Below are 576,716 nucleotides of genomic sequence, written 5' to 3'. Positions count from 1 at the left end.
GACAAAAAAAAACGCAAACTGGCAAAGCTAGTAGCAATAAATATAAATTAGCAAAGCAAATGCAACATTACAACTAATATGAGCCAATGTGCAGCAACAAGAAAAACAAATCAGTAGTAAAACTGGCTTAACACAAGGTAAAATGCAGTAGGACATTGCCTGACAAACAGCAGCAGCAAATGCAATAATTTATACCTAAACATGACAAAGCTGAAGCAGGAAAAATATTACAGTAAAGATAGGAAATGTCTAATACCTATGTCAAATCTTAACACTCGAATGATGCATCACAAAAACTTACTCTGACAAAAATATTACCAAATCGTTGAAAAATTATGTATACAATTCCTCTGAAGGGAAATGTCTATTTGTGCTCCTCCTTTTTTTTTTTTTTTTTTTTTTTTTTTTTTAAGAAAGTAGATCTTATAATTATTATTTAATGGATCTGAATAATGACATCCAATCTTACAAATTTACTCTCTCTGATGGACACACGTCCAGATCATCCGCTCTCAAAATTCTGCCATCTCTCTCCCCACATCCACCACTGCTGGCGGCTGACCTCCAACTGCGCAACGCTACGTGCTGTTCACATTCAACTGCCCAACACTACAATAGTGAAAAGTCCAACAATGCAAACCAACCACAGACTGCACACAGCACAGTCAGTGATTTTCATACAGAGCGCTACGTGGCGTTACCAACATATAAACCTAAGCAGCCTACTTACAAGTTTTGGTTTTTTTTTGAACATTTTCCATCACTCATACACGGCAAATTGCGGTTTAATGACCCGCATGGTACGTGAATAATATTTTTCACTACCATATCGTACTGTTCAGGGTCTTCTTGTGAACTGGGAAATTCAACTTGGATGATCTTGTCGATATCCATGGGATGAATTCTGTCGTGTAGCCGTGTGAGACTGTGCGAGTGAGGAAGTCCCTCTTTTTGCCTTTAAAATATGTACATCCAGCATCTAAGGGTTCAAAAAATGGTTCAAATGGCTCTAAGCACTATGACACTTAACATCTGAGGTCATCAGTCCCCTAGAACTTAGAACTACGTAAACCCAACTAACCTAAGGACATCACACACATCCATGCCCGATGCAGGATTAGAACCTGCGACTGTAGAAGCAGCACGGTTCCGGACTGAAGCACCTAGAACCGCTCGGCCACAACGGCCGGATTCTAAGGGTTCCAAAGATGTGACAGTTTGTGATGACTTCAATAACTCTCATTTGTATTTGTCGGAAATCTCGGGCTATTATGCCGCGTCGATGCAAAGGGGCTTGTCCGTATCTTAGTTTTCTTTGATTTCTGGCTACGACGAGTTGCATGTGGATGTTATGAAGAGGTCAGGTCATCCATATTATCTTATGTAGGTCATAGCATCTTGAGTGTATTCGTGCATGTGTCTCGGACTTCTTGTGTATGATGTGGGTAAGATTGCCACTGTTCCAGTTTCGTCAATGTTTCCTTCATTTATGACTGTGTCTCGAAGATGGATGTATTCTTCTGTGCGTAGTTTCTTCTGATTCAATCTTATGTAAGGCATCCGTTACGCTTCTGTTTTTGCATACACACCTACCAGGAATTGTTGCAACAAACGATGAGTCTTGAGAATGTGACTGTATGTTTCATTGACTCTGATCATTAAGTGGTAAGTGTAGAAGTTTTTGGAAGGGACTATTTTGTTTGTTTATACGCCTGTTTCAGCTTTGATTTGTTTCACATTAAAAGCGGTATCCGTCCTCTCTGTGCACAAATATTAACGGGTACTGGAGGGCATCATATGAATAGTGTATTTCTGAGATGCGTTGTAGTCCTCTTCTTCTCTGTACAGTTATGTCACGTTTTGTTTTATCATTGCCCACAATTACGACGGCGACTTCATGTCTCTGAGGTGCATTAAATCGACGTTCGTGTTTTCCAGATGGTCTTCTGTAGGCCCAAATTATAACTTTTGTAAGATGGCAAGAACCATGCCCCTTACATGAAGTCATTAAAGATCATCTAACTCACGCTGAGCGAACAGTAGGGCTGAACAAAATGACTGACAAGGCACAATGCATCTTGTAGATGGTATAGTATGGACATATTATTGGGTGATGGGTTTAAAGCAATACACACAACATGAAAACTTTGTGGAAATGCGTCGATTTACTGGAGGCTAGTTTAGCCCAAGGAAGTATACAGAGTTGATTGCAGCATGCGGCTGGGGAGTGGCTAAGGGAAGCGACAATAGGCAGCTTAGGGTGGCTCAAGCTCTGAGAAAGTGGTAATGGGGCACGGCCTCCAGCCGCCTTAAGATGAGTGACAGTGAGTAGGAGGTTGACCCCATGCTGGTGTACCGGGAACTGGTACGCCTGTTGATAAATGTCCGTCGTCCCGTTTTCAGTGAAACATGCGAGAAAGCCACGCAAAGCTGCGGTGAAGCAGCCAACAGAGGTCAAAATATGTGTGTTCGTGACTACAGCAACTTCACGCTGAATTCATGGTCCACAGAGTCTGAAGTAAATCAGGTGAAGAGCGACAGAATGAAATACACCGGCCTCCGATGGGAATGTAGGACCAAGGAATTTGAAGTACTCTCCTAGGAGCCAGAATTCCGGAAAAATTGCTGTTTGTGTAGACGCTAACCTTGATGGGTGGCCTGGGAGGTGCTAAATAGCGGAAGTTGAGAGGAAGGGAAATTTTGTGGGAATTTGTTCACTTCCCAGAGCAGGCATTGGTCGGCACTGGGAAGCGACGCATAATTAACGCGACTTGCGCTGCAATTGGCGTAAGTGATTTTGCTGGAGGAGAAACCGAGGCGAAGAGCGGACTGTGAGAAATCCCTGTAGGGGTCTTCCATTCCCAGCTTCCCTAGAGTGCGGACGTGGAGTTCTTTACTCAGCTTGCCTCAGAAAGAGTGAGCATCTCTGCAGTTTAGGACTTAGCAAGGGGAACGATTGAGCTTGGAGATAGGAAGTTTTGGTTCAGCTATGTACTGAGCAAGATAGCTAGGAGTGAATAGACGTGTGCAGCATTGCAGCACCACGAGGTTGGCCGACGTCCGCACAACGACACCGCTCCGCCACGCTGAATTTGGTGATATTGCGCTCGCTCCGGCCACTGATTAATTTGCTGGATCACGCCGGCAAAGTTTCCACAAGGGTTTCATGGGCCATGTATTGTAGAATTCTTCTCGCACTTTGCATTATGCCTGGGTCAGTCGATAGGAATTACTTTTGGTTTATCGCGCTTTACTCCATGCAAACGCAATTTATTACCAGTGCCTGTTAGGCGAGTCATGTAATGTGATGATTGAAGGTCGTGAGTTAGAATAAATCTGTGCTAATCGACTTCATCTGTTTTCAATCAAGTAGTTGAAATCCCAAGTCACTTTCTTAATTAATTTTATGTTCAACATCTGCATCTTCAATAGCTGAATATAACATCAATGTGCACCCCTTTTTAATTAAAAGTGATCAATTCTGAATAAATTAATGTCAACACTGCCACCGCAGTTCAATCAGGAGTGACAGGGCCATATTACTTTTTTGCGTTATCCGATATTGCGGCTGTTTTGCACTCTCTGTTGATCTGTTAGTCAATTAGTTAGGGTGAACACACGCCAAAACCAGCTAAGTGACGGGTGGGGTGTTACATATGGCTGACCCATGCTATGATACGATACTTCGGGATTTGCTAGGAAGTAGTCTTGAAAAAGGAAATTTTTCCTCGTGATCCATTGCTTAGCCATTTTCAATTGAAAAAAAAAAACCAGGTAGCATTAGTTACAATAATTTACACTGTCTTCTTCATGTGCTGTCCTTTCAAATTGACATTTATAGGTGCCTATGCATTATATTTGTGATTTGTTGGAGTACTTATGATGTGCAGTGCCGTAATCAGCCGATGCTGAGCACATAAAACACAATCATTGGTAGGGGTAACGCTTCATGACCTATTTGTCGTGTCACTGCTCACACCCAGTGTATCGTTTTGTGTCCTGATATATGTTTTGCGTTATCTAATTATTGAGTGTAAGGGGTACTTGGGTTTTGAGTTTTCGTGTAACATAAAAGTGCAAATGATAACGAGGGGAAAAGCCAAGACAACGGCAGAATATAATCAGACTGTTACTCGGAAGAACATGGGTGATAGTAGGGAAAGCTCTACCGATGAGCGTGACGAGCGTGAGTTGGAACTTCGTGAAATTGGTCTCATAACCGGTTTAGTCCGCTCAAGAGCACGGATGTTGATTCAGGCAGTGATACTGAGGTCTCGGATGACGCAGGGAGTACAGGATTAATCCATAAGTATGGAAGATCCAGCCTAAGAAGCCAGAGTGTGTTGGAAAAAAACGGTGTCCGACCATCATTAAACGATTCATTCACAAGTGATCCGACGGGGGCTCGGAGACGATACTTGTCTAGATATCGAAGTGCTCCTCAGAACAGAGGGGAAGAGTCGCACTTTCAACCACAAAAGAACGAGGATCAAAATGCGGCTACTCTCAAAAATATTACTGACCTGTTGCAACAGATGCAAACAGTGAACTTAGAGCAGAGCGCCAACCTTAATGCCGAAATTAAAAAGGCGAATTCGGAGCAGAACTATAGACTCCTAGAAGTCCATAGGGAAGTAAAAGAGGAAGTAAAGAATCTCGGCGTCAAAATAGAGAAAGAGATTGCCATCATCAAACGAACGGCAATTGAAGCCAAATTAATTGCGAAAGGTGCAAGGAAAATAGCGAGAGAAACTCGGGACTCCACGCAAAGCACGGCAAAAGTAGGTTCAAATGGCTCTGAGCACTATGGGACTTAAACTTCTAAGGTCATCAGTCCCCGAGAACTTAGAACTACTTAAACCTAACTAACGTAACGACATCACACACATCCATGCCCGAGGCAGGATTCGAACCTGCGACCGTAGCGGTCGCGCGGTTCCAGACTGTAGCGCCTAGAAACGCTCGGCCACCCCGGCCGGCGCAAAAGTAGGAAAGGTCATGTTATCAAGGCTACAAAGCCGGATAAAACGTGTGAAGAAATGCAACAAGAGCAACCGGACATAGGGCCTAACGAAATGTTGAAAGAGGAGGTGGCGAAATTAAAAAGAAATTTATAGGATGAGGTAAAACGTCTCACTACAGAGACATTGGGAAAGGAGAAGGGTGTAATCACTGCGTCGACTGAACCGTCACTTGCCGGAACACAGATAACCGCTTCACGGTGTGACAAAGTAGACACTATAAGCAACGGGAGCCAGGCCTTGATTCACAGCTCTGAGGCAACGACCGAGGTAAACACGAACAGCGCGCAGCTGTCCAGTGTGCACAATTGCTGTCGGCTGATTAGATGTACCGAACAACTGTCGAACATACAGAGGGGGAGAGATGACGAAGCGTGTCGGAACGAATTAGTACACGTCCCGAAGTTCATACGAATCGTGAGAACGATCTAAATGATAACGTGAGTGATGACCGGTTTGACTACAAGCATTTTGTAACAGTCCGAAAGTTCCATCACTACAAGGACGAAGGTAATAGCTTGCGTTCAAAAACTTTTATGGGACAATTCGAGTTATCTTTGCCCCCACACTGGGCATTGATGTACCAGCTGGGTTTTGTGTGCTCCAATATGGAGGGCGCGACCGCTGAGCACATGAGAAATGTAGCGAAGACGAGCGTCTCGTTCGAAGAATTCAAAAATGCCTTCTTGGGCAAGTGTTGGTCTAAAGAAACCCAAGAAAGGATCAAACAAGAAATTATGATATCCAGAGATACGGAAGGGGCAGGGTACCGGAGACCGGTCAAATTTTTTGAAAATACGACAAAAAGGAACCAGTGCCTAGACAACCCGTGTAGCGGTGCGGAAATCATCAGATTATGCTACACGAAACTTCCCTTCTCGTATCAACAATTACTTGCCGGTCGTTGTGGTAGCGATACTGAGGTATTTGAGGGCATTTTGCGCGAACTGGAATTCGCATTTCAAGAGGAACAGGCGCAGGAGAAACGCTGACAGCGTGAACAAAATAACAACCGTCGCAATAATGGACCTCAGTGGGATAGTAGGCCAGTGCCGAACTACAACGGCCACAATCAAGATAAGAGTAATGGAAACTCGAGAAGTAGGTACACGGAAGAAGAGCGACACTCTCCGGTGCAACATAATAAATTACAAAGGATTTGGGGCGGTAACCAGCAATTGGGAAGGAACAGGAATAATGGTTACCAAAATAACAACCAGGACGAGGTCGAAGTCCGCCCTCTGAAGCCTGGTCCATCCCACCTTAACTGGCAGGATTACGAATGACTAGACCAGAGCGCGGACATAGTAAATATAGGCTTAGAATAAGGATTTTTTTTCTAAAGTGTCTTGTTTGTTTGTGTAGGTACTGATCTTAGTGGTGGAATGTCTCGTTTATATGTGCCGATATTTTGCGTTTTTTATTATTAATAATGATATCTCGCCTCTCGATGTTGTGAAAGTGAAGTACTAGATTATTTTGTAAAAACACATGAGTAAAGAATGGAAAACAAGTATTTCTGGGCGTACCCCTGGAAAAAGATAGCTTAGAAACTGTGTAAATTACAGAAAAGTTTCCTGTAATTGTATCTCCGTCATTGGAGAGCATATTTAAGGTGGCCAGTCCCGTAGGTCGTTACGCGGACGAACCGACTCATCTCGTATTCCCCTGAATACGTAAGAGGGGGACAGCTATGTGCAGTTGCGTGAATTAGCACACCCAGTGTATGTTAAAATGAACCGGATGTAATTAATACGCCAGAAATACTTGTTGATACCAAGATAGTGCAACAACGGCGAGTGTGAGCAGTGAGCTATATTTGTGTTGTGCCATTGTGACATTGCTAATCCGAAACGTGTTCACAGGCCTTATGAAATCATTCGTGAGAGAACGGAAAGAAAGCAGAGGAGAGAAGAAGTGTCGCAATAGAACACGATAAAGGACGCTATCCAAACTTCCAACAAAAATCTTGGTAAGACTGACACATGCCTAAGTTTGTTGTGTTTTATACATGTTCGCAGGCACAATAAGAGGGACGTCTGCCACATAGGGAACTCAGAAGAAAAAACAAGATTAGAGATAAAAAGTAGTAAATAGTAAATATGTAGTCGGGTTGGCCAACACCGAGTTAGTCGTAGGTATTGGTAGTTAGAAATGGTGATGGGATCCTGTCCAGATGATCTTGATTCCCAATCCCTTGATTGTGTGCGTGTGAATGACAGTGAAGCAAGTTTTCCTTTACATTTTTTATGTTTATGTGTAAAAAAAAGTTCTGTTACATTTCAATTTTAATTGATCCTAGAGTTGATTTACAAACAAGAAAATCATTCCTTTTGTAATGAGACAATGCCAATGTATTAAAAAAAATTATGGTACTGATGGTTAAACATGAGCACTTTCCATGTACTAAAATTAGTTGTCTTAGTGTGTTAAGGTGGCGTAACTGAGCAAGAGGGAGTTGAAGCTACGACACCTGGCACACCACACACGAGCTGACAAGGAACGAGGACGACAGCAATGCGGGGAGCATACAGCTGACGATGGTGATGGCATGCAGACCACGCCCTGAATCGACAGGGACGGTGTTCAACTCAGCAGCCAAGGAGAGGTGACATCCAGCACCTCTGTGTACGACAAAGAGGTCGGTCCTGGTCTCTGTACACAGTGCGGATCGGAGGCAGCAATGAAGAGGTCCAAGAAGGTTTCTATATTTGTTGCTCGCCACGTCAGATGGAGCGAAAGCCCAGATGACCTTTTGTGCCTAATGACACCAACTTTGAAGGCCTGAGCAAAAAATAGGCTCTTGTCTGATCACGGTCCCTCCCTTGCCCTAAAACGTCTATAGAACGAGCAATGACCTGTGGCTGAGCCGCGAGAGGTCACGGATCATAGATGCACCGATGGGGTCTTGTGCCTGTCGGACAAGATGTCAACAACGAGCTCTTAGGTGAGAGCTATCTTGTCTCAAGAAGATGCTGGTGCTTGTGGCGCCATCTCGGTAATCGACGTTACTCTCTCCTCAGCCATTAGCCATCACTCAACTTGCTAGTCAGAACTAATGTCACTTCCGTTCCTGCAAGAAACTTGTGCCCTGTGTGTGAGTGTCAGTGTGGCCTCAGATGAATAACATGCACCTCAAAAAACGTAAAGTACTCATTTGTTCTGTTTATGAATTATGTTATAAGAAAGTTATGATGTTATAAATGTGCCATTTGTTAAAACGTCATACATTTGTCATGCCACGTCTCTTTGTGTTAGAATAAGAATTCATACTTACGCCTTGTTACAAATACACAACAGTGGTTCCTCAATACACGATGATTCTTGTTATTTTGGTTGTGTTTTATAGATATGTATAAAAAAAAGGTACATGTGTGTACACAATCCCAGACACTGGACTGGGCCAGACCTTGTTGATTTGTGTAAAGATGACACTTACACCATGCACAATATAAACGTCCAGAGACAGTGAGACAAAAAAAAAACAAAACCTTTATTTATAAAATATCAAACGGGCATTCACATATAATTGAATGAGAGCAACCACTATCAACTTCACAAAATGTTACACGAATATTGTTCATGTATGTTTTTACTAATTTAAGTCGAGTAGTGATGGATCACTGAGAGTGAATGGACCTTAAGTTACAATTGCGGGTCTTGCCATTCAAATGAGAAGCGCTGAGGTGCTTAAACGTGTGTATTTGCCCTTTTCGACATGTATCCTTGTAATATAATTGTAGTTTTCTTTTTAGTTGTCTGTCCAGTAATAGTCTCAGGAATCGGCAGAGATTAAAGTAAAATTAGACTAAATAATGACCACATCTTTAACAGTAAATCCAGCCGTTGAAGGCAGGTACCCTAGGAATGAGTGGGATTGTGTGTCAGAGAGGAGGCAGTGGTAATCAATCACCCGTAACTACCCACGTGAACGGATAAAAAATACCAGTTATGGAGATATTAATTTTGTACCACAGGTGGTAACACCATAGGAGTCATCACCTGTACTACAAAGTTGATTTGAAGAGATGGGCTATGTAAGATGGCAAGAACTATGCCCCTTACATGAAATCATTAAAGATCACCTAACTCATGTTGAGCGAACAGTAGGACTGAACAAAATGACTGACAAGGCACAATGCATCTTGTAGATGGTATAGTATGGACATATTGGAATAATCATTGTCGGGTGATGGGTTTAAAGTAATTCACACGACATGAAAACTTCGTGGAAATGCGTCGATTTACTGGAGGCTAGTTTAGCCCAAGGAAGCATACAGAGTTGACCACAGCACGTGGCAGGGGAGCGGCTAAGGGAAGCGACAATAGGCAGCTTAGGGCGGCTCAAGCTCTGAGAAAGCGGTAACGGGGCGGGGCCTCCAGCTGCCTTAAGTGAGTAGGTGGTTGACCCCATGCTGGTGTACCGGGAACTTGTACGCCTGTTGATAAATGTCCGTCATCCTGTTTTCAGTGAAACATGTCAGAAAGCCACGCAAAGCTGCGGTGTAGCAGTCAACAGAGGTCAAAATATGCGTGTTTGTGACTACAGCAACTTCACGCTGAATTCACAGTCCGCAGAGCCTGAAGTAAATAAGGTGAAGAGTGACAGAATGAAATACACTGGCCTCCGATGGGAATGTAGGACCAAGGAATTTGAAGTACTCTCCTGGGAGTCAGAATTCCGGAAAAATTGGTGTTTGTGCAGACGCTAACCTTGATGGGTAGCCTGGGAGGTGCTAAATAGCAGAAGTTGAGAGGAAGGGAAATTTTGTAGGAATTTGTTCACTTCCCAGAGCAGGCATTGGTCGGCGCTGGGAAGCGACGCATAATTAACGCTATTTGCACTGCAATTGGAGTAAGTAATTTTGCTGGAGGGGAAACCGAGGCGAGGAGCGGACTGGGAGAAATCCCTGTAGGGGTCTTCTGTTCCCAGCTTGCCTAGAGTGTAGACGTGGCGTTCTTTACTCAGCTTGCCTGAGAAAGAGTGAGCATCTCTGCAGTTTAGGACTTACCAAATGGAACTATTGAGCTTGGAGATAGGAAGTCTTGGTTCAGCTTGTACTGAGGAAGATAGCTAGGAGTGAATAGACGAGCGCAGCCTTGCAGCACCATGAGGTTGGCCGACGTCCACACAACGACACCGCTCCGCCATGCTGAATTCGATGATATTGCGCCCACTCCGGCCGCTGATTAATTTGCTGGATCATGTCGGCAAAGTTTCCACGAGGGTTTCATGGGCCATGTATTGTAGAATTCTTCTCGCACTTCGCATTATGCCTGGGTCAGTCGATAGGAATTACTTTTGGTTTATCGTGCTTTACTCCATGCAAACGCAATTTATTACCAGTGCCTGTTAGGAGAGTCATGTAATGTGATGATTGACGGTCGTGAGTTAGAATAAATCTGTGCTAATCGACTTCATCTGTTTTCAATCAAGTAGTTGAAATCCCAAGTCACTTTCTTAATTAATTTTATGTTCAACATCTGGATCTTCAATAGCTGAATATAACATCAATGTGCACCCCTTTTTAATTAAAAGTGATCAATTCTGAATAAATTAATGTCAACACTGCCACCGCAGTTCAGTCAGAAGTCACAGGGCCATATTACTTTTTTGCGTTATCCGATATTGCGGCTGTTTTGCACTCTCTGTTGATCTGTTAGTCAATTAGTTGGGGTGAACACACGCCAAAACCAGCTAAGTGACGGGAGGGGTGTTACACTTTATAGTCATCAGAAATCATTTGGTCTAGCGATGTTTTGAGTATGTGAATTAGTTGCTGTATTTTTGCAAGATCCTCTGTTCTCGTCTCAATCCACTAATATTTGCGCATTAGTGATCAGTTTCTGTTTCTTCATTTTCGATGAAATATACGTGCAGAAATTTATGGTCGTCGTTGGGTAATGGGACTAATGATCCCACGTTGTGATAGATTTGTCCTTGGAAAAAAAAAAAAAAAACATAATCGACACCATCTCTGTTAGTGTTCATCGAAGTGACACCGAAAGAAGTCATCTGGAAGCAGGCGTTATACTCTTTTATATTTTGAAGAAATTGTTTTGATTCTGAAGTTTCCACAGTCATGTAATGTAAAAATGCCTGTGGATGTGCTTCCAGTGGTGGTAATCGAATTTTTTCATTCATGCAACAGAATCCTGGTGTTTCTCTACTGAATTTCTTCACATTGCAAAATTGGCTGACGTTATCCATTTTTCCGATTACGACGTGTTTGTGTTTGTTATACTGTCTCATCGGGTCGTGGTGGAATGCTTCATTTGCTAGTTTTACTGTTTACTTGTTCTCATCCGCACTTTCCTTAGGGTGATATTTGCGTGGCTGGCTTGAGTTCGCAGTCTAGGCTGTGTCGCAGTTCTTGATTTTTCAGTCCGTTCATTTCGTTGTTCTTCGGTTTCTCTGCTTCTCACGGTGCTGATTGTCGTTCATTGGGAACTTAAACATGCATCGTGCTCTTCGCCTCTTTTGGTTTTTCGCTGTTCTTTTAGTTTTCACCATTTTGCTTCAGAACTGATAAGAGCTCCTCCCTTTTACGTTTGGGCATTGTCTAAAACACAAATCAAATCAACCCGTTATTAACAAGTACACAAGTACACTTTACAAACTTTCACCCTTTTCGCACTGTATTTGCGATTTATTTTCAGTCACTGTATCACTTTGACTACTCACACTTCACTGTTTGTTTTTATTCACTCACTGCACTACTTTTTCGTTTCCTCCATTCGTCTTCGATAAGAAACTGCCTTTCGAACCCACGACGGATCTTGCTTTTTATACCCCTAGCAATGGGTAGCCCCACCAGTGGCGAATTCCGTAAGATACCAAAAAGGCTTCGAATGCTCCATAATGTTCCAGAAAATTCCCCAACATTCGAGAGTATTCTGGAATGTTCCACAATGATCTGGGACGTTCCGGAATGTTCTCTCACAATCTGGATTATTCCTACATATTTTCGAACATTCCAGAACATCCCGGATCTTTGTGGAACACTCCGGAACATTCTGGAATGTTGTGGAATGATCTCGAACACTCTCGAGTGCTCTGGAATGTTCTAGAGTGTTCTAGAATGTTCTGAAATGTTCTATAAATTTATAGAGAGTGAAATTTCCCAGCCCTTGTATCTCCAAAAGCACACACTTCGGTTAAAGGCGAGAACATTTTTCATGGATAGGGTATAGAGGCTACCACATTATATAACACCCTTGATCATACCCAGAATCGTTTCTGAGTTTTAGTGGCGCGCACATTGTACACTTACTTTTGTAATATAACATATTGATTACTGAGTAATATTTCATGGTATTCAGGTACAAGAAGCTCTTCTTAGAGCAGTTGAGAAGGCAGCAGTTGCAAGATGAAGTAATGTGGTGTGAGGTACTGATGACAGACGATTTGTTAGGTACGGTTATCGTGAGAAAGACGCCTAAATTGTAATCCTCCTCTGCGATTGGCTGCTGCATTCGGAAGTTCAGCGCCAAAATGACCATCTTCTGTTATTAATATTAGGCAAGCGAAACAGCGTATTTACTTACTTGTCATATTTAAAGCATCTCTCAATAGCGTGCTGTCATTCCTTTATTTGACAAGTATTTATAACCAGCAGAATGATAAACAAATGTGAAACGAAAAGACAGACGAAGCACTTCGGTAATATTCGGATCGCTCCTAAATTGGATGACGGGCAAGGTGATTCAGCTGTAAGATCGGATCTACACTCATGCTCATAAATTAAGGATAATTGCAGAATGTGGTGCCACATAACGTGGCACTACACAAAACTGGCGCTAATAGGGTAGAGAACACACATGACACCGATCTACAAGTCCACGGTATTGGTGGTAAGTTGAGAAAACCGTCCCGAAACACATGTGCTACAAAATGCCACTGTTTCCTGCGCATATACCCGGACATCAATATGGGATATGATCACCATGCACACGTACACAGGCCGCACAACGGGTTAGCGTACTCTGGATCAGGTGGTCGAACAGCTGTTGGGGTATAGCCTCCCATTCTTGCAACAGTGCCTATCGGAGTTCCTGAAGTGTCCTAGGGGTTTGAAGACGTGCAGCGATACGTCGACCGAGAGCATCCCAGACGTGCTCGATGGGGTTTAGGTCTGGAGAACAGGCAGGCCACTCCATTCGCCCGATATCTTCTGTTTCAAGGTACTCCTCCACGATAGCCGTGCGTTATCATCCATCAGAAGGAAGGTGGGACCCACTGCACCCCTGAAAAGGTGGACATACTGGTGCAAAATGACGTCCCGATACACCTGACCTGTTACAGTTCCTCTGACAAAGACACGCAAGGGTGTACGTGCAACAATCATAATCCCTCCCCACACCATCAAACCACGACCTCCATAAAGGTCCCTTTCAAGAACGTTAAGGGGTTGGAATCTGGTTCCTGATTCACGCCAGTTGAAAACACGGCGAGAATCAGTGTTCAGACTATACCTGGACTCGTCCGTGAACATAACCTGGGACCATGTACTGTGTTCTTGACACCGGTCTTTATGGGCTCTCGTATAACCACACGAATGCACCTTGCAGGTCTCTGCGCGAACAAACCATATCTGTTCAGTCGTCTGTAGAGTGTGTGCCTGGAGACAACTGTTCCAGTGGCTGCGGTAAGATCCCGAGCAAGACTACCTGCAGTACTCCGTGGCCGTCTGCAGGCACTGATGGTGAGATATCGGTCTTCTTGTGGTGTTGTACACTGTGGACATCCCGTACTGTAGCACCTGGACACGTTTCCTGCTTGCTGGAATCGTTGCCATAATCTTGAGGTCACACTTTGTGGCACACGGAGGGCCCGTGCTACGACCTACTGTGTTTGACCAGCCCCCAGTCGCCCTAGAATTCTAACCCTCATAACGTCATCAATATGTGTTCTTTGAACCATTTTCAACACACAGTCACCATTAGAACGTCTGAAAAAGTCTGCAAACTTACTCGGTGCACCGTACTCTGACATGCACCAACACACCTCTGCGTATGTGGACTGCTGCCAGCGCCACTGTGCGACGACCGCAGGTCAAATGCACTGCATGGTCATACTCCGAGGTGATTTAAACCCGCAAACCGCCCACCAGAGGGTTGTTTCACCATGTATCAGCATTATCCTTAATTTATGAGCATGAGTGTAGTTCGGCAGTCTCGGAGGACGGACATGTTGTACGGCGCGGTATCAGTTAAGACTTAGTTAGCAATGTCCAGTGAGTAAATGTTAGAGCTGGTTGGGAAGCCTCGGAGGACAGGCATGTTGTCTGCCGCGGTCGGTGTTACTTAAGACTTTATTAGCAGTGTATGGTTATATGGACATATAGTTGAGAACAGTATGATACTAATTACGGAAATATGCAGTTCATTAATTTGTTGAAAAAGAGATCATTTGTGACTCTAGAGAAATGAATGCAATTGTGATGTTTCCCGTGATCTGCCAATAAAAAATGAGTTGCATCCCTTATAATCAAACTGATTGGAAATTGAATCATTTCTGAAACAATAGTTCCTCGCAAAGAGTTTCTTACACCCACAATGTTACGGATTCACAACCTACGTGCCGTTTTCTGCGCAGGGGATAACAACTGTAGAAGACAAGTTAGAACTTATGCATTGCACTCAGGGCGATGGAAGCAAATAGGCATCTCGCGTGTATTGCAGTCTTAGTACAAATGAGATCTGTGATGCGTCATCTGCGGTAACCCAGAGGAGGTACGAAGAAGAAATGGCTCTAAACACTACGGGACTTAACATCTGAGGTCATCAGCCCCCTAGAACTTAGAACTACTTAAACCTAACTAACCTAAGGTCATCACACACATCCATGCCCGAGGCAGGATTGGTACGTGCGACAGCAGCAGTAGCGCGGTTCCGGACTGAAGCGCCTAGAACCGCTCGGTCACAACGGCCAGCTATGCGGAAGAGAAATATTTTTGAGAGAAGGAGTTTATGATATGCACGTCTACATCACTTCTCCCTATCTCTCTAACTCTTCTCTTTTTCAACTTGCCGTAACTACCCGCAGAACGCAAGCTAAGTGTCATCTTCCTATTACTCAGTACCGATGCTCTCGAAGGTTGCGAACGAACTTGGCCGCATAAGCGATTGGCGGCTGGTTAAGTCAGCATTGACAGGGGGCACTAAACTTTGCGTTGGTGGAGGTGTGGCGCTGCCCTCTCTGTCCACTGACATGGATCAGCGCCTTCTTGATGCCGTTTCGCGGCGCTGCACTGGTCGGTGAGCAATCGATGCTTTAGAACTGCACTTGATGGCCACGTCTGATAAATTACCTGTGAAAGTGGTCGCGTTACCAACATGTTGTGAAGTGATTATACCACGGAAATGGTACGTTTCTGGACATGGGCTTCAGTTCGGAATATTATCTACTCAGTCGCCTCTAAAAGTCCTAGAGTTTATGACGGGAATTTTAGAGCAGCTTGTATATTTATGTAACTACGTTCCGAACAAGGAGTCGGTGTGGATGTGGAATCTGGCAGCCGGAAGACAGCGCATCTGTTGCAGCGTCCTTAAGCTCGTATCCAAGTCCGAGTCATACAATGTGAAGCGGATCTTGAGAAAACATTCTGAAAATGAAACTTCCTGGCAGATTAAAACTGTGTGCCGGACCGAGACTCGAACTCGAGACCTTTGTCAATCGCGGGCAAGTGCTCTACCAACTGAGCTACCCAAGCACGAACCACGCCCCGTCCTCAGAGCTCTACTTCTCCCAGTACCTCGTCTCCTACCTTCCAAACTACAGAACCTCTCCTGCGAAACATGCAGAACTAGCACTCCTGAAAGAAAGGATATTACGGAGATATGGCTTAACCACAGCCTGGGGATCTTTCCAGAATGAGATTTTCGCTCTGCAGCGGAGTGTGCACTGATATGAAACTTCCTAGCAAATTAAAACTGTGTGCCGGACCGAGACTCGAACTCGGGACCTTTACATTTCGCGGGGAAGTGCTCTATCAACTTAGCTACCCAAGCACGACTAAAGCCCGGTACTCACAGCTTTACTTCTGCCAGTATCCGTCTCCTACCTTCCAAACTTTACAGAACCTCTTCTGCGAACCATGCAGAACTAGCACTCCTGAAAGAAAGGATATTGCGGAGACATGGCTTAACCACAGCCTGGGGATTTTTCCAGAATGAGATTTTCACTCTGCAGCGGAGTTTGCGCTGATATGAAACTTCCTGGGAGGTTCCGAGTTCGAGTCTCGGTCCAGCACACAGTTTTAATCTGTCAGGAAGTTTCATATCAGCGCACACTCCGCTGCAGAGTGAAAATCTCATTCTGGATGTTGTGAAGTGATTATACCACGGAAATGGTACGCTTCTGGACATGGGTTTCAGTTCGGAATATTATCTACTCAGTTCCCTCTAAAAGTCCTAGAGTTTGTAACGGGAATTTTTGAGCAGCTTGTATATTTATATAACTACGTTCCGAACGAGGAGTCGGTGTAGATGGGGAATTTGGTAGCTGGAAGATAGCGCATCTGTCGCAGCTTCCTCAAGCTCGCATCCAAGTCTGAGTCATAGACTGTGAAGCGGATCTTGAGAAAGCATTCTGAAAATGACACAGAGCAGCGGAATTGCGCTACTTAAGCCCGTGAGTGTAAACGACCGATGAAGGTGGTGATAGCGACACGTGCGTGCGTAACTACGGTGCACGGGGAAGGCCCGCCCTCCGCTCTGAGACGGGAGGCTGTCCAGAGGGGCATTTTGGCACGTGGTAAATAGTGAGCTGTGGTGAAGGCGGCCGCTGGTGCCCGGCGGCGGCGCACACGTGGCCCTCTGCCGGCCGGTGGGGGGGGGGGGGGAGGCGGTTTTCTCTGCACGGCTCCCCTGGGACGCGCTAACTCACCCTATTACGGCGACTGATAGGCCGCGCCCGGCGAGGAATAATAATAATAAAAGAAACGCGCCGAGGGAGCGGCGAAATATGACCAATTTGTGTGGAGTAACGAAGCGAGCCGCCGCGACTTGTAACGAATTGCGGGCCCGCCTCGCCTCTGTCGGCGCCTCTGCTCCTACTCGTGCTTCTGCTCCTGCCTCCAGGCACGCCGCGCCTTTCTTTATCAAGTTTGGTTAACTCGGCCGGTCGCGGTGCTCACCAGCCCCCTCCCCCCAATCATCCTTTAACCGAGCGGAGCTGCTTTCCAGCTCAGGCGACGCGAGCGGTGGCAGGGAGTGAGGGAGGGGGTGGGGAAGGGGGAGGGGTTAGAGGGGGGCGGCGATCCCCTGCGCGGGGGCGCGGATGCACCCGAATCCTATTTTTGCTGACTACTGCCTAGGGATTTACTCTGATTTTCTATTATGGCGTATGGTATTGGGGAAAATTAAAGTGACACTGAAGCGAAAAAGAGATTTCGCCCTCTCTCTCTCTCTCTCTCTCTCTCTCTCTGGCGTCGGCGGGGCGCATCTGCTCGCAGCGAGGCCGGCAGCGGCGTGGGCGGCGGTGGGCGGCGCCGCTGCCCGCTTGACGGCCACTCTGTCACCGCAGCCGGCGATCCGTCCCACCTACAGTGAAGAGCAGCCTCCCCCTCCACACCGACCAGCTGTCAAAGTGCACGGCTGAGCAGTGCGGGTGTTGGCACCTGTTTTTTGTTACACCAGTCTTCCGAACGTGTTTTACAAAATGGTTCAAATGCCTCTGAGCACTATGGGACTTAACATCTGAGGTCATTAGTCCCCTAGAACTTAGAACTACTTAAACGTAAGGACATCACACACATCCATGCCCGAGGCAGGATTCGAACCTTCGACAGTAGCGGTCGCGCGGCTCCAAACTGTAGCGCCTAGAACTGAAGAAGGTATTACGGGTGGGAAATGCGTGCTACTTCTCACTGAGTAGATTGCTTTAATCACGGATATTGTCTAGGAATTTAAAGATTAGAATATACAAAACTATTATTCTACCAGTTATGATGTATGGGTGTGAGACTTGGTCTCTCACTGTGCAAAATGAAAAGCCGTTTCGAGTACTTGAAAACAAAATTTTGAGGAAAATTTTCCCGGCAAAAAGGGATGACATTAGCGGAGAGTAGTGAAAACTGCATAACGAAGAGGTTCACGAACTCTATTCAAGCCCTGACATAATCAGTATTATTAAATCACGTATGCTGCGATGGGCGGGTCACGTAGCTGGAATGGATGAGGGCAGGTCAGCGCGCAGAGTACTGGTAGGGCACTTAGAGGGAAAACGTCCTGTGGGGAGACCGAGGCGTAGATGGGAGGACAATGTGAAGGCTGATTTTAGGAGCCTAGGTATTGAAGACGAATTGAAGGAAATAGCCCAAACAGGAACAGATGGCGGAAATACGTTGCTGCGGTAATGGACTCTCGAGTCCGGTATGACCAGTGTGTGTGTGTGTGTGTGTGTGTTTATGTCATGTTCCTTAGGACCAACCCCCCAGGGGCTCAGCATTCATTTGCTGAGTACGGGCTTGGCGACCCCGGGGTCCTGAGCTGGGGACTGGTCAGCGCCGCCGGTCTCCTGTCACCGTAAACCCCGGACATGCTTCAGCGACCACCGCATGGCGCAGCGGTGAAATGTTGTGTGCGATCTTGCGGGCATTGGAGCAGATGAGATGTGTTCCCAGTCTTAAGTTTCTTATCTGTTCTGACTCCCTGAGTGCCCTTCAGACCATGAAACACTTGTACCCAGCGGATACGGTCATCCAGAACATCCATGATGCCCTACTCCACCTGCAACGGCAGGGGAAGGAGATTTCTTTCTGCTGGGTGCCGGGGCACGTGGGTATTAGGGGAAACGAACTGGCGGATGTGGCTGCCAAAGATGCATGTTCCCTCCCTCACGTTGTTGAATGTGCCGTCCCCCTCCATGCTGTCACCTCCCTTTTGCGTTTTCGTGTTGTGCGTCAATGGGAAGAGGAGTGGCTGGCAGTCGGTGAAAATAAGCTGCGTCTGGTCAAGGCCACCACGCGGCCATGGCGTACGTCCTACCAGTCGTGCAGGCGGGATGAGGTTCTCCTCACTCGCCTCCGCATCGGGCACAGTCACTTAACGCACGGTTTTTTACTCCGGCGGGAGGACCCCCCAATCTGCAGTGCTTGTGGCGACCAGATTACTGTCCGCCACATTTTACTTGACTGTCCTTTATTCTCTGACCAGAGGGCGGTGGTTTCCTTGCCACCGGATTTGCCCTCTATTTTGTAAGACGACGCAACGACTGTGGTTAAGGTCTTACGGTTTTGTGTCCTGTCCAATTTGTTGCCTTGGATTTTAGAGAGAGGATTTTAATGTGCTGCTGGGTGACTGGCTCACCCAGGCTTTAGGTAAGAGGTCCGCCAGTCACGATTACCTACTTGTTTCACTTCGATTTCTGTTCTCTTTTCCTTGTGTTTCCTTTCCTTTTTTAGTGCGTTTCTTCTCCTCTTGTTTAGCCTCTGTATGTGAGGATTTGTAACTGTGTCAGGCCTGTGTCTTTTAGCCGTTCTCCTTGTTCACTGTCCGTCTTCGTCCCTTCACTGCATGTGTTCCTGTTTCTATGCGTTTGGGCGCTGATGACCACGCTGTTTAGCGCCCGAAAACCTCAAACCACACACACACACTTAGGACCAAATTGAGGATCAAGTCTCCGTGGTAATAGAACGAGTGAGTACATTCAGTTATAACAGAAGAGTAATAATACATCAAATGAAACGTATTGAAATAGAGAGATAGTTAGCGACAGGTATTCATGTGTGCCTGGTAAATCCCTTTCCTCATAAATTTCCATCCTTCATAGCTCCTCGGAGTTACCACAGATGATGTTCCACTTATCTCATTTGTACTAAGATTGCACTACACGCGAGGTGCCTAGTTCCTTCCACCGTCTTGAGTGGAATGCATAAGTTCTGAATAATGTTCACCAACCTGCAGTCTTAGATAGTTGTTGTCCCCTGTGCAGAAAACATCGCGTAGGTCGTGGGTCCGTTAATTTCGACGCTGTAATAAACTGTTATCGAGGAATGGCTCTTGTACAAATAATTAAATTTTGAGTTATTGGTTTAAAGGGGATGCCACTCGCTTTTTATCAACAGAATACGAGAAACTGCACAATTACAATCCAGTTATTTGTTGTTGTGGCCTTCAGACTAAAGACTGGTTTGAGGCATCTCTCCACGCTAGTCTATTCTGTGCAAGCCTCTTCATCTCCGAGTAACTACTGAAACCTACCTCCCTCTGAATCTGCTTACTGTATTCATCTCTTGGTTCTCCACGCTGCCCTCCAATACTAAAATGGTGATCACTTGATGCCTCAGAATGTATCCTTCCCACCGATCCCTTCTTTTAGTCACGTTTCACCACAAATTTCTCTTCTCTCCGATTCTATTCAATACCTATTCATTAGTTATGTGATTTACCCATCTGTCTCCAGCATCATTCTGTATCACTGCATTTCAAAAGCCTCTATTCATGTCCAAACTGTTTAACGTGCATGTTTCATTTCCATACGTGGCTACACTACAAACGAATACCTTCAGAAAAAACTTCCTAACACTAAAATCTATAGTCAGTGTTAATAAATTTCTCTTCTTCAGAATTGTTTTCCTTGCCATTGCCAGTCTAGATTTTATATCCTCTATACTTCGGCCAACATCACCTATTTTGCTGACCAAATAGCGAAATGCATCTACTACTTTAGCTGTCTCGTTCCCTAATCTACTTCTCTTACAATCACCTGATTTAACTCGAGTAAATCCATTATACTTGTTCATTTTTTATCCTCCTTTCAAGATACTATCCATTCCATTCAACTGCCCTTCTAAATCCTGTGCTGTATTTAACAGAATTACAATGTTATCAGCAAACCTCAAAGCTTTTATTTCTTCTTCATGGACTTTAATTCCTGGCTGTTGATATACTTTCCGGAATGTGAGGTCGTGGTCCAAGAACTTTTCTGCTCCTTACGTTTCGTCCAGGACTGCGCTGGACTTCCTCAGAGGCACTGCTCCGCTGAGTCTTGCCGACTGACTGGTCGGGTGTCTGAGAGCGACTTATATATTGTGAGAAAGGGGTGCGTGGTTCAGGTGACACGTGATGAGCAGTGATAATCCATAGCAAAGATAAGGTTGACTATCGATTACCACCTTGTCAAAGATAAAAATCGTTAGCAATTTTGTAGAGCCTCTGTCCATATATCACTAAGTTTCATAGCCTCCTCTTTCCTATTAAAATTATCGTGATGTTTATAAATTTCAATAGCTTCTCTATATAGCCGTGGATAGTAATTTAACGTTGTAGATAAAACTTCGGTATCCGAAAACTTCACTTGGTGGTTGCCTGGTTGAAGAGCATGTTCCGCTACAGCTGATTTTTCTGTTTTTCCAAGTCGACAAAGACTTTTGTGCTCTTTCAGTCGCGTGTTTGCGCTTCTTTTGGTAGTACCAATATAAACTTTACCACAGGTACATGGAATTTTATACACACCACATGTCGACAGGGGAGGGCGTTTATCCTTCACAGATCGTAGTACCTGACTTATTTTCTTTGTTGGTTTAAAGACAGGTTTTATGTCATGTTTTCGTAAAATCTTACCGATCCGATCTGTTACTTTTGTAATAAAAGGGAGAACTAGTGTATTTTTCTGTCATTGTGGTTCATTCTTATCTTTTGGTCTTCCATTCCTTGGACGCAAAATTCTATTTATCTCTTTTCTTGAGTAGCCGTTTTTTTTTCAAAAGCCTGCTTCAGATGTTTCACTTCAGCATCCAAATGTTCAGGTGTACATATCCGTTCCGCTCGATCGACAAGACGTTTTATGACACCCCTTTTTTGTTGTGGTTGATGATTAGAATTTTTATGTAAATATCTGTCCGTGTGTGTTGCCTTCCGAAAAACTTTATATTCCAAGCTTCTATCGGACCGTCTCATAACTAAGACATCCAAGAAAGATATTCTGTTATCCTTTTCTATTTCCATGGTTATGAAACGTCCCCTTTGAACAATTATACATGACTGTGCTTAAACTGACACACAATATTTTGTTAGCGCGACGCAATCTGAATTTCAAAATTCCCTACAAAAGAATGGCCCTGACTAACATTAAACTATACCTTTCACAAATCACTTACCTCACAAAAATCTTCGCTGCTCAAGCTACTGCAATACAGCGAGCGCCACTACTGCCAGCTAAATAAAAGATTCAAACTATGGAAGGCACTAACTACTGATAGGGATAGTTAGCAAATGAAAGATATTAATAGAGAACACACAATGTATTTACCTTGATATCATCATATATAAATATAGCAGTTTATGACAAATTTCAAAACTCCGCCATCTCTCTCCCCACATCCACCACTGCTGGGGGCTCACCTCCAACTGCGCAACGCTACGCGCTGTTCTCGTCCAGCTGCCCAACACTACAATGGCGAGTATTACAACAATGCAAAGCAGCCACAGACTGCACACAGCACAGCCAGTGATTTTCATACAGAGGTGGCGTTACCAATAAAAAAACCTAAACAGCCTACTTACATAGCCCCCATGCTCCCCACAAAAAATTTTACAAATTGGATTGGGCAGTGGCCAATACAGATTTGAAAAAATTTTTTCATAATTACAATAACAAAGAAATCAAATGCACACACTTATTGATACAATGTTGGTCAAAAGCTAAAACTTTCTCACAGTCCATAAAGACAGTCCTTATCATTCGTCACAGTAAAATTGCAGTGTTTTTCTCAAAGTCTGAGCAGTAAAAGAAAATGCACACAGAAGTAGTGGATTTCAATGCAGTCTTGAAGAAGTAGTGTTGTCCTTCCAATGGAAAGACAGTGATGACTCTTGACATGCATACAGGTAATGGGCCACAACAGAGCAAACCCACAGCAGAGTCAGTCGAAATTTTGAAGAGTATTGGTAGGTAGGTCATCACAGAGCAGACCCACTGTAGTCCTGGTAGAGATTACGGTATTGGTGGGCCACCAGAGGTGCAGACCCACTGCAGTCCTTGTAGAAATAATGGTATTGATGGATCATCAAAGATGTAGACCCACTGTAGTCCTTGTAGAGATATCCAGCAGCCATCTGTTGTGACTGTGCAGGTGCACAATCACCATTGAAGAGTCTTGCGGATAATATAGCAAGTCCATAAACCACCACTTGTGCACTCACAAAGTTTTTGGAATTGTCCTTAGAACCAGCAATGCTGTTATCCAGTCCCTCGCTGAGTTATTAACACACGTGCAAACACTAACAGTCCCTACTTCTCACATATTGTCCATATACTATGACCGACAGAAACGTGTGCAGTGAAATGTAACTAACAAGTTAATAATATCATGAACTGGTGACAATTACAATTTTATAACATAAGAATACAATAACAAAGGTACAAAATACATCATTAAAGAACATAACAATACAGATAACATTTGTAGTACAGGCTTTACAACAGAATAGAAATAAACATATACATCAGTGGAATTATGACATGAGTACATACATAAAAGATCACAATAACTTTTGAAACATCAACTTCACACATGAGCATTAAACAGAACAGAATTAATAATGTCTAACATCTTTACAAAGTAAATAACATATTATTAATGCCAATTATATTCGAGGATAACAGTATTCCTCATCATAGTGCATGTAGCTTAATATTAAAAGAAGAAAAAATTCTATGAAACTACACAGAGACAGGAAGAAAACAAATACACAAGGGTGCACAAACACACAGTGGGATAACACCAATAGGAAAGGACAGGGTTCGTTTTCAGTGTAACATTTGGTACTGCAGTCCAACCCAAAACTTCATATATCTTTCCTCTTATTTCATCCTTTGTTTCCACCAAAAAAATTCTATCTAAGCATGCTTTCTGTATTTATATGTTCACACATTTCTTACCTCAACATTTATTTCCAAGAAAATCCTACCTAAACCTGTTTTCTGTACTTTTTTTCGTATAACTTCTCAATGCATTTCTTCCAATTCATCGCAACTCATTCTCTTAGAGGCTACCCCCTCTTAAGCTAACTTAAATCTACTGAGCTCAGATGCTAAACTAAGGGACGAGGCAATGCAGCAGCACAAAACAATTAACACAAACAACAATGATCAAAAATACAAAAGGCAAAGCAAGCAGCATAAATTACAACTAATATAAGGGAATGAGCAGCAAACAAGAAAAATAAATCTGGCTTAGCAGAGTAACACAAATTAAAATTCAGTAGCACTATGCCTGGCAAACAGCAGCAGTAAAAGCTATAATGTATACCTAAGCATGACAAAGCTCAAGCAGAAAAAATAGTACACTAAAGATAACAATGCAGATAAGGGAAATGTATAATCACATCTTAATGTCTAAGTAATTAAAGTGGTGCATCACAACAACTTATTGTAAAAGAAATATTACCATGTACTTGAAAAGAATATTATGTATGCAGTTACTGTTACTAGTCCCTTTTTATTGTTCTTTCCTTTCCAAGTGCTCCTTTTTTGAAGAATGTGGATCACAAAATTATTATTTAATAGATCTGTTGACAGAAAGTGTTCACATTAGCAAATACATTTAATTTTATTTTATGAAACCAATGCTGCAACACAGCTGGAAAACAGATGTCAAATGAAATAAGCAATTACGCAAACCAAAGCATAAAAATATCATTCAATAGTCATGTGACATTTCATACGTTAGTAGAAATTCTCTCAACTCTCGTAGAAAGACACTTGTCATTATCAGGTTTGCAGATGTAAGAATATTTCCCGTCATTTCATTAGGCATTTCAGTAAATATCATAAATTACGAGCTCCACAGTATGCTTTCAACAAGGAAATGTCAATAGCGAGGACAATGGCCTCCCCTTTCCTTTTTTCTACCTGTGCTTCTGATGAGGCACTCACTAATGACTTGTTCTCCCGGCGTCTGACACAGCTGGGTGCCCACGATGCATTACGTGCAGGTGATCACTTAACTTTCTTACGGAAATATTTACGACAGCAGTTTCCGCTACAGTGACAGTCTCACATAAAAATATTTCACAGGTCAAGAATTAGCGTTGCAAATCTGTAGAAAGAAAATCCTATAAATATAAGTGTCCAAGTAAAATATTCGTCAGCATTGTGATAGTCACGCATTTACGCACATTTCATAACTCTTAAAGTACGATTCTTGGTTTCCAACATACTTCTTATTCCTCATATACGGTAGCATCATCTTATTGATCATAAACATATCTCAACAGCATAGTACACATCGTCGTCGTAATAATAACATCATAACACCTCAGTCAAATCTCAAAAACGTCGTAGCTTTCTGCAATAATTTCAAAACCTAAAAAAAATTCTCTGCTCATTTCAATAGTGTCATCTACCTCAAACGTACTTTAAAATCATGCTCCCTTACCAAATACATCATTCAAAGCTCTCATAGTATCACAATGATTCCGAAAAAATATGAACAGTTTACAAAGTACAGACAAAATACAGTTTCATAAGTGTGAAGTTACCCAACTGTGTATTGCATAAACATGTGTCACTGATGTAGTAAAAAAAATGTTTATCTCTCAGTTAAATGATCAGATAGCTGTGTAATTTGTGTGTTAGAGAAATATGGTACCGATGTGTAAAGTTGTATAAGCAAATACCATATTAGCTAGGGTTCCTTGTGGTTGCCACACACACGGTACACAAAGTAAGTGTGTACCCCCCTGAGGATTAATGTAATTATACCCTCAGGTGTTACAGATTACAGCAATGGAATGAAATGTATCACGGAAAACCTTTGTATCATTGTGCTTCAAATATCTTTAAAAATAAATGATATAAGTGCAAAATTAATCACTCAAATACGTGTCCTGTAGCGCTAAATGTGCGTCTTGCTGTAAGATAATCTCTGTGGAAGTGTCGTAGTTATTGTCCTCCAAAAGCTAAGTTCTGCAGAAGCCAATGTACTTACCTCATGATAAACAAAAGTGAAATGCTTTGCGTATAAATGTCTTAGTTATTACGCTTGTTGCCGTGATGAGGAAAGTACTGTGCTGTAACATATTGTTGTGCTACGGAAAAGGCAGTCTCATTGTAGCTATACCACAAAAGTTACTACTAAAACATGTTTTACTTTCCAGAATAAAACAGAAAAACTGTGCAGATATAAAGCAGAAACACTGCAAAAGCAACATTGTAAATTGTCACTCATTAGTAGCGCCGTGATAAAATCGTGTAGCTGTCACTTAAACTAACCTCTGTGTCATCTGGTATCTCTCAGAAAGCACTTTAAATTCAGAATGTATTTTCAAATAAACCAAAATGTTGCATTAAAATCTCATTAGCAGTACTGGTAAATGTTCTAAGTATGTGAGCCTTATAGTCGTTACATAATCGTGCAACTAACAAGCAAGAATGTACAAATACAACACTGTGTCGTCTGTTCACTATAACAATGCATTCGTAATTTCTGTTTAAAAATGTTCCCTAGGTTCTAGACTGGATACTTAACTTCAAACATTGTTGCATGTTAACAGATTCTAAGTGTGACAAGCATACTAGTAATGTAAAGTGAAAAGTTTTATGGCAATGACAAAGTTAAAAAGCAGATTATCTTTCAATAAACGGTTTTACATGTGAAGTGTGGTGTAAACCTTTACTCTTCCTAGTACGCAGTTTCAACTTTAACGCAATTATCATGTGGTATATGTCGGTAAGGAGTGCTAAAATTTTTCTCAAGGTTAGCGTCTATGTCATTTTTCTCTGAGCCAGCCGGCGCAAGCGGCTGCCTGCGGTGCGAGTCATTGTCTGTCCCTTTGTTGGCGCGCGTCGTTATTGGGATTAGGAGACCTAACTTCTACAAATTCACTTTGTCGAGAGGGCCCTGTTCTGTTTGAAGCTCGCCAGTTCTGATGGAATTCAGGTCTGTCGTTTTGTCGGTAGTTTACATAGTTTCTTTTTTGTCGGTCATGTGGTGGAGAATTTCTCCCGGAATCGTAACTGCGCGCTGAACTGTTGTGTCTGAAATTACTCTGTCTCCTTTGATAATAATAGTTCTGGTTACCATATTGTCTGTTTCTATTATTGTCTCTGTCATATTCATTACTACGGAAATGCGAACTTTCTCTGTAACTATTACTCTGCCAGTGGTTGTAGTATGGGTGGTGTCTGTTTTGGTCACGATATGTGTTGTGAGAATAGCCTTGTCGTGTCCAGTTATTATTTCTTTCATCGTGGAATTGTGACAGATGTGACCTGTAATTGTTGTGCTGCTGTTTTCGCGTTTCGCGATTGTCAGTGTCAATTTCCAGTTCTTGTAACAGTCCCTGAAAAGCTTCAATGTCATCTTTGCAACGTCCTGCTAAAATAATATGTCGTAAATGTTCAGGAAATTTGATTAAGCAAATGCGGATGAGTTCTGAGGGGCTGTATGGGTTTGACAGGTACTGATTCTTGTGCAACATGTCTTCAAAATATTTCACAAGACTGGAGAATTCAGATTGTTCGAAATGTTTCATCATTATGATGCCATGTTTTACTCGGTCTTGTGTGGCTTGAGACCAATATGCTGAGAGGAAGGCATGGTAAAACTCTCCTTCACTGTGGCAATCGTGAATTACCGATCGCATTCTTACAGCTGGTTCATTCTCCAAGTAGCCACACATAAATTCTAATCTGTGTTCTAACGACCAGTTGGGAGGAAAACAATGCGAGAATTGATGGAGCCATGCTTGTGGATGAATGTCGTTGCCAGAATTCTTAAATGTTTTGAATTTACGTGTAGTAATGAACAGCTTATAGTCAAAATCATCATGTCAGCGAGTCGCATGTCGGTCATTGTTACGTCGTGTCGGCTGCTCAATCTCAAAATTCGGTGCACATTGCCAATTTCTTTCATAATTTCCGAAATGCGCTGTGTTATTATTTCGTGGTTGTTACGTATTTCTATGTCCCTCTTCCCGTATTGGGGCGTGAGTGTCCTCTGAAATACGTAATTCTTGTACTACTTGTGCCAACTGATCTTGCACTTCCCGGATATCTCTTTTGTACTGTGTATTGATTTGATTTTGATTTTGTTTGAATTTTCTAATTTGTTCATACTCTTCTGTGTCAGTGAAGGCTACGGGTCTTGTGTCATTCAGATCATCATCTACCTTTGTAGATAAGTTAGTAACCTGATCCGAAAGTTCGGCTACTTTCTCCGATAGTGAACACATTTCCTCAGTGTGTTTTTCTGAACCAAGTTTCAGAGTGTCCATTTGTGTTGAAATCGAATCTACTGTGTCCTTTAAGTTTTCCTGAGTTTTTGCAAGTTGCTTAACCGAATCGGTAGATGCAACTGAGTCAATTTTAGCCCACAAGGTCTCATGATTTTCATGAACAATGGTTTGCAGTTCTTTTATGGCTGCTTCGTGATTCTGTAATGCATTTTCATGCCGCGAAAAAAATAGGTTGAAGATGCTCACAAATTTGTGTTTTTACGTCATTACAGACTTTTTGACATCTCGATTCAATGTTATGTAACTCAGTAGTTAAATCTTCACGTGTTTGTTCAAGTGTGGTGTCTAACTTTTGAAGATTTTGTTCCATTGTGTCTAACTGTTGCTGTGTTTGTCTCTGGTGTTGTTCCATTGTGTCTAACTGTTGCTGTGTTTGTCTCTGGTGTTGTTCCATTGTGTCTAACTTTTTAAGATTTTGTTCCACTGTGTCTAACTTTTTAAGATTTTGTCCCGTTTGTCTCTGATTTTGTGCCATTTGTTGCATTAATTGCAATAATAATGTATTAGTGTCTGGAATCTGTTTCTCTACGCTTTTCGGCAGTGCATTTGCACCGGCAACATTCACATTTTGACAAGCAGAAAATGTCTCTTGACTTATTTGAGAAAACGGTGATGACCCAAAACCTGAATCTACAGTATTTGCGAAATTGTGTCCTGTCATTTCGGATTCCTGAGGCGAGCTGTTGCCGACCGATCGATCCATAATGCTTCCCTGTTCACTACCTGTTTCACTGTCTACACCATTGTTTGCAGCCCGCTCCATTTCCCTATGCACAATTACCAAATTACTACTTTGAACATCAGTTAATTCATTACTCGGTGGCGCTAACACACTGCTATCATTTTAGCTGTCATTTCTCAGTTTACTTTGGAGCCTAGTATTACGTTTTTCACACGCCATTATTGTCACAGTATTTCACACGACAACACAGAAAAACACAATTTGAAGATCAAAAATAAGAGAACACATTAACATAGCACTGAAAATAATATCTAGTTAATTGCAGCTGCGAAGTACTTGGTGCAAATCTATATGCATGCCACAACTGTTTTACTGTACAACAATGAAAGACTGCAACTACAAAGGAGATTTTCTCTTCAATTACGCGCTAGCAATAAACAATAGCTACACTAATTACACAAACTACAAGAAAAAATCAGAAGATTCCAGTGAGGTATCCTTGGCTAAGGGTCGACATATGAAACGTCCCCTTTGAACAATTATACATGACTGTGCTTAAACTGACACACAATATTTTGTTAGCGCAACGCAATCTGACTTTCAAAATTCCCTACAAAAGAATGGCCCTGACTAACATTAAACTATACCTTTCACAAATCACTTACCTCACAAAAATCTTCGCTGCTCAAGCTACTGCAATACAGCGAGCGCCACTACTGCCAGCTAAATAAAAGATTCAAACTATGGAAGGCACTAACTACTGATAGGGATAGTTAGCAAATGAAAGATATTAATAGAGAACACACAATGTATTTACCTTGATATCATCATATATAAATATAGCAGTTTATGACAAATTTCAAAACTCCGCCATCTCTCTCCCCACATCCACCACTGCTGGCGGCTCACCTCCAACTGCGCAACGCTACGCGCTGTTCACGTCCAGCTGCCCAACACTACAATGGCGAGTATTACAACAATGCAAAGGAGCCACAGACTGCACACAGCACAGCCAGTGATTTTCATACAGAGGTGGCGTTACCAATAAAAAAACCTAAACAGTCTACTTACATGGTAAACTGTATTTTTGGGTGAATTTTATTTAGATAATCAAAGAAATCGTCCAAGGCCTTTCTGCCATGGGACCAAACCACAAATGTGTCATCTACATATCGATACCAACGAGATGGTTTGTTATTAGCTTTGTCTAGGGCTGATTGTTCAAATTTCTCCATGTGAAGATTGGCAATCGCAGGGACTAATGGATTACCCATTGCTACTCCATCAAGTTGTTCTCAAAATTCATTATCCCACTGGAACTGACTTGATGTAAGACAATGTCTGAAAAGAACAGTCAAATTTTCTGGAAAAATATTCGCTATGGAAATCATAACTTCGTTAACAGGAATTATTATGAATAAGGACACAATGTCAAAACTTACAAGAATATCTTCAGGGGCCAGAGTTAGTCCCTCTAGCTTTTCAATAAAATGACGCGAGTCTTTTATATATGAGTCAGTTTTTCCAATAAATGGTTGTAAGCCAGTTGTTAAATATCTTGCTATTTCATAAGTGGGAGAATTGATGGCACTGACTATGGGTCTTAAAGGAAAATCTATTTTATGAATTTTAGGTACACCATACAATCGAGGGCACATAGCTTCACTTTTCAACGAAGTTCTTTTATCTTCTTTTCGGATGGAGGTAGAAAGAGAAAAAAACGGCTACTCAAGAAAAGAGATAAATAGAATTTTGCGTCCAAGGAATAGAAGACCAAAAGATAAGAATGAACCACAACGGCAGAAAAATACAGTAGTTCTCCCTTTTATTACAAAAGTAACAGATCGGATCGGTAAGATTTTACGAAAACATGACATAAAACCTGTCTTTAAACCAACAAAGAAAATAAGTCAAGTACTACGATCTGTGAAGGATAAACGCCCTCCCCTGTCGACATGTGGTGTGTATAAAACTCCATGTACCTGTGGTAAAGTTTATATTGGTACTACCAAAAGAAGCGTAAACACACGACTGAAAGAGCACAAAAGTCTTTGTCGACTTGGAAAAATAGAAAAATCAGCTGTAGTGGAACATGCTCTTCAACCAGGCAACCACCAAGTGAAGTTTTCGGATACCGAAGTTTTATCTACAACGTTAAATTACTATCCACGTATATATAGAGAAGCTATTGAAATTTATAAACATCACGATAATTTTAATAGGAAAGAGGAGGCTATGAAACTTAGCGATATATGGACAGTGGCTCTACAAAATTGCTAACAATTTTTATCTTTGAGAAGGTGGTAATCGATAGTCAACCTTATCTTTGCTATGGATTATCACTGCTCATCACGTGTCACCTGAACCACGCCCCCCTTTCTCACAATATATAAGTCGCTCTCAGACACCCGACCAGTCAGTCGGCAAGACTCAGCGGAGCAGCGCCTCTGAGGAAGTCCAGCGCAGTCCTGGACGAAACGTAAGGAGCAGAAAAGTTCTTAGACCACGACCTCACATCCCGGAAAGTATATCAACAGCCGTGTCACCCGGTCGTGAAAGCCTTCATTCTACTTTAATTCCTACTCTGAATTTTTCTTTTGTTTACTTTATTGCATGCTAAGTATACAGATTCTCAACCACTGATTCCCTTTCGTGCCATTCGACTCTTACGACATATATGGTTTCTGTACAAATTGTAAATAGTCTTTCACACTCTATATTTTACCCCTGCCACCTTTAGAATTTGAAAGTGACTATTCCAGTCGACATTGTCAAAAGCTTTCTCTTAGTCTACAAATGCTATAAACGTAGATTTGCCTTTTCTTAACCTATCTTCTATGGGAGGTCGTAGGGGCAGTATTGCCTCGCGCGTTCCTTTCTCCGGAATCCAAACTGATTTTTCACACGGTCGGCTTCTATCAGTTTTTTCATTCTTCTCTAAACGATTCGTATTAGTACCTTGCCCCCGTGACTTATTAAACTGATAGTTCGGTAATTTTCGCACCTGTCAGCACCTGCATTCTTTGGAACTGGAATTGTTATATTCTGATTGTAGTCAGAGGGAATTTCGCCTCTCTGATACATCTTGCTCGCCAGCTGGAAGAGTTTTGTTATGGTTGGCTCTCCCAACGCCATCAGTAGCTCTAACGGAATGTTGTCCGCTCCCGGGGCCTTGTTTCGACCTAAGTCTTTCAGTGCTTTATCACATTCTTCACGCAGTTATCTCCCTTCTCATCTTCCTCTACGGCCTCTTCCATTTCCATAATATTACCCTCAAATACATCGCCCTTGTATAAACCCCCTGTATACTCCTTCCACCTTTCTGCTTTCCCTTCTTTGCTTAGGACTGGCTTTCGATCTGAGCTCTTGATATCGATACAGGTGGTTCTCTTTTCTCCAAACGTCTCCTCAATTTTCCTGCAGGTAGTATCGATCTTACCCCTAGTCATGTATGCTTCTACATTCTTACATTTCAAAATGGTTCGATTGCCTCTAGGCACTATGGGACTTAACATATGAGGTCATCAGTCCCCTAGACTTAGAACTACTTAAACCTAACTAATCTAAGGACATGACACACATCCATGCCCGAGGCAGGATTCGAACCTACGACCGTAGCAGCAGCGCGGTTCCGGATTGAAGCGCCTAGAACTGCTCGGCCACAGCGACCGGCTCTTACAGTTGTCCTTTAGCCATCCCTGCTTAGCCATTTTGCACTTCCTGTCGATCTCATTTTTGAGACGTTTGTGTTCCCTTTCGCCTGCTTCATTTATTGCATTTTTATATTGTCTCCTTTCCTCGATTAAATTCAATATGCCTTGTGTTACCCAAGGATTCCTACTAACCTTCGTCTCTTTACCTACTTGATCCTCCGCTGCCTTTACTGTTTCTTCTCTCAAAGCTACTCATTCTTCTTCTGTTGTACTCCTTTTCCCTGCTCTTGCCAACCGTTTCTCCACGTAATTAATCACAAATAATTTCCATTCTTCACCATTTCCCAGGGAATAAACAAAACAATGAGCTGCGTGTATGCGTGATTACAAATAAAACCAGTTCTCATTACATGTCCAAAAACCAGAGATTGCTTGTTAAGTTCTTAACCAATTCCGACCGCTGCAGGCAGCTTGTCTGTCCTCCGAGACTGCCGATTCAGCTCTCATCTGGCAGCCGAACCACCTCGCCCGCCATCCAGGTTAGGAGCGATCCGAAAATCTCCCAAGTGCTTCGTTTGCCTTTTCGTTTAGCAGCTGTTTATTGTTCTGCAGGTAATTCACACTTTCGAAATAATAAAAAATATCTTGGTATTGAGAGACCCTCTTAAATGAAATACAATTAAATTCACTGTTTAGTTTTCCTAATATTAATAACAGAAATTTATGATTTTGGTACGCTATATCCAAACACAGCAGTCAGTCGCGGAGATGACCACAATTTAGGCTGTCTTTCTCACGACACGTACCGAATAAACCATCTGTCATCGGTTCTCTAAGAAGAGCTTCTTGTAGCTGAGTACGACGTCTATATGACCAGAAATATTACAGTACATGAATCCTATGCAGACGACAAGCCATAAGTAGAAATTAACATACTATACAACGTAACATAGGAATTAGCTTAATTTCTTAACTTTTGCAAGTGTACCTCGACAGAACAAAGGGAGTGAGGCATGAAGAAACGTCTCAGATTAGACTTGAAAGTGCCTTGATTACTCCTAAAATTTTTGAATTGTGGCAGCTTATTGAAGATGGATACAGCAGAATACTGCTCGCCGTTCTCCACAAGAGTCAAGGAGTTGCGTTCCAAATGCAGACTGGATTTCTGTCTAGTATTAACTAAGCGAAAGCTGCTAACTCTTGGCAATAAGCTTACACTGTTAAGAACAAACGACAATAATGGAAATCTGTGTTGAGAGACCAGTGTCAGAATTCTCAGACTACTGAACAGGGGTCGAAAAGAGGTTACACATATTGCTCGAAACGCCCATTTCTGAGCCAAAAATACCCTTTTTGAATCAGGAGAGTTACCACAGAAAATAACGCTATTCGTCATAAGCAAATGAAAATAAAGGAGATTACTTTTCGCGTTGAACTATCTATTACTTACTTCACATACTGTTTTAACGGTAAATAAAGCAGCATTTAGTTGTTGAACAAAATCCTGAACATGGGCTATGCATGGCAGCAACGCCTAATTTGATGCGACTCGCGAAGATTTCGCCTCCTGTGTCACCCTTTGCGGAGTAGCACTTACACGAAACGTCCTCCGTTACTTGTTGGATACTGATATGTTTCAGTTTCAGTCTTCCCATACAGTTTTCACCCCCGGCACCTCGCTTTAAGTCCATGGGAGTTCTTCTTGATGTCTTAATAGATGTCTTATCACCCTATCCCTTCTTCTCATCAGTGGTGGGTGTGGGCCTAGTGTCTGTCTTGGTACAATAATTTCTGCGCATACCCGATCTTTATTTTTATTTAAGCTAACTGTATTTAGTTTCCGCTTTAGTATTCTACCGGCAAACCCCCACCCTCAACTGTTTATAGAATTAAACTGCCATGCATTAAACAGCTTCAATCGTTTCAGTAGTTATGATTTACGTGTAAAATATAAGACATTATGGAAATGAATGCTCCAAACCAGCTGCAATAACGTAATCTGTTTTTCACTATTTTATGCGGCAGCTCTGTAGCCATTATCAAGTGGCCTACTAAATAACATTAGTAAGATTATCTGTACATAAATTGACTGTTTTACGTTTACTTTTGCGCTGGTACCAACGTCTAGTCGGAAGTGACGACCATACTGCATCTCGGTAAGTACAATAATAGTTGTTGTTGTACCGAAACGTAAAAATACGTTTCTGTCAGATGTTTTGACACTTAAGTTTTGACAGTTCTTTACCGTTATGCTATATGTTCACAATGTATATACAGCTTACCGGAGGTGATGTTACCTATCGTTGTTGTTATTTTCCTTTAAATTTTATCTGTGATCCGTGTAAGTTTTGTTTACCATTTGACTATGTCTTTTCGTGTTCTACAACGGTAATAAAGTTTTCTAGATAGAATTTATGCTTAAAATCTGTGTGTTCATTTAGAATTTCATGTGAATATTTCCTTGCATTAATACAAATTTCCAGTTCTTCGAGAATGTTCGTAGTAGGACGTTTCAGTATTTTGTGTAATATTTCTAACGCAGTTTGTTTTTTCCGCTTTGTAGTGTTTGAGATTTCAGGTGTAAATAGAAGCATGACGGATTACTGTCATTGTTTCTAGGGTGTTCTTTAAATCTGCTGTTAAAATTTCATCCGATTTGGCCAATATAGAAATCGTTGAAATCGTCAAAGCTGATTTTGTGTATTCCAGAAGTGGCATATTCTGAGATTTTGATTGTTCTTGAACGTAATTTCGTTATAAGTTTATTGTTTTTAAGGAAATCCAGTTGTATTTGTGTGGATTTAAACACTGCATTTATCTTATTTGATATTCGTCCTAGGTAACTTGCAGGTATGTAAGTTGTTCCATATTTTGTTAAGGTTTCTCTGGTAAGATGTATGTCATTGTGTATCATGATGCATTTTGGTTTTATTTGTTTTTTATACTATTTTGTTACTGTATATGGATCAAAATCATTTTTGTAGGCTATGTAACAGAATGTTTTCAGTTCTTTTTGTATAGCTGATTGCTGTAGAGGTAAATTGATTATTCTGTTAATCATGAAGTAGAAGAAGGCATGCTTTTGTGTTTTAGGATGGCGAGAGTTGGTATTTATTATGTTATCTGTGGTGGTTGGTTTTCTGTATATGTTAAATGTGTGGCTGTTGTTGTCTTTACTACTTTTCAGGTCAAGGTAGTTTAGTGAATTGTCTATTTCCAATTCTGTAGTAAATATGATATTGGTATGGAGGCCGTTCATGGCTTGACTGATGTTGCAAATGTCTGTACTGTTCCAATCAATCAACATTAGCCACATATACTATGCTGCGGGCCCAACAGAACGGTAAAATACATGTAAAGCATTTGAAGTTAAACTTGTCAGCGAGAACAAGTTTAGAAAATATTTCAAACTATGTTTTTGCTAGAAATCTCATTATCAAGTTATGGATGAGTATAGTGGAGTAATAAACGCTCCATTTTAAGCAAAAGCTAGTTTTTCACGTATCTCAATGTTTATGACGTCATATCTCCTGCATTGGGCATGGTACCTTTGCAGGTACATTCAGTGATATACATAGTGTCTGCAAAAATGTGTTGTGAGCAGAGTTGACAGTAAAGAGGCAATAAAGTAAAACGTCGTGCTTGATGCTGAAATTTAAGTGCCTGAACAGTAAAACGTGTTTTTTCTTTTTCATTTTGTGTGGGGTGCCAGTGAGAAAAAGCTTCACAAAGGTTTGAAGTTTTTACGTGTTATCAGTCTCAAATACTGAGTATAGCGTGGGGAATTTGTGCGCTGTGAATTGCGCTGCCTGAAGATACATGCACAGTTTCTGACATTTTTTAAGGGGGATGTAAGGGATATTGCTCCAAAAAATCGATTTTTCAAAAATATGGTTTTCTTGACCTACACAGTTTAATCTACGTTGTGTGTGAATTTTAGCGTGATAGCAGCTTTAGAAATGGCTTTAAATTGTTAATCTGATTAACTCTGCACTGGCGGCCATTTACACTTTTCCGACATTTGTGAAACTGCTTGTTTCGGCGGAGTTTTTGTCAGTGTAAAGGCTATTTTCTTTCGATATCTTTGGCTGACAACTATATCTCTAGCTGACCTCTACATCTTTGGATGTGGTTTATTTACGTTTTGGCAATACTAACACATATTAGTAGGTGGAAGGTTGAATTCGCAAACCTTTATTTGTAAGTCAAGATTTATGCATAATCGGTGGTGGAAAAAATGCGTTTAGCAAACGGGGGTTTCACGGAAATCGATTTACGAACAAAGAAGGGGAAGCAGCTCGAAATGACAGAAACTTGGGACAGGAAAATTGTACAGGTGCATGATTGATGTTGTATGGAAATGAGACGTATTGATATAAACACTCATTACCAGAACCTGTTATGAACGCAATTAAGCCCACATTCAAGTTTCTTGCACACCCTGAGTTACTGTGGAAGTGTCTTCACGGAAAGACACAAAATGAAAATGAAAGCCTCAATAATTTAATTTGGATTATATGCTCAAAAAGGACATTCTGCGGACTTGAAGTACTCAAAATAGGTGTCTATGTTGCAATTTTATGTTACAATAACGGAAATAATGGCAGAATTGAAGATCGGAAGAGAGCTGTTATTGATCCTGGTGTGTTTACAACAAAACCGTTTTATACCATCGACTAGAGCAGAGTCAAGAAAGCTAACAGATCAGTGTCTTACCTGCAAACACAGGCCAGGCAGATTCGAAGAGGAGGGAAGAGAAACCTGGAGGATGGGGAGTATCAGTATGGAGGATTTTTAAATTGATGTAAACTTATTACATGTAGAAGTATGAGAAGAAAATCATTGAACCTCATTTTCTCTGTTTTACATTTTTTACGTTATTAGAAGCCTTTTCTCAAAAAGTATATGCGCTAATGCTATAAAATTTTCAGGAATTCTTCGCAATATGTTGCTGTCTCCCTGGAACTAAAAAATGCGAGATTCTGCAATTACATTCTGATTTTTACGGGACTGTATGTAGAAAAAAGTTAGTTTTGGATATGCAAAATTAAAAACTCTCTTAATGATACAGTTTGTATCATAAATTAGTACCTGTAGTCCAGTGGTCTTGTAACCTTCTCAGGACACTGCAATAAAATTTTCAGGTTAATTGCATGATTGTAATTTGAGTTATGACATATTATAAAAAAAGAGAATAAAAAATTAAAAATTAAGATTTCTAGCAAAATATTAATCCTGCATATTTTATTATATTTTTCTGTTAAAACACAGTTCTTTTGCTTTACATATGCATACTTTTAGATTTGTACATTAATAAACATGGCTGTAATGATTTTTTAAATAAGTGTTTACATTTTCCATTATATCTCCATCAAATCCAATCAATGATTGTATGAAATATAGGAAATCATATTTTTGTTGCCCCTGGAAAACATTAGATAGGAACACTGTGACTGGAATCGTGCACCGTGCACTGCGTCAGCCTTTTAGTAAAATAGATCACTCCATCAAATTTTCAACATCGTTCTATAGCACCATCTTTCATTCAGGACTGGGCCTATCGCATTGTCCGGAATGTGAGAGCAGTGAATTTCAGTCAAGGACCATTTACTTGAGTGTGAACTGCTTGACTATGAGGGTGAACTGAAGTACATGCACCAACTCTCTGACTCAGCTACAGCGTGGCCCAGTAATATTTCTAGTGTCTTATAGTACACTCTAAGAAAAAACGGACACATTAAGAAAGAATAACCCTCATTGGATAGAAATCGGTAGATGTGATGTACATGGCCCGACAAACAAACGGTAACAATTTCAACAAAGTTTGATGATTTATTCAAAACAAAGACCTTCAAAAATTGAGCAAGTCAATAACGCCCTTATACGTGCAGTCATTCAGCTTGGTATTTATTGGTTGGCACCTTATATCGTCAAAATCCCGAGCTGATGCTTAAAATGTTCTCAACTGCGGAGAGATCCGGCGACCCCGCTGGCCAAGGTAGGGTTTGGCAAGCACGAGGACAAGCAGTGGAAACTCTTTCCTTAGTAGGGCGGACATTAGCTTGCTGAAATGTCAGCCTAGGATGTCTTGCCAAGAAGGTCAACAAAACCGGGCATAGAATATCGTTGACATACCGTTGTGCTGTAAGGTTGCCGCTGGGGACAACCAAACCTTGGTTTCTATCTTTCTCCGAGGCCGCTCCAGACACGTCTTTGCCGATCATCGGGACTCAGTTCAAAGCGCGACTCATCAATGAAGACAACTGTAGTCCAGGCAATGAGATTCCATGCCTAAAACGTGTCAATAGACGCCCATTTCCTTGCAGAATGTAATTATTGTGGTTTTGTATCAAAATGATGAGGTACTTGTTACTCTCAATTATCAGAATACACGAATGAGAAAAAGTAAACAAGAAAAACAAGAAAAAAGAAGAATGCAATAAATAAAATAACAATTTAAAACATAAAACAAATATGAGTAAAATAAATAATTAGAATAATAACGGCTACTTAGATATTTTGATTAGGTTTATTGCAAACACTCCAACAGCACACTGTGTACAGCTTATTTTCCAAAAATGGTATTTTAGAAACCAGCTTTATTATGCATGGATGTATACGGCTTGAAAGATTCTTCAATTTAGGTTGCAACAAAATTCGCATTTTTCTCTTTCAAATTATTACGAATGTTCGTTATACAGTACCAAGAACGGTCATTACATGTCAACTTTTATGTGAAAAACATTTTTTTATATGTCACTGTTTCGAAGATATTCCCTCAAAACCTAATTTGTCAAATTGCCTTTCGGGGTGCGTTTAACCCTTAAAAGTGAAATTTGGCGTAAACAAGGAAATACATATTGCGCTATTTTGCACTCTTTACACACCATCCAAGTGTCATCAGGATCGTTTATTGACACTTGAGGATGTTCCCTTGTCATTGATTGATTTTGTAGCGAATCGAGTGGTCGGGCCCTGCTGCCAGCCAGTGGTGGTTCCCTCACGAGAGTCATTGTTTTGCAGTTACGTGCAGAGCCTGCCTTGTCAGACATGACTGACTACACACCAGCAATTCCGCCCAACCCCTCTCCACAATGTCTGAATCAAATGGCAATTTAATCCCAGCTAGAATATTCATAATTATTGTTTGTTACGCAGGAAAATGGTACAAACAATGGTACCATCGCACAGGGTCAGACATAGTAATAAGCATCCTTGGCGGAGGAAGCAACTGAAAGAGTTGAAAACAAATAAGTGGCCAGGTCAGAATGGAACCCCAGGTCCGTTTTCTAGAGTTTTCTGTGTCATTGGCACCTTACTTAGTTTGCATCTATCGCGAATCTCTCGACCAACGCAAAGTGTCAAGCGACTGGGAAAAAGCGCAAGTGACTCATGTGTATATGAAGGCTAAAATAACGGACCAGCAAAATTAAGGACCAATATCCTTAACTTTGGTTTGCCGCAGAATTCTAGAGCATATTCTGAGTTCGAATACAATAAATTTCCTAGAGACCGAAAAGCTCATGTACGCGAATCATAACCGCTTTAGAAAGCATCGTTCGTGCGAAACCCAGCTTGCTCTTTTTTGCGTGATATGCTGCGAAATATCGATGAGGAGCAACAGGCAGATTCCATGTTTCTAGATTTCCAAAAAGCATTCGCCACGATACCCCACTGCAGACTCTTAACGAAGGTACGTGCATACGTTACAGGCTCCCAGATAGGTGACTGGCTCGAAGACTTCTTAAGTAATAGAACCCAGTACGTTGTCCTGGGCGGCGAGTGTTAATTGGAGGCAGGGGTAACATCAGGAGTGCCCCAGGGAAGTGTGATAGGACCGTTGCTATTTTCCGTCTAAATAAATGATCTGGCAGACGGGGTACGCAGCAGTGTGCGGTTGTTCGTTGATGATGCTGTGGTGTACAGGAAGGTGTCCAAGGTTTATTCAAAATAAGCTAGACAAAATTTCTAGTTGTCGTGATTAATGTCGAAAAATGCAAATTAATGCGGAAAAGTAGGGGAAAACCCGTAATGTCCGGATACAGCATTAGCAGTGTCCTGCTTGATGTAGTCACGTCGTTTAAATATCTGGACGCGATTTGAAATGGAACGAGAGTGTGAAATTGTGGTAGGGAAAGCGAATTTTAGGAAAGTGTAGTTCATCTGTAAAGGAGACTGCATATACGACGCTAGTGCGACCTATCCCTGAATACTGCTCGAGTGTTTGGGATCCGCACCAGGTCGGATTGAAAGCAGACATCGGAGCAATTCAGAGGCGAGCTTCTAGACTCTGTGACGTCTCCTGGCAAGACATTCACAAAATCTTTGTAACATATGAAAAAAAGAAACATTTATCTGTATTATTATTATTATTATTATTTCATTTCTGTATGAACGGTTGTCGATCATGTAGACTCTGTAAAAAGAAAAAATCTTTTTTCGTTTTTATGTTTGTGTAATAATTATGTATCTATATTTTGCAAATAACGTCTGTGGTCGGCGAGAGTAGAAATCGAAACAGACAATGATAGTTAAAAAATATAACAAAGATGCGTATTAAATTGCCTATAAATAGTGGAGGTTAAAATGTTACTGTCTGTCTGTCTCCTTGTAGCCGTCTAAGTTGTATGAGCCTGTAACGCTCGATTGAATGCTTGGTTACCTTTCTTTTGTTGCTTGTTCGAGAAAGACGCCATTGGAGGCTGAGGAATGTAAAAGGTGTGTACTTTAAATTTATGTTGGTTTTTGAATATAGAGATTGTTAAAAATACCTCATTTTTAGCCGTTTTCAGCATATTTAGAATTTTTCATGACGCAGAGCTGTGCAACGATCGCGGGAGCCGCTACCGCGACAAATTCAAATTAAATTGAATGAAAGGAATTTTCCCGCAATTAAGCGGGCAGGTAACGGTACATTAAAATTATATCTTTCAGCTTCCCGTAGACCTCAGAGGTGAATGCTGGATCTTATTATGTCACTTTCCGGTGGACATGACCTACTGCTATTACAATATCAGTGACGTAAATAATTTAAGTAAATCAGTGTAATAAAATTTTACTTGTGTGATGAAACCTGTTCTGGCTAGTAATACAAAAACCAAATTTTATTTTTAGTTTCATGCTCTCGTGTTAGTCGTGGCAATCAATAGTGTTCATATATTAAAAAATCCACTTCAGCTTATACGTTTAGCGAACATAGCATACTGTAACGTATAATAAGTGTAATTTTCAGTGTATTTCAGAGATGAAAGTAGCGGAGGACATGTTTAATTTCATAATTAGTTACAGTAATGATGCCGTGTTCCATTTCTGACAAGCCAGGTCAGGGTTACGTAAAAATAGTTTGCAAATTAAAGATCATACGTGCACAGCAGGAAATCTTTTAGTGTTGTGCGAGTCCCCACGTAATAGATCAAGGTGCACATATTTTCAGCTGCAGAAACTAATAGTGAGAATTGCATTTTATCTGTTGTGCTCGCAACAATAAGCAATATACAATTAATTAAAATATCATGCCATATAAACTGCATATAAAGGCAAAAGCGCGGTGAGGATTACGCGACAACTTATTACCGACAGGTTCGAGCAGCATGCATGTGTTACGGATATGCTTCGGGAGATCAAGTGGAGTCCTTGGAGGGAAGGAGACATTCATTCCGAATAACAATACCGAGAAAGTTTAGAGAACCGGCATTTGAAGCTGACTGTTCTACGATCCTACTGTCACGAACATACATTTCACGTAGGGGCCACGAAGAGAATATAAGAGGAATTAGGACTCATACGGAGGCATATAGATAGTTGTTTTTCCCTCACTCTATCTAAGAGTGGAACAGGAAAGGGAACGACTAGTTGTGGTACAGGTTACCTTCCGCCACTCACCGTATGTTGGCTTACGGAGTATACATGTACAGTACATGTATCTATAGATGTAGAAAATATTGACTTTGAGGATAGATCCGTGCTATGATGAGATTCTGGACGGGGAGTGCTGCGCACTGAATTTCAGCTGCACTTATCGCGGCTCTGGACCGTGACACGCGGCGTTTCATGTCGTCGGGTATCGTAGGCGTTTCTTGGGGGCTCCTTGGTTTCTAGTTACGGCAAACAATATTGTTAAAAATACTTTCCTGGTGAAACTTTTGTTTATCAAAGTGTATCTGTACCCTGTTTTGTATATTCATTTCGATGTTCAATAACGCATGCTTTATGACATTCGAGATGATTATAAACAGCGCGTACTAATTTCCAGTAGCCGTCTGGCAATGCTTCTCATAGAAATTAGATACATGAATCCGTAAAGTGTTATTAGCCCTTTGATTTTTTTTAATTGAGTGTATCATTTCAGAACTGATTCAGGCTGTAGTGGGAATCTGTTATGATACTTTAGGAGGGGAAATGTTAGTGAGGCAAATAATAAGACATCTCTAAAAGGCTGCTTTGCGGGGGAAGGAACTGTTGCATTAGACAAACTTACAAATAGTAGCATAATTTGTTAGGTGGGTAGTGGAGTTTATACTCAAAGATTGGTTAGTTGGTTGGTTGTTGGGGGTTAAGAGACTAAATTGAACTACGAGGATATTAGCAAAGTAAAGAAAGATGTGAAGGATGTCATTGCATCAGTCAGAAGGTTTTTTAATACTAAAGAGGACTGCGTGTTTCACAGACGTGTACGCCATCTCCCCAATAGCGGGTCACAAGCTACGCTGTAGAGTCAGACGCACTGCTGGCCATTATATTCTGTGTTTCTTTTATACTTCCAGTAAGCAAGAAATTACTGATGTCATGCCCATTAATTTGCTTAAAAAGTGATTCCGGGGACATAAATGGCAGAAGAAAATTGCTTATTGCTTATAATTAATGATTTATGATTGTGTGTAACTCTCCTAGAGAAAGGCATCGCGTTTTTTTAAAGTTCGTCCAACTCTACTCTCACTGTCAGTTTCTGCTTCTTTCTGTGTCTGTAAGCACTTCCTGCAGGTTAAACCAACGAATGATCCGAAATACCATGCCTTCTGAAAAGCCCCTGTTGACATTGCTGTTGGGCTCAAATCTCAGTGCATGCAGCCATATAATGGTAGACCTCTACTTTAAACCATTCAGAGCGTAATGTAAATCCTTTTATTAAATAAACTGTGGCTGACTGTAATGATTTACATAGGAGGTATATTCATAGAAGCCATGTTTCCTGTTAGTATTTCCCTCAGTCATAAAAACAATTTTTTTTGCGAATCTTGAACATACGAACTTTGTCTGAATTGTCATGACAGAAGTAACAACGGATTGACTTCATTCTACAAGAGAGTGCTGAAAAATAATGCCTTCGCATTTTTTATGTGAAAACTCTTGAAGCTTTTTAAATAAAACAAATGTTATTAGCTTTCTGCGTCTTTATTCTTCATGTCTAGATATTTATATGTCAATATAGCCACCCTGGAGACTAACATATTTCTCTAGGCGAAACAGCAGTTTGTTGTCCGCCCCCCGGTAGCTGAATGGCCAGCACGACAGAATGTCAATCATAAGGGCCCGCGTTCGATTCCCGGCTGGGTCGGAGATTTTCTCCGCTCAGGGACTGGGTGTTGTGTTGTCCCAATCATCATCATTTCATCTCCACCGACGCGCAAGTCGCCGAAGTGGCGTCGAATCGAAAGACTTGCACCCGGCGAACGGTCTACCCGACGGGAGGTCCTAGTCACACGACATCAGTTTGTTGATATCAACACGGAAGAATGTTTGACTTTGTTGACGGAGCCACAATCTCACCTCTGCTTGCACCGCTTCATCACTACCAAAGTGAAGTCCTCAAAGGTGTTTTGGAAACAGATGAAAATCAGATGTGGCCAAGTTGAATCTTTATGGAGGATGATCGATGACAGTGGACCCAGCGTGTTGGATTGTTGCAGATGCCACAACGCTCGTGTGTGGTCTGGCAGTGTTACTCTGGAGGAGAGGCTGCTCCATGTATGGACGAACTCTTAGTATTAGGAACTCGATTACAGGACGCTGTTTCTTGCCCACCGACATAGTTACATTGCACACTGCGATGTTACGTGGTTGCAATTCAGAGCACTCTAGCGGCAGAGGGTTGCAAATTGTGTCAGCGAAGCAGGAAAGCTGACCAAGTAATATGTTTGATACGTAATACCGCAGCCTATATGGAGAACAGTATAAAAAATTCGGAGGCATTAGCTTTCAGTACGCCCTCGTAAAACAATGTGAAGGCTTCTTTAGCCAATATCAGTACTGAATATCTATTTATTAATTTTTTTCTAAAACTGTGTAATGGGGGATGAAGAAATAAATTTTTTTGTTATGCTGATGATGCAATTCTGCTGGCAAACAGTGAAGATAACCTGCAAAACTTTTGCATGTATTTAACGTGGCAGCCAGTAATATACATATGGACATGTTGTTGTTGTTTTCAGTCCTGAGACTGGTTTGATGCAGCTCTCCATGCTACTCTATCCTGTGCAAGCTTCTTCATCTGCCAGTACATCTTTCTGAATCTGCTTAGTGTATTCATCTCTTGGTCTCCCTCTACAATTTTTACCCTCCACGCTGCCCTCCAATGCTAAATTTGTGATCCCTTGATGCCTCAGAACATGTCCTACCAACCGGTCCCTTCTTCTTGTCAAGTTGTGCCACAAACTCCTCTTCTCCCCAATTCTATTCAATACCTCCTCACTAGTTATGTGATCTACCCATCTAATCTTCAGCATTCTTCCGTAACACCACATTTCGAAAGCTTCTATTCTCTTCTTGTCCAAACTATTTATCGTCCATGTTTCACTTCCATACATGGCTACACTCCATACAAATACTTTCAGAAACAACTTCCTGACACGTAAATCTATACTCGATGTTAACAAATTTCTCTTCTTCAGAAACGCTTTCCTTGCCATTGCCAGTCTACATTTTATATCCTCTCTACTTCGACCATCATCAGTTTTTTGCTCCCCAAATAGCAAAACTCCTTTTGCTACTTTAAGTGTCTCATTTCCTAATCTAATTCCCTCAGCATCACCCGACTTAATTCGACTACGTTCCATTATCCTCGTTTTGCTTTTGTTGATGTTCATCCTATATCCTCCTTTCAAGACACTGTCCATTCCGTTCAACTGCTCTTCCGAGTCCTTTGCTGTCTCTGACAGAATTACAATGTCATCGGCGAACCTCAACATTTTTATTTCTTCTCCATGGATTCTAATACCTACTCCGAATTTTTCTTTTGTTTCTTTCACTGCTTGCTCAATATACAGATTGAATAACATCGGGGAGAGGCTACAACCCTGTCTCACTCCCTTCCCAACCACTGCTTCACTTTCATGCCCCTCGACTCTTATAACTGCCCCGTGCTTTATCTGCTTTCTGTACAAATTGTAAATAGCCTTTCGCTCCCTGTATTTTACCTCTGCCATCTTTAAAATTTGAAAGAGAATGTTCCAGTCAACATTGTCAAAAGCTTTCTCTAAGTCTACAAATGCTATAAACGTAGGTTTGCCTTTCCTTAATCTTTCTTCTAAGATAAGTGGTAAGGTCAGTATTGCCTCACGTGTTCGAATATTTCTACGGAATCCAAACTGATCTTCCCCGAGGTCGGCTTCTACCAGTTTTTCGATTCGTCTGTAAAGAATTCGTGTTAGTATTTTGCAGCCGTGGCTTATTAAACTGATAGTTCAGTAATTTTCACATATTTCAACACCTGCTTTCTTTGGGATCGGAATTATTATATTCTTCTTGAAGTCTGAGGGTATTTCACCTGTCTCATTCATCTAGCTCACCAGATGTTAGAGTTTTGTCAGGACTGGCTCTCCCAAGGCCGTCAGTAGTTCTAATGGAATGTTGTCTACTCCCGGGGCCTTGTTTCGACTCAGGTCTTTCAGTGCTCTGTCAAACTCTTCACGCACTATCGTATCTCCCATTTCATCTTCATCTACATCCTCTTCCATTTCCATAATATTGTCCTCAAGTACATCGCCCTTGTATAGACCCTCTATATACTCCTTCCACCTCTCTGCTTTCCCTTCTTTGCTTAGAACTGGGTTTCCATCTGAGCTCTTGATATTCATACAAGTGGCTCTCTTTTCTCCAAAAGTCTCTTTAATTTTCCTGTAGGCACTATCTATCTTACCCCTAGTGAGATAAGCCTCTAAATCCTTACATTTGTCCTCTAGCCATCCCTGCTTTAGCCATTTTGCACTTCCTGTGGATCTCATTATTGAGACGTTTGTTTTCCCTTTTGTCTGCTTCATTTACTGTGTTTTTATATTTTCTCCTTTCATCAGTTAGATTCAATATTTCTTCTGTTACCCAAGGAACCAACATATGGACATATCCACTCAAAAAAACCAAATGTATGACCACTTCTGTGGTACCAATTACATGAAAACTGGAAGTGGATGGAAAAATTATTCAACGATTAATGACATTTAAATATCTTGGTACTGAACTGTTCAAAAGTGGAAATGTCGAAAAAGAAGTCTGAGAACAAGTAACAAAATCAAATAAAGTGGCAGTGTTTAAATGATACTATTAGGAAAAAATAAGCATATAAGAAAAGACGCAAAGGCAAGAATATACAAAACAATGGGGAGACTAATTGTAACAGACACAGATGGACAAGACCGGGAACATCAAAAACAAAGATACTTCTGAAAAATACGGAAATGAAAATTTTGCGGAGGGTTAGAGGGAAGATACTTCGAGATAGTGAGAGGAGTGAAAACATTAGAAAAGAAAGTAAGTAGATTAAATTAATGAGAGGGCACATATGAGAAAGCATGACTGGAACGAACGTATAAACAGAGTGAATGAACGGAAGATGTGAAAATCGTAAGAAATAAATTACCGGCTGGTAAAAGAAATAGTTGCCGTTCAGGGAAAATATGAAGCTACTACCTCAAGGACGCTAACAGGTACTGAAGGAAACAGGCTTTAGCCTAGGAAGAAAGGAAGGAGAAGAAGCAAAAATTTGAAAATCTACTGTTCTCACGTAAATATTTGTCTATAAACCACTTAAATACTACTGCTGTAATCATCACCTGGCAGAGCTCAGAATACCAGATCTTCTAAAATTCGATCTAGCTGTAAAATCCTGCGGCAAAATTTTCTAATATTTGAAAGTACAGTTTTGCTCGCCTAAAAGTGGTAAGTTTTAATACTCTAATCGTCATGCGAATTTAGAAAATGCGCGGAGCACAAAACACACTAGACTGAAACGAAAGAGCCTTCTAATAATTTTTAGTTCACGCGGAAGCTTAATTTCTGACAGTTCTATAAAAGTTCGATCTTGAAATTTCTCGTTATCATTTAAAGTTGCTCGTACACAGCCATCCGAGGCTAGCATTAGCAGTTGTCGTTGACGTCACAGATCACTCCGTCGCTAAGTTCGAGATTGACCTGTCCATTGGCGACATACTCTGGTGACTAAATGTTTTGACCGAATGAAGCCATGAGGCAACTCTGGAGACGGTTACATCCCCTCAGTTCCTGTGGAAGCAGACGGCGAACCGAAACAATCGCTTCGAATACACCAATGCCCTTGCCTCGGCGCTCAAAAAGCGCCCTCCCGTCATACAAAATCATTAATAACTTTCCGAGCTGGGATTGTATCGCTTCTGCAACTTTTACCATCATAGATCCATGCTTACGGAACATTTGGCTTCAATTTCGTTTCTATATCTCAATAAATAATTAGTACGATTTTTTAAACGGAAGTTTAAGTGATCATTACCGTCTGAACATCCATTCTGTCATCCTTGCACCCTTGTAAAATTAATGCTATCGTTTTTAGATTTGGCGCATCGTCATCATTTTCTATACAAAATATGGTTCCGTGATCTCTGTACTCTAGCTTATACCTAAATAGTGAATAATCCATTAAGTGTTTCTGCCTTTTAGTCCAATACTTGTGCTTCTTTTAAGAAAGTGTTCAAATTTTTGTATCAAAGTACATATATCCTCAAAATTTCAACTTTGTGTCTTGATACCCTGCAGCATGTAAAGTTTCACAAAACAACAATTTTTAGGGATAATATTTTTCTGATTACACTTAAAGTCAGTAACCCTTACTTCTAAATACTTCTACGACACTTAACTAACATTTTAACTTTTTCTTTTTGTGAGTGGTCTGCAGTCTTAACAGGTTCTGAGAATGGAAACATGGTCCAAGTAGGCTATATTCTGTTTATTATCCGTTCAGCTGGGCAATTTCAATTGTGGATAATCTTCAAGCTTCATTACACACTCTAATGAATCGCTGGTACATGTGGACCGGTAGATGTTGGACACACAGAAATACGATTTATAACTGTCCACATGTACCAGCGAAGTATTAGAGTGTGAAATGAAGCGCGAAGCTCAAAATATGCGGTTCAGATGGCTCTGAGCACTATTGGACTTAACTTCTGAGGTCATCAGTCCCGTAGAACTTAGAACTACTTAAACCTAACCAACCTAAGGACATCACACAAAATATGTGCTTGAAAAAGAAGCACAGCTGAAACTGGCTAACCGCACAGATAATAAACAGACCACAGCGTACGTGGACCATGTTTTCTTTCTCGCTAAACTAACAAGCAATGAAATTACAACAGTTTTATAGTAGTGTGTTACACTGATGCGTAACTCTTTGTCTGATACAAGGACACACAAAACTGCGCTTTGGTTGACCTTGAGGGTGTGTGGAAAGAGTAAGCAAAGCCCCCTTCTCTCCCGCTAACTCGCCATTTTCACCAGGCACCTAAGACGCTTGCCTCCCCGCAATATCCTTAATCGTACTACTTGATATTGTTTTTAAAATTTTTGCTTTTTTGTGGTGTTTTTAATCGACTCTTTGACTGCACGACCTGAAGAAATGAAACCGCATTCTCAGTTTAACAACGAAACTTTTAGTAAAAGAGTGCATTTTGCGCTAGTGCGTAAAATGAAATATTATAGTCTAATTTGTGACAGTTAGTTTCTCATACTTAATATAGATTGCAAACTAGGGTACACAATGACGTATTTGTAAGGGTGGCTACAGTTGGAGATAATAAGAACACAACTTGGCAACCATCTATTGCATAACACAACGGCTGGTCTGTCTCAGTGACTGTAGCTACCACACATATAATGAGTACCAAAAGCGGCAGACCCGAGAATACTTCTCATGCCGTTTCAGGCAAGAACGATATGTGTTTGACGCCTCATCTCATCTCAATCAGTCAACTACAAGATCGTACTGTCCAATTCTCACGCTGTACCAAACATCTCGTTAACCATTTTTCCACCTGCTATAGTTCAGGAACACGAATCTCGTGATATTCACTGTCCAGTCCCACTAATGTCGCTACCTACCAGAAGTCTGAATAACCGCTTTTTATAGCGCGGACCTCTGCCAGACGAGCAGGAAGAGAGTAAACGAGATTCTGGAAGGTATCGGCAGGGATGTGGAAACATTCAGATTTCAAAGCCGCTGTCAGCTGAGCTAGGTTTCTCAGTTGAGGATCCACAGCGTGGACACTCCGATCGAGGCGGTTCCACAATTCTCGACTGGGTTTAAATCCGAGGAGTTTGGTGGCCAGAGGAATACGGTAAACTCATCCTGGTGCGTTTCGAACCACGCACGTACACTGCGAGTTGTGTCACATGTTGCATTGTCCTGCTGGTAGATGCCATCGAGATGAGGAAAAAAATGCACGTAGAGTTGGACATTGTCCCCAAGGATAGATGCATACTTGTGTTGATCCATTGTGCCTTGCCGACAACATTTCCCAGACCATAACGCTCCTTCCTCTAACCTGAACGCTTCCGACGGTTGTTGCAGGCTGTTTGCTTTCAGACGTTTCGGGCGTTACGTGCCAACGACCATCTGTCCGATGGAGCACAAAACGTAATCCATCTGAAAATGCCACCTGTCGCTATTCAATAAACGTCCAGTCGTGGTACTGGCGTACAAATTCCAGCCTTCGTCACCAGTCAGCGTGGGTGCATGAACCAGGCGCAAGCTGCAGAGACCCAAATGCACCAACGTTTGTTAAACGTTCGTTGAGGTAACCCCTTGGTTCTTCAGGGCAGTCAGTTGCTCCGCCGTTGCACGTCTATTCGCCAGTGCACGTCTCCATAGCTGTCGTTCCACCCTGTCATCTATGGCCGGTGTAGCATAACAGTTGCCTCGGCCTCAGGGTTTGCACAGCGCCATTTTGCCTTATTCTGTGTACTTTATCCATGGCAACACACAAACAGCTTGCAAACTTAGCTGTTTCGAAAACGATTGTCCCAGAAGCCCTTTTGGACGCCAGATAAATCGACTACGACAGCACAACTTTCTGCATCTCTCTGACATGCTTCATAAAGGTTGTTTCTGCTGCCCCTGCCGGCCGTTGTGGGCGAGTGGTTCAAGGCGCTTCAGTCTGGAACCGCGCTGCTGCTACGGTCGCAGGTTCGAATCTTGCCTCGGGAATGGATGTGTGTAATGTCCTTAGGTCAGTTAGGTTTAAGTAGTTCTAAGTCTAGGGGACTGATAACCTCTGATGTTAAGTCCCATAGTGCTTAGAGCCATTTTTCTGCTGCCCTTACCTATGAGCTTTATGTAACCGGCAACGTCTTCTAAAACCAGACGCGAAATTTTCATTTCCCTCGCTCGTTTCACCGAAACTGTTAGTCCAACAGAAAAAAATTAACAGGACCTTATTATAGGAAATTTAATATAGTTAAATTTTGTTCTGGAATACGTTTTCACTGGAGGCCACAGTTTTCGTATTTTTCAAGGAAACTTGTTTGAAGGTCACTTTCGTTCGTTTTTCTTGAATAATTCGATAGCTCGGGCTGTAGCGAAAATGTATCCCAGCACAAAATTTAACAACATTTTATTTCTACACAGAGGTTCCTTTCATTTATTGATTTATTTTTTGTAGGAGTACTCAGCAAAGGAGAGAATACGAAAATCTTTCCCAGGTTATTAGAAGCCGTTGCAGGTTGCGTAAAACCGTAGGTAGGGGCAGCAGAATGACCCTGTATATAGTTCACTGCTAGTGCTGCCACCTATCATTTGTCAGTGGTTATTGCATGTTGACGTCAAACACAGGCGGTGGTCACATTAATGTGACTCAGCTGTATATACACTCCTGGAAATTGAAATAAGAACACCGTGAATTCATTGTCCCAGGAAGGGGAAACTTTATTGACACATTCCTGGGGTCAGATACATCACATGATCACACTGACAGAACCACAGGCACATAGACACAGGCAACAGAGCATGCACAATGTCGGCACTAGTACAGTGTATATCCACCTTTCGCAGCAATGCAGGCTGCTATTCTCCCATGGAGACGATCGTAGAGATGCTGGATGTAGTCCTGTGGAACGGCTTGCCATGCCATTTCCACCTGGCGCCTCAGTTGGACCAGCGTTCGTGCTGGACGTGCAGACCGCGTGAGACGACGCTTCATCCAGTCCCAAACATGCTCAATGGGGGACAGATCCGGAGATCTTGCTGGCCAGGGTAGTTGACTTACACCTTCTAGAGCACGTTGGGTGGCACGAGATACATGCGGACGTGCATTGTCCTGTTGGAACAGCAAGTTCCCTTGCCGGTCTAGGAATGGTAGAACGATGGGTTCGATGACGGTTTGGATGTACCGTGCACTATTCAGTGTCCCCTCAACGATCACCAGTGGTGTACGGCCAGTGTAGGAGATCGCTCCCCACACCATGATGCCGGGTGTTGGCCCTGTGTGCCTCGGTCGTATGCAGTGCTGATTGTGGCGCTCACCTGCACGGCGCCAAACACGCATACGACCATCATTGGCACCAAGGCAGAAGCGACTCTCATCGCTGAAGACGACACCTCTCCATTCGTCCCTCCATTCACGCCTGTCGCGACACCACTGGAGGCAGGCTGCACGATGTTGGGGCGTGAGCGGAAGACGGCCTAACGGTGTGCGGGACCGTAGCCCAACTTCATGGAGACGGTTGCGAATGGTCCTCGCCGATACCCCAGGAGCAACAGTGTCCCTAATTTGCTGGGAAGTAGCGGTGCGGTCCCCTACGGCACTGCATAGGATCCTACGGTCTTGGCGTGCATCCGTGCGTCGCTGCGGTCCGGTCCCAGGTCGACGGGCACGTGCGCCTTCCGCCGACCACTGGCGACAACATCGATGTACTGTGGAGACCTCACGCCCCACGTGTTGAGCAATTCGGCGGTACGTCCACCCGGCCTCCCGCATGCCCACTATACGCCCTCGCTCAAAGTCCGTCAACTGCACATACGGTTCACGTCCACGCTGTCGCGGCATGCTACCAGTGTTAAAGACTGCGATGGAGCTCCGTATGCCACGGCAAACTGGCTGACACTGACGGCGGCGGTGCACAAATGCTGCGCAGCTAGCACCATTCGACGGCCAACACCGCGGTTCCTGGTGTGTCCGCTCTGCCGTGCGTGTAATCATTGCTTGTACAGCCCTCTCGCAGTGTCCGGAGCAAGTATGGTGGGTCTGACACACCGGTGTCAATGTGTTCCTTTTTCCATTTCCAGGAGTGTATCTTACAGAGCCCATATCCAATTTGAAGCTGTGCTTTGTTCAACAAACCCAAAACAATCTCTGTTATCATTATTAAAACTCGCCTCTCAGTTTGTCTAAACACTACTCTTCTGATACAACAGTATAACAGGTTCTTTGTGTCATAACAAATATACCTGCCGTCTTTCCATTTCATCTGTCGTGCCTCTTCCTTCTTTCTGTCATTTTTTTCTTCATTTTCCATTCTCCTTTCTTCTTTCTCTTTTCTGTTGATTTTTCCCCTTTTCATTCATCTGTATCTGCATCTACTTCAGGCTGCCTCTCTACTGTTCCACTCTCGAATAACGCGCGAGAAAAATGAACACCTAAATCTTTCTCCCATTTTATTGCTATGGTAGTTTACCCCTATGTAGGTGGGCCTCAATAAAATATTTTGGGATTCTCAGAAGAAACTTGGTTATTCAAATTTCGTTAAAAGACCTCCCCGCAACGAAAAAGCCCTTGTTTTAATGATAGCCACCGCCACTCACGTATCATATCCCTGAGACTCTCTCCCCTATTTTGCGATGTTACGAAACGAGCTTCGCTACTAGAAGTTTTTCGATGTCAGTCCCATGAGTTAAGAATCCCATACGAGGCAACAGTACTCCAGAAGTGTATGGACAAGCATAGTGTAGGCAGCGTCTTTTGAAGATTTGTTACATCTTCTAAATGCTCTGCCAATAAAATTCAGTGTTTGGTTCCCTTTCCCCACAGTATTTTCTGTGAACATATCACAAATAACCTGTAACGTTAATTATTCTCTTATCACTCGCGACCCCACGTTCTCCAGAGTGGTGGAATTTTAATACAAGAAAAATAATTAGGGTAATTACAGCATTTGATTCCAGATATAACAAAGAAATTTGATTTTGCTACTGAGTGCTTGCTTTTTAATTTTATGTGTGGGTTGAGGTTAGACGACAGATACTAAATAGCTAGCGATGATAAACAGGTAGTTTTCGCCCAGGTGGCGTTTTCCGTTAAAAGTAATTCCTTCTGGGAACTTGAATGGTACCTCGTGCACAGCTACACCAGAGAAACATTTTTAGCCTTGGGTGTCGTCAGAGTCTGACGACATTATGAGCCTGATCAAGTTGTGAAAATAAACTTGTTTATGGACTGGCACGCCTCATGTTTCATTTTAACTGGTTTAAACCCGTCACACTCCGAGATCCTTCCCTATTAGTTAATAAATATCTAACGCTTGTAATAAGCAACATCAGTGACTGCCACGATTGAGCAGTCTACGCTTCTTTTTCTATTTTCTGGTGACATTTCTGTATGCGATTTTTGTGTGGTCTAGTCAGGTCCATGAGAAGCCAGGAAAGGCAGAGAAGGCTAGGATAGTGACTCGCTGTCCGATCGGCCCCCCTTTCCCACCAACTGAGAGTTTCAGGAGCGATGAGATGAAGTGCCCGCTCGCGGCAAGTACGATGCCACAGCTGAAGCATTGTTTGGCCCTGGCACCTGATGATCATACTCCCGCAGTTTTTGCAAATTTTTGTCCTGTGCAATGAGGCCCACGCCTCCGTACAAAGAAATCGTATAACGTGACTGGAAGAACACCTGTGCTAGTGCTGAATCTTGTCTTGTACAAGCTGTGCCATCCGGCCAAAAGAATTTTGGTTTCTCGCCGCCGGGTCGGCTTCCTGGAATGTTGTGGTTGTGGAAGCCTGCCACATACACTGACCTCTGTGTTCCGTGAGAGGTGACGCAGCTACATTGTGTCCACGAATTCTTTTCTGTCTTTGTACATCGTCGAGCTGACGTTCTGGAGCCCCTTTACATGGGATGAATAACTTATTCTCTAAAATGTTTTATTAGGGTACCTCATTGGTTAATCGTAAGAAATCGCTGAGCGGATTGACGTCAGGACGATACTTTTCAAGATATTCAGACGTGGAGAGTATCATACTGGCTGAAGTGCAACACGTAACTGGAGAGAGGAAGTGCGACAAATGTGGTTTAAGAACTGTGGACGTCAAAATTAGGCGACTGGTCAATACTGTAAAACCTTTAGTTGGTGGGAAATTAGTTATTTGGCTCACAACAATATAATTGGCCAGCATTTTGCACACCCTTTTTCGCTGCTGTACGGGATTCGTGCAGACTAGTAGGGAGGAGACGAAGTCTGCTAGACAACACTTCAGCTGCCGATTCTCAAGAGGAAACTTGATCTGTAGAGTGTGGAGAGAGTGGATGTTCCCACAATCACTAAATAACGTATTGCAGACTGCATCTGGACATGACGCTCGCAATTCTGCACACTGCTGAGGAGTGTGGTGACAGACTACATCTCGGGCGAGCAGCGTAAGAGACATACCGAGAGTTTTTAGGTGCGTTGTTAGGGTCGAGAAGGTTCTACAAATCTTATGCTTTTTCCGAGTCACTGAGCCCACATTTATCCCTAGATGTTATCTGCGTGTTGTAGTTTGTCATTATTCAAGTGAAATCACGCGATAACTGTGCGTCCATCGCCCATGACTCGTTTGTAAGAAACGGTTTTGCCCCATTCATCCAAACTGTCAGATCTCCACAAAGTCATTTAAATGTTACACTAGGGCTATTTCTGTTAATAACTGTCAATTTTCGTGCCTTTTCCATTGAATAGTTCCTGTGACTATTTCTTGTTAATTTGTATATTAGTGGGGAACTTCATAATAAATATGGACTAATGTGGACGAGTGTTTCATTCCATAGTTAGATGATCCCAATGTTTACTATGTTTTGTGAGGAGCAATACTCATGTCTCACGTTTGCTGGGCGACCCTTGTTATGTCAGTTATCTGTTGCGCTATAGTTTTTGTCAAGCGCATATGATCCCACTGGAAGCGATCTGACTGCTGGCCTGTGTAACTGAAGCGTATTATTCTGATATCCGTAGTGGTACGCTGAAGACTCAGTCGACCCCCAAGGTACCAAGTGTTCCTTCACGCAGGACATACAGCGAACTCCCTCAGTTAACTGTACAAGCCTCCTTCAAGTGGTCCGCACGTATGTTTCTGGCAACCTTCTGTGACATTAGACATGATACAATGGGTTGATTTTGTCAACACCCATCTGACGTCGGGACTATGCAGTCGATGCCCTAGGCAATGGCACACAGACTGCTGGTGGCTTTTCGATAATTTGTGAGCGTGGATCTTGTGAATAAAGTCCGCTACGACACGCTAACTCCTCCTCGAGACGGCAGCCCTGCTCTTATCAACGTCTGTGGAAAAGAGGCTGCTCTTTATAAAAGTGCGATGACTAAATCATGGACGCGCCAGCGGACCGGACTAACCGGACCGTCACTGATGAAGTGGACCCTCCCTCCCGAATGCCACTCGTTGCAGTAGGGCGCATTTCTACCTCCCTGTCACACATCAAGGCCTCATTTATCGAATACAGTTGTGTCCATGCCGACTCGTACCACAAATGCGTTTTAGACAGGTACGTGCCGAGTAAAACTGTGAGGGACGGGAAAAACCCACCGTGGTACAACAACAAAGTTAGGAAACTACTGCGAAAGCAAAGAGAGCTCCACTCCAAGTTTAAACGAAGCCAAAACCTCTCAGACAAACAGAAGCTAAACGATGTCAAAGTTAGCGTAAGGAGGGCTATGCGTGAAGCGTTCAGTGAATTCGAAACTAAAATTCTATGTACCGACTTGACAGAAAATCCTAGGAAGTTCTGGTCTTACGTTAAATCAGTAAGTGGCTCGAAACAGCATATGCAGACACTACGGGATGATGATGGCATTGAAACAGAGGATGACACGCGTAAAGCTGAAATACTAAACACCTTTTTCCAAAGCTGTTTCACAGAGGAAGACCGCACTGCAGTTCCTTCTCTAAATCCTCGCACAAACGAAAAAATGGCTGACATCGAAATAAGTGTCCAAGGAATAGAAAAGCAACTGGAATCACTCTATAGAGGAAAGTCCACTGGACCTGACGGGATACCAATTCGATTCTACACAGAGTACGCGAAAGAACTTGCCCCCCTTCTAACAGCCGTGTACCGCAAGTCTCTAGAGGAACGGAGGGTTCCAAATGATTGGAAAAGAGCACAGATAGTCCCAGTCTTCAAGAAGGGTCGTCGAGCAGATGCGCAAAACTATAGACCTATATCTCTTACGTCGATCTCTTGTAGAATTTTAGAACATGTTTTTTTGCTCGCGTATCATGTCATTTCTGGAAACCCAGAATCTACTATGTAGGAATTAACATGGATTCCGGAAACAGCGATCGTGTGAGACCCAACTCGCCTTATTTGTTCATGAGACCCAGAAAATATTAGATACAGGCTCCCAGGTAGATGCTATTTTTCTTGACTTCCGGAAGGCGTTCGATACAGTTCCGCACTGTCGCCTGATAAACAAAGTAAGAGCCTACGGAATATCAGACCAGCTGTGTGGCTGGATTGAAGAGTTTTTAGCAAACAGAACACAGCATGTTGTTATCAATGGAGAGACGTCTACAGACGTTAAAGTAACCTCTGGCGTGCCACAGGGGAGTGTTATGGGACCATTGCTTTTCACAATATATGTAAATGACCTAGTAGATAGTGTCGGAAGTTCCATGCGGCTTTTCGCGGATGATGCTGTAGTATACAGAGAAGTTGCAGCATTAGAAAATTGTAGCGAAATGCAGGAAGATCTGCAGCGGATAGGCACTTGGTGCAGGGAGTGGCAGCTGACCCTTAACATAGACAAATGTAATGTATTGCGAATGCATAGAAAGAAGGATCCTTTATTGTATGATTATATGATAGCGGAACAAACACTGGTAGCAGTTACGTCTGTAAAATATCTGGGAGTATGCGTGCGGAACGATTTGAAGTGGAATGATCATATAAAATTAATTGTTGGTAAGGCGGGTACCAGGTTGAGATTCATTGGGAGAGTGCTTAGAAAATGTAGTCCATCAACAAAGGAGGTGGGTTACAAAACACTCGTTCGACCTATACTTGAGTATTGCTCATCAGTGTGGGATCCGTACCAGGTCGGGTTGACGGAAGAGATAGAGAAGATCCAAAGAAGAGCGGCGCGTTTCGTTACCGGGTTATTTGGTAACCGTGATAGCGTTACGGAGATGTTTAATAAACTCAAGTGGCAGACTCTGCAAGACAGGCGCTCTGCATCGCGGTGTAACTTGCTCGCCAGGTTTCGAGAGGGTGCGTTTCTGGATGAGGTATCGAATATATTGCTTCCCCCTACTTATACCTCCCGAGGAGATCACGAATGTAAAATTAGAGAGATTAGAGCGCGCACGGAGGCTTTCAGACAGTCGTTCTTCCCGCGAACCATACGCGACTGGAAGAGGAAAGGGAGGTAATGACAGTGGCACGTAAAGTGCCCTCCGCCACTCACCGTTGGGTGGCTTGCGGAGTATCAATGTAGATGTAGATGAAACACTATAGCACGTGATTTTTATGGCCTAATGATGAGAAGATCATTCCCGGAACGTTCTGGAAAGCCGGTATCCTTCGGTCGCACGGTCCTGGGTCCCCGTTCGGTGCACCATGTCCTCCTCGGCATGACCGCTCGTGCTGCCAGGTATCTAGCTGTTAACAGAAAATACATGACACACCTCCGCTACGTGGCGTTAACATGACAGATTCGCTGCGTTGTCGCCTGTGGCACACACTGAAACGTCCCCTTGCAAAAATTATAAATGACTGTGCTAGTAAACCTCTAACGTTATTTGATTTTCAATCAGCTGAGCAAAACTGAACGTACTCAGACAGTTATCTCTTTACTTATTCTGATCATCACTAAACTGACACACAATATTTTTTTAGCGCAATGCAATCTGACTTTCAATAATCCCTACAAAAAAATGACCCTGACTAACAATAACCTATACCTTTCATGAATCACTTACCTCACAAAAATCTTCGTTACTCGAATTACTGCAATACAGCGAGCGCCAATATTGCCAGCTAAATAAAAGATTCTAACTACAGAAGGCACTAACTACTTATAGGCATAGTTAGCAAATGAAAGATTTTGATAGAGAACAAACAATGTATTTATCTTAATAATGTTCAAAAGTCATATATGACATCCATCTTTACAAATTTCCTTTTTCTGGCGGACACACGTCCAGATCTCCGCTTACAGTGACCTCTCAAAACTCTGGCATCTCTCTCTCCACATCCACCACTTCTGGCGGCTCACCTCCAACTGCTCAACGCTACGCGCTGTTCACATCCAACTACCCAACACTACACAAGCGAATATTCCAACAATGAGTCCAACCAGCCTCAGACTGCACACAGCACAGTCAGTGATTTTCATACAGAGCGCTACGTGGCGCTACCAACAAAAAACCTAACAGCCTACTTACAACACTTGACATGGACGAACATCGACTGCAGTGTGGATCTTTTGCGGCGGTGTAGCAGCTGATTCGAAAAATGCTTGACTTCCTTCTACATACGGCTCCCGATGCTACTGCGCCGAAGCAACTTCTTTTCCTAGATGGGACCTACTTACCACCTACGAAGACAAACGCAGTGAATTGAATAAAAGACCAATCGATTCCTTACTTGTTTCACGGAGATAAGAGCGTTCTTGTTTTTGGACGTTCCTGCAAGGTCGTTTTACTTTTATCTTGCACAATTCGAGATTCCGTCAATATTATGCCAAGTTTTTGGGTATTCTCTTCTAGGCCCCTCCGTGGCAGCTGATATGTCCTGGGCATGAAAAGATGACTTGTAAGTGAGTGTGTAATACTAGGACTTGGACCAGTGTACGGACAAAATGGAACATTCTTCGAGAAGACGTACCCGTAACATGCCTGACGGACATGGGATTCTCGGTGCAACCATCCATATGTCGGCTGCGTGCTGATGCTGTTTTGATTGTTTCGCTAGGAGAGCGTTCTTATTCCATTTCTGTTTTGTTGCTCGTGATACTAACTGCACATTGATGTGAATCTCTTATGCAGTTACTCTTCTCACATTGAGAAAAAACGACCGCTCGCGACAAGTGGGAATTCCGGGCTTAAGTCCTTGTCCGACACAAATTTTCACTGTCATCATTCCATCATTCTGCAGTGGGAGGCTGCCCATTTCCGAAAATGCGAATACATGTCCTGTACGTTTATGATATTTGTAGACTTAGAGAAAGGTTTTTGCAATTAGGACTGGAGTACTTTATTTAAATTTTGAAGGTATTGGAGATAAAATAAAGGAAGCGAAGGATTATTTACAACTTGTACAGAAATCAGACTGCAGTTATAAGAGTCGAAGGACATCAAAGACAAGCATCGGTTGAGAGGGTAATACGACAGGGTTAGAACCTATCCCTAGTATAATTCAATCTGCACGATAAGTAAGTTGTGAAGCAAACCAAGAAGAAATTTCGAAAGAGAATTAAAGTTAAAGGAAAAAGGAAATAAAAACTTTGAATTTTCCTTATCACATCGTAATTCAGTCAGAGAGGGCAAAGAATTTGGAAGGGCACTTGAACGGAATGGATAGTGTCTTGGAAATAGATTGCAAGACGAACGTCAGCCGAAAATAAAACAAGGTAATGGAACGTAATCGAATTAAAGGAGACGATTTCGAGGGAATTAGATGAGGAGATGAGACACTAAAAGTAGTAGACGAGTTCTGCTATTTGTGGAGCAAAATAACTTATAATGGTCGAAACAAAGAGGATATAAAATGTTGAATCGTACTAGCGAGGAAACAATTCGTGCAAAAGAGGAATTTCTAAACTTGAAATATAAATTTAAGTGTTACTGTAGGTATCTGTTTGAAGTATAGCCTTCTATGGAAGCGAAATGTGAACGATAACAGTTCACACAAAAACAGAATAAAAGTTTAGGAATGTAGTGCTATACAAGAACGCAGATGATTAGGTGGGAATATCGATTAACAAATGAGGAGGTACTGAGCCGAATTGGAGGAAAAATTGTGGCATAACTTGACTAAAAGAAGGGATTGATTGATTGAACGCGTTCTGAAGCATCAATCAATTGTCAGTGGAAAGAAATATGTTAATAAAATTTTAGGGGAAGGCGAAGGCTTGAGTACAGTAACCAGGTTCAGATGCATATAGCGTGTGGAAGCCACGCAAAGAAGCAGAGGTTCGCACAGGATAGACTAGCGTGGTGAAATGCATGAAAACAGACTTCGGACTGAAAACTCCAACAACAGTAAGACAGAAAAAGAATTTACTGCTATGTTATTGCTACTATCGGTAACCAATTGCCTTAAACATATTTCCTGTTGGGTTCTTTTCCGGATTCTTCGTCCGACGGTTGTTGATCTGCATTTCCGACATTTCGCCAGCAATAGTGGTTGGGTTTGCCAAAGCTTCATCCTCCATAAATGGTCCCACCAGCAACGAAGGGCGAAGCTTTGAAAATTCCAGCCACTCGTGCTGGTGGAATGTTGCAAATGTCGTCAAACAAACAGCCGAAGAATGGGAGACAGAAGCCAAAATGCAATATGTCAACAAGTGGCCACCAAAGCGTCAACAATTTTCTGCAGTTAGTCTTTGTAAATGATTTTCCAGGAGAGATGTAGTTCTGAAGTATATAGCAGGACAATTATTGTGACAGTCACCCTTACGTTTGTACGTTCTGTGTGAACTTCAACATTTACGCCTGGCAATTTTAAGGGAGAGCTCGAAGGTCTTAAACTAGTTACACATGAATAAGAAAATATCAAGGCAGATGATGGCCCTGATAGTACACAACGTGTCCCTAGTTATTGGACAGAAAATTGTACAGACGGCAATATATGCAGTACTGATTACAGTGGAATCTCGTCTGTCCAGTCCTCGTTAATACTGATCTCCGGCAGAACTGTTCAAAATTTCGTTTAGTACAGTAACTATACAGTATTTGATGTTCCAGACGTAATAGCGGCATTAGACTATGAAGAGAGCCATTAAATTTAAATTCAGCCAACTATCATACACAGGTTATGTCAAGATGCCAGTTAACAATTCGACGCTCTTTGTAAGGCATGTGTCAGACCTCTCCATTACATTGAAAACAATATAGCCAACTTAACGCTGTTATTTGCATCGTGGAAGCACTCAGATATCTGTAGTAACAACCTGAGGGCGAAACGTGGGAGCGCGATTCTAAGCATTGTTGCGAGACGAGGTCTGTCTGCGAGAATGGAAGTAGTAGTGTCGGTCTAGAGCTCGGAGACAGAAGACGTGTCACGCTACCCTCACGTCGGTGATGAAAGATCTTACCACCACTCAAGGCCTGATTTCATTTATACAGCCAGGAGAGATTTAGATGGCTTAACTACGCTTGAAGATGGAATTCAAGGTAAAATTCGCAAGCACAGCGCAAAAGCAATTGCAGGGTTACGCTCGTGATTGTTAGTCTGAGTTCGCAATAATTCCATGTCTTGTTTATCAGGCAAAGAAGCTTCCTTATTCTCCAAATAATAATAATTAGTCTCCACATTTAATTAATAAATAAATTCTGTGGTTACTAAATGTTAATGTAACTGTGGAATTGAAATAATTTGTTAATCTGGCACTCAGCCATTATTGACACCTATGTCGTTGTCATTATTAATACTTGTTCATGATGATTTCTGTAGTTTTTAAGAAGACTTAACTTATGAAATGGCTACTCACAAGTTATTTAGTAGTTAACATGACCCAAGGAAACTCCTTTTTGTTCAATTCGTTCTTAGTAACAATAAGCTTTAGCCATTCCTGCTGCATGCTGATGCGAATTACTGTAAACCACATGGAAAAAGGCAGTCTTCTGAAGAGGTGAGTGCAAAACGTAGGGTCAAAACATAGACACTGACACACCAGAACGTGTCATGTACTCTAAACCAGTAAATTCCGTTGCACAAGCCATATTCTGTATCACTTGTAAATTCTTGTTCGAAAACGCAGTCAGATAGCTTAGGTATTCATTGTTACAGGTTAATTTGCTCCCGTAGTTTTTCGTATTCGAATACACAATCAGATAGCTTATCCAAATGTTAGTTTAAAGTTTTCCTTGTAACGATCTGTTGAGGGCTTAAAGGACAATGAAACTAACACTCATGCAACACGCACACAGTGTTATGCAGGTTAGATTCCGTTAACTGATATCTCAGATTGCTTATCGAGTCCATTTTCACGGAAGAACATACGCAATATTTGTTGTTGGAACGTCACATATTGGTTGCATATACGTTATATATTGGTTGCGTATACGTTACATCATTTGTACAGTACTATGATCCCCTGCGTATCTAGAATAAAATGTGACTGAGGAAGAGGGTGCTACAGTACTCATCTGCGAAAAGTTAAATGTACTGCGTGGGATGACTAATGGAAAATCGTTGAAAAACTTTGATGCTGAAGCATTTACAAGGGTTCCATGATTCTCAGACATAGGCGTTAATGATGTAAATGAGTGGCTACCAAACGGCAATGTCAATGTCCACGATATGATTTCTGATGACAAAATCATCATCGTTTGCTCCTCTTCGAGATTGATGATGGTGATTATGGATCAGCTGATGGAATTGGCGTTCAGTCTGAAGACATTATGAGACATAAAGAGGCAACAACGCAGCTAGACGAAATAATAGGTTATTTAGTCGAACTTTTGCAAAGAAAATTCAGTCCCTGGGCGAGCATACAAATTTTTAAAGTTATTACTTGGCGCAGACGGCAGGGAGGCAAATACGGCTCATACAGTGTGTCAAAACTAGTATCCGGAGCGCACGCGAAGACTGAAATGCTGCAGAAAGCACAGGACTGTCAGTAACACATTTCCACATAGAGCCGAGCCTTAATTAAGAAGTGCAGACGGCGCAGCATGACAGTACCTAATGCGTCATTCTGCGTGCCTTGTAACCTCCGTACTCAGCCACTGCACGGCGTCTTTGCCCTGATGGAAGCGAAGGAAAGGAGGTCTGACGATAACAGAAACACCAAAATGGGGACACGATCACTGACAACTCCAGGAAATGTGAGAAAGCGGGTGCATTGCCGGGTGCAATGACATCCTGTACAGTTTAAATACGACCATTTGTGAAGCCTCAGTCTCAACATCTGGTCGTCCCATCTGCGACTCCGATGGAATGACAATCTCACTAGTTACCTTGAACAGCGAGTCGTGATGTGCTGCCTACGGCTGACTGAAGACCTCTCCTTCGAGACCACAGCCAGCTGGTTATAATGGTACTTAGCCGCAGCAAGGTGCCACTGCTGTTTGGTCACTGCTTTGACTGAAGAAGATGTGGGCGAGCCTGGGCTTTCTCCTGGTGAAGGGTCACACCCAGTGCTGCCCTGCTGCGCGAGGTACCTCGAGACACCTGAATACTCCCTTCCTGGCTGTATGCTCCGGTGTTGGTCTGGGTCCTGGGCCACCGCCTTCACGGCACCCGCCATTCGTAGTATGCTGTCGGTACCCGCTTAAGTGCGATACCTCTTTGAGTGCGCTGGGAAAGGCTGAGCTGTGGTAGGCTCGCGCCTAAAGATTTCTGTCCCGGCCATCTGGATGATATCAATGCTGTGTTCTGATCCGCACATCGGGTGCAGATGGCGAAGCTACTGTGTCCTCATTCACTGTCACACTCCATTTTGTGAATCAGTCCGACTTCCACCCTGCCAGAGAAGATAATCTTTACTGTAAAATCAATGGTAATAAAAAAGATTCCAGACAAAGCAGTTTCACTGACGCCTTAAGGCTTGGGAAATGCCTACGTGATTGTGCTGACGTAAACGACATTCGAATCTGGTTCAAAAGACTCTTGCTGATTATTTCGATGCATAATAGAGGTTTTTCCGTTATCTGGCCAAAATTGATGTCAAAATAACGTGCAATTCGTGTTTTTGTTGAAAATAAGTATAACGCGTGTGTTTATAGCATCAACTACACTAGACTCTCGCTAATCCGGCCCTCTGTAGTCTGGCCACTCAGTAATCCGTCGCACATCCAAAAACACGTGCACAATGAATTATCATGCGCAACAATGCTTTATATAATTTACTTGAAATTGTAATTTTCTTTACAGTTCGGAAACTTGTCTTCTAAAAGGAAACAGGTTACGCTAGACCTCCAGCAGAAACTCGAAATTTTAGCCGGCCGCTGTGGCCAAGCGGTTCTCGGTGCTTCAGTTCGGAACCGCGCTGCTGCTACAGTCGCAGGTTCGAATCCTGCTTCGGGCATGGATGTGTGTGATGTCCTTAGGTTAGTTAGGTTTCAGTAGTTCTAAGTCTAGGGGACTGTTGACCTCAGATGTTAAGTACCATAGTGCTCAGAGCCATTTGAACCATTTGAATTTCGAAATTTTAGATAAGTTAAATCGAGGTTCTTGGCAGAAAGCCATTGCTGCTGAGTTCAATGTTGGACGAGCAACTATTTGTGACATCAAAAAGAAAGAAGATGTTATTCGACAGTACTCAACACAAATAGATAGTGAGTTGGGAAAACGGAAGGTTATGCGAAAGAGTGAGAATGAAGAACTGGACGTAGCTTTTTATAGATGGTTCATACAACAACTCAGGAGTTTCAGTCAGTGACCCAATTATGAAGGAAAAAGCAGCTGCATTTAACAAACAACTTGGCGGTAGTAACTTGTTTGCATCTAGCGAATGTTGGCCATCAAACTGGAAAAACGACATGGCATTCGGCAGCTGACAATCACTGGGGAAAGTCGCTCAGCTAACGATAAGGATGCTGATGAGTTTGTAAGCAAGATACAGAAGATAATAGAGGAAGAAGATTTAACTGCTGATGCCTTGTATAATGCTGATGAAACAGGGCTCCTTTACGAGATGCTTCCTTCAAAAACATTAGCTGCCAAGAACGAGAAGGAAGCTCCTGGTTACAAGCAACAGAAACAGCGCGTTACATTAATGGTGTGTTGTAATGCAAATGGAAGTCATAAACTACCACTTGTGGCCGCGCGCGATTAGCCGAGCGCCGGCCGCGGTGGCCGTGCGGTTCTGGCGCTACAGTCCGGAACCGCGGGACTGCTACGGTCGCAGGTTCGAATCCTGCATCGGGCATGGCTGTGTGTGATGTCCTTAGGTTAGTTAGGTTTAAGTAGTTCTAAGTTCTAGGGGAATTATGACCTAAGATGTTGAGTTCCATAGTGCTCAGAGCCATTTGAACCATTTCTTTAAACAGTGCGGCTCTCGCAGCCGAGCGAAGCAGACGTGCGGTGTGTGCTCTCCGCTGTCAGAGAGAGCCCGCGCCCCTTGTTTACTTTCTTCGGCCGACACTAACGTGACGCCGTAGCGCTACAAGACCATGGCAAACCAATACAGAAGATCAACCTTGAAATTCACATTTCGGAACGACTTTACCCGACCAAAGGCGCTCGAAGTCGAAAGCTTTTTAAAAGAGGAAGCCAAGATCCCGGCTGCCGACATTGTCGGCATTCACTTTTCGATCGTCAGTAGCACGGTCTATGTAAAGCTCATAAACGAAACTACATGCGACAAGGTGCTTCGTGAGATGAAACAAGAACTCCGCTTCTGCCATGCAGATGGCAATGTTGGCAACGTCGAGGTCGGCCATGCCGCAATGGGACTGCGGACTATCCGCATATTCGAACTTCCATTTGAACTCCCGGCGGCAGAAGTTGTAGCGGCGCTCCGCCCCTACGGCACGGTACACGAACACGTGGTTGAAAAATGGACCCAGTTTAAGACGTATCCAGTACTCAATGGAGTACGCCAAGTGCGCATAGATCTCCAACGACACGTGCCATCCTATCTACAGATAGGAGGATGCCGGGCCATAGTTATTTATGACGGCCAGCCGAAGACGTGTTCCGGATGCGGCAAAGAAGGACACCTTCGTTCCGAGTGCCTCCAGCGTCGGATCACACAACTCCCACCGAAGGACGTTGCACCACCAGCGGCGAAGACTATTCTACCCGTGACTTACGCGGCGGCGCTCACGACGTTCTCCACACAACAGACACGGCCGACCGCTTCGGCGGTACAAGAATCACATTCCACGGACAAAAACCTGGATGATCCGCCGACCTGGCCAGTGGTGGAAAATAGTACTACGACTCTGGAGCTACCGAACTCGACAGACGTTGACGCCGGCAAGATGGCAATTGATTCCCTTATTGTACCGACCGAAGCGTTTGTTACGGCGGAGCGTGAGTCAGTGCCGTCTTCTGACAATGAAGGCCATGTACGGAAGCAGCGATCACCGAAACGCCGAAAGCGCCGTCGTCGGACCGTGTCGGAACACAGCGGTTCGCATTCGGCCGGGGAAGAACAACTGACCCCTCAAAAAGCCAGCCGCGAAGCTGAGGCTGTTTCCACTGACTCCAACCTTGCAGAACAGACAGAAAAACATGCAGCTTTCGAACATCAGCCCATTGACAGAAACAGTGAGCAGCGGGAAGGTACCAGTACAGGCAGCGAAGTCGCCCGGTCCCTTACTACCAACCATTCCGAGGCTATGGAACATGAACAGACGTCCGCGCCCGCTTCGTGGGCCGAGGACGTCGAGACACAAGATTCCGACCCGCGGCCAGCTGAGGCGCCGCCGGATCATGCAGCATAAGCAGCACAAGGAGGACCGCGTTTGGCGGGGGGTGACATCACTTCCGATGTTCGCTTCTCTCCAACTTCAACATGGATAACCTCGCCCAAACAACGCGTTGCCAGGCTTACCGCCTGGCGACAATGAATATCAACATGATCAGTTCTCCTGTCAAGATCCAACTTTTGAAAGAAACCATACGAGCCATGGGAGTTGACTTTGCTTTCCTACAAGAAGTGAAAACGACTGCACTCCCGCACTTTTACGGTTACGCCACACATGTGACGCCCGGTAGCCCTGCAGACACCGGAGTGGCAATATTAGTGCGTGAAGGTATTGAAGTTACCGACGTCACGTTTCTTCCCTCCGCGCGGGGAATAGCATTTACGGCACTCAACACCCGATTCATTAATGTTTACGCGCCGTCGGGTACCACAAGACGTCACGACCGCGCCAGATACTACTCCACAGATGTCGCTCCCCTTTTCCTTGGACGATACGACCACAGCGTCTTCGCCGGCGATTTTAATTGCGTACTTCACCCCAAGGACCAAATCCCACACTACATGCCTTGTCCGGAACTGGGTGAGATGATCCAAGAACTTCGCTTGTGCGACACGTGGGAAAAAGTCCACGGTAACCGCTCTGGCCACACTCATCTTACCAGTCATTCGGCCAGCCGACTTGACCGCATATATGTGTCACAAGATCTCACACAAGGTGTGGTGGACGCCGAATTATGGCCTCAAGCCTATTCCGATCACAGTGCCTATATCTGCACTATACACCTACGCCCCCAACAAGTCTGGCGCAGCAATGGCTTTTGGAAGCTCAACATAACTCATCTCCAGGACCTGGATTGCCGTCGGCAAGTTGCAGCAACGTGGACTGACTGTGAACGCCGTCACCCACGATACACCTCGACCCTGGAGAGGTGGCTCCTCTGTGCCAAACCAGCAATCCGTAGGACACTTATGCGATATGGCAAGGACGTGACTGCGTGGCATCGACAGACCCTCGATTTTTACTACGCGGCACTCAGGGACCTCGACGCCTTACCCCCTTCCCCGGAGAGACAACATGACCAAAGCAGAATCAAGGCTCACATACTATTATTGACGAAGCGTCGACTAGAAGGTGCAGTAGTCCGCTCGCGACGGCACGACCGAACGGTTGCAGAGGAACCCACTATGCACCACGTTGTGGCGGATAAGCGCCGACAACGTCAACATTTAATCACACAACTCAGGACACACGACGGTCGCTTATGTACGACCCAAGCAACCATAGTAAAGGCGGTGGAGGATCATTTTCGTCATCTTTACAAGGAAAGAACCGTCATTGACGAGGCCACTACTGAAGTGTTACAGCAGATAACACGTACTATCGACGAGGCTACCGTGAATGCACTAACAGAGGAAATCTCACTCGAAGAAGTCGAAGACGCCGTGGACAAAGGTGCGGCCAATAAATCTCCTGGACCTGATGGATTGCCCATCGAATTCTACCGGACTTTCCGTGACATCATGATGTCTCGCTGGGTTATAATGTTCCGCGAACTTATGTCTCCAGACTGTGTTGTGCCGCCAGCGTTTGTAGAAGGTCTCCTCATACCAGTACACAAGCCAGGTGGAGGGCTATCGATTAACGACTATCGGCCGCTTACAATGTTGCACGCCGATTACAAGATTTTCACCAGGATTATGGCGAGCCGTATTAAGACGACTTTGCCGATGATCCTCGCTCCAGAACAGACGTCGCAGGGGGGAGAAGCCAACATACACATGACCACCGGTGACTGCAGGGACTTAATAGCGATCGCTTCTGCGTGCCGTCTGAGAGCGGCGATCGTCTCCGTCGATTTCAACCGCGCCTTTGATAGAGTGCACCACAACTTCCTCCTACGAGTGATGAACTGTATGGGATTCCCCCCGGGCCTCATCGACACCCTACGGTGTCTTTGGACCGCAGCCAGCTCACACGTCCAGGTCAATGGAAGGACGGTAGGACCAGTACCCATTAAGAGGTCTCTACGACAGGGTTGTCCCCTTTCTACCTACCTTTATGCAATCGCACTCGAGCCACTCCTAGGGGGCCTTAACCACCGCCTATCTGGTATCACGCTGCGGGACGTCACCTTTCGCTATAGGACATACGCTGACGACCTGCTACTGCTGGTTCGTTCCAATGACGAAGTTCAAAGCGTACTAACCTGGATTGAGCGATACGGACAGGCCGCAGGCAGTCTTCCGAACATCAACAAGTCGGCGGCGTTGGACATTGGGCGTGGTCTCGGACCGGAAGCCCTCGCTCCCCTCCCACCAGTTTCTGATCTGCGATATTTGGGAATCACGTTCAAGAAAGATGTACGTAAAACAGCTGCAGCAAACTACCGACGGTTATTACAGATCATACGCGCAAAGGTGCGACAGAACCTGCTCCGGGACTTGAATCAGCTACAACGTGTTGAATACCTGAACCTCTACGTAGCATCCAAACTCAACCACGTGGCACAGGTCCTCCCACTACCGCTGCAGATAGGTCGCCGGCTTCAGGCGGCCTTCAGTTACTACGTTTCCGCAGGTCATATCTTTAAAGTACGATACGACACTCTTACCCTCCCAGTGCACAAAGGAGGGCTGGGATTGGTCAACGTCAGGGCGAGAGCAGCTGCCCTTTACATGAGCAACATGAGGAAACGATGGAAAAGTCAACATACCTTGAAACACGTATGTAACATAGCAGCGATGGCGAGGCATTGTAGCATCTGTGACCAGAGAGTATGCGCTTGACCGCGCGAGTGTTGCGAGCGGTTCTCAGTCAGTCAGTCGTTGCGAGTCTGTCAGGTCAGTCGTTGCGAGTCTGTAGCTCGGTTTAGTCGTCATGCAGAGCGGTCGGTCAGTAGTAGCAGCCCAGTGCGGTTGTGTGATGTAGGCGGTCGGCAACACTGGTCAAGATGGTGAATAAGGTATACCATTAATTAATATAATCATTAGATAATGTAAAAATTTATTTATTGTAATTATTCTCCAACAAGTTCCCCAATAATAATTTTTATTTCAAAAGCATTTTTTCAAAAATTTAATTTTTTATTGAACTAAAGATCTCGTTGCACTTCCCATTTCATTCCACTTCTTTTGAAGAAAAATTTCACTAGAATCAAAAAAAAAAAAAACAGAATATTATTATTTGCAATGCAGTTCCTCCAAGCGGTGCGCAACAACAAGAGCAGATATGTGACATCCATTTATTCCGAGGTAAGACTTTAATTCTGATTGTTTTACACAGGGCCAAAGACCGATATTTCGGTTTAATTAAATTTTCTTATCACTGAATGGACTTTAATTTTTCATGAGGAATTTATATTTGAGTCAGATTGCGAATTTCACATTTTTGTTGCCATTTTCAATACCTCTCATTGTGGGCGAGGTTACAATTAGCGCAATGTCCATTAGCATTCGTAATTAAATATTTTCATTTCTTTTTCTTTTAAAGTTTTTGTGGCGAGGTTACACTTGGCTCCCATTTCTATTAAGTATTGTCATTCTTTTTTCTTTTAAAATTACGGTGGGGAGGTTACACTTGGCGACACCCAGTCCAGGATCGTATTTCGTTGAGAGTCTTTTGAACAACAGTCAGATATCTGCTCTTGTTTGCTTAGATATAATTAGGATTTAGCGCAACGCTTTTAATAATATTGTGACTTTCTCTCTACAGGTCAACGGCAATTTGTTGCTTTGTTGTATTTGTGTGTTGCTTTTGCATTGTGCTTATTTATTTTTCTGAAAAATTGTGACTATTGTAAAAATGCCGCGAAAGACTGTGAATAGTGTATCGCGAGGTATTTTGAATGAAATTACCGACTCAAACAGCGTGACCGATAGTAATTATGACACGCAGTGTGATGATGACAATCCTGCGTTCACTAACAATCAATGCATTCCAACCATTAATGATGACTTTTACCTTAATGATGAACAAACGAACCCAATTGCCTCGTCTGTTAATTTGACGACAATTGATGACGCGGGACGCTCTATTGCAATGAGCGCTGCCGAGCTTAACACACCCGATTTGGAAAATTCAAGTAACATACAAACAAATTTTTCGAATGAAAATGGTCAGTGTAGTGAAAGTACGACGGATTTATTTAATTCCGAAATAGGGACTGACAGTGTATGTTTAACTGGCAAACCTTTTTGTAAATTACAGAATGACCAAATGGTCACGCAAAAAGAGACAATTCCAGATCGACCATTGAACAGCACAGAGAATAGAGATGCTAATTTTGAATCGGATCCAATTATGGCATTTTTGCGGCAAAATTTCAAACAGTTTAATGAAAAATTTGAGAAAATAGACAATAATAATGCGGATCTCAAACAACAACTTAATGAACAGGTCAAACAACTTAGGGAAGATAACAAACACTTAAATGAAAAACTTGACAATAATGACAAAAATTTCAAACAACTTAGTGAACAAATTACAGCCGTTGCCGCGCAGTGCCATGACACTAAGGAACAGTTGCGCGTGGAAATTGAGGCTTGTTCACAAAAAAATAGCGAAGAAATAAAGTCGGTTGCGCAAGAATTAAGGGAAATGCAAACAGCCGCGACAGATACACTCAGAGACGAAATTAGCGGAGTCGCCAAACAGTGCTCTGAAAAAGCTACACAATTACGGGACGAGTTTAGAGCAATGACGGTAGAACTTTCGCGCTCAGTGGACGCAAAGATAGACGCGAAATTCAAACAGCAGAACACTCAGATTAACGAGCGCTTTAATCAGCACATACAGAACAGTGATACGCGTTTCCGCAGATTTATTCAGGATCAAAACAAAGTAAAACGACAAGTCATGGAAACAATCACTGCACAAAGACAAGAGGACAAACGTAAAATATTCGCGAAAGCGAAGACGTATGTAGACAATAATATTACTACAGTGTCCGACAAAATTAATACCATAGAACAATTGAACGCGGAATTACGGGATGAAATTTCTGACCTTAAATCAAAAACAGATACACACACAGTAAATATTCAAACAGTGACAGATAGATTCGAACAATTAGATCTAACACAGGATTGTGATGTTATCAAAGCTGATGTTAAAAAACTGAGCGAAACTACGCGCAAGTTGCAAAAACAGATTAATGCGTCTGATTCTAAAACCGATGATCAGGTTAAGATATTGACTGAAAAATGTGATGAATTGGCCAGTCGTATTGATGTTATCGAAAATACTAATGACAATAAATCAGACGATACTGCACCGGTTTCATTTATCCAAACACCTGAATTTCAAAATTTACAGCAGACAATTAATGAGATCGATTCATCTAACAACACGTTACGTAGGAAGTTATCAAATTTACAACAAGAAGTAACAGAGATGAAAAACATTTCAGTTAATAACATGCCACAACAGACGCCACTTTATGAACATGTGTCAGACTCACGCAGCGTGTATAATGTGAATAATTTACAGAGACTACGCGAAGTAAAATCCGAAAAGCCACGCGACTTAAAATATGAAAAGCTACGCAACTTGAAATCCGAAATGACACTGACGAACAGATTCACACACAAACCTGAACGTGTTATCAAACCGAGTGTCGAGAACGTAGATTTCGAGCAATTTGCATTTGTAAGAAAATGTAAAGAACTTAATAATGACAACGTACAGGTACACGATTTGCACTGTATACGACAATTTATCTTTGTACATTCACCGCTATTACCTGTAATGCAGAAACTAGCTTTGAACCAGATGCGAAAATTTATTTTTGTATTTTTATCAACATTACGTATTATGCAGAAACTGGAATTAGCAAGAATACAGCGATTTACTTTTGGAATTTTACCGCTATTGCTTGCAACGCAAAAGGTAAAATTTATTTGCAGTGCGTAATTGACCTCAGGGGATTCATTACGCTTTGATGAATATGTGCCGTAGCGAGCATAGGGCCCCGAGCTGTAGTAGTGCTGTTTCATCTTTAGTTTTCTGCACTGCTGCCTTCTCTTCTACTATCCTTTATATCTATCAAAACTGCTCTTTAACTATTGCTCTACGTAGTATTAAGAAACGAGTAATGAAAACCCGATGTGACTAACTTTTACCGAATGTGACAATTTTCAGTAGGCACTCCCGTAATGACAACTACCGCCGTAATTTTAATTACAGATAAAATCGTAATCATCAGTATGTGTAAAATTATCAGCAATAGGAACCATATTTTTTGTAACAATAGATGTTTTTCACCACAATAGCATGAAAGTCAGCCGCTTAGCATACCTAACCAACAATGCAGTCTACAAGGTCAAGCAAACTTTAATGTTTCGCCGCGTGCACGTATAGTCCCAGCTCCAACAAATAGTGACGCATGGCAGCAAAGAAATAACTACATACAGACAACACACTATTTCAACTCGTATCGCAATGCGCCGTATAGAAATTACTATCATGACAGACGTAAAAATAACGAGCACAATTTTCAGCGTACATTTAATAACAGTCGATCTTTTCAGCAGTAAGAACATCAGCAACAACACATTATCATGAATGATCCAGACAATAGGTGTCATCGATAGCGTAATACGTCAGTAAGAAATAACAGAACAGTTCATATAGTGGATATGCCACAACATTCGCCCGTAAATAATAACACGTACGATAGATTTTAACCAGATACAGCACAGATTGCATATTACAGTAACGCAAACATTACATTTGACACGCAGAATTTTGCTCACGAGACTGTTATTTGAAACATGCTTTGTTGAATGCTCCACTTTTATCGCACCCCGATCTTACTAAAAAATTTTCCATTGCCACCGACAGTTCTAACACCGCTTTAGGCGTACACATTTTCCAGGAAATTGAAGAAGATGGCTCTACAGTAATTAAAAACATCGCATTTGCAAGCCGCATTTTGTCACCTGCTGATTGAAATTACTCCGTTACAGAATTGGAAACATTATGTGTTGTATGGGCTTTTACGAGATTTCGGCACTTTCTTTATGGCAGACATACCACCGTTTACACAGACCACAGTGCGATACAATTTTTACTCTCGGCTAAATTTACTCACGACAGATTAAGCAGATGGAAACTTTATTTACAGGAATTTAATTTTACAATAGTTCACATTCCCGGCACGCAAAATGTTATAGCAGACGCACTATCGCGTTCTCTCAGCAACAATCAGCAAGACGTAGCAACCAACTTCTGCAAAACAAATTTCAGTGTCATGTACATTCAGCAAGTTGCATTTGAAAACTTTATTTCATCGTCATTACAGGACATAGCACAAGAACAAAATAAAGACAATGTGTGGAAAGAAATTAAACACCTATGGCAAGATAGGAAAAATGTTACGATTAGGAACCATTACACTGTGCGCAATGACATTCTGTTTCGCCGCTCTCATCCTGACAGCAACAATTGGTTACTATGCATTCCTGACGAACTGGTTAACAAATTAATTTGGTACACTCATTTAAGTTACGCACATTACGGAGCACGAAAATGTTTTCTTATACTGAGACAGAACTGTTATTTTACCAACATGGAGAAACGTATACGACGAGTTTTAGCGTCTTGTAAAATTTGCCAAAAAGCTAAATCAGACACCACTTCACATATTCCTCCTTTATATCCCATTATACCTGTTAAATTAAGACACATGGCCGCAGTAGACATTTTTGGTCCGATTCCCAGAACTAACAGAGGTTTTTGCTACATATTTGTCGCTGTTGAGCTCACTTCAAAATTTGTTACTTTCACTCCATTACGCAAAGCTACTGCTAAAACTGTTTCAAATGCATTTATAAAACATTTTCTATCTCATGTAGGGCATGTAATGAAAGTAATTTCTGACAATGGATCTCAATTTCGTAGTAGCGTATGGACACGCATGTTACGAGCCAGAAACATTTCTCCGATCTATATATCCAAGTATCACGCTTCTTCGAACCCCTGTGAAAGATTAATGAAAGAAATTGGTAAACTGTGCCGAATATACTGCCACAAAAGACATATTGATTGGGACACACACATACTCTCATTCCAAGATGTAATGAATTCCATTCCAAATGAATCCACTATGCTATCTCCGACTGTTATACTGAAAAACGTTGAACCACCGAACAAAATTAAAGAATTAATAGAATTTCCCAAAAGTCGTCGCCTACGACACCACGAAATAATTGACATTGCGCTGAAGAACATCAAACGTGCCGCAGAGCGCCGGAGAAGACAGCAAAAACAGGTTTGTACACGCCGCGACTTTCACGTTGGACAGAAGATACTAGTACGTACACACTATTTATCCAGCAAATTAAAAGGTAAGTGCAGTAAATTTGAACTTCTATACGCAGGTCCATATCGGATTCGCAGCATCCCTCACCCCAATGTTGTACACGTCGAAACTTTGAGAACCAGAAAATCGAAAGGCAATCACCATATCTCAAACATTAAACCGTTTATTGAGTGAAACCACTGTATGATTCAACACACTATGATGTCATTTACTAATGCAATTAATTCACCTGACTAATTACTGATGATTATCGTATTTTTTCTTGGCAAGTGCCCGGCAAGGTAAGGTTAGCAGGTCGCTTTTCTTGTCGTTACACATCAGACCGTGCACATTTTCCACTTTTTTTTTTTGTGTATATGATTGTACTCCAGTTTTGTTTGTATGTATTGTGAAATAGTTAAGATATAACACACACCAGTCGACTTTGACATTTTTTTTGCCTTATGACATCTCAACATCGTGACTGTTTCACATTTTTTTTTTTTTGCTGCTGCATTGTATTATTCTGTGTACATTTTTGCATCTGAACACTGTCAACGTCTTTAACATATTACGTTTTCTGTCATGTTATGCTGTAGGGTTAATTATGTTACCATAAACCAGTCATTATTTAGTGGGTATATGATTTAAATGCAAGACATTAATCTTTGTTCATGAATTTCAGAAAGGAATGATGATTCTAAGAAATAAATTTAGCATAAATGGGAATTTCACCTAGGGAATAAACGAAAGGAGATGCAATAACTTTATGAGGAAGAGTAAATGGATCAGGATTGGCAGGCATTAACAAGAATATACAATACTCATCGTAGAATAGCAGTCTTAACTAATTTTTTCTTTCAGAATACAAGGTAATTGATGCAGGCTGTCAGACTGAACTACATATCTTAGTTTTAGTGATGAAATGTGCTAGAGATAAGGAATAGTTATGTAATGAGTAATGAAGTGATTTTTTGCAGATGATAATGAATACTGATGAATAATGATGAAGGATATGATGTTATGAATAATGAAGTTTTTCTTTACAGGTGACAGATGAGGATAATGTTGAAGTTATGTATTTATGCTACGTAGTTATTTAAGTATTTGTTGCAGTTTGCTTTGACAGCAGGTGTTACATTGCATAGTAGGATGACAGAAAGTTTTGGAAAGGACAGCTATGGAACACATTTTATACACATTTCACTACCTGTTAATTCGAAGTTCACTACTTTTCAGCATGGTGTGCGTTTCTTCTTTCAGGTCAATAATCCGTTTTTGTATTTTTTCCAGGAGATGCTTGTCATGATACTTACTAAACCTGTTACTTATTATACCTGTTCTAGTACTTGCATTTTACTTTTTTACCCATTTGTGTTTATCATTTATAAATGTGATCACATATACTGCCTTGTTGCATGACCTTGCTACAGCTGACTCATGACGAATGACGTTACTTATCCTCATTTGCTGCAATAGGTCAAAAGCAAATAGTGTTATGCCTCAGCAATTAATTATCGATCCCAACGCAATGCATTGCTACCAAAAAAATGTATTACCAGTCCCACATAATGTCACTAGCTAATAACTGCCACTGTTTATTGTAATGATACCACTTATAATGCCTGTGATTATTAATGATTTGACTGTAATTAACTGATTTTAATAATGACTTTGTAATAATCTGAATAATACTGAATGATGATTCTATTCAATACTTGCTGGCCACTGAGTGCCAATAATTAATGTCACTTGAAGAATTGTTATTAGTTATGCCATTAATTAGCCCTTTTTTTTTTTTTTCTTCCCATGTTGAGTTTTCATGTTTTGGTTAATGGCCAATGAGTGCCAATAATTTGTATCACTCAATGTATTATGTTAATGCTAGGCCAATAATTGACTCTCCTTTTCAACTAAGACTTCTGATGAACATTATTCTGTCGTACTAAATATACTTTGTAACTGGCCAAGGACCACCACTGTTTATTGTAATACGATCACCCATGATGCCAGCTAGTGATTCTTAATAGATTGTAATGACACATAATTAATTAACTATGGTACTGTTTAATAATGCTTTGTAATTAATTAAGGCTAATAATTCTTACTATATTGAAATGACAAATGATTAATTAATTAACTGTAATTAGACAAATGATTAATTAACGACAAATGATTAATTAATTGTAATTATACAAATGATTAATTAACTGTAATTAGACAAATGATTAATTAATGACAAATGATTAATTAACTGTAATTAGGAAAAGGCTAATGATTATTGGAATGACAAATGATTAATTAACTGTAATTATGAGAAGGTTAATGATTCTTAATTATACCCTGTAACTGAAAGGAATGCGATTATTTCATAATGCTTTGTAACCAGGAAAAGAAGGCTACTGATTCTATGTAAAACAATCAATGAACATTTTTCTGTAATACTACATACTTGGTACAGAAATGTTCAATAACTGGGCTATGAATGCCACAAACTACTAATTAAGTCTGTAATTATCAATATTATGTGACTTGATGTCCTTCACCTCATAAGCTGACTACCCTGAATTACTGCAATGTCCATTTGTCCTGTTTATCCTAGTGATCATGGAGCACTATCTTTGGCTTTGCACTAATTCTACGTTGGTGTGCCTTGTAAGAGTGTGGTGTTGACACGACATGCTGTCCACCACCATGAGCGATGAAGACATTATTATGGTCCCACTGTTTGGTGTACGTAATGTACTGCCAAAATGAAAACATGGAACATTACTACGACAGTTCAGTGTCTTGGCTACACTGATAAATTCTGATGGGAAAAGAACTTCAAGTTGTGTCACTTGGTGTTGTACTTCTGTGGAAAGATATGGACTTTCAGAGCAGCTGTGTGCAATCTAAAGTGCTACAACCATGATGCAATCCTTCCCTTTCCTATCCTGATTCTTGCCACATAGTTCATAGGTTATACATTTTTCGATTCGCTGAACTCCAATGCGAATACACTTATGTCACTTGTCAATATAATATTTTTGCCAGTCTGTTCATTTGTTCTGAATATGCTAAAGAATTTTTTCAGTGCCTGTGCACTTTATTATCTGTCAAATAATTTGTATATACTTTTCTGATTTGCTACTATGTTTTGTACTCACATTTTGTCTTTGTCTGATATATTTTGTACTTAGTGCGTGTGCACAACATTTACTTTATGTACTACATCTAATTATTCTTGCCAGTCTGTTTATTTGTTCTGCATATGCTAAAGAATTTTTTCAGTGCCTGTGCACTTTGTTATCTGTCAAATAATTTGTATATACTTTTCTGATTTGCTACTATGTTTTGTACTCACATTTTGTCTTTGTCTGATATATTTTGTACTTAGTGCGTGTGCACAACATTTAAATATTCTGTAAGTTGTAGAATTTTGTTAATTAAAGAAAAATTTTGCCGCGCTTGGCAAGTCCAAATGACTCACCATCGCTGCCAAATTTTTGCCCCCCCAGTGGAGGGTTATGAAACACGTATGTAACATAGCAGCGATGGCGAGGCATTGTAGCATCTGTGACCAGAGAGTATGCGCTTGACCGCGCGAGTGTTGCGAGCGGTTCTCAGTCAGTCAGTCGTTGCGAGTCTGTCAGGTCAGTCGTTGCGAGTCTGTCAGTCCAGTCGTTGCGAGTCTGTAGCTCGGTTTAGTCGTCATGCAGAGCGGTCGGTCAGTAGTAGCAGCCCAGTGCGGTTGTGTGATGTAGGCGGTCGGCAACACTGGTCAAGATGGTGAATAAGGTATACCATTAATTAATATAATCATTAGATAATGTAAAAATTTATTTATTGTAATTATTCTCCAACAAGTTCCCCAATAATAATTTTTATTTCAAAAGCATTTTTTCAAAAATTTAATTTTTTATTGAACTAAAGATCTCGTTGCACTTCCCATTTCATTCCACTTCTTTTGAAGAAAAATTTCACTAGAATCAAAAAAAAAAAAAAACAGAATATTATTATTTGCAATGCAGTTCCTCCAAGCGGTGCGCAACAACAAGAGCAGATATGTGACATCCATTTATTCCGAGGTAAGACTTTAATTCTGATTGTTTTACACAGGGCCAAAGACCGATATTTCGGTTTAATTAAATTTTCTTATCACTGAATGGACTTTAATTTTTCATGAGGAATTTATATTTGAGTCAGATTGCGAATTTCACATTTTTGTTGCCATTTTCAATACCTCTCATTGTGGGCGAGGTTACAATTAGCGCAATGTCCATTAGCATTCGTAATTAAATATTGTCATTTCTTTTTCTTTTAAAATTTTTGTGGCGAGGTTACACTTGGCTCCCATTTCTATTAAGTATTGTCATTCTTTTTTCTTTTAAAATTACGGTGGGGAGGTTACAACCTCTCTCACGGGTCGTTTACTACAGGTTCTGATGCCAGCCTCTAACGTCCCGCCGGTGTCGGTTGCGCACGTCGCACCACAGCTTTCCCATGTGTCGACCTTCATTCTTGATTACAGCTATGTCAGCTTGAACCTCTCCGCCACACGTCCACCAAAGGCGAAAGATTTTTATACCAACCTTCTGCGGGCTGTTCACCATAACGTGGTGGAAAACAAGTACCCTACGGTTCACTGGCCAAGAGTGTGGAAAACGATACACCACCACTTTCTGTCATCCACGGTGCGTTCGAAGTGGTATCAGATCGCCAACAAAAAATATACCACACGCCAGCGGCTTCGCACTATTGGACTGGCAGACTCCCCTTATTGCCCAGATTGTCACCTTTTGGATACCGATGAACATCGTTTTACTTGCGCATCATCGTCCGGAGTTTGGCGACTAACACAGAAGATATTGGCTTGTTACCTCCGGGTCACACCTGATATGATTGACCCGCAGACCCTACTCTGTTCCGATGAGACTTACTTTCCGGCTGCAAAGTATCATGCGCTTACATGGTTCAAAGGACTTACCGTCGCCTACATCTTTAGCGACGGAGAGAAAGAGCAGCTTGATTACTGGTGGTTCCTACAAAATGCTCACAATGCCCTCGAACGCACACCGAAATATCGTACGCTCTTCGCAAATTATTTACGCAGCGTTTTCGTCAACCCCCCACTCAGCTGGGGAGTGCCAGGCTGTGGTTAATGTGCTGTGCCGCATCACACTAACGGCTCAACGTTCTGCCTTGTCAGCCATGACCAAAGGAAGAGACCAGCTGCTGCAAGGATACTGTTTTCCTTGAGGCACTAGCGAAGCAGAATGCCTCCGTTGCAGTTGCCCTTCAAAGGCGCTATTGGTGATTTCAGATAACGATGGCAAGGCTCCAAGTGGAACCAGTTACATTATTGAAGAACCTTTTAGTTAGAATTACATCAGTGGTTTATATTTTTATTTTTTTGATTACTCTTTTATGCCACCTTTGTTGTTGTAACACTTACTTGTAACACTTAGTTACTAGACTTCTCATTTGTACACGCTCCCTAAATGTAATCATATAAAAAAAAAGAAAAAGTGGCAACGGATAGCCCTAACCTTGATTCCCATAGCTCCCCTGGTCTATAGGCAGCTCCCTGGGGTGGGTTTACCTCAGGAGCCAACGCCTGAAGTGGATCAGATTTTTTTTGTTATAGGATGACAAGTGGCGGTGGCACTTAGGTTTTTTATTTATTTATTTTTTTAGTTCCATTTTCCTAAGGGGCTTTTTAAGGGAAAAAAGTGGTCCAAAAAGGGGGTAGCGTCTAAAAAAAATAAAAAATAAAAAAAGGGTAGCGTCTAAGAAAAAGGGGTAGCGTATTAAAAAAAAAGCGGTCTGAGGCGCTGCAGTCATGGGCTGAGCGGTTGGTCCTGGCGGAGGTTCGAGTCCTCCCTCGGGCATGGGTGTGTGTGTTTGTCCTTAGGATAATTTAGGTTAAGCAGTGTGTAAGCTTAGGGACTGATGACCTTAGCAGTTAAGTCCCATAAGATTTCACACACATTTGAACATTTTTACCACTTGTGGTGATTGGAAAATTTCAACACTCACGTTGTTTTCAACACAATGACATAAATACTCTACCAGTTCAGTATTGCGCTCAGAAGAAAGCGTTGATGGACAGACAAATATTCTCTCGCTGGTTCCATGAAACGTTTGTACCAGAAGTCAGAAAAGAGCTAAAGAAGAAAAAGCTTCCACTGAAAGCTATCCTTATAATTGAAAATGCTCCCAGTCATCCTTCACATGTTTCTCTATAGTTCGATAGCATACAATCACTCTTTCTCCCACCCAATGTGGCAGCCCTAGTTCAGCCTACGAATCTGGGAATTTTGGAATCAATTAAACGTCATTATCGACATTAACTTCTCGTCTCCTTGCTGAACGAAAGTGAAAATGACTCTATGGAGACTATGGTGAAGGCGTGGAAAGAAGTTAACATACGTGATGTTGTTTTCCAAGCAGCCGAAGCATGGGATAAAGTGGAGAGCGCTACCATAATGAAGAGCTGGAGAAAATTGCGGCCATTCATTGATGTCGAGTTGGATCCAGTAGTGAGTGACGGAATTATCAATTACTTTGTGCACTGACATGTTCCACAATCTTCCAGGAGGAGAAGAAATTGATGATGAAGGTGTTACTAAGTGGCTGAATGAAGAAAACAGTGATACGGACCAAATTTTAACAGATGAAGAAATAATAAATAGCGTGCAAGAAAGTAATGATGAAAGTGGTGAAGAAGAGGACACATGAGGACAGAGCACGAAGATTTCTCGCACTGCTGGTGCAGAAGCTGCCGAGGTCTTCCTGGAGTACATTATGCAACAGCCAGCTACATGCAGTAAGATGTAATGCTTGTAAAGCGGTTGCGTGATAAAGCTTGCCACCGTCGCGTATCATCATTGCGGCCGTTAAAAATTAGGGACATGTTTCATAATGAGTGATACGACTGTATAATTATGTATAGTATACATTCAAGGACTAAGTTTTCTTTGGAAATTAATGTATTTTTGTATGTAATAAAGTGTATCCTCTGTTTTAAAATTGTATCCTTCGGTTTAACAAAGTACGATACACTATATCTCTTATGTTTTCAAAATAAATAAAAAACAAAATACATTAATAAAATAATTTTCAGACACTCAGACACTTCCTTTAATCCGGCACCCATATATGCCAGGAATGGTCAGCTTAGCGAGAGTATAGTGTAATGCCATTGTATTTTCTTCTGGCTTTCTGGACTGCCCGCATTTTTTATTATCTAGACGACCTAAAGTCGCATCCAGTCCGGATAAATGACGTTCCACTGTACTTTTAGATAAGGAACTCATAGTTGAATACAAATATTTAGATTTTTCTTGGTATAAACTAGTTACAGATTACAGCTGCTACTTCAGTTCATACTAATTATTCAAAGCAGAGCTCACTGCATGCATTACAACATAATTCAGTGACAGAAATGAACTCTGCGTGTGATATCATTTGGTTTCATTGTTTGCATGCGATGTTGACGACTGGGGTGTAATTTCTGCTCAACAGTACTGTATAATTTTATTTTTGCGTTTTACTGGCACGTTTTCTGATGCTTAATGGTGTGTACATGATCACTTCAAACTCTAAAGTGCGAGTAATACTTTGTCCGGCTCCCTGGGTCGTGAAAGGGACGTTTCTACCGAAGACGATAGATTAATTTCTTACTAGTGGGATGGCCACTGTTGAAAAAATTTCTCTGCACATTCGTTCTGCATTCCTGGCACTGCATAAGTAGAAAGGACGTTCGCGAATTCCTATAAAGATAAATTCTTCCTCTTCGACAAGCCGACATGAGCTGTTTAACAGTGTTAAAAAGCACCGAACACAGATGACAGCCGATTGCGCATTCCGTACTAAGATCATGACGCATTGGTAATGATCAGTGTCAAAATGTGTGATTTATTTAATTTGAAAAAATTCAACATTTTGGGAAAATCATGATCCTATTATCAAGTTCTGTAAGCAAGGGCCACAACTCCTTATTTCACATTATTTCACGTACTGACGTTGTCGTACTGAATATGTGTATTTTTTTTATTGATTTAAGCCCACTAAGGAGCGCTTATGACTAGTTCTTCTTCGATGCTCTCTTCCGTTCCCAATATCTCTTTACCTTTGTTGATAATTTCTCCTTCCTCTCCTGTGAAAGGAGCTTCCGACGTTTAGGGACTCTAGGTGGTGGTGTCTAAGAATCTACCATAACTCTAAATTTGGTACGATCTTCTACCTCAAGATCAGAGATCCCAGCCGAATCCAAGTCCTTTAGTACTTCATTAAGCCACTGGCTGCCAGTCTTGTAGCTTTTAACCAATGAGAAGATCTTCTTGGTAGGCCTGTTGTTGTTCATTCGTTGTAGGTGACCATAGAAGTTGAGCCTCCTACGTCGTATACTGGTGTTGGCTGATTCTGTCAATGTATTTCATGTAGTGTACGTATCTTAAAAATAGTATGCCATTATGCAAAGTGAAAATTTGCAAGCTGCAAAATTACATTTTCAAACGTACACGGGACTCTCAATTTTACGTTTAACTTGGTACAACGACAGAAATTACTGTTGGCACTTAACAGTCTGACCAAAATCTGTTCACTGAGTAACGAAAATATACTGTCAGTCACCTATCACAGTTTGTGACACAGTTCCGCACACATGAAAAAAATGATTCAAATGGCTCTGAGCACTATGGGACTTAACATCTGAGGTCATCAGTCCCCTAGAACTTAGAACTACTTAAACCCAACTAACCTAAGGACATCACACACACCCGTGCCCGAGGCAGGATTCGAACCTGCGCCCGTTGCAGCAGCGCGGTTCCAGATTGAGGCGCCTATAACCGCTCGGACACACCGGCGTACACATCAGTGGCAACCAACGATACTGCTGTCGCCTCAGAGATTATTGAATGTTTGCATATCTATGTTATAGCAATACCTAAAAACATTGTTACTCCTATATTACAATGCTTTGCATCTATTGAGATTTGACAGGATGCTACAATATTCATTGGTATCTCAAACGTTCGTAGACCTTGGTAACTAATTAAATCAGTACGGTTAACTCCTGACCCATGAGCCCCCAAACTGCGCTCATTGCATGCATTACGAATTCCAAACTGGAAAAGTAAAAAGCATTTTACTGTTAAAGGAAATTAAGTATGGTGGCCTCATTTCCCAAGAACGTCGCTACATTGGCCCTAGAGTAGCCTATTGGCCACGTCTGACTTTTCTTTTAACACTTTTGAGTCGTTCTCCACTGAAAGCGGAAGATATTTATATTTTCTCTGAATTCTTTAACAAATAATCTTGGCCTTATAAATTCAAACTATACAAACTGCCTGTGTGTTTACTGGATCTAAACAGATGCAAAGCATTTTAATATACGAGTAAGAATATTTTTAGGTACCTGTGTAATATTAACACTGAGACGTCCAGAGGTCTTTGAGTCAATAGTTTCTCGTTAACTGGCACCGATATATACGAATTTGGTGTTACAACCGTTGATAGGTGATTTGCAGTGGTTTTTCGTCAGCCACTTTGCCGAGTTTGGCAAGATTGTTAAGTGCCACCAGTAATTCTGATTGTTATACCATGTTACATGTGGAATGGATTTTATACGACTGACAATGAAGTTTTGTCGCTTGCAGATTTTTGCCTGTCCTTAATGGCACGCCGCCGGCCGGAGTGGCCGTGCGATTCTAGGCGCTACAGTCTGGAACCGAGCGACTGCTTCGGTCGAAAGTTCGAATCCTGCCTTGGGCATGGATGTGTGTGATGTTCTTAGGTTAGTTAGGTTTAATTAGTTCTAAGTTCTAGGCGACTGATAACTTCAGAATTTAAGTCGCATAGTGCCCAAAAATGGTTCAAATGGCTCTAAGCACTATGGGACTTAACACCTGAGGTCATCAGTCCCCTAGAACTTAGAACTACTGAAACCTAACTAACCTAAGGACATCACACACATCCATGCCCGAGGCAGGATTAGAATCTGCGACCGTAGCGGTGGCGCGGTTTCAGACTGAAGCGCCTAGCACAGCTCGGCCACTCCGGCCGGCCATAGTGCTCTGAGCCATTTGACTCTTAATGGCACGATACTTTTAAGGTACGTGTACTGCATGGAAAACATACAGGGATTGGTCAAAAATTTTGAAACACTGTGAGAATTGCATGCTTAGACTAAAGAGAGATGACAGCGAAGCCCATAGGTAGCGCTGCTGTGTTTGACCACGAATGGGGGGACCTGTCCAATGCCGTCAATACGTTGCACGTTTCAGTCGTGGTCAGGACGGTATTCTGTGTAGGTTTTAGAGACGCATGTTGGAGCTAAGCGAATTCGAACATGGGCAAATTGATGGTGCTCGGTATCGAAGATATATACCGCAGACAGAGAAAGTGGAAAAATATCATCTGGTAAGTCACAACACGGATGAAAGTGTGTGTTGAGTAACTGCTCTCGTGTGACTTATTATTTTTTACATAAATTATGCATTGATAATGATGGAGTATTGTTATCGTAACGTGGTGGGCTTTGCTGAAAATAATTGATAATTTGGTTTTGATTTTGAGTGACTTTAAATTGATTTTGTGGAAATTGTCCGTTTCATCAAAGTTAATCTGTAACAAAATTATTTGTCACTTTACTAACTATAAGACACGCTGATCTTAGAACATGGACATATACGTCGAAAAATGAAATAAACTTTTTCAGATTATTGCTTCGGCTAATTAGGTTTCTTAATCAAGCATGAGATCATTAGTTATCATTTGCATTTTGCCCACACACAAGCTAGAGGATTATTTCTTACCACTTTTAGAGTTTGCATTGTAGTGGGTCGTGGCTGTGGATCTCGGCTATTGAACTGAAAATAGAAATCTTAAAACTACATGCTCTGCTGCAATGTCTGGCGGCTGTGAAAAAAAAGTTATTATAATTGTAGCGGGCGAGTTTTTCTCTTCCGCTAATTTTATAATTTAAGTTTGCCACGTAATGGCGTCGTTGGCTGCAACGGCCGCCACAATTGTTGCGTTGTAAATTACTTAAAATGCAGGCTTATTTCAAGGAAGCGGACATTAGATAGGGCTCACCTCTTACAAATTAAAAGTGAATAATAACATTAAGCTAATATATTATCTGATTAAAGACACAGTATTGCTTGCATTCAACGGCACTCAACAACATGTCCGTCTACTCGCATCGAAGACAAGAGGAGAAGTGATAACGGCTAAAATAAGACAAATGATGACTCCTTTTTCAGGTATCTGGTTTATTATTGTTTCGAGTGCATCTTTTTATTCTCTGCACTCGAAAATGATTCACAGAATTTTATATAATAATAATAATAACACGCATGAGAGAAAATTGTATCTCGCCAGAGAGGTTAATGTTCACTTATAATCCAATATTAATTTTTTTTTTAAACAGTGGCTCTGAGCACTATGGGACTTAACTTCTGAGGTCATCAGTCCCCTAGAACTACTTAAACCTAATTAACCTAAGGACATCACACATATCCATGCCAAAGCAGGATTCGAACCTGCGACCGTAGCGGTCGCCCGGTTCCGGACTGTAGCGCCTAGAACCGCTCGGTCACCCCGGCCGGCTTTTTTCTTTCACTGTCATTTCCAAGTTACTTGTAATACTTGAATGGGGACGGTACACTGTGACCGGCGGTGGAGAGAAAAAAGAGGACGATGAGCTGAATGTTGCACTCGCGAAACAACTCAGCACCAAACCAACAGAAAGGGACCTCCATAACCAGCGAATTGCAGGGCGAGCTGAAATGTCAAAACCACTCAACAGTGACGCAAACGTCCGCAACAGGAAAACGTGGTACCGAAGCCACAAAAGCTGGACTATGGAGCAACGGAAAAATGTCGTTTTTCGGATGAGTCTTGTTTACACTGATTAAAACTTCTGTTTGTGTCCCAGCAGTGTGGTATTCCATAGGTCCCATGGTTACTCTGCAAGCTCTGGTTATTACCAAGTACTATGTGACCGTTTTGGAGGATCTAGTCCATCCCATGGTACAATATTTGTTCCCAAATGGTGATGCTGTGTTCCAAGACGACAGAGCCTCTGTTCACACGGCTACCATCCTCAACAACTATTTCTGTGAGCACGAGAACGAATTGTCACATCTCCAAAGTCACCAATATTATTGAGCCTTTGTGGTCCACTTTGGTGAGAAAGATGTGTGATCGCTATCTGTCTCCATCACTGTTACCTGAAAAATGGCTCTGAGCACTATGGGACTTAACATCTGAGGTCATCAGTCCCCTAGAACTTAGAACTACTTAAACCTAACTAACCTAAGGACATCGCACACATCCATGCCCGAGGCAGGATTCGAACCTGCGACCGTAGCGGTCACTCGGCTCCAGACTGCAGCGCCTAGAACCGCACGGCCACTCCGGCCGGCCATTGTTACCTGAACTTGCCACTATGTTGCAAGAAGAATGGTATAATATTCCCTCGAAAACACCATATTAGGCATGATAGTGTGTTGTGCTACTGGTGTTTCCATATTTTTGAGAACCCCCCTGTAAATAGAAATCAGATAAATCTATTTTAGTATGTAGAATAATGAGTTATGTTTGCCTTGTTTATAGAACTTGATAAATGGATCATGACTTCCCAAAACATGTTGCCTTTTTACATTAAATAAATGACAAAACTACAGAACTGTTGCGTCATAATATTCGTTCTAACATCACCACAACAGATAATCGACTTTGTATTTTTTTCAAGGCAATGCTATCAATGATGATACGTCATTCGGCATGTAAAGGAAACACAAACAGTAGAGACACAAGCAGTTTACAAAATAGCGACCGTGTATTTCTTCAAGACAGAACCGTCAATGACGAGGCGTCATTTTGGATGTAAAGGAAATACAAGCACAATTTTGAACATTTCTGTCTTTCAGCAACCGTATATAAGTTTCAAACAAAAACGATACAGCCAACCGGTAGCAAATAATTTTTTAATACATTAACCTAGGTTTCGACACCTCTAAGGATGTCTTCATCAGAACGAAATTTTAACGATGGTAAAGTTACAGTGCGAGAGGGCAGTAAACAAAGCTTGTTGCAGACATAAAAAATTAAAAATGAAAAAGTTCCAGCCTTTGGTACATATACCTTGCACTGAACAACATCATTGCAAGGTATACGTACCAAAGGTTCAAATGGTTCAAATGGCTCTTAGCACTATGGGACTTAACTTCTGAGATCATCAGTCCCCTAGAACTTAGAACTACTTAAACCTAACTAACCTAAAGACATCACACACATCCATGCCCGAGACAGGATTCGAACCTGCGACCGTAGCGGTCGCGTGATTCCAGACTGTATGAGTATGTCTGCTCGAAGCTTTGGCTACTGCCCTCTCGCATAGTAGCTTTACGGTTGTTAAAATTTCGATCTCATGAAGACACCCTTAGAGGTGTCGAAAACTAGGTCAATGTATTAAAAAAATTATTTGCAACCGGTTGGCTGTATCACTTCTCCGTTGGAGAGAGACGCAGTTTACCGAAACCTATCTCACCTGTATTGTTCACTGAAGATTAAGTAACACTTGATATATTCATTTCCGACCATTAGGTCGGTCATTAGAAAATGGGTTTAGAAACCTGTCTGCATAATTTGACACCACAATTTTGTTACATAACATAGAGCTGGTTGCAAATCTTACTTACTTGTCGGCAGTCACGCTTCTCCACTTACTTGCAGATGTTCTCTAAGCGTCCAGTATGCTGTAACGATACATTTCAGCTGTAAATCACAGTGGTTGAGGAAACGGTTCTATGTAAGCGTTGTAGAATAAAAGAAAACTGTTTAAACGCATAAATAACGACCCTTTTAATATCGTACAACATAACGCGAAGCGTTCAACATTACAGTGCGTGCTAATGTATGCGGAAGTCTATTGCTAACTGTACATAGTATTAGGCGGTAAGCGACATGCAGCCTTTCATCAAGTTACGCCGCTTGCGTGATCATATACATGTACATTCTTAAATGTGTAAAGGTAACAAGAACATAAATTTCAGTTTTCAGGACCAAGACAGTATAATACTGAGGACCAGTGATGTCATTTGGACACAAAATCACTTCTTCAGTTTTCTTAGGTATACCGTCCACTCTAGCACGGTATTTGGACTGTGCACCACACAAGCTGTGACGACTTTTTGAGACAACTCGTCGTACGACATTGGCTGCCTACAGTCAACGTGAAATCTAACACTTTGAGTATCCATGGCAGTAACAGGAGACAGAAATGGAGAAGTTGGGTGTTTGTGCACTACAATAGCTTCAACGGGATTGTATCTGCTCTACAGTGAAAGTCTATTTTAAACATTAGTCATTAATCAATGGGCTACTACTGTTTCATGTCGAGGTATACGTTTCAGTTTCGAAGCATCAGCACTTTCAGCGGCCAAAAGCAAAATATTGTTAAAAATTTATAAGTAAACATCTCTGTGGTGTTCACTAAGAGCATGTTGTACGTTATGTCCGAAATTACACAAGTATTTCGTTACTGGACCTGGACACAGTTCACCCACACTTTTCTTTTAAGAGCACTGGTGTGATAGAATATTTCGTCCGTAAAAAGAGTGAGACTCTCCTGTTTTCTGAGTAGTAATGCACAACTACTATAATCAGAGATTGTGAAGTAGACGTTGGGAGAAATATGCTAACGGTGCTTAGTCACACTGCTGCGAGTTTCTCTGTGCATGGGTTTCTGTAGACAAAGTTACTCGAAATCGAAGTCCACTGCATACAATATTCGTACCACGAGTGCTTTATCGGTCCAAATGCAAGAAAGAGGCTGCTTGCCTACTCTTTGGAGAATACACACAGTCTAGGATATAGTTCTGCTCTCCATAATACTTTACAACTTTTTAACGTGTCACAACACTTCTTTAACTTGTGACAATTTATAGGTCATTAGGTCTGTGCCACACGATCGGGAAATGTAGAACACTCGCTCCCGCAGTGATCTCGTAGAAAGGCGTACGGATGGAAAGACGGTGCTACGAATCGTCGATGCTGCGCTGTCGAAGCCTATCGGCGGCCGTCGACTGCGGGCTGTGACGTCTCCCTGGAGACGCACGGAAGTGGTGGAGCGGAGCAGCGCGCCTCTTGCAGCTGACGTCACGCCGGAGGACTGGGAGGAGTCGCGGGCCGGCGACGAGTAGGAGCGTGTGGCAGGCGGCGAGGCGCGTCCTATGGCGCCAGCTTGGCGTCGGGCGAGTGTGTGGGCAGCACGCCGCCGCTGTACAGCTGGTGGCACGCCGAGCAGTCCAGCGCCATCTTGGACGACAGGTGCTGCAGCGCCGTGTGCGCATCTGTCGACAGCGAAGGCGCCGGGTAAAGGTCAGCAGCGGATCCGCAGAACATAATACTCAAGGCTTTTGTACAATCGCTGGCAAAAAATGTGAAGCTGCCAGAAGACACGATCGGATGTGAATGTAGTTTCGTACACTTGAATCATACAGGGTGTTACAAAAAGGTACGGCCAAACTTTCAGGAAACATTCCTCACACACAAATAAAGGAAAGATGTTATGTGGACATGTGTCCGGAAACGCTTAATTTCCATGTTAGAGCTCAATTTAGTTTCGTCCACCTACGCTCAATGGAGCACGTTATCATGATTTCATACGGGATACTCTACCTGTGCTACTAGAACATGTGCCTTTACAAGTACGACACAACATCTGGTTCATGCGCGATGGAGCTCCTGCACATTTCAATCGAAGTGTTCGTACGCTTCTCAACAACAGATTCGGTGACCTGTGGATTGGTAGAGGCGGACCAATTCCATGGCCTCTACGCTCTCCTGACCTCAACCCTCTTGACTTTCATTTATGGGGGCATTACATTTCCTGTAATAAAGTGTTTGAAGTCACGCTGGTATGTTCTGTTGCTGTGTGTTTCCACTCCATTATTAATGTGATTTGAAGAGAAGTAATAAAATGAGCTCTAACATGGACAGTAAGCGTTTCCGGACACATGTCCACATAACATATTTTCTTTCTTTGTGTGTGAGGAATGTTTCCTGAAAGTGTGACCGTACCTTTTTGTAACACCCTGTATAAATGATTGGAGCTGCAAAATATCTGTGACAGATGGAACGGCCACCAGAGTGCTTTAGTGTTGTCTCTATTTAGTTACGAGGCGTGATAGGTTTACAGGGCTTAAATACATGGGATAAGCTGCAGGGAGAGACGGGTAATATACATACAATGTGTACAAGAACCAAGAGGGAATAATAACAGTGGAAGACTAAGAACGAAGTGCTCGGATTAAAAAGGCTGTAAGACGGAGATGTAGTCTTTCACCCCTAGTGCTCAATCTGTACATCGAATAAGCAATGATGGAAATAAGAGAAAGGTTCAGGAGTAGAATTAAATTTTAAGGTGAAGGGGTATCAATGGAACGATTCGCTGATGACATTGCTATCCTGAGTGAAAGTGAAGAAGAATTACATGATATGCTGAATGTAATGGACAGTCTAATGAGTAAAAAATATGGACTGAGAGTAAATCGAAGAAAGAAAAAGTAATGAGAAGTAGCAGAAATGAGAACAGCGAGAAACTTAACTTCAGGATTGATGGTTACGAATTAGATGAAGTTAAGGAATTCTTCTACGTAGGTAGCAAAATATCCAGTGACGGACGGAGTAAGAAGGACATTAAAAGCAGACTAGCACTGGCAAAAAGGCATTCCTGGCCGAGAGAAGTCTACTAATATCAAATATCGGCTTTAATTAGAGGAAGAAATTTCTGAGAATATACGTTTGGATCAAAGAATTGTATGGTAGTGAAACATGGACTATGGGAAAACCGGAACAGAAGAGATTCGAAGCGTTTGAGATGTGGTGTTACAGACGAATGTTGAAAATTAGGTAGACTGATAAGGTAAGGAATGAGGAGGTTCTGTGCAGAATCGGAAAGGAGAAGGGAGAGGATGACAGGACATCTGTTAAGACATCAGGGACTGACTTCCATTCTGCTAGAGGGAACTGTAGAGGGCAAAAACTGTAGAGGGAGACAGAGACTGGAATACATCCAGCAGATAATTAAAGACGTAGGTTGTTTCTCTGAGATGAAGAGGTTGGCACCGGAGAGAAGTTCGTGGCGGGCAGCATCAAACCAGTCATAAGACTGACAAAAAAAAGGATGCAGTTGAAAGCACACGATACTAGCAGCAAAAAAGTCTCAGTAGACATGGACTCTAAAACGCATAACGCATAGCTTAAGATCTTAGCGCACTTCTTAATCTACGATGCTGTGAAACATATATCTTCTGCTGTAAGTTCTCCACTTTCCATATTTTGAGTGGAGGTGTTTTGGACCACACAAACAACAAAAAGTGTCGATTAAACATGGGCTGTAAACTGCATACCTTAAGAGCTATGAGCACTTGTTGAGTAGAAGAGATGTGTTTTACGGTAGTGAAGATGAACAACTTCTCATAGCTCTTAAGCTATGTCTTTTAGAGCCTATGTTTACTGGCCTTTTTTTCCTTGTTTCGGTCTGTACTATCTGTGGTCTCGTCCAGAGATTGTGATGCCACACCAAAAGTCGACAACGTGAATCGATACAACAGACATAAGCAAGGTCGCTCTGATATCCGCAACTACAATGAGAGGCGCACCAGAAGACAAGCCCTTTCTCTCAGCACGGCAGTGCCCTCGCAGTGACGCTCATATAGAACCGTGTATTGAAGAACTCTTCCCCCAGTTCGTGGCCTCGTCTGAACGAGCCAACATCATAGTGTAGGACCAAGGAGTCCTTAATGTTTCTCATGAACTTATCCTTTAGTAACTGTTTACCTTTTACCCCTAGAGAACAGTTTGTTAATTGGTGCATCAAGTGATACTTTGCAAATCAAGGACTGTTGTAAATTATCTAATACTCCTGCGTCAAAGGAGTGTGTCAAAGTTAAGTAAATCTTTTATTCACTTATGTAATAAAGTGAACTAACATTTCACATATTCTAGTTTGACGAGCATTCTCCCAGAGCAATCAAAGAATACACAGCTACAGTCAGACACTGCTAACAATATCACCTCTTAAAATATGGAAGCAGAGAGGTAGCAGTAGCAAAGATTTGTTTCGCGGTATCGAAGTTAAAAAAAGTGGTCATAGCTCTTAAGATATCCATTTTAGAGCCCTTGTTTACTGATACTTTTTTTGCTTCTAATATCGGATGCTTGTATGAGGTTTGTCCACAAAGTACGTTCTGTTTGGTTACATGAAACAACGTGTATACATACAGAAAAAAACATCTACTGTACAAAAATCTAAAACTACTGAACTACTTTTCTACATAGCTTCCGAAATTTTGTAGGCACCTGTCACAGCATGGCACAAATTTTTGTATGCCTTCTTCATAGAAGGTTGCCGCCTGTGTATTCAACCATGTGGTAACATGTTCTGTCAGCACCAAGGACATATTTTTAGGTGTAAGAAGAGATGAAAGTCGCTAGGAGCGAGGTCCGGGCGGTAAGGAGGATGATCAAATGCCTCGCAGTGAAATTCCCGTAAGAGTTGCTTGGTCACATTCGCCGTGAGAGATCAGGCATTATCTCTGGAAAAAAAAAAAAAAAATTGACAGTAATCTTCGGCCCTTGTTCTGTATTGCGCAACGCAATTTCTTAATGGTCTCACATCAACCATGTGCATTGATTGTTAGGCCTTGTGGTAAGGAATCAATCAGCAAAATGCCTTTTCCGTCCCAAAAAGCGGTACACATGACTTTTCGAAGTGTCAAGATTAGCTTAGGCTTAACCTTTGTTGGGATGAAGTGTGCCTCCATTCCATTGATTGCCGTTTTGTTTCAGGGGTGTTATACGATACCCAAGTATCATCCCCGGTAACTACCCGAGAAAGAAAACAATCGCCTTCTTCATTGCAGCGTGTCAGAAACTGGAGTGCACTGCCCAACCGTTGTTTTTTGTGTTGTTCAGTAAGAATTTTGGGTACCCAATGTGAGCAAAGTTTTCGAAATTTCAGTTTTTCAGTAACAATTTCATGAATTAGTGATCGTCAGATTTTCGGAACTTCCATAGCAAGGGCACTAAATGTAAACTTACAGTTGTGGTTAATGTTCAATTATGTGAACCAGTTCATCAGTAACCACAGACGGGCATCCACTTCATTCTTCATTATGCACTTGATTACGTCCTTCATTGAACAGCCTGACTCATCTTCTAACCATTGAATCACTCATAAAATTTTGTTTGTAAACCTCGCAGATTTGTCGATGAATTTCCATTGATTTAATTTTCTTTGCATTTAGAAAACGAATCACACATGTGATTTCACACGCGGCGGCATTTACAATTACGGCTAACATTATAAAGAAGCACTACAAAGCACACGTCGGCAGCAGCGACCTGAAAATGGGACGTCATCGTGGGACTCCATTTGGCTGGATAGTTGAATCGTGCAATGTCCAGAGGTGTGGGGCTTCAAATGTGACAGTATCCCGATGTTGGACTGCATGGGAACGTCAGGGCAGCCACGCTCGTCATCGAGAGTTCAGTCGACTACGTCTGTCCACCGTAGGAGAGAATAGCCGCGTTCTGCACCAAGCACATCGTAATCCCATCACATCAGAAACTGCCATCCGGGAACAAGTAATAGATTCTGTGCCACCCCGCAACATTCGTCGGAGACTGACAGCACTCCAACTAGGAATTTTCCGTCCTATCCATTGTTGCCACAACACTAACAACTGCATTTGGAGTGGAGCGCTAGCTGGGAAGCGTGGATTGCTCACGAGCGGCGTCTTATTGCGTTCAACGATGATTCGTGGTTCTGCATACACCAGATGTGGCGCCTCGTGCGACAGTATTGTCGTGTCACTTTTCGAGTGGCATACGCTCCACCACAGGTGGCACGTGTGTCTACAAACCGTGTCTATGAGGTGCTCGGATGTCGACTATGTCCCAGAGCCAGTATCGAAGATATCAAGGAACAGTTACAATAATTAAAATCACTCCGCTTCATGACTACCACAGTGGCGCCGATACAGCTATCGTAATAGGTCCACTACCAGCAAGCAGGTTTTAGACAAGGAAGAAGCTGCTGCGACCAGGTGCTGGTGCTTACCACACACATTGAACAAGGCTTTCAGGAAAAGAAGAAAACAGGGATAGTCTTCATAGACCTGACATCAGCGTACGACACTGTATGGCTAAATGGTCTCATGTTAAAACTGGCAAAGAGAGTCAAATGCAAAACAACGTTGAAGCTCATGAACAACATGCTGAGCGATAGGAAGTTCAGGGTCAAATCAAATGGTGAAACCAGCAAGTGACATACCCTAAACAATTGTAATTTATACTTTATACTTTATGGTAAAAGTAAGCAACTTTTGAAACTTCCTGGTACATTAAAACAGTGTGCCGGACTGAGACTGGAAATCGGGGCCTTCGCCTTTCACCGGCAAGTGCTCTACTAACTGAGCTACCCAAGCACCGTTCTCAAATGGTGAAGCATGCTCCTGTGAGTTTTTGGAGCCGAGGTGGGGTTGAGGGAAGGAAAGGGGCGGGGTATGTGAGGGACAGCCACAGAATGATTGCAATTTGCCATCAGCAAAACGATGGTAGTTTTCAACATCTTTGAAAAAGTTAGTGTCGTCCCTGGAATACATGTTCTTCATTCATCCCGGCTGCCCTAATTGCTTCAAGACTATTGTTAATGATTCTTACGTATATCTTACACGTGGAATTCTCTTTCTTTCTTTCTAAATACTGAAGAGACGTTTGCTACCTGCCTCGCTTTCCAAAACATGTCTAACAGGTGAAGAAAGTGCTGTACGTTTTCCCATTATATTGCTATTTTCTGTTATTTCCCCATTTTATAGAAACAAGTGTGCTTACATTCTTTCCCTTCTTACCTTTTCCCGCTCCTATACAGAGACCCATTTCGGGCCGGATACCCTTCTGACGTCACCATTGCCTCCCACCTCTATGCGAAGGAATATGTGTAGCCCATCTGTCTGTGCCTAGTGTAGACGTCACGTTCAAGAGTGACAACGTTTTAAGTCTCTATGTAGTGCGTAAGTGGGAGTGGACTTGGGTAACAGTATTTACATAAGAGGATGTGGGAAACCGCCTAAAAACCACATCCACCAGTAGTCGGCTCAAAAGCCCCCCTTGTTAATCCGTAAGGTGGATTCAATCCGGGCCAGGTTCGTTTCCCCGTGTCCCGCAAGCGTTTGCTTTAGCGCTCTCGGCTATCCGGACGGGCTAACGGCTGTGCTTTCTCTAAAGTGAAATATTTTATCGTAAAAAAATGTGGCTGCTTCTTTAGGAGAATATATTTTTTTTTCCGTGCTGGAACCTACGGTAGCTTGAAATCACTACTGTTCTCCTAATCTGGCGGGAGCCCTGTGGGAAACGCTTGCTCGTACCTTTGATCCTGTCCGGAGCGTGGAGAGCATCTGGGAGACCAAAGTAGGCGCAGGGCTCCGTCGGCACTGGAGCTGCCAGTTCTGCCAACAGAACAGAAACGGCTATGTTTATTTGAGGACAAGACTATCTGGCATACGGAGCACAATTTCTAGGAATACACCGCTGGAAACGCTTTTGTACAAGGAGAAAATGTCGGTTCAAGATGTGCTACACAATCCAAGCAGAAGCTTTATGTAACCAGGAGACAATGTGGCATTTGGATTTTCGCAATTTTTTACATTTATGGTACGTGAAGTTCGCTACACAAATATCGAACTGCTTTGGCGGTTGTAAATCTCAAATACTCTCGACAAAACCGACTTTAATGTTTTCCCGGGCATCTTAAATGTGTTAATGCGAGTACAAAGCTTCGGTGTGTATGTGGCTCTTTGGCACAACGGTTAGTAGAATGGGTCTCCTGGGTTCAATAGCTGACCAACGCAACTTTTAAATAAAGGTGCATTTTCTCCAAACCTTTCTCTGAGGCGTAAAGATGAAAAATTTTGAACATGGCTGCTATTCAGCAACTGTGCATTCAAGAGCTTCAATGTATTGGAAATAACAACCAACCAGCTGCAAAATCCAGGTTTATTAGATCTTGACCACGGTTTCGACAATTTTAAAACTGTCTTCTTCAGAAGGTACTGTAAGTAGAATCACATATTATCTACATACAATTTGGGAATCATTGCTTCTATGTAGTAAATGTGCGTATCATCCTTTTAATCACGATTTAAAAGACATCAAAAGTGGTTCAAATGGCTCTGAGCACTATGGGACTTAAATTCTAAGGTCATTAGTCCCCTAGAACTTAGAACTACTTAAACCTAACTAACCTAAGGACATCACACACATCCATGCCCGAGGCAGGATTCGAACCTGCGACGGTAGCGGTCGCGCGGTTCCAGACTGTAGCGCCTAGAACCGCTCAGCCACCTCGGCCGGCAAAAGATATCATTTAAGAGTAGTAATACTGGTGCCGCCACACGTCTTCGACCTGGAATCTCACTGACTAGAGTAAAATTGTCTTTAGTGACGAGTGCCGCTTCGAACTAAGCCCCGATGACCAGCGAAAACGTTTGTGGAAACGCCCTGGAGTGTGGTGGGGTACCAACCTGACTGTCGCGCAACATACGGCCCGGGAACCAGGAGTGATGGTCTGTGGTGCCATTTCTTTTCATAGTAGGTCCCATTCGGCTGTCGTCCGCGGTATCCTTACAGCACAGTGGTGCGTCGATGATATTCTAAGCCCCGTTTTGTTGTCCTGGATGGTAAGCCATCCTGGGCTTACATTCCAGCAAGACAATGCCGGTCGCACAAAGCTAGAGTTTCTACTGCTTGTCCACCCTACCTTGGCCAGTAAGAGCCTGGGAGTTTGACAATGTAACGCGCCAGTTGGACGGAATTAGGCACGATATCCCTCAGAAAGACATCCATCAACTGTGTCAGAGCCAAGCCGAATAAGTGCTTGTATAAGGGCCAGATGTGGACTAACGCGTTGTTGACTTGCAGAATTTGTGAAGCTCTTTCTATCTGAATAAATCATCCAATTTTTCTGAAGTTGTTATCACTTGTATGTCTGAAAATGTACCTCTCATCTACCGATTTCAGTCCGATTCGGATAATTCCTTCGTGGTGAGTCTTTCTTTTTGTCTTACAGTGTATTTAATGAATTTTATCGTTATATGCAAGAGGTATCCGAACTGGACGAAAAAAAAGATGTAATCAGCGAAGCAACGTTCGAACCATCAGTGCAGTGATTACCCATCTCAAGTGCTACCATTTTTTCATATTTACGTGTGCTTCATAGAAATGCTCGTAGAGCATCCACCTTTGTTAAAAAAGTTGCATCAGGTGAAAATCAAAACCAGGCCACCCACGTGGGAAGGCGACAATTCCACCACAGTGCCAAACGGGGCGTTAAAAATTCGTTCCTGCTTTAGGCCACTAAAGGCTCTCGAGAATTTTTTAGAGTTGTATCGAACTGTTTTGTGAGAGTGATATTTGAGTTCTGCACTTCACGTACTACAGGTATAAAAAATGAAAAAAAAGTTAGATTGCCGCGTGGTATCCTTGTAAGTAATACAGCGCTGCTACAACGTATGCTGTGAAATCGTGACACTGTGGTCGCTATCAGCTTTACATAGTTATTAAAGCCGAGGGCAGGTTTTGGAACCCCAGTCAGCGAAGATTCAGAAGAAAAATTCCTTTTGCAGTACAGAAATGAAATAAGAGGTTTCCCTGAGTTGTCGAGATCAAAACTCTCGTGGCGGTTGAGCAGACTTTCTGGCAGTTGTGTTTCCACAGGTGCCTTAATCACTGAATCCCAACACCCAACACAAAATGAGTGGGTACATATTTATGAGAAATTTTTGTATAATTTATAGCACCAAAATCTTCTGCGATATTATGAATACTAATACCTTTTTAAGCACATACATAGGTATTTTTTGAAATTAAAAAGCCCCAAGAGGCTGAGTCTCGTCAGTAATTTAATTTTTACGTAATCGATGGAATGATCAGAGAAAGTAGGTGACAACGTTGAATCACCGTATATTTGTTGGGCTGTAGAACGCAAAGCGTGTTGTTGTCGTTCGTTGCAACGTTCTTGTATAATGAGTCGCGTTTGTTCTTTTATGTCATTGACAAACAATTTGATAAGTACCCGCCTTTCGTAAGAACAGATCAACTTCTGCAGATCCGGATGAGCAGCTTTCTTGGCCCGTGGGCGGAAGATAACACTGACTTCATGTTCCTTCCTTGTTCTGGCAAGCTTTGAAGAAACATTTCATTATTTATTTGTTTCTTTTACAATCTGACTGAGTCAACGTGCTTTCTTCTTGGGAACTGGTTAAGGTTTTTGTCTATCTCTGTGATCTGCTGAGAGAAAAATCTAATAGTAATAAAAACCAGATAATTGGAATAGCAAACGTACTTAAGTACACACACAGATCATCAATAGGTTTTGATGAGTGAGTTTGTATTACAGAATGTGATATAAAAGACCATATCTTTTGATTATAATGACTTGGAATCTTAAATTTATAACCGCCAAGGCACCGTAGACCTTAGCGTTTCTCAAGAATTTCAGCTCGAAAGAAGAAAAGAAGAGCAGGCCTTAGCAGATAGACACAAATATGGATAACAAAGTTCCGTTTTTACCGACTGAGTCACGGACCCTGTCAATGGTGAAAGGTGACTCTTACTACTCTTATTTGATTGTGTTTGGAGTTCCTCCTCTCGTTGTTGGTTCCAGTTTTAGCCACATTTAGTTAACTGCCAAGGAAACTCCAGCCAGTAGGAGATGGAAACGGTGCCTTGCGCCTGATAGCTTCTACGCAAGGTAAGACTCTGAGGAAATTTCAGCTGTAGAGCAGAGGGGGAAGGTGAGTTCTTACAATTTCCGAGGATTCTTCCCCCGACTGTGTGCGAGCATTCCCTGCAGCTTTCACTTGCCTTATTTGCTGCTAACGCCACAGTATGTTACGTGAATCAAACGGCATTTGCCTGTAGAAAGAAGAAAGGAAGGAAGGTTAGTTCAAAAAATGGTTCAAATGGCTCTGAGCACTATGGGACTTAACTTCTGAAGTCATCAGTCCCCTAGAACTTAGAACTACTTAAACCTAACTAACCTAAGGACATCACACACATCCATGCCCGAGGCAGGATTCGAACCTGCGACCGTAGCGGTCGCGCGGTTCCAGACTGTAGCGCCTAGAACCTCTCGGCCACCCCGACCGGCGGAAGGAAGGTTAGTGTTTAATGTCCCGTTGCTGATGAAGTCTTTAGACACGGAACACTCTCTCGGTCTGGGGACGGATGGGGAAGGAAATTGGCCTGTCCTTGTCGAAGGAAACATCCCGGAATTTGGCTTGACCAATTTAGTCCAGTTTCACACTAAGTCATCTAGCTTGATCACTATAGACATCGGTATGCTCCATGCGAAGAACGAATTAAACTCATTATCAGTTTTGTGTTAACATAGTGAAGTTATCAGGAAGAGTGGGCTGAATTTTTTGTGTTGTACTTTAGAGTACAAGGAACGTCTACTTACAAGCTCAACAAATCTAAGAGAAAAACTGTTATTATACGATTCCAGTTTGTGTTTCATCCTGCACTTTATTAAAAACAGCACTAATAATTGGAGAATTTGGTCCTCCAGACAGCTAGACTACGAACCAAGGAAAAAGACACCAATTGGGTACCAACAGGGCTAAGAGGGACTGAAAGCAGTTCCAAGAAACGGTATGCAGCAAGTGCTTCACTTTACAAAGAAGGAGCTACTTTATAATATAAGGGTAAGTCGATATCAGTATTGCTGTAACCGACGGGAGATTGGCTGTACGCCTTACTGCGCTAGCCGGCCACTACATGGCAGCGTTCTCTTCACATATGTTAGACGTCGGTTTCGGCGTTCACACAATAGTTCACTTTTGCGTTTTTGTATAGTGAACATGGTTGCACCGCTATGTTTGCACCGTCGTACAACAGTCTTACGTAATTCGTTTTTCGAGTTTCACTACGGTTTGGTGGCTGAAGTGTTTAAAAGCGGCCGAATGAGCTTGACGGACTAAAAGAGAAGATGACATCCAACGACATCACATCCACTACTGTTTCCAATGTTCAGAAAGTTCTTGCTATGACTCCCAGTAACCGATGAGTGACTATTGGTGAAGTGGCACACTATACACACATTAGTCAAGGCTTTCCATATGAAATCATGCACTAAGGGAACAACACACAGAAGTTAACCAAGCAAGGTAGCGCAATGGTAACACATTGGATCCTCATTCAGAAGGACGTTGATTCAAATCGTCGCACGGCATCCAGAATTGGGTTTTCTGCGTTTTCCTCTAAATTACCGGATGGATCTAGAAAATGCCTTTAAGGCCATGTACTCGACGAAGGGAAGCTCCTGATCTATACCTTCCCGGGGTAGAGAGGGACAACGTGATGTGACGGGTAAAGTAGACAGGGACTGAAGAATGACTGCGATACGGCATCATCCCAGCGTTTGCTGGCCAGGACAACGTCTTATCCTGGAAACCAGCAACAATTTTCGAAGGCAGAAGAATCAACTGGTGGTCAACAACATTGAGTATGGAAGGGAATGGAAGATCATCACATTAAAAATCCATGGATGCTCCAAACATAAACTGTAAACTATGCCAGTATTTTCGGAAAAAATTTCCAGAGATAAACCAGTTCCCCAAGCCGATTTCTAGGTGCCGAATGTAAAACATATAGACAAGGCGAAGAAAAACAGTCGCTTGGAATGTGAGAACACTGCTGCAGTGCAACAAACTAGAAAACCAAATCTTAAATGAATATTACTGGCATTTCAGAGAAGATACGGCTTCAATCAGGAGACTTCTGCTCTGGTCTGGTCTGGAGTCATTCACACCGGAACTGATGAAGACAGAACCGGTAATGAGAGTAATTGGAGTGTTTTCAAGAAAAAACAGTGGCTCATGTTTCAGAGGATGTGAAATATCTATCATCTAAGATAATACTGGTCAAACTTCAAACTAAACTGAAAGAGCACTGTGATAGTACAAGTGAACTTATCAACGTCCAAAGAAGTAGGTGAAGAAATTACAAAAAAAAGTAATGTGAAAAGATATGCTAAAGGAGATGAGAACCTGATAGCCTTGGAGGACTGGAATGCGATTGTGGGCGAAGAACCGGAAGGATGTATTCCATGCTGCTATGGACTACGGAAGAAGAAATGAAAGAAGAGCCTGACGAACTGAGCTCTGCTCGAGGTACATATTAGTTGTTGAAACACAGTATTCGAACATAACAAGCGGAGGAGATACACCTGGATGGTCTCAGGAACCTTAATGAGACAGTAGATCGACTACATTTTAATGACATGATATGTTAGAAACCAAATTAAACGCTGCAGGAGCTATCCATCTGCTGAGGCGAACAGTTATCACAGTAGGATCCTGATGAAAAGTTCACTCAGATTCAAATGTAACTGAAAAAGACTGTAAAACAGAAAATAGAAACAGAAATCTTGAAAACTGAGAGACTAACTTAAAAAAACTCTAAATCATTGTAGCAAAAGACGAATGAGATAAATTACACCTGGTCTATGCAAAGCAGCAGAAGAAAAAAATTAGGGTATCTAAACCTAAAAGTACAAGAATGTTATTCATCTTACTGACAACAGAAGACTACCCAAAAATGCAGTTGTAGAACAAGGAATAGGTGTATACAGTAGACTGAGAAACTCGAGAACCAGGGAAAGTAAAATAAGGTCTTCCCCAAGAAATGTCCCAGAATGTGGAAGAAAATGTGCGTACCTGAAGACTGAGTAGCATACAGAACAGCAAACAATTTTTTAACAAACACGAAACAACCATTTCGCGTGCAGTAGATGTCAATTTGGAAAATGATGTTTCGTGAAGCCATGTTGAAGAGATTGGAAGAACACATTGAGGAACTGTATGACGGGGCAACGTTATCGTAGGATGTAATAGAAAAGTAGGAGGAAACTGGCAAAGATGACAAAGAAGATGAAATTCTGAAAGAAGACTGTGAGAAAAGATTTAAATGTCTATGGGATAGAAAAGCAAAAGATATGACGACATACTTGCAGAACTAATCTAGAATGCTGACAACAGCATGAAGTGAATGTGCTGCAGACATTCATAACGATACCTACTGATTTCCAGAAAATGTATCATGGTTACCATATCAATGAAGGCGACATCTAAGAAATGTAAACAGTACCGAACCTTAAGCCTAGTATAAGATGCTTCAAAAATTCTCATAACGATAATTCTGAGGAAAGTTGAAAAGAAGGTGGAGGGTATACTGAGTGAAGATCACTTTGGTTCAGGAGGGGATTAGGAACAAGAGAGATGATTCTGGCACTTAGGCTTCTTATCAGTCAATTACAGAAAAATAAATGAATTTATGCTGTCTTTGTAGACGTGGAAAAGCCATTTGACAGTATTACCTGGCAAGAAATCTTCAAAGTACTGAAGAAAGCCGATGTAAAATACGAAGACATTCGGGTAATACTCACCATCTATAAGAATGAAGTGGCTGTGATTAGGAATTTCCGTAAGAAAGAAGAAGCAAAGAAGCAAGGTGTGAAGAATGAGATGCTCTCTCTCTCTCTCTCTCCTCTTATACTAAGCGCATGCACCCAGAAAGCTATAAACCAAGTTCGCCAAAGAGCTGAGGTACGGATAAAAATTAATGAACAGAAGACAGACGTGCTACGATATGTAGATGATATTGACGTCACAGGGACGAAAGAAGATCTAGTAGAGATCTTTAGTCCAAAGGAAAGAAAATCTAGTGAAGATCCTTAGTCCAAAGGAAAGAATTTCCCGTTCTTGGTATGGTATGAAAAAAAAAAGGTAAAGATTAAAGTGATGGTACGCAATAATCTAGAAGAATGGGAATTTCTAGAAATGAGAATTGGAAGGGAGGAGTTAGAACTTAAAGAAAAATTTATATATTTGGGGAGAAGGATCATAAAGGATTCTAGGAGCCGAAAAGAAATTGTGAACAGAATACAGCAGGTTAAAACTGCATTTAATCTGAGAAAGAAGTTACAAAGAACAGCAAGAACATTAGTGTGGAAATAAGGAAACGAATCACGAAAGTATTTGTTTGGAGTATGGTCCTATGAGTATGCAAAACTTGGACGATAGGAAAACAACAGAGACTCCCTAGAGAGTGGGTGCTACACAAGAAGCCGAAGATCAGCTGGAGGGTTACCAATGAAGAGCACAGGGAACCAGATTTCTCTGGAGGCACATCCAAACAACAGGAGACGAACTCGTAGCACACATTTTAAGACACAATAACATCATTGAAACAATGGCAGAAGAGCTATTGAGGGAAGGAACTTTCGGGGATGACCAAGAATGTCATGTATGGAGCAATAATGTAGGTTGTGTTACGTATGCAGAAATGAGGAGGAAGGTACACAAAAAGTGGGACGGCGTACTACTGCAAACCAACGTCAGAGTTGAACACTAAAGAAGAAGAGAATAAGAATAGCAGTTCCCATGAATCTCTTAACGAAAATGGAGAGATGTTTTCTTCGAACAGGGCAAGATCAATTTCTTCCCGAATTTTTAGTTTGTCTTCCGTCTCTAATGATCTTGCGGTGGATGGTGCACTTAACTCCAACTTCCCTTCCTCTTTTATCATAAAGTCTGCAGCCCAAAATGACTCTGTGAAGAACACAATAATGGACTGAGAATTTGTCAGTACCTAATCTAACCTCGTGCTAACAAAGGTGAAACTTTATTGAAACAAATCACTGCAAATGAAACATAGATTCATCTTTCCTAATCACAGAGCTAATGCCACAGCTTAGGAGGGAAACAGTCCGAATTTCCAGAGAAAAATAAATTCAAAAGGCACTGCAGAAAAAGAGAAGCTCACATTGTTTTGGACACGCGTGGATCAGTTGTGGAACATAATCTAGGAAAGGGATTTACAGTGAACAGTAAACGTCACAGCGATATGTGTTGCAAGAAGTTGAAAGCTGCTTTTGTGTTTCTTTCGTGACAGCGTGCGTTCACATGCCTTCCCCATCCTCTCCTCACACGCGAAAACCGCTAAGGGTCTACATTTAGTGGCGTTGTAGGTCTCAAAGCCGCGTTAAGAGGGCGATAATTCTCTTTCTATTAAAGATGACATAAGCTGTGCGTGCAAGACATGCTGCTCAAGCGAAAAACCTTCTTCCTCGTGCTAGCAGAAACACGGTGCAAGACGCAAGAAGTGTATTAATAACCACGATACGGGTTGATTTTAATTAACGTTTGAAAACCTCCGAAGCGATGCAGATGACACCAAGGCAATTAATTTAATATAAGACACATGGAGGTCGCAAATGTCGGGAAATACCCCAAAACGGATGAGAAATGTTGAACATATGACGTCACCAGATGACTATCTCGCCGCCCGTGTAGCGATTGGGCTTGTGTGTGAAGGAAGAATTGAACGAAGCAATATTTGCAATCGAGCAACCGGTGCAAATTTCGAATACATTTTGTAAATGTGATCTGTTGTAAACGTAGAAGTTACACGATATAGTCCTCGCCGTAACTGAACAAAAGTTGATCTTATTTTTTGTTTCTGTCCTTCTGTCCCTTCTTTCTTTTGTCTACAGACATTATTTAATAAAGAAAAGTTAGGCCATTTACTGGTAACGTTGCAGTTCGGAAGTGTACACCCATTTACATGTGACGCAGTACGGTAGGTTCTTCTTGTACAGCACTGTGCAATAAACCAGCTGAAACCGCGAGACCGACAATTGAGATAATAAATATTACCTCTATGTAAACACATAATTGTCTAAGCGATTCAAAAAATACTGTCTGTCAGACGCAAGACTTGAACCCTGAGCTCCAGTCGCTGATGTCGTGCACGTGGACCGAGAGCAACTTCTACCTGGACACCTAACTTGGGTGCCACAGACCGGTGGGCTCAACCGCTGGACGGCGAGGTACGTCATCTGGTGACGTCACATTTGTCTTCCACTTTTGGGATATTTCCCGACATTTGCGACCCCCATGTGTCTTATATTAAATTAATTGCCTCAGCTTCATCTACATCTACATCTACACTCCGCAAACCACCCAACGGTGTGTGGCGGAGGGCACTTTACGTGCCACTGTCATTACCTCCCTTTCCTATTCCAGTTGCGTATGGTTCGCGGGAAGGACGACTGCCGGAAAGGCTCCGTGCGCGCTCAAATCTCGAGAGGTATAAGTAGGGGGAAGCAATATATTCGATACCTCATCCACAAACGCATCCTCTCGAAACCTGGACAGCAAGCTACACCGCGATGCAGAGCGCCTCTCTTGTAGAGTCTGCCACTTGAGTTTGCTAAATATCTCCGTAACGCTATCACGCTTACCAAATAACCCTGTAACGAAACGCGCCGCTCTTCTTTGGATCTTCTCTTTTATATGATCATTCCACTTCTAATCGTTCCGCACGCATACTCGCAGATATTTTACAGAAGTAACTGCTACCAGTGTTTGTTCTACTATCATATAATCATACGATAAAGGATCCTTCTTTCTATGTATTCGCAATACATTACATTTGTCTACGTTAAGGGTCAGTTGCCACTCCCTGCACCAAGTGCCTATCCGCTGGAGATCTTCCTGCATTTCGCTGCAATTTTATAATGCTGCAACTTCTCTGTATACTACAGCACCATCCGCGAAAAGCCGCATGGAACTTCCGACACTATCTACTAGGTCATTTATATATATTGTGAAAAGCAATGGTCCCATAACACTCCCCTGTGGCATGCCAGAGGTTACTTTAACGTCTGTAGACGTCTCTCCATTGAGAACAACATGCTGTGTTCTGTTTGCTAACAACTCTTCAACCCAGCCACACCGCTGGTCTGATGTTCCGTAGGCTCTTACTTTGTTTATCAGACGACAGTGCGGAACTGTATCGAACGCCTTCCGGAAGTCAAGGAAAATGGCATCTACCTGGGAGCCTGTATTTAATATTTTCAGGGTCTCATGAACAAATAAAGCGAGTTGGGGCTCACACGATCGCTGTTTCCGGAATCCATGTTGATTCCTACAGAGTTGATTCTGGGTTTCTAGGTCGCTTCGGAGGTTTCTGAACGTTAATAAGAATCGCCGTGTAATACACTCCTGGAAATGGAAGAAAGAACACATTGACACCGGTGTGTCAGACCCACCATACTTGCTCCGGACACTGCGAGAGGGCTGTACAAGCAATGATCACACGCACGGCACAGCGGACACACCAGGAACCGCGGTGTTGGCCGTCGAATGGCGCTAGCTGCGCAGCATTTGTGCACCGCCGCCGTCAGTGTCAGCCAGTTTGCCGTGGCATACGGAGCTCCATCGCAGTCTAACACTGGTAGCATGCCGCGACAGCGTGGACGTGAACCGTATGTGCAGTTGACGGACTTTGAGCGAGGGCGTATAGTGGGCATGCGGGAGGCCGGGTGGACGTACCGCCGAATTGCTCAACACGTGGGGCGTGAGGTCTCCACAGTACATCGATATTGTCGCCAGTGGTCGGCGGAAGGTGCACGTGCCCGTCGACCTGGGACCGGACCGCAGCGACGCACGGATGCACGCCAAGACCGTAGGATCCTATGCAGTGCCGTAGGGGACCGCACCGCCACTTCCCAGCAAATTAGGGACACTGTTGCTCCTGGGGTATCGGCGAGGACCATTCGCAACCGTCTCCATGAAGCTGGGCTACGGTCTCGCACACCGTTAGGCCGTCTTCCGCTCACGCCCCAACATCGTGCAGCCCGCCTCCAGTGGTGTCGCGACAGGCGTGAATGGAGGGACGAATGGAGACGTGTCGTCTTCAGCGATGAGAGTCGCTTCTGCCTTGGTGCCAATGATGGTCGTATGCGTGTTTGGCGCCGTGCAGGTGAGCGCCACAATCAGGACTGCATACGACCGAGGCACACAGGGCCAACACCCGGCATCATGGTGTGGGGAGCGATCTCCTACACTGGCCGTACACCACTGGTCATCGTCGAGGGGACACTGAATAGTGCACGGTACATCCAAACCGTCATCGAACCCATCGTTCTACCATTCCTAGACCGGCAAGGAAACTTGCTGTTCCAACAGGACAATGCACGTCCGCATGTATCCCGTGCCACCCAACGTGCTCTAGAAGGTGTAAGTCAGCTACCCTGGCCAGCAAGATCTCCGGATTTGTCCCCCATTGAGCATGTTTGGGACTGGATGAAGCGTCGTCTCACGCGGTCTGCACGTCCAGCACGAACGCTGGTCCAACTGAGGCGCCAGGTGGAAATGGCATGGCAAGCCGTTCCACAGGACTACATCCAGCATCTCTACGATCGTCTCCATGGGAGAATAGCAGCCTGCATTGCTGCGAAAGGTGGATATACACTGTACTAGTGCCGACATTGTGCATGCTCTGTTGCCTGTGTCTATGTGCCTCTGGTTCTGTCAGTGTGATTATGTGATGTATCTGACCCCAGGAATGTGTCAATAAAGTTTCCCCTTCCTGGGACAATGAATTCACGGTGTTCTTATTTCAATTTCCAGGAGTGTATTTTAAATTTTTACTTGCTGTATCCAAGGAGCGTGCGTCCTCCCGTGATACAACCGTGGCTGTAGGGTTGCCTATTCAGCAGACGTGCCAGCGTACCACAACGCATTAATGTGACCACGCGCAAAAACCACTCACAGACGGCACGTAGCAGCACTAGGAATGGAGGGTACATAAAGCGCGTTGGGGAGAAGCGGAAAACAGTGCGGCCGTCGTCGTAAAGCGGGAACGATTTACCTGACGTCCAAAAGGGGACCATCTCCGGCTTCCGCACTAAGGTTTGAAGCATTCACGAAACGGCTAAGTTTGTCAACTATTCGCGTGCCTCCATGGTTAATGTATAACGCTCGTGGCAAAACGGATGCCGAGGTATTTGTGGAGCATCACGGCCATATATCACAGAAGTGACGACGGCTGCGGATGTGTGTACAGGCGAATAGACGTGCAACTGTTGAATAGCTGATCGTCCAGATGGACCAAGGGGCCACCAACAGTGCCACCTCAATGACTGTTCAACACACATCGCTGCGTATGGGCCTCCGCAGCAGGCGCCTGGTCCATACTCCCACGCTGACTGTTGTTCATTGGCGATAACAGTTCGAATTAGCACGCCAATACCACAACTGGACGTCCACTGAGTAGCGACAAATGGCCATACTCCATTGGAGAGGTGGTCGTTGGCATGTATGGCATGAAACGTCTGAAAGCAAACAAGGAGGGAGCGTTTGGTCTGGGGAATGTTTTCATGGTATACCCTGGGTGATCCCGTCATTCTGCAAGGCACACTGCATCAAAAAAAGAATGCATGTACCTTTAGCGAGGAGGTCCACCGATACATGAAGCTTCTTTTTCCTCGGCACGATGGCATCTATTCTGCAACACAGTTCAATTTGTCACGCAGCTTGCAGCGTACGTGTGTGGTTCGAAGAGCACCAGGATAGTTAACCTCGCAGCGTTCCGCGCTGTAAAGTGTGGTTATTCTGTCTTTTGACAGGTGGTCACATTAATGTGACTTAACAGTATGTACGGGACGATCAAGAAGTTTCCTTTTGAGGGCGTTGCTGCAACGTGTATACAACGCAACGCGACCACGATGCAAGTACATAAGCACCGACATGTAGGTGAGGAATTAGTGTGGCATTCATGTCTTTCGTCCGCAGCTCGTGGTCGTGCGGTAGCGTTCTCGCTTCCCGCGCCCTGTTTCCCGGGTTCGATTCCCGGCGGGGAGAGAGATTTTCTCTGCCTCGTGATGACTGGCTGTTGTGTGATGTCCTTAGGTTATTTAGGTTTAAGTAGTTCTAAATTCTATGGGACTGATGACCATAGATGTTAAGTCCCATAGTACTCAGAGCCATTCATGTCTTTCCGACGTGTGTGCGGTAAATGCGGAAACGTGAACTATGCTGACGTCATTACCAAACGCATCTAAGCACGAATATCGTGCTGTTATTCTTTTCTTGGCTTCCGAAGGGCAAATACTGGTAGACATCCATCGGAGAATGAACAGTGTGTATGGGGTACCATGTCTGTCGAGAACACCGACGTGGAATGGTGCGCCAAGTTCCGTGCTGGTCCTGATTCGACACAGCACGCTGGTCGAGAAGAGAGGCCAGCCTTATTACTAACTGAAGGGAGACACTCCAGCACCCGCCCTACAGTGCTGACCTCTCCTCACGAGATTATCACTCCATCGCTCGTTCAAAAAAGGTCTGAAAGGATCGACGTTTCCTGTCTGACGAGAATGCTCAGGAGGCAGTTACATACTTCTTCACACAGCAGGGCAAACACACAAATGCAGTTCAATGTATCTTGGTTTCAGCTCACACGGGACCCAAGTTCCTTCTTTCTGTATCATGCCCATAGCCTTGAGACATTCTGAAATGGCTTTCTGTGTCACTCCCACTAATCGTGTCAATTCTTTTTTAGTTTCACGCGAGTCTTCACTCAGCAATGTCTCCAGTTCTGCATCTTCAAAAACATTCTCTTTTCCACCACTATGCCGGTCTCAAGACGCTAAAATCACCGTTCTTGAAGCGTTGAAACCACCCACGATACGTTATTTCACTAATAGCGTCTTTACCATACGTACTTGAGAGCATTCGATGAGACTCAGCCGCTGTTTTCTTCATATTGTAACAAAACAGTAACACCTCCCGCAAATGACGAGAATTAGGCTCGTAAACTGACATTTTCAATCAAGAACAACCTTATGATGCACACACGAATCGACTAATGTCTGAATGAGGTTATGTTTACCGAGGTCCAAGCTAACAACCACACGTCTGCGATCTGTTTCTTTCGACCGCTACTTACCGTTGTCGCCACCTATCGGCAAACGGAGAAAGCAAAGTTGTACACCTTGTATTTATACTTTATTTACTTATTTATTGGCCTGTGTCGTTAATCGTTTAGCCAGAGAAGTGAGTAATTACAGCCTTTCTATACAATATCGTATATGCATCATAGACGCAGTGAATTATATTAATACCAGTTGAACTTCATGGTACAGTTTGTACATTCAGACATTCAGCAGAGGCCATATAAAATATTTTCTAACGCAGGATCCTTTCTGTCTGATTTACAACTGTATATTCCGCTTCTTGCAGAAACACGACAATACTGTAACCACAATATAGTTCCTGCTATCACCAATCCTACCGGAGGGCACCAAAGTTCCCACTTTTCTTTACAACGCCAGTCATGTGCTATAAACCAGAGAGTGACATTACTCTTCCGCTAATCGGGCATTCAGAAGCCCTACCCCAGCGAGTTGTCTTCGAGTTAACAGCGAGTTTTCTAGGACTGACACCGAGAGCTGTACATTGCTCTACGAGTGTGCACTTCCTGGACGAATTAACTATAATGTTTGGAATTTTGTGTCTAATTGATCATTTGTGGACGTTTTTTGAACTCTGTTTACTGTACTTGTAATAAATGTGGCGACTTTGATTCAGTTCTGTGATCACCTTGATATAATAAGACAATAACTTCACGTGCAGCGCAACACATGGTCGCGATGTTATCAGCTTCAAAAAATGAATGTAGATGATTGTGAGGCTCCCATACCATTACACGTCATATTATTTACAATTTTCATGCTTATTCTTAAGTTTGAAATGAATGATGAGTATCGATAATCATGCAGGAACAACTGGTTAAGCTGTATCCAGTAGTGAAAATAACAGTTGCCTTCTGACAGTGTTTTATAAATTATTGTCGTAGTTCGTGATGTGCGTGCACTGGGCGTAATATCTGAATCAGTTACAATTCGTAAGCAGCGCTCTTGGGATTCAGAGTCACTGAGGTGTATATTTCAGTATCACAATGGAGGAATGCACTCATCTCGTGATTAAGTTCATGTGGAACATTCGCGTCGCATTTACAGTATATCTGAACTTGCAACACAAAAGAAATTCATTAGGCGCTGTGATTTTCATCATTAATTTTTGTCAATAAAATCCTATTTTTGTACGTATTGAAATCTGCCACTAAAGGGACAGGTAAATTATTTTTTGACCACATGAGTGTACTAATTACGATTCGCCCAACGGAGAAACGAATTCGGAGAGGAGGAGTAATGTGGTACATTCACTATCATTGCAGTCAGAGCGTTATACAATTTCAGAACGAATTTCCAGTCATCTGCGGGATGTACGCTGATCTGAAACTTCCTGTTACATTAGAAATGTGTACTGGAGCGGGCTTCGAAAGTGGGACCTTCTCCTTTCGCGGCCAAACGCTCTACCAACTGAGCTACCCAAGTCCGACTCACCGACACACACAAACACCCTTCCCCCACAGGTTTACTTCCACCAGTACCTTACCCTCTACCATCGAAAGTTCACAGAAGTAGCGCTCCGTTCCATGCGTGTTCACCACTCTTGGAAGGATGGATACCGCGCAGACATGGCTTAGCCACAACCTGGAAGAAATGCTAGTACAGAAAAGTATGCGAGACAACTTTCGTTAAGTTTGGACAAGATGAAGTGTGGTCGTTGCAAAAGGAAAGCTGTGAGAGTGGGCCATGAGGCGTGCTTGGACATCTCACAAGGATAGCTTACGAACTTCGCCTCACAGATTCGTCATATGCTTGAGGCCGACTAGGACTTCAATATTTGTAGTCATGGATAAGTACTTTTTTGAGAAAATCGATTTCGAAAATTTTAGGCGTGCTTATGTACTTCGTATGGTCGCTAGCATTCAATGAGTTCGCATCCGAGCGAGTAAGCCCTTAGTTTCATAGTCGCAAGGTATCTGGGTTGACTATCGCTTCTGGTAGGTACTTCTTTATCATTACCCGTAATTATAACAGCAGATATGCGTGGCATACGTTGAAACTGTACGATGACTGAGAACCGATTATGAATGTAAATCAAGTTTGCTTTGCAATAGACACACAAAAAAAAAAATGCACACGCAAGAATTGGGTTCCAATACATGTGCTGTATGTCGCAATAATTATTGTTTTCCACACTTCACGATCAATATCAGTGAGAAATTCTGTAGTGCTCCATAGATTCACATTAACTTTTCACAGATTTAGATACAATAATTTAAATGAATGGCTTTACTGATTTGGCTGAAAGTTCTTATGTATCCCGTTTTGTTTTTACGCTAGAAACAAAAAAAACACCATGAAGGAATTATCCGAATGGGACGGAAATCGGTAGATGTGATGCGCTTGTACAGGCAAAACAAATGATTACAATGTCCGAAAAAATGGATGACTTCTTCAATAAAAAGAGCTTCACAGATTGAGATAGTCAGTAACACGTTGATCCACCACTGGCCCTTATGTGAGCAGCTACTCGGCATGGCATTGGCTGACAGTGTTATTGCATGTCCTCCTGAGGGATATGGCGCCAAATTCTTTCTAATTGGCTCGTTAGATTGTCATACTCTCGAGCCAGTTGGAGACCATGTACATAATGCTCCAAATATTCTCAATCAGCCAGAGATCTGGCCACCAAGTTGGCCAAGGTAGGATTTGGACAGCACGAAGACAAGCAGAAGAAATTCTCGCCGTGGTCGGGCGGGAATCCATTTTCTAAAATGTAGGCCCAGTACAGCTTGCCATGAAGGGCAACAAAACGTGGTGTAGAATATCGTCCACATAACGCTGTGCCGTAATGGTGCCGCGGGTTACAACCAAAGGGGTCCTGCTATGTAAAGAAATAGCACCCCACACCATTACTCCTGGTTGTTGGGGCGTTTGGCGGGCAACAGTCAGGTTGGTGTCCCACCACTGTCCGGGACGTCTCCAGACACGCCCTCCGTCTGGAATCTCATCGATTTTTTTGGTGGTAAGTTCCTATCGGACCGAACTACTGAGGTCATCGGTCCCTACGCTTACACACTGCTTAATCTAACTTTAACTTATGCTGAGGACAACACATACACACCCAGGCGCGAGGGAGGACTCGAACCTCCGACGTAGGCGGCCGCGCGAGTCGTGGCAAGGCACCAGAGACCGCGCAGCAACCCCGCGCGACAATCTCATTAACTGGAATAGAATTGTCTTCACTGATGAGTCCTGCATTATGAGCCGATGACTAGCGAAGACCCGTCTGGAGTCGAACCGGACAGCAACGGAGCCGGCCGGGGTGGCCGACCGGTTCTAGGCGCTACAGTCTGGAACCGCGCGACCGCTACGGTCGCAGGTTCGAATCCTGCCTTGGGCATGGATGTGTGTGATGTCCTTAGGTTAGTTAGGTTTAAGTAGTTCTAGGTTCTAGGGGACTGATGACCTCAGCAGTTAAGTCCCATAGTGCTCAGAGCCATTTCAACCATTTGAACAGCAACGGGGTACCACCTGACTGTCGCTCGCCATATGGCCCGACGACTAGGTCTGATGGTCTATGGTGCCGCTACTTTTCATAGCAAGACCCCTTTGGTTGTCACCCACGGCACACTTGCAGCACAGCGGTACGTCGACAATATTAACGCCCTGTTTCGTTACGCTTCATCGCAAGCCGTCCTGTACTTACATTTTAGCAAGATAACGCCCACTCGCACGCGGGGAGAGTTACTACTACTTCTCCTCGTGCTTGCCGCACCCTGTCTTGGCCAGCAAGTTCGCCGGACCTTTCCCCAAACGAGAACGTTTGTTCTTTGTGAGCAGTGCACACCAATCTCATCAGAATTTTGATGTTGTTCTAAGACGCCAGTCGGACAGAATTTGGCAGGACATCCCTCAGGAGGAGATCCGACAAAACACTGTCAGTCAATGCCAAGCCGAATAACAGCTTGCATTAGGGTCAGAGGTGGACCGGACCAACTTGCTCAATTTTAAAGCACTTTCTTTTAAATAAATGATCCGATTTTTCTAAAATTGTAATCAATTGTTTGTCTGTACGTGTAGATCGCATCTACCGATACCCGTCCCATTAGATAATTCCTTCGTGATGCATCGTTTTTTCTGTCTTGCAGTATCTATCCAATCTTCTTGAGAAAATAATTTTTTTCCTTGTCCCAAGATAAAGATTCTGCAAAAAATAAATGTATCATTAAATGTTGATAATCTGCACAGCCATAATAAATCTGTTGCGAATTAAAAAAAAGGAAAACAAGATGTACGGGCAGTGAGACTGGACCCAGAGAGCTCGCTCTTACTAATCGCTTACACGCTCGGCTGCGGACTCCTTGGTTAATAGTGATCATAAGAAGCACGTCAGCACACTTTACATTTTCAAACTCGATTTTCTCGGAAACGGTTGAGAGTTTCGTTTTCCTGTTTGCATACGCTGAAGTCCTAGTCATGCCTTGCATCACCTATCAATATGGATCAGGTCGTTGAGGGGAAGTTCATACAATCGTTGTGTCAGTCGGCAAACAAATGGTCCCAGGTTCGAGTCGCGATCCGGCACACAATTTAATTTGTCAGGTATTTTTGTATGTTCCGTAATTATTGATTCACGACTCAAGTCATCGTTAACATGTAGCACGGCTGGACAAATAAGCCGAAAACTACGGCACATAACAATTCTTCACTAATATAAAACTATATCAAGTACAGAGGAGCCTTTTGTGGGTATAATACCAGTTCTTTGGGCTTAATTATGATGTAGCCGACATTCTCTTCGATATTTCGTTATACCGGTACTTGTATGACATCAGAAAGTAAGGAATTTCACGAAAGACCTTCAAATGTGCCAGTATCACCTTATCAGAGACACTCCATCAGATCGTCCCATTACAAAGGAACAAAATAGACGGACGACTTGTTCGAAGACGAAGACGGTGATCGGCAGCAACAGGGTCTCCCGACGCTTGTCACGGTGAAACGTAAATAAGGCGCATTAAGGATGATTTGATCGCTATCGCGAGGAATAAATAACAGTGGCGCGCCGGATGTTATCGGCACAGTAATTTGCGAGAGTGTGCGTGAGCCGCGTGCATATTAAATGCCGCCGTCATTACGCACCGGGCGTCGCTGAGTCCCCCCTCGGTCGCTTGCCGTGACCGACTGCGTCCAATTTTCCAGAGCGGCGTTTAAACGCCACGGCTGTCGCATACGTCAAGCCGCGGCGATAGACGCATAAATCATCCCTTGTCCGTATGGAGTGGGCGGGTGGGGGAGGGGAGGTGTGTGTACGCTCGTCACCAGGAGCCCAGCAATTAAAGTGGCGGCCTGGAGTGTTTACGGCACTCGGGGGACCGCTGGGTGCGGTACTTGAAATTCCGCTCCCCGCTCATTCGCCGCCGTACGTCGTCATTTTTACTGTCTGCTTGCTCGAACATTTTCCCAGTCGCTTCGCTACCTTGTAATATACCTTAAGCCGTCCTCTCAGGGGACGTGAAAACGCATGTGGACGAACGAGGAGCTGGTGACGTCACAGCATGGGTTTTCGCGTCCACTACATTACGGAGCGTCAAATGAGAAAGCTGCCATGTCAGATTTTAGCCTCGTGGAGAGGAACGTGGCCAGTGAGATGCGACATTGCTGTACGTTATAAGCGGAACATAAGAGCCGACGTAATGTACGGCGTTAAATACTGTACAGGGTCTTTATAAATGAATATCGGGGTTTTAACGCTTTATAATATTTATTATATTAAACTTACCGTTGTAAATGATATGTCAAATGAAAGAGCAACTCAAACAGTTTTACCAAGATCCTTATAAATGTTTAATGTGGGCACCATTTGTCACACGGCACAAGTTATAGCCGAGTTCTTCCCAAACGTTGATAGGTGTGTCTTCAGTGATTATAGGAACAGCTGCTTCAATCCGGTTTCTTAATTCAGGGAGGTCTGCTGGTAGCGGAGGCTCGCACACACGATCTTTGATGAAGCCCCAAAGGAAAAAACCGCATGGCGTTAGGTCGGATGAACATGGAGCCCATGCAAAGTAAGCCCTGTCATTGGGCCCCTTTCGGCCTATCCAGCGCTTGGGCACAGACTTGATGTGTGCCGTGTGACAAATGGTGCTCACACTGTACATTTATGAGGTTCTTCGATAAACTGTTCGAGTTGCTCTTTCATTTAATATATCATTTATAGCTGTAAGTTTAATATAATAAATATTATAAAGCGTTAAAACCCCGATATTCATTTATAAACACGCTGTATTTGGTGGTTTTTCTTTCTCATAGAGTAACGTGGTATGAATATAACCTGTTTGAAAGTATCAGCAAATTAAAGATCTCCACTGTAGTTGATGTTATAGTGCTATAACTTGTGTGCTACGAAAATATACCGTTTCAATGCTACCGCACAATGATACTCTATCAAAAGCGCGTCTTTTTGGTACAGTTTGCGTATTAAATATCAAATAATGCCTTATACAGGTACGGTCTCTAAACCGTGTGTACCAGATACGGAGAGCTATTTCCTAGGTTGAAGCTGTAGAGCAGTTAGAGCGTCGTGAGGTATGATTTTGAAGATAAAAGTGGGGTTCGCTGATACCTCCTTCCAATTTCTTTTCACTTTCATTTTCTAAATGATTCTGGGTCATTCTTATTCATTTACTGGAAGTATAATCTTAAAATTTGATGTTATTTATTATAAATAATGTACTTGCTGCAATTTTTTTTTTTTGCCATAAATCTCAACGAGACTGCCAGTGTAAGTCTGAGGGCAAACACAAGATACACACCAAAAGGTTTTGCTGTTATGAAACTTTCTGTAAAATATACACTGAAGCCCTAGAGAAACTGCCATAGGCATGGTTATTCAAATGCAGAGATATGTAAACAGATAGAATACCGCGCTGTAGTCGGCAACGCCTATATAAGACGACGGGTGGCTGGAGCAGTTGTTAGAGCGGTTACAGCTGCTACAATGGCGGGTTATCAAGTTTTAAGTGAGTTTGAACGTGGTGCCTATAGCACCATAGGACACAGCATGTCCGAGGTAGCGATGAAGTGGGGAATTTCCCGTACGTCCATTTCGCGAGTGTACGGTGAATACTAGGAATCCGGTAAAACATCTGAAACATCAAATCCCCGACATCGCTGCGGCCGGAAAAGAACCCTGCAAGGACGGGATCAGTGACGACTGAAGAGAATCGTCCTACTTGACAGAAGTGGAACCCTTCCGCAAATTGTTTCACATTTCAGTGCTGGGCCATCAACACGTGTCACCTTGCGAACCATTCGGCGAAACATCATCGATATGGGCTTTCGGAGCTGAAGGACCACTCGTTTACCCTTGATGACAGCACGACACAAATCTTTGCGCCTCGCCTGGGCCCGTCAACATCCGCATTGGACTGTTGATGACTGGAAACATGTTGCCTGGTCGGACGAGTCTCGTTTCAAATTGCATCGAGCGGATGGACGTGTACGGGTATGGAGACAACCTCACGAATCCATGGACCCTACATGTCAGCAGGGAACTGTTAAAGCTGGTGGAGGCTCTGGAATGGTGTGGGGCGTGAGCTGTTGGGGTGAAGTGGGATTCCAGATACTTCTGGATACGACTCTGCCAGTGACACGTACGTAAGCATTCTGTCTGATCATCTGCATCCATTCATGTCCACTGTGCATTCCGGCGGACTTGGACAATTCCAGCAGGGAATGCGATTCTCCACACCACCATAATGCTAAAGAGTGACTCCAGGAACACTCTTCTGGGTTTAAACACTTCCGCTGGCCATCAAATTCCCCAGACGTGAACATTATTGAGTATATCTGGGATACCTTGGAACATGCTATTCAGAAGAGATCTCCACCCCCTCGCCCTCTTACGAATTTGTGGATAGCCCTGCAGGATTCATTGTATCAGTTTCCTCCAGCGGTACTTCGGGCATTAGTCGAGTCCGTGCTGTGTCGTGTTGCGGCACTTCTCCGTGCTCGCGGACACCCTACATGATATTAGGCGGGTGTATCAGTTTCTTTGGCTCTTCAGTGTATATAACTTACCTAGTTCTGGGTTTATGGATTGTTTCAGGTTTGTATCTTGCTAGTAGATTTCTTTTTCAGTTATAGTGAGCAGCTTCGTAAAAATCTCCTCTTCCATTCGAATGAAATTGCGAAACGAATCTCGACCTTGAAATCTATATGACGAAGTTCTGGTAGTCAATGCAACGTCGAAAATGGATATTACGCATGCGCAAGATGACATTAGAGACTACACCTTAACTAGATTCAATTTAAAACCTTAAATGGGATGAAAATTCCACTGTGTTAACGAATAACTTCTTCTAGTACGTATCTCATATCGTTATACAGCATTATGCCATATTCCTGTATCAGCAATTCGCTGTTCGGGCCATCGACAATTCCAGAACCTTCTTCACGATTTTCTCTGTTCTGCTTCGACAGCCGCTAACAGAACTGTCGCAGCTATTTTACGTGCGTCGAACATCGTAAAGAAACTGTATTGTTTGCGTGCCAAATAAAGCCGACAACGGCCGCTGGAGAGCGCTGAGAGAGCAAATCACGTTAACCCTGCAGTCCAGCGAGCCGACGTCAAGTTACGGGATTTGCTCTTACATTTCACGATGTTGGTCAAGTTTCTACAGAAAGTGTGTTTCAGAGAAGGTATTTTCGGTCAAATTCTTGTTGGGAGCCAAAACAAGTCTCCCTATAAAAAAACACAATCGATTTTCGTCTGCATTTTCATAGCCAAATGAAGAATGGAAAATGGACAAAAGAGGTACCAAAGTGACCTGCGTAAAATCTAGTTTTGTAGAGAAAAATTTAGTTACTTGACAATTAAGACAAAAATTAGCTATTCGAGGGAAAATTGAAATATATCACGAACAGCTGTTGCTAGCTACAGAAATGAAGTGTCAAAAGTTCATCTCTTTAAGGTCTTCGTATTTTACACATAAAAGTGGCAATTGTTTGATATTTATCGGCGGACGCTCTTTGTCGGATGGTGGCGGAGGACGCAGGTGGGGGAGAGGTTGTGTGTGCAGTGCTTGCCGAGGTGCCGAGCCTGTTCGCCGACATGGAGGAACAGCAAAAAGAGGATCATGAGCTCAGGCTTGTTAAAGGTCACCTAAAATCTGGTGAGGTTGTACCATAGTATCATCTAAGGCAGGGCATCCTTTGTTTGCGTACTAAAAAGGACGGATAATTAAAAATTTGCCTCCGAGGGCCTGGTCTCAGCTGTGTTCGGCTTTAGGGGTACACTATTTCTAAAACAATACATAAGAATCACTAACGTACCCCGTCTCTGTATAAGGACATGCGGAAAATGGAGGGTCCGTGTCGGGCTTGTGAGACTGTTAAACCTAATTCTGACCGACAAAGGAGGTTGCTCCAGTCTACCCTAGCCGAGCATCCAATGGAATACTTATTTATTGATTATCTCGGACCACTGTCTCGCACTCAAGCAGATAGCAGGTATGTCTTTGTGGCTGTCGATGGCATTTCCCGATATGTGTGGTTACTGCAGAGTAGAGAGGCGAGGAGGCGTGTCAAGTGTCAAGCATCTGGGTTACATACTCTCACTGTTTGGTCCTCCCAAGATCCTGGAGAGCGATAATGTTCCAGCGTTTACTTCTACAGAGTTTTGGAAATTATTGTTTTCAACAAGGAATGAACCATGTTACAACACCTTACTATCCCAAGCCATCCTTTGTGGAAAGACTTAACGGATATCTCAGAGCAGCGCTGATTGTATATCACGCGGATGCTCGATCTAAGTGGGATAGCTTCTTGCCACGGCTTAATTTGGCATTCAATACTCCAAGACACGGAACTCATCAAGCGACCCACTGAGTTAATAAAGATAACTGGTGCAGGTTAGGAATAACACAGAATGGCTCCATAAAAGAGAAGCGGCGTGTTACAACTGCGATCGATTGTCTGGATAGATCAAGGTCGCAGTCGTAGTTTTCATCGGGAACTTTGGGGGGCGAGATGATGGCAGCAATGCTACGGGCAAGTTGGCGCACTTTTTACAGGTCCATGGCATATGTTGCCACGCGGGGTAGCTGCGCGGTCTGATGTACCTTGCCATGGTTCGAGTGGCTCCCCCCTCCCCTCCCCCCCGTCGGAGGTTTGAGTCCTCCCTCGGGCAGGGGTATGTGCGTTGTCCTTAGCGTAAGTTAGTTTAAGTTAGATCAAGTAGTGCGTAAGACAAGGGACCGATGACCTCAGCGTTTGGTCCCATATGAACTTACCACCACCACCATGACGTATCTTAGAGGTGTCAACCTCTGGCACTCTGAATCCATAATGCGACAAGTGGTCTTTAGTTTTGGTTTTGTGCATTTTGTACACCCTACCCTGGGAACCGAGTTCTTATGGGGTGTGGGAGGTTCGGGGAGGGGGGGGGGGGGGGCTGAGCCGTGTCGCGAATCGACCTAACGCGCCAGAGGATTTCGTGCATGGTTATCTTTGGCTAGAGGGCGACCACGGACAGCTTCCAGATAGTCTGCTGAGGATACAGATGGCGCCAAACTGGGAAAGTTGTGGGGTATGTGGAGCACCTGGCGGTGCTGGGTTGGCGGGTGTGCTTTCTGTGACGGGCGTGTGGGACCCGTTCCTCTGTAGCTTGTAGCTTATGGTGTAGTGGGCAGAGGGGCCTTTTCCTTCGTTACCTAATGACTTGTGCTGCAGACTGCAGTCTGTGCCATTTTTCTACACAGCAGCGCAAGCTGCGTGTTTACGTCTCTCCATTAATACCCAGTGAGGAACTTTCAAGTTGTCGCTTACATTTAGCAGTAGAGAAGTGCAGTTGTCACTGCATTTGCGACAAGTTATACGAGCCGAGTGTCTTCTAAGGTAAAACTTGGGTACTGCTTGTTAAATGGGCGGACCTCTGAGAGAAACCAGTACCTGTTAATTATCATATTGCTATTTAAATAATTCTATCTGTTTGACAAGGTTCAGCATCCTGTAGTAAAACTTTCTTCTGACTGCATGCTTGCTGGTCCTTCGGTGAGAGAAGTGGATAAGAACTTATGATCTTACGTTTAGTAAACTTTGCCGTTGTGAACAACGTAAAGTTTTGGTGGGACTTTTAGCGTTCCATCTGTGTTCTTGCAACCATCGTTATGGAGTTGCCCCAGCCTGGACTCTTATAAGTATTAAAGGGATTGCTTTGAGATCGATAGTATGCGTCTTGCAACCAAAAATTGTCTACTTCTTGTAAACGAAGTAAAATTGTATTAACTTCTTGTAGCTCTCTGTTATATCATCTGGTACCAGGAATTTTATTGCTTTTCCTTTCTTGAACTGTAAAACAGTGGTGCTGAAGGAATTGGTGCAGTTAATCCCTGAATATTATCCCCAGAGTGTGAGATTCAGCTGTTTTTTGCCACGCTATACTGCACATACTAATTTTATTGTGTTGGTAATAATAGCCTTGTGTATGCTTTAGAACTAGTAAGCTGGCGCACTTGACCCCGTTCTTGTGGAGTGTCACAGGTTTTACGACCAGGTGCGAACCGCTTGCAATACCAGAAGGTTGCTCAGATTATTTTGCAAAGGCTTCACCTTCAAATTTCTTGTTGCAGTTGTTGTATCAGTCTTTTTCAGAACATTCCTTAAAATGATTTAAATGTCACTGGGCGTGCCCAGTTAAGGTATAGTTACTCGTTACTGTGAGTTTGTGTGCATTGTTTCACCCACTGCTACAATTTTTGTGAGGTGTGTGACTTTATTGAAAGCCTATACCGTTAAGATTATGTAATTTTACTCTCAAGTGCTCATTGTTGTAAAAAATGTCTGGTAAATTTTATAATACCTAAAACTTTGCCTTACAGTGTTCTCTGTTTAGAAACTGGTAAGTATACCCTCCGATTTTGGTGGCTATCCTTTTAAGTTTACTGATTTATGTGGAATCTTATAAACTTGATAAACTGTAATTCAAATGTGCATTAACGAATGAGGTTCAATCCCCATTTTCCCAGGCCTTCCTTGTCCTTCCTAATAGGGACGTAGTGAGGCGTCTCACTCTGTGTCTGAACTGCTAATGGTCCACGTTTCATTTCCGTACAACGCTACAGCCCGAACAGATATCTTCAAAAATGGCTTCCTAACTTTTTAATCTTAGTCCACGTCAAGAAATTTCTTCTTTGTGCAGGCCGTCGTGACTACAATAGTTTCAACTGAATCTTTGACAAGTGACGACACTCTCTTCACAATAGTTTGGTATGATTTGCTTGAGGTTTCATTTTTATTTTTCTTACTGCCACTGCATGTATTTTTTCATTTTATGACTATCTTTGTGCTATTGTACAACATTTTCTTTGTTTTTAATGAGTAATGAACATTATGATCACTTAGAAAAGGGTCAAATTTTGTTCTTCCTGCAATGGATATCTTATTGTATATCATCTGTACTATGATACACGCTACTCGTTATTTCTGCTCCGATTATAGTCGAGTCGCCTCTTCTACATCTACATCTACATCCACATCATGTTCCGCAAGCCAATGGAGTGTGTGGTGGAGGTTACCTCCGATACCACTCACTGATTCCTCCACTCGCAAATGGGACGTGGGAAAAGTGATTGTCAGTTAGCATCTGTATTATCTGTAATTTATCGAATATTTTGGTCGTGGTCATTTCGCGAGATGTATATGGGAGGAAGTAATATGTCACACGGCTCATCCCACAAAGTGGTCTCTCGAAATTTCAATAGCAACCTCTCCGTGATGCACAACATTTCTCTCGTAGCTCTGGAGTTTGTTGAGAATCTCTGTAACGCTTTCGCGCCGACTAAACGACCCCGTGACGGAACGTGCTACTCTTCGTTGGAAGTTCTCTCTCTATTCTGTAAGTCCCACCCGATAAGGAGTCCAGACTGATGAACAGTACTCATGAAACGGTCGAACAAGCACCTTGTAAGCCACTTACTGAGCGGATGGAATTACATTTCCTGAAAATTCTTCCTATGAATCTGTCTGGCATCTACTTTACCTGATATTTTGTTTATATGATCATTGCACTTAAGATCGCTCTAGGAAGTTACTCCTAAATATTTTACGGTGGTTACTGTTTCCTTCAGTTCGTCACCAATTGTGCAGCAGTACAGTAGTAGTGGATTTCTTTTTCAATGCATGCACAATGTTTTACGTTTATTTACCTCCCAGAACCTGGACCATTCACCAGTTCTCTGCAGGTCGTTCTGCAAGTAGATGCTGTCTTCTGGCGTTGCTACTATCATAGAGACAATCGTATCATCTGCGAACAGTCCTAAAGAGCTTCCAATGCTTTCTACTAGGTCATTTACACCTTTAAACATCATGACCACCAGCTTAATAGCTTGTTGTCTTTACAACGAAATACATCACTGATCCTGCGTATCAGGGATCCTACAGTTTTTTGGAAATTTCGGCAATTTGTGGTAAGTTTCTATGGGACCAAACTGCTGAGGTCATCGGTCCCTGGAGTTACGCACTACTTAATCTAACTTAAACTAACGGTAAGGACATCACACACACCCGTGCCCGAGGGGGGACTCCGACCGGCGGTTCAAAAAATGGTTCAAATGGCTCTGAGCACTATGACACTTGACGTCTGAGGTCATCAGTCCACTAGAACTTAGAACTACTTAAACCTAACTAACCTAGGGACATCACACACATCCATACCCGAGGCAGGATTAGAACCTGCGACCGTAGCGGTCGCGCGGTTCCAGACTGTAGCGCCTAGAACCGCTCGGCCATCCCGGCCGGCCGACGGGAAGAGCCGAGCGATCCGTGGGAAGACCCCCTAAACCGCGCGGCTGCCACGCTCGGCCCAGTTTCTTGGTAGGTTTATGGAGGTGGCATTAGATGTCTACGCACAGATCATGTGATTCGTGTAAATAACGGGCCGTTATTTGCATACGTGCCAAATTTCGACCCAGGTGGGTTCCATAGCATTTATAGTGTGTTCACTATAATGCTCCTCAAACCACTTGAGTACGGCTCTGGCTGCGGGACAGGGACAATTATACTGCTGAAAGATGACATCGAGGCCGGGGAAGACATCGAGCATGAAAGGATGCAAGTTGTTCGGAGCTGTCAGCGTGTTTTCAATTGCTACCACAGGACCCAAACAAGCGCAGGAGGACGTCTCCCATAGCATAATCCGGCCCCCACCAGCCTGCATCTGTGGAGCGCTCCACGGTGCGAGCCGCCGTTCACCTCGATGACGACTATCAACCTAGTATAGCAAGAATGTGATTCACCCGAAGAGCCGACACGTTCCCATTGATCAGACGAATCGCGATGGTCCCGTGCCCACTGCAATCATAACTGATGATGTTGTGTCGACGTGTGAACGCGTAGGGGTCTGCTCCGGAGCTCCATATTCAACAATGTATGATAAACGGTGCGCTCCGAAACATTTTGTGTGCACCAGCACTGTGCTCTTTCGGCAGAGATGCGACAGAGCACCATCTGTCTTACTTTACAGAGCAGACAAGCGTTCGAACCTCAAGTTTTATAAAGAGGTGTGGAGTTCCAACCATTTAGTACCTAGTGGGAGTTTCACTGTCCTTTTAACTCTTTCCATAGATGCTCACGACAGTAGCACGTGAACATTCGAGTGGCTTCTCCGTTTTCAAGATACTCGTTCTCAGGCTCTGCTTAGTAATAATCTGCGCTTTGTCAAAGTAGTTTATCTCAGTTAATTTCCCCATTTGCTGCCCATATCTTCGCTAGGGTGATACCCCGTCCGCGTCTGCTCCGCTTGCATAAATTTGTTGCAGCGTTGCGTGCCCGCAACGTCACCAGGTGGCATCCATCGCCGCTGTGGGCAGCGGTCATAATGTTTTGGTTAGCATATACGTTGTAACCCCCCCCTCCCCCCCCCCCCCCCCCCCAATGAACCATAGACCTTGCCGTTGGTGGGGAGGCTTGCGTGCCTCAGCGATACAGATGGCCGTACCGTAGGTGCAACCACAACGGAGGGGTATCTGTTGAGTGGCCAGACAAACGTATGGTTCCTGAAGAGGGGCAGCAGCCTTTTCTGTAGTTGCAGGGGCAACAGTCTGGATGATTGACTGATCTGGCCTTGTAACACTAACCAAAACGGCGTTGTTGTGCTGGTACTGCGAACGGCTGAAAGCAAGGGGAAACTATCGCCGTAATTTTTCCCGAGGGCATGCAGCTTTAATGTATGGTTAAATGATGATGGCGACCTCTTGGGTAAAATATTCCGGAGGTAAAATAGTCCCCCATACGGATCTCCGGGCGGGGACTACTCAAGAGGACGTCGTTATCAGGAGAAAGAGGTTAGAAAATTTAAAAAGGTTGCAATAAGTACTGGGAGATGAAGAAGCTTGCACAGGATAGAGTAGCATGGAGAGCTGCATCCAACCAGTCTCAGTACTGAAGACCACAACAACAACAACTACACGATAAACGGTGCGCTCCGAAACATTTGGCGTACACCAGCACTGTGCTCTTTCGGCAGAGATGCGACAGAGCACCATCTATCTTACTTTACAGAATAGACATGCGCCTGAACCTCATGTTCTATAAAGAGTCATGGAGGTCTAACCATTTAGTACCTAGTGATAGTCTCTCTTTTTAACCCTTTCCATAGATTCTCACGACAGTAGCATGTGAACATTCGAGTACCTTCTCCGTTTTTGAGATACTCGTTCACAGGATCTGCTTAATAATAATCTTCGCTTTGTCAAAGTAGCTTATCTCAGTTGATTTCCCCATTTGCTGCCCATATCTTGGCTAGGGTGACTCCCCCGTACACGTCTGCTCCGCTTGCATAAATTTCTTGCCGCGTTACGTGCCCGCAACGCAAACAGCCGGCATCCAACGCCGTTGTGGGCAGTGGTCATAATGTTTTGGCTTAGCATATACGTTGTAAACAGTAACGACCCTCACGTGATGCCCTGCATCACGTGCTGCCTTACGTATATACCTCCAGCGAAAGCAATGAAAAAGATGGAAGCTCAATAGGAAAACAAGTGTTGTACTCATGAAGTGATACCGAAGTTATTGTAGCGTCAAATCGTGTTTGCCGACCTCCATAGGCACAACAAATTACCACCCCGTCGGCCAGCCTCATTCGGCTATTCGGTATAAATGATGTATGGGAAACCGCTGCTCTTATTACGCACCTCTTATTCTAAAATGTTGTCATTATAATGCGCGTGACGTAACGTTGACAGGCAGTGTACATTGACCGCCACGCCGCCGCTCTTTGCGTAAGAATAAACGAACTTTTTCATAACAGAGTTAACGATTTCTCGGGAAAAATACTCGCACCTCGGTGTTTGTTAGTCTATAATATCCGGCATTTTTAATATGCATGATTGCTCCCTCAGTGCTGACATATCGGAGAGACAGCCAACGGAACCAAAAGAAATGAAGTCAGCGGCGGAATTCTTGCCATTTAAGTAAATCCACGTGTATCAGTAAAAACCCAATAACAAACTAAGCTCTTTATCGAGCGGTTTTTAATTCGCTTGAAAGCCCAACGCCTACTCGTTGGTACGGGCGTCAAAGTGAGAAAGAGTTATTTTGTTTCTGTAACAGAGCTCCTTCCCAGGTTATTACTCGCATTAGCTGCCACGTATCGTACATATAGCTGCCTCCAGAAATTTTATAAGAAATAACGACACATTACAGTCACGCAGTAATTTCTCGTAATCTCGTTATCCTGGTAACGACTTTTTATGTACTGTATGTTCCTTTGACGAAAAAAAGTTAACGAAGATCGTTCAGAGTCTTTGGGAAACATGAAAATTGTGGCGGAGAGACAGAGAATAGAGTGGTTAACTCAGTTTCGGCAATGTTCTGAGAAGGTTCGCGTCCATATTGCCTGCAGCACAACTCACAACTGCCGCCATGCCAGGGAAACGACATAATTTTCTATCAACAACCAGATAAACAAACAACCAAAGTTAGATAGCGATTGCTAAAATCACCTTTGTCGCGCTCAGCAATGCCAAATGTGACTTAGTAGACTCAGAAAGAATCAGCTTTAGAAATTAGAGAGAAGTCTGTAGTAAAGAACAAGTCTGTACCCCAGATCCCAAGAAGGGCCAAGTGCCTCTCTTGAGGACGACTATGCATAGCCGCATTGGTTCCCCGTGTTGCTGCGTTGTTCTGCAGTAACTGCTTTCCAATTGTATGTGGTGGCAGCTGGGTTACTAGCTGTGTAACTCTTGTGGGAAGATGTAGTGGAGGCGACAAACTATTTGCTGCAGTTGAAATTCTAGCGAGAAATATTTATATCGTTTAAACTACCGTGCAAGGTGTCAGTACTTCTCACTACACGACCACAATGTGGACACAAGTTGAAAGTCGTCTGTTAGAGATACAGGAAGGTAGATGTTACTTACGTGTATGTTTCATAACGTGGATGTTGCCGAGGGAAGGTAGATGTTACTTGCGTGTATCTTACGTAATGTGAATGTTGCTACTGTGTGTCTGTCACAACGTGGACGATACTAGCACGTACCTTTCACAATTTCATTTTTAAGCTGTTGCGGGTTTATGGTCAATCATTACGTAATCCACTTTGTTCTGCCACATGTCGACACCTGGGGAAGGATTTATAATGGATGATTTAATTTCATTTTAATTTCCTCGTGTGACTACTGAGATCAGAGGCATCATTCCCCACCGTATCCCAATTCCTTACGTAGCCATTTTCACGAAAATAGTAGCACGGCGTCTTCGAGGTGGAGTCTGAGGCGATTACTTCCCGTCTTTTCCTCCACGCCGAAGACGGGGGAAGTTCGATGGCTTTCCTCAAACCTGACTGGCTGGAGCGAGTTACAAAGTCGACAATGCACTTTCCCGCCATTTTCAAAATCCAGTCTTTCGATTAGTGCAGGGGAGATCGCCCATGGAAGCTTCCAGAAGGCACTAGAAAACCGTCTGCCCTTAAGGCACAGTGCCTGTTACCATCCCGCATTTTTTGCAGTCACTCTAATTGATTTAGCGTCAGGTGTTGTATAGTGGGCGTTGGAGATTAGCCGAGACCGCCCACACTCTCAGATCTTTGTCCTGGACTCAGGGGGAAGTTGAGTTCTGGGGCGAGGGCCTACTGTTCAGGCTTCGTTGAGTACAGACAGTTCTGTTAGAACGTGGTTTTAAGTGTACATTCAAGGTGATATGTGTACGTTATTTCGCGCTCAAACCTGATGGCATCAGCGCTACCAAGAGTAGGGAGTGTATCACTATATTCGTTTTGAGTATAGTAAGTGCATTTTAATGATTTCGTGTGAAGTTTTAGATAGAGTACGTGGATCCTGCGTTAGCTACGTAGGACACATGTGATCATAACAAGGAGTCAGTGGAGCGTCTGGTAACGAGTCTTTGTTTGCTCAAACGCGGTTAGTGTTGCGAGACACTCAATCTACACTGTTCCTGAAATTAAAGTCGATTGAGTCTGTATTGGTTGTAAGATAAGGTAGATCACCACGTGGTCCTGAGACGCTATAATAATGGCCGCAGTTCGCGCAGTCAGATTGTGCCGTGGGTTGCCAGCTTAAAGAATGCCGGCTTTCCTATGTCAAATAGTTTACTCAAGGCTTCGTTGTAGTCAGTCGGAGTTGGTGAGGAGACCATACGCTTTCTTAGTTTCAGTCTGTGCCGGTCCCTTTTGCTGTGTGCATGTCCTCTTTCCTGTCACAAATCGAATCAAATCTGTGTTTGATGAGGATATCCCGTACCGATTGCTAGCAACCAAAACATTTCCCACTGCCCAGTACTTAAGGAACTGTAGTAACTAACTGAAGTTTAATAAGTGTAAAGGATTAAGCTGAATGTTTGTAATAAACGTTTAGTCAATTTAACTCGAAATTAATTAAGATTATAGGTAATTTCATATTCATCTTCATTAGAGAGTACCCAACCGCTTTCAGAGAAACTGCACACTGAATGAAATTCGTCGCTACACGTTTGTACTGGGTTTAGCGTTTTCGTTGCATGTTTACATTTCTTTATCGCTCGGATGTAAGAGAGAAGTGTAGGACCTTTTGCCTCAATTTGAATTGGGCGCGCCACTAAATTCCTACACACTGTACTTAACCACAGATGCTGGGTAAAATGTGTAGATAAAGTAACAGACTACAAAAGTAGTAACCTCCTTACAACGTCTTTCGCATTATGTATCGATACGCGAGCTGTGAGTTCCTCTCTTGGCTCGAGGACTATACATTCGCCGGCCGGTGTGGCAGAGCGGTTCTAGGCGCTACAGTCTGGAACCGCGCGACCCCTACGGTTGCAGGCTCGAATCCTGCCTCGGGCATTGATGTGTGTGATGTCCTAAGGTTAGTTAGGTTTAAGTAGTTCTAAGTCTAGGGTACTGATGACCTCAGATGTTAAGTCCGACAGTGCTTAGACCCATTTGAAGATGTGCACGCCAGGGCACAATCATGATGCCATAGGAAACTGGGAACATTTTTCCATTCAAGCATTGATCGTCTTGTCTCACAGTGGGATAAATGTGTTAACCTGTTATGGCGATTATTTTGAAATAATAAGCAATTTACTGACTTTCCACGTGTCTCGTTTTCATTTGACTGTCCCTTATATATTTATGGGTGCAAGGTCAATCCTTTGTTCGGTTCGCGTCATTGCCTCATTTAGCGAAGATTAGTATCTCTTTTTGCCAGAGAATCCACATATGTCAGTCACCTTCTATTTGCTGAAAAGACAATAGTTCCACTTTCTGCCACCAGGCGAAAGTATGGCGATATAAGCAGTCAGAATGTCGTGTGGGTGCCAGGAATGGGGAGTAACGGTCAAACACACGATAACTATAGTTCTGGCACGTTTTTTAGGATATGGTCACAAGTTAAACGTGTACTCAACATTTTCTACCGACTCAGCAATTAGTTGCACCCATAACACGTCATGGTCGACAGTTGTTTGCAGAGTACCTCGTATAATCAGAGTGATATGTTGTCGTATGCTGTCCTTCAGATCGGGGAGAGTCTGGACACATCCCTGATAGATACGAGCCCTCTGATATCCCCCACAAAATGCGCACTCAGCTTCTTTGACTCTGTGGTGTGGTTTCGCAAGTTCCTTCAATATATATATATATATATATATATATATATATATATATATATATATATATATATATATATGGTGGACGTCACAAGACATGCCTTCAAATTGATCGTTGATTCCTTGACTCAGTTTTTTTATTACAGGGAGCACGCAGCCCTCTGACCGAACACGCTGAGCTACCGTGCCGGTCGACCACACCACTATTTTCACGAGAGATGCGGCGGCGTCAAATGTCACTTGTCATGTGAAAGATTTACCTCGAGAAACCTTCGGCAGCGACTGTATCATCTCCAGACAATTTCAAGGTGTGTGGCGTTCCACATCCTCCGACCTAAATACATGCGCAACATGTGACGGAGTAGAAGACCATATGCGACAGTTCCGCGCATTCACGGCACCCGTGTAGAGCAAAATGTGCTTCTTCCAAAGAATATTCCCCGGCCACATGTCACGCTCTTCTATGCATACCAAGAAAGGAAATGAAAAGTCGCGGCGTGGTAGCCTATCTTGGGAATTGATTTGGTGCACACTCTGAATCTTGTAAGGATACCAGTGTAAAAAGTGCCACAAAATCTTTTAATCTGTTGACCAAGGGGCGAGACAATTCTCGTGACACAGCTAGAGCACTGGCTGTAGAATTTGAGGCATATGCTGCAGGTCGGTTATAACTACAGAAACTTCATCAGCAAATGCCATGGGAATTGGACACCGCCCTCTCCCTGCTGCACCACTTAATTCACCTGTTTCTTCAATTTCTTGATCATATTATTTATCCCCTTTATTGCCTTGGGGTCTCTTTGCAGCTGTTTCTGTCTGCGATATCCTAGCAATCTCGCTCTGCTGTTGCTGCCGTAGTGGCAGAAGTGCATGGTCTTCCTTCTCAGCAGACATTGCGTTTTCTACGGAAAAGTTCAACCTCTTGGGTCGATTACACCAAGAGTCACTTCATAAAAGTAATCAACACGCGTTGTCAAGTTGAAATGTTCAAATGTGTGTGAAATCTTATTGGACTTAACTGCTAAGGTCGTCAGTCCCTAAGCTTACACACTACTTAACCTAGATTATCCTAAGGACAAACACACACACCCATGCCCGAGGGAGGACTCGAACGTCCGCCGGGACCAGCCGCACAGTCCATGACTGCAGCGCCTCAGACCGCTCGGCTAATCCCGCGCGGCGTGCGTCATCAAGTAACAAACAGTGTGCTGACGTCAAAATTTCACATTCTGACTGCATACAACGTCATATTTTCACCTGCTGGCAGGAAGTGTAAATGTTACTTTTTTTCTCCACGAGCGCACCGACTAATGAACGTACCTACTCTGTTTCAGGGTCCTGTTATGTATACAGCCTGTACTGCAGCACACGGAACACCGTCCCCGTACTATGCACGTCTTCATCAGACAAAGTTTTTCTTCGTTGTATGCAGCTAAAGACAGTAGGCTGAGTTACAGAGAACTTCAAGACGTGTGTTACAGTTCTGAATACACTGATATTTTGTATTTTTGTCATTCATGCTTCTTTTCGTCAGGTATCAAGAAATACAAGATGGAGGCACATCTGCATTGTACTCGTCTTTTCTACTAGAAGAGGAGTATCTACACTTATGGCTTTGATTAGAATAGTTGAAACCCTTGGTTGTGAGTCTTTTAATTCACATTAAAGGCCCCTTCTTCGTATTACGTTGCGCTATGAAAGTATGCTTGCTATGTAATATTTCATTCACTGTAGTCAGATGGCGTTCTTATTAATTCATGGATGAAATTTTATAAAAGTAGAGCATTAACACCACAGTAGTATACTGAGGTGACAGAAGACATGGGATACCACCTAACATCGTATTGTACCTGCTTTTGCCCGGCGTAGTGGAGCATGGACTAGACAAGGCGCTGGAAGTCCCTTGATGAAATACTGAGGCATACTGACTCTATAGCCGTTTGTAATTACGAAAGTGTTGCCGGTGCAGAATTTTGTGCACGAACTGACCTCTCGATAATGTCCCATAAATGTTCGATGTAATTCATGTCGGGCGATCTGGGTGGCCAGATCATTAAAAAAAAATCTTTATTGCAATAACAATAATAATTATACAAATTAACCCACCACCTTAGCGATTAGTGGGTCCTAATATTAATACAATATTATATGTTATTTGCAGCTAGTACAGTTATTAAAATTATTACAGTTAATTTGTGAGCTACAGACAGTGCAAGACAGTACGTGCTAATAGGCAAATTACGATTTGTTAAACTATACACTACTACCTACTTGTTAGTAATCCTAACTGCCTGCAGCGTTTCAGGTGTGTCAGCATAGATATAAACCTACTTCAAGTCCTTGCTCATCGAGATAATCCCGATGAGCGTGACCCTGACACTGGGCAGGCCAAAACTACTAGTCGCTGCAGGTTCCTAGTTTACTATCTACTTCTAATCCAACTAACTACTAACTAGCCTACGTCAAATCCGGTGCTATCATAATCGTGAATAGGTGTACCTCACTTCCCCTAGCCCTGCACGTGGCGGCCAGATCATTTGCTCGAATTGTCCAGAATGTTCTTCAAACTAGTAGCGAACAATTGTAGCCCGGTGACATGGAACATTGTCGTCCATACATGAATGGCTGAAAACGTCTCAAAGTAGCCGAGCATAGACATTTCCAGGCAATGATCGGTTCAGCTGGACCAGAGGGCCGTTTATAATTGTGAAAGTGCTGCCGATGCAGCAACAACACACGCCATTATGGAGCAACCATTTGCTTACACAGTGTCTTGTTCGTAATTCCAGTCCATGGCTACATGGGGTGTGCGCCACACTCGAAGCCAGCTGAAATTGGGACGCATCTGACCAGGCCATAGTTTTCTAGTCGTCTAGGGTGCAAACGATATGGACACGAGCCCAGGGAAAGCGCTGCAGGCGACGTCGTGGTGTCACCAAAGGCACTCGCGATGGTCGTCTGCTTCCACAGCCCATTAACGCCACATTTCAACGCAAGGTCCTAACGGATACGTTCGTGTACGTTCCACATAGATTTGTAAGGTTATTTCATGTAGTATTGCTTATCTGTTAGCACTGACAACGCTACGAAAACGGCTCTGCTCTCGATCGTTAAGTGAAGGCTGTCGGTCACTGCTTTGTCTGTGGTGAGAGATATAATAAAATAATGGAATAGATGATAATAAAATGTTGAAATGCGTGGCTTTTTGAAATGTATTTAATTAATGAGATTAATTTTTCGGCATGAATGACAAGCACAATAAGCTGAGCTATGCGTTCGTATTAGTTCATATTATTTTGCAGGGGGAAGTAGAGTTTTTCTCCGCTGTAGATTTGTGCTTACCCTTCTTTATAATGCTACATTTGGTCGCCGTGTTCACCTTAGAAGTCTTGACCGTGTTCCCATTGAGCTTATCGGATCTTCGTAATTTTCCAAAGTACACAGGTGGGCTTCAGTTTTTGTAATTATCGTACTATTTGAAATAACAACTCACACGACCTTTCTGTTAATAAAACAATACTGTATTTTTCCAAACTGTGCGCATGTGAAATACGTACGCCTCACTTATTCATAGTGACCCTAAAATGTCGGTCTAGAATTACTCGCTTAAAATGACGTGCTTCTCACTCGTTCACTAGCTGAGCGCGAATCCCCCCTTCCTCCTCCTGGTACAAGAAAAAACTCCTCTCTTTTTTAACAACTGAAAATCAAAAATACCTGACGGTAGGCATAGGCTCTATGATGGGCTACCACTTCATCTTTTCTCTTTGCACTGTGCGGCTGGTCCCGGCGGAGGTTCGGGCATGGGTGTGTATGTTTGTCCTTAGGATAATTTAGATTAAGTAGTGTGTAAGCTTAGGGACTGATGATCTTAGCAGTTAAGTCCCATAGGATTTCACACACATTTGAACTTTTTTTTATTTTTCTCTTTGCCTTTAAACAAGACGAAAACATAAAAGAAGTACAAAAGGTTAATCACAGAGAGAATGCCTGAAATAACGGAATATTGAGTTTCCTAAAGATTTCCGTATTGGAAGGTCCCATGCGTCTGGCTCCAATTACCACTCCGCGTTCGAATTCATTCCCGACCATAATCACGTCGGAAATCTTTTCACGTGAATGCCTGAGTTCAAGTGACAACTTCGCCAATGCACTGTCCTTATATACCATGTCTACGTGATACTATCGTCATCTGTATACGTGCATACCCGATGTCTTTTGCAACCTCAGCGTATTTGTTCTGCACTTCCGTACATCTACATCTACATCTACATTTGTACTCAGCAAGCCACCCAACGGTGTGTGGCGGGGGCACTTTACGTGCCACTGTCATTACCTCCTTTTCCTGTTCCAGTCGCGTATGGTTCGCGGGAAGAACGACTGCCGGAAAGCCTCCGTGCGCCCTCGAATCTCTCTGATTTTACATTCGTGATCTCCTCAGGAGATATAAGTAGGGGGAAGCAATATATTCGATACCTCATCTAGAATCGCACCCTCTCGAAACCTGGACAGCAAGCTACACCGCGATGCAGAGCTCCTCTCTTGCAGAGTCTACCACTTGAGTTTGCTAAACATCTCCGTAACGCTATCACGCTCTTCTTTGGATCTTTTCTATCTACTCTGTCAACCCGATCTGGTACGGATCCCACACTGATGAGCAATAGTCAAGTATACGTCGAACGAGTGTTTTGTAAGCCACCTCCTTTGTTGATGGACTACATTTTCTAAGGACTCTCCCAATTAATCTCAACCTGCCACCCGCCTTACCGACAATTAATTTTATATGATCATTCCAATTCAAATCGTCCCACATGCATACTCCCAGATATTTTACAGAAGTAACTGCTACTAGTGTTTGTTCCGCTGTCATATAATCAGACAATAAAGGATCCTTCTTTCTATGTATTCGCAATACATTACATTTGTCTATGTTAAGGGTCAGTGCCCACTCCCTGCACAAAGTGCCTATCCACTGCAGATCTTCCTGCATTTTGCTGCAATTTTCTAATGCTGCAACTTCTCTGTATACTACAGCATCATCCGCAACGTCTACGAACAATGGTTCGTAGACGTTGTTATCGTCGTCGCCGGCGATTGCTTGTCTACAAAACACTTGTAAATGTGGACGGCACTCTTGGTGCTTCGACATCTTCTTCTAAGGGGAAAAAGAACGAGGTACGGGGAGTAGGTAAAACTGCTCAATTTGTTCTTATCAATGGACCTACTTTGTTTTGTGGCGCGAGGTTTAATTTCTCTTTAATGAAGAGTTCTACTTCTTCAGGTTTAGGTAATGGGTGGATTACTGTTGCTTTCGTTGCATGTAATAGTGCAGGGAGAGCTGGTTTGGAATCCTTTGAAACTAGGGAGATCTTAGCTTACCGTACTATACCTGTTTCTGAGGTTATTATCTCTGGTGAGGGTTCCTACCTTATGCCACATGGGAGTTTATCTTTGACTTGTCGTAGACGTGTTAAGATAAATTCCGATTCTAATATTCACTTATGGGTGAAGGCTAGTGGTTCATCCTCTTTGGAAGATTGTCGCATTGTGGGTGACTGTACTCTGTATAACCATTGAAGCAGCTCTCAAAAAAAAGGCCCTTTTAAGGGCCACAATACTACACATTGATCTTGCCAAAAGCCGAGAAGCGATTCTTCTTGGTGTTGTAGCTCTCTATGATGGGCTACCACTTCATCTTTTCTCTTTGCACTGTGCGGCTGGTCCCGGCGGAGGTTCGGGCATGGGTGTGTATGTTTGTCCTTAGGATAATTTAGATTAAGTAGTGTGTAAGCTTAGGGACTGATGATCTTAGCAGTTAAGTCCCATAGGATTTCACACACATTTGAACTTTTTTTTATTTTTCTCTTTGCCTTTAAACAAGACGAAAACATAAAAGAAGTACAAAAGGTTAATCACAGAGAGAATGCCTGAAATAACGGAATATTGAGTTTCCTAAAGATTTCCGTATTGGAAGGTCCCATGCGTCTGGCTCCAATTACCACTCCGCGTTCGAATTCATTCCCGACCATAATCACGTCGGAAATCTTTTCACGTGAATGCCTGAGTTCAAGTGACAACTTCGCCAATGCACTGTCCTTATATACCATGTCTACGTGATACTATCGTCATCTGTATACGTGCATACCCGATGTCTTTTGCAACCTCAGCGTATTTGTTCTGCACTTCCGTACATCTACATCTACATCTACATTTGTACTCAGCAAGCCACCCAACGGTGTGTGGCGGGGGCACTTTACGTGCCACTGTCATTACCTCCTTTTCCTGTTCCAGTCGCGTATGGTTCGCGGGAAGAACGACTGCCGGAAAGCCTCCGTGCGCCCTCGAATCTCTCTGATTTTACATTCGTGATCTCCTCAGGAGATATAAGTAGGGGGAAGCAATATATTCGATACCTCATCTAGAATCGCACCCTCTCGAAACCTGGACAGCAAGCTACACCGCGATGCAGAGCTCCTCTCTTGCAGAGTCTACCACTTGAGTTTGCTAAACATCTCCGTAACGCTATCACGCTCTTCTTTGGATCTTTTCTATCTACTCTGTCAACCCGATCTGGTACGGATCCCACACTGATGAGCAATAGTCAAGTATACGTCGAACGAGTGTTTTGTAAGCCACCTCCTTTGTTGATGGACTACATTTTCTAAGGACTCTCCCAATTAATCTCAACCTGCCACCCGCCTTACCGACAATTAATTTTATATGATCATTCCAATTCAAATCGTCCCACATGCATACTCCCAGATATTTTACAGAAGTAACTGCTACTAGTGTTTGTTCCGCTGTCATATAATCAGACAATAAAGGATCCTTCTTTCTATGTATTCGCAATACATTACATTTGTCTATGTTAAGGGTCAGTGCCCACTCCCTGCACAAAGTGCCTATCCACTGCAGATCTTCCTGCATTTTGCTGCAATTTTCTAATGCTGCAACTTCTCTGTATACTACAGCATCATCCGCGAAAAGCCGCATGGAACTTCCGACACTATCTACTAGGACATTTATACATATTGTGAAAAGCAATGGTTCCATAACACTCCCCTGTGGCACGGCAGAGGTTACTTTAACGTCTGTAGACGTCTCTCCATTGAGAACAAAATGCTGTGTTCTGTTTGCTAAAAACTCTGCAATCCAGCCACACAGCTGGTCTGATATTCCGTAGGCTCTTACTTTGTTTATCAGGCGGCAGTGCGGAACTGTCAGGTTAAATTCTGACAGTTAGTAAGCGGCTTTCAAAGCACAGTCTCCTTACGTGATGAGTGTTGTAACCACTCTCTCGAGAGCAATGAACTGCTCGGGAGGTGGCACTGTGCTAAAAATTAGGACGTTTTTTTGGCTTTCATTTTACTTCATTGTCATTTACAGTGGAGAGAGAACTTTTGATAACAAGCGTGCACTAGTAAGCTGCGTAGCTGACGTGGGCAGACAGCTGCGCTCTGAATGCAGACACAGCGCCGGGAGGCGCGCCAGCACATCGCGTCTACGCCCGCCGCAGACGTAATTGGTGTTCAGAGCGACGCGTCGCGTAAGCCTATTAGGCAGCGCGCTTCCTATTAAATGCCGCTCTGCCCACATGCTCATTCCAATTATGCACTGACTGAAACGGCAGCGGCACAGGGCGCCCTCGAACGCGTGTACACAGGTGTACAGAGCCCGTATAATTGTGGCGGCGACGTCCTTTCAGGACGCGCGGCGCGGATTGGCCGGACGTTCTAGCCGCTTCCGTAACGCCTTTGACGCCGCGCGCCCGCCTGCGTCTCCGCTGCTGTGAATAACGCTATTCAGAACAGCGTGCGTCGCCAGAACTAATGGACGCCACTCTCTCTCTGTACGTGCCGCGGACTCGGCTGCGCTTTGCGCCGGTGCGAAGCGTTAATTTGGAGCTAGCTGGTAGTTAACACATGTGCCTTGCGCTGGCGAGAGACGACTGCGTGTCTGTCTCGGTCGTAGCGGACGATATTGTTTGGCAAAGATGCGATAGATTTCTGTCAATGGTCTCCACTAAAGGAATACAAAGAAAATGTTCCCCAGTGTTCACAGCTTGTAACAACACAATACTCTTTCACTAAGTTCTTATTGTTACTGCTCATATTCAAAATTCACTCATAATATCCTGACAAAGTAAATTTCCAGGCAAATAGTAGATAGTTTCGGCATGTTCCACGCGGCTTTTCGCGGATGATGCTGTAGTATACAGAGAAGTTGCGGCATTAGAAAATTGCAGCGAAATGCAGGAAGATCTGCAGCGGATAGGGACTTGGTGCAGGGAGTGGTAACTGACCCTTAACATAGACAAATGTAATGTATTGCGAATACATAGAAAGAAGGATACTTTATTGTATGATTATATGATAGCGGAACAAACACTGGTAGCAGTTACTTCTGTAAAATATCTGGGAGTATGCGTACGGAATGATTTGAAGTGGAATGATCATATTGTTGGTAAGGCGGGTGCCAGGTTGAGATTAATTGGGAGAGTCCGTAGGAAATGTAGTCCATGAACAAAGCAGGTGGCCTACAAAACACTCGTTCGACCTATACTTGAGTATTGCTCATCAGTGTGGGATCCGTACCAGGTCGGGTTGACGGAGGAGGTAGAGAAGATCCAAAGAAGAGCGGCGCGTTTCGTGGCAGGGTTATTTGGTAAGCGTCATAGCGTTACGGAGATGTGTAGCAACCTCAAGTGGCAGACTCTGTAAGAGAGGCGCTCTGCATCGCGGTGTAGCTTGCTGTCCAGGTTTCGAGAGGGTGCGTTTCTGCATGAGGTATCGAATGTATTGCTTCCTCCTACTTATACCTCTCGAGGACATCACGAATGTAAAAATAGAGATATTCGAGCGCGCATGGAGGCTTTCCGGCAGTCGTTCTTCCCGCGAACCATACGCGACTGGAACAGGAAAGGGAGGTAATGACAATGGCACGTTAAGTGCCCTCCGCCACTCACCGTTGGATGGCTTGCAGAGTATAAATGTAGATGTAGATGTACGATCACTGAAATATTCAGAAGAGGTCCTTTAGGTAGAAGATCGCAGGCATACAACCTGCTTTTAAGTCTGCCAAGATGAGAAACATAGAAGTAGATATCCTCGGAGTAACGAGGCAGCTTAAATCACATAAAGGCAAGGCCTCCGGTCCATATTATATACCAGTCAGGTTCCTCTCAGAGAATTCTGATAAAATAGCTCCATATTTAGCAATTATATACAACCACTCGCTCACAAATAGATCCGTATCTAAAGACTGGAAAATTGCCCAAGTCACACGAATACCCAAAAAGATAAGTAGGAGTAATCCGCTGAATTACAGGCCTATATCACTAACGTCGATTTGCAGTAAGGTTTTGGAACACATACTGAATTCTAACGTTATGAAGTACCTCGAAGAAAACGATTTATTGACACACAGTCAGCACGGATTCAGAAAATATCATTCTTGTGAAACACAACTAGCTCTTTATATTCATGAAGTAATACGTGCTATCGACGGATGATGTCGAATTGATTCAATATTTTTAGATTTCTTCACAAGCGTCTTCTAACCAAACTGCGTGCCCACGGAGTATCTACTCAGTTGTGCGACTGGATTCGTGATTTCCTGTCAGAAAGGTCACAGTTCGTAGTAATAGACGGAAAGTCATCTGGTAAAACAGAATTAATATCAGGCGTTCCCCAAGGAAGTGTTATAGGCCCTCTATTGTTCCTGATCTATATTAACGACATTGGAGACAATCTGAGTATCCGTCATAGATTGTTTGCAGATGATGCTAACACTTGCCGTCTTGTAAAGTCATCAGATGATCAACACGACTTACAAAATGATTTAGATAAGATATCTGTATAGTTCGAAAAGTGGCAATTGACCCTGAATAAGGAAAAGTGTGAAGTTATTCAGATGAGTACTAAAAGAAATCAGCTGAATTTCGATTACGCGATAAGTCACACAAATCTGAAGGCTGTAAATTCAACTAAATACTTAGCGATTACAATTACAAATAACCTAAATTTGAACGATCACATAGATAATATTGTGGGTAGAGCAAACCAAAGACTATGATTCATTGGCAGAACACTTAGAAGTTGCAACAGGTCTACTAAAGAGACTGCTTACACCACGCTTGTCCGCCCTATTCTGGAGTATTGCTGTGCGGTGTGGGATCCACATTAGGTGGGACTGACGGATGACATCAAAAATGTACAAAGAAGGGCATCTCGTTTTGTATAATCGCGAAATAGGTGAGATAGTGTCACAGACATGATACGTGAATTGGAGTGGCAATCATAAAAACAAAGGCGTTTTTCGTTGCGACGGGATCTTCTCATGAAATTTCAATCACCAGTTTTCTCCTCCGATTACGAAAACATTCTGTTTGCATCCACCTACAAAGGGAGAAATGATCATCACGATAAAATAAGAGAAATCAGGGCTCGCACAGAAAAATTTAAGTGCTGGTTTTTCCCGCGTGCCGTTCGAGAGTGGAACATTCAAAAATGGCTCTGAGCACTATGGGAGGTCATCAGTCCCCTAGAACTTAGAACTACTTAAACCTAACTAACCTAAGGACATCACACACATCCTTGCCGGAGGCAGGATTCGACCCTGCGACCGTAGCGGTCGCGCGGTTCCAGACTATAGCGCCTAGAACCGCTCGGCCACACCGCGACTCGAGAGTGGAACGGTATAGAGACAGCTTAAATGTGATTCATTGAACCCTCAGCCAGGCACTTTATTGTGAATAGCAGAGTAATCACGTAGATGTAGATGTAGAGTCTAGTCACAGATTTCTAGGCCTTATAGAGGGGGCTTAGTATGAGGGGCGTTCAATAAGTAATGCAACACATTTTTTATATCGGACAGTTTTTGCTGAAAAAAAATCATACTTTGTAATGGTACATCGTGGAATATTCCTACTTCGCCCCTATAATTTCACAAACTTCCCATAGGTGGCGGCGTTGCACGTAGCGCCCATAAATGAGAATGCAATGGCGGGGGTTTCCAAGCCGAGAGATGTGACTGAGTTTCTTTTGGCGCAAAGCCAGAGCATCGCGGGCGCTTACACAGCTTCTACGGAGACCTGACAGAGAACAAAAGCACGGTAAGCCGTTGGGCGAGGCGTCTGTCTTCATCGCATCCAGGTTGCACAAACCTCTCCAATCTCCCGTGTGTCGGCCGGCCGCACACAGCTGTGACTCGTGCAATGTTGGAACGAGCTGACTCTCTCATTCCAGGTGATCGACAGACTACAAACACCTTGTTTCTGAACTGGACTCTTTTGTTGGTAGTCCCGACACAGTCGTCCCCACTTGGGGCAAAAATTGTAAATTTTTGGTAAGATCTTATGAGATCAAACTGCTGAGGTTATCGGTCCCTAGGCTTACGCACTACTTAATCTAAGTTAAACAAACTTACGCTATGGACAACACACACACCCTTGTCCGAGGGAGGACTCGAACCTCCGACGGGTGGATCCGTGCGGACCGTGACCGCGACCGGCTACCCCACGCAGCCCCCACTTGGTATAACTCAAAGATGTGTGCCCACTGGGTTCTTCGCGGCCCAACAGAAGTTCATAAAGAGCATTGAAGGGCCATGTGTGCTTAATTGCTTGTGCGTTACGAGGCTGATTGTGACAATTTTTTGTCGAACTTCTTCACTGGCGATAATACATAGATTCATCACTTCGAACCGGAAGCAAAACGTCAATCCAGGGAGTGGCGGTATACTGTCTCTCCTCCGAAGGAAAGACGCGCCCTCAGTTGGTCTTCTGGGACTCTGAACAGGTTATTCTGTTTGATATCCTACCTCATGGCGCAACGATCAACTGTGACGTGTATCATGGAACCCTCAGAACAATGAAGAAACGTTTTCAGCTTGTTTGTGGCCACAAAATTGTGAACGAAGGTCTCCCGCTACATAACAACGCAAGATTTAAAAAACAAGTTCGGTTCGATGGTTTGGGGGAAGAGACCAAACAACGAGGTCATCGACCTCATCGGATTATGGAAGGACGGGGCATTAGCCTGGCATTAGCCTGGAGCGATTTAGGGAAATCACGGAAAACCTAAATCAGATGGCCGGACGCGGGATTGAACCGTCGTCCTCCCGAATGCGAGTCCAGTGTCCTCAAACAAGTCTGTGGACACACTTCACTGCGCCGTTTTTCCCCGCCCATCCTACAGTCCGGATCTCTCACCTTTCGAATTCCATCTGTTTGGCTCAGTGAAGGATGCACTCTGTGGGACACAGGACGTGGAAAATGGGGAGATTATTGACGCAGCAAGACGCTGACCCCGACGTCGACCTGCAGAGTGACACGATAAGGGCATACAGGCACTCCCAGTAACGTAGAGTAAGTTCCTCGAATTGAATGGAGATTCTGTTGAAAGATAGGATTTTGCAGGCAAAAGAGTGGCGAATGATGTGGTGTATTGGAATCCTGAATGAAACCAACCTGCTTTTAGAAAAGAGCACCACTTGTAAAATAGGTTTTAATAACCGTTTACTTGTAAATATTCCACTTTATGGTAAGCACGTAAAATGGAATAGGGATGTGTCGTCAGTCCTTTTCATAATTAAGGCAGCATATGCCATTTTCGTCCGACTGCAACAACGGTTATGAGAAACTGGTACGTTTGCAATTATGAGGGTTGACTGTCAGCTGCGCAGATGCGCCGCACTCTCGACTTCGAATGGGACGTCCTCCATCACGTAGAAGAAAATGCGAAGACAAGTGCTCGGAACATTTTCCTAGCTATGGGCCTCCGTATGCACACAGGTCAGAGCTCGTACTGTCCGTTGTGTGCAAATCGTGAAGCGGGACATTCGAAACTTATCGGGTCTTCAAACGTATTTTAAACCCAAACGGTCTATTTCCGGACATAGATTCCTTATTAAAACTTAATCTACCAACACAATGGATACCAAGCCCGAGCATAGCTCGGACCGGGCCACAACGAGTGTAGCTCGGGCCGGGACTTTTTCGACTCGCGAACCACCTATCGTTCGAAAACTGGATTACTTTCATATGAGAACAATATTCGGAAGTCTCGCAATCTGTCCCTTGACAGTATTGCCTTCTGTTGTCATTAGCGAACGTAACAGCTGCTGTCGCGAATGGTTGAGCCAATATGTGATCAAGTTGACGTAATTTTGTGCACGAACTTTTTAAGCTTCACAGTTTACTGTAATTCTTCTACAAATACGTCATGTTTGTTGAGTGAGCGAGAAAATCTGGAAGCCCAAGAAGAGGAAGAAATTGCTCAATGGCTCACCTCGCACATTTTTTTTAGGAAAATTATATTTTCTAGCATCATTATTTTATAGTTTGTAAACTATCAGAGACGTTAAGTAAATACGATAATAGCCCTCCCGGTTAGCCGTGGGTCTAACGCACAGCTTTCCGAATTGGGAAGGAGCGCCTGGTCCCCGGCACGAATCCGCCCGGCGGACTTGTGTCGAGGTCCAGTGAGCCAGCCAGTCTGTGGATGGTTTTTAGGCGGTTTTCCATCTGCCTAGGCGAATACTGGCTGGTTCCCCTTATTCCGCCTCAGTTACCCTATGTCGGCGATTGCTGCGCAAACAAGTTCTCCACGTACGCGTACACCACCATTACTCTACCACGCAAACATAGGGGTTTACACTCGTCTGGTGTGAGACGTTCCCTGGGGGGGGGGGGGGGGGGGGGGGGGTCAACCGGAGGCTGAACCTCACAATAACCCTGAAAGCGTGGTTCGGTGTGGGGCGGCAGAGGGCTGAAGTGGACTGCGGCAGTCGTCGTGGGGTTGTGGACAACTGCGGCTGCCGCGGGGACGGGGCCTCTCCGTCGTTTCTAGGCCCCCAGTTGACATACAATACAATACAAATACAATAATAAATCTTCAAGCTTGATTTTCTTTATTATATACTCGTATTACTATTGAAGACATATCAATTATATATTTGACAGTAATAATGCCATCACTGACAGGTTTTCTAGGCCCAACATTTTTCTAAGTGGCCAGTCTAAGTTTGCCAGTCTCCTCAATAACCCATAGAAACCCGAAGTGGGAATTCTATATGCCGTTGCCTTGAGGCGGCATACTTTCACACCAAGCAAATTACATCACGAAAACAATCAAACACGAAAATTCTTTAACCATCAAAATAACGTTTCTCGTAATTTTTTTACAACAAATTGTACGAAAAATGATGCGTTTTCGAGAGATCCTCAGTCCACTATTGCTTTGGAACAGCATTTATTAATTACTACATTGAAAGCACGAAATACGGATTTCAATTGAAAAAACGTAATGCATTATGTCGTCTCCGACGTTTTGATTGTGATGTAGAACGCAGACTTGCATCTCATTGGCCACTTTCTTCTCCATTAAGCAAAAATCTGACTGGTCTGATGCAGTCTTACACCCTTCGGAATGCTTTGGAAGGTGAATTTCCCCATTATCACATCACAAAACTCGATCAGCTCGTCGTCCGCGAATGCTTTCACGTCCCGTGTGAGGACGACTTTGAGCTCGAAGGCGTCGGGCCACTTCACGTTCCGTGCTGCTCTTATGGCTGCCGTCGCCCCGCTGCTTCCCACGCCCCGCGCTGCAGACGAGCCTCCCCCGGCCGCCAGCGACTCACCCCTCATGATGTGCAGCTGCCTGGCGACCTCGCTGCGGTAGAGGGCGCGCTCGGGGTGCTCCAGCGAGAGGCGCGCCACAGCCCACAGGCCCGGCCGCGGAACCGCCTGACCTGCAACACAGCGCCCACGTTCTCTGTGAACGTCCCAAAGTAGACCCTTCAGCGATGCGTCAGGAAACAGAACACATAAGAGAAACTATTTGTGTGGGATGTATTAAAATTATGTACTGTTAATACACTACAGCTGGTAACATTCCTACCTCCCCCTCCCCCCCCTGCCCCGATCCTAAAAACGGTCGAACAACGATGTATACAGACAACACACCTTCTAAAACGGCTATAACTTCGCACCTTACAAGCACTCATCTACAAACTTTGTCGTGATTTACAATCGGAATTAGGCATCATTTGATAGGATGCACATCGTATACTGGGTGAGTCACCTAACATTACCGCTGGATATATTTCGTAAACCACATCAAATACTGACGAACCGATTCCACAGACCGAACGTGAGGAGAGGGGCTAGTGTAACTGTTTAATACAAACCATAAAAAAATGCACGGAAGTATGTTTTTTAACACAAACCTACGTTTTTTTAAGTGGAACCCTGTTAGTTTTGTTAGCACATATGAACATATAAACAAATACGTAATCAGTGCCGTTTGTTGCATTGTAAAATGTTAATTACATCCGGAGATACTGTAACCTAAAGTTGACGCTTGAGTACCACTCCTCCGCTGTTCGATCGTGTGTATCGGAGAGCACCGAATTACTTAGGGATCCAAAGGGAACGGTGATGGACCTTAGGTACAGAAGAGACTGGAACAGCGCATTACGTCCACATGCTAACACATTTTTATGGGTCTTTTTCACTGACGCACATGTACATTACCATGAGGGGTGAGGTACACGTACACACGTGGTTTCCGTTTTCAATTACGGAGTGGAATAGAGTGTGTCCCGACATGTCAGGCCAATAGATGTTCAATGTGGTGGCCATCATTTGCTGCACACAATTGCAATCTCTGGCGTAATGAATGTCGTACACGCCGCAGTACATCTGGTGTAATGTCGCCGCAGGCTGCCACAATACGTTGTTTCTTATCCTCTGGGGTTGTAGGCACATCACGGTACACATTCTCCTTTAACGTACCCCACAGAAAGAAGTCCAGAGGTGTAAGATCAGGAGAACGGGCTGGCCAATTTATGCGTCCTCCACGTCCTATGAAACGCCCGTCGAACTTCCTGTCAAGGGTCAGCCTAGTGTTAATTGCGGAATGTGCAGGTGCACCATCATGCTGATACCACATACGTCGACGCGTTTCCAGTGGGACATTTTCGAGCAACGTTGGCAGATCATTCTGTAGAAACGCGATGTATGTTGCAGCTGTTTGGGCATGTCCCTGCAGATGCTGCTCGCCGACCGTGGCCCGTGTTTGTTACAACACGCAACTGAACGTCGGAGGTTTCAAGCGTCAACTTTAGGTTACAATATCTCCGGATGTAATTAACATTTTACAATGCAACAAACGGCGCTGATTACGTATTTGTTTATATGTTCAGATGTGCTAACAAAACTAACGGGGTTCCATTTAAAAAAACGTAGATTTGTGTTAAAAAACATACTTCCGTGCATTTTTGAATGGTTTGTATTAAACAATTACACTAGCCCCTCTCCTCACGTTCGGTCTGTGGAATCGGTTCGTCAGTATTTGATGTGGTTTACGAAATATATCCAGCGGTAACGTTAGGTGACTCAAACCTGTATATGAATATTTAAAGAAGACTGACATTGTCACCTATACCTCGTAAATTGTTGTTAACGCTTATTACATGAAAGGTGATTGAGTGTCTTTATTGTGAAAACGGCGTAATGAATGATTGCCTACACTAGTAGAAGCTGGAACGCCGGTGGAAACGAAACAGCAGGTGTAACTCAGGCCCTGGGTGGAAAAGCCCGCACAGGTGTGTCGGTCTAATTAACACAGGAAGTATCCCATGATGGACGGTCGGGGCACCTGAGAGGTGAAGCACAATACAACGGCGGGCGGCCGGTATTGTAGCGGGGCCGGAGTGATAACCGGATAATACTTCGGAAACTCTGATAATTTTGGCCGCCACAGAGAGGAACATGAAAGCGTTACTTCGGAAATCATCAAGTTGGGTTACTTCTGAGGATTTTTACTCTGAGAAGCGTAGCTTTGTATGAATTCCTAATTAATAGATAGAGGTATTTCCTCGCAAACTTTGCGCCCTGGATGACAAAAGAATAAAATATGGTTGGTCGGCGTTTGGAACAATCTGTAGAGAGGGCGAATATGCTGTGGATTCGAGAAAATGATTCGCTTTCTGCTTTTACAAGAGAGGGGAGACGAGCTTTGCTGGGAAGCCAGCGGTGGAGAGAAAGAGGTCTTCCGTTTTGAGCGTCCATGTTTGACGGGTTTTGTTGGTACAGACGGACTTGCTGTCTTGCTCTCAGGAGATTTTATAGTTAGAACGGTTAGGTACTGTACTGTTGCGAACTTATACGAATCTGAACTTCGCCTTCGGGTAGGAAGCCGTCGTTGAGTACGCAGTGTTCGATGATTGAGAGGACTTCTTGTGTCTATACTCATGTTGAAACGTTATCTGAATTCCGTCCTCGTGGCTGGGATTTCGTGTTTCTCGTCTGTAGAACACAGAGAGGAGAAGTCGATGCTAGATTATAATAGTCAGAGGACCACTTTCTGCTGTCCTAGTGTTTGAAAGAGTTTTTTATTCTGTGGCTCGAGTACTTCCACCATCGAAGTTGCGCATAGAAACCTTCTCTCCGACGCACCGGACGCAGTACATACGGTGATATTGCTAATTGCATTGGATTATTAGGGCTATAAAGCTAAACAGCTATGATCACGTAAATTTTATTTACACTGACGTTCTGCACCACTGTAGATCATCTTTGAAAGTAATGTCTTCTAGTGTTTGGTACGTAGATGATGCCAGTCATCACGCGTTATTTATATTAGATCACGTAACCATAAAAAAGGGGCAGATTTGGGCAACTGATCAGTAATATTGGACATTGATATATAAACATTTGTAATATATAAAACGGTTTTAATGTACAGTAAATATATAAGCAGAAATAACATTTATCATTTATTAATTACTAGCTCCTTTAATCATTCATTTATGTTTATGTTGTAATTTATAAAAGCGCAAGAAGTTGGAAATATTATCAGCATTAAGAGATCCTAAGATCTGCTTCAGCGGGTAGTCAGACAGGGCCAAATCTTCAATTTCGCGTTCAGTATTTTCCATTGCGCTCATTCATTTTACACCCGCCTGGAGTAGCATCTTGGACGTTAATGTGTTAAACATGAACGAGTACTAAAAAGTAATGTCTCCGAATTTTTTCTTCTCTTTTCAATATCAGCTGAGGTATTGCATAACATGCATATTATTCGGTCGGCGTTCCTTCTTCGTTGAAGCAAGTTGCAACCCTCTGCCGCTACATGGCTCCGAACTGTAAAGTGTAACGTGGTGCTGCGTAACAGAAAAATGTGTCGGTGCGTGAGAAACAGCGTGCTGTAATTGAGTTTCTAACCGCAGAAAGAGTTCGCTCACACTGTGAGAGCCTGCTCCTTTAGCAGACCACACACGAACGCTGCGGCATTTGCAACATTCCACAGGGTTCGCTGTCATCGATCATTCTCCAACAGTCCCGACTTGGAACCATCCGATTTTCATCAGTTTCCAAAACTTAAATAACAGGGAATTTTCTGGCAGATTAAAATTGTGTGCCGGCGCGAGATAGCAACTCGGAACCTTCGCCTTTCGCGGGCAAGTGCCCTGCCGACTGACCTACCCAAGCCCGACTCACGAACAGTCCCCACAGCTTTACTGCCACCAGTACCTCGTCCCGAGTTCGAGTCTCGGTCCAACACACAGTTTTAATCTGCCACAAAGTTTCATATCAGCGCACACTCCGCTGAAGACTGAAAATTTTATTCTTAAATAACATTTTTGAGGACTTTACATTGATAATTTTGAAGTGGTACAGGCAGAGGTGAGGTTGCGGCTCCATCAACAAAGTCAAACGTTCTACAGTGGCGGTATCAACAAACTGGTCTCTCGCTAGAAGTAGTGTGTTCGGCACCAGGGTGATTATTTTGAGAAATAAATATGTACACACGATGAATGAAAATGTAAAATGTTAATAAAGTTCGTATTGTTCAAAAATCTTTAACATTTTCACATAAAAAGTGAGGAGGCATTACTTTTCAGTACGCCATCGTATTTGACATTAAGCATGCAAAAAAAAAAAAAAATGAAAAAACCGTAAGTATCTTAGTTTTTATTAGTTTCCAATTATTCATCCAGAAAATAATGAAAAAAATAAAACAGATGCTTATATATTTATTTCTCTTTATCTATGTGCCGCGCAACTATACAATAAATTCAGTGGTATACCTGAACACTCAGCAAAATGTGTTGTTAATAGAGTTAGTACTAAACAAGTAATAAACTGTAACGTCAGGTCCGATTCTGCAGAAAGCAGAAAGCAGTGAACTTGTTTTTCCTTCTCTTGTGGACGTCCCTGTGAGAAAAGTTTTGAAATGATGACCAAAGACTGTTGGAAGTCGCTAGTACTCTCGTTCTTAAATACTGGATGAAAACAGTCTAGGTAATTTGCGCGCCTTGAGTTACGATGCCTCGAGAGATATACACAGTTTCTATCTTTAATACTGGATCTGAGAATGAAAGCATGGTCCAAGTAGGCTGTATGCTTCTTATCTTTCGTGTAATCGTCCAGTTTCAACAGTGGGTAATTCACAAGCACATATCTTAAGTTTCCAGCTTTATTTCACATTCTAAGACATCGCTTAAAAATAACCCACGATTGAAATTGGTCGATTGCACGGAAAACAAAAAGAGTACAGCCTACTTGGAGCGTGTTTTCATTCTTAAAATACGTTGAGGCTGTGAAGCTTACCAAAAATAATTATGTGTTAAACCTTTAACGTGATGTTGTACCTCTTAATGAGTAGGCATTTAAACTTTTTAAATTCGGTCAGGAATTGTATGAAGTAAGATCGTGCAATAAATGATTGATAAAACATGTAAGTTTTAATATTTTTGAACTAAGATTAGATTTATGGCAGAATAACACAAACGCATTCAGTATTTATCTACATGCTGAACTACATACATTTTTATGTGTAACTTATTTATCTTTTACGTCAGTTCTAGCTTGTAACGATCCTGGTTTACGAGTAACACAGGAGTATTGATGAACTATGCTTCTTTCCTTTGCGAGTGACCTACATTTCATTGCCTTCTTCTTTTCAGTTAATACCTGTCCGGCATCTGATTTCATACAGCTAAGTTTATGTGGACGTGCAGTGATTTACCACCACAAGGAGGCTCCTGCTCAGACAGCATTTTGGTCTGAAGACGACCACAAGCTTGATCGAAACCGGTTACCAGAATAAATAAATTTGTGATCAAGACTGATTTGATTAGTAACTATTATTACTGTGTCTACTAGTACTTTCAACAATAGTAGTGGAAACTTGCACGTTCACGATTGACTGCCTTCCCCATTCTGAAAGGATTTTCGTTTGCGGAATTTCGAATAGAGGGTAGGAGAGAGGAATGTTGACTCACCTTCACCTCCGGCTGGGCTGTCTTGCTGCTCTGCGATTTCTTCCTGAAAAGAGAAAATTCCGCATTAAATTAACAATGTAGTGACTGTCTGAGAACTGTTAGGAAATTGAGATATGTGAGTAAGGGGCAACGTGAAATTTTTCAATCTAAATAAATATCCAAAAACATCTGCTTCTCAGTTCTCTCATATATATATAATAGTTCTCACCAAATCATTCAAAATTGGCGCGACACTGAAGAGAAGGAAAACGATGAACAAGTGAGCCGCGACAGTAACATAGTGTCTCTCTATCAGGATGGAGGCGTAGGTGTTTACTGAAATATAGTTTTGCGGAAAATACGTGTGAGAAACGAAAGTAAGAGTGAAATATAAGAAAAGATATGGAATATAGTGCACACTTTAGTTATGGAAAGAGAAATTCACCAGAGATGCACAAATGGATGGCCAATATAAGTACAATGACATTCACGACCACCACTCGCGAAAAAATATTTCAAACATCAGCAAATTTATTCATGACTTCTTTGCAGACGGAGTACTCTCAAACACGATAAAAAGGCTCAAAAGAAGCCGAACTGCAAAAATAAAATTTCACAATCAATGTAATCATAAGAGAAATTATACAAAACGCACATGTTGTAGCTTTTAGGCCTACAACAGAAAAATAACCAAGAACTGCGTTATAGCATTTTACAGAAGTAAGTCGAGACCCATAAAAGATAAGTCATAAATGTAGAAACATGTCTGCGGAGACAAAAAGGAAATATTCAGTGTTTTGCATAAAGTGGAGTTTCAGAAAAAAACGATGTCTAATACAAAGATGTAAAATTAATGAAATTTCTAAGTGTAACACAAAGATGACATTGATAACGAAGAAATTATATTTTTTATTTTATTGATACACGTTGAACAATTTTGTGAGGCAAGTATCAATTTGGTCCTAAGAATGTTTAATAGGTCTTTTATAAAGAAGGCATGTAGTGTAGCCTTGTTGTTCTAATGGATAAACTGAAATACTGGGCAGTGACCAAGTGTCTGCTTGTTGCGGTATTATAAGTCTCCATCGATCGAAGGAGAGGTTGTTGTCCTTGTCGTAAGGAGGGTGTTAAAATGTTGATGCTACACTCAAAGGAAACAGAAAGTAGGAATTAGTACGAAGAGCAGAGTTTGCCACCGAAAGCTGACATCTAAGCCGAAGATGCTGTACGTCACACCAAACTTGCAGAAGATGTCAAAATTTAGTAGTACCTGTTTTGGAGTAGCTTTAAAAGCTCTGGAGCACTTTACCTATGCCACCTATTTCTCATCATATTACGTAAGTAAAACTAGCAATGTTCTATGGTTGAGCAGCTCTTGCGGGCTTGGTATGATAGGTGTTCCGCAATCGTCGTGGTCTGTGGTGATAGCTGCCTGTGTTAATGACTAAGAAACTGAAAGGCAGGGCCATAAGTGGTAACTAATACAGGTGCAAACAGTAGAAACGCTAACGCTTTGTCTGTGGGTCTCACCGAATGCAGTTTCATCCCTGGAACTGACCAGCTAGCTAATACGGCTGGAGCCACAGAAAAAGCTGTTAGAAGCACTCCGACAGCCGGAGGTCAAACGGCAAAGCCATCAGTGGAAACTTTCCAAACCTCTTCCGCCAAAGAAATCCTAAGCTGTTCACACAAGTTCCGGTTAGTTCATGACAACCTTCTTCGACTGCAGGGGCCCCTCCGCTCGTAAAGTTCCTCCAGCGTGAAAGAACAATCTGTGTGCAATGCTGTGAAGATACTTCGACTCGCCGCACAGTCAAACCTTCCAGGAATGCTGTTGGACGGAACCATCCTGTTGCACAATAATGCCCACCCCCGTCGCGCCAGCAGGATGAAGGCCACGTTTCAGCGATTTGGTAGGGAAACACTGCAGCATCCTCCGTACAACCCGGATCTTCACCATGTTATTTTCAAATCTTTGGCGACGTGAAGAAAGACATGCGTGGACGTCATTTCATTCGGATGAGGAAGTACACGAGTGGGTGCGGTTGAATCCATCAGCGACTGACCGCGTTCTGAGGAACGAGAATTAATTGTCTTGTCTCCCAGTTGATAAATGTCAACGCGTTGAAGAGGAATTCCGCATTAGGCATTTTTCAGCGGTTTTTATGCTATCTTCAGTGCGTTTATTTATTTAAAAAAAATGGCTCTGAGCACTATGGGACTTAACATCTAAGGTCATCAATCCCCTAGAACTTAGAACTACTTAAACCTAACGAACCTAAGGACATCACACACATCCATGCCCGAGGCAGGATTCGAACCTGCGACCGTAGCGGTCGCGCGGTTCCAGACTGAAGCGCCTGGAACCGCTCGGCCACACCGGCCGGCCGTTTGTTTATTTACTTTTCTTCTGAAAAAACTGTTGTTATCTGTTATCTTTAAAGAAACTGTTGGTAAAATAATTGCGTTTGTAAAAAGAGCGATTATTGTCAAATGTTTTACATTGGTTAGGATACAGTAGAGAGTTGAGATATGTAGCACTGTGTTGAAGCATTCTATGTTGTTTATTTACGATACATCTAAAAGTTCTAGTTTTATAGTACATCTGGAAATAAAGCAGTTGTATTTATTTGTTTACATAGCTTTGCATTCAATTTATTTCCAAATGTACTACGAAACTAGAACCTTTAGACACATCGTGAATAATGAACATAGAATGCTGTACGCTAACCACTGTAAATTATTTGACAATAATTTCTCATTTTACAAATGTAAATATTTACCAGAAGTTTGTTTAAAGATAACATGTAAGACAATTTTGCAGAAGAAAAATAAAAAAAATAACAAAATAAACCCACTGAAGACAGGGTAGAGGGTGCTGATACATGTCTGGGTGAAAACAAAACTACAAAGGTGTCTTGCATAAGGTGGAATTTCTCTCTAATTTTCCTAGGAAGTACGGAAATAAGAAGAACTTCAACATTCGTAGGACGATTACGTCATAAAGCTTATGGCGATTATTTTTGAACGGGACCACTCTATGGTTCAGTTGTATCATTTGATGGCCCGTATACTTACCTAGTATTCTCCGATTTTGTCTGCATACACTTGTAAAAGTGACTACCGTGGAGCTTCTCAGGATATGCACCCCTTCAACCTTCCGGTGGAGCACGGGACTACGTCTGCAGCAAACTGCCACTGAGGTTTTTTTACATCGAAACGACAATGCTCGAGGCCAAGGAAAACCTAACAATTCCTGGGTAAGCATGTACGTTTCATATCGAGATATCACGTCACGTTTTTTTTACAGCCAGCGACAACACCGGCCCTTGGGCCAGGAAGCAACATTTCTGAATACGATATCGAAAGAGAGAGAATACTAACGTTTCTATTGATTTATACCATAATTTTTACAATAGGGACTGTATTTAGGGCCATAAAAATCGACGATAACGGTACGGTGGCGCACAACACATATGTGAGTATTTAGTTTCCGAAGCACCCTGGAAGATACAAAACGGTGCATTGAAGGACAATTTATTTGTGATTCTCTTATAACGTACGTACATCTACTGAATAATGTCGTTTTTCTTTAATAACAAAAAATTGGTAGTAACCACCAGAAAACCTGACCGTCTGCAGAAAGACGTCGTATATCCAGCGAACAAAGAAGAGTTTTTGTTCGCTACACTTTCAGCCAAATCAGTGAATGTGGAACAGAGGAAACCTACATGGGATGTAATACCTACATTACTTAAAATATCAAATAGACGCCGGCCGCAGTGGCCGTGCGGTTCTAGGCGCTCCAGTCCGGAGCCGCGCTGCTGCTACGGTCGCAGGTTCGAATCCTGCCTCGGGCATTGATGTGTGTGATGTCCTTAGGTTAGTTAGGTTTAAGTAGTTCTAAGTTCTAGGGGACTGATGACCACAGCAGTTGAGTCCCATAGTGCTCAGAGCCATCAAATAGGCCACCACAACTGTAGCTTAAGGAAAAACCAAACAGACGTGAAAATAAATCGTCAAAAACAATAAAACTGTTTCCCAAGAGAATAGAAACCAACTCCACTATTGTTGCTAAATCTGAGCCACAAACGGCAATAATCTTTAACACATTCGTTGTCGAAGCAAAACTAATTACATTTACAAAACATTCGTGTAATAGACAGTCGAGTGAAGTGTAAGAAAGGACGAATCAGTGGGCTCCATAATTTCTTTAAGTGTCCGAGAAAGTGCCTATGGTAATAGCAACAGAAATATAAGCTACTCATGCATGAAATGTGTCTATATTCTCTTCCTTTCAGCGGAATAAGCTGCAAATCTATATTCGAAAGTATTTCTTCATGAATGAATTTTAACTTAAGTCACTGAATCAGTGCGAATCGGCTGTTTTCATACGTATTTCATGATAATTCAGGTCTCTTGATAACCTACTGACGCTTGGATCGCAAAAGCATAACAACTATTCCATTAATAAAGTAGGAAATTTTTAAAAACCATTATTATCCTTACGACATATGTAGCTGCTTTTTCACCTCTTGAACCGCTAGTGTCGTCCCGGCTGCCAAACGGTAACAACTTTCACACGAGAGAGTGTCGCGACTGTATTTATTAGACTGTAGTAGCTTAGACCGTATATAAAATAGAACGCTCACGTCCATATCTCTGGCGTGTTAAGGCTTGAAATCCTCCTCTAAGTCACGTGACTCCGGGCAGAAAGCCGAGTTCCTGTCTCTACGCGCTGTTCGAAGTGGAGCTGACAGTTTTTCCAATTTATAGCAGAAATGAGGCATTGATTTTGACAATTCAACGTGACTGTTCTTTTTAACAACCGACAGAATAATTGTTATTTGGTGAATACTCTGTTTTCCAACTGTGAAATCTTGTAGTTCACCACTTCCACAGGAGTGGAAGACAATACAATAATTCCGCGCGCAGCACTAGTTTTCTAACGATTCCACAAGAACGTGAGTGAAATGTTATATCCTATTGTAAGAAAGGAAATGCGTTTCTCTACATAATGTCAGGTATGTATAAGCGCATGTATTTTCTGACTTTTCTCAATCCAATATAAATACCGAAACGATACCAAGATAGGAAGCGTAATATGTTACCCAACTTTGAGTATACTTGTGTAGTGGGCTAGATATTAAAACATGTCGTCTTAAAATCGTAGTCACTCATCAGATTTTGCATCCGAGGACGAACAGCCATCTTAACTTTCAACTACTGCCAATAGCTATGCAAGTATTTTGAAATAGTTCCCTTTCACAATTGAGATTTTCATCCGTTTGTGAAGTGTGCAGGGTCAAAACGAATCTTCCCTGGGCATATATTCACTGAAGAACTGTATTTTGTTGTTTGTAAACAGAACTGTCAGTACGTTTCACCTGGCGACACATAAAAACGATAACCATCGCATTAATGTTGGGAATTTCGGAGAAATCAGATTAACTGCACTGCTACATGTGTAACAGCAATAGGGCAAATTATTTTCTTGTTAAAATCAGTGCTTCATTTCAGCTATAAATGAGAAAAACTGTCAGATCCACGCCACACAGTGCTTAATAACAGAAACTCGGCGTCCTAACCCGAGTCACGTGACTTAGATGTCGGTTTTAGTGTAATGACGTCACGCGCAGTCTACGTTATCTGTGGCCTATGTACTGTAGTGTCTGTCCTGTTACTGCCTCCCTGACGAGTTGCCATATAATACTGCAGCCCTGTCGTATAATCTTTTTAAGAGGGATCTTTTGTGACGTGAATAAAGCACGCTAAAGAAATCATTGCTTTGTGTTACAGAACCGAGTGTGTATTGGATTAGAGGAGAAAAAAAGTTACAATTTTTAGAGGGTGGGGGTACTCAACAAACAGAGCTCTTTCCTAAAGTACTGCGCCGTCCTAATTACAGGTACATAATTATGGGATGTGATTCAAGACTCATAAAGCTCTCTCTCTCTCTCTCTCTCTCTCTCTCCCTCTCTCTCTCTCTCTGGCAGAGAGGGACATAGGCCGCCCAGAATTAATGCAGAGAAGGAGTGTGCGTTCATTTGCGGGAGTGTCTCGTTATTAAAGACAACCAAAGAAATCCGCTTAATGTGTCCATAATGCTGTGGCCGGTGGCGCACCCGATTGAACCCCCGCGACAGATGCTCTCCACCCCCGCTGTGACGTCACAGCCGGCCCTGAGGCGCCTCGGGGAGGAGTCCCCAACGCGCGCCCCAGGGATATCATCATCGTCGTCTCCCGACAAAGGACTGCACACAAACGTTTAGCAGATACCTATCCGCAGCAATTAATTTCGACTCCGGTGTCCACCCCCTTTCACCTTTCAGAAGCGGCCGTGCCGGCACAACATAAAGGGCGAAAAGTAAGAAGATTGTCTCCCTGCGCTGAAGGCCAGAGCGCCTACCTCTGAGGACGGCAATCACATTAAGAGCAGCTTGCCTGTGATGAGCTGTTTATTCATCCTTTACCCTCCCCGCACCCGTTTCCTCTGTACTGATGTAACAACCCGTACAAAGAATGATCTTACCATCGCACACTGTACACTTTGAACATTATCAACAAAATGCCTAAATATCATATCTACAGAAATGAGTAAGACAAAATTAGTTGAAAAATACAGTTAACAACAAATTTTTAGGTAATTTTATTTGTGTGAATAAGCGTTGTGTCTCATGTTCAGTTCGTGTGATACAATTCAGTATTTACAAGTACAAGGGTAATTCAATAGAAAAACTTTCAGGTGCAATAAATTCATAAAAGTTGTGAGAGGTGGCATGAGCCCCCCTCTCATATTTCTATCTTACTCTGAGTAATTCGATTTTCCTCTCTAATTGCATGCGGTGAAAAGTTGCTATTGCTTCACACGCGGACTTCCCACGCAGCGTCTGTCGTCACCCAGGTGGTCCGGTGACAGGCGAGTTCTTTTGATCTTGAAAGGGTTAAGCCGACGGGTGTGAGGAAGTCGAGTGGATGCTTTCCAGACGCTGAGATTGTCATATGTGCGGGGCCGACACGACCACAGGGGCCTGACGGAGCGGCTGGGCTAGAGATTCTGTTACTTCGCAGAAACTTAGTGAAAACACTTTCTGGTGGGCTACCAGCGAGACGGCAAATTCCCGCGTTTTCTGCAAAACCATAACTGCGATTGGCTTGCTCAGGGAATAGCGCCGTGACGTAGCAAAATCGGAGCAGAAATTGGCGCCAAGTATCTCCATTGGTGGAATAGTAGTGCGTCGACAATAGAGTGGAATTTTACACCGGTTTTCGAGTTGCTGATTGGAACGTTTAACCACGGCCACTGTCGTGGGGGCGGGAATGTTCTGTGTTCGGCTTGTACGCGTGCTCTTGAGAAGGTCGGCTCTCGCCTTTCGGTTGGAGTAGGTTACAAGACTGAGCTCTCGCTGCTCTGGACAGCCTGCCTTCCGTTGGCTGTCTAATATACTTTCATTTAATTGTAACTGTTTGACGAAGTTGCTGAAGTTTCGACTTCAATGTAACTTTCCCAGTACAGTTGGCAATTGAGCGTTCTGCGTACAAGCGGCCTGTGTTGTCCGTCTTGAGCAGTTTTGGCTAAAGTTGACTCTATCGGAGTTACTGTGTGAGTCCGCTTGTTAAAATCACTCACTGCACCGTCAGTGATTCTGTAGCGAGCCTTCTTCGTCTCCCTCAGAGACGCATTTGTGTTGCTAGGAAGTCTTTAGTCTGGAACAACCAGACCAGGAGAATTTGTTTCAGCCTATACTCTCGACATTATCATCACCACGACGGGATGGCGAAGCAACCAGCCATCGCCTCCGGTATGCCAGATCGTGTCCTTGCAGTTAAGAAGACAGCTTGGTAATGTATGTCCGCAGCACCAACAAATCAGGGAATTTTGCTATGTGACAATCAGAGCTCAGCAGGGCGTACATGTTCCCGTCGTTTCTAATGTGGTTCTGTCTTGGGTGTTCATTGTCTGAGTTCTCACTACTGTAGCATCAATTAATGTTGGGTTGGCTGGGTGTTTCTCTTAAGATTTGAGTTGCAAGGTTCAAAAATGGTTCAAATGGCCCTGAGCACTATGGGACTTAACATCAGTGGTCATCAGTCCCCTAGAACTTAGAACTACTTAAACCTAACTAACCTAAGGACACCACACACATCCATGCCCGAGGGAGGATTCGAACCTGCGACCGTAGCAGTCACGCGGTTCCAGACTGAATGAGTTGCAAGGAATTGGCTCCACATACCACTCGGTCATAAATGTCACAATCTAGTTCATGGACAACTTCAACTTCACAGCATTTATTTGAATACCCAATTTCACGTATTGTAAATGTTTCATGTGTTTTGTTTATTATTTTGAGTTTAGTCATAATAAATCATATTGTTATTTTGGACAGAACTTTCATTCTGTGGATCGGTAAAGCAACCCTTTCATTTCTCACTACGTTAATGAAACTTTCCTCTATCAAATTAATTTCTATCGAATTAAATTGTTGCAGGTGCCGAACTCTTTTCTACTCCACTTGCAGGGTCGATTACAGTCAGTTCGCGTTTCTTCTTAATCCATGTGCAACAGCAAAAGTCGGAGTTAGAAAAGGGGTGGAGGGGGCTTAGAGCATCATTTCCATATGAAGATTCTAGAAGAATTTAAATACACTGCTAGCCCCGGCACCTCGCAGTTGTATTATCGATTTGGTAGTGGGCATGAGTTATCCCTTTGTTTTGATAAATGGCCAACAGTCGGCAATCTGTTACTGCATTATAGTAGAGGAACCTGTTCCAGTGCAAAGTTGGCCCACCACTTGTCGACTTACACCGCCTTGGAGTAGTCACGTTTTTTGACTAGTAAACTGTTGAACCTGTGAAAATGCATCGTGGTATGATAGTAAATACGGTTATTCGTGTGTGTCGCTGTAGTAAGCGTGCGACTGGTACATTAAGCACTTCACTGCACGTAATCTATACTGTAGCACATTACACATGTTCTCGCTCACACGCTTCATGGTTTAATATACCCTAAAGCAAGTGCATAGTAACGTGTGCAGTGTTCTGCATTGTGGATTGCGCGTAGAGAAATGCTTAAATCAAACCTAGCAATTGGAAGAAATTGATGCTATGTGCATCCAGTACATACAGAAGAACACGAAGATAGACAAAACGGACATAAAAATGAATACCATTCATTGCAAAAGACTAACTTTTTTCTTGCCTATAAGATAAAGAATAATTAAAATGAAACTAAGAAAGATAACTGTAACTAGTAATTTCTCGTGGAGAAACAGCGGTCTAGCTAAAAGTACTTTAAAAATGTATTACAAAACAGTCTCTATCATTAAAGCAAATGACGTTCGTGGAGTTACAACACCCTCCCCATTCGCCGCCTCAGTCTACCATCATGGCATGAGCGTCTGAAGATGGTCAAATACTGATCGAAACCGGTTACCATCGAAATAAATGTTTTTGCGGAAGAGACTTTTTTGTAATCCATTTATAAAATGGCTGTAAATGCTAACATTGTTCTCCAAAGGTATCGTTGCAAAGCGATATGAAATGAAAACGAGCACGTAAGATCAGTAGAAGAGAAGGCGAATCGTCAGTTTATTGGGAGAATTTTAGGACAATGTAGCTGACCTATAAAGGATTTCGCGTACAAAACACTAGTGAAGTGCGACCTATTGTTGAGTACTGTCGGTGTATTTGGGACACACACGAGGTCGAATTACAGTAAGACATGGAAACGATTCTAGGGCGTGCTGCTGGATTTGTTATCGGTAAGTTCGATAAACACGCGAGTATTACGGGAGGCTTCGGGTACTGAAATGAGAATGCCTGAAGGGAACATGACATTCTTTTCACGGAACGCTATCGAGAAAATTTAGAGGAGCGGCATTTGCGGCTGACTGTAGAACGATTCAACTGCCACCAACGCACATTTCGTCTAATGACCGCGAAGACAAGATAAGAGAAATTTGGGCCCGTACAGAAGAAGACAGACAGTCGTTTTTCCCTCGATTTATTGGCGAGTGGAACAGAAACGGAAATGATTAGCAGTCGTAAAAGGTACGCTCCATCATGCACTGTCTGGTGGCTTGCGTAGAGTGTATCTAGATGTAGGTCTAAAAACGCTTTCATTGAGCTATTGGAAGATGAGGTAATTAAACATCTTACACATTTCAACAACTTCCTTTTGCACTTAAAAAAAACAAAAATTTTAAAACTAGTTTTTCATACTGCGGAGCATTTGAAGTTGCCAATTTAATTCAACAGTAACCAGAAAACTGCTGGCAATAATTTTTTGGGAGGGGTCTTCATGAAGCGGCATTTTCCTTACGATGCACTCAGCCCGCCAGCCCTCAACGAGTTCAGAGTTTCAACGGAGAGCTACTATTTTGAAGGCCTGAAATAACTTTGCTATTACTGTTGTAATTACTTTTATTTCTGTGTAAAGATTTACAATGTTTTGTATCTCATGCAGAACGTGCTGGTGTTGAGAACAGATAGCTTTTAAAATGTAATTAAACATATTAAACCGCTCTTATTTTTTCGCAGTTTTTTAGTATTAATGTCACATCCATCCCATTAAACAATTTATTGTATTTCTTCATAAGATATATACAAATGTGCAAGAAGGCTCGTGTGTTCGCCGCCGGGGCAACCTCCGCTATCGCATGTGGACTGATTATACTGAGAAGCAACACCAATCGTCGGTGACCCATCTGAGCGAAACTCAGCAGGCCCATCACCTGCTATATTCATAGAATACACCATATCTTACTCTGTTGGCCATCATAAATATAATACCATGAAGGCAGCAATCACCAAATGTCAAACTGGCATGATGTGTACTACTGTTTGGATATCCAAATCTTAGCATTTCAGCGCAGAATTTTACGTATATAACCACGGTTTAAGTCTCAAAAATACTACGCACTAACAGAATCTACGGCAAAGTATGCTGCACCTAATGACGCGCCCAATTGCACCACTGAAATATTGGCTCTTCGAGTGCGCTCATCTGGGGAATAAGGAAGGAATTTAAGAAAGGTCTAATCATCACGGACTCTAAAAGTACAAGGGATAGACAGCACCATATGTGAATGCGATCACCTCTGATTTTATACATACTGAGACTGCAAGAAAAATTGAAATTGACAGAAACATCATGTGGCTAAAAGGACAGTTAGGCATCTTCGGAAACGGTACATTAAAAGGCCATAATAGAAGATCCTGTGCCCTTGTTCAGCCGGTACCGCCGATTAAACCGAGATTTGACGGAATCAGACTGAGTGAACGGCTTCAGAGCTCCTGTGTGGCTAGGTCATCAACGTTAGTACCCTAGTCTGCACTATAGAGCAAATTATAGACTACCTAGTGTGCAGTCATGACAGTGAAGAAGAGGTCGACTTCAGTCGCTTATTATAAGCGTTGTACCAAAGACAGAACTCAGCAAACCTAATTATACTGCAAGTTCAGCTAGCTGAAGGTCAACTATCTACTTCCATTACTGTACTTTGCGGTACACATCGTGGAAGAATTTAACACATCATAAGAATCTGCTTTAAAAATTCAGACAAATATTTAATTTTGTTTTGTTTTGAATATTTATATTTTGAAAGCACGTGTTAGAAACATCTTTCAAGTTAAACATCACTATGTGATTAGTGTAACTAGCACTGTGCAACACTCTCTATGCACTGTTTTCGTCTCATCTTTGACTGCATAGTAAAAGAAGGTCTGCACTGTTTATTTCGTGTACGGAGTCCTGCTGACCAGTTACGTGACTCAGCAGTTAAAGCATGACGTCGCTTACCCATGAGGATGGACATACAAAGGTACTCGCTTCCGCAGACCCTGGGCATGGTGATGCTGTGCGCTCCTTGCAGCTAATAAGTTCAAATTCTTTTGTCTTGTATTTGGCTGAGATTGCCAGATCTATGTTACAAGATGCACTGCAGAAAGTGGCAACAAAAAGACTATTCACATTTGTGTGTAGAGTGTATGAGACTGCCCATGCACCATCAGAATTTCGGAGAAACATCATCCAAACAGTTCTGAAGAAAGCAAGAGCTGATAAGAGCAAGATTTATCTCATAATCAACTTAACAGCTCATGCGTCCAAGATGCTGCCAAGAGCAATATACAGAAGAATGGAAACGAAAACTGAAGATCTGTTGGTTGACCATCAATTTGGCTTTAGGGCAGGTAAAAGCACCAGCGAGGCAGTGCTAACATTGCGGTTTATAATGGAAACAAGACTGAAGAAAAATCAAGACTCGTTCATTGGACCCATCGACCTAGAAAATTGTGAAAGATGTTCGAAATTCTTTAAAAAAAAGCAGAGCTAAGTTATAGGGATAGCTGGGTGATATACGGTAAGTACAAGAACCAAGAGGGAATAAAAGACTAGAAGACCAAGAACGATGTTTTCGGATCAAAAAGGTAGTAAGGCAGAGATGTAATTTTTAGTCCTTCTCTTCAGTCTATACAATGAAGAAGGAATAACGGAAGTAAAATTGAGGTCCAAGAGTGAGCTTAAAACTCAAGGGGAAAGGATATCAGCGATAAAATTCGCTAATGACATTGCTACCCTAAGTAAAAAAGAATTACAAGATCTGTTGAATGGAATGGTCTAATGAGAACAGAATATGGATTTTGAATAAATCGAATAAAGACGAAAGTAACGAGATGCAGCAGAAAGGAGAACAGCGAGAAACTTACCATCAAGATTGATGGAGGAAGGAGGACATCAAAAGCAGGCGACCACTTGCAAAAAGAGCATTCCTGGCCAAGAGAAGTCTACTAGTATCCAATGTAGGCTTAATTTGAGGAAGAAATTTCTAAGAATGTACGTTCGCAGCACAGCACTGTATGGTAGTGAGACATGGATTGTGGGAAAAACCAGAATAGAAGAGAATCGAAGCATTTGAGATGTGGTGCTACAGACGAATGTTGAAAATTGAAATGGACTGATAAGCTAAGGAATGAGAAGGTTCTTCAGTGAATCAGTGTGGAGAGGAATATATGGAAAACACTGACGAGAAGAAGGGACAGGATGGTATGACACCTGTTAAGATACCATGGAGAGAGCTGTAGAACGTAAAAACTGTATAGAGGAACACAGAGATTGGAATACATCCAGCAAATAATGAGGATGTAGGTTGCAACTGCTACTCTGAGATAAAAAGGTTGACATAGGATTTCGTAGCAGTGCGCATAAAACCATTTGGAAGAAAGATGAAATAAACAAATAAAAAGAAAATTAAAAAGAAAAAAGAAAAGAGAGAGGGGGGGGGGGAGGGGGCAGGGGAGGCTGTAATATTCAGGAATTTAGAGTGAGAGCATTGCTCGACCGTGAACTTTGGCATAACATTGTGTAACAAGATTTTTTCAGTTCTGAAGAAGTGACTGAGGTAAATGTATTGTTCAGATTGAAGCTTTTTTCATTGTACAAGGATCAATAACTGTCGTTCGTCAAGTCATCCGTTGGTTAACGTAGTTTTTGCACTCTTTTAATAATATCACGGGCATTTGAAATATATCGAGTTATATTATACTGTTCTGAAATACGTGGTATTGTATTCCCACTTGGGCCTTTGACGTGCATGTGTAATTACAGAATAATAACAGGAATCAATATCAAATATATCCTTAATTATTTCATCGTAAAGTCATTTCAAAATGGCTTACTGTTTTCACGCTCAATGCCCACGTTCTCCCTTATCCGTTGTCTACGTTCCTAGATGATACGAGCTCAGTTCACTGAATAGTTCTGCGTACAGCGGTATTGCTATCACGATGAGCTGCCGTTAGCAGACAGAGTTTTGTCTTCTCTGCACGGATATTACGGCCAAAAAACGGGTAGGTTTGAACTCCAGAGAACTTACAGACACGTACTGCAATCCTCCTTTTGTAATTCGTGCTTTTTACGAATAGGTGCTAGGCCATGCAAAGTGGAGTCTACGTCTGCTTCGCGCGCACGTACACCTTCAGATTGTGTTAGAACAATCGAACGTCTTGCTCTCAACTTTTCGTTACGATTAGTTAAACATATGTTCAAAAAATGTTCAAATGTGTGTGAAATCTTATGGGACTTAACTGCTAAGGTCATCAGTCCCTTAGCTTACACACTACTTAACCTAAATTATCCTAAGGACAAACACACACACCCATGCCCGAGGGAGGACTCGAATCTCCGCCGGGACCAGCCGTACAGTCCATGACTGCAGCGCCCCAGACCGCTCGGCTAATCCCGTGCGGCTAAACATATGTTAAAGACCCGTTAATAGTTTCCGTTGTGCTATGACTTTTTGCTTAGTCCCAAATACTAAGTTAATAAGTCACAGCACGTTTTTGTTCATTCGTGGATCAACGTTTTGTATAACAAAATACTTAATACTAAGATCATTACGTACTCGGGCTACGGTCAGACAGGTAGTAAGCTGTGTTCAAGTCTGTAGATGTAGCCTAATGTATATAAAATGGTGTCCAAAATTAAAGCAGCAAACGGAAATTTTGCAAGATCCATTTATTTTCCCCAAAACACTATAAACAAGTGACAGTAATGTAGAAACAATGTGTAGAATACAGAACGTATACATCTGCAACAGAGCATATCGGTAGACAAATACCTTCTTCATTTTTTCTAACTTCACGGGTTTGTGCACACACTCCGACAACTGTTTAATATGCTCTGTATGGGGTATGGCCACTTCCAGCAGCAATACAGGCCTGACAACGACGAGGCATGTTGCGAATGATGCCATCAATCTCATGTTGAGACAATAACGCCCATTCTTCTTACAGAGGTGCTCAAAAGTCTTGGTGAGTGGTTTGTGAATGCACAAGTGATGCAACCTGTCTCCCTAGTGCATCCCAGATATATCTATCGGATTCAAACCGGGAGAACTAGCAGGCCAAACCAGGCGTGGAATATCTTCTGTTTCCAAGAAAACGTCAAACACCTGTGCTTTAGGAGGTCGAGCATTATCGTCCATCAGTAGGAAGTCTGGGCCCAGAGCACCTAGCAACAACCGCGCATGAGATCCCAAGATATCCTCACGGTGCCTGACTCTTGTTAAATCTTACTGATTCACCCTACAATTCAATGAAGAGGTTTTCGAGTGGTCATCATAATCCATGTCCACATCATTGGGGATCCTCCTCGATATCGGCCTTTTTCCACAATGTTTGGGTCCCAAAATCGTGTTCCACATGCCCTCCAGATGCGAATCTGTCAACAGTCACTCTCCAGATCAAACCGGGATCCATCTATGAAAAGAACATTGGCCCTCTGTTCGACCATCAAGGTGGCATATTGATGGGTCCAATCTAGACGTTCCCTTCTGTGAAGACGCGTCAGAGGCAAACATACAGCAAGTCTACAACAATAAAGGTCACTCTACTGGAGCCTTCTGTACATCGTTTGCCTCCCTCCAACACGTCCAGGGAATGTTGCGAGGTCAGATGCCAGTTGTAGTGCAGTAGTGAGGCGGTACCGTCGCCAAATAGCGGTCCCCTCTGTCTGATGTCAAACGTGGTCAGCCCTGCCCTGGTCTTCGGTATAAAGTTTAGGTCTCTATAAAATGTCACAACATCCGAGAAACAACAACAGAACAATTCACATTAAGCCATAGGGCCATATCGGTTCGAGACTGTTCCTGCTTCCATTCTTCCTATGGTCCTCCACTACAGAGTGACTGGTAGACGTCTTATCTGTTCCATACTGCACCGTCTGTGGCTGTGCACACAGCGTTTGTGATTGTGGACTACTCGGCAAACACTACCCCGTTTGATAGGTGCCCTGACGTTATTGTTGGCATAGTTGTCCGTTGAGCGGTACGCCATCTTACGTGCAGAACACGATCCTACGGCCATCTGTTGACAGTTTGCATTATTATATCACGAATTAGACACAGGACGAAGAAAGAGCAGTTTCAAATGATAATTAAATCATGACCCTAAGCTGTCGACAGGCGTTGATATACATCAATGGGGACAGTTGAAAATGTATTTTTGTTACTTGCATTGTTTGATTCACAAATTTCGGGCGTATTATAGTATTTGAGAGTGTAGCATCGCGTTTTAGTACCTGAATAGTGTAAATTCGCGTAGTCTCCTTCCGCCGCCAAGCAGTGTCAGCAGTGCGCAAGGAGCAGCATTACTGCATTTACTAGGCAATCTTGTATTTTAATAACCATTTAAATTTTGTCGATTTGTTTGCGCTCTCTGTAGATTAGTTCAGACGTTCTTTGCAAAACAGTTTTTAGCATGGATAGGGACTGCAACTGCTGTGTTCGGATGCAGGCTGAGTTGGCATCCCTTCGCTCCCAGCTTCAGGCAGTGTTGGCTTCGGTCACACAGCTTGAGGCTGTTGCCAATGGGCATCACTGTGGGGGTCCGGATGGGGGTTTGTCGGGGACGGCCAGCTCGTCCCACGCATCCCCTGATCGGACTACGACTGTGGTTGCCCGGGATACTGCCCGCATTGAGGCTGATCCCTCACCTGTGGTAGAGTGGGAGGTCGTCTCAAGGTGTGGCAGGGGGCGAAAGACATTCCGGAGGGCTGAACGGAAAGCCTCTCCAGTTTGTCTGACGAACCGGTATCAGGCTCTGTCTCAGGCTGACACTGATCTTCGGCCTGACATGGCTGCTTGTCCTGTTCCAGAGGTTGCCCCTCAGTCTGCAGGATCCGGGCAGTCGCAGAGGGTGGACTTACTGGTAGTTGGGAGCTCCAACGTCAGGCGCGTAATGGGGCCCCTTAGGGAAATGGCAGCAAGAGAGGGGAAGAAAACCAATGTTCGTGTGAATACCGGGGGCAGTCATTCCAGATGTGGAAAGGGTCCTTCCGGATGCCATGAAGGGTACAGGGTGCACCCATCTGCAGGTGGTCGCTCATGTCGGCACCAATGATGTGTGTCGCTATGGATCGGAGGAAATCCTCTCTGGCTTCCGGCGGCTATCTGGTTTGGTGAAGACTGCCAGTCTCGCTAGCGGGATGAAAGCAGAGCTCACCATCTGCAGCATCGTCGACAGGACTGACTGCGGACCTTTGGTACAGAGCCGAGTGGAGGGTCTGAATCAGAGGCTGAGACGGTTCTGCGACCGTATGGGCTGCAGATTCCTCGACTTGCGCCATAGGGTGGTGGGGTTTCGGGTTCCGCTGGATAGGTCAGGAGTCCACTACACGCAACAAGCGGCTACACGGGTAGCAGGGGTTGTGTGGCGTGGGCTGGGCGGTTTTTTAGGTTAGATGGCCTTGGGCAAGTACAGAAAGGGCAACAGCCTCAACGGGTGCGGGGCAAAGTCAGGACATGCGGGGACCAAGCAGCAATCGGTATTATAATTGTCAACTGTCGAAGCTGCGTTGGTAAAGTACCAGAACTTCAAGCGCTGATAGAAAGCACCGAAGCTGAAATCGTTATAGGTACAGAAAGCTGGCTTAAGCCAGAGATAAATTCTGCCGAAATTTTTACAAAGGTACAGACTGTGTTTAGAAAGGATAGATTGCATGCAACCGGTGGTGGAGTGTTCGTCGCTGTTAGTAGTAGTTTATCCTGTAGTGAAGTAGAAGTGGATAGTTCCTGTGAATTATTATGGATGGAGGTTACACTCAACAACCGAACTAGGTTAATAATTGGCTCCTTTTACCGACCTCCCGACTCAGCAGCATTAGTGGCAGAACAACTGAGAGAAAATTTGACATTATACTGAGTGCACTATCCGAAAATTACCTCGAGCAATTAAACAGAGAACCGACTCGTGGAGATAACATCTTGGACCTACTGATAACAAACAGACCCGAACTTTTCGACTCTGTATGTACAGAACAGGGAATCAGTGATCATAAGGCCGTTGCAGCATCCCTGAATATGGAAGTTAATCGGAATATAAAAAAAGGGAGGAAGGTTTATCTGTTTAGCAAGAGTAATAGAAGGCAGATTTCAGACTACCTAACAGATCAAAACGAAAATTTCTGTTCCGACACTGACAATGTTGAGTGTTTATGGAAAAAGTTCAAGGCAATCGTAAAATGCGTTTTAGACAGGTACGTGCCGAGTAAAACTGTGAGGGACGGGAAAAACCCACCGTGGTACAACAACAAAGTTAGGAAACTACTGCGAAAGCAAAGAGAGCTCCACTCCAAGTTTAAACGCAGCCAAAACCTCTCAGACAAACAGAAGCTAAACGATGTCAAAGTTAGCGTAAGGAGGGCTATGCGTGAAGCGTTCAGTGAATTCGAAAGTAAAATTCTATGTACCGACTTGACAGAAAATCCTAGGAAGTTCTGGTCTTACGTTAAATCAGTAAGTGGCTCGAAACAGCATATCCAGACACTACGGGATGATGATGGCATTGAAACAGAGGATGACACGCGTAAAGCTGAAATACTAAACACCTGTTTCCAAAGCTGTTTCACAGAGGAAGACCGCACTGCAGTTCCTTCTCTAAATCCTCGCACAAACGAAAAAATGGCTGACATCGAAATAAGTGTCCTAGGAATGAAAAAGCAACTGGAATCACTCAATAGAGGAAAGTCCACTGGACCTGACGGGATACCAATTCGATTCTACACAGAGTACGCGAAAGAACTTGCCCCCCTTCTAACAGCCGTGTACCGCAAGTCTCTAGAGGAACGGAGGGTTCCAAATGATTGGAAAAGAGCACAGATAGTCCCAGTCTTCAAGAAGGGTCGTCGAGCAGATGCGCAAAACTATAGACCTATATCTCTGACGTCGATCTGTTGTAGAATTTTAGAACATGTTTTTTGCTCGAGTATCATGTCGTTCTTGGAAACCCAGAATCTACTATGTAGGAATCAACATGGATTCCGGAAACAGCAATCGTGTGAGACCCAACTCGCTTTATTTGTTCATGAGACCCAGAAAATATTAGATACAGGCTCCCAGGTAGATGCCATTTTTCTTGACTTCCGGAAGGCGTTCGATACAGTTCCGCACTGTCACCTGATAAACAAAGTAAGAGCCTACGGAATATAAGACCAGCTGAGTGTCTGGATTGAAGAGTTTTTAGCAAACAGAACACAGCATGTTGTTATCAATGGAGAGACGTCTACAGACGTTAAAGTAACCTCTGGCGTGCCACAAGGGAGTGTTATGGGACCATTGCTTTTCACAATATATATAAATGACCTAGTAGATAGTGTCGGAAGTTCCATGCGGCTTTTCGCGGATGATGCTGTAGTATACAGAGAAGTTGCAGCATTAGAAAATTGTAGCGAAATGCAGGAAGATCTGCAGCGGATAGGCACTTGGTGCAGGGAGTGCCAACTGACCCTTAACATAGACAAATGTAATGTACTGCGAATACATAGAAAGAAGGATCCTTTATTGTATGATTATATGATAGCGGAACAAACACTGGTAGCAGTTACTTCTGTAAAATATCTGGGAGTATGCGTGCGGAACGATTTGAAGTGGAATGATCATATAAAATTAATTGTTGGTAAGGCGGGTACCAGGTTGAGATTCATTGGGAGAGTGCTTAGAAAATGTAGTCCATCAACAAAGGAGGTGGCTTACAAAACACTCGTTCGACCTATACTTGAGTATTGCTCATCAGTGTGGGATCCGTACCAGATCGGTTTGACGGAGGAGATAGAGAAGATCCAAAGAAGAGCGGCGCGTTTCGTCACAGGGTTATTTGGTAACCGTGATAGCGTTACGGAGATGTTTAATAAACTCAAGTGGCAGACTCTGCAAGAGAGGCGCTCTGCATCGCGGTGTAGCTTGCTCGCCAGGTTTCGAGAGGGTGCGTTTCTGGATGAGGTATCGAATATATTGCTTCCCCCTACATATACCTCCCGAGGAGATCACGAATGTAAAATTAGAGAGATTCGAGCGCGCACGGAGGCTTTCAGACAGTCGTTCTTCCCGCGATCATACGCGACTGGAACAGGAAAAGGAGGTAATGACAGTGGCACGTAAAGTGCCCTCCGCCACACACCGTTGGGTGACTTTCGGAGTATAAATGTAGATGTAGATGTAGATGTAGACTCGAACCCTGGATCTCGTGCTTACATGGCAGACGCTCTATCCTTCTGAGCCACCGAGGGCACAGAGGATAGTGGGACTGCAGGGATTTATCTCTTGCACGCTCCCCGTGAGACCCATATTCCCAACTTAATGTCCACGCACTACATTCGTAGTGCCCCTGCCCATTACACTCATTACTCGCAGCACGCAATCTTACCGAGTCCCGTAAGAGTTCGGGCAAAACGTGTGCATCCAGCACAGAACAAGAAGGTCAATGGCCGGTTAGCCTTAACTATATGAAGATGGTATACCATCTTCATAAAGAGCAGTTTGCTGCTTCTGGACACCAGTGCAACATGTAAATTTAAAAAGCGCATCGTATGTAGACGTATAAACAATATGTAGCTGGTGAATTACTGGATATCATCTGAAGACAAAAAAAATAGAGAAAAAAGGTACGTGAATAGGGCATATATAATGCAAAAAATCTTTTATTTGCCTCAATTTGTTTTAACGGCTTCCTGTTCGAAGATCTCGGCAGTGTTGTTCATTAGAATTCAGAGAGTGCGAGCAGGCAATAAGAAATGGGAGCACGAAACAGGAACGTAATGCGTCGTTGGAAGTGGACGGGTAACTGCCGTTAGCCGGGTCGCTGGCGGCCGTGCCGCGAGATATACGCGCGAGGAACACATTGAGGAAGCGAGGCGACGCGATGGTAAGTCTGGAGCGCAGGCGCCGCCTCCCGGGGGAACCTTTTATTTCTGGAGTAGCTGCGCCTGATTGTTTCCCCGGACGTGTCGCTTCGCGGCGCGGGGCGCGTTCTCTGTTTATTTTGGGCCCAACTTGCTCCTCTTAACTTCACGATTGATCATTTGAGACGAATGTTAGTGCCCGGCGCCGGCGGGGGGCGCGCCACAGTGCCTGGACGGCCGGCAATCGATTCCGTTCCGCGCGAAGGGACTTCTTTATGGCCCGGCCTGGAAACAATCACAGGTTCTCGATGGAGGTGACGTGTAGCGACTTCCTAAAAGGGGCCCCCCGGGGGCCAATGGGTGGGCAGGTACGGTACGGCTTAAACATAATGCCACCCGAATGGGGGAATTTAAAACGCCATCCCGACGAACGCGGGCCTGGGCGAGGCAAGGCGAGGCGAACTGTGCAGGAGGTGGGCGGCAGGAGCTGTTTTATTTGGCGGGATTACGCGTTTTACAGCGGGCGCCGCCTCCGCCCAGCACCAGCTGATCGGGTAGCGACGAAGCGGAACCGAAGAGGGACCTACGGAGTGCAATGGAGGCGCTACTTTCTGCTTCTTCAACGAGTTGTTTCCTAAGCATTGCGGTACTGAAGTGGGACGTACTAGTTCACCAGAATATAAACTTTCAGTCACTTTTTTCTTATTTGGTCATCATGTGAGCTCTATATTTTCATCGATGTTATACTTCATGTTTATACCTGGACAGTTTCTGCTACGTCTGCCACAGACTGCCCCTGCCAGGCAGACTACACTCAAGACACTTCTGTGTACCATATAACTTACACAAGCACTTGCAGGCGCTACCAAGAGGAAGAAAATTCTTCAAAACAAACAGAACTTGCTAGAGACTAATGCCAACCTTTCTCTTCGGATGTCGCCTCACAGATACAGGGAAAGTTGGAGTACTCCGCCAGCCTCCGCCGGCTTTATAAGGCCAGCGCAGTAGCAGTACAGCCAGTTCCTCGCTGAGCTAGGACCAGCTCCGACGGACCTCACTGACGCTCTTGATGAATAGTTGTCTTCAAGTTATTTGTTTTTGTATGTATATAGTGATCGTTTGAGAAGAGTAGTTCAGTTTCAATAAACGACATTATACTGAGTGTTCTACAATACTGCGTATTCGCTAGTTTCAAACAATAGTTTACAATAAAATTTATTCCAGTCCACTGTGGCGCGGTAGTAAAGAAAGCAAGTACTGTAATTAATATAAAAAACTTAGGACTGAAACCTAGGACTGTTTTTTAATATCACTTTTCAGTAGACGATATCTTACGCCACGGCTGTTTTGAGTACAAGCATCGTGATCTTTGGTTGCTAGTAGCATTGTCGTTGGATTCTAAAAGAAGCTAGTGACTGAGCCGGGTGTTGGCTATGCTACTGAGCGTTTTGGAATAGTTTGCAGAGAACGGAGATAAAGATAAAGCTGAGGATGAATTTGGAATATCATCTGGTAAAAATTATTTTGACAAATGAAGATCTGAGGAAACGTTATTGCTGCGCTGCTTCTTGGTGTAGTTATGATCTGTCTGAATAATGCAAGGCTTTATTGGGTTAGGTTAGTTCATTTTATTGTTGAGACGTGACCGGATAAGTTATCAGTTCATACGTCTTGCACTCAAAGATTGTTAATTTACCACTGCTTTACCAACTGAATAATGATGACTTGGTTATACACTTGATATAAAAAGTAATTTTTTAAACATTATCGTATTTGTCAAAAGATGAAATTCAGTACTCACAATATAGCTTTTTAGAAGTTAGTCGTCCTTCAGTCATTTAGGAAGTTTAAATTCCACTTATCACTGCACCATATAAAGCAGAATTACACACGATCGTTTCCTTAGTTTACAGTTTTGGTTTTCTAATTAATTTCGTAGAGGCTATTTGCAACAAATTTATACAGTTATACAGTTTCAGATAGTTTGGCGACTTACTTCACCAAACAGCGTTTTCGTAATTACACTACCTGCATTGTTCACGACAACTACACTTATACGTAAAGTTTAAGGTATGAAATCAGCCCATGTTTAGTTCACATCAAACAAACACGTTTTTATTCAGAAAAGTTACGCCGTCACCCTTCCCGAGCAAACAGCGATACACGCGATCTGATCAAAAGTATCCCGACACCCGTACGTAATGCGAATTGACCACCAGATGTGAGCCACGAGAGGCTGTATAAGAGTCGGCGGGGTGTACTGTGTTGTCGTGTATAGGCAGAGAAGCGATATCAGCAGAACGGGTCCGTCGGGCCAGCTCAGTGACTTCGGACGCGAACTAGTCATTGGATGTCACCTGAGTAGCAGATCCATCAGGGACATCTGACCCTTCTACCGCTGCCCAAGTCGACTAATAGTGATGTGACTGAAGTGGAAGATGCGGAAGACAACCACAGACAAACCAACATCACGCAGACCTTACGTACTGGCAGACAGGAACCGTCGAACGTTGCGGAGATTAGTTGTAAAATATCGCATGAAATCAGCAGAAGGAATCATTCGTGAGTTCCCAAGTGATACCAGCAGTCCAGCTAGCTCGGTGACTGTCGGGAGTGAAAAAGAATGGGGTATAACGGTCGGCCAGTGGACAGTGAGTAACACCTATTTTGGACCTATTTTGTATCTGTATCGATATTTCTATGTCAATTTGTCATGTAGTTTACGTAGAGTGTCGTATCTGTCATGGAATGGGTTGGGTTGGGTTGTTTGGAGGAAGAGACCAAACAGCGAGGTCATCGGTCTCATCGGATTAGGGAAGGACGGGGAAGGAAGTCGGCCGTGCCCTTTCAAAGGAACCATCCCAGCATTTGCCTGGAGCTATTTAGGGAAATCACGGAAAACCTAAATCAGGATGGCCGGACGCGGGTTTGAACCGTTGTCGTCCCGAATGCGAGTCCAGTGTGTTAACCTCTGCACCACCTCGCTCGGTGTCATGGAAATTATTTGACTATGTATACATATTTCAGTTATGTGAACTTTTTTAACTATGTTGTTTAAACTGTGCTACTGGCTTTAAATAACTAATGGAATGACTATTATTATATAATATACTATGAATGACTTGGTTCACAATTAGGGAACGTGGGGTTGAATGTAAGAGATGTGGTGAAGCCCCGCAGCTACGGAAGTAGCCTGGTGGAGTGGAAAAAGTGTGGTTGGCGGGCAAGTGGCAACTCGTTCTTTGTCACGGGTAAGGAGTTTGGCTAGAGCCGTGCCGTGGTTAACATATCGCTAGCTGTAGCGGATCATTGTGGCTCATGTTGTTGGAGTTTTGAGGCCAGAAGAGCTTAAGAGCAGTACGTATGGGCTTCGGATGTTGCATTTGGTGATACTATTATCACTGCATGGTTTTTGGCTCAGTGAAAATATAATTCCGACCCCAAGAAGATCTGTAACAGGGCGAGGTCAACAGTACTGCTATGACTGCATCGCCGCTATGTTAACAGCCACTGAAAATTACGCCACCACTGCCACCAGCCATCCACTAAATTGTTTATATTTGGCACGCTGTAAATGGACCAGGTATTGGTGAAATTTGGCTGATTTTAATAATAATCGTGGTGTTGCTAATAACTCTATTTTACACTTGTGTTTATCACAAACCTGCGAGGAATCCTATCCTAATGAATTTAATTCCGAATGTCCTAATTTATTGTGGAACGATTTGTTCGGGAGCTGTAAAAATAGTTATGATTGCTTTCTAATGTGTAGAGTTATAGTGTTTAAAGTCCAGTTGTATAGTCTGAGAAATGCTCCACTTCCAGAGCATTTTTAAATCAATCTGCAATCATTTTCTTAAATAATTTGCCTTATTTGAAAAGCTGCCTGAAAATAGTAAAGCTGAAACTTCCTGTCAGGTGACAACTATGTCTCGAACCGAGACTCGAACTCGGGTTCGGCACACAGTTTTAATCTGACAGGAAGTTTCATATCAGCGCTCACACCGCTGCAGAGTGAAAATCTCATTCAAGAAATAGTAAAGCTGTTGGTTAAAAGAACAACAATATTGATTTGAAGTGAAAAAGATTATTAACTGTTGCATTTATGCACTTTGATCATAATTGCAAAGTCTTATCAGTGTTCCTTTCATAGGAATGTGTTTGAACTTGAATTTAATGTTGTGTTGGCATTTGCACAGCCAACTATATTTTGAGTAGGTTAAAAGACTGCTTACCAAAGCACATTTATTATTTGAAGAATTATCGTTTGTTGTGCTTTACTTATTAATTATTGATGAGAATACTTACCGTTCCTCATTTATACTTGTGTAGTTTTGTTAAAGAGAATCGTTCTTCAAACCATGAAAGATTAACAGCCCTCTGTACTAGACTACTTAGTCAATAAAGCAAAGCAAAGGCTTCTTCAGACGTAGTGTAGTTAGATTTGCATTCTGTTTAATTGTTTCAAACAGAGCTTAAGAAAGAAACATTTACTGTGTTAACTATTGTATTGCAAGTTGGTTAATGCACAGGCTTAGAGACCCTCTACTAAGGAATGATGTTATAGAGTATGATCATTAAAAGACCCTCTGATTTAAGTCAGAATAATTTCATGCTCTTCCCTGTTTAATATTGCTGTTAGTTTCATGTGTTTTGGTGGTTAGTTCTATAAACTGCTGCATCTTGTTCATTTAAGGTTCCTGTTGTTGAGAGGAATATGTTACTGTTTGGTATCTCATTGGCCATTTGTTTGTCTGACTTCCAAGTTTGTAGTACATCTATCCGCAAGGTTAAGTTACTGTGTTGTAGTGTGAACCGATATAAACAAAGAGTTTAGAGTGTGTGTGTCAAGGAAGGTTAGGTTAGCCTTAGCACTGCCTCCTGCTTTATTATAAAATGTTCAAATGGCTCTGAGCACTATGGGACTCAACTGCTGTGGTCATAAGTCCCCTAGAACTCAGAACTACTTAAACCTAACTAACCTAAGGACAGCACACAACACCCAGCCATCACGAGGCAGAGAAAATCCCTGACCCCGCCGGGAATCGAACCCGGGAACCCGGGCGTGGGAAGCGAGAACGCTACCGCACGACCACGAGATGCGGGCTGCTTTATTATATTACTTGACACAAGAATGCCTAATCAGGCTGGCGACCGATATTAATACATAATATTACGACTTGCTTTTGTGCTGGGAGAACGTCTAACACCTGTTCCTGACCCACCTGTTTATTGTTGGTTATACTCTGGAGTGTTTCGGAAACGAATCCCTGTCTGATTGTTCTGTTCCCATTATATCTCACGGTCACAACTTTCTCAAAAATTCCTCGTACAGGTGTATCGTTAGCATCGACTGCCGTTTAAGATTGTCGGTGTCACCGTTACAAGTGGATGACTGGAAACGAGTAATTTGAAATGATGAATCACGGTAGACCCTGTGCTAGTCCACTGGAAGCGTTTGGGTTTGGCGAATGCCTGGAGAATGTTACCTGCCACCATGTGTGGTGCCAACAGTAAAGTCCAGAGACGGTGCAATTATAATACGGAGAATCCCTTAGTGCGCTTTAGAAAACGTTAAATGGGTAAGGTCCGACCACAAAAAAAAAAAAAAAAAAAAAAAGATTCAAATGGCTCTAAGCACTATGGGACTTAACATCCGAGGTCATCAGTCCCCTAGACTTAGAACAACTTAAACCTAACTAACCTAAGGACATCACACATATCCATGCCCGAGGCAGGATTCCAACCTGCGACCGTAGCAGCAGCGCGGTTCCCGACTGAAGCGCCTAGAACCGCTCGGCTACAACGACCGGCAGGTCTGACCACATTTTACACCATTATGTACTGCGTACAGGACAGGAACAGTTCGAACAGTACGACTGTATCAGCGTGACAATGCAGACAGTCATACTGCAGCATCTGTGAGGCAATGGGTTGTGGTCAGTAACATTCCTGAAATGATCTGGCCCACCCAGAGTCACGATTTGAACCCAAAGGAACGCTTCTGGGACAAGTCAGGATGTCGACGACGCTCCTAACCCAGCGTCCAGCCGCGCTACCTTCTCAGGTTTCGGTTCTCGAGGAAGCTGAGCTACCATTCCTCACACAGACATGCAGACACGTCAATGGAAGTGTCCCCATCCAATTTCTGGGTGACGGATGGGCACATCATATATAAATATCCACTAATAGGTGTCCGGATACTTTTAACAGATATCGTACACCTCATCCAGCCACACAGATGTGTTACACAAAAACTTAACGAAAAAAAGATATACTTTTGGATAACTTTACGAAAGCACCAACTGCTAAGCTTCATCACGTTGCATAGGGGTACCCCATCCCACGCCCACATGGCGAATGGAATCAAGAGGTCTAACACCGTCAATTATCCATTTCTAACCACAGCCGCACCCATTTCTGAGCACAATTTGGGTTTTCGCAGTCCTCTAGTATATTTCATCAATATTTGCGCCAGAACTATTTACTTTTTCTTATCAGGTCTAAAACATCGTTGAACGCCTCTAGGCCGGCTGAGACGTCTCCACAAATATTAATGTCTGGAACGAAATACCTGCAGCGTGATGTGAAGTCGTACTTCAGTTCTGCAAGTTACTGGAGACATAAGGTCCTCCACCATACCAGAACATTTTAAATCAACAAGTAATTTATCACCCATCGGCACTCCCACTTTACAACAGTAATCCATCGATAGTCTGGGACAGGGTTTGATGGTAAGTTCATAAAATATTCTCACTGTCAGATGTCAAGTACATCTGGATGGATGTAACCTATGAGAAGGCTGCAATGACAGAGTCGTTGTTGTTCTTTTTATCAGTGTTCTGACCGGTTTGATACGGCTGTCATAAATTTCTCTTCCGTGACAACCTCTTCATCTGTCACCTACCCCCTATGTCATCAATTACTAATCGTTGGATATGTTCCAGTGTCTGTCTGCCCCTACAGATTTTCCTTTCTACAACTCTCTCAAGTACCATGGTAGTTATTCCTTCGTTCTTCACACTTGTGCTATCACTTAGTCCCTTCCTCTTGTCAAGTTCTGGGGTACAAATGGACAAAATATGAACACAGTTTTTAAACTACAAAAAAGTGGCTGTGAGAATAAAAACTGACTGTAAAAATATTGTGTATTTAATAAAATACACAATATGTACATTGTAATGTGAGTACATTCACCAATAAGATGCGAACATAAAAACTACTGTTATTCATTACTGCATAAACAGCTCTATCCATGTCCATGGAACAAGACAGATAGTAGACTTACATTTATCAAAAGGACTTACTGAAAAAGACAGATAAAAGGTAGGACAAAGTGTTGTACGTGGTGGATAGTGCTCCTGGGAACACGTGACTTTTCCTGGTCTGTGTTTCAGTCTAGTGACCGATTTTAATGCCACATGAATAAAGACGCATTAGCGACCGCCAAGAGGACTTTGTACTGGAGGGACAATGGTCAGTAGGCCTTCACTCAAAGGGCACCTAAAGGCACACTCGCAGTGGCGAGGGTAAGAACAATGTGTGAATGGACTCTCGGTCGGTGGCTGTGGCTGTGGCTGTGCGCCATGTAAAACGTCAAATATGTATATTTTTACTTTTAACTAGAATCTGGTTGTGAATAATAAGTGATAATGTGATTGTCGTCATTCACTACAATCCAAACCATTACAGAGTCTTTCTAAATTCATGATTCTACAGTACATTTACGCATTACATTTTCAGAATCTCAAATCAAACCCCTTTCAGCCGCCTAAATTTCCAAATTGTTATTTTACAGGGCTACAAGTTTCGGCGATACATTACGCCGCCTTCAGGCTCCCTGACCGACGTGTAGGAAGATAGCAACCTTTGGTCCAGTTGGAAATCTTCCTACACGTCCGTCACATCTGAAGACGGCCTACTATATCGCCGAAACTGGTAGCCCAATAAAATAACAATTTGGAAAGTTAGACGGCTGACATTCTGTACAGATCAGCCTAGGTCCCGTATCCATCTGTCAAAAAATGGATATACAGAGACTTTACATTTTCGTCTGCGGACGCTAACAGTGTCTTTGTATAACCCTTTGTCGAATTTTCAAGCATAAAACGAAACTTTCCATTACTTGATGAAGAAATAGATGATGAGGCAGGCGACTTTTCAGATTTGACACAACTTTGAAATATGGGTTCAGTAAATTTAACTTGTCGTGTCTAATATAATTATGTTACATTGATGATAGATGATAGGGTCAGGATAGATGATTGAAGCAGGCGACCTTTCAGATTTAACACAACTTTGAAATATGGGCACAGTAAATTTAACTTCTCGTATCTATCATGTACGTTGCGGGTACATTGTGGTTAACCTTACGAAAGATGAACGTTTGGGTTTCGCTAGCAATTCAACGAGCTTATTTCGCTAATGTATCTCTGCAATTCCACATTTTTATACACGTTCGCATTGCATTCCTTATAAGCCAAAATGGAATCCATTAATTCCGAAATAGTATGACCACATTTTAGCATCACGACTGACTAGGCATCAGCTGTTTTGTAAACTAATGATCCTAACTTTATAACCTCAACCACAATATGCTAAGATGTTTTTTGGATGTCCTTACGCATCTACTTTAAGCTGAGTTGTTATACGTTTCTGATATTACACATTTACGTTTTTTAATATAAAATAAAGGACAAAATTGTAATATTTTATTTCAAATTGTTGCCACTCATTTAGACTTACCTAAATGGTTATATGTATGTCATACGTTGTTTTTTCGACTAGTGTAATGATTACAATTGCTAATACTCATGTAACATTTCTTTTTATGGTAATTGTAAATTCATAACAGCTGGACAGTTGTACAATCTAACACTAAGTTAAAAAATTAATAAAATCCGTTTTTATTGAATAATAGTCCTTTATTATTACAAGTTGTTCCCACTAATCTGGACTCACTTGAATGATTGTGCTTCGTCATTTATTACGTGTTCGTCTATTGTAGTGTGACTACATTTGGTGACACTTATGTAAAAATTTATTTAGCGATAGTTGTAAACTTATTCCTTCACACTTATATTTTATTTATTACCTACATCGGTTTTATGTTTATATTGTAACACACTAGGTTTGCAGTTGTCTTTTGTTTTGATTATTGACTAAAGACTATATCTGTAAAGTAGTTCACGATGTGACTTAACGACGCACGTTTGATGCAGTTAGTATATGAGTTTCTCTTCCATAAAACTACTATAAATAATTTTTTTCAAATTGTTCACGAGGTTCTGACCGCAATGCATAGAAGTTTGCAACTTACTCTTTGACTTTCTTTCTATAGTCAATGCTAGCGCCACACATTGATACTAATTAAAATTTCTGTAAAGTGGAATACTTGTATGCATATCTATGTTGTTACGTACATACACGCTGTCGTTAATTTTCTTGCAGACTTTGTTTCACAGTTTCAGTCTAAAGATGAAATTTTGAAACGCGTGACGCTAAACGAAGAACTGTGAGATCAAGATTAAAAAATGGTTCAAATGGCTCTGAGCACTATGGGACTTAACTACTGTGGTCATCAGTCCCCTAGAACTTAGAACTACTTAAACCTAACTAACCTAAGGACATCACACACATCCATGCCCGAGGCAGGATTCGAACCTGCGACCGTAGCAGTCGCGCGGTACCGGACTGCGCGCCTAGAACCGCTAGACCACTGCGGCCGGCTGTGAGATCAAGACATTTCTATATTTTAAAGTCGTGATAGAACGACACCAAACAATTCTTGTGTGTTTTTGAGCTTCTGTCACGGCACCCAGCAAGCTCATCTCTTGGTTAGGCCTAAATGATTGTGAACGATGGATGGTCTGTGCCACAGGCTATCCAGTATCTAGGTCCTCTCAATCTTCAGTCATTTTCATCACATCATCGATGTCTTCTGAGGTCACTGCAGTTACTGAACGACTAAAACGAGGTTCATCTTCAAGAAACACTACGGAAGAGGCAGTATCACGATCATTGTGTACCAGAGAAGAGTGGCATTCTTCTTTATTTAATTTCTTTATGTAGTCATGTAGTCCTTTATGTAAAGGAAACAAGAGAAAAATTCGGAGTAGGAATTAAAATACATGGAGAAGAAATAAAAACTTTGATGTTCACTGATGACATTGTAATTTTGTCAGAGACAACAAAGGACCTGGAAGAGCAGCTGAACGGAATGGACAGAGTTTTGAAAGGAGGATATAAGATGAACATCAACAAAAGCAAAACGAGGATAATGGAATGTAGTCGAATTAAAGCGGGTGATGCTGAGGGAATTAGATTAGGAAATGAGACGCTTAAAGTAGTAAATGAGTTTTGCTATTTGGGCAGCAAAATAACTGATGATGGTCGAAGTGGAGAGGATATAAAATGTACATTGGCAATGGCAAGGAAAGCGTTTCTGAAGAAGAGAAATTTGTAACATCGAGTATAGATTTAAGTGTCAGGAAGTCATTTCTGAAACTATTTGTATGGGGTGTAGCCATGTATGGAAGTGAAACAAGGACGATAAATAGTTTGGACAAGAAGAGAATGAAAGCTTTCGAAATGTGGTGCTACAGAAGAATGCTGAAGATTAGATGGGTAGATCACATAACTAACGAGGATGTATTGAATAGAATTGTGGAGAAGAGAAATTTGTGGCACAACTTGACTAGAAGAAGGGATCGGTTGGTAGGACATATTCTGTGGCATCAAGGGATCACCAATTTAGTATTGGAGGGCAGCGTGGAGGGTAAATATCGTCGAGGGAGAGCAAGAGATGAATACACTAAACAGATTCAGAAGGATGTAGGTTGCAGCAGGTACTGGGAGATGAAGAAGCTTGCACAGGATGGAGTAGCATGGAGAGCTGCATCAAACCAGTCTCTGGACTGAAGAACATCACAACAACAATATGTAGTCATATAATTGCATAAGAATCGCAGCGTGACATATCCACCTTTCACCGCCTGCGACTTTATTCAACGTTCGCAGCGTGATCTGAAACCCAGTTCTGGTGGAAACGCTGCACACTCACTCCAAGGTGGGAAAAGATTGCTCTTTCAAACTAAAAGTGAAATAATCGCCTTGCCACCAGGCTACCAGTTAAAGAGCTGCTAAGACTTCCGGCACAGCGGTCGTACGTTAGAACACAGGCGTAGTGCATTAGGAGCGGTGCAATGTATGATCTCCAAACACCGTTGAAAAATTAAAACTAGCTCGTGACAACACCTTAGCTAGGTCCATTGCATCTGATGCCAAACATATAGCGTGATGCTGCGGTGATGTGCGAAAGTTACGAGTATAACCACAGTGGATGCTGTTCCAGTTGCAGCACAGCGGAGTAAAAAATGAAAACACTAAAATTTCAGCAGCTGTTACGTCAGAGCCCACAACCTATTTTGTCCTTTAGCTGCAGTCATCCTTTTCACATCGGGATACATTCCGCGTGCCTCAAAAAAACCCTGATAAATAATCCGGTATTTGCTGACCTGTGCGTATTCTGATACCTTTGCCGCAGTATAAGCCCGCCATGTGCTCCGCGTTTGCATTCTTTGTTTCCTCGGAAGTGAATATAGGGCGGGATCGGGTCGTAACGAATACACGATTTCCGCAATCGGCCCCCAAATGTTTTTAGTGAGTGTGTGTCTGTGTGTGTGTGTGTGTGTGTGTGTGTGTGTGTATTTGAAAGCGGAGTGATGGAGTGAAAATAAAAATGTCAGCCAGGGAAATGTTAGGGGGGAGGGGGGACAGAGATGTGCTCGCCGCGGCGACAAACACTATCTTGCGGTTTCTATAGTTAATACGCCGTGGCGGAGGCTCCAAATTGCACCTGTGACGTATTTATGGAGCTCGGGGCGGTGGCGCTGCTGCAGTATTCAGGCGCAAGACCCGCGCTGCCAGACACAAAAACCGCTAAGTTAACAGCGAAAATTACTGGCGCGCGCCCGAGTCCACACACACTCAATTATGCAGCGCCCCGCTCGACATTTATGAAGAGAAGCGCACGATTCCGCTCTCTGTCTGCGTTCAGCCCTGCCCCGCACCCCTGTCGGACGTATCTTCCTTCGCTGGAACGAAACACAATCCACGTATTCTGGCGCAGTGCCGGCCGTTGCTATATGAGGGAGAACTGGATGGGTAGAAAGGCTGGTGTGGGGAGGGGGGAAAATCTGCCGAGGTAAAAAAAAAAAAAAAAACGGCACCCTCTCTCACCCTTACTGGAGCGAGAGAGTCAACATAATTATTTCAGGGGGGCGCGCGGTCGTCCCATTATTCGTCGGAAACATAACAATGATAGCTGTTAATATCTGTTCGGCGTCTGGCTACATTGTGAAGCGAGAGCCTGTGTATTTAAAAGGAATGGTCGTCTCCCGGGACCTGCCGACTGGCGTCGTGGCGGTGGGGTGAGGGGAAGGGGAAAGGGGAAGCGGGAGGGGGAGGGGGAGAAAAACCGTGGAGGGAGAATGTTTAATCCTGACGCGACTGCGCCGGCGGGTGTGATGGGGGTGGGGGGAGGGGAGCACCATTGTCAGTCCCCATTGGCTGCCGCTAATGAAATTATCAAGAGAGGCGGCAGAAGGGGGCGAAAAAGAATTAAAGACCGTCTTCGTACACAATGGGAAATTTTGTGTGGACTATTAATTCTCGCTAGAGGTCGAGCATTGTCTAACGAGGTTTAATTTTGTATCAGCAGCGGCGTAGGTCCCGCGGGGCCGCGCTGAAAGGTTAAACAGGGCCGCAGGTCTCCGTCTGGACAGGACAGAGGAGGGACGGAGGGAGGGAGAGATGGGCAGAGCGTTTGGGATAGCTGCGTGTCAGCGAGCACCGCTATCCACTATCCACCCACCGCACGATCCACGGTTCCAACGTACGAGTGCTATGTCGAAAGTTTTCACCATCCGGTAACACTTTTTCGGTTTGTTTGGAAACGCAATGTTTCAACATTAAAGCAGTTTCTATAATTTTACGTGTATGCTCCCGGTAACTAAGTGAGCCGGCACGGTAGCTCAGTGTGTTCGTTCAGAGGGGTAGCTGCCCTCTGTAATAAAAAAACTGAGTTAATCGATCAACAACGAACTTAAAAGGGTGCCCTACGACGTCCGCGCCGAGCAGATGCGACAAACAAAAGCGAACAAAATGAGATTTAAAAAAATATAAATAAAAAAGTGCTCAGCGTCACAGAATATCAGTCCTAAGGCTCCGGGTTCGATTCCTGGCTGGGTCGGAGATTTTCTCCGCTCAGGGACTGGGCGTTGTAGAGTCCTAATCATCATTATTTCATCCCCATGGACGCGCAAGTCGCCGAAGTGGCGTCAAATCGAGAGACTTGGACCCGGCGAATGGTTACCAGACGGCAGGCCCTAGTCACAAGACATTTAATGTTGTCCGCACCCAGTAGCTGAGTGGTCAGCGTGACAGAATGTCAATCCTAAGGGCCCGGGTTCAAATAGCGAAGTATAGTATTCTAAAGTGTCTCTTCTAAGTGAAATCAGTGATAGAAAGTGCTTCTCACTAAACGCCTGTCATGCTCGCAGTCATATCAGTCAAAATTATGCCCAATAGTACTAATAGTGTTTTTTTTCATTATTTGTACTATATTGTTTAGGATACAAGCATTACTTGGTGAAAAGTGCCAACTACTCGCAATTTTTTTGAATGATTTCCTTTACTATGTGCCCTATAAAATTTATATTTTTACTCAGACTTTCCTCTCTGCTTCTCTTATGTAATATGACATAATTTCTCTTTCTTCTTCAATTTATGTATAATCTGTAATATATGTAAAAAAGTTTTCCTCCACTTCTGCTCCATCTGTCATGCTGATGTTTTCCCTCATACTGTCCCACCTAACAGTGCTAACTAGAGGAAGAGATCAAACCAGCATGCACAATGTGCCTGTGGCATCACAAGTGCATGACATACGCAAATTTGAACTCAGAATCAGTGTGTCGATGCTACATATAAATTATTATCCCTGTGCTGCTATGTTTTACCCAAAAAAAGAAGACAAATGGCCATGTAAAAGGATTCAAGGAACAACAATGGGAGAAAAATGAAAAAGAAAAGAATATACAAACGAAAACCTATAAAAAGACAGTAATGTTAACCAACTCTAGGAATATAATAGGTTAATAGGAAGAAATGTTTTTTTAAAAATGTATGGTTGTTAATAATTTAAATAAATAGATATGGTTCCAAAAAAAGAAAGGTTCGATTCCCGGCTGGGTCGGGCATTTTCTCCGCTCATGGACTGGGTGTTGTGTTGTCCTAATCACCATCATTTCATCCCTATCGAAGCGCAAGTCGCCGAAGTGGCGTCAAATTGAGAGACTTCCACCCGGCGAGCGGTCTACCCGAAGGGAGGCCCTAGTCACATGACATTTACATTTCTTTACGTGAAAAAATGGTAGTTACTATTTCCCTCTATGTCTGCGCATTTCTATGAAGTGAACAATTTCATCTACATCTAAATCTACATGTCACGAGTTGTCATACAGTCGCAGCAAAATACGCAGTGAGCCAGCAAACAGTTGATTCCTTTATTACAGTTGCAGACTACAAACTTACACAATATGTAATTAATTTCGGTCTATCTGACTATATCCAAGAGCTGAATACAAACACTTTTCCAGCGCATCCAGCCAATATAAAAAGTCTGAAAAAAAAAGTGAGGACCCAGAAGGAGAGGAGGAAACGAAATAAAACATCACAGTATGAGAGGCTGTGTGTTGCTATTTCAGTGATTGCAAAATCGAGTGTAATTTGCAAAGAATGTTGCAGTATGGGGGCTGTAATCAACATGATATTATACCTTCTCTGGCCTCGACACATACACTAATTTGGTTTGGACGGGTGTCAAGTGGTTCAAATGGCTCTAAGCACTATGGGACTTAACATCTGAGATCATCATTCCCCTCGACTTACAATTACACTACTCGCCATTAAAATTGCTACACCACGAAGATGACGTGCTACAGACTTGAAATTTAACCGACAGGAAGAAGATGCTGTGATATGCAAATGAGAAGCTTTTCAGAGCATTCACACAAGGTTGGCGCCGGTGGGGGACATCTACAGCGTGCTGACATGAGGAAAGTTTCCAACTGATTTCTCATACACAGAGAGCAGTTGACCGGCGTTGCCTGGTGAAACGTTGTTGTGATGCCTCGTGTAACGAGGAGAAATGCGTACCGTCACGTTTCCGACTTTGATAAAGGTCCGATTGTAGCCTATCGCGATTGTGGTTTATTGTATCGCAACAATGCTGCTCGCGTTGGTCGAGATCCAGTGCCTGTTAGCAGAATATGGAATCGGTGGGTTCAGGAGGGTAATATGGAACACCGTGCTGGATTCCAACGGCTTCGTATCACTAGCAGTCGAGATGACAGGCATCTTATCCGCACGGCTGTAACGGATCGTTCAACCACGTCTCGATCCTTGAGTCAACAGATGGGGACGTTTTCAAGACAACAACTAATCTGCACGAACAGTTCGACGACGTTTGCAGCAGCAGGGACAATCAGCTCTGAGACCATGGCTGCTGTTACCCTTGACGATGCGTCACAGACAGGAGCACCTGCGATGGTCTACTCAACGACGAACCTGGGTGTACGAATGGCAAAACTTCATGTTTTCGGATGAATCCAGGTTCTGTTTGCAGCATCATGATGGTCGCATCCGTGTTTGGCGACATCGCAGTGAACGCACATTGGAAGCGTGTATTCGTCATTGCCATACTGGCATATCACCCGGCGTGATGGTATGGGGTGTCATTGGTTGCACGTCTCGGTCACCTCTTGTTCGCATTGATGGTACTTTGAACAGAGGACGTTACATTTCAGATGTGTTACGACCCGTTTCTCCACCCTTCATTCGATCCCTGCGAAACCATACATTTCAGCAGGATAATGCACAACCATATGCTGCAGGTCCTGTACGAACCTTTCTGGATACAGAAAATGTTCGACTGCTGCCCTGGCCAGCACTTTCTCCAGTTCTCTCACCAACTGAAAACGTCTCGTTAATGGTGGCCGAGCAACTGGCTCGACACAATAAACCAGTCACTACTCTTGATGAAATGTGGTATCGTGTTCAAGCTGCATGGGCAGCTGTACCTGTACACGCCATCCAAGCTCTGTCCGACTCAATGCCCAGGCGTATCAAGGCCGTTATTAAGGCCAGAGGTGGTTGTTCTGGGTGCTGATTTCTCAGGATCTATGCACCCAAATTATGTGAAAATGTAATCACATGTCAGTTCTAGTATAATATATTTGTCCAATGAATACCCGTTTATCATCTGCATTTCTTCTTGGTGTAGCACTCTTAATGGCCCGTAGTATACTTAAACCTAACTAACCTAAGGACATCACATGCCCGAAGCAGGATTCGAACCTGCGACCACAGCAGCAGCGCGGTTCCGGACTGAAGCACCTAGAACCGCGCGGCCACAGCGGTCGGCCAGGAAGGGTGTCATCAAGCTGTTGCAGCCTCTTCTGTGGAAAGCTCGCCTACAGTTTTTGTAGTTTTGCCTTGATATTCTCGATACTGGCACTGCGACAGGTTGAGTACGAGCTGTTCCCACACAGCTATTGAGGACCGATCTGGTATTCTTGCTGGCCACGGGAGTACCGCAATGTCACTCAGGCAGTCCATATGTACATGTGCCATTGTGTGGACGAGCATTATCCTGTTGAAAAAACAGCAGAAGGATACTGCCACATGAGAGACAACGTTTGAGGACTTAGTATGTCCGCGACATATTACTGTGCCGTCAGAGTTCCATCAGACACTACAAATTGTGACCTTATGCCGTACGTGATGCCTTTCCACGCCATGACACCAGGAGTAACACGGCTGTGTGTCTGCAAAGCAATGGAAGAATGCGACCTCTCCCCAGGTAGCTGCCAGACTCGCCAAAGAAGGTTACGGTAGTGCAGAGCTGCGAGCCATCGCTAAGACCAGTGCTCATTCCCTCTCACAGTACCGCCCCACGCCTACCGATTGTGTCGCGGCTTTCAAGGCAGCCTACGCGTGGACGCTTATCACCTAGTCTGGCTGTTGCTGGCCTCCTATTAAAAGTGCAGAACGACACAGAAAGTTGCAGAGCGTCCATTACTAGTTTCGGATGGAAAGCACAGATTTCAAGGAGTTAGGATTGTCCACGGCGCACAAAACGGCGATCCTCCACTGCGGCGGTCAGACGTGGTCGGCTGGAAGCTTGACGACGGGTATGTCTGCCTTCATGTTCCCTTGCAGTCTAACATCGAGGCACTATCACCTCGGAGCGTCCCACAAATCTAGATATTCCACGACTCGACCAACCGGCAAATGGACACGCACAATCAGACTTCTTTCAAAATCTTCCAGGAGCTGATAACGCTGCCTCACACCCGTACGCGGCACCTCAATGTCCTTCACAGTGATCACTCAACACCTGACGTTGTTCACGCGCCTTATACAGACGGGCCCAGAAAAATATAGACACTCTTTGGCAGCTAATGTCTTTTGAACAAAATGGCGTACTCAGTCAATAAAACTCTTCTGGGTTTGGAACCGCAATGTTAAGTATAAATTTCCGACGTTTACGCGACTATTGCAAGACGCCTTCATCAGGGTGTATTGACTGTCACATCGACGGCGGAAGCCTACGTTTAGAAAATGGCATATCGTTGCAATTTTTCGCGGTAGCGTATTCCATTGTTTTCTCAATAGATCTTGGCCCGCGTTTTCCAGCAGGTGACAGTACAGCAGTGAGTGAAGTAAGACTGTCGTTTGAGCAAAGCAAGGCCGTATTGAAGCGGCACTGGAAGTACGAAAACATGATGGAGGTACAACGCCAATGGCGTAACGTGTACGGAACTCAGCCACCAACACGTGCAACAATTTATCGTATTCGGGATAAATCTGAAGCCGACGGTACGGTTCAGGATGTGCATAAGGAAAGATCTGGCTGACCGGATACGTCAACGAGTCCAGCTTCCAGCGCTGCTGTATTGCAACATGTTACTAAGTCACCTCAAAAATCTGTGAAGCAGGGTAAGCCGATTAAGCGTACGACGAATTCTGATGGCTGCACAGTGGAAAGTGTACATTCCGAGATCGCTGCACGCTATGGACAAGAACGACCGGTATCAAAGGATGAGTACTGCAAGAGGATTGAAGGCATGCTTGGCGAGGATGAATGGTTTGCAGGGACCGTTATCTGGTCTGACGAGGCGCGATTCAAACTGAACGGTACTGTAAACCGCCTCAATGCGTGTATTGGGCCCCTGGAAATCCTCACGTTCGCATATACAAACATGCTAATCTACTAAGTGTTAATGTGTGGTGTGATCTGTCATTGCGTGGCTTGGTTGGCCCATTCTTCTTTGAAGGTACCGTAACTGGTGACGTGTATATTCTGTAAGAAATGATGTTACCTGCCATCTGAGAGGTGTTTGGAAATGAAAGGTTTTACCTACAACAAGATGGCGCTTCGTTTCACTACCACAGATATGTGAGAGTCTGCTTGCATGAAAATCTACCTAGACAATGGATAGGTCGAAAAGCTGTTGGGTGCCTATCACGGTCTCCAGACCTTACACCTCTTGACTGCTATCAACGGGGGACCTTGAAAAGTGAATTTTGTCAACAATAGCCAGCTACACAGAACGAGCTACAAGAAACCATCGAGAAGTCCTGTGAGGCTACCACCTTGGCAACACTAACAGCCGCAGATCGGTCAACAGTTCAGCAATGACATTGTTTGGCTGCTAATGAAATAACCTTTCTCCCTTGCAAGAATGCTAATCGTATGGTATGTCATTTCGTTCCGTTCATAATGACTGTCAAAGAGTATCTATGTTTTTCTGGATCCCTTTGTATAGTCTGCCAGGCCTGGTCACAACATTAAACGCGAGTACAGCTCATGTACTCTGATAGCCTTATATATGTCACAGGAATTGCAACTATAATCATTTACGTACTTGCTGATAGTGTGTACATGTCCGAAGTTACATTAGCATTCGACCACGTCTTCTGGATGTTTCACTTTGCCAGGCAATCTGCTGTTTTCTTGTAATGCGTGCTAGCATATCCATGGGGATCTGGAAGGTCTGAAATTACGGAATCTTAGTACTTTAAGGTGGTAACTTTCTGTGAGAGATCTTGTCTTTCGAGAGGATGTTATGGAGTCGCGTCTTCGATTTTGATGATACTTATGTGACACTCATCAGTTACATAAAGCAGTACGCGGGTACAATTCTCAAACAAATTCGGAAAAAATCGTCGTTGTAGACTAACGTATTTCCGAGCTCTGCTGAGTACAAAATATTTGAGCATATTACCATGGTTGTAGGGAAAGAAATCTGAGTGCGTAGAGTAAAACTCTTTTAATCGTGAAGTCAGTGGTTCGAATCTCGCTAGGGGTAACATTTTGTTTTACTTTAACTTAAATTCCACATTCATTAACAAATAAAAATGCTAATTAAAAATATCATATCACATTTTTAAAAACAGAAATAACGTCTTTCTCTTTTTAATTACTGACTGCATGAAAAAAATTTACAATAAATTAAAATTTGGTAGAAAAACTTTTTATTTCTAGAGATTGAACGGTATTACTGATCTGCATATTTTTATTTAATAATAAGATATTTGGCATATTTAAATCATATTTCAATTTATCGTCATTTACCCAGTAATAAAAAATAAAAGAGGTTCGAACCAGTGGCTAAACATATAGCAGACTTTTAAAGTATAAATCGTTTGTCACTTTATTGTTATGCTTTTCTTAGATATTTACATAAGAAATCCAAATTAGGGTGTAAATCCAATAATTTAAAAATTTTAGAACATAGTGCTTTTAGACAAAAATATTGGAGGAGCTGGGTTACGAACGCGGAACTTTCTTTATGAGGAGTAAGGACTGTCATGCATTTTTTTTTTTCAGTATATAATTTTAGCGGAGTAAGAAAACTAAAGACGTTCTTCCTAATGCAAAATTTAAATGTTTCTCCACAAAAGGCGATTTGCCTTTCTTTCACCCTTCATAATCCTATTCCATCTTTCTCAAATAAAATTTTTAACATATTGCCGAAGTTAATTATTAGATTGCCATCTTCTTTTGCTTGCTAAAATGCTGTCTCCACGGTATCTGGCAATCGACTATGTTTCTAGTGCCGTATCTATTGATTGAGTATTTACCGCAGTTCGGAAGGAGTCTTATCACTCCGTTATTTCATTCAATTGGATAAAATTATGTATCTGCTCGTATCCGTTGCAAGTCTAATCTTTCGATTTTTTTTAGATTAACGCCTTATTGACTGGAGATACTGATATCTGGGCACCGAGTTTCAAATACTTGTACGAAGAAATTCGAAAACTGCTTGTTCGTAGGTTCCCCATGTTATAGAGCAGCAAAGTAAAACTTCTGCAACTTCTCACAACAAATATTTCATTTCACTCTCTCTTGGTTGCTGAAACGAGTTAGGTACGAGTGGGTAGCGTTCTTCGCCAGCGAAGTGAGACTTTTAGGTGTCGATAACCTAAATTAAGGCGCACACGGGTAAGTAATCGATGGATCCGTTTCTTTCTCGCTACAAGATATCTAAGAGGCAGATTAAAAGCAGCTGCATAACTAAAAACTTACCAGCAAAAGTACACCTGTTTCAAAGAGGCGAAGTGAAACAGCTTGAGGCGACTCTGAATACCGTTTAATTAATAACGGATTTGCACTTTGTAAAGCCTTTTATTCATTTCAGATCATTCGGCGGTTCCCAATAGACGCTTCAAAAGACTTGGCGCTATGGTTTCTCGGGTACTGGTAGCGAGAAAAAGGTGCGATTCTTCGAGCCACGTAATACTTCTTACGTTCGTGGCTGCAGAAGAAGCCTCGTTCAAGACGAAGACGGACAAAGCCGGGACACTCGAGTCGTATAGTCGGTCATCGACCGGCTTCGTTAAACAAGGCAGACTCGGTAGCATAACACAGCCGCTATTCAACGGTGTGCGTAAACATCCGTCCTTATTAAGCCGATTTGCGGCCTGATCATTTATGAACGAGCAGCTATCGTCGAATGCGCCCGCGGTGGAGAACGAAACACAAATCGCTTTTGGGAATATTTTCGACTGTAAATTCGCGCAGCCATCGAGCAGTAATTCCGGAAAACTCGACAGATGTGACGGTTGATGGGAAGCGGCAGTCAGGATGTGGAGCGGGGAGGGGGAAGGGAGGGGAGGGTAAAAGTATTATTTGTTTGCACCCCAGAGACTTCAGTTCCGGAAGGCTAACGCAGCGGTAAAAAATCATCGGTCCGGCAGGGTCGTAAGGGTGGAGACATTAGGAGGGGCGTTAGGTCCCGGAACTCTTTAAGCGGGCCAACTCCCCAGGGACGTGGCCCCGTGAGCCTTAAACAAACGGCCGCCCCGGTCCACGGCTGCACGTGCCACTCGCCTGCAGCCGGGGTCGAGTTGCAGAGGCGGGGTCACACCCTTGACCCGGGCAGCTCTTCACCAGAAATGTCACAGCGCCGCCACGTCACTTCGTGTACGCCCTAGGACAGAAGTAGTTGCTCCTCAGGGATGTCAACGGAACTGTTTCAAACTGGCAATGGTATCACCGACTGAGACTAATGGAAAGACAGAAGAGAGTACAAAATTGTTAAGACTTTCGTGGCCACTTGTTGACAAACTGCCTATTGGCTTCTGTCTCGCGTTCTTCGGCCGACGTTCATCTAATGATTTTACTGACGTTTCGCTAACAGGAGTGGCATTGAAACTTCCTGGCAGATTAAAACTGTGTGCCCGACCGAGACTCGAACTCGGGACTTTTACCTTTCGCGGGCAAGTACTCTACCATCTGAGCTACCGAAGCACGACTCACGCCCGGTCCACACAGCTTTACTTCTGCCAGTATCTCGCCTCCTACCATCCAAACTTTACAGAAGCTCTCCTGCGAACCTTGCAGAACTAGCACTCCTGAAAGAAAGGATACTGCGGAGATATGGCTTAGCCACAGCCTGGGGGATGTTTCCAGAAGACGAGATACTGGCAGAAGTAAAGCTGTGAGGACGGGGCGTGAGTCGTGCTTGGGTAGCTCAGATGGTAGAGTACTTTCCCGCGAAAGGTAAAGGTCCCGAGTTCGAGTCTCGGTCCGGCACACAGTTTTAATCTGGCAGGAAGTTTCGTATCAGCGCACACTCCGCTGCAGAGTGAAAATCTCATTCTGGAAGCATCCTCTAGGCAGTGGCTAAGCCATGTCTCCGCAGTATCCTTTCTTTCAGGAGTGCTAGTTCTGGAAGGTTCGCAGGAGAGCTTCTGTAAGGTCTGGAAGGTAGGAGACTAGACACTGGCAGAAGTAAAGCTGTGAGGACCGGGCGTGAGTCGTGCTTCGGTAGCTCAGATGGTAGAGCACTTGCCCGCGAAAGGCAAAGGTCCCGAGTTCGAGTCTCGGTTCGGCACACAGTTTTAATCTGGCAGGAAGTTTCATATCAGGGCACACTCCGCTGCAGAGTGAAAATCTCATTCAGGAGTGGCATTCTCAAAGCTTCACCCTCCATTGCTGGTGGTGAATTGGAGACGAGCTCGCGGCCGCAGACTATATGTACCTGTCGCGCCAATGTCCGAGAGCTTCTCTGCGGTCATTTCTGGTGCGGTTCTCCTCTTGCTACTTGCGACGGTCATTCGTTGCAGTACAGGAAGCCAGGATCCGTTTACCTTAAGGCTTTCCTCTTCCTTGTTGAAGCTGTTCTCGTGTTTTTGTATTTCTACAGCTTCTCTGAACAAGCGCGTTTGATAGTGCTTCTCTACAGCCAGAACTTCCGTGTAGGCGAATTTATTGTTGAAATGTGTGTGAAATCTTATGGGACTTAACTGCTAAGATCATCAGTCCCTAAGCTTACACACTACTTAACCTAAATTATCCTAAGGACAAACACATACACCCATGCCCAAGGGAGGACTCGAACCTTCGCCGAGACGGGCCGCACAGTCCATGACTGCAGCGCCCAGACCGCTCGGCTAATCCCGCGCGGCGCGAATTTTATAACGTGGTCGATCTCACTCAGTGCGTGCTCAGCCACGGCCGATTACTCCACCTACCCCAACCTGCAATGTCGCTTATGCTCTTTGATCCTGGAGTTGATTGATTGTCCAGTCATTCCGACAAAAGCTTTTCCGCATGTGCATGGAATACGGTATATTCCCAACATTGCACGCGGGCCCCTTTTCTCCTTTGCCGATCTAAGACAATTCTCTGATCTTTCTTGTCGGTTTGAAAATCGTCTTTACACCATGTCTGCACAATGTACGGCCGATTCTGTCAGTCACTCTGGGAATGTATGGCAGAAAGGCCGTACCCGACATTTCCTTTTCTGATTCCTTACTTCACCGAGTGTTTGGCTCTGTTACACTTCTAACATAATTTACGGATTACCCATTGCTCCTCAGAACACTTGGTGTTGCATTTCGCGTCTGAGGTGCTGTGGCTTACATATTCGTCCTGCTCGCGTTACGAGCGTATTAATCATGCCTCTTTTCTGGCTCGGGTGGTGGTTTAATAGTTTGTGCAGGTATCGGTCCGTGTGTGTCGGCTTTCGATAGGGAAGAAAGTAACAAAAAGTAGCAGAAACGAAATTCTGCTACATAGGCAACAAAGGAGGAGATAAAAAGCAGACTAGCAGTGACAAGAAAGACATTCCTGGACAAGAGAAGTCTACTGGTATCAAACATAGGCCTCAATCTGAGGAAGAAATTTTTGAGAATCTACGTATGGAGCACATAATTGTATGGTAGTGACACATGGACCGTCGGAAAACCGGAACAAAAGAGAATCGAAGCATTTGTGATGCGGTACTACAGAAGTATGTAGAAAATTAGTTGGGGTGATAAGGCAAGGAGTGAAGAGCTTTTCCGCAGAATCGACAAGGAGAGGGACATATGGAAAACTTTGCCAAGAAGATGCGACAGGAAGACAGCAAGCGCCTTAAGACATCAGGGGAAAAAAGTGAGCAAGGTAATACAGCGGTTAGCTATAGGGAAAGACAGGTAACATACAATATGTAGAAGAACAAGAGGGAACAATAAGAATGTAAGACCAAGTACAAAGTGCTTGGATTAAAAAGGGTGTAAAACAGGTAAGTAGTTTTTCGCCCCTAATGTTCAATCTACACAGCGAGGAAGCAATGATGGAAATAAAAGAAAGGCTCAGGAGTCGAATTAAAATTCAAGGTGAAATAATATCAATGATACGATTAGCTAATGACATTTTTATCCTCAGTGGAAACGAAGAAGAATTACATGATATGCTGAATGGAATGAACAGTCTAATTGTATGCGGAGATTGTAATACATCCAGCAAATAATTGAGGACCTAGGCTGAAAGTGCTACTCTGAGATGAAAAGATTGCCACAGGAGAGAATTCGTGGCGGACCACATTAGACCAGCCAGAAGACTGGGAAAAAAATTGAAAAAGTGAACAAGGTGATAAGTGGTTAGAACAGTGGACTCGCGTTCGGGAGTACGACAGGTCATATCCGCGACCGATCATCCTGATTTGTGCCATGTCCCTAAATCGCTGGAGGCAAATGCGGGGATCGTTCCTTTGAAAGGGCACTGCCGATTTCTTTCTCCAACCTTGAAACATTCCAAACTTCTGCTCCCTGTCTTGACATCGATGTCGGCAGTAGGTTGAAACCAAATCTCCTTTATCATCCCTGCGAGAGTATCGGTTGACTATGAGCCATTTTTTTACCAAATTAACAGGATGTGCTTTTGTCATCTCATAAACTTATTTGCGACACTCGTTTTTCCATGACCATCGACCCACTGTATGCGCTAAATATTTTACCATTATTTATTGTGTTTTTTAAGGTAAGAGTGTCACCCTTATTCGCAACAGAACGCGAAGTGGTCTCGCAGAAATGCCTAAAACAACAACGTCTCCCGCCAAGTATATGGATCTGGTGAGAGATTCGCCTGAAGCTATGCAGCCCACATAACTTAAATGTCATGCGTTTCTTTCTTCAAGACAATTTTCAGCCGCATACTGCAGGGGCAATGAAGACGCTCCTGCAGCGTTTTCGATAGGAAGTGTTTGATCACCCACAATACAGCCCTTAATTGGCTCCCTCCATTGTCCATCTCTGCTCACATGAACCGCTGACTACGAAGACAATATTTTGGCACAAACAACGAAAGACAGACCAACGTAGAGAATTGGCGAAAAGCACATGCGCCTGCTTTCTATGACGAGGATACTGGAAAGTTTGTACAACGTCACAACAAATGTCTAAGTCGGGGTGGCGACTATTTAGAGGGGTAGCTGAAAGGTGTGCAAACTATTGCGAATAATTTTTTTTTTTATTTTGACTCTGGTTTCCGTTTCTCGTCTGATCGGACATTACTTTCCGAATACGCCTGGTAGCACATAATTTTTTTTTCTCCCATTTGTTGTCCGTCTATCTGTCTATCCATCTGTTAGCCTCTTTTCTCAGGAACGGGTAGCTATATCACATTGTAAGCTATGTAGAACCAAGGTCTACGGTTTCATGGCGTTGTAAAATGTTAAGCTTCTAAGTCAATACAGTCGAAAGAAAAGGCAAATTACGTCACATATTGTGATAATCGCCAATTGACTCATCAAAACCCGTAGATGAACTATCTAAATAACTACTTGGGTTACCAGGAGGACTATGTGATGCCTCCGCCGTCCGAACCACTCTGAGTACTTGGTCGCTATGTGTGTGTGCCCCTAGCAGAAGCCATGAAGCCGCCCGGTGTGCCCGAGCGGTTCTAGGCGCTTCAGTCCGGAGCCGCGCTGCTGCTACGGTCGCGGGTTCGAATCCTGCCTCGGGCATGGATGTGTGTGATGTCCTTAGGTTAGTTAGGTTTAAATAGTTCTAAGTCTACGGGACTAATGACCTCAGATGTTAAGTCCCATAGTGCTTAGAGCCATTTGAACCACGTAAAAAAAGGGATTTGACATACACTGGGCTTACATGGGCTCCAAACACTGTAAATCAATTTCCCAATAACGCTTTTGGTTGCTCATTTAGACACTCCAAAATTGGTTCTGGAAATCTGCTTCTTGCTGCCGGTTTTCCATTTCCACAATGGATTTACGCTACCATCTAAGTGCACAACCAGAGTTATTTAAGGATGACTGGTTTTGCACACTAAAATCCGAATGGTGCATTTACAGATGGTATCATTAGCTGAGCGTTGATTTCTGCCCAATTAACATCTTTGCAAAAGGAATCAATCGATTCGCACAAATTGCTTGGACGCAAGCTCCGGTTCTTTGTTCTAACCATGCTTAATATACTGTAACATAGCTGCAGTAAGATGTTCGAATGGCTATACAAATGGCGGCTAGCCAGAGCTAAACGAAAAACTCATGATCGCAGCCCAAGTAGGAACAGAGCATCAAGACTGCATAACCCCCCCCCCCTCACCCTCCCCACCGCCCCTTCGCAAGAACCCAACCACGATCCTGCGCGCGGCCTTTTCACTTTTCATGCATATTTGTTGTAGCACTGCAACGATTCCTACGGCACGGCCATATTTAAAGTTGCTTTTTTAAAATAGCAATTAGAAAATTAAAATTTTTCTCAGAGTAGCGTTGACCGACTTGTGGAATCGCAGCATTGGACGACGCTGGAGCGGGGCCATCTGTTGAGGCCGGGCTGCTAGTGGTAGCTAACATTTAGCCGCGCTCCACGGCCGGGGTTAGCGTTATTCTTTGAGAGCGAAATGCCACAATGACCTTCCCGAGTTTTATTCCACACCCTCACTTCTTCACTCTTATTCTTTCTCCTCCACCTTACAGTCTCTTCAACGTTCATGCAAGACAGGGCAGAGGGGACAAGAAGGAGCAAGAGCGATAAAGAGAGGAAGAGAGAGACTAGCAAGAAAGGATGGAGGGAGATCAGCGCTTAGCAGCGCGCACTTGTTTCCACCCTGCAATCCTACATCTGCATCTACATCTAGATGATTACCTTGCAGTTCACAATTAAGTCACTGGCAGAGGGATTCATCAAACCACCTGCAAGCTACTTCTCTACCATTCCACTCTCGAACAGCGAGCGGGGAAAACACTTAAATACTTCCCTGAGAGCTCTGATTATTGTGATGATTATTTCTCCCTATGTAGGTGGGTGCCAACAAAATACTTTCACACTCTGAGGAGAAAGTTTGTGATTGAAATTTCTTGAAAGGGTCTTGCCGCAATTAAAAACGCCTTTGTTTCAATGAATGCCGTCCCATTTCGTGTATCATATCCGTCCCAATCCCTCCGTTATTTCGAGACTTCTTCGAACTTTTTCGATGTCCTCCGTCAATCCTATCTGATACAGATCCCACACTGCACAGAAATACTCCAGAAGAGGGCGGATAAGCGTAGTGTAAGCGGTCTCCTTAATAGATCTGTTACATTTCCTAAGTGTTCTGCCAATAAATCGCAGTCTTTAGTTTGCTTTCTCCGCAATTTTATCTGTGTGATCGTCCCAGTCTAAGTTATTCGTAATTGTAATCCTTAAGTATTTAACTCAGTTTACAGCCATTATTTTTGTGTGATTTCTCGTGTAACTGAAATTTAGCGGATTCTATTTAGCACTCATGTGGATTACTTCACACTTTTCATTATTTAGAGGCGATTGACACTTTTTACACCACACAGATATCTTGTCTAAATGATTTTGCAATTCGTTTTGAACATCTGATGACTTTACAAGACAAACAATCTAAGAAGTTTGCTCAGATCGTCTCCTAAATCGTTCGTGTTGATCAGGAACAACCCTTGGGGAACGGCAGAGACTATCCATTTTACTCGATGACTTCCCTTCATTTACTTCAAACTGTGACAGGAAATCACGAACCCAGTCACGCAACTGTCCACAGATATGCAGTTCATTTAGATGACGACTGTGAGGATGGTTCAAATGGCTCTAAGGACTACGGGACTTAACAAATGAGGTCATCAGTCCCCTAGACTTAGAACTACTGAAACCTAACTAACCTAAGGACATCACACACATCCATGCCCGAGGCAACATTCGAACCTGCGACCGTAGCAGCCGTGTGGTTCCGGACTGAAGCGCCTAGAACCGCTCGACCACAGCGGCTGGCGACTGTGAGGAACGGTGTCAGAATATTCCTACAAATCTAAAAATATGCAATCATTTTGGCGTCATGAGAATAAAGAGCTAGCTGTATTCCGAGAATGATATTTTATGAATTCGTGGTGGCTATCTGTCAATAAATAGTTTTCTTCGAGGTGATTCATAATGTTCGAACACAGCATATGTTCCAAAATCCTACAGTAAATCGACGTTAGTGATATAGGTCCGTAATTAAGCGGATTACTCCTATTTTATTTCTTCGGTATTGGTGTGATTTGTGCAGTTTTCCAGTCTTCAGGTATGGATTTTTCCACGAGCGAGCGGTTGTATATGATTGCTTAGTATGGAGCTATCGTGTCAGCATACTCTGAAAGGAACCTGACGGTGTACAGTCTGGAGCGGAGGCCTTGTCTTTCTTAAGCGTTTTAATCTGCTTCGCTACACCGAAATGTAGTTCTAAGTTACTCACGAGGATATCTAGTTCTAAGTTACTAATGTTGGCAGTTGTTGTTGATTCGAATCATGGAGCGTTGTGATGCAGGCTGTTCAAATGGTTCAAATGGCTCTGAGCACTATGGGACTTAACTGCTGAGGCCATCAGTCTCCTAGAACTTAGAAATGCTTAAACCTAACTAACCTAAGGACGTCACACACATCCATGCCCGAGGCAGGATTCGAACCTGCGACCGTAGCGGTCGCGCGGTTCCAGACTGTAGCGCCTAGAACCGCTCGGGCAGCTAGGCCGGCACAGGCTGTTCATCATGGTGCTTACTATATGGTGTTTCTGCATTATCGTATGTATTCGTTACTGAATAACGAGAACTGCTCTAGACTGAAATGTTTTGTTGCTCTCAATAATTACTTCATTGCCCGCAATCGAGCGCGATTCGGCCCGAGTCGGTAGTAACTTTAGTTCTTCAGTTCGTTACTCTCAGCGGATTTGGAATAACGAAGCCTTTCGTTAGTTAATCACATAATAAATAGATTATTTGAACGATCCTTTTATCGAAATGATGTGGAACAAGTCAGTTTGCAAGATATGTAGCCCATACGTGATTTTTGTCATGAACGTCCGTCTGGTCATTGACGTGTCTGTTCTCCTTTGTAGTCTTCGCAATTGTCATACTATGCACTGGTTACAGAATATGATTGATGTGGTAATTAACACATTATTGAATTTTAGTCATTCTCATGCAACTATACTAACTACATTTAAAAACAAGATTCTCTCTCTCTCTTTTTGACTGACTACCTGTTTTTTAATAGAAATTCATAGGTGGAATAGGAGTTCGCCTGGAGAAATTTTAAATTAAATAAAAAAATTGTTTCGTTACTTGTCAGACCTTTTATGGCATTGACAAATGATCAAAAATTTTTGTTGCTGGCTATTGAACACCTTTCTGAGCCACTGGCCGTTACAACAGTGATTAATAAATACAATGTATTTTCCTCTAGGTATTGATATCACTGTTCTTCTGAAATCTGACGGATTATTAATGACGAATTTCATTAACCAATATATCTATTTTGACGGAACAGTTAAAATGCCTAACGCCTTGAATAGACACCTATACGACGTCGGTGGATGATCACCAAATGTTATTCTTACTGCTCGCTTTTGTGTAATGAAGACTTTCTAAGTGGTGAGTTACCCCACAAAATTGTTCCGTAACGGTGTATTGAGGGGAAATATGTGAAATTTGCTAGGAAGTTAATTTGTTTGTATCCAAGATCAGCCATTACACGAAGAGAAAAACTAGATGAACTTAATTGTTTGAAACGCTCAATAATATGCTTCTTGAGGTTCAAGTTATTAATATTTTTACCCAAAAATCTGTAGCATTCTACTGTATTTAGTGACTCCTGCTCATGTCTTACATAAATTTTGGTATGACTATTTGCTATACAGAACTGAATGTAATGTTCATTTTCTAAGAACCACTTAGCAATTTCTTGGGAAGCATAATTAGGATCTCTTCTGTTACTCTCTCTCTCTTATGGAATTTATTATGACAGTAGTAGCGTCTAAAAAAGTACTTATTTCGCTTGTTAAATGTTAAGTGGAACGTCATTCACAAATGTAAAGAAGAGAAGTTGATCCAAAATTGAATCCTGTTGGACTCCTTTCCTAATTTCTCGCCAGTCACTAAAATTTTCTATCCTTCCAACATTGTTTGAATTATTCAGCACAACTTTTTGTATTCTGTTTGTTATGTGTGATCAAACCAGTTGTGCATAAAACTTTGAATTTCATACAGCTGAGAGTAACATGATCTTCACAATAAAAAGCTTTGAAAACATCACAAAAAATTGCGACTGACGATATTTTCTTATTTATGACTTGTACCATTTGATGAGAGATTCAATAAACAGGATACTTAGTCAAGCATCTGTCAAATGCTGAGTAAATTGTTTCTACGTGAGTGCGAGATTACTCTTGACTGCATTATTTATTCGAATATTTGTGAAAATAATGTCAGTAAGGAAACTGTTACTCGTCTGTCCTTTTTCCTCACATTCGTTCCGGCTCGGTAGCTTTCGTAGTCTTTCAGTTTCTTATTCTTAGCAGAGCAGGTCGTTAATGACACGGAAAACCGAAACATCTTGCCACTTGCCACGTTTGCTTTCCCCTAATGTAATTCGCATCCTATTCGGGCAATTTCGGCTGTATTTGTATCCTCCAGTTCCTTCTTTTCACATGCTGCGCTTATAAATCGCTGGCTTGTCTATAGCCCACGGCGTTAAATGGGGTTTTTGTCAGGGCTACGGCAAGCGACCAGAACACGGTACTTCTGTCAGGCGACCATATAGTATATCGGTGTGACGTACCACCGCAGATTTCGACTGCCAGCATAAAACCATTCGATGAAGTTCGCACGTGATTCAAAAGAACAAATGGCGCTTAAGCTTTCCCATCCCTAATGTTTCGCTCTCTCCTGTGGCGTGATCACAGAGGGGTGAGACATTGACACATGCTTGAATACAACATCAAAGGGCACTTGTAAGACCTCCCACTTCGGCATTACCCTGGTGCCACCCACCTACCTCTGTTGAGCATTGTAGAAATCTGACAGTTTTGAACATGGCTGCTATTCATCAACCGTCTACCAGTTTCAACTTGAGATTAAACAGCCAACCGGTCGCACATAAACGGTAGGTACATTGACCTAGGTTTCGAGGTCTACTAGGGCTGTCTTCATCAGAATGAAATGTTGCTAAATCGTAAAATTACTTTGCTAAAAAGCAATAGTCACAATTTGGAGCAGCTCTAAATTCTGGCTATTGCTTTTCAGCAATGTAATTTTACGATTTAGCAAAATTTCATTCTGATGGAGACACCAATAATAGATTGTGAAACCTAGGTCAATAGATTGTGAAACCTAGGTCAATGTACCTACGGCTTATGTACGACCGGTTGGCTGTTTAATCCTAAGCTGACACTGCAGAAATGTATCTGAACAGAGATAATAACAAATTGTAGTACATCCACACTACCCCTCCCATTGATGATCCCCCACGGTCTACTATTAGCGCTCAAGTAAGCTTTAGAATGGAAATGAATTTTCTTGGAACATTTTCATTTTTAAAATGAAAGATAAATGATATTTAAGTGTTACAGATGTTTTATTAGGCCATGAGCTAATGAGTCAAGGAGAAAATTTGTACTACTCATCTCAAACACTTTTTTTATACAATAGAGGAGCATTTATCAGTGCATTGCAAGTGCTACCTACAACTCCATCTTAGAAAAGGAAGCTAACCATCGACATTAAGAGCAGACACTTGCTACAGAACAACTTCGTTAGCACCACTGCCCTCCGTTGTGAACTTGCCTTACCACACCCTGCAACCCCATTTAAAATCAAGTAAGTTAAAATGTGTGCACTATACCTAGGCCAGTTACTTGAAAATCGCTTGGTTGTGAACTTCTTGCTTCGAAAGTGGCAGCAGTTGGAAGACTTCAAGCTGACCACTGACACAAATAACAATAATAGGGTCGGTCTTAGTCCAAAAGTTGGAAAGTCGTGGTAAGGTCTTATGAGACCAAACTGCTGAGGTCATCGGACCCTAAGGTTACACACTACTTAATCTAACTTAAACTAATTTACACTAAGGACGACACACACAACCATGCCCGAGGGAGGACTCGAACCTCCGACGCGAGGAGCTCTTAGGCCCAAGAGAGACACGCCACCATTTGGGCCGCCAAGGTAAGAGGCATGCCAAATGCGCCACAGCTGTAAGTCTTATGTACAGGACGTATCACAATCAGTAGCAGCCGCTTATGGAGCCCCTGGCGCCCAAAGGGAAGATTTGTATACTGTGAATATCGCAATTAGTATTGGAAATTGACACGGGGGAGAACGTACGGGGGAAAAGGATGGGGGAGGAGGGTGACAGGGGAGGGGCAAATGATAAGTCGCTTGTGTGAGAAAATTTTCTATAACCGGCGCCGAATAATTATAATAATGTTTCAATATTGCGAAGCGAGTAATGAAGCAATTGCCGTCCTACAGCGGAAACTACCTACATCAAGGAGAAGCCTTTTCATGAATATTTACGCATATATGAGGAAAATATCCATTCGGTTCACAAGCTGTAACCACCAAAATCTGTCAAATATTAGTGACAGTTTTTGAAAAAGTATATTTATTGGTAATTTATGTAATATCATTGGCTTAAGAAATAGTGATAATAGCGATGACCTTTTAATAATAGCCGGCCGCTGTGGCAGAGCGGTTATAGGCGCTTCTGTCCGGAACCACGCGGCTGCTACGGTCGCAGGTTCGAATCCTGCTTCGGGCATGGATGTGTGTGATGTCCTTAGGTTACTTAGGTTTACGTAGTTCTTAGTCTAGAGGACTGATGACCTCAGATTTAAGTCCCATAGTGCTTAGAGCCATTTGAACCATTTTTAAAATAACAATTTAGTTTCCTGATCAAAAAACTATTGACCTTTTTTTGTTTTAACCTTTAGAAAATCTCATTTTACCACTCATGGGTAATTACCTTCAAGTTGGGGACCACTGTCTTAGAGGGAACTTTCGCTATATTATTCACGTATGTGACAATGTTGCAACCCTCTGTGATCACGCCACAGTAGTGCACGAACAGGAGGGATGAGAAAGCAAAAGCGCCCTTTGCTGCTTCCGATCGCGTTTAAATTCCGTCGAATGGTTTTGAACGGTCCCTAGTGGTTCCAGCCTGTACACAAGAGCGAAAATTGCCGTCTCACTTCACCCCAGAGAGGGTTCAATGGGGTTGCTTACCTACGATGTAGTTAGAGTAGGGTTGAAGCGTCCGAGGGGTGTCAGCAGTGTCAAAAGTTCTCTCGAACGTCGTCCTATCGCTCATCGCACTGCAAACTGTCATTCTCGAACGCGAAATGTGTGGGAATCAACGCTTCAACCGAAGGGGTGATTTCCTTGAAACCTTTATGCCTTCTCCTAAGGCCTTCTCGTGTCGACTCGGAGCTTCCGCGTATCTGAAATATTTTTCTCGGGCATGCACAATAAAACCACCTGGGCGTCGCGGTTCAGACCTCCATCCCAGAGGCGTCAAGAGAAGAGGTGAAACGTGGTTAAGAGGGGGTTTCACGACCTTCCGGTCGCGTGACACGCCTACAGTGGGACGGAAATAATTATAGTGAAACATGGTGCCAATGTGGCATTATTAACAAACCTTACACCTCACATTATCTTCTGAGCTGTGGCCTTTTTTCGCGTTGTTAACACCCTGCTGTTTGAAGCGTTGCAGAGCCCGAGAGTGACGTTGCAGGGCGCCACGATGTTGCACCATTTCACAGAAAGGATATAAGCACCTTTGAGCCAAGTTTCAAAGTTATGCGTTGCAAAGAGAGGCAATTAGAGCGTTTCGGCGAAGTGATCGCGTAATTGTGTTGTGCAGTCTGTTATCAGCAGCAGACCAGCATGGCTTTTCCTGCAAGAAGGGACAGAAATCGTGAAGGTATCATATAACTTCTTACGTGTTTAATTTTCTCAACCTTATATTACAGTCAGGATGCGTCACATTTTTGCCAGCCATACAAACGAAGGAATAGAAAGATAACAGTACTGCGCCTTCACAGTATTTGTGGATCTGTATAAAACATTGCTTGCTTTTTAAAAGAATGGAGACCCAATACACAAAGAAATGAGTCGTCTGTAATTTATATAAAAAATCATGTGGGAGCAGTGAAAGCGGACATTCCGAAAACATAAATCAGTTGTAAGAAGCATCAAAGGCAGGGTTGAAGCTGATCGCCATAAGTGTTCACTTTGATTGTTGAAGAACAATGAACCGAAGAAAAGTCAGAACAGGATTGTAAGGTCAACAGAGGACAATGCGAATATTTGTAGTTGGTCTTTCTGGTCGATCTCATGGAAATTTAGTTGAACTGCCCGGTCTAGGTGAAGCGTTCTTGGTCAGAAAGAGCAAGGCTACATCTTTTAGAAAAAAAAAATTATACTATTCCGGATTTACTCTTCTTTAAGGTCAATGAACAGTGGCCAACGATTGCATAACTGAAGGGCGATACTGAGAAGTTTTCAGTTACCAGTTTCCAATCTTCTCGTCACTGGACTCAAAATTTTTGTAACTATAAATCTGCTTACATGTAGTAGTAGGAAAGGAAGGAATAAAGATTAGTTTCTAACGACAACGAGGTCATTAGCAGACGGAACACAAACTCGGATTAAGGAAGGATGGGAAAGTAAGTCGGTCGTGCTTTTTTTCAAAGGAATCGTTCCGGCATTTGCTTCAGTGAGAAAGCGAAATCACGGGAAACTAAAGTCTGGATTAGCGGACGGGGATCTGAACCGTCGTCCACCCAAACGCAATTTCCGAGCGCTCAACACCGCGCCACCTCGTTCGCATGGCAGTAGGAGAAACCATAGGGTGCTCAGTCTGATGAACTGAGTCTATGTCCCAACAGTCTGTACCTTAAATCCCTCAGTTTCCCCACCAAATATAGCAGCATGCCTCCGTATTAGTTGCACGTCTTTCTTTAGTGCATCCTTGTGTGGATCCCAAATACATGAACAGTATTCGAGAAAGGGGCGAACAAGTGTCCTTCATGCGGTCTCCTTTACAGATGAGCTACATTTTTCTAGAACTCTCCCAACAAGTCGTACTCGACCATTCGCCTTCCCTAGAAGCGATCTTACGCGATCAGTGTACTTCATGTCGGTTTTCAGTGTTACGCTTAGATGTTTAATAGACATGCCTATGTCAAACATCACGCCATTAGCATTATATTCGAACATTACAGATTGTTTATCTTACGCACGTGCGTTAACTTTTTTCCGCATTTAAAGTAAGCCGCCATCCAACACTCCAAATTGAAAACCTGGATCCTCCTACAGTCACGCAACGACGACACTTTCGCATACACTTCATCGTCATCAGAAAACAGTCGTATATTAAACTTCCTGGCACATTAAAACTGTGTGCCGGACCGAGACTCGAACTCGGGACCTTTGCCTTTCGCGGGCAAGTGCTCTACAAAGTGAGCTACCCAAGCACGACTCACGCCCCGTCCTCACAGTGAGGAGTGAGGACGGGGCGTGAGTCGTGCTTGGGTAGCTCAGTTGGTAGAGCACTTGCCCGCGAAAGGCAAACGTCCCGTGTTCGAGTCTCGGTCCAGCACACAGTTTTAATCTGCCAGGAAGTTTCATATCAGCGCACACTTCGCTGCAGAGTGAAAATCTCATTCCAGTCGTATATTGTTGCTCATCTTAACCGCCAGATCCTCTTTGTGTATACAGTGTGAACATTAATAAAACTGACAAACTGCAGGGACGGATTTCTGTTCGGGAATGGAGGTTCAAATGGCTCTGAGCACTATGGGACTTAACTTCGGAGGTCATCAGTCCGCTAGATCTTAGAACTACTTAAACCTAACTAACTTAACGACATCGCACACACCCATGCCCGAGGCAGCATTCGAATCTGCGACCGTAGCAGTCGCGCGGTTCCAGACTGAAGTGCATAGAACCGCTCGGCCACGGGAACGGAGGAAGAAAGGTCCTGCAAACATGTGTCCGGAAGTGCATCGTTGCCACGGTAGACAGCGCTGATGAATCAAAGTTCCTCTGACCACGTGCCGTGTGTTCCTTGCGTGTTCCAGGCTGTGTGATGGACGTAGGGTACTTTAAGTAGCAGAATGGTCCGTTATTCATGTCGGGAACAAGTCGAGATGGTGTTCGTGTACGGCCAACCAGATGGAAACAATTGAGAAGCAGCATGGCTATACCAAAACAAGTACCGGTACCCTCACAGATGCCAAACATGTCACACAACATTTAGGCGTTTGTGTGATCGCAGATCCTTTTAGACAGACCTTTTTGGCCGTATGCGTGATTCTGGGTCTTTTTGGACGGACGCCCAAAATGGACTTCAAATGTTGCGTGATGTGGTCGGTGTCTGAGAGGGTACTTGTTCTGTTACAGCTGTGCTGCCTCTCAACCTTTTCCATCTGCTTGTCCGTACACAAACACCATCTCGGTTTGTTCCCGACATAAATACCGGTTCATTCTGCTGCTTACAATAAACTACATCAATCACACAGCCTGCAACACACAAGGAACACACGGCACAGTCTGAAAGTCGTTATTTTCTTCTGATGTCCAAACGGAAGCACGCGTAACACCCGCCTGAATTTGTATTGAGGTAACAGCTATAAGCAGATTTCAATACTCCTACCTTAATTTTGACGTCACTTTGAAATGTGTACCCTCCTGTATGATATCCACAGGACTAAGTTTTCGCACGTGATTCCTATTACTAGCTGCTGACATTAAAAAACTGCAGTAAATCTATATCACATAGTCGCACAGGTTTTTATAGCACTGATCTGATATACAAAGTTGCACTTTTTATAATTGTTGCACCAAGCACAAGGCAGCTTAAGTCTTTTCTTCCAATGTCACACTAATGAAACACTGTTTATCTCTGTACAGGTAAGCGATTCAATTACGAACTTACCACGAACCGTGCAAGACAAGATAGGGAAGCAGGTGAAATGAGTAAGTCCAAAGTGGCACAAACTCCGAATCCGCTAACAGTACAAGTCTGCGAATTGAAATATACAAACTCGTTGAATTAATTAGTCTCGGAACAACATTGCTGTTATATTCCTAACTATACCTAAATCAGACGTAAAGAAAAGGACATTTTGATTATGTCATGTAAGAATAGTTTCAAATAACACGTTGATATGCTCTGTTTCTATGTGTTTCTCGTGATAAATGTATTACAAGACTTTTAGAAAGTCAGTTCTGAGATCGAAGTAATGCGTTTCAGTAACCACGTCCATGAAAGGTATTTTCTTCGTCTACGGAGTGTTGGAGAAGTCCCATCCGCCCTACAACACGAGAGGAATCGTGTGCCGCCATCGCTCAATCTCCAATGAAATCTGTTCGCAAAAGAGCAGCTGAATTTCAGGTAATGTTGTCAATGATGAAGCGTCAAGTGGCTCATCGTCCGTATAAGACTGACGCACAGATCCGCAAAAGTGCAATTGAAGGCTTTCGAAGCAAAGCTACTGAGATGCCCCTCAAGTCAGGAGGACATGGAAAATGTGAGTGTGCTGTTTACCAAGTACATACATGACTCGTTTCACGGCACTGACGGCTGATACGTTCTACACAAAATATGTGGGTTACTTTGGTTTACAAATTTACATGATACTCTGTAGACCACTTTTTGCTCCACGACAAGAATCTTTCCTCTTCGCTTTTTGCGAGGAATAACCCAACCGCCTGTTTTCTGTTGCGGCCGTGCACCTGTACAGGCAGTGAACGCCCAACTCCCCCTTCACCCCCTCCTCCTCCAGCACCGCCGGTCTGAGGCGAACCAGGGGGCCACGGCGGTCAGACCGCAGCCTTTGGACGGCCTTTGCGTCTTGCGGCGGCCAACCTTTGACAGTGCGGAGAGCGCGGTAGCAGGCCGTAATGCCCACAGCAACAGGCCTTCCAGTATGCATAGGAGCCGTCGACTTAACACCAGAGTAACTGCAAGCGACCTTCAACTAAGATGGAAACGCCCAAATTTGTTTCGTAGCGAAAACAGAAGTAAAGGAATTGCGAAAAATAATTTAAGATATATTAACATACTGTAACTTGTTAGTCAACAACGGAGATACAACTGCATGGGAACATCTATATTGTGAATATTATATGTGGAATCTACAGACAGGTACTGTCACAGAGGTCACTAGTTACCGCGTACTGTGAAACGTGAGCGAGAGAGGCGGCTCGTATGGCGCCGTATTGTAAAGGCTTTTCGGTAATACACTACTGGCCATTAAAATTGCTACACCACTAAGATGACGTGCTACAGACGCGAAATTTAACCGACAGGAAGAAGATGCTGTGATATGCAAATGATTAGCTTTTCAGAGCATTCACGCAATGTTGGCGCCGGTGGCGACAGCTACGACGTGCTGAAATGAGGAAAGTTTCCAACCGATTTCTCATACACAAACAGCAGTTGACCGGTGTTACCTGGTGAAACGTTGTTGTAATGCCTCGTGTAAGGAGGAGAAGTGCGTACCATCACGTTTCCGACTTTGATTGTAGTCTATCGCGATTGCGGTTTATCGTATCGCGACATTGCTGCTCGCATTGGTCGAGATCCAATGACTTATCAGAATATGCAATCGGTGGGTTCAAGAGAGTAATACGGAACGCCGTGCTGGATCCCAACGGCCTCGTATCACTAGCAGTCGAGATGACAGGCACCTTATCAGCATGGCTGTAAGCGATCGTGCAGCAACGTCTCGATCCCTGAGTCAACACATCTACACCAACAGTGCGACGACGTATGCAGCAGCATGGACTATCAGCTCGGAGACCATGGCTGCGGTTACCCTTGACGCTGCATCACAGACAGGAGCGCCTGCGATGGTGTGCTCAACGACGAACCTGGGTACACGAATGGCGAAACGTCATTTTTTCGGATGTATCCAGGTTCTGCTTACAGCATCATGATGGTCGCATCCGTGTTTGGCGACATCGCGGTGAACGCACATTGGAAGCGTGTATTCGTCATCGCCATACTGGCGTATCACCCGGCGTGATGGTACGGGGTGCCATTGGTTACACGTCTCGGTCACCTCTTGTTCGCATTGACGGCACTTTGAACGGTGTTCGTTACATTTCAGATGTGTTACGACCCGTGGCTCTACCCTTCATTCGATCCCCGCGAAAGCCTACATTTCAGCAGGATAATGCACGACCGCATGTTGCAGGTCCTGTACGGGCCTTTCTGGATACAGAAAATGTTCGACTGCTGCCCTGGACAGCACATTCTCCAGATCTCTCACAGATTGAAAACGTCTGGTCAATGGTGGCCGAGCAACTGGATCGTCACAATACGCCAGTCACTACTTTTGATGAACTGTGGTATCGTGTTCAAGCTGCATGGGTAGCTGTATCTGTACACGCCATCCAAGCTCTGTCCGACTCCGTGCCCAGGCGTATCAAGGCCGTTATTATGGGCAGAGGTGGTTGTTCTGGATACTGATTTCTCAGGATCTATGCACTCAAACTGCGTGAAAATGTAATCGTCACTTCTAGTATAATATATTTGTCCAATGAACACCCGTTTATCATCTGCATTTCTTCTTGGTGTAGTAATTTTATGGCCAATAGTATACTAATATAAAATGCTAATTATGTGTAGAGAATAAGTAGCCAGTTTGTTTTGATTTCCATTTTACAAATTCAATAATATAAGGAGTGTTCAAATGAAAAGGTGCGACACGTCGTAACAACCAACGCGGCTGAAATGTGCATATGCCACTTTGGGATATTGTGGTGAAAAAACCTAGGGACGCGAATGTAGCGTCATCACCTCCCCGTAAAATGTTCAAAGCTTTGCCCTCAGCAGGAAAGGTGATGATCACCGTCTTTTTCGACGACCGAAGTCCGATGCTCATCGAATTCCCCGAGTACGGAAAAAGCGTGTATTGTGAGATACTCCGTAGCCTAAGCAAGTCTATCAGGAGCAAACGGACTGGGCTGCTGATTCTGCCCCACGATAACTCGCGTGTCCAATGTCACAAGAAGTGTAACGGCTAAGTTCAAGTGGGAGTAACTCCAGCATCTGCCCTGAAGCCCGGACACATCGTCCTGTGACTTCCGTATACGAGGGTTGCCCAGAAAGTAATGGACCGCATTTTTTTTCAACAATTCTTTACTGGACATAATGAGAATTACACACACGAAAGAATGGCGTTTTAACTACACACCCAATTTTTCCACGTGATCTCCATCCTGTGACCTTCCTCCAGCGCGAAACAATGGCGTGTATGCCGTGTCCTTGACCTGGTGTAGGAGCCACTGTGTGAATCACCTCCTCATCGCCCTCAAAATATCTTCTCGAGTCGTAATGCGTCTGTCCTCGCGAATGACATCAGTTCACTGCAACATGTCAGGTGTGACAGCCGTGGATGTTCTCCCCGCCCGCTGCAAATCGTGGAGCTCCGCCGAACCGCCTTCTGATGACTTCACCCTACGTGCCCAGCGACTAACTGTACTTAGTCGACAGCAGATGCTCCATAGACTGTTCACAAGTGTTTGTGAATATTCCCCACAGTTCCGTTTTCTGCAGTGAGAAATTCAATGACGGCACGTTGCTTGTAACGTACATCACCTACAGAAGCCATTTTGAAACTGTCCTGCAGCTACGCTGTCTGTCGAAAGTGACAGAAACTTGGCGCGCTCACTCAGGAGACTTCAAAAAATACATACGTAACGTTTCACATTCGTAGCACTGTTTTCGGCTGAGAAAAAAAAATGCAGTGCAATACTTTCTGGACAACCGTCGTATTTGGTCCGCTACAGAAAGAGCTCAGAGAGAAGCGCTTCAACTAGGACGACGAACTGAAAGACGCACTGAAAGACTGGCTCCTGTCACAGCCACAGGAATTCTGGGAGCAGGAAACCCTTCGCCACGTGAAACAGTGGGACAGTTGTGCTCAGACCTCTGATTAGTACTTCTGAATAAAGACTTAAATTGTATCCAAAGTTCTGTTTCGTACCTTTTCTTTTGAACAACCCTCATATGTTTACATGTTGCAGTAGCTGTCGTTTAGCTTGAGGCTCTGAAGAAAGTGATTTAATATCACGAGCGCGAGTGTCGATCTACCATGTCACAGAACTGAAGTGCGAGACTCAGTGTGAACGGCAGAAACAATTGCTGTAAAAGCAGAGATGCAAAAACTAATGTTTATTTCAGTACCGAAATAAATAGCAGATGCCCTCGGCAAATATTTAGAACACCCGTATCGTGTTTCTGAAGGCTAACGTTTTATCCTATGTCTCAACCTTAAAAACTATCCGAATTTCAACAAATTTCTCGCATCATAGTTTCTAAAATTTCAAGAAAATATACCAAGTCAAAAATTAATCCATGTACGCCATCTTAGCATGGCAAGGAGAGAAGCTGTATCAGGAAGACAATTTTTTTGGGCTACACTTGGACCACAGGTGATGTACTACGTCACCTATGTCATCAGGAGAGGAAGAACGAAAAATATTGAATTACTAAATTGTAGGCATAGATAAATGCATTAATTCCAAACGATAACAAGGACTCGTGTTACACGTTCAACATAACTTACGAAATTTCTCACAGTCGAAATTTTAAGCTTTAGCATATAAAATAAATTAATAGGACTCCAGTCTCCCGATTCCGAACAATGACTTTGAAAGGTTTCCGAAAGCCCCTCCTATTTATTGTCAGTTGGCATTTCGTATCTGTCCCACTAGTAATTTCTCTGATAATCGACTGAACAGCACTGCTATTATTTGATAGCCCGGATTATGAAATGTTTAGGAAAATTCGGAAATACAGAAATGCAAGTCACTTATAAATAGGAGACACAGAGAAGCTGCATGAAAAACGCGAAGAAATCGAAAAAGGAATGATTATCGAAAGGACTGATTCAGCATATAGAAAAGTCAAAACAAACTTCGTTGAAATCAAAAGCAAGGGCGGTAACATTAACAGTTCAATGAGAATTCTAATGATAAATGCAGAGGAGAGAGCGGTTAGGTGGATGGGGAAAGAAGTCGGCCGTGCTCCTTCAGAGGAACCATCCCAGCGTTTGCCGGGAGCGATGTAGGAAAATCACGGAAACCTAAATTTTGGTTGGTTTGTTGATTTGGGGGATGAGACCGAACAGCGAGGTCATCGGTCCCACCGGGTTAGGGAAGGATCGGAAAGGAAATCGGCCATCGGCCTTGCCGTTTCAAAGGAACAATCCCGACATTTGCTGAAGCGATATGGCGAAATCACGGAAAACCTAGAACAGGATGGCCGGACGCGCGCTTGAACCGTCGTCCTCCCGAGTCCAGTGCGCCAACCACTGTGCCAAAAAATGGGACTTCACTTCTGAAGTCATCAGTCCCCTAGAACTTAGAACTACTTATACCTAACTTACCTAAGGACATCACACACATCCATGCCCGAGGCAGGATTCGAACCTGCGACCGTCGCGGTCGTGCGGTTCAAGACTGTAGCGCCTAGAACTGCTCGGCCACTCTGGCCAGTCACTGTGCCACGTCGCTCGGTAAACCTAAATGTGAACCACCAGACGTGGGTTTGAACCATCTTCCTCCTGAATGCGAGTCCAGTGTGCTAACCACTGCGCCACCTCGCTCGGCAGACATAGAAGAGATAGGGGACCCAGTATTAGAGTCAGAATTTAAAAGAGCTTTGGAAGATAAGATAGAATAAGGCAGTAGGGATAGATAACAGTTCATCAGAATTATTAAAATCACTGAGGAAAGTGGCGGCAAAACGATTGGTCACGTTGGTGTGTAGAATGTATGAGACTGGCGATTTTTGGAAGAAAAATCATCAGCACATTTACGATTGCAAGAGCCGACAAATCGGAGAATTATTGCGCAATCCGCTTAACAGTTCAAGCATCTAAGTTGCTGAAAAGAATAATATAAAAGAATGAAAGAGAAATTTGATGATCTGTCAAATGACGATCCGTTTGGCATCAGGAGGGGTAAGGCACCATAGAGGCGATTCTGACTTCGTGGTTGATGATGGAAGCAAGACTAAAGGAATTCAAAACACGTTCATAGAATTTGTCACCCTGAAAAAGCGTTAGAAATTGTAGAGTGGTGTAAGATGTTCGAAAATTCTGAGGAAAATAGGGATAATCTATAGGGGAGAACGGATAGTATTCAATATGTACAAAACTGAAAACGAAACAGCTATACTGGAAGACTAAGAACGAAGTGCTCGGATAAAAAAGAGTTTAAGACAGGGATGTAGTCTTATGCCTCTACTGTTCAATCTACCCATTGAAGAAGCAAGAGAGGAATTTATGTTCAGGGTGAAACGATAACAATGATAAGATTCGCTGCTGATTGCTATCCTCATTGCAAGTGAAGAAGAGTTACAGGATCCGTTGAGTGGAGTGAACAGTCTAATGAACAAGTAATAACAAGTAGCAGGGGACAGCGAGGAACTTAATTGCTGATCACTAAGTAGATGAAGGTAAGGAATTATGTTACCTAGGCAGGATAATGACCCATGACAGATGGAGCAAGGAGGACATAAAAAGCAGACTAGCACTGGCAAAAAGGGCATTCCTGGCTAGGAGGAGTCTACTACTATCAAACATAGTCCTCAACTTGAGGAAGAAATTTCTGAGAATATTCGTTTGGAGCACAGCATTTTATGGTAGTGAAACATGGACTGTGGGAAAACTGGACCAGAAGAGAATGGAAGCATCTGAGATGTGATGGTACTAACGAATGTTGAAAATTAAGTGGACTGATAAGGGAAATAGTGAGGAAGTTCTCTGGGGAATGGACGAGGAAAGGAATATGTGGAGAACCCTGACAAGAAGAAGGGACAGGATGGAAGGACATGTGTTAAGACATCAGGGAATAACTTCCATGGCACTAGAGGGAGCTGTAGAGGGTAAGAACCACAGAGGAACGTGAGGATTGCAATATAGCCAGAAAATAATTGAGGATGTAGGTTGTAAGTGCTACTCTGAGGTGAGGAGGTTGGCACAGGTCAGGCATTCGTGGCAGGCTGCATTAGACCCATCAGAAGATTGATGACACAAAAAAGAAACCACATGTCTGTCCATCTCCTTCACTCCGTCTTTCTGTCCATCTGCCCCTCCACTGCCTCTGTATGCCCTCCTCCCCACTTCTGCGACTCAGTCTGCCCTCTATCTGTCCATCTCCTCCTACCCTCTCTTTATGTGTCCACCATCTCCTCCTCCTCCTCCACTTCCTCCTCCCTGCCTCTGTTCATCTCCTGTTGCTTTCTCACAATCCATCTCCTTCTCCTCTCCCCCTCCTTGTCTAACTCCTCCTTCTTGCTTCCTCTCACCATCTCCTTGTCTGCACTACGCCAATCTCCTGCTACCCCTCTCTCTGTCCATTTCATGCTGCATCCATCCACCTTCTCCTTCCACCTCTATCTTCTCTCTCTCTCTGTCCTATTGCCCCTCTTTGTCCATGTTCTCCTCTCCCTCTCTCTGTACATGCCATCGTCCTATCTATACATCTCTTTCTACCTCTCCACTCTGTCTCTTCATTTGCTCCTTCCCCTCCCTCTATGTCCATCACCTACACCCACCTCTCCATCTCCTCCTTCCATTTTCTCTGTCCATCTAATCCTTCCCCTCTCACAGCCTATCTCCTCCTCCCCCTCTCTCTACTCATCCATGCCCATAGGCATACGCTGATATTACTTGCAGAACATGCCTCTTATGCGGAGCAGCCTAGTTGTCAGCAATTGAAAAACTGTTTCACCCATACCTATAAGAGCTGGGAGGCTCTAACCCCCACAGTGTTGAGTCCCAGATACCAACACACCAACAACTGTTTGCATGCTACAGTTGTGAGATTATACGAAAAGTGGTCAAATGATATTGAAATCATATGTAGAGAGCAGATTATGCTATGAGGGACATTCACCTGGGTTTTTATGGAATCTGTGATAGTAATCGAAGGCGTCACAAACACGATGTACTATATGCTTGAAGTCTTTCCCGATAATGGTATCATCTTCCAGCAGTATAACTGGATGTGTCACAAGGTCAGAAACGTGCTACAGTGGTTTGAGGAACCTGATAGTCAACCCACGTTGCTGTCTAGGGCAACCAAAATGCCTGATGTAACCTGAAGGAACACATCAGGGACTGTATTGGGTGTCAGTTCCGCGCCCACAAACCACCGGCGCGTAACTGCCGACAATCGCCTGGTCCGAGTGTACCTACCAAAGGCTTTCAGAATATGGGGGGACATGCAGAATCGCTGCTGTGCTACGTTAAAGAAGTGGATCAGTGCACTGTTAAGCACATGGTCACAATGCTTCTGCTTGTTAGTGCAGGTTTGCGTGTGTGCACAGTCCGTAAATATTTGAGAAAATCATACTTCAGAACCGCCAAAAGCAGCTGATGAGTAAATATTTAAAAAATATACCGTTTTTCAATTATTTTTTTCCTCTCCAAGTATCATAATATTTGCCCGAGTATACGCCAGATAGGCTAATAAACGGACTGATAATTTAAAGAATTACAGTGATCATCTGCTACCCTGTTTCAACGTTTCCTGGGAGGTCCACTGCGGTCTGTTGGAGTGCTACATCATTTCCTGATCAGCGCTGTGGTAACTGCATCTACGGTCGCAGGTTCGAATCCTGCCTCGGGCATGGATGTGTGTGATGTCTTTAGGTTAGTTAGGTTTAAGTAGTTCTAAGTTCTAGGGGGACTGATAACCTCAGATGTTAAGTCCCATAGTGCTCAGAGCCATTTGAACAATTTGAAATAATTAAATTTGTAAAGGGAAACAAACCGAAGATTTCCACTGACGTTGGGCGTAAAGACACAATGAGTAATATTTGTTCGACCTGCCTCTGTCTACACATTGCAAGAACGAAATTACGAATATCAGCCGGAACACCAGAGACAATACGACTGCCTGAAGGGATGGGGGTGTGGAAGCGGATGTGTGTGTGTGTGTGTGTGTGTGTGTGTGTCAGCAGGGGAGAGAGAGATATAAGGGTATTCCAAATTAAATGTGATGAATACATTAAATATTGGTGAGTAGAATTTCCAAACCCAATATTTAAAGGGTTTTCGAAAATATGTAACTGCTCATTCATTCACAGCAGACATTTGTTCACGGTCACGACAGATGAGTTACGATAGAGCGTGCTGTGCTGCCACATCGCAGTATCGTCATCAGAGCCCTCGACATAGGAGGTTTCTTTACCTACGATATCCGCCTGTTGTGATAACAACCAGAACACTGTAAAGTTATTGCTAATGAATCAATAGGGACCGTAGGTTCCTTGTTACAAACAACTCAGTAATAGCCATCGAACAAGCTCTGAAGTAGACATCGTATGTATTCTGCATACTGTGAGCGGCAGTTCCCTGAGGCACACTCAGCAGTGTGCTCGTAGCACGTTACGTTCGGCCGCATATCTGATCGGATGTTACGTAATGCGTTCCTTATTGATTAAACAATATTGCGGGATTATATTAAATGCTATCCGGAAGTGAGAGAGCACGGAAACATCCCGATCGCCCAGCGCGTCTGCAGACCCATTGCCTGGGACTGGCAGAAGTGACGTCGCTTGCGCACGCGCCCTGGTGTTTCCCCCCTCCACTTGCCGCCATCCCCTCGTCGTGACATTTGAAGAGCGCCGGCAGCGCCCCGGGGACATCAGGCCGAGTGAGCCGCGCGCCTCTGTGTATAAAAGAAGATTGTACAAACAGAATTGTAATCATTGTAAAAGGTTAGACTGGGCAGGCGCACTGTTTCAGAGTTAATACACACAGAAGGCCGCTCAAATAACACTTGATTAAGCGTGCATCGGGGAGGGCGGTGGCACTTTCCGGCAGGCGTGTGGGTCGTCGCTCTCAAGTGGTCATCGCTTAATTTCCCGCGGCAAACACGGCTCGCTACGTCAGCCATCAACACTCCGGCGCCCACCGTGTGTATCCGGGCTCCTTTACAGCCTTCCACGCGAAACACTTGCCCGCTGAAATCAAACTACAGTCCATCGACTGAAAACTATAGTCATAAAAGGAAACACACGCTGAAGACGAGGGCGCTCCATACTTTAATCTAAAGTAATTGGACGTAAGAATTGCAATATCTGCCGTAGCTTTTTACAGATATTTTGCTCTTGGCTACACTAGAGCTTCACAAAAGAATTAAGTGGGTAAAATTGCTAAGGAACTATTTTTTTCTGTCGAGTTGCAGTGAAGCTTAACTAATTCGGTCTAACTGGCACAAGTCGCACTCTGAATTACTGGAAGGCCGAATTACAGAAATATTTTGTAAAATAGGTATCTGAAGCTGTATTTAGGAATATTAAATACTCTATCTGGTCAAAAGTATCGGCAGACCCGTTAGTGGACAACGTTCGCCTTTATGATGGCTTTGACTCCGCTGGAGATTCTTTCAGTGAGGCGCCTGAATGTTTTTGGAATAACGGCAGACCACTCTTCCTCAATGGCTGAAATGAATGAAGGTAGCGGTGTTGGACATCGGGGTCTGGAGCGAAAGCGAGGTCCTGACTTATACTAACGATGTTCCATTGGGTTCAGTCTGGCCAGACCAGTCCATTTCAAGAATGTTATTTCCACAATTCATGCTGTTTTATTACAGGGCGCATTGTAACGTTGGTACAAAAAATCAGCTTCTCCGAACTGTTTCTCCACTTCATGTAGTACACGGTGCTATAAAATGTTACTTGAATGAAAAATCCGCTTCAGTTACCAGTAATTTCTTGTTTATTGCAAGATCAGTTTCTAAGCCTAAAGCTTCACCTTTAGGCGCCACTAAATGAGTATGAAAACGTAAATGTATGGCGATCGGGCCAATCAGTCATGGGCGGAAGGGGGGGGGGGGGGGAGGGGGGGGGGGAGGGGGGGGGGAGGACATGGGCCATATCCACGTCAAAAAAACGCATGAGAGGACCAGCAACCGCGGCGGCCTCCGAGGGATACATAAGTGCAACAAGGTGACCACTCCCTAACCACGAGAAATTCCTCCATACCGTAATATCACTTTCTCTCTAGTTGACCAATGGTACTACACAAAATGACAGCTAACGTTTTGGAGGCATTTCCGACATCCCAAACCTTCCATCGGATGACAATGGGGTACATTCATGCGATTTTTTCAGCCATCCTCCCTGTTCCGTAAGGACATGAAGTATGCCTGTCTTGGCTTTGCTGTGATTTCTCCTTTGCATTTCCACTTGACAATCACATCACCGGTAGATCTGAACACCTTTAGAAGCGTTAAAATGTCCCTGGTTGAAGTTACTCGAGTGATATCCAGTGTCGAACACACATTCGAAACCACTGAACTCTACATCTACATCTACATCTACATCTACATGGTTACTCTGTAATTCACACTTAAGTGCCTAGCAAACGGTTCATCGAACCATTTTCATACTACTTCTCTACCATTTCACTCTCGAATGGCGCGTGGGAGAAAGGAACCCCCATTCGGAAGAGAAAGTTGGTGATTGAAATTTCTTAAATAGATCTCTCCTTTGTTTCAGTGATTGCCACCCCAACTCGCGTATCATATCAGTGACACAATCACCCATATTGCGCGATAACACGAAGCGAGCTCCCCTATTTGCACTTTTTCGATGTCCTCCGTCAATCCTACCTGGTAAGGATCCCATACCGCGCAGCACTATTCAACAAGCTTGTCTCTCGTTGGGAGGAATGTGTTTATGTCGTCAGGGTGGTTATATCGAGAATTAAACGAGTCGACATGAAGAATAAAGATGTAAGATGTTAACAACGTTTGTTTCATTTAAAAATCTGCAAGAGTTTTCAGACAAAAACCTGAGGCATTACTATTCAGCATGCCCTCGTACCTCGCGCCAGAAGCGGTGGTTATCCACACTTCTAATCTCGCCGACTTGTCCATAAGGAAAAAGTTTCAGACTACGCTGGATTATAAGTTTCCATAGCAGTATTATTTCGCTGGATAGAAATGGAAACGGCCAGTATTAACATTTTTATGAAAGGGAAAAGAGCGTGGATATACCTTCAATGCTGCGCAGTAGCCACTCGGACCAGACTTAAATGAGACCATATTCAGTCATATGCAAGATGAATCATCTAAGCAGTTAACTTCAAATACTCCCGGAGCCGTTTCAAATACCGTAATTCTTTTCCACTTAGATGAGTTGTAGCAAATTCTTGCGGAACGTTGCATAGTTCCTTATCATACAGCCGGCCGCGGTGGTCTAGCGGTTCAGGCGCTCAGTCCGGAACCGCGCGACTGCTACGGTCGCAGGTTCGAATCCTGCCTCGGGCATGGATGTGTGTGATGTCCTTAGATTAGTTAGGTTTAAGTAGTTCTAAGTTCTAGGGGACTGATGACCACAGATGTTAAGTCCCATAGTGCTCAGAGCCATTTGAATCATTTTGAACCTTATCATATACACACTCCTGGAAATTGAAATAAGAACACCGTGAATTCATTGTCCCAGGAAGGGGAAACTTTATTGACACATTCCTGGGGTCAGATACATCACATGATCACACTGACAGAACCACAGGCACATAGACACAGGCAACAGAGCATGCACAATGTCGGCACTAGTACAGTGTATATCCACCTTTCGCAGCAATGCAGGCTGCTATTCTCCCATGGAGACGATCGTAGAGATGCTGGATGTAATCCTGTGGAACGGCTTGCCATGCCATTTCCACCTGGCTCCTCAGTTGGACCGCGTTCGTGCTGGACGTGCAGACCGCGTGAGACGACGCTTCATCCAGTCCCAAACATGCTCAATGGGGGACAGATCCGGAGATCTTGCTGGCCAGGGTAGTTGGCTTACACCTTCTAGATCACGTTGGGTGGCACGGGATACATGCGGACGTGCATTGTCCTGTTGGAACAGCAAGTTTCCTTGCCGGTCTAGGAATAGTAGAACGATGGGTTCGATGACGGTTTGGATGTACCGTGCACTATTCAGTGTCCCCTCGACGATCACCAGTGGTGTACGCCCAGTGTAGGAGATCGCTCCCCACACCATGATGCCGGGTGTTGGCCCTGTGTGCCTCGGTCGTATGCAGTCCTGATTGTGGCGCTCACCTGCACGGCGCCAAACACGCATACGACCATCATTGGCACCAAGGCAGAAGCGACTCTCATCGCTGAAGACGACACGTCTCCATTCGTCCCTCCATTCACGCCTGTCGCGACACCACTGGAGGCGGGCTGCACGATGTTGGGGCGTGAGCGGAAGACGGCCTAACGGTGTGCGGGACCGTAGCCCAGCTTCATGGAGACGGTTGCGAATGGTCCTCGCCGATACCCCAGGAGCAACAGTGTCCCTAATTTGCTGGGAAGTGGCGGTGCGGTCCCCTACGGCACTGCGTAGGATCCTACGATCTTGGCGTGCATCCGTGCGTCGCTGCGGTCCGGTCCCAGGTCGACGGGCACGTGCACCTTCCGCCGACCACTGGCGACAACATCGATGTACTGTGGAGACCTCACGCCCCACGTGTTGAGCAATTCGGCGGTACGTCCACCCAGCCTCCCGCATGCCCACTATACGCCCTCGCTCAAAGTCCGTCAACTGCACATACGGTTCACGTCCACACTGTCGCGGCATGCTACCAGTGTTAAAGACTGCGATGGAGCTCCGTATGCCACGGCAAACTGGCTGACACTGACGGCGGCGGTGCACAAATGCTGCGCAGCTAGCGCCTTTCGACGGCCAACACCGCGGTTCCTGGTGTGTCCGCTGTGCCGTGCGTGTGATCATTGCTTGTACAGCCCTCTCGCAGTGTCCGGAGCAAGTATGGTGGGTCTGACACACCGGTGTCAATGTGTTCTTTTTTCCATTTCCAGGAGTGTATATTAATTAGAAAGGATCGGTATCAGTATCGCTTTTTCAACTAGAAATACACTAATTTCTGCTGACAGTATCGCATATCTCTTCGAAATCCGAGTAGTAGTTTTGAGGTTTACGTTCCTAACTTCAAAGAAACCACCAGACATTCACAACCTGAGTGGGACAGGCTATATTCTGAAGTGGTACTGGACACTGTAGGCGCAATATATTTTCGATCAGACAATTTGCAGAATCATCAAGTTGTGGGACTTGTGAGCATTTGTAATAATCCAAATGTTATATGACATGTCTGCTGCGCATTCAATTAAGGTTTCCAATCTTGTGGTGGGAAATGTTACTAACAACAAATTACGATAAATGCAGTAATAATGAGAAATATGCAACTACCGGCATGTTACTGCATTTAATAGTGAACATGATTTTTTAGTTCTTTAGGCACCGCGATGAGAAGTATTCTGGTCGGTCACATGTGACACTGAAACTACACCGGCCGCGGTGGCCAAGCGGTTCTAGGTGCTTCAGTGCGGAACCGCGCGACTGCGACGGTCGCAGGTTCGAATACTGCCTCTGGCATGGATGTGTATGATGTCCTTAGGTTAGTTAGGTTTAAGTAGTTCTAAGTTCTAGGGGACGGATGACCTCATATGTGAAGTCCCATAGTGCTCAGAGCCATTTGAACCACTTTTGAACTGAAACTACGCTGGTTTGTTACAAGCGGTGCTTGTTTCATTTCGAAGCTCTCAGATTTGCCTTATGAACACCACACGCTGTGGTAAGAGTTTCAAAATTACAACGAATGCATGAAACTCTTATTTTTGGTGTTGGTGCTATTTAGTAGTACCAATTCTCTGCAACTGAACTTCACCGTTCTCAGTTTTCCGTTTTTACTTTAAAGTTAAGTAACTTTCGCTGTTCGAAATCAATAGCACAGGCCAACGATAGAAAATCTTTTTTTGCTGAAAATACCATATTCTTATGTTTTTTAGGGTGGGAAATCCAAATATGACACTTAAAAAACTCTATCACCCACAATTTTTTCACATTTTACAGATAAATTTATTAAATTAAGCGATTTTTTAAAGAATTTAACAGTTTTTATATGATTAAAATAATTTAAAAAGGAGGTATAATGAATGTTGATGGCGTTGGTAGCACTGCTGAAAAACATTTGCTGGCAAAACAAGGTCGATTCTGTTTTTGTGTTTACAGATGGTGTTTTGTTTACTGTCAACCTAACCTCATTTTCCCATTTCCTGTACATGCGCTCAGTACAATGTGTAACCGTGGTTGTAAAAACTTTTCTGACACTTTTTGTTATATTTGTGGTGAATTTGTGATTAAAAAACACCAAAGAAACATTACAGACTGTGAAAGAAGTTTATCTATCATACTTTGGATCTAAACTAGGTGATCAAGATAGATCTTGGGCGCCGCATAAGGTATGGTATGCGTGCGTTGAAGATCTGAGAAAATGGTCCAAACAGGAGAAAAAAGCCATTAGATTTGCTGTTCCTGTGATATGGAGGGGGCCAAGAAATTATTCCGATGGTTGCTACTTTTGCGGTGTTGATGTAACTGGTCATAATTCAAAAAACAAGAAGGTAATAAGCTACCCTAACCACGGGTACCATTCAAGCAAGTCGTTACAAAGTTCTTATGATATGAAAAAGACCGAGAATATGTTTCTATTATAGCTACAATGTTAAAGAAGTTTAACACTTTAGGATGTTTAATGAGCATGAAAGTTCACTTTCTGAACAGTCACCTTGATTACTTCCCGGGCAATATGGGAGATGTTAATGAGGAGCAAGAAGAAAGTTTTCACCAGAACATTAAAGTGATGGAAAAACGCTACCAAGGCCGCTGGACCACAAACATGGTGGGGGACTACTGTTGGCCACTTCACCGAGAAGTTCAGCAAGCGACTCATAGTAGAAAAAGCTACACAAGAAGCTTCAATGAAAAAAGAGAAAGAAAATACAAACTAATTCCAGCTGACAAGGGAAACCTCTATTAACACATATTATTGTTTTAAGTTGCTTACTGTAAATACAAACCATGCTTATGTTGTAACAAAGCGTGTCATTAATTTCCCCGTTTACCGTATAGCGTACGATTTTTATACTATACAATAAAAAGCATATTGCTCGAAAACTATGGGTGATACAAAAAAACTAAGGGTAGATCTGGATTCAGGTCATAAAAAATATAAAGATCAGCTATCAAAGTAAAAAACGTTTTTAAAAAATTTTTCGTTGGCCTGTGTAATTTCTCCGCGTTTTATACTGACCTCGCAGTCTCAAGACCACTGGACGTACCTATATTTAAGAATCATCTCTTCAGTATTTATACTACAACAGGTACTTAATTAACTGTTCTAAAGTTCATTTTCATATCGTTTGAACTTCAGCTGTACACATTTCATTAAAAATATTTTTACAAGGCTGTCCGTTTATAAGCACGCAGTTGATTACTTATCTCTATTCAAGATTTCTCTGTGGCACAAAAGGAGTAGTGAAAGAGCACCATCAAAATCAAAATCTACATTTAAAAGATTTATTGGTATTTATCAGTCGTTTTACTGCAACTGAATTTTATGGCCGTGTATTTAAGTTAGTTACGTTTTAAGTTACATCTCTATCTACATCATACGCCACGAGCCACCTAACGATATGTGGCGGAGGGAATTTCTGTTACAACAACCTAATCCCCCCCTATCCTGTTCCAATCGCTAATGGAGCGTGGGAATAATGAGTGTCCGCAAACCTCTGTATTAACTAATTTCCAGAAATTTCTCGTCTTGGTCATTAAGCAAGATGTGTGTGGGAGGAAGTGATATTTTGTCCAACTCTTCCCAGAAAGTGTTCTCTCGAAATTTCAATAGTAAACCTCTCCATGATGCGCACCACCTCCAGTGTTTGGTCTGCCATTCGAGTTTGTTGAGCATCTCTGGAACGCTCTCGCGCCGACTGAAAGATTCCGTGACGAAATGTGCGGCTCTTCATTGAAACTCCTCTGTCTCCTCTATCGGTCCTACCTAGTAAGGCTGCCAGACAGATGAACAATACTCAACAATCGGTCGAGCAAGTGCCTTTTATGCTACTTCCTTCATGGATAAGTTACATTTCCTAAAGATTCATCCTCTGGATCTCAGTCTGATATCCACTTTTCCTACTATTCGTTTAACGTGATTATTGCACTTAAAGACGCTCTGGACTGTTGCTCCTGGATATTTCACGGTAGATACTGTTTCCAGAAATTTGTCATCAATAGTGTAGGTATACAGTAGTGGATCTCTTTTCCTATGTATGAACAATATTTTACATTTATTTACTTTGAGTGTCAACTGCGAGAGCCTGCAGCATTCGTCAGCCTTCTGCGGGTCATTACCCAAATCGTTACCGCCTCCTGGCGTTGCTACTTTGTTACAGACAACCGCATAACCTGCGAACACTATTAATGGGAATCCGACGTTTTCTACGAGATCATTTACAAACACTATAAACAATAACGGTGCCATCACACTTCCTTCGCGCTCTCCGGAAATTAACTTTGCATCTGTCGATGTTGTTCCGTCATGAGAGACATGCTGAGTTCCACCTGCGTTAGCGACAGTTTTCCCATTTGGTACAGTGCTGTATCAAAACTTATCATCGTTACTCTCAAATATCATACCGAAAACTGCTTTCGTATCCGTCAGACTTCGAAAGATATTACAAAGGCATCACTTTTTAAAAAGTGTGTACTTTTTGACAACTTCGACATTTGTTTAAGTCAGACGAACGCTGCAACAGTCGGTGAATGTACGCACGGCAGGAATGTGACTGACTAACGCAAATCGTAACCGCATTTGCGTTGCTGATTAATACTCAGAGCTTTGAAACGAGCACCAATTACCTGGAGCATTCGCTGGCATCAACGCTAAATGAAACCGCACAGACGAGTTTGCGGGGCGTGGCTGAAAACAAAATTACGTTAATTGACATCAATTCGTAACCTGTGGGGGCTCGACGGGACGCTGCCTCATTATAATTAATCAATCGATCCCTGCAACTAAATTTAATTATAGGCTTCCAATTTGCAATTATTTAACTGCTGTATCGTGCACAAAGGTGAAGTGCGCTTTGAAACTCAGCGAAGCTGTAGATTAAACGAAACGGCTCCGCTGCTGCAACTGACACACGCACACACACACACACACACACACACACACACACACGCACACACACCACAGAAACTCAGTGTTGCAATCCCTGTGTATTCCAGGGAAATTCTCGCAACCGCTGCAGTCGAAAGCTTAACGTTTTTGCCGGTCAGTTCCCGAAAAATCTCCACCATTCATGTGATCCGTAATTAAAATTTCGTCGCGAAATGTCTCTTTAGCTTTTTGCAACACATACGACAGTGCCTTCATTGTACGGAAAACTCCACCCCACTCATCAAAGTGAAACACACTCTATCGGCAATGTTAGATTATGGATTAGATTATGGATTATTATGATCCAAAGGTTCTGTGCAGCCTTTCTACGAGTTAGCTGCAAGAGTGCTTTTTAAGTTCCGTGACCTATGTTGCTGCCATCTTCCACCCGTCATTTAAGCCAAGTATCACGCGGCATAGTAACAGAAATGCTAGCAACGCTGCACTTCTATTTTATATATGTGCGCGGTTCTTATGATGAGTAATGTAATGGATTCATATTGTTTGTGGTTGTTCCAAAAAATGGTTCAAATGGCTCTGTGCACTATGGGACTTAACTTCTCAGGTCATCAGTCCCCTAGAACTTAGAACTACTTAAACCTAACTAACCTAAGGACATCAGACGCATGCATGCCCGAAGCACGATTCGAATCTGCGACCGAAGCGGTCGCGCGGTTCCAGACTGTAGCGCCTAGAACCGCTCGGCCACCTCCACCGGCAGGTTGTTCCCTATTTTGGAATTCAGCCCACTGCAGGAAAACAGATTTTGGTTTGTACACGACAGTTAAGGCCAACGGCTTTGCCACAGTGGTAACACCGGTTTCTGTCAGATCACCAAAGTTAAGTACTGTCGGACTTGGCTAGTACTTGGATGGTCATTGTCCGGGTCTGCGAGTGCTACTGGCAAGCGGGATGCACTCAGCCCTAGTGAGGCAAACTGAGGAGCTACTTGACTGGGAAGTAGCAACACCGATCACGAACATTGACAACGGCCGGCAGAGCAGGTGACACCTAAGGGCTGAGGACGACACGACGCCCGGTCTGTACCGTTGAGCCTTCAACGCCTGTTCGGACGGTGCTTTCTTTAAAGTTTATTTGTACTATAGATCAGACGCGGCTGCGTATTATTATATAAACAAACGTGGATCTTTCATGTAACCAAGTTCTACATTTTTGTGTGTATGTCTGTTTACCTTGTTGCTACAGGCGTAATAAATTGCTACGTTGTATATGAAGTACTGCACGAAGTAAGCAACACAGATGTCTCAGTAACGTTTAATATACTGCTTTGTCCTACAGAAGATGGGGAATACAGCCATACACAGGAAGAGTGCCCAGCTACCTACAACTCAGGCACACCATAGCTACCGCCCTTAGGGGGCAACACCGGCAAGGGCTATTTTATGCTTCCGCCTTACATCACACAAAAATGTTTCCCACGGGGACTTCCATCTGCCAAACGCGGATATAAGCCAACGCACGCTGTCAACAGCATCGCACAGTATCAACTGTACCTTGTGTTAGATATGTTGGTCGATTTTGGAATAACCGTGCTAGGAGGCAGCCAAACAGCTAACACAGAGAGTATGAATCGGCATGTAATTTACGTCCTGAGGGATAATTAATACATGCAGCACTGGAATTAAAGCATAAATTCTTGTTGAAACTAAATTTGGTGCCATGAACAGTCTTCCTCGCAACGTAAGAAAAATACGAGGTGCATTCAAGTTCTAAGGCCGCCGATTCTTTTTCTCCGGACTGGAAAGAGATAGAAACATGCGCATTGTTTTAAAATGAGGCCGTGTTCATTGTCAATACGTCCCAGAGATGGCAGCACCGTACGGCAGATGGAATTTTACCGCCAGCGGCGAGAATGAGAACTGTTTTAAATACTTAAAATGGCGACGTTTTCCTTACTTGAACAGCGTGCAATCGTTCGTTTTCTGAATTTGCGTGGTGTGAAACCAATTGAAATTCATCGGCAGTTGAAGGAGACATGTGGTGATGGAGTTACGGATGTGTCAAAAGTGCGTTCGTGGGTGCGACAGTTTAATGAAGGCAGAACATCGTGTGACAACAAACCGAAACAACCTCGGGCTCGCACAAGCCGGTCTGACGACACGATCGAGAAAGTGGAGAGAATTGTTTTGGGGGATCGCCGAATGACTGTTGAACAGATCGCCTCCAGAGTTGGCATTTTTGTGGGTTCTGTGCACACAATCCTGCATGACGACCTGAAAATGCGAAAAGTGTCATCCAGGTGGGTGCCACGAATGCTGACAGACGGCCACTCGGCTGCCCGTGTGGCATGTTGCCGAGCAATGTTGACGCGCAACGACAGCACGAATGGGACTTTCTTTTCGTCGGTTGTGACAATGGATGAGACGTGGATGCCATTTTTCAATCCAGAAACAAAGCGCCAGTCCGCTCAATGGAAGCACACAGATTCACCGCCACCAAAAAAATTTCGGGTAACCGCCAGTGCTGAAAAAATGATGGTGTCCATGTTCTTGGACAGCGAGGGCGTAATCGTTACCCATTGCGTTCCAAAGGGCACTACGGTAACAGGTGCATCCTACGAAAATGTTTTGAAGAACAAATTCCCTCCTGCACTGCAACAAAAACGTCCGGGAAGGGCTGCGCGTGTGCTGTTTCACCAAGACAACGCACCCGCACATCGAGCTAACGTTACGCAACAGTTTCTTCGTGATAACAACTTTGAAGTGATTCCTCATGCTCCCTACTTACCTGACCTGGCTCCTAGTGACTTTTGGATTTTTCCAACAATGAAAGACACTCTCCGTGGCCGCACATTCACCAGCCATGCTGCTATTGCCTCAGCGATTTTCCAGTGGTCAAAACAGACTCCTAAAGAAGCCTTCGCCGCTGCCATGGAATCATGGCGTCAGCTTTGTGAAAAATCTGTACGTCTGCAGGGCGATTACGTCGAGAAGTAACGCCAGTTTCATCTATTTCGGGTGAGTAGTTAATTAGAAAAAAAATTGGAGGCCTTAGAACTTGAATGCACCTCGTACACTGCAACGTACCAATACCGAAGTCACACAAACCGTATTTTGCAGCAAACTTGGTACTTAACAAAAAGTCAATTGTTCGATTATTACGCATACATACATTTAATAGAAGTCACTATTAAGTTACGCTAACATTCTTGGATTACTTCTAATTCACTGCGGTTGCCATCATACTGTCCATCCATTAAATCTTGATGATTAGTGTATACATCTATTTTAAGATGTCTTGCAGGATAGAAGAAATTACTGCCTCTTCTTATGACTGCAGGTGAAATTCATGCGTAGAAATAAAAAATATTCTTGTGTCTATTATTACTCGTAGTATATATGAGATATAAAACATAAGTACTCTCAAGCGAGCTTGAAACAAAAACTTAAAAAAATTGAATATTCTCCTGCATTGCTCTATTGTTACATAGGTAATTTTAAAAGCTTATCTTTGCCGTCTTCTGATATTCCAATTTCTTATTACTAATTAGGAAAAGAAAACATTCATATAAATTGATATTGCGAGGGAAAATGAAAAGGTATTACACAACTTCGGGAATTTATCAGGACCTGGTCTGCAGCCACCACCAAGAAGAGCCATCCTGGACATTCTACAAATCATCGTTGTTCTAATTTTCTAGATTCAGGACTAGACCGGAGTTAAAGACAGAGCAGCGCAAGTGCACGCTGAAATATTTTGACACGCACCCTCTTCATACTACGGGTAAGTACAATGGTACGTAAAACTCAAGGATAAATATAACATTCGTATGATCTGTCACTGCAAAGCAACATACACTAAGTGATCAAAAGTAACCGGACACCTGGCTGAAAATGACTTACAAGTTCGTGGCGCCCTCTATCGGTAATGATGGAATTCAATGTGGTGTTGGACCACCCTTAGCCTTGATGACAGCTTCCACCCTCGCAGGCATACGTTCAATCAGATGCTGGAAGTTTCTTGGGGAATGGCAGCCCATTCTTCACGGAGTGCTGTACTGAGGAGGGGTATCGATGTCGGTTGGTGAGGCGTCGCACGAAGTCGGTGTTCCAAATCATCCCAAACGTGCTCTGTAGGATTCAGGTCAGGCCTCTGTGCATGCCAGTCCATTACAGGGATGTTACTGTCGTGTAGCCACACCGCCACATGCCGTACATTATGAACAGGTGCTCGATCATCTTGAGATGCAATCACCATCCCAGAATTGCTCTTCAACAGTGGAAAGCAAGAACGTGCTTAAAACATCAATGTAGGCCTGTGCTGCGATAGTGCCGCGCAAAACAACAAGGGGTACAAACGCCCTCCATGAAAAATACGACCACACCGTAACACCACCTCCTCCGAATTTTACTGTTGGCACTACACACGCTGGCAGATGACGTTCACCGAGCATTCCCCATACCCACACCCTGCCATCGGATCGCCACATTGTGTACCGTAATTCGTCACTCCACACCACACAACGTTTTTCCACTGTTGAATCGTCCAGTGTTACGCTCCTTACTCCAAGCGAGGCGTCGTTCGTCATTTACCGGCGTGATGTGTGGGTTATGAGCAGCCGCTGGACCATGAAGGCAAGTTTTCTCACCTCCCGCCTAACTGCCACCGTACTTGGAGTGGATCATGATGCAGTTTGGAATTCCTGTGTGGTGGTCAGGATAGATGCCTGCCTATTACACATTACGACCCTCGTCAACTGTCAGGGGTCTCTGTCAGTCAACAGACGAGGTCGGCCAGTACGCTTTTGTGCTGTAGTGTCCCTTCACGTTTTCACTTCACTATCGCATCGGAAACAGTGGACCTAGGGATGTTTAGGAGTGTGGAAATCTAGCATACAGACGTATGACTCCTGTGACACCCAATCACCTGAGCACGTTCGAAGTCCATGAGTTCCGCCGAATCCCCCATTCTGCTCTCTCACGATGTCTAATGACTACTGAGGTCGCTGATACGGAGTACCTGGCAGTAGGTGGCAGCACAATGCTCCTAATATGAAAAACGTGTTTTTTGGGGGTGTCCGAATACTTTTGATCACATAGTGTATGTCGATGAAACGTGGACTACCTATAGTAAGAACTGCTACAGTATATTACAGAACGTAACTGAAAAAAATACGCAATGAAACGAACAGAAATTCAGAGACAATAATCACACTGAAGTCACCGCGCTGTATGATGATCCAGTGTATATTAAAAAAGGCAGAACATGGTTCTTAATAAGGTTTGTGATCTTTAGATGCCAATGCACGTTCTGCAAAATATCCTCATGCTGGCCACAAAGTCCGTAAGAACTTTTCATGGCAGGTCGTTATATTCCTTCACCAAGGCAGTTGACTACTGCCGGATGGTTGTTGGTGCATTCTTGAAAAGATGCACTTAGTATAGCGTGACAATAATGTTGACCGGTGAGTATAACGTATTCAAGGCTTTGGAGGTCAGTACCCATGCATCATTATGCCTCCATACACCAAACTCCTGGAACATGTTCGACAGCGTTCCTCGTCGTATGTGGTTACGTCCAGAATCATTACTTAGAGGGATTCTACTCTGCTACGAGAAGATCACGTGACTACACTCCTAGTTGATCCAGTCCATACGCTCTTGACACCATCTCAAGTGGTGCCGCCGATGCGCCTATTGTCAACGGAACACAACGTCGAGCAAAGGGAACACACCACGTGCTGTTGACGTGCTGTTGTGGACCGTGAGATGGCGTGTCTTGCAGTCTTGTTAAACGTGCCTGCAGCCGCACCTGCTGCTTGATGTGGATTGCACAGCGTAGCTTTATCTGAAAACTACCTTGAGCCGCTAAACAGAGAACCGACTCGTGGCGATAACATATCAGACCTTCTGATGACAAACAGACCCGAACTATTTGAAACAGTGAACGCAGAAAAGGAAATCAGCGATCATAAAGCGGTTACAGCATCGGTAAATTCAGCAAAAGTGACAAAAACCAGATTTCAGTGTACTTGACTGCAAAACACAAAAGTTTTATCTCAAGTACTGATAGTGTTGTGGACAAAGTTCAAAACCATCGTACAATACGCATTAGATGAGTATGTGCCAAGCAAGATCGTAAGAGATGGAAAAGAGCCACCGTGGTACAACAACCGAGTTAGAAAACTGCTACGGAAGCAAAGGGAACTTCACAGCAAACATAAACATAGCCAAAGCCCTGCAGACAAACAAAAATTACGCGAAGCGAAATGTAGTGTGAGGAGGGCTATGCGAGAGGCGTTCAATGAATTCGAAAGTAAAGTTCTATGTACTGACTTGGCAGAAAGTCCTAAGAAATTTTGGTCTTATGTCAAAGCGGTAGTTGGATCAAAACAAAATGTCCAGACACTCGGTGACCAAAATGGTACTGAAACAGAGGATGACAGACTAAAGGCCGAAATACTAAATGTATTTTTCCAAAGCTGTTTCACAGAGAAAGACTGCACTGTAGTTCCTTCTCTAGATTGTCGCACAGATGACAAAATGGTAGATATCGAAATAGATGACACAGGGATAGAAAGACAATTAAAATCGTTCAAAAGAGGAAAGGTCGCTGGACCTGATGGGATACCAGTTCGATTTTACACAGAGTACGCGAAGAAACTTACCCCCCTTCTTGCAGCGGTGTAACGTAGGTCTCTAGAAGAGCGTAGCGTTCCAAAAGATTGGAAAAGGGAACAGGTCATCCCCGTTTTCAAGAAGGGACGTCGAACAGACGTACAAAACTATAGACCTATATCTCTAACGTCGATCAGGTGCAGAATTTTGGAACACATATTATGTTAAAGTATAATGAATTTTCTGGAGATTGGAAATTTACTCTGTAGGAATCAGCATGGGTTTCGAAAACGACGATCGTGTGAAACCCAGCTCGCGCTATTCGTCCACGAGATCCAGAGGGCCATAAACACGGGTTCCCAGGTAGATGCCGTGTTTCTTGACTTCCACAAGGTGTTTGATACAGTTCCCCACAGTCGTTTAATGAACAAAGTAAGAGCATATGGACTATCAGACCAATTGTGTGATTGGACTGACGAGTTCCTAGATAACAAAACGCAGCATGTCATTCTCAATCGAGAGAAGTCTTCCGAAGTAAGAGCGATTTCAGGTGTGCCACACGGTAGTGTCGTAGGACCGTTCCTGTTCACAATATATATATATATATATATATATATATATATATATATGACCTTGTGGATAACATCGGAAGTTCACTGAGGCTGTTTGCGGAAGATGCTGTGGTATATCGAGAGGTTGAACCAATGGAAAATTGTACTGAAATGCAGGAGGATCTGAAACGAATTGACGCATGGTGCAGGGAATGGCAATTTAAACTCAATGTATACAAGTGTAATGTGCTGCCAATACATAGAAAGAAAGATCCTTTACCATTTAGCTACAATATAGCAGGTCAGCAGCTGGAAGCAGTTAATTCCATAAATAATCTGGGAGTAGGCATTAGGAGTGATTTAAAATGGAATGACCATATAAAATTAATCGTCGGTAAAGCAGATGCCAGACTGAGATTCATTGGAAGAATCCTAAGGAAATGCAGTCCGAAAACAAAGGAAGTGGGTTACAGTACACTTGTTCACCCAGTGCTTGAATACTGCTCGCCAGTGTGGGATACGTGCCAGATGGGGTTGATGTAAGAGATAGAGAAGATCCAACGGAGAGCAGCGCGCTTCGTTACAGTATCATTTAGTAATCCCGAAAGCGTTACGGAGACGATAGATAAATTCCAGTGGAAGACTCTGCAAGAGAGACGCTCAGTAGCTCGGTACGGACTCTTGTTGAAGTTTCGAGAACATACCTTCACCGAGGAGTCAAGCAGTATATTGCTCCCTCCTTCGTATATCACGCGAAGAGACCATGAGGATAAAATCAGAGAGATTAGAGCCCACACAGGGGCATATCGACAATCTTTCTTTCCACGAACAATACGAGACTGGAATAGAAGGGAGAACCGATAGAGGTACTCCAGGTACTCTCCGCCACACACCATCAGGTGGCTTGCGGAATGTGAATGTAGATGTAGATGTAGCGATCATCTGCTCTTCCTTGGGCAGCAGAGCCTGTGGTTCGGAACGCTGCCCATGCATGTGAAACAATGCTATACTCCTGGGCTACACTCGTCATACATCGTTCTTCTTCCAGTATCCCGATGAAGCCATCCAAATGTTGTCTCCAGGCCACGGTGTAGCGAAAATCACAACAACGGCGCACGGTACCTGCTCGCTAATTGGCACACACTGTCTTTTCCCGTTCCTTCAAATGCCTAACGTTATCGTCACCAAGTCCACTTGGAGCTATAGTCATGCTTACCTCACACCATGTGACGTCCAAATTTCTGTGCACGATTGGGAGACCTATGGCAACATGTTCCATCACTTTCATTAATTTCCACTGAGTAGTTAATAAAACACTTTACTTATATCCTCCTCAAAGTTTTCAGAGCAGGGTATTTGTAAGGTTTCTGCGAATTAATTACTGTAAATTGTTATTCTTCTGTGTTGGCATCTTCTTTCATATATGTTGCCTAACAGTGTTTGATTCTACAATGAAATCAATACCCCTTACATACAGGCGTTGATGTAAGTCAACGGGGACAGTTGAAAATGTGTGCGCCGCCCAGGACTCGATCCCGGGATCTCCTGCTTAAGTGGCAGACGCTCTAGTCATTTTTTTTTCTGTCGCGCTGACCACTTTTTTTTAGAAAACAAAAATGAAAAAAAGGAAAAAGGGTTTTTTAAGGTTTGTTTTTATTTTTTATTTTTATTTCGTTTTATTTTATTTTATTTTATTTTTATACGAATGGATAAAGCAAGGCCGTTCCTCTTCGGCTGCATAACCAGAATAATAGAAAGTCGTCCCGTTACGACATAAGGATGCTCCACACTATAGTCCGCTGCGAATTTTTCGATTACTGTTATCAGCCATCTGAGCCACCGAGGACACAGAGGATAGTGCGACTGCAGGGACTTATCTCTGGCACGCCTCCCGTGAGACTCACATTCTCAACTTATTGTCCCGCACTATATTCATAGTGCCCCTGCCCATTATACTCTGTATTCGCGGCTTTACTGCCGATTCCCGTAAGAGTTCAGGGTAACCTCAACCCAAAATCAAAAGTAAAGTAGGAACTAATCTAGCCTCAAAAAATATAAAAAGAAAGAAGCACTCTTTGTGCATCTGCAAAGAAGAAGATGGTCAAACGACCGGTGCGCCTTAACTATATGAAGATGGTATTTGTTCTTTCGGACATGTGCGAAAGAACAGATAAGGAGTTCCCTTCCTGCTACCTACTAATGTTTGACACCAAGAACATTTGCTGAATAGAACTTTTTTTTTTTTTTTTTTGAGTCGTCAGTCTCCTGACTATATTATAGCGCCACAACAAGGATTCCTTGATCTCACAGTAGCACTTGCAACCTACGTCCTCAATTATCTGCTACGTATATTCGAACCTCTATCTTTTTGTGCAGTTTTTACCTTCCATAGCTCCCTCTAGTATCATGGAAGCTATTCCCTGATATCTGGACACATATCCTATAATGTCTTCTTCTTTTCAGCGTTCTCCATATACGATTTTGCTACAATTTTGCGTAGAATGTCATCATTCCTTACCTTATCAGTCCATATACAATATATACAATATAAAAGCTTACTGGTACTACACAACCGTCACAGACAGCAGTCACAGGCAATGTTCATGCAACAGACTTTCTTTCGATTACAACAACCCAGACGTAGATGTTCATGTTCGCAGTTCCAATAGCCGTTACTCTCTACGAGCATTGACAAATGGTAAACAAAAAAATTACAATCACAAACACAGCCAGATGCGTCATGATGATTGCAATATTTCTACATAGGCCGGCACGAAGTTGAAAAAGATTCTTTTGTATGTGGCAGTGCTGCTACCTAACTTTGAGTTGTTTAGCGATAAAATTTCTTTTTTTTCTAAAAGAAACAACATTAATGACAAAGGAAGTCCTTTCCAGTTGAATTTTATGTTTATTACGTCTGCTGTTTGCAAATCTGTTCTCACGATGTTTATTTCGACACTCCACTGTGAGAACGTTTCTGAGCGGTAAACTGACGTAGTACGAGTTATGTGTAGCAGCTAGCCACAAGCACATCTGCATCTGTGTTATTCAAGTCACCTTACGGCGTGTGGTATCGGATGCGTCTGGTACCACACTAATTGCCTATCGTCTGATATTTGCGAATTCAGTAATTTATCATTTTGCGAGACTTGTTTTGAAGGAAATAATACGTTACTTGACTCTTTTCTTCGACGAACGCTATCGGAATTTCAAAAAATGGTTCAAATGGCTCTGAGCACTAAGGGACTTAACAGCTGAGGTCATTAGTCCCCTAGAACTTAGAACTACTTAAACCTAACTAGCCTAAGGACATGACATATATCCATGCCGAGGCAGGATTCGAACCTGCAACCGTAGCGGTCGCGTGGTTCCAGACTGAAGCGCCTAGAACCGCTCGGTCAATGCGTCCGGTGCTATCGGAATTTCAGCAGTAAACAAACCTCTCCGTAATGCACGACACCCCTCTTCCAGCGCCAACCACTGGAGTTCCTTGAGCATATCCGCAGAAATATCGGGCCGACTTAAAGATAACCCGGCGAAACGTGGCGCTCTTCGTTGGATCTTCTGTATCTCTTCTGCCATTCCTACGCTATAAGGGTCTCAGACTGATAGACAAAACTCAAGAATCACACGAACTAGTGTGTTGTAAGTACGTATATGGTTTTTTCTAAGAATTTCTGTTTGGTCTATTTGCCTTTGGTAAGATAAGCCATGTAGATAGATATTATTATTCTTTTAAAATTTTGCAGACGCGTCTGAAGATGGGACGTATGTGCTGAAACCGGATGGCGCTTTCCTTTTCAGAAAAAAATAATTTTTGCATCTGTAGCGGATTTTATCATTACAATAAGTAACAGATGTGGAAGTTCCGCGAAGAGAAACGTCTCTCTACAATTTGCTTAATGTAGTCCTTACACTGTAGGACGCTACGTAAGGTTACTTATGGGCATTTTACGGGGCTTACTGTTTCGAGTTACGTGTCGCAAATACGAGTGCGTGCTCCGAACTTTTTATTTGAAATCAAACAAGCCTCGTTAACGTTAACGTTATTCTTCATCTCTACCTATTTTCAACCCCTTTGCCCTTATAAGGCTCCAAATTGTAGCTTGTAACATGGCAGTATGTAACATAACCACGTCGGTGCGTGAGGAACGGCGCGCTGTAATCGAGTTTTGAATTCGAAGAGTTCGTTCACACATTCAGCACCCACTGCTTCAGCATGACAATTCGAACCCATAAACAAACTCTGCGACATCTGCAGCAACCCAACGCCTTAGGTTCACTGTCATCCACCATCCTGCATACAATCCCATGTTGGTCTCATTCGAATTTCGTCTGTTTCCACACTTAGGAACACTTTCCAGTACTTCGCTTTGTTAATGATGAAGCGGTGCAAGCAGAAGTGAGGTTGTGGCTCAGTCACAAAAGCAGACACTCTGTAGTAATCGTATCAACAAACTGGACTCTCGCTGGGAAAAATGTTAAGATAAGCTTTAAGAGTCTTCACTTGAAAAATTCGGAAACGTTACTTTTCAGTACGATCTCGTAGTGGTATTGAGCAGTAATGTATCTCTTTCACTTTTTGGACATAGTTCGTGATATTTATTTACCTTCAAGGTCGACTTCCAGACTGTGTACCAATCATCGATTATTTTAAAGTCTTCCTTTATTTCGCTGCATTCTTCTAGCGTTGTTACCTTCCTACTGACAACAGCATCGTCTGCAAAGAGCGTTACTAAGCTTTCGATGTTATTCACTACATCATTTATGTATACTGCAAACAACATCTCCATTACTGTCCAGTGGCGTACTCCCGAAATTTCGTCTACATCGGTCGTGTTGAGTTTCATCCGCGTGGGAGTCCTGAATCCGATCACAAATCTGGTCAGATTTTCGTAAGATGCGGGAGTGTATCGAAAACTTTCCGAAAGCCGAGGAACACAGCATTCACCTGAGCGCTGTTATCTACTGAACTTCGGCTCTTGTGGACGAACAGAGTGAACTGAATTTAGAGGACGCGGAAAAATTATTCACTTATATGAGCTTATAAAGACAAAAGCTACTGTTTGAAGGAATACTTTTACAAACGCCTATTTTGACGGCTGAGCAATTACGAGCGAGAATCACAGGAAGAGATCCGCTTCCAACAAAAATTGTCCTCTTCTGATTAACATTTCGACAGGTATCAGATTTTCAGGATCTCTCGGGCAGTATTAATTACAGGATCTTATACTCAATTAAGATATATCTAACAAAGCATATCCGACACGATAGCAAGAATCATAACACCGTTATTGCACGCATTAAGACTCTAATGTGAAACCCATAAATTCGCAGGACAAAATACATGGAGAGGTATGTACCAAGACTGCAGGAGAGATTAATATTGCAGTAAAGTCTTGCAACACAGTTCTTCGACGGAGAAAAGTTCGATATTGGTACTGAATGACTTTACAATCTTTTTTGTTAAATTACTGCTTGAATTATTATTGATGGCATCAAAGTTGTATGTCTTGCTTTAGAAACTCTGAAAGGCCAATAATGTATCATTGGAAGTACTCTTTCGTATGTATGTCACGCAGCTTGGCTGTGCGGTATTCATTAGTTGTAGCAAAAGTGTGATGCAGTTCTCAACTGCACCCTGACCTGGGTCCCCAACTACAGAGTGAATTAGTTATAAAGGGGTAAAATTAAAGTTGTGGTATATTCTCGTGTGGTGAAATATGTAACTACTTCTGTGCCTCTATTAAGATCTTATCTTTATTGCGATTCGGCTACACGTTTCCGGTGGGACTATCCTCGAAGCATTATGATGTAGGTAGAAATGTACAGGGAAAGAGTGAATTGGAAACGCTCAGAAGAAACGAACATAATGTCCATGCTTATTGAAATCAGTCGAGCAACAGTTTCCTTATTTCTGGAAAGGGAAAAACTAGAAAGCAAACAGTACTGACCGGGCCAAAAATTCCGAAAGTATGAAAGCAAGTACGAAGACTGGATCCAAAAGGAAACTAAACAGAATTCCTTTCCTGCTTGCGGAGGGGAGGTTATGGTCGAATCTCATACTGAGTGACGCCGCGCGGGATTAGCCGAGCGGTCAAAGGCGCTGCAGTCATGGACTGTGCGGCTGGTACCGGCGGAGGTTCGAGTCCTCCCTCGGGCATGAGTGTGTGTGTTTATCCTTAGGATAATTTAGGTTAAGTAGTGTGTAAGCTTAGGGACTGATGACCTTAGCAGTTAAGTCCCATAAGATTGCACACACACACAAATACTGAGTGACTTTATAACAGTGGGGAATCAGTTCACAGCCATCATCGTCAGATAACTCTGGGTATAGTGGAAGTTCCTTAATGTTGACCTCATTAAACCGTAGGTCGTTTTTTTTTAAATATTTTTTACTCCGGATGTAATAGCAGCATTAATCTGCGACTGAAAGACGGGAATCACTAAATTTAATTTCAGCCAACCGCTACACATGGGTGTCAGTTAACGATTTGCTATTGAGTTTTACAGTACTGTAGTGCCCCAATTTGTTACGAGTGCAAAACTACATCAAAGAGAAAGCTGGTGGCAGTGTGCATGGTCAAAAAAGTAAATGCACTGCATAGAATGGACAAAGGCAAATTGCTGGAGAATACTGCTGCTGAGCCGGCCGCTGTGGCCGAACGGTTCTAGGCGCTTCAGTCTGGAACCGCGCGACCGCTACGGTCGCAGGTTCGAATTCTGCCTCGGGCATGGATGTGTGTCATGTCCTTAGGTTAGTTAGGTTTAAGTAGTTCTAAGTTCTAGGGGACTGATAACCTCAGATGTTAAGTCCCATAGTGCTCAGAGCCATTTCACCATTTATGTTGAATTTGGTGTTGAAGCTTTACAAAGATTCCACTATGCTCAGTCATTATAGACGTAAGTGACTGGCTGAAAAAAGACAACAACGCAAGCTACCGTATAATTTCCGAAGGACAAATTACGAAAGTTTGTCCATCTGCAGACAATAACAACAATGGTGACTGATTAACTGGTGCTCAGTCTGAACACATGACGTCACATGCGGAGCCAACAACGCAGCTGGACAAAATGATGGTTTAAGTGAAACTCCAGACGGTAACAACTTGGGCTGAACTATTGCTGGTGGAATGCCCAGCTGATCGTGTTGCACATAAACGACATACGAATCTGTCTAAAAAAAAAAACAGTTACTAATTATTTCAGTGTGTAAAACTCATTGGTTTTGTTCATTATCTGTTCAACTTTTATATGAAAATAATATACATTGTGTTAGGGGCATAAGTGCAGATATTTATGTTGATGACTGAGGACTGTGTACTGACATCGTGACATCAGTATTTACTTCATTTGCAGACTAATAATTATGGCTATTATCAGTAGTAAGTTTGTAGGTTGATTAGTAACTCCAAGTAAGGGTGGCACAAACAAGCCAACAACGTATCTGGGTAGCAAGTCAGGTATTGATGTGTGGACGTAAAATGGGCAGTCTATAGTAATCCACTTCACGGTGCAGTTATGACCGTACAGAAAACATCAGGTAGTACAATTTGTGGTGTGTTTGTGGGAAGACCAGCCGCGCGGGGTAGCCGCGCGGTCTTGGTCGCCTTGTCACGGTTCGTGCGGCTCCTCCTGTCGGAGATTAGAGTCCTCCCTCGGGCATGAGTGTGGTGTTGTCCTTAGCGTAAGTTAGTTTAAGCGAGATTAATTAGTGTGTAAGCCTAGGGACCGATGACCTCATCAGTATGGTCCCATAGAACCTTACTACAAATTTCCGTAATTGAGAAGACCATTAGACTTAGAGAAAAAGTAACAAACATACTGAAGTGAGTATATATTAAGATAACAGTTATCACAATATCTGTACCTATAACCTTAACATCCAGTATGATTTGTGTATGTGCGTGAAAGTAATAAAATGTCTGCTTGTAGCATTTATCCATGTCACTTTATTTTTTTCTGGATTTTCGGTTGTCCGGATTACCTACGTTCCCAACTAGACTGGATAAACAAAGTTCCACTGTACTTGTTTTCGGAAATGCTCTTCCATATTCTCGACGATTTTTAACCTACTTTTGTTTAACCTATTTTGTATTCTGAAAAAATTCTCTTTGTGGTTCACCGTCTAAATACTGCTCATGTAACAGGCATGTCTGTTAAGTACGGCAGTTGCTTTGTTGGCGAGACACCTATAAAATACAGTTAATACAGCAGGAGATTTTTTAACTGCAGCAGAGCCACTATGAAACAAGAAACTGCTTATCCAAAACACCAGCGTTGTTACTGTGCTAGTAAATGCCAGCCGCGAATTTCCGTGACAGCTAGGATACCATCTGCAAGATGGAGCGATAAACTGGAGTTCCACACGGAAACCCACGATTTCCATCGCAATTTGTGACTACCCCAGCAGTCGGTGAAACAACGGCACGGTACTCGACGCGATTTTATCGGTTAAATTTCGATCTGTGACAGCAAAGTGGCATAAATCTTTCTGGAGGTCGGAAACCAAGTTAGTAATAAATATCTGCTAAGAAGGAAGACTGTGTCACAGCGATGTCAAAATGACGTAAAATGAAGACTTGCGTGTTTGCTTCTGATTCGCAACGTTGCCTCGCTGGATGTACCTTACAGTTGTCACAATGGACTCCTTGATACTTCTGATTTGAAACACCAAATAAAGTCATTGGTATTAGCAAGAAGGTCTGCTCAAGCTTACCGATTTATTTATTTACACGCACATAATATACTCGTTAGGTGGCTCTTGTTTAGGAGGTAAACAGTTCGAATGCTGACACTGGAAGAAAGTTGCGTTGTCAGTATTTTATTGAGAGGGGAAGGTGAGATGGTGATGTAACGTTGCTGGTCATCTGTCTACGAGTGAATGTGCTGAGCTAAGTCCCGAACTTCCGCGCAGCGTGTCATGGAGTCAGAGAATTTGATGCTATTGATGGTGATCTGTCTGTCAGAAGAAGGTCGTAACGTACTTGCTTCAGTAGTCTTGAAAACTCTGTGAAATACGTGGTAGAAAATTATTCTTATTGTATCACTTTTTAGGGATTTCTCCCACTGTCTTCGTGTATGGACTCGGGTAAGAATGATGGCTTAAGTAGTTTTGTGTGTGCTGTAATTAGTCGTTCGTATAGGAGCAAAAGTAGGCAGTTGTAGCATATTTATAGATTTCGCACTTAATATTTGTTCTTGAAACTTTTAAATTAGGCTTAGTTCGCGTCTGTCTTCAACAGTCTGCTAGTGTAGGTTTTTTAAGCAAAACCTCTGGTCATGTGTGCTTTTCGTCGTTTAGTGTATTAAATATCCACGCGTAGGCCTGTTTGTTACTAGTTACATTCACTTGAATGAGCTACAGAAGTCTTTTGTAAGTAACCTTTTTTACTGACTGATTCTACTTCCCAGTACCCTATCAATGAATCGGAGTCCTGGTTTACCTATGACCAATCCTATGTGAGCATTCCACAGCATATCCCTACACATTGTTAAGTGCACATATTTGTATAATTTGACTGACTGCAATTGTGACTCCTTGATATTATAGTAATCTCACGTACTTTGTTTCTTCTTTCTGTGAAGAGCACAATTGTACATTGTGAACATTTAAAGCGAGGCGCCAGTCTTTAACCTTTCCGATCCCGTAGTTGGTATTCGAGACGAGCAGGATGCGTTCTGCGTACTAGATTGCCTCTTTCATCCTACTCTCCTTCCTTCGAATTGTCATCACCACCGTTATCATTGTTAACACGTAGTACTACAACTTGTAAACACAGCTCACTGTAACCGATGCTATACGGTTATACACGTGATACGACGAATATGTAAGTTGCCTCAATAGCGGCCACCTGTGAAAACGAAAAACACAGGAAGTGAAGGGATTAGATCCTTGGACTAGATAGCTGTCTGTATACGTTTACACAATTTCAACTCATTAGAAAAGTACAAAACCACATTGTGTTTAGCAACCAACAAAAATAAACTTCTGTATTAATCTCGTTGTACGTACACAGCCGGCCGCTGTGGCCAAGTGGTTCTAAGCGCTATAGTGCGGAACCGCGCTGCTGCTACGGTCAAAGGTTCGAATCCTATCTCGGTTATGGATGTGTGTGATGTCCTTAGATTAGTTAGGTTTAAGTAGTTCTAAGTTTAGGGGACTGATGACCATAGATGTTAAGTTCCATAGTGCTCAGAGCCATTAGAACCATTTTTTTGACTGATGACCTCAGATGTTAAGTCCCAAAGTGCTTAGAGCAATTTGAGCAATATTTTTGACGTACACACGTAAATAGACCCGTTAGATGCTTCACCTAACGAATTAAGATGGTGCTCCTCATTTTTCACCAACACTGCTGACATTACGATGAATCGTCTTCGAAAGTACAGCAACGGAGTAAAGTAAGCACTTACCAAGCAATGCTGCAGTACGTTAGTTTAATAAAAGCAGTAATTCCTTATACATGAGACCTCTTCTGTCTCGTTCTCAATCAGTTGTTCTCCATTTTCCCCTTTTACCTCAGCTCTCTCTAATTTAGTGTATAGTGACAATTTCAGATCTTGTTTTATCCGTATGATGTACTGAAGTCATGGTATTGCTCGTGCATTCTTTCCAGAAGTATTTGTTTCTATTAATTTCACAATGATTAAGTTTCTCACCTATCGGACTCTCCATCCCTTTATGGCCCTCCAAAATTATCTTTTCTGTCTTATGTTCCTGAAGAACGTCTCAGCCTTCATTCTCGTTGTCCATGATCTTTAGAACGCTTCTCTAACACCCTCACCCAAAAACCTGTAGTCTTTTCCAATTTTGGGTCCCTTTCCGTGGCTGATTTCTTAATTATAAAGGCCTACGTTATTGTATGAGAACCAAAACCAGATGGAAGGAGTTCGGTTAATCTCGTATGTATGCTTAATAGGCTAAGCCTAATAGTGCATAAGAAGTGTTGGAGCACATTTGTTTTACTTCAAATGTCGTCGCAAAGATTCTGAGTTGCTTACAGAATAAAAAGGAGGCAAAGCCAAGATATCATGATTGCAGTCTTGGAAAGATCTCTTTGTATTTCAATAGCTTAGTGTCCTTTGTATTGCTGCTGCTCTTGTTTTAATAGTGAAGTAGTTTTTTTATGTCGTCATCTCTGTAATCTCCTTCACACCGGTAACAGCTTTGAACAGGAATCGTCGCTGTTTACAAGACAACCGATGACGCAACTACTGACACAAATTGTAGCCAGTTAATTTATGTGCAGTTTCCTCTTAAAATGAGCGATACTCATACGCCGGAGTTTTTTAACTTTGCCCATAGTATCTTGCAAGGTGGTTATCTGGTCATAATTTATGACATATGACAATTATCTATTGACTGATGTGTGTCGTTGTGAGTTACTATCTGGTCATAATTTATGACATATGACAATTATCTATTGACTGACGTGTGTCGTTGTGAGTTACAGCGTACAGAAAGTCTCCGGAAAAAATCAGTCTGAGCGAGTTACTGATCGTCGTTCTCTTTACCGGTAAATCGAGTACGTGTAAGTATTGTTTAAGTACACCATACTCAGACGACAAGTATTAACAGTTCCTATGACTACTGTCACTTCGATTTGTTTTTACCAATTTGAAAGTATGTAAATCCCGATTTTTTTACCACTCAACAAACGTTAAACTCTAAAATTTACTTCAACTTCTGTAGCTGTTTGGTCATTACTTCTAATATTATAACACTACATCAACTGCGTTGTCGTTTATTCAGACTGAATGCATATCTGTTGTTTACATTTGTTAATTGAAACTGCCACCGTACTTGAAGCGTCAACATCGCTTATAGACAGGGATAAAATAAGTCTCGAAGCTTTTGAAAGAACGGTGTAAGCGTAACGTAACGTTTGTCATTTTTAATATCTTGCGTGGACATATTTAGCTCGTTTAACTTTCTTGTTTACAGTGCGATATACACTCCTGGAAATTGAAATAAGAACACCGTGAATTCATTGTCCCAGGAAGGGGAAACTTTATTGACACATTCCTGGGGTCAGATACATCACATGATCACACTGACAGAACCACAGGCACATAGACACAGGCAACAGAGCATGCACAATGTCGGCACTAGTACAGTGTATATCCACCTTTCGCAGCAATGCAGGCTGCTATTCTCCCATGGAGACGATCGTAGAGATGCTGGATGTAGTCCTGTGGAACAGCTTGCCATGCCATTTCCACCTGGCGCCTCAGTTGGACCAGCGTTCGTGCTGGACGTGCCGACCGCGTGAGACGACGCTTCATCCAGTCCCAAACATGCTCAATGGGGGACAGATCCGGAGATCTTACTGGCCAGGGTAGTTGACTTACACCTTCTAGAGCACGTTGGGTGGCACGGGATACATGCGGACGTGCATTGTCCTGTTGGAACAGCAAGTTCCCTTGCCGGTCTAGGAATGGTAGAACGATGGGTTCGATGACGGTTTGGATGTACCGTGCACTATTCAGTGTCCCCTCGACGATCACCAGTGGTGTACGGCCAGTGTAGGAGATCGCTCCCCACACCATGATGCCGGGTGTTGGACCTGTGTGCCTCGGTCGTATGCAGTCCTGATTGTGGCGCTCACCTGCACGGCGCCAAACACGCATACGACCATCATTGGCACCAAGGCAGAAGCGACTCTCATCGCTGAAGACGACACGTCTCCATTCGTCCCTCCATTCACGAATGTCGCGACACCACTGGAGGCGGGCTGCACGATGTTGGGGCGTGAGCGGAAGACGGCCTAACGGTGTGCGGGACCGTAGCCCAGCTTCATGGAGACGGTTGCGAATGGTCCTCGCCGATACCCCAGGAGCAACAGTGTCCCTAATTTGCTGGGAAGTGGCGGTGCGGTCCCCTACGGCACTGCGTAGGATCCTACGGTCTTGGCGTGCATCCGTGCGTCGCTGCGGTCCGGTCCCAGGTCGACGGGCACGTGCACCTTCCGCCGACCACTGGCGACAACATCGATGTACTGTGGAGACCTCACGCCCCACGTGTTGAGCAATTCGGCGGTACGTCCACCCGGCCTCCCGCATGCCCACTATACGCCCTCGCTCAAAGTCCGTCAACTGCACATACGGTTCACGTCCACGCTGTCGCGGCATGCTACCAGCGTTAAAGACTGCGATGGAGCTCCGTATGCCACGCCAAACTGGCTGACACTGACGGCGGCGGTGCACAAATGCTGCGCAGCTAGCGCCATTCGACGGCCAACACCGCGGTTCCTGGTGTGTCCGCTGTGCCGTGCGTGTGATCATTGCTTGTACAGCCCTCTCGCAGTGTCCGGAGCAAGTATGGTGGGTCTGACACACCGGTGTCAATGTGTTCTTTTTTCCATTTCCAGGAGTGTAGTTTGGTTTATCACGTTCTTGACAGCCGTTTCTCAACGCAATGTAACAGTAGATAGTTCTTTGGATTTTTCCATTAACATATCTGATGATGCCCGCGTGTGACGGACGTATCCGGCAGTAAAATCAGACTGTGTGTGAGCTGTGGCTGTTTTATCTCTATGCTGGGTGACTAACACAGCACTGCATGGAATTCATTTTGCCAATTTTCTCCCAGAAACGGAAAACAGACTTTTCTTTGTAGTGTAATATCAAAGAAATTTCATTTCCATATAAACGTGAAAACACCGTAGAAATATGCAAAGTTCGTCTCGTGCAAAGAAATATGCATAATATACAGATGAATAAGTACAGCTGCTACATGAATCTACAATGTGATTTTGGGAACGTCTCTGTGGCAATGTCTCTATGTAGCTCTGTACATGGCTAATGTTTTCGCCTACAGCCGTTTACACTTCGCAGCTGAAAGCTATCAAAAGCGCTGCGAGGTGTGAGGCATTTCCTTAAGATGACTCGGCTTCAGAAGTTTCTCAGTGGTAAAAAATAAATCTATTGAACCCGTGTGCATGCTGTGGCATTTTTTTCACGCATCTCACTGTTTATGACCATATTGCCTGAACTATGCGTGGTACTATGCTACAATTTTGTAGGCGCATTTAGCGGCATATCTGGATACTTACTGCAAAGTTTACTGCGAATAGAGTTAGTAGCACAGAAGTAATAAATTTAAACGACATGCATGATGCAGCAGTTTTTCACGCATCTCATTGTTTTTGATGTCATATTTCCTGAACCATGTTAGGTAGGTGGTTCTTATCTCGACAGCGATTGTTGCCTGACAGTAAAGGATATGTGTACCAAATATGGTTGAAATAAGTCCAGTGATTTAGGAGGAGATTTGGAAAACACACAGATATACCCATTGTTATAATTTGCTCGTATTGGTTATTGACAACTGTTGCTGTGTTCCCGGCATGCCACGCCTGCGTTTGCTAATAACATGGTGCTTGCTACAAAAGTTCGTCTCAGATAAAAGTTTTGAAAAACTAAATAAATCGTGCGGAGTTCTGCGTTTAAATACGTTTGGAGTAGAAACGTTGGCGAAGTAACGAAGCCTTAAAAAGCGTCAGCTTGCGAGAGCGGACTCCGAATCCCAGCCTCCCTCGAAATGCGGCATTTAAGCCGCAGAATGCAAATAGCACACGAAAAGAAGAGCCAATTAAAGGGAATAAAGTCGCGGACACAGGCCGTTAAGTTCATTCCGGCCCGAGAGACTTGGCGGGCCACACGTTAGAGATGGACGCCTCCGTTACGGCGTGAAAATGAAGTTCAAAGTTAATTTGGGGCCGGCCGGATTGCTTTCGCGAGAGTTTCCGGCGGCTGGCGCATACTGACGCTCATTACGGAGATGAGCGAGGCTAATGCGGCCCTCCGTATGCCCTGCGCGTCCTGACACCCGCGTTAATTAAGCCAGCGCCGCACGGCGCATGCGCGAGGCCACCATGGACAGAGGAATCGAGGCCGTCGCTGCGCTGGATTTTAGACCCGAGCCGTTTCCTTACCTCCACCTCGTTCTGCATTTTGTCTGTATTACCGCAAAAGTCATAATACATTGTTTTTAACACTTTCGCGATTGATGGGACACATGTCCCAGTGAAGTAATAAGAATTTTTGTGCATTGGGACGTCTATATCCCATATTTTTCTAGCATGCATCGATACGTTTTCGGAACTGGGAGAAATATATCACGAGGTTTGAGGTGGATATACAGAAGGGTCAGACAAGGGGAGGCCGCCAATTGTGAAAAAAATGGTTCAAATGGCTCTGAGCACTATGGGACTTAACATCTATGGTCATCAGTCCCCTAGAACTTAGAACTACTTAAACCTAACTAACCTAAGGACAGCACACAACACCCAGTCATCACGAGGCAGAGAAAATCCCTGACCCCGCCAATTGTGAAATTCAGATTCGATTCATACTGCGCACAATAAAAGCTCATGGCCAGAGGTGTAATGTGGCAAAGCACCAAGATGCACTTCTCAGCCGTTGCCGAGAAAATCGACAGTTAAAAGAAACCGTTGCGGTGAAATACTGTCTACGCTATATAATTTCCTACAGCTTCGTGGCGCAGCGGTAAGCGCTCGGGTTCGTAATCCGAAGGTCGCCGCATCGAATCTTGCGCCATGCAACCTTTTTTTTTAGTATTAGTTTTTTGTAATATATATATATATATATATATATATATATATATATATATATATATATCGTGGGGTCTCTACTCTAATTCGAATGTTTGACTTACACTATACGTATTCGTTTCGGAATATCGTTTCTACGTCTCCCGTTAACTACACGTGTAAACATTATGAAGACAATTAATAACATTTGTGAAATACAACTTTGTTTGCGGAAAACATAATCATGTTCCAAGTCGCCAGTTTTTCCACGACAAACGACTTTCAACAACTTATTATATGTACAATTGTTGCAACTGATTGCCGGGAATTTTATATATATATATATTTGAATTACAAAAATCAAATACCAAAAAAAAAAGTTCCATGGAGCGAGATTCGATCCGGAACCCGAGCGCTTACTGCTGCGCCACGACGCTGTGGGAAATAACAAATGTAGAGGGTATTTCACCGCAACGGTTTCTTTTAACTGTCGATTTTCTCGACAACGGCTGGGGAGTGCATCTTGGTGCTTTGCCACATTACACCTCTGGCCATGAGCTTTTATTATGCACAGTATGAATCGAATCTGAATTTCACAATTGGCGGCCTCCCCTTGTGAGTGATCAAACGGGACGACGCGTGTTTATAGTGTGTCTGTTTCACGAAAATCAGATCAAGTGACTATCTTCTCCAGTTCCAGAACGCTTGAGGTAACTAATTATTTTCTTATACATCATAGACGCTTTTCAAATGGCTCTGAGCACTATGGGACTCAACTGCTGAGGTCATTAGTCCCCTAGAACTTAGAACTAGTTAAACCTAACTAACCTAAGGACATCACAAACATCCATGCCCGAGGCAGGATTCGAACCTGCGACAATAGCGGTCTTGCGGTTCCAGACTGCAGCGCCTTTAACCGCACGGCCACTTCGGCCGGCTAGACGCTTTTCCGAAACATTACTACGCACCTAGTAATTCTACTGATCTGTACTTAATTTTGCATGTAGTGGGACACATATGCTCCAGTAAACTTCGTAGAATGTAGAAAATATGGGTGTGTGATATATCAAAGCCATCTCCTAATGTTTTGCTAAAAAACATGTGCGATATTTCTTTTTTTATCTTTGACTGTCAGGAGAGTAAATGTGTTTTGGTCTTGATTTGTTATACTTCTCTCCATAATCGCCGTACTGATAAAAACATTCTAAAATTAAATAATTAACTCTGAAACACGATAAACATCGACCTAGTTATGTTCAGGGGTTACTCGTGCCTATTTAGCCGATTTTAAAAATCAGTCAGTGTATTTCTTTTTTTTTTTTTTTGTAGTGTAAGTGTATTATTAATTACGAAGGAAGACATGTTTTGACGTTCAATTTTCCAAATATTTGCTAAACCTAACCTAACCATGAAAGGGTTAAATAAGCTGTTTTTGTAGGTAGCAGTAATCCCCTCAAGCCCGATTCTGTAAAGAATCGAACTCCCACATATGAAACAGCCTCAGACGTCTGAGTACTTTTAAAAAGAGTTAATCTGTTTAATATTTGACGTTAAGCATGTAAAGCCTTTGTGGATGACGACGTAAAGCCTTAATTACTCGTATATTGGTTTCGATAGTTCCGTTTTATTTGCCCAGAGACTAAAGAGAACCGTCCATCCCAGAACTGGTACACCAAAACAGTGATAACCCTTTTATACGTGCTAGTAACGTTTTTTAATTTTTTATTTATTTATTTATTTATTTATTTGCAAATAGTGTAAACCACGAGACCTTTTATTTTAGACTTAATCACAGCAATGACACGCTACAAAAGCAAAGTCATTAAACTACAGTTTCATTTCACAATATAATTTGGTGCAAATGTTACGGTATCACTTTTATAGCTCAGAATGGTTCAAATGGCTCTGAGCACTACGGGACTTAACTTCTGAGGTCATCAGTCCCCTAGAACTTAGAACTACTTAAACCTAACTAACCTAAGGACGTCACACACGTCTATGCCCGAGGCAGGATTCGAACCTGGCGCTACTGTCGCAGGTTCGAATCCTGCCTCGGGCATGAATGTGTGTGATGTCCTTAGGTTAGTTAGGTTTAATTAGTTCTAAGTTCTAGGCGACTGATGACCTCAGTAGTTAAGTCGCATAGTGCTCAGAGCCATTTTTCGAACCTGCGACCGTAGCGGTCGCGCGGTTCTAGACTGAAGCACCTAGAGCCGCTCGGCCACACCGCCGGCCTTTTATATCTGATATCAATTTTATGTGACGACTGTGTCACAAAATGCATTTAATTGAATCGTTATTATAAGGAAGTAAACTAACCAAGGTTAAGAAAGAAGAAAGGGCACGTTTGATTACTAAAAATATTCTTAACATATTTCATGGTTTTAAATTTTAACGCATGAACAACGAAAATTTAGTGAGGCTAAACTCGTTTCCTTTCTTTATTTTGTGGGCTGTAAGCGAGAAAAAAATTTAGAAAAGGTTTGAAATTATGTTTGAAGTTCGTTTTACGTCGCTACGGGCTCTCATTGTCAAACTTTGGTACCGTACAGTCTGGATAATTTGCGGTCAGTTTTTAGGAAAGCTACTTTTTCACGCACCTCAGTGTTTCTGAAGTAATACCACGTGAACTATGTGTCATACAGTGATCTAATTTTGAACGTTCTATCAGTGGAACATGCAAAATGTGTTGCGAAAATAGTAGCTAAGCAGTAATAATACGTCATGCCGATGCTGAAGTTTTACTGTATGAACGACGAACATATAGTAAGCGACAAACGTTTTTTTCCTTTCGTTATTTTGTTGGGGGTGTCAGGGAGAAAAACTTTCGAGAAAGTCTGAAAGGTTTTGGAAGTCGCAAAATATTTTTACTCTTAAATACTAGGTGAATATGCAAACCGTGAGTTCCGCTCGCGTAAGACGTATACGTCCACGCTTTCTAAGACTACTTGGCTTATTGTGTTAAAGCGTTAACGTCAGATTATAGCTCTTAAGTTCATTGTGACAGCTTTTTAAATTTTTGATTCGGTGAATAATTACGAAAAATAACGCAAATCAAATTTTGGTTTGCCAGGGGATTGCTTTAGCTGTTTAGGACTATAGAAAAGATTATATGCAAACAGTCGCTTTTGCAATATGATATGACTTACTGTGCCATTAACTGGTTTTACAGCCAGTGCAGGCTCATCTTCAAATGAATATGTTACAAAACATTACTTCCTGGACCGTGTGCAGCTACACGCGATGATCGTAATGCTGGTGAAATCAACGGAAGTTTGGGCATAAGTTAACCAAATGTTTGTGGAATGAAAAGGCTGTTACGTTTTAGAATACTTATATTGCATCGCATCTTACTATTTATGACAAATTCATTTACGGTAATATAATTTCAGCTAGCTTACACACAGCCACACACACATACATAGTATTTAGGTGCACTTGATTTTAAGTAAACGAACACTGAACATGAATAGAAAGATTATGAAGATACTACATACTAAACTTTGCCACATCGCGATGTTTGCCGTGTGATGTCTTAAATGCTGTCAAGCCTGGTGTGAGGAGTTACGTCCTGGTACGTTAACGTAGATAATGAGTATAGAGTCATTCCATGATTGCAAATATTTATTCGTAAAGAACTATGCTACTATGCTATGCTATGCTATGTGGTTTGTTGCAAATGGTAGCTTAACTCATCCATTTTTATGGATACACTTCCACACGTCTATGTGGTTTTTGGCAAACGACGTCTTAACTCATCGCCTGGAAATTTTGGAACTTTAAATTGTATTTCAACTTTTGGAATTTCAGCCATAGTTATCGTTTCAACAAGATGTTGCTCTGCCAGACTGAGGATTCATTGTTCGCCAGTTCTTGGATTAAATGTTTCCGAACAGAAGGATCGCTAGAGACGTCCCAACATCGTGGCCACCGCGTTCACCAGACCATTTGTGGGGTCACGTTACGGGCAAAGTGTCAATTTCACCAGTTCCTGATATGCAAATTCTTACTATACGAATACGAGGTGCTGTAGAGGCACTGACGGAAGAGGTGTTGGCAAAGACATAGCGAGAAAGTGAGTGTCCAGCATACGAAACAAATGTGAAAGTGTGGCCTTTATGGGTTAAACTACGTAACAAACCGCATAGCCGTATCTAGCAAACATGGCTAGAAATAAATTTTTTGTAATCGGGAAAGGAATTTATTCTCACTCCGCATAAAACTCATGTTTTCTGCTAATAGTGTCGCCTAGAGGCAGGCGTCATCCGCTACAATTTCAACGGTCTGTGCATGAATTTTCCGGACGCGACTTTGTATCTTCAAAATTTGTTCCTCAAGACAGCTCTTCAGGCGCTCAAAATTTATCACTATCACTTTGTTACACTGTGTAGCTTCTGTTTATACATTTAAACGTTCGGATTTTATAAATACGGCTAGATTATTCTTATTTACTAAAATAGACTAATCCAACACACTTTGTAGCATTACCAAGAAAGACTAAATGGCGATAAAATTAAGCGCAACATTCGACAATGTGCCTTTACTGGAATGTTCTTTAAATCCAGGTCAGTAGGAATACCCATCATCTGAACCAAATTAACCTGCAATTCGCCTGTTCTGGACACTATGGAACACATATGGGAAGCTATAAGGCGTCAGCTCGGCGTCGACAAACCACCGGCACATAATGGGAACATCCCTGCTCTTATAAGCACACACTCTGACGCATGTGATTTTCCGCTATTCGTAATGGTACATCTACATTCAAGAGAGGTCACTTCCCTGCTTCGCGGCCTATATTAAGACAACATTTGAAGACTTTTTTTGCTTTGTTTTACTGGAAAAATTTTTTTGAATGAAAAGATCAAATGTTTCGTCAAATTATTTGTCTAAAAGTACGAAATGAAATAGGTTAGAGGAACACTGGACACGGCTTTTACGTATCGATTGGAAACTAAGAGTTGAGTGTGCTATTCTTTAAAATTCTAAGATTTTAAGTTGAACATGGTACTTCATATTGGCAATCGGCTCTTCAAATACTGTACGATTTCGATCAGCGTTCAAAGGCACATCAAATATTTTTCTAAACTATTTTATTTCTTACTTTTAGATAAATAATTGCGGTAAACATTTTACGGTTTCTTCAATTTCTTTTTATTTGCAAGTTTTTGACAGTTAAATATAAAACCTTTTTATGCCTATAATAGCTAGGCCTTCACCATAGAACTTTCTGACTCGTTAATTACATAGCGCAGCTGTTCGTGAAATATTTTAATATTCCCTCAATTCAGTAATTTAGTTTTTCTTAACTGCCATGATTACTTTCAAGCAATTAATTTTGTTTCTTGCCAAGCTTCACCCCAGGTTAGTCAATTTGTCTATTTTCTACTCTTCGTTTGGTCATGAAAATTCGGACAAAAAGTTTCCCTCGAATCACTAAATAAGTTTTTCTTAATTAGCCTGATTCATCCAAGCAATTAACCATTTTTTGTAAAAGTAGACCTCATGTGGGTCAGTTTCATTTCCTATCTTTCCATTTCCTATTCTTCATTCGGCTATGAAAATTCGGATAAAAATCAGTTGTGTAATTTTCTCTCAAGTCGCTGATTAAGTTTTTCTTTGTTGCACTGGTTAATTTCTAACCGATTAAATAATTTTTTGCAAAACTAGATTTCATATTCGTCAATTTGAAAGCTTATTTGTCGACTTGTCACTCTTCATTTGACTATTAAAATTCTGATAAAAATCCATTGGGTAATTTTCCCTCAAATCACTAATTAAGTTTTTCTTCCTTGCACTGATTACTTCCAACTAAGTACATTTTTGCAAAACTGGTCACGCTGGTCAATTTTCAAAGTCAATTTGTGCATTTCACACTCTTCGTGTAGGTATCACAAATTCAGACGAAAATCCTCTGTGTAATGTCTAGGGAGTCTTGTTTCTGGCACCGCTCAAACGCTTCACCAAAAATCGATAGCAATATCACAGGTGTGTAGTGCAGTGAACGAGAGGAAGGGAAACAAGTGTACTCACCTCGACCTTGGGCGAGGCGGTTTTCCAGAGCCGCGGCGCTGGAGCGTTAGTGGGGGTGGCGGGGGTGGGCGCCGGGGGTGGCTCGTCTTCGGTGCTCTCGATGTCGACCAGCGTCTCGTCGTCGTCTTCGTCTTCGGCGCTGGCCCCAATGCCCGTGGGGCTCGGAGCGTCGCCCACCGAGGCCTGCGAGAACACAAGAGCTTTTTCAAGGGAACGCTCCAGTACCTCCAGTATCTGCTCAATACTGTAGCCTGCAAGAGGAGAACCTCTTCTTTCCTGAGAGTATTTGCCGACGACTTATTCCATTGTGCAATAGCATCAGTGTAAATCTATCAATTGTCCAAATGTATAGCAGTCTTCTTCTTATACTTATCTGGGACTCAGCGTCTCCTCCATGTGGTGTATTGCCGTAATGCCATAAAGACGTTTACAACCTAATCCAACAACGATAGTCTGACGCTTATGATCTGTTAGCAAAATTCTTAGATTTTTAATGAATATAAATAAGTAGATCGTAAAATCTCTGGTTCTTGTAAAGTGATTTTTCATCACCCATGTTAACACCAATCAACATGAATGTACGAGAGTTAACCAGGAAGTAATGCTTCCTATTCTTTCCCTATTTTACAAGAAAAGTAAGTGCCATAAGGCAAGTATAACAACTGCAACATTCACGATGAGTTCGTTACTTTCCAGTATAATCACAATATTTGTCAACATTTTTCTTACACCTTGAAACAAGAGTACGTATACCTGTGCGGTAGAAATCATGATCATTCTAACTCAACCACTGAAGCACAGAATTTTTCAAAGCCTCCACATCTTCAAAGTGATGCCCCCGTTGAACATCTTTGAGTGGGCATAACGGATGGAAGTCTGATTGTGCAACATACTGAATGCAATAGAAGACATAAGATTACAATATCAACTGCCGGAAGTTGGTGTTGAAAAAATTATTTTCCCACTCTCTCCAGTTCTGGTTCCTCAACTGAAATACTAGCTACACATAATATATAAAACGTGAAAAAGATAGATTAATAGTGAAAGCTAAAGCAGTAAAACAATAAATCTGAGATACCTTTAAGATCAGTGGCTCAGGAATGTATACCAAAATTTTCTCTTTCTGTGAAACTTAAGTCCAAACCACTCAAATTTTTAAGGTGAAATTGAAGTCATTGAAACCGCATCATACCAACTAAACAACAATTTACGCACATTCGGCAAAGCTGTTATTTCAAAGCTGTTATTTTTGTGACTCCAAAGCAGCAATGCTCATTTTTCACACACAAGATCCAAAAATCGTTCAAGTTAAGTAACTCTAAGAAATTATTAAATATCTTCAGTATAATAACAAGACAAATGCGTTTCAGGGCATACCGTCCAACTGAGGATTAGACGGAATGGAAAAGCAGGATTTCTAACCAAAAAGGGTCCGAAAACTAAACAGCCTGGAAAAACTAACTTACTGTATTTTGCAGTAAAAGACATTATTAACAGCACGTTTCAAGAAGAATTAAAACTATCCAATAAAATTTCATTGGTGTAAATATCTGGGAAAACCTCATGGACTATTGGATGTGAAAGTTTGGCCGCCATCTGCATCAGATCTCTGTTCCGCCCTCTCCAGAGTGTTTTCTGTATCACAGGATTAATTCGATCATGAAGAAAGAATATTTAAAAAGTGTTAAAAATTAAGTGATTGTAATTTAGACTCAAGGACACTGCACAGGAAAGCAAAATTGCGAGTGACAATAAGTCAAATGTCAGAACATTAAAATAATAATAATATTTTTGTTACCAGGGTACACAAATCTTGGAACAATCCAGTTTTTCAATAGTAGCCATCACATTGCCTTTAGCAATGGATGATTGGCGACACAGTTTATTTGTTGTTATCTGGCGGTCGTCACTGATGTTTTGGCTGACACCCTGGATGTTGGAACCAACGAGATATAAGGGCTCTCTGGCGTACAGCAAAGCATGTGTCACTATAGGTCTTACGAGTTGCAGCAACCGCCTCCAGCTGGAACCGTGTCACTACTTCAGACCAGTTTAATACCTCGTACACACGCGTTTAAATATACTCACACACTCAGAAAGGATTTTATTGCGTACCTTCTCATTCATGTACTGGTTTCCCACCTGGCCTCAGACGTAGCCAAGCGCTCGCGACGTTTTTCGGGCAGAGCAACTGCTGTTACATCACAAGTTCTTTGCGTGGGGCGGGGGGGGGGGGGGGGGAGGGGGAGGGGGGGCATATTTTCCACGGGCTGTGGCTGGATTTTGTGTGACGTCACTGCAGTCCTGGCCGGCTGCTCCGTATTGCTTCAATCAACTGCTCCAGCCTTTCATGAATACGGTTATGTGTTTCGCCTTCCGCAGTAACGAATTCAGGCACAGAACCCTGTCTATATAGACATCAATGGCGACCATTTCCTACAGCTATACAGTGCTGCCATCTTTTGATGTGCAACGCTGTTACTGGTCAGACATTACTTTCTGGCTGGTATACTTTCAGCAGACGAACGCATCGAAAAACCACCCTGCACATTCCGTGCAAGAAAGAAAGAAGATGATAAATACTGTACTCTTAGCTACAGAGAAAGATAAAATACTCCATTCTCTGCCAAATGATGTTAGGAAGTAATTATGCACAAAATTGCATGGCAGACAGAAACTCTACGCTGCTCAATGCTGTCAGTACTGTAGCAATTGCTTATCGGCGTCTACCACGTTGTGTATAGTACCCTCTGTCATTTACTATACAATTCTTTACCAAAAGCAGATGTTCCACCTAGAACCTCCACCGCAAATATTGCGGGAATGAAAAGTGTTATTGCTGTGTGGTTTTCATAGAATGGAGTGGTAATCAGGGACTCGTATTGTTAGCCAATCAACAAATTGTAATAATACTTAGAAAGTATATATCTTGCTCCAATATACACAATTTTAAACGGAACTATGCCTATTGGCATTAACAAGCTAAAAGCAGGGTAAATTAGAATGTATGTGATAATTGTTGCAGGACTCTACTGGGAGTCGTTTACGAGATATCGTATTTTAAAAGTTTCTACACAGATATAATTGTACCATTCAAGCTGCGTACGATGTTGTTATGTTTACTTACAGTGTGCTTTTGTTTTTCTTGGGTGCCCTGCAACTTACTTGTCAGAGCGTGACACTTCAAGTGGTAGTTCGTAAGTGGACGATGGGATTACCAAAGCAGAAATAGCCAACATGGTCATGGTGTATGGAGAGTGTAGGAAGAAAGCAGTTCGTTTTTGTACAGCGTGTGCAGCAAGATATCCCAATAGATGTCAAACATCTCGGCAATTATTTATCAACTTGTTCAGCCACTTGCGCGAAAGTGGTAATATAACACTAGACAAAGTAACACGAGGAAACGAGTTACGACAGAAGAGGGGGAAATTATTGTTCTTGTTGCTGTTGCAGTTCATCCGCACATTAATTACAATTCCATTGCACGAGGAAGTAGCATGAATCAGGAAAGTGTCCTATGTATTCTCCATCGATATGGGTTACATCCCTATCACATCTCTCTCCATAGAGAGCTGCATGGAAACGATTATGGAAATCGTGTTAACTTCTGTAGATAGGCATTAAGATAGAATACTCCATACGTATCATGTATTCTGTTTAGTGATATTTACTAAACACGGCCACGTAAACCGCCGAAACATGCGCCACTGGTCTGTGGACAAACCCCGTTGGCTTCGCCAGGTGGAACGTCAGCGTACATGGAGAGCAAACGTGTGGTGTAGGACCGTGAACCATCAACTCATAGGCCCGATTCTCATAGACAGAACAGTGAACGTACAGAAGTATCGCAACCTCCTAACAGACCATCTTCCACGGATACTAGAAGACGTTCCTCTGCAGACTAGGATGAAACTGTGGTACCAACATGAAGTACTGCAGCATGTCTTCAAGAGCTGTTTCCAAATCGTTGGATTGGACGCAGGGGCTCTTTACTTGGCTAACCAGATTTGACACCTGTACACTTTTTTCTGTGGGAAAAGCTGAAAGACGCTGCTTACAGGGATGTACCAAATACATCCAGTGCTATCCAACGACGTATTACTGCAGCCTGCATCTACGCTGGAATGCTAGCGAGTGTACAGCAGCCGTTCCAGAAGCGTATATAGTCGCTACCGTTGGTTATTTTGAACACAATCTGTGATGGTCAGTTGGTTCGTTACAGGTCAGAACCCTCATAACTAGTGTCTGCCCTTGCGTTGTTCTTTAGTGAGAACCACGACAGGTATTGAACAAGTGTCAGTCTAGGAACTTTTCAGAATACGATATCTCTCAAACGACTTGCACTTGAACGACTGCAAGAAACACCGCTGTCATTCTAATTCACCCTACCTTTAGTCTGTTAATGTCACCACGCATTGTTCTATTTAAAAAAGAGTATATTTGCACAAAAATGCACTTTCTAAGTATTATTACAATCTGTTAATTAGCTAACAATACACAGAGTGAGGTGACACAGTGGTTAGCACACTAGACTCGCATTCGGGAGGACGACTGTTCAAACCCGCGTGCGGCCAGCCAGATTTGGGTTTTTAGTGATATCACTAAATCGCTACAACCAAAGACCATGATGATTACTTTGGAAGGGCGCGGCCGATTTCCTGCCCCATACCTGACAGAATCGACGGGACGTTGAACACTTTCCTGGCTGTCAATACGAGCCCTGACTACCAATCCACTCTGTGAAAACGGAAAACCGAATAGCACTTTCCGGTTTCGCAATATTTGCGGTGCAAGGTTTCAGGGACTCATCCATAGATGTTGATAAATAACGCCATACACTAGTCGTTGCTTCTCATACCTCGTATATTTACTTATAACTGACGAGACTGGGACACCGACGAGCAAATGTGAACAGGTAACCACTCCTGGACATACTTTTTTCCAGTATGTTAAATGTACAGTAGATAAGAAGTATACATACTGTCTGACAGTTTCGGTATTAAAGCCCTTAATGAGAGAAATTGACAGTAGTTTGATATTCTGATGAACAATTTATGCGAAGTTAACTTAGATGAGTATCAAAATGCAAACGGTCTCCTGCAAGAAAGTGGTCAAGAGCAGTTGAAACGGTTCATTGGGAATGATAGGCCAGCAAGCTGGAACGATCATACCGAGCTAGAAACAATGTTCGGAACGACGTCATGATCAAGATGTGGCCTTTCAAATTATACCAATTTCCTGCTGTCTGTGGTAGATTAAAATTTAAAAAAAATGAAAAAATATTGGCCAAAAGTTTCGTGGCATGACTTTTCTGAAACAAAGGAATAAAAACATTTGACGGACCTCATTTAATGTACATAATTTCGATCATCATTCCAAGGTGCGTCAAATGTCTCTCTAACCTATTTAATTCCTTACTTTTAGAAAAATCATTTCATGAAACATTTGACCGATTACTTCGGCTTTGTATTTTTTTTCTCTTCAAGTGTTGTCCACTTAGCATAATGTCACTGATACCTCACTGACTTCCTTAGCGTTTTCTGTTCTAGAATTAGTACTTGATTCGAAGGAAACTATTTTGGCAGTAAAATATCACATAAAGTAAATTTCAATGCGAAGAAATAGCTAACTTCTGAAGAAAAACTGACACCTCGTTTGTCTTCCTAATACCTGCTGTTCTCGAAATGTTTTAAATTTATCGCTTGATCCGCAGGAAGCCTTTTTGACAGTTAAATAACAAACTATTGTAAGTTTTTATGCGCGAAATAGCTAGCCTTGAAATGACGATACTTTTGACCCTTCACTAATGTAGCCAACGTTAAATATTTCAATTTTCCATCAAATCATTAACTTTTTGTTAGTTACGCTCATTACTTCCAAGCAATTGAATATGTTTTTTGCAGACTAAGACCTCGTTAATCCACAGAGTCGGCGTTGTTGTAAAAGTTTTGCCAATGCTGGTGACAGCTGATGACCAGATTCCCTTCCTGACGACACCACTTCCCCCAGGAGGGAATATGTATGCCATAACTGTCTGCAGCTAGAGGAAAAGTGAGAAAACTTTTTTCTAAATTTTCTTTTGGTATCCTAGCGCTCTCGTACACTTAGACCACAATGGTGCCATTACGGTGCTAAGTGAACGAGCGTGCTCGGACATTAGCACAACATGATATATGTTCTATATATATACGGAATTTTTTATCTGATGCTGATGTTCCTTGCTACCTTTTATTGCAAACCGACGCAACATCAATGTGTTTCTTGCAAGTTTGTAAACATCATCAACTTCTGTTTATGTATTACAAGATGCGATGATGACAGCACAGCTGTGTCGAAACCAGTAATCAATAAAAAAAATTACAGGGGATCTTGACGTACCTGATATTTCAGGCTAATATAACAATTCAGATCATTCCCACCAGTTAACACAATGTCAAATATTTAGGAAATTGTTGTATTTTGATGCTAATCTCTTAAAAATAACTACTTTCGAATGTAAGAGGTTCTCTTCCTGCCATATTTATATGTTTCACGCCAAGAGTATTTTGTGTATTTTGTGAATACCACAGAAAACATGCAGGCAATTTTCAAACGACACAGCCGATTTCCTTTCTGAGCCCAGTTCATAACGAGCTTGTACCCCGTCTGTTGTTGCTTACAAACTTGTGCCCATCTCCCGCTCATTACGAGCTCGCACCCTGTCCCTTGTCCATTAAGAGTCCATACCCCGTCTCTTGTTCGTTACGAACTTGTACCTCATTTGTTGTTCATTACGAACTTGTATCACATCTATTGTTGGTTACGAGCTTGTACCTCATCTCTTGTTCGTTACGAACTCGTACCCCATGGCGAATAACATGGTCGACAGAACGTTAAACCCTAATCCTCCTCCATCTAACATAATCGTACCTCGCTCCTTGTCGGTGTATCAGCCGCAGCCCAAAAACAGGTCTATATACAGGTTTTGTACAAAAAGTCGTGGTAACAGTGTTATATGCCATACCAGACTTTATTGACAGACGTTCACCGTATTACATACCCTCAATATAATCGACGCAAACTCGATCAGTTTTTCCTATACAGATGTAAGGCGACGTAAGCCATCAACTCGCCCATCTCTGTCGATGACTCCCAAGGACCGCCCTGTGGCAAGGATGATATCTACTCTCCTGTTGTTGCACGCGCCAGGAAGAGGTTCACCCATTTTCGAAAACAGGTCGTAATCGCACGGACTCATATCGAGTGAATACAGTGGATGTTCCAGTATCTCCAGCAGTCACGTACGCAGGAGATCTTGCGCGGGGTTTGCTGTGTGGCATCGTGCATTTGCACGAAGGATGATGGGATGCATTGCCAGAATGTACCGTCGCTTTCTTCTCAGTGCGAGACGAAGGTGATGTCACAAGAAGCTGTAGTAGTAGGCTGCAGTGACTGTCTGTTAGGACGCATTGCGACTGACTCAAGCACAAAAAATGGTTCAAATGGCTCTGAGCACTATCGGACTTAACTGCTGTGGTCATCAGTCCCCTAGAACTTAGAACTACTGAAACCTAACTAACCTAAGGATATCACACAAATCTATGCCCGAGGCAGGATTTGAACCTGCGACCGTAGCGGTCGCGTGGTTCCAGACTGAAGCGCCTAGTGCCGCTCACTCAAACACAGACGTCGACGCTTACTGTAGCACTTACTTTGTTTAGTAAAAATATTAAGACCACCTGCTTAATAGCTTGCTTGTCCTTTTTTGGATCGAAATACGTCACTGTTTCTGCGTATCAGGGATCGGACAGTTTGTTGGTAGGCTTTTGAAGGTATGTGGCATTAGACGTCTACGCACAGGATTTGTGTACGCGGTGACGGCGCCCGATAGCGACCCAGATGGGTATCCGTAGGATGTACATCAGGAAAATTTGGTCGCCCGACATCAACGTGACTTCACTATAATGCTCGTCAATCCACTATAGCATGGTTCTGGACCGAGACACGGACGACTGCTGAAAGATGACATCGCTGTCGGGGAAGACATCAAATACGTAGGATGCAGGTGGTTCGCATCTGTCAGCGTGTCCTCGAATACTATCACAGGTCCTGTGCAAACGCACTACATCTTGCATTCCGTGATACTACTCCCACCAGTCTGCGTCTGTGGCGCCCTGCACATTTAGAGCCTCGATGACGGTGTTTTTGGAGACGACTTTCGACCTAGTGTAGCAAAAATGTGATTCAGGCTAAGAGCCGACACGATTCCATAGACTGACGATCGAATACCGATTGTCCCGTGCTCACTGCAGACATAACTGACGATGTCGTTGGGTCAACATGTGAACACGTAGATGTAGTCTGCTGCGGAGCTCCATCTCAACAATGTACGATGAATGGTATGCTGCGGAACACTTGTGCGTGCACCAGCATTGTGCACTTTCGGCAGAGATGCACAGCTCTTCCTCTATCCTATTTTTCAGAGCAGACAAGTCTCCGGACCCAACTTTCTGCGAAGAGTTGTGGACGGCGAACCATTTAGCGCCTAGTGGTAGTTTCACTGCCCTCCTACCTCTTTCCGTAGATGCAAGCGACAGTAGCATGTGAACATTCGACCAGCTTTGCCGGTTTTGAGGTACTCATTCACGGACTCTGCGTAATAGTAATCTCAATTTGTCGAAGTCGCTTATCTTAGTGGATTGTCGTCCATATCTTTGCTAGGGCGATCCTCCACCCATGTCTGCTCCGCTTACATAGTTCGTGTCACGTGTCGTCATCGCTACCAGACGGTATGCAGTGTTCATAATGTTTTGGCGTATCAGTGTAAAATGACCTTCTGCTGTCAGCTACAGATAGCTTGCGTGCCATTTGAGGCATATCGTTCATGTTACGGCAGCGCATCACTGCTTTTTATCCAAAATATATATTTGAGCGGTGTTTCTTCTGTCGGACATGTCCGAACTCGAATATGTACGTTTCTGTAAGAGCACGGCGGCTCCTCGTCGTTTCATTCAGTACGGATGCACTGTTTTCGCCCGAACTCCTACGGAAATCAATAATTTGACTGTACGGGGTAAGTGGATGACGGACACTGTATTGCAGCGTCCGTAAGTTGGAAACTTGAGTCGGTCAGAGACTGTGTCCGGATGGCTGAAGCGGTTGGGGCAACCGCTCACGAGAAGTGGTAAATCCTGCTCCGAGTCTCGCCCGAAATAAATTTTCAGCTTTCGTCTTTGCGTTACCACAGTGCCCTGTGCGGCTGGAAGTCACCGTTCCTTTTCTTTCCCCACTCTCAGTTTCATACAAAAAGGTGTCGATGGTAAGAAACTTTCCTAGGCAAGTCCGATCGCACGTACCTCAGCGATGTTTTCGGCGGCGACGAGAGCAGCGGGCGCAGACGGCTGGGGCGTCGCGACGGCGGCGACGCCGGCAGCCGCAGCGGCCGCGGCAGCAGCCGGCAGAACCGGCCGGAACGCCGACTGGTACGGCGCCTGCGAACACCACACCAGCCAACGTCAGCGGCGCAGCACGGCCTCGCCACCAGGGTTGCCACCACTGAAAGCGAATCTCTGGATCTAGTGGTCACTCTCTGCCGAGGAAGGTGGTCCTAAGCCTCGCTTCCAAAGGAACCCTTCAGTTACAATAGGGGACACAGACAGACGAGCACATGTTACGCGCCATCTTGGGCTACACGTAGATGACAAATCGAATTTGCATAAGGCTAACAACAGACAAAGGAGAAGAAATAGTACATAAACCGTTGAGGATAAATTCAGAACAGTACAGACTACCTCTACCAGTCATACTGTGCACTCTTCGAATCAGTATTCAGCTTTGCAGCTAGCACATGGGAACACAGACTGAACCTGGTCACCAACAAAGCATCAGTCAGACGAGGGCAGAGAAGTGTCCTACTTAGGCTATCTGGAGCCTTCAGTACTACCTCAGTGAATGCACTGTGTGTCGTGCTCGGAATATGCCCCGTAGATACCACGATAAAATACATAGCTGAAAGGTGCTGGTTAGAGATGGGGAGATTAGACAAGGTACACAAAATAACCAGTGTGTCGATACAGACGCCTCGTCACCTGAAAAAATGGCGTTTAGATACGTGGTAAAGTGAGTGGGGTGTGAGTGATAAGAGACAGGGAGTGCACGACTTCCTCCGTGACGTAGGAGATGGAACATACTGATCCCAGCTGCGGTATGGTAGATTTCTTAACTGGACACGGACCTTATCCCACGCACTTAAACCTCGTGAGTCTGACACCCACATCTTGGGAAAGAACACTCTGTCTTCTTCTGCGGGCAGTACGCGAACAACAGACATACACTACACTTTGACTACACTCAAATACACTGATGAGCCAAAACATTTTGACCACTGCCCACTGTGACTTTGGTTGGATACCGCCTGGTCGCGTTGTGGGCACGCGACGCTCTATGAAAATATGTAAGCAGAGCAGACACGGACAGGGGTCACCCTAGCGAAGATATAAGCTGCAAATGGGGAAATCCATTGAGATAAGGGACTTTGAAAAAAGGCAGATTATCATTACGCATAGCCAGTGAAGAAATATCTCGAAAACGGCGGAACTGGTCACATGTTCACTTGCTACAGTGATGTGCATCTACAGAAACAGGTAGAAGGACAGTGAAACTACCTCTACACGCTAAATGGTTGGACGCCACGACTCTTCACAGAACGTGGCACTCGGAGGCTCGTCTGCTCTGTAAAGTAGGACATCTCTGCCGAAAGATCACAATGCTGGTGCATTCACAAGTGTTTCGCTGTACACCATTCATCGTACATTGTTGATCACGGAGCTCCGCAACCGACCATCCCTACATGTTCACATGCTGACTCATCGACATCGTCAGTTACGATTGCAGTGGCCACGGGGCCATCGGGATTTGACCGTCGATCAATGGAAACGTTTCCGCCCTTCCTGTGCACCACATTTTCGCTGCGCTAGGGCGATGGTTGTCTATACAAACGCAATCATTGAGGCGAATGGCGGCTCTAAACGTGCAGCGGGCCACGGATGAAGACTGGCGAAGCAGTTTTATGCTATGTGAGACATGCTCCTGTGCTTGCGTGGGACCTGTGATAGTAATCGAAGATACGCTGACAGCTGCGAATCACCTGCATCCCTTCACGCTTGATGTCTTTTCTTATGGTGATGACGTCTTTCAGCAGTATAACTAACTGTCTATTTCTCGGAGCCAGGACGGTGCTGCACTGGTTTGAGGAGCGTTATAGTGAACTCACGTTGATATCTCGGCGAACAAATTCGCCTAATGTAAATTCTGCGTAACCCGCTATCGGATGTCATCACTGCGTATGTAGTTCAGCGGCCCTTCATCTACGCGAATTACATGATATGTTTGTAGACATGTAATGCTACATACCTCCACAAGCCTACGAACAAACTGTCGGATCACTGATACGCAGAACCAATTATGTATTTCGTTCAAAAGTCAGACAAGCTATTAAGCAGGTCGTAATAATGTTTTGGCTCATCAGTGTATATTCACAGCAATAAGAGACGAAGAACAATGGGCACAAGGAAGTGCATTAACAATCAGTATTTCAAAAACAACGCATGAAGAGTACCTGCTGACACGACATAAAGGACATGCCTATATGCAGCCTAACAATATTTTCCAGAGGGTGTACAGCAACACTCGTAGCGACAGCGGAAACAGTGACACTGAAGAGAACCGATAGGGGGAAGACACCGTGTAACAGTAAATAAGCCTAAGGTGCTACCGATCTAGCCAAGAAAGCGCGAAATTACAATGAAATAAATACCCTTAGCTGCCTACAGGCGTTGATATAAGTCAATGGGGACAGCTGAAAATGTGTGTCCCGACCGGGACTCGAACCCGGGATCTCCTGCTTACATGGCAGACTCCCTATCCATTTTTTTTAAATCTCATTTTTTTCGTTATAGTTCGTTGAAATTGTTCGTGGCGGACTTCCACTGACGCCCGTGGAAGTTCAGTATTGATCCGTTCACTCAGTTTTTTTTTTTTATTACAGAGGGCAGCTAACCCTCTGACCGATTACGCAGAGCTACCGTGTCGGCACATCTGAGCCACCGAAGACGCAGAGGATAGTGCGACTCCAGGGACTTAGCTCTGGCGCGCCCCCGTGAGACCCACATTCGCAACTTATTATCCCGTACTATATTCATAGTGCCCCTACCCATCATACTCATTACTCGCGGTGTTACTCCCGATTCCCGTAAGAGTTTGGGCACTGTTTGTGCATCCGCATAGTGGAAGATGGTCAAATGGTCAATGAGCTTTAACTATGTATATATGAAGATGGTATCCGTTCTTTCGGACCTCTTCATATATATAAAGCACGAAATGTTGTAGACAGATGAGCACCTAATGTTAATACGTAGGATTATCAATACTATTTCTCTACTACTAACCAAACGTTCCGTTGTGATTGGCGGTCAACAGCTCGAAGAAACCATTCCGAGATATTCACAGATGGCACTAACAAATTTCTCCTCTATCCTACACTCTTTTTACACTTTTCTTAAAAAATTATTTACATTTCAACCTTAAATTACTGTTATTTTAAAAAGTATTATTCTTTGTGAAAAGTTGTTAAAAACAAAAAAAAACGACAAAATAGATGACAAACGAAAACTGTAAGATGTACGACCTTTTTTAAAACATCAGGGAACAGGTCTTTAATTTGTCAATAAATAAATAACCCTCGCATGCATCGGAGTGAACAGAAGCGAGCATAAGGGAAGGTGCATTCGCAGACAATGTGCCGGTGTTCACTGCCACTCCTTTGCAAAGTGTGTACGAAGTAACTTGGCCTGTAGCTGCGCAGAAGGTGCAGTAGGCGAGGGGGCAACAGTAGTATTGGTGGGACCTCCATTGTGAATGGGTACAGTGTTGCAGGGGAAGTACAATCAGACAGCTGAAGCCTGTGCACAAACATAACTTGCAAATTACAGCTTCTGAATCTGCTAACGATCATATTAACAGTTTATGTCAGTAGGACCAGTAATTCGGCAAATATAGACAATCAAAGTGAACAGTCACTCACTAGAGCCCCAAAAAAGGAATAACCACGTAAGCAAAGAACCAACCAAAGCAAAACAAGATCACTCACATGCAGTGAGGAGAAAATCTCACAAAACAAATAAGGAATGAAAAATTCAGCATCGGCAACCGTGTCACTTCCTAAGATCTGATACTGTAGAATATTTTTAATCTATCATGTTCTTTAATTAGGCTAAGAAGTGTAAAATCATTTTGTTAATACGAGGGCTGTTCGGAAAGTAAGGTCCGATCGGTCGCGAAATGAAACCACTGTGAAAATCAAAAACATTTTATTTGCAACAGTTAGATACACTTTCCAGTTACTTCTCTACATAGTCGCCGCTCCGACTTAGACATCTGTCGTAGCGTTGTACCAACTGTCAAATACCCTTGTCATTGAAGGTAGCCGCCAGTGCTTTCTGCTAATTGTCTGTACTGGTCTATAGGTCTTTGTCTGTGCAAAATGTTGACTTCATAGCAAGCGGTTCGTGAGCAGAGATGATACTCAGACGGTGCCAATTAGGGGCTCTATTGTGGGAGATCAAACACTTCCCATTGAAAACTCTGCAGGAGCTTCATCAATGCCCCTGGATAGTGCAGCCGAGAATTGTCATGAAGAAGGAAACGCATGGAAGTTATGTTATGTGGACTGCATAACATCGGGCGAAACCTCTCATCAGGTCCTCATACTTGTCGGGAGACACTGTTTTCTAGACATCTTTAATGGTTGATGCGCTCAGAACTGAGAAGAGTGACTTGACACGATCTACAGATACATTAGAGACACTGGCCAAGAAGTATGTGCAAAGTTTCACCAGATTTTAACTGTGGTTTCCATTTCGTGCTCGTTCGGACCTTACCTTCTGAACAGCCCTCGTAAGAACCAGGAAGTCGACCGTGAAACAAGAAAGGAATTTACAGCAAGTAGAGTGCGAAAATGGAAGCGTCCATGAGGTGTGGAGGTGGAATGGAACAAATTTTTAACTTCTTTGAGGTACTTTAATCAAGTTTCCTTCATGGATGTCGAAGATAACGATTAGGTGTTAAGTAATAAAAATCAATTTTAATTTTCGTGGCCAACATCCATTATTTATTGCGTCCCTCTTACAAAATTAGGCAATTCAGGGCCCCTGTAGCTCCTGCCCTTCGCTAAAAAACCTGGCGGTGAACCTCTCTTAGGGGCTGATAGCCACCCTCATGAAACTAACTCCTTTTTCAGTTTCTCGGGTTCAAGCGTTAACAGTTTAGACTGTGTTGCTATCTCATTAAGTAAGTAACTGCACCAATTTCTGGTTCTTTTTGTAGTTCCTGAAGAAAATTTACCTTGGAGTATGTCCTTCTCTTCTATAGCCAGTCCTGGGACCATTGTGAACGACTTGTAGACTTTGTTTTCTTTTCCATTTTAAATGCACATAGTGCAACCATCGTCAGTAGCACTTCTTCCTCCATGAGCAAGAGACTGATCCGAAGTTTCAGTAGTGTAGCTGTGCGATTTCTGTCAGTCTTGCATGATCGTTACGTGTAGGAGAGAGAGAGAGAGAGAGAGAGAGAGAGAGAGAGAGAGAGAGAGAGAGAGAGAGATGTTGCTCACCTTGGGCTGCAGGTCTGCGTGGCTGAGCGCGGACGGTGGAGGCGGCGGGGGCGGCGGTGGGGGCGGGAAGCCCAGCTTGGCGCTCGCCAGCCAGGGCAGCGCAGCCGCATAGGGCGGGAAGGCGAAGTGCTGCTGTTTCTGGTGCCACACGTAGTCCATCACCAGGCTGCGACACAGCACAGCACCGCGCTCTGGCTCAGCCACACTGACCAGTGTTTTGTTCAGTGGGTCACGTGCACACTATCTGATCAAAAGTATCCGGACACCCCTAGATAATGAGGAATTGACCATTAGACGTCACGAGGGGCCGTCCCGTCTGTGTAAGAGGTGGAGGGGTCGTATTGTGTTATCAGTAGTGACGTAACAACAGCCGGTTAAGAGAGCTCAGTGACTTCTAAAGTGGGCTAGTCATTGGATGTCGCCTGCATATCGTACCCCTGTGGAACATTACAACGCTACTAAACATGCCGAAGTCGGTGGTGTTATTGTGAAGTGACCGACACCAGACAGACCTCACGTACTGGAGTATGGTTGTAAGAAATCGCATAGAATCAGCGAGAAGCTTCCCTCTTAAGTTCCAGTGTGCTACCAGCAGACCAGCAAGCACAATGGATGTACATAAGCGGTTAAAAACAACGAAGTACAACGGCCGAGCGGCTCCTCATAAACAATAAATTTCTTTAGTCTGTGCCAAGCGACGTGTGAGGTGGTGTAGAGAGCGACGCCACTGATGATGGATGCCTGTAAACGAGTGATTCGGAGGCCATACATTATGGCAATCCGATGGAAGAGTTTAGGTTTAGCGAATGCCTGAACAGCATTACCTGCCATCATGTGTATTGGCAACAGTGAAGTGTGGAACGTGGTGCTACGGTTTGGTAGTGTTTCTCCTGATTAGAATGTAGTTCCTTACTGCGGTTAAGAAAATGATAAATACGGAAAGATATGAAATAATATTCAGTATTATGTACTATGTACAGTAGAGACACAGCTCAGAGACGATGAATGTATCAGTATGACAATCATAAAGCTGCATCTGTGAGGCAATGATTTGCGGAAGAACATCCTTTAACTGGATTGGCCTGCCTAGAGTCTTGACTTGAACCCAAAAGCTCACGTTTGGGATGAGTTATGTTGTCGATTTAGCTCCATATCCCAGTGTCCATGGTTTTGGCTCTTGAGGAAGAATGACCTGTCGTCTCCCCACAGACACTCAGACAATGGTTCCAATGGCTGTGAGCACTATCGGACTTAACTTCTGACGTCATCAGTCTCCTAGAACTTAGAACTACTTAAACCTAACCAACCTGAGGACATGACACACATCCATGTCCGAGGCAGGATTCGAACCTGCGACCGTAGCGGTCACGCGGTTCCAGACTGTAGCGCCTAGAACCGCACGGCCACCCGGGCGGCCATACTCAGACACCTGACAGAAATTGTTCCCAGCAGAGTTCAAGACGTTCTTAAGGCGAAGGATGGACACACCTCATATTAATGTCCACTTATAGGTGTCCGGATAGTTTTGATCAGTGTATTATACAAACCTACATTAACAAAAAAGTTTGTCCGATGGTTTTTCCAACATGGACGTTCTAGAAACAATATATCATACTGATTCCGAAAGTTAGTTTCATTTTTTCTATCACTTTAGGATGTTTCACAAAACAAGATCTCATATTTCAAACACGTATGTAATTTAAGCACAGTTGTAAGAAGCGATGGAAAAGTTTCCGTTCGAATGCTTATGTACCCGCAACGTAGCAGAGCTGCAGCAACTTTTTCATCGCTCCTTATATTAAAATAAAATTACAATAAAAAAGGCCGTATTTTTAAAATTATTGTTTTATGTGTACTCCCTAAGAACACTGTAAACAGTTATTTCAGCAACGTAGACGAACCTTCATATTTACAGTCATTCTTCAATATTTAACAATAGTCTGCCTTCATACTATCATTCGAAGTTCCCTGGTGGCTCTACAACTACTTATGGTCCTGGTGGAAGTGTTCTCCTTGCTCTATACTAAACTGTCCCTGATCTTCTGGGAAGTAGTGAACATGAGAATGCAGGAAGAGGAGTTTTACACCCATGTTATAAAGCTTCTTCTTGAAATTTTCCAACATGATTTTGACAGTTTTCTTGTAATTTGGATCCTTTTATTCCTTCGAAAGCTTCAGTGACATTCATTGTGCATTTAAATTTGTGATCCTTCATCATTTTGTGAGTTTGAAGACCAACAAAATATCCAGGTTTCTGTTCTTACTGACTGAAAGAGAGGAATGTCATAGGAGGGTACTTCAAACAGGATAGCCTTGTGAAGATCCAGTGTAAGCTGTTTCATCATCCCTAGTTTCACACGTAGTGGTGGAAACAATGTATTTGTGGTCTAGAAAGCTTGTTTTCTAATAATATTTCCACAACTGAAAATGAAATAACTTTATTTCGCTGCGAAAAAACTAACAACTGTTTTGAAATCAGCATTATTTTTAGTCAATAGGTATCACGCAAAATAATGGGCTAACTGCAGCTGGGTGTGCAAGAGTAGCGCAGTGTAGCAGGAAAACGATTTAAATGCGGCTTTGTTGGAGGTGGCTTTCTTGACAGTATTTTCGTAACGCGAAGGAAAATTGTACGCGCCCTAATCTTTCTTATCCTATAGTTCGTAAAATATGCTGTTGCCGCATTTATAGGAAGACATCCCACTGGATATAAGACAGAGTGATGGCTGTCCCTCCAAATCTACACATGTAATGACATACCCCCTTAGGAGAATATTTGGAGAGCATTGGAACGCTCATTCAGGAAACGCAATATGGTCTAGCCACTCACCAAACTTAACATTTCTATACTTCTATCTGTGGTTAAAATTAAACCAAAAGATCTATTAGGAAACACCGACAGCTGCTGAAGGCATGAACTGCTTTATAACACGGGCCTGTAAAATCCAACTTGCAGTACTGTTCCTCCACAACCGCCTTGCAGCATGTAGCAACACTAAAGATCCCATTCTGAGCACTTGATATGACAGGCGTGGTAACAAACACACGAACAACACCGAGGTTACATGTTTGCTTATATTCGGTATAATTAGGCAGGCGTTTATGTAACATCTCCTGACGGCGGGACAGGCTGTGGCACTGTTATCTTTATACTGTTTGATCAAGTCCCATACGTGTTACGTCACTGTAGTTCTCTTAGAAGCTGCTTTCACAGAAGAGAAGTATATAGTTCTATTAGAAAAAAATAAAAAACAAAGTCGGTATCGTAATACGCCGACTATAAACGACAAAAATTACTTGCCAACGTCAGGAATTTCGTGATATTGCCAGCTGTGACTTGACGAAAGCCGCACCAAGATACATTTTTCATTCTCAAAGTATTTGGAGAGTCTGTCTTAGCTGCCTCACCCTGTATTCACCCAGTATTTGATGATGAGAGCACTTACTGGCTTCCAACAACTTTTCACATAATTTCAATCCTTTTTTTAGACTTTTTCTTGCGGATACCCATCACAAAATAATGAAAGAAAAAAAGCTGATCGCTTACTACATTTTTTACTTTACATACAGTACAACGTCAGCACAAGACGTGAAGTTTCAATTTATTGCTTCTTGGTTACTAACTTGATTCGCAACATATTTTGCTGGCAGTATACACAGACAAAGTGTCATAATTAATGGTGTAAACGAATACAGTTGAAAGTTCATGATACTGGAAGCAAAAAATTCTCAGTAAACGTAAGTCCGGAAACGAACCGTCTGCGAGATAATAGCGATTTTTTGGTTACCAGCCACCACTCACTTGATTCTGTGTAAACGTCATCCCAGTTAGGAAAAGGTAACAATACTGCCCACCATTAAGAAAAATTATTAGTGATATCTCGGTAGAATGTTTTGAATGAACACGATAGCTGTTACTTAGCTGTGCTCGTCGTTAAAGGAGGTGTTCGAAGTTTCATCTTTGTACCAGGATGAAGGCCTCTACCCGTCGCCACAATGAGTTTCGCACCCTTTCAAACACAGCTGGGTCGTTCCGAAATTCTTGACAGGCACTGACAAGTCTCTGTTCCAACCCTTCAACATTGTTAACCGGAGTGGTGTACACTACACATTAAGCTGGCCCCAAGCACGGAAATCCATGAGGTTAAGCTGAGGCGATATTGGAGCCAACGGTGTAGGCCCGCTTCGCTCAATCCATCTTTGACGATGTCGGCGGTTAGATGTGTCACCAAACCAGCAAAATGTGCCGGTGCTCCATCACGCATGAATCACGTCCTCTGGCGTTGCTCTATGGGAATATCCTCAAGCCATGATGCAAAATGATGCCGCACAAAACGAAAGGTAATTCTGTCCATTGAGTGTGTTTCGTAACATGTATATCCCAATACGACGATCATCTGGTACCCTTAACCACACATTCAATGAGAAACGTCGCTGATGTGGGGACTCACGATCAACCTATTGGTTGGAGGCTAATTGTGAAGATTAAACACACCATCACGAGTGAACCCTCCTTCATCTGTACATAAAATGTTATTGTCAAATGTAGGGTTGCCAGAAGCTTGTTAGTCTACTCCGCCTCAATAAGACACTGAACTCATTGGAGGTGGTGGGGGAACATTGCACTGCGGCTTATTATTCTCTAAGCAGTTTTGTGTCTCATTCCACGAATTTGTGTGGCAAGTTTGCTTGTCGAGATTACTGGACAGTGTTCGACCGTTTCCTGCAACAGGTCTTCAAGCACAACTGTAATTCGTGCAGGCGTACCCGCTAGAGCAGCATGTTCAAAGCTCCCAGTTTCCAGGCTCTCGGGGTGCCTTCGGGCAGGGTATGTTTCTTAGTACAAGCGTGCATTGTCGATTAGCCCTACCATACATGAAACCAATATCTGCATACTCCTCCTTACCGTGATGTTTCGAGTTACCTTCAACACTCGAGCGACACAACTGGCGCTCCGCAAACTAATGTGAGTGGCACTTTGACTGTGTACTGTACTGTCATATCCACTCTGCTTACAACTTCATGTCTCGAAAATGTAAACAAAGGCCAAACCAAGGATCGGTGTGCAATGTGTACATAGAATCACATCATTCGTGACTGGTAACCACGAAGTCGCAATTATCTCGCGAACGGTTCGTTTGCGGCCCTATGCTTGCTGAGACTTTCTAGCTCCTAGTATCGTGTACTTTCAACTGTATGCATTTACGCCATCTGTTACGATACATCCTGCATTCCACTGAATTTACCTTCAAAATTATGTCATTATCCGGCGCAGGACCTCATAAATGTTGAGATGTGTGAAAAACTGCTTTTCTTAAATGGGGAGCAAATTACTATCAGGACTTTCGGCGTCACTGCAGAGCGAGTGCAAGCTTCCTATTAGCCACGGCACTAGGAGGGGGAGGACTGGCGATTCCTCGTCACGGCCGCCTCTTACACCGGGAAACATCCCCGTTACTCATTCTGACAGCTGGCTGAGCGCACTTGGGGCCGTCATGGAAAGACTGGAAAGAGAAAAAATCCCCACCCCTCTTCGGCGTTGAACCAGGGACATACGGGTTCGGAGTCCGGTGTCCTGCGAGCTAGTTCATGACGACCACTATGGATGAATAATAAGAGGCTTTTGTCGGTCTTACAGTTGCGTATGGTACAGTATGGAAACTCGAACGAGTTATACAATGCCAAACCATAGTGAGGCTAACACACAACTTCTTATCTGAGAGGTGCTGCCAAGTGGTCCTCGGCAATCCATTAAGCAGACGGGAGAAACTTAATATTGGTCTTCCCCAGGGTTCAGTACTGACACCAGGTCTGTTCAAATTATGTACGTCTGATCTGCCTGAAGCAGACTCAAGGACAGTCATTTGTACAGACGATCTTGATTGGGCCATTGAACAAAAGTCTTGAAGCTGGTGAAGAGATACTCTCTGCACAGCTGATGCAGATGCATGAATACTTCAGCAATTGGAGATAAACACCAAATCCAACGAAGAGCGAAGATAGCTGCTTTCATCTTAAAAACAGAATGGCGAGTGCAAAGTTACATGTCACCTTCTCCACTACCAAGACATCTCTAAATATCTAGAAGTAACTCTTGATACAATCTTGCCGTACAAGAAACACGTCGAAAACATAGCATTTAAGCTGAGATAGCACAATATCAAGCAGAATCTGAGTGGTTCCTCATGGGCTGGAAGAGCTGCAACACCACGATGTTCTTTCGTAGGTTTCGTCTACTGTGCTGCCGAATACTACGCTTCAGTGTGGCTTAATAGCTCACATGTGAGAACAATCGATGTTCAGCTTAATGCAGCAATAAGGACCAAACAGGTAGCGTAAGATCTACCCCTCTTCACTGGTTTCCACCTCTAAGCCACATTGTGCCACCAGATCATCGAAGAAAGATTGTCCCTCGAGGAACATGAAACATTAATTGAAATTCCTTATCTCCCAATCCACTCGGACGTGCCTGCACTTAAACTGAGCCGATTAAAATCCAGGCACTCACCTATCATATTGGAAGAAGCGCTACAGGCAAGGGATTTCAATATGAGCAGGGAGTGAACAGAAACGTGGAATATTATTGTTCATGACGAAAATCAGACTCTTATAAGACCTGGCACAAGACTAGTCGGCATAGAATTAGTTACAAGATTCGTACAGGCCATGGCATTCGTGTAAAAAGCCTGCACCGATGGGGAAAGGCTTCATGTTCTCTGTTGGTTGGATTGATTTGGGGAGAAGACCAAACTGCGAGATCATCGGTCTCACAGGATTAGGAAAGGGTTGGGACGGAAGTCGGCCCTGTCCTTTCAAAAGAACCATCGTGGCATTTGCCTGAAGCGATTTAGGGAAATCACGGAAAAACTAAATCAGGATGATCGGACGCGGATTTGAACCGTCATCCTCTAGAATGCGAGTCCAGTGCGGTAACCACTGCGCCACCTCGCTCGGTATCTCCTCTGTGTGACTGTGGAAAGGAACATCAGACCATCAAACTCATTGTAAAAAGCTTTAGAAGTCGGACTTACCCTTGAAATCTAGACGATTTCTTTGAAGTATGAGAGGCAGCCCTTGAATGGATTTAAAATTTAGGTATTATTTTGTGTATTTAGCCGATTAATTCTATTTAGTTTGTAAAATTGTGTAATTCGTGTAACTAAGTTGCAGTTCAGATAAAGAAATAATCCGAAACTAATAGTCCCAACATAATTAGCGTTTTTCGTCTTTAAAGGTTTTACTTACTTAACATAAAATATTTAAGACATTAACTCATTTGTAACTTTACCTACTGTTTCCATTATACCGGGTGATCAAAAAGCCAGTATAAACTTGAAAACTTAATAAACCACGGAATAATGTAGATAGAGAGGTAAAAATTGACACACATGCTTGAAATGATATCGCGTTTTATTAGAACCACCCCATATTGCTAGACGCGTGAAAGATCTCTTGCGCGCGTCGTTTGGTGATGATCGTGTGCTCAGCCGCCCCTTTCATGATGCTTGGCCTCCCAGGTCCCCAGACCTCAGTCCGTGCGATTATTGGCTCTGGGGTTGCCTGAAGTCACAAGTGTATCGTGATCGACCGACATCTCTAGGGATGCTGAAAGACAACAACCGACGCCAATGCCTCACCATAACTCCGGACATACTTTACAGTGCTGTTCACAACATTATTACTCGAACACAGCTATTGTTGAGGAATGATGGTGTACATATTGAGCATTTCCCGTAAAGGACATCATCTTTGCTTTGTCTTACTTTGTTATGCTCTTTATTGCTATTCTGATCAAATGAAGCGCCATCTGTCGGACATTTTTTGAACTTTTGTATTTTTTTTGTTCTAATAAAACCCCATGTCATTCCAAGCATGTGGGTCAATTTGTACCTCTCTATCTACATTATTCCGTGATTTATTCAGTTTTCAATTTATACTGACGTTTTGATCACCCTGCATATCTGATCTGCCTGAAGCAGAATCAAGAACATTCATTTGTACAGACGACCTTGATTGGGCTATTAAGCAAAAGTCTTGAAGCTGGTGAAGAGATACTCTCTGCACATCTAATGCAGATGCATGAATACTTCAGTAATTGGAGATCACCAAATCCAACGAGGACCGAAGTTAACTGCTTTCATCTCAAAAACAGAATGGCGAGTGCAAAGCTATATGTCGCCTTTAATGGCTAAGTTCTCCGCTACCAAGACATCTCTAAATATCTAGAAGTAACATTTAATAGAACCTTGCCGTACAAGAAACACGTCGAAAACACTGCAATTAAGCTGAGATCACACAATGTCGTGCAGAATCTGAGTTTTTTTCATGAGCTGGAAGAACTGCAACACTACGATGTTCTTCCACAGGCGTTATCTACGATGCTGCCGAATACTGCGCCTCAGTGTGGCTTAATAGCTCACATGTGAGAAAAATTGATGTTCAGCTAAATGCAGCAATAAGGACCAAACAGGTAGCATAAGATCTACCCCTCTTCCACCTCTAAGCCACATTGTGCCACCAGGTCATGGAAGAAAGATTGTCCCTTCCAAGGAACATGAAACATTAATTGAAATTCCTTATCTCCCAATCCACTGGGATGTGCCTGCACTTAAACTGAGCCGATTAAAATCCAGCCATTCAGCTACCATATTGGTAGAATCGCCACAAGCAGGGGATTTCAGTATCAGCAGGGAGTGGTCAAAAACGTGGAATATTATTGTTAATGAGGAAAATCACTCTTATAAAACCTGGGACAAGACTAGGCGGCATGGAATTAGTTACAAGATTCGTACAGGCCACGGCATCTGTGCAGAAAGCCTCCACGCTTCAGATTCTCTGTGTGACTGTGGAAAGGAACACCAGACCATCAAACTCATTGTAAAAAGCTTTAGCAGACGGACTTACCCTGGAAATCCGGACGATTTCTTTGACATATCAGAGACGGCCCTTCAATGGATTGATAATTTAGGTATTAATTTGTATATTTAGCCATTTAGTTCTATTTATTTTGTAAAATTGTGTAATTCGTGAAACTAAGTTGCAGTTCAAATAAAGAAATAATCCGAAACTTATAGTCCCAACATAATTACCGTTTTTCGTCTTTAATCATAAAGGTTTTACGTACTAAACATCGAATATTTATGACATTAACTCATATGTAACTTAACCTACTGTTTCCATTATATTTAATGTTAACGCGTCCATTGTGCATTCCCCCTTCATCATCATGCGCGAGAGCTTTTACTGAGCTGCTGGACCAAGTACGTGACCAAGTACGTGTAGAGCGACAGTGGTAGACAAGTACAGACAACGCACCTCCTGGAGAGCGGAAGCGGCAGGTCCGGAAAGGGTGGCACGCGTGCAGGTGCGGGGGCGGGCGTCGCGAAGACGGCAGCGGCGGTGGCGGCGGGGGCGGCGGAGGCGGCAGAGGCGGCGGCGGCGGCGGCGGCGGCGGCGGCGGCGGCAGCGGCGGCAGGGGGCGCGGACTCCAGCTTGGGCTGCTTGCAGGCCGGTGACGAGGCCGACGACGCTGACGAGACCGACGAGGAGGAGGACGACGACGACGACGAGGCCATGAGGCGCTTGCGGGTGCCGCCGTTGAACATGGCCTTGACGTCCTCCCACGCGTGCACCACCTGCACACGCGCCGCGTCACCAGCCTGCGGCCGCACTGCAATCACCTCGCCGTACACTGCTGGCTGAGGGCTCAGAGCACCGCTGCAGCTCTAAACAGGTCTTGTAGCTCTACAGAGGCGGCAATACAGTCAGCATGCACTTCATACACCGTCACCCCGAACACCACGGACAAAATTTCGTAAGCTGGACAGGAATTTCTTCTTTAATTCCAGTCAATGACCACTAACAAATTATCAGGCTATCAAGTTCGGTCATAATGACCGCATCAGATCTGTCAGGGAGAGCTCGACAGATGCCACTCCACGCGCACGATGCTGTTCCCGGACGGCGTGTACTACCCGCAGACGAAGACTCACGATGTGTATTGGTTCTGCGGCGTGGCTGTTCGAACGAACGGCATTGCCCCGTTGTCCGTAATAAATGCAAGCAATACTTTTCCAACTTAAAGGCTTTTAATATGGCTGTCAATCAGCGACTGTTGTATAATACAAGATTTTGAAAAACACAGCCCTCAGTCGCGAACACAATTAATTTGTGACCTAGGTTTCGGTGTCACAAGAGACACCTTCTTCGGACAAAATTAAAACTAAATGTTACAGCATAACGTACCAAAAATACGAAAGCTGCGGTCATACCTGACAGCGTCAGATAGTCAGAATTAAAACAAAATGCAACAGAGGTGCAAGCCACTAAGGGCTGCCATGTGTCCTCTGCTACAGTCAACACAAAACTGAAACATCGTGTATCTCTCGTAACTGCAGGGAGGAAAATGAACAAACACCTGAACGGTGTACATGAAGTAATTACAATAGCGGGATACAGCATGATATAAAATACAACTAATGAATGACTGGCTGTAGTACAAAAATTCCAGAATGAAATAATTCATTAATTGACATTACTGCTTGCTATAATAGATACGTTATAAAAACCAAAAAAGTTTTTTAATTTACGTATATGAGCCGTAAAAAGTAGAAAGAAAAGGTATCTCTGAATCTGCAAGAAGTAGTTGGTACATCAAAGTGTTAGATCTCGCCGAGCAGCGGCTTTATACCATTGAAATAACTTCTTCCGCGCAACTGCACCTGCTCGTTGAGAAAAAGTCCGTCATTCGAAAGTAAATGCTTGAAAATTTCCAGCTCCTCCAAAATATCAAGTTTACGCCCTTTTTTCCTACAGGATATGAACATTACAAGACTAGCCTATGCAGATGATGCAGCACTAATAAGTAGTTCCAAAAGAGAATTCATCAGAATGATGCAAAATTACTACAAAATTGCTGAGAAAACAGGATTACATGTTAATGAATAAAAGACAGAATACCTGCCCATAAGTAAGAAAACCAGAAAAGATGCACCTTTGACTGTAGATGGATTCAATTTCAAGACTGTTGACCACTTCAAGTACCTAGGAAGTCTTTTTAGTAATAACAACAGAACAGATGTAGAAACAGATGCCCGTTTGGCAAAAGCAAACAGGACACTTTTTAATTTCATCAAAATTCTAAGAAAAAGATCACTTAGCAGTAACTTCAAAATCCGCTTATATCAATCGACCATTATACCTGTGATGTTACAGGGTGTTTCAAAAATGACCGGTATATTTGAAACGGCAATAAAAACCAAACGAGCAGCGATAGAAATACACCGTTTGTTGCAATATGCTTGGGACAACAGTACATTTTCAGGCAGACAAACTTTCGAAATTACAGTAGTTACAATTTTCAAAAACAGATGGCGCTGCAAGTGATGTGAAAGATATAGAAGACAACGCAGTCTGTGGGTGCGCCATTCTGTACGTCGTCTTTCTGCTGTAAGCGTGTGCTGTTCACAACGTGCAAGTGTGCTGTAGACAACATGGTTTATTCCTTAGAACAGAGGATTTTTCTGGTGTTGGAATTCCACCGCCTAGAACACAGTGTTGTTGCAACAAGACGAAGTTTTCAACGGAGGTTTAATGTAACCAAAGGACCGAAAAGCGATACAATAAAGGATCTGTTTGAAAAATTTCAACGGACTGGGAACGTGACGGATGAACGTGCTGGAAAGGTAGGACGACCGCGTACGGCAACCACAGAGGGCAACGCGCAGCTAGTGCAGCAGGTGATCCAACAGCGGCCTCGGGTTTCCGTTCGCCGTGTTGCAGCTGCGGTCCAAATGACGCCAACGTCCACGTATCGTCTCATGCGCCAGAGTTTACACCTCTATCCATACAAAATTCAAACGCGGCAACCCCTCAGCGCCGCTACCATTGCTGCACGAGAGACATTCGCTAACGATATAGTGCACAGGATTGATGACGGCGATATGCATGTGGGCAGCATTTGGTTTACTGACGAATCTTATTTTTACCTGGACGGCTTCGTCAATAAACAGAACTGGCGCATATGGGGAACCGAAAAGCCCCATGTTGCAGTCCCATCGTCCCTGCATCCTCAAAAAGTACTGGTCTGGGCCGCCATTTCTTCCAAAGGAATCATTGGCCCATTTTTCAGATCCGAAACGATTACTGCATCACGCTATCTGGACATTCTTCGTGAATTTGTGGCGGTACAAACTGCCTTAGACGACACTGCGAACACCTCGTGGTTTATGCAAGATGGTGCCCGGCCACATCGCACGCCCGACGTCTTTAATTTCCTGAATGAATATTTCAATGATCGTGTGATTGCTTTGGGCTATCCGAAACATACAGGAGGCGGCGTGGATTGGCCTCCCTATTCGCCAGACATGAACCCCTGTGACGTCTTTCTGTGGGGACACTTGAAAGACCAGGTGTACCGCCAGAATCCAGAAACAATTGACCAGCTGAAGCAGTACATCTCATCTGCATGTTAAGCCATTCCGCCAGACACGTTGTCAAAGGTTTCGGGTAATTTCATTCAGAGACTACGCCATATTATTGCTACGCATGGTGGATATGTGGAAAATATCGTACTATAGAGTTTCCCAGAGCGCAGCGCCCTCTGTTGTTGAAAATTGTAACTACTGTAATTTCGAAAGTTTGTCTGCCTGAAAATGTACTGTTGTCCCAAGCATATTGCAACAAACGGTGTATTTCTATCGCTGCTCGTTTAGTTTTTATTGCCGTTTCAAATATACCGGTCATTTTTGAAACACCCTGTATATGGATGTGAAACATTAATATTTAGAAAGAAAGATGAAGAAAAACTGTTAATATTCGAAAGAAAAGTACTAAGGACCTCTATATGACGAAAATAACATGGAATGGAAAATAAGAAGAAATAAAGAATTAAGAGGGCTGTACAAACACCGTAACATCGTCGAAGTGCTCAAGAGGAGAAGGTTGAATTGGGCTGGCCATATATCAAGAATGACAGAGAATAGACTACGTAGAATGGCATTCAGCAGAACAATAGATGGAACGAGAGGAAGACTCAGATGGCGAGATAACATTCGGGAGGACACAACTAGGATGAACAGCAACAGCAACTGGACAAACATCGCATTGGACAAGCAGAAGTGGAAGAGGCTCATAGACCAGGCGTATTATCGATAAGGCCCTTGCCACATGTAAAGTAGAGTAAGCTTGTGAAGTTTTCTTCAGTTCCCATATTTTATCCTTTGTGTTTTATGTTAGTAATGTACCGTTTGATGTAGGCAATGATTTAAAAACGAACTAAATGGTTCAAAACTAGACACTACTAAGAACCTTATGCAATTGTTACAAAAAAACTAAATAAATAACAAAGTATTCAAAGAGTAATGATTTATCAATACTTGTATATTTTGTGTAAGAATAAGCTGGTTGTTTGGAGTTAGCTGAAGCAAATAATAATAGACATTAATATGTTTTTTTTCTATTGGCTGATATCTGTTGTCGGTCGGGGTAATGTTCTCCGGCCCACTGGTCTAGGTAGGTATGTGGATGTGGCTACTGTACCTCCTCGGGCGGCGACCCGCTGAGCCGCAGGTGTCGTCTCCACGAGTTGAAGTTGGCGGCGTCGGGCTGGACGTACTTGGCCGTGGGCCCCGAGCGGTGCGAGTGGAAGATGAACTTGTTGGGCGAGAAGAAGAGGCCGCACATGGCGCACTTGATGCACTTGGCCCGCGACGAGTTGTACCTGGGCACAAGAACGGCGCAGCGAGGCAGTTAGGCGCACCTCCTGCCACGCTGCAAGCAGAGTCGCGTTGTTCCAAAAGCTGTGCATCGCTGTTAACGTACAACTCACACTGCTCCAAAAACAAACCAGAGGCAGAACCCAGCAGTACTTATTTCAGACATAACGAAGAGTAAAATGGGCGCTACTGTGGTCAATGGGAAGTACCGTGGCTGAAAGGAAAATTTTGTTTCCAGGCAAGAGACACAGCGCACTTCATCGAGCTTGTCAATGTCGTGCTGTGGAGCATGTATACAAATAGGAGTAAGAAGTCGACTAAATGCAATTAATCTGTAACGAGCCACCGAAGACAACGCGTCGCTCATACCAAAATACTCAGAAAGTATCCCTATAAAACCTTCAAAAATTGATTACGGAGCTTCGATTCACTCTGTCTATTATTTAAATACGAACATCCTGAGTTAGGCGTTATCGTTACTATTATTCAAACAATACTCGTCATGACCTGTTTTAGAACGTTAAACCTACATCATGAGGTGTAGATATGTCAGCCCTACTACGATGGTAATCCCAAAAGTAAAGTCTCCTATTTTTTTTGTAAGTGCATAGACCTTTTTATTTCTACAATGGCTTATCTGAGTTTACAGCTTGGACATTTAGCTATTTTTCGACGTAATCAACATTTCTTTCGATGCATTTTTGTAGACGCTGTGGCAGTTTTTGTATGCCAATGTCATACCAGCTCGCCGCCATGCTGTTCAGAAAGTTATGAAGTTCTTCTTTCACTTCGTCGGCGAAGCTGAATCGCTGGGACCACAATTAACGCTGACAGCTACTGTGAGACTCTGAAAAAACTCAAACGGGCAATTCAGAACCGGAGAAGAGGAATGTTGAGCAAGGGCGTACACATCCTCCATGACAACGCTCGCCCACACATCGCTCGGCAAACCGATGCTCTCCTGCACAGCTTCAGTGGAACATAATCACCCACCAACCCTTTACTCCTGATTTGGCGCCCAGTGGCTATCACCTGTTCCTTAGGTTAAAAGAGCATTTGGCCGGAAAGCGATTCAGCTCCGACGACGAGGTGAAAGAAGAGGTTCATAACTTACTGAACAGCATGGAGACGAGCTGGTATGACATGGACAAACAAAAACTGCGACAGCGTCTTCAAAAATGCATCGACAGAAATCGTTCAAATGGTTCATATGGTTCAAATGACTCTGAGCACTACGGGACTTAACATCTGAGGTCATCAGTCCCCTAGAACTTAGAACTACTTAAACCTAACTATCCTAAGGACATCACACACATCCATGCCCAAGGCAGGATTCGAACCTGCGACCGTAGCGGTCACGCGGTTCCAGACTGAAGCGCCTACAACCGCTCGGCCACGACGGCCGGCTCGACAGAAATGGTGATTATGTCGAAAAAATAGCTAAATATTCAAGGTGTAAACTGATCTAAGCCATTGTAGAAATAAACAGGTCTATGTACTTATAAAAAATAGATCTTATTTTTGGGATTACCCTCGTACTATTCTGATGACAACAACCCTATCACTGAACTGTTCACAGTAACTCTCTCTCTGTCCTACCTTCCTATTCATAAAGAATCCTACTCCCGTTACACTGTTTTGTGCTACTGTTGATATTTCCCTGTACCCGTCTGAGCAGAAGTCCTCATCTTCAGCCGACTGGAGTGGCCGAGCGGTTCTAGGCGCTACAGTCTGGAACCGCGCGATCGCTACGGTCGCAGGTTTGAATCCTGCCTCGGGCATGGATGTGTGTGGTGTCCTTAGGTTAGTTAGGTTTCAGTAGTTCCAAGTTCTAGGGAACTGATGATATCAGAAGTTAAGTCCCATAGTCCTCAGAGCCATTTGAACCATTTTTCCTCATCTTCTTTCCATTTCACTTCACTGACTTCCACAATATCAAGACTGAGCCTTAGCGTTTCTCTTTTCAGATTCTCTCCCCCACCACGTTGAAACTTCTGACGCAGTACTTAACACTTTTGGGTAAAATGAGGAACATTCTCTAATGGTCGCAGGCTCCTTTCCCTGTCACGCTTACCTCACATGGAACATCACATTGCCTTTGCATACAATTCAGTGAGATTTCTAGTCCTGTCTGAATGAACAATGGACTGTTTTCCATATTTCGGTCGAAGATAGCACGCTGCACTATAGGGCAATGGTCGTCAGCGATTGGGATGTTGGAGTCCCAGACGGACTGGCGTTCTAGCCCCCGTATAAGAAGAGCAGCCACTGATATCCGTTAGTACGTGTTAGCTTTGTATCATTCCAGTGTGACAAGATTCAACCACACTGCTGTCTTTTCCGATTGAGTGACTTAACATAAATATTTGTTTTTGAGTTATTATTAAGGAAATTTTACTCATTGTGTTTTATGATGTAACTAATAAATGTTAATATCTATATGTTTCATACTGAACGGGCGACGATTGGAGCGTATACAGGGATTGGACAATAATATGGAACATCGCAACAAACAGATGCTTGTGCATAAATGCAGATGCTAACCAAGCCTGCAGGCAGCGTTATATTCGACAGCGAATGCTGCCTGTGCAGTGTCCTCAATAAGTTGCAAACTTTACTCGTCATCAAACCAGTGTTCAGTACAGCTCTGAAATGAGTGCTAAGTGAGTTCGAACGTGGACAAATTATTGCCGTTACCATGGTGGGGACTTCCGCATCCGAGGGAGCTGAGCTGTATGGTATATCGAGGCACCGTGTCGAAGATTTATACCGCTTACAGGAAAAGCAGTAAACATCATCCGCTGTCACAACACAGACGAAAACGTTGTTGACTAATCGTGAGAGACGCTCAGTGAAGATGGTTGTGACGAAAAATAAGATGGCGACAGCTATAAAAGTCACTGCAGAACTGAATGTCGCACTCGGGAATCCAGTCAGTAGCATAGTCTAGAAATTACAGGGCGAGCTAGAATACCGAATCACACACGATGATGCAAATGCCCGTAATAGGAAAATGTGATGCCGAGGCCATAAAAACCAGGACCACGGAGCAATTGAAGAATGTCATTTGGTCGGACGAGTCTTGTGGCCGAGATTACTTCACAAGAGTGAAACATGGCGGAGGTTCGGTCATGATTTGGGTAGACATGGGGCCATGGCTACTATGAAACGTCGCGTTACTCACTGCTAAGGATATTGTGGCCATTTTGACTGACGAAGTTCATCCCATGATACACTGTTTGTTCCCCAGTGGTGATGCTGCGTTCCAAGACGACACTGACCATGTTCACAGAACTGGTTTTGAGAGTATGACGATGAACTGTCGCATCTACCCCGGCCACCAAAGTCACCAGATCTCGGTATTATTGCGTCTTTGTGGTCTACTTTGGAGAGAATGACGCGTAATTGCTGTCCATCCCCATCATCGTTCCTTGAACTCTCCACTATTTTGCGGGAAGAATGGTAGAAGATTCCTTTGAAAACCTTGCGTGACCTGTAGTTATGCATTCCGACTGAAAGTTGTTTTGAATGCCGGTGTGTTTCCTCCAGCGTATGAGGGATAGTACTGTGTTATTTTGGTGTTACCCTCGTTTTGTAGCCGACCTGAGTGGCCGAGCGGTTCTAGGCGCTACAGTCTGGAACCGTGCGACCGCTACGGTCGCAGGTTCGAATCCTGCCTCGGGCATGGATGTGTGTGATGTCCTTAGGTTAGTTAGGTTTAAGTAGTTCTAAGTTCTAGGGGACTGATGACCTCAGAAGTTAAGTCCCATAGTGCCCTGAGCCATTTGAACCATTTGAACCTAGTTTTGTACATCCTTGGACTCAGTTGGCAACGGATCATCGCTGCCCTGAGCAGAACGACTGATTTAGCCGACGGCTAGCAACTACGAGAAGGTAATAGCCGTTTTGCTCTCGTTTTCCGCGACCATTATTTACGTAATTGTAGTTTACAACAAAAAACGATGCATGTAAAATGTGAACGAATTTCTCTCTTTTTTCGTTCAGTTTTTCATCTTGTATCTGTTAGCGAAAGGCTGTCTGCCTTATAACCTACTGAGGAGTGTACAATGTTCGTCATGACAGAAATACATGTGTCATGTGTGTGTTACGTTATTTTACTGGAGTATGGGAAGATGAGTACTGTATTGGTGAAGTTTGCAAATAATTGCGTCGTCTGAAGCTTTATTTTGGCATATTTCTCACGTTTTACTGGATGTCAAGAACTGGTTAATGAAGTGAAATGTTTGTACAGTCACAAATGTGGAGCAGTCAGACATAACATATTGCCTAACTATTAATATGGTAAAAATCTACCGTCTATTACATTTACAACGTTCTTAAATATCAGAAGCTTGGAATGTTATCAGAGCACTCAATGTATTAATGATCGCAAAAGAAATTCTATGGAGTTTTCAGTTGAATAGTATCACAAGTGTCTAAAAAAAGAAAAATTTATGCCGGGTTACCTCTCTTGCACTGAGCGATAAAAAATTATCGTTTGTTGACTCTAAAGTAAGGAAAACAAACAGCTAATACGATACCGTTAACCTACGTCGCCAACAAATATTAGTAACATCTGAATACCAATAACAACTGTTCCCGGCAAAAAACTGCAACCAGAGATAATAAATGCAATACAGTTATACATTTGCATATTCAGCGGCATGAAATAAGTTGCTCGTACTACGCCAACACACGATGTCAAAACGACTAGACGTAGGTCGGCACTGTCGACAAAATCAAAATGGCTCTGAGCACTGTGGGACTTAACATCTGTGGTCATCAGTCCCCTCGAACTTAGAACTACTTAAACCTAACTAATCTAAGGACATCACACACATCCATGCCCGAGACAGGATTCGAACCTGCGACCGTAGCGGTCACGCGGTTCCAGACTGAAGTGCCTAGAACCGCACGGCCACATCGGCCGGCCCACTGTCGACATTAGGTGTTCTATGCTACAGTAAAAGAAACTACACTGGCGATATTTTTACCTTGTTCAGAGCGCTATACCTATCCGGTATTTTAGAATAATCTCAAAATTGGTAATTTTTTTATGAGCATGATGCCGTGGTTCAACGGATATTTCTGCGGCTAGCGTTTGGATTCCAAATACTCAGAGATCATCAGAGGTTATAAACACTCGGATAATAGTTTCAGATAACGTCTTCAGCTGGGCTTGCTGAACTCGTTTAAGTTTGGAACTGCTGTGTGAGTCTTTATAGCCTATGGTGATGTCGGCATCATTAGGAGACGAAATGTTAGGAAGAGAAACATGCCTTGGACCACGACGTACTGCTTATAAAAGAATAATCACGTGGGACGTCAACACTGGCCGTGAAAGCCTGCTTTCTACAGTCTCAATATTTATCTGAAATGCAACATATATCAGACGGAATCGTCAAGCAGGTAAAATTAGAGCCCACACGGAGTGTTACCAACCATCTTTGTTCCTGCATACCACTGGCGACCGGAACAAGAAAGTGGAAAAATGACAGTGTACACAAAGAACCTTCCGCCACACACCGTGAGGTGACTCGCGGAATGAGCAAAGTGAACCATCTAGCACACGCACCGCAAATATTTCGGACATGAACGGCAATATCGATACTCCGTTTTCACAGAACTGAATTGTAGGCAAGGGCACATGTTTGCAGCCATTACATATATTTTAATACGTTGGCGAAAGTGCTGTTTTTTTTTACAACAGTTACGATCTTTTTAATGGGGAAATGCCGATTGATAGTAAAATCCTAGAAGTAGCGTAAATGGTGCCAGTAGTGTTTGTTGCAGCAAGCCAGCGCAAGTAGTTTACGGGTTATCGTATTGTGAACATTGTAAATAGCGACAGCTGTTTGTTCCATCCTAGTTCTTAGACGCTAGACGACGATGTTGTGTTTGTTTACATTGTTTTGCGTGTACTCGGCGATTGTACTGCGACGATTCTGTCAGTTACTGTGTGATGGTAGATGTAGCACGACTTGGTTAGAAGATGGTATTTACCAACGCGAAAAAAAGCGGATATGTTAATGGATTATGTAGGAAGCATGGCGTCCGTTCGTGTACCTTGTACGCTGAAACATGTCACAATTTAGATGTCAACCTGTTCAGCCACTTCAAAGAATGATTTGAAACGACATACACTACTGGAAATTGAAATAAGAACACCGTGAATTCATTGTCCCAGGAAGGGGAAACTTTATTGACATATTCCTGGGGTCAGATACATCACATGATCACACTCACAGAACCACAGGCACATAGTCACAGGCAACAGAGCATGCACAATGTCGGCACTAGTACAGTGTATATCCACCTTTCGCAGCAATGCAGGCTGCTATTCTCCCATGGAGACGATCGTAGAGATGCTGGATGTAGTCCTGTGGAACGGCTTGCCATGCCATTTCCACCTGGCGCGTCAGTTGAACCAGCGTTCGTGCTGGACGTGCAGACCGCGTGAGACGACGCTTCATCCAGTCCCAAACGTGCTCAGTGGGGGACAGATCCGGAGATCTTGCTGGCCAGGGTAGTTGACTTACACCTTCTAGAGCACGTTGGGTGGCACGGGATACATGCGGACGTGCATTGTCCTGTTGGAACAGCAAGTTCCCTTGCCGGTCTAGGAATGGTAGAACGATGGGTTCGATGACGGTTTGGATGTACCGTGCACTATTCAGTGTCCCCTCGACGATCACCAGTGGTGTACGGCCAGTGTAGGAGATCGCTCCCCACACCATGATGCCGGGTGTTGGCCCTGTGTGCCTCGGTCGTATGCAGTCCTGATTGTGGCGCTCACCTGCACGGCGCCAAACACGCATACGACCATCATTGGCACCAAGGCAGAAGCGACTCTCATCGCTGAAGACGACACGTCTCCATTCGTCCCTCCATTCACGCCTGTCGCGACACCACTGGAGGCGGGCTGCACGATGTTGGGGCGTGAGCGGAAGACGGCCTAACGGTGTGCGGGACCGTAGCCCAGCTTCATGGAGACGGTTGCGAATGGTCCTCGCCGATACCCCAGGAGCAACAGTGTCCCTAATTTGCTGGGAAGTGGCGGTGCGGTCCCCTACGGCACTGCGTAGGATCCTACGGTCTTGGCGTGCATCCGTGCGTCGCTGCGGTCCGGTTCCAGGTCGACGGGCACGTGCACCTTCCGCCGACCACTGGCGACAACATCGATGTACTGTGGAGACCTCACGCCCCACGTGTTGAGCAATTCGGCGGTACGTCCACCCGGCCTCCCGCATGCCCACTATACTCCCTCGCTCAAAGTCCGTCAACTGCACATACGGTTCACGTCCACGCTGTCGCGGCATGCTACCAGTGTTAAAGACTGCGATGGAGCTCCGTATGCCACGGCAAACTGGCTGACACTGACGGCGGCGGTGCACAAATGCTGCGCAGCTAGCGCCATTCGACGGCCAACACCGCGGTTCCTGGTGTGTCCGCTGTGCCGTGCGTGTGATCATTGCTTGTACAGCCCTCTCGCAGTGTCCGGAGCAAGTATGGTGGGTCTGACACACCGGTGTCAATGTGTTCTTTTTTCCATTTCCAGGAGTGTATTACTGCTGACTGCGCTGCAGTTTGCGCTGAAGTGCTAGAACGCGTGCAGCGATCGCTGAATGGCAGATCGCAAGTTCGTATCGACGCTGGTGGTGGCTATTTTGAGTACAGGCTTTGAAGGTACAGTAGTCCTTTACGTGTCAGACCAGAAGACGTACTGCGTTCAAAATTGTTAAGATTTTCGTGGCCACTTGTTGACAAATTGCCTATTGGCTTCTGTCTCGGGTTCTTCGGCAGACGTTCATCTAATGGCTTTACTGACGTTTCGCCAGCACGAGTGGCTGGCATTGCCGGTGGTGAACTGGAGCCGAGCTCGCGGCCGCAGACTGTGTGTACCTGGCGCGCAATCGTCCGAGGGCTTCTCCGCGGTCATTGCAGCGAACGACCGTGAGCAGGTAGCAGAGGAGAACCGCACCGGAAATGACCCCGGAGAAGCCCTCGGACGTTGGCGCGCCAGGTACATACACTACCGGCCATTAAAATTGCTACACCAAGAAGAAATGCAGATGATAACGGGTGTTCATTGGACAAATATACTATACTAGAACTGACATGTGATTACATTTTCACGCAATTTGGGGGACTGATGACCATAGATGTTAAGTCCCATAGTGCTCAGGGCGATTTGAACCATTTGAACCACGCAATTTGGGTGCATAGATCCTGAGAAATCAGTACCCAGAACAACCACCTCTGGCCGTAATAACGGCCTTGATACGCCTGGGCATTGAGTCAAACACAGCTTGGATGGCGTGTACAGGTACAGCTGCCCATGCAGCTTGAACACGATACCACAGTTCATCAAGAGTAGTGCCTGGCGTATTGTGACGAGCCAGTTGCTCGGCCACCATTGACCAGACGTTTTCAATTGGTGAGAGATGTGGAGAATGTGCTGGCCAGGGCAGCAGTCGAACATTTTCTGTATCCAGAAAGGCCCTACAGGACCTGCAACACGCGGTTCTGCATTATCCGGCTGAAATGTAAGGTTTCGCAGCGATCGAATGAAGGGTAGAGCCACGGGTCGTAGCACATCTGAAATTTAACATTGAAAGGTCTCTGTTGGATTCCTTTCATGTTTAATTTCTTAAATCTGTTGTCATTTATGGAGTAAATTCCTCTCCTAAATTTACTGTGGCGTTTCTGACTATCTGGGAGGAGACTGAGTAGTGGAACGTGTTACTTTTACACATAAACAAGAACGATCTGTCACACTACTACACTTTAAAACACAGTTTATATGTAATTCATGTCACACAGTCTCATACGGAACCTACATCCGCTTTCTTTTATATACTGTATATGATAAGAAAGAGACTCATAAAATGTCTTGTATGGAGTGTTCTTCTATATGGCGCTGAAACATGGACTATGAGGAAAAAAGACAGAGAAAGGCTGGAGGCTTTTGAGATCTGGAAATGGCGGAAGATGGAAGGAATAAGTTGGATGGACAGAGTAAAAAATGAAGAGGTACTGAGAAGAGTGGGAGAGAAAAGGCAGTTACTAGATGTAATAAAGAGAAGAAAAAGAAATTGGATTGGGCATATATTAAGAAAGAATGACGGACTGATAAAAACAGTTTTAGAAGGTTATGTAGAAGGGAAAAGAAAGCGAGGAAGGAAGAGATTCCAGATACTGGATGACATGATGGACGGTACAACATACAGCAGCCTTAAGAAGGAAGCAATGGATCGCAGAAAATGGAGAGGCAAAGGACCTGCTAATATAGCAGATAACTGATGATGATGATGATATGATAAGATACTATCATCCCCCTTCCCTTCTGTGTGAGAGTATGAATGAGCAAATGTATTTGTAGTTGCATGCTTGAGGGTAGCAGACAAGCCTGTCTGCTAGAGAACAGTAGGACCAACGTCGGAACAGGTAGCTACGCTTCCTAAAAGCAAAGAGGTTTCTATCCTTAGTATGGTTCTGTCCGTCCGTTGTCATGTTGGTATAGGAAGCTGCCCCTCTGGCCACTTCCGTTTGTCTTTGTGAGCCACCCTCAGGAAGCACGCTCGGCAGTAGGCAGTTGCAGTCTGGCGGTGGCGAGCGTCTGAAGTGGTAAGATCTCCGGCTAAGCGCGTGTCTGCTAAGTCCATAGGACAATGGATTTGTTAAGTTCAGCCTAACTGAAAACTTAATCATCTTTATTTCGGGTTTAACTCTAAAATATCTAAGGTTATCTTAAATTGCAGCGTAGTGTAATTCTCGTGTGAAGTTCATATTATTTTCCGGTTGTTGCTTTGTTACTACTTTGTGAGTAAAGTCGAACCACGTGTTGATCAGTAACTCTAACTAAGTTCATCAATCTTAAATGTGAATGCTTGTGTGATTATAACGTCTCGTCTTGACAATATTTTACAATATAGCAACTTTTCTTTATGCTTTTCTTTATGTTCAACCCACGTGGAGTGTACTTTGCGAGATCAGTACCACGTGCTTATATAACTGTTTGACCCATCAGGTTAATAGTAAGACGTTAGTAACCAGTTCAAGGTTTTTCTTTTGTCAATTGCTTTTCGATCGAATTTATTTTAATTATCAAAATTACTGTGGAGTTATACGCTTTCTGTAAACCAAGTTGACCACGTGGAGCATGTGGTGTAATCATCAAAGTAGCCTTCAGCTATTCCTTTTGGGAAGATTTTACAAAGAGTTGATATGAATTTAGTATACCAGTGTGTGGTAATTACATGACGGACGGGATTGTGTTACGAACGTAATTTCTTTGGGTGAAAACTGAATCTGTTGGTTGTGGTTAATTTCTCCTTGCTTATGTTTCAATGTTCTTTGGGTGTTGTTTTGTGAATGCAGGGTTGTATGCAGTCTCCCAATCTTGGCTCCATATTTGATGTGTTCCGTAAGATTTTCACAATCTTAAACAAGGCACCAGCTCAGTTATAACTCACGTATAATATGCTGAAATTTCAATGAACAATCTTAAAATAAATTTCCAAATATAAACTGATTTCTTTCTTTTTATTTAAATTCTCCTTTTTATATATAGATATATTACCGGTTGTTGTATGACTGTAAAAGATTATAATCAATGTTAGTCAGTTTGGGAATTTGGTAAACTTAGACTAGATACCTGATGAAACAGTTGCTTAGTAATACAAGATTAACTTCGCCAGACAGCTCACAGCTTTTAACCCGCTTTTATTCTACTATCAGCACCCGATTTCAGCATAGCAAATTCATGTAGCAATATTACACATGGCGATCCTGTTCTGTGATTCCGCTAGACTCTGGAATCTCTGAGACGCTAGATTGCAAGCGTTGTATAATCTTAATTTTTTTTCCTTACAGCGCTCAAACAACTTCTGCGTTGTTTCTGAGGAGACTTTCTAAAGATTCACTGCGTTGTTGAGCAGCGTTGTGTTGTTTGTCTTGTTGTTTTGTTTTCTATATTTGTGTGTTTTATATGTGTGTGTGTGGCTTTTTTTTCCTCGCTTGTAAATTCCACTGTTTCGATCAAAGATAAAAATTTGTTTTGCGTGTGAAAAAGTGAGTACTAGGTTGGGTACCTTTCGTGTAACTGTCGAAATTTTTGGGGGATACATTTACTGTGATTAGTGTGTTGTGTACTGGGTATAAATTGAACTAATCCAGACACGTAACCAAACTAAAAGTAAGCGGTCCGACAACTTAAGCAACATAGACCAAGGGGATAATTTGATTTCGAATGTTAACGCGTCGGGCGGTTCCGAAAATGCAATGGGAAATACTTCAGACGAAATGCAGAACAGCACGAACGGGCTCACATCAGAGCCACAAATTAATTTGCCTCCTACTAACCAAAATGATTTGGCAGAACTCATGAAAGCCTTATTGCAACAAAATAAAGAAAACGCACAGAAATCTGAAAAATCAATCCGAGAGCTAGGCGATCAAATGACGCAGAAATCAGAAAAATCGTTCCGAGAACAAAAAGAATCATCCGAAAAATCGATCCGCGAGCTAGGCGAACAAATGACGCAGAAATCTGAAAAATCGATCCGCGAGCTAGGCGAACAAATAGACGAAAAACTAATCCAGCAGACAAATAAAGTCGACAAGTCGATGCAGAGAGTGTCCGATGATATCTCACAAAGAATAAACAATCTGGCAAGTGAAATAAAAAGTGATATTATGAAAGAATTAGGCCGTACATTTGAACAAATCGATGATCGTCTGCAAGCCTTAGAACAGAGCAAGCGGAGTCGCGATGCCGAATCTAAAGAAAGCGAAAAACGGCTACTTAGGAATTTCCAAGAGCTGAGGGAAGAATGCCAAAGGGAATATCAGCAGGTACTCTCGATGGTCCAAGAGGCAGAAACGCATTGTCCCACGTCCGTTAGCAACACAATAGCGGACAACAGTTTAGCGATCCAGGCGTTGGAACAGCAAGTAGAACAATTGAAGCAGACTGGGGCGGAGGACAAGAGACAAATAGATGATAAGATTGCGGCATTAGCGGACATTGTAGGCACGATGAAGCTGACGGAAAGCGAGAACAATACTACACCGGTAGCGGCCGCAGAGACCGAAGAAGTGCGTTCGCTTCTGAGATTTCAGAAGGGACAATTCGAAGTGAACAGGCAACACAAGGCTGTAACAGGCGAATTACAAGAACGCGTGGCGCATCTGGAAAACCGCATGGCGTGTGATTCCGAACTCGCCAATAGCACTAAAAATAGCCGTACGAACAATGCAGAGAGGGACTCCGGCCACGAGGGAGATTTTGACGACAGGGAAGAATGTAATTTGAGGGGCAGACATGAGAAAAATAGAAACATTCAAGGGCCTCGACAGGAGGAAATGCGGGGATTTGATTTCAAACATTTCCTTACGGTAAGAAAGTTTGAGATATTCCGAAATTCGCAAAAAGGAATACATCCACGAGCATGGCTCGAGCAATTTGAGTTCTGTCTTCCTCCCGACTGGGCAAGTTCACATAAGATAGAATAAATGTGTGGCTATTTGGAAGGCGAACCGGCGATTCGCGTGAGGTCGGCAGCGCGTCACTGCAACTCCACTCGGGAGTTTCGACAAGCCTTTCTCTCCGCCTATTGGTCGGAAGCGGCACAAGATAGGGTCAAACATGGCATAATTATGCTGCCAAATTTGAACCAGTCTGGTTTCGGCAGCCCTGCACGCCTATTCGACCACATGCTGCAGGCAAATCAATTTTTATACGATCCATACGGGCCTGCGGAACTAATTAGGATATGCATCACCAAATTGCCGATGCACTTGCGGCACGTCATTCTTGCGGGACGATGCAAAGACGACGTCGAAACGTTTAAAACACTTCTCCAAGAGTTGGAATATAATACAGCAGAATGCCCGCCTAATCAGGCACAAAGTTATTACGGGGCACAGCAGCGCGACCGCAGTCGTGGCCGTATTACTAATCAACGGTGTGACTGGTCGTCGCGACGCGAACGAAACAATAATCGGGACCGGCCGTATAGAAACTGGGGTAACAGTCGCGAACACAGGTGGAACAACAGAAATGATCGAGGACGTGGACAGGATCGTGAACGCTACAGGTACGGCAACCAGAATCGATACTACGATAAACACGGTGGGAGTAGGACTGTAGGCGGAGCACCTCATGATGTTGAAATTCGGCCGGCTAACCCTAGACATAATCCAGCAAATAGAAATGAGCAAAACCGGCAATGACTAACGATCAGCGCAGAAGGCGCCCAATCGGAACAAATGAGCGACATGGCAAATGTGTAGAAAGGACAGTGAGAAGTAGAGAGGACGGTGAGGAGAAAGAATTGATTAGTTTAAATTTGTGACGTATGCATTTTGAATAATATGTTGGTAAAAATTAATGATAAAGATGTTTTTATGTGATTGATTGAAGTGATGTTGTTAATTTGTTTTCTTTCCTTGTGCAACTACGATTTAGTTTGATTCAAACGTAAAGATAAAAGGTTTCCTTGTGAACGAGTGAAATGCTGTTTTTTTTGTGTGTGTAAATTGAAAAGAGCCGCTCCTGAGAGAAGCAAGATCTGTGTTGAATTAATGAAAAACTCAGGGGAATATCCGATCTGTGGGTATTATGGGTCTGGCAAACCCAGGTCCCCAGCTGTTAGTAGCCTTGTTTCCGATTTTCTGCTTTCAGTGCTACTATCTATCTATTACTATTCTATATCTGTCAGTATAAATGAGGATCTCTTACTATAGTATGCGTGCTGTATGAACATTTTAAGATAGGAGAACTCTGAGAAAGCAATGAGTAAGTTTGGAATCTTGAAAACAGGATGCGATAAAACGATTGTTTAATCATTGGCTTCCCAATATGCGATGATATGTTAATATTGATGATATATGTCTTTTTTGTTCTTTATAGCTGAGTACGTAAAGTGCTGTCTGTGGATTTCGTAAGTATATTGATTCCCTTCAAGGTGAAAGAATTATTGTGGTTTGCGTAATTTACGTGGCCCTGAAATACACTCCTGGAAATGGAAAAAAGAACACATTGACGCCGGTGTGTCAGACCCACCATACTTGCTCCGGACACTGCGAGAGGGCTGTACAAGCAATGATCACACGCACGGCACAGCGGACACACCAGGAACCGCGGTGTTGGCCGTCGAATGGCGCTAGCTGCGCAGCATTTGTGCACCGCCGCCGTCAGTGTCAGCCAGTTTGCCGTGGCATACGGAGCTCCATCGCAGTCTTTAACACTGGTAGCATGCCGCGACAGCGTGGACGTGAACCGTATGTGCAGTTGACGGACTTTGAGCGAGGGCGTATAGTGGGCATGCGGGAGGCCGGGTGGACGTACCGCCGAATTGCTCAACACGTGGGGCGTGAGGTCTCCACAGTACATCGATGTTGTCGCCAGTGGTCGTAGGAAGTTGCACGTGCCCGTCGACCTGGGACCGGACCGCAGCGACGCACGGATGCACGCCAAGACCGTAGGATCCTACGCAGTGCCGTAGGGGACCGCACCGCCACTTCCCAGCAAATTAGGGACACTGTTGCTCCTGGGGTATCGGCGAGGACCATTCGCAACCGTCTCCATGAAGCTGGGCTACGGTCCCGCACACCGTTAGGCCGTCTTCCGCTCACGCCCCAACATCGTGCAGCCCGCCTCCAGTGGTGTCGCGACAGGCGTGAATGGAGGGACGAATGGAGACATGTCGTCTTCAGCGATGAGAGTGGCTTCTGCCTTTGTGCCAATGATGGTCGTATGCGTGTTTGGCGCCGTGCAGGTGAGCGCCACAATCAGGACTGCATACGACCGAGGCACACAGGGCCAACACCCGGCATCATGGTGTGGGGAGCGATCTCCTACACTGGCCGTACACCACTGGTGATCGTCGAGGGGACACCGAATAGTGCACGGTACATCCAAACCGTCATCGAACCCATCGTTCTACCATTCCTAGACCGGCAAGGGAACTTGCTGTTCCAACAGGACAATGCACGTCCGCATGTATCCCGTGCCACCCAACGTGCTCTAGAAGGTGTAAGTCAACTACCCTGGCCAGCAAGATCTCCGGATCTGTCCCCCATTGAGCATGTTTCGGACTGGATGAAGCATCGTCTCACGCGGTCTGCACGTCCAGCACGAACGCTGGTCCAACTGAGGCGCCAGGTGGAAATGGCATGGCAAGCCGTTCCACAGGACTACATCCAGCATCTCTACGATCGTCTCCATGGGAGAATAGCAGCCTGCATTGCTGCGAAAGGTGGATATACACTGTACTAGTGCCGACATTGTGCATGCTCTGTTGCCTGTGTCTATGTGCCTGTGGTTCTGTCAGTGTGATCATGTGATGTATCTGACCCCAGGAATGTGTCAATAAAGTTTCCCCTTCCTGGGACAATGAATTCACGGTGTTCTTATTTCAATTTCCAGGAGTGTATTATTGTGGTAGTCAAATACGAGCAGTTTTTCAGCAAATGGAGAATGGAACAGAAATATGGATCCTTTCTGTACTCTTGATTGATGTTGAGCCAAAGCCTAAAAAAATTATTCTGCGTTAATACTTGTCCTAGAAAAGCGACGTTTATGTATTTTTGCTGATGCTGTGAGCATTACAGCTTATTGTTTTCGCTGGTGCGGGATGCACTGCAGCCTATATGATGTGTACTGAGGAAATTTCCCTCTTGAAGGTAGAGGATGATTAAATAATTTTGATTATGAGACCGAAGGAAAGCTTGGTTTAAGGTAATAAGGATGAAGCAAAACATTTGTCATTTAAATTACAGGAGGATTCGGATCTTTTGTGTCTGTTGTGAGTTCAACATGTTGAGATGAAACTGTTTTACAGAATAGAGGTGACCACAATTTTGCCATTCATGAGAAATGAGTCCAGAATAACCACCACAGGCGAAATAACTGATTTGGAAGCGAAAGGTAACTTAAAGAAGGGACGAAATGGGTAAGAAAATGTAGTATAACCTGTATAATTAAAATATTTGTACCCTTCTCAGAGCCATCTGTGTGATTAATTCTTGTGATAACGTAATTTTAGATGAAATTTTCTTACTGTTTTATGTGTGAATATATGAGTATGATAAATGTATAATTGCGAGTCTCTTATCAGGTGTGTCAACTGGTATAAATGTTTTGGCGTGTAAATAACCATTGTTCTTTTTACTGTGTATGTTTAAGGAAAGTTTCTCCATATTTATCATGTGACAAGACGTATGCCGCGAGCGTCAAGAAGAGGACGAATTAGAACAATGTTGTAGTGGTATATACACGGTGTTGAAATAGCATTGAAGTAGCTTATTGGCTTAACTAGTAGTGGATAGAAGTAGAATATTGAGTAATGCATGTTTATGGGTAGTTAGTTTGTAGAATAGACAACAGGTGTGCATGTATGTGTGTGTAAATAACATGTGAACCCTATGCTGTCCTGACCTATACTTGCACAAGGCATAGTCCTATTCATTTTAGTGAATTAATAAGTAGCATTGGATTTATTAAAACGTAAGTGAACCACATTAGTGATGTGAATTTAAATATTATATTGTCAGTTCATTTAATTTTTTATTTTTTTTACATTGTAAAGTCATTTCACTTTTATTTCTTTTACATTGTCAAGTCATTTAAATTTTATTTTATATTGTCGATTCATCTAATATAAAAAAAAATTAAGTCTCACGTTTGTTCTTAAAAATTGTGAAAGACAATACTAAGTGGTATTATGTATGACATTGTGTAATCACATAACTACGATAAAAAAAATTTCTGTGAATGCAGTTGAGAACGTGAAAGCGAGCCGGCTAAACTCTTACGAGACAGCGGGAGCAGCCGGACTAGTTGTAAACTGGCGGGTTTCCCAGCGGGGGACGCTGTCAACCGGGCCACTTCGGGAGCGCGGCCGACAACAAAAGAAGGTACGCGGCAAACACTTTCCCTTGTACCTGGAGCTAATGGGCGGCCGCCCCGGGCGACCCTTCCTCGAGGCGATGACCTGAGATGGGCCAGCGGTCCACCGCGCGGAAATCCATCTGCTGGCAACGCACCACACGCACGCGACCGTGGGGAGACGGCCGCGGAGAAACAACACAAGGGGCGTGGAGCCTTTTGACAGGTACTGTCCAGAGAAACTGGCAGACTTCAACGACGCCTATCAACATTTCCTGACGGATGCCTACTGTCAAGCGACAGTAAATCATGGTTCGATGTTCTCTGGTCGCTAAGGGTGGCACAAAAGAAGAGCCATTAAGTGTCATCCTTGCCCAGGAATATCAAACCGGCGAGTCAATTGAGGACAGCTCAAGAATGTAACAACACAAAGGGCGTGGAGCCTTTTGACACATACTGTCCAGAGAAACTGGCAGACTTCAACGACGCCTATCAACATCTCCTGACGGATACCCACTGTCAAGCGACAGTAAATCATGGTTCGATGTTCTCTGGTCGCTAAGGGTGGCACAAAAGAAGAGCCATTAAGTGTCATCCTTGCCCAGGAATATCAACCTGGCGTGTCAAACGAGGATACCGCACGAATTTGACAACACAAACATGGAACCAAATCGAGATGCACGTGACACGGGCCACCAAGAGAAACTTCATGAGAGGGCAGAGACGGCGGGATCGCACGCAACAGATGGACAAAAATCCCTACTGACAGCTGCGCGGACGAACCCCCCCCCCCCCCTACCCCTTATACTGTGCCTCGGAACAGTGGAACTAGTGAGTGTATCAGTGAACAGTGATTATACGGTTCTTAGTTCAATGCATATACGTGTGTTTCTGTCACAGAAACTTTGACTCGTGTGTTTTGCAGGGATTCGATTTATTGGTGTTTATTAGACTGACTCTTGTATTTTGCAGGTGCTCTATTTTTTTTTTTTTTTTTAGACTTTGACTCTTGTATTTTGCAGGTGTTCTATTTATTATTTTTTTTAGACTTTGACTCTTGTATTTTGCAGGTGTTCTATTTATTATTTTTTTTAGACTTTGACTCTTGTATTTTGCAAGGTGTTTTATTTATTGGTGTTTTTTTTAGATGTTGACTAGTGTACTGTTTTATTGATCAATGTTTGTTCTTGTGTGATGTATTAGATTTGTGTTATTTTGTTTCGTAAATTCATTCATGTGGCATTGCATAGTTTATCAGTCAGAATGCTATTCATTCTCATTGGACTGTGATCGATTAGCCTTTGCATGGGGCATATTTATTGTGAGGAACCCCTTAAGGGTAACAATCACATAATAATTGAAGTTTCAGTATAGTGACACAGTGCTCATTGTTTGTTAGCTAATTGAAATATAGGAGAGTGATTAAATTGTGCCACATAGTTATTTTAATTCTACAAATTACTAGTTTTATACGATATAGAATTTTTTTTGCGATAACCACTTTGTAAAACATGTTTTTTCTCTTATCATTTTTTTTGCTTTTGCGGATTGTGCATTGTAATGTTCTGCTTTATAATACCGATGTTATTTGATGTTCTTTTTTTAATTGCTGTGGCATCTTTGCTATTTTCATAAATTTTACTTGTTAATAAACAGTCATAAATTTTCCTGTGATCAGTTGGCTCTTGCAATGAGCAAATACTGGTGAACTCCATAAGGCTAACAACCAGAAATTGTTTTCATATTAATGACACAGGAACCATTGTTTTTACTTGCTGACCGAATTAGGTCTACATTATCTTTTAAATAGGTGTCACAGATAGTGTTCTTTTTTTTCTGTTTGAAATTAGTAGATTTTAAAGATTTGTTGAAATTATTGTGTTTTAGCAAGCAGCTGGTGACCTTTTGCCTTTTCTTTACACTTTTGGTTTAAGTAGGGTGTGAGAAGCCTGCTTGGGAATGTCCTGGCATGGCCAGAAAATTCCCTGCGCAGTCTTTTCCCGGAGCGTTGGGGTTATGAAAGGTCTCTGTTGGATTCCTTTCATGTTTAATTTCTTAAATCTGTTGTCATTTATGGAGTAAATTCCTCTCCTAAATTTACTGTGGCGTTTCTGACTATCTGGGAGGAGACTGAGTAGTGGAATGTGTTACTTTTACACATAAACAAGAACGATCTGTCACACTACTACACTTTAAAACACAGTTTATATGTAATTCATGTCACACAGTCTCATACGGAACCTACATCCGCTTTCTTTTATATACTGTATATGATAAGATACTATCATCCCCCTTCCCTTCTGTGTGAGAGTATGAATGAGCAAATGTATTTGTAGTGGCATGCTTGAGGGTAGCAGACAAGCCTGTCTGCTAGAGAACAGTAGGACCAACGTCGGAACAGGTAGCTATGCTTCCTAAAAGCAAAGAGGTTTCTATCCTTAGTATGGTTCTGTCCGTCCGTTGTCATGTTGGTATGGGAAGCTGCCCCTCTGGCCACTTCCGTTTGTCTTTGTGAGCCACCCTCAGGAAGCACACTCGGCAGTAGGCAGTTGCAGTCTGGCGGTGACGAGTGTCTGAAGTGGTAAGATCTCCGGCTAAGCGCGTGTCTGCTAAGTCCATAGGACAATGGATTTGTTAAGTTCAGCCTAACTGAAAATTTAATCATCTTTATTTCGGGTTTAACTCTAAAATATCTAAGTTTATCTTAAATTGCAGCGTAGTGTAATTCTCGTGTGAAGTTCATATTATTTTTCGGTTGTTGCTTTGTTACTACTTTGTGAGTAAAGTCGAACCACGTGTTGATCAGTAACTCTAACTAAGTTCATCAATCTTAAATGTGAATGCTTGTGTGATTATAACGTCTCGTTTTGACAATATTTTACAATATAGCAACTTTTCTTTATGCTTTTCTTTATGTTCAACCCACGTGGAGTGTACTTTGCGAGACCAGTACCACGTGCTTATATAACTGTTTGACCCATCAGGTTAATAGTAAGACGTTAGTAACCAGTTCAAGGTTTTTCTTTTGTCAATTGCTTTTCGATCGAATTTATTTTAATTATCAAAATTACTGTGGAGTTATACGCTTTCTGTAAACCAAGTTGACCACGTGGAGCATGTGGTGTAATCATCAAAGTAGCCTTCAGCTATTCCTTTTGGGAAGATTTTACAAAGAGTTGATATGAATTTAGTATACCAGTGTGTGGTAATTACATGACGGACAGGATTGTGTTACGAACGTAATTTCTTTGGGTGAAAACTGAATCTGTTGGTTGTGGTTAATTTCTCCTAGCTTATGTTTCAACGTTCTTTGGGTGTTGTTTTGTGAATGCAGGGTTGTATGCAGTCTCCCAATCTTGGCTCCATATTTGATGTGTTCCGTAAGATTTTCACAATCTTAAACAAGGCACCAGCTCAGTTATAACTCACGTATAATATGCTGAAATTTCAATGAACAATCTTAAAATAAATTTCCAAATATAAACTGATTTCTTTCTTTTTATTTAAATTCTCCTTTTTATATATAGATATATTACCGGTTGTTGTATGACTGTAAAAGATTATAATCAATGTTAGTCTGTTTGGGAATTTGGTAAACTTAGACTAGATACCTGATGAAACAGTTGCTTAGTAATACAAGATTAACTTCGCCAGACAGCTCACAGCTTTTAACCCGCTTTTATTCTACTATTAGCACCCGATTTCAGCATAGCAAATTCATGTAGCAATATTACAACATCCACTGTTCAGAGTGCCGCCAACGCGAACAAGAGGTGACCGAGACGTGTAATCAGTGGCACCCCACCCCATCACGCCGCGTGATACGCCAGTATGGCGATGACGAATACACGCTTCCATTGTGCGTTCACCGCGATGTTGGCAAACACGGATGCGACCATCATGATGCTGTAATCAGAGCTGGATTCATCCGAAAAAATTACATTTTCCCATTCGTGCACCCAGGTTCGTCGCTGAATACACCATCGCAGGCGCTCCTGTCTGTGATGCAGCGTCATGGGTAACCGCAGCCATGGTCTCCGAGCTGGTAGTCCATACTGCTGCAAACGACGTCGAACTGTTCGTGCAGATGGTTGTTGTTTTGCAAACGTCCCCATCTGTTGACTCAGAGATCGAGACGTGGCTGCACGATCCGTTACAGCCAAGCGGATAAGATGCCTGTCATCTCGACTGCTAGTGATACGAGGCCGTTGGGATCTAGCACGGCGTTCCGTATTACCCTCCTGAACCCACAGATTCCATATTGTGCTAACAGTCATTGGATCTAGACCAACGCGAGCAGCAATGTCGCGATACGATAAACCGCAATCGCGATAGGCTACAATCCGACCTTTATCAAAGTCGGAAACGTGACGGTACGCATTTCTCCTCCTTACACGAGGCATCACAACAACGTTTCACCAGGCAACGCCGTTCAACTGCTGTTTGTGTATGGGAAATCGGGTGGAAACTTTCCTCATGTCAGCACGTTGTAGGTGTCGCCACCGGCGCCAACCTTGTGTGAATGCTCTGAAAAGCTAATCATCTGCATCTCACAGTATCTTCTTCCTGTCGGTTAAATTTCGCGTCTGTACCACATCATCTTCGTGGTGTAGCAATTTTAGTGGCCAGTAGTGTATAGTTTGCGGCCGCGAGCTCGGCTCCAGTTCACCACCGGCAATGGAAGGTGAAGCTCTGACATTGCCAGCTACTCGTGCTGGCGAAACGTCAGTAAAATCATTAGATGAACGCCGGCCGAAGAACCCGAGACAGAAGCCAATGGGCCGTTTGTCGTACTGCATTCACTTTTGTATGTCTTTCGTTTGTCTGTTTGTCCTAGGCAATGTCCCTTTTAACAACGTGACACCTGCGGAGACGTATTAACTTATTCATAGGGCTGCACATGCACACCAATGTCAAATTCACATTCGTTTGTGCTACAATATGGAACAAACAACTGTCGGTGTTTACAATGTTCAAACTACGATATTTCGTAAACGAGTTGCACTACACTCCTGCAACGGATACCATAGACGTTCTAATTTAATTGGATTGTGAGACAGAAGTAGTTGTACCTTTTTTTAAATACTTCACGGTAAATGATGACAGCCAAAACAGTTGCAGGATAAAGATTTATTAAAATTTTTGACCATGGTTTCGGTATATATAAATATACCTTCATCAGAAGAAAATATCTAAGATTACATCCTGCAATGGAGATTAATGAAACAATTGTGCCAAAGGAATCGTCAGTAGTTAAGACATCATCTCCATTTATACAACATGATTATGGACACAGGGTCAACGCGAACATAGTTTAGCATCAGTACTTCGCCTATGAACACATAGGCGAAGATCACATACACGAAGTACTGATGCTAAACTATGTTCGCGTTGACCCTGTGTCCATAATCATGTTGTATAAATGGAGATGATGTCTTAACTACTGACGATTCCTTTGGCACAATTGTTTCATTAATCTCCATTGCAGGATGTAATCTTAGATAGTTTCTTCTGATGAAGGTATATTTATATATACCGAAACCATGGTCAAAAATTGTAATAAATCTTTATCCTGCAACTGTTTTAGCCGTCATCATTTACCGTGAAGAATTTCAACAGTTGCTGTTTCAGCCAGGTTAATTTTTTTTTTAAATAAGTACACATTTGGAATTCATTAACGCTCAGTGTCTGGGCTGCAAAGGCGGGCAACTGCCTGCCGTTGCAATCTGTGAAACCTGCATATCGGCGGCGCCTTCCATTATCGAAATATCTGCGGTGCAAGTTTGAGACGATTCGCGCTGCAGACGGGAGCTGCTGCGGCTGGCCGGCCGGGGTGGCCGAGCGGTTCTAGGCGCTACAGTCTGGAACCACGCGACAGCTACGGTCGCAGGTTCGAATCCTGCCTCGGGCGTGGATGTGTGTGACGTCCTTGGGTTAGTTAGATTCCAGTAGTTCTAAGTTCTAGTGGACTGATGACCTTAGACGTTAAGTCCCATAGTGCTCAGAGCCATTTGAGCCATTTTTCTGCTGTGGCTGACCTGGCGGGCAGGAAGGCGCCGCGGCAGCCCCAGGCGCACTCGTGGTGGACGGCGAAGGCGAAGTCCTCTGGCAGTCGCGGCGGCGCGTTGTCTCCCAGGAAGCTCTTGCAGAGGCGCTCGGCCTCGCGGCGCGTGATCATGCCGCAGCGGCGCGACGACACGGGCATAGCGCCGGCGCGCCGCAGGATCTCCAGCTGCACCGGCGTGCACTGCACGCACGTGATGCCCAGCGCCACGCGCCGGTTGTGGATCTCGTTGTAGCTGAACTCCTTCAGCAGCGTGTTCGAGATCTGCGCCAGGCACAGCCGCTCCTGCGACTCGATCAGCAGCGACACGATCGGCACGCCGTACAGCAGCACCGTACCCACCTGCCGCACAACACACACGATCACAACACGAGTACGATGTCAGCTTTAGCAGTCTACATAAAATAAATGTAAATGTTCGTTTCTTCAGATTCCCATACCTCCGAAAGATCTTCACCGATTGCTTCGAAATTTTGACACAACGTTGTATTCCAATACGACCGTGTCTTTATATACGTACTGGATGGCCATTTGTATATATGCAGGGTGGTCCATTGATACTGACCGGGCCAAATATCTCATGAAATAAGCGTCAAACGAAAAAACTACAAAGAATGAAACTTGTCTAGCTTGAAGTGGGAAACCAGATGGCGCTATGGTTGGCCCGATAGATGGTGCTGCCCTAGGTCAAACGGATATCAACTGCGTTTCTTTAAATAGGAACCCCCATTTTTATTACATACTCGTGTAGTACGTAAAGAAATGTGAATGTTTTAGTTGGACCACTTTTTTCGCTTTGTGATAGATGGCGCTGTAATACTCACAAACGTAAAAGTACGTGGTATTACGCAACATTTCGCCAGTGCGGACAGTATTTGCTTCGTGATACATTACCAGTGTTAAAATTGATCGTTTACGAATTGCGGAAAAGGTCGATATCGTGTTGATGTATGGCTATTGTGATCAAAATGTCCAACGGGCTGCTCGGTATCCTGGACGACATCATCCAAATGTCCGGACCGCTCGCCGGATAGTTACGTTCTTTAAGGAAACAGGAAGAGTCAGCGTTAATTGTGGTCCCAGCGATTCAGCTGCGCCGACGAAGTGAAAGAGGAGGTTCATAACTTTCTGAACAGCGTGGCGGCGAGCTCGTATGACATGGGCATACAAAAACTGCCACAGCGTCTACAAAAATGCATCGACAGAAATGGTGATTATGTCGAAAAATAGCTAAATGTTCAGGCTGTAAAATGATGTAAACCATTGTAGAAATAAACAGGTCTATGTACTTATAAAAAAATAGGAGACCTTACTTTTGGGATAGCAACACTGGTAGGGACACAGACTGGGAAACATTATTACCAAGAATCTCAAACTGTACTCGACCTATTTACTTCAAATTGTTACACCTTACGTTAATAAACGTTTAGACACATATACGCTATATGTAACTATATCTTGTTATCAAGTTTTATTTATGGCTCATCGGCGTATGACTGCAATGCTACTACAAAATCCGAATTTGTAATAACAACAAACAAGATTCAGTGTCAGATATAGGAGCTAAGAGGAGTTGGACAGAGAAAGGGGGGGGGCAGGGGTAGAGATGGAGAGAGAGGGGAGGAGAAGACGGACATAGAAAATGAGGAACAGGTAATAATAGACAGAGAGAGGGGGAAGAAGGAGCAGATGGACCGAGACTGGGAAGAAGGAGATGAGGACGTATACCTAATTCCCATGCATATTAGAAACGTGTGATTTCTCTGTTGTTTCTTCTCCATTAAGGAGAATTGGAACGCCCTATCGCAACAATGTTAAATTTAGTGACTTGGCTCCCCTGTATTTCAGGAACCACAGTAGCCATTGAGACGAAACTTTTATAGTACATTAAACTGTATGTTCTGAGTCTACCGAACTACAATAATTGCATTTCAGCTACTGCTTTTTGAATTACAAATTTTTAACTACACGGTTAAAATTTTGTGTACTTTTTTGTACGTTATCGTAAATAATTTTAATTGTACAGAACGTTATGTTCTCCCTTTAGTTCAGTAGACTCAGGATATGTATGTTATTACTCCCTGAAAAATTGAGTACTCTACTCGAAGTGGTTTCTCAGATTCATGGAAAAATGCAACAGAAAACGTAAATTTTCAGGAACGGTTTCTAAAGTTTCAGAAGACTGTAACTCACTTAGTATATGCTTTTTTTTTCATTTTTAGTCGCTCAGAAGCACCCTGCACCATACTGTATATTATCCTCTTGATCTTTTTCCAAATTTTTTTTCTTTCTTCATTCTGGACTCTTTAGCGGCCAACTGTGCTGCATACTCTGCTTTATCAATGGGAACTTTGTCCATCCGTTCAAGTTCTCTGATGCAGTTTGCTCCAGGGTTAATTCCCATATGATGTAGCACTTCCACCCTACCAATGCTGCTATCATTAAAAGCAATAACAGCATGATTACCACCCTCCTCCCGCCACTTTAGTGTCTTTATTCCAACAAAAACATTTTTTGGTAAGCGAGTCCATATAGGATTATTGAACGACTCATTCGGATTTTGAGTCTAACCATGCCCGACACTTCTTCAATAATTCAGGATTTACCAGGTCTCTGTAAATAGGTTTTATGATATCCATGACTGCTGCTGGGATGGAATGTTTATGAGTACTGGGCATTGCGGTAACTGCACAATGAATCAAATCTAGGAAGACAAATGTGGTGTACTGGTTTTTCATCAGTTGACTGTCTCTGAAAGAAGATAGCCCATACTGCCTGCTTCATTTTCAACAAGTCCTCAGTATTATTTCTAATGACCATCTTCTAGTGGCCATCCCTTAATACTGCTGTACTTCATCAATCATTTTGTCTGTCAGCCTGGCTCTTATGGTTTTACCACCAGAACGTTTCTTGTCTCTCAAACTTCGTTTCAACTTCCTCAACCTGGTGCCCATCCTCTCCTGGACATGACCTTCATAATACAACAGTCCACAACCTTCTATATACAAAATTACCGGTTTTATTATATCTTGAAGTAATGGGCGTAACAATTTTAACACACACACACGTTACAATATTTTTTAAAGGTTTTATTGGAATGTTCTTCACACTTAACAGTACTATGATACATTACTAACAAGGGGAGGTCCCTTACTTGTGAAATCGATTTTTTGAAATCACCTCCGCAGATTCATAAACTAAGAATCCGCTTCAGTTGTTCTAAGTGAAGTCACATGTGCAAAGAACCTAAATTTAACAAAATTAATAAATAAAAGGAAGAAAAATACGACCAAATAAATTAGATCTAATTTGCACAAGGAGATAAAACACAGCTGTCTTAACCAGCTCTTCATCACCGAAACAGTTTATTGTGGAACACTCTTCCTATCACTGTAGTAAAGCCAGCAGTACCCTTAAAGAGCAGTAGGCGACCCTTTATTAGACACGACATCTTCAGGAATTAGCGGCCCTAATATTCTGTGTCTACTGAAATAAAAAAAATTAATGCGATGATTAAAATGATATGTGAAAGTAATTTCAATGAAAAAAATATATATATTGAAACCATTTAATCCAACAAAAATAATGGTCGCAGTGATTTACGTTATTTAAAACAAAAATAGATGGCAGCCACAACCATCGCTAGCCAGCTGGTCCATCACGAGAAATTTTTCACCGTTGATTACTGGCAAACAAAGGCCTACTAGGATGAATTGCTGCATGGTATCATTTCTTGTATCCCAACTACTGCATTGTACAGGTAGTTTCAAAAAGTAAATCCCATGCCTGGCAACCTCAGCTTGTTGATACAACTCGGTGTCATAAGAATATACGTTCATTTACTATTTCATGTTTTTCCACACTTTACATTTTATTTGTTTAAATTTTTGGGGGGTTGTACCGGCTATGAAAGGGTAACCTCTAAAAAAAGTATTTTTTTCCGAAGCCCATTAATGAGCATGATTGCCTTTATAATATCCTTGTCCATTACGATGATATGGACAGCTATGTGCCCTTTTTAAAATAGCACTCTACATTTTTTATTCGGTTACCCACCTTCTCTCATCAAGATCTGTTCAAAAATACGTCACAGACGTAGCACAAAATTGACTGACTCAGCTGTATAATTACACACGACAGGAAACCGGTTTTGCGTAAGTCGTCCACTTGATGGACGTAATAAACAAATGCAAACACAAGAAAACTACACGTTGTCTTCAATTGAAGATTTCAGTGAGTGCAACGTACATTAAAGGAAAAAAGTAGAAACGCTACTCATCTATGCAGAATGTAAGGCAACACACCTGTAATTGCAAAAATGTTTTCTTATTAGTGTTTACTACCATTTCCAGCAAGTGAATTAATCACTTTACTTGCACTTCGTGCTAGAACAGGAGAGTCCAAGTCATTTCCTGTTACGTTTTTAATAACGCCATGTTTACGTTATTGGCTCATTGTGATACGTTTCTGAACAAGTCTTGAGAGAGGAAGTGGATTCCGCAATAAAAAAAATATATGCTGCTGTTTACAAAGGACGTATTGCTGTTCATGTCTTCGTAACGAACAAAGTTACAAGAAAGGCACTTATGCCAGTAAATGTGCCCCTAGTAGCTAAGCAACATCTGCTTGATACATATATTATTTTGCTTTGGACAAAATGTTATTTGGATTTATCAAGATAAATGGGAAGCAGATGAAATCGAACGACCACTAGGATTTGCTTACAGACATGCATGCATGCATGTCCAAAGTAACAATGCATCGTAATTGGGAATAACACAGGCACTGCATTATCGTGTTTAGCTGCCGACACCTAGCAAGCGACTTTCATGTAAAATGTCTCATCTAGTAGGGAATATACATAAAGGATGTGCGGGTACAGATTGTAGGCAAATGGTTGACGGAATCTGGAAGTTTGGGTTTGGCCGTGATTGATTCTCGGATTGCCTAATAGAAGGCGATGGCTCGCGATAAGAGGGAAATCCGGATTCGAGTCCGGCCCAAATTTTTATTGCCGTCATTCCATAATGCAGCCGATAGTTGTTCATATACGTAATAGCGCATACATTTCGGATACTTCATTTATAAGGTACTGGAACATAGTAACTCACCTATAAAAGCGACTGCATACAAAATACTTCTACGGGTCGTATTTGCCTACTTCTCATGTGAGTGGGACTTACATCAGGTCTATTAATGGGGGACATTCTGTACATACAAAGAAGCATGCTGGAAATTATCACAATCTTAGCTGACGTTCGTGTGCAGAAGAGCTGTTCAAAAATCTTAACTGGCAGAATATTAACTGTGCAAGGTCTTCGAGGAAGGAAGGAAGGAAAACTAAGGTCCCATCGACATCGAGCTCATAGGAGACGAAGCGCAAGCTCTGATAGTTTGAAGGATGGTGAAGGAACTACGCCGTGATCTTTCAAGCGAACTTTCACGGCATTTGCCTGAAGCGGTTTACGAAAAGCACGGAAAAATTAAATCAGGATGGTCGGACGCGGATCTGAATCGGCAGCCTACCGAATGCGAGTCCAGCGTGCCAACCATTGTAGGTCTTTTAGGGCAGAAACTAGGAATATTCTTCAATTTCTACACATCTTTCCCGTAGAGAGCGCGCCAGAGCAACAGCAGTCATTCTTCCAATGCATTATAGTTGAAGGAAACGGGAAGTAACCTCGATAGATTCTAAAACTGAAAGTGCACAAAGGGCGCTATGATTCGCAGATCACAGATATGGATGCAGACGCTGCAAGACCGTCACGAAGTGGTGCAGCATGCTGGAGTCTATCTGACGACAGTTTTCTGTTGAAATCTACAAAGTGAGATGATTGGAAGGAATGCTGAAGAAATCTGATTCACCCACTGTATAGGTGGTCTATTTGATGAAACCATAGTTTGGCTGACTCGTGAATATTGTATCACAGAGGGTTTACTGTTAAAATTACGAGCAGGTTCATCAAGCAGCGTATTAATTCCTCCTACACAAATATCACGAAATCATCATGGCGGCATGATCAGAGAAATTGGAGCTCACGAGGGTACTTACCGTCATGCATTCTTGCGACTGACCAATTACAAGTAGAACAGTGAAGAGATGAAATGACGGCTGTATCACAAGTACCCTCTGCCCCACACTGTGAGCTGGCTTAAAGTGTAGCTGAACACTAAGGTGACAAAAATCATGGGATACCTCCTAATATCGTGTCGGACTTCCTTTACCCGGCGTATTGCAGCACCTCGACGTGTCAGGGACTCAACAAATCGTTGGAAGTTCCGTGCAGAGTACTGAGCCAGGCTACCTCTATAGGCATCGATAACTGCGAAAGTGTTGCCAGTGTAGGATTTTGTACACGGACAGACCTCTCTATCACGTCCCATAAATGATATGAGATTCTCGTCGGGCGATCTGGGTGACCAAATCATTCTCTCGAACTCTCCATAAAGTTCTTATAATCAGACGCGAACAATTGTGGCCGGGTGACACGACGCATTGTCACCCATAAAAATTATATCGTTGTTGGCCAACATGAAGTCTAAGAATGGCTGCAGACGGTCTCCACGTAACCGAACATCTCTATTTTCAGTCAATGATCGGTGCAGTTGGACCACAGCACCCAGTTTATTCCGTGTGAACACAGTCCACACCATTATGGGGCCACCACCAGCTTGCACAGTCCCTTGTTGACAATATGGGTCCAAGCCTTCGTGGGACCTGCGAAACACTAGAACCTTCCATTGGCGCTTATCAACTGAAATCGGGTCTCATCTGACCTTTCTACGGTTTTCCAGTCATCTAGGGTCCATCCGATATGGTCACGAGCTCAGGAGAGGCGCTGCGGGCTATATCGTGCTGTTAGAAAAGGCATTCTTTGCCGTAGCTCTCAAATTTCGCAGCACTGTCCTAACGGATAAGTTCGTCGTACGTCCAACATTGATTTCTGTAGTTATTTTACGCAGTTCTGCTTGTCTGTTAAAACTGACAACTCTACGCAAACGCCGCTACTGTCGGTAGTTACGTGAGGTCCGTCGGCCTCTGCGTTGTTCGTGGTGATAGGTGACGTTCTCGGCACACCTTTGACACTATGGATGGCGGAATATTGAATCATCCAGCGATGAATGGAATGTTTCACGCGTCTATCTTTAAGTACCATTTCGCGTTCAAAGTTTCTTAATTCCCGCCGTGCGACCATAACCACGTCGGAAACCTTTTATATGATTCACCTGAGTACAAACGACAGCTCCGACAATGGAATGATTTTTGATACCTTGTGTATGTGACACTACCACCATCTGTATACTTGCGCGTCGCTGTCCCATGACTTCTGTCATTTCAGTGTAGGTGTAGAAGTGACACTGCAGACCACCCTGGATCCAGTAGAGACTAGTCAGCGCCTGAGTGAGTCATTACAAATTCGTCGACTTGGTGTTTGTCTTAATAACGGCCGTTACTCAGGGCACATTTAGACATATGATCTACAGAACATCATGCTCTGTCTGCTGGCGTGTACTCTGAGCACCAGAAATATTTTCCCCTTCTCGTTTTCGTACATTGTGCCTTTCCGCATGCTACTGAATCACACGCGATCAGTCTCCTGAAGCCGGGCGCTGTGGCCGAGCGGTTCTAGGCGCCTCACTCCGGAACCGCGCTGCTGCTACCGTCGCATGTTCGAATCCTGCCTCGGGCATGGATGTGTGTGATGTCCTTAGGTTAGTTAGGTTTAATTAGTTCTAAGTCTAGGGGACTGATGACCTCAGATGTTAAGCCCCATAGCGCTTCGATCCATTTTTTAGTCTCGTGAAGCTTCCAACGTTATGCAGAATTTCCACTACAAAATTCTGTCTCAAAATCTGACAGTAACTCCAGAGAGATTCCGGTCGTATGCAAAACGTATCAGCGGCAAGACACAGTCAATACCTTCTTCGTGATGGCGATGGTACCATACCGACGACAGCGCCACTAAAGCGAAGTTACTGAACACAATTTTTCGGAATTCCTGTAGGAAAGAAGATGCAGCAAAAGGTTTCAGGATCAGAATCCTGAATAGCTGCCAACATTAATTTGAACGCAGAGATCCTCGGTATAGCGAAGAAAAGTGTCACTTAATTAAGGCAAGTCTTTCAGTCCAGATTGCATACCAATTAGGTTACCTACGGAAAATCTCAATGAAATGCTTCGTTTTTAGTAGTCATACACAACGCTTCGCTAGACGAAATACCCGTACCAAAAGATGGGAAAGTTGGACACAAGAAATAACATACACTCAAGAGTCAAAGAAATAAACACCTGCCTAATATCCTGTAGGGCCTCCTCGAGCACGCAGAAGTGCCGCAACACGACGTGGTATGGACTCGAATAATGTCTGAAAAAGAGTTGGAGGGAACTGACATCATGAATCCTGCAGGGCTGTCCACAAATCCATAAGAGTACTAGGGGGTGGAGATCTCTTCTGAACAGCACATTGCACAGCATGTTCATGTCTGCAGAGTTTGGTGTCCAGCGGAAGTGTTAAAACTCAGAAGAGTGTTCCTGGAGCTACTATGTAGCAATTCTGGACGTATGGGGTGTCGCATTGTCCTGCTGCAGTTGCCCAAGTCCGTCGGAATGCACAGTGGACATGAATGGATGCAGGTGATGAGACAAGATGCTTAAGTACGTGTCACCTGTCACCTAGACATATCAGGGTTACCATATCAGTCCATCTGCACATGTCCCACACCACTACAGAGTCTCCACTAGCTTGAACAGTCCCCTGCTGACATGCAGGGTCCATGGATTCATGAGGTTGTCTCCATGCGAGTACACATCCATCCGCTCGATGAAATTCGAAGCGAGACTCGTCCGACCAGGCAAAATATTTCTAGCCATCAACAGTCCAATGTTATACAGTCATCAAGGGTACACGAGCGGCCCTCCGGTCCGAAAGCTCATATCGATGATGTCTCGTTGAATGGTTCACACGTTGACATTTGTTGATGGCCCAGCACTGAAATCTGCAGCAATTTCTGGAAGGGTTGCTCTTCTGTCACGTTGAACGAGTCTCTTCAGTCGTCGCTGGTCCCGTTCTTGCAGGATCTTTTTGCACCCGCACCTGTGTGAGATTTGATGTTTTACCGGATTCCTGATATTCACGGTACACTTGTGAAATGGTCGTACGGGAAAATCTCCATTTCATCACTACCTCGGAAATTATGTGTCCTATCGCTCGTGCGCCAACACCAGCTTACAATTCACTTAAAATCTAGATAACCTGCCATTGTAACAGAAGTAACTGATCTAACAAATGCTCCATACACTTGATGTCTTAAATAGGCAGCGCCGTATTCTGCCTGTTAGCATGTCACTGTATTTGAATACGCATGCCTGTACCAGTTTCTTTGGCGCTTCAGTGTAGAAGTAATTCGTTGAATTAAAGCCCCATTTACGTCGTTTTGTACAAGATTTTGGAACATAATACTTCGTTCCAGTATTATGAAATACTATTCACACATAACTAGCACGGACCCATAAACTATCCTTGTAGTGAAACACGGCTGGCTTTTAAGTCACACGAGAGGATATCAGAAACCAGGGGCAAATTTATAGATTTACAGAAGGGTTTGACACCGATCCTCACAACCAGCTTCTAATCAAATAGCGTGTCTGTGGAGTACCGTCCCAGTAGTGTGACTGGATTCGTAAGATCATATCAGAAAGGGTACTCGCCGTACTATCTGATGGGAAGTCATCTAGTGAAACGGTTCCCCAAGAATGTGTTATATCCTTTCTTCTGCTATTAATCTATGTAAACGAATTAGGAAACAATCTGAGCAGCCGCCATAGTTTTTTTTGCAGATGATGCTGTCTTTCACTGTCTAATAAAGTCATCAGAAGGTCAAAGGAACTGCAAAACAATTTAGACGATGTATCTATCTACTTGATGCGAAAAGTGGCAAATGACCTTAAACAATAAAATGTATGAAGTACTAAACAAATTCCGTTAAATTATGGCTATACCATAAATAACAGAATTTTAAATGCTGTCGATTCAAGTAAATAAATTGTGATTACAGCAATGAACAGACTGAATTCATCACATAGAAAATGTTGTGGGGAAAGTTAACCAAAGACGACGGTTTATTGGTGGAGCACTTAGAAGATGCAAAAAAGATGCTAGAGAGAATTTGTAGACTACATTTTTCTGCCCTTGTCTACAGTAATGCTGATCATTATGGGGTCCTCACAAAATAGTATTGACGGGGAACGTCGATAAAGTTCAAACCAATGGAGTTCATCTTATATTATCACGAAATAGGGAATAGAATGTCTCGGATTTGAGCAGCGAGTTGGAGCAGTAATCTTGCAAACAAAGGTATTTTCATTGTGATTATATTTTTTCACGAAATTTCGATCACCAATTCTCTCATCTGAATGCCAAAATACTTTGTTAACTCTCGCTTGCAAACGGAGAAACGAGCATCGTTACAAAGTAGGATAAATCAACGCTCTCAAAGAAAGATTTAATTCATTTTTGCCATTGTGCTTTTCGAGAGCAGAACAACAGAAAAATAATCTGAAAGTGATTCTATGAACACTACACCAAATATTTAAGAGTGAACAGCAGAGTAATGACGTAGATGTTTTGTGTAACGGATGTACAATTCCTCTTTACTTGCCTGAAAGAAGGGATAATATGGTACGACACATGGTGAGGCTTCAGTAAATAATCAAGGGAACTGTGGGTGTTAAAAATTGTTGAGGCAGGTCAAGGCTTGATGTGAGAGCAGGTTTCAATGCAGTTTGTTTGCAGGAGCTATGCAGTGAAGAATGACTTACAAGGGGACCCCGGCCGCGGTGGTCTCGCGGTTCTAGGCGCTCAGTCCGGAACTGCGCGACTGCTACGGTCGCAGGTTCGAATCCTGCCTCGGGCATGGATGTGTGTGATGTCCTTAGGTTAGTTAGGTTTAAGTAGTTTTAAGTTCTAAGGGACTGATGACCTAAGATGTTAAGTCCTATAGTGCTCAGAGCCATTTGAACCATTTGAACTTACAAGGGGACCGCGCTTACTTGTCAGCAACGATTTTCTTTGATTTGTAGTATATTCAGGAGTTGGCCAGAAGTCAAAGTGACAGAAGTGGAACATATAGATGGCCAAGTGGTTAGAAAAAATAGCACTTTTGGCGCGGGTTGTGTTAGGAGTGAACTACACATGTTACAAGGGTTGAAACTTTAATAGTGGGCCGGCCGCAGTGACAGTGCGATTCTAGAGGCTTCAATCTGGAACCGCGCGACCGCTGTGGTCGCAGGTTCGAATCTTGCCTCGGGCATGGATGTGTGTGATGTCCTTAGGTTAGTTAGATTTAAGTAGTTCTACGTTCTAGGTGACTGATCATCTCAGATGTTAAGTCCCATAGTGCTCAGAGCCATTTGAACTATTTTAATAGTGGCAACTATTTATGTACAGCTCGTACAAAATAGATACGTGTTTCAAAGTTTTACTGACCTTCAAATTAGTCACCAAAATTGTGTATAACCCGTTGCCAGCGGTGTGGAAGTCGGAGGATACTCTTAGCAGTGCCAGTTGTGTTGACAGTTCGAGAGGCGCGGTGTATTGCCCGACGAACTTGTAACAACTCTGAAGCGAATGCCCTGAAGTGTTTCCTTCAGTTTAGAAATCGCGTTGAACTTACGAGGACGTACGTCAGGGGCGTGCAGTAGGTTGTATAGAACTTAGCAGCCCCATCTGTTAAAATAATCAGTAACATCTTGCACTGTGCGTCCTTGAGCATTGTCCTGCAAAATGATGGTCAGGTCCTGCAGAAAGTGTCATCACTTCTGTATCTAAGCTGGTCGTATGTTGTGTTCCAGAAATGAACAGTATAGATACAGAAGTAATGACACTTTCTGCAGGACCTGACCATCATTTTGCAGGAAAATGCTCAAGCAAGTAGAGTGCAAGCTGTTGCTGATTTGTCTGACTGATGGGTCTGCTAAGTGCTATACCGACTACTGCACTCCCCTGACTTAAGCCGTCGTAAGTTCAACTCGATTTCTAAAGTGGAGGAAACACATCACGGCATTCGCTTCAGAATTGCTACAAATTCGTCGGGCAACAGACCGCGCCGCTCGAACTGTCAACACAACTGGCACTGATAAGAGTATCCTACGACTTCCACATCGCTGGCAACGGTTTCAAAAATGGTTCAAATGGTTCTGAGCACTATGGGACTTAACTTCTGAGGTCATCAGTCCCCTAGAACTTAGAACTACTTAAACCTAACTAAACTAAGGACATCACACACACACACCCATGCCCGACGCAGGATTCGAACCTGCGACCGTAGCGGTCGCACGGTTCCAGACTGTAGCGCTTTGAACAGCTCGGCCACTCCGGCCGGCTGGCAATGGTTTATACAAAATGCCAGTGACTACTTTGAAGTTCAGTAACACTTTGAAACACGTACGTATTTTGTCCGAGCTGTAAATAAATAGTTGCTTCTATAAAGTCCCAACCCTCGTATTTTAGTTTCCAGGCAGCAGCTGGCGAAGAGGAAGGGACATACCGGTAATCCAAGGGTCGTGAGCAGAAACTTTTTCATTAACAGTTTTTGCCTTACTTACACTGCAAATAGACCGAAGCAATGCTGAATATCTTGAATTTGTTTTTTCATAAAAGGCATGAAAAGGCAAAGCAAAGGAAAATTTTGGACCAATGATTCAAGAAACTGTCGGAGGCTACGTCGTAAATTATTAGACTGTTTTCATTAGTTCATCGAAATCGGGGAAACTTCCGACAGTATAAAACAAAAATTTTTTGACTGATGTGAAGAAGCCGTGCGTCAGGAGATCAAATTTATTCTGTTAACTGACTCATAGCTGGTCAAACTAATACATAACTATACGATGATATTTTGCAAGATGAAGAAGGAGTTTCACTGAGCAGTATTACAGTGATTCTCCCCCCCCCCCCTCCCCCACCTATCCCAAAAGCACTCCGTTAGTGCAATCCTACGATGTATATCGTTATCACGGATATAAAATTGGTTAAAAGTCTTCAAAATGCTCTTATTTCACAGAAAGAGGAAAAGAAATCACATCCCGAGAAGCCTGCACCAGAATACATTCCACTGTAGATCATCAGCTATCCTCGCCTGTATTTGGCGAAATGATGCGTTACGCATGGTTTTGTCCGATGAGAGGAAAACTTTTATGAATATAGTCCTCGTTTGTTTTTCTACGGAAACTAAAACAACCAACAACCACGATACTGAAGACATCCGGCGTTTCGAACGTGAGCAACATGCCGAGAAAATTACTGTCTTCCTATTTTTAAGATGAATGTCACCTCAGCAAGTGTAAATCATCAACTGTAAAATAATGAAGAATCAAATTTTGTTTACACCAGCGCACTTTTCGTGTACTCTTAAAACCCCTTCATCGAAATTTATTTGTGGTCGTAAGCTTTCCGTCGTCTTTTCTTTCCATGCCTTTTATGAAAATTTCAATAAATACAGTACACAGAGCATTTTTTCGGTTTATTTGCATCGTAACGTAAAACGTGAAACGTGGGCGATAAACAGTTTAGACAAGAAGAGAATAGAGGCATTTGAAATGTGGTACTACAGAAGAATGCTGAAGATTAGATGGGTAGATCACGTAACTAATGAGGAAGTACTGAGTAGAATTGGGGAGAAGAGGAATTTGTGGCACAACTTGACTAGAACAAGGGATCGGCTGGTAGGACACGTTCTGAGGCATCAAGAGATCACCGATTTAGTACTGGAGGGAAGCGTGGAGGGTGAAAATCGTAGAGGGAGACCGAGAGATGAATACACTAAGCAGATTCAGAAGGATGTAGGCTGCAATAGCTACTCGGAGATGAAGACGCTTGCACAGGATAGAGTAGCACGGAGAGCTGCATCAAACCAGTCTCAGGACTGAAGACCACAACAACAACAAAAGTAAAACTGAGAAGAAAAAAGGTTTCCAGAAAGGGACTCGGCCCAACAACCATCGGTTTATCGGTCTGCACTCCTTACACTGCACCAACCTCTGCTTGAAAGCCAAGTTAACATAAATGGCCAATTCCTAGCCCTACCCGCGCCGGACACGGTCTCCTTGTTAGAGTAGACTGCTACGGAGAGCTGCTCCAGAGCAGTCTTTGCACTGAAAATTGCAAGAACCAGAGCTCTGCTCTGGAGTACTCGCGAAGTTTATTTTTCGTCCGACGATTTCGTGTCGAGCTGTATCTGCAATGAAGTCCTGAATTCAATCACAAGACCCGTTCGTTATTCCGTAAGCTTGCATTATTTTCGTCTCTAAAGGAGAGTGTGGAGCTGCATCGAATGACTTCCGGAACCCTAGGAACATGGCATCAACGTTGGCACCGCTGTTTACCGCCTCCTGAGTCTCACGAACGAATAGAGCAAGCTGTTCGTACGAGATGGCACACGAAAGAGCAGATCGATACGACGGCTCTGCTGAAGGTTTCACTTCCAGCAGTGGAGCAGGTGTGCGGACATTAGCCACGCCGGACATTTGCCACGATTTTATCTGCTCCGACGGGTTGGGTCCCTTGTCTCCCCCTCCTCCTCCTCATCGCCGTCGCGCAGTAAAGGTACTTACTAAGCCTTTCCGCTGGTTTACTTAACATAGGACCAGAATCTCTTTGGATTTTCCACCACATTTCTAGAGAGACTCTCGTTGTGGGAACTATTAAATGCATCTCGCATTGAAATCCGGACCAAATTTCGATCCACAGTAAAACTTCGGCAATCTTGTTAATTTTGCGTTCGTCTAAATTATACGTGCCTTTTTCGGTGCTCCTGCAGCAGCTTCCTGTCGTGTTTTCTGTACCATGGGAGATCAGTTCCGTCTCTTATTATTTATTATTTATCTATTATTTATCTCTGATTTATTATTTATCTCTTATTATTTGGTATGAATCTCTCGAGTGCTATTGATACTATTTCTTTGAACTTAAGCCACATATAGTCTTCACTTACATAGTTTGGAAGGATTGGAGACTGTCTCTCAGAAAGACGTCAACCGGATTTTTAGCAGCTTTTATAAATAAATGTATTTCGCATTTAGTTTTGGTGAATTTCTTTGTTACGAAATTGAGCCTCGCTCTACTGTGTGTTCACTAATCCCTGTATCCGTCGTGATGCTCAGGATTATTTGTGGCTAAGAGATCAAGTGTGTTTTCGTAACCATTTACAATTTGAATAGCCTCGTGAACTAATTAATCAAAACAATTTAAAAAAAAGCATTTAGAGCAGTTACGGAAGTTGTTTTCTATCTACAATAGGGTCTGAAAATGTATTTTTGTCAATTTACAGAAGGTAGACTGAAGTCACTGCCAAATATAATTGTATGAGTAGCGTACCTATTTGTGATGAGACTCAAGTTTTCTTTGAACTGTTCAGCAACTGTTTCATCTGAGACCGGGGGTCAGTAAAAGGAGCCAGTTATTAATTTATTCCGGTTGTCGAATATAGCCTCTGCCCATACTAAGTCACAGGAACTATCTGCTTCAATGTCGCTTGTGTGCTGGAACACACATTACATTATTTTTCCTTAAGTTGTGCTTATGTTCCTGTTGTAGTGCAGATCATTACAATTACGGCTTTTCCCTCCAAAACCTAGGATGCTTTCTCTGTGGCCCTGTAAATACCAGACCTAAACAATGTAGAACAACAACGTACGTTACAAGTATGGTATTCTGTATTACTAAAATGTAGACTTTCACGGCCGGAAATATCATGTCCATTATAATTATCCGGGCTGTTATGCCGTGGTCGGTTGATGAATTCTGTGTCGATTCCCAACGTTTCGTCTCCGACTGCGGGAGACATCTTCAAGGGGGTCCGTAGCTCAATGGAAGGTCCAACACACCCACTGGTTCGCTACTGACAGACAGTAGCGAACCAGTGGGTGTGTTGGACCTTCCATTGAGCTACGGACCCCCTTGAAGATGTCTCCCGCAGTCGGAGACGAAACGTTGGGAATCGACACAGAATTCATCAACCGACCACGGCATAACAGCCCGGATAATTATAATGGACATTCTGTATTACTTCATTTCCTTATTTCTAACATTTTAAAATTGTACGTCGACTTTAGATGAGATGTCAATCATAGATGTTCTTATCTCTATTTAATGAAAGTATTTTCAGTCATGTTTTGAACATTGTCCCGCTACACTTTATTAACCAATGTTTCGCTGCAAGGGATATCGAATTTTAGAGAGTAAATTAATGTGGAGTGTGTCATTCTTCTTTTCAAACATTCGGATTCCCATTTCTTCTATCCTTATTGTCTTTTGGGCATGCAGTTGTAGTAATTAAAATACGCAAAAAATGTTGTGATCAAAAAGAAATGATTAGTGTACATTCGCATCCTCTTTACATCGTTCCTTTCTTGTTGCTCCCGTGCCGATGGGCTGTTTCTATTGCAATCAGTAAGCGTGAAACGAAGCTATCCTACAGACAGAGGGTGTAAGTAGGCTGTAGGTTTTTATGTTGGTAACACCATGTAGCGCTCTATATGAAAATCACTGACTGTGCTATGTGCAGTCTGTGGCTGGTTTGCATTGTTGGAATTTGCTATTGTAGTGTTGGGCAGTTGGCTGTTAACAGCGCGTAGCGTTACGCAGTTGGAGGTGAACCGCCAGCAGTGGTGGATGTGGGGAGAGAGATGGCGGAGTTTTGAGAGCGGATGATCTGGACGTGTGTCCATCAGAGACAGTAAATTTGTAAGACTGGGTGTCATGAACTGATATATATATTATGACTTTTGAACACTATTATGGTAAATACATTGTTTGTTCTCTATCAAAATCTTTCATTTGCTAACTATGCCTATCAGTAGTTAGTGCCTTCAGTAGTTAGAATCTTTTATTTAGCTGGCAGTATTGGCGCTCGCTGCATTGCAGTAGTTCGAGTAACGAAGATTTTTGTGAGGTAAGTGATTCATGAAAGATATAGGTTATTGTTAGTCAGGGCCATTCTTTTGTAGGGATTATTGAAAGTCAGATTGCGTTGCGCTAAAAATATTGTGTTTCAGTTTATTGATGATCAGAATAAGTACAGAGGGAAATGTCTGAGCACGTTCAGTTTTGCTCAGCTGTTTGAAAATCAAATAACGTAACAGGTTTATGAGCACAGTAATTCATTAATTTTTCTAAGGGGACGTTTCAAGGGATCTATATTTATACTTTGCAGAACTAATTACATACTGATATAATCGTCGGTATTGCTTTCGTTTCCCAAAAGTTATAAATATTTCGATTTCGGAAAAGAAGCTCTGTATTTGGCCAAAATGTCGAAGAAGAAGGTCCCTTACGTACTGGTTGTATCGAGTAAGATGTGGAGAAGTGTGGCAAATGTCCGGCGTGGCAAATGTCCAGCATTCGTAGAGCATGGGTGTGGAATGTCGAGTCGTGGCGGGGGTTTTCGGCACCTGTCGGTGGTGCAGAGACGGTGCAGCAGCAGCAGCAGCGGCAGTAGCAGCAGGGGTTGCTGGAGGGGCAGCCGGCGAGCTGGTGGTCCCCCAGGCGGCGGCGTCGGCGGTGCGGCGCGGATTAGCGGCGGATCCTTGTTGCGGCAATAACAGTAATCCCGGGCGGTGATTGTGCCGGCTCGGCTCCCGCGGGACCAGGCCGGCCCCGGTCCTCTCCTCTGCCGTCCTCTCCTGCCACACAGCTGGCGCCCGGCCGCTGCCGCCGGCGCTCCCCCGCTCTGACGTGCTGCCGCCACAAGTAGCGGACACGCCGCTACAGCCTGTATCCTGACATACCGAGCCGAGTTCTGACGTTCACTAACACGCCAAGCTCTTGTCATTAGCCGACGTATTTACATTAGCTGTTACCCGCGGCTGCGCTTTCATTTTGTTACGATGAGTGATGGTGAGTCATTTGTTGTTGTTGTGGTCTTCAGTCCTGAGACTGGTTTGATGCAGCTCTCCATGCTACTTTATCCTGTGCAAGCTTCTTCATCTCCCAGTACCTGCTGCAACCTACATCCTTCTGAATCTGTTTAGTGTATTCATCTCTTGGTCTCCCTCTACGATTTTTACCCTCCACGCTGCCCTCCAATACTAAATTGGTGATCCCTTGATGCCTTAGAACATATCCTACCAACCGATCCCTTCTTCTTGTCAAGTTGTGCCACAAACTCCTTTTCTCCCCAATTCTATTCAATACCTCCTCATTAGTTATGTGACCTACCCATCTAATCTTCAGCATTCTTCTGTAGCACCACATTTCGAAAGCTTCTATTCTCTTCTTGTCCATACTATTTATCGCCCATCTTTCACTTCCATACAAATACTATCAGAAACGACTTCCTGACGCTTAAATCTATACTCGATGTTAACAAATTTCTCTTCTTCAGAAATGCTTTCCTTGCGATTGCCAGTCTACATTTTATATCCTCTCTACTTCGACCATCATCAGTTACTTTGCTCCCCAAATAGCAAAACTCCGTTACTACTTTAAGTGTCTCATTTCCTAATCAGATTCCCTCAGCATCACCCGACTTAATTCGGCTACATTCCATTATCCTCGTTTTGCTTTTGTTGATGTTCATCTTATATCAAGACACTGTCCATTCCGTTCAACTGCTCTTCCAAGTCCTTTGCTGTCTCTGACAGAATTACAATGTCATCGGCGAACCTCAAAGTTTTTATATCTTCTCCATGGATTTTAATACCTAATCCGAATTTTTCTTTTGTTGCCTTTACTCCTTGCTCAATATACAGATTGAATAACATCAGGGTAGGCTACAACGCTGTTTCGCTCACTTCCCAACCACTGCTTCCCTTTCATGCCCATCGACTCTTATAACTGCCATCTGGTTTCTGTACAATTTGTAAATAGCTTATCGCTCCCTGTATTTTACCCGTGCCAACTTCAGTATTTGAAAGAGAGTATTCCAGTCAACATTGTCAAAAGGTTTCTCTAAGTCTACAAATGCTAGAAACGTAGGTTTGCCTTTCCTTAATCTATTTTCTAAAATAAGTCATAGGGTCAGTATTGCCTCACGTGTTCCAGCATTTCTACGGAATCCAAACTGATCTTCCCCAAGGTCGGCTTTTACCAGGTAGCCTAGTAATTTATAAATATCTGCGTCTGCGCATATATCGGTGTGGATATTGATCATTTTCAAACGCAGCTACCTGACCGCTCCGCAGTTCGCACTGAAGTGCATGGCAGAAGGTTTATCAAGCCAGTTCCACACTATTTCTCTCCTGTTTCATTCTTAACAGCATGTGGTGAAAACGAACATTTACGTCTTTCGATGCGAGCTCTGATTTATTTCTTATTACTATGACCATTTATCCCTACGTAGGTGGATGTCAACGAAATATCTTGCAGAGGAAAACGTTGGAGACTGAAATTTCATGATAAGATTTCACCGCAACGGAAAACGCCCTTGTTTTAATGATTGCCACCCCAAGTCGCACATCATATCCGTGACACTCTCTCCCCTATTTCGCTACAATACAAAACGAGCTGTTCTTCTTTGACCTTTCACGATGTCCTACGTCAGTCCAATCTGCCAAGGTTCCCATAACACGTAGTAGCACTCCAGAAGAGGGTGAACAAGCGTAGTTTAGGTAGTGCTTTTGGTACACCTGCTATATCTTCTAAGTGTTCAGACAATAAAACGTATGTTTGGCTTGCCTTCCCCAAAATATTTTCTATGCGATCATTCCAATTTTAGTTGCACGTAACTGTAATTTCTAGGTATTTAAATCAATTGACAACCCTTAGATCTGTGTGATCTATTCTGTAAACGAAATTTAACGGTTCCTTTTGGTTCTCACAAGGTTGAAATCACACTTTTCATTTTTGTGGTCAGTTGTCACTTTTTTAACATGCAGATACCTTGTCCGGATCATTCTGCTATTGGTTTTCATTTTCGGATGACTCATCAGTCTTCTAAGTGGTCTGATGCGGTCCACCAGAAATTTCTCTCCTGTGCCAACGTCTTCACTTCACAGCAGCACTTGCAACATATGTCCTCAATTATTTGCTGGATGCATTAGAATCTCAGTCTTCCCCTACAGTTTTTAGCGTCTAAAGCTCACTGTAATGCCATGGAAGTTATTCACTGATGTCTTAACAGATGTCCTATCATCCTTTCCTTTCTCTTGTCAGTGTTTTCCATACGTTCCTTCCTTCGCCCATTACGCGGCGTACCTGCTCATTCCTTACTTTATCAGTCAACGTCATTTTCAAAATTCGTCTGTAGCGCACGTCTCAAATGCTTCGATTCTCTTCTGTTCCGGTTTACTCTCCGTCCAAGTTTCACTACCAAACAAAGCTGTTCTCCAGACGTACATTCTCAGAAATTTCTTCCTCAAATTAACGCCTAAGTTTGATACTAGTAGATTTTTTTGGCCAGAAACGCCCTTTTTGCCAGGGCTTTTCTGCTGGTTGCGTCATCCTTCGCCCGTCATGCGTTTTCTTGGTTCTAAGGAAGGAGAATTCCTTAACTCTGCAGTTTGGTTCGTGATCCCGAAGTCTGGTGTTAAGTTTCTCGTTGTTCTCTTTTCTACTACTTCTCATTACTTTCGCGTTTCTTCGATTTACTTACAGTCCGTATTCTGTACTCACTAGACCGTTCATTCCATTCAACAGATCCTGGAATTCTTCTTCACTTTCATTGCTGATAACAATGTTATCAGCGAATCGTATCATGGATATCCTTTCACATTGAATTTTAATTCCATTCTTGAACTTTTCTTTTATTTCCCTCATTGGTTCTTCTATGTATGGATTGAACAGCAGGGGCGAAGGGCTACATCCCTGTCTTTTACCTTTTTTAATCCGATCATTTAGTCCTTGGTCTTCCACGCTTATTAATGCATTTTGTCTCTTACACATGTTATATATTACCCATATCTCCCTGTAGTTTACCCCCATTTTCTTCAGTATTCTGAACATCTTGCAGCGTTTGACGTGGTGGAACGCTTTTCCCAGCTCAGCAAATCTTATGAGCGTGTCTTAATTTTTCATCAGTCTTGCTTCCATTACAACTGCAACGTCAGAACTCAGTCGCCTTTACCTTTCCTAAGGCCAAACTGATGGTCTTTACTCTAAATGACAGCATCATATCTGCTCAGAATGTTTCCTAACTCATTTATGCAAATTTGGTACACCAGAGGGCCTACAACACCACTGGAGAACGACAGATATTACTTCTGATTTACTCGATAACTTTCCGCCAATTACTACCAACTGTGACATTTCTGAGAGGAAATCTTGAAACCAGTCGTCCAGTTGAGTCGATACTCAGTAGGCACGTAACTTGATAATAAGCCGTTAGTCAGGAACAATGTCAAAATCTTTGTGGAAATCTAGAAATATGGAATCAGTTTGAGGTCCCCTATTGATAGTACTCATTATTTCGTGGGAATAAAGAGCTAGTTGTATTTCAAAAGAATACATATTCTACATCCCTGCTGATTTTGTGTCAACAGATCGTTTTTCTCGGGGTAACTCAGAATATTCGAAAACAGTACAGGTTCCAAAACCCTACTGCAAATAGCCATCACTGATGTGAGTCTATAATTCCTCGGATTACTCCTACTTCCTTTCCTGAGTATTGCAAATTTTCCAGTCTGCAGCTCTTTTGTCGACTGAGTGGTCGTGTATCAGTGTTAAGTGCCGACCAATTATATCAGTAAACACTGAAAGAAATGTAATTGGTGTACAATCTAGACTGGAGGGCTTGTTTTATTAAGTGATTTAAGCTGCGTTGCTACGCCTAGGATATATACTTCGAAATTACTCATATTAGCAACGGTTCTTGATTCGGAATCTGCAATACTTTATTCGTATGCTTTGGTGAAGAAATTTTGAAAAACTGTTTAATAACTCCGCTTTAGTGGCACTAACGTAACAATATCTTCACTATCAGGTAGTGAAGGTACTAAGGTACTGAATGTATCTTGCCGCTGATCTACTTCACGTACCACCAGAATCCCTTTGGATTTTCTACCGAATTTCGAGACAGCGTTTCGTTGTGGAAATTATTAAAGGCATCTCGCATTTAATTTCGAGCTAAATTTCTAACTTCTGTAAAACTTAGTCAATCTTGAGGATATTGATTTTTCTTAAAAAATTTGGTACGCTTTTTTCGTTGCCTCTGTAACAGTGTCTCACATGTTTCGTGCGCCGTCTGGGGATCAGCTTCGTCTATTATTAGTTTATTTGGTATAAATCTCTCCATTCCTGTCGACACTATTTTTGAATCCAAGCGACATCTTCCATTGTTAGTTCGGAAGGAAGCTGTCAAGTGAATTTTTATCTCTTTTTTCTAAATATATTTTGCATTTATTTTTGCTGGATTTGAGCATTACGTTACTCAGACTCGCTACAACGATCTACCCTGTATCTGCCGTAATGATTCCTATTTGCTCGGGGTTATTTGTTGGTAAAAGGTCGAATATATTTTGGCAACCATTTACAATTCGAGTCGGTTCCCGGACTAGTGGTTCAAAAAAAAAAAAAAAAAAAAAATTCGGAGAAAGTATTTAGCCTCCCACGTTGTACGTGTAAAGCAAGACGTCTCTTTGTTAGTAGTGCAGCATTTGAATGATGCCGTTGTTGTGTGTCTTCAGGCTTCTCAGAATCTGTAACGGACTTGTGGCGCTCAGCGTCTATATGAATGCCTCGGACTTGTGAATGTTCTTACATCACTCTCTAGCTCTTACGGCCACCTATCGTTCAGCATCTAAGTGCCGGCGGATCTGAGCTTGCTTAATGGTTTGTTGGGTTCCAGTAATTTTCTCAGCTGAACTCTCTTAGAAATACGCACTAAATCAAACGTAGATTTGCGAGGCATACCGTGAGATCAATAATATTAATAACACTATGTTCCTGCAGGTTTTCCCGGAGGAATAGTTTTACATATGGATCTCGGGCTTACCGTCGTATTTTAATATTGCATTTTCAAAGTATTTCGCCGTAAAAACTGTTCAGCTTAACCAGGTCTGTAGTAATTCCTTTTAAATTTCCAGAAACAGCCCGCACAATTAAACAGGGCATTCGCACTGTCACGGAATAATCTATAAACTTTCCGACTTGCTGACAACCGCGAAAACGTTGTCGTGATCCCACACACGTATTTCAAACTAATAGTACTCAAAAACTCAACAGAGCTTTCTGAAATAACCTATGTCCTTCCTCAGGGTTCAAGCTATCTCTATACCAAGTTCCATCAAAATTGGCTTAGCAGTTTAATGGTGAAAACGCAACAGACACACTTACTTTCGCATTTACATAGGGTGACTCAGCTGTTCCCACAGATGTCGTTTTATGCAACCCTCAATAATATATCACTCGATGTTTTCATATTCTCTCGCTCTCTATTAATCCTGCAGAAAATACCGAACAGAAACTTCTTGTAGGAAATGTAACGTAGTTATATTTTGTACTGGAATACGTTTTCACTAGAGACAGTGGTTTTCGAGTTATTCCAGAAAAGTGGACAAAAGATATATTCAAACGTACCATCACACGCACCCTCAGCTCCCAGCAGTCAGGGTTTCTAGTTTGCTGCTCATGGCTCTCCTTCCTGACAGCGTACAAAAATTGGCGACTGCACGAATTACTTCTCCCATTCGAACTTTTTCGGTTTTCATTGGCTGACCTTATTAGCCACGGGTTAGTCGAGCACTTACAAATTGTGAAACTAACGTTTGTGTAAATTTTACCTTATAACTTTGTGAATTTTAACAGCATAAAATAAATAATTACATCGTTGTAATCGTCAACCCATCTGACCAAGAAACTATTGCATTTATAAGGGTTAAGTTTGGGTCGATTTTTCAATGTAAGTAGTTTTAGCGTAACGTTTACAAAACACATTTTTCTTTCATTATCCTCTCGGGCACGTTTCAACTAATAATGTTAATGAAACAGCCAACTATGCTGGTGGCGTAACAGCCGAATCAATAGAGACGAATTCAGATCGAATATGTGGAAAAGTTCGTGTACAGTGGTAGATAAAGTTACTACAGTACTGTAGGTCCTGCTCATTTTTTTTTTTTTTTTCTGTAGGACTGGTAGTCTGCGCGTAGCGAGCGAGATAACGTGAAAATCTTGCGCGTGACTTTTGAAGGACACATATTACATTGCGGGTTGCGTACAACGATACCGGTAGGGGCAGCTAAATCATCTTGTATTATCAGTATGGATGGAACTATGAATTAAATACTTTTAAGATTGTACAAGCATTGTACTAATTACGTCGAACCGTATTACGCAGAAAAAATCAACCAATAAAAGCATTTTAACAAATACGATAAAATTCAAACGTCCAAGAGTAAATAACTTTTCCAAAGATAGAATATTAGTTCCTAATTCGCGTGACGTTCTTCATATCAATAAATATCTTGCACTAAACACTTTCTAAAATAGCCTTCGTTAACGTCATGTACAATTACCGGAAGCGACTTGGTACATAAGTTCATAACAACTCTATAACTTCAACTCCAAGGAGTGGACACCTACCCACGCGGTTGCGGCGGTCACTGCCGTACAACCAACTGGCAATGTTACTGCACCAACCTGAGCAGATTCAGTGGCCTCTTGTATGCGATTTGCGACTTCCGCCACGTTGCCCGACGATGTCTCCGTTTGCGAAATCACGATTGCTTTGATTTGCGGCCTATGTTTTTTCTCAGTGTTCAAGCTACCTCCGTACCAAATTTCATTGAAGTCGGCTTAACAGTTCAGTTGGAAAAACATACTTACGCATTTATATTATTAATATGGATATATGCCAAACCCCGAAGGCAAGCCTAAAATATAATTGAAAAACTTATATCGAAAGAGCAATCAGGACTAAGAAAGGGACAGTCAGTTACCAACAACGTTTCTACACTACAAAACGTGAATGAAAAGAGACAACAATTCAATGGGGAAACGTATCTTGGCTTTATAGATTTTGAAAAGACATTTGGCGATGTGGACAAAGAAATTCTATGGGATATAACGGCTGAACGATTTGATCCATCTCATTTTGTAAAGCCTATTAAGACTTTGTGCACAAAAGTCGAAACTGTTATGGATATGGCAATCAACCACAAAGTCAGTGAACACAGAGGGTTAAGGTAAGGATACCGCCTTTCCTCGACACTCTGCAGTATACAGGGTGTAACAAAAATGTACGACACAAATTGTAGGTTACATTCCTCACACGTAGACTAAGAAATTATGTTATTTGAACACGGGTATGAAAACGCTTTGTTTCCATGTTACAACTCATTTCCTCCAACTCATTAATCATGGAAACCACATAGAACAGAACGTACCAACAGACAACATGCAACTATGGTATTTCTCACAAAAGATGTTCAATATGCCCTCCTTGCATGCATCAACCTGCCGTCGTAATGTATCTCGGATGCGCTGATTTATACCTGGAGTACTGAGTACGGTTTCGCAGTCTTCCATAATACGGGCACCGAGATGCTGGGCATCTTGTACTGGGGTTCCACCACAAGAGCTTTCAAATGCCGCTACAAATAAGAGTCCAGTGGGTTTAGATCGGAAGGGCATGGAGGCAGGTAGTTGGTCGATCTCTACCCATGTGCCACTGTTATTTAGAATCTGAAGAACATAAATCCTAAAATTAGGAGATATTGCTGGGTAATGCATGTATGAATGCCCATGGAGGGCACATTGAACATCTGTGAGAAGGAGTTGCATTTGTTGTACTGGTGCGTTCTGGTTTTGTGTGTTTCCCATGATTAATGAGTTGGAGGAAATTTGGATTGTTTTGGGGGAAGAGACCAAACAGCGAGGTCTGCGGTCTCATCGGATTAGGGAAGGACGGGGAAGGAAGTCGGCCGTGCCCTTTCAAAGGAACGATCCCGGCATTTGCCTGGAGCGATTTAGGGAAATCACGGAAAACCTAAATCAGGATGGCCGGACGCGGGATTGAACCGTCGTCCTCCCGAATGCGAGTCCAGTGTGCTAACCACTACGCCACCTTGCTCGGTCCAGTTGGAGGAAGTGAGATGTAACATGGAAACAAAGCGTTTTTCTGGCTCACGTCCATATAAGATAATTTCTTCGTCTACATATGAGGAATGTGTCCTGGAATTTGTGCTATACATTTTTCTTACACCCTGTATACAGGTTGTCCCAGGAGCAACGGACAGTACTCAGGGCTATGACAGGAACGGCCATTCGATGTAAAAACAAGGGCTCTGAAATGCATAACTTAAGAGCTATGAGCAATTTCTTATCCTCGATACTGTGAATACTGTGAAGCAGATCTCTTCTACTTGAACAAGTGCTTATACCTGTTGAATGTGCGTTTTGGAACCCATGATCACTAGACACATTTTTCTTGTTTTGGTCCCTACTACCTCCACCCAAAATAGGGTAAGCAAAGAAGAGATTTCTTTCACAGTAAGGAAGAAGAAGTTCTGGTAGTTCTTAAGGTATGTGTTTTAGAGCCCATGTTTACTAGACATTTTTCTTCGAATAATCGTTCCTGTCATATCCCTGAATTTACCACTTCTCCTGGGAAATCCTGTATACAAATAAAGCGTTTAGTAAATGAATAGTGATGAATAAAAAATCAGTATTCTTAGATCATGACAATAGACTACTTGCAGTCCTACTATCTAACGCTGATTGCATAGAAGGAATATGGCGATCAGTTGGGAATCTGTAAGTCGCAGCAGACAGCGCCACATTACGAGCTACAATTGTCTGGAATTTCAGAGCATACTATCGCAAGAGCGAAAATATATTTGAGTAATTAAGTCTTGGAACAACATTTTAGAAACCTAGGATGTGACATCATATATGAATACAACCATGACATGGTAAAAAACTTAAATAAATTTAATTCCATTTGTGGAGCGACTGTAAGAAATCTGCAGACTAACCGAAGGAAAGAAACCCAGCGGAAGCTCTAAAAAACCATAGAAATACCAACAATTGCTTAAGGAGGTGAAGCATGAGTCACACAGTACAGATTAAAGAAGGAAGTTTCTAAGAAGAGTGGAAAGATGTACAAGAGACGATCGTAAAAGAAATGAAGCTGTAAGGAAATATTTACAAATATGTAACGTAAGTCAAAAAATAGAAAAAAAGGAGAAAATGAAAGGAACACATAGATCGTATGGGTGGAGAAAGACTCCCAGTAAAGGCTGTCAGTTGTAAACCCACTAGAACGAATCTAGGGAGCGAGACTGTAGGGGTCGACTGCATGGGGTGTACTGCTTGCGCGCGAGGCCTGCCTCGCTGTTAGGTGGTGGCTGTAGCGTGCGCAGGTCTGAAGGGAGCAGACACGGACCGTATCGTGGCAGTCGTTGTTCGGATGGGCAAGTGAGACTGGTAGAACTTGCTGGCAGATTGGTCATTGGTGGCCATGGGATACTGTGCGAAACTCCGTGTGTGATGTAGTACACACACAGACACAGTCCCTTTGACTCTTCAGAGATGTCACTAAAACCGCCCACAGATGTAATCGACCATGCATGAGCTCCAATTAGACGGAGAGGGTCGGACAGCCGATCAGTTCCAGGCATTCCATCAGGAAGGAGGTACACGACTCGTGTTGTCTGTAGTTCAACCATTCCTAGAGGGTCAATGCCGCGGTTCGATCGCGTCCGCATTCTTACTTTGTGTCAGGAAGGGCTCTCGACTAGGGAAGTGTTCAAATAGTTCAACTGGGTCTGAGCACTATGGGACTTAACAGCTGAGGTCATCAGTCCCCTAGAACTTAGAATTACTTAAACCTAACTAACCTAAGGACATCACAAACAGCCATGACCGAGGCAGGATTCGAACCTACGACCGAAGCAGTTACGCAGTTTCGGACTGAAGATCCTAGAACCGCTCTGCCACCGCGGCCGTCCTAGGGAAGTGTCCAAGCGTCTCGGAGTGAACCAAAGCGATGTTGTTCGGACATGGAGGAGATACAGAGATATAGGAACTGTCGATGACATGCCTCGATCAGGTCGCCCAAAGGCTACTACTGCAGTGTGTGATCGCTACCTACAGATTATGTCTAGGAGGAACCCTAACAGCAACGCCCTCATACTGAATAACGCTTTTCTTGCAGCCACAGGACGTCGTGTTACGACTCAAACTGTGCGCAATAGGCTGCATGATACGTAACTTCACTCCCGACGTCCATGGCGAGGTCCATCTTTGCAACCACAACACCACACAGCGCTGTACAGATGGGCCCAACAACATGTCGAATGGACCACTCAGAAATGGCATCACGCTCTCTTAACCGATGAGTGTCGCATATGCCTTTAACCAGACAATTGTCGGAGACGTGTTTGGAGGCAACTTAGGTTGAACGCTTTAGACACACTGTCCAGCCAGTGCAGCAAGGTGGAGGTTCCCTGATGTTTTGAGGTGGCATTATGTGGGGCTGACGTTCCGCTGGTGGTCATGGAAGGAGCCGTAGCGGCTGCACGATACGCGAATGCCATCCGTCGACCGATAGTGCAACCATATCGGCAGCATACTGGCGAGCCATTCGTCTTCATGGACAACAAATCGCGTCCCCGTCGTGCACATCATGTAAATGACTTCCTTCAGGATAACGACATCGCTCGACTAGAGTGGCCAGCATGTTCTCCAGACATGAACTATATCGAACATGCCTGGGATAGATTGAAAAGGGCTGGTTATGGACGACGTGATCCACCAACCACTCTGAGGGATGTACGCCGAATCTTAATTGAGGAGTGGGACGATCTGGACCAACAGTGCCTTTATAAACTTGTCGATAGTATGCCACGACGAATACAGGCATGCATCAATGCAAGAGGACGTGCTACTGGGTATTAGAGGTACCGATGTGTACAGCGATCTAGACCACCACCACAGAAGGTCTCGCTGTATGGTGGTACAACATGCAATGTGTGGTTTTCATGAGCAATAAAAAGGGCGGAAATGGTGTTTATATTGATCTCTATTCCAATTTTCTGTACAGGTTCCAGAACTCTCGGAACTGAGGTGATGCAAAACATTTTTTGATGTGTGTATGTTCTCCGTTCTGCTAGTGAACTCGCGTTGACTTGTTGCAGTGTGGTCTCCATAGTGAGAAGCGTGTTCGCCTGCCGGCTTGGGGCTTACGTCTGAGTTCGTGGCGCTGTGCTGAAGTAAACATTCTCTTCCGCCGAGTTAACTCTGCTCTGTCATCGTGATGTTTGCCCTCTCCAGGAACATTTCAAAGGCGCCTCTTGTGGCGGTTGTTTTTCTAAAATATGAGCTAACTGTGTTATTTTCAGCGTTATTAATATCGTTGAAAGATTTTTCTCCTTCAGTAACTATATTATTAAATCTCTTTTTCGTTTTTAATATCTAGTAAGTGAAACAGATTCTCAATAATTAGATCAGGTTCAAACATTTTGTGGTCGTGCGTAAATTGATTTCTATTGCACGGTCGTCCCTGTAAAGGTTTAAACAATGTTGCTGCTATCTTTCTTGTATCATTTTAGTTAAATTATTTTAAGATTTCTCTAAAAGATTTTATCCTTTACTTATTTTCCAGAGAATTTTGTTTCAGTTGCTAAGGCTTGCTAGAGCATTGAGGTGCGTTTTATTTATGGGTTTTGAATAATTAAGCGATTGTATTGTGATGTTATAAGTTGTCTCCTCTGTTTTATAACACCAGCTGTTCTGAAAGTTCATTTTACGTTACGTGTCTGAGGGTGATTGCTGTTGGCATTATGTTCGTATTAGCGCTGGTTGCGCCCGTTTTCCTGTTATCAGGATGCACCAAAATTTAATTTCTTCGTATGCTTGAATATTGCTCGATCATTATTTGTAATCTACCATTTGTAATAAAGTGTGGATTTGTTAAACGTATGGTTATGGCCCTAGTGCGCCTGATTTTGAACGTAAATTGTCTTTCTCTGGTTTCGATGATTATTTGATAAAGTGCCTTTTAACTGTGTGACTTATTGTTAGCTTAATTTTCTGCACAGTATATATCTCTTAAGTTTAAATTTTTTTATGATCCTTTGGTTTTTAAAGAGAGGGATTGTTCAGGGAGACCACAAAAGAGATGGTGTACCGTAACAAGTAATTTGCCTGACAGATGAAGTGAAGAAGAAGATTTCTACTAATATCATTTTCTTTTACTTTCCCTAAACATCTGACAGTCTTCTTGTTGATGTGGACTGTAGTCTGAAGACTGGTTTGATTCACCTCTTGACGCTAGACTATCCTATGCAAGTCTCTTCGTCTCAGAATAACTGCTGAATGCATATTCAATTGAACCTGCATGTTATAGTTGAGGTTCCCTATCTATCTTAGATTACCAAATGGCCGATTCCGATATGACTTGTCATGTGCTCCGTCAACCAATGTTCCGTCAACCAGTTTCTCCTCATCTGTTATCTAATAAACTTACGACTCTCCAGTATTCCTCAGCTGCTCCACATTTCAAAGGTTTCTATTGTCTTTTTGTCTGAACTCTCTATCGTTCACGTTTCAGTTTTGCAGAAGCCTACTATCTAAATACCTTTATAAACGACTTCCTAACGTTTCAATTTATATTCTATATCAGCAATTTTCTTTTTTTCACTAATTTTCTTCTTGCATTTTATGTCTTCTCTACTCTTATCATCGTCATCATTATGCGGCCTAAATAGCATAAACTCATCTACTACTTTTATTGTGTTGTTTCTTAACCTATATCCCTCAGTATGACGTGATTGAATTGGACTTTTCAAAAGAATTTGCGTTTTGTTCAACTGCTCTGCTATGTCCGCCATCGTCTCTGACAGAATTACAGTATCATCAGCAAACCTCTAGTATTATTTCCTAATACATATCTGTTCCGATTTAGTGGTTGCTTAATACACCGATTCGATAACACCGTGGATGGGCTGTAGATTCCTTGTTTTCCGAACAGGTCTTGAAGGCCCAGTGGTACCGAGTGACAGTCATGTCATCCTGAACCCACAGGTGGCACTGTATGCAGATACGGACAACTATGTGGTCAGCAGTCACGGGGTCAGCACACCGCTCCCTTGGCCGTTGTCGGCTTTCGTGACCGGAGCCACCATTTCTCAGTCAAGTAGATCCACAACTGGCCTGACAAGGACTGAGTGGATGCAGCTTGGCAACAGCGCTCGACATACCTGGACTGTCACTCGTCCAGTGCTAGCCAAGCCCGACAGCGCATAACTTCAGTGATTTGACGGGAACCGCTGTTACCACTGCGCCAAGGCCGTTGGCTTGGATACATGTAAAACATATTTGTAACAGACACGTTTATATACAAGATTTGGCTATAAGGTAACAGGGCTATTGATGTAAGATATTTTATTTCAAAATCATACATATTTAGTTATTGTCGTCCTCAATATACTTCCCTCTTCTGCCCGTACAACGCTCCAAACGAATTTTCTATTGAAACAGTGCTGGAAGTCTTCCTCTATAAGCTCGTTAAAGACACATGCCGCTTTTTCGTTCACTATTTAAACTGACTTAAATCTTGTTCCTATTAAAGAAAATTTGACCATGGAGAGTAGATGAAAGTCACATGGTACTAGGTCAGGCAAACATTGCGGGTGATCTAACACTAGGATGCTGCACTTCGCTAGAAACCTCTTAACAGACAATATGGCGTGAGCCAGTGCATTGTCTTCACGGAAAACCCATGAGTTATTTTTCCACAGTTTGGGTCATTTTTTATCATTTTCTCACGGAGTAGAGAAAGAGTCTCAAGGTACTAGTGTTGATTACTAGTCTGAATGTCTGGAACCCAGTGAAGATTCACAATTCTATGAACATAAAAAATCATCATCGCTTTGACACTCGATTCATTCATTCGATATTTTTTCACTTACTGGGCCCTTCCAGTGCAAGGATTGGCATTTAGTGTCAGGTCCCAAGGGCGCCCATATCCTGGCGCAAAGTGCGACCGTGCACCTCTATCACCTTTAGTTCTCGAGAAACAGGAAGAGTATATTGTAATCAGCTGTTTTCCTTTCAGGAAAATGATTTAAAAGTCGGAATTACGCAGACTTTTGACAGCGTAGGATTTGGAACTTTTTATGGCTACTTACAAGTCGCCATTCGTCTTCCAAAATATTAAAAATACTTCATACCTCTTCCTCCAACCCCCCCCCCCCAACTTGTCCCCTCACCTCTCCGAGAAACTATCGTTTGTGGGCGCTCTTGTCTGGATCACATGTAAAAAAAAATTAAATTGTCTATTTTAAATCTTTGTTATGCATTCTTTACCAATTCCTGCAGTTTCAGCTATTGCTTGAATACTCAGCCAATGATCAGATCGAATCAGATTACAAACTTTTTATCCAACTGTGATGTTGAAGGGCTTCCCAGCAGTGAATCATCTTCAATGTCATCTTGCTCATCTTGGAAAAGCCTGAACCTCTCAAAAATCGTATGTATGATAAACACTCTGACATACACTTCTTTTTAGTAAAATATATGTTTCAGTAGGAGTTTTTCCAAGTTTCATGTAAAACTTCAGTACAGTTCGTTGCTCTGTTATTACACTAACTATTTTTCCAGCAAAACGTAATAACAGCTCTTACACAAAGTCAGGCCACAGCGACACTGGTTTGCCTACAGACACATTAGACTGAGAAGGCTTCACACTTCACAGGTATTGTTTGTTCTGCTTTGGCACATGCATATTTCCTCTGTGACAAAATCAGTCTCGTTATTTTATAGCCACATAATGTATATAGAGCAGAGTGTATGTGTCTATTTGAGGGAGCTCCTCCCAAACCCCTGGATAAATTTCGGTCTAATTTGGGATGGAAACAGTGAGTATCAGCACTGTTGGATTTATAATCTGCAACCTTAATTACAAGAAGAGATATATGTTTTTTCTATCCCATGGCACATAGGATTTCCTGCATGACAGGTATGTGTGGGAACCGCACTGACCTGCAAATCAACCTGCTTTGCAGGACAGCCTACATTTCAGGGGTAAGAAACAGATTTCTGAGCCCCAAAGTGTAGGCTGCCCTACATGACAGATGTGTCACGCTGGAATATTACCAGCCTGCTTTATCGACCACGTTTTCAAGGCAGCCACTATGTCAGTGACAAATGAATGATTTTCAGGCATCAGAGGTGTAGTGTGCCCTCTGTAAAAAGCATGTTGTGGGAATAATATCATTCTGCTTTAGTGAACTGTATTTCAGGGACTACACCTGCTGATGAACATGGCTGGGTGATGCTTAGATACATAGAGGGGAGGGGGGGGGCGAGGGGTTGAAAGAGCAAGGGGCGAGAGGGGGTAGGAGAGGGAGTAGCATGAGAGCAATGAAAGGTGTAGAGAGGTTGTAGGTGGGTGGGAAAGGAAAAGAGGACATAGATGGAAAGAGAGAAGAGGAGGATATGGCCAGAGTGAGGGAGAGGAAGATAAGGCTAGAGGGAGGGGTAGAGGAACTTTATAAAAAGATGGGGAGGTGGAGATGAAGAGAGAGAGAGAGAGTGATAGAGAGAGGGTGGAAGGAGATAGATGAAGGTTAGAAGATGAGTAGTACAGACAGAAGGAGGACACAGAGAGGGGCAGGAGAAGGTGTTTCCAAAAAAATGTGTTGAATACGTATGCAGGCAAGGCTACAAGGGTACACACATGCACATACACAAACACACAAAGAGACAGCAACAGACGCTTCCACAATCACAAAAAAAAAAAAAAAAAAAAAGATTGCATCTCCCAGAATCAAAAGAAATTATACAAGGAGTAAGTGGATCCACATAACTCGAGAACGAACATATATTCTGTGTCACTGAGGTGCAGTATGCAAAAATCGAACACCTATGTAGAGAGGAACGGTAGGAATGAAGAAAGACAGATAAAGAAACCTCTGAGAAATAACAGAAATTTAATAGCTTTCACTGGTAGTAATTTAAAACATGAAAACTGTTTATGATCTTTGCAAACAAATTTGTAAGAAAAACCACATTGTTCCAAAAGATCACTGAAGATGCTTGAAAATAAAGCGAAGCAAGTGTGGTCTAAATAAGATTTTTGTTACCATCACCATAGATTGTAAATAATCTTGTTACTTCATGAAAAATTTCTATTTTTCTATAAAATACTTGTATATGGTTACATGAGTACACGGTTTATGTAACCCCAGTGGATAATTTAGACGAACTAGATACTAGAATCCATGCAAAAAGTCTCATTGTACAAGAAGGTCATTTGAGAGTGTGTAGTAGCCAAAACACATTACTAATAGTTGGTGGGATAAAGTCTGGTGAGGTTGCTGCTTTGCAGTGACATACCTGATTGGGCTTTGCGCCTACTTGCTGTTGCTGCTGCTGCTGCTGGTGTTGGTGGGCCGCCATCTGGGGCGTGCTGCGCTCTTTGGCCACGTCCATCATCTCGGCGGTGCAAGCCTTGTTCACTCGGCCCTGCTGGTCTGCCTCATCCTACCTCGAGTTCTCCTGTCAGCAATTGATGACACTCACAGAACAAGGGAGGTATATGTTAGTTCACATTATACAAAATACATAGTAACACATGACGCGCTGGGAGACCCTGAAGAGATCTTTTAATTGGCCGCACGTTTAAAGTCCTGCATGGCCCTCAACTACCTCAGTAAACCTGCCAAGGAAAGGGGACTTGCAGTTTAACATGGCACCCGAACCATGCACCGTTCCTGGTATCTGGTAATAATATACATACTACGTCAGTTCATGTCACTGAGGCGCCTATAGGGAACGTTTCTTTTTCATGAACGTGAGTTTTCGTATTTTTTTATAATTAAAAGAAGTTATTGTTAAAGTGTCAACCAACTGACAGGTGGTAACAACCTAATATCCACTAGGTTTTTTTTTTCCTTCTCGCCGAAGTCCTGTAGGAGGACTGGCTTTTCAGAAGCTAATAGAACCAATGCAGCCATCTTACAATGTAAAAATCTCATGCCAAAATCAACTCTCCTTTGCATTCCTACAGGATCAGTCCAGATGGACTACTCGGAGACACAGACGATATTCATAAAGCAGAGTCTGTGTGTGCATGTGTGTATATCTGGGACCTGCTCCCAATCTCCTAAATCGATTTCAACTAAATTTGGCACAGAAACAGCATTGTGGAGTTTATAACCATCTAGCTCCACTGGTAGTGGGGAAACAGCAAAAAATTGCTTTTTTCCAGACCCTGGCACATAGGCTGCCCTGCACTACAGACATATTGTGTGGGAACAGTATCAGCCTGCTAAATCAACCTGCTTTGTTGGATGGTCTACATCCTAGGGACAACAAAAGGATTTCTGCGCTCCTCCTTGTAAGCTGCCCTGCACAACAGGCATGTCGTATTGTAGTAGTATCAGCCTGTACATCATGGGGAAATAAATAATTTTCAAGCCCCTGCCCTGTGTAAGAGGTGTGTTGTGGGAGTAGTATAAAGGTGCTTTGTTGAACTACATTGCAGGGGTTACATGTGCCAATGTGCATGGCTGGGGACAGGTTGAGATTAATAGAGGGGTAAAGGGAGGGGGGTGGACATAGCGATCTGGAGGAGGAAATGGACAGAGGGTGGGGAGAATGGGGAGACACAGGAGGCAGGTGGAAGGTGTAGAGGGGTATTGGGCTGGAAGAGGGGCAGTCACAGATGAAAACAGAGAGAGGGAAGAAGATATGGTCGAAGGGATGGAGAGGAACATATGATCAAAGAGATAGGACATAGGGAGGAGGAGACAGAGAGAGAGGGTAGGAGAAGATAGAAAGACAGAGGTGGGAGGATGAAATGGACAGAGAAGGGGTGGACAGGGGGAGATGGAGGTTTGTTCAATGTATGTGTGGAATGCATATACAAGTAATGCCATGGGGAAAAAGCTGGTTTCCAGTATGTGTGCGATCATCAACTAAAGAGCTAATAGATCGAACTTCTGTTGACAGACTGGATCCATCAGGCTCCTACTGAAGTGTTTTTAAATTGGAAATTATGTTACAAGCTATCAAATGTGACCAATGTTAGGTCCACAAGTACCATAAATATACAGGATGATAAAAAAACGTAGATCATATATTCTGTAGGTGTTAGTATGGACCAAAGAAAACAAAAATTTCCAGTAAACACAGGCACTAAAATTTGTACATTAGGAGCTATTGGCAGTTGTTCATCTTCCATAGTGTGAAGAATATCTCTTCTATTGCAGGCGCTTTGCTATTACAGACCTACAGTATGCTGTAAACAAATGAGTACACATTCATATCTTATTGTGGACGGACGAAACCAACGATCTCGAATGCAAAGTAGAAACTGTGGTTACAGACTGATCTGTAGCATAGCGCGATGTTTACGTTCGCACGATATTTAACGTTCTTTGGTAGAAGGAGTGTGGTATCTAGAGGACGGAGCACTTAGGAACGTGATGTTTTTTGGAAGGTACTTCAGTCTAGAGATTGATTTTAGAAGCACATGAAGAAATACACACTGGAGACCACCGTAAGCAGTTTCAAGTGTAATAATACTGTACCAACAGCCGCTGTTTTGATATTGTTTTATTAGACAATCAGTTTCGACGTTCACATCAAGACAAGGTACCAATATTAGTATCTGGTCCACAGATATCTGAACTTCACGAGTGTGTGTGCCGTTTACACTTGTGACAGCAATAATAAGCAATATCCGCTATTTTCTACACTTTTTCACTCTTGCGAAACATTAAATTGTGTTTCGTTCAGCATTCCGCGTTCTACACATTTGAGTGCCATATAATATTTTAAAGCTATTTGGAATATTACAGAATTTTATATTTTTTATTTTTTGATATAATCACTTTTTTATGAAACAATCAGAACCGATTCCAGTTTCACTGGGCACCTTGAGATGCTGCAGAGAATAATAAACAGCTTATACTAAGGCCATGAGGCAAGTAAAAAGATTTAGGCTTGGTCTACTTGTGAGCTAAGTAAAGTCCTATTAAAATAGCTCTATTTGAGAGCTAAATGAAGTTTTATTAAAATAAATGTGGATCATATGTAAGAGCTTCATTTGATGAACAAACGTTGATGACTTGTCAAACTGAACGTAGCAGGAAAAAAAAATCAGGGAATTATACAGATACAACAAAGTGTACCTTTCATTTATTACACTTTTCAATAGATGCGTGTGTCATCGGTAAGACAATATTCACTTCTGAAAACCATAAAATTTGTCCGTTGTTACAATAATGTATCAGTCAGTTCTATGCAAAATATAAAAATAAATTCCAGATCGTTTAATCAGTAAAACCATATTTAACAGAGTGGCCGCTTTGTAATAAAAGAAACAAAAAAAATCCTTATGGTGCAAATTTTCGATGGCCGATGACGCTGCACGTCTGGCTGCTAGAGTTTTACATGTTTTCTCATAAGCTAAGAAGCGACAACACGGACCAGGGCTGCTTTCTGATGCAACTCGCTGGCTCTCCTCTTCCGGATGCGAGGTTCTCATATTCGCCGAGCAGGAGCTAGGAAGCGAAGACGTGGCCTCGACGGCACACTGCAACTCTAGTTGCCCCCCATCAATAGTTAGAGCATCTATGTAGGACAGAGCGACCACCTCATTTGAATAGATCGTTACAAGTATTAAGACACGAACCTGTTGCAGACTCATTCTGATTATTGAGGAGCTTGTACGGTTCCTTCCATTTCGTAATGTAGAGCTTCAGTTTTTATTAAATTTCTGACCGTTTATTTCTTTTTGTTTCTGGTAAAATTTTCTATTGTCCATCAATGCTCCTTTTGCAAATCTAAACCTAATGCTGTCTTCAAAAAAATGGTTAAAATGGCTCTGAGCACTATGGGACTTAACTTCTGAGGTCATCAGTCGCCTAGAACTTAGAACTACTTAAACCTAACTAACCTAAGGACATCACACACACCCATGCCCGAGGCAGGATTCAAACCTGCGACAGAAGCGGTCGCGCGGTTCCAGTCTGTATAACGCTGTCTTCTTGCTGGCATGTATTTTAATGACACTTTACTTATCTAACAACTAAAGCTATGTTAATGACTTCTTTTCGTCAAATAAGTATTATTGTTTTCAGTTGGATGCATCTATTATTTTACAAATTTTTCGTCATTCACCAAGTCCAAAGCTTGACAGTCTGCATCACTTAAGACTTTGGACGAACAATATGCTGAACATTGCAATGAACTGTCGGTATTTGCCCTTGTTTACCAAATGCAGGTATACGAGACAGCTGCTGTAACTGAAAAGTATTACCTGTTTGTCGCCAAGGAATCTTCCTTTAATTTGATGTAGTGTTAATTCGTGCATTGAAGACAATGGTGTGAGCGAAACTTGTTGTCTGTTGCATAAAAATATATTACAGAAATTTTTGGCGGTTCCGCGATGCCATTCTTTAAATATAGATTCTTAAACATAAAGCTGGGCCATAACAAGAAATAAATACCTAGTAAACGAGAGCTCTAAAATGCATACCGTAAGAGCTACGAGCACTTACTCATCTTCGTCACAGTGAAGCAGTTCTGTTCTGCTGCAAGCTCTTTGGCGTTACGAACTGACTACAGAGTGCAGTAGACAAATGAGAACACATTAGCCTATCAGTCCGAAACAGTAGAGCGTTGTACCATGCAACACGTTTCACGCTTTCGCCTCTAGCCTGCCCCGTAACATAAGTTTATTATATTTTCTTATTTCATTTTGGAATAACGGTGTCCGCTTTCTGTACGCTGCAGTCTTTTTCTAAGATTAAAAATATTACTTCGAAAAATTAAGGTTTTCGCCTATGTGAAAACATGTTCCAAGATACAACAGGGCCATGTATCTGAGAACAAATGTTCTATCAAAACTTGAAAGCGTTGCAACAAAGAAAATCTTTTGAGTACTGTATTTAGTTGTTTATACGATACATTATTACTTTTACGCACACCAGTACTTAGTAAATGAAATCAAATTCAGCAGAAGCATTAAGAAAAAAAGCATGTGAAATATATTTCAAAACTGAAGCTGTTTGGAAGTAACACATATTTCGATTTTCAAGACAAGTACAGCTGTTAAGACATTAACGACTCTCAGTTACCAGAATGAGATTTTCACTCTGCAGCGGAGTGTGCGCTGATATGAAACTTCCTGGCAGATTAAAACTGTATGCCCGACCGAGGCTCGAACTCGGGACCTTTGCCTTTCGCGGGCAAGGGCTCTACCATCTGAGCTACCGAAGCACGACTCACGGCCGCTACTCACAGCTTTACTTCTCATTCTGGAAACATCCCGCAGGCTGTGGCTAAGCCATGTCTCCGCAATATCCTTTCTTTCAGGAGTGCTAGTTTCTGCCAGTTTCGCAGGAGAGCTTCTGTAAAGTTTGGAAGGTAGGAGACGAGGTACTGGCAGAAGTAAAGCTGTGAGTACCGGGCGTGAGTCGTGCTTCGGTAGCTCAGATGGTAGAGCACTTGCCCGCGAAAGGCAAAGGTCCCGAGTTCGAGTCTCGGTCGGGCACACAGTTTTAATCTGCCAGGAAGTTTCGACTCTCAGTTAATTTGTATCACATGTTTCATGTTAAAATACCTTCGTCTGTTCCAAGGTACATGCTGGCGACCGCCCTACGAACTAACTGCCCACGTGTTATATAACTACTTTTTAAAATGTGTAGAATTTTACTTGGCATAAAATTCTCTTTTTCGGAAAAAACGACGTTTATTTAAGGAGACGGTGACTGACTGTTTATAATTTTTGTTTGTTTACACAATCACCTTTTTATGAAACGATAGCAACCCGTTTCAGCCACATTGGCCGTTCTGCTCCAAAAAGTAATAAAAGTTTGTATTAAAACCTTGAAGCAAATAAAAAGGTTTGAAATATGTCTGCTTGTGGGCTAAATAATCCCACTTGATAGCTTAGTAAAGTGTTACTAAAACACATGAGGATCACGTGAGATTTAATGAGCACGCGTGTGCCACGCAAGGACGGAAGTCTCTCGCTGACAATTTTTACAATTTTTTCTGGATAACAGGCAGCAGGTTTTGCATGTAAGCATCAGTGTCAAAGAAAGGGCCACAAAGTTATCCGTTTCTTTAAACCACACACTTGATTTCTACGTTGCCTCAGAGCAACATCGCCAAGTAAGTGATTAAAGAGACAGGCAGAGCTGGTGACAAGGCAAGAAGCAGTGGATCTAGAGTCAGTGAAGATGTAGTTGACACTACCCATACAGTACTTCAGTGCAATTCGTGTATATCGACACGTCGTGTTTTCAGAGATACACTCACGTCTTAGACCACTCTCGTGAAGATCGAAATGAACAGCGTAAACTTACCACATAATCTAAGGAAAGCATTTTCAACGTTTTAGTACCGGCAAACATTCTTTCCTCCGTCTTTATATCACATGTCACTTTCTTCAGGAAGTGTGTGCAAATTTACATCCTGAATGAAGTGACATGTGACAAAACGATGTAGAAAAGAATGTTTTCCGGTACTAAAAAGTTGAAAATGCTTTCCTTGGATTATGTGGTAAGCTTACACTGTTCATTTTCCACTATTTTGCAGATACTTTCCGCGTTCGACTTACGAAATTCATAACCTAACATTAAACCTTTTCGTGAAAGGGATATGCATTTCACCTCATTAAGGAGAAGAAATAAGAAATAAAACATGTATTAAAACAAAGTACACCCGACGATGGACCCACAGGGTCCGAAATGCATCGTGTAGTTAATAAAACACGAAAAAGTTGTGACTGAAGGCGTTATAAAAAAGTAGTTTGTGCCAATTGAGCTAATAATACATATAAAATTTTTCTCTAAATTTTAAACAGGTTTTTCTCGAGAATCGATTTTTCAGAGCTTACAGCATAAAATAAAAAAGATTCAAGCAATTAACTTCTACCTTTGACCCCTGAAATGTAAACCTTTTTTCTGGGCGCTACGCTTCTAATATGTGTCATCTGTTAATTTTAACTAGATTAGATTAGATTAGATTAGATTAATACTAGTTCCATGGATCATGAATACGATATTTCGTAATGATGTGGAACGAGTCGAATTTTCCAATACATGGCATAATTAGGTTAATTTAACAACATACTTAAGATAATGTAACAACTTTATTTTTTGTGTTTTTTTGTTTTTCTTTATTTTTTATTTTTATTTTTTTATTTTTTTAATATTTTTGTTTTTTTTCTTTCTGTTTTTCTTAATTTATATCTAAAAATTCCTCTATGGAGTGGAAGGAGTTGTCATTCAGAATTTCTTTTAATTTCTTCTTAAATACTTGTTGATTATCTGTCAGACTTTTGATACTATTTGGTAAGTGACCAAAGACTTTAGTGCCAGTATAATTCACCCCTTTCTGTGCCAAAGTTAGATTTAATCTTGAATAGTGAAGATCGTCCTTTCTCCTAGTATTGTAGTTATGCACACTGCTATTACTTTTGAATTGGGTTTGGTTGTTAATAACAAATTTCATAAGAGAGTATATATACTGAGAAGCTACTGTGAATATCCCTAGATCCTTAAATAAATGTCTGCAGGATGATCTTGGATGGACTCCAGCTATTATTCTGATTACATGCTTTTGTGCAATAAATACTTTATTCCTCAGTGATGAATTACCCCAAAATATGATGCCATATGAAAGCAATGAGTGAAAATAGGCGTAGTAAGCTAATTTACTAAGATGTTTATCACCAAAATTTGCAATGACCCTTATTGCATAAGTAGCTGAACTCAAACGTTTCAGCAGATCATCAATGTGTTTCTTCCAATTTAATCTCTCATCAATGTACATACCTAAAAATTTGGAATATTCTACCTTAGCTATATGCTTCTGATTAAGGTCTATATTTATTAATGGCGTCATACCATTCACTGTACGGAACTGTATGTACTGTGTCTTATCAAAATTCAGTGAGAGTCCGTTTACAAGGAACCACTTAGTAATTTTCTGAAAGACAGTATTGACAATTTCATCAGTTAATTCTTGTTTCTCAGGTGTGATTACTATACTTGTATCATCAGCAAAGAGAACTAACTTTGCCTCTTCATGAATATAGAATGGCAAGTCATTAATATATAATAAGAACAACAAAGGACCCAAGACTGACACTTGTGGAACCCCATTCTTGATAGTTCCCCAGTTTGAGGAATGTGCTGATTTTTGCATGTTACGAGAACTACTTATTTCAACTTTCTGCACTCTTCCAGTTAGGTACGAATTAAACCATTTGTGCACTGTCCCACTCATGCCACAATACTTGAGCTTGTCTAGCAGAATTTCATGATTTACACAATCAAAAGCCTTTGAGAGATCACAAAAAATCCCAATGGGTGGTGTTCGGTTATTCAGATCATTCAAAATTTGACTGGTGAAAGCATATATGGCATTTTCTGTTGAAAAACCTTTCTGGAAACCAAACTGACATTTTGTTAGTACATCATTTTTACAGATATGTGAAGCTACTCTTGAATACATTACTTTCTCAAAAATTTTGGATAAAGCTGTTAGAAGGGAGATTGGACGGTAATTGTTGACATCAGATCTATCCCCCTTTTTATGCAAAGGTATAACAATAGCATATTTCAGTCTATCAGGGGAAATGCCCTGTTCCAGAGAGCTATTACACAGGTGGCTGAGAATCTTACTTATCTGTTGAGAACAAGCTTTTAGTATTTTGGTGGAAATGCCATCAATTCCATGTGAGTTTTTGCTTTTAAGCAAGTTTATTATTTTCCTAATTTCAGAGGGAGAAGTGGGTGAGATTTCAATTGTATCAAATTGCATAGGTATGGCCTCTTCCATTAACAGCCTAGCATCTTCTAATGAACACCTGGATCCTACTATATACACAACATTTAGAAAATGATTATTAAAAATATTTTCAACTTCTGACTTTTTGTTCGTAAAGCTTTCATTCAATTTGATGGTCATACTGTCTTCCTCTGCTCTTGGTTGACCTGTTTCTCTTTTAATAATATTCCAAATTGATTTAATTTTATTATCAGAGTTGCTGATTTCAGACATGATACATATACTCCTGGATTTTTTAATAACTTTTCTTAATATAACACAGTACTTTTTATAATTTTTGATAGTTTCTGGGTCACTACTCTTTCTTGCTGTCAGATACATTTCCCTTTTCCGGTTACAAAATATTTTTATACCCTTAGTAAGCCATGGTTTGTTACAAGGTTTCTTACGAGTATATTTAACTATTTTCTTGGGGAAGCAGTTTTCAAATGCATTTACAAAAACGTCATGAAATAAATTATATTTTAAATTGGCATCAGGTTCACGGTACACCTCATCCCAGTCTAACTGCTGTAGGCTTTCCCTGAAATTTGCAATTGTTAAATCGTTGACTGAACGTACTACTTTGGAGGACTGTTTAGTATTGCTGAATGGAGCTATGTCATATATTGTAACTAGCTGTGCACCATGATCAGAAAGACCATTCTCAACAGGCTGAGTATTTATCTGGTTAAACTTAGCTTGGTCTATAAAGAAGTTATCTATCAGTGAGCTGCTATCCTTTACCACCCGAGTAGGAAAATCAATAACGGGTGTCAAATTGTATATTATGTATACAGCTGTAGAGAATGAAAAAAACAAAATCGAATTCAAATTTCGAGTTGACAACATATCGTTAAATTTAAGATTATTTCATTGTAGTTAGGTATGAGTGCCCATAAATTTAACGTAGTATCGACTGGTATTATCCATTTTCGATTTCAGATAACTCCTGAGGCGCTACTCTGCACGCAGTCTGCGTACTTCAAACTCGCAGGCCCTAGATCAAATCATAGCTACGGACGCCATTTTTTTATTCAAAATCTCAAATAAAATTCAAGGTATGTTCAATCATAATCCGAAAACAGATACTTTGTGTGCCACGTCATTGTCTCAGAAAAAATTCCAAACTTTTCCTATTTTCTGCGCACTTAAATGAGTACTTAAGCATAAAATGTTCAGTTCCTTATATGCAAACTTACGACACGAATAATAGATGCTGTATAGCTATGATGTAAAACATGTTGTCAGACACATGGAAATAAATTGTTTCACCTAGAATGTTCTACGGGAAACAAAGCAGCAAATCTGGAACGCTTTCCAGAAAAAACTTTCTCACTTTTCTACCCTTTGCTTACTCCACCATAGTTCCTTATATATAAATTGTATTATTCAGTGAAGACTTCGTGTTCACCGTGTACACTGAAGCTGCGCACAGCACTGTATTAGTACAGCGGGTATGTTTTCAACAATACATTTTCCAGAAGGGCGTGAGACGGTCATTAGCAATGAAAGCTCAACCTACTGAATGATGGTTATAGAGTCGTCGGTGCCAAGCCACGGACCATTTGGGCTTTACAAGACGGTCGGTAGGAGTCACGTGTGAGCTGTAATGGAGAAGTGAATTGAGTGACTTAGCATTCATCTACATCATTACTCTGCAATTCACAATTAAGTGCCTCAAAAATGAAGTTTATCGAACCACCTTCAAGCCACTTTTTCACCATTCCACTTAAAACAGCGCACGAGAAAACGAACACTTAGCTGTTTCCGTGCGAAATCTGATTCTCTTATTTTATTATGATGATCATTTCTCCTTATTACCACCCTCTGAAGAGAAAGCTGATGATTTAAGTTTCATGAGAATGTCATGATACAGCGAAACTCTCTGTTGTTTTAATGACTTTCAACCCAATTAGTGTATCATATCCGTGCCACTGTATCCCATGTTTCGCGATAATACAAAACGAGTTGCCCTTGTATGAACTTTCCCCTTCCCCTTCAGTCCCATCTGATGTGGAGCCCACAATGCAGAGCAATATTTCAGAAGAGGGCGGACAAGAATGGTGTAAGCAGTATCTTTAGTAGACATGTTGCATTTTCCCTGTGGTCTGCCAATAAATCGCAGCCTTTCCTTTCACACACAACATTATCCATGTGATCGTTTCAATTTAAATTATTCGTAATTGTAATCCGCACGTATTTAACTGAGTTTAGAACCTCTATATTTGTGTGATTTATCGTGTAACTGAAATCTGGCGGATTCCTTTTAGTACTCATGTGGATGACTTCACACTGTACATTATTTAGAGTCAATTTCCACTTTTTGCACCATCCGGATATTTTGTCTAAATCATTTTACAACGCGTTTTCATCACCTGATGATTTTACAAGACGGTAAACGACAGCATTACCTGCAAACAATCTAAGAGTGCTCTTCAGATTTTCTCCTAAATCGTTTATATACATCACGAACAGCAGAGGGCCTATAACACTTTCTTGGGGAACGTTAGGTATTACTTCTGAAATACTCGATGACTTTCCATCAGTTCCTACGAACTGTGGCCATTCTGAAAGGAAATCACGAATCCAGTCATACAACTAAGATGATATTCTTTAGGCACGATATTTGAAGTCTCTTGTGAGGAACGGTGACAAAAACCTTCTGAAAATCTAGAAATATGGATTCAATTTGATGTCCACTGTCGATAGGACTTATAATTTCGTGGGAATAAAGAGACAGTTGTGTTTCACAAGAACTATACAGGGTGATTCAAAAAGAATACCACAACTTTAAAAATGTGTATTTAATGAAAGAAACATAATATAACCTTCTGTTATACATCATTACAAAGAGTATTTAAAAAGGTTTTTTTTCACTCAAAAACAAGTTCAGAGATGTTCAATATGGCCCCCTCCAGACACTCGAGCAATATCAACCCGATACTCCAACTCGTTCCACACTCTCTGTAGCATATCAGGCGTAACAGTTTAGATACCTGCTGTTATTTCTCGTTTCAAATCATCAATGGTGGCTGGGAGAGATGGCCGAAACACCATATCCTTAACATACCCCCATAAGAAAAAATCGCAGGGGGTAAGATCAGGGCTTCTTAGAGGCCAGTGATGAAGTGCTCTGTCACGGGCTGCCTTTGCCCTTTGCACAAACACCCATTCTCTGTAAACTGTTTATACCAACGTTTAACACAACCTATCAGGAGGTTTAACACCATATTTCGTTCGAAATGCACGCTGAACAAATGTCGTCGATTCACTTCTGCCGTACTCAATAATACAAAAAGCTTTCTGTTGAGCGGTCGCCATCTTAGCGTCAACCGACGCTGACGCCTAGTCAACAGCGCCTCAAGCGAACAAATGTACAACTAAATGAAACTTTATAGCTCCCTTAATTCGCCGACAGATAGTGCTTAGCTCTGCCTTTTGTCGTTGCAGAGTTTTAAATTCCTAAAGTTGTGGCATTCTTTTTGAATCACCCTGTATTTTCAGGATCTCTTTTGGCTATTTGTCAATAAATCGTTTTCTTCGAGGTAATTTGTAATATTCGATCACAGTATTTGTTCCAGTATCATACTACAAATCGACGTTAGTGATATGGGGCTGTAATTCAGCGAATTACTCCTATTTCCTTTCTTGGGTATTGCTGTGATTTGTGCAACTTCCCATTCTTTCGTTACAGATCAAAGCGAACGGTTTATATGATTGCTAAGTATGGAACTATTGTATCAGCATACTCTGAAAGGAACCTGACAGGTGTACAGTCTGGACCGGAATCCTTGCCATTAATAAGTGATTTATATTGATTCGCTACATCGAGGATATCTACTTCCAAGTTACTCACATTGACTGTCATTCGTGATTCGAACTCTGGAATATTTACTTCTTTTTATTTGGTGAAGATATTTCGAAAACCATGAGTTTAGTAACTCTCTTTTAGCGGCACTGTCATCAACATCTCACGTTGAATTTGCGTTCTTTTAAATTTCGCATCTTCTCTCGCTGCTTCTGCAACAGTACTCTAACCTGTTTTGTGTACCATGGGGAATCAGTTCCATCTCTTATTTATTTGCTATATGTCTCATTCGCTATTAAAATAGTGCATATCATGAAATATGTCACCATGAGCTTTGCAGATAGTTTTCTTCTCAGCGAAATGTCCGTGACGCTTAATTCTTTAACCTCCGTGGCCGCGCCGTCAGTCACTTCCAGATTAAAGATTTTAAAAGCAACAAGAAGTATCTACGCAAGATACAGTATATATTTCGCAACTTTCGACACGTTTCGAGGTTGTTGTTAGAACTCCAGAAAAACACCGAAAAACCAATGATCAGATTGTATCTGGAGGGAACAATCTCCCTTTAGTTTAAATTTGCTGTGTTCCATATTTGTCAGATTCGTTATTTGCCTCTGCTATCGTAATGAAAATGTGGATGAAAACACGCTTGAGCTGGACTAGTTTCGAAGTACATTTACAGAAGGGGCCGGACAGAGCAGCAGCACAAAACGCATAACAACAAAAAAATTCGCTGATGTAATATAAGCTTCGGATAATTGGTGCAAAACATTTATTTAATTTTATGAAACAGGAATCCAATTTATACGCTCGAGTGCAACTGAAATAACAAATATTATTTAAATTCCACGCATACGTTTGTGGCTTGCAACTCATTAACTGTACATTTTACAGTGAAAACGCTTTTCGATTGGCGATCCAAAATAAATGAGTGCATCAAAGAGTCTTTGAAAACAGGTTTAATTAATTTGGGCACAGGTCGCTCGCTGGTGGCGTTACACATTTCTACGGTGGATCACTGAATGGCGTGCCGAAGTAGGGTGCACACCGTGTTGTGAATGTGGGAGGGCGTTTCTGTGGCAACAGCGGCAGTCACACCTTTGCTTAAAGCGCTTCTCTGGTGCGTGATGGGTGACATGACACTTTCCTTTGGCCAGGGCCAGTTGAAGACCACACAGGTCCCACTACACTAACTATGGTTTTTTCAGCAATAAGTTCTCATGTTTTTTTAATGGCATGATATGAAGGTAATGCCTATAAAATTCTGTTTCATTAACTTGAACAATAGCTCACTTACTACAACTTCTCTTTAATATTTGTGATTTCTTATTTTAAGGAAGGACAGGAACACAGCAATCTTCTTGCATTTCCAGATTTCAGCTATAAACAGCTATCGTCAGTGCTAAAATACAAGAAAATCACAGAATCAGGACAGATTTACATAAAAAAAGGATAATTCCTATTGGATAACACGTTATTCAATAGCAACTACCCATTCAGGGCAACATATCATTTGAATGAGGTACCATCCGACAAACTCGCAGCAGTACATGTCACCATATAATTACTGGTGTATAGGCAGAAAGAAAGTGAGGTTGTTGTTTACAACAAGCACAGCAGCCTCAGTTAACGACATGTAATATATGGAACGCTCTCTGCATTGCCCAGATAACTAACCCACTTTCAGTCCAATATAACTGTTGAAAACCCATTTTTTAAAGAAAATCAGCAAGTATATTTGTATATCACCTTTAAAATACAACAAGAAATAACGATTTACAATGTCTTTGTTCATATATTTGTGGTGAAGCTATCTACCAAATCTTAAGCAAAAGATCATTGATATGTTCCTATAGTTGTCCTACACTGAATTGTTGCATCACATTATAAACCAAAAATTAAAATTGTTTGAAGGTAGTTTTGTTAAAATATAGTACCATACCAATTTGATATTCGTCAGAAGCTAAAATCTAGTCTATTTGTTCGTATCATAATGGTTAAATGATCCAATAAATAATTAACGTGAAGGAATACAAAAATGTTCATACGAATGGTTTTGTCAAGATCAAGACCAATTCAACCAGGTACATTTAATAAAAACAAACAAACGTCCTCTACTGACGTAAATTTCTTGCATTACGTGTGGTGTAGTTCCAGTTGCGGTACGCTGCTTGCATAGAACGATATAACAAATTGCCTTATATCTAGCTCCAGTACCAATAAAATGAAAGACAAAATGATCCACTGGCAGTAATAAGTTATGTTCTTACATACTATGATGCCTAAAGTCGTCATAATAAAGGAAAGCCAAAACCCTCATTTTAGTTCCCTCCTGGGTCTTTTATTTTAGCTTTTTATAGCTGGAATCTGAATACGCATGAATTTTAAAAAGACAATGGGATTGCGACTGATTGCTGTATTCCTACCCCTCCTTAATATAATATACGGTTGCTGTGTACAATGGTTCCTTATGGAAGCAAAGTTTGTGACTTCTCAATCCCAAATTACTCGTAATGTCATATAAACGATTTAAAAATTAGGACCATCTGCATGCAACAGAAACAAGCACTCTTTAATTTTGCAGATACGTTTCGCCTCGTTTTATTAACGCTTCAACAGTATCCTCACACACACACACACACACACACACACACACACACACACACACACACACACATATATATATATATATATATATATATATATATATATGAGCCATGGACCATAAACAAGCAATAGAGGTAGCGCCGTATCGTAGGCACAATCACAACGGAGGGGTATCTGCAGAGAGACCAGGCAATCGTGTGGTTCCCGCAGAAGGGCAGCTGCCTTTTCAACAGTTGCAGGGGCAACAGCCCCGCTGATTGACTGATCTGGCAAGGCCTTTTTGGTTGATGTTACATCAACCAAAACCGCCTTGCTGTGCTGTTCCTGCGAATGGCTGATAGCAAGGGGAAACTACAACTGTAGTTTTTCTCGAGGGCATGCAGCTGTACTGTTTGGTTAATTGATGATGGCGTCCTCTTGGGTAATATATTCCGGAGGTAAAATAGTCCGCCATTCGGATCTCCGGGCGGGGATTACTCAGGAGGATGTCGTCATCAGGAGATACAAAACTGACATCCTACGGATAGGGGCATGGAATTTTAGATCTCTTAAACGGGCAGGTAGGTTAGAAAATTTAAAAAGGGAAACGGGTAGGTTGAAGTTAGATACAGTGGAAATTAGTGAAGTTCAGTGGCAGGAGGAACAGGACTTCCAGTCAGGCGAATACAGGTTTATAAATACAAAATCAAATAGTGGTGATGCAGGAGCAGGTTTGATAGTGAATAAGAAAATAGGAATGTGAGTAGTAGAAGTTTATGTGCCAACTAACTCCGCAGATGAAGAGATTTAAGTAATATATGATGAGATAAAAGAAATTATTCAGTTAGTTAAGGGTGACGAAAATTTAATATTCATGGGAGACTGAAATTCGACAGTAGGAAAAGAAAGAGAAGGGAGAATAGTAGGTGAACATGGACTCGGGGAAAGAAAAGAAAGAGAAAGCCGTCTGGAAGAATTTTGCACAGCTCACAATTCAATCATCGTTAACACCTGGTGTAAGAATCATGAAAGCAGGTTGTAGACAGGCTAGAGACCTGTAGACACCGGAAGTTTTAGATTGATTGTATAATGATAAGGCAGAGATTTCGGACAGATTTTAAATTGTAAGACATTTCCTGGGGCAGAAGTGGACAGTGATCACAGTTTGTTGGTCATGAAACGTAGATTAAAACTGCAAAAAGGTAGGAATTTATGGAAATGGGACCTGGATAAGTTGAAAGGACCAGAGTTTGTTGAGAGTTTCAGAGGGAATATTAGACAACGGTTGACAAGTACAGAGGAAAGAAATACAGTAGAAGATGAATAGGTAGCTTTAAGCGATGAAATAGTGAAGGCAACAGACGATCAAATAGGTAAAAACACAAGGCCTAGTAGAAATCCTTGGGTAACAAAGGAAATATTGAATTTAATTGATGAAAGGAGACAATATAAAGGTGCGGCAAAGGAAGCAGGTGAAGATTAATACAAACGTCTAAAAAATGAGATTGACAGGAAGTGCAAAATGGCTAAACAGGGTTGGCTAGAGGACAAATGTAAGGATTTGGAGGCATATTTCATTAGGTGAAAGGTAGATACTGCTTACAGGAAAATTAAATACACCTTTGGAGAAAGGAGTACCACCTGTATGAATATCTAGAGTTCAGATGGAAAACCCGGAAAAGTGGAAGGAGTATATAGAGGGTCTATACAAGGGAGATGAAGGAAATATTATAGAAATGGAAGTGGATGCAGATGAAGATGAGATGGGAGATGTGATACCGCGAGAATCATTTGACAGAGCACTGAAAGACCTAAGTGGAAACAAGGCACCGATAGTAGACGACATTCCGCCACAAATACTGATAGCCTTAGGAGAGCCAGCCATGACAAAACTCTTCCATCTGGAGAGCAAGATGTGTGAGACTGTCGAAATACCCTTAGAATTCAAGAACAATGCAATAATTCCTATTTCAAAGAAAGTTGTCGCTAACAGGTGTGAAAATTACCGAACCATCAGTTTAATAAGTCAGGGTTGTAAAATACTAACACGAATTCTTTATAGAAGAATGGAAAACCTGGTAGAAGCCGACGTCGGGGGAGATCAGTTCGGATTTCGGAGAAATGTGGGAACACGCCAGGTAATACGGACTCTACGACTTGTCTTAGAAGACAGAATAAGGAAAGACAAAGTTTATAGCATTTGTAAACTTAGAGAAACATTTCGATAATATTGTTTGGAATACTCTCTTCGAAATTCTGAAGGTAACAGGGGTAAAATACAGGGAGCGAAAGGTTATTTACAGCTTGTACAGTAACCAGACGTCAGTCACATGAGTTGTGGGGCATGAATGGGAAGCAGTGGTTGAGAAGGGAGTGAGACAGAGGTGTATCTATCCCCTATGTTCTTCAATGTGTACATTGAGCAAGGAGTAAAGGAAACCAAAGAAAAATTTGGAGTAGTAATTTAAGTTCGAGAAGAAGAAATAAAAATTTTGAGGTTTGCCGGTGATACTGTAATTCCGTCAAGAACATCGAAGGACTTGGAATGGACAGTGTCTTGAAAGGAGGATATAAGACAAACATCAACAAAAGCGAAAGGAGGATAATGGAATGTAGTCGAATTAAATCAGATGAGGGTGAGGAATATAGACTAGGAAACGAGACACTTGAAGTAGAAGAAGAGATTTGCTATTTGGGCAGCAAAATAACTGACGATGGCCGAAGTAGAGAGAATATAAAATGTAGACTGACAATTGGAAGAAAATCGTTACTGAAGAAGATAAATTTGTTAACATCAAGTATAGACCTCAGTGTTAGCAAGACTTTTGTGAAGGAAGTGAAACATGGACGATAAAGATTTTAGACAAGAAGAGAATGGTAGCCTTTGTAATGTGGTTCTACAAAAGAATGCTATAGATTAGAGGGGTAGTTCACGTAACTAAAGACGAAGTAATGAACATAATTGGGGAGAAAAGAAATTTGTGCCACAGCTTGACGAAAAGAAGGGATCACCATCTTAGTACTGGAGAAAAGTGTGGCGGGTAAAAATCGTAGAGATGAGTGCAGTAAGCAGATTCAGATGGATGTAGGTTGCAGCAGTTATTCGGAGATGATGAGGCTTGCTCGGGTTAGAGTAGCATGGAGAACTGCATCAAGCCAGTCTTCGGACTGAAGACCACGACTCCTAATTTCGTCTCCTTAGAAAGTTTTCCAACTGAGGAAGGCAAGCGGAAAGAAGTAGATTCGTTGCACAAAATGCATGGTTTGTTACCACTAAATACGCTCTTCAACTACCCAGACATATAAATTCATACGTGACACGTGTTTAGAAGGTTGAAATAACTTGAAAACATATTTAATTCATGGCCTTCAAGTGGTTATAATAATCAAGGTGTTGGCATTCTTATAATGGGAAAATACAATTGAATTAATTGTATTTTTGAGAATTTTTATGGGGACGAAACAGGGAACACTTTTTGTATTTCTGTTTTTGCAGCGCTAACATTTATGTTAAATACTGGCTTGAGTATGTTATAACAGTTTAAATGTGGAGAACCTACAAATGGAGAAAAATTCAGGACTATATGTACCAATTTGTGGTCTTTTCCAGCCCACGCCTACGTGAAGGGAAAACTCTACTTAAGCTTCATATAACATCGTATTCTATAATTGGTCCCTTGAATACAGACCCCTAATTTCATTCTGTAACCAACACTTTTCCGCAAGCTCTTAACATGACTCTCTCCATGAGGGATGGCACACTACTGGTAAAGCTTTTTTACATATACGGTGACTGTGCGCCAGTAGCCCTACAGAAGTTCCGGACTCTCAACGGTATGAAAAAAGGCGTTGGTTCGATGTCTGCTAAGGGTCTGGAGAAAATGATTGCAAAGAAAAGGCAGGATCTTTCGACGAGCATTGTGTCAATGGGAGGAAAGCAGTTGATCCGACTCTGTCGAACATATGGCCAAGCACTTCAGGAGCGGTCCAACGGTGGTGTGCAAACATGCAGTGTATGGGGAACTGCCTAAACATTGGACATGACAGCGAGCAAGATGCATAAAATTTTACGAAACTTCCTGCACTGCTATCCATACAAGATCATCCATGTTCAGGACTTGCTTCGTGCTGATCTGGCAGTAAGACAAAAAAGCTCGCTTTCGTTCTGGAATTTATTGCTGGCATGGAAGTGGGCAATGAATGGCCATGGAACATTCTGTGGACAGGTGAAGTCCGTTTCCGTCTCCAAGGACGTGTCAATACATAGAATTGTAGTATATCCGGACGCACATCAACCCGTACCGTTTGATTCTGCAAAGATGAGTGAGTGGTGCTGGTTGACGGTATCATTCGTCGTAGGGACGTATTTTTTCGGGGTGATGAGTCCTGTGGATCCTGTTACCCGTACCCTCATTGGTAGACGTTGTGAGAGTCTTTTCTGCACATACATCATTCCATCCTTTCAACAGCGTGGATGTGCGGGCAGGATTTTTATGCAGGATGGTGCTGATCCGCACTTTGCTTAACCTGTGAAGCGGCTGCTGCAGAGGCATTCTGAATATGCTAAAATTATTCCCTACGGCCTGGCCGTCCAGATCATCTGATCTTAATCTCTGTGACTTATGGCTGTGCAGTTATCTGAAAGAATTTGTGTTCAGCGCTCCAATTACGGAAGTAACAGAACTGAAAGAATGTATTTCGCAACACATTCTGAACGTGACCTCCGAAATATTCCGATATGTGTGGAACATGCTGTTTCTCGATTTCAACGTGACGAAAAACTGGGACAGGATATTGAACATGTCTTGCACCAGTCTAACGATAGCTAGAAACCGATGTAATTTTGCTTTTTATGCTGTTTTTGGCCCCAGGACAATAAAAAACCGATTAATTTTGTTTTTAAGGGGTTTTTGCATCCAGAACAATTGAAAACCGATGTCATTAAGATGTTTGTGCGGTTTTTTGCCTCAAGACAGTTAAAAACCGATTTTCCCATCCTATGTGGATGGGCTTACCTAACTGACAGTGTGGCAATAGCTAACTGCCGAACTTGTTCAGTCGTGAACATTGAACAGAACGAATTGTGCAATATGCAATTCAAACCATAGCCGTCGTATTGAGATTCATCCGTCATTTGTAAGCGTCCGCATTTATGTTAAGATACTTATAGTATCCTCTTTTTTTAAATTACGTTTCCCCCTGTGTCAATGCTGTTAAATTTGAAGTCATTCTGAGGAGTGGTTCTCTTTCTACAGCGTTTGAAAGTGGAACTTTAATTATGGACAGCCTGTATCTGGATGATGTTTGTTGTGACTTTTAAGAAGTGAATATGTCGAAAAATACGCATCGTATGAAACAAATGTTTCAGATGAAAAATTATTATTTAGAAAATGGACATCAGTCTGTGCTAAAACTAACCACCCTACTAATCCCCCGCCACCCCACCCACTTCTGCGGAGCCAGTCTTTGATTTTCAAATGGAAACCCATTTTTATAATAGACTGTGAAGTATGCCAAAAATGCATAGGTTTATCTGAAACAATTTTCTCCATTCGCGGTAGGCGGCACTGTAATTTCTCTCGAGAGTTACCGCGTTGGACGGAAGAACACGCCAAAAATGGTTCGAATGGCTCTGAGCACTATGGGACTTAACTTCTAAGGTCATCAGTCCCCTAGAACTTAGAACTACTTAAACCTAACTAACCTAAGGACATCACACACATCCATGCCCGAGACAGGATTCGAACCTGCGATCGTAACGGTCGCGCGGTTCCAGATTGTAGCGCCTAGAACCGCTCGGCCAACCAGGCCGGCAGAACACGCCAAAATCAGTCGCCTTCATAATGAGATTCGAGGGGAATCACCGAAACCAATAATCCTGATGGTGTGGGGCATCTCCGAAATCAACCCCGAAGGAAACAGAAAACTACGTTACATTAAATGTAGCTTATTCGCCAAACTTTTAAACGGCTGAACGTAAAAGTTTTACGGTACAATCAAATATGCAAAACTAAGTTAAATTTTTAACGATAATAGCAAATATAAAGTAGAATTAAATAAGTTGGTTCTTAAGTGTAAAAATTGGAAAAATTGAATTTTGTAGCTTACAGCAACATCCACCACAAATAGAAAATTTTTTTGATAAACCCTTGCCATTTTTTGGTGTAGAATTCGAATCTTCAATAAAAATGGGGTGTAGGGGTTCCCAATCAAAAGTAGAACGTTGATCTCCATATTGGGGGCGGGGGAGGGGGGGTAAGAGTAAAGGGATGGCAAATTTTAGCACTCATTCGCCTTTGAAACTATTAACTGTTCATCTAGTACATATTTTCAGTACATTGGGTACTTTCTGAGATAACTAGTTGTTCCAAATTAGCACTCTGTATATGTAAAGGGTGTCAGGGGTATAAGTGCACACATTTGACCACTGGTATCAGTGTGTTAGTTGTTGTTTCCATACATATCCCTCCAAAAAAAGTCACATAATTATCTGTATTGATATTTTCTGCACAGTCGTAACTGCACCACTAACAAGGGACACCTTTGACCTAAAACGCTCGGAACCTCACGAAACCATACTTAGAATAACACTCGATCATAAAAAAAACAGTGGTCTGTGTCATTTCCATGCAAAACGTTTCCCTCTACCACGAGTGACATTTTAATAGAGAGAAACAGATTAACAAGATGTCAGTAGGATAGGAGGAGAATTATAAGTAATAGACTGAATCTCTTTCGTGTTCAAGATATCCAATATTAAAAGCCCAACTAATTACGCTGTCAGATGATTATGTGGGTATCTCAGTGTTATAACCTGACTTTCACCAAGCATATTTGAACATAGGCGTGTACTTCGGTGCAGAATTTTGATTGTAAATCACAGAGTGAAGTCTGATTATGAAATAACAGTCGTGTATCTTGTAGTTTGGTACACTGTAGTCATACAAATTAGCAATCCCTATGATACAGGGCTTACGTTACCGAAAGAAGTAAACATCAAGGCGTTTCCAATATTTTGGTGTTTATGGTGGCAATATCTTCGTTTGGAAAACTTAGAAGGATATGATCTGTGTAACGTTACCAGAAATAACACAGCAATAGACTCTTTCCACTTGTTACATGCTCGCCAAGGGCTAAAGCTACTAAACGTTTCATGTGTTCTTTAGTCATTTTTCCACTTTTGGTTGTCTTCCTGGACAAGTTATTTCAAGCTTCTTTAGAATATTTGGGCTGACCAAAGTGTCTTCTGCCTTTTCATAAGAGACGTACGACTTTCTGTACTTCTCCCAAAAACTGTTGTGCCTTCTGGCGTATGCATTTATCGTCTTCTACGTCCTTACGTGTCACAAATATAGTAATGTGCCATATTCAGCCTTAAAATTGTTGTAAAAGAAATCAAAGGTTTGAAATTGCTGAAGCCAACCATTTCAGAAGCTTCTAGTGTCCACTATTACAGATGCCAAAAGTGAACTGTAGATTCATACGACCTTACACTATCAAAATTCAGTATTACGTACGCCTTTATACTTTGCAATTGCGACAATCTATTTCGTTTGAAATGAGCCTCCTGCTTGCCTTTTGCTAGACACACAATTTAGAATTAATCTGCAATTTGATTTACTTTTAATGGACTTATAGCACCTAGTACGTTGTCATCAATTGCTCCCAGCACACTGGGCTTCGGTTGTTTGGATTGAGATAGTTCGTACTCACTTCGACTGGACTGGTCCTGTAGCTCTGGAGATGAACGTTGCGTACTGCTCGAACAGCCATGCTGATGTTCAGGTTCTTCCTCCCCTTCAAAATCGGTATATCTACCCAGTGTCATCCCCAATACATTTCTGAATTATTATGTTATTTAATATATTCGCGAACACTCTATTCTCGAACCCGATTTCATTTCCGTATTCAGTACGTCGCAGCTTTTTCCCTTATATTTGGACTCCATTCATACGATTAGTTCTCTTCATCATATCACTGCACACAGTTTACACAGCAGCTCCTAAGCCAACAGTCCAAGAAACACATCCGCACTGCAGCTATACCATTCTTGCAACCCGAGCACTTGCAGTACAGCTACAACGGACCGCCGTCTGATGGCGCTAGCAGACTAGTACAGAGTTTTTCATGGAAATGACACAGACCAGTGTTGTTTTCTTGATCGAGTGTTAATCGAAGCAAGGTTTCGTACGGCTGCGAGCTATCGAGGTCAAAGGTGTCCCTTGTAAGTGGACTACTTCTGTCAGTATAGACTAACAGTTTCGCATCGATGCATCCACACCTCAACACCCGATGTGCTGCGTAGCGGAAAACAAGCATTAATTAGTGGCTTGCTCTTGCCACATGTACAGGGTTACTACAAATGATTGAAGCGATTTCACAGCTCTACAATAACTTTATTATTTGAGATATTTTCACAATGCTTTGCACACACATACAAAAACTCAAAAAGTTTTTTTAGACATTCACAAATATTCGATATGTGCCCCTTTAGTGATTCGGCAGACATCAAGCCGATAATCAAGTTCCTCCCACACTCTGCGCAGCATGTCCCCATCAATGAGTTCGAAAGCATCGTTGATGCGAGCTCGCAGTTCTGGCACGTTTCTTGGTAGAGGAGGTTTAAACACTGAATCTTTCACATAACCCCACAGAAAGAAATCGCATGGGGTTAAGTCGGGAGAGCGTGGAGGCCATGGCATGAATTGCTGATCATGATCTCCACCACGACCGATCCATCGGCTTTCCAATCTCCTGTTTAAGAAATGCCGATCATCATGATGGAAGTGCGGTGGAGCACCATCCTGTTGAAAGATGAAGTCGGCGCTGTCGGTCTCCAGTTGTGGCATGAGCCAATTTTCCAGCATGTCCAGATACACGTGTCCTGTAACGTTTTTTTCGCAGAAGAAAAAGGGGCCGTGAGATTGCACAAAACACGTTAACTTTTGGTGAATTGCGAATTTGCTGCGCGAATGCGTGAGGATTCTCTACCGCCCAGATTCGCACATTGTATCTGTTGACTTCACCATTAAGGAAAAATGTTGCTTCATCACTGAAAACAAGTTTCGCACTGAACGCATCCTCTTCCATGAGCTGTTGCAATCGCGCCGAAAATTCAAAGCGTTTGACTTTGTCATCGGGTGTCAGAGCTTGTAGCAATTGTAAACGGTAAGGCTTCTGCTTTACCCTTTTCCGTAAGATTTTCCAAACCGTCGGCTGTGGTACGTTTAGCTCCCTGCTTGCTTTATTCGTCGACTTCCGCGGGCTACGCGTGAAACTTGCCCGCACGCGTTCAACCGTTTCTTCGCTCACTGCAGGCCGACCCGTTGATTTCCTCTTACAGAGGCATCCAGAAGCTTTAAACTGCGCATACCATCGCCGAATGGAGTTAGCAGTTGGTGGATCTTTGTTGAACTTCGTCCTGAAGTGTCGTTGCACTGTTATGATTGACTGATGTGAGTGCATTTCAAGCACGACATACGCTTTCCCGGCTCCTGTCGCCATTTTGTCTCACTGCGCTCTCGAGCGCTCTGGCGGCAGAAACCTGAAGTGCGGCTTCAGCCGAACAAAACTTTATGGGTTTTTCTACGTATGTGTAGTGTGTCGTGACCATATGTCAATGAATGGAGCTACAGTGAATTCATGAAATCGATTCAATCATTTGTAATAGCCCTGTACTTCGAGGTACTAACCAACCTAAAAACTCCTAAAAGCTATAATTATTAGTCTCCAAATGAATTAATTATTGATATAATGCTGTTCTATACGCTGCCCTCAGACACCAATAAAAATATCTGCATTTATGCCCCAAACACCGTGTATATACAATCTCTGACCACGCACATCATTACTTTCGTCTTCCTTCGGTTTGGTCTCAATCCATTGTTTGTGGCCATCAGACACTTCCTCGAGTTCGTCCTCATGTCACTGAGGATAACAATGTCATCAGCAAATCTCCCCTTTGAACACATAGAGAAGTACTAGTGCCATTACCAAATTTCATAGTCGGGGTTGCATTATCAGAATGCCGGCCGTTGTGACCGAGCGGTTCTAGGCGCTTTCGTCCGGAACCGCGCTGCTGCTACGGTCGCAGGTACCAGTCCTGCCTCGGGCATGGATGCGTGTGATGTCCTTAAGTTAGTTAGGTTTAAGTATTTCTAAGTCTAGAGGTCTGATGAGCTCAGATGTTAAGTCTCATAGTGCACAGAACCATTTGAACCATTTGTATTACCACATATTGATTGAATACATAGATAAGCGCAATGAGGCGACAAAAGTCATGGGATAGTGACGTGGCAGTAGTATCGCGTGCACAAGGTTCACTGCAGGAGCAGCCATTTGTAATCATGTGATTGATGTTTCCCATGTAATTATGGCCGCACGACAGAAACTAAGACTTTGAACGTGGAATGGTACCTAGAGCTAGACGCATGGGGCATTTCCATTTCGGAAATCGTTAGGGAATTCAATATTCTGAGATCCATAGTGTCAAGACTGTACCGAGAAAACCAAATTTCAGGCATTACCTCTGTTTACAGAAAACACCGTGGCCGATGGACTTCAGTTAACGACCGAGAGCAGCGGCATTTGTGTAGAGTTGTCAGTGCTAACAGACAAGTACCACTGCAACACGGCCTGAAATAAAGGCATAAATCTATGACGGACGTAGGACGAACGTATCCGTTACAAGAGTGTGACGAAATTTGGCGTTAATGGGCTAGAGCAACGGACGAACGAGGCGAGTGCCTATGCTAACAGCCCGACACCACCTGCAGCGCCTCTACATCTACATCTACATCCATATTCCGCAAGCCACCTGACGGTGTGTGGCGGAGGGTACCTTGAGTACCTCTATCGGTTCTTCCTTCTATTCCAGTCTCGTATTGTTCGTGGAAAGAACGATTGTCGGTATGCCTCTGTGTGGGCTCTAATCTCTCTGATTTTATCCTCATGGTCTCTTCGCGAGATATACGTAGGAGGGAGCAATATACTGCTTGACTCTTCGGTGAAGGTATGTTCTCGAAATTTTGACAAAAGCCCGTACCGAGCTACTGAGCGTCTCTCCTGCAGAGTCTTCCACTGGAGTTTATCTATCATCTCCGTAACGCTTTCGCGATTACTAAATGATCCTGTAACGAAGCGCGCTGCTCTCCGTTGGATCTTCTCTATATCTTCTATCAACCCTATCTGGTGCGGATCCCACACTGCTGAGCAGTATTCAAGCAGTGGGCGAACAAGCGTACTGTAGCCTACTTCCTTTGTTTTAGGATTGCATTTCCTTAGGATTCTTCCAATGAATCTCAGTCTGGCATCTGCTTTACCGACGATCAACATTATATGATCATTCCATTTTAAATCACTCCTAATGCGTACTCCCAGATAATTTATGGTATTAACTGCTTCCAGTTGCTGACCTGCTATTTTGTAGCTAAATGATAAAGGATCTATCTTTCTGTGTATTCGCAGCACATTACACTTGTCTACATTGAGATTTAGTTGCCATTCCCTGCACCGTGCGTCAATTCGCTGCAGATCCTCCTGCATTTCAGTACAATTTTCCATTGTTACAACCTCTCGATACATCACAGCATCATCCGCAAAAAGCCTCAGTGAACTTCCGATGTCATCCACAAGGTCATTTATGTATATTGTGAATAGCAACGGTCCTATGACACTCCCCTGCGGCACACCTGAAATCACTCTTACTTCGGAAGACCTCTCTCCATTGAGAATGACATGCTGCGTCCTGTTATCTAGGAACTCCTCAATCCAATCACACAATTGGTCTTATAGTCCATATGCTCTTACTTTGTTCATTAAACGACTGTGGGGAACTGTATCGAACGCCTTGCGGAAGTCAAGAAACACGGCATCTACCTGTGAACCCGTGTCTATGGCCCTCTGAGTCTCGTGGACGAATAGCGCGAGCTGGGTTTCACATGACCGTCTTTTTCGAAACCCATGCTGATTCCTACAGAGTAGATTTCTTGTCTCCAGAAAAGTCATTATACTCGAACACAATACGTGCTCCAAAATTCTACAACTGATCGACGTTAGAGATATAGGCCTCTCCTGGGCTCGTGACCGTATAAGTTGGAACCTACACTACTGGGAAACGGTGGTCTGGTCGAATGAGTCCCGATTTCATTGGCAAGAATCGATGGTAGGGTTCGAGTGTGGCTCAGACCCCACAAAGCCAAGGACCCGAGTTGTCAAAAAGGTACTGTGCAAGCTAGTGGTGGCTCCATAATGTTGTGAGCTGTGTTTACATAGAATGGACTGGATCCTATGGTCCAACTGAACCGGTCATTGACTGGAAATGATAATGTTCAGCTGCTTGGAGACCATTTGCAGCCGTTCATGTACTTCACATTCCCAAACAACGGTGGGATTTTTATGGATGACGATGCGCCGTGTCACTCGGCCACAATTGGTTTGAAGAACATTCTGGGCAATTCGAGCGAATGATTGGCCACCCAGATCGCCCGAAGTGAATGCCATCTCCCATAATCGAGACATCAGTTCGTTGAGAAAATTCTGCACCGGCAACACTTTCGCAATTATGGACGGCTATCAGCGCACACTCCGCTGCAGAGTGAAACATGCCCCAGGCTGTGGCTAAGCCATGTCTCCACAATATCCTTTCTTCCAGGAGTGCTACTTCTGCAAGGTTCGCAGGAGAGCTTCTGCGAAGCTTGGAAGGTAGGAGACGAGATAATGGCATAAGAAAATCTGTGAGGACGGGGCGTGACTCGAGCTTGGATAGCTCAGATGATCGGGCACGCTCTTCTGCACTGTTTGTCCATACTATGTTGCGGCACTGGCGGGGGCCGGTCGGGCCCTTAACACGCAGTTTCTTAGACATCCTCCAGCCAGCTTCTCTCGATCCACCGCTCAATGTGGCACCTATTTTTCCATTATTGTACCACGTTGCCAATTGTTTCATAGAATTCAGCTACGTTCGAGCCGATCTTCCAGTTAGCCGTCCTCCCCGTACAAAAGATTATTACCGTTTGTTTGTGCTGTCCAACCCTTGCGACTCCATGGTGCTACAGCACCCTGACATTAACTGACAAACGGTTTGGAGGTGTGTGCATGCACCCTTTTTATCGTCGTCTGTGTCTGCGCTCTGGTATGTTTTAGTCTATGGCAAATTCCGGACTAATAGTCGACTTTATCGCATAGGACTGCGCACTTCCACACTGTGCCCTGACTGCCAACTCGAAGACACCGACGAGCACCCTCTTACGTGCCCCCTCAAACGAAACGTATGGCTCCTCATCCAACGAATCGTGGACTTTTACCTCCGTGCCCCGTCAACAACGGTAACCCCAGATTTCTTGTTGTTGCCCCAGACATTTCACTACCCTCTTGCTAAGCAGTGTACACTCATATGGTTTCGAGGACAGGCTTTAGAATACCTCTTTCAGAGTGGTGCGCATACAGTCCTTGACTTCTGGTACAAAGTTGTGACCGCGCATAGCACCCTCGCCCGAAAACCATCTTACCGACAAACTTTTACCAGTTATCTCCGCAGCGTCTTCCTTGATCGCCCCCTCAAAGGTGGGGTGTGCGTATGCCTACCCGTCACATGATGCAACACCCTTATCCACGTTCTCGTGCATCGACCCCCAGAAAAAGTTATATTTTGTATTTAATGTTTTTCTAATATTTTTTGTTTAACTAACAATCATTTGTATATCTTTAAACGGTACCTTGAGGAACTGTTGCATTGTGTACAAAAAAAAAATATGGTAGACCACTTGCCCGCGGAGTTCGAGTCTCGGTCCGGCACACAGTTTTAATCATCCAGGAAGTTTCATATCAGCTCACACTCCGCCGCAGAGTGAAAATCTCATTCTGGAAACATCCCCCAGGCTGTGGCTAAGAAGGTAGGAGACGACATACTGGCAGAAGTAAATCTGTGAGGAGGGGGCATGAGTCGTGCGTGGGTAGCTCAGACCTGTTGCTGTCGAAGCCGGCACGGTAGCTCAGCATGTTCGGTCAGAGGGTTAGCTGCCCTCTGTAATAAAAAAACTGAGTTAATCGATCAACAACGAACTTAAACGGATGTCTTACGACGTCCGCCCCGAGCAGATGCAACGAACGAAAGCGAACAAAAATGAGATAAAAAATAAGATGTTAGAGCACTTGCCACGAAAGGCAAAGGTCCCGAGTTCGAGTCTTGGCTCGGCACACGGTTTTAATCTGCATGAAGTATCATATTGACGCACACTCCGCTACAAAGTGAAAATCTCATTATGGACTGCTATAGACGGCGCAGGGCTCAGTATATCTGCAGGGGACTTCCAACAACTTGTTGAGTACATGCCACGCACTATGCCGGGCAGAAGAAGGTCCGATATGACATTGAGAGGCATCCCCCTGACGTTTGTAATGGCCCCATTATCAAATTTCATGGTGTCTATTCGATTTTTTTTCGAGTTAAAACTTTATGACTACATCTCTACTGCGCGGAGCTGCCTGACAGTTTGTTCAAACGCTGCCTTCCCGCTTTTATTCCTGCAGTCTGCCCTGCCCTGATTACAAAGAGTGGTGTGCGAAACAAAGTAGCTTTGCTGGCAGTTCGTGATTTCAGCACTCGTCACGAACCGGCGGCGTTTTTCCTGCCTGTGTGCTTGGCGGCAGCGGCGGCTTGGTGCGGCGTGTCCTCCCGTTTTAATCGGCACGAGTTACGCGCCGGGTGCGGCGGCGATTAGGCGCTGTGCGTTGAATTATTCAGAGGGAGCTGGCCGTCAATTTTTGATGAGCGCGTCCCGCCGTGCCGCGCCGCGGCCGTGACTTGGCCGCAATTACAAGAGCTGCCGCTGGCGGTGGCGGCGGCCGCGTGCGTCACGCCACACGCCACACTGCCGGGCCGCACAGAGCCGGGCCGCGCCGCGTTATTTAATGAGGCCGCGCGGACGATAACTACAATTACTTAACTCTGAGTCCGCTCCAGGGCCGTTCTGCTTTTCTTACACTTTGCGCGACGTATCGTCGGCGGGAAAACTGCTTCCAAATACCGCAAGGAGGATTCGAGCCATCAGCACACGGCTTCGCAGCAACAGAATACGAGGGGCGTTTTAAAGTCCGTGTTCTTCCTGAACAGCTGCAAACCATCCTTGCAACACTTCACACAATTCCGTCTTTGGTTAAGCGTGGGCAATCGCGGAACCCATGTAAGATGTCAGGCAAATCCAACACCTTCCGTGAAAACCCTGACAAATCAGGCAATATGTCACATAGCTCCGAATAAATCCTGACATTAAATTAACCAAAGTAATACGAACAAAGAGTAAGCAAATGGAATACCACAGACTAACACAAGAACGCCTAAATGCATGTCATACCTTCCTACCGTGAAACAGACGCAGTTCCGAGGGGAGAAACGAGAACAGAACCCGAGAGCAGAACCGTGTAGGCTAGAAGGCCCTACGATAAGGGAGGGACACCCACATCGCCAAGAGCAGCCCCCAGCCCATGTTAAAAGATAGGGCCCTCCAGAAGAACAGCATAGGTCTTACGATAACACTAAAATGGCCACACCAGCCACGTGAGACTATATGCGTCTCTGTTACGTAGCAAACATTAAAAACATTGCCCCACCACGAAAAGTATAACGTTTCTCATTGGATAGACAGAACTTTTGTAGGCGGAGCTTAAGGTTAACATTGAGACCCTGATTGGTCAGTTGAAAACACAGCCGGATACCTTTTCTTAAAACAACTTCGGTAAATTGTAGTAAGGAGAAGTTCGAGAGAGTTGCTACCGAGATGGCGAGGTGTATGGAGCTGCACCGCCCGCCGCCCATGACGCTGCCTAACCACCGACAAGGTAATGAACGCACGCGATGCCGCATAAGAGCGCATAAGGCTTCACTCAGAATTGCAGAAGTCTCATTTGTTAATCCATTTTTTACGTAATACTAGTGTCGATCGTCAATTAAACTTCGTGGTATTCACATTTGCTAGTTGAAGTTAAAATCTGAAACGCGATGATTTTTCTGTTATATAATTATTGAGAAGCCACATCAGCCACTGTAATTTATGACAAGTTAAATAAGTAATTAAAGATAATTGAGTTTCACTGTAGACCATTTTGATAGTTTTCTCTTTTATGAAACTTAAATATAGATTATAGATGTGATGTGGCATAGGTCACCCTTCGATCCATTGTAGAACTTGGAAACCCATTCAGGGAATATTCGTTCACATTTTTTGTTGAACGCAGTTGGTTTTTATCATCCTGTATTAAAATATTTCCTTTTATCAATAGTGCAATTTATAAACAATGCTTTGTGAGTAGAATAAAAATTCCAATGGTAAACTTAACTGCTTTTTCGACGTTATTTTACCAGCTAACTAAAAATAGGAAAGCCTTGAACCCCTTCCACTAAATTTAGTTAGTATTAAATTCTTTTACAGGGAGTGCAGTGGAGCTGACGCTGATATCATTAAGTATTTGGTTATATCATCGCCAGTCTCACTGAACTCTTCTGAACTCTACATGTCATGTGTGGTCTGGCGTCTCCTTACCAGCAACAGGTCCCAGGTTCAAACTAGTCAATTCCCTAAAAAAAAAAAACACGCTCAGAGTGTCGTTGCGCGAAAATGGTAAGGAGACACGACTTAGAACAAACAGACACCACGCAGAATGTTAGACCCATCTTGCGGATAGCTTTCTCATTTCCAAATGTTTATGCAAAATATTATGTACCCGTTCATTGGAGATTCCCATAGCACTAGCAATCTCATGCACCTTATCACTTCTGTCATCCATCACCATATCATGGATTTTCCCAATGATGTCTGGAGTCGTAACCTCCACAGGGCGTCCTGAACGTTCAGCATCACTTTTGCCCATATGGCCACTCCGAAAATTTTGAAACCACTTATAAACTGTTCTGATCGAAGGTTCAGAGTCACCTTAATGTTTATCAAGCTTCTCTTTAGTCTCCTGAGGCGTTTTGCCTTTCAGTCACCTTTTAATCATTACACGAAATTCTTTTTCGTCCATTTTTTGACAATCACTCGACTTCCTTGATTCACACGAATGCCAAACACAAAGAAATAGACCAATATGGCTGAAACTTGGTGTGCGTTCTTTCCAAAGATGCTACTAACTAAACATGACCTCGATACGCCCCGGTGGTGCCATCTCTCACTCTTTGCACGGACTTTTCAAATGCCCCTCGTAACTTATACCGTCTCTAATGACCTCGTTGTCGACGGGACGTTAAACACTAACCACCTTCACCTTCGTAACTTATACGCGGTGGAATGAAATAGAAAATTTGACATCGACCGCAATTGAAACGAATTCAACGGCGACAAGTGAAAATTTGAGCCGGATCGGGACTTGAGACCGGATTTTCGTCTTAACGCGAGCTGTCGTCTTAATTGCTTCGGCTATCCGAACACTCTTCCCGTCGCACACTACTTACGTAGGGACCTCTGTCCGCCACACTCGCAAGAGTTTGGGTGAGAGAATTCATTTGCACGGAAAATGATCGTAAAGGGGAATGACAGGGCGACGAACGAAAAACCGAGCGAGGTGGGAAGTGATTAGCACACTGAACTCTCATTCGGGAGGACGACGGTTCAATCCCGCCTCTGGCCATCCTGATTTAGTTTTTACGTGATTTCCCTAAACTGCTTCAGGCAAATGCCGGGATGGTTCCTTTGCACGAGCACAGCCGACTTTCTTCCCTCATCTGATGAGACTAATGACCTCGCTGTCTGGTCTCCTCCCCCAAATCAACATCAACGAACGAAAATATTGCTCAAATTCAGGATCTTCTTCTTCATACTGGAATGTAGTAGACAAACGGGGTTTGCTGCAATGAATAAAGCATACATTCAAGTTGTTACTGGTGTTTTTTATTCAAAAATATTAATATCTTCACTGTGTAATTGGGATTTTCCCGGGGCAGTTCTGCAAGGTGGTAGATCGTCGGTTGTCGCTGTAACTCCGGTTGTGGTTACCTGAAATACGAAATTAACATATCGCGCCGATCCTTACAGATGTAATTCTAGTTCATCATAAGAATTTGCAAAAAAAAAAAAAAAAATCTTTCGGCATAATTATAGATATCTGCAAAAATTGCCATTTTTGGGCCCCTTTTTTCTGGCGGAAAAAATATGAAATATCAACATAAAAAAATCGGCTACGATCAACTGAAGAGAAGTTTGCTTCAAGGCAGACCAAAAATCATTAAAATCGGGTGAAAATTCTAGCGTGGGCGACGACAACTATGCCAGAAGACAAGGTTTTGAGAAAAACGTTTTTGAAGTTTGACATGTATTTATCATATAAAAAAAGGGACAAAACTTGAAATTTACGGGATACCATCGATGCATGGTCCATAATAACTATCTCTTCGGCTATCTGATGGCTGCTCTCTGCTACTTCAATTTCGTCCTCGTAGCACTTTTCGTCGCTGAGCGCATCGCCGCTGGCGTCACTAACTTCACAGAGTCGGCGCATTTCATCGCTGGTTTTGATTTCAAGAGCATTTGCCACATGCATCAATGCAGCATGGTCTACACTGAATAGACATACGAGCAAATTTGAAGCTTGAAGTGGTCCAACTAAATCATTCATATTTCTTTACGTACTACACGAATATGTAATAAAAAATGAGGGTTACTATTTAAAAAAAACGCAGTTGATATCCATTTAACCTATGGCAGCGCCATCTAGCGGGCCAACCATAGCGCCATCTGGTTTCCCCCTTCAAGCTACACAACTTTCGTTTTTGTAGTTTTTTCGTTTGACGCCCATTTTGTGAGATATTTGGCCCGGTCACGATCAATGAACCACCATACCATATATATATATATATATATGTGTGTGTGTGTGTGTGTGTGTGTGTGTGTGTGTGTGTGTGTGTGTGTGTAGTATCTATTCTTTTGAGGAGACGCTCTCACTCCCAACTCTTGAGGGAATTAGCGTGATGCGACCGATGAGAATGTTGAATAGGGGACGCCACGTAAGTACTATGCGTCAAGTTAGGGATTTGAGTTGGATAGGAAGCAAAGGAGTTAAGGCGACAGCACAAGCAAGGGGGTGGGGGTGGGAGGAATCTGGCTTCGAGTCCCGGACTACTATACATTTTCACTTGTCCCCACTCAATTAATTTCAATGCTCGATTGCGACCGATGTTAGAATTTCTGTTCCACTTCAGCATATACATGCACAGCTGCGAAACCAAGAATGGTGTCTATTCCTTTGGACAGTGTTTATCCAAAACTGCTTTGTAATCTAATTAATTATCCACTATTCACATTACTAGCGACGCATAAAGTTGTGGGTGTAACTGAAACAAACACAAATGACTGCGAATTTAATAAGCAATTCTCAATTTCATTTCATTTCATTGCTTTTCTGTAATCTGGATCCGTTGGCTACCTGTGGGAAAATGAGGACGGCAGGGATTCGACTGCAAGTGAATCGTAAAACTGTTCCTCGCTGCAAGAAAGTTCCGAGGCAGATAACCAAGGAATTCATAAAAAATTCTCGGTTTACTTGCCACGTCAAATTTGGATAAAATCCCGAGCTCTTGATGACTACCTCCGTCATCTTCATCAGGAGTAAAACCGACTGTCAGTTTTACCCCTGACGAACATGACGGAGGTAGTCAACGAAAGCTCGAGATTTTATCCAAATTTGACGCGGCAAGCAAACTGAGAACTTTTTATGCAAGGACTCCGTCGCGAAAGACTTCGTAGTCAAACCAAGGAACGGATTGGAGCGTTCAGAGAAGGTGCGCAACGTTCCGATAGGAGCCTCGTAGAGGGCTGGAGATGGAATTTGGCAGACTGTAAACTTCCATTGTGATAAACAGTGCAAAGAATACTGTCGAAGAAGACAGTAATCTAGCAGGGGATGGGGAAACACGACGAATTCAGAGCAAGAAGAATCTTTTAGACTCAAAGCAGCTCAGCAATAGCTGACGTTTCAGTTTTGTGACGCAGTTCCGGCTTGGTTCGCCACAATTACTTTTGTGGCACGGATGAAGACTGCCGAGTGCATACGTGCAGCCACTGTCATGGGTCTAGACGTGAAACAAATCTCATAGCGGGAGAGAATTTCTGCTTTCTGACTCACTCGAAGGGAGGAATGTGTATTACTGGTTAAGCACAACAGATTCCTAAGGAGATAGGAGACTGTTGCTATTGTCACAAATTTTTTCGTTGGTTGGATATTCTGCAGCGATTGGCTACTGACATTCCCGTGAGCCCACGTATCAGTATGACTTCCTTCCCCCTTTAACTTGTGTGTGTGCACTAAGTCGGTTGGGAAGAGCGTCATAAAGCCGTTGTATGCTCTTCTGCTGCAAGCCGTCCCACAGCTGTTGTAACTGGTCCTTGATGTCCTGGACACTGGCACTGAGATGGGTTTGACGTCGAACAGTTCCCACGTATGCTCAGCTGGAGATTTGTCTGGGGATCTTGCTGGCCACGGGAGTACCTCAACATCACGCAGACAGACAAGTACCATGTGTGGACAAGCAATATCCTGTTGAAAAGTTGCACCACGATACTGTAGCAAGAGAGGTGACACATGAGGACGCAGGATATCCGTTACGTACCGTTGTGCCAGCAACATTCCCTCAGTCACTACCAGCCGTGAACTGTAGTCACGACCGGCGGCTCCTCGCACCACAGCTCCAGGACTAACAAAAACAAATGTTCAAATGTGTGTGAAATCTTATGGGACTTAACTGCTAAGGCCATCAGTCCCTAAGCTTACACACTACTTAACCTAAATTATCCTAAGGACAAACACACACACCCATGCCCAAGGGAGGACTCGAACCTCCGCCGGGATCAGCCGCACGGTCAATGACTGCAGCGCCTTAGACCGCTCGGGCCAGGACTAACACCGCTGTTCCTCTCCAAAAAGAAAAGGTTGTTTCTCCATATCGCCGCAATAGTCGTCGACGATTCATCCAGCGTAGCGGAGAATCATGATTCATCACTTAAACCAATGCGATGCACAGATTTAATAATTAAATTTTCCTTGAGACTTTTGAGTCATATCTTTACGATAACGATAGAAGCTGAAGAAATGAATTAAAATTTGTGTCGTAGCCAGGATTTGACCCTGGGCCTCCTTGCTGATTAGGCAGGTATGCTAGCCGTTACACCACCACAGCAGTGTAGCTAACACACCTGCAAGGCCTTTCCTAGCCAATGCCCTCCCTATCAGAAACTTCAGTTCATATCTTCAGCTTATTATCTCCTTCTTAGATCACCGTGGTCTGAGGTACAGCAAGCATTTCCCCATTACATCCACTGTTGGAGTGCTATTCCAAAATACCGGAGATCCTTGGCAATAGCGACGGTCTAAGAAGGAGAAAATAAGCTGAAGACGAGAATTGAAGTTTCTTTTAGGGAGGACACTGGACTAGAAGAGTCTGTCACCGGTGGTGGCTATACTGCTGCAGTGGTGTAATGGCAATACTGCCTGTTTAATAAGCAAGGACATCTGCATTCAAGTCCTGGCTGTGCCAAAAATTATAATTCGTTTCTTCAGCTTCTATCATTGTCATAGAAACCGCGATGCCATTTATCAGCATTCCCAGTCACAGCAACACTCCAAACACAATCATTTGTGTTGTGGTGTTAATACCAGACTACGCTTCAGATTTCCTAGTCCGGTTGCTGCTAGTCTCTGAAAAATGATGCAGAATGGCACAGAATATGGAATCCATCACTTGTTGATGATAGGCGCAGGAGTGAAGGGATGGTGATGTGTTTGGTGCACATTACAGCTATCCTGCCTTGTGGTGGTCAGACGCGCGCGACCGCAACCTTAATGTTGAGTATGCCTGCTGACACGTTCCCATGCAGTCAACATCGGGCCACTGTCACAGCTAAATGCCCCACAGATCTGGATATTGCACGATTCGACCACCTGGCCGATAGGAGAACCACAATGAGGCTCCTTTGAAGCACTGTCAAGAACTGACAACGTTGCCTCACACGAATACGTAGCATTTCTGTGCCCTTCATACTGATTATTCAAAGTCTGATGCTGATCACTCCCGTTGTATACCTCACCATAGCCTGTAACTACACTAAACACGAACGACGCTAGAGAACTCTGATGGTCACTGTACATGTCACAGAGAATTTCAACTCTTCGTTTACATACGAACTGATGGTGTGCAAATGTATGACGTTGTATTGACATCTGACCATATCTTCTGGGTCCTTCGCTTCCTCAGGCAGTGTACTTCATACGGAAACCTACGTACAATGGCTGGCATAAACAGTAAGATATATGTTTGATTTACTTTCAGTTTAATAGGAAAGTCTATAAACTTTTCAGTTTACTACAGTGATACATGTAATTTATTGTGTGAAATATCTTTCATCAAAATAGTTCATATAAGTAGTATCTTTCAACAATGCTTCACTTTTATTAAACTCACCAATAAAACTATAAAATTATCCAAATATGCGTAGAAATGTTGCAGAAAGGTAGCTAGGCAGGACAGCCATTTGGCTTGTAGAGCGAAGTTTATGTGAACGGTTGTCCCTCACATTTTCAGTTCTATTTTTAGAAGATTTTTTGAATGTAAATCTAATATAAACCTTTAACTGTTAATTGTATGTCCTTAAATGACATGTAGTCTTAACGTGCATCACGTTCGTCATAAGCTAGTTACGTAATACGTTTAAACTTGTCTAGGCTCCATGGAAGTTGTTAATCTGAAATGTGCTCTTGCAGCTAAAGGAGACAAGACAGTAGAGGATGGGACCCGTTCTTCCTATTCAGTGTTTGGTGAAAGTAGATTTCGAAGCCGGCCGCGGTGGTCTCGCGGTTCTAGGCGCGCAGTCCGGAACCGTGCGACTGCTACGGTCGCAGGTTCGAATCCTGCCTCGGGCATGGATGTGTGTGATGTCCTTAGGTTAGTTAGGTTTAATTAGTTCTAAGTTCTAGGGGACTGATGACCACAGCAGTTGAGTCCCATAGTGCTCAGAGCCATTTGAACCATTTAGATTTCGAATTACAAATTTATTTTTTCCCTTGGTTCTCCAAATGGCGTGAACTTACATTAGAAAGACTGACATACAGAAATTGGATATTAAATCAATGGAAATGTCAGTTTCAGCCGTTTTATCTTCTGAAATGGTAGTATTAAACGCATCTAAGAAGTTTAACATACCCAAATCAACGTTGCAAAAATACGCTTGTAAAGATAAGAATAATCCCAACTACAGAGTTGACAAATCATAAGGGAAATTTAAAAATGTGATTACCGCAGAACAGAGAGAGACCTGAAGTCAATGAAGACTAGACTTTTTTGTCCAACGACGAAAACACCGACTGTCAGATCATTACCCTATCAGCTCGAAAAAAGAAACGGCTTAGCACACAGGTTTGACAAAGAAACTTGTCTAGCAGGTCAGGACTGGGTTGCAGGCAACATATATTGTCTATTCGCTAGCCAGAAGACAGACCTGATGTACGAGATATTGGATTCAACAAAGTAACAGCAACTTGGTATTAAGCATTAAAAATAATTGTACATTTTTCAAACTGACATTAAAAACTTTCTTATTCTTCACGATTTTTTGAAGATTCCATACTCCTTTGTCTAAATTTTTCACTAAACAACTCTATGTCTTGGTTTTAAGATGATATTAGTAAAACTTTCAGCGTTTATCCAATTATTTCACAAAAATTGCCTTACACCATTCTGCCCCATGGCTGCAGCAGAACGGGAAACACGTCAACATATCTTTGAAAAGTTGTAAAAGAATGCATAATATACAGTTTTATGTTATTTTCTCGTGAGGTACGTTAGATTATACTACAAGGTGATTTTTCATACTTTCCGGAAGTGTTTTCTTGTATTCTTTTATTTTACAAAAATTGTTAAACATTAAGTATTCCGTTCCACACCGAGTTCACCTTAATCTGCGGGTATCTGCAACTATAATTAGTCTACTTTGTAGTTAAAAGTTAAATGACAGTGTCAATAATACCATTTTCGTCTATTTGCACTACACGTGCTCAATAAAGTTACTGCATGGAGTGGCACCCCACGTCAGTTGTAAGAGCACCTGGAAGCTGGCAGACTAAAGGTGTTCTTGGAATATTTACAACGCAACATCGAAGGAGACTGTTGCCGTCGCTACTTTCTCGGTACCACCGCTTTACGTGCACCTGTTCTTACGTCCGACAGCTGCAGTATTGACAAGAAGACTGAGATACTGCGACCACGGCTAAAAAAATATATGTCTGTGATGCAGTTTGTTACCTTTCAGCAGAGTTTAACGCCTCGCTGATTTTGAGCCTGAGCACTCGCGCCTGTTCATGCTCTCAAGCGCGAGCGGAGCAGTTGCACAGGGCGCAAGGGTCTGAAAAGGGTTGGGACCGGATCCTCCCGTTTGAAGCAGGTAGCAGTTCTAAACGTTATGAATACTCTAAACAGCCAAAGGAAAGCATATGAAGTTGCAGTAGAAGATGTAAACAATTTTCGCGTGTTTTGTATGTTTAAAAGTTTTATCTTTATCTTATTTAGATATTTATTTTTAGAAACTGGACTCATTTATAACCTTGATTTCTTCATAATTAATTTATTAAAATAGCAAATCATTATTTCGCAACACATTTCCTATCTCAGTATTTATTTTATGAATTATGGTTACATTTCCAGCAAATCTATACCTACAACAAACTGATAACTATCCGATGTCTGAATATAGGAGATGGTTACGAAAACTTAATTATAGTGGTCTATAGAAGCGCAATAGGCTACAAAAAATATTTCTATAATTTCCTCTCCGTGCCTGTTTGTACTAGCATTATTCAAAAAGTAATGCACTTAGTTGGATGCTGTTTTGACACTTATATTGTTGCGGGTCTAATATATTTCTTCATGATTATGCTCTTCATGACACTCCACGACATCCAACTCCCCAATAGAAATGGTTTTAACAAAACTTCTGTAGCCATTAATGTTGCACGTCCATGACACAACACCACCTTTCAGCAGTTTTTGAAAACTGAAGGTGTTACCTCTAAAAACCAACATTTTCCTTCCCTTCCTACTTACTGAAACTGTAAGCTCGTCTGAGGACATGTTCATTCTACAACGATCTGCCGCGAACTGCGAAGTGGCCGCAGGCAGCTGTGGTCATTAGCGCACACAATGCCCTGTCGCATTGTGTTAGTTTGGGAGGATTCGGTCCTGTTACCTGCTTACGTACCTGGTTTCGGGAAGATTCGGGTCTGCACCCCTTGCACGGTGGCGGTGAGTGGTCGTGGCGGCACGGGAGAAGCTCCATCAGTTTCGACGGCGGTGCCATCTAATAGCAACAATGATTGGTCCTCGGGGATCAATTCGAAGCGGGACTCGTCACTGAAGACAATTCCACGCTAATTAATGAAATTCCAGGCCGAACACTTGACTGGAGACGCCCCGGACAGCGGTACGGTACCAATCTGAGGGTCTTTCGCCGTACAGTGCGAAGCCAGGAATAATGGTCTCGGGTGTCATTTTATTTCATTGTAGGACCTCCTTCATCGTCATCCGCGGCGCCCTCACAGCACAGCGCTAAGTCGACGATATTCTACGCCCCGTTTTGTTGCCCTTCACTGCAAGCCATTCGGAACCAACATTTCAGCAAGATAACGCCCGACCACACAAGACGAGGGTTTCTACTGCTTGTCCTCATGCTTGCCAAACCCTGCTTCGGCCCGCGAGGTCGCCAGATCTCTAACCAGTTTGGAACGTTTGGAGCATGATGGGCAGGGTCCTACATCCAGCTCGGGATTTTGAGGACCTAAGGCGCCGATTAGACAGAATTCTGATCTATATCTCTCAAGAGAACACGTAACAAGTCTTTCAATCAATTCCAAGCCGAATAACTACTTGCATACGGACCAGAAGGGGGTCCACCACGTCACCGACTTACTCAGCTTGTGAAGCTCGCCGGCCGCGGTGGTCTCGCGGTTCTAGGCGCGCAGTCCGGAACCGTGCGACTGCTACGGTCGCAGGTTCGAAACCTGCCTCGGGCATGGATGTGTGTGATGTCCTTAGGTTAGTTAGGTTTAAGTAGTTCTAAGTTCTAGGCGACTGATGACCACAGCCGTTAAGTCCCATAGTGCTCTGAGCCATTTGAACCATTTTTTTGTGAAGCTCTTTCTTTTGAATAGATCATACAATTGAACTGAAAATATAATCATTTGTTTGTCTGCACATGTGCGTCATATATACAGATTACTGTTCCATTTTTGAAGCAAGGCGTACTTGGGTAACCACTTAACCATTCCATAATGAAATGTACAACTTTAAAATCACAGCTGAAATCAAGCCAGGAACTGTTACAGCCGTGAGACGGGATACAAAACCACAGTGAAGCCGCTGCTTCGTACAGCAGCCGCGCAGATTAATCAGGAGACGGGACGTAATGCGAACGGTGCCTAAGTACTCGCATTGCAGACGGCGTGCCCGCGTCCGGGCCGCAGTGAAGTACGCGCTGCACCACTGTCTGCCCCGGCCTGTAATCCGTGGCGCCGGCTCTAATTGGCGGCGGGGCTTACCTGTGCTACGGTAAATACAGCCGGCCGCAGCTCCGGTAATTGATACACGGGATCGCGCCGCTTCTGCAAACTCAGAACCAGAACCAGAACCCGCCGCACTTGGCAGTCGACAACAGGCAACGGCCGCTCATTAGCCTGTCTGATACAGTTATTGCCGCGAAGTGAGGTTTAACTACGAAGCATGTTTTAATCCCATTTCAGTTACAAGTGGCAAGCTTTACACGAACGAACGATGCCACTCGAATCGGATCACGATCAATATGTAATGCAGCCAATAGTAACTAATATCTAAAACATCAACCGGTTTGTTTATAAAATAATTTGCTGCCACACACAATTTTCTTTTTATTTGTCTTTTGCTTGGCGCGTTTCGAGAAATGACTCCCATTTTCAAGTGCGTGTTTCGTCTGTTGAAATGTGTGTGTGAATTCCTAAGGGACCAAACTGCTGAGGTCATCAGTCCCTATACTTACGCACTACTTAAACTAACTTATGCTAAGAAACAACACACACACACCCAGCCCGAGGGAGGACTCGAACCTCCGGCGGGAGGGGCCGCACAATCACTGACATGGCCACTCTAACCACGCGGCCACTACGCGCGGCATTTCGTGTGTATTATCGCATTTACACTACTGGTCATTAAAATTGCTACACCAAGAAGAAATTCAGATGATAAACGTGTATTCATTGGACAAATATATTATACTAGAACTGACATGTGATTACATTTTCACGCAATTTGGGTGCATAGATCCTGAGAAATCAGTACCCAGAACAACCACCTCTGGCCGTAATAACGGCCTTGATACGCCTGGGCATTGAGTCAAACACAGCTTGGATGGCGTGTACAGCTACAGCTGCCCATACAGCTTCAACACGATACCACAGTTCATCAAGAGTAGTGACGGGCATATTGTGACGAGCCAGTTGCTCGGCCACCATTCACCAGACGTTTTCCGTTGGTGAGAGATCTGGAGAATGTGCTTGCCAGGGCAGCAGTCGAACATTTTCTGTATCCAGAAAGGCCCGTACAGGACCTGCAACATGCGGTAGTGCGTTATCCTGCTGAAATGTAGGGTTTCGCTGGGATCGAATGAAGAGTAGAGCCACGGGTCGCAACGTATCTGAAATGTAACGTCCACTGTTCAAAGTGCCGTCAATGCGAACAAGCGGTGACCGAGACGTGTAACCAATGGCACCCCGTACCATCACGCCGGGTGATATGCCAGTATGGCGATGACGAATACACGCTTCCAATGTGCGTTCACCGCGATGTCGCCAAACACGGATGCGACCATCATGATGCTGTAAACAGAACCTGGATTCATCCGAAAAAAATGACGTTTTGCTATTCGTGCACCCAGGTTCGTCGTTGAGTACACCATCGCAGGCGCTCTTGTCTGTGATGCAGCGTCAAGGGTAACCGCAGCCATGGTCTCCGAGCTGATAGTCCATGCTGTTGCAAACGTCGTCGAACTGTCCGCGCAGATGGTTGTTGTCTTGCAAACGTCCCCATCTGTTGACTCAGGGATCGAGGCGCGGCTGCACGATCCGTTACAGCCACGCGGATAAGATGCCTATCATCTCGACTGCTAGTGATACGAGGCCGTTGGGATCCAGCACGGCGTTCTGTAGCGTGGTGTTGCAGTAGCCAGTAGTGTATTTGTGATGTTTTGAGTGTGTGAGATGCTGCGTTGTTGTGTTGCCTTTACTGTGATATACAAACACGCAATATTATGCACTTAATTTTACTTTGTGGACGGCCTCATAGTAAAATTCACAAACACGGAAGTTCTCGCTACAAGAAGAGTTATCAGACTCAAAAAAAAAAAAAAAATAGTTCAAATGGCTCTGAGCACTATGGGACTTAACATCTGAGGTCATCAGTCCCCTAGAACTTAGAACTACTTAAACCTAACTAACCTAAGGACATCACACACATCCATGCCCGAGGCAGGATTCGAACCTGCGACCGTAGTGGTCGCGCGGTTCCAGACTGAAGCGCCTAGAACCGCGTGGCCACACTGGCCGGCTATCAGACTCACTTGCTCAGAGAAGTTATAGAAATACACAAACACGAGCATAGCTTCAAGAGGAAAGAAGAAAGCCTCGACGTAAACGATCCTGGATTTCCGTACCGCAGTGAACGACCGTTGCAGGTAGCAAGAGTAGAACTGCGTCGGAAATGACCGCGGAGAAGCCCTCCGACTATGGCCAGGTAGATGTAATCTGCGGCGCCGTGCTCGACTCCAGTTCACCATCAATCATAGAGGGTGAAGCTTTGAAGATGCCAGCCACTTGTCCTGGCGATACGTCAGAAAATTCATCAGACAAACGTCGGCCGAAGAACCCGAGACAGAAGCCAACAGGCAGTTTGTCAACAAGTGGTCACTAAAGCCTTGTAAGTGGGCTGCTTCTGTGTTGGCAGTGCTGTGTAGCGCTTTGCATTGCATCTCTGACTGCGCTTTCTTTCAGTGATGGAAGTACTGTTGGGCAATCGGAGGTGAACAGCCAACAGTGATGGTTGTTAAATGTGAGAAGTTAGCATTGATGGAGGGTAGAGGTCTGAAGTGTTAGCGTAGGCTAACGATCTGGAAGTATCCGACTTGGAGGCTGAAAATTATTCATGATGATATATCTTTGTACTGGATGTCAATGTCGATTTATATTCGTGTTTGAACCGGATGTCACATTATTAAGGTACAAAAAATACATTATTTGGTTTGCAACAAAATATTTCCTTTGCCAACCACATGCCTATTGGTAGTTAGTGGCTTTAGTAGTTAGAATCTTTTATTTAGCTGGCGGTATTGAAGCTCGCTTTATTGCAGAAGTTCGCGTAATGAAGATTTTTGTTATGCACTTGCTTAATGAAAGGTATTGTCAAGATTGCTTCTTATTCAGGGCCATTCTTTTGTATTAATTATTTGAAGTCAGGTTGTAATTTTTTTGAGCAGTCAGACTGCGTTGAGCTAGAATATTATGGGTCAATGTTGACATGATAAGAAAAAGTAAAGAGAAAGTAAGCTCAGTACGTTCAGTTTTACTCAGCTGTTTCAGAATCAAATAACGTAGAAGTTTCATCTTCTCTGTCGTTCTGCAATTTAAGTACAGATTCACACATTTAAAGAAGTTTCAGCATTAACAACTTTGTAATATCGAATAAGTCACTTTTCTTTTCATTGTAACACTAAATAATACAGCGATATATTTTTTCGTGTAGCAACAACCTACACTTTCATGTTCCAGCGGCATTGTTCTCATAACTTTTAAGTGTTTAATGCTGAGTTTTATAAGTGTAGCTTATATTTTAGGTATTTCCTAATGTAAATACTATTCACTTTGAACACGTCGTATAATTTTGGTTAATCACACCAATTTAAAAAAATATATATTTTTTGGTCGTATTTTATCCCGGAACAGTGTATTGCTCACCAGTATAAACTTTTCGTTCACAAAATATAAACTCAGGATTGAGTAGGTTAATTGCAACCTTAGAAAAAAATATTAATTCCTTCGATAAACTTGTAAGTCCCCTACCCATACAGGGTATGGGACTAGATATGTGACTGAACTGCGGACTGTCTAGAAGTCACAACGCAATGCGTTATTCCTAACGGGACGAAATCAACAACTGTAACGATAATGCCTGGAGCACCACAAGAGATTTTTACATGGGGGTTACTCCTTACCATGTAGAGTGTGATTCCGTGACTACGTTGCAAAGTTTCAGGGACGATGCGGTAAGGTAAATGTAGCCATATCAGACAAGGGACCCTAGTCCGGAAACCACGGAATGGAAAGTTGCATGCGACAGTGGAGCTCATCGGAAGCTATTTCCATATTTTCGGAGGAGGTAGCATGCACCATAACAAGAAAAAATTTTCTAGTAAAGATTGACCCTCAAATGCATAGATTAGAGCTATGAGCACTTGTTCAATAGAAGAGATGTGTTTCACAGTAGCAAAGATGAACAAGTGCTCATAGGTCTTAAGGTAAGCACTTCAGAGCCCATGTTTACTAGACACTTTTCTCCTTCTATGGAAAGCAAAGAGTCTGCAGTAGAAGACATCCACTGTCAGAGATATCAGAACGATTTTCGAATGCAACATTTGACTCCGTCTTTCTCTAGATCACTATCCCTTACCACAACCCGATACACTTACATTTCTGCATCGTCCCTGAAAGTTTATAACATCATAGCGGAACCACCCTGCAGGTAATGATTTAGTGGATAGCGTCGGAAGATCAGTGAGACTTATTGCAGACAATGCAGTTGCCTGTAGGCAAGTTGCAGCGTCAGTAGAGTGTGACGAAAAGCGGGAAGATACACAGAATATCGATGACTGGCGCAGGGACTGGCAGTAGAACCTGAATGTAATGAAATCCAACAAACTGCGCATAAGTAGGCGAAGAAATTACTGTTCTAGTCTAGCTTATGGTGAAAACTCACTGGAAACAGTCATCATCATCATCATCATCATCAGTGTTCTGCCAAAAGGCAGGTTTTCACATGGTAGTTCTCCAGGCTGTCCGGTCTTCTGCCATGCTCTTCAAGTCTGCATAATTTCCTCTTCCCTTTATGTCGTCTATCATCTTGTATCTCCTTCTTCCTCTCAGCCTTCTCCCACAAACGAATCCTTCCAAAGCATCTGCTAGCAAGCACTCCCTTCTCAATGAATGTCCCTCCCAACCAGTTCTTTTTCCCTTCTCTTACAACATTCAGCAGACGTCTTCTCTCACCAACCCTTTCCAATACTCTTTCATTACTCACTCTTTCCATCCAGCTTATTCTCTCCATTCTCCTCCACATCCACATCTCAAATGCTTCTAATCTTTTTTTCATCCTCTCGTCTCAGCGCCCTTGTTTCTGCCCCATATAGTGCCACACTCCAGACAATACATTTGCCAAGCCTTTTCCTTAGTCCTTTATCTAATTTACTGGAAACAGTAACAACCATAAAATGCACGAGATTAACCATCCGGTGCGAATTAAAGTGGAATGGGTACATAAAACTAATGCAGGAAAAGAAGAAGTCAGACTAAGACTGACAGGAAATAATCTTAAGCTAAAGTAATTCATCTACGAAGTGGCTTGCGAGACACTTGTACGACTGTTTCTTGAGCAACCTATTGTTCACCGGGCTTGTTCCTTTACCAAGCAAACTTAAAAGAAGAGTACGAAACCCCCTGCGCGTGAGCTGACCACGCGTTTAAGATCTAAGTTACTAATTTACAATGTCCACAGTTTTAATGGGTGAAGCTATCTCTAGAGCCCTAGCTATAGCTCTTAAAGCGAAGATTTACACAAAACTGCATTCGAGTAAGAATGAAATAAGTTTGACAGAAACAGTCTATCAGTAAACACAATAATTTACTCAATAAAACATAGTAAAAATTAATAGACTATTCAAGATTGCTGACTAATTTGTAAACTCAATGTGTATAATTGTAACTAATAAATTTTTATTGGTTTACTGAGTTACTGTCGCCAGTAAGATAACTAAGTCCTTCTGACGCAAAATATCAAACAGTAATTTGGTCGGAAAATTAATTCGTTAACTACGAACGAGTGCAGTGTCTGGATACCTGATGGTTAATCAGGAGGTTCACGCTCTCAGTAGAGCTACTGGAATTTGAGACAGTTTATGGTACAGAAATCTGCAAGTGCACACCGCGAATGCCCTACCATGCCGGTGCTGCAATTTATGCTCACCGTAATTATTCTCGGAGACGCTGAACCCTGCTGACGTCCGGGTGGCTCCTGATTGCGAGCTTCGAACTCCGTTCACCGCGAACTAACTACGACTTTTACTTCCTAGCGTCATCCTACAGCCAGCAATATACTCCCGCCGAGCCTTACATGTCCACCAACAGCAAAAAGTGCACATATGACGACCCAGTAATATGGATTCCGTGCAGCACACAGTTTTCCGCCAATGCAACGTATCGTGATACCAAACAAATCATCTTCCGACTTCTATAAAACAATCACTTAAGCTTCGTCCCTGTGAGTCACTGATTAATTTACCAATGGCATGTTTCCGTACCCAGCACCAGTGCGCAGGACGAGCCTCGTATCAGAGGACCTCTGAAATTAGAGAACCGTACACGAGGCTAGGCCCATTATTTCAGTACTCCGTGTTTCTTCGGGAAAGCAAGCGATAGTTATCTACAAAAGCTTTTTTTCAGAACATAGGAAAGCGGCGCTCTCTCAATGTTTGTATGACGACTCGGCCACAGTTCTGCCATTAGATAGGTCCATGTTGTAAAATGCACAATAGCCGATGCACTCTGATGACCCAACGTCTGCGAACACAGGCACATGAGGCCTCACTCTCCGCTCTTTTTTCGTAGCAACATGTCTGTCCTGTCCCAAATCCGAGGCTCTGTGCCTTCTCACATTTACGAAAGTCATTCAGAAAACAGGACCTTCTAACACGAAGTTGACATGAAAAGAAACGACGCAATAAAGAGTGCAGTATGTCCAGTCCCAACGAATCACGTTCTTTAATAAACATTACCTATGCAGGCCTAATAAGCACCATTACATTCCTCTCCTTCCTTCATTGACTTCATATAGAATGAAAAAGGCATACGAAATAGCTTGCCAGATACAGAAGAGTCATCGAACAGGAGCAAGGTTCATCATGAGATTGTTTCGTCAATGGGAGAGTATTATGGAGATGCGTCACAAACTCCAGTGGCAGACGCTATAAGTGAGGCATTGGACTTCACGGAGAGGGCCAGTGTTTGATATTCTGAGAACAACAGTCCGAAGAAGAGTTGGCCAACTTATCACTTCCTGCCACACATTCAAACGTGGCAGTTAAGGTAGGCAGGAGTGGGTTACGATTGTGGACGGGGCCGGAATCATTTACTATTGGTTTTCTTTGCAATTTCACTCATTTATTTTAATAAATAATTTTTGGAAACTAGCCACTGAGGTCGCAATCAGACTTTTAAGGCACGTAACCACAATCACGACTGGAGGCTTTAACGCCCAAAATGGCAATTATTAAAAAAATTGACAAACATACATAAAATACAGATAGCAAATAATTTTTGAACACAATCCAATGTGGTCGCTATCCGAATTTTAAGACAAGTAAGCACTATCCCGGCTGAAGGCCTTTAACTCCAAAACGGCAATTACAAAAAATTTAACAAATATACTGTCAAACGGGAAAAGGCATAGCAAAAGTTAATTAAAAAAACAAACAACAGATCACCAAACATGTGAGACAAATGATGGTAACTTAATAATACAATAATAAAATGAAACACAAGGGCCAGTGACAGACGGTGCTCGAGGAATCGACGTCTGAGTAGGTCACACCAAAAACACTTTTGCGAGCGAAGAAATGATTCAAATGGCTCTGAGCACTATGGGATTCAACATCTGAGGTCATCAGTCCCCTAGAACTTAGAACTACTTAAACCTAACTAACCTAAGGACATCACACACATCCATGCCCGAGGCAGGATTCGAACCTGCTCACCGTAGCGGTCACGCGGCTCCAGACTGTAGCGCCTAGAACCGCTCGGCCACTCTGGCTGGCTGTGAGCGAAGAGAAAGGCAGCCAAGAGTTGCATTCAGATCACACGATGGTAACTCGGACTAGTGGCAGTCTGACGAGCGACTCATGATAATCTTGGTGAGGCTACCTAACATACAACAAAACAAATGTAAGATGTATAATTACGCCAAAGCCGGAACCGGCCGCAGAATACTGTGCTTAGAGTGCCCGGAACGAGAAGGAATGACTGCCACTAAGATACAAGAACGCCACCCAACATACAATCATGAAGCTGTCAAACTTACACGCCTCACCGGACAGTGGCGGCAAGGCGAGGAAATGTACACTACCGTTACATACGCTAGCCCCAAGGGCAGGTAACTGGCGCGTTAGCGGCCACAAGACAGAAAAATACCGCTGGTTGAACTTATCAACGTAAGAAGCTGAAAACAGTAAATAGTACTTAGAAGCTCAGGAAGGATAATCAGATCTGCCTTCTCCAGGTACTCCACTCGCTGCTTTTCGCCTCGGCAACACTACGAGCAGCAACACGAACGCAAGTCACCGGAAAATCGCGAGATTTCACAGTGGCGGATGTTTCTCTACGTGAATTGCAATGCACTCAACTTAAAGATGGAGGATCCGGTTTCGACGAGGTCGTGCACCCTCGTGACCACATCTGTTCGATCCGGCAGTCCATACACGCCGCCAGCGGTCCCGGCGTGTTGACGCTCTGAGCGGACCTCGCTGCTCCTGCGTCCCCAACCGAACTCCACACTCACACCACACGGAAGAAGAACGAGGTGGCCCCAAAGATAGGGCAGCAGCACTACATATCGATAAGCGCCGCTCCTGTCACTATCGGACAGGCAACGCTTACGAAACCAAGTGACGCCAGTGAACATGAGAAGAAGACAAAAAACGCAACCACGCCAACAAAACGATACGGTCTGGCAGAAACCTACACACGGCACCAATGCGAGCTGCAGCACGGCTCACTCATGTCTCTCGAAATGACCTCGACGAAAAAAATAGGGGAAATTAGAGGCCATACAGAAATTTATAGGCAACCGTTCATCCCAAGTACCATTAACGAATAGAACAGAGAAAGTGAAAATGTTAATCATACCAGAAGTACCCTCCGCCACACACCGCAAGCTATCTTGCACCGCATAGAGTTAGATGCAGGAAGTTACAGAAGTATATTATCTGCGTCCTGATACCTCTAGACAATACGCACTTGACCACTAGATGTCATTTCGGTGAGACACACCTGTTCCAAAGCAGGTGGATAGTATCTTGTGGACAGTAGAGCAGCAGTAACAGCGAAATGGTTGGTCCGGATAACTCAGTGAATTTTAATGTGGGCTATTCATTGTTGACTGTTGATTACGAGTCTGTGAAGCGGAAGTGTGAAGGAACAACCACAACTAAACCAAAACCAGACAGACCTCATGTACTGATTGACACAGCCCGTCGAGCATTGCAGAGAGTGGTTGTTGAATTGTCGCAGGAAGTCAGTAGGAAGAAGAACTTGTGAGTTCAAAAGCACTACAAGCAGTCCACCTTGAACAACGTGTATAGGGTGTTACAGAAAATGGGGTACTATGGTCGAGCGCCTCCCCATAACCCACACATTACTGTAATCAGTGGTGAGCGACATTTGAGGTGGTATAAAGAGCCACGCTACACCCTGCGGCAATCCGATGGAGAGATTTGGGTTTGGCGAATGCCTGGAAGATGTTACCAGCCAGTGAAGTACAGAGGAGGTGGTTAGGATCTCTTCCAAATGTTATACTTTTGAAAACGCTAAACACATAAAGCTATAAACACACTTTACAGCATTATGTACTGCTAACGGTAGAGGAAGAGTTATGAAATCAGCGTGGAAATGCACCCTACCATTGTAACGAAGCAGGGTTGCCCACTGCTATCCTGTTTTGGTTTTACACTCTTTCAGCAACTTAGTTAAGCAATGAACTTTTATTTTTTTTCCATTTTCACTACTCAGATTCCGACTACAGATTCTGTGGCCTTCAGCCTCATAGCACAGAATTCAGAAATAGTTTAAATGAAATTCCACTAGTAAAATCTATTATTTCAGTACATTCTAATGTCTATTCAGAAATTAATGAGGTAATTAGTTTTATTGGAAATGCGTACTATTCAAAGTTTGAACAATGACGTATATTGTACAACACATATCAAGTAAAATTCGAGTGAGCTGATAGATCGAATTCAGCTATAAGACTGCATCCAAAAGAAAGCCTAAATTTTGCTGATTCTAGCAAAGTGTTTAAATTAACCTAACGTCCATTAGTTAAATAGATATTAAGACTTGAAATCTGTAGCCTGTATGACTATCAGTGCGAATTGTGACGAAACTACTGAATAATTCCGATATCTGTTTTGATACTTTTGCTACCTATATTTTTCTACGTAAAATGACTTCAGTCTCAACTTTGTAAGTGCATTAATTAAGAATTAAGTAAATTTGAATAAGTAAAAATTATTGTTCAAGAGGACTGCCATGGTTATAAGTCAGGAATTCCCACTGCGAATGCATAAGTTAGTTCTGCGTATTTAAATTGACACAGCTCACTCATATTATTTAAGTAATAAAACTCAATAGTTAACTTCAAAACCAATTAGAAAGGATCATTTTAACCCTGGGAAGTTATAAACTATAATATATTAACAGAAATCGTCAAATATTCAAGCACTCGTCTATATAAGGTCTGAGCTGGTGGAGTTCTCAGTTACTTCTCGGTCAGATTCTCATGGAACAAAAGTGCGGCAAGTCGGTGCCGGAATGTGATGTGATAACTTTTCCGGTCGGTGCCAAAAAAGTGTAATTGTATTCGGCTTTGAACATTTAATGCGTATTGTGAACATTCTTAAAGACTGGAAGTTTTTGACCTACCTAATTTGACGATTATTAAGTGTAAGAGGCCTGGTCACATGAATATTGTGTGTGTGAGTGATAACAAATAAATCGCACTGTGGTTGTCATAAGTGTTCAACAATGAATACGGTCTTGACTTTTGATTTTGGAAAACATAATATATGATCCTGGCTTCTTAAATTGCAGTGTGATTTAAGTGAGACGGACGCAGCTACGGAGACGACAATATTGAATAAGCAAAGCAAGGTAGGTCAGGAACACTGCGCACTATCTACTGGGTCAGTAAATGTTTCACTACATCCGGTTGTGACGCGAACTTTAAGTGGCACTAATGCAAGAATTCAGCCCGGCACGTTACACCATAAGGCACCACCTGTAAGGTAATGATTTGCAGACAATAGCACCTCTGAAATGGACTGTATTGCCAAGAGCGCAGACTTGAACCCAACGGGACACCTTTGGGATGACAGAACGTCGATCTCTCTCTAGACCCCAGCATCCAACAATACTACATTCTCTGGTAATGGGTTCTGAGGAACAATGGGTTGCCATTCCTCCACATTGATTCAGCCGCCTCATTGAATATGTCCTTATCACCAGAGAGTGTCTATCCCTTCCTTACACCCATTTAAATCCAAAATTCCTTTCTGCTGTTCCATTCTTACGAGAAGAACACGGCAAGTTCCATAACCCGAATTCCCAGAACTTCGCCCAGTAGAAGGTGAGTCAAAAAAAGGGAACGAGTGTCTCGTTCTGTCTGAAAATACCCATCTATTTACGAGATAACGACGGTCAAAATTTTCGACGTAATTTAGATGCTTTTTAGCGCACGATAACGTCACCCACAATGGTCTCTCATTTTTGCGCAACGTATTCGAAACCCGATTATTGTTTTTATTCATTTTAGTTCATTTTTCTTCAGTTACCTGCCCACGTCCGCAAAAGGCTGCTAAACTAACGTTTCTTATCAACTTATCGGACATAAGGACGTGGTATTAATAGTAAAACTACCAGATGGTTTCAGAATAACTGTCATACATTTATTACATGTGCGTATAATTACTTCAGGGATTACAGTCTCTTTAATGTGTCGTATTCCCATACTGCATTCTTACAGGGCGAAAATTATTGAGCTGTGTGGGAAAAAAACGTAAATTAGTTACAAACCACGGCGCACACACATTTTATTCAACATGTAAACGTCACTACAGATATTAGATTTTACGTTATGACATGTTAGACATGCCTACCATCATTGGCGATGATGTGGCGCAGACAAATAACGAAATTCTTGCATGACCCGCTGACGATCGATGCTATCGATGCCGTCCTGAATTATTGTTTTCAGCTCAGCACTGGTTGTGAGGTTATTGCTGTACACTTTGTCTTTAATATAGCCCCACAAAAAGGTGTCGCATATGTTCAGATTCAGAGATCATGGCGGTCAATCTAGGCGCATGCCAGTGGCCTCTGGGTACTCCAGGGCCAGAATGCGGTCTCCAAAGTGCTCCTCCAGAACAACAAACTCTCTCCTGCTTCGACGGGTTTGAGCTCCGTCTTGCGTGAACCATGTCGTCATCAGGGTAACTTTGGATGACGGGGATGAAATCAGATTCCAAATCCCTTCACGTACCGTTCGGTAGTCACTGTGCCGTCAAGCAAATATCGTACCGATTATTCTGTAACTGCACATTGCACACCATACAGTCACCCATAGAAGGGTGAAGAGACATCTCTATCGCGAAATGCGGATTCTCAGTCGCACAAATGCGCCAATTTTGATTATTGACGAATCCATCCAGATTAAAGAGGTCGTCGCTAAACAAAACCATACAATTCCCATCATGCCCCGCGGACAACCGTGCAGTTTGAGCGTCCTAACGCAAACCGTTCAGAAGTTATGACGATTTTATTTCATATAGTTAAATAATTGTCACCAATTCTTATATTTTATTCTTATGTTTTTGTTTCTGGAGTATTTGGTACATTCCCTTCAGTGATACAGGTCATAGGAACGTTCGAACCACAACAAATTCTAAACACCACGAGCATCGCGAGAAGGCAGGTTTTCCACAATGACATTTCTTCGCATGAATCTCACTCGGGGAAAACGTCATTAACATTGCTGCAGATCTCACGCGTTGGCATTAATCTCGCGGCAAACCACGCCTAACAGGACACTTCACCGAAAACTCGCGCTTACAGTTTATTATGAATCAAGATACACTACACGAATTTTACCGACTACAATTTCAAATAATTGTCTCATTCATTTAGTTTTATTTAATTCATTCATTAGGTATAAAATTTGCAGACGAATAAGATCAACGGTATTTCGATATAGACTGGAAAAAAAGTCTAGGAGTCATCTTCTACATCTACATCTACATTTATACTCCGCAAGCCACCCAAAGGTGTATGTCGGAGGGCGCTTTACGTGCCACTGTCATTACCTCCCTTTCCTGTTCCACTCACGTATGGTTCGCGGGAAGAACGACTGACGGAAAGCCTCCGTGCGCGCTCGAATCTCTCTAATTTTACATTCGTGATCTCCTCGGGAGGTATAAGTAGGGGGAAGCAATATATTCGATACCTCATCCAGAAACGCACCCTCTCGAAACCTGGCCAGCAAGCTACACCGCGATGCAGAGCGCCTCTCTTGAAGAGTCTGCCACTTGAGGTTGCTAAACATCTCCGTAACGCTATTACGCCTACCAAACAACCCCGTGATGAAACGCGCCGCTCTTCTTTGGGTCTTCTCTATCTCCTCTGTCATCCGACCTGGTACGGATCCCACACTGATGAGCAATACTCAAGTATAGGCCGAACGAGTGTTTTGTAAGCCACCTCCTTTGTTGATCGACTACACTTTCTAAGGACTCTCCCAGTGAATTTCAACCTGGCACCCGCCTTACCAACAATTAATTTTATATGATCATTCCACTTCAAATCGTTCCGCACGCATACTCCCAGATATTTTACAGAAGTAACTGCTACCGCTATCATATAATCATACAATAAAGGATCCTTCTTTCTATGTATTCGCAATAAATTACATTTGTCTACGTTAAGGGTCAGTTGCCACTCCCTGCACCAAGTGCCTATCCGCTGCACATCTTCCGGCGTTTCACTGCAATTTTCTAATGCTGCAACTCCTCTGTATACTACAGCATCATCCGCGAAAAGCCGCATGGAACTTCCGACACTATCTACTAGGTCATTTATATATATTGTGAAAAGCAATGGTCCCATAACACTCCCCTGTGGTACGCCAGAGGTTACTTTAACGTCTGTAGACGTCTCTCCATTGAGAACAACATGCTGCGTTCTGTTTGTTAAAAACTCTTCAATCCAGCCACACAGCTGGTCTGATATTCCGTAGGCTCTTACTTTGTTTATGAGGCGACAGTGCGGACATGGGTAGATACATGAAAAACAAAAACAAAAATGATAATCTGGTTTCGTACTCGGGGACCAAAGGCGTGAAGCCGCGATGCTGACGACTGTGCACCGCTTCTGCTGAACTATGCACTCACGAAGTGTCACATAAAATACCTCGAAAACTGACCGTCTTCTCGGAAACGGTCGAGCATCTAGTGTTCGCTTATTTTGATCCCTCTTCCACTGAGCGAAGTTTCCCGGAAATCGGGTTATGGCACTTGCCGTGTTGGCTCTGAGCACTATGGGACTTAATATCTAAGGTCATCAGTCCCCTAGAACTTAGAACTACTTAAACTTAACTAACCTAAGGACATCACGCAACACCCAGTCATCACGAGGCAGAGAAAATCCCTGACCCCGCCGGGAATCGAACCCGGGAATCCGGGCGGGGGAAGCGAGAACCGCATGACCACGAGCTGCGGACACTTGCCGTGTTCACCTCATTAGAATTCGCTTTTGGCGCTTGTGCGGTCTGGGTCTGCCACTCTATAAAAGTGGAGGCGTGACATTTCCGGACACAGCGCGTTGGAGCGAGTACCACAGTGGTGGCGCGTGTCGCCGTCGCCATAGTAACCGATGCTCGCGGAAGCGGAACGATCGACCACTCGAGGCGCAGGTTCGTTAACTGGTGAGCACACAAGCATGTCTGCCGCTGCCGCCTCCACCAATATTTCTCGTAATTTGCTTCTCGCCTGCCGCTAATCGATTGATATCAACGTCGCAACACCAGGTCGGTGAGTACATATTTTCCACGCTACGTCGAATAATTTTTATATCTTGCAGCTATTTTATCTTACCTTTGCAGCAAATTGAATTATAAATGTAATTTAATGGCAGAATATGTACTTTTGGCGTCAAATTCGGACTACGTAATATCAATAATTCAAAGTTTTCAATTTTGGGGAAGAAATGTTCTGTGCCGTCCTTTTTCTTTCATTACTGTGCCGTTAAAATACTTCTCTAAAGTTGCTGCTAGCTATAAACACACTATTTTCTTTATATTAATCACATGTTCCGCGATAATTAAAAGTTAAGGATTAATGTTCAGTTAATGTAACTTTTATCTGACAAAAGGTTTACTTGCAAAGATCAAACTGAATGCTTAAAACAGTTTTTCTGAGGTCATCATTATTTTGACTAGTCTGATGAGGGCAGCTACGAATTCTCTCCTGTATCAACATCTTTGTTTCAGAATAGCATCGGAGGGCAAAGATGTGTTGTCGTTAAGGTCTCGGAAATTGTTGGTTTTGTTTTTGGAGTTCCGTACGTCAAATGGTAAAAGCGAAACCCTTATAGGATCACTTTTTGTCCGTTTCTATGTCTGTTAAGACCCACTTTTCTCAGGAAGATATCAAGTTGAAATTTATGCAAAAGATGTACGCCGGCCGCTAAGGCAGAGCGGTTCTAGGCTCTTCAGTCCGGAGCCGTGCTGCTGCTACGCTCGCAGGTTCGAATCCTGTCTCGGGCATGGATGTGTGGGATGTCTTTAGATTAGTCAGGTTTAAGTAGTTCTAAGTCTAGAGGACTGATGACCTCAGATGTTAAGTCCTATACTGCTTACAGCCATTTGCACCATTTGAACTTAGATCTACGGTCCCTTGGCGGTTTAAAGAGTTTAGGTTTCTAAGTACATGTAGGAAAATGATACGCCATTTATGTCACATATTGTGATACTTGCCAACTCAGTCATCAAAACCTCTACATGGACTATCTCAATACTTGATTAAGTTTGTACCGATAGGTTTATATTCAGTTGGAGCGCTGACCGCTGTGGCCGAGCGGTTCTAGGCGCTGCAGTCTGGAACCGCGCTGCTGCTACGGTGGCAGGTTCGAATCCCGCCTTGGGCATGGATGTGTGTGATGTCCTTAGGTTAGTTAGGTTTAAGTAGTTCTGAGTCTAGGGTACTGATGACCTCAGATGTTAAGTCCCATAGTGCTTAGAGCTATTTGAACCATTTTTTGAGTTGGAGCATACGTTTGTAGCCTTTTTCCCATACGTTTCATAAACACAGCAGATACACATAGCAGAGTCTTAAGTCACCAATATTCTCCACCACTTTTTACAACACTCTCCCTACGCTGGTTAACTTTTCGATTCCACGAGTGTAGAAGTCATGTGGTTTTGAGGCGAGGGACTCGTTGAGCCATGTTAAGACCGCATTTTCATCCGTAAAGGAAGTTCCTTCAAGGCTGTTCGACAGAGAGCAAGAAAGCTGAAAATCTAACGGCACAAAATCATATGAATAAGGTGGGTACGAAGTGTCTTTTCACCTCAATTCCTGTACAGTCTATCAGAATGTGGGAGTAACGTCACCTCACGCAACCATCCTGGTCGCTGTTCTTGGATTGCGTCTGCAAGACGTCTCAGTTGTTGACAATGAATGTCAGGTAGGGAATCCGTAGTACTCCACATCATCGCTGTTCCATCAGATGCATTATTTATATGAAAAATGAGTAAATTCCTCCAGTTCTATTTAACGTGGCGATTTTATTTTGGCAACTAGTTTCAACGTTGTAACAACAAGGAACTTCCTTTACGGATGAAAATGCGGTCTTAACATGGCTCGACGTTTCCTTCGCCTCAAAACCACATAATTTCTACAGTCGCGCACGTCCATATATCACCACTGACTTTTAGTATCAGCCGCACGCAATTGACGTCAACAAGTGTATGGGCCTGAAGATGACGTTGTCACAACGTTTAAACTAGTTGCCAAAATAAAATCGACGCCTTAAATACAGCTGGAGGAATTTCTTCATTTTTAATATAAATACATAATAGCTGACGTCCCATTGTCCTCCAGTTCAAATGGTTCAAATGGCTCTGAGCACTGTGGGACTCAACTGCTGAGGTCATTAGTCCCCTAGAACTTAGAACTAGTTAAACCTAACTAACCTAAGGACATCACAAACATCCATGTCCGAGGCAGGATTCGAACCGTAGCGGTCTTGCGGTTCCAGACTGCAGCGCCTTTAACCGCACGGCCACTTCGGCCGGCTCCTCCAGTTCAACTACGAATATACGAAGATGCATTATCTTTCGTGGATGCGTGCAGATCTTCGTACGGGAAATTTCTGTTTTGTTTGGGGTCAACCATTCCTTTCTGTTTCTTCTGTTAGTATAAAGACACCATTGCTCGTCATCAGTACCGATGCAGCATAGGAATGGCCGGTGTTGTTCACGCGTCAGTTGATGACGAGCAAGCACAGGTGTACATACGACGACCAGCTGGTTTTGGCGCAGAGCATGCGGTACCTATACACACGCAATTTTTGAACCTTCCCATTGCATGCCAATGTCGCACAGTGGTGGAATGATCACAATCCATTACGTTTCCTTTAATTTGCGTCTATTGTCACAAACTTTTTGTTAACAGATTACCGGTTTCGGTCTAGAATGACCATCATCAGATTTGTTTTTTAAAAATAAAGTCCTAATGTACTGCAGCCATAGTGGCATTGTCAATGTTAAATGCAAAATCAGCACGAGCATTGTCAAATATGTATAAATAACATCTTATGCACAAGTCATGTTGTCAGTAGCACTACAGTTTAAGTAATGCCGTTTGTAATTTGCCTTCGCTGTCTTGTATGATAACGTGGTCAGAGGTGAGAAAAATCTCGTCGACATAACTTCTCATCATCGGGTTCACAGTCATCTGCAAATTTTTAAAGGATATCATATTCACCGTTGAATATATTATTTGTTGCAGAACTGCAATTTTGGCCTGTGGACCATTTTCAAGTGGTTCTGCAAAAACTGAAAAAATACAAAAATGAAGCACAGAGTCTATGTACAGAACTCCACAAAAAGTCGTGTAAGCAGCAGTACCTTACAAAAATACTCACCGACCGAGGTGGCGCAGTGGTTAGCACACTGGACTCGCATTCGGGGCCGGCTGGAGTGGCCGAGCGGTTCTAGGCGCTACAGTCTGGAACCACGCGACCGCTACGGTCGCAGGTTCGAATCCTGCCTCGGGCATGGATGTGTGTGATGTCCTTAGGTTGGTTAGGTTTAAGTAGTTCTAAGTTCTAGGGGACTGATGACCTCAGAAGTTAAGTCCCATAGTGCTCAGAGCCATTTCGCATTCGGGAGGACGACGGTTCAATCCCGTCTCCAGCCATCCTGATTTAGGTTTTCCGTGATTTCCCTAAATCGTTTCAGGCAAATGCCGGGATGGTTCCTTTGAAAGGGCACGCCCGATTTCCTTCCAAATCCTTCCCTAACCCGAGCTTGCGCTCCGTCTCTAATGACCTCGTTGTCGACGGGACGTTAAACACTAACCACCACCACCAAAAAAAAATACTCAAAATAACATCACATAAGCACGTGCCAGGTTTTAAAGTCATCATACATATCATCGTCAAAAATAAGCCTCTTTTTTCACTGTAGTAATACAGTAACATTGGACAAGTGCGAACCTCTGTACATCCTAAAATGTTGTAAATTACGTGAAGTGTAACCAATGTTACTAAAAATGGTTCAAATGACTCTGAGAACTATGGGACTTAACTTCTGAGGTCATCAGTCCACTAGAACTTAGAACTACTTAAACCTAACTAACCTAAGGACAACACACACTTCCATGCCCGAGGCAGGATTCGAAACTGCGACCGTAGCGGTTGCGCGGTTCCAGGCTGTAGCGCCTAAAACCGCTCGCCCGCTCCAGCCGGCTTACCAATGTTAACATCCTTCAAATAAATCGCTACAAAACAATGATCTAACTATGGCTACGAAGTCTTTCGCGACGTATTTCCTGAGTAAAAATTTCTCGGTGTACATGCCGCGTCAAATCAGGATAAATCTCCGAGCTTTCGACCACTACCTCCATGGTCGTCGTCAGGGCTAAAACTGACTGTCGTGAACTAGCGAGGTTCCCACTTTTATATCCAAAGGACGGCTTCTTATTGGCTGGAATACGTCAGCGATATGGCGCGTAGCGAAGTGGTGCCCTCTACTTCCATAGATGTAGTTGCTATCCCGCGTTGCTTGCAGCGCCATCCCTTAAATCAGGAGGTAAAGTGCGAGAAGTTTTTCTCAGCGATTTTTCTTTATCCAGTGCACTCTTCCAAGTGTTGCTAAGTGCATAGCCGTTGTCTCTATTAAAGTTATTATCGCTAAGCCTAATTTCGACTGCTTCCCGGATCACAGAGTCCCAGTAATTCGATGTGTGGGCTATTACTCTGGTTTCTTCAAATAAAATCTTATGCTTGTTAAGCAGGCTATGTTCAGCCACCGCTGATCCCCCCCACCCTCTGGTTTCCTCCTTCCTCTCCACCCCTCGCCCGTTGCCGCGCCTCTATCGCTGTATCCCTCCCTCTCTCCACCTCCACACCCTCCATCTCCTTCATCAGGGCAATTTCCAACGCCTCCCCCTCCCGGATGACGAACTTCGCCGTGACATATACCCTTCCTTCCAACTATAACCCGGCCTTGTTCCCCCCCCCCTCCCCAGGGCCCCCTTCTCCTCTTTCCTCCTTCTCCCAGAGCGGATTCTCCTCCATCCCCCCCTCCCCTGAGACCCTGCACCCCATACTTGCCTCTCTCCTTCCCACATCCCTCCCTACCTGGCCCTCTTCCGAGCGACCCCCATTCCCCTCCCCCATCTCTTCCCCTCCCTCCCTTCTTCAGGTCTCCCTCATCTCCTTGAACCTGGCAGATCCTCTGTATTGATCATCATCAGTGTGCCACGTCAGTGTTGTGTTTCGTGCTATTTCTCGTGTGCGTCCAGAGGTGTGATTTTAATTGTGTACTGCCTTGAGGTTCGCCGTCAGTGTGCTATGCCATCCGTCAACACCTTCATGCTCCAGTCATACTGTGCCTTGTGTTCTTTTAATCGTCGCAGAGTGTGGCTTTTTGTGTGTGCTACTTTTAAACAGTTTTTTTTTTTTTTTTTTTTTTTTTTTTTTTTATCTCCATTTTACAGTCACCCCGTTTTTTTGTATATTGCCTTCCATGATGTTCTCCCTTTTGTATATCTATGTTCGCCTTCTTCTCTCCTTTGCTGTTTTTAAATGTCTTCTATTGTTTTGTTCTATGTCTTTCGGCTGAAGAGCAGCGCATATGCTGCTGCCAGCCCGCCCCGATGGGGAATTGAAATACAATAAAGAAAAAAAAAAAAAAAAAAAAAAAAAGCCACCGCTGATTTTTCCAAATACCTGTATTTCAGGTGACGCTGGTGCTCGATGCAGCGGTCGGCAACGGTTCTTACAGACTGGCCCACGTAATTCTTGCCGCATTCGCAAGGAATAGTATAAATTCCCGGCACTCTTAAGCCGAGACTATCTTTGACTGGTCTCAACATTTCCTTAATTTTCCTAGGTGGTCGGAAAACTGGTTTTATTCCTTGCCTCTTCAGGACTCTGGCTATCTTGCTCGTTGTAGCACCGCAAGAAGGAAGCCGCGCTAAGTGTTGGTCCTCTTCTTGTATGTGGCCGGCATCGTGTCTTACTTTCTTGGACAATACTGATTTAATTTCACCGGCAGAATAACCATTCCTCTTGAAAACAGTCGTCAAATGGTTGATCTCGGGACCGAGGTGGTCCTTGTCGGAAATAGTCCTGGCTCTGTGTACTAAAGTTTGACGACTGTTTTCAAGAGGAATGGTTATTCTGCCGGTGAAATTAAATCAGTATTGTCCAAGAAAGTAAGACACGATGCCGGCCACATACAAGAAGAGGATCAACACTTAGCGCGGCTTCCTTTTTGCGGTGCTACAACGAGCAAGATAGCCAGAGTCCTGAAGAGGCAAGGAATAAAACCAGTTTTCCGACCACCTAGGAAAATTAAGGAAATGTTGAGACCAGTCAAAGATAGTCTCGGCTTAAGAGTGCCGGGAATTTATACTATTCCTTGCGAATGCGGCAAGAATTACGTGGGCCAGTCTGTAAGAACCGTTGCCGACCGCTGCATCGAGCACCAGCGTCACCTGAAATACAGGTATTTGGAAAAATCAGCGGTGGCTGAACATAGCCTGCTTAACAAGCATAAGATTTTATTTGAAGAAACCAGAGTAATAGCCCACACATCGAATTACTGGGACTCTGTGATCCGGGAAGCAGTCGAAATTAGGCTTAGCGATAATAACTTTAATAGAGACAACGGCTATGCACTTAGCAACACTTGGAAGAGTGCACTGGATAAAGAAAAATCGCTGAGAAAAACTTCTCGCACTTTACCTCCTGATTTAAGGGATGGCGCTGCAAGCAACGCGGGATAGCAACTACATCTATGGAAGTAGAGGGCACCACTTCGCTACGCGCCATATCGCTGACGTATTCCAGCCAATAAGAAGCCGTCCTTTGGATATAAAAGTGGGAACCTCGCTAGTTCACGACAGTCAGTTTTAGCCCTGACGACGACCATGGAGGTAGTGGTCGAAAGCTCGGAGATTTATCCTGATTTGACGCGGCATGTACACCGAGAAATTTTTACTCAGGAAATACGTCGCGAAAGACTTCGTAGCCATATTTGTTTCCTCTACGGGGAGGACATAGCGCGCAGCGTTCGTCACCTGGAGAAGCTGCGCCTGAAACAGTCTCAGTTGCTGAGCAATCTGGCTTTTTTACAACGCTGTCGTGACAAGGAGGTAGTACCGAAGTTTGCAGTCGTCAAACACCACATCAGAAGCGCTGCAGTAAACAGAATTTTACGAAAGACCAGCCATGCTATTGTGAAGGAGAGGATACGTCATACCAGGTATGAACTAGACATGAACGCTCGCCTGTTATTTAGTTGCCATTTATTTCTGGCCGAAGTCCTCTCACCATTGGACTGGGAATGGGTGGATATGACTTTGGCGGCACACCAACGAGCCAATTTAAGCAGGACTACGGCGAAACAGGCTGATAAATTTGAGCGGCTTAACCGTGATCAAGGAACTACTGGGTCCAACGGCATTCACCGCACTGTTATCAACTTCTCTGACAAGGAAGTTGATGAAGCTACCATCTCGGCTCTCAGTAAAGGATTGAACTTTGCCCCAGCTCCACGTAAGTTACCGGTGGTTGAGATCATTAGTGGAGTGGAACAAGCAGTTCGTCATCTTCCTCAAGAAGCAGCGGATGACGTAAGGCTTGCTACTAGCCGGATTTTAGCGACATCCAAGCCGCCTAAGTCAAACATCAGCAGAGAGGAGAGACAAGGACTGAAATTGTTGCAGAAGGATGAAGATCTAGTTGTTTTACCTGCTGACAAGGGGAACGCCACGGTAATCCTCAATGCTACAGATTACCATAAGAAAGTTGGATTATTACTGGAGGACAGCACATACCGGGTTCTCAGACGGGATCCCACATCGGCGCTCAGCAGGAAGACAAGGGAGCTACTAAAAAACTCTGGCCTCTCCGACGAACTGGTGAAGAACTTACGGCCGAGAGCACCTAGGCCACCAAGACTGTATGGTTTGCCAAAGGTTCATAAGGAGAACGTCCCGTTGAGACCGATTGTTAGCGCTATTGGCTCTCCTACGTACAAGCTTGCAAAGCACTTAACTAAACTGTTGGCGCCTATAGTTGGTCACTGCCCACATCATATTAAAAATTCAAAAATGTTTGTTGATATCATAAAACAGATGAAGATAGGCCCAAGTGATATCATGGTCAGCCTCGACGTGGTTTCTCTGTTCACCAAAGTACCTGTGGATGACACATTACAATTGTTGTCTGCTCATTTCTCCTCAGAAATTTTGAAGTTGTTCCGGCATACCTTGACGACCACTTATTTTTTATACAGTGGAAATTATTATGAAATGACGGATGGAACAGCCATGGGTTCGCCACTGTCACCAGCAATAGCGAATTTTTTCATGGAGGACTTTGAAGAACGAGCCTTGAGCAGTGCACACCTCCGCCCATCATGCTTCTACAGATACGTCGACGATACTTTTTTAATCTGGCCACACGGCAGCGACACGCTGCAGCAGTTCGTCGAACATCTGAATGGTGTACATCCAAACATAAAATTTACATTGGAGGTAGAGAAGGAAGGGAAGTTACCTTTTTTAGATGTGTTGGTAGAGCGAAAGCCGGATGGACGACTGGGCCATTCTGTGTACAGGAAGCCAACCCATACAGACTTGTATCTGCATAGCCATAGCTTCCATCATCCGTCTCAGAAGAGAGCTATGCTGAATACTTTAGTACACAGAGCCAGGACTATTTCCGACAAGGACGACCTCGGTCCCGAGATCAACCATTTGACGACTGTTTTCAAGAGGAATGGTTATTCTGCCGGTGAAATTAAATCAGTATTGTCCAAGAAAGTAAGACACGATGCCGGCCACATACAAGAAGAGGACCAACACTTAGCGCGGCTTCCTTTTTGCGGTGCTACAACGAGCAAGATAGCCAGAGTCCTGAAGAGGCAAGGAATAAAACCAGTTTTCCGACCACCTAGGAAAATTAAGGAAATGTTGAGACCAGTCAAAGATAGTCTCGGCTTAAGAGTGCCGGGAATTTATACTATTCCTTGCGAATGCGGCAAGAATTACGTGGGCCAGTCTGTAAGAACCGTTGCCGACCGCTGCATCGAGCACCAGCGTCACCTGAAATACAGGTATTTGGAAAAATCAGCGGTGGCTGAACATAGCCTGCTTAACAAGCATAAGATTTTATTTGAAGAAACCAGAGTAATAGCCCACACATCGAATTACTGGGACTCTGTGATCCGGGAAGCAGTCGAAATTAGGCTTAGCGATAATAACTTTAATAGAGACAACGGCTATGCACTTAGCAACACTTGGAAGAGTGCACTGGATAAAGAAAAATCGCTGAGAAAAACTTCTCGCACTTTACCTCCTGATTTAAGGGATGGCGCTGCAAGCAACGCGGGATAGCAACTACATCTATGGAAGTAGAGGGCACCACTTCGCTACGCGCCATATCGCTGACGTATTCCAGCCAATAAGAAGCCGTCCTTTGGATATAAAAGTGGGAACCTCGCTAGTTCACGACAGTCAGTTTTAGCCCTGACGACGACCATGGAGGTAGTGGTCGAAAGCTCGGAGATTTATCCTGATTTGACGCGGCATGTACACCGAGAAATTTTTACTCAATGATCTAACTATTTACATGGGAACTAAGGTCGTTGCCGCGAAAATACATTCCCAAGTCAGACTGACAGTGCAGTAATTAGAAATTATAGCCAACTATCCAGTGACAATAGTCTTATTGATATGTTTGTTCCTCCCAATATTATATCTGGTATTTGATAGTGTTTTTACTTATTTTACCACTCTGTGGTACCGTCACCTTTATAGATACTGAGTAATAGGGGTGAAAAGCTACACCATTGTTTCTAAACATATTTATTCTTTTTCGGTCCATTTTTTTTCTGTCGGGTTTTCTTCTTGTGTGATGTCCTTAGGTTAGTTAGGTTTAAGTAGTTCTAAGTTCTAGGGGACTGATGACCATAGATGTTAAGTCCCATAGTGCTCAGAGCCATTTCTTTTTGTTTCCATGCAATAAGTAAGACTTCGAAGTTCCGCCCATTTCCGACCTGTAAATCCAACGGCGCCGCTTCTGGACGCCTGGACTCACTATGGTGCGTATTTTTCTAGCTTTCCTGCCGCTCCCTGGAAGATGGCGGCCAGGCAGTGGGCGATCCCCGGGCTTACCTGGTGCCGGCCAGTCCTAATTACTTGGGGCGCTAAGTAAGCAGATTAGGAGGCGGGATGTAATTCCCAGGCGCGCCAGTTTGTTTAACGGGTTGGCGGCGCCGCGAGTGTCAAATTGAATCCCGGCAGTGACGGCGGCTGCAGCGTCCCGCGGGAGCGCCGCCACTGCGCAGGCGCGCCGTCCAATTAAAATTGACCCGCCCCTCCCTTCCCCCCACCCTTCCTGCCACCCCCTCCATCGTCCCCTGCCGCGCCACGCCTCGCCAGCGCCGTGCCAATTCCCGGCGCACAAATTGGAAAACAAATGAGAAGCAGCCGGGAGCGCCCGGCGGGCTGGCTCGTTCACACCGTGAGACCCCGGCCCGCAATTAAATAAAGCAGCTGCTGCCAAGTAAGCAACAAGGGAACGACTGCAGGCGCCGGCGCGGAGCTACTGCCACCGGCTGCTGGCTCCACATCGCAAACAGACCAGCACCGAATAGCTTTTTTTTTGTTTTACTCCCTTACTAACATTCTTCCGTCAGTTATCTTTATTTCGGTGGGAAAATCGCAATCGCAACAGATGTATAAATTTCATGCAAATACACAACATTGGACTCATAAACTTTTGTTGTTTTCTGTTAATTAAGCCTCTAATAACGCAGGCCGTTAATTTATTTATCATTGATTCCAAAATATTTTATGTTCAAACTTACCGAAGGCTCGCCGCTCTACATCTCCATCTACGCACACAATCTGCAAGTATGCTGCATGACGGAGGGTACCTTGTATCACTATTAGACATTACATTTACCAGTGCTAAAGGATATATGCCACCGTATGAGACTTAATTTCTCTTACAGTTTTTGCTAATCTCGAGGGAGGGTAGAAAAGGAAAGGAGAAAATACTAAAGTTAAACTACAGCAAACGAAAAAATTGACAGAAAAAATACAGAACCAAAATCACTCAAAATACAGATAACATAAATGAAAAATTACCAGTTCCAAAAGTTATCAGTTCCAAAATTCATTTTCTAAAGAACTTAAAGAAATTGATTCATCGGCAAGTTCTGCTTTTAATCTACTTCTCTGGATAAAAATCACTTCACCAAGTTATAAATATAAGCAGCTGTCGAAGTTGAAGCAACTGCTGGACTAAAATTGGAACAGAGGTCTGCTTTCTGTATCAACAGTGCCACCGTTTGAGATGACGCCGTTTCCTTCGGCGAGTCAGTAGTCGACCGTTCCTAATCGAAAGCTTTTCGGATGCTGGGACTTTAAATAAGCCTTCAAGTTTGTGATTTTACCAGAGGTCCGATGTACCTTCACACGATAATTTTACTTCGCACTTTTATTATCGTTTGATTTAAAATTCTTCCACACATCACTTTTCAGAGGCACTTCCTATTTCTTTTTGTCTTCACATTGCAAAATCACTAATAGAAGCACACAACGAAGAGCACAAACAGAAGAGGTTTCGAGAATTTCTTTTCAAACTTTTGTACCAACCTCACTTTCGATTGAAAGGAGTTATGAAAATACACAAGTGACTGTATTGTTTGTATTAAAGTATCACGTCATTTACGTACTTTATATAAATATTTCGATAAATCATTGTTCGATGTCCCGACCCTAGTTTGTTTCTCAGATGTAGCAACAACCGTGGAAGTGGTCTCTTCTGTTTTGGGAAATAAGTTTAATACTTTTGACCTTTTGCTATCTCGTCTGTGTAGTTCTCTCTTCAGCTACAGCTGTGGTGGCTTATTTGGTACGTTAAATAACGATGGAATTGATCCCATACAAATTTCCTACGTTCCAGATCCACTGATTTGACTGAAAGTGTTGTTGAGTAGATATACGACGTGTTTGTGCAGAGACCATGTATGCGGCTGTTTACTAACAATTTTCTGTTCTTAAACGAAAACGACAGTCTTCAGCAAACATCTGTGGCTTACACGAGAACTGAAAATAAACCTATAATGTACCGTTTCATACCTCCCCATGGTCCTTAGGAAACTAAATAACGGGAAATATGGTATAACTTTTTAGTTATTGAGGATTTTTATGACTCTAAATACTCTCCCTCGTGTAAAAACTATGTTACAAATCAATTTTCCACACTTGCAGTGTTATGGTGAGATCCAGCTACAACCGCGAGACGATGTTTAGGTTCATTAAAGTCGTTTTAAAGTAATTCGATTACTTCAAGCTTCATTCTGAATACTTGCATTTCGAAGTCATGAGCAACTTCTTTCAAACTCAACCATGGGTGCTAGCCGGCCGGGGTGGCCGAGCGATTCTAGGCGCTACAGTCTGGAACCGCGCGACCGCTATGGTCGCAGGCTCGAATCCTGCCTCGGGCATGGATGTGTGTGATGTTCTTAGGTTAGTTAGGTTTAATTAGTTTTAAGTTCTCTGGGACTGATGACCTCAGTAGTTAAGTCCCATAGTGCTCAGAGCCATTTGAACCATGGGTGCTACGTATTCCTTGTAGTACATCTATTTTCATTTACCATTACGACAATCATATAAATACGTGACATTGTAGGCTAGAGAGCGATCAATTACGTCAACGTAAAGAAAGCTTCTGGTATGAAGTTATCTACCACACTGATCTCGTGTACGTACACAGGATTACTAGTTTCGACAGGACTAAGCTGCCATTTTCAGATCCACAGAGTATAAACGTTTTGCGTATTGCACAGCATGATTTCATAACCTGTAGTCTGTGACTCTGAGTATGGCAGTTTAGTCCTGTCGAAACTAATAATCCAGTGTACATACACGCGATCAAGGTAGTAGGTAACTTCATAGCAGAAGCTTTCTTTACATTACGGCTATCACTGGACACTTCACAATGGTCTCTCAGGGAATGGAGAGAAATAGAAATATAGTGTAATCAGATGTTTTTCTTTCAGGAAAGTGATTTTAAAGTAGACAAAATCATGATTTTTGTAGGGTTGGAGCTGGAATTTTATTATGCCTGCTTACAAGTTGTCTTTCGTCTTCCAAAATATTAAAAATACTTCATACCCCGCGGTTTAGCTCCCCTACAAGCTATCGTATGAGCGCTCTTGTTAATATCCTTCCTCCATGCCGCCTATGTCAGATATGCCAAGGTTTTTATTAGATTAATATTGCCACAGGATGCCATTCGTTTACTTGTAATTTTGTTGGAAGAAGCTTAATGTGCCACAGGCTGACATTCGTTTAGCGATAATTTTTATTGGAGTAAATCAATGTAATTGTAATTCGTGTCTTATATATTACTCATTATTTTGAAGGGTTCCGCTGCATATTTAATCGGCGCCAGCCAGAATTCAGTTGACTAACCTGGGGCGTCAAACCGCGATACATACAGAAACAAAATTGTCCCCCAGCAGTTTCTGTTGGTCTGAGTGGTGGGAGTGGAGCGTTTAGGCTCGACCGTCTTATCATGGAGCGTAGTTAGGTCGATATTTTTTTGTCATTACAATGTCCAAAACATCCAGTTGTTGGTTTACAGGTGACAGAATGTGCGATGGTTCAGTACAGCTGCACACCGACATACCCAGTCTCTCTTCACGCTCGAAAAGTTTTATTCGCTTGGGGTTGATATTCCTCGGATTCCACACGAAGTGCTTAGTGTTTAAGTCTCCGTCAAAGAATATTTTGTAGTCTCTGTGGTATCACCGCCAGACACCACCCTTGCTAGGTGGTAGCCTTTAAATCGGCCGCGGTCCGTTAGTATACGTCGCACCCGCGTGTCGCCACTATCAGTGATTGCAGACCGAGCGCCGCCACACGGCAGGTCTAGTCTAGAGAGACTCCCTAGCACTCGCCCCAGTTGTACAACCGACTTTGATAGCGATGGTTCACTGTCTACATACGCCTTCATTTGCAGAGACGACAGTTACGCATAGCCTTCAGCTACGTCATTTGCTACGACCTAGCAAGGCGCCGTATTCAGTTACTATAATTACTTCAAGAATGTATTCTGAACAGATAATATTGTGGATCATGTACCGTCAAGAGCGACGTTCATCATTAATGGATTAAAGTTAAGTATCAAACTAATTTCGTCCGGTTTCTGAATTATCATTCCTTGTCATGTCCCAGACCTCACGTCAGTATAGTTCTTCCTTTCTCACGCCAGCTTGCGTGAGCTAAAACGCGTACATTTCGGCCCCCACTCGTAACACGGTATTGGCTCTTCCGCTCCTTGGAAAATTGCTTCAAGGTCTTCCTCCAGCAACTAACCGATGTGTTACGGAGGTGGCACACTGCGCTCACATTTGGGAGGACGATGGTTGAAACCGGCTCACGTCCATCCAGGTTTTGCTTCCGTGACTTCCATAAATAGCTGCATGAAAATGCCAGGATGGTTCCAGTGAAAAGGGCACTGCCTCTTTCCTTCCCCAGCATTTCGCAATCCGAGCTCATTCTCCCAGCAGTTGAGCGTTGTATGTGAGGTCTGCCGCTGATTTGCCCGTGCAGTTTCTTGGCCGTGACTATTGTTGCTTCCAGGGTTCATAACTTTGGTAGGGGATTCTTTATGCTCGGAATTTCAAAGCTGCGGCCGTTACAGTTATAGGTGTTGAGGCAATGTTAGTGGGTGACCCTTTCTGAGAGCCTCCACCTAAGGAATTCAAAGCTGTGCCCTTTGTAGGAGGCAATGTGAAGCTCACCGTCTTTTTCAACTTCCGAGGTCTCATACTCATCGAATTCCTCGAGCATTAGTAGTGTACTGTGAAACGCTCCGTACCCTATGCAAGTCCATCAAGAGTAAACGGCCTGAATTGCTCAAGGAGGGAGTGATTCGGCTCCACGGCATTGCACGTCCACACGACGCCGAGGTCACACAAAGCGTATGGGACCAGTTTCAGCATCCGTCCTACAGCCTGGACATGTCGTCCCGCGACTTAATGTATTTCGACCACTAAAAGAAAAGGAAAAAAGAAATGTCCTCATGCCTCTGGTGATTAGGCCTACTTTTTACACTACTGGCCATTAAAATTGCTACACCACGAAGATGACGTGCTACAGACGTGAAATTTAACCTACAGGAAGAAGATGCTCTGATATGCAAATGATTAGCTTTTCAGAGCATTCACACAAGGTTGGCGCCGGTGGCGACACCTACAACGTGCTGACATGAGGAAAGTTTCCAACCGATTTCTCATACACAAACAGCAGTTGACCGGCGTTGCCTGGTGTTGTGATGCCTCGTGTAAGGAGGAGAAATGCGTACCATCACGTGTCCGAATTTGATAAAGGTCGGATTGTAGCCTATCGCGATAGCGGTTTAACGTATCGCGACATTGCTGCTCGCGTTGGTCGAGATCCAATGACTATTAGCGGAATATGGAATCGGTGGGTTCAGGAGGGTAATACGAAACGCCGTGCTGGATCCCAACGGCCTCGTATCACTAGCAGTAGAGGTGACAGGCATCTTATCCGCATGGCTGTAACGGATCGTGCAGCCACGTCTTGATCCCTGAATCAACAGATGGGGACGTTTGCAGGACAACAACCACCTGCACGAACAGTTCGACGACGTTTCCAGCAGCATCGACTATCAGCTCGGAGACCATGGCTGCGGTTACCCTTGACGCTGCGTCGCAGACAGGAGCGCCTGCGATGGTGTACTCAACGACGAACCTGGGTGCACGAATAGCAAAACGTCATTTTTTCGGATGAATCCAGGTTCTGTTTACAGCATCATGTTGGTCGCATCCGTGTTTGGCGACATCGCGGTGAATGCACATTATAAGTGTGTATTCGTCATCGCCATACTGGCGTATCACCCGGCGTGATGGTATGGGGTGCCATTGGTTACACGTCTTGGTCACCTCTTGTTCGCATTGACGGCTCTTTGAACAGTGTACGTTACATTTTAGATGTGTTACGACTCGTGGCTCTACCCTTCATTCGATCCCTGCGAAACCCTACATTTCAGCAGGATAATGCACGACCGCATGTAGCAGGTCCTGTACGGGCCTTTCTGAATACAGAAAATGTTCGACTGCTGTCCTGAGAGCACATCCTGCAAATCTCTCACCAATTGAAAACGTCTGGTCAATGGTGGCCGAGCAAGTGTCTCGTCACAATAAGCCAGTCACTACTCTTGATGAACTGTGGTATCGTGTTGAAGCTGCATGGGCAGCTGTACCTGTACATGCCATCCACGCTCTGTTTGACTCAATACCCAGGCGTATCGAGGCCGTTATTACGGCCAGAGGTGGTTGGCTCAAAAATGGTTCAAATGGCTCTGAGTGCTATGGGACTTAACATCTTAGGTCATCAGTCCCCTAGAACTTAGAACTACTTAAACCTAACTAACCTAAGGACATCACACACATCCATGCCCAAGGCAGGATTCGAACCTGCGACCGCAGCAGTCCCGCGATTCCGGACAGAAGCGCCTAGAACCGCTCGGCCAGAGGTGGTTGTTCTGAGTACTGATTCCACATTATCTGTGCACCCAAACTACGTGAAAATGTAATCACATGTCAGTTCTAGTATAATATATTTGTCCAATGAATACCCGATTATCATCTGCATTTCTTCTTGGTGTAGCAGTTTTAATGGCCAGTAGTGTAATATCAGCTACACCAACAGTCTTGTTTCGTACCTTTTCTTTTGAACACCCTCCATATTTTCAACTGTGAGGATGTTTTCTAAATGCTCACGTACCGTGTATCTGAAGCGGGATGTGGGTACCAGCCTGGGATTTACCTAACTGAATGTGAGAAACCGCCTGAAAACCACATACAGGTTCGCCGGCTCTCCAGGCCCCGTCGTTAATCCGTTCTAGTTCCAGGGCAGACCCGCCTGCACATATTCTGCATCCGATTATCTGGACGTCTGCAACCCTTCTTGTTTCAGTGTCATCCACATATTCCTTTCTTCGTCGGTATTATGGAGAACCACATCCTCATCAGTCGACTTAATTTTCAACAGCCTTCTAAGCACCACATTTCAAACGCTTCTATTCTCTTCCTTTCCTGTTTCCCCACAGTCCATGACTCGCTTCCATACAAAGCTGTGCTCTAAACTTACAATTACAGAAATTTCTCCCCCAAATTAAGTCTAATATCTGATAGTAGCAGACTTCCTTTTCCAAGGAACGTCCTCTTTGCCTCTGCTAATCTGCTCTCTGTGTCCCAGCTTTGACGGTTGTATCTTACTTTGCTCCCTAGGTAGCAGAATTCCTTCACTTAGTCTACCTCAAAGTCCCCAATTTTGATGTCAAATTAATTGCTGACCTCATTTCTGTCACACCCTAACACATTCCTCCTTCATAGATTTACTGACGGTCCACACAGTGTTCTGATTACTGTTCATTTCATTCGACATGGCCAGATGTTCTTCCTCAATTTCACTGAGGATGACAGTGTTGCAACGGTACTGTATGTACCGTTCCATGATTAAATACGATGTTTTGCAACCGTACCTTCTTAAAAGGACAGCATAATCGAGAGATATTCACGGGTGCGGCCACTTGCCGTTTTTGTCTCTCTCGAAACGCGGCCCCACCGCTGGCGCCACGAAACTCCCATGATGTAGGATGGAACGTTGATTTATTATGTTGTAGAATATTTATTTAATGTTAATATGTTCACGCACGTGAAATATCCTTTACAATCTATTCCCATGTTTCCTGAAGCGATGTCAGCCATTAGTTTGGAAGCAGACAACTCTTGGTGGACTGTAGTAGTGCCAACTTTGTTTCCTTGGGCTTGAGTGGCAGAGATCGACCACAGGCAAAACTTTGTCAAAGAGAATGTGAGAACATAGGGTTTAGCGGGGAGAGGTTGGTCAGGCTACCCCCTCCACCGAATACCAGAGGCTCTCAGGAGCTCCGCAATGGTAAGGCGCTGTTATGCGAAGAAAGGGTAAGCGAGTGGACGTGCCTTCAGCATGTCCGTCTCGATGGGTAATGGAAAAAGGTATTGGAATACTAGATATTTGTGACTAACCCACTGTTTTTCAGCCCAGCGTTGAATAGGGAAACCATTGATTCCGCTCTTAGGTATTTTGATTATTTTCTGTTGTTTGATTTTTGTGTATTGAGAGTGATATATGCATGTCTTTGTGTTCACACCACGTGGTAGGCAACGTTAGGCTTGGATAGTGAAATTGTCCATCTATACGATAGAGTTAGGTAACAAACCGTGTGACTTTCAATTTATTTATGTGTGTTAGGAATTTTGGAAGGTTTATTGATTTTTAATGTGTGTTTTCTGTGTATTACAAATAGGGGCCACATGCTCCACGTGTGACGAACTATTAACAAGGGAGCTACGCTCGCCTATAGAGAAACTCGAGTAGAACCAATAGATTATTTAAATAAACTGCTACAGGCATTTACACAGTTTCGACCGTTTGATTAAAATCTTGTAAGCATGTGGAAAGCCACTTTGAACCCACGTGGTCATAGCCACCACGTGCACATGCAGTATCCTTTGATACTGGCTAAATTATAACTGAAGTTGCTATACAGTACAGAATAGGAGTATAGAAGAGAAAGCTTTATCGTCTAATGCCAAGCCGATCTCTGTCCTCACCCCATTGCATGCCAGTATTGAATCTGTGCACTAGGTGCAAGTTTGAGCTCTTGTCTATCCTGTCCTATGTGTTTTAGTATTAAAGTAGCGGGAACATTAATAGTGGCTGGTGAGAAGCAATCCCGTCTGTTAAGAATCCCACCTCTCCCAGAAATAGCGGGCGTGTTGCGTGTAGTTGTGTAAAATAATAAGAGGCTTCAACTCCACCTAACATTAGATTAAATTAGGAGAAACATCTATGAAAGAAATAAAGCAAGTTTATTCAGAATAACTTCAGTATGCTATGCTTGAACAAACCCGATACCTTTTTAATAATTATAAATATTAATGGCACAGACTGCCAATAGGTATGCTGCGTTCTATGACGGAAAACTCCTTCATTGATCCCTCCAAAAGAATCCGTTGCGCATTATTACCAATCAGGGCCTAAATATCGTTAGACACTGCCATAATTGCCGGCAGTCTTGTCTGCTTCTACTGGCCGTGGGCCAGCGTGTTTAATATCCACACCCATAGAGGGCTGTAATACAGATGAAGGAAGTTTCTGAGAACCTATGACAGAAAAGCAGTGTAAACTGATTGCAAAATTCTTCCTTGTCGTTAAAGAAAGTAAAATATCCCTAAACATACCTATAACTAAGAATAGATAATTTCCCCACAAACAGATAACTTTTATTGAAGGCAACTTCTGCCATAATCTGTGAATTTTAATTCCACTCTTAATCTTTGTTTTGTTTCCTTCACTGTTTCTTCGATGTCGATTGAACCGGAAGGGAGAAGTACTTCACCGCTATCTTACACCGTTTTTAATCCGAGCACTTAGTTTGTCGTCTTCCTATCTACCTGTTTGCTCTTGGTAGAACCAGTGGTTACTTTTTTTTCTTCACATCTCTCAAAACATTCTTCATTCTGCCGCTTAAGTCTGTCGTCATAGTATCTATGCTTTTTTTAAGTTTCAGACTTCTTTCTGTCTGTTGACTGGCTGTGAATCTATGAAAGTTGATCTGCGTGGCACCTAGTCATTGATGTTTGATGTCTTGCATTTCTTTTACGATGCTGAAGATTTTTTGGTGAATCATAAGCTATACTTTGCACTGTACTGTGTGGTGAGAAAAGATCTGAAAAGCCCGTAAGGGTGTTGCACAGTAGGCTGTGATGAGAAATAGTTTTTAAGAAAAAAGTGCGATAAGTTGCGCTGTTTCCGAGTGAAATAGTGTTGAAGTTAGCCAATCAGGCCTTTGTGCGCGCAAATTAAAGCAGCCTGCCAGATACAATTAGTGTTAGTTGCTCTCATAGCGTAGATGATAGCGCAGTAGACAGTTCAGCCTTTATCTCGGGTTCCATGCTTACTGTCCCATGTTCAATTTTTGTATCACTCTCATGTTCGGTTTTAGGAAATCATACGAAGAACACGTTTGGCGACACTGTCTCTGGCGCGTCGCTTGAATAACAGCCTGATGTGCTAACTTCAGTGATATCTCGGAAATGGCGCTCATATGAATTTTTTCCTTAACATTTATTTCTCAGAGCAACCTAAGCTGCAACACACTTAAAAGGTTTTCAACCTGCTGCTGACCACCCTGTTTGTTCTCAAAATTTCAGACAAAATCTCAGTTTCAACTGAGATCAGTCCTCACACTACTTCTTTTATGCTCAGTTGTGAGTTACTATGAGACCTATTTTATGCTGATTAGAGTCATGGAGTGTAACTTATGGTTTTCTAAAAGTCTTGTAACTTTGAAAACTTTCAGTTCATCTCAAGGAAAGATGTATTCCTTTTCCATCTGATGTACTGCTTGTTATCTGTGATGATGGCCGATACGACCTAAACCAACAAAGACTAAATTCATGGAGCTGACTGCTAAAATACAATTCTTCATCTTCCTGACAGCTTAGCGAGTCACTTCACAAAAATATTGTGACGGAAAAAAAATCATATCACCAAGAAGTAGTCTTACGGCATAAACGACAGCTGGTAGGCGAGTTCTACGTCTGGATTATGATGTCTGTTGAAATTTTGTGCCAGTCACATAAGAATGGCGCTAGTAGCGCCACGGTTAGAATGCAAATCAGCTTTGCTTTAAATATTCGCTGTAACGGTCGTGAGCGTTTGTTACCTTTGAGACTGGACTTGGGAGTTAATTTTAGGTAAGTAGTCAAGAATACCTTTAAGGCGACAAAGACGCTGTCATTAACACCTCACTGAGTTCGAAAGAGGTCGTAATAATAATGAGCGTATGGCATTGGTGGCCGGGAGACCCTTAGCGGGGCGGTTCGGCCGCCGCTCCAAAAGTTCTTTATCGCCACTACGGCGATTTACGAGTGAATGAGGATGAAACGATGATGAAAGACACACAACACCGAGTCACCTCGAAGCATATAAAATCCCTGACCCCCGCCGGAAATCGAACCCGGGACCTCCTGCGCAGGTAACGAGAACGCTACCGCAAGACCACGACTCCCGGACAATGAGATCGTGTAATAGGGCTACGAGAAGCCGGATGTTCCTTCTGCGGTACTGCAGAAAGACTATGCAGGACTGTAGCCACTGTATATGTTTGCCGGCAGGTACAGTAGAAGGTACAGTAGAAAGAAGACACGCCTCAGAACGCCCAAATGGCACTGCTGAGATGGAAGACCATTGTGTTCGACGTGTGGCTCCGGCGCGTCCTACTACATCTGCAGCGGCAATTTGATCAGCAGTTGGCACCACAGCGACACAATTTGCTTTTTCAAATCGGTTGCCTCAACGATAGCTACGAGTCAGACCCCCTGCAGGCGCATTCCACCGACCCCAAACCACCGCCATTTGCGACTTCAGTGGTGTTAAACGAGAGCTCATTGGAAGACAGGGTGGGTGTCTGTTGTTTTTTCTGATGAAGCCTGGTTCTGCCTAGGTGCCAGTGACGGTCGTGTTTTGATTAGAAGGAGGCCAGGTGAACGACTGTAACGAACCTATCTCAGCCCTAGACGCTCTGGTTCAAAAATGGCTCTGAGCACTATGCGACTTAACTTCTGAGGTCATCAGTCGCCTAGAACTAATTAAACCTAACTAACCTAAGGACATCACACACATCCATGCCCAAGACAGGATTCGAACCTGCGGCCGTAGCGGTCGCTCGGTTCCAGACTGTAGCGCCTAGAACCGCACGGCCACTCCGACCGGCAGACGCTTTGGACCTACACTTGTAGTTATAATCTAGGGTAGGGTTTCGTAATTTCGTACGACAGCAGGAGCATTCCCGTGGTTATGCCACGCCTGGTTAACCCACGCACCCTGACTGCAGAATTATACGTCAGTCTGATTATTCGATTTGTTGTGCTGCCGTTCGTGAACAGCATTCAAGGTGACTTTTCCAACAGGATAACGATTGTCCAAATACCGCTGTTGTAGCCCAACACACACTACAGAGTGTTGGCATGTTGCCTTGGCCTGCTCGATCACCAGATCTCTCTCCATTCTAGAACAAATGGGACATCATCGGACGATAATACCAGCGTCATCAAGAAACAGCGTTATCCGCCCCTGTGCTGATTGACCGTGTGCAACAGGCATGGAACTCCATCCCACAAACTGACATCCGGCACCTGTACAACACAATGCATGGACATTTGCATGTTTGCATTCAACATTTTGGCCGTTACACCGATTATTGATGTTCTAGAATTTCACATTTGCAATGGCTTATTTTGTGATTACATTAACCTGCGATCTTACGCTGTTAATAAATATGTAACCTAATAACGAAATTTCATTGCTCGACGTTAATTATTTTTTGGTATTGCGAGTTTGTTTCCGTCAATGTGTTACATACCGATATCACTGGCTCAGGTTCATCGGCGACGCCTGCGGCGCATAGTCATAATAGCCTTTCTCCAGCCTCGTAATCCAGAGAGAGATGTTACCGCGAGTTTCGCGGCGTGACGTGCGGCGACAGCCCTTTGGAGAACAGCTGGAGTGAGTGGGCACGCACCACGCACCAGCGCGCACCCCGCCGCGACCCGCGCGACCTGCGCGTGCGTCACCGTGACGTCACGCCGTTGTTTATTTCATGAGCAGCGCGCATCTAGATAACACGGGCGTGGGATGGCGTGACGGGCTGCGGCGCACGGATTTGTTTGCAGACAAACACACGAGAGTGGATGGCCCCACACGCTGCCACTATTGTTCCAGGCCCACACCTGCCGCTGACACGCACTTGCACAATTTTCTCACTCACCTCGCCTTGTGCGAATCCTATCCTCTAATGCTACTCCGGCACGACTATTCCCCTTTATTTTAACGTGCTTTAAGATCCGTATGTTGACAGGTTTAAAAATTCTTCTACTTATAACGGTTCTAACAGTCGAAAACTGATATTCTTTTTCCCAAGTTTAACTGATCGAGGCCGGTCTATTTATCTAGTCAATTTTGTGATTCACGTTTTTCGCTGGGGTACTTATTTTTCCATTGCATTTAACCTTTTTTACTATTTGTTTATCTGTATCTCGTTTTAATTATGAGAGCAATCAGTATTCTTTTTACAGAAAAATATGTGCATTCCAGAAAGTTAGCTTGGTACTTTTTTACATAACCAACATAAACTAAAAAAATAAATAGTATATTCTGCAAAGTAAAAATTATCCATTATACACTACTGGCCATTAAAATTGCTACACCAAGAAGAAATGCAGATGACAAACGGGTATTCATTGGACAAATATATTATACTAGAACTGACGTGAGATTACATTTTCACACAATTTGGGTGCATAGGTACTGAGAAATCAATACCCAGAACAACCACCTCTGGCCGTAATAACGGCCTTGATACGCCTGGCCATTGAGTCAAACAGAACTAGGATGGCGTGTACAGGTACCCCATGCAGCTCCAAAACGATACCACAGTTCATAAAGAATAGTGACTGGCGTATTGTGACGAGACAGTTGCTCGGCCACCATTGACCAGACGTTTTCAATTGGTGAGACATTTGGAGAATGTGCTGGCCAGGACAGCAGTCGAACATTTTCTGTATCCAGAAAGGCCCGTACAGGACCTGCAACATGCGATCGTGCATTATTCTGCTGAAATGTAGGGTTTCGCAGGGATCGAATGAAGGGTAGAGCCACGAGTCCTAACACATCTGAAATGTAACGTGCACTGTTCAAAGTGCCGTCAATGTGAACAAGAGGTGACCGAGACGTGTAACCAATGGCACCCCATACCATAACGCCGGGTGATACAACAGTATGGTGATGATACACGCTTCCAATGTGCGTTCACCGCGATGTCGCCAAACACGGAAGCGACCATCATGATGCTGTAAACAGAACCTGGATTGATCCGAAAAAATGACGTTTTGCCATTCGTGCACCCAGGTTCATCGTTGAGTACACCATCGCAGGCGCTCCTGTCTGTGACGTAGCGTCAGGAGTAACCGCAGCCATGGCCTCCGAGCTGATAGTCCATGCTCCTGCAAACGTCGTCGAACTGTCCGTGCAGATGGTTGTTGTCTTGCAAACGTCCCCATCTGTTGACTCAGGGATCGAGACGCGGCTGCACGATCCGTTACAGCCACGCGGATAAGATGCCTGTCATCTCGATTGCTAGTGATACGAGGCCGTTGGGATCCAGCACGGCGTTCCGTATTACCCTCCTGAACCCACCGATTCCACATTCTGCTGACAGTCATTGCAACTAGACTAACGTGAGCAGCAATGTCGCGATACGATAAACCGCAATCGCGATAGGCTACAATCCGACATTTATCAAAGTGGTCAACGTGATGGTACGCATTTCCCCTCTTTACACGAGGCATCACAACAACGATTCGCCAGGCAACGCCGATCAACTGCTGTTTGTGTATGAGAAATCGGTTGGAAACTCTCCTCATGTCAGCACGTTGTAGGTGTCGCCACCGGCGCCAATCTTGTGTGAATGCTCTGTCGGTTAAATTTCGCGTCTGTAGCACGTGATCGTCGTAGTGTAGCAAATTTAATGGCCAGTAGTGTAACAGATCGATGCTTAAGGAATAATTTTGTTTTCTACGTTCAGAATCACGGAAATTATTTATGCCGATATGAATTCTTAAACTTTCATTTTGGCAATAACAATGACTTTGCTACTGTCCGCAACGTTACGGCAATTTTCTATAGGAAGTAGTTAAATGTCTTCTATGGAAGATGACAGTACTAGGACAGTATTAGGAACCACATTTATGTAAAAGATTTTACGAATTTGTTTGTAAGATTGTGAGAAATTTTTCGTCTGTGTCGGTAAAAACCGACTTGGTGGTGTGGTTATAGTAGCATGTCGTCGAAATAAAATCTCTAGTGGAATAATGAGCGTGGTATTTCTGTCACACAAAATACAACACAGACCTTGTGAGGGTACTCGTGTATAGTATCGGTAAGTGGTTGTTCTTTTGAGGCCGACAATGCCCAGTGGCGCAGAGAGTCGCAAGCAAAGGCAGTTGTTGAGAGGCTGTGGAAGGTGTAGGCCGCTTGAGCCAAATGCGGTTGCGTAGCGAAGGATTCATCTCTATGTTTAATAGTAGTGGCACACAGTTTGAATAATAGTGTGTTTATGTTTGTGCAGTGTGATAGAGGAAATACATTAAATTTTACCAGTTCTTAATGCGTCTCCATCAGTTAGTACCACACCATTGCATTTAACAATGAACGAAGTCTCGGTATACACGGTCAACTAAGACAAGAGGAATGTAACATAATAATGATTATCAAAATATCCACGGGTATGCTGCCGGTCTATAGTGTCCAACGGGCACAATATTTCGGCGATCAAACATGTCGCCATCATCACCTGATGATGGCGACATGTTTGATCGCCGAAATATTGTGCCCGTTGGACACTATAGACCGGCAGCATACCCGTGGATATTTTGATTATCTTATACGCCGGGAGAAACTCAAGAATCACATAATAATGATTAATTAACCCATATAATCTCCAAGGAGACGGGAGCTTAAAACCTGATTATTAGGGAGTTTTTCAGAAAGACTGCAGTCCCTAGACACCGCTGCCACAAATCAAGTACGCTCATTTTATTATACTCTGCGCAAAAAATATAAATTTCTCGAAACCACGTAATCCTCTCCCATTGGGAAGCATAAGTCTGGAATTCGGCTCAAATGTGCCTACTACGACCTACCTCTGTAATGGTGCAAAAGCGAGGCGCCGTGTGACGTCACCCTTGGGCTGGGTGACGCATCAAACCGCAAGCTGTCGACACAGGCGACACTGCTCAGAAGTTAATGTGAGGCGTAACGTTGGGTAATGGTGTCACATTGGGACGGTGGCGTGAAAGTGTCACGCGATGGGAACATCGTCCCACCCCTCTTACCCACATTTCACCCATTGTTTGGTCGCCTCTGCGGTGGAGAACAGAACCGCAGCGTCCAACTTTGAAGCCACGCGGTTTTATCATGGGTGCCCGAGGAAAGCATTTCAGACACACCGCCGCTCTGAATCGACACGAAGTGCCTTCAAGAGGTGGCGTAAAGGGTGTCAGCGAAACCACCCATTCCCTTGAGCCGTTGATTCCCACATATTTCGCAGCCGAAAATGACAGTTCGTATTGTGATGACCAACAGGACGACGTTCTTGACAAATGTAGCCACTGCTCCCAACCCCCGGACGATTCAATCCTGTTCTAAGGACATCGTGGAGCGGCAACGCCACTGAACATCATCTGACCCCTTTCGAGTGTAGTGTGACCGCAATTTTTGCTGCTGGAACAATTAGGGGCCGTCAGAAACAATTAGACGAAATAAGAAAGTGATCCGAAGCAGGAAAGGGTGTTCATAAGTTTTCAGCGCTCCTGTTTCGCGCCCTCTTGCGGCGTGATCACAGAGAGGTGCAACATTGACATGTGCGTGAATGAAATGCCAAAGAGACCATGTAAGACGTCGTGGTCTCCTGACCTTCATTGCTTACATATTCCGCCCTCACAATCATATTCCGCGCATCAAGACGCTCATTCGAACCCAAACTCGATAAGATAAAGCCAATGTTGTATGAATTCACGTAAACGATATGCAAATAACAAGTAAGCGCACCGTGGTTGAAATACTCGAGGCTGGCGTACACACATACATTCCAGACGCGACGGTCACAGGGGCTTTTAGTTCGGGAGAGCAACCGCACGCCAGGAGGCCGGTCCCAACCTATCTAATTGTAAGTCGGCCGGTGACCGCCCGTAGAGCAGACAGCGTTTGCCTGAGTGAAAGGAGGAACGACCCCGTATTCGGCTTAAAAGCAAATTCCACTGCATTGTATGGGAGCGCCCAGCCTACGCATTCTTTACGAATATAGCACGTAGTTTCAGAGGTTTTCACAGGGAGACAGCAAACGCCAAACGCCGATGCTACAGATTTCCGGATTGGTCGCCTTAAACGAAACATCATTCTCCCGTTTTAGAAGAGCAATGCTGATTGGCAGACGATATTTCTGACGCCTTGCGCTGAAGGAGTAATGGAAGAGCCCGAAAGATATACCCCTTCACATCTGGCGTGGAGAGAGGCTGTTCCATTGTCGCTCTTGGAGCGAGAACGCGTAACGAGAGAGTGCGTGGTCGTACGTGTACTCAAAGAGCGAGGAACAAGTCTCTCCTCAGTACTTCACTGGGAGAGTACCTCTGTTGAGAGCGAATCGGAATGCGACTCTATATTGAGTCCTTGCGATTCAGCGTTGTTCACTGTTTTGGCCGCCACACTTATCGTGCAGTGTGAATGGACAGAGTTATAGTTAAACGCCTGCGAGCGAATTTTTGAGTGCCATCGCGGTGGACTGGTTATCTGACCAGTGTACCACGCCAATAGTTAGACTAGGGGCGATAGGAGTCCTTGACTTCATCAAGGCGTAGGGAGAGTTTGACTGGCGAAGGTCAATCCCGATAGAACGAGAGTTATCTTATTTGTCAGCAGAGAGCGGCGCAGACAGCAGTCATCGCAGCTTACGGTATTGTGCGCTACAGCTATTGCGAGCCCCATATTTCCTCCACCACAGTACACTTCACTGCATTTCACACGCGACAGCCTCGTCCATACCTAGCAACATTCTAACGGATAATTATTCATGTTGAGTAGGCGCGGCTCTCAGCCGTTGTGCCAAGTCAATAAACTTTGTATAGAAATTTCATTAGCGAATCCTATCCTTAAGAGGTAACTTCACATTCCGAAAAGAACCCGGAAAAAACTTGTTAAGTTCATAACTAAAAGTGCCATTGTGATTTCTCAGAATTTTTGCAAAAATAAATAATAATTTTCGTGAGTTTTTCTTACACTAACCAGCACTACTCCTGTACCCAAGTATCCCACTAGTTACGCAAGAAATTTTGTGAATTTTTTGTGTCATTTCCTTGCAGCGGACTACTCCAGAAGATATTTATTGCTGAAAGTTTTTCAGGTATTTCTCTTTAGAACGTTAGGAGCGTCTGTCTGACTTCAGTAGTAGTGTGGGGATGGAAATTGCATCTTGCAGGAGCCACAGGGTAAAGGATACATCTCAGATTAATCCGTTGTGCAGAATGACAGAATAGCACCCACACGCTCACATCCGTCTAAGATACCTTATTTCGGCAACACTCTTGGGGCCACCCACACACCTTTATTGCGTACGTTAAAAATGTGCCTGTCAGAAACTCTGTCATCCATTCAGCTGAATGATGTTTTGCGGCTGCTCTGGCGCCTGAGGGCAGGCAACCCTACCTAACGGGCGTCACGGTTCTGACCTCTGCAGCAGAGGCGTCAAAATAAGGAGTGAAATGTGGGCGAGAGGTGGTATGAAGATCTTTCAGTCGTGTGACATGCCCACGATGGCGTTGGGCATAATTGTGGCGGAATGTGGTGCCAATGTGACATCATTAATACTCCTTACATCTCACATGAACTTCTGAGCTGAGGCCTTTATTCGCAGGTGTGGACACCCCGCTGTTTGAAGTGTCGCAGAGCCCTGGGGAGACGTCGCAGGGCGCCGCGCTTTCGTACTATCATAGAGGAACGTTTTAGGCACAATTTCATGAGAGTTTTCAGTGCCCCACACTCCCAGATAGTCGTGATTAATCTTTCCAGATAAATGGAAGGTTGCTTCGTCGCTGAATATCAGCTAGGAGGCGAAATGTTCATCCTTAAATGCTTTCTGCGTTGTGATGCGGAAGTGATGGCGCCGGTCATAGTCTTCCAGTTTTAAACATTACATGAGCTGCAGACGGTACGGTTTGGAAAGTAACCACCGTCGCAAAATCTTCCACACAGTTTGATGCAGTATTGCAAGTTTGTGTCCTGGGCGGACAGTTGATTTAATTGGACTGCGTACGAAAATTTCCCAAGGTTGCATTTGGCAAACTTGGTACTTCTTTATTTACAGAGACAACCAGTATCCCTAAATTGTCGATATCAATGCACAATCATTCTGTTTACATGGTGGTTCTGCTTCAGAGTTCCTCATAAATACACTCTGCACTGTCATATAACAGATAAAAATCTCGCGTATTCCAACACACAAAAACTATTTTCCTGTAGTTTAGCCGATTTGTCAAGGCACTCTACCCGTAACGCCACAATGAAACACTGCAAGCTCTGTGAGTTTACGATCATATTCATGCATGAGTCATATTTGTACGTGTCGAAATACAGAACACCGAAAACGAATGAATCATTTATAGTAGCCCTGTACAATTGCTAAAATATATTATGTTTTTGATCTGGGCATCTGTGGATTATTTTACAGAGTGAACTGATATGAAGCATACTCCTTTTATTTTCAGTCCATTTAAGCAGTGTGAAATTTTTAAATCACCCTGTAAAGCTACAATGAATATTTATGCCATGAAATTAGTAATCTTAAATAATGTGCTTTGTTAGCGGCATTTTGAAAGCGATAAGATGCTAATGTGGGACACCATTTATAATTTTTACACTTCTTGAAATTGTTGTATCTGGAATTTTTAATCACCGCCTTTATTGTGGTGGTTCAGTCGAGCCAAATTATAAAAACATAGTTGCGGCTATGCCGAGCTGTTGCTCTTGGAATTTTAGGCTATCTAAATACTTTAATTTTAAAAGAGAACCGCCACATCTTCTGTACATCGTCTATTACCGGCGGGATGGAAAAGGTGGATGTATCCGGGGAGACTGGGAGGCATAAACACAATAAAAGAATTCTGCTGGTACTGCAGTTGTGTTGCGTACACTAGGACGTTCCAGGAGCGGCTGAGCTACAAAGAGTGCCAGCCTCAAAAGCGACAGGGATGGGTGGCCAAGGCTACAAGAGGTTCGAAAGGAACAGTTGTGTTCACAGGGCGGATGTGGAATAATGAAGGCAGAGGCAGACACGAGTTACAATAGCGACGAAGATAGATGGCGTAAGTCGTCTACCCTAAAGCAGAGCCAAATCACAAGAGGCAAGAGTCACGAGTGTTTCTCTGAAAGAAGACGAGGGGAACACGTCGCCTCTGTCCAGTGCCCCCTGATCGGATATTCAAACACTGCTGCGTTTTCGTAAGGGTTTTGTACTGCCCATGGACTCTGGTCCACCAGTTCAATACTCGCGTCGCATTATGTACGAGGGTGGTCTCCTTTGAGGGATATACACTTAGTCCAGTGATCCTCCTTTTTCATCCGACCGAAAAAATAGGTTCTGTCACTCTGAAAAATACTCGTTCACTGAACTATCACTACCTCATTTGACGAAAGTTTCTTCCCAGGAAGCTAAAGTTTCAAATTAGGAAACAGGAAGAAGTCACTTGGGACTAAATCTGGTAAGTAGCTTCGATGAGGAACCAATTCAAAGCCCAATTCATGCACTTGCGCCATTTTTGTCGCTGATCTGTGGAACAGTGCGCTATCCAAGTGAAACAGCACTTTTTCCGTGTCAACCTTCTCAGTCAACTGTAACATCCACGAGATAAATTTTAGCTACAGTGCGACGAGAGGGAATTATACCTCTAACAGTTATAAACATTATCTATCCGACAAATGAAAAAACAGTGAAAACGGAGGTAAATATTAATTAATTGTATAATATTTTATGATGTAATTGGACATATCGATCTGTATCGTACAAAGACAATGATAACTGTAAATTCCTTTTATGATCTGCGTTTGTCTTCCTTTGTTTTTGCCTTTTGTTGGTTGGCTTTTGTAGGTTGCGGACGCAAGACGCATATAAAACTGAGGTCTGTTAAGAAATTGTAATTATTTGTTAATTAATACTTGAGAATAGAGCTCATTATTATTATAAATATGAGTGAATAATTATTTGTAACTTTAATTTCTCTCTCAGTAAGCATTATCTGTGTTAATTATTTCTTTCCGCTGCAAGGAGCGCAGCCATTGATGATAGCGATTTATATCGCGATTTTATCTGTTTTTCTTACAAACATGTCAAAGGTTTGCTTGATGGAAATTAGTCTAAATAGTGCACAGTATGAAAGTAAAGCTTAATAAGCATTTGAAATACTTATCCTGTTAAAAGGAAATTTAAGTTGATCTAACAATAGAAAGTCTCTATCAATTGTCTGCCGCCATCTTAACAGTTATCTCAGCGGCAAATTCAAATTACGCAACTCTGCAGACATAAATACTGAAGGTAATAAAAATGTGTAAAAATAAATGTGCACCGGTGGTCCCGAATTCATTTTAATGAAAATAATTCGAATCAGATTGGTCCTTTAAAAAACAGTGCTCATAGCACGATCCATATAACAAACTTTTCTAGCTGATGTATGGAGCCGACATTAATAACGCACGAGTTGCGAAAAATATTGTTTCAGGTAACACACGTCAGTGTTGTGCGCAGCTGATATTCGATGGTTTTAATAATCATTTTGCTGAAGATAACTCTTTCCATAATAATCAATAGTTGTATAGAATCTGTTTATATGAACTGTGATTTAGTGACTCACAACTTACAGACAACGCTTTAACACAGCGTGAACTTGGAGTTCTTTAGCAACTTGACCAAATCTTTAGCCGGGAGGAAAAATTATTTAGTAATTACTCAATATAATGAAATAAGATTATCATTTTCATTTACAAATTAGTTTAATACCAAACCACTGAATAACACAGCGAACGCCACACAACGTGTTTTAAACGATCGAACAATGAAGCATAAGAGGGTGAAGTTATGATTAAACATCACCTTCTTCCAAGTAATCTATGAGTATTATTCCTTGGGAACCCCAAAAATCAGTGACCGTCACCTTACTATCTGACAAAATAGCCTTTGCTTCTTCGGAACACTTTCACCAGTCTTTGTCCGTTGTTTTGAGTGTCGTTTTGATTCAAGTGTGTGATGAGGGATTCAGGTTTCATCAGCAGTCACAAATGTGAGCAAAAAGTCTTGCGGATTGCAAGTAAACATCGCCAGATAAAGCTCTGCCTGATGCTCTTGGTCGACTGTGAGCAATCGGGGCACCCACGTTGCACACAGCTTTTTCGTATCCAATTATCCCAGCAGGTCATTATGCACTCGCTCAGTTGAGATGCTTACAGTCTCAAAAATCTCAATAATTTTTATTCGGTGCTGTTGAATTATCATATAATGGATTTGTGGATTTTATCAATCGTTTCTTTTGTGGTGACATCAGTTGGACAGCTAGGGTGCGGTTTGTCATCTGTGCTTGTCCGACCACGTTTAAATTCATTAATTCAAAAGTAAATAGTCTTCAATGACGGTACGCAGACCGCCCAAACTTCATCCAGATATTATTTGATCTGTGCGGCAGTCCAACTCTTCAAATCAAAATGTTTAATAACAGCGCGAAATTCGGTTTTCCCTGTTTTCAAGCGCAGTCAACACAATGACTAATTCATACGGCTGTCAACCATAAACTATATGCCGTACAGTGTTAAATTTTTTTACATGATCCTTGGAATAATCGAACTTACCAACCGTTCATAAATGGCTCTGAGCACTATAGGACTTAACATCTATGGTCATCAGTCCCCTAGAACTTAGAACTATTTAAACCTAACTAACCTAAGGACATCACACACATCCATGCCCGAGGCAGGATTCGAACCTGCGACCATAGCAGCCGCGCGGCTCCGGACTGAGCGCCTAGAACCGCTAGACCACCGCGGCCGGCTACCAACCGTTAAGCCGCAAAAAAATATTCCACTCTTTCATGTAAATTTACCATACTTATCAAACTATCCTCATTACACATGGCGATAACATCTGAGTATCTACATCTACATACATACTCCGCAAGCCACTTGACGGTGTGTGACGGAGGGTACCTTGAGTACCCCTATCGGTTCTCCCTTCTATTCCAGTCTCGTATTGTTCGTGGAAAGGAGGATTGTCGGTATGCCTCTGTCTGGGCTCTAATCTCTCTGATTTTATCCTCATGGTCTGTTCGCGAGATATACGTAGGAGGGAGCAATATACTGCTTGAAACTTCGGTGAAGGTATGTTCTCGAAACTTCAACAAAAGCCCATATCGAGCTACTGAGCGTCTCTCCTGCAGAGTCTTCCACTGGAGTTTATCTATCATCTCCGTAACGCTTTCGCGATTACTAAATGATCCTGTAACGAAGCGCACTGCTCTCCGTTGGATCTTCTCTTCTGTCAACCCTATCTGGTACGGATCCCACACTGCTGAGCATTATTCAAGCAGTGGGCGAACAAGCGTACTGTACGCTACTTCCTTTGTTTTCGGATGGTGCAGTAAAAAATTATCGAGAAACGAAAATATGATAAAAATAATTAATTTGTAGGCGTTTAGATTGAATCGGACAATCGGGGCTGTAAGCTTTGCTCTCTCTCTCCCTCTTTCTTTTTTTTTTTGGTAAGCTCTTATGGGACCAAACTGCTGAGGTCATCGGTCCCTAGGCTTACACAATAGTTACTCTAACTTAAACTGACTAACGCTAAGGACAACACACACAGCCATGCCCGAGGGAGGACTCAAACCTCCGATGTGGGGGAGCCGCGCAGACCGTGGCAAGGCGCCGTAGACCGCATGGCTACCCCACATGGCTTTCGCTCTCTAAGTGATACTGTACGCCAGAGCTTCGGCTCACTTACGAGTAAGAGAGGACGTTGACATTGGCAGCTGACAGCATCGGCAATTCATGCTTTCACGCTCTGATGCTGTGTTAAGCCCGTTCTGCACAGGCATTAACTACCACTACAAGCGTTAAGACAACTTACATGTGGCAACACCCTACTTGCACAATTTCAAACCAAGTTCCGCGTATTTTATGAAAGCTGAAAGTCTTTGTTGTTCACATAGTTCCGCGTAATCAGCGCGTACACAACGTTCCCACTAGAGCGCGCCCCGCTAAGCACAAAAGCGCAGGCGCAGCGCTCGTCCGTCTCCGCACTACGAGATGGCGCTGCCTTAGAGACGGACCAAGTTCTGCTTCCGCCGATCCTCGTATTAATATGTAACGCAGCCAGTGAGATTGCTGCTAACACAGAATCTTTTCTCCTCACGGATCACACTTGCCCAGTGATACCTGAATGCGCGAGGTATTATAACAAGTGTACAGACCTCCGATCAGTAGTCTGCATTTGTCTGCACCAGTCTGTACCAGTCTGCATTAGTCTGTACCAGTCTGCATTAGTCGTACCAGTCTATAGTCAAGTTCCAGTCTGCGCCTGGTAAGATTACCATATTTCTGTACATAGCCATGAAGATAAATGAATAGACACTTTGTCAAGTATCAGAGATATGTGAGAATAAGATTAACGTACTAAGACCAAAGGAACTTCAGATTGTCAATTGTAAACAGCATCCAGAATCAAGTTACGTAATGTCTATGCTTTTTATTATTTTAATAAATGTGTGTGAAAATTAATCAAGTTCTGTTTAAAGTTGGTCACCGTCTATCTGCTACTCTAAGCGTGCAAGTGGCATTTCTATCGTCTGACCTATCGGCAGAAGATAGACATGCCACGATAAGACCACGAGACATATTGCTGACACTCGCCTACTTCGTTAGAGCGACTAGTCAAATAATCTGATGGTGTGTACTGAAGGTCTTACAGTACGCACACACCACAGTCTTTTAACTTTCTTATACAGTGTTGCTCCCCCCTACGAGCTTCAGGGAGTGGCACCACATGAATCTGCCCTCGTTCGTTTGATTGGTTATGACTAGAATCGCTTCGTTATGTACCTGAATATTTAGTGTCATGGCAAAATAACGGGGTTAGTCTCCAATTAAATAAATAAAAGCTTTGTAAAGTGGTACAATTTTCTCAAACCGCGTGATAGGAATCTCAACTAGTATAGGCTCTAAGCACTATGGGACTTAACAGCTGAGGTTATCAGTCCCCTAAACTTAGAACTACTTAAACCTAACTAACCTAAGGACATCACACACATCCATGCCCGAAGCAGGATTCGAACCTGCGACCGCAGCAGCTGCGTGGTTCCGGACTGAAGCGCCTAGAACCCCTCGGTCACCACTGCCGGCTCAACTAGCACAGGAATTTCTTATAACTATTTATTTGTAATAAAGTAACAAGCCATAGTTCGAAGTGATATACGGTGTCGAGAAATCTTGTAACTGAGAATACGGAACTGCTGAGATCGTAACTGCAGAAAAATAAATATTTTAAAGGTGTTATTAATTTCAATAAAGTGATATATTTTTGCTTCAGTTATTGAGTGTAAATATTATGGTGAAAAAGAGTAAAATATATAGAGGAAGACAGAGATTGGAATACAACCAGTAAATAATTGAGGACGTAGGCTGCAATTGCTTCTATGAGATGAAAAGGTTGGCACAGAAGAGAAATCGTCCGCAGCTCGTGGTCGTGCGGTAGCGTTCTCGCTTCCCACGCTCGGGTTCCCGGGTTCGATTCCCGGCGGGGTCAGGGATTTTCTCTGCCTCGTGATGACTGGGTGTTGTGTGATGTCCTTAGGTTAGTTAGGTGTAAGTAGTTCTAAGTTCTAGGGGACTGATGACCATAGATGTTAAGTCCCATAGTGCTCAGAGCCATTTAGAAGAGAAATTTTCTATTGAAGATGAAGAAACTGAAAATTACTAATTACCGTAAATTTAGCGGTAAAGGCAGCAAATGGATACAAAGTTACTCTCGTTTACTTGTAGTGAGAAGTAAGGCAAAAATCGACACCAGTAAACGATGTTATGCACAGTATGTGTGGGACCTAAAGGCGTCTTTACTACGGGTTTTATTTTCGAGTGCTAACATCAACAATTCTGCAGTTGTGGCAGTAGGTGCCCGGTATGCGTATGTTATTGTCAATGATCCATTAGCAACATTTAAACATGAAATTCCCCAGAATGCGATTTTACGAAACGTTGTTACTTTTCGTGTGTCATTTCTACCACACCACCTCATTCGTACCCGGGCTAGAAGTTGGTACCAGTGCGAGAGACAGTGGAATACTCTTCTTATGTGTGTATGTCTACTTCCTTTTTTACCTCTCTTAACGGATATGTACGGACATGATTTTTTGTGCACATCTGTGGCAAAGTATGTAAGTTTCGTTGGCTTTGTTTAATTAATACTGTATTAAAAATTGGTACTTCAGTTTTCGATGTTGACGTATTAGTATAGTTAACTATATTATTGTAATTTACATTTTTTTCTTAACACTGTTAATGTATTTAAGTGTTCCTCTCACCTTCTAACTAAATTCATCTTACGTTTTCAGAGATGCTTTACGGTCTATATAGAATGAAACCGGTCGCCATTGATAAAATATCATTTCTCTTTTTGCGTTCGAGCCTGATTATTGTATTACAATTGAATTTAGATCGCTCGTTCTTGCGAATATGCAACAAAAAAATTAGTAAAAGTTCAAAAAATTTCTGGTTAACTGTAACCGCCCCTGCAAGTCGTCGCCTCGCGTTATAAAGGGTTCGCGAGCAGCGCAGGTGGCGGCACGGACTGCGTGCGCCTCGCTCCCGCCCACGCAGACGCGGCAAGCGAGCCCTTTGAGACGCCGCCGCCTGCGACCTGATATTTTGCGCTGTCCACTATATATAATTACTGAGCGGCTAAGAGGATTACGCCGGCTTCTGTACCGGTGATCCCGTTACACTCACAAAGCGCGGGCCGCCGCCTGCAACAAAAAGGGCGTGCCCAAAGAGACAGAGAAAATCTCGAATACACGGCCGGGCAATCGCTAATAAAGCGGCCCGGCGGACGGTGAATCAACAGTAATTCCGAACTGGCCGCCTGCGGCGCTGCTGTCGCCGGAGCCTTTCGGTCTGACATCTGTGTGCGTGAGCTAGCTCCTGCTGCCCGCGGAAATTAACTTCCAAACAAAACGTTCTTTCCAGGACCCTGACGTTCCAGTGCTCACAACTGACAGTTTTAAGAAGACATTTATAAAGTTGTTCTGCAGAAACACTAGATGGATTTACAACTGCGAATAAGGTCTTTTAAAACTATGTATTGCTGCTAGCATGTCATATACTGGGTTGTTGTAATTAAAGTGCAGCTACCAACAAACGTCCAATGTGAGCTGTAACTGTAGTATGGCAGCGGAGTCTGGTAGGGACTCTCACAGGTTTATGTGGAACCAATTTCCGCTGGAAAAAAATAGTTCCAATTTAGACCACCAGTTGTGAATTTTGTGCTGTGAAGGCGAGATAGATGTGTAGAAATAACAAGTTTGTTTGCGTGGCTATCCTCCACAGCAAGAACAGAATTATTTGCTTTGTAAATAAAATCCGCCTTATCTTGCTGCACTGTATTTTATTTCTCCCATCCTGTTTGGTTCGTTTACGCAGGTTGGCAACATGTACGTAAACAAACCAAACAGATCAAGATATATAGTGAACTCACAGTAGTTACGTCTTTAAATCACAGTTTTCGATCTAATATCTAGAACTAGTGACGGAAGACTAATAGCGCACCACAACAGGAAGGGAAAACAATATGAACAGTGTGGAGAAAAAAGTTCGGATCATGAAAACATGCTTGTTGTTGTTGTTGTGGTCTTCAGTCCTGAGACTGGTTTGATGCAGCTCTCCGTGCTACTCTATCCTGTGCAAGCTGCTTCATCGCCCAGTACCTACCGCAACCTACATCCTTCTGAATCTGTTTAGTGTATTCATCTCTTGGTCTCCCTCTACGATTTTTATTATCGACGCTGCCCTCCAATACTAAATTGGTGATCCCTTGATGCCTCAGAACATGTCCAACCAACCGATCCCTTCTTCTAGTCAAGTTGTGCCACAAACTTCTCTTCTCCCCAATTCTATTCAATACCTCCTCATTAGTTATCTGATCTACCCATCTAATCTTCAGCATTCTTCTGTGGCACCACATTTCGACGGATTTTATTCTCTTGTTGTCCAAACTATTTATCGTCCATGTTTCACTTCCATACATGGCTACACTCCATACGTATACTTTCAGAAACGACTTCCTGACACGTAAATCCATACTCGATGTTAACAAATTTCTCTTCTTCAGAAACGCTTTCCTTGCCGTTGGCAGTCTACATTATATATCCCCTCTACTTCGACCATCATCAGTTATTTTGCTCCCCAAATTGCAAATCTCCTTTACTACTTTAAGTGTCTCATTTCCTATTCTAATTCCCTCAGCATCACCCGTATTAACTCGACTACATTCCATTATCCTCGTTTTGCTTTTGTTGATGTTCATCTTATACATCCTCCTTTCAAGACACTGTCCATTGCGTTTAACTGCTCTTCCAAGTCCTTTGCCGTCTCTTACATGCTTATGTTTCGTAAATGAAGTTATAGTGCGAGCTCCAGCATGTGACCAGATGAGAGTAAACGCAGATGCCAACCAAAAATGCGAAGAACTGTAAGCAATCATGAAAGGTATCTGTTGGATTCCTTTCATGTTAATTTCTTATATCTGTTGTCATTTACGGCATAAATTCCTCTTCTAAATTTACTGTGGCGTTTCTGACTACCTGGGAGGAGACTGAGTAGTGGTACGTGTTACTTTTACACATAAACAAGAACGATCTGTCACACTGCTACACTTTAGAGCACAGTTTATATGTAATTCATGTCACACAGTCTCATACGGAACCTACATCCGCTTTCTTTTATATACTGTATATGATAAGATACTGTCATCGCCCTTCCCTTCTGTGTGAGAGGATGAATGAGCAAATGTATTTCTAGTTGCATGCTTGAGGGTAGCAGACAAGCCTGTCTGCTAGAGAACAGTAGGACCAACGTCGGAACAGGTAGCTACGCTTTCTAAAAGCAGAGAGGTTTCTATTCTTAGTATGGTCCTGTCCGTCCTTTTCATGTTGGTATAGGAAGCTGCCCCTCTGTCCACTTCCGTTTGTATTTGTGAGCCACCCTCAGGAAGGGACCACGGCAGTCTGTCCGCGGCGAGCGTCTGAAGTGGTAAGATCTCCGGCTAAGCGCGTGTCTGCTAAGTCCATAGGACAATGGATTTCTTAAGTTCAGCCTAACTGAAAATTTAATCACCTTTATTTCAGGTTTAGCTCTAAAATATCCAATGTTATCTTAAATTGCAACGCAGTGTATTTCGAGTGTGAAGTTCAGAATATCTTCCAGTAGTTGCTTTGTCACTACTTTGTGAGTAAAGTGGAACCACGTGTTGATCAGTAACTCTAACTAAGATCATTAATCTTAAATGTAAATGTGCGTGAGATTATAACGTCTCGTCTTGAGGTGAACACGTGAAGCATGTGGTGTAATCATAAAAGTAGCCCTCAGCTATTCTTTTCGGGAAGATTTCACAGAGAGGTAGTATGAATTAAGTATACCAATGTGTGGTAATTACATGACGGACAGGATTGCGCTACGAACGTAACTTCTTTGGGTGAAAATTGAATCGGTTGGTTGTGGTTAATTTCCTCTTGCATATGTTTCAACGTTCTTCGTGTGTTATTTTATGAATGCAGTGTTGTATGCAGTCTCCCAATCTTGGGTCCATATTTGATGTGTTCCGTAAGATTACAAACTCACATTTTCACAGTCGTAAATAAGGCACCAGCTTAGTTATGACTCAAGTTTAATATGCTGAAATTTCAATGATCAATGTTAAAATAAATTTCCAAATATAAACTGATTTATTTCCTTTTATTTAAATTCTCTTATATATATATATATATATATATATATATATATATATATATATATATATAATCACCGGTTATCGTATGACTATTAAAAGATTTTAATTAATGTTAGTCTGTTTGGGAATTTGGTAAGCTAGACTGGACACCTGGTGAAACAGTTGCGCAGTAATGCAAGGTTAACTTCCCCAGACAGTTCACAGCTTTTAACCCGCTTTTATTGTCAATCAGCACCGCTTTCATAGGATATTAAAGCAACAACATTACAATCACTTATTTATGTAAAACAAAACGAGATGTGAACTGATTCATAATCTACAAATAACACATATTACATGATTCTAGAGCCCACTGAAGATGCCTAAAACTGAAAAAGGCGAAACGAGTCTGGGAGAAATAAAATTTAGTGCAGTAATAAAAGGAGGTTTTAATTTGTAAAACAAACAACGTATACAAATGTTTCTACATGTAATGGATTAAGAACGGGACGTGGGCAGAAAAGGTCAAGGAAGTGAGAAAGGTATAATGTTGATTTTATTATTAACCATCGCTTATACTGCATGTTCAATAGGAGCACCGAAACGCCGACGAAATGCTGTACAGTGGCAAAGTTGCACCTAGTCGCCAAATTTGGAACTAATTTTTATCCAGCGTAAGCCAGCTGTGCATTAACAGATTAGCATACAGAACAAATTTCGCTCCCATCCGATAACTACAGTCCACACTGGACCATCGTGAGTAGTTGCACTTTAATTGCAACCATTCGGCATATATTGGCTAGAGGATAAAACCTGTAAAGAAACTACAATATTGCTTTTAATAAAGACCTCAACGCTGTTATTCGATACGTATCGCACCCACATGTTCCCTTTAATTAAAGTATGATCTCTTTTACTCCCATCGATTCACAAGACTGTCACTTGGCAGTACAGAAACACTGCGTCACATACTCCATTCTCTTCTTATTTCTGTACGGCTCCTTCTCTTCTTCTCATTCTACCATCTTTTTCTCATCCGTTCTGAATCTAAATTTTACCTGTTTGCTAATTTCATAGGTCTCTACTTTTTTCGCGCATCATTTCAAGTAGGCCAATTCATTAAGTGGCAACTGGCTGAATGTTCGGTCCACTGTGTGTAAAAAGACATAATTACTTGTTTCGTCACTTCTGTTTCGTCAACTGCCATCATCATTTATTGTATTCAACAATTTTTAAGGATAAGAAATGGAACGATGACGTATGGCAGACTCGGTCATAGCTAAAGCAGCTAGTAATGTATCGTAGCTAATTTGTTTAGGAGCACGAAAAGCTAAGCTATCCTAAAGCAGCTCCATACGACATACTGATTCTCAGTAATTTATCCTTCCACGAAAAACAGTAAGTCGGCCCTTCTGAGATTAGCCATTGAAGCGCCTCGCATTTCAATTGGTTAAAATATTATTTAACAAATGGTGGGGGCTATCCGCATAAAATCGATTTCCAGATACTGTAGTACGTGATCAGATTATTAATTCTCCTTGCTCTCGCCACAGACGGACACATATAAAAACACATAAACTTAGCCGTATCAAGCAAAGTTCCAAATCCTATAAAATACTACAGCGCATCTGTAGATTAGAATCCGGCGTCAAAACCATCTGATAGATCCAACTCTTTGCCCTGAGCGTAAGTTGTTACATCACAGGTTGTCCACAGAGTCGGCGAGGAAAGGAATATATGGAAAACTGTAAACAGTGGCAGACTAAAATACGTCACATCAGCTAGTAACTTTCATGGTACTACGGGGCAAAAACTACAGAGCAAGACAGAGACTGGACTACAATCAACAAGTAATCACGAACGTTATGCGCAAACCACTGTTTTGAAATGAAGACGGATTCAAGATAGGAAATCGTGGGGTGGACCGCAACAGACCAGTCACCAAGACCACTGACCAAGATAAGAAATAACTCGCTGACAGCTGCCTGCCAAACTACTCAAGTGTCTCGTAGCTCCGCTGGAGACCTGAGTTCGGATCCTGGCCTTGGTACAAATTTCCATTTGTCGTTTCAGTCTGCGTATATGCATCATATATGGCAGAGACTTGAAAAGATCTCTGTAACCACATAAGTCTCACTTGAATAACGAAATAATTACATCTCAAATCTTCCTGTCGCCCGCCTCCCCCCCACTACCAAGCAGCCGACTCCCCTCCATCTTACCCTATTTCTTCATTAAAACCAATTTCCCCCCTCCCTTTTAACACTTCTGTCTTATTTCCTTCCAGTTTTTCAAGGTCAAAATTTTTCTCTTACAATCCAAGTTACCTTCTGCTCTATTATAACGTTATCCTCTTACATGAACCTCACTTCACGCCATTACTTCTTATCCCACCCCCTTTTCCTATGCATTCATATCAATACACAAGGTTCCCCAGACATTTAACCACTTCCCTCCATATTCCCCAGCGCGTAGCTGGCCTCAACTCACGCAGTTCCAATTCCGTAAATTTTGTACTTACAGTCGGCGAGGGCACTACAGTTCCATCAAATACAGTTTGGTCGTTGTAAACATGCACCGGCTCTTCCTTCTGGTATGGTAAATATTTATTTGCTGAGACTCTTTCTAATTACTTTTATATTTTATCCGTTCCTCCTCTCCACCCTCCTCCCCGTCACTCAGAACTCACTAGTCAATTTTTTTCTATTTATCTTTTTACGTTTTTTTAGTGTTCCATTACGTTAATTTGTATTTCGTGACAAGCATTTTTACCTTCGCCGTTTCACCTACCAACCAAGCCCCACACTTATTTTGTTTTTTTGAACTTAATTAGCTTTCACCCGTATTAGATCCGCGGCTCACTAGGTCACGTGACTTAGCTGAATTATTTCCTTATTATTCTAGTCTGATATGCGCTGATTGGCGCTAACTGGAATTAACAAAACAATTACATAATTCCAACAGAGATTTGTGAGGACATTATATGTCCAGTAAGCCAAAACTCTACTATATTCAAAGGCTTTTAGATGGGAGGGGTAAGGGGTGGCGGCAGGAATGGCATCCGGCCACCCCTTCAACTAACATTGCCACATCCGATTAACCATGGCGACCCTTCGTATCCGCGGGAAAAACAGCACAATAAAAGAAAGACAGACAGTTCGGGGATTATCAGACCTGGCTTTAACAAACAAATAACAATTCTTTTTCCCTTTGCCAGATTTTTATAATAATGCTACATGTAACACAAGAATCTTTTATTTTTGTAAACTCTCTCAAAGCCTTGTTATAGTGGATATCTACCACGTATGATTGTAGAATACGGTCGTTGTTGATAAGCACGAACATGAAGAAACGATATTCCATGTCGTTAGTCAGTCAGTCATTGAATGCGTAGCTATCATATGCCTTACACTCACACCAAGAATCATAATTCAGAAAGTCGCAGCTGGGATTAATTTTGATAATATTCCACAAAAAAGGCTAACTACAGAGTTCTGAACAGCTTGAAAATATCATCACTGCAGTCACTGTTAGTGTAGTGTGGAATACCTGATGTCCACAGAGCACGGAAAAGAAATATGACGGATGTGGTAACAAGTTCATAGAGCTTCGACTGTGACAGACGTGATGTATCGGGTTGGTGCACAGCTTCGTAGCATTTTTCCATAAGTTTAACCAACACAACACATAGGCATAACAGAGACTTTCATCATCATTAATATATCCTCCTTCTGCCAATTGTAAGCTACCTTTCCGCTTCCGCGACTTCAGAAATCAAGTAGTCTTGAGGCGAAGAACTCGACGAGCCATGTTGGGAGAGCATTTTCATTCGGAAAGGAAGTTCCTTGAAGGTTGCTCGATAGAGAGCGGAAAAGGTGAAAATCTGAAATCACAAGATCAGGTGAATAACGTGGGTGCAGAATGACTTCCCAATCCAACTCTTGTGTATTGTTTTTTGTCAGTCTAGCAGAATGTGGGTGGGCGTTATCAGGGAGTAACATCACTTCACGCTGTCTTCCTAGTCGTTGTTCTTGGACTGCGTCTGCAAGAGGTCTCAGTTGTTGACAAAAAATGTCATCAGTGATGGTTACACCTCGGGGAAGCAATTCGCAACACACCACACTGTCGCGGTTCCACAAAATCCCTAACATTACCTTTTGCAGGAGCGCGCGGGTCTTTGTAAAGGGGCTACTGGTTAGCTTGAACTCAACCATTCCTTTCTTTTCCTTACGTTAGCATAAAAACACCATTTCTCGGCATCAGTGATGATACAGAAGAGCAGTGGTTGGTACTGTTTACGAACAAATTGATGAGGGGCAAGCAGAGATGCTGATGTGGCCATCCACTGATTTTTCTTATTTTGGCTTAGAGCATGCGCTACCCATACACCCGATTTTTGAAGCTTCCACATTGCATGTAAATATCACACAATGATGGAATGATCACAGTTCATCACATTTTCCAGTTCTCGATTAGAATGAGGTGGATTTTTGTGGATATATGCGTCTCGAAGATCTTCATCAAACCCAGAAGATTTTCTTGAATATGGAGAGTCACTAATGTCAAAACTGTCATCCTTAAAAAGAGGAAACTATTGTCCTGCTGTCCTCTGTGCAGTGGCATTATCTCCATACACGGCGCAAATGTTTTTTGTCTGCTTCCTATGCTGTCGCCTCTATATTGAACTCAAATGAAATAATATGTTGAAACGTTACGACTTATCCACTTTTCACTTCATTTTCTAGCTTCCACAGATCCATTCATTATCTGCAAATGACTAAATGACAATATGTAAAATCAAATAGCAAAAGTTAACTAAAAATGAAAAATTACCATCGATAAATAAACCGACAGCAATCAGAATACCAACATACTTATGCATCATACTAATATTTCGGAATCGTACACTGTTAGAGAGCAGTTCCTTCCCAGATGATTTTGAGAATGTTAGAAGAAATGCTAGGTACAGAGCTCTGAAAACAGCTTTAAAATATCATTACTGCTGTCTCTGTTAGTGTAGTATAGAATACCTGACGTGTACAGTATACAGAAAAGACATATTGATGTATATGGTGACACGTTCACAGACTCAAACTATGACCGATTTAATGTAGCCAGTAAACAGTGCCAAATCGTCAAGATCTCCACCGTTTCAAATTTTTCTCGTGTATTGCACATCTGCGCAGCGTGCTATCTTCAGTCGAAGTGAGGTAATAGCCCACTATTCAACCAGACCCGCACAGGAATCACGTACCGCCACATTGAAACTGTTCAGAATGATACAAAAAGCACTTTGCTAAACTCAAGAACCGTAAAGAGGGCGAACCATTACTGCATCGGAAAAATATATGAGTACGAAATTTCGTAGCAGATTAAAACTGTGTGCCGGGCTGGGTACTCGAACTTGAGACCTTTGCCTTTCGCGGACAAGTGATCTATCGACCGAGTTACCCAAGCACGACCCACGAACCGGCCTCACAGTTATACATCTGCTGGTATCTCATCTTCTAGCCTCCAAACTTCACAGAAGCTCTCCTACCAAACGTGGAAGACTAGCACTCCTATAAGAAAGGACATTTCAGAGACATGAAGTTGGCGAGGTAGGAACGAGTTACTGGCGGAAGTACAGCCATAAGGACAGGTCGTCAGTCGTGCTTGGGTAGCTCAGTCAGTAGAGCACTTGCCCCAAAAGGCAAAGGTTGTGAGTTCGAGTCAGTGTTAATTTACCAGGAAGTTTCATATCATCGCACACTCTGATGCAGAGTGAAAGTTTCATCTGGATTTTATGAATATCTTTGTATAACGATCTCAAAAGTCTCCGGTGGCTCGGTACAGTAATAAAATACACCCACGCTCGTAAATTAAGTATAATGCCGATACATGGTGAAATAACACTCTCGTGGACGGTTTGCGGGTTTAAATCACCTGCCGGTCGGTGTGGCCGTGCGGTTCTAGGCGCGTCAGTCTGGAACCGCAAGACCGCTACGGTCGCAGGTTCGAATCCTGCCTCGGGCATGGATGTGTGTGATGTCCTTAGGTTAGTTAGGTTTAAGCAGTTCTAAGTTCTAGGGGACTGATGACCTCAGAAGTTAAATCCCATAGTGCTTAGAACCATTTGAACCATTTGCATACCACTGACCCCTGGTCACAGGAGAGCCCCTAAATCCTGGTGTCAAGAACACAGTACATGATCATTGGAACAGTGGTCCCTGGTTATGGCCACGGACGAGTCCAGGTATAGTCTGAACAGTGATTTTCGCTGGGTTTTCATCTGGCGTGAACCAGGAACCAGATACCAACCCCTTAATGTCCTTGAAAGGGACCTGTATGGAGGTCGTGGTTTGAAATGTGGGGTGGGATCATGATTAGTGCACGTACACCTCTGCATGTCTTCGACAGAGAAACTGTAACAGGTCAGTTGTATCGGGACGTCATTTTGCAGCAGGGTACAGTGGGTCCCACCTTCCTTCTGATGGATGATAACGCACGGCCCACCGAGCTGCCATCGTGGAGGAGTACCTTTGTAAGTAGGCTATTTAGGTTTTTATGTTGGTAACGCCATGTAGCGCTCTATATGAAAATCACTGACTGTGCTGTGTGCAGTCTGTGGCTGGTTTTCATTGTTGGAATTTGCTAGTCTAGTGTTGTGCTGTTGGCTGTTAACAGCGCGTAGCATTGCGCAGTTGGAGGTGAGCCGCCAGCAGTGGTGGATGTGAGGAGAGAGATGGCGGAGTTTTGAGAGAGGATGATCTGGACGTGTGTCCATCAGAGACATTAAATTTGTAAGACTGGATGTCATGAACTGCTATATATATTATGACTTTTGAACACTATTAAGGTACATTGTTTGCATGGAAATCCAATAATTCCGTGTGCATTTTCTTTTACTGCTCAGACTTTGAGAAAAAAAAAACACTGCAATTTTACTGTGATGAATGATCAGGACTGTCTTTACGGACTGTGAGAAAATCTTTGCTTTTGACCAACAGTGTATCAATAAGTGTGTGCATTGGATATCTTTGTTATTGTAATTATGAAATTTTTTTTCAAATCTGTATTGGCCACGGCCCAAAACAATTTGTAAAATTTTTTGTTGGGAGCATTGGGGCTATGTATATAGGCTATTTAGGTTTTTATGTTGGTAACGCCATGTAGCGCTCTGTATGAAAATCACTGACTGTGCTGTGTGCAGTCTGTGGCTGGTTTGCATTGTTGGAATTTGATATTGTAGTGTTGGGCAGTTGGCTGTTAACAGTGCGTAGCGTTGCGCAGTTGGAGGTTAGCCGCCAGCAGTGGTGGATGTGGGGAGAGAGATGGCGGAGTTTTGAGAGAGGATGATCTGGACGTGTGTCCATCAGAGACAGTTAATTTGTAAGACTGGATGTCATGAACTGCTATATATATATATTGTGACTTTTGAACACTATTAAGATAAATACATTGTTTGTTCTTTATCAAAATGTTTTATTTGCTAACTATGCCTATGAGTAGTTAGTTCCTTCAGTAGTTTGAATCTTTTATTTAGCTGGCAGTAGTGGCGCTCGCTGTATTGCAGTAGTTCAAGTAACGAAGATTTTTGTGAGGTAAGTGATTTGTGAAAGGTATAGGTTTTGTTAGTCAGGGCCATTCTTTTGTATGGATTATTGAAAGTCAGATTGCGTTGCGCTAAAAATATAGTGTGACAGTTTAGTGTTGATCAGAATAGGTAATGAGCGAAATGTCTGAGTACGTTCAGTTCTGCTCAGCTGTTTGAAAATCAAATAATGTAAGAGGTTTATCAGCACAGTAGTACATTAATTTTTCTAAGGGGACGTTTCACCTTGAAACAGAAGAATCAGGCGAATGGAGTGCCCTGACTGTTCTCCAGACCTAAACCCCATCGAGCACGTCTGGGATGCTCTTGGTCGACGTATCGCTACATGCCTTCAAATCCCTACGACACTTCAGAAGCTCCGACAGGCACTGGGGAGGCTATACCCCAGCAGCTGCTCGGCCACCTGATCCTGAGTATGCTAACCGTTGTGCGGCCTGTGTACTTGTGCATGGTGACCATATCCCATATTGATGTCGGGGTACATGCGAAGGAACAGTGGCGTTTTGTAGCACATGTGTTTCGGGACGGTTTTCTCAACTTATCACCAATGCCGTGGACTTACAGATCTGTGTCGTGTGTGTTCCGTATGTGCCTGTGCTATTAGAGCCAGTTTTGTGTAGTGCCACGTTGTGGCACCACGTTCTGCAGTTATCCTTAATTTATGAACATGAGTGTAATAACGATTTATTCCGTTTGTTGCTCCCAATTACCCATGTTTCAATGGAAACCCCCTCGCAACAGCGAAGAATCTTGAATTCTGCAGTTGTCAAAACGTACAACATAGGGTAATGCACCAACACTCAGACCGTGTGAAATTATTGTGATTGGTTTCCATTGCTGCGGGAACACCCAGCAACGTTGAGCCGTTCTCTCACTGCGGTCAGTGAACATACACGTGAGGTGTTTATGCCTCAATTCGTCTTCACTCCACTGCTGTGTATCACTCTTTCTTAACGTACAGCTGACGCTGCCGGAAAAAAAAAGAAAACAGACGGAAGCTAACAGCGCTGAATGTAAGCTCGATAGTGAAGAGTAAAGTGGGAATTAATGTTGTCGACAGCACATTGAGGTGACTGAAGTCACGGGACAGCGATGAGAACATATACAGATGACAGCAGTATCGCGTACGCAAGGTATAAAATCGCAGTGCACTGCCGAAGCTGTCATTTGTACTCAGGTGAGTCACATGGAAAGGTTTCCGATGTGTTTATGGCGCACGACGAGTATTAACATACACTGAATGAGGAATGGTAGTTGGAGCTAGACGCAAGCGACATTCCGTTTCGAAAATCAGATTGAAATCATAAAATTTTAACAAGATGTAATTGCTTATCAAACACAAGAAGTAGGTACTCAGTTCAATAAACGCCAAAACCTTCATTCGAGTAGGGGTCTTCCATTTGCAGTTTAAATTAACTCGACGGCTGTGTAAATGGCGACAGCCTGTAGACGAAAGTTAATCTGGTGATAGAGAGCGGAACAACAACAATACACCGAGATCCACCTTGCCAAAAGTGTGCCAAGAATACCAAATTTCAGGCATTACCTCTCACCACGGACAACGCAGTGGCCGACGGCCTTCATTTAACAACTGAAAACAGCGGCGTTCGTGTAGAGTTGTCACTGCTAACAGACAAGCAACACTGCGTAAAATAACCGCAGGAATCAGCCTGGGACGTACGACGAAAGTAGCCCTTAGGACAGTGCGGCGAAATTTGGAGTTAATGGGCTCTGGCAGCAGACGACCGACGCGAGTGGTTTTGCTAACAGCACCACAGCATCTGTAGCGCCTCTCCTGGGCACGTGACCATATCGGTTGGACGGCTGGAAAACCGTGACCTAGTCAGAGCCGATTTCAGTTGATAAGAGCTGATGGTAGGATTCGAGCGTGCCACAGACCCCACGAAGCCATCGATCCAAGTTGCCAACAAGGCACTATGGAAGCTGATGGTCGTTCCATAATGGCGTGGGCTGTGTTTACATGGAACGGACTGGGTCCTCTGGATGTTCGACTGCTTGGACCCCATTTGCAGCCATTCAAGGATATCAGTTCCTAAACTTGATGGAATTTTTATGGATGACAAAGCGCCATACCTTCGCACCACAGTTGTTCGCAATTGGTTTGAAAAACTTTCTGGACAGTTCGAGCGAATGATTTGGCCACGCAGATCACTCGACGTGGGTCCCATGGAACACTGATGGGGCATAATCGGGAGGTCACTTCGCGCACACAAAATCCTACACCGTCTGCATTTTCACTATTATGGACGGCTGTAAAGGCAGCAAGGCTCAATATTTCTGCAGGGGACTTTCAGTGACTTGTTGAGTCCATCTCACCTCGAGCTGTTACACTACGTCGGACTAATGGATGTCCGACACGATATTAGAAGGTACTCCATGACTTTTGTTATCTCATTGTAACCACAGTGAATGAATGGAATAAGTTTGTTTGTTAACAAGACATTCAGAGCATCCCGGTGAGATTTGCACAGTTTTGGGCAAAGCGTGCGCATTCGCACAGAGGAAGGTTAATGGCCGGATAGCCTTTAACTATATGAAGATGGTATTTGATCCCGAAAGAACAGATGCCGAACTCTTACGGGACTCGTCAGCTTAGTGTGGCGCGAGTATTGAGTGAATGGGCAAATATCTATTGGGAACACTACGAATGTAGGTAGTGGACAGTTGGGAATGTGGGTCTCACGGGAAGCGTGCAAGGGATAAGTCCCTGCAGTCGCACTGTGGTCCCGGTGGCTCAGATGGATAGAGCGTCTGCCATGTAGGCAGGAGATCCCGGCTTCGAGTCCCGGTCGGGGCACACATTTTCAGCTGTCTCCATTGATGTATATCAACAACACCTGTCGTCAGCTAAGGGTTTCGATTTAATTATTATTTCACTTTCAATGATGTTTCTAAATATCTGTGGAGGAATGGCAGTCATTCTTCCTCAAGAACCGAAGCCAGATTTGATACTGATGTTGGACGTTGGGGTATGGAACTAAGTCGATGTTCTAGCTCATGCCAGAAGAATTCCATTAGGTTTAGGTTAGGACTCCGCGCACATCAGTCCATTTCAGAAACTATATTGTCCACAAACCATTGCCTTAAAGATGCTGCTTAATGGCAGGGTCGTCTTGTTGACAGACACACTCATAGTCTCCAAACTGTCCCTCTACTGCACGTAATACACAATGTTGTAAAATGTGTTTATATCCTTCCGCACTGAGTGTACTCTTAAACGCAATAAGGGGATTACACCGCAACTAAGAAAAACTCTCCATACTGTAACACCAGCTCCTCCATACTTCAGTATTGGCATTACACATGGTGGCAAGGTAATGTTCTCTAGGCATAACCCAAACCCACCCATCGGATTGTTGCAGGGTATAGCGTCATTCAACAATAGAAATCACTCATCCTCTATCCACTGGCATCGCTCTCTACTCCAGCTATAGCACAGCTCAGCACTTGCTACACTAATTTTTGTGTCTTGTGAGGAGCTGCTCGAGCATTGTAACCCATTCTTTTTTTAATTCGTTCTTTTCAGCACTGCCATTGTGCTACTGGACTGCTGGTAATACTTTGGAACTCACGACTGATTCCTTCCACTGGCTTCATGCGGTTTCTTATAACCAACTTCTACAACGCTCGATGGTGCTCGTCTGTACACGAGGTCTGCTTGGCCTCGGTATAATTGTGGTTGGTCCTTCTCGTTTTCACTTCACAATCGCATGAACGACAGTCGCCTTGGGAAGGTTTACACGAGTTGAAACGTCCCTGAAGGATTTATTACTCAGGTGACTTCCAATTTTATTCAAATGGTTCAAATGGCTCTGAGCACTATGTGACTTAACATCTATGGTCATCAGTCCCCTAGAACTTAGAACTACTTAAACCTAACTAACCTAAGGACATCACACAACACCCATTCATCACGAGGCAAGGAAATCCCTGACCCCGCCGGGAATCGAACTCGGGAACCCGGGCGCGGGAAGCGAGAACGCTACCGCACGACCACGAGTTGCGGACTCCGCAACTCTCCTGACCCATTCCTCTGTAACTGCATCTCCGCTGACAGCACAATACTCCCCGCCATTTTTATACAGGCGGGACTGCTCTCGTGACACCGAGCAGCCAGTTCGCATTACATAGTGATACTTTTGCTCATGTGGTGTATCTGATTGTAAGTAACAAATATTGTCGTTTCGAAAGAGCTTACAAGTGGATGTCTCAAATTTATATAAACAGCAGTTAATGGGATACAGCAATGTTAATCGTTAACGCTATTAACACGTTGTTAAACACTCGATGTGCTCATTATTTTGTACTGACAAGTAAATACGAGCTATAATATGCCAACAAGCAGCCGGTGTTTTGATATTATACTTGAGAATGTCTTGTACACCGAAATTAGCCGGTCGTGTAAAATGCAGTAAATAATGAAATGATCGTATGGCATTGTTGGCCGGGAGGCCCCAGGCGGAGGAGTTCGGCCGCCGTGTTGCAACTCCTTTTTAGTTGACGCCACTTCGACGACTTGAGAGTCAATGATGATGAAGGACACACAACACCCAATCATCTCGAGGCAGAGAAAATACCGGACTCCGCCGGGACCCCTTGCGCGGCAAGCGAGAACGCTACCGCAAGACCACGAGCTGCAGACGGCAGTAAATAAAAATACATTCAAAGGACACAACAACAGCAAAGAGGAAATCAGGTGTCTAACCTTCCTTCTTGATTTAGGTTGTTGGCGTCATAAGTATGTGAAGACACCCGCCTGGCTAGCCGCGCAGTCTAACGCGCTACTTCCCGAGCGGGAAGGCGTGCCGGCCCCGGCACGAATCCGCCCGGCGGATTAGTGTCGAGGTCCGATGTGCCGGCCAGCCTGTGTATGGTTTTTAAGGCGGTTTTCCATCTACCTCGGCGAATGCGGGCTGGTTCCCCTTATTCCACCTCAGTTACACTATGTCGGCGATTGGTGTGAAAACACTGTCTCCACATATGCATAAACCATAATTACTCTACCACGCAAACATTTTAGGTTACACTCGTCTGGTATGAGACGTTCCCGGCAGGGAGGGGCGGGGGAGGGGGGTCCACTGGGGGCCGAACCGCACAATAACCCTGGGTTCGGTGTTGGGCGGCGGTGGGGTTGGTGGACTGCTATGGCCTGTTGTGCGGTTGTGAACGACTGAGGGCTACGGCGGAACGAAGTCTCTCCGTCGTTTCTAGGTCCCGGTTTAATACACAATGAGAAGATAACGTTGGCTTTTGAGTAAGAGAATGAAATGAAATGATCCTGTGGCATTAATGACGGGGCGGCCCCATCCGAGGAAGTTCGGCTGCTGAGGTGCAAGTCTTATATCAGGTGATGCGACATTGGGCGACTTGCGTGTTGGTGATGATGAAATGATGAGAAGGACAACACAACACCCAGTCCACGAGTGTAGAAAATCTCCAACCCGGCCGCGAGCAGAACCCGGGCTCGCTGCATGGGGTGGGCAAAAACGTTACCACTCAGCTAAGCAGGCGGACTTACGCATAAGAATGACATTTAGACTGTAATTCATATTTATGTACACAGAGGGAGTTGGATAAAGCTCGTCTCAGCGAGTGCGACTATCTTCTTCCCGTCTTCCATGAAACGGAAAAGCAGCGGAATTCGTAGCGGCGTAATGGTTCTCTTGGGTGACGGTGATAAGCACAGGTCAAAACATAGGTTTTATTTCATGCAAAATTATATTTTATGTCGAAATGCGGCATCACGCTACGTTCAACAGATATTATCTGTATGGCCGCTACACACGGAAGCCCACGCTATTTTACACACACTTTTGCATGTACGTCGAAACTGTTGAAATCAGTGCGTGCTATGCGTTACTTTGCGTTGTGCCATATTTTTTCCTCGTTTCATTTACGAATGGGAGATGAATGACCACTTACTTGCGTAAGAGTAATCTGCTATTCGTTACAATTTTTGTCACGAGGTTTTTAAGAGAATAGTATGTAGATCCCGAATATCCCTATATTACGGGTTGAAAACTGGTTCACGAAATTGTTAACAGAAAGTGATGCGATCTGTCGGGTTTCTTCGGCGTGATTTATTAATGGTATGCGTCCGAGTTTTCTGTCGAGTTGTTTCCATTATATTTATAATATTTCAACGACCGACGCAGTTGTCTTCTCCAGGTACTGCGAGTTGTTCTGTTAAGCATACTATCTGCATAGACACCAATCAGACTGCTAACTATTGTTGGTCCTGCTCCGCTATGTATAACTGGGTTCGACTCCCGACACCATCTACGCCCAGTGATAGTGTTTTGTTTTTGAGAGAATACAGTGATTTACGTAGACTACACTGACGGAAAAAAAGCAGCAACATCAAAAAATATTTAAGATAGAGCAATGAAACTTCTGGAATACATTTCTCTAGGTAACATATGCACGTAATTAACATTACAAAAAAAATGGTTCAAATGGCTCTGAGCACTATGGGAATCAACTTCTGAGGTCATCAGTCCCCTAGAACTTAGAACTACTTAAACCTGACTAACCTAAGGACATCACACACATCCATGCCCGAGGCAGGATTCGAACCTGCGACCGTAGCGGTCGCGCGGTTCCAGACTGTAGCGCCTAGAACCGCTTGGTCACTACGGCCGGCTAACATTACAAGATCACAGGTTAATGTAAGCGCGGGGTAAGCCATTGCAAATTAAAAACACTGGTCCATTAATAACCGGAATAATCGCGAATATTGAATGCAAACATGCAAGCGTGCGTGCATTGCGTTGTACAGGTGCCGGATGTCAGTTTGTGGGATCGTTGTACTTGGTCGGTAATACAGGGGCGGTTAAAGCTGTTTGTGGATGACACTCAAGCTGTCGTCCCATGATGTCCCATACGTGCTTGACTGGAAACACGTTGTGATCGAGCAGCCCAAGACAACAAATGTTCAAATGTGTGTGAAATCTTAATGGACTTAACTGCTAAGGTCATCAGTCCCTAAGCTTACTCACTACTTAAATTATCCTAAGGACAAACACACACACCCATGCCCGAGGGAGGACTCGAACTAGCCGCACAGTCCATGACTGCAGCGCCTTAGACCACACGGCTAATCCCGCTCGGCCCAAGACAACATGTCGACATTCTGTAGAGCATGTTGGGTTACAACAGCGATATGTGGGCGAGCGTTATCCTGTTGGAAAACGTCCTAGGGGATGATGATCATAAATGGCAGCACGACAGGTCGAATCATCAGACTGACGTTCAGTTTTGCAGTCAGGAAGCTTGGGATAACTACGAGAGTACTCCTGCTGTCATACGAAATCGGATCCCAAACCGTAACTCCAGTACAGAGCCAGTGCATTTAGCACACAGACTGGTTGGATGCAGGCAAGCTGACCTCCTTCTAACCAATATACAGCCATCACTAGCACCGAGGCAGAACCACCTTTCATCAAAAAACACAATTGACCTCCGAGGAGCTCTGCCTTGACACCACAGAAGTCGCAAATGGCGGTGGTTTGGGGTCGGTGGAATGCACGCTACTGTTGTCTGGCTCGGAGCTGTCTTTTAAGTAACCGACTTGTAACAGTTCTGTCTCCAACTGCTGACTCAACTGCTGCTGCAGATGCAGTACGATGCACCAGGCGATACGCCGAACACGATGGTCTTCCCTGTCGGCAGTGCCATGTGGCCGTCCGGAGCCCGGTCTTCTTGCGACCGTACATTCCTACGACCACCGCTGCCAGTAATCATGTACAGTGCCTACATTTCTGCCAAGTCTTCCTGCAATACCACAAGAAGACAGTTTTATTAAGAAAATCATCTTCAGTTCGCATTTCTAACCAAAACAGAGCTTTTTTTTTTAAAGAAAAAAAAAATCTTGCAGTAGTTCCAATTTGTAGGGTCTGAATGACAGGTGTTTCCGTAATACTTTCCACACTGTGACACTAGGCATATTCAATTCTAAACTGACACATCTCGTTGATTTACCCAGACTGCTGAATTTGTTCAACTGCGTCTCAGGGACTGCTGGTCGATCCTGATCCATCGTCCTATGTGATGTGATACACAGCCAGTTTCGGTGATTCCATTGTACCAATTAATAGTTTGACTTTCAGGTGGTAGATTGCAGTATTTAGTCCTGAATTGTCTCTGAACTGTAGTAACGGATTAAGATTCATGAAACCATGAGCTACACTGCTCACGCTCTGCACCGTAATATGTATCCATGATGACTCTTGGAATTACCTATTCACACATGCCACCTAGCGGGAATGTCGGGAACTAACAGTGTCAAGCGGGAATACAGCTTGAATATACACTGCATTCAGTACTATATCCAACATTTCTGCAAGTGATTTACCATTTTCACAATTAAAGGTTATTTTTGTATAACTAATTTATAAACGCCTTTTATTATTGCCACAAATAAGTAACTGAGTTTGAACACTATCAAGAATTGTGGAAGATTTGAGCGATGCAATACTGACTCTACAACTTCTCGTAGAAAGCAGGTTAAGGAAAGAGAATCCCACGTATAGAGCATTTTTAGACTTGGAGAAATTCTGAAGGCAGCAGGGATAGAATACAGGGAGCGAAAGGCTGTTTACTACTTGTACGGAATCCAGACGGAATTTATACAGGGTTATTACAAATGATTGAAGCGATTTCACAGCTCTACAATAACTTTATTATTTGAGATATTTTCACAATGCTTTGCACACACATACAAAAACTCAACAAGTTTTTTTAGGCATTCACAAATGTTCGATAAGTGCCCCTTTAGTGATTCGGCAGACATCAAGCCGATAATCAAGTTCCTCCCACACTCGGCGCAGCATGTCCCCATCAATGAGTTCGAAAGCATCGTTGATGCGAGCTCGCAGTTCTGGCACGTTTCTTGGTAGAGGAGGTTTAAACACTGAATCTTTCACATAACCCCACAGAAAGAACTCGCATGGCGTTAAGTCGGGAGAGTGTGGAGGCCATGACATGAATTGCTGATCATGATATTTCCACCATGACCGATCCATCGGTTTTCCAATCTCCTGTTTAAGAAATGCCGAACATCATGATGGAAATGCGGTGGAGCACCATCCTGTTGAAAGATGAAGTCGGCGCTGTCGGTCTCCAGTTGTGGCATGAGCCAATTTTCCAGCATGTCCAGATACACGTGTCCTGTAACGTTTTTTTCGCAGAAGAAAAAGAGGCCGTAAACTTTAAACCGTGAGATTGCACAAAACACGTTAACTTTTGGTGAATTGCGAATTTGCTGCACGAATGCGTGAGGATTCTCTACCGCCCAGATTCGCACATTGTGTCTGTTCACTTCACCATTAAGAAAAAATGTTGCTTCATCACTGAAAACAAGTTTCGCACTGAACGCATCCTCTTCCATGAGCTGTTGCAACCGCGCCGAAAATTCAAAGCGTTTGACTTTGTCATCGGGTGTCAGGGCTTGTAGCAATTGTAAACGGTAAGGCTTCTGCTTTACCCTTTTCCGTAAGATTTTCCAAACCGTCGGCTGTGGTACGTTTATCTCCCTGCTTGCTTTATTCGTCGACTTCCGCAGGCTACGCGTGAAACTTGCCTGCACGCGTTCAACCGTTTCTTCGCTCACTGCAGGCCGACCCGTTGATTTCCTCTTACAGAGGCATCCAGAAGCTTTAAACTGCGCATACCATCGCCGAATGGAGTTAGCAGTTGGTGGATCTTTGTTGAACTTCGTCCTGAAGTGTCGTTGCACTGTTATGACTGACTGATGTGAGTGCATTTCAAGCACGACATACGCTTTCTCGGCTCCTGTCGCCAGTTTGTCACACTGCGCTCTCGAGCGCTCTGGCGGCAGAAACCTGAAGTGCGGCTTCAGCTGAACAAAACTTTATGAGTTTTTCTACGTATCTGTAGTGTATCGCGACCATATGTCAATGAATGGAGCTACAGTGAATTTATGAAATCGCTTCAGTCATTTGTAATAGCCCTGTAAGAGTCGAGGGGCATGAAAGGGAAACAGTCATTGAGAAGGGATCGAGACAGGGTTGCAACCTATCTGCAGTATTATTCAATCTGTACACTGAGCAAACGGTAAAAGGAACCAAGGGAAAATCTGCAGTAGGTACTAAAGTTAAGACAGGATAAATAAAAACTTTGAGGTTTGTAGATGACATTGTAATTCTGTCAGAAGCAGCAAAGGATTCGGATGAGTAGTTGAACGGAATGGACAGCGTGTTGAAAGGAAGATATAAGATGAACATCAACAAAATCAAAACAAGGATAGTGGAATGTAGTTGAATTAAATCAGGTGACACTGAAAATTAGATTAGGAAACGAAAGACTAAAAGTACTTGACGAGTTATGTTATTTGGCAGCAAAATAACTAATGAAGGCCAAAGTACAGAGGACGTAAAATGCAGACTGGCAATGGCAAGAAAAGCGTTTATAAAGAAGGGAATTTGCTAACTTTGAATATAGACTTATGTGTTGGGAAAACTTTTTTGAAGCTATTTGGGGTGTAGCCTTTTACGGAAGCGCAACGTGGACAATAAACAGTTCAGGCAAAAAGAGAACAGAAGCCTTTGAAATTTACTGCTACAGAATGGTTCTGAAGATTTGAAGGGTAGATCGCGTAACTAGTTTGGAGGTACTGAATAGAACTGGGGAGAAAAGAAATTTGTGGTTTAACTTGATTAAAAGTAGGGATCTGTTCTTCCGATTCATTCTATTACATCAAGGTGGTAGAGGGACACCAGGAGACGAATACAGTAGATATATTCAAATGGTAGTAGGTTGTATGTAGCAGTTCTTTGGAGAAGAAGAGTCTTGCGCAGGATAAAGCAGCGTAGAGAGTTGTACCAAACCAGTCTTCATACCGAAGAGCACAACAGCAACATGCAGTAGTTCAGTGGATCATTTCTGCTGCATTTTCTGTATCTTTGACCTGTCATATCATTCAGACGCTAAGAATAGATTCCTGTCCAATAAACTGGGATCAGGAATTGATCTCTTATATCAGTGGCGTTACACGTTCGATTGCACTCGTGGCTGAGGTTTCCAAAACGATAACGGCAGGGCTGCCACCTGCCAGCTACAAGGTTATTTCCATCGGGTTACCTTTCCTCGTTTACGAGTACAATGAAACAACACTTGCGCAGTAAACGAGATAAATGCTTCGCCCTAGTGGTATCCCTAACGCAGCCTTTACGTTGGATAACGTGCGCATGGTCCGACTACGTAAGGTTCTGAGAGAGACGTACCCCCGCTTATGACTCTTGTCATAAGTTTCTCCGCTACATCCTCCGAGAGATACACTATGTGTAATACTAGAATCTGTGCCGAAATGTTTCATAACTAAACACACAACGTACAGAAGTTTCCGTAGATAATGGCCTTGTCTAATACGTAACTTCCAAAAGTAGGAAGAGAATCCGTTTTCGCCGCACAACTCCTCACCGAACTCATATGTGCAGATGTAATATCGTTACAACCAAAGAATTATGGCTGCAGTACATTAGGACTTTGTTTTTATGAAACAGATCTGATGATGGGCATTAAAGCCCGAAACCGGTAATCTGTTAACAAAAAGTTTGTGACCATAGACGTAAATTAAAGGAAACTTATTACATATACGGGTCACCGTTTTTTCGCGACGATGTCGCAGCTTGTCAAAGAATTATCTTTCATGATGACACAGACTAACCGAGATACGGTCGCCATAAATGTAACGAATATAAAATGTGTAACAAAAAGATATTAGAAAAATTTCAGGAAACATTCCTTGCACACAGAGAAATAAAATGTGTGATATGGCATGGATCTGGAGACGCTTCATTTCCATGTTAGAGCTCATTTCCTACTTCTCTTCATAATCACACTAATGATCGGAAACACACACAAAAATAGAACTTACCAGCTTTACATAAAACGTTTTCTTACATGAGATGTTCAAAATAACCTTTTTGGTTACGTTTGATTAAAACGTGCAATAAGTCGTAATTCTTACGTTCACCGCTAATGTTTCTTGTACGAATAGAGCAAAGGTAATGTTGACATGTGAATCACTTCATTGCTTGAGTTGATGCGACAAAACGTGTACTTCAGGAACGATGGTGCTTCTCCTCCGTCCAGTGTTAACGTTTGTAGGCATCTAAATAAGAGATTCCGTGACACATAGATAGGCATAGGTAGACCAGTTTCTTGGCCTCCACACTCTCCATACCTAAACCTAGTAGACTTCTATTTGCGGAGGCATCTGAAAGCTTTTGTGTACGGAATCCCTGTACAAGATGTACGGAGCCTTCGTGCACGTATTATATAAAAGCCGACAAGTGCGAGAATTATCACACAACCAGCTTAAAAGTTAATGCATCCAAGTTGATGACAAAAATAATATGCAGAAAAATGGAACATTAAACTGAATATCTGTTAGACGACGATCGGTTTGGCTTTAGAGAAGATAAAGGCAACAGAGGGGCAGTTCTGACATTGCGGTTGATAATGGAAGCAAGACTGTAAAAAAAATCAAGACACGTTTATAGGATCTGTCGATCTGGAAAAAGCGTTCGACAATGTAAAATGGTGCAAAATGTTCGAAATTCTGAGAAAAATAGGGATAAGCTATAGGGAAAGCCGTGTGATGTACAGTATGTACAAGAACTAAGAGGTAACAATAAGAATGCAAGACCAAGAAACAAGTGCTCGGATTAAAAAGCGTGTAAGAAAGGCATGTTGCCTTTCGCCCCTACTGTTCAATCTATACATCAAAGAAGCAATGACGGAAATAAAAGAAAATTTCAACAGCGAAATTAAAACTCAGGGTAAAAGGATATTAATATTAAGATTCGTTGATGACATTTCTATCCTCAGTTAAAGTGAAGAACAACTAAAAAGAGCTACAGGACACACTGGAATAAACATTCTAATGAGAATAGAATATGGATTGAGAATAAATCGAAGAAAGACGAAAGTAATGAGAAGTAGCAGAAACGAAAACAACGAGGAACTTAACGTCAGAACTGGGGATCACGAAGTAGATGAACTTAAGGAACTCTTTTGCCTAGGCAGCAAACCAAGCCATGACGGACGGAGCAAGGAAGACATAAAAAGCAGACTAACACGCAAAAAGTGCATTCCCGGCGAAGTCTACTAGTATGAAACATAAGTCTTAATTTTCGGGGAACGTATTATTGAAGCACAAAATTGTATGACACTGAGACATAGATTATGGGTAAACCGGAACAGAAGAGAACAGAAGCATTTGAGATGTGGTGCTACAAAACTATGTTGAAAATTAGGTGGACTGATGAGGTAAGGAATTAGGAGGTTCTCCGCAGAATCAGCGGGCAGAGGAATGTGTGGTAAACACTGACAAGGAGAGGGAACAGGATGACAGGACATCTGTCAAGACAACAGAGAATACCTACCGTGCTACAAGAGGGAACTGTAGAGGGCAAAAACCGTAGAGGGAGGCAGAGATTTGGATACATCCACCGAATAATTGAGGACGTAGGCTTCAAATGCTACTCTGAGAATGAAAAGGTTGGCACAAAAACGGAATTCGTCGCAAACCATTCAGAAGAGTGAGGACTTAAAAAAAGATAAAAAGTGGAAGACTTTGAAACAATACACAGTTCTTCAGGGATACATCAGTGCATAGAGATTCAACGCGACAGCGGTTTCGTGCTAATGAAGGCATTTCGAATATTTGATTCTGGAAGGTGAGCTGATACGTTCTTCTGCTAAGTGTTTCCCTTGATGAATGTGATTATGAACAAGACTGTACGGCGTTCCAGCACCAGTTGAGCTGCGATAAAACCTCTGCCGAGAAGCAAACTTCAAGTAAGAATTTCGTGTGTAAAGGACTAACTTATCCGACGAATATCCTAGCAAAAACTGACACAGTTACCAGTAAGGTATCAAATAATGTCGCTTCTACATCCGTATTTTGCAAACCACCGTAATGTGCATGGCAAAGGTTAGTTCTTACTGCATCACGTTCTTGTTTTTCCCGGTCCACTTTCAAGGGTCTTTTAATAAAATTAAAAGTTGAGGGATGTCATGAGATTCATAATCAGCAGAGAGCTTTCGGACAAATCTTACCCCACGCTATAATTACCTGACTTTTTCATTCAATGTATATTAGCAACAAAAATTTTATCCTGCGCATCATAATGCTCACCCATAGCTATTGACACTCTATGGCTACGATAGTTGACAATCCACTTCCACACCTGCAAATTGTAGTGAAGTCAGTCAGTGATTTTGTTGTGATTTCTGTGTCATCAAAGTCTGTTTTCAGTGTATTGTTGTCGAGGAGTCTAACTGCACGTTGGCTCGGATTTCTTCATTCACTGACAATGGTGTCAGCAATCAAAGACGTACTTAATATTCCATAAAAACACGGGAGAACTGCCGTCAGTCAGTAACATCTTGCCACGATATTTCGGCACGAAGTCTCTTGGCCATCTTCAGGTGAGTACAGCTGTAAAAGTACTGGCGAATACGCGCTGAGCTCTGCTATTTAAAGTCAAAGGTGGCTGCATTGCGCATGCGCTGCGCATGTACTGTTTAGCGTGCGCGTTCACAAATCCGTGCGCTGCGCCTGGCGCCCTCAGCGGTGAAAACTTGGCATTTCGATATCAGATCGATCTTCATCATTTTTATACCGATAACTACGTTGACTACGAAGTTTCTCTACAACGGGATTCCAAGCGGAATTTAACTGGTAACCGCTATCTCGATTGATAAGAGTCTCGCTGTCTGACAATTTTATTTCCATGGATTCATTTATAATTGAACTCCAGAAATTTGATGTTTGAGCCACAATTTTTGTATCATTGTAATTCATAGAATAGCCAGTAGAAATGCAATGTTCAGCAATTGCGGACTTGGTGGATTGGAGAAGGCGAGTATGCCGTTGGTGTTCCACAACAGCAAACAGCCAAGATTAATAGACTTCCTACACAGATGCAACAGGAAGCTCCTCGACGATCTGTTGTTAATTTGACAGAGAATGATTTTGATGATGCAACTATGTCTGTGTTAGAAAAAGGTCTGAATTTTGTCCCCACACCTGTTTCACCGCCATATGCAGACTTCGTCAGTGCCATTGAAGAAGCTGCACGCCATCTTGATACAGATAAAGCGGAGGAAGTCCGACGTGAGTCTTGTCGTGTGCTGACTAGAGGTGCACCTGTGAAGACTAATATCTCACCTATGGAAAGGAGAGCTCTCCGTAATTTAAGAGCAGATGTGGATACAGTTGTCTTAAAATCGGACAAAGGAAATTCTACGGTTCTTATGACAAAGCATGATTACGTCAATAAGATCAATGTTGTACTATGTGATTCCACCTTTCACAAAATTGAAAAGGACCCCACGAGCCGAGTTATGCGAAAAACAGCAGAACTCTTGTCAAATAGTTCTCTATCGAAGGAGGTCATCAAGAGATTGAAACCAAATAGTGCGGTTCCTCCCAGGCTATATGGGCTGCCTAAGATCCATAAGGAAAATGTACCATTACGTCCGATCGTGAGCAACATTGGGGCACTCACCTACGACCTAGCAAAATTTCTGGCATCACCGCTTAAACCAGTTATAGGCAAATGCCCTCATCACATACAGAACTCTAGTGATTTTATCAGCCGTATTCAGTCTTTACAGCTGCAAAGTAACGACTTGCTGGTCAGCCTGGACGTGGTTTCTCTCTTTACCAAGGTGCCTCTTGTAGATACATTACACCTGATCGGTAATATGTTTGATGCAGATATTACAACGTTGTTTGAGCATACTCTCTCCTCTACACATTTTAAATTCAACAATTAATTTTATGAACAATCTGACGGTGTCGCCATGGGGAGTCCTTTGTCTCCCCTGGTGGCAAATCTTTTTATGGAAGATTTTGAAGAGAGAGCTCTCAACTCTGCCACTTTTAAACCGACAGTTTTTTGGCGTTACGTGGATGACACCTTTATAGCATGGCCTCATGGCGTGGACTGTCTCTAGGAATTTTTACATCATATGAATTCCATACATGAAAATATTAAGTTCACTATGAAAACTTTTATAGTATGGCCTCATGGCGTGGACTGTCTCTAGAAATTTTTACATCATATGAATTCCATACATGAAAATATTAAGTTCACTATGAAAACTGAAAAAGATGGTTGTTTGCCATTTTTAGATGTTCTGGTGCGGCGCAAGAATGATGGCACACTTGGTCATTCGGTGTATAGGAAACCGACCCATACAGATTTGTATCTGCAAGCTACCAGTTGCCACCATCCGGCACAAACAATGGGTGTCCTTAAAATTTTAAACCACCGTGCCCATACTATTTCTGACGTCGACAGTCTTCAAGAGGTAAAACACCTGCAAAAAGTATTCCTGATGAATGGCTTTTCAACTAAGCAAGTGAACAGCGCTATGCAGTCCTACAAACGACGCAACAAGGAAGAAGAAGAGGTCTTCAGGTCAACGGCTTATCTACCTTTTATTGGGCACATCTCGTCACAGATTGGTAGAATATTGAGGAAGCATCAAGTTAGAGTCATCTTTCGCCCTCCTCATAAAATATCATCACTGGTGGGATCCGTTAAGGATGACCTGGGCCTACGTAAATCAGGTGTCTACAAGATTCCGTGTGATTGCGGCAAGTCATATATAGGGCAGACAACAAGAACGGTGCAGGAACGTATTGTGGAACACCAGCGGCATACTCGCGTTCTCCAACCCACCAAGTCCGCAATCGCTGAACATTGCATTTCTACTGGCCATTCTATGAATTACAATTATACAAAAATTGTGGCTCAAACATCAAATTTCTGGAGTTCAATTATAAATTAATCCATAGAAATAAAATTGTCAGACAGCGATACTCTTATCAATCGAGATAAAGGTTACCAGTTAAATTCCGCTTGGAATCCCGTTGTAGAGAAACTTCGTAGTCAACGTAGTTATCGGTTTAAAGATGAAGATCGACCTGCTATGGTCGCAGGTTCGAATCCTGCCTCGGGCATGGATGTGTGTGATGTCCTTAGGTTAGTTAGGTTTAAGTAGTTCTAAGTTCTAGGGGACTGATGACCACAGATGTTAAGTCCCATAGTGCTCAGAGCCATTTGAACCATTTTTTGAAGATCGACCTGATATCGAAATGCCGAGTTTTCACCACGGAGGGCGCCAGGCGCAGCGCACGGATTTGTGAACGCGCACGCTAAACAGTACATGTGCAGCGCATGCGTAATGCAGCCCCCTTTGGCTTTAAATAGCAGAGCTCAGCGCGTATTCGCCCAACTCACCCACACCCTGAAATACCTTGGCCTCACCCTTGACCGACACCTCACCTGGACCCCTCATCTCCTGACCATCCAGCAGAAAGCCCATTCCCGCCTCCGCCTGCTGAAACTCCTGTCCGGCCGGACATGGGGATTGCATCCTTCTACCATCCTCCACACCTACAAATCCCTCATCCGTCCTATCCTCTGTTATGCCAGCGTCGCCTGGATCTCCGCCCCCACCCGCTTTTACAAGGCTCTCCAAATCCTTGAACGCCATGCGCTCCGCCTTGCCTTCCGTATCCGCCTTCCTTCCCCCACACGGCTCCTGTATGAACTGATCCCCTTCCCCCACCTCCTCTTGTTCCTCCAACATCTCCGCATCCTTTACATTGTTCGCAGGGTTGATCCCCCCCACCCTCTGGTTTCCTCCTTCCTCTCCACCCCCCGCCCGTTGCCGCGCCTCTATCGCTGTATCCCTCCCTCTCTCCATCTCCACACCCTCCATCAGGGCAATTTCCAACGCCTCCCCCTCCCGGATGACGAACTTCGCCGTGACATATACCCTTCCTTCCAACTATAACCCGGCCTTGTTCCCCCCCCCCCTCCCCGGGGCCCCCTTCTCCTCTTTCCTCCTTCTCCCAGAGCGGATTTTCCTCCATCCCCCCCTCCCCTGAGTCCCTGCACCCCATACTTGCCTCTCTCCTTCCCACATCCCTCCCTACCTGGCCCTCTTCCGCGCGCCCCCCATTCCCCTCCCCCATCTCTTCCCCTCCCTCCCTTCTTCAGGTCTCCCTCATCTCCTTGCACCTGGCAGATCCTCTGTATTGATCATCATCAGTGTGCCACGTCAGTGTTGTGTTTAGTGCTGTTTCTCGTGTGCGTCAAGAGGTGTGCTTTTAATTGTGTACTGCCTTGAGGTTCGCCGTCAGTGTTATGTTGTGTGCTATGCCATCCGTCAACACCTTTATGCTCCAGTCATACTGTGCCTTGTGTTCTTTTAATCGTCGCAGTGTGTGGCTTTTTGTGTGTGCTACTTTTAAACAGTTTTTTATCTCCGTTTTACAGTCACCCCGTTTTTTTGTATATTGCCTTCCATGATGTTCTCCCTTTTTTTATATCTATGTTCGCCTTCTTCTCTCCTTTCCTGTTTTTCAATGTCTTCTGTTGTTTTGTTCTATGTCTTTCGGCTGAAGAGCAGCGCATATGCTGCTGCCAGCCCGCCCCGATGGGGAATTGAAATACAATAAAGGAAAAAAAAAAAAAAAGCGTATTCGCCAGTACTTCTCCAGCTGTACTCACCTGAAGATGGCCAAAAGACTTGGTGCCAAAATATCGTGGCAAGATGTTACTGACTTACGGCAGTTCTCCCGTGTTTTTATGGAACAATCAGTACGCCAGGAAAATTTCAAACATCACACGTACTTAATGGTTTTTCAAATAAGGAAAAACGGACGGTAGTGGACTTAATTACTGTTCTCTAATGTTGACTACTAATAGAAGAGTATGATATGGTGCTTTTGATAAACTAAATACATTAGTATACAAAACTTAGGGACGAAAGTAACTTTCGCATGATGTATCCCTTTTTCATGAGGATGTGCCGCAATATGTCTCCCTAAACCTCACTGACTATAGTATAATTATTGTCGTTGAATAAATGTTTAACTTCTGTTCATCTTATTGCGTATTTCTTTCAGTTAACTTCTGTACTACAATGTAGCAGTTCTTTTCTTGCGTGCTCCAACTTTCTTTGAGTTATATCACTTATCACAGACACATCATCCTAATGTCCTTGGGTTTTGCACACCAATGCAGTTCACTTCAAACGAAGTTGTCAACGAGTCTTAAAGTTTCGAAATGAGTTTTATCTTGACTTATGACAGTGAGACATAGACTTTGAACCTGAAAAATGCTTGCTGGGACAAGCTAGGAGAGACTGGAAAATAGACAGACGATCAGAGAATAGCAAGCGACAAAATACGTAATTATGACTGTAATGAATGGAGGTCCAAAGTACATGTTGCCAGGCGAATGGTTGGTAGACAGGATAAGGAAGCTCTTTGCTGAAGTACAAGAAATAAGAGAGGACTGAGGTGCAAATCGAACGGATAGTGCGTGGATCGAACTAGAAAACAAGCAGGTGAAGCAAGAATGCGTGTCGCTGAAGATGACAAAGCACGGAAAGAGCTGGAGAAAGCTTTCAACTACGGATGTCACATGGCTGTTAATGATGATGATCTTTAAAACATCGCGCGTTTAACGAAATAATGACAATCATAGATATTAATTTTAAAAAATAGAGTTGTGACTAATTAGCCCTCAAAAAATTCACTGCCTCCTCCCATCCAGAGTTAATTACCCTCGGGTTGGGAACCACTGGATTCATGGCTAGGGTGTCGTATAAACTGCACCCTGTGAAATTTGCGCCCAGAAAAAGACGTGGAAAGGTCCGCTAATGCCTCACTCCGAACTCCGCAACTTGCCCGGAAGGTAGAAGAGAACGCCTCTGAAGATCCTCTAAAAGAAATGTAATGCCAAATTTTTTACGTTCTGACCATAATATATTTTATTTTCTGTCCGATGCAAATCAGAACTATGCATTCTAGTCAGGATTTTCAGATGTTTCTGAAAAACGACATCAAAGGAAAACATAAAAAAGGAAAACATAAAAACCAAATTACAAAGATGGAAAAAATCGTTTCTCTTCTACTTGACAAAGCATACATGTACTTTACTTCAAATTTAAAATACAATAAGATCTGCACCCAAGGATCAGCATTTGATATATGTAGACCTATATGTATATGTATACCAACTAAATAACCGGAGGTATGCTCTTATATAGGTGTCTTAAGCTGTACATTGCTACCCCTCCCACTCCTATCGCTATATGCGTCCGTCCTCTACGTGTGACTTAAAAACATAAAAATAGTCTTCCTCATTATTATAAATAGCTCAGAAAACCAGCGTTGCCCGGGTAGTTATTTATTCGGATCTTCTGTTGGTCCATCTTCCCCTCTCTCCACTCTCTGTCCATCTTCCCCTCCCCCTCCCCCATCTCTCTCTCTCTCTCTCTCTCTCTCTCTCTCTCTCTCTCTCTCTCTCTCTATCCACCTCCTCCTGCCCCTTCTCTCTATCCATTCACGTCGTGGCTAATGCAAGCCAGTTTTGCTGCGCGGTATTTATGACCATAGCCTCCCCTACTGTTGCGGCTTCTCTTGACAGTCAGAAGAGCAATGGCAAGTATATTTATGTTCCGAAACCCCACACTGACGTTACGGGTTGCAAAGTCCTCGGTCGGAAAGTTCGTGACATTCAAATTTCACAAATTTTTTTATGGATGGGTGTTCACTCTCCATGACATTTGTTACATAGCAGCAAAGTATAAGTGACATCAATAAAGAGTTCCGATAGAGGAATCCGTTTTCTGTTCAGTACTTAATATAGGATTATCCAAAAAAATACTTGAGATGCGAGAATGTAGCAAGAATTAATATCAACAGAGGATGAAAAACGAACCTGTTAGACATAATGAAACAGATGAGGCTTGTGGAGCAAACATACGGCCGATAAAGTCCCCGTTGCAAAAGAAAATGAAATAACATGTCGTAAATCACAGCGTATGTCCATAGAGCGAAGGGAACTCTGGAAGATGAGCAATATATTTTGTCGATGTTCTCAGAGTGGGCCCGAAAAAATAAGAAATAATTTTCCTTTGTTTTGGGCCGAAAAATTTTTCAGTTATTCCTGCTGACATATTCATCGTCGAAATAAGTAGCCACTAAGTTCTGGAAAGTTTTTATCATCCAAAACCGTCTGGTTTTGACGACTCATTGTCTCGTAACTTTATCTTATACTACGTTTAGGATCATATATGCATCAAAAATATCAGAAAAATAATTAATTTGAAAGATGTTGAATTTCAAAATAAAACGCATATGCACCTTCTACACTCCTGGAAATGGAAAAAAGAACACATTGACACCGGTGTGTCAGACCCACCATACTTGCTCCGGACACTGCGGGATGGCTGTACAAGCAATGATCACACGCACGGCACAGCGGACACACCAGGAACCGCGGTGTTGGCCGTCGAATGGCGCTAGCTGCGCAGCATTTGTGCACCGCCGCCGTCAGTGTCAGCCAGTTTGCCGTGGCATACGGAGCTCCATCGCAGTCTTCAACACTGGTAGCATGCCGCGACAGCGTGGACGTGAACCGTATGTGCAGTTGACGGACTTTGAGCGAGGGCGTATAGTGGGCATGCGGGAGGCCGGGTGGACGTACCTCCGAATTGCTCAACACGTGGGGCGTGAGGTCTCCACAGTACATCGATGTTGTCGCCAGTGGTCGGCGGAAGGTGCACGTGCCCGTCGACCTGGGACCGGACCGCAGCGACGCACGGATGCACGCCAAGACCGTAGGATCCTACGCAGTGCCGTAGGGGATCGCACCGCCACTTCCCAGCAAATTAGGGACACTGATGCTCCTGGGGTATCGGCGAGGACCATTCGCAACCGTCTCCATGAAGCTGGGCTACGGTCCCGCACACCGTTAGGCCGTCTTCCGCTCACGCCCCAACATCGTGCAGCCCGCCTCCAGTGGTGTCGCGACAGGCGTGAATGGAGGGACGAATGGAAACGTGTCGTCTTCAGCGATGAGAGTCGCTTCTGCCTTGGTGCCAATGATGGTCGTATGCGTGTTTGGCGCCGTGCAGGTGAGCGCCACAATCAGGACTGCATACGACCGAGGCACACAGGGCCAACACCCGGCATCATGGTGTGGGGAGCGATCTCCTACACTGGCCGTACACCACTGGTGATCGTCGAGGGGACACTGAATAGTGCACGGTACATCCAAGCCGTCATCGAACCCATCGTTCTACCATTCCTAGACCGGCAAGGGAACTTGCTGTTCCAACAGGACAATGCACGTCCGCATGTATCCCGTGCCACCCAACGTGGTCTAGAAGGTGTAAGTCAACTACCCTGGCCAGCAAGATCTCCGGATCTGTCCCCCATTGAGCATGTTTGGGACTGGATGAAGCGTCGTCTCACGCGGTCTGCACGTCCAGCACGAACGCTGGTCCAACTGAGGCGCCAGGTGGAAATGGCATGGCAAGCCGTTCCACAGGACTACATCCAGCATCTCTACGATCGTCTCCATGGGAGAATAGCAGCCTGCATTGCTGCGAAAGGTGGATATACACTGTACTAGTGCCGACATTGTGCATGCTCTGTTGCCTGTGTCTATGTGCCTGTGGTTCTGTCAGTGTGATCATGTGATGTATCTGACCCCAGGAATGTGTCAATAAAGTTTCCCCTTCCTGGGACAATGAATTCACGGTGTTCTTATTTCGATTTTCAGGAGTGTACATCGAATTGGAGAAGTAATACAAGCAGACTAGCATAATCAAATGTTTGCTTACGAAGGCACTCTGTTGTTCGTAAGACAGGATTTCTGAATTGTATGTACAACAAAGATCTTGCTCCGTACCGTCGCAACTTGCCCCCTTCCGATTTTCATCTGTTTCCAAAACGGGAGCACACCTTCAAGGGCTTCACTTTGATAGTGATAAAGCAGAGCAAGCAGGGTTGAAGTTGTGGCTCGTCAACAAAATCATTCTACAGTGACGGTATCAGCAAATTCGTCTCTCGTTGGGAGAAATGTGTTTCTAGCTAGGGTGTCTAAGTTGAAAAATACATATAAGTACGTACACACGAAGGATAAAGATGTGGAAAGTTAAAAGTTTTTGTTGTTTAAATGACTTTTGAGTTTTCACATAAAGAATTTAGCACGGCCTTGTACATTAATTTGGTAGTCTTTTTACAATGAACAATGTAAATCGTATTAGTTACATTAGGCAAAGCATCTTCAATCAAGTTTTTAGTCTAGACAGACTGCTGCGTAAAACTAATTAGGAAAACTATCACTGCTGTGTTACAGCACAGTAGTTTGTCCACTGTGGAAGTATGTAATACATCGGCGTACAAAGAATTACCGTGTTTCCCCTCTAAGTAACTTACAAGGGACTCGATATTCAGAACGTTAAAAAGTGTACACAAGCACTAGACAAGCCGAAGTGAACAGAGATTGATAAAAATATGGCGTGGTCAGGTCCCAGCCAGACAGGAGAAATGTCGTATGGGGGTTATATAAGCGCTCTACTGTCTTAAAAAATAGCGGAATACTGTGATGTTCTATGAAATATCCAGTCACGGAAGCGAGCACTAGACCTGCAATGGGGCTAGTTCGGACACTGGAAAGGGAACCACTTCCAAGAGAAAAAAAAAAATTACTAGTGTTCTGGCTCGTTTGTCGACATTCTTCATATTTGCTGCTATCAACGTCTTCAGTGATCACCATTGGTTGTGCTGTATTGTCCATCCCCTACCCATTCGTCTTCCAGTGTAAACGATAGAATTTTTGTTGTTGTTTCAGAAGGGAACACAGTTTATTTTGGGAAGTATTCATAAGCTAAACAACCTGTAGCAAGAAAGAGTCTTCCATCGGTCAGTAGAGAAACGGTTTGTCAGTAGGCCTGTAATACGAGGGTTGGAACTTTAATAGTGGCAACTATTTATTTACAGCTCATACAAAGTAGATACGTTTTGAAAGTTTTACTGAGCTTCAAAGTAGTCACCAGCATTGTGTGTGTGCCAGTGACGTTGAAGTCGTAGGATACTCTTAGCTGAGCCAGTTATGTTGCAGTTCGAGAGGTGCGGTCTATTGCCCGGCGAATTTGAGTCAGTTCTGAAGCGACCACCATGAAGTGTTTCCTTCAGTTTATAGATCGAGTTGAACTCACGAGGGCTTAAATCAGGGGAGTGCAGTAGGTGGTATAGCACTTAGCAGCCCAATCAGTAAAACAAATTAGTAACAGCTTGCACTGTACGTGCTTGAGCATTGTCCTGCAAAATGATGGTCAGGTCATGCAGAAAGTGTCATTGCTTCTGTCTCTAAGCTGGTCGTAAGTTGTGTTCCAAAAGTGAACAGCATAGAGACAGGACTGATGACACTTTCTGTAGGACCTGACCATCATTTTGCAGGAGAATGCCCAAGCACGTACATTGCAAGCTCTTACTGATTTGTTTGACTGATGGGGCTGCTAAGTGCTGTACCACCTACTGCACTCCCCTGACTTAAGGCCGCGTGAGTTCATCTTGATTTCTAAACTGAAGGAAACACTTCATAGCATTCGCTTCAGAACTGCAACAAATTCGCCGGGCAAAAGACCGCACCTCTCGAACTGTCAACACAACTGGCACTGCTAAGAGTATCCTACGACTTCCACATCGCTGACAACGGGTTATACACAATGCTGGTGACTACTTTGAAGGTCAGTAAAACTTTGAAACACGTATCTATTTTGTACGAGCTGTAAATAAATGGTTGCCCCTAGTAAAGTTCCAACCCTCGTACAACAGCTTCACACAATGCCTCGCAAAGTAGCCCAGAAAAATCAGACTGTTAAATAGCTACGGATATTAAAAACCTGTCATCTCGCGTGTCACACCGTTACACAGGATAAAGATATATTTTTGATATTTCCAGAATGGGGACGATCTGTAATCTTAAAAAAATGAACTCCGGGAAAACTCCAGACGCCCAAGATCGCTAGTAACGTAAATTTAGATGACCGGTTTCAGTAAGGCTATGTTACCATCTTCGGATCTTCAACTTTAATATTCATACAGTCTCCAACATCTGCGCTTTGTATCGTGTCATATCACAAACGTAAGCGTAAGGGTCGTGTAACACACAGGATATCGGCATGTCACAATTAAAATAACTGCATACGCAAAACGTAAGATTAATGCGCCGACTGCCAGTGTTGTTGCTATCATGAGCTGTAAAGTTGAAGATCCGAATATGGTAACACAGTCTTACCGAAAGCGCCTGTCTAAATAAATACTCAACTAGCGATCTTGGCTGTTAGCAGTTTTCCAGAATACCCACAGGATAAACACATTCTAGGGCCACCAACAAATTTTGACTAGCATATATTTCGTCGTTTTTCGCCATGGCATATTTTGTTCCTTCCACGAACGCTGTTTGTTCATTGTGTTCCACCGAAGCTGAATGGAAAATGATTAGATTAACTAGAAATATGTCAATTTCAACAAGAAGGATGGCATTCTTGTATGCTGTCTGTTCCGCGTATATACAATTTTAATGTCACTATCCGGTTCAGGAATGCTTCATACCCTGCCTCATTGGGCAGACTTCATCTCAGAACCTGCAAGTTTGCCAGCCAAGTTCACATGCCTCAAACTCATCTCTCCCCAAAATCATTATTGTGAAAGACAGACCAGGCTTGGGTTTTGATGTCGACCAACCGTGAAAAAGACGAATGCCTTACACTGGTAGCATTTCCAACGTGACTGGTCTTATTCTGCGGAGAAACAGGATATAAATTGTGTCTGTCGACCAGATTAGTACCCCTTGAGGGACTGTAAAGAATGATTTTGGTTTTCGCTGGCCATGTGTCTCCCGTGCACCTGGGACGTCATATGAATATATTGGTCAGGCCGTCAGGACCGTTGTGAACCGGTGTATTGAGAATAAGCGCCGCACATGTTTGCAACAAGCGAGCAAATCTGCTATTGCAGACCATTGCCTTAGTGCCGGTCGTCCATGAAATACAACGAAAGAGAAGATATGGCGTACATTTCCAGTTAATGGGGCAGTATTATATTAAGAAAGCAGTGCAGGTTAAGTTAGCAAGTGTGCTTATAAATAGGGACGGCAGATTTTTTTTTAAATTCTCCTTGGAACTCTGCTCCCTTCCTGGTCAAACAATAGATGGACAGAGTTAATGCTACTTGTTCAGCGGTTGGTAATAAATGTTCACTAATTCACTATTGATAACTTTGTCATTGGTCGTCTGGTTGTGTGATGGTGCTAGTTGTTTACTGTGTGTGTGTGTGTGTGTGTGTGTGTGTGTGTGTGTTTGTGTCTGGATATGCAGTATTGGTCGACGCAGGCCCGCCCGCTGAGACTTTAAATTTTCTCGCTCAGCGCTCTTCTGCAACATTTCTGCATTGAAAATGAAAGTGTCTTCACTTGTTGACATACTGGTGGTCAACCAGTTCCATTCCCGTAAGTTGCATGAAATTTTAATGAAATAAGCCAAGTTTTCATTTTCATTCATATTTTAAGTAGTAATGTCTACAACATTTCTCTATACACTCGCACAGCCTGCAATTTCTTACTTACCATCGCATCTTTGTTGTTTCACTGTTAAATGCTGGATTTCGTGTGACACCACATTCAGTCATTAATCTTTGTAACACTCTTCCCTGTAAAAGCTGATGCAGGCACTATCTGATTCACGTTATCGTTACGCTCTCCACTTTTTTCTGTGTCATTTATATATTTTGAGGTTTTCACCGACAGTCACGATCGGTGATGGCACTAACAAATCTTACGTCAACGCTATCATCTTTTCACATTCTTCTTAAAACAACCAAATTTTTCTATATTTCAGCCTCAAATCATTTGCTGTTTTAAAAAAGTATTTATTCCTCGTCAAATGTTCCACATAAAAACAAAACAAAAACAACAAAAAAGATTATAAACGAATACTGTAATATGTACGACCTGCTTTACAACATCGGTAAGCAGGTATTTGAATTTGTAATAAATAAATAAATTGTCTAATTTATGCTAATGCCATGCAGTTCATGCTTAACTCTGCTGCAATATCGAAAAGTAGCAGTTTAACATAACTTATGATCTTTGTTTGCGCTAAGGCCGACCTTCATGTTATTATGATACCACATCAAAACTCTTCGTATCAGCGTATTAATTGAGCAGTTAATGCAAGCAAACCATGCACTATCTGCATGAAACAATGACGTTGATCGCAAATTTTTCATGATTTTAGTAAACGAATTTCTCTCAACGCGCGTGACCTGTTACTTTCGTTCCATTGCAGCTCTTAAGTCAGCACACAAGCTGAATCCTCTTTTGCTCTAATGGACAAAATATTTGTATCATATTTAAAGTTATGCTGCTGTGTATTCAGTGAACAACGATAAACTACAGTAAACAAATCTTTGAAACATTTGTGTTGGATTGTGCGTGGGTGTTTAAAAAGTAAAAAAATGGTTCAAATGGCTCTGAGCACTATGGGACTTAACATCTGAGGTCATCAGTCCCCTAGAACTTAGAACTACTTAAACCTAATTAACCTAAGGACATCACACACATCCGTGCCCGAGGCAGGATTTGAACCTGCGACAGTAGCGGTCGCGCGGTTCCAAACTGAAGCGCCTAGAACCACTCGGCCACACAGACCGGCAAAAAGTAAAGAACGTTTGTTACTCCATAAATTTTTATTCACGATAATGAAAGAAAACTTACAACTTACTTTGATGCCTCACCTGTCGCAGCGTTCCAGAAGCATTCCTATGCGTACTGCATATACACTTGCCGCTAAGTTACTGAAAAAGTAAGCTCTTTCAGCTTGTTATGGTTTTCAGAATGCTTTCCTCCTAAAAATTGTTCAGTTCGGGAAAAATGTCGGTCGGGACCAAGTCCGGGCTATATGGTGAATGTTCGAAAACTTCCCACTCAAAATACCGAAGTAATTGATTCGTGAACGCAGCATCACGACGGCGTGTGTTATCGTAAATCCATGCCATTGGTTTTGAACGGCGCTGCGTAGTCGCTGAAGGGTCAGACAATAGGCAGCCGCATTTTTAGTCTCTGCTGTGGATATAAAATCCACCAGTAGGACGCCATTTCATCTCGACATACTGTGGGTACAAATTTCTTGGTGCTCAGAATGTTTGGCTTTCTTCGATTTGTTTGTGGTGCAGAATGAAGTCAGGCCATTGCCTGGCAATTTGTTTTTAATCTTCTATGCGAAACCCAGGTTTCACGACAAGTAATAATGTGGTTCAAAACTCCTCACCATCCTTGTCATGGCGAGCGAAAGGAGTCAGTGCAGATCTCATTCATCGTCTTGCGTGTAGATCAAAGAAAAGTCAAGGAAATCACATGGCAAAAATTTCTCTATAGCCCAGAGCACCACTATCAATTTGATAAAGAACAAAAAGTGAACTGTCAGGAATGCGTAAGCTGAGTCCATCAATATCCTGCTCAATCTTTTCCTTAGTCCATGAGTTTGTCAGTCTGAAGGTCTGCCTTATCGTTTTCATTAGGAGTATTCGTTCGTACGCTATTAAACATGATGCACCATATTCGGACATACGCTCTTATCATCACGTTCTTATAAACGTCGGTTAGCTGTCAGCAAATTTGGATATGACGTACTATTTTTGGATTCAGAAACCGTGTTTCACTATGAACCTCACATTTAGCGAGATCGTTAAAATCGTAGAAATAAACAGCAGATCAGTAAAGAGGCAGGACGCCAGCCAAAATAAGGAAGGTATGAGACACGGTGAGGGGGGGAGGGGTTGGAGAATTGCACACCTCGCCGCATCGAAACATTTGTTTCTTCTAGAATGACGCTCTTATTGCACTTTTCATTTTTCAGGTTGTGTGTCCATTTTTCTACTTTTCTCGTTGTTTCCCTTTAATTACGTCTTTAAAATATTATAAATTTAAATTGTAATGGTCCAAAGTATTTACAGAAGAGGAAGACAGAAAATAATTAGTAAACCAACAACTGCCAATCATAATTATACAATAATGGTAACGCAATCCGAATTTTGATTGGAAACTACTATCCTAGCTTTAGCATATATCGCATTAATTGTATATAAAACGAGGTTATCGTATGGCTGTGTTAGATGGGATATCCCAAGGGATGGGCTCAGCCGCCTATCGGACAAGGTGTGGTTCCTCCACACACATACACTCCTTTCTTTGCTGAAATATGAGACTTGTCTCTTATTTGTAGTCCCAGGGTGTCCCAGCAGTAATAGTCAATATCCACGGATATGACAGGTAGGATCATTTGAAGCCAAAAATAGATTAGTAACCACGAGCTCTATAATGCCGAGCTTAAGAGGTACGAGCACTTGTTCAGTAGAAGAGATGTGTTTCGCAGTAGCGAAGATGGATAAGTACTCATAGCTCCTAAAGTATGAGCTTTAGAGCTTATGTTTACTGGACATTTTTTTCTTGTTTTACTCCACACTGCCACCTCTCAAAATATGGAAAAAAATGGTTCAGATGGCTCTGAGCACTATGGAACTTAACATCTGAGGTCATCAGTCCTCTAGAACCTAGAACTACTTAAACCTAACTAACCTAAGGATATCACACACATCCATGCCCGAGGCAGGATTCGAACCTGCGACCGTAGCAGCAGCGCGGTTCCAGAATGAAGTGCCTAGAACCGCTCAGCCACAGAGGCCGGAAAAATATGGAAAGCAAAGAGCTTGCAGTAGAAGAGATTTGTTTCCCAGTATCGAAGAAGTGCTCATATGTTTGTGCTGGATGATGATTAGAGAAGGTGGAACAAGAAACCCGGTGCTGGCTGAATAGCACCAACGAGGACGCCAAGCTTCACGTCACTATCCAATGGACGGATCACCAGCAACAATGCCACATGCTCTCTCTTCATAGGGACCCTCCAGAGAGGTTTGTTATGAAATCTAGGACGTTATCGCAAACTGGCGGTCAGACACTTTTCGCCATCACCTTTCCTCCCCTTGGCGGCCAAGTACTGGCGGAGAAAATTTCATCCACCACTAGATTCGAATCGGCTTACCTCTAAGTCAACCGCGATCTCAGCTAAGGAGGCGCGTTAAATGACTATTGAGAATTCGCAACGTATTTCTGGTACCGATCTTGAGAATGTCGGCAAGAAGAGTGTCTGCAAAGGACCCACTCCAATAGCTCTGAACTCTTTCTGTTTGTTACGAGGGCATGCTAAAACTAGTGCTCCCGAACTTTTTATTCTGTTCTAAGCGTCAAATGAAGTATTACATGTGGTGCATATTACTCAGTTATTTATCCATATTACTGACAAGGGGAGGCCACGACGTTTGTAACGCGGATTTACTGCAAACCTGGTACACTCGTAGTAGTCCATGGGGACAGCAAAACGTGTAAAAAAACTGACGAACGGGACTCGATGCAGCGATACAGCGCTTACCGTGCTTGAACGCTAACCACTCGGCTGCCGCCGCTTGTACATCTACATCTACATCTACATCCATACTCCGCAAGCCACCTGACGGTGTGTGGGGGAGGGTACCTTGAGCACCTCTATCGGTTCTCCCTTCTATTCCAGTCTCGTATTGTTCGTGGAAAGAAGGATTGTCGGTATGCCTCTGTGTGGGCTCTAATCTCTCTGATTTTATCCTCATGGTCTCCTCACGAGATATACGTAGGAGGGAGCAATATACTGCTTGACTCCTCGGTTAAGGGATGTTCTCGAAACTTCAACAAAAGCCCGTACCGAGCTACTGAGCGTCTCTCCTGCAGAGTCTTCCACTGGAGTTTATCTATCATCTCCGTAACGCTTTCGCGATTACTAAATGATCCTGTAACGAAGCGCGCTGCTCTCCGTTGGATCTTCTCTATATCTTCTATCAACCCTATCTGGTACGGATCCCACACTGCTGAGCAGTATTCAAGCAGTGGGCGAACAAGCGTACTGTAACCTACTTCCTTTGTTTTCGGATTGCGTTTCCTTAGGATTCTTCCAATGAATCTCAGTCTGGCATCTGCTTTACCGACGATCAACATTATATGATCATTCCATTTTAAATCACTCCTAATGTGTACTCCCAGATAATTTATGGTATTAACTGCTTCCAGTTGCTTACCTGCTATTTTGTAGCTAAATGATAAAGGATCTATCTTTCTGTGTATTCGCAGCACATTACACTTGTCTACATTGAGATTCAATTGCCATTCCCTGCACCATGCGTCAATTCGCTGCAGATCCTCCTGCATTTCAGTACAATTTTCCATTGTTACAACCTCTCGATAGACCACAGCATCATCTGCAAAAAGCCTCAGTGAACTTCCGATGTCATCCACAAGGTCATTTATGTATATTGTGAATAGCAACGGTCCTATGACACTCCCCTGCGGCACACCTGAAATCACTCTTACTTCGGAAGACTTCTCTCCATTGAGAATGACATGCTGCGTCCTGTTATCTAGGAACTCCTCAATCCAATCACACAATTGGTCTGATAGTCCATATGCTCTTACTTTGTTCGTTAAATGACTGTGGGGAACTGTATCGAACGCCTTGCGGAAGTCATGGTAAAAGTGGCGGCGCGCAGGTAAATATTTGACGACCGAAATTATCTTACGATTTTCTCAATAGCGCCTGAGAAGTACGCACTACTGCTTACACATTTAGTTGCGCTCATGGACTACTACTAGTGTACGTAGTTTGCAGTAAATCCGCGTTCCAAACATCGTGGCCTCCCCTTGTCAGTCGACTTTTGCCCTTCGCTGACGCAACTTGCATCGCTCTGCTGCTGGAGCGTCCCGGATTGTTGCATGTTAACATGGCGGTGTGTAAAGTAGGTATGTCAGTGCATGAGCAACAGCGCGCTGTAATCGAGTTGCTAATCACAGAAAACGTTCGGCCATACGAGGAGCGCCCTGTGCTTCAGCATGACAATGCCAGACCACACACGAGCGCTGCAGCATCGGCAGCAATTCGACGCCTTGGGTTCACTATTAACGATCATCCTCCAAGTAGTCCAGACCTGGCGATTTTCATCTGGTTTCAAAACTTGAAGAACATCGTCGGGAGCTTCACTTTGGTAGTGATTATTCGGTGCAAGCAGAGGTGAGGTGGTGGCTCTGTCAACAAAGTCAAACATTCTGCAGTGACGATATCAACAAACTGGTCTCTCATTGGGGCAAATGAGTTCGTCGCCGGGGTGACTATGCTGAGAAGTCAACATGTGCACGTAAAGTACAAAAATATAAAATGTTAATAAACTTTGTATTATGTAAAAAGCGGTAGCCTAACAGCTTTGACTATACGTGCACGTCCGGCGGCCAGACACATACTTCCATATCTCATCGTTCCTGGGTCACAACCTGTACCTGTACACACATTATATCATTCCGGTGCAGGAGAGGACATTTTAATTGAAAGTCGCTCACTGATATCGGAGGATAAATACGGTATTGCAGAGCCTGTATTGTTAAGAAGAACGATTCAATGTTTCTTCGGACATGCATGTATATCGTAAGGAACAGAACATCGTCCTCCTTAACGACACAAGTACCGCAATATCGTAGCACACTGGTAGTTGACATTCATCGACACACAACGTAACGAATAAACATCCATGCTACTTGTGAACATAGACGTTGGGATACGACATTAAAAATTCTGAAAACAACTGAAATTATATACAAGGTGTTTATAAATGCATATGGGGGTTTTGACGCTTTTTAATATTTATTACATTAAACTTACAGTTATAAATGATATGTCAAATGAAAGAGCAACTCTAACAGTATTACCAAGAACCTTACAAATGTTCAATGTGAGCACCATTTGTCACACGGCACACATCAAGTCTATAGCCGAGTTCTTCCCAAACGCTGGATAGACTGAAAGGGGCCCAATGACAGGGCTTGCTTTACATAGCCTCCACGTTCACCCGACATAACGCCATGCGATAGTTCCCTTTGGGGCTTCGTCACTGAAGACACACTTATGAACGTTCGGGAAGAACTCGGCTATAGACTTGATGTATGCCGTGTGTCAAATGGTGCTCACATTGAACATTCATAAGGTTCTTGGTAATACTGTTAGAGTTGCTCTTTCATTTGACATATCATTTATAACTGTAAGTTTAATGTAATAAATATTAAAACCCCAATATTCATTTATAAACATCCTGTATAAGTGAGTAATTTTTAACTTCTACTGAAAAACGGGAATTTAAAATAAAGTCGCAGTAAGAAGATATTAACTATAGCCTACTATCTCACTTTCGAAAACGCAATGAAGAAAGTGAAATGATATTTCAGAAGTGCTAAATAAATACCAAAGCTAAGTTTTGCATGTAAAATAACTCTTCTGGCTGAAAGTGAGGAAAATGTAAGAAACACTACTCGCCTCCCTGGCAGAGATCGCTGACAAACGGCTGTACGGTAGCAATCGCAAAAGGAGTGGAAGAAATTTTAATGGTGATACTAGATTCCTGACCATCAGATTCTGCACCAATATCTGGATTAAATTCCAAACCGCTGTGCAGTGTCTCATGAAGTGAGTGTACGTGGCACTGTGGGCGTTGATCTGTCTAGAGATGCAAACTATAAGAGATGACCAAGACGTTTCCGTTCGAGGACGTTGCTGCAGCGTGTTTGCAGCGCAGTGCGATTCCGACGCGTACATATAAGCACCGAGATATAGGCACGGGATTAATGTGGGGTTCGCGTCCTTCCAACGTGAGTGAGGTAAATGCAGAAACGTGAACTACGGTGGCGTTATTACCAAATGCTAAGAAACAAGACCAACGTAATGTTATTCTTTTCTTGGCTGACGAAGGACAAGCACCGGCAGAGATCCATCGGAGGATTAGGAATGTGTCTGGGGCCTCACGTCCGCCGAAAATCACCATTGTAGTATGGTGCGCCAAGTTCCATGCTGGTCGGGATACAACACAAGACTCCGGTCTATCTGGGAGGCCAGCTTCAATTGTGAGACTCAAGTGGGAGACACTGGAACACCCACCACATAGCCCTGATGTCTCGCCATGCGAATTATATGCCTTCGGTTCCTTAAAAAAGGCTCCTTAGGGTCGACGTTATCTTTCGGACGAGGATGTGCAGCAGCCAGTTACGAACTTCTTCACGCAGCAGGACACGGTGTTTTCCCAAATGGGTACCTTCTGTAAGTAGGCTGTTTAGGTTTTTATGTTGGTAACGCCACGTAGCGCTCTGTATGAAAATCGTTGACTGCTCCGTGTGCAGTCTGTGGCCGGTTGGACTCATTGTTGGAATATTCGCCAGTATAGCGTTGGGCAGTTGGATGTGAACAGCGTGTAGCGTTTAGCAGTTGGAGCTGAGCCGCCAGCAATGGTGGATGTTGCATGTGAGGAGAGAGATGGCAGAGTTTTGAAAGGTTACTATGAGGGACGATCTGGACGTGTGTCCGTCAGAAAAAGGAAATTTGTTTAATTGGATGTCGCATTTTGAACACTATTAAGGTAAATACATTGTTCTCTATCAAAATCTTTCATTTCTTAACTATGCCTATCAGTAGTTAGTGCCTTCAGTAGTTAAAATCTTTTATTTAGCTGGCAGTATTAGCTCTCGCTGTATTGCAGTAGTTCGAGTAACGAAGATTTTTGTGAGGTAAGTGATTCATGACAAGTATAAGTTATTGTAAGCCAGGGCTATTCTTTTGTAGGGATTATTGAAAGACAGAATGCGTTGTGCTAAATTATTGTGTGTCAGTTTTGTGATGATCAAAATAAGTAAAGAGAAAACTGTCTGAGTACGTTGAGTGTTACTCAGCAGTTTTAAAATCAAATAACGTAAGATTTTTCCAGCGCTGTCATTTTTTTACTACAAAGGGGAAGTTTCACTTCAACCTGGTACGTCGGTGAAGTGTTTGCCTCAATGCTCACGACGATTTTGCCTGAGTGGCATATCAATTATGGACTGTACGGCCCCCGAACGGGAACGTTTTCATCGTTCCTTGTAGATTGCTGGTGACAAGTCCTTTTTGGGACCCACTTTTTACTTGGCAGCCATTCTTTTTATGTAATTTAAGAATGTTGTATGGGTAAAAAGAAAGAAAACTAGTAGTACTGTGCCCGACAGAACAGAGCGTGAACAGGACCTGAGCTTGGAGGTGTGATGCGGTGTAACTCATGAGTTTAGCGGTGTACAGCGAAATAGTTTTGAGATGTCACGACGAATGTCTCTGGATACTTTTCCTTCTCGTCGGTATCCATTGATGATGTCCGTACATATATCTGCGTCGCCCGCTAAAATGCAATTTCAGTTTTTGAAGATAACTTTTTCTAGGAGGATTTGGGAAAGGGGGGGGGGGGGCGGGCGATCGCGCCTGCTCCCTCCCTGCCCCCTTCTTCGGCCCTCTTTTCTCTCCACAGATATAGGCCTATGCAGAAACTTTTTATAATGAAAATGGTTAATATAACTGGAGCTTTCATACTACAATATTAAGCAAGGTGTTACTAGCAAATTAGAACTGAAATGAATGAAAGTCCATATGAGCGCTTTATCTATAAACAGTTAATGCAGTCATATTGACTTTCATTGATTTTAGTTCTAATTTGCTAATAACACCTTTCGTAATATTATGGATGGAAGTTACAGTTTCATCAGTCGTGTACTATTTTAGCTTAGTTACGTCACCTATAGTGTAGTTTGTAAAATGAAAATGTATGACATATTTTAATCAATACGTCTACTGTCGTGACACATACTAAATTAAAAATAAGACAAGTATGTATATGAAATTTAAAAAAAATCCATTTTATAAACTGAAATACATGGGTAAACGTAAAGTGCTATCATAAATTTTCGTAATTCGAACTAAAAAATTAGGTGACCCGAGTGAACGAATCTGAGATTATAATGGACTCCGTCTGAAGGCCCTTATATCCGTTCAGACGATTATAAGCTTAGCCTCAGTAGATAAAAAGTGAAAATGCTACGGGGAATTATTTTGATCAATTCATTTAATTTCATTTTTACTTTTTTTAGCAACTCGCAGAACCTACATGAATACCAGCTCAAACACTGCCATTGGGAAACACTGTTTTCACAACTGATGTAGAAATTAAGACCCCATTGTATTCAAAAATACGAACTAGCATGTCGGAAAACAAGTTACAGCGAATGGATACATCTTGTTTTCATTTTAACGGATAATTATTGTAAAGTACTCTGAACGCCATACGCAAAGAACTAGAAGTCAAGCTTTCGAGAGTCGAAACTGCACAAAACCTGGTGAATGCAATGAACGAAATGAGAAACAACTCGGTATTGTTCGAAGAACGGTGGAGCTGGAACAAAGAACCGAGTGATCATCCAAAGAAATAAAAATAAACGAGACGTAGGTCATAACGTTGAACGCCAGAAATGAGACAAGGAACTGGTGATGACTTGTAAAATAACGTGACCATTCGAACGAGATTCGAGCTGGACCGTGACCCACATATGGGAATACTGAAGGACAGTTCTTTTTCAATCGTTCTTCGGTCCTTGCGTTCAGTTCAGTGATGCGTTCCTTTCGACCCAGTCCTTCAAGAACGACCCACTTCTAGACCCGTCTGCCAGATGATGCCATCCGGAATGAGCAGGCACCGGAATTCACTCTTTCCCTTCTCCCATCATACTACACAAACATGGCGCCATACTACATGCACAGAGACATCAGTGTCACACACACTTCAGACACGGCCTTTACTGACTGCCAAGAAGGCGCCCTTATGAGCGTTAGTGAAAATCATTTTTGATTAGGGGGCTGATCTACTCCTAGGGCTCTCCCAGCAAGACTCTCCCTTTGTTTGAGAAGAACAATCAAAAGGAAGGGATAGTCTACATAACATACATCTTGGTGATAAAACAGACAAGAACAACACGAAAGGGACGAAGAGTAGTAGAAAGAATGACCATTTGCAAAACATTGTTGGTTAAGAAGCAAGATTAAGAAAATACAAAGCAAAAGGGATGTCAAAAGTAGACTTTTGAGGCAAAGAAAGATTCACCTACATCTTACGGAGGGTGAACTTCAGAACTTATATGTCTAAAGCTCAAAACTGAATGGAAATGGAATTCGGTCGGCAAAACAGAAGAAGGTGCTGGCAACTTTTTATACCTCTCCCATTCTCAACTCGTGAGGGTGGGCTGTTGGGGATCGTTCTTTACAGTCAAATACCCGGGGGGACTGACAGAGCCTAGGAGAGAATCCCAATTGGGATTAAACGAGAGAGGATTTCCAGTTCCGGTATTGGCCTGATGATCAAGGGAACGCCCTCAAAAATCGTTGTGGACTGGGGGGATTGCCAGGAAAAGTTTAAAATTTTGTATATGTACACTCTATGTATATGTATATGGGCATGTGTTGTGAGTGTAGAAGTTTTTTATTTTCTCTCCTCAAGTGAGTGGCCTCATGAGAGAGTTTATGCTCTTTTCAGCGTACCTACAAATAAATGGAGTTCAAACAGAACACCCAATTTTTTTTTCTTTATTGTGATTTCATTCCCCTGCCCATATTTTTTTCACAATAAAAAAAAAAATTGGGTGTTCTGTTTGAACTCCATTTATTTGTACATTAGTAATCCTCCACCCCGATTCTTCAGAGAACTGAACTCGTATTTGTAAAACGGATTCATTCGACAGAGTACTTTACAAGGGCGAGTAGGACCCACACACCGAGGGTTCGGTACAAACTTAATTATGATTTATAGATAATTTTTCCATCCCGGGAATGAGAATTTCAACAGTTTTTGCCTGTTATCGATATCAGTACTGCATATATGACATAAATGACCGTATCTTTTGAGTGCACTAACGTAGAAACTTAACCGTCAAGTAACCGTATACATCAGCATGTGACATGAACTTGATACGTCCACCCGTTCCTCAGAAAAATGAGTCTTCACAGACGAACAGACAGACAATCGGATAACGTGACCATTTTTTTCCATGTGATATAATTACAAATTAACAACGTTCGAATGTTTTCTTTAACTTGTACCGCAGAACCTCGTTCTTGCCAATCTTCATGATTGTATGTCAACGGGCAATATCCTATAGGTTTTGGTGAGTGAGTTTGCTAATATCAAAATATGTGACGTGCTGTAAATGGCCCCATCTTTGGACTCCATTGACTTAGAAGCTTCAATTTTTTTACACTGTCAAGGACCGTAGAAAATATTATGTGACATAAATTTCGATATGAAACGTCTACTCGTTCCTGAGAAAAAGGGTTTTTCGCAGTCGAACAGACAGACAGACAAAACAGGGGTCCTAAGGATTCCGTTTTTACGGATCGGCGTACGGAACCTTAAAAATGAGTTGCGATGTTAAATATTTGCATTAATCACGTACAACCTTTTTGGTTCAAAACCCAAAACTAATTATTTTGGTTTCATGTTTTATTAATTTCAGGTTGGTCAGCCATTCAGTAATGAAAAATCGAAACCTAGGAAACCTAGTTTTTCATGCACCTCAATGTTTTCAGTTTCATATCTCCTGAAGTCGTGTCGTGCAAAAATACTTTTGCACTAAATTCAGTGGGTTATGCGGGTACTTGTTGGCAAAATGTGTTGACACAGAGTTAGTAGTAAAGAAATTTTACTGCGGGAACAACGATAATATGGTAAGCGATAAAGTTTATTCCTATCATTACTTTTAGTGGGTGTCAGCGAAAAAAAGTTTCTAAACGGTTTGGTAATATGTGTAAAGTTTGTTGGGAGCTGCTAAGTACTCTCAGTCTCAAATACTGGATGATTATAGTCTGTGTAATATGCGCGCCTTGCGTTACGACGCATCACTACATCTTAATCAAAGTTTCTAACTTTGATATTTGACTGACTGTGTTAAAACCTTAAAGGAAGGTTATACCTCTTAATGAGTACGTTATAAATGGACTTTAAATTTGTAAATTCGGTCAATAACCATATGAAACACTTAAAATCAATTTTTTTGCATTGTTAGCCGTTACAAAGGCAACTTGTAGCCGAGGCCTTGCCGTGGTTTTAGTCGGTTTTTAACTTAGACAGTGAAAAGTGAGAGTTGTCAGATTGAAGTGTATAATTCTGGTATTCGTCTTACTCATGAGAGCGATCCTCACTTGGGTTGCAGATGAAGTAATCCAGACGGGTATTAAATCACGGTGCGTGCACTGTGGCATATGCTGTGGAAAGAGAGATCTTCTATTTTTACTTTGTGAACAAACTACAGCTCAAGAATTTTTTGTTGCAGCACCCGGTTTCACGCAATTTAGAACACCTTCAGCCCAGTTACTGCGCAATGTCAAAATAAAAGTTTGTTCTCAAAAATTTAAAAGTCTTATTTTTGATATCAGGCTAAACCTCCCCTATCATCTGCTATGGTTTCTTTTGTAATATTGTTAAAATACTGCAAGCTAGATATCATCCAGAGGTAGAATATAATGGGGTTTCCAATCGTCAGATATTCTGGTTAAAATAATGATCAAGATATCCATATGTGCAGTTAGCAGTCGGACAGGTAGTTCGGTTAGATTACAGAATTTTTCGTCAGACACACCTAAAAATACAACTGAAGTCTTCTATCACTGACCTTGAGGGAATATTAGAACCTTGCACAATAATTTCCATAGAACAATAATTCAGCCGCATGCTTTTAATACTTTTCCAGTTTCATTGTTTAGCTGGAGTGCAGCGTTTCTACAATCAAATATTTTCTCAAGCAGTCTGTTTATCATTTATTATTTCTGCAGGACAGGTTCTCTGTTGTCACTATTCACGACATAATATACCTGTCCAGTATCAGATGCTAAGAAAAAGGGAACTGGGTGTTTCTTGATAAAAAGCCTTCTTGGAGGGCCCAGCGTGCATGCAGAACTCTCCATTACGTGCCTTGACCGTCATAATTATAAGTTGATGACACGATTACAAATTTGCGTCTGTGTACGAGTGTCCGCAATGAAGCGTGAGTTCTCTGTTTGATTTAATGGCGTTAAATTCTCCGCCGGCGACCTCTAAACCGAGAAACCTTCACACGCTGAATTTTAAAAGAGAAGTGTTTCTAAACTCACGGAGAACGATATGCCCAAACAACCACCTTCTCATCTTTAATTTCGGTCCTCTGCTAACTTAACGAATGTAAAACACATGGAGCACCGCCGGGTGTTGAATGGCATGTAGCTCATCGCGTGAGTACAAATACGTATTTTTCGGGTAAGGTGGTTACTGCAGTCTCTGCAAGTGATTGTATGCGGCTTTATAGCTTGAAAATGTTGCTATAGTACAATTAAAACTGTGTTCATTGTCTTTAATAAAATTGTGCGTGTCACTATTATCAAACTTACGATGTTAATATCTGCATTTATTACTCTAATTGTAAAATCATCAATGGAATATATAACATCTCTGGAAGAGGACTAGGAAACTTCAATACTTCAAGAACAATGACGAGCAAACCCGATCCCGTAGAGTAGACGGCATGCTATGAGTGTTTCGGCTTGCTTACAATTAGCCGTGGCAATGCCTTACAATTGACCGTGCCAATACTAAGCCCTAATATGTTCATCACTTAGTAAACCAATGCTATAAAAATCGCTCTTGTTTGCAAATAAGAGGAGTAGGCACGTCAGAAACGTCATTTTCCACCTTACCACCTAGGCCTGTGGGAAGGCGACGGGATCGTCGAAACTGATGATGAAGGTGATAAAATCGTTACCGACCTCGAAAGCTGTTTCATCTGTGGGGTAACACTTTACAGAGGCATAGATGTTCGAATCTCTCTCTCTCTCTCTCTCAGCACTCAGTTCTGTCTTGAAATTACATTGTAATATAAAACTATTATTTGGCATAGATTCGTTTTATTTTTTATTATATTTATCTTGTACTGCGAGTTTGTATCATTAGTCCAGGAGAAAAGACACGACGAAACAACGATAAAAAATCTTTATCGGTTTTATGATAATTCTCTCAGAAGAGCTATTACATGTATTTAATTATTAAATGACACAGTATCTCTGTAGAATGGTGTTCAGTACTAACTGGCAACTCCGACGAATTTTAAAATGCGTCAGTTTATCTAAGTAAAAACTTCATTCTGATATTTTGAAAGACGAGCATCATCTTGTAGAAATAGTAAACACCCAATCAGTTGCAACCTGGAAGGTTTATTAAAACCACTTTCCCATGGTTTCCACGTTTATAAAAACTTCTTCTTCAGAAGGAAATATAGCTAGACATCCGGATTACATGTTATGGAAGACGTACGTTAAAATATAGACGAAAGGCGACAGTCAAATACAAAATTTCATTTCCATAATAAATTAAAACATATGCAACCTGGTTGTTGTCATATGGTATTTCCTCCGCAATATACAGCTATTGCACTGTACAAATACCGTATGTCAACAACTATGTTGTGCATGTTTTAATTTATCACGGACGTGAAATTTTATGTTTGACTGACGCCTTTCGGCTATGTTTCAACGTATCTCTGTCACAACTTGTAATCGAGATGTATATATTTCCTTCTAAAGAAGACATTTCTATAAACGTTGAAACCATAACAAAGCGGTTTCAATAAACATTCCAATTTGCAACTGATTGGTTTTTTATTATTTCTACAAGAAAATTGATTCTACGGTTGCTGCTCGAGCCAGGTTAAAATTTTTAAGAGCAGCATCTCCTGCTGTGGATGTTTTTGTTCTTCCTGAAAGTCTTAATTACTTCGCAGAACATGGAGCACATTAAAATTAATCTCGTTAGGATCTTAAAATTTAGTGTGTCTCATTATTAATGACGAATTTTAAATGAAGAGAAAATGTAGAACTGAGATTATATTCTTTTCGATATAATGACGGTGTTGTGTTGTACAGCAGGACATTATTAATCCATTCTGTATGTCCAGTATTATAATTTATTATACTCACAGAAACACTGCTTCCATTACAAGAAAATATCTAGTTAAGTTCCCTTAGAAATGAGTTCTATGCCACTTTCTTAACGTGTGCTGAAAACCGAAAACAGTTTTTTATGAAATAAACAATCATATTTAGTAAAATACAAACTGATGTAGAATGTCAACGTATATAGATTTTGGAAACTTCTACACGTAGAGCAGTAGTAGTAACGTATTGGCATGGCGGACACAGATTTGATGGTGAGACAATGGAGAACTGAGGTTTGTCTTTGTAATAAATAAGCTGTCGAAGAGTAGACCCTATAGGTCGTATATGCGAATACTCAAAAGAATCTTAGATTTCTCATGAAGTTCGAATGAAGGGAGATACTGACCGACGGTAAACAAGTATGATGCTGAAAGTCGCTCGGAGAGATCAATGGAATTCTTCCTCAGGGATCGCAAAGTCAGGTAACAGAAAGCATAGACGCATTGGGTTACTATTATTCTTCCGTGCTCTAACAGTGATGAAACGAGAAAAAAAACATACTATACCCCAAAAAATGGCCAGCTGCGTGTAGAACTCGTGTACTGATGGTTCCGTACGAACTTAATTGTGTATATAGACAGTTCATTCTATCCAGGAATCGAGAATGTCGACCAGTTTTGCCTGCTATCGATATTGATTCTGGCCAGATATCGATTACAGCGATATTAAGATTTTCGGGAATTTTTTAATTTCAAGTTCGACGTCGGATAATAAACGAAAAAATTAATCTTTGCCTACTATCGACATTGATTCTGGCAAGATATCGACTACAGCGATTCTAAGATTTTCGAGAATTTTTTAATTTCAAGTTCGTCGTCGGATAACAAATGAAAAAATTAATCTTTTTTCCGTGTGATATAATTACAAATTAACACTTTTGGAATTGTTTCCATTACTTGCGTTATTAAACCTTGCTTCTTGTCAAATTTACCGATTCTAGTCAAGGGGAAGAACTCTATAGTTTCAGATAAGTGAGTTAATCAATACCAAAAATATGTGACATAAATGATGGTGGCTTTTGACTGAACTGACAGAAACTTCAACTTTTACACGGCCAAGACATCGTAGGCCTTAGCATGTGACACAAATTTCAACTTGGTACGGCTACCTGTTCCCGTGAAAAAGGGTTTTCAACAGTCAGACAGACAGACAGACGAACAACAAAATAATCCTATAAGGGTTCAGTTTTTATCGACTGAGGTGCAGAGTCCTAAAAATACCACTTGCCACTTTCTTGGTCGAGTTCCCACAGTATAGGTGCTGGAAAAATGTTATAACAGTGAAAAGTATTGCACATAACAGCAGTGAAGGTGGTTTGTTGTTTCGTTCATCACTCGTGCCCTAAATTTAGAGGCATAAAATATTTATTTATTTAACACGTGTAACCACATTTTCTGCATACTTTACATGCCACTCATTACAGCAAATAAGAAGTTACATGTAAGATATAATGCAACATCAAAACATTACTGTGGCGTAAATAGTGCGGAAAAAAACGTAGTTTACATTCGTTCATGAGAAGTACTACAAAGAAAGCAAATTACGAGGCGGTAGCTTCAAACTATGAGGACATGCAGCAGTGGAAATGAAGGGTGGAAAAGAGCGAGGAAGAGGGAGGCGATAAAAAAAGTTATTAGGGTAGCGGAAAAGGAAGTGACTGACAGACAAATGAAAAGAAAAACGAGCGCACTGTGAGAGGATGGGGCATTTGCTTTGCTGTTGGACAGAGGGAAAGGGAGATATATGTTAATATTTTATTTGTATGTGATTTGAAGATCGACAGCTGTATGAAATGTTATCCCTAATTATTCACTGAATGCGAATTTCATGACAGAAGACTACGATATTAGGAAGTGGACAGTGAAACGTGAAGGTCTGGATCCGACCGGGGAGCGTGTAGGGATAGCCGAAATTGTTAAGGCAACCGCTCGCAGTAAGCGGGATATCGGGATTCCAGTCCCGGTCCGACATAAATTTTAATATGTCAAAATTGGGTAATACACATACATCTCTTGCAACTGAAGTCACTAAATTCGCATTCAGCGATAATTTAAGTTAATATCTAATAAATTGTATGAGAGTAACAGAAAAGTGCCTCAACTTCATCTTAAAAGCAGCGAGACATTGAACTGTGGCAGTCTGCAGTGTAGCTTGTTCCAAGGCCGGACAGCAGTTTGCTAACGTGTACATTTTATGGATGGTTACAGCTATGATACTAAATAAGTGACACTTTGTGTTTCGATCACGATGAGATGACAAATGTTAATCTGTGATGTGATGTACCGGGGTTCAATGTGCACTGAGGAGCCAATGTAGTAGACGCATAACGCAGTCATGTAACCTGGCTGGCCGCAAATAGCCTAACTGGACGTAAGAAGTACTGACATGATCATTACAGGTGTAACAAAAGCTATTGTGGTTAGTTCTCTCTAGTTCCCTCTCTCAGTATTGAATTACATCGCAATAGTGGAGGTTTGCGTTTCACACCCTGTGGAAGCACATTCCGAAAATTCGTCGAGCATAGTGACCAGCGGAAGTATTATGCATTTGGTGACAGTACTTCCTGCATATTCATCCAAACATCCAACTTCTCCACTGTTTTCTGATATGGTAATGGAATACCGTCGAAGGTGCAATTGTTCGTGGTATTATGAAGTAATTAATTTCTGATGGAATCACCATAGAAGGCAAATAGATTTGTTGCCACCTTAGTAATTAATGGCAATGACATCAAAAGCAAAACAGAGTTACGGGTACGTAATTAAAACTGCGTGTCGGGACTTACCTTGTTAGCTGCAGTCGCGCGGGAAGTGTCAGTCGTCTGTTGACAGCGTATCAGCGCCGGCGGCTGTGCCTCCTCCCTGCGAGATGCGCTGTTGAGAACTGTCGCCTCGGCGCTCCACGAGTCCGCCGCTCTGCCACCGAAGGGGGCGTGGCCTAATCGAGCAACCGACCAACGGCAGGTCGAGTCACGCCACGCCCACCTGCTAGCGGCTGCGCGCGCACCACGGTTGACGTCACAGCAGACCGAGCCCGCAGAGCTCAGGGGTGGGAGGAGTCGGCCGCACTGTTAACTGAATCTGCGCCGGGGAAGAGGCTTGGCCTACATTCTCCCTCCTCCTTATTTATGAGACGGAAAAAGAAGGGCCGAAGCTTAATGAGAAGGGCGGAGGGTGCGGCGGCGCTGTATTTAAGCTCAAAATTGTTCTTCGACTCTTCGTTATTTTTTAAGCTCATAATGGAGCCTACTTTTTTAAAAAGGAACTGTGAAATACGGCTTTATGTTTTATTACGTGCAGCGGAAAGCGGCCAAGTATTGCATACATACGAAAGAGGAGAACTTTCTTTCTGAATTTCTAGTTATTGTGTATTTAATGCTTCGAACGGATTTCTAATTACGGCTATTGTCAGAAAGGAAGAAAGAGGCAGGAAAGAAAATAATAACACGACGCTAATTTTCAAACACCACTTAAGACGGACAAACAACAATGAAGACTATCGGAAAATCATGCGAACGGCAGGCAAGGGTGTCTACAGAAACTTTGCCGAGAGAGAGCAAGAGTCTAAATTTCCAGTTTCAATATAACTGATTCCGTGAGTTGGATGTTTTCATACCCCAAGAACTACATTCGATAAGGCGCGTTTTAAGAGTTAACGTTTTGCTACCTATGTGCCTACAGCAAATATTCTTCAGTAGTGAGTATAAGGTACGTATTTTTACTTAACTGATAGGAATACGGACGTCACTAAGATTGGAATATCTGAAATTACGCCCTAATGTGATTAAATGCATATTTGTCGTTGTGGTGGTTTTCAGTTCGAAGACTAGCTTGTTGCAACTCTCCATGTTACTCCATTCTGTGCCAGTCTCTTCATCTCCAAATAACCACTGCAAACTACATCTTTCTGAATCTGCTTACTGAATACATCTCTTAGTCTCCGTCTACGGTTTTTACTCCCCCCCCCCCCCCCCCCTCGCACCACATTACCCTCCATTGGTGATCGCTTGATGTCTCAGAATGTGTCCTATCAACCCATCCCCTCTTTTGGTTAAGTGGTGTCACAAAATACTTGTCTTCCCAGTTCTATTCAGTACTTACTTAGTTACGCGACCGACCCATCTTCTGTAGTACCACATTTCGAAAACGGCTACTCTCTTTTTATCTAAACTGTCTATCGTTCACTTGCATACATGTCTACACTCCAGATAAATACCTTCAGAAAGGACTTCCTAACACTTTATATTCGATGTTAACAAATTTCTCTTCTTCAGTATTGCTTTTCATGCCATTGCCAGTCTATATTTTATAGCCTCTCTACTTCGGCCCTCATCGGTTGTTTTGCTGCCCAAATAGCAAAACTCATCTACTACTTTAAGTGTCCCTTTTCCTAATCTGATCCCCTTATCATCACCTAATTTAATTCGACTACATTCCATCGTAATTGTTTTGCTTTTCTCGATGTTCATCTTCTATCCTCCTTTCAAGACACTGTCCATTACGTTCAACTGCTCTTACAGATCCTTTGTTGTCTTTGACGGAATTATATCGTCATCGGCAAACGTCAGAGTTTTTATTTCTTCTCCCTGAAATTGAATTCCTACTCCAAACTTTCTTTAGTTTCTTTCACTGTTCGTCCAATGTACATACTGACCTTCTGGTTTCTGTATGAGTTGTAAATAGCCTTTCACTCCCTGTATTTTACCCTTCTACCTTCAGAATTTCAGAGAGAATATTCCAGCAACATTGTCAAAAGCTTTCTCTCAGTCTACAAATGCTGCAAATGTAGGTTCGCGTTTCCTTAACCTGTCTTCTAAGATAAGTTGTAGAATCAGTATTGCCTTGCGTGATCCTACATTTCTCAGAAATCTAGACTGATCTTTCCCGAGGTTGGCCTCTACCAGTTTTTCGATTTTTCTGTGAATAAAAATGGTATTTCGCCCGTCTCTTGCGCACCAGATGGAAGAATTCAGTCATGGCTGCCTCTCCCAAGGCTTGCGAGGTGCCAGGGCTAGCAGTGTATTTAACACTAAATTCTTCTAGAATCCTCATATGGAAATGATGCTCCAAGCCCCCCCTTTTCTAACTCCGACTTTTGCTGTTGCACATGGATTAAGAAGAAACACGAACTGGCTGTATTCGACCCTGCAAGTGGAGTAGAAAGAGTTTGGCACCTGCAATAATTTAATTTGATAGAAATTAATTTGATAAAGGAAAGTTTCATTAACGTAGTGAGAGATGAAACGGTTGCTCTACCGATTAACAGAATGAAAGTTCTGTCCAACATAACAATTTGATTTATTATGACTAAACTCAAAATAATAAACAAAACACATGAAACATTTGCAATCCATCAAATTGGATACTCAAATAAACGCTGTGAAGGTGAAGTTGTCCATAAACTAGATTGTGACATTTATGACCAAGTGGTATGTGGAGCCAATTCCCTGCAACTCAAATCTTAAGAGAAACACCCAGCCAACCCAACATTAATTGCTGCTACAGTAGTGAGAATTCAGACAATGAACACCCAAGACAGAACAAAGAAAAGACGAACAGGCGCGCTCTGCTGAGCTCTGATTATCACAGAGCAAAATTCCCTAATCTGCCGGTGCTGCGGACATACATTACCAAGCTGTCTTCTTAACTGCAAGGACACGATCTGGTGTACTGGAGGCGATGGCTGGTTGCTTCGACGTCCCGTCGTGGTGATGATAATGTCGCGAGTATAGCCCGAAACAAATTCTCCTGGTCTAGTTGTTCCAGACTAAAGACTTCCTAGAAACACAAATGCGCCTCTGAGGGAGACGAAGAAGGCTCGCTACACAATCACTGACGGTGCAGTGAGTGATTTTAACAAGCAAAGTCACACAGTAACTCCGATACAATCAACTTTAGCCAAAAACTGCTCAAGACGGACAACATAGGCCGCTTGTACGTAGAACGCTCAATTGCCAACTGTACTCGGAAAGTTACGTTGATGTCGAAACTTCAGCAACTTCGTCAAACAGTTACAATCAAATAAAAGTATATTAGACAGCCAACAGAAGGCAGGCTGACCAGAGCAGCTAGAGCTCAGTCTTGTAACCTACTCCGACCGAAAAGGCGAGAGCCGACCCTCTCAAGAGCACCTGTACAAGCCGAACACAGAACATTCCCGCCCCCACGACTGTGGCCGTGGTTAAAAGTTCCAATCAGCAACTCGAAAACCGGCGGAAAATTCCACTCTATTGCCGACGCACTACTGTTCCACCAATGGAGATACTTGGCGCCAATTTCTGCGCCGATTTTGCTACGTCACGGAGCTATCCCCTGAGCAAGTCAATCATAGTTATGATTTTGCAGAAAACTCGGGAATTTGCCCGCCAAGAGTGCCTGGGAACACAAGTCATTCCCACGCCTTGCTGGTAGCCCGCCAGAAAGTGTTTTCACTAAGTTTCTGCGAAGTAACGGAATCTCTAGCCCAGCCGCTCCGTCAGACCCCTGTGGGCATGTCGCTCCCGCTCTTATGACAATGCCGGCGTCTGGAAAGCATCCACTCGACTCCCTCACACCCATCGGCTTAACCCTTTCAAGTTCAGCAGAACCCACCTGTCACCGGACCACCCGGGTGACGAGAGACGCTGTGTGGGAAGTCCGCGTGTGAAGGAATAGCGACTTTTCACCGCATGCAATTAGAGAGGAAAATCGAATTACTCAGAGTGTGATAGAAATATGAGAGGGGGGCTCATGCTACCTCGCAGGCTATCATTGGTTCTGACGGAATATCGTCTACACCCGGAGCCTTGTTTGGACTTAGATCTTTGTCAAATTCTTCTCATAGTGTCATCTGTACCATCTCATCTTCATCTTTGTCCCCTTTCCTTTTTATAATATTTCTTTCGTCTGTCTCTGTATACTCCTTCCACCTTTCAGCTTTCCCTTCCTTAGTTAAAGCTGGTTTACCATCTGAGCTCTTGATATTTACAGTTGTTTCTCTTGTCCCCAAAGGCCTCTTTAATTTTCCTGTAGGCGGTATCTGTCGTTCTTCTAGTGAAAATGCTTCTAACTCGTTACATTTGTCCTCTAGCCATTCCTGCTTAGTGATTTTGCACTTCCTAATGGTCACCGTTTTTAATAGTTTGTATTCCCTTTCGCCTGCTTCATTTGATGTATTTTTAAATTTTTTCTTTCATCAATTACATTCAATATCCCTTGTGTTAGCCAAGAGTCTTAGTAGACCTAGTAGTTTTATTCATTTGATCCTCTGCTGTCTTCACTGTTTCATCTCTTGAAGCTATCCTATCGTCTTCATTCCATTCCTCTGTTCTAGTCAGCCGTTGCCTAACGCCCCCTCTGAATCTCTCAACTACCTCCGGTTCTTTCAACTTATCCAGTTCCCATCTCCTTCCCACCTTTTTACACTAACGGTTTTAATGTACGAAGGTTTAATGAAAAGTAATGCTTCCATCTTCGTTAATTGGGTAACTTAAACTAACATACTGTAAGGAAAACACACACACCCTTGCCCGAGGGAGGACTGGAACCTCCGACGGGGAGAGCCGCGCTGACCGTGACAAGACGCCTAAGACCTTGCGGCTACCCTTCGTGGCTTAAATCAATGCGATTACAGTGAAACACAGGAAATTTCTGGGCCAGAGAGAACCTAGCTTTACAGATCAATCGCGTGGTGTGTAGCTTGCATAGAAATTCTCCATTTCGGAAGTAGGAAAAATATGGAAACATTTAGAATTAAGACAAATTGGCACACGATTTAAGCTTCAGGCTGAATAACGAAATTTTACAAACGATAATTCTGATCTGACAGCTGACCACGTGGCGTGAAGGCACTTGGTCTAATTCAAATAACAAAGTAAAACACGGAATTCACGAAAGACATTCGAATGAAATAAAATTCATTCACACGGAAAGTTATTGAAAGAAGTTACAATAAGAGAGCCCGCCCGGTTAGCAGTGCTGTCTAACGCGTGGCTTTCCGGGTTGGGAAGGAGCGTCTGGTCCCCGGCACGAATCCGCCCGGCGGACTTGTGTCGAGGTCCGGTGAGCCGGCCAGTCTGTGGATGGTTTTTAGGCGGTTTTCCATCTGCCTCGGCGAATGCAGGGTGGTTCTCTTTATTCCGCCTCAGCCACACTATGAGGCGATTGCTGCGCAAACAAGTACTCCATTTACGCGTACATCACCATTACTCTACCACGCAAACATAGGGGTTACACTCGCCTGGTGTGAGACGTTCCCTGGGGGGATCTACCAGGGGCCGAACCGCACAATAACCCTGGGTTCGGTGTGGGGCGGCGGAGGGGTGAAGTGAACTGCGGTAGTCGTCGTTTGGTTGTGGACCACTGCGGCTGCGGCGGGGATGGAACCTCTCCGTCGTTTCTAGGCCTCCGGTTAACATACAATACAATACAATAGGAGAAGAATGAATTACTAGACCTGAAGGCTCAGTATACCGTATGAAAAGTAAATGGCTGCCATCACCATCTCACACGGCACAGGAAACACGAAATTCTCGAAATAAAATCGAACTACAGTAAGAGAATTCTAGCACTAACCAACGGAATGACACGTCCACACGTAAGAGATTCACACTAACTGAATAGACTGGTCAAAGCACTCTCCCGTCGCTAAGTTCCCGTAGGACATGGAATCGAATTTAAAAAATGAATTATTAATAAACTTGATTGCACTCCCTAACTGAAAATAATTCTACTGTATGATTTACTGTGGTTACTCTTGAAAGAATGCATTGGCATCTCAAAATAAACCAAGCTCTTACACATTCCAACTTCCTAACTTACGTTACTAGATACCCTCACTTACGGAGCATCCAGAGTACCGTGCTGTTCCACGCTTCTGGAGTGAGGTCCACGGGTACCGTTAATAATGGAACTGGACAGTGGACATATGTCCCGGCCGCTTGTACCAATCCACACAATTGCTGCTGACCAGTATCCCACAACGTCTCTTTGGTCCTGTAGAATACTACTCTACCCCTACACAAAAGTTGGCTGAACTGCCACTACCATTCAGAAAACTCGTGCCCGTGAGCCAAAGTAAAAGGAAAGCACCACACCCTCTCTGTATCAGACGAGGTAAGTAGTGGGAGGAAGGAAGCACAGAAATATAGCGTGGAACATAGAAGAATAACATGGATACGTAAAAAGCATGTTTACAGGAGTGTATCCACATTTAATATACCTGTAGATGTATTAAACGTAGAAAATAATTCGAGAAATTACAATATCTGAACGTAAAAGGATTAAATGGTTCAAATGGCTCTGAGCACTATGGGACTCAACTGCTGAGGTTATTAGTCCCCTAGAACTTAGAACTAGTTAAACCTAACTAACCTAAGGACATCACAAACATCCATGCCCGAGGCAGGATTCGAACCTGCGACGGTAGCGGTCTTGCGGTTCCAGACTGTAGCGCCTTCAACTGCACGGCCACTTCGGCCGGCTAAAAGGATCACTGCAGCTGTCTGATGAAACACTAATGTTTATACTTCTCCCCAGAATCAGAGACAGAGATGCACCGACAAACAGGAGTGCTAAGTAGAGTAGAAAAACCGAATTCAGCTCAATAGAGCTAATGGAATGGCTCAAATTGAAAGGTTTCAACGTCCCTTAGTCAACTTCTCTGTAGTCTGTGTGTTATAACATTATTTAGTTATTTATTGTTCAGCTAATTCATCTTGTACAAGGTGAAAAACTGCTTTTGTTAGTTTGTTTACCCTCTGAAGCTGGCAAATCAATTTCATCCCTGTTTCCTGGCCTCTCTACGTCTGCCAATTGAAGTCAGTGATTTTCTTCAGTTCTTTACCTCAGCGGTCGGATGGTCTACCTTCTACTTTTCCTCTCGGACTCAAGTTTAGAACAGCCTTTTTCCATCTTCCGTCATTTTTTCGTGTATTATGTCCGCCATTTTCGATCTTAAGAGTCTTTACCCTTTACATCCTGAATTCCTACTCATATTATTGCTCATGCAGTGATCAGCCAGAATATTATGACAATTTACCTAATAGCCGGTAAGCCCACCTTTGACACGGATAACAGTGGTGATGCGTCGTGGCATGGAAGCAATGAGGCCTTGGTAGGTCGCTATAGGGAACTGACACCACATCTGCACACACAAGTCAACCAATACCCGTAAATTCCGGATAAGGGGGCGATGAGCCCTGACGCCACGTTCAGTTACAACCCAGACGTGTTCGATTGGGATCAGATCTGGCGAGTTGGGGTGCCGGCATATCAATTGGAACTCGCCATTGTGTTCCCCGAACCAGTCCATCACACTCCTGGCGCATTATCTTGTTGAAAAATGCTACTGCCATCGGGAAATGTGATCGTCATGAAGGGGTTTACGAAGCCTGCAACCACTGTACGATGCTCCTTGGCCATCATGGTAGCCGCGCGGTTTAGGGCGTCATGTCACGGGCTGCGCGGCCCCTCCCGCCGGAGTTTCGAGCCCTCCCTCGGGCATGGGTGTGTGTGTTGCTCTTAGCATAAATTTGTTTAAGTAGTGTGTAAGTCTAGGGACCGATGACCTCAGTAGTTTGGTCCCTTAAGAATTCACACACGCCATCATGGTGTCTTGCAAGAGCTCCACTGGGCCCATGGATGCAACTTGAATGTTCCCCAGAGCATAATGCAGCCACCGCCTGTTTGTCTCTAGCCCGAAGTATAAGTGTCAAGGAGCTGTTCCCCTGGAAGACGACGGAATCGCTCCCTCCCATCGCAATGATGAAGAAAGCATCGGGATTCGCCGGACCATGTAACGCTCTGCCACTGCTCCAACGTCCATTGCCGATGGTCGGGTGCCCATTTCAGTCGTAGTTGTAATGTTAACATTGGCACATGCATGGGTCACCGGCTGCAGAGGCCCATCGTTTGTAGTACTCGGTGCACCCTGTGTGTTGAGACACACTTGTACCCTGCCCAGCATTCAAATTTGATGTCAATTCCTCCACAGTTCGCCGCTTGTCTTACAGTCTGCCCAGCGTACGACGCCCGACATCCGAATGAGGGGTGGCCACCCAATCCCACGACGTCTGGACGTGATTTCACCTTGGTTTCGCCATGTGTTGAAGACACTCGCCACAGCACTCCTCGAACACGTGGTTTCCGAAGTGCACGTGCCGAGCCTCCGGGCCATCGCAATCTGCCCTCGGTCACTCAGATAGATCGCGCGCCTTCGCATTCCGCACACGGACAGCACGCTCATTGATAATTAGCAGTCATTCCTCGCAGGGGACGCTGCTATATCGCCTGGGTGAATTTATATTGATAGCAGGTCACGGTCATAATGTGCAGCGTATGCCTTCACTTACTATCTGATTTTTCTTACAAAAACCTAGGAGCGACATTTCCATAGCTCTCTGAGCTGTTCGAAATTTTCTTTCAAAGAAATTCCTCTAAATTTCTCGTTCATGTTAGTATGGGAAGATCACAGTGTTCGATATCAGCCTTGTTAAAGTTTGTTGGCACATTACATTAAAAAATTGGCCAAGTGCAAATAGGACTCTCGCACTGAGGGATAATTATGGGCTGGCCCATAGGTAGTTCATCCATCCAAGGAAATCGATAATCTCGACGATTTTTTTGCCCGTTTTTATGGCAATACTGGCAAGCTATCCGTCTTGAGAATTACCAGCACCGTATCAAAATCTCTACAGTAGCTCCTGAGATTAGCTCAGACGTACAATAAGAAGCGAAGAGGGGACTTCAGTTTATAGCTCTATATGTAGAGAGAGAGGATTTAATAAAATATTTTTTTGTTTTCTCACTAAAACATGACCAAAACCTTTATGTTGGCGTGGAGTAATATTCTAATGGCAAATCGATATTTTCATGTGATTTGAATTTTTTCCCTTTACTTGTTCTGTAAAAGGTTGATTCTCGCCAGATTTCATGATTCTAGGTCAACGGGACGTACCTTATAGGTTTTAATGAGTTTGCAATTACCAAACTATGTAACACAAATGGCTGTATCTTTTCACTGCACAGGCTTTGAAGCTTAAATGTTTCACAGCGCTGACGGATCGTAGACCTTAGTATGTGACATAAATTTGAACTTGCTACACCTATCCGATTCTCAGAAAAAAGAGGTCTTAACAGTTGGACAGGCAGGCAGACAGATGGACTAAAAAGCGATCTGACAATGGTTCCGGTTTTACGGGTTGAGGCACCGAACCATAAACACTACTCCGTTTTTTCCACAAGCCCTTCAACTTAGCTAAGACTGGAAGAAAATTTCGCGTTTCAAGTTTCCTTGGATGTCAATTAACCGTCCTACGCAACCATACATTCGTTATTTTTTTTTAGACAACTGTAATTTCAACAGTGTTTGAATTGCAGTTACACACATATTTTGCATAATACATTCTAAGGCAAAAAAAAACACCACGAAGAAATTATCCGATTTGGACAGATATCGGCAGATGTGATGTACATGTACAGACAAACTAATGATTACAGATTTAAAAAAAGGTTACAATTTCAGAAAAATTGGTTTTTTCTAAGAGAAAGAGCGTCATAAATTAAGCAAGTCAATAACGTGTTGGGTTAGCTCTGGACTTATGCAAGCAGTTATTGGGCTTGGCATTGATTTATAGTTATTGAATGTCTTCCTGACGGATATCCTGCCAGAATCTGTCCAAATGGAGAGTTGGATCGTCAAAATCTCGAGATGGTTGGAGGGTCCTGGCCATAATGCTCCAAACATTCTTAACAGGGGAGTCGGCGACCGTGCTGTCCGAGATAAGGTTTGACAAACACGAAGACAAGCAGTGGAGACTCTCGCCGGGCATTCTCTTGCTGAAATTTAATCCCAAGAGGCCTTGTCATGAAGGACAACAAAACGGGGCACAGAATATCGTCGACGTACCGCTAAGCTTTAAGGGTCCCGCGGATGACAACCAAAGGGGCCTTGCTGTTAAAACAAATAGCATTCCAGACCACCACTCATGCTTGACATCACACCACTGCCTGAGGAACCTTCAGACACGTTTTCGCTGGTCATCGGGGCTCATCATTGAAGACAATTATACTCCGGTCTACCGTATCTGGAGGCGTCCTGGACAGCGGTAGGATATCAAACTGACTGTCGCCCGCCATCGGCCCGACAACCAGGAGTAATAATCTGGGGTGCCATTTTTTTATAGTAAGATACTAGAAGGTATCAGATAGATTATATAATGGTAAGACTGAGATTTAGGAACCAGGTTTTAAAGTGTAAGACTCTGACCACAATCTATTGGTTATGAACTGTAGATTAAAACTGAAGAAACTGCAAAAAGGTGGGAATTTAAGGAGATGGGACCTGGAAAAACTGACAGAACCAGAGGTTGCAGAGAGTTTTAGGGAGAGCATTAGGGAACGATTGACAAGAATGGGGGAAAGAAATACAGTAGAAGAAGAATGGGTAGCTTTGAGAGATGAAATAGTGTAGGCAGCAGAGGATCAAGTAGGTGAAAAGGCGAGGGTTAATAGAAATCATTGGGTAACAGAAGAGATACTGAATTTAACTGATGAAAGGGGAAAATACAAAAATGCAAGAAATGAAGCAGGCAAAAAGGGATACAAACATCTCAGAAATGAGATCGACAGGAAGTGCAAAATGGTTAAGCAGGGATGGCTAGAGGACAAATGTAAGGATGTAGAGGCATATATCACTAGGGGTAAGATGGATACAGCCTACAGGAAAATTAAAGAGACCTTTGGAGAAAAGGGAACCACTTGCATGAATATCAAGAGCTCAAATGAACACCCAGTTCTAAGTAAAGAAGGGAAAGCAGAAAGGTGGAAGGAGTATATAGAGGGTCTATACAAGGGCGCTATTCTTAAGGACAATATTATGGAAATGGAAGAGGATGTAGACGAAGATGAAATGGGAGATATGATACTGCGTGAAGAGTTTGACAGAGCACTGAAAGACCTAAGGCGAAACAAGGCCCCGGGTGTAGACAACATTCGATTAGGACTACTGACAGCCCTGGGAGAGTCAGCCCTGACAAAACTCTACCATCTGGTGAGAAAGATGTATGAGACAGGTGAAATACCCTCAGACGTCAAGAAGAATATAATAATTCCAATCCTAAAGAAAGCAGGTGTTGACAGATATGAAAATTACCGAACTATCAGTTTAATAAGCCACGGCTGCAAAACACTAACACGAATTCTTTACAGACGAATTGAAAAACTGGTAGAAGCCGACCTCTGGGAAGATCAGTATGGATTCCATAGAAATGTTGGAACACGTGAGGCAATACTGAACCTACGACTTCTCTTAGAAAATAGATTAAGGAAAGACAAACCTACGTTTCAAGCATTTGTAGACTTAGAGCAAGGTTTAGGCAACGTTGACTGGAATACTCTTTCAAATTCTGAAGTTAGCAGGGGTAAAATACAGGGAGCGAAAGGGTATTTATAATTTGTACAGAAACCAGATGGCAGTTATGAGAGTCGAGAGGCACGAAAGGGAAGCAGTGGTTGGGAAGGGAGTGAGACAGGGTTGTAGCCTATCCCCGATCTGTATATTGAGCAAGCAGTAAAGAAAACAAAAGAAAAATTCGGAGTAGGAATTAAAATCCATGGAGAAGAAATACAAACTTTGAGGTTCGCCGATGACATTGTAATTCTGTCAGAGACAGCAAAGGGCCTGGAAGAACAGCTGAACGGAACGGACAGTGTCTTGAAAGGATTATATAATATGAACATCAACAAAAGCAAAACGAGGATAATGGAATATGGTCGAATTAAATCGGGTGATGCTGAGGGTATTAGATTAGGAAATGATACGCTTAAAGTAGTAAATGAGTTTTGGTATTTGGGGAGCAAAATAACTGATGATGGTCGGAGTATAGAGGATATAAAATGTAGACTGGCAACGGCAAAGAAAGCGTTTCTGAAGAAGAGAAATTTGTTAACATCGAGTATAGATTTAAGTGTCAGGAAGTCTTTTCTGAAAGTATTTTTATGGAGTATATCCTGTATCTGGCCTACAATTTAAGGAACGATTTTTCATAACTGCAACTCATGCTAAGAATCAATATATCTTCCCTACTTCATAGTGATTAAAAGTTGAAATTACTTTGTTATGAACACTGATGTTACAGTTCGTGTGATCGTTCAAAAACACAAGTTCGCAGTGGATTTTATTTCTCGTTAAAATGCTATTTCATACCACGACTAGCCCAAGAACATGAGACTCTCATTAAAAAATACGTTGTCACTATAAAGTTTGCCAGATCAGAACGGAGCACAGCAAGATTCCTATCAGATTCTGAAGGTACATTAAATTATTTGCACTGTAAATTATATCCTATCAGCAGCCCGCGTCAATCTGCAACACATCATAAAATCTGCTGATCTTCACTGCCAGTCTGGGAGCTAAAAGAAATAATATTATTTTTACTATTATTTTACCGCTTCCTTGCGGTATGCTCGACTATATTGTAAGTCGTTTAAATACGCCGCGGCAGCGGCTCTTCGTTCTCCACGCAGCTCAGCACCACAGATAATATTTATATAACTGAAAAATGTCTCAACAGGATGGGATAATATGCAAGCAAGCTTAACAATAAATAATACAAGTTTTCATTTAAACAACTCTATTAAAACCTTTAAATATCTCAGTGATTACAGACCTTTGTGAATTCACACGTAATGGCGTACATTGCTTAGTCTCGACAAAAGAATGCTACACTAGCATTCGCTACTACGACACAGGATATCTTACTCGTTCGACTCCCAGATGAAGAAGACAAAGAAATTGCTATTCGTTACGTATTATACACTAGTTACTTATTTTGATCTTTGTTCGACATTTATCGTCTGTGGCGGTTTCATTACTCGCCGACGCAGATATTCTCAGAAATAAATAATAAAAAAAAATACATAATTTTATACAATAACACGATATGCTACATATAATTTTCTCGTTACTACATAATATATTGTTTTTGTTTCTCTAGACGTTACAATCCATGTATGGAAGTGAAACGTGGACGATAAATAATTTGGACAAAAAGAGAATAGAAGTTTTCGAAATGTGACACTAAACAGATCCAGAAGGATGTAGGTTGCAGTAGGTACTGGGAGATGAAGAAACTTGTGCAGGAGAGAGGAACATGGAGAGCTGCATCAAACCAGTTTCTGGACTGAAGACCACAACAACAGCAAAAACTCCTTTGGTTGTCATCCGCGGCATCCTTACAGACAGCCGTACTTCGAAGATATTCCACGCTCCGTTTCGTTGCCCTTCATGGCAAGTCATCCTGGCTGTCCATTTCTGGAAAGAAATGCCCGCCCCCACTCCGCATAGTTTCTACAGCTTGTCTTCGTGCTTGCCAAATCTTACCTCAATTCAGAACACTGAGCATTATGGGCAGGTTCCTTCAACCAACTCTGGAATTTGACCATCTGAAGCACCAATTGAACAGAATTTAGCGCCCCCAGGGGCTCAGCGTTCATTTGCTGAGTACGGGTTTGGCGACCCCGGGGTCCTGAGCTGGGGACTGGTCAGCGCCGCCAGTCTCCTGTCACCGTAACCCCCGGACATGCTTCAGCGACCACCGTATGGTGGGCGGTGGAATGTTGTGCGCTGCGGGGAATGGTAATCTTGGCTTGACCGCCTGGATTGCGAGGAAGGTAAACCTCTATAAAAACCCCTCAATCTTACGGTGTGCTGCGCGCTTATAAGATGCATGGCTGTTGGAGTGGAACAGTCGCAAGCGGGCAACCTCTGGGGCACCTGCCGCACCCCAGTTGTATACGGCTTACTCAGGCACGCGGGGCTCTGTCTGAGCGGACCTTTAGTTCCCTAGCTGCTCGTGGGACCGCAATGGACCCTTCGACCTCTACATTTCCCCCTACCAGTGGATTGGGTGGGCCGCTGGTAGGCAAACACACCCCTTCGAAAAAGCGACTTCGTGCTGCGAGTCCTCCAGCTCCTGGTGTTGCTAGAGATTTATCAGACTGTCGTAACAGAGCACATGCTGAAAATCAGAATGTGTTTTTGATTATTAAACGGAAGGAGGGTAGCTTTGAGAGGGTTTCTCCCTTTTACATTCACAAGGGTCTTGAAGGAATTGCAGGTACACTGAAATCTGTTAAGCGACTGCGCAATGGTACTCTCTTAGTTGAGACTTCTAGTTCCCGTCAAGTCGCTTCTCTTCGGAAAGCACCCAGTCTCGGAGAGTACGCTATCGAGACCGAGCTCCACTCCACACTCAACTATAGTAAGGGTGTTGTGACATGTAGGGACTTGGTGGATATCTCCACAGACGAGTTGAAATCTGAGTGGGCTGACGAAGGTATTGTTGACGTGCAGAATATTATGAGGCGAGTCGATGGGGACCTAGTAAAATCCGACTCGTTTATTCTCACGTTCAGTTGCCCGAGACTTCCAGAGCATGTTAAAGCGGGGTTCTTACGTTTGCCAGTACGGCCATATTTCCCCAACCCAATGCGCTGCTTTAAATGTCAGCGCTTTGGGCATACTACATTGGGGTGCAATGGGATAGCCACTTGCGGTAAATGTGGTCAGCCTGCCCATGAAGGAGCCGATTGTTCATCGCCTGTGAAGTGCGTGAATTGCTTTGGGAGTCACCCTGTCTGGAGCCGGGTCTGCCCCATCTATCTCGAGGAACGGAAGATACAGGAGATCAAAACATCTAAGCGCATCCCCTATGCTGAGGCCAAGAAGCTCTTTAAGGCCATGCAACCTCCTGTGTTTACTACATCTTTCGCTTCCGCCCTGAAAAAACCAGTACAAATGGCCACTGTTGCTACGCAAACGGAGGTTGCTAGTGTTAGCACTAATACCTGCGTTTGCCAGTGCACTTGTGCTGCTGCGGTTGTTTTGCAACCTGCAGCTCTCCCCGCAACGTCGGACAAGGCCGTGGTTGCTGACATTGGGGTACTTCCTGCCTCTTTCCCTATGGCGCCTTCTGCCCAGGCGAGTAAAGCTCCAACTGCTGACAAGGCTCTGCATTCTAAGCCACCTAAGACAAAGACGCCGAAGGTGAAGATTTTGATACCTGCGGAGACTGATCAGGGTCGGTCCGATGACGAGGCCATCGTACTGTCTGACATCTCCCGTGGGTCGTCATCGGAGCTGATGGACATTGATGTCGACCGGGGGCGCTCTTCTCGCCCCAGGAATAAATCTCCGGCCAGTACGGGCTCTCCTCCAAAACACAGAGGCAGGGTGAAAGTTCAGCCACCCTGATAACTGGCTCCCATCTTACAGTGGAACCTGAATGGGTTCAGGACGCATGTGGCCGAATTACAGCTCCTTGTACGAGAGTGCCCTTTGTGCTTATGTCTCCAAGAGACACATTTTCGGGCCACTGATGCTCCTTCTTTACGGGGCTATACCGTCTATCGGAATGATGATCTGACGGGGGAAAGGGCAAAGGGTGGTGTTGCGGTTTTTGTCCGTGACATGCACCCCTCATCTGAGCTCCCTCTCGTTACAGACTTGCAAGCAGTTGCAGTTGACCTTCTTGTGGGTCGGAGGCTCACAGTCTGTTCACTTTACTTACCTCCTCAGGATGCGATAGACTCTGAGGCTCTCACGGACCTTATTGGCCAACTTCCCCGCCCATTTCTTCTTCTGGGGGACTTCAATGCTTATAATGTCTTATGGGGCTCTTCGACTACTTGCCCCAGGGGTCGCATTCTGGAACGCCTCATGGTGTCTGAAGAACTGTGCATCCTCAACTCTGGTGCTCCCACTCATTTCTGTACTGCTTCTGGGTCGTCGTCAGCTATTGACCTTTCCTTTTGCTCTCCAGCACTAGCGGATTCTGCTCTATGGGAGGTTGATGCTGACCTCCATTCTAGTGACCACTTCCCCCTTTGGATTCGCCTCCTGGATGAGGCTATGGCATTTCCGGTACCGCCCCGGTGGCACCTCTGCAGGGCTGACTGGACACTTTTCAGCCACCTGGCCATTTTGGAACACCGTGACAGCGTCCACGAATGGGTAGACCATGTTACAGCTGTGATCTCCCATGCTGCTGAATTGTCAATCCAACGGTCATCCGGTCATCCCAAGAGGCGTCCTGTCCCTTGGTGGACCCCTGAGTGCCGCTCAGCCATCCGAGCCCGCCGTGCCGCTCTGCGCCGCTTCAAGTGCCGTCCCATAGCTGACAATCTTGCAGCCTTTCGGGTGGCAAGGGCTAAAGCGCGGCGCGTGATTAAAGAGAGCAAACGACGGTCATGGCAATCGTTCTTGAACTCCATCTCCCGCTCCACTAATTCTACGTAAGTATGGGAAGCCATCAGGAGGATTTCCGGGAAACTCAGCCAACTACCTGTCACGGCATTGCTGCATCAGGGATGTCTCCTCACGGCGCCGAGAGACATTGCCCAGACACTGGCCATGCATTTTGCGGAATCTACCGCCACTATTAACTGTGATCCAGATTTCTGCCGCTACCGCACTGCCATCGAGAGGGGTCACTTGGACTTCCGGTCTCCAAATTCTGAACCCTACAACTGCCCCTTCACAATGTGGGAACTGGATTCGGCGCTGTCTGTGGCTCATGATACTGCGCCTGGTCATGATCAAATCCGGTATAGCATGCTGCGGCACTTGTTACTGCCTTCCAAGGAAGTTCTCCTGAATTGTTTTAATATGATATGGTTATCCGGCACGTACCCTGACTCGTGGAGGGAAGCGATTTTGATACTCCTCCTCAAACCAGGGAAGGACCGAACGCATCCCAGTAGTTATCGAAGTATCGCCTTGACGAGCTGTGTCGGGAAGACGTTGGAACGCATGGTCAATCGTCGCCTGGTTTGGCTGCTCGAGACCAGGCAGCTCCTTAGCCCCTCTCAGTGTGGCTTTCGGAGATGGCGTTCCACTATAGACAACTTGACCCTGCTTGAGGCGGCCATCCAGCAGGCCTTCCTGCGTAACCAGCATTGTCTAGGTGTATTCTTTGACATTCATAAGGCCTATGACACTACTTGGCGCCGCCATATCCTCAATCAACTCCATGAGTGGGGCTTTCGTGGCCGTCTCCCCATCTTCATTCGGTCCTTTCTTTCCCACCGCCTCTTTCGCTATAGGGTTGGTAATGTGCTATCGGATTTGTATGTGCAGGAGAATGGTGTTCCTCAGGGAAGCGTTTTAAGTGTCACCCTCTTTGCCGTCGCCATTAACAGTATCACGTCCACTATCCGGAGTCCTGCCCAATGCTCCTTGTTTGTGGACGATTTTGCTGTTTTCTGTTCTTCCTCCAGTCTTGTCACTGCTAGTCGACAGTTGCAGCTTACGATACAGCGATTAGAGGCATGGACTGCGAAGACGGGTTTTACCTTTTCTGCAGACAAACGTGTGTGTGTTCATTTTAATCGTTCTCGACATCTTTTTACCTCCCCTGAATTGCGTCTGAGGGACACCATTCTTCCTTTTAGCGACACTGTGCGGTTCCTAGGCCTCACTTTTGATTCAAAGTTGTCGTGGTTGCCTCACCTTAAAGACCTCAAGGTGGGGGCCCTGAGGGCACTGAATATTTTGAAGTGTCTGAGCCATCGGTCCTGGGGAGCAGATCGGGCGCGTCTGCTGCAGTTTTATAGGGCTTTCGTCCGATCGCGACTTGACTATGGTTGCACCGTGTATGGGTCAGCAAGGCCTTCGTATCTGAAGATTCTTGACGCAGTACACCATGAGGGTATCAGGCTGGCCACTGGTGCCTTCCGTACTAGTCCCATCCCCAGCCTGTGTGCTGAGGCAGGGGAACCGCCGCTCGCCATCCGGCGGAAACTCCTCATGGTGTGACGGGTGTGTCAATTCCTTGCCTGTCCTACCTCCCGTGCGTACCCTACTGTTGCCCGACCGCCTATGGAACGTCTCTTTTCCAGTCGTCCCAGGGCAACGAGACCATTTGGGATTCGTGTCAAGCATTTGCTTGAGTCCCTTGGTGTGGAGCGTGTGGCCCCCCAACGACAAGGTTTTACTCGCCTGCCTCCCTGGTTGCTCCAGAGGCCCAGCGTCCTTTTAGACTTGTCGGAGTACCGGAGGAGCTGCACTCCTGCGTTTGTTTTTACCTCCTTATTTTCTGATATTTTAAACCAGCATCCCGACCATGTACCAGTATTTACGGATGGCTCTAAACAGGGGGACTCTGTTGGTTGTGCTGTTGTTTTCCCTGATCGACTCGTCAAGTTACGGCTTCCTGCGGCGTTTACCATCTTTGATGCCGAATTGTTTGCGATCTTGCGGGCATTGGAGCAGATGAGATGTGTCCCCAGTCGTAAGTTCCTCGTCTGTTCTGACTCCCTGAGTGCCCTTCAGACCGTGCAACACTTGTACCCAGCGGATACGGTCGTTCAGAACATCCATGATGCCCTACTCCACCTGCAGCGGCTGGGGAAGGAGGTTTCCTTCTGCTGGGTGCCGGGGCACGTGGGTATTAGGGGAAACGAGCTGGCGGATGTGGCTGCCAAAGATGCATGTTCCCTCCCTGACGTTGTTGAATGTGCCGTCCCCGTCCATGCTGTTACCTCCCTCCTGCTTTTTCGCGTTATGCGTCAGTGGGAAGAGGAGTGGCTGGCAGTCGGTGCAAATAAGCTGCGTCTGGTGAAGGCCACCACGCGGCCATGGCGTACTTCCTCCCAGTCATGCAGGCGGGATGAGGTTCTCCTCACTCGCCTCCGCATCGGGCACAGTCCCTTCACACATGGTTTTTTACTCCGGCGGGAGGATCCCCCAATCTGCAGTGCTTGTGGCGTCCAGATTACTGTCCGCCACATTTTACTTGATTGTCTTTTATTCTCTGACCAGAGGGCGGTGGTTTCTTTGCCACCGGATTTGCCCTCTATTTTGAAAGACGACGCAACGTCTGTGTTTAAGGTTTTACGGTTTTGTGTCCTGTCCAATTTGTTGCCACGGCTTTTAGGGAGAGGTTTTTAATGTGCTGCTGGATGACTGGCTCACCCAGATTTTAGGTAAGAGGTTGACCAGTCACGACTACCTCCTTGTTTCCCTTCTGTTTTTGTCCTCCCTTCCTTGTGTTTCCTTTCCTTTTTTAGTGCACTCTTTCTCCTCTTGTTTTGCCTCTGTACGTGAGGATTTGGAACTGCGTCAGGTCTGTGTCTTTTAGCTGTTCCCCTTGTTCGCTGTTCGTCTTAGTCCCTTCACTGCATGTGTTCCTATTTTTATGCGTTTGGGCGCTGATGACCCCGCTGTTTAGCGCCCGTAACTCTCAAACACACACACACACACACACACAGAATTTAGCATGGTATTCCTCAGGGAAGCATCCAACAAATCTGTCAATCAAAACCAAGCCGGATAACTACTTGCATAAGGGACAGAGGTGCACAAACGCGTTATTGACTTGCTCAATGTGCGAAGATCTTTCTCCTGAATAAATCATCCAGTTTTTCTGAAATTGTAATCATTTGTTTGTCTATACGTGCACATCACATCTACCGACTTCATCCCATCCTAATACTTCCCTCGTGGTGCGTCTTTTTTGTTTTAGAGCGTATTTATTTTGGACAGATTTATCTGAACACCCACTTTTAAGAGCAAAACTCGCAGCACCTGAAGAACACGGATGGGTCGGTTGCCGAAATACTGTGTGTACCATGGAAACAACATCTCGACAGAGCATCTGGAAGCACACTGTCAAGTTTTCCTATTTATTCTAATTGTTCTTCCTTTCCAAATAATTTTGGACGTAGCTTTACTCCTCTTCCCATGAAAGATTTCTGTAGGTGTATTATTATCCTGACAGATGCCATCGAGCTGTCTATACCACATACGTTTATGTACCTTGTTTCCACCCCTTGTCCGTCGGTTCTTGTATGCCTGCACTGTGGGCGGCAAAATTATAAACTTTTTCAGAATCTGTAAAAGTTATTGATAGTGACGTTTCATATTCCTTTGCTCGAATATTTGGTTTATGCAGGATGTGTATATGGTCAATTGTATTACAAACACTGCGAAATCCGGCTTGTTGTACGGGTTTGGGCGTTTTTCACGTGCGTTGATGAGATTTGTCCAGACTTTAGAGAAAACTTTGCTGATAACATGATATAAACTGATGGGACGGTAATTCTTCAAATACTTTTTTTCTTTGTTTCAGGAGGTGGGCATTGTTTTTGGTATACAAGCAGTACCGATTTAGGCAAATGTTTTTCTGTTTCTTCACCAGTAATGATACATTTAGCGAGGATTTGCGTGAGTGGAAGGTAGCAGGACACAAAAACTAATTTAAAAAGAAAATCACAAACCATTGTTTCAAGTTGTAATTTAGAATGCTACACAAGTAACAGCAAAGATCGTTAAATGTTTAAGCATAAGTTGAACCAACTTGACCAAGCTGTCTGGAAAACTTAAAATCAAAACGTTACTTTGAATTCTTGCACAATTCAGAATTTAACAATAAGAAGACCTTCACCATAGCGCTTCTGAAGGTAGGTCAGTCTTCGCTTTCGCTCATGGGCATGTCTGTTCAAATGGTTAGATACAGTTTGATAACACAACTTCACGAGTGGAGCCAAGTGACTCCTCTAACATGCTTAAATCAATTCCAAAATCTGTCTCAATCATTAACGGTCAATATACTGAATACTGTTGTCGGCGTCAAATTACTGGACACACCACTAGAGCACAGTTGTATCACATAAAATCATCAAATGGTGCCGGATACGTAGGTCTATACTGCACTTAGAGCAGATCAACCCTCTGAAGGTAGTATCTGCAGAAGCTGACCACCACATCTAACAGGCTCGTGGCGGCTCAAATCAAAATCGCCACTGCGCATCTCGCAGACATGCGATGTAACTGCGCCACCGCTAGGCACAAACTGGCGCTCGCGATATCAGGGTTAAGGCTACCTGGATGCCACACCCTCTAGTTTCTACTAATATTCTGAAATTTAGTAACTCAGAAACCTAAATACATATTGGTATGAAACAATACCCTAATAATTAGTATGTTGTGATCTCTATGCGAAAAAAATTTAAAAATTCTGCGCTACATAGTTGAGTAATTGCTGATTTTTATCTTATGTACTGAATTGCGTGTAATTTTTATTTTTGGTACACGCTAAAGAAAAGGCGAAAACAAATTTTATTCTTTTATTCCCTTGTTGAACCAATAAACCAGGAATTTTTACCACTTCGTTGTTTTCTGTATTTAAAAAAAAATTATTTTTAGAATTACTTTTGAATACATTGTGAGAGTGAACGGTGATCAATGTGTTACAAAATTTACTATCAAAAAAAGTCTTGATCACAATTTATTTATTACGGTGACCGGTTTCGACCACTACTGTGATCATCTTCAGACCAATGAGTAAGAACCTCCTTTTGGTGGTAAAGGAGGTACTTACTCATTGGTCTGAAGATGGCCACAGTAATAAATAAATTGTGATCGAGACTGTTTTTGATAGTAAATATTATTTTTAGAAGTCAATTTTTTCCTAATAATTTAAGTACTTATGACATCCTTCAGCTTAAAATATTTAATATTTGTTCAATAGTGTGGGTCTCTATGTAGGCCAGCACTATGATACTACACATACAAAATTTTGTTTTGGTAGCTTTAATATTGGATCGGATAATGATATCTAAGTTTGCAAAACCGTTGATTACAGCAAACTGAAACTAAAGATTTGCTTCTCATTTTCTTCTCAATGATAACATATCGAAACATTACAGCTTCATAATCTTGTTAATCCTAAGTGCCCTTTTCGTCTTCTTTAGCTTTCTTTCATTTCTTTGTTATTCTGGCCTCCTTTGTCATGCTTCCAGCAGTTTTTTCACCTACAGCGACACGTTGCCTGTCCACGTGTAGCAGCCCACTTTTCACGTTATCCCCAGTTTTGATGCCTAGTTTGCTCATGGTTTTTAATTTGCTTATTACTCCAACATTAAAACATATTTTGGCGACTATCAAACCAATCCGAAAAGCTGACATGCCAAAAACAAAAAAATTGGCAAGCGTTCCCAAATACAGCTATTGAAGCTTTCATTTGGATTCTGCGTTTTGCATGTAAACATGTTTCCAAATGCTAAGAATATGAAAGATCTCAATGTACTGGCTTTAGTTCTATCACAACAGTTTCGAGCATGGGATGTGCATGTGTATGTTTTTGTCCATTTGTTTGACACTTATTGTATTTGCACCATGAAGTGTTTCCTTTTGGGCAGAGGCAATACTGTGTGTGGATGCTCATCAGTGGATGTTCTGTGAAACAGAGTTGCCCAGATTGTTTTCTCAGCTCACTGACATTTGCACTGTTTCTCCTGATTCCTAGACCATAATATTCTGTCAGGTTTCCGGTTTCTGGTCTGGGTGAGTCACCCCTGTCCACCAATTGTTTTGCCATCACAGAGCTTATATGTCCTGTCATATCTTTGCAGAATTTCTTAAGTACTGCCCCCATTCTCTTCTACACATGTCCTATACATTGCATTTTTTTCAGTTTCAGTCTCCACATTGTTTAGCAGCCACATCACTATTAAAGACTTTAAACTCACCATCGCCAAGGTACTGGATGTATCGTACAACACGTCTAGCAACTGGCCTACTAAAAATGGATACTGCCGTCTTGCTTTATATACCACCACTGAAACCATCAAAGTTTTTGTCATATTTGTGTTCATTTATTTTACTGGCACAACCTTGGAAGTTTTTTGACAGGTATTCATTGTCCAGCATCTTTATCAACAGATTTAACAGTGACCTTTCACCGATTATGACCTCGCTTCTGCAAGGAACCGTCCAATGCAGCAACAATATCAGCAGAGCGACAAATATCTACAGTTTCTTCCGATGCCCTATGCATAGATGCTTCACTAATTTCCGTTAGGGCATTATTCAAATGTCTACAATGCCTCTAAAATTTGACAGATGGTGGTGGGAGATCCATCATAGCACAAAATATCTGGGCTGCTTTCCCTCTCTTCCCCATACGCATCTTGGCTTCTGGCGAGTATTCACTTCACTATATAACGTGCATGTTACAGAAGATGTCAGTGTACATTTTGCTACTTTACACACTTGATGTTCCACTACAGTTCTGGTGGATAGACTTCTTCTCTCACTTATGTCCTCATTAAAAGTAAGGATATTTTTCCTGTTACAGTACTTACATTTAACAACATAAAATGTACTTATCAATAAAAAGTAGCAACACCAGTATCTTTGTCATTTTCGATAAGATGTTTCAGCTCTCGTTTTGAAGCACTTCGTTGCGTCGTAAGAATTCCTTCATTTTTGCGATTTTCAGCTATACGGTTGTGTCGATTACCGTAAACTTTACGACTACAATCAAACTTCTTAGTTTTTTTGGCATTTTACGATAAATGGTAGAAATACGCAGTCACAACAACAATTTCACAATATGAAAGCACGCGAAAAACGTAAGTACTCTCAAGTGCTCTACTTGTATCGAAAGATAGATCGATTGTAATAAATCCCTGCTCATCGTACAGTCGATATATTCTAGATGGATATTACACAAACGAGTGTCTATGGAAATAGCGGGGCCAAAATTAAATAACAAGGTATTGCAGGCAATTTTTCGTGTTTGAGAATAGTGTGACAGCTACATATTCACGCCCCGCCTCTGGTTTGGAAGAGCATTTAAACATGAAAATGATGATGTAGGCTACTATACACAAAGTACATATTTTTAGACTCAGTAAGAATCACAGAATTTTATCAGATAAAAAATGCGTTTTTGGTCCCTCATGGCGTCCAGGTCCCTCATAGTGTCCAGGTCCCCCACTCAGAACATGAGTCGTAAGCAATTAGGGCTTACACTTTTGACTGCCTGCTGGCGCAAGCCGCCGGCGACGCTGAATCGTAATATCTTCGCTGTGCGTCTTCCACGCCACCTAGATCGGTTCTGCCACGGATGTTGGCTTCCGGAGAGATGATCATAATCTATGGCACTTGAAACAGCACCAAACTGGGTCAAGTAGTAATCAGCTACGTAGTGTAAGCATGCTGTTTAGGTTTTTTTTTTTTTATTGGTAACGCCACGTAGCGCTCTGTATGAAAATCACTGGCTGTGCTGTGTGCAGTCTGTGGCTGGTTTGCATTGTTATTTGCTATTGTAGTGTTGGGCAGCTGGATGTTAACAGCGCGTAGGGTTGCGCAGTGAGAGGTGAGCCGCCAGCAGTGGTGGATGTGGGGAAGTGAGATGGCGAATTTTTGAGAGCGGATGATCTGGACGTGTGTCCATCAGAAACAGTACATTTGTAAGAATGGATGTCATGAACTGCCATATATATTATGACTTTTGAACACTATTAAGGTAAATACATTGTTTGTTCTCTATCAAAATCTTTCATTTGCTAACTATGCCTATCAGTAGTTAGTGCCTTCAGTAGTTTGAATCTTTTATTTAGCTGGCAGTAGTGGCGCTTGCTGTATTGCAGTAGTTCGAGTAACGAAGATTTTTGGTGAGGTAAGTGATTTGTGAAACGTATAGGTTAATGTTAGTCAGGGCCATTCTTTTGTAGAGATTATTGAAAGTCAGATTGCGTTGCGCCAAAAATATTGTGTGTCAGTTTAAGCACAGTCATGTATAATTTTTCTAAGGGGACGTTTCATACGTCGACCCTTAGCCGAGGATACCTCACTGGAATCTTCTGATTTTTTCTTGTAGTTTGTGTAATTAGTGAGCTATTGTTCATTGCTAGAGCGTAATTGTAGAGAGAATCTCCTTTGTAGTTGCAGTCTTTCGTTGTTGTACAGTAAAACAGTTGTGGCATGCATGTAGATTTGCACCAAGTATCTCGCAGCTGCGCTTGCAATTAACTAGATATTATTTTCAGTGCTACGTTATTGTGTCCTCTTATTTTTGCTCTTCAAATTGTGCTTTTCTGTGTTATCGTGTGAAATATTGTGACAATAATGACGTGTGAAAAACGTAACACTAGGCTCCAAAGTAAACTGAGAAATAATAGTGACGACGAGCGTAGCTTATCAGCACCACTGTGTAATGAAGTAACAGACATTCAAAGTAGCAATTTGGTAATAGTGCATAGGGAAATGGAGCGGGCGGCAAACAATGGCGTAGACAGTGAAACAGATAGTGAACAGGGAAGCATTATCGATCGATCGGTCGGCAACAGCTCGCCTCAGGAATCCGAAATGACAGAACACAATATTGCAAATACTGTAGACTCAGGTTTTGGGTCCTCACCGTTTTCTCAAATGAGTCAAGACACATTTTCTGCTTATCAACATGTGAATGTTGCTGGTGAAAATGCACTGCCAAAAAGCGTAGAGAAACAGATTCCAGACACTAATACATTATTATTGCAATTAATGCAACAAATGGAACAAAATCATAGACAAACACAGCAAAAGCTTAAAAAGTTAGACACAATGCTTGAACAAACACGTGAAGATATATCTACTGAATTACATAACATTGAATCGAAATGTCAAGAAGTCTGTAATGACGCAAAAACACAAATTTATGAGCATTTTCAACCTATTTTTTCGCGGCATGAAAATGCATTACAGAATCACGAAGTAGCCATAAAAGAAATGCAAACTGTTGTTCATGAAAATCATGAGACCTTGCAAGCTAAAATTGACTCAGTTGCATCTACCGATTCGGTTACGCAACTTGCAAAATCTCAGGAAGACTTAAAGGACACAGTAGATACTCTGAAAATTGGTTCAGAAAGACACATGAAGGAAATTAGTTCATTATCAGAGAAAGTAGTTGAACTTTCGGATCAGCTAAATAATTTATCTACAAAGGTAGAAGATAATCTGAATGACGCAAAACCGGTAGTCTTTAATGACACAGAAGAGTGCGAACAAATTAGGAAATTCAAACAAAATCAGAATCAAATTAATATGCAACACCAAAGAGAAATCCGGGAAGTACAAGATCAGCTGACTCGGGTAATACAAGAATTACGTATTTCAGAGGACACTCGCGCTCCAATACGGTAGAGGGACATAGAAATACGGAACAGCCACAAAATAATAACACGGGGTACTTTGGAATTTATGCAAGAAATTGGCAAGGTACACAGAATTTTGAGATGGAACCGCCGAAACGACGTAACAATGACCGACATGCGACTCGCTGACATGATGATTTTGACTATAAGCCGTTTATTACTACACGTAAATTCAAAACATTTAAGAATTCCGGCAACGACATCCATCCACAAGTGTGGCTTCATCAATTCTCTCATTGTTTTCCTCCCAACTGGTCATTAGAGCACAGATTAGAATTTATGTGTGGCTATTTAGAGAATGAACCAGCTGTAAGAATGCGATCGGTCATTCACGATTGCCACAGTGAAGGAGGATTTTATCATGCTTTCCTCTCAGCATATTGGTCTCAAGCTACACAAGACCGAGTAAAACATAGCATCACAATGATGAAACATTTCGAACAATCTGAATTTTCCAGTCTTGTGAAATATTTTGAAGACATGTTGCACAAAAATCAGTACCTGTCAAACCCATACAGCCCCTCAGAACTCACCCGCATTTGCTTAATCAAATTGCCGGAACATTTACGACATATTATTTTGGCAGGACGTTGCAAAGACGACATTGAAGCTTTTCAGGGACTCTTACAAGAATTAGAAACTGACACTGACAATCGCGGAACGCGAAAACAGGAACACATCCGTCGCAATTCCGCGATGAAAGAAATAATGACTGGACACGACAAGGCTATTCTCACAACACAACTCGTGACCAAAGCAGACATCACCTGTATGACAACCGTTGGCAGAGTAGTAATAATTACAGGGAAAGATCACCTCTCTGCAGTAGTGACTATCACAGAGACAATCAGAGAAACAGACAATATGGGAACCAAAATAATTATTATCAAGGGAGACAGAATAACTTTAGACGCAACAGTCCAGCGCGCAGTTACGATTCAGGGAGAAATTCTCCACCACGTGACCGACAAGGAAGAAACTATGGAATCTACCGACATGACGACAGACCTGAATTGCATCAGAACTGGCGGGATTCAAACAGGGCAGGGCCCTCTCGACAAGGTGAATTTGTAGAAGTTAGGTCTCCAAATCCCAATAACGACGCGCGCAAACAAAGATACAATAGGCAATGGCTCATACAGCTGGCAGCCACAAAACGTACTTATGAAACTGACGACGCAGCTCCCGTAGCTAGTAATTACGTAAAAATGGAAGACATTAGGGACATATTACTCCAGGAACGACGTAAAACATAACAACATTGCATATCCTGTGATTCACATTACAGTAAATGATGTAAAATTTACGGCAGTACTTGACTCTGGCAGTCCCATTTCAGTAATTAGTGAAACAGCCTTTAGCAAATGCAACAAATCGAACGATTGCCTCACACTTCCGTTACGTAAGATTAAATTACAAGGTACAATCGTTGGAAAAAAAGGAAATGTACGCCAACAAACCAACTTAGAATTCTTTTGTCAAAGCGCTTCTCTATGAACTTCCTTATTGTTCCATTACTGTCGACGGAAATTATATTGGGAGCAGACTTTTTGAATGAAAACAAAGTAATCTTAAACTTTCACGATGCTGAAATAAGTTCAGTGAAAGAAGGTAAGTCAATAGCTTTGAAATTTGAATATTGGCTCTCAAACCATGACGAAGAAATTAATCGGCTTTACCTCCTATTAGACAACAGTTCGGAATTTTCGACTGAACTTGACACTAACAATCACTCTGCAAGTACTGACAGGAATGATATTAACGGCGCATTTGATACTAATGAGTTAATTCAGAATAAAATTCAAACAATTGAGAATTGTAATGACACTGATAGTCAAGACCTTTTTAAGATTTTAGAAGCACATTCCACAGTTTTTACTCACAAAACAGGAAGAATCAAGGGATTTCAATACCAATTTCGTGTTCGTGAGCATACTAAATTTTGTGTTAGACCATACGTAATTCCGGCACATTATAGGGACCGTGTTAGAACAGAAATACAATCTATGCTTGACGAGGGCATTATTGAGCCTGCAGTAAGCTCATACAACAATCCATTACATGTTGTTGAGAAGAAAAATGAATCGATCAGGCTTGTCTTAGATTCGAGTCAAATCAGTACTATTATCATTCCTGAAACAGACAAGCCGCAAACGTTAGAAGAACTTCTTCAGAATTTTAATGGTGTAAAAGTGTTGTCTTCTATTGATCTCAGATCCAGCTTTTATCAGATCGAACTTCATCCAGAATGTAGAAACTACACAGCTTTCTTTTGTTTCGGCGTTTGTTATCAGTTTCGGAAACTTCCTTTTGGTTTGAACATTTCTTCGGCAGCATTCATTCGCGGGCTAAATTCCCAAATACCTGAGTTCTTAAAACGTCACATCACCTTATATGTGGACGATATTCTGATAGCAGAAGCCTCATGGGAACAACATATTCGCATCCGCAACAGCGTGTTACATATTTTTGCAGAATCTGGAATTACAGTTAACTTGGAAAAGTCCGAACTCGGTAGAACAAAGGTGAAGTTTTTGGGACATATTATTTCTTCTGAAGGCATTTAGCCGGATCCTGAAAAGTTAGAAGCAATCAGAGCCATTCCAGTTCCATCCACAAAAAAACAAGACCGCAGTTTTCTAGGTCTCGTAAATTTTTACCGTCGTTTTCTGAATATGCAAATACTAGTTACACCACAACTTTGTTCTCTCACTGGAAAAAATACTATTTGGAACTGGGACGAACAAGCACAGTTGGAATTCAATTCTTTGAAAGAATCGCTACTTAACGCGCCAATATTAACTCATCCAGATCTATCACAAGATTTCTGCCTTAGCACGGGTTCTTCTAAAGTTGGTGTTGGTGCCCATTTATTTCAAGAAGCCACAGAAAATGACACTACTGTTCAGAAAACCATTGATTTTGCTAGCCGAGTGCTAACAAAATCTGAAAAAAATTATTCCGTTACTGAATTAGAAGCTTTAGCTATCGTTTGGGCATTTAACAAATTCCGTTTCTTTCTTTCTGGTAAGCACGTAAAAGTATACAGTGATCATCGTGCATTACAATTTCTTATGTCTTCAAAATTAAATCATGACAGGTTAAAACGTTGGGCATTGTTTCTGCAAGAATTCCACTTCACAAAAGTCTACATTCCCAACAAGGAGAACATTGTTGCGGACGCACTGTCACGCGCACCGGCTGGGCTTGGGAAAAGTAACACAGAAGGCAACCTCGAGAAAAATTTCAATATTCTTTACATTCAGAAAGTCGCCTTTGAAAACTTCATCACCACATCTTTAACGGATATTGCTCATGAACAAGATAAAGACCCGATTTGGAAAGACATCAAAAGTAAATGGCATGAAAAGACACACACTCAGATTCGCCATTATTATCTGGTTAGAAACAACATACTCTGCAAACGCTGCACTGTTGATGACAAGCTATGGGTACTTTCCATTCCAGATGATTTTGTTAATAAGCTCATTTGGTACATTCATTTCAGCTACGCACATTTTGGTCCACGAAATTGTTATCATATTCTTCGAACGACTCGTTATTTTAACAATATGGAAAAGAGAATTCGAAGAGTCTTGTCTATTTGTAAACTTTGTCAAAAGGCGAAACCATCTACTATCTCACATCGTGCTCCGTTGTTTCCTATCATTCCTTCTAAATTAAAAGAATTTGCTGCTGTTGATCTCTTGGGACGCCTTGTCAGAACATCTAATGGATTTTCGTACGTTCTAGTCGCTGTTGAACTTACTTCAAAATTTGTTTCTTTCACTCCGTTACGTAAAGCCACTGGACGGTCTGTATCCAACGCCTTTGTTAAAAATTTCTTACGTGAAGATGGCCACGTTGCTAAAGTCATTTCAGATAACGGACCGCAATTCAGATCTGCTGTTTGGTCACGCATGCTTCGGAATCATAAAATCAAACCTGTTTTTATTTCATTGTACTCACCACATTGTAACCCGTCTGAACGGATTATGAAAGAAATCAATAAGCTTTGCAGACTTTATTGTCACAGAAAGCATCAGCATTGGGACAGATACTTACACTTATTTCAGAATGTGCTGAATGAAATGCCTCATGACTCCACTGCTTTACCATCTGCTCTTGTACTGAAGAATGAAGAACCACCGAACAGAATCAGAGAGCTTGTACCATTCCCGAATACACGTAAACTTCGACACAAAGACATAATTGATTTGGCTATTAAAAATATAAAATCTGCAGCAGACAAAAGGAGAAAATTACACGGTAAAGCAAATGCAAAGAAACTATGTATTGGTCAGAAAGTTCTCATTAAAGCTCGTTCATTGCCACATAAGAAGAAACATTTGGGTCACAGATTCTTTCTAGTTTACAATGGACCATACAGAATCCGACGTATACCACATGATAATTGCGTTGAAGTTGAAACTCTGCGTACTAGGAAGAGTAAAGGTTTACACCACATTTCACACGTAAAACCGTTTATTGAAAGATAATCTGCTTATTAACTTTGTCTTTTCCATAAAAATTTTCACTTCACATTTCTAGTATGCTTTGTCAGACTTAAGAAACTGTTACCATGCAACAATGTTTGAAGTTAAATATCCAGTCAAGAACCAAGAGAACTCATTTAAACAGAAATTACGAATGCATTGTTATAGTGAACAGACGACACAGTGTTATTTGTACATTCTTGCTTGTTAGTTGCACGATTAAGTAACGACTAACAGGCTTACATACTTAGAACATATACTGCTAATGAGATTTTAATGCAACATTTTGGTTTACTTGAAAAGATACTCTTTATTTGAAGTACATTCGGTGAGGTTAAAGATGACTTAGCATTTAGTTTATTTGACAGCTAAACGACTATATCACGACGCTACTAATATGTGACACAATTTACATTGTTGCTTTTGCGGTGTATCTGTTTTATATCTGCACAGTTTTTCTGAATTCTTCTGGAAAGTAAAACATGTTATAATAGTAACTTTTGTGGTATAGCTACAATGAGACAGCCTTTTCCATAGCACAACAATATGTTCCCCCCCATGAACCATGGACCTTGCCGTTGGTGGGGAGGCTTCCGTGCCTCAGCGATACAGATAGCCGTACCGTAGGTGCAACCACAACGGAGGGGTATCTGTTGAGAGGCCAGACAAACGTGTGGTTCCTGAAGAGGGGCAGCAGCCTTTTCAGTAGTTGCAAGGGCAACAGTCTGGATGATTGACTGATCTGGCCTTGTAACAATAACCAAAACGGCCTTGCTGTGCTGGTACTGCGAACGGCTGAAAGCAAGGGGAAACTACAGCCGTAATTTTTCCCGAGGGCATGCAGCTTTACTGTATGATTACATGATGATGGCGTCCTCTTGGGTAAAATATTCCGGAGGTAAAATAGTCCCCCATTCGGATCTCCGGGCGGGGACTACTCAAGAGGATGTCGTTATCAGGAGAAAGAAAACTGGCGTTCTACGGATCGGAGCGTGGAATGTCAGATCCCTTAATCGGGCAGGTAGGTTAGAAAATTTAAAAAGGGAAATGGATAGGTTGAAGTTAGATATAGTGGGAATTAGTGAAGTTCGGTGGCAGGAGGAACAAGACTTCTGGTCAGGTGACTACAGGGTTATAAACACAAAATCAAATAGGTGTAATGCAGGAGTAGGTTTAATAATGAATAGGAAAATAGGAATGCGGGTAAGCTACTACAAACAGCATAATGAACGCATTATTGTGGCCAAGATAGATACGAAGCCCGCACCTACTACAGTAGTACAAGTTTATATGCCAACTAGCTCTGCAGATGACGAAGAAATTGAAGAAATGTATGATGAAATAAAAGAAATTATTCAGATTGTGAAGGGAGACGAAAATTTAATAGTCATGGGTGACTGGAATTCGAGTGTAGGAAAAGGGAAAGAAGGAAACATAGTAGGTGAATATGGATTGGGGGACAGAAATGAAAGAGGAAGCCGCCTGGTAGAATTTTGCACAGAGCACAACATAATCATAGCTAACACTTGGTTTAAGAATCATGAAAGAAGGTTGTATACATGGAAGAACCCTGGAGATACTAAAAGGTATCAGATAGATTATATAATGGTAAGACAGAGATTTAGGAACCAGGTTTTAAATTGTAAGACATTTCCAGGGGCAGATGTGGACTCTGACCACAATCTATTGGTTATGACCTGTAGATTAAAACTGAAGAAACTGCAAAAAGGTGGGAATTTAAGGAGATGGGACCTGGATAAACTAAAAGAACCAGAGGTTGTACAGAGATTCAGGGAGAGCATAAGGGAGCAATTGACAGGAATGGGGGAAATAAATACAGTAGAAGAAGAATGGGTAGCTTTGAGGGATGAAGTAGTGACGGCAGCAGAGGATCAAGTAGGTAAAAAGACGAGGGCTAGTAGAAATCCTTGGGTAACAGAAGAAATATTGAATTTAATTGATGAAAGGAGAAAATATAAAAATGCAGTAAGTGAAACAGGCAAAAAGGAATACAAACGGCTCAAAAATGAGATCGACAGGAAGTGCAAAATGGCTAAGCAGGGATGGCTAGAGGACAAATGTAAGGATGTAGAGGCCTATCTCACTAGGGGTAAGATAGATACCGCCTACAGGAAAATTAAAGAGACCTTTGGAGATAAGAGAACGACTTGTATGAATATCAAGAGCTCAGATGGAAACCCAGTTCTAAGCAAAGAAGGGAAAGCAGAAAGGTGGAAGGAGTATATAGAGGGTCTATACAAGGGCGATGTACTTGAGGACAATATTATGGAAATGGAAGAGGATGTAGATGAAGATGAAATGGGAGATATGATACTGCGTGAAGAGTTTGACAGAGCACTGAAGGACCTGAGTCGAAACAAGGCCCCCGGAGTAGACAATATTCCATTGGAACTACTGACGGCCGTGGGAGAGCCAGTCCTGACAAAACTCTACCATCTGGTGAGCAAGATGTATGAAACAGGCGAAATACCCTCAGACTTCAAGAAGAATATAATAATTCCAATCCCAAAGAAAGCAGGTGTTGACAGATGTGAAAATTACCGAACTATCAGCTTAATAAGTCACAGCTGCAAAATACTAACACGAATTCTTTACAGACGAATGGAAAAACTAGTAGAAGCCAACCTCGGGGAAGATCAGTTTGGATTCCGTAGAAACACTGGAACACGTGAGGCAATACTGACCTTACGACTTATCTTAGAAGAAAGATTAAGGAAAGGCAAACCTACGTTTCTAGCATTTGTAGACTTAGAGAAAGCTTTTGACAATGTTGACTGGAATACTCTCTTTCAAATTCTAAAGGTGGCAGGGGTTAAATACAGGGAGCGAAAGGCTATTTACAATTTGTACAGAAACCAGATGGCAGTTATAAGAGTCGAGGGACATGAAAGGGAAGCAGTGGTTGGGAAGGGAGTAAGACAGGGTTGTAGCCTCTCCCCGATGTTGTTCAATCTGTATATTGAGCAAGCAGTAAAGGAAACAAAAGAAAAATTCGGAGTAGGTATTAAAATTCATGGAGAAGAAATAAAAACTTTGAGGTTCGCCGATGACATTGTAATTCTGTCAGAGACAGCAAAGGACTTGGAAGAGCAGTTGAATGGAATGGACAGTGTCTTGAAAGGAGGATATAAGATGAACATCAACAAAAGCAAAACAAGGATAATGGAATGTAGTCTAATTAAGTCGGGTGATGCTGAGGGAATTAGATTAGGAAATGAGGCACTTAAAGTAGTAAAGGAGTTTTGCTATTTGGGGAGCAAAATAACTGATGATGGTCGAAGTAGAGAGGATATAAAATGTAGGCTGGCAATGGCAAGGAAAGCGTTTCTGAAGAAGAGAAATTTGTTAACATCCAGTATTGATTTAAGTGTCAGGAAGTCATTTCTGAAAGTATTCGTATGGAGTGTAGCCATGTATGGAAGTGAAACATGGACGATAAATAGTTTGGACAAGAAGAGAATAGAAGCTTTCGAAATGTGGTGCTACAGAAGAATGCTGAAGATTAGATGGGTAGATCACATAACTAATGAGGAAGTATTGAATAGGATTGGGGAGAAGAGAAGTTTGTGGCACAACTTGTCCAGAAGAAGGGATCGGTTGGTAGGACATGTTCTGAGGCATCAAGGGATCACCAATTTAGTATTGGAGGGCAGCGTGGAGGGTAAAAATCGTAGAGGGAGACCAAGAGATGAATACACTAAGCAGATTCAGAAGGATGTAGGTTGCAGTAGGTACTGGGAGATGAAAAAGCTTGCACAGGATAGAGTAGCATGGAGAGCTGCATCAAACCAGTCTCAGGACTGAAGACCACAACAACAACAACAACAATATGTTACATTATAGTACTTTCTTGATCCTGGTAGGGTACGTAATAACTACGATATCTATACGCAAAGAATTTCACTTTCGTTTATGATGAGGCAAATACATTGACTTCAGCAGAACTTTGCTTACAGAGGACGATAACTACGACACTCCCACAGAATTATCTTACAGTAAGACGCACATTTAGCGCTACGGGAAACGCATTTGAGTGATTAATTTTGTACTTGAACCATTTAATTTTCAAGATTTTTGAATTACAAAGAAAGTTTTCCGTGATACATTTCATTCCATTGCTGTAATCTGTAACACCTGAGGGTATAATTACATTAATCCTCAGGGGGTACACGCCTACTTTGTGTGCTAAGCGTGTAGCGAGCGCTACGAGCCCTAGCTAATATGCTATTTGCTTATACAACTTTACACATCGGTACCATATTCCTCTAACACAGAATTACACAGCTATCTGATTATTTGACGGACAAACAAACATTATTTTTACTACGTCAGTGACACATGTTTACACAATTACACAGTTGGATAACTTCACACTTATGAAATTGTATTTTGTCTGTACTTTGTGAACTGTTCATATTTTTTCGGAACCATTGTGATACTATAAGAGCTTTGAATGATGTATTTGGTATGGGATCATGATTTTTAAAGTACATTTCAGGTAGATGACACTACTGAAATGAGCAGAGAATTTTTTTAGGTTTTGAAATTACTGCAGAAAGCTACGACGTTTTTGAGATTTGACTGATGTGTTATGATGTTATTATTACGATGACAATGTGTTTATGCTGTTGAGGTATGTTTATGATCAATAAGCTGATGCTATATGATAAATTTGATTGTGCTACGTATTTATTATGATGAAATGTTGAAGTGTTGACGCAAGATTGAAGTGTCGTCAAATATGTATATGTGTAATAAAGTAAGGAGTAATGAATAGTGGTTAGGGTCTCTGATATGTAAAAAAGGATGTTGGAAACCAAGAATCGTACTTTAAGAGGCTCAAATGGTTCAAATGGCTCTGAACACTATGGGACTTAACAGCTATGGTCATCAGACCATACTTTAAGAGTTATGAAATGTTTGTAAATGGGTGAATGTATCACAATGCCGGCGAAAATTTTTTAGACACTGTTTTTATTCATAGGATTTTGTTTCTACACATTTGCAACCGAAATTCTCGACTTGTGAAAATTTTTATATGAGACTGTCACTGCTGTCTTAAATATTTCGGTAAGAAAGTTAAGTGACCTTCACGTAATGCGTCATGGGCGACCAGCTGTGCGAGTCAGCCGAAAAAAGAAAGCCATTAGGGAAAAAAAGGCCATTATCCTCGCTATTGACATTTCTTTGTAGAAAGCATCGAAATTATGACACGCTCAAACTTGAAAACACATGATTACACTGTAGAGTTCTTAATTTATGATATTTACTGAAATGAAATGATGAGAAACATTTCACATTTATTGTCTTGCTAGTTGAAAGATTGTTTACTGCATTGTGAAATGCTATATGCCTAGTGAATGAGGTTCCACGCCTTTCCTTATGTATTTATTTGCTCATTTTGTTTACTATCTAGTTTCTAGCTGCACTGCAGCATTGGTTAAAATATAATTTTAGAGATGTATTAATGTAGATATTTTATGCCTACTGATCCAGTAAATAATAACTTTATGATCTACTTAAAAAAAAAGAGGGAGCACAAAAAGACATTTCCCTTCACAGGAATTGCATACATAATTTTTGTCAATGACTGGTAACTTTTTAGTAGTGTAAGTTAAGGTGATGCATCACTCTAGTATTAAGATGTGACATAGGTATTAATCATGGCCATTTTTACTGTAATATTTTTTCTGCTTGAGCTTTGTCATGTTTAGGTATAAGTTATTGCATTTGCTGCTGCTGTTTGCCAGGCATAGTGCTACTAAATTTCAGTTTGTATTACCCTGTTAAGCCAGATTTACTGCTGATTTATTTTTCTTGTTGCTGCAGATTGGCTCATATTAGTGATAATGTTGCATTTCCTTTGCTAACTTATATATATTGCTGCTTGCTTTGCCAATTTGCATTTTTGTCATTGCTGTTTGTGTTAATTGTTTTGTGCTGCTGCATTGCCTCGTCCCTTAGTTTAGCATCTGAGCTCAGTAGATTTAATTTAGCTTAAGAGGGGTAGACTATATAAGAAACTGACTACGGAGAATAGCGAAAGAATGCATTGAGAAGTTATATGAAAAAGATTTGGGCCAAGAGGAGTATTGTACAATGAGAAATAATTATTTTGAAAGAAACATGAATAGAATACAGAAAGGAGGTGTAGATCATACTTTTTGGGAATAATGATGAATGAAGGGAGATCTCCAAGAAGTAAAGAAAGTTTTGTTTGCAAAATACTGCAGTAAAACAAACCCTGTCCTTTCCTTTTGTATTATTCCGCTATATGTTTGTGTACCCTTGCGTATTTGTGTTCTTCCTGTCTTTATGTGTTTATCTGATACGATTTATGTTGTAGAATTTGCATTAATAATATGTTATTTACTTTGTAAAGATGTTTAGACATTATTAATTCTGTTATGTTTCAATGCTCATGTGTGAAATTAATGTTTCGAAAACTATTCTCATTATTTTATATATTTACTTATGTCATAATTCCTGTAACACTAATGTATATGTTTATTTCTATTGTTTTGTAAAGCCTGTATTACTACAAATGTTATCTGTATTATTATGTTTTTAATGATGTTTTCTGTATCTTTGTAATTATATTCTGATGTTATAAAATTGTAATGGACACCAGTTCAGCAAATTAAGTGACTTGTAAGCATTCATTTCAGTGCACACGTTTCTGTTGGTCATAGTATATGCACAATATGTAAAAAAAAAAGGAGAGGATTGTTAGTGCTTGCACATGTGTTGATAATTCAGCAAGGGACAGGTTAACAGCATTGCTGGTTCTAAGGACATTCCAAAAAGTTTTGTGAGTACACAAGTGGTGGTTTATGGGCTTGCTATATTGTCCGCAAGACTCTTCGATGGTGATTGTGCACCTGCACAGTCACAACAGATGGCTGCTGGCCGTCTCTACAAGGACTGCAGTGAGTCTGCACCTTTGATGGCCCACCAATACCATTATCTCTACAAGGACTGCAGTGGGTCTGCATCTCTGGTGGCCCACCAATACCATACTCTCTACCAGGACTACAATGGGTCTGCTCTGTGATGACCTACCTACCAATATTCTTCAAAACTTCGACTGACTCTGCTGTGGGTTTGCTCTGTTGTGGCCCATTACCTGTCTGCATGTCAAGAATAAGCACTGTCTTTCCGCTGGAAGGACAACACTACTTGTTCAAGACTACATGGAAATCCACTACTTTCGTGTGCATTTTCTTTTACTGCTCAGACTTCGAGAAAAAAAAAACCACTGCAATTTTGTGTATGTGTGAAATCTTATGGGGCTTAACTGCTAAGGTCATCAGTCTCTAAGGTTACACACTACTTAACCTAAATTATCCTAAGGACAAACACATACACCCATGCCCGAGGGAGGACTCGAACCTCCGCCGGGATCAGCCACACAGTCCATGACTGCAGCGCCTTAGACTGCTCGGCTAATCCTGACACTGCAATTTTACTGTTATGAATGATAAGGACTGTCTTTATGGACTGTAAGAAAATTTTAGCTTTTGACCGACATTGCATCAATAAGTGTGTGCATTGGATATCTTTGTTATTGTAATTATGAAAACATTTTTCAAATCTGTATTGGCCAGTGCCCAAAACAATTTGTAAAATTTTTTGTGGGGAGCATGGGGGCTATGTAAGCAGACTGTTTAGGATTTCTTTTTATTGGTAATGCCATGTAGCGCTCTGTATGAAAATCACTGGCTGTGCTGTGTGCAGTCTGTGGCTGGTTTGCATTGTTGTTTGCTATTGTAGTGTTGGGCAGCTGGATGTTAACAGCGCGTAGTGTTGCGCAGTGAGAGGTGAGCCGCCAGCAGTGGTGGATGTGGGGAAGTGAGATGGCGAATTTTTGAGAGCGGATGATCTGGACGTGTGTCCATCAGAAACAGTACATTTGTAAGAATGGATGTCATGAACTGCCATATATATTATGACTTTTGAACACTATTAAGGTAAATACATTGCTTGTTCTCTATCAAAATCTTTCATTTGCTAACTATGCCTACCAGTAGTTAGTGCCTTCAGTACTTTGAATCTGGCAGTAGAGGCGCTTGCTGTATTGCAGTAGTTCGAGTAACGAAGATTTTTATGAGGTAAGTGATTTAGTGATTTGTGAAAAGTATAGTTTAATGTTAGTCAGGGCCATTCTTTTGTAGGGATTATTGAAAGTCAGATTGCGTTGCGCTAAAAATATTGTGTGTCAGTTTAAGCACAGTCATGTATAATTTTTCTAATGGAACGTTTCAGTAGGAAGGATCAGGCATCTGAATGGGGAGAATCGCAGCAGTTGGCATTTGAGGTCATTAAGGTAGCTTTTGCTAACCCTCCTGACCTCGGGATACCTGACTTCGATCGACCTTTTATTGCGCAGACCGATGTCTCAAATTTCGGGATTGCTGGTATTCTTCTTCTGGAAGACGGAGGGGAGCACCGAGCCAATGCTTATGCTTCGAGATCTCTTTCGGTTACAGAGCAGAAGTATTCTGCATATGAGTGTGAGCCCTTGGCGGTAATGTTTCGTCCTGAAAAACTTAAATATTATCTCGAGCGCCGTGAGTTTTGTCGCGAAACAGACAGTCAAGTCTTGAACTGGGTGCTAGATAGGCCCACTGTGGGTTGTGCGCATTTCATCATTCCGTTTTACAGTGTGGCATATCACGGGGTCGGGAAACACGGTCGCAGATGCATCGAGTTGAATGTTTGAAGGCCGGCCAGAGTGGCCGAGCGGTTCTAGGCGCTACAGTCTGGAACCGCGCGACCGCTACGGTCGCAGGTTCGAATCCTGCCTCGGGCATGTATGTGTGTGATGTCCTTAGGTTAGTTAGGTTTAAGTAGTTCTAAGTTCTAGGGGACTGATGACCTGAGACGTTCAGTCCCATAGTGCTCAGAGCCATTTGAACCATTTTTTGAATGTTTGAACAGGGTACCACTTATGACAAGGAACAGGGAGTTCAAGAACCAGGTCTGGTTGCCAGAGTTTCAACAGAGGTCTCCGAATTATGTGGAGACTTAAAACAGAGCCATGACCAGGACCATATTCTGAGCATGATTAAGCTGGACATTTTGAGTGGGAAGGCTCGTTCCGGATATATCTCACAAAGAGGTATATTGTGTTATCAAGAGAAGCGCGTCAGTCAAGCCACGATCTGCGTTCCCGGGGACTTGATGTCGTCTATTTTTCATTTCTTTCACAACAGTGTTGTTGCGGGACACCTTGGGATCGATCGTACCCTAAGTAAAGTTAGAGAATTCCTCACTTGGCCCATCTTATACAAGGATGTTAGACGTTTGGTGGGGAAGTGTCATAAATGTAAAGCGGCTAATCCCAATTTCAATACACGCAGTGGGAATTTGCAATGATCTAGGTACGATTTCCCGTTGAATAAGGATAGGCCTTTTTTTACTATCTCGGTCCCTTGCCGCGCACTCGTGACCGGTACCGCTAAACCTTGGTTGCTGTTGATTCATTCCCCCGAATGGTTTGGTTGATACCCAGTAGCGGTGTCACTGCTTGGTTAACCATTCTCCACCTGTCAAGTGTTTTTGCTGTATTTGCACCCTCCCCCCTCCCCCTACCCCATCACCCTCCCCCCTTCACCCCCCCCCCCCCCCTCGCGGGTCCTTGTTCTTGACAAGACAGTTTAAGAAATTCTGTTTTGATAATGCGATAACCCACTCCACCACAATCCATACTATCCCCAGCCGTCCTTCGCCGTAAGGGTTAACCGAAACTTGAAGGCTGCGATTATTATATTTCATTGCCAATCACGCCACTGGTGGGATTTCTCCGTCCCGTGATTGAAATTAGCGTTTAATTTCGCCCACCACGAAGCCCTTAAAGCCACCCTTGCTGCCTTAATAAAGGTCACCGTCTTAACTCATGGTTAGCTAACTCGTGGTCTGTTAATGACTTGTTTCCTGCAAAGGTGTCACCTGGCCTCATTCAGGAGAACTGGACGATGGCACGCCGAAAAACTAGTGCTGCTTTTCAGAGGCAGGCACGCCGTTAAAACCAAGGACGTCTGAAGTTTAAAGCTTAGTTGGGGATAGAGTCTTCGTCCGTAATTTCGCGCTGGGCGATCTGGGGAAGCCTCCTATTTCCGATAAATCAGTTCCTCGTTTTGTTGGGCCTAAGGAGATAACTGAGATTCTTAACCCAGTTAGCCTATTGGTGCGCAATATCGATGTTGGAAAGGTGTCCAGGATACATGTTTCCTAAATGAAGCCCGGGGACCCGATCGCGGGTGTGTTGCGTGTTTGGTGGGGAAGGTTGAACTTTGGTGCTCAATGCGAAAGACACTTTCATTCAGCAAGAAGATATTTGCGAGAATTTCGAGAGATCGAGTAGAGAAACTAACTGTGAGAGGTCGGGTTTGCGACACGAACGGAGAGACACGTGAGGACGGCGGTCGCGGGAGAGAGTTTGGAGGAGTGCGGTGAGCCCGGATGGGGTGTGGAGACCTGCCCATAGTCAGTTTACTGCTGCTGCCTCGATTGGCAACCACTGTCTTTCGCTGAGGTAGTCCGTGGAGCTATGAAGTGGTGGCCTTGTGTCTATTCTACATCTACATCTACATCTACATTTATACTCCGCAAGCCACCCAACGGTGTGTGGCGGAGGGCACTTTACTTGCCGCTCTCATTACCTCCCTTTCCTGTTCCAGTCGCGTATGGTTCGCGGAAAGAACGACTGCCGGAAAGCCTCCGTGCGCGCTCGAATCTCTCAATTTTACGTTCGTGATCTCCTCGGGAGGTATAAGTAGGGGGAAGCAATATATTCGATACCTCATCCAGAAACGCACCCTCTCGAAACCTGGACAGAAAGCTACACCGCGATGCAGAGCGCCTCTCTTGCAGAGTCTGCCACTTGAGTTTGCTAAACATCTCCGTAACGCTATCACGGTTACCAAATAACCCTGTGACGAAACGCGCCGCTCTTCTTTGGATCTTCTCTGTCTCCTCCGTCAACCCGACCTGGTACGGAACCCACACTGATGAGCAATACTCAAGTACAGGTCGAACGAGTGTTTTGTAAGCCACCTCCTTTGTTGACGGACTACATTTTCTAAGGACTCTCCCAATGAATCTCAACCTGGTACCCACCTTACCAACAATTAATTTTATATGATCATTCCACTTCAAATCGTTCCGCACGCATGCTTCCAGATGTTTTACAGAAGTAACTGCTACCAGTGTTTGTTCCGCTATCATATAATCATACAATAAAGGATGCTTCTTTCTATGTATTCGCAATACATTACATTTGTCTATGTAAAGGGTCAGTTGCCACTCCCTGCACCAAGTGCCAACCCGCAGCAGATCTTCCTGCATTTCGCTGCAATTTTCTAATGCTGCAACTGCTCTGTATACTACAACATCATCCGTGAAAAGCCGCATGGATCTTCCGACACTATCGACTAGGTCATTTATATATATTGTGAAAAGCTATGGTCACATAACACTCCCCTGTGGCACGCCAGAGGTTACTTTAACGTCTGTAGACGTCTCTCCATTGATAACAACATGCTGTGTTCTGTTTGCTAAAAACTCTTCAATCCAGCCACACACCTGGTCTGATATTCCGTAGGCTCTTACTTTGTTTATCAGGCGACAGTGCGGAACTGTATCGAACGCCTTCCGGAAGTCAAGGAAAATGGCATCTACCTGGGAGCCTGTATCTAATATTTTCTGGGTCTCATGAACAAATAAAGCGAGTTGGGTCTCACACGATCGCTGTTTCCGGAATCCATGTTGATTCCTACATAGTAGATTCTGGGTTTCCAAAAACGACATGATACTCGAGCAAAAAACATGTTCTAAAATTCTACAACAGATCGACGTCAAAGATTTAGGTCTATAGTTTTGCGCATCTGCTCGACGACCCTTCCTGAAGACTGGGACTACCTGTGCTCTTTTCCAATCATTTGGAACCTTCCGTTCCTCTAGAGACTTGTGGTACACGGCTGTTAGAAGGGGGGCAAGTTCTTTCGCGTACTCTGTGTAGAATCGAATTGGTATCCCGTCACGTCCAGTGGACTTTCCTCTGTTGAGTGATTCCAGTTGCTTTTCTATTCCTTGGACACTTATTTCGATGTCAGCCATTTTTTTCGTTTGTGCGAGGATTTAGAGAAGGAACTGTAGTGCGGTCTTCCTCTGTGAAACAGCTTTGGAAAAAGGTGTTTAGTATTTCAGCTTTACGCGTGTCATCCACTATATCCACTGCCTGATGGGACAGTCCGGCGATTCAAAACTTCTGTTTTAGTGAACTACTCTTTGGGCTCCTGTAGTTGGTCGCCCTTCCCTCCATGTTGTTGCACAAGGTATTCAAGTTGTTTATGGCGGTACAAGTGGTGTGAGCCAATCAAGTAATGCAGGAAGAAAACTGCCCAATCCAGTAACCGTATTTATAATACTGCTGTGACAAAGGAGAAGGAGTCGGCGCCTTGCCCTTGGATTATGGAGTAAGATATGTATATAACAGTTGTGTTGAGTTCATTATGTTTAAACGTTTCTGTTTAAGTGTCTCGCTTAATTTGTTTGCCACTTTACCACTGAAATGTATTAAAGTGTGTGGCTAGCAGTACGAGCGCACGAAATTCTTTTAATCGCGTTTTTATCTCTGAAAGTTATTACTAACCACTTATTGAATCTTGGTTTTACGATTTTAGCCAGTTGTGTGACTCGAGAAACGACTGTTTCCGAAATGAAGTGAGTAAGAGTCTTATTTTCGTTGGTATTCTTGATGTTAGAAATTTAATCAGTCATTTTCTTAACGTCAATATTTGTTAGCCTTAAGTTCTGGCACGAATACAGGGAGCTGTTAGTATTTCAAGATGTTAATTGATTTGAAAATTGCTAAATATGTAAAGCAAACACCTTACTTAAAAATTGTTAGTATGAATTTTTTAGAGATTTGTTAAAGCTGTTGATGATACAGTGTTTTTGAAAAAAAAATTTCGTTTTTTAAGAGATTATGAGTGAGATGCGATAAAAACTCCTTATCATTTCCAATCGTTAAAAAAATTTTCCGTTAAAATTTTTTAACTGTGAGTGGTGTTGCAGTTGTGTTACCCTTGGGTTCCCCTTCCATACCACAGCCCTTGTGCTGGCCTTTGCCTTCCCCCTCTTAAATCTCTTTTCATCTTGGAAACTGTCGATTTCCTGGGCAGCAGCTGACAGTTAGCGCTCACCACGAGTCTTCTCACGCCATCTCGGACCTCAATTTGCATCAGAGGATAACTGGACTCTTCTGTGAACAACACTTTTCGTCAGTAACGAGGTTTCCACTTGACATGAAAGTTGCAGGACTGCAGGAGAGCTCCAAGAGGTTGTTGTGTCAAGCGAGCTACTCACGCAGGACGTCTGGGTCGCAAGGTTCTCTCTCGTAACCTGCTCATGACAGTCTGACTGGACATAGCGGCTCCAGTGGCCGTTCTGAGGTCGTCTTTCAGTGCTCTGGCAGTATCCGCAACGCAGAGATGGCCAGTATGGGTCTTCACGTTGGGCTGTAATGCATCAGCAACTCTCTCCAACTCGACTTTACTAACCTATCTCCCTGTAGCGCGTCCACAATCTATGGGTGACACATGGAGAGGCATTGACACGACCGAAAGTCCATCCTTTTTTAATCAAACAGACACACCTGCAACTTCCACGGCGGTAAGACCTCGCATTGCATGTCCTCGGTTGAATACAACGTCCACAAGTTGCAACCGCCATCTGCGTACCTCACTAGAAAACACTGGAACACCGAACTCGCTCCCTTCTGTAATGCATAACACAGCCAGTAGAAGGTGAACGATTTTAATTGTTGCTTACATTGAAAGCGAAGACCTCAAGCCATGCAGTAAGACCACAGCCACCGCATGTATCAAAGTACACTGAAGAGCCAAAGAAATAGTACACCTGCCCAATGACGTGTAGGGCCCCCGCTAGCACGCAGAAGTGTCGCAACACGACGTGGCGTGGACTCGACTAGTGTCTGAAATAGTGCTGGAGGGAACTGACTCCACGAATGCTGCAGGGCTGTCCATAAATACGTAAGGGTACGGGCGGGTGGCGATATCTTCTGAACAGTAAGTTGCAACGCATCCCAGATATGCTCAATAATGTTAATATCTGAAGAGTTTGTTGGCCAGCGGAAGCGTTTAAACTCAGAAGACAGTTCCTGGAGCCACTCTGTAGCAATTCTGGACACTTAGGGTGTTGCATTGTCCTGCTGGAATTTCCCAAGCCCGTCGGAATGCCCAATGGACATGAACGGATGCAGGTGATCAGACAGGGTGCTTACGAACGTGTAACCTGTCAAAGTGACATCTAGACATATCACAGGTCCAATATCACTCCCACTGCATTCGCCCACACCATTACAGAACCTCCATCAACTTGAGTAGTCCCCTCGTGACATGCAGAGTCCATGGATTCATGAGGTTGTCTCCATACCCGTACACGTCCATCCGCTTGATACAATTTGAAACGAAATTCTTCCGACCAGGCAAAATCTTTCCAGTTGTCTACAGCCCAATGTCGGTGTCGAGGGGCCCAGGCGAGGCGGAAAGCTTTATGTCGTGCAGTTATCGAGGGTACACGAGAGGGCCTTCGCCTCCAAGATCCCATATCGATTATGTTTCGTTCAATGGTCCGCACGCTGACACTCGTTGGTAACCAGCATTGAAATCTGCAGCAATTTGTGGAAGGGTTGCACTTCTGTCAACCTGAACGATTCTCTTCAGTCGTCGTTGGTCCCGTTCCTGCAGGACCATTTTCCGGCCGCAGCGTTGTCGGAGATTTGATGTTTTACCGGCTCCCTGACATTGACGGTACACTCATGAAATGGTGGTACGGGAAAATTTCAACTTCATCGCTACCTCGTTGACACTGTGTCCCATCGCTTGTGCGCCGACTACATTCAAACTCATTTAAATTTTGATAACCTGCCATTATAGCAGCAGTAACCAATCTAACAATTGCGCCAGACACTTGTTGTCTTATATAGGCGTTGCCGACAGCAGCGTCATATTCTGCCTATTTACATACTGTGTTTCTGTATTTCAATAGGCATGCCTATAACAGTTTATTTGGCGCTTCATTGTTGATTTAACACATCGGACGTTGATACACACGGTGGTTTCAACCGTCGTCCTCTCGTATGTATTATATATCCTCACTCTGTTTCTAGACGGGTCACCACTTCCGGTTTTTAGGGGAATCTGGAAAGACACTAAACGTATACGCCAATAAAGCGGTCGTTATGAGGTAACACCCGATAAGTAACCTACGGGACTTTGTTCGTCTACATAATCATCCTCCTTTCTGTTTGTTAAAAGAAAAGAGCATTTGTAGTAAAACTGAAATTGTTGGTGTTTAATTCAGGTTTTATTGAAATATTATTGATTTTTTGTGTCAAACAGAGGGACGTTGTAGTAAAAATAAAGAAAAAACACGGATGTGTCATGTAATGTTAGGAAAAGCAATGCCATCAACAAGAGGGTGAAAGAACAACACACGTTCTGCTCATTCTTTTGAACAGTGTACTTAAATTTAGTTTTTTGTTACCCCTCATAAAATTTAATTTTACTTTCCCGGAGGTAATTATCTCTAGAATGCGAGCCACTGCAATGAAGTGAAGATCAAATACGATCGAGCAGAGCGGAAGGCAGCAGACGCCTTGTCCTGCACGAAATGACCGTTGGTTTTCTCATTAGTTGTTAGTCCTCTTACAAAACGTTGCGCAATGTAAGTTGAAAGTATATGAGAGTTCTGTACCGAAAAAAAGATTCCAAAGTGGGGAGGGTAAGCGGCCCTCCCTCATCCCTACCACAATTCCGTAGGTTACGCAGCCCTTTATATATCCTCCCTCATCCCCCCCCCCTCCTTCTCCCACCCACACTCCTCGTGAATGATTATTTTCAGTGGGTAACTGTGTTGCAAGTGATAACATGTATGTTTCCTTTTGTAGGTGAGCGGTTTCTGACTGGTTTGATGTGGCCCATCATGAGTTTCTCTTCAGTGCCAACCTCTTCACCTCAGAGCAGCACTTGCCCCCAATATCCTCAACTGTTATGTTATGTTAACCGGGGACCTAGATAAGTATGCAACACATCTAACATCAGGTAATGCGGGTACGGCATTCACTGACCAAAGCTAGTATTGAAACTATTACAGTCTGCGCTCACTTACGATAGCCTACGGTAGCCTACGGTAGTTTTACAACTCTACCCGGGAGTATTAGTCACACGAGATATGCAGCAGAACGTGTGTGAAATTAGGAAGGCAGGAGATCTACTTCTGGAGGTAAAGCTTAAGGGCGCGTCGTGAATTATGTGCAGTATTTGTTTACGCCGGAGCAGCTTCGCGTTTGCTGTGTTTTGAATCTAGAACGAGATGGCACACTCATACAGAAAAACGACTTAGAAGTTCAGTTTTGTGGACTACTATACACGACCAAAGGCACACGAGATTGAACTTTTTTAAGAGAAGAGGTTAAAATCGATCCTTGGGAAATGGTGGGAATCCATTTTGTCGATCATCTATGTCAAGCTTATCGACGAGGCAGCTTGTGAAAGACTTCTCCCACGACCGCAGAACGGATATCGTTTCTGTCGTGCTGACGGGAATGTTGGTGCGGTTACAGTCGACCACGCGCGAATGGGGATACGCACCGTACGGGTCTTCGAGCTTCCGTTTGAGGTCCCGTCTGAACCTGTGATCGACGCCTTTCGACCATATGGTACAGTTCTATCCCATGTGGCTGCAAAATGGGCGAGTTTTACCACATACCCCGTCCTAAATGTGGTGAAACAAATACGGACAGAACTGAAAAAGCACGTCCCCTCTTATTTGTATATAGGGGGTTGTCGAGCGATTATAATATATGATGGACAACCTCTCACTTGCTCAGGGTGCGAAAAGGAAGACCACGTCCGCTCGGAATGCCTCCAGTGTCGTTTAATGCAAACCCCGCGGGATGACGTTAAAGCGCCACAACGGATGACTGTATTACCGTTGACATTTGTGAAAGCCCTGAGAGGAGACGTGAGGGAGATTTCCGATGGGCACCAGCAGCTGCGCCCTATAGAGAACATGGACACCAACGGACTGGATCCTCGACCACGGGTTCAACCGCAGCAGACACAGGACCCCATACAAGAGATGCAGCTGCAGGTCGCTCCAGGCTCAAGCGTGGAGGCTCCCAGTGCTTACACCGAGAGCGTGAGAGACCAGGCCCAAGACGGAGGATACGCAAACCAAACAGCCGACGCGGAAGCAAGACAACGGAAACAGCGTTCGCTGAAGAGAAGAAAGAAGCGACGACTGACTTCTGCTGACGATAGCCACAGTCCCGATGGGACAGTGGACGACAATGACGGTATCGACTTGCGACCAGTGGATTCAACAGATACCGAGATGGCGGTGCAGAAGTTCCACAGCGACGATAACTTGAATTCTGCTTCTGGAGACCGGAAGGCAGAAGTGGCGATGACGATTGTCCAACAACAGAGCGGTGACACCGCTGCCTTCCATCCTTCGGCCGCCTCTGGAAATGTGCGGGGGGACTGGGCGCAGGAAATGGACCAACAGGAGCAGGATGAAGTCGCGGACGCGGAGATCGAGAATAGTCCTGGCCATGCGCCGGGAGGGGACGGGGGAAGTTGAACAACATGGTGTGGTGAAGAGCGACGGGGGCGCCCATGACCGACAGCAGTTCGGTTTTCAATACCATCGCTTAATGACACCCCCCTCCAACTGATGAACACACGCCAGGCGTACCGCATTGCGACGGTCAACATTAATGGCATTTGGACACTACTTAAAATTCAAATGCTGAAAGATATGTTACACGCCACAGACGTGGATATTGTACACCTACAAGAAGTGGGTTACACATCGCCGCCAGAATTCTACGGCTACGACGCAAATTATTCAGTGCACGATCAGAGTGAATGCGGTGTGGCGATCCTCACCAGGAAAGGAAAAGAAGTGGAGAAAGTCATGTCTCTTCCTTCGGCACGTGGAACAGTGACCACTGTCGACAGGGTTCGTTTCATCAATGTGTACGCGCCGTCTGGCTCCAGAAAAAGAAGAGAAAGGGCGACCTTTTGCACCGAAGAGATAGCAGCGTTGTTCGACGGCCGATATGACAATTACGTAGTGGGCGGCCACTTTAATTGTGTTGTCTCCCAAAAGGACCACGTACCTCATTATGTGCCATCCATGGAATTGCGCGTTTTGATGACCGAAATGGCGCTTCTGGGTACCTGGGAACTGCATCTTGGCGATAGAACGGGTTACACTCATGTAACGGGACACTTGGCGAGTAGACTTGATGCAGTGTATGTGACGTGCGCTCTACGGACGGCGATACTGGATGCCCAAATCTGGCCAGCGGCTTTTACTGGTCATATGACATACGTCTGGACGATTTCGCTAACGCGGCAGAAGATAATGGCGGAGGAAGGGCCACTGGAAAATGAACAGAGCACTATTACATGACGCCGCATGGCGTCGGTCGGTAGAGGAGGTCTGAGAGACCTGCGTTCGCCACCAACGGACATACGCCTCAGTTCAGTGGTGGATCAAATGCGCAAAACCAACGTTACGGAGAACGTTGAAACGATACGGGCAGGGCAAATCGCAGTGGAACCGCGAGACGGCGGATTTTTATTTTACAGCTCTGAGGGAGCTGATGACCCAGCAATCATAGCCGGAGAGGCACACGGCCATGCGCAGGATAAAAGCCAAGTTAAAGGGACAATGATCCAGGCGAGATTGATGAACACAGTAGCTGCCGAAGCCCCCTCCATACACCACGTAGTACGTGAACGCCAACGACGACGGAGGCCACTGATTAGGAAAATAATCTCTGAAACTGGCCAGCAAGTTGTGACCCAACGTGATATTGCGCAGGTATTTACCGACTACTTCCGCCAGATATGTGGACCTGTACAAGTGAACCACGAGACACTAAATGACGTCATCTACGAAATGCCAGATAGAGGACCACCACTGGATGCAGAGACTTTCATCACAGTGATAATGGAGGACGAGCTGACAGACGCAATTGCTAGGGGAGCTCCGAAGAAGTCCCCAGGACAGGACGGCTTCCCAATTGAATTTTACCGCGCCTTCGCATACCTCATGGGACAGACGTGGCTTCAGATGTATAACGAACTCCTGTTACCGTAGACTGAGATACCTGCCGAATTCACGGAGGATATCATCATCCCAATACCCAAACCACGCGGTGGCAGAAGGCCAGGAGATCATAGGCCACTAACTCTCCTGAACTGCGACTACAACATTTTCCTGTGCATCCTTGGGGCTCCCCTGAAACCTTCGGTTTTTGATAGACTCCTCACGGATCAAACATGCCTCGGCATTAAGAGTAATGTCCATACGGCGCTCGGTGATTACCGAGATATCGTCGCATTAGCAGCGGCGTGCCGACTGCGCGGGGCACTGGTCTCTATTGACTTCGATCATGCGTTCGACAGGGTGGTTCATAGCTTTTTGCAAGCCGTGATGGGCAGTTTGCTAATCCTACAGACCCTCATTCTAGCGATCATACGACTTTACACGGCGTGCGATCCAAGGTCTCAGTGAATGGGCGGGACACTGACTACATTGTCATTTCACGGTCAGTTCGTCAAGGTTGCCCCCTTTCCATATTTTTGTATGCGATGGCGTTGGAACCCTGCCTGTATGAACTCCGAAGACCGCTGGAGTTGAGTGCCGTTGCCACAGCTGACTTTTCATTGCAGCGCTTATGCTGACGATGTTATGCTGCTGGCATGGACAGGCGACGAAATACGTACGGCGTTGGCATGGATACAGCGATACGGGATGGCGGCGGGAAGCGTGCTTAAGCTACAGAAGTCGCGCTGCATGAATGTCGGTCGAGGATTACGATCGGGAGAGGAAGGCACGCTCATGTTAGTTAACACCATAAAATGTTTAGGTGTCACGTTCCACTCAGATGTGCAGCGGACAGCAGCGGATAATACCGACGCATACTGAAATTGATGCCGACAATGGTGCTGTTACAGAAATCAAGAGCGTTGGATATGATTCAGAGGGTGGCCTATGTTAACGTGTACCTAGCACCGAGACTCACTCACGTAGCGCATGTCCTGCCTTTAACGCGCACAACGGCAACGCGGATACAAGCAACTTTTGGAACTTACGTGAGTGTGGGACACCTGTTCAAGATCCAATACACAACGCTTACGCTACCATCTGAAGAGGGTGGACTTGGTCTGGTGAACGTATATGAAAAGGCACGGGCGCTATTCGTCAGTACGGTTTTTCAACAATGGCGCGGTCAATTTCGCAGTATCTCAGGTGTGTTGGCCGATGTACTGGCGCCGACTTCAATGGTGCCCCCAGTCTACGTGGGCCATATTTCACCGAAGAAGTCACATTTCAAGTCTTTCTTTTAGGAACTATGTCAGAGAAGCCTTACCGACAACACGACTGCCGACTACGCGAGGTGTGTACCAAACATTACGGCGCCGGTGCCCCAGGAATACCCTGGAAAAGAAGTACCCAGACAAGAACTGGCGACAGATATGGCGTATTATACGGAACGTTCACCTCCCATTGTCTGTACTCTCAACATGGTATGTGGTGGTAAACAGGAAGTTCGCAACGAACCAACGGCGGAATACGATTGTTTTGGCAGACACTCCATTATGTTTAAACTGTGCAACAGTGGACACTGATGAACATCGTTTAGCTTGTAGTGGGGCGGCTCCGGTGTGGCAGTTGGCATGATAGATATTGGCGTTCCTGTGACGCTCCGCCCCCTCACACAATTTCATCGGACACACTCCTTTTCCCCCAAGAATCTTATTTTCCGGTCCACGAAACAAATGCAGTGACATGGGTACGGGGAATGGTTGTGGGCTACGTCTACAACGAATCGGAAAAGGACAAAATGGATTTTTGGCATTTTCTCCTGGATGGACACGTGAAGCTGCAGCAGCAGCATAAGAAATGTAGGCAAGACTTCGCTATCTGCGGAGGACATTTACCGACCCGCCGGGCAGGTGGGGTATGACAGGTGAGAGATGAGATAGAGGAAGTAAGCCGAGACAGACATCGATCACACTTACCGGAACCTTAGTTAATTTTCTAGAAGGCGACCCAATCTTACGGCAACGTCTGTAGAACGGGTCGATAGATGGCTCTATTGCTCTATCGAACGTCGGATGGTGATCAGGTGTCGCCCCCGACTTGAAGTTCATTTCATTGCTACAGGAGCGTGTTACTTTTGTATTTGTACTATCAGCGATGTCGTCATGTCATTTTCACTTGGACATTTTCAATTTTATTTATTTCCTTGCTTAATTAATTTCTAATTATCCACTATTCGTGAAAATTTGGACATTGGCGAAAAAAAGTCGCTAGAACAGTTCATTACTGAAGACTAAGTTCCGCGGTTCTATTCCCAGTCTGGTGCACAATCTTAATGTGCCAAGAAGTTTCAAAACCTCATACACTTGTGAAAGTGATTTCCTGTGATTCGCTTAACATGCCTTTTAGCCAATTGTAGCATTACGTGGTAGGCGTCATTTGCCAGTCAAGCTTCAACAATGGCAAGATTTCATCATGTTCTTTTTATCCTTCTTATTGCTGTACAAAATGTTACTCCACTACATTCATCGCTGAAAATCGCTGTCGGACATAGTTTGGTTTTGCGATATTTGTCATACCCACAGACAGGGAGAACAAAGGCCACGTGTCTGCTCGCCTTGAAATCCACTGCAGTGCATAATAGCCACGTGGCGAAGCCCCTGTTGTCGGTCGACGGACCGCGGTCTCTGCGCTACACCACTCGACACGAGAAATGCTCCACACAATGCACTTTTTTCTTCGTCGGTAATTCCAGTCGTTAGTCGAAAGAGGGCATACACGTGCGTTCAATCAGCGTAATGAGTCTGGAGGTCGGCCACAATGGACTGTAATTACTATTGGCCGTCGTGGCTATTTGCTTATTAATCTCGAGTCGCACTTAAATAATGCCCGCGCTCTAGCCGGCGCACGATAATTGTCTGTAGCGTCCTGACGTCAAAAGACAACGGAACGCCGCGGAGGCGACTGACGTGTGACGGTTGAATGGACAGCCTCTACACGGCCACTGGCCACAGAGCGAGGACAGGTTGTTCAGCTCGTGTCACGCGTCCAGACACGTTGACAGCGACGCGTTCACAACCAGTGCGCCTCTGCCTGGACGGAAATTAACGCTCAGATTGGTCGAGGCGTTTAACGCGCTTCGACTCTCCAAAGCGCGTTTTGACGTTCAGCCCGAAGCCTGCTAAGTGGCTTCCGGTAAACAGAAGAAAATCTGTCTCATAACTCAGAAAGAAGTATGAATGCATACATTCTATAGCCATTTTCTTTTTTTCAATTTATTGCCTTTTGGGTCATACCCATTCAGCGATCTCAGTAATTGGAAGACGATGCGACATCGTATTGGATACAATTTTCTTAGCAATGACAATACGAACGTAAGGACAACGCAACGCCCAGTCCCCGAGCGGAAAAAATCTCTGCTGCGGCCGGGAATCAAACCTGGGCCACCTCGGTTAGCAGCCTGCTATGTAGACCGCGTAGCTTCAGAGGCGAACATCCAGTGTCCTTTTTTTGGCCATTATCACACCCAGGAACGGACTCCAAACTGTCACTCCAAACATGGTACTTTCTCTGCATACACGATCACATCAAATGAACTACACTACCCTGGAAAAGAGAATGATAAAGTAATGTAACATATTAGCTACTCTTGGAAGTCCATCGTTCTCTTTGCCATGGAACATCGGTTAATGATATAAGCAAAGGAAACGAATCACCACACTCGTGCTATCAAAGAAATTTATTTCAAACAACTCGTTACGGCGCCACACTTACGCCATCTTCAGGTCCAGTATAAACCAAAAGAGTACTTCCATTCCTTGGCCCATGTATCGCAAACCTGGTATAATACTAGTTGTCGTGGACTGCATACGTCACGAGTATTCACCTTACAACTTGTTGTTACCAATGCAAGAAACCGGCACAGCCGGAATTTCAGCCCAGAGTCTTAACTATCATAACAAATTTCCTTGAGACCGAGAAGCTTATTTCCACGAATCAGCACGGCTTTAGAAAACATCGCTCATGGGAAACTGAGCTTGCCTGTTTCTCACATGATATCCCGAAAACTATGGATGAAGTCACCCACGACTATTAAATTTTCGTCTCCCTTCACTATCTGAATAATTTCTTTTATCTCATCATACATTTCATCAATCTCTTCGCCATCTGCGGAGCTATTTGGCATATAAACTTGTAGTCTTGTGGTGCTACAGAAGAATGCTGAAAATTTGATAGGTAGATCACATAACTAATGAAGAGGTATTGAATAGAATTGGGAAGAAGAGAAATTTGTGGCACAACTTGACTAGAAGAAGGGATCGCTTGGTAGGACATATTCTGAGACATCAAGGGATCACCAATTTAGTATTGGAGGACAGCGTGGAGGGTAAAAATTGTTGAGGGAGACCAAGAGATGAATACACTAAACAGATCCAGAAGGATGTAGGTTGCAGTAGGTACTGGGAGATGAAGAAGGTTGTACAGGATAGGGTTGCATGGAGAGCTGCCTAAAACCAGTCTTCGGACTGAAGACCATAACAACAACATCGATGAAGGGCAACAGGAAGATTTCATATTTCTAGACTTCGGGAAAACGTTTGACTCGGTGCCCCATTGCAGACTGGTAATGAAGGCACGAGTATATGGAATGACTTCACAGATATGTGAGTGACTCAAAGATTTCTTAAATAATATAACCCAGTATATTGACCGCGAGGGCGAGTGTTCATTAGAGTCAAACGTGTCAACAAGAAAGCCCCAGGAAAGGGTGATAGGATGGCTATTATTTTCTGTATGCATAAATGAAGGGAAACATAGAGAAAACAGAGGAGATTTTAGGCAGCAGGGCTGGGAACAGGGATGAGATTAGGGTAAGAGGGGACCAGTTATGGCAAGAATCGTGGGAAGCTGAAGAAACGGGACGTAGAACTTTTGATTTTCTTCCAGACATTAGGGAACGGATGGAAATGACATATTTCGAACCAACCCGGGGACTATTTCACTTTCTCACTCGGCATGGACCCTACCCGACATACTTATGTCGATTCGCGAAAAAGGCTACACCCGCGTGTGACTGTGGTGCTCCGGAGGGTACTCCTGACCATGTCGTCTACGAGTGCCCCCTTTTCAGTGATGTAGCTTCAGTGTCACGCGACCAACTGCCACACCACGACACATACAGATTACTTAGACAACACGACACCTTTCAGACCATTAACAAACTGGCTAACGTGGTATCGCAAAAAGTTTCAAAAGGAATATCTAAGAGACTTGAACCAGCAAGAATGAGAGGATTGTTTAAACACCTATAGAGTCTGGTACCCTATTCCCATACCGCCTGGGCGCGGAAGGCCGACTTCTTCAGTCTGGAATCCGCCGCGTTTCGGGACTTAGGGGGAGTGGGGTGCAACTTCACCGATCTTGACAATGCACCGAACTTGACTTTAGGATAGGTTTAGTTGTAGCACTTAGTTTTAGGCACTATTTCTAGGAACCTGCAGCGATCAACATCTTGGCCTGCCCAGTGTCAGGGGCACGCTCATTGGGTTTAGCTCAATGAGCAAGGCTCTATAAGTAGGTTTATACTTTTAGCTGACACATATGTAACGCTGTAGGCATTAGTAACTAGTCAATAGTTAGGTTATCTGTTTTCATATATAATTAACTAACTCGACTAACTTGCCCATTGCACTTATCCCGTAGCTTACATACTAACTAGTTCCTTAAATACAACTTAGATTAGCTGCAATTGTAACCATTGTATCACTATCTGGGCCCGCTAATCATATAAGGTTGTGGGTTAAAATTGTATAATTGTTAAGATTTGGAAATAAAGATTTAAAAAAAAAATGATCTGGCGCACAGGGTACGCTGCAATCTGTGGTTGTTTGCTGATGATGCTGTGGTGTACGGGAAGGTGTCGATGAACAGTGACTGTAGGAGAATACAAGATAACTTAGACAAAACTTCTAGTTGGTGTAATGAATGGCACCTAGCACTAAATGTGAAAAAATGCAAGTTAATGCGGATGAGTAGGACGAATCAATCTGTAAAGTTCGGACACAACCTTAGTAGTGTCCTGCTTCACACAGTAACGTCGTTAAAATATCTGACCGTAACACTGAAAATGGAACGGACATGTGTGGATTGTGGTAGAGAGGGCAAACACTCGACTTCGGTTTTTATATCTACATCTACATACATACTCCTGAAGCCATCGTACGGTTCATGGTGGAGGGTACCCTGTACCACTGCTTGTCATTTCCCTTCCTGCTTCGCTCGCAAACAGAGCGAGGGAAAAGCGACTATCTCTACGCCACCTATGAGCCCCGATTTTTCGTGTCTTTTTCTTATTGGTCCTTCGGGACCAATAAGAAGGCCTGTAGCAGTAGAATCGATCGGCAGTCAGCTTCAAATGCCGCTTCTCTAAATTTTCTCACCGAGCGAGGTGGCGCAGTGGTTAGCACACGGGACTCGCATCCGGGGGGGACGATGGTTCAATCCCGCGTCCAGCCATCCTGATTTAGGTTTTCCGTGATTTCCCTAAATCGCTCCAGGCAAATGCCGGGATGGTTCCTTTGAAAGGGCACGGAAGACTTCCTTCCCTGTCCTTCCCTAATCCGATGAGACCGATGACCTCGCAGTTTGGTCTCTTCCCCCAAACAACCCAACCCTCAAAATTTTCTCTATAGTGTTTCTCGAAAAGAAATCGCCTTCCCTCCATAGGTTCTCATTTGAGTTCCCGAAGAATTTCCGTAACATTTACATGTTGTTCGGCCCTACTGGTAACAAATCTAGCCGCCCGCCTCCGAACGTCTTCGATGTCTTTCTTGAATACAACCTGGTGCGGATCGCAAACACTCGAGCAGTAGTCAAGAATAGTTCACTCCTGCGTCCTGTATGCGGACTACTTTACAATTGAACCACTCTTTCCTAAAATTTTCCCAGTGAACCGAAGTCGATAATTTGCCTTACCGTCACTGCCTAAATTTTGATAAATAATCAGCATTGGCGGCCGAAGACTTCCGGCATAAGAAGTCAGCCTCATTCTGCCAACGGCCTTGTCAAAGAGGGCAGAGGAGCGGATAGAGGTTCAGGGCACTCTCTTGTCCTAGGGGTGGGAAATTGCCCCTAAAGGCGGAAGAATCAGCAATGATCAACGACATGAGGATGCAGAAGGCAATGGAAACCACTGCATTAAAGACACGTAACGTGTATCCACAGGACATGTGGCCTGTAATTGAAGAAGTGTCATGATGATCTCTCCATTGGCAAAAGATTCCGGAATAGTCCCCCATTCGGATCTCCGGGAGGGGACTGCCAAGAGGGAGGTTACCATGAGAAAAAGATTGAATAATCAACGAAAGGATAACGTTTACGAGTCGGGGCGTGGAATGTCAGAAGCTTGAACGTGGTAGGGAAACTAGAAAATCTGAAAAGGGAAATGCAATGGCTCAATCTAGATATAGTAGGGTTCAGTGAAGTGAAGTGGAAGGAAGACAAGGATTTCTGGTCAGATGAGTATCGGGTAATATCAACAGCAGCAGGAAATGGTATAACAGGTGTAGGATTCGTTATGAATAGGAAGGTAGGGCAGAGGGTGTGTTACTGTGAACAGTTCAGTGAGCGGGTTGTTCTAATCAGAATCGACAGCAGAACAACACCGACAACGATAGTTCAGGTATACATGCCGACGTCGCAAGCTGAAGATGAACGGATAGAGAAAGTGTATGAGGATATTGAAAGGGTAATGTAGTATGTAAAGGAGGACGAAAATTTAATAGTCATGGGCGACTGGAATGCAGTTGTAGGGGAAGGAGTAGAAGAAAAGGTTACTGGAGAATATGGGCTTGGGACAAGGAATGAAAGAGGAGAAAGACTAATTGAGTTCTGTAACAAGTTTCTGCTAGTAATAGCGAATACCCTGTTCAAGAATCACAAGAGGAGGAGGTATACTTGGAAAAGGCCGGGAGATACGGGAAGATTTCAATTAGATTACATCATGGTCAGACAGAGATTCCGAAATCAGATACTGGATTGTAGGGCGTACCCAGGAGCAGATATAGACCCAGATCACAATACAGTGGTGATGAAGAGTAGGCTGAAGTTCAAGACATTAGTCAGGAAGAATCAATACGCAAAGAAGTGGGATACGGAAGTACTAAGGAATGACGAGATACGTTTGAAGTTCTCTAACCCTATAGATACAGCAATAAGGAATAGCGCAGTAGGCAGTACAGTTGAAGAGGAATGGACATCTCTAAAAAGGGTCATCACAGAAGTTGGGAAGGAAAACATAGGTATAAAGAAGGTTGCTGCGAAGAAACCATGGGTTACAGAAGAAATACTTCAGTTGATTGATGAAAGGAGGAAGTACAAACATGTTCCGGAAAAATCAGGAATACAGAAATACAAGTCGCTGAGGAATGAAATAAATAGAAAGTGCAGGGAAGCTAAAACGAAATGGCTGCAGGAAAAATGTGAAGACATCTAAAAAGATATGATTGTCGGAAGGACAGACTCAGCATACAGGAAAGTCAAAACAACCTTTGGGGACATTAAAAGCAACGGTGGTAACATTAAGAGTGCAACGGGAATTCCACTGTTAAATGCAGAGGAGAGAGCAGATAGGTGGAAAGAATACATTGAAAGCCTCTATGAGGGTGAAGATTTGTCTGATGTGATAGAAAAAGAAACAGGAGTCGATTTAGAAGAAATAGGGGATCCAGTATTAGAATCGGAATTTAAAAGAGCTTTGGAGGACAAATAAGGCAGAAGGGATAGATAACATTCCATCAGAATTTCTAAAATCATTGGGGGAAGTGGCAACAAAACGATTATTCACGTTGGTGTGTAGAATATATGAGTCTAGCGACATACCATCTGACTTTCGGAAAAGCATCATCCACACAATTCCGAAGACGGCAAGAGCTTTGGAGGACAAATAAGGCAGAAGGGATAGATAACATTCCATCAGAATTTCTAAAATCATTGGGGGAAGTGGCAACAAAACGATTATTCACGTTGGTGTGTAGAATATATGAGTCTAGCGACATACCATCTGACTTTCGGAAAAGCATCATCCACACAATTCCGAAGACGGCAAGAGCTGACAAGTGCGAGAATTATCGCACAATCAGCTTAACAGCTCATGCATCGAAGCTGCTTACAAGAATAATATACAGTAGAATGGAAAAGAAAATTGAGAATGCGCTAGGTGACGATCAGTTTGCCTTTAGGAAAAGTAAAGGGACGAGAGAGGCAATTCTGACGTTAAGGCTAATAATGGAAGCAAGGCTAACGAAAAATCAGGACACTTTCACAGGATTTGTCGACCTGGAAAAAGCGTTCGACAATATAAAATGGTGCAAGCTGTTCGAGATTCTGAAAAAAGTAGGGGAAAGCTATAGGGAGAGACGGGTCATATACAATATGTACAACAACCAAGAGGGAATAATAAGAGTGGACGATCAAGAACGAAGTGCTCGTATTAAGAAGGGTGTAAGACAAGGCTGTAGCCTTTCGCCCCTACTCTTCAATCTGTACATCGAGGAAGCAATGATGGAAATAAAAGAAAGGTTCAGGAATGGAATTAAAATACAAGGTGAAAGGATATCAATGATACGATTCGTTGATGACATTGCCATCCTGAGTGAAAGCGAAGAAGAATTAATTGATCTGCTGAACGGAATGAACAGTCTAATGAGTACACAGTATGGTTTGAGAGTAAATCGGAGAAAGACGAACGTAATGAGAAGTAGCAGAAATGAGAACAGCGAGAAACTTAACATCAGGATTGATGTTCACGAAGTCAATGAAGTTCAGGAATTCTGCTACCTAGGCAGTAAAATACCCAAAGACGGACGGAGCAAGGAGGACATCAAAAGCAGATTCGCTATGTCAAAAAAGGCATTTCTGGCCAAGAGAAGTCTACTAATATCAAATACCGGCCTTAATTTGAGGAAGAAATTTCTGAGGATGTGTTGTGGCGTAACAAGACAGCTACGCCACACTGAAGTAGCCGAAAGGCACGCGTTAATCTCCCTTAGGCTAGAGAGAGGTCTGAAACAGGATACGTAATGAATGGTAGCAAGAAAAGTACGTAGCTGCTACAATACTTAACTTTTAATCCATTATGTGTATACAGCATTGCTTGATGATACAAGTGAGACTCTATCTTAAAATGGTTAATGGCGCCTTGCTAGGTCGTAGCCATGAACTTAGCTGAAGGCTATTCTATCTATCTCTCGGCAAATGAGAGAAAGGCTTCGTCAGTGTAGTCGCTAGCAAAGTCGTCGTACAACTGGGGCGAGTGCTCGTCCGTATCTCGAGACCTGCCTTGTGGTGGCGCTCGGTCTGCGATCACACCGTGGCGACACGCGGGTCCGACATGTACTAAATGGACCGCGGCCGATTTAAAGCTACCACCTAGCAAGTGTGGTATCTGGCGGTGACACCACATTCTTCCCCCGCAAATCGGCGAACGGTCGTGTGATAAGGCTTCCGCCCGCCGTGGGGGGGACCCCATGTTGACGTATGCGATGAGGTGGGGAGCCTAACAACAGGCGAGGCTGTGCCACCCGCACCCGGCCATTCGGTCCGAGGGGAGCTAGGAAACGCCTGAAAACCTAGTCCAGGGTGCACGTCAACATGCGGCGTATGCGCCCGTAAAGAGACAGGAGGGGCCGAAGGGTCGACCTCCATTGCATCGGGGTACCCGACGCGCGATGACGTCATGTGGTCCGGAGCGGGCAAGAGTCCCATGGCGGAGGACAGCTGGTCACGGGAAGCGATCGGCGGCGCGGGAGCCAGGGAAGCGCTGGGCGGCTGCAGCGAGTAAAGTGACGACCATACAAGAAATCATGGAACTTAGTAACACCAAACACGAGAGCCTAAGCTTCTTTCTCTATCTGTGAATAATTTCTTTGCGCAGACGAGAGCAAGTTGGACGCAAAGGCAATAGGGCGATTATGCGAGCCAACTTTGTGCGCAAGCACAGCACCGATCCCGAAATCCGAAGCATCTACCATCAACAACAGGGGTTTCTGGGGATCGAATGGCGTAAGGCAAGTATTAGAAAGCAACGCCGATTTCAACTGGCGAAAGGCGCGTTCGCATTCCGTCGTCCAGACGAACGGAACACCCTTACGGCGTAAGCTATGACGCGGAGCTGAAATGGAAGAGGCATTGCGCAGAAAGCGATGATAATAGTTAATTTTACCCAACACACACTGTAGCTGCTTCACATTCTGTGGCGAAGGCAATTCTTGTATGGCACGGAGGTGCTCTGGACTGGAATGTATGCCTTGTGCATTTATGACATGTCCCAGATATGCTAAGTCACGAGCAAAAAACACACATTTGTCCTTCCGCAAGCGAAGACCATGTTGTCGCAACACCTGAAATAATGTTCGTAGGTGTGCTAAATGCTCGTCGGCTGTCTTTCCGGAGATCACAATATCGTCCAGATAGTTCGCAGCAGTAGGGACCGACGCACAAACAGTTTGTAAATATTGCTGAAACAATGCAGGGGCGGATGCACACCCGAATGGCAGTCTTTTGAATCGGTACAAACCAAGATGCGTGTTAACCACCAAGACGCGCTGGGATTCGGCGTCCACTGGGATTTGCAAGTACGCATCTGCTAGGTCCAACTTCGAAAAGTATTTACCCGGGCACAGTTTATCAAAAAGATCTTCCGGGCGGGGTAAGGGAAAAGTTGCAATCACGAGTTGTGGATTCACGGTTGCCTTGAAGTCCACACAAAGTCTCAGGTTTCCGGAAGGTTTTGGCAAAATTACTAAGGGTGAGGCCCAGAGAGAAGCTTGCACACGTTCAATTACACCTTGTGATTCTAAATCGTGTAATGTTCTTGCGACCTCATCACGCAATGCGTGAGGAACATTGCGCGCTCGGAAAAATTTCGGTTGCGCGTTGACTTTCAGTTCCAAATGTGCTTCATAGTTGTGAGCGCAACCTAAGCCCGGTGCAAAAATGTCTGCAAATTCTTCACACAGACGAGAAACACTGTCTAAAGGCACAGTCTGATTCACTGATAGGACCTGATATACAATAGACATGTTAAACAACTGAAATAAATCTAAACCAAACAAGTTCACTGCAGTAGAATAACGAAGAACGTAAAATGACACAAGTTTTGTTTGTCCCTTGTATGTTGCAAGAAGAGTGCACTGTCCTAACACAGGGATCTGCTGTCCTGAATATGTAGTGAGCTTAACAGGTGCGGCACGCAACGGAGGTTTGCCCAGTTGTTTGTACGTGTCGTGATTGAGCAATGAAACTGCAGCTCCGGTATCAAACTGGAATGGTATGACCTTGCCATTAAAGTCCAAATCTACAAAAAGTTTATTGTCCTGCTGACGACAAGAGCGACTGTCTTGTGCAATTTGAACTGACACTGGTACAGAATCACATGCTAATTGACGTGATTTCCGGCGACGTCGACGCACACTCTTTGTGGGACGAACACAGTCACTGTTAGAAAGAGTGGCACTGGGCGGAGTGGAATTAACTACATGAATGTCCATGGGCGAGGGTTCACGAGCCTGAGTATTCGTGGTTCGATTCCGGCGCGAAGCAAAGGGCCTGGAATTGTTGTGATTGTCTGATCTGAGCTTTTTCTGGCAAACACTTCGAACATGTCCTTTCTTATTACAGAAAAAGCAAATAGCTTGGCGTGACAGGCAATTTTCACGCGAATGTCTAGTAGCACACCGCGGGCATGATTTCACTGCATGTGTATGCTTGCGCGGCACACCTGGTTTAGAGCGTGGCGGCAGCTGCGTGGACGTGCGCGAGTGCAGTTTACCGGGCTGCGCAGTGCGCCCGGTGGGCCGGTTAATGTTACACACGCCTGGCGAAGTTTCAAATGATTCCTGAGCAAAGTCAAGCGTGTCTTGCCTATCTAATATGTCTATCACTTGCTGAAGGGAGGGATTGACGAGTTTCAAAATCTGTTCCCGTATGCGAACATCAGAAACGTTCTGTGCTATTGCATCACGTACCATTGTATCTGAATAAGGGAGTCCACATTCACACTCAAAAGCACAATCCCTTGTAAGGCCTTGCAAAGTTGCAACCCACTCCCTATTAGTTTGACCGGCCGTACGTTTCGTACGAAAGAAAGTATACCTTTTTGCAACTACATTAACTGTTTCCTTGAAATAGGCGTCCAATGCCGACAAAATTTCTTCATAGGACAGAGTCGCTATGTCGCGTCGGGGAAACAATTTCACTATCACACGGTAGGTGGACACACCGACACAGGATAATAAGTGAGGCTGCCGCTCATTACCTTGAATTCTGTAGGCGGCGAGATGAAATCCAAACTGGCGGGACCACTCGGTCCAAGATTCTTGAGCCGCATCAAAATTGCGAAACGGCAGTGCAACTGCATGTTGTGGCTGCGGTAGCGGTGAAGCGGCGGCTGCCGCATCGTGTTGCAGTGCACGTTGACCCTGGACGAGCTGTCCAAGGGCATCCAATAACGCCTGCGTCTGCTGATTCTGCAAGCGATAAAATTCGGACAGTACATCGGGAGATTGTGGCGAAGCCATGACACAAGTAAATCAATTAGAAAGAAGAAGACCCTTTTCCGTTGACTGGTCGCCAACTGTTGTGGCGTAACAAGACAGCTACGCCACACTGAAGTAGCCGAAAGGCATGCGTTAATCTCCCTTAGGCTAGAGAGAGGTCTGAAACAGGATACGTAATGAATGGTAGCAAGAAAAGTATGTAGCTGCTATAATACTTAACTTTTAATCCATTATGTGTATACAGCATTCCTTGATGATACAAGTGACACTCTATCTTAAAATGGTTAATGGCGCCTTGCTAGGTCGTAGCCATGAACTTAGCTGAAGGCTATTCTAACTATCTCTCGGCAAATGAGAGAAAGGCTTTGTCAGTGTAGTCGCTAGCAAAGTCGTCGTACAACTGGCGCGAGTGCTCGTCCGTATCTCGAGACCTGCCTTGTGGTGGCGCTCGGTCTGCGATCACACCGTGGCGACACGCGGGTCCGACATGTACTAAATGGACCGCGGCCAATTTAAAGCTACCACCTAGCAAGTGTGGTGTCTGGCGGTGACACCACAGGATGTACATCTGGAGTACAGCATTGTATGGTGGTGAAACATGGACTGTGGGAAAACCGGAACAGAAGAGAATCGAAGCATTTGAGATGTGGTGCTATAGACGAATGTTGAAAATTAGGTGGACTGATAAGGTAAGGAATGAGGAAAGGAATATGTGGAAAACACTGATAAGGAGAAGGGACAGGATGATAGGACATCTGCTAAGAAATGAGGGAATGACTTCCATGGTACTAGAGGGAGCTGTAGAGGGCAAAAACTGTAGAGGAAGACAGAGATTGGAATACGTCAAGCAAATAATTGAGGATGTAGGTTGCAAGTGCTACTCTGAGATGAAGAGGATAGCACAGGAAAGGAATTCGTGGCGGCCCGCATCAAACCAGTCAGTAGACTGATGACAAAAAAAAAACCAGAGCTTTCACGTGCTCGTTCCACCTCACATCGCTTTGCAACGTTACCCTCAGATATTTAAACGACTTAACTGTGAGAGCCAGGACACTAGTAATACCGTATCCGTACCTTACAGGTTTTTTCTTCCTACTCACCCGCATTAACTTACATTTTTCCACATTTAGGGCTAGTTGCCATTCATCACACCAACTGGAAATGTTGTCTAAATCGTCTTGTGGGTTCCTACAGTCACTCAACTTCGGCACCTTACCGTACGCAGCGGCATCATTGGCAAACAACCGCAGATTGCTGCCCACTCTGTCCGCCAAAACATTTACGTATATAGAGAACAACAGTGGTCCTATTACACTTCCGTGGGGTACCCCTGACGATACCCTCGTCTCTGATGAACACTCGCCGCCGAGGTGAGCATACTGGATTGTATTATTTAAGAAGTCTTCGAGCCACTCACATGTCTTTGAGCTTATTCCGTATGCTCGTACCTTCGTTAGCAGGCTGCAAAGGGGCTCCGTGTCAAATGCTTTCCGGAAACCTAGAAATATGAAATCTGCCTGTTGCCCGTCATCCATAGCTCTCAGTATGTCACGCAAGAGAAGGGCAAACTGAGTTTCGCATGGTGCTTTCTAAAACCGTACTGATTCATGGACATAAGCTTCCTAGTCTCAACAAAGTTTATTATTTTCCAACTGAGAATATGTTTAAGGATTCTGCACCAGGGATATTGATCTTTAATTTTGCGGTTCCATTCTTGTACCTTCCTTATACAGGGTGTTTCAAAAAGGTACGGCCAAACTTTCAGGAAACATTCCTCACACACAAAGAAAGAAAATATGTTATGTTGACATGTGTCCGGAAACGCTTACTTTCCATGTTAGAGCTCATTTTATTACCTATCTTCAAATCACATTAATCATGGAATGGAAACACACAGCAACAGAACGTACCAGCGTGACTTCAAACACTTTGTTACAGGAAATGTTCAAAATGTCCTCCGTTAGCGAGGATACATGCATCCACCCTCCGTCGCATGGAATCCCTGATGCGCTGATGCAGCCCTGGAGAATGGCGTATTGTATCACAGCCGTCCACAATACGAGCACGAAGAGGGAGGAGGAGATTAGTGTTTAACGTCCCGTCGACAACGAGGTCATTAGAGACGGAGCGCAAGCTCGGGTGAGGGAAGGATGGGGAAGGAAATCGACCGTGCCCTTTCAAAGGCACCATCCCAGCATTTGCCTGAAGCGATTTAGGGAAATCACGGAAAACCTAAATCAGGATGGCCGGAGACGGGATTGAACCGTCGTCCTCCCGAATGCGAGTCCAGTGTGCTAACCACTGCGCCACCTCGCTCGGTGAGCACGAAGAGTCTCTACATTTGGTACCGGGGTTGCGTAGACAAGAGCTTTCAAATGCCCCCATAAATGAAAGTCAAGAGGGTTGAGGTCAGGAGAGCGTGGAGGCCGTGGAATTGGTCCGCCTCTACCAACCCATCCGTCACCGAATCTGTTGTTGAGAAGCGTACGAACACTTCGACTGAAATGTGCAGGAGCTCCATCGTGCATGAACCACATGTTGTGTCGTACTTGTAAAGGCACATGTTCTAGCAGCACAGGTAGAGTATCCCGTATGAAATCATGATAACGTGCTCCATTGAGCGTAGGTGGAAGAACATGGGGCCCAATCAAGACATCACCAACAATGGCTGCCCAAACGTTCACAGAAAATCTGTGTTGATGACGTGATTGCACAATTGCGTGCGGATTCGCGTCAGCCCACACATGTTGATTGTGAAAATTTACAATTAGATCACGTTGGAATGAAGCCTCATCCGTAAAGAGAACATTTGCACTGAAATCAGGATTGACACATTGTGTCACAGAAGTGTACTCGTGGAGGCCAGTCAGCTGTTGATAGTGCCTGCACGCGCTGTATATGGTACGGAAACAACTGGTTCTCCCGTAGCACTCTCCATACAGTGACGTGGTCAACGTTACCTTGTACAGCAGCAACTTCTCTGACGCTGACATTAGGGTTATCGTCAACTGCAAGAAGAATTGCCTCGTCCATTGCAGGTGTCCTCGTCGTTCTAGGTCTTCCCCAGTCGCGAGTCATAGGCTGGAATGTTCCGTGCTCCCTAAGACGCCGATCAATTTCTTCGAACGTCTTCCTGTCGGGACACCTTCGTTCTGGAAATCTGTCTCGATACAAACGTACCGCGCCACGGCTATTGTCCCATGCTAATCCATACATCAAATGGGCATCGGCCAACTCCGCATTTGTAAACATTGCACTGACTGCAAAACCACGTTCGTGATGAACACTAACCTGCTGAAGCTACGTACTGATGTGCTTGATGCTAGTACTGTAGAGCAATGAGTCGCATGTCAACAAAAGCACCGAAGTCAACATTACCTTCCTTCAATTGGGCCAACTGGCGGTGAATCGAGGAACTACAATACATACTGACGAAACTAAAATGAGCTCTAACATGGAAATTAAGCGTTTCCGGACACATGTCCACATAACATCTTTTCTTTATTTGTGTGTGAGGGATGTTTCCTGAAAGTTTGGCCGTACCTTTTTGTAACACCCTGTATACCGGAGACACCTGCGCTTTCTTCGAGTCACTTGGGGCTTTATGCTGGACGAGAGATTCACGTTAAGCGCAAGCTAGGTAAGAGGCCAATGCCGTAGAGTACCATTTGTAAAATCGAACGAGCATTCCATCCGGACCTGGTGATTTATTTATTTTCAGATTTTTCAGTTCTTTCCCTAAGCTAGGTATTTCTATGTCGTCCATTCGGAAGTCTGCCCGATGGTCAAATGAAAGTATGTTTGTACGGTTCTCCTATGTGAACGATTTCTTGGATTCTTGAACGTGAAATTTAAAACTTCGGCATTCATTTTGCTGTCTTTAACTGCCATCCCAGACTGGTCAACACGCCTCTTAGCGATTTTACACAGAACCAGAATTTTCTCGGTTTCTCTGCCAGATCTTTTGCTAAGGTGCGACCGTGGTGCGTACCGCATAGGCGGGTTTATTGGGAGAATTTAGGGAAAGTGCAGTTCATGTGTAAAGGAGACCGCATATAGGACACAAGTGCGACCTTTTCTTTAGTACTGCTCGAGTGTCTGGGATCCGCACCAGATCGGAATAAAGGAAGACACCGAAGAAATTCAGAGGCGCGCTGCTAGATTTGTTACCAGTGGGTTCGAACAACATGCCAGTACTACGGTGATTCCTTCGCAAACTCAAATGGGAATCCCCGGAGGGGAGGCAACGTTCCTTTCGGGGAACGCTATTGAGAAAACTTAGAGAACCGGCATCTGAAGCTGACTGCAGAACGATTCTGCTGCCGCCAACGTACATTTCGCGTAAGTACCGTGAAGGTAAGATACGAGAAATTAGGGCTTATACGGAGTTATACAGACAGCCGCTTTGCTCCCGTTCTGTTATCAAGTGGCTAGTAATGACACATGGTACCTTCCGCCACGCTGCTTATGGTGGCTTGCGGAGTAAGTAGATGTAGATAATAATGATTAATGTGGTCATAGTGGTGACATTAGAATATACGTTCCTAAGTATGCAATCTACGACAACTAGTGTTATATGGATTCTAAGAAACACTGGCCAAGGAATGAAAGTACTCTTTTCAAAAAATGGTTCAAATGGCTTTGAACACTATGGGGCTTAACTTCTGTGGTCATCAGTCCCCTAGAACTTAGAACTACTTAAACCTAAGTAACCTAAAGACATCACACACATCCATGCCCGAGGCAGGATTCGAACCTGCGACCATAGGCGGTAGCTCCTAGAACCGCTCGACCACTCCGGCCGGCAAAGTACTCTTTTGATTTATAGTGGACTTGAATATGGCGTAAATGTTGCACCGAAACTAGTCGTTTGAAATAGATTTCTTTGACGATACGACGGTGGTGGTTCATTGTCTTTACTCATTAATTACTCATAGTAAATTATTAAAATGCGACAGCATGATGCGAGAGGTTTCTCAGTCATTCTAAGCAATCTAAATGACAAGTCATGCGGTCTGTATGACTGTAATGCCGAAGAGGTTTGCCCAATAACACGAGGCATTTTAGGGAATGGGAAAAGGCAGTGGATGTCGACTGCCGATCGGCGAGCAGTTTCGGTACTGTCTGGTGGTGTTCTTGACAACATGGCCCAAAGAAAACATTTGGACGACTTCACACAGGGAATAGTCATCGGGAATCAGGAGAAACGACGAACTATGAAGAGTGTTGTACAAGACTTTGATTTTCCTCACAGCATTGTTTTACGTGTATGGAGAGCTTTCCAAGCCATAGGCACTGCTGGCCACAGGAGAGGTGGTGGTCGATCACAGTCAAACCACAGCAGCAGATGACCGCTACATTGTGAAACAGGCAAGAAGGGGCTCACGTCAAACAATGGATGCAATTTCAACCACTGCAAGGCACACAACCTCATGCTTCAAAGTGGTACTGCGACTGCACGGAGGTGATCTCTCTGCTTAACGGCCACTACTTTGTGTTCTATTGACATCTACACATTAGCGCCAACGTTTGCGGTGGTACCAAGAGCATATCGATTGGAACAGTGAGGAGTGGGGTCGCGTGCACAACCAGTCCGAGTACAGATTCTGGATGTACCCTCACATGGAGAGGGGTAGGGACACATACTGCATCCAGGAGTATTATCGAACGTGATCGCTTTGGTTATCCATGTGTTGCTGTGGGGAATCATTATGTTGCATAAGTGTGCTGACTCCCAGATCTATGCACACGGTACATTTGCCGGTCAATGTTATTGTGACGTTGTAGACCTTCCCTAAGTGCATATTTTCAGGGCCGTGACTTAATTTTTATGAATAACAACGCGCGACCGCATCGAACAACTCAGGTGGAGAAGCACTTTGAATTAAAGGATTTTCGGCGAATGGATTGGCCTGCCAATGTCCGATTTAAATTCCATCGAGGAAGTGCTGGATGAAATAGGGAGATGTGTTGCATGCCCACATGCGACACCGACCATCCAGCAGTTGTGATCCCCCATGGTGGAGGAACGGAATTCACCACAAGAACTTCTTTGCAACCTTGTGGTTAACGTGGGAGCACATTGCATGGAAGTTCAGAACCATGTCCCACCTGGAGAAATATTGGACACAGGACCCAAGCAGAATAGGTCCTATTTTTCTGACTGAGCAGAGGTTGCGCGACTTTTGTAAACCACGCTTTCCATTGATACATCGTACACTGCATGCAGCCGAGGTGCAGGGCAGGACATTAGCTGAGGCAGGACTATGCCCTGTTGGCCGAGCCGTAGCGTTTTCCTCTACCTGCGCCCACCTGCGTCGTTCCTTTGGGACCCGCTGTTTCGACGCGGCAGCCAGCAGGCTCGGTGCACTGCGTTAAAGGCAAAGCGTGCAAGCCGGCCGATCTGCAGTCTTTCCCAGACGACTGTGACGAAATTATTCGTTAAAAAAATGAATTCTTGCGCATCTCATAACTTCATTTATCTGCTACCTGGTGGAACTGCCTGTCATTTCGTTAATGGGCGCAGTTGTTGCGGTATTTCGAGATAAGACATACTACGAAAAGAAATTCTGAAACTCTGCATTGAAAAATAGGGCTTGCTACGAATTTTGGGGCCGTTAGGCCAAATGTTGTTGCTTATGAAATGTAGGTAATATATTGAATTATTCTTAAAACTTGGAAGGAGATCGCTATGCGTATCTAATCTCGAGGAAATGGACTACGTGTAAAGTGCTCTGTCCCGAACGTACATACCATCAGGAAATCCAGAGCGAAATATTCATAATTCTCTTCTATCTCATAAACGGTCTGAAATATCGAAACAAAATGTTGGCAAATGGTAGCACACAAAGAGGAGAGTATTTTGCTATATGATTAATAAGAAAAACTTCCATATCTACAGAATATTCAACGAACAACAGATTTTTTTTTCAATAAAATAATGGACGATGAATTTGGATAAAGGATGCAAAGAAATTGTAAGCATTATTTATTACTTGATGTCTTTTAGTTTAACATTTAATGTTAACGACGTTAAGTTCTTCACTTTAGTGTTGACCTCTTTTTTATAGCTGAACAGACCCATCTGATGAATTAATAATCTCGTCAAATATTTCTGTCCTAAGAAGAGCTTCACTTGTGTTTCTACATCTAGTGAGAGCAGGTGATAGAATGTAGTCAGTACTCAATGATCCCATTTCTTCCTTTTCGGCGAGATCACTTGACGTATTGTTTACAGTCCTCAAGTAATTATGCAATATGCATGTAGCCTTCACAATTTTATCTAGTCTCCAATTTACACTCAAAACGCTGTTTAAACACACAAAATCTAGGGTCAGTAGACAGCAAATGCACACTCTGCAGTTTGCAGAGTGCAAAAAAGTCTGTAGTTAAAACTATATTTTTGTCCTTATAAAATGTATGACACAAAAAGGTTGACTTTATTTCTATTTTATTCCGGCCGGTTTCCGTCATAAACCATGTTCACGTTCTTGCACAAACTGCAAAACAAAAATCATGTCAAACTGCAGAAAGGAAATGACCTGTATGGTAACAAGATTATTTCAAATGTTTTTTTATTTATTATTTTGAGCTTTTCCTCATTACAGAGGCTTATCTCCAACATAATAATTTACTTGGAAATTACAATACAGACAATAAACGTTCTTAAACTATAATCTCAAAATATTTCTCCAGGTGTTTCGATCTTGTGTGTCTTCTTCCTCTGCGCCCGTTCTCCTCATTGTGTGCTGTACATTTTGGAGCCAGGTGGTCATAGGTCGTCTTCTTCTTCTTCTCCCCTCCGGTTCCCACTCCAGTATCAACTTTGGTATTCTGGCTTCCTCCATTCGTCGTACATGCCCGTAACACTGTAATTTCTTCCTATCCATTACGTCATATATTCTTTCTTTTATTTCCATTCTCCTTATTACTTCGGTGTTCCTTATCTTTTCTTTCCTGGAGATTCTTGCCGATCTTCTCCAAAAGTCCATCTCTAGAGCTTGTAATTTTTTAATGTGCTTCATGTTAATTGTCCAGGTCCCCGTTCCATACAGAACCACACTCTCTAATATGGATTTGTATATTAATTTTTTAGTTCTGCTCATTACATTCCTGCTCCATAAGACTGAGTTAAGCATCCCAATGACCCTCCGTCCGCTACTAATTCTTTTATCGATTTCTGACTGATTTTCCCTCGATTTCTAAAATGGATCCCAAATAACAGAAAGTGTTTATCTTTTTGATTTTCTTTCCTTCAATGTATAGCTCATCTGAATCATTAGTCAAGTATTCTGTTTTTTGGTAATTAATCTTCAAACCCCAAGATTTGTATGCTACTGCTAGTTGATTAAACATATAGTTAGCATCCCCCCCGTCTTGTGCTATGACTACTTGATCATCAGCAAATAATAAATGATGTAGGTAAACTCCATCTCTTATTTCTAATCCCATACTATTACATTTACGAGACCATGTTCTAAGGCTAACATCTATATAGATTTTAAATAATGACGGTGACATGGGACAGCCCTGTAAAAGGCCTTTGCTTGTTCTAAATTTCTGTGAAAGTTTATTACCAACTTTCACTTGGCAAATGTTATCTTTATACATCTGTTGTATTATTTTAATCAAGGAAGGGATTATGTTTGCCATATGTAGTGCTCTCCAAAGTAATTTTCTTGGAACAGTATCATACGCTATTTCTAGATCTATGAAAATTAATCCTATATTTTTTGATTTTTCCCTATGTTTCTCCAAAATCTGTCGTAATGTGAAAAAAATGTAACAACAGAAAAATTACTTGCGCCGAAAAACTAATCTATAGCCAACATTAAATATCAGAACTAAAATTACCGTTTATTTCGAACATTATAAGTATGATATATGTGTGAAGAGCAACTAACTGAAGAGAATCGAGACACACATTGGCAGTACAGGGCCACAGCTCATAGTAAACAATTCAAAGATCAGGACTACGAAGAAATTACATTTGTAGCCAAGATGAACGTAACACTAATAATACATGTCGTAACAAAATTGTATTCCAACGAAACATTTTCGAGTAGACAAAGTAATAACAATTAAATATTACATTATATAAGGGTTTTTCTTTCTTACGTACTTAATTTCTGTATGATAACAACATCTTTTGTTATCATAAAGATTAAAGAGTAACATCTTCACAATCAGTTGTAACAACATTATCACGATGGGGTAAGTACCATACTGCAAACGTTCAATTCATGTTTACATACAGAGTTTAAAGGTACGAGGGTCGTTCAATAAGCAACACCACACAAATTTTTTCTCAAAACATATTTATTGTTAAGAGTCAGAATTTGGTGACAATATACATCAACATGTCTTGTCCATGTCCTATTTTTCTACGTAGTCTCCATCACGTTCTATGGCCTTACGCAAACGTTAAGGAAGAGCATGTATTCGCTGCTGATAAAAGCTCTTGTCCTGTAGGCGTAGGCATGTTCGCACTGCGTGACTGACATTCCCGTCGTTTTAAAAGTGTGTTCCCCGCAGAGAATCTTTAAGCAACCCAAAGAGATGGAAGACCGAGTGTGCCAGGTCTGGACTGTAGGGTGGATGAGGCAATGATGTCCAACCCAATTTGGCGATGTGTTCCCGAGTTCTAAGACTTGTGTGTGGGCATGCATTATTATGTCGGAGCAAATTTATGTTGGATTCTTGTCCGAATGAACACGTCGGAAACGGTTCTTGAGTTTATTCAGAGTCTTCACGTTTGCCTCTGAATTGATGGTTGACCCTCTTGGCATCACATTCACGAGAATGACGCCATCACAATCCCAGAAGACTGTCACCATCACTTTTCTGGCAGAGGGGGTTGCCTCGAATTTCCCCTTTTGTGGTGAATGCTGATGATGCCACTCCATGGACTGCCTTTTTGTTTCCGGCCCAAAGAAGTGCACCCAACTGTTGTCCCCCGTAACGATCTGCGACAGAAAGGTCTCTTCGTCGGTCTCAAAACGCTCCAACAATTCTGATGAAATGGCCTTTCTTTGAATCTTGTGATCCACTGTGAGCATTCTTGGAACCCATCGCGAGCACCTCTTTGAACATCCGAGACTCTCGATCATTGCCGACGCACTTCCAATGCTAATCGAGAACTGTAGAGCCAATTGTCGAGTTGTGATGCGCCGGTCGGCACGAATAATGGCATCCGCACGATTCAACATGTCTGGAACAGTGGTTGTGACAGGACGTCCCGAGTGTGACTGGTGACGGAGTTCTGTTTCTTCGTTTCCTGAGGCTGTAACTTTCTTTACTCATCGCCCAACTCTACTCCTATCAACTGCAGCATCGCCATACACTCCACACATACGTTTATGGGTGTTGACCACGGTTTCTTTTTGTGCAGACAAGAATTCAATAACAACAGGCTGCTTGTAACGTGAGTCGTATGTAGACACCATTTTGACGCTTTACTTCTGCTGTGCCATCTGCCAGAACGGCTAGAAACTTCACCGGCGCACAAAACAAACATCAAATGTGAAACGCCAACAAGGATGTTTGTCTATGTACATTAATTGTGTTTTTAAAACTGTGGGGCATTACTTATTGAACAACCCTCGCACTAACTCAATTTACACATTTTTTTTTTAAAAGAAGTTCTGTCTAGTATCATAATTACTATCAAACCCTGCATTTGAAACATCTTCAGCAGGGTAATCAGAAATTATCATAGTCATAATCGTGTGAAACGATAAGAAGGGGTATGTCCCATTAGGGGGCTATGCATGGCGTAATCAGCATCATAATCCTTCAGAAATATATTAGTATCATATCAAATTAACGAAGAGTAGACATTCACATAATCGTAAGTAAGAACCTTGAAAGATACAAATAATTGTCACAGTGTTTGTGTCAAGAGGGCCATAATAACAGAGCCATCTGTCACCGAAAATGTATAGCAACAAAGTTTGTTAAATGAAGACATAAAATATTACCATAACATAGTCTATGGCGTTAGGACAGTCACACAGTGTAATTAATCAATTCATGCTGACATGCAAAGCCAGAAAATAGACCTACTCATACATCAAACATTTAAGTAACTTCAGTCACTTACTAAAAAAAATTATTAAGTAACCTCAGTCACCTAATCAAAAAGTCAACATCCCTTCATCTAACGCAGTCAGACAGTATCATATTTGTTACTCATATGAAGATCAATAATAAGGTATGGCTGTCTAGGAGTTAACCAAGTGAGAGCCAGCTTCATTAACAAATTAGCTGTGACATACCTCACAACATATTAAACAATATATATAACATACAACTCTGAATATGTATAATGTTTGTCACGAACACTTCTGATATAGTGTCATCTGTTACCCACATGAGTGGAAGAGCAGCTGGGTGAAAGTTACATCGTGGCATAATCAGGATCGTATCCCTTCAGCAGTGATATAATAATAATCACTACAATTTAACAAAAAGTATACATTCACAAAATCATTGGGAAGAACTTGAAGAATACAAGGAGACAGCCGTAATGTTTATGTTAGGAGCGCTTCTCCAACAACGCCATTTATCACTAAAAATGTTCGGTAACAATGCATATATACATTACTGGCCTTTAAAACTGCTACACCACGAAGATGATGTGCTACAGACGCGAAATTTAACCGACAGGAAGAAGATGCTGTGATATGCAAATGATTAGCTTTTCAGAGCATTCACACAAGGTTGGCGCCGGTGGCGACACCTACAACGTGCTGACATGAGGAAAGTTTCCAACCGATTTCTCATACACAAACAGCAGTTGACCGGTGTTGCCTGGTGAAACGTTGCTGTGATGCTTCGTGTAAGGAGGACAAATGCGTACCATCACGTTTCCGACTTTGATAAAGGTCGGATTGTAGCCTATCGCGATTGCGGTTTATCGTATCGCGACATCGCTGCTTGCGTTAGTCGAGATCCAATGACTGTTAGCAGAATATGTAATAATTGGGTTCAGGAGGGTAGTACGGAACACCGTGCTGGATCCCGACGGCCTCGTATCACTAGCAGTCGAGATGACAGGCATCTTATCCGCACGGCTGTAACGGATCGTGCAGCCACGTCTCGATCCCTGAGTCAACAGATAGGGAAGTTTGCATGACAACAACTATCTGCACGAACAGTTCGACGACGTTTGCAGCAGCATGGACTTTCAGCTCGGAGACCATGGCTGCGGTTACGCTTGACGCTGCATCGCAGACAGGAGCACCTGCGATGGTGTACTCAACGACGAACCTGGGTGCACGAATGGCAAAACGTCATTTTTTCGGATGAATCCAGGTTCTGTTTTGCAACATCATGATGGTCGCATCCGTGTTTGGTGACATCGCAGTGAACGCACATTGGAAGCGCGTATTCGTCATCGCCATACTGGCGTATAACCCGGCGTGATGGTATGGGGTGCCATTGGTTACACGTCTCGGTCACCTCTTGTTCGCATTGACGGCACTTTGAACAGTGGACGTCACATTTCAAATGTGTTACGACCCGTGGCTCTACCCTTCATTAGATCCCTGCGAAAGCCTACATTTCAGTAGGACAATGCACGACCGCATGTTGCAGGTCCTCTACGGGCCTTTCTGGATACAGAAAATGTTCGACTGCTGCCCTGGCCAGCACATTCTCCAGATGTCTCACCAATTGAAAACGTCTGGTCAATGGCTCGTCACAATACGCCACTCCCTACTCTTGATGAACTGTGGTATCGTGTTGAAGCTGCATGGGCAGCTGTACCTGTATACGCCATCCAAGCTCTGTTCGACTCAATGCCCAGGCGTATCAAGGCTGTTATTACGGCCAGAGTTGGTTGTTCTGGGTACTGATTTCTCAGGATCTATGCACCCAAATTGTGTGAAAATGTAATCACATGTCAGTTCTAGTATAATATATTAGTCCAATGAATACCCGTTTATCATCTGCATTTCTTCTTGGTGTAGCAATTTTAATGGCAAGTAGTGTACAATTACTAAGTAAAGCCATAAAAATAATAAAAATGTAGTCAACAATTTTAGGGCAATCACATAGTGTAAATAATCTACTCGTGTAACACATAAAGCTCGGGAGCAATAGACTAATATGCAGTAAGTATAAGTAACCTCTCGCCACATATTTACCGCTTAGTCAAAAGTTAACACTCCTTCGTTTAAGGCAATCAGACTATCAAAGACAGTAATTGCATTAGGATCAGGATTATGGTACGAAAATCTAGCAGTTTACTCAAGTAAGAACTAGCCTCATAAACTTATTAGCTATGGTGTATCTAATAACCTAACATTAACAAAATACGTAACATACAACCATAAATATAAAACGATAGGGACTATGAGTACTTTCTATAAATTTTATGTCACAAATATCTCTAACTCAATGTTATTTGTCACCCTCATGGATGGAAAGCGACTGGGCTAAAGATACATTTTCATATCGAATGGTAAAAAAACAGTCAAGTAGAGGCTGTCTTAACAGTATAAATTACCAATTCTTAATAGCAAACAAAGTCCGAAAAGTAAAATTCTACTTACAAAATTATGGAGGAAAATTGTCAGTTAAGAGTACTTGCCATTAACTTGCATAATTAAGCCACCTACAGCTACAGCAATCAGACACTGTCATAGTCATAGTCATATGAAGCATTAAAAGGGAATACGTAAACCCACTGGGCTGCAACCAAAATGTTATCAATGTCCTAGCACTTTCATATGATATACTTCTTGGCATGCCAAATATCTAAATCTATAGATGCCATGGACAAGTGGCGACAAAGAATAATGAAGAAAAATCTTAAATGCCGCTGTGAGACTTTGCTACCTATCACCGTAAGGGCCCCCAGAAGAACAAGAAATAAAGGACTATCTTAAATGTTAATAATAAAACATAGGCAATCACCTTGTGGTATTTACATAATATAATTAATTTCTTTGATCGGTTTCTGCATTTTGAAATGATGTTTTTTGTATTTCGTACAGGACCGCGAATGTGGTTTACGACCTAAACCGGTCAGAATATAATACAAATGAGGTCAAAATTTGTGTGTCATGCATTTTATGAATTATTTACAAGCTGGTAACTGCCTTAACAAGATGCTTATTTTTGTCATTAGCAGTAACTCTGCATTTAGGGTAGGGTCGTATTGAGCTTTTTAATACTGGAAATGCCTACGAAAACGTAAAGGGCTCCTGAGTTCCGAGTTTTGAGCTGACCTGCACAAAACTCGCTCTGTCAGAACTCTGCCCTGTCTCTGCTGCGTGCAGTGTGTGGCACGCCAGGAAGTTCCTATGTTTACTGTCATCGATCATCCTCCACACAGCTTCGATTTGGCTCCATCCGATTTCCATCTGTTTCGACAACTGAAAGAACACCTTCGAGGACTTCAGTTTCATAGTAATGAAGCGGTGCAAGCAGAAGTGAGGTTATGGTTCCATAGAGATACCGGGTGATCAAAAAGTCAGTATAAATTTGAACACATAATAAACCACGGAATAATGTAGATAGAGAGGTAAAAATTGACTCACATGCTTGGAATGACATGGGGTTTTATTAGAACGAGCCCATGTTGCTAGACGCGTGAAAGATGTCTTGCGCGCGTTGTTTGGTGACGATCGTGTGCTCAGCCGCCACTTTCGTCATGCTTGGCTTCCCAGGTCTCCAGACCTCAGTCCGTGCGATTGTTGGCTTTGGGGTTATCTGAAGTCGCAAGTGGATCGCGATCGACCGACATCTCTAGGGATGCTGAAAGACAACATCCGACGCCAATGCCTCACCATAACTCCTGACATGCTTTACAGTGCTGTTCACAACATTATTCCTCGACTACAGCTATTGTTGAGGAATGATGGTGGACATATTGAGCATGTCCTGTAAAAAACATCATCTTTGCTTTGTCTTACTTTGTTATGCTAATTATTGCTATTCTGATCCGATAAAGCGTCATCTGTCGGACATTTTTTGAATTTTTGTATTTTTTTGGTTCTAATAAAACCCCATGTTATTCCAAGCATGTGTGTCAATTTGTACCTCTCTATCCACATTATTCCGTGATTTATTCAGTTTTCAAATTTATACCGACTTTTTGATCACCCGGTATTTAGATTCGTGAAAAACTAAGTTCTGCCTCAAATAGCGCGCAATAAAATTTCAAGACCAATCAAACATTTTAATTTATTATTTCTTTACTACTAACTGTATTCTCAACACGCTTTACAGAGACTATGCGCACATATCAAAATTATGTTACTGTATGATTCATAGTTCAGGATAAACCACGTCGTAAACATTGAGATGGTGAAAAATTTACTTTTGCTTATATGGAGAGCAAGTTATCCAGGATATATTCATCTAGTGTTTCGTAACGTGAGCACTCAGCGACTTCCGGTAAACTTCAAGCATAATTTCAATTATTTTCCAAACTTTTTATCGCTTGCATGCCTAACGTCAAATATTTAACACATTAACTCGTTTCTAAAGTGATCTGACGTCTGAAACTGTTTTATACAAGGGAGTTATTTAACACATTAACTCATTTCTAAAGTAACCTGACGTTTGAAGTTGTTTTACACAACGTAGTTCGATTCTTATAGAAAATATGGTTTTACTGGTAAAAGAATCCGCTGACCCAGAAAGCGACGATGTTGGAAATAAATTGTATTTATAACCCGAACAAGCACAGAAATTTACAGCCGAGTGCAGAAATGTTTAGCGGGGTATTGTGATCAAATCTCTTAGTACAAATGTGTTGCTAAGCGACGATTCCGCGACCGTGTTCCGTCGCGACGCGTCGGCGACAGTTCGCACACAGGATACGTCCCGTCCTGACAGTGCCGCCGCCATGAATTATGGATGCAGTAATCAAAGGCAGCAGGTGGCCGCTGACTTCATTACTGGCCCCGTAATTACGGCGCCGACGCTGCCGCCGTCGAGGCGCGAACGGAGGACTGCAGTCACAGCGGGAGCGGCCAGGGCTGAAAGCTACAGCCCTGACATTCAAAGGCTGTGTGTTTGATCTCAAAAGTGCTTTTATCTTTTGTTCTTAATCTTCTTTTGGTTGAGTCCACTTTATACAACGTCCTACCAGTAAGCAGCTTCCGCCGACACTTAGTGGTACCTCTTTGTTATGTAATGTCACTTGAATTAAATCTCGGAAGATTGTGATAGTAATAACATCTGCCGTAGTGTAGTAATAATCCAAACATCTATTTTTTTTATTCATCTCTGTAATTTTCAGCAACTGTAGTATTATTTTTCAGAATAAATTTGTCAGTCATCGGTTGCAAATAAAATTTATTATGCTTTATCGGTTTCGACAAATTAAGTTGCCATCTTCAGAAACTTAGTTTATCAGACGTAAATTTTTATAGAGGGTGGGTCGCGTGAGACGTAACACCCTCATTATTCCGGGGGCTATTGCACGTATCGACAAGCAGTGTTCGGCGAATCATAGCGGACTATGAGGCACATACTTTGGTACATGCACAATAATCACAACGTTTATATTGACTGAGATAATGACGCAAGTACATGTTTTTTAAATGGGACGCTAGACTTTTTTTACCATCATTCGGAAACTCTGGAAAAGACGCGTATAGTGATGCAACGCATGTTGCTATTGTGATTCAAACTTCGCTTAAAAGACGCTGGGCAATATTGTACGATTGAAGGTCGAGGCGGTCGGAAGCGGCTGCAGACTGTAAACACGCCTCGCGCGACCCGGAAAGCAGGCCGCGTCTTACAACTAGTAGGTCGTGCGACGTTAAACCAGTAGAACGTGCGTCTCCTATCCACACGTAGTTGCTGTACACAAATCAGGAGAAGCTGTGGCACGAGACGTACTGCCGCGGAATGTGTTATGCGCATTCTGCGCAGGCATAAGTTCCACCCATATCGCCTTTCACTCCATCAGGCACTCTTAAGGACGCGATTTCGAACGTCGTATCGAATTTTGTCGGTTTGCTCTGCGACGCCTGCGAGATAATACATTCTTCAAACGTGTGCTCTTCACTGACGAAGCAACATTCACTGATCATGGGAATGTAAATTTACGTAACATGCACTACTGGGCAGCTGAGAACCCACATTTGGTGTGTCAGGTACAGCACCAAAGACCATGGCGCGTCAACGTGTGGCATTGTAGGAAATTACATCGTAGGACCTTATTTCATTACAGGAGTATTATATGGAAATAAGTATGGAAACTTTCTTAAGAACATTCTACCCGTTCTGCTACAGGAGATACCATTCAATGAACACCTGTGTATAGGGTTCCAACACGACGGCTGCCCAGCTCACTCCTCGCGTGTCGCAAGTCAAATATTGAACGAGACATTTCCTGACTGCTGGATTGGACGGAATGCTGCAGTACAATGGCCTGCCAGGTCCCCGATTTGACTCCACTTGATTTCTTTTTGTGGGGAACACTGAAAGATGCGGTCTACCACGAAGCCCCAACAACGCTAGAATCGTCACAGCTTGCTCCACCATATCATCCACTGATCTTTCATCTGTTACCCACTCTCTTGAACGTCGATTACAGATGTATCTCGCAGTCAAGGGTAAACCGTTTGAGTACATGCTTAAGCAAAGTACAAAGCCTTTTTTTTTTTTTTTGTAAAGATCACTATGAATTGTGAAGGTTACCAGTCGATATCAATGTATTATTAAACGATATGTGTCAATGACCAGTAACATCCTTGAAGTATAAATGTGTATACCACGTAGGTTGTCCTTCTGTCGTATTGTCTGGTGGGAGGTGGTCAACATAGGAATGTGAATAAAATGATTATCTTATCAAATTTGTAGTCTCTGTAATTATAATGTCCACTACTATCTGTGTAAACAGTAGTTTCACAGCAGACACTTTGTTACCCCACAGACACACTCAGGCGTCACCCGGTGAAGAGTTTCCCATGACGCATCCATCAATAACATTGTCAGCGGATTACTGTGCGTCAGGTGTGACATGTAAGTAGGAAGAGGGTAAAGCTTAAATGAGAAACTGCGTGACAAAGCGGTTGCTATGTTCACACAATAACTATTCATTTCAGCCTGGGAATGTCCATGCCTTTGGCATAGTTCTCATAATCCTCTTTTGATATGCAATTAGCTAACATGTGCCACAGTTAAATACGAAACGCGACATGCCCCCTTGTACCTATGGTGTATCGTGAAGAGGGTCGATGAGGAGTTACCTACGTAGCGTAGGCAGTGCATGCTGCATAGAGCACGGCAACTCGGCCCGCGGGTCGCGCGAGGCGTGTTTACAGTCTGCTGTCGCTTCCGACCGCCTCTACCTTCAATCGTACAATATTTCCCAGCGTCTTTCAAGCGAAGTTTGAATCACAATAGCAACATGCGTTACATCACAATACGCTTCTTTTCCGGAGCGTTCGAATGATGGTTAAAAAGTATAGCGTCCCATTTAAAAAACATGTACTTGCCTCATTATCTCAGTCGATATAAACGTTGTGATTATTGTGCATGTACCAAAGTATGTGCCCCACAGTCCGCTATGATTCGCCGAACACCACTTGTCGATACGTGCAATCGGCCCCGGAATAATGGGGGTGTTACGTCTTACGCGACTCGCCCTATATATATATAAGGTATATGCTCGTTGTAAAGGAAACAAAAGAAAAATTCGGAGTAGGTATTAAAATTCATGGAGAAGAAGTAAAAACTTTGAGGTTCGCCGATGACATTGTAATTCTGTCAGAGACAGCAAAGGACTTGGAAGAGCAGTTGAACGGAATGGACAGTGTCATGAAAGGAGGATATAAGATGAACATCAACAAAAGCAAAACGAGGATAATGGAATGTAGTCAAATTAAGTCGGGTGATGCTGAGGGAATTAGATTAGGAAATGAGACACTTACAGTAGTAAAGGAGTTTTGCTATTTAGGGAGTAAAATAACCGATGATGGTCGAAGCAGAGAGGATATAAAATGTAGACTGGCAATGGCAAGGAAAGCGTTTCTGAAGAAGAGAAATTTGTTAACATGGAGTATAGATTTAAGTGTCAGGAAGTCGTTTCTGAAAGTATTTGTATGGAGTGTAACCATGTATGGAAGTGAAACATGGACGATAACTAGTTTGGACAAGAAGAGAATAGAAGCTTTCGAAATGTGGTGCTACAGAAGAATGCTGAAGATAAGGTGGGTAGATCACGTAACTAATGAGGAGGTATTGAGTAGGATTGGGGAGAAGAGGAGTTTGTGGCACAACTTGACTAGAAGAAGGGATCGGTTGGTAGGACATGTTTCGAGGCATCGAGGGATCACAAATTTAGCATTGGAGGGCACCGTCGAGGGTAAAAATCGTAGAGGGAGACCAAGAGCTGAATACACTAAGCAGATTCAGAAGGATGTAGGTTGCAGTAGGTACTGGGAGATGAAAAAGCTTGCACAGGATAGAGTAGCATGGAGAGCTGCATCGAACCAGTCTCAGGACTGAAGACCACAACAACAACAAACATATGCTCGTTGCTGCTAGCACAACGGATACATAAATGTGATTCAGTTATTGTCAAACAGTGCTTAAATAATCACATATAAAATATAAATTTCTGTACATATCGCGGAATTATCCTCCTATGACTAAGGTATTGATATCTGCTAAACCAAGCTTCTGAAGATGACAGATTAACATGTCGAAAGAGATAAAGCGTGCGTTGTTTTTTGTTGATTACAACATCGAGTCGACTTCATAATGAGCTATCTGTTACCCATGGCTGCACTCGCATATCAGTATTTTTATTATGATGAGTAACTGTCGGAAGTAAGCTTTTACAGGTATAATAACGTCAGCTGACCTCACGTGTGTGCTTCTTCCGGCAACCCAACCACCGTAACGCGCGTCAACGCGGCACACACAGTATCACTGTCAAATGGTGTGTATGGAGGGGCGTGAGCATCTATACATTATACATGCAACAAACTTGATAATTTTTTAACTTGGTTTATGTTCTCTCATGTTTAAAAGATGTTCCATTTCTTCCTTCACCCTCTTAGGGATCGAGTTTGGTTTTACTTTTTAATGAAGCCTATCTGCACGCCAGATATCACCGAAATCGATTCAGCGGTTTAGTCGTGAAAACATAACCGACAGAGTTAGGATCACGTTAAACAATATTATTACTAAAGTATGGATAAACAGTATGCTAGTTATTACCTTGGGCTGCGCTCGTATACGGTAAAACGAAATTGTGCGTGCGTTTGGCTTCATTGGCCTGAGACCATGGTCAGGATGTTCAGTCGCTTGACAGAAGTCTCTTTTTATTTGACGCCACTTCGGTGACTTGCATATCGACGACGATAAAATGATAATCACACACATACACTCTGTGTGAAGCGGGGAAAATCCGATCCGGCCGGTAATCGACTCCGAGACCTCGTCATCGAGGTTCAGCAACACTAATCACTAAACCACTACCTGCTAACGCACATCAGTAGTTTTGTTATGATGTATCATGGTGACGGTACTAAAAATGTGGACTTTCTAAAAATTATTGAATAGCGTTCAAGCTATCCCCATATCAAATTTCTTCAAAGTCGTGGAAGTGTAGCAGACCGAGTTACTTTCGCATTTATAGTATTGGTATGGATTTGACAGAGTGAGATTATTTATCAGTATGGCGTTGCACGCCATCTGGGCTAGATGCATGCACTGATTCGGTTGGGAATGCCGTCATAAAGCCACTGTATCCTCATCTACTCCTGAGGCAAGCTGGCACACAACTCTTGCATGTGACCCTTAACATGACGGATTCCGGCGCTTAGCTAGTCTCACGCATATTGTGTTGGGGACAGAGCACTTCACAGAGACAGTTCGTAGAGACAAGTGACACATGCGGACGACCATTGCACTTTTTAAAAATGTCACCACGATAGTGTCGCATGAGACATAACACACTAGGACGCAAAATGCTCGTGACGTAAAGTTGTTCCTTCACAGTTCCCTCAATAACGACCAGTCGTCACCTGAGGCCATAACCGTTGGCTTCCCACGCTACAGCGCCAGGAGTAATACCGCTGTGCTTTTCCAAGGCACTGGAACAGTAGGACCTCACACCATGTTTTTGTTGTTGTTGTTGTTGTTGTGGTCTTCAGTCCTGAGACTGGTTTGAGGCAGCTCTCCATGCTACTCTGTCCCGTGCAAGCTTCTTCATCTCCCAGTACCTACTGCAACCTACATCCTTCTGAATCTGCTTAGTGTATTCATCTCTTGGTCTCCCTCTACGATTTTTACCCTCCATGATGCCCTCCAATGCTAAATTTGTGATCCCTTGATGCCTCAAAACATGTCCTACCAACTGATCCCTTCTTCTAGTCAAGTTGTGCCACAAACTTCTCTTCTCCCCAATCCTGTTAAATACCTCACACCATGCTGTCGCCATAATCAATGACGATGGTCAGCAGGAGTAATGGAACCCCGATTCATCGCCGAGCACAGTGTAATGCCTTTCATCAGCATTACATGCTTTCCACTCACGCCATCACTCATCACGCAGGTGTTGTGATGTTAACTGCAACCTACATGTGGAGGTAATCCACTAGTCTAGCTGCTGCTCTTCTCAGACTATGGCTGCGGAATAACACAGAATGTTGCAAGGGGTCCACACAAAGGTACTTGCAAACAGAATGTCATCAGCATGTTATGCCCTTAGAATCCTACCATCAGTGTGTAACATGCAGCGTCTTTTAGTTACGTATTATTCATATGTACGCTCAGTTCTTAGCTATGGCATTCATTTTTGGGGAACAAATGCACAAAATATGAACACAATTTTCAAACTCCAGAAAAGAGTCATAAGAATAATAACCAAAAATTCTAGCAAGCTCATTGTAAAGATCTGTTCAGAACACTGGGGATTTTAACTGCGCCATGTGAATACATTTATCAGTCAGTTGTACACATCAAAAATAACATTGGTAATTATTGCACAAATAGCTCTGTCCATGACCATGCAACAAGAGATCGACTCAACTTACATTTACCAAGAAAAGATATATATATATAAAACTCAAAACAGCATTTTCTACCAAGGAATAAAACTGTACAATAAATTACCGAAAGAGGTTAAAGAAATTGCAAAAATTCACGTATTTAAAAAGGCAGCTAAAAAGTACCTGATATGCAATAAATTTTATAAATTGAAGGATTACTTAGCTGAAATAGAGTAGGGGTTTGATAAAAAAAGTTATATATATAAATAATAATAATAATGATTATAAAATATACAACATTCCATTAACACTTTTACTTTATGTTTTTTTTCCTTCTCTTTTTCCTTTCTAGAAATACTTACCCCATGCTATGCATGGCACAATAGTAACACCACTTCTTCTTTCTGAACTCAACATCTCACTCATTATGGAGGTGTTACGTTGCCATTTGTTATTTATCAGCATGAATTTTTCTTTTGTTAGAGGATGATTCTTTCTGTCAGGGATATTGTCTTTTCTAATCAGTTTTACTTACGTGCATAAGTAAATATGAAACGGGTTCTTGAAGGGCCGCTGTTATTCATGTACCAACTTTAGATTTTGAACGCGATAATTAAAATATAGTTGCCGTTAACTGAACTGAAAGTAATTTTGTTACTTTCTATTTATTGATTGCAAAGCAAGGCTCGAGAGAATTTCGATTGTTGCCATGGAGCGGCCAAGATAAATGGTTCAAATGGCTCTGAGCACTATGGGACTTAACTTCTAAGGTCATCAGTCCCCTAGACGTTAGAACTACTTAAACCTAACTAACCTAAGGACATCACATACATCCATGCCCGAGGCAGAATTCGAACCTGCGACCGTAGCGGTCACGCGGTTCCAGACTGAAACGCCTAGAACCGCTCGGCCACCTCGGCCGGCGCCAAGATAAAACTTACTGAACTCATGGAATCTGTATAATTTAAAAAAATGAACATTAACGTAAATTAATTATCCGTTGCAACTTATAAAGGTTCTTACAACGAAATCTCTCGCATTTACAGTTACTGTTAACACTTTGAAAAATAAATTAATACTTTAGCGCGTAATGGCCGACCAGAGGCTGCATCGGAAGATAAGCTTCCCGCAGCGCGAATTACTGAAAAAATGCTTATTAAAAATAACTAGCCGCTGCAACCATTTGAGGTGACAACTATTACAAATAAATTCATTTTGTGATAGCAAAAATTAGTTTATTTTAGCATAATACCAAATAAGTTACATAAAATATGTGTAGCCACTCAATGGCTGCCTTCCGCATCACTAAAACAAACTGTGTGCGTACT

At 43.1% G+C, this 576,716-nt stretch overlaps 1 protein-coding gene across 1 annotated transcript; it reads right to left on the bottom strand.

The window, feature by feature from the left end:
* Window positions 1-91,168: 91,168 nt before the first annotated feature.
* LOC126413097 (ski oncogene) lies at window positions 91,169-342,443 on the bottom strand. The gene is made up of 11 exons (XM_050082992.1): window positions 342,345-342,443; window positions 325,523-325,849; window positions 308,051-308,418; window positions 284,943-285,123; window positions 280,893-281,038; window positions 280,719-280,784; window positions 271,404-271,569; window positions 256,757-257,032; window positions 152,163-152,205; window positions 146,511-146,621; window positions 91,169-91,290 (listed from the first exon to the last, which is right to left on the bottom strand). Exons 1-11 carry the CDS (start codon window positions 342,441-342,443, stop codon window positions 91,169-91,171), a joined length of 1,905 nt encoding a protein of 634 aa, XP_049938949.1.
* Window positions 342,444-576,716: the final 234,273 nt, after the last annotated feature.

Source organism: Schistocerca serialis, chromosome 7, assembly GCF_023864345.2.
Source record: "Schistocerca serialis cubense isolate TAMUIC-IGC-003099 chromosome 7, iqSchSeri2.2, whole genome shotgun sequence".
In the NCBI taxonomy this organism is placed as follows: domain Eukaryota; kingdom Metazoa; phylum Arthropoda; class Insecta; order Orthoptera; family Acrididae; genus Schistocerca; species Schistocerca serialis.
This window is presented reverse-complemented; position numbering and strand designations above follow the sequence as displayed.

Coding starts and splice junctions, on each gene's coding strand:
- LOC126413097 (XM_050082992.1), bottom strand. CDS start 342,443: ATGATGGACGTGGCCAAAGAGCGCAGCACGCCCCAGATGGCGGCCCAC. Junction 152,206..256,756: donor CCGCCTCGCCCAAGGTCGAG/GTGAGTACACTT, acceptor TTCTCTTTTCAG/GAAGAAATCGCAGAGCAGCA. Junction 146,622..152,162: donor CAGCCCAGCCGGAGGTGAAG/GTGAGTCAACAT, acceptor GCTGTGTTGCAG/GTCAGGCGGTTCCGCGGCCG.